Raw genomic sequence first — 575,852 nt, 5'->3', positions numbered from 1 at the left:
TGTAGGTGCTTGTGGTTCAGAGTGATGGAAAAGAACCACTTGCTCTCAAGGCTTAGATTCTGTTATATTGATTGTATAGAGTGATTTCATGTTAACTTTGTAGGTGTGAATTTTCTTATACCTGCAAGTGAAATTTCTGGGTCATGTCATATCTAAATGTAACCATTTCAGAAGCTACCAGACTGTTTTCCAAATTGGCTGCACCGTTTTACATCCCCATGACCCCAACAGTGTATGAGAATTTCAGTTTCTTCACAACATCACTGATACTTATTAATATCTGATTTCTTTTGACTGTAGCCATCCTAATGGTATGAAGTGGTACCTCATTATTGTTTTGATTTGCATTTTCATAATATATTTTTCATGTGTTTATTTGCCATATGTAAATATTCTTTGGAAAAAATGTCCATTCATATATTTTTCCACTTTGAAAATTAGGTTGTCTTTTACTGTTGAGTTGTAAGTCTTCTTTGTATATTCTAGATTCAAATCCCTATCAGAGTGTGATTTTTTTTTTCATTTTCTTGATTATACCCTTTAATCTAAAGGAGCTTTTAATTTTGATGAAATCCAATGTAACTATTTTTTGTTTTGTTGCTTCTACTTTTTGAGTCATGTCTGAGAATCCATTGCCAAGTCTATAGTTACACAGATATCCTCCTATGTTTCCTCCTGAGTTTTAACTCTTAGATTTATAGGTTTGGTCCATTTTGTGTTAACTTTTGTATATGGTATGAGGAAAGGTGCCAGTTTCATTCCTTACCTGTGGTATGCCTTTGTTTGTTGAGAGACATTGTCTTAAGAGTTTTCACACTGAGTTCCATGTCTACAGGTCTTGTCTCTCTGTCCTGCTACTTACTAGTGGAATTCCTGGCATAGCTTTCCCCATCTTGTTCTGATGTGTATTGTGTGTGGTTGTTAGTAATCTGTAAGTGTGGTTACTGAATACCTCATCATAAACAGCTTTTTACGTAAAAGACTTTTACTTAAAAGTCCACCCTAATGTTTACATGTACTTTTCATTCAACATTTGAGTAAATAAATACTTCCCAAAACACAAGCATCTTGCTGTTCAGTTACTTTTTCTACAAGTATATAGCCTTACCAAAAAAAAAAAAAAAAAAAGATGAATTCAATGATGTTAAAAGGGACATTCCAGTAGCTGATATTTGGACACCATGATAGACTACTTAGTACATTTTGATAGTTATTGGCTGTGAAAAGATGAGTACTTGTGTAACTGTTTGGGGCCACACTTCCTAAGGATTCTACTGCCTCCTTTAATTCCAGTTACCTGGAGGGAAAATAACAACATTATTACCTTAACTGATTTTCAAACCAGAGCTTTGATGATTAATTTCTTAGTTGTTTGACTTGAAATCCAAGAGAGAAAGAAACATTTTCTATATCTCTGGGAACTGAGATTGTGCTTGCATGGAAGACTTCACCAGAGAGCATGCCTTCCGTGAACCATGGAGCTACAGGCCTAGCCTGGGCATCTGACTTAACTCAACTGGTTCACAAATGCCGAAGTTCCTGTTCAAACTTAAAATTTTCTTTCTCTCTCTTTTTTTTTTTTAAAGAGAGAGAGAGAGAGAATTTTTTAATATTTATTTTTTAGTTTTCAGTGGACACACATCTTTGTCTGTTATGTGGTGCTGAGGATCACACCTGGGCCACAAGCATGCCAAGCGAGCGCGCTACTGCTTGAGCCACATCCCCAGCCCATCTCTTTTTTAAAAAAATTTCTGGCAGTCGATTCAGCAGAAGTCATTATTTGCTCCATTTCTCAAGAAGTAGAAAAACACAAACAGACACACACTTTGAACAGGATATCATTTCTTGATATTTGTATGCTCTCAAGAAGACACAAAAACACAAAATCTGGGCCTCTTTTTTTATTTTTTAATTTTTTTTTTTTGCCTCCTTCCTATGCCTCATTCTTTTCTTTTTTTTATTGTTTTTTTTTATTGGTTGTTCAAAACATTACAAAGCTCATGACATATTATCTTCCATACATTTGATTCAAGTGGGTTATGAACTCCCCTTTTTAACCCCAAATACAAGTTGCAGAATCACATCAGTTACACATCTACATTTTTACATAATACCATATTAATGACTGTTGTATTCTGCTACCTTTCGTATCCCCTACTATTCCCCCTCCCCTTCCCTCTCATTTTCCCTCACTATCCCATCTGCTGTTGTTGAATTCTCTCCCTTTTTTTTCCCCTTTCCCCTCACAAACTCTTATATGTAATTTTGTGTAACAATAAGGGTCTCCTTCCATTTCCATACATTTTCCCTTCTCTCTCCCTTTCTCCCACCCCACTCATCTCTGTTTAATGTTAATCTTTTCCTCATGCTCTTCTTCCCTGTTCTGATCTTACTTGCTCTCTTTATATCAAAGAAGACATTTGGCATTTGTTTTTTAAGGATTAGCTAGCTTCACTTAGCATTATCTGCTCTAATGCCATCCATTTCCCTGCAAATTCCATGGTTTTGTCATTTTTTAGTGCTGCGTAATACGCCATTATGTATAAATGCCACAGTTTTTTAATCCATTCATCTATTGAAAGGCATCTAGGTTTATTCCAAAGTCTAGCTATTGTGAATTGTGCTGCTATGATCATTGATGTGGCAGTATCCCTATAGTATGCTCTTTTAAGGTCCTCAGGGAATAGACCGAGAAGGGCGATACCTGGGTCAAATGGTGGTTCCATTCCCAGCTTTCCTAAGAATCTCCATACTGCTTTCCATATTGGCCGCACCAATTTGCAGTCCCACCAGCAATGTACAACTGTACCCTTTTCCCCACATCCTCGCCAGCACTTATTGTTGTTTGACTTCATAATGGCTGCCAATCTTACTGGAGTGAGATGGTATCTTAGGGTGGTTTTGATTTGCATTTCTCTGACTGCTAGAGATGGTGAGCATTTTTTCATATACTTATTGATTGATTGTATGTCCTCCTCTGAGAAGTGTCTGTTCAGGTCCTTGGCCCATTTGTTGATAGGGTTGTTTGTTATCTTATTGTTTAATTTTTTGAGTTCTTTGTATATTCTGGATATTAGGACTCAATCTGAAGTGTGAGGAGTAAAAATTTGTTCCCAGGATGTAGGTTCCCTGTTTACCTCTCTTATTGTTTCTCTTGCTGAGAAAAAACTTTTTAGTTTAAGTAAGTCCCATTTGTTGATTCTTGTTATTAACTCTTGGGCTATGGGTGTCCTATTAAGGAATTTGGAGCCCGACCCCACAACATGTAGATCGGAGCCAACTTTTTCTTCTATCAGGTGCAGAGTCTCTGATTTGATATCAAGCTCCTTGATCCATTTTGAGTTAACTTTTGTTCATGGCGAGAGAAAGGGATTCAGTTTCATTTTGTTGCATATGGATTTCCAGTTTTCCCAACACCATTTGTTGAAGATGCTATCCTTCCTCCATTGCATGCTTTTAGCCCCTTTATCAAATATAAGAAAGTTGTAATTTTGTGGATTGGTCTCTGTGTCCTCTATTCTATACCATTGGTCCACCCGCCTGTTTTGGTACCAGTACCATGCTGTTTTTGTCACTATTGCTCTGTAATATAGTTTGAAATCTGGTATCGCTATACCACCTGATTCAAACTTCCTGCTTAGAAATGCTTTTGCTATTCTGGGTCTTTTGTTTTTCCATATGAATTTCATGATTGGTTTATCTATTTCTACAAGAAATGCCGTTGGGATTTTGATTGGCATTGCATTAAACCTATAGAGAACTTTTGGTAATATTGCCATTTTGATGATGTTAGTTCTGCCTATCCATGAACAGGGTATATTTTTCCATCTTCTAAGATCTTCTTCTACTTCTCTCTTTAGGGTTCTGTAGTTTTCATTGTATAAATCTTTCACCTCTTTTGTTAGGTTGATTCCCAAGTATTTTATTTTTTTTGAGGATATTGTGAATGCGGTGGTTTTCCTCATTTCCGTTTCAGAAGTTTTGTCGCTGATATACAGGAATGCCTTTGATTTATGCGTGTTGATTTTATATCCTGCTACTTTGCTGAATTCATTTATTAGTTCTAGTAGTTTCTTTGTAGACCCTTTTGGGTCTTCTAGGTATAGGATCATATTGTCCGCAAATAGTGATATTTTAAGTTCTTCTTTTCCTATTTTTATGCCTTTAATTTCTTTTGTCTGTCTAATTGCTCTGGCTAGTATTTCAAGGACTAAATTAAATAGAAGTGGTGAGAGAGGGCATCCCTGTCTTGTTCCAGATTTTAGCGGGAATGCCTTCAGTTTTTCTCCATTTAGAATGATGCTAGCCTGAGGCTTAGCATATATAGCTTTTACAATGTTGAGGTAAGTTCCTGTTATCCCCAGTTTTTCTAGTGTTTTGAACATAAAAGGATGCTGTACTTTGTCGAATGCTTTTTCTGCATCTATTGAGACGATCATATGGTTCTTTAAGTCTATTGATGTGGTGAATAATATTTATTGATTTCTGTATATTGAACCAACCTTGCATCCCAGGGATGAATCCTACTTGATCATGGTGCACAATTTTTTTGATATGCTTTTGTATTCGATTCGCCAGGATTTTATTGAGGATTTTTGCATCTAGGTTCATTAGAGATATTGGTCTGTAGTTTTCTTTCTTTGAAGTGTCTTTGTCTGGTTTTGGGATCAGGGTGATGTTGGCCTCATAAAATGAATTTGGAAGAGCTCCTTCTTTTTCTATTTCTTGAAATAGCTTGAAAAGTATTGGTATTAATTCTTCTTTAAAGGTTTTGTAAAACTCTGCTGTATACCCATCTGGTCCAGGGCTTTTCTTGGTTGGTAGTCTTTTGATGGCTTCTTCTATTTCTTCCTTTGTTATTGGTCTGTTTAAATTGTGTGTGTCTTCCTGACTCAATCTGGGCAGCTCATATGACTTAAGAAATTTATCGATGTCTTCACTGTCTTCTATTTTATTAGAATATAGGGTTTCAAAATACTTTCTAATTATCTTCTGTATTTCTGTAGTGTCTGTTGTGATATTGCCTTTTTCATCCCGTATGTTAGTAATTTGAGTTTTCTCTCTTCTTCTCTTTGCATGGCTAAGGGTCTGTCAATCTTATTTATTCTTTCAAAGAACCAACTTTTAGTTTTATCAATTTTTTCAATGTTTTTTTTTGTTTTGATTTCATTGATTTCCGCTCTGATTTTAATTATTTCTTGTCTTCTGCTATATTTGCTGTTGTTTTGCTCTTCCTTCTCTAGGGCTTTGAGATGTAGTGTGAGTTCATTTATTTGTTGTTTTTTTCTTTTTTTGAGGAATGAACTCCAGGAAATGAATTTCCTTCTTAGAACTGCTTTCATTATGTCCCATAGATTCCGGTATGTTGTGTCTGAATTGTTGTTTATCTCTAAGAATTTTTTGATTTCCTCCTTTATGTTTTCTGTAACCCATTGATCATTCAGTATCATATTGTTTATTTTCCATGTGATGCTGGATTTTTCCTTCCTTCTTTTATCATTGATTTCCAGTTTCATTCCATTATGATCAGATATTGTGCATGGTATTATCTCCACACCTTTATATTTACTAAGAGTTGCCCTATGGTATAATATGTGATCTATCTTTGAATAAGATCCATGTGCTGCTGAGAAGAACGTGTATCCACTTGATGATGGTTGATATATTCTATATATGTCAGTTAAGTCTAGGTTATTGATTGTGATATTGAGTTCTATATTTTCTTTATTCAACTTTTGTTTGGAGGATCTGTCCAATGGTGAGAGAGGTGTGTTGAAGTCACCCATAATTATTGTGTTGTGGTCTATTTGATTCTTGAACTTGAGGAGAATTTGTTTTATGAATGTCGCAGCACCATTATTTGGTGCATAAATATTGATAATTGTTATGTCTTGTTGGTGAATGGTTCCTTTTAACAGTATATAATGTCCTTCTTTATCCCTTTTGATTAACTTAGTCTTGAAGTCGATTTTATTCGATATGAGGATGGCCACCCCTGTCAAGCTGTTATGATCTTGAACAATTTTACACAAAACCCGATCTGCTTGTTTTAGTACATTGCATATACTTTTCCCCTCTCAAATTTGTTTGTTTACTCTCCATTATTTGCATCATCCCACTCCAACAAACTTTTAGCAGGAAGCACATTTGTCTATCTTATTTATCTCCCCCATATTCAAATCTGAAAGCAGCAGTAATTGAGTGCCACAGTCCAGATTTCTGAAAGTATGATGAGACCAGTATCTGCAAACTCAAGGGAGGAGTTTAGTACTTTTATGTATTGAATTCAGGACGTGTTTATCCAGTGTTGTGTCTTGAAGGTGGTTTTAATAGTTTGGGTTTGTTTTCAGCAGTTTCCTGAAATTTCATTAGAATCATAAAGTTCATAGATAACTATAATCCAGTTCCTTCATTGGACACTTGAGGAAGCCAAAGACCCGGAGCTCAGTGGATAGCTGTACCTAGGATATAGGGGCTGGGAGCAGACAGGGCAGTCAGGCTCTTCTCTTGTCGTCATCCCTTTCCCTGATTCATCCTGCATTTGATGCTCATCCAGACCAGAAAATGAGTCAGACTCATTTTCTTGAACTAGACTTTATGCTAGTTATTTTAAGACATGAAGACTCGTTGGTTTAGTGGAGACATTGATAATTTATAAATTCAGTAAAATTTTCAAAGAGTTTAGAAAAGGACTAATATGGAGTTGTCCATTTTTAGTGAAGTTAAGGTCATTAAGAAACAAAAGGAAGACATACTCTTGCCTCATTATTTTATGATCCTTTCATAAGTGGGCATTTTCACATCTGAAAGGATGATGAATAGGACGTTTCCTGTTAAGCTAGAAAGGGCCATGTGACTGAACAGTGGATGGAGAACCACCGATGTATTCCACATTCGCTAACCAGTGCTGCATACGTATATGGCCAGGCACCTCCTTCTGAACCCAACAGATTCAATACCAATTATCATCTTGGCAACTCTCAGTTCTTGTCAATAGACTTATATAAACAAAGGTGTAGGAGTAGTGAGTTATTGGCCTACAGAAAGTGAAGAACCCCTTCTAGAGATGGTGCAGGGTGGGAGGGTGACTTCAGCAAGGGGAAGTATTGTGTATTCCTTGGGATTCTTAGGAAGGTAAAAGTGATTTAATACAAGAAACATAGTATACAGTTACTGGATGATGAAAATGAAAATGGGCCTCTAGGTAATCCAACCAGCTACCATGCTAGAGCTGAGAAAAGTAGAAGGTGCTGTCACAAGAGCATAGAGGGCAGAGGAAGGGTCATCACTGTAGGAGCTGGGACCACCAAAGGGTGCACTAAAGGTGATGAGCAGACCTCTGACGGGGTTCCTGGGGCTTGTTCTGGGTCTGTCATGAGGGAGTATCCAAGTTGTTCACAGTCCTGGAAGAGAAGACCCCTTCTCTCTAGCTCACTTGTGATTTCCCACCAGCAATTCCTTTTGGCAGCACCTAAGGGAAGCCAGCTGTGAAGAGAAGCTGTGAAATGGAGTTTGCAATGCCACAGAGCAGAATGTAGGATGGTTGGCTTGAGGTTGAAAGAACTTGGTAAATAACTCATGGTACCTTATTTGTCCATCGGTCACTTATACAGAAGACTTTCTGATCTGCTCTTTGTGTTTTCTTGAACAAGGAGAAATAAAAATGGAGGTATATTTCTGGACAGAGACTCACAATCTCAGCCAAGCAGCCTACATAGTATTCTGAATTAAGTGAACATTTTGGCTCAAAACCACCTGTCAATACTCTAAGAAGGTAGACTCTTGTGCAAGGGGAACCTGCCAGCAAGGGTCTTAGAGTGTACCAGTCAGGTTGAACAGGGGACATTAGTAAAGTTTATTTCTTCCTAGCATGTCCTTCTTTATCCCTTTTGATTAACTTAGGTTTGAAGTTGATTTTATTCTATATGAGTATGGCCTCTCCTGCTTGCTTCCGAGGGCCATGTGAGTGGTATGATTTTTCCCAACCTTTCACCTTCAGCCTGTGTATGTCTTTTCCTATCATATGAGTCTCCTGAAGGCAGCATATTGTTGGGTTTGTTTTTTTGATCCAGGTTACTAGCCTGTGTCTTTTGATTGGTGAGTTTAGTCCATTAACATTTAAGGTTACAATTGAAATATGATTTGTACTTCCAGTCATGTTTATTTATTTATTTATTTTAGTTTGGCTAGTTTTTACTTTTTGGTTTTTTTCCTCCCCCTTTACTGAGATACCTCCCACTGTTGGTTTTGGGCACTATTTTTCCATTCCTCTTCTTGTAGAATTTTGCCCAAAATGCTTTGCAGTGCTGGTTTTCTGGCTGCGAATTCTTTTAGCTTTTGTTTATCGTGAAAGATTTTAATTTCATTGTCAAATCTGAAGCTTAATTTTGCTGGATACAGTATTCTTGGTTGGAGACCATTATTTTTCAGCATTTGAAATACATTGTTCCAGGATCTTCTCACTTTCAAAGTCTGTGATGAAAAATCAGCCGTTAACCTAATTGGTTTACCCCGAAATGTAATCTGCCTCCTTTCCCTCGTAGCTTTTAATATTCTCTCCTTGTTCTGTATGTTGGCTATCTTCATAATTATATGTCTTGGAGTTGGTCTATTACAGTTTTGGATGTTTGGGGTCCTGTAGGCTTCCAGGATTTGGCAATCCATTCCATCTTTCATCTCTGGGAAGTTTTCTAGGATTATTTCATTTAATAGGTTGTGCATTCCTTTGGTTTGAACCTCTGTGCCTTCTTCTATCCCAATGACTCTCAAATTTGGTTTTTTGACGAGATCCCATAACTCTTGGATAGATTGCTGGTGAGATTTAAGCATCTTTTCAGTGTTGACTATACTCTTTTCAAGTTGATAAACTTTGTCTTCATTATCTGATGTTCTGACTTCTACTTGATCTAGTCTATTTGTAATATTCTCGTTAGCGTTTTTAATCTGGTTTATGGTTTCTTGCATTTCTAAAATTACTGTTTGGTTTTTTTTTAAGATCTCTGTCTCCTGGTAAAGCTCGTTCTTTGCAGTTTGAATTTGTTTGTTTAGTTCGTTTTCAAAATATACTTTCAATTCTTGGATTTGCTGTCTCATGTCTTCTCTAAAATTCCGTTCCATCTGAGTTAGGTATGCCTTGATTTCTTTCCTTGTCCATGGTTCTGATGCTTCTAGGTCCTCCTGTAGATTTATGTTGTCCTGCATTATCTGTAATCCTTTTTTTCCTTGTTTTTTCATGTTGTTCACATTACTTTCCAGCTCTGTTTGACTGCTTTGTAACTGCTTTCTCCTATACATTTGTTTTGGCTTTGTTTATCTCTGTTGTCCCTCCTTTGTGGTGGGAGATTATGCCTATAGATGTTGGGCTTTATTGTACTTTAGAGCTGATTCATTCAATTTATAAAGGGCTTCCGGATTTTGTATGCATATAGTGGTTTGTTTTTTGTTCTTAGGACTTTAGGTTAGGTGCTATGCAGGTATAAGGGTTAGTATGTCTTGGCTACTTTAGAAGATTGCTCTACTGAAGGGGGATACTAACCGTCGATTGGATCAGGGTGTTGGTAGAAGCTAGGTATTTAGGAGCACTATAGACGGCCTTGAAACATTCACCTATTTGCATTTAGACAGTTACACGAAATGGAGGACATAATGCTTGGGATGAAAGTTGGGGGGAAGGGGAAGGAAGGTTCTCTTGAAAAGAAAGAAGGAGAGGGAGATAGATAGCATAGAGGAGAATGGAAAGAACAATAAAACTTGGAAGGAGAGAGAGAGAGGGAAAAGGGAGATAAAAAAATAAAATGAAATAAGAAATAAAATTAGGTCTTAGAGATCCATTTTCTTCTCTTCCTGTAGGCAAAGCTGTGCCCTCCGGGCTGAGTTTTGCCCTCAATGTGTCAACAGCAATCCCTGTAAGGCGGCTCCTGGGAGTCTCTCAATCCTGTTAGTCCAGAGCCGTTTCACTTCTACAGCCCCTCCTCCCCTTCCTCCTGCCAGCCAGCCAGGTCCTGCTCACCAGAGGCAGTTCCCCAAGGATTTGGTTACACTTTCAGCCCCACCGAGTGCTCTATTTCCCTAACTACTGAGCACTCTCGCTGTCATTCATCTAAGCCCCAGTGCTGTGGAGCTGTGGTCTGGGAGTCAATAATTTAATTTTTCCGGACCCCTTTGGTGGGCACACCTTCAGAATCTGGCGGCTAAGACCATTGGTGTCGCCACTGGTGGTAATAGGAGTTGGGGGGTCGAGGATCCTCTCTGCTTCCCTCAGCCCCTACAATCACGACCACTCCGCTGGCGGTAGGAGGAGTTGGGAGTCTGGAGTGTCCTCTGCTTCCCTCCGCCCCTACAGTCACACCCACGTCTCTGGCAGTAGGGGGAGTTGGGGGTCGAGAATCCTTTGGCCCTTACGGTCACACCCACGGAGAGATTTTGAAGTTTCCCGGTTGTTTGTATCTGGTGTTGGTGGGAGTCACACACCTGCTAAAGCAGATTCTGCTGGGAAGGAGTCTCTTTGGCCGAACTTTGGTGACTTCCCCTCTCTGCTATGGCGGGCCCCTGGTTCCTTGCCGGAGTGTCCGAAGGGAGGGGTGGAACTGGCTTGTCTCTGGTCTGACACAATCTCTTGTTTTAGTTCCCAGTTCGCTATTTCATAAAGGCTTGGTTAGATTCCCTTCACGTCGTCTGGGGGTGGTGGGAGCCGTTTGCCGGGTGGGTGGGGCCATTAGCAGAGCAGGGAGGGCACTGGCCGTCTGCCGGACCAGGCGGGGAGACCTCTCGCTGAGGCGGGCAGCTGCGGCCGCGTGGCTAAGAGCTGGGCGGGCGGGGTGGCCATTCACAGAGTGGGCGGGGCCGCCAGAAGAGCCAGGAAGGCGGGGGCCGTCTGCCGGGTCAGGTGGGGACACTTCTCGCCGCGCCGCTCCCAGCCGCCGGCCGCTTGCAGAAGCGGCCCGTGGCCGCGGGATTGGACCTCTGCGCCCGTGTGGCCGGCCAAGATTCACTTGTCTGGGACAAACTGTCACTTCTAATAAACTTACTAATTCCCGACAGGTCTCCTTTTAAGGGAATTTTGCTAGAAGTTCCTCAGTAGGTAGAATGTAGCTGTTTTAATGGGTCTTTCTGATCTCGTTAATGTGGAAATCGCTGCTTCCTCGCCGGCCGCCATGTTGGATCTCCCCTATGCCTCATTCTAAGATTACTTCCAGGATAATTTTCTCTCTCTCTGGGTTTCAACTTATGCTGTTGAGCATCTATTTCATAATTAATTTTGTTAATTCCTTCATCTGTTCTGCTATAAATAGTTCTTTTGTAATTTTTCGAAACTCACAGTCAGATCTATGCTTTGATCAAGCCTGATTGATCGAACTTTTTTTCCCCACTGCTCATAGGCCCAGTTTCCCCATCTGTCTCTTTTGAATTTTGCTTCAAAATTCTCAATGTGATATTGATTGGATAGAGTGATTTCATGTTAACTTTGTGGGTGGTTATTGCACTTGATAAATGAACATATTAAATTACATTTAAAAAAAACGCAGTGGATCAGCTTATATAACAAAAATGAAGCAGAAATATTTGGGCACAGCTGGTCCTCCTTCTTTCTGTTTCCTATTTCTCTTGAATAGGTTGCCTCCATTTCTTCTCTTCCTTTCTTTCCATGAATCTAGATCTGTGATTCAACTGGTGTCATTTTGATCCCCAAAGGATATTTAGCAGGGGCTAGAAGTATCTTGGGTTGTCATACTAGGAGAAATAGGGTACTATTGGTATCTAGTAGATCAAAGCTAGAGGTGCTGTTAAATGTCCCATAATGCACATGGCAGCCCCTGATAATAAAGAATTATCTGACTGAAATGTTAATAATGCTAAAGATGAAAAATATTGGGTTAATGTGCACTAGTAGCTCCTGGCTCACAAGTGCCAGCTTTAAGTGAAATAAACCAGTCCCACAAAACCTAAGGCCAAATGTTCTCTCTGATATGCAGATGCTGACTCAAAATAGTGGTTGGGGGCAGTGTTCACTATATTAGACAAGGGGGGCGGGGATGAGAAAGACAGTAGAATAGTAGAATGAATCAGACATAATTTTCCTATGTTCACATATACATAAACAACCAGTGTAACTCCACATCATGTACAGTCACAAAAATTGGAAGTTATACTCATGTATATATGATATGTCAAAATACATTTTACTATCATGTATAACAAAAAAGAACAAAAATTTTAAAAGATGTTCATAAATAAAGGGGGGGGTGGTCCTTCCTTGCTACAGAAAGGGAAAGAACTTGTCTCTTTCAGATTCAATTCAGTTGAAAATCTAGGAAAAACTGGCTTTATATACAATCAAGCCCCCATTCATCATTACCCCTCATTTCTGTCCCAAGTCAATCTTTGTGGATAAGAGTTACAGTTAGTTCTTCCACAGATTATAGCAGGCCGGGAGATTATGGCCAAAGAAAGATGGCAGCCTTAAATCAGATCACCTGTTAGATATTACTGTTCAAACAGAAAGGACTGCTTTACCCGGAAGAAAGAAGAGTGTCAGGCAAGAGAAAGTAATACCTTACATGTTCACAACTATAATTTTAAATGAATATGCATTTTATCCATTGAGTATTTTATTAGCACTATACATTTATATAATTAATACTATTCTTATGCCTAAAATTCTTCAATAAGCAAGGACTAATGTAAAAATAACTCTTCAAAGAACATGTATTAGAGATTATAAGTGTAAATAATCAGTTAGTCCAGCACATATAATTGCATAGAAAGTCAATCATAATTTTGTTGGCTAAGAAATATCACAGGACTGTGAAATTAGTTGTTAGTGCACTCATCTGTATTAAAAATACCTTTAGGTTTGATTGAATATGTAGTGCAATATATGAAATGTATTCCTGTGCTGAAATACCGAATTGAGATTCCATCCAAACACACTGATACGTGTAATGCATTGAATAACAAAGATGTGATCCATTTATTTATTTATTTATTTATTCATATTTGAGAGAAAGGAAAAAGACGTTTTATTGCTTTGCTAGCAAAGGAGAAAGACAGGGGACTCCTGTCCCAAAGGCTGTGATTCTACCTATCAGCAGTGATCCTTTCTTTTACAAATATGTTCAACTACAGATTATTTTATCATAAATGAAGTAATGAGGGACTGACACACCAAATATTACTAAAGATCAAGTTCATTGCACTAATGCAGGAAGATTTGAAAGTTAAGAATAATGAAATTCATCTATTATGTGGACATTCCTTTTCTAGGTTTCTTAAGCCAGGTTAGTTCCTGAAAATGGCATTTGAATGTCTTCAATTTAAGTACTGCGCACCTACAATTGATCTTGTAATTAATCAGTCCGTTGCTGGATTCCTCTACCATCTTAGGTTTTGACCCCCTCTATCAGCACACCTCTTAATTCTGGCAATCTGGGATAGAGTTATATTATTATTGTTGTTTTATAAGCAGCTAATTTTTCATAATATCTCAGACAAAATTTTCACAAATATTAGTGTATAAAAACCTCACAGCTAAAGCAGTAACATTGTATCTATTCATTTCCTTCTGTACAGGTATTTTGCAATGGACTTAGCATTTTATTTTATTTTCTTCCATTTTTAAATAGGACTAAACATTTCTTTCTCTTCTCAAAATAAAAGGGGCATCATAGAATTCTTACAACTATAAAGACAAGGGTCACACTAGTACAACTTTCAAATTTTCTGTCCACGTTACTCTTGTTCAGCAGGTGCTTGAGGCTAAAGTTCTTGAAGATTAGCTCTGCTTTGTCATCTCACAGATATGCTTAGTGTGAACATTCTCAGATCATGGTGTTTGAGAGCCAGACCCTCATATTATTTCAGTCAACCTTTACCATATAAGAAAAGCTCACAGGAGCACAGCGGCTCACGATGGTTGCCCTTTCTGTTTCATTATTGCTTTCCCACACTCTCTCACATCACCCCAAAGCCAGGTCTGGCTCACATCTTCCCTCCTTTGCAGCAGAGGCCTCTCAGTAGATAGCTGTCATAGCAGGCTCTCTGACATCTATTTCAGTCATCTTCAAACCACAATTTTCTGACTTGTTTCATCCTCACAGAGTTTTCTTTGGTCCACAGTACAATAGAAAGTTAAGGACAATGTACTATAGTTTTCATATAGCCAAATTCAAGTTGTTTTTAAATCTATTTTAAAGTTAATATGCTTCTTTTGTGGTATAATGATACTTTCTATGTCCTTACCTGGCAAAACAAAAAGAAAACCATTTATGATGGTTAGTTTCATGGGTCGATATGATTAGGCTACAGGGTGCCCAGAAGTTGGCTGAGATATTATGGGTGTTTTCATAATGGTGTTTTGAGATGAATTTAACTTTAAATTCATTCACAGAGTAAAACAGTTAGCCTTCCCTAATTTGAGTGAGTCTTATTTATTTAGTTGAATGCTGAATAAATTCAAAAGGATAAGAGCAAATCCTGCCTTCTTGTCTCCCTCTGAGCTGGGACTTTGTCTTCTTTCCTGATTTTGAACTCAAGTCATCAGCTGTTCTTGGGTCTCAAGCCTGTTAGCCATTAGACTGGACCTAACCCCTAGGTCTTGAACTTGCTGATTGCAGATCATGGGATGTGACAGCCTCCATGATCCTGTGAACCTGTTCCCCACAATTAATCCCTTTTTCTCTCCCCCAGTCCTCTCTTTCTCTGAAGAGCACTGATCAATACATCATCATTTGTTTCCCCACATTTCTTTAGGAACTATACTTGTTGTGAAATTCCAAAGTTCAGAATCTGAACTCTTCACACCCTGCTTCATCAATCTGATTCTATTTCTCTAAGTCTATTTTTCTGCATTAAGCCCCTGAGGGCTTTAGCTTGTAAAACTCAGGGCTTTGTCTTCCTGCCTACTGTACAGTCTCCCTCATGAGGCTATCAGTGCCTCTAACCTCTGAAGGAAGGATGAGAAGAGGCTAAAGAATATAGGTAAAAGGATTATTTTGATTTGTAGTTTAAGTCTTATTACCAAAAAAGGTAATTTTAAAAGAGAGATTAGTCCTTGTCAGATATTCTAAGCTGCTCAGATGCATAAATTCACAATATTTCTAGATTGAACTTAATTTCTGCAATCAGATTTCTCAATTTTTGCAACCTTTTTATGTGCCATTCCTGCTGGTTGTGATTTTCTTGCATGTTCTCACTTCAAATTTCTAGCAATACAGAAACAGAGGCACCATTATCTCTGTCATTCCTAAGGAAACTAAAACTTAACCAAAGTTATTTTGCCTAAGCTCACCAAATTAGGAAATAATGGGTCAAGGGCAATGGAGTTCTCTTTCCAACAAGTAGTACAGTCTCTTGCCTGTACCCCAGATTCTGAGTCTTCAGCATGCACCTGTATCACATGACTGATTCAGTAGGTCTGGGTAGAGTCTGAGGTTTGCATTTCCAATAAGCTTCCAGGGAATGCTGATGCTTCCACTCCAAAGTTGACTTGTCAGTTAGCAATGTGATTCATTATTGAGATGGTAGACCCCATGAGAATGTAGTACATGACAGAGATAAATCCTCTGTTTACTTGAGTGGTAGAGTCACATTTTGGTTTGTGTTTTGGCTCTTTCACTTTAGTTCTGTGACTCTAGGAAAATCATTTAATTTTCTTTCACCAGTCCTATAAAAAAATGGCAACTAATAGCACCTAATTAATAGGATTATTGCATAAAATATGTGTGAAAATGTCTGTACATATTAACAGTACAGGCTATACATAAAAATACAGGAACATAGGAGGATCTAATTGTTCTCATAGAGACCTATCGTGTAGCATAGGATTCTTCCAGAGTGGGGAAAATAAGAAACACGCAGCTGTTAGCTACTGATAAACTCTTTTGTAGTAAACTGATCAAGAAAAATTTTTCCAAGTCCTGCCATTTGTAATCATGTGCAGAGTGACAGTTCCCTGGGCCTTGGGTAGCCTACATGCAGAGAGAGATAAAGGCTTTCTGGAAGTGGTCTCTCTGGTAAACCATTCTGGTATGTAGCCTATAAATGTAGAAATAATGTTCGTGTGTGTTTAATAATGCCCTTGGATAAACTTGGAGAGTTGATAGAGCTAGAATTAAATTCCGAACATACTGTTAAAAAGAAAAAAAAAAAACAGGCATTTTAGCATTAGAATTAAATTCTGAGCTCTTGAGTTAACTATTCTAGGCCCCAATTCCCCATCTGTGAAAAGGGGAAATTATTCTGCCAGATCTACATTATTGGGAAGTATAAGAATAAATTACACACAGCTGACTTTGACTACTTACTTTACCAAGGGGGAAAAAAAAGTTTTAAGATTTGCACCAACTTCCCTCTGTTACCTACTAAATACTTGAATCTTCCAATCCCTCCATGAGTGAATCCTGAGATAAGGCAAAATTCAGAAATGTGATACTTGTTTGTGAGATGCATAGATATATAGCACATATTGAGGTTCATATTTATTCACATGGCATAGCAGGATGTGTGCATGTGTGGTATATGTATGTATATAGTAATTTCTAGAGATACATGAGTCATAGATCCATGGAGCAGGAAGCATGCATACTCTTGCTTATCTCCCTCTACTCTTTTCAGGTACCACAATTCCCTCAGGTTTGAAAATGCATTTATGTCCATGCTCATAAGGTTATTAAGGAATGAGATCCTTTAAAACAAGGCAGCTACTTATCTGTTTGTTGACTTTCGCTTGTATAATTATTTAAGGCTATAATTAAATATGTTCAAAAGAGAAAATTTGAATTTCCACAGTTCCTGTTTATGTTTCTCTTAATGTAAATCATAGAGATTGAAGAGATTATTTGTGGTTTTTATTCTAAAATATGACAGTGAACTCTTTTGTTGAGATCAGAAGAACAATGCTTTCTCATTTTAAGGGGGATCATCCCAGAACATTGGATTTAATAACTAATCAAAGATAGTTAAATAAGGCATTTGAAAAATGTGCATCAAAAATGTTCTCCATACTTGAAATCATATTATTATTGACTTTAAAATTAAATTATTATTTATTTGAACAATCTAATATTCCAAATGTTTTGAAGCAGTTCACATTAAAATATCATCACCCATGCACCCACTCATTCAGTAATTCATTAGTTCTACAGATATTCCACTACTAATAAGTGTCAGAAAGCATCATCTGTGCTGTTGTAAACAATAATGATAAATAAAACAGACGTACCCCACCCTTATATAATCAACAGTCTAATGAGGAAACAGACATGCAATAAGTAATAATAAATCTCATTTATTAGCTCCTAAGGCTGCCTTTTAAAAGGACCAAAATCTGAGTGGCTTAAAACAACAGAAACCTACTGCCTTACAGTTTGAGGCTAGAAGCATGAAATCAAAGTGCCTGCAGGGCCGTGCCTGCCTCAGTGGCTCAAGGAGAGAACCTCTCCCTGCCTCTTCTAGCTTCTGTTGTTGGCTGACAATCCTCGGTATTCCTTGCCTTCTCTCCCTGTGTGTCTTCAAATTTTCTTCCCTCTGCAGGTGTCTCTGTGTCTAATTTCCCTTTTTAACAAGGATTCTAGTCATATTGGAGTAAGGCCCACCTTAATGACCTCATTTTAACTTGGTTATAGCTAAATGGCTAACATTGAAATAAGTTCACATCCTGAGCTTTCGTGGGTTAGGACTTTAATATGCCTATGTTCAAAGGTGACATAGTTCATAACAGTGCATAATTACAAATAATGTATGGCAAGTGCCATGACATAATCCAGAGGAAGTATCATTAGTGAGAGAATAACATGGATATCTGTATTATAATGGTGGTGATGATGATGATGATTTTGGTACTGGGGATGTAACACAGGGATGCTTTACCACTGAGCCATATCTCCATCCCTTTTTATTTTTTTATTTTGAGACAGGGTCTTGCTAAGTTGCTTGGGGTCTCACCAAGTTGCTGAGGCTGGCCTCATACTTGCCATTCTCCTGCTTCAGCCTCCCAAGTTGCTGGAATTACAGGAATGTGCCAGCACACCAGGCTGGAACAACTTTTTAAATTGAGTAGACTGGGAAGGATTACTGAAGACCTGGAAAATAATAACCAACCAAACAAGCAAAAGGGCAAAGATTAGGGCTAAGAAAAACAGCATATTCAAAAGCCCTGAGGTAAGGAAAAGTTTGATGCGTAGAAGGAAATAGAAGAAATCCAGAGTGTCTGGAGCATTGTGAAGGTGAGAGACGGGCCCCAAGATGAGTTGCTTAAACTAACTGGATGTTTTTTAAAGGAATGTTGCGAAATTACCAGAACTTGGCTGAGGATAGTATAAACTTACAAAGGACCCAAGGACTATGGTTTTATTACTTCCTTAATAATAAGTGAGAAGGGCAGAAACTTGGGAGGAAATAAGCAATCTAGGAACAGCAGAAGAGCAGGGAGAAGGCTGAAGAACGAATGAGTGCTAGCAGAACTCTTAAGCTGTCATAAAGGTTTCTACTAGTGCAGCCCTACTGTCACTAAAACATTTAAATTTCATATTAATTAAAAATAATTGAGTCTTCCAATCACCTCACTGGCCCGTCTCCTGAAACCTTTCTTAACCCTTAAGTTTCAAAATTGAGACCATCTCATGATTGTGAGCCCAGGAGACCCCTGCTTCAGCTCCTTTGCTAGCATTTATGTACATTTACCATGTACATGTGTACAACTACAAGTATGCAAATGTGTTCATCTGCATGCATTTATTTGTAATTAGCAGAATAAGTTTAAAAGTCAATTATTTTAATATTTGCCTCAGCCATAATGTCTGAAATCTTCACCATCCACTGAGAATCAAAAGCATTGGCTGATAGGGAGGTGTGGAGGCTAGAGACAGGCATGTAGCTGGGGAAGTGAACTTAAAAACAGAAAGTCCAACAATCAAGTTGGCCTTGATTCAGGCTGATGCTTGTATCCAAACTGGTCCCTTTCCACAGAAAAAGTGGCAAAAGGAGAGATCCAAGCACAGGCAATGCCTAAAGCCCAGAGAAATAACTGCATGCCTGTTCCAGTGGAGCAGCTGAGAGATGGGGGGCAGGATCCAGTCCTGTGGGGGAGAACTGGTCCCAGTTGCATGCTGGACAGGTTCCAATGTTAGCACAGGAAGGAAAAGCTAACCCTGTCAAAGTGGGATGCATTTGGAAAGGTTTAAAAATGGAGGAAATGCCTCCTCCTCATTTAATCAGGAAGTCCACAGGTAGGGTGGTTTCAAAATTAGCTTCATCTGGGTGCTCTACTTCGTGTCTCTCTGTAGTGGCTGCTGCCAGCATTTTGCTTCTTGGCTTGCTTTTCTCTGCTTTCTTTCCTGACTGTAAGGAATAAGCTCGTAGCTTTAGGTTTCATATATGTATACACATTATCAGAGAAAGCAAAAAATTGTCTCCTCCAATGATTTTCTATGCTTCAAGAATAGGTCTCTCTCCTACAAGGCCTAGCAAAATTCTCCTTGTGTGCCTTGTCTCCAAATTAAAATCTACCCACACCTTGAACCAATTCTTGTGATTCTTTGTCACACAGCAGTTGGCTCAGACTCAAGCTTCTAAGCCAGTCCCAAGCAAGCTGAATGAGATTATGCATTCCATTTAGTCTACTCCTGGAAAGCACAAAATCAGAGAAGGATTTGATGCTCTAGTATTAGTGTCTTAGATAAGGATGCACACTCCAAGACAAAATTAGAAACATCAAAGATTTGTATAGGATACCTGTGAGTAATAAAGAGGAGAGGATCTGGGGAAGGCTTCAGGCTGAAGTACAGGTGTGAAGCTAGGGGAGAGAGGCGCAAAGAGACAACACTGGGTTTGAAGGACTGTGGAAGACAGCATAGTTCTTAGAAGGTCTTGGGTCAGAAGGGAGTCCAGGATAAGCATTTTCTGTTATAAGAATCCCAGGTGGGCAAAGATGGCCCAGGTCTAGTAGCTCCACCAGCTCAGCTCTGAGGAGCTTGAGGAAATGATATCTGTAAGGACATTATGATGGGTGGGTCTGCACAGCAGGCAGCTGCAGGTGCCCACTGACCATGCTTCACAACCCATGCTTCCTCTTTGAAAGGGAGCTAAGCTGTGGGCCTAGCTGCTGCCTAGGGTATGTCAGAGTCTGTCCTCTCTTGTCAGTTTCTAGAAAGTTCAGAAACTATATTTCATCAAGACTTATTCAACCACAATTACCAATTTTTCTACTCTTTCACATAGAAGCTTAACATGTTAGAAAGATGTAGAAACATGTATGCCTTGCTAATTTTAATGAATCTTGCCATTACAACAAGTTCTGATACAGTACTTGAATCTTCGTATTTTAAATATATTTTGGTCAAAACTTTGGAGTTTTGAGAAAAATGTATTTAGAGAGCCTTCCTGTTCTTAAAAATAGAAGGAGACAGCTCATTCAATTGGTAGAAAATGTCTACCATATAACCTAATTGGCAAGACCAGTCCTTGTTGTAAATCAGACATTATTTTTAAATTTAAATAAACATGAAATCTGAGCTTTTGGAAGAGTCATCTCACCCCTGAGTTTTAAGATACGTAGTTATATGGAGAGGTAGGTGATAGATGGGAAAAGGGATGCATGTGTTGGCAAACAGATCAGGATATCTGTGAGTAATGAGGAGAGGAGCTGGGGAAGGCTTAAATTGTTTTTTTTTTTTTGTAATTCAATAACCAGAATTTACCACAACTCAATGACTGTTCATATACTACACTTATCTTCAAGGCAGACTGGAGAATTAAATATTTGTACACACAGCTTCCAACAAATAAAATCAAATCTCTTTTACTAAGGAAAAGTGAAGTCTAGGTATGAGCTAGATAACTAGCAATATCTGCAGTCTATCTATACCTGTGATAGATGGCATAAAATTCCACTTCTCACCACTGTGAGTCAGCTGCAGTGGACACCAAACCCAAGGATTAAGCCTTGTGTGACATCTTTTGTCAGGGCCCAGATTTTGAGCTTTTCCAAGGACTCCTCTTGAAGGGCTTAAAGGTTTTTTTGTTTTATTTAAATTGTCATTGCAGTCACTTAATGTTGCTTCTGTGTGTTTCTTAATATAAAATATGAATATTCCTTAGAGGAACATCACAGTAAGAAGTGTTTTCTTTCTTTCTTCCTCTTCCTCTTCCCCCTTTATTTTCTATCTTATGCTTCCTCTTAGTGTTCTATCCTCTTCTTCCCTCCTTCCCTCCCTTCCCCTCCCCACCCCTCTTTTCCTGTGTTTTCTCTTTCTAGTACTGGGGGTTGAACCCAGGGGTGCTTTATCACTGATCTACATCCCAAGCCCTTTTTTATTTTTTGAGACAAGTTCTCACTATGTCGCCAAGACTGTACTTGAACTTCAGATCCTCTTGCCTAACCCTCTAGAGCCACTGGGTTACAGCTGTGTGCCATCATGCCTTGCTAGCTTCTGTACATTTTGTCCTTTGCAATGCATTCCACCTTAGGGAATTGAGATTCTGACATGACAAGAAAGAGAGAATTGTGCTAAAAAATCAATACTTTTTTGGAGGGAATTTTGTTGTTGTTGTTTAATTATATCACCAAAGCATAAAGAACTCAAGATGGCTTGATGGCATAATTGGCATCCTTCAGAGAGCTGTAAAATGATATAATAGAAAATGCAACCAAAGAACTATAATTATTCACTTTTAAACTTTAAGACTGAAAATACGTAATAGCTGCATTTTATTATCTTTCCACAAAAAGTGTTCTGCCAATCCTTTCTCTCTTTCAGGTTTGATTAGTCAAATGTTCCTTTGAACATATATGATAGAAATCATCAAGAATCTTATTTAGGAAGTTAGTATTTTTCTCCTCTAAGGCAAGGATGTTATAAATACTGGAAGATATTTTGGTGAGTCATTTACCTTTAAGAGGAAAAAAATGATAAAATTCTGCTATAAGAAGTGAACATTATAATCTTTTTCATCTGAGAGAAAGATAAGGTATTAAAGTCATGACTCAGAGTTCAAAATTCTCTATGGAATCATGGAGATAAATTTAGCTTATAGCTGAGTCCCTTAATTTTCAAGAAATTATTTGCCAGGGTCTTTGGATAGTCTTCCCAGCATGCAAACTGTGTGGTCATATAAGACACTGCTCTTAAAAGGGCCCAATGTAGCTGAGTGTGGTGGCACATGCCTATAAGCCCATTGGCTCTGGAGGCTGAGGCAGGAGGATGGCAAGTTCAAGGCTAGCCTCAGCAAATTAGCCAGGCTGTAAGCAACTTAGTGGGACCCTGTCTCAAAATAAAAAATAAAAAGGGATGGGGATGTGGTTCAGGGGTAAGTGTCCCTGGGTTTAATTTCTAATACAAAAAAGAGGGGGATGGGGGACGTGCCTGGTTTAATGCTCTACTGTTGCCATCTTGAAAATTCTAATTATTTTCCAACAAAGGGCCTCATGTTTTCTTTTTGTAATGAGCTCCACAAATTATGCATTGGGTCCTGCTCTCAGATATTTAAAACAGAGTCTGAATTAGAGCTATTTTCCCCTGTCTTCCCCTCTTATATGCTTAGCCATCATGATTTTAAATGAATTATTCTGGTAGCTTCCTTTCTAATATACAGCATCTTGTTATCTCTAACACAGGTATTGTACCCACATCAAATGCCACTATCTTTAGTTACCTCAAGTAAGTGACTGACCCACAGTGCTTGCATGACAGTTCTTTGGTATACACAGGAGGCACCATGCATAGGCACCTTTGGCCCTTGATCCTTAGCACAAGTTCAGTGCAAAAATACTCATCCAAGTAAAACAAAATATTTAGAAGTTAAGGACAATGAGCTTGACAGTAAATATGAAGCTTGGGTTTTTTTTTAAGTGGTTAATATTTTTATAATTTTAAAAACAGTTTTGACTTATCAACTTGATCTTCATATATAAGATGAGGAGAGAGAAACAATAAAGAGTTTGAAAGTCTTCAAATATTCAAAGATATATATATATATATATATATATATATATATATATATATATATATATAAAATAGTATTTTTTTTTATTTTTTAATTGTCAAAGGATTATTTATTTATTTATTTATTTATGTGTAGTGCTGAGGATAGAACCCAGGGCCTCACATATGCCAGGAAAGCCCTTTACCATGAGCCACAACTTTAGCCTTATTTATAGTATTAATATAATATATATGTAATACTTCAGGAAAAGTATTATTATTTTTATTTTTTTTCTTATATAAATGTTCCCTCCTTTCCATTCTGCATTTATTGTGTTTTATATCTCACATTCTGAATGAAGATGCTTTTCTTCTTATTTAGCTGCTCTGTGTCCAATTCAAGTAAATTGCAGCCCCTGCAATTCCTATACTGAAGAATTTTCCAAGGATACATTTGTTGAATCTTCTGAATAGAATCCTCTTCTCAGAGGAACCAAAGTGTGAAGTTTCTGACCTAAGGTGAGAACTCTGAACCCCACTGTACTGAACTTGTTCAGCACCACTTTCAGATTCTATGCTTGCTTTTCGTTCTGGTGACCAGCAGGTGAACCTCAGTACACAGAACAGTTTGAGCTGCTATATAACTGGAAGTTCTCAGAATTTTCTCATAAAAATTTTCTCAAAGTTGATCTCATGTTTTTTTTTGTCATTTAAGAAATGATTCCTCCATATCATTCTTCCTTTTTTAAATACAGAACTAAAATTATCTCAAAGGCCTACTACCTCTAAGATGTTAATTTGTTGAACAATCTCTGAGTAGATTGATCAATAAATTTGTTATTGATTGTTTATCAAAAACTAGAGAAATACTTAGCATCTAGTTATGCAGGTAGGATAACCAGGTGCTGTGTTATGTTATGGTTCAGAATGGAGGACTCTGGAGTTAAGACCTGGATTCAAGCCAGTCATATATTATCTGTGTGAACTTGTCCAGAACTTCCATGACATGTAGGGTTTTTTGAGTCATTATTTTTTCTTTTCTATAAAAATACTGTCTTAGTTTACTATGGCTACCATAATAGAATATGACAATTCTGGGGGCTGGAAGTCCAAGATCGGGTGTCAGCAGGTTTGCATTATTCAAGGCCCCTCAGCATGGCCTCTAGGATAACTACCTTTCACTGCATTCTCACATGGTTTCCTGTTCTCTTCTAATCTCAAGCAACTGGTTTGACAGAGAGTGAAATAGAAGACTCAGCTACAGCACCATCTAAGTGGCAGTGCCTTGCAGGGCTAGGTCAAGGTTCTCCAGAAGACTATATATTCTCTGAATTAGGGTCCAGTACAAAGTGCTGTTTCTCATATCTAGGATTCATTGGCCCAGGAGTCAAGGGATAGAAATGGGAATGGCACCCCTAGTGAGAAATTGGCAGAATTTTCACTTCTATCCCTGTGATCTTATTCTCTACTGCCTAGAAGTCTTAGTTCCAGATGGGAAAATGCTTCCATGAGGACACATAACAATGGTTTCATTGAACCAGATGTTAAGACTGATACCCATCCACTTTCAGCTTCTCATGACTCTAAATCAGTAGGGAACCAAGGGTACTACCATGCTGACCAGGGCAATTGATCCTGACTACCAAGAGGAAAGGGGGCAACTGCTCCATAGGTACATAAGGAAGGGAATGTCTGGAATTTAGAAGTTCCCTTTCACTGTTATCATTGGTGTGATTAAGAGCAATGGAAAATTACAACTAATCCAAGAAGAACCACTAATGGCCTAGAAACTTCAGGAATGAAGGTTTGGGCCACCCTACCAACAACAGGACCATGACCAGCTGCCAGGCTAACTGAAGCAAAAGGAACACAGAATGGGTAGAAGAAGGTAATAATAAATATCAACTACAACCACATGGCCAGCTCACAAATTGCCATGAGTATTTCTTCATTATTTTGTTAATATGTCTGTGTGGATTTGTGTGAATACACACACACACACACACACACACACACATATGTCTATAATCAATTTTGTGTAATATATGATAAATATGATAATATATAATATTTTTCTTCCCTATAAACTTCATATCATGTATCATAAGGCAATTGGTTTTATATCATAGTATTTAAATATTATTATTTTTTGTCATAGTATTAAGTTACAGGACATCAAGGAAATGATGTTTGCAAGAATGAACATCATCCAAGACTTTGGGGTGGCTGTCTGACACGACTACCTCGTTGGTAAGATGGGTATGTGAATAGAGATCTGATAGAGTTAGGAAGAATACCTTGCAGGTACAGGGAAAGGAGCATCCCAGGAGAAGAACTGATCATTAACACAAATGCTCTGAGCCCAAACTTGCAATTGATATTTTCAAGAGTAATGAGAAAGACAATTTGTATGCAGCACCGCATAGGGGGAAGGCTGGGGACTTCAGACTGTTGGCAGGTAACACATCATCTGATGCAGCCTCTGCTTTCCTACACAAATTATGTTAAGAAGAATTATTTTTAAATTGGAGATTTAGAATAAAAAGATGCTTTGAAAGTCTCTTATCCTCAAAGTGATCATAAAAACATGCTATCACATATTTTTGACTTTGGAAAGATATATATTGAAGCAGCCTGTCACGTTGAGACTACTCCAAAAATCATGGCTATTATTTTTATTTAAGATATACATTAGTCTTCACATTTCACAGTTTCTGATTTATGTCCTATTTTATTCAATAATAGGCAAGTGTCTTTTGAGTATGTATCTGTGTCAGACATTCTCATCGATGGCAGTTAATGGTGGAAAGAGGGACATCTCTGTTCACAAGCCATCATCAGCCAACACATTTGTATGAAGCATGGAAACAGGAATGTGAGCACTAAAATAGCACTTAGAGGAAAACTTAGGTGTCAGATCATTAAAATCTGAAAAATTTAAATAAAATGGTTATATTTGCTTTTACAGTTCTGGTTTGCAAATACACTACATCCAGGAAGGGTTATTTTACAGCTTGCTTTTGGGCATGATTATATTAAATCTAGAGCAAACGTGACTATAAAGCTCCAGGAATCAAAAGTATGTTATATAACTTGGAGTGTCCTTCTTTTTGGATAATGTAAATGGTTTTGTCCTTGGTGGAGATGATTGCATAATAAAGACGATATTAACAATCAGAGAGACAGAAACTTTTTTTTTTTTACAGATTTGGCAGAGTTAATTTATTCCTTTTAGCATTCAGAAATCTTTCATAAAACTAGATAACAAAGAGTCTAATGTATAATCTTGTTGTGAGTGGGTGGTTATACATTGAGATATCTGACACCCAGTTGTTAGAAGATCAGAAAAATGCAAAGCCCAACTGAAAGGCTAATTATATTTTGTGTCACATGTAGCACAGCAGTAAAAGAGAGGCACACTGCACAGGGAGTGCTCTTTCTGAAAGCTGAGAGCCATGCATTTTGCAGCATGTCCAAACAAGTCTTACGGGGAAGAATAAATTTGTTTCCATCTTCTTCACCTTCACTCATCAATGTAATAATCCATTCACCAAAGATCTTTAAAAATAAATAAGGAAATAATTTATTTATATGCTATGCCAGCATACATTGCCTCTGGCTCTAGGTACAGAAGCAAAGAGACATTTGACATTGAACTTGATCTAGTGATTCTTAAAACTTTTCTCTCTTATCACTCCATTATCACCCATTCAACTGCTGTCCTGAGTTTTTGGGAGAAGCCGTACCACCCAGGTTCAGGTAGTTAGGGGCCATTGTCATCGTCACCACACTGGCATTAAAGCTCCACTGATACCATATTTTTCAAATCCACGATCCTTTAAGAAGCCCATAACTTGCTAACAATGTAGTCTCGATTGCAATAGGACATGTTTACAATACTTCACACTGTGTGGCAATTCTTCCATCGTTGCCTTAATAAATTTGTAAGTTATAAAAATATCATTTCCCCCACTGAGAATTTAGAGTAAAATAACAGGCTACCAAACAGCAGTTCTGGGAAAAGAAGCATAGTGGACAGGTAATCCTATTTTATTTTATAGTAACAATGATTACTATTTTTTTAATAGATACTGTCAAGCACTTACCTGTGAATAGTCTTCACTGGGTACCATGAGACAGGCACAATTGTTACATGTTCTCAGAGAAGGAAAGTAAGGTCTGGAGAAGTGAAATAGTTTGTCTGATTTCACATAAAACCAATGTGATCATACCTTAGTCTTTGTTCTTAAGCACTACCCTGAGTTACCTCCCATGACTGAAGTATGCAAGGAAATTTGGTTTGTTTATAAGAAGTGCAAGTCATTTTGCATTTCCCTGTAATATTCGAGCCATAGTGGTGGGGAGCAGTGGAACATTCCCAGCAAGTCCCTTGGAAAAGGGCAAGAGTTTCAGCCCTTCTGTGTGGAGACAGGAGGAGGCATGGCTTGCTGCCAGTGACAGCTGGTGTCTTCCACTGTTGAACCTGGAGAGCTGCAGAGAGAAGGAACTATCAGTGTCAACAGATGTGGTGAACTGTCAGGTAGGACTCTCAGAACTACTAACAGACCAGCTAGGATTGTGTTTTATTCTGACCCTCTTCCTACAGTATTTACAAAATTAGGGAATATAGCAACTGACTGTTAAAATATTTTCTAACTAAACTTACATAGGTGTATAGCTATTGCATTTGTATTTTGCACTCACCCATATGTTGTCCTGCTTTTTATACCCTGATATTTCCTTTCTAATGCTCAGTCCACCTTGCATTGTTTCTTTCTTTGCAAAAATAGTTAGGAAAGAAACTAAAATAATGAATGTGCAACTCTCAATGTTTCTTTAAATCTCATGACTTTGAGGAAATAGTTCTGTTCTTCTAAGTTAAGCTTTTTCTAGGTCTCTTGATACCCCAGAATAATATTCTAAGCAAAACCTTCCATTGTTTTAAGATTTAAGCAAGTATGTTGGTACTGCAATGTGTACTGATACATCAAAGACAACAGGAGCCAATGTATACTTTGTAAATCTGGCATGAATATACTGATCTATTTATTGAATACCAGTTGATATTTGTATTTCAGATTAGAGTGGTCACTGGATAACTATTAAATTAGATTCTTGTGTGTTTCTTATTTAGCTAATATGAATGTTTGATTCATAATGCAGAAGGGATAATTCTTTTTTTATTATTATTAGTTGTTCAAAACATTACATAGCTCTTGACTGCCGCAGTCTTGGCTGGACACAAGATCACGAGCCACTCACAGCTTTGTAGATTCAAACAGCAATTCTTTATTCCAGAACTCACACCGGCCTCTACACACGTTCTGGGGAAATCCCAGTTTTGCCGCGCAATTCACGTCCCAAAATACTTTCTCAATTCCACAAGAACTCAACAGGAACTCAGGCAGCAGGATACGCCCTATTCCCAGCAGCCATAACCTTAAACCTGGAACTTCCCTAAACCCAGATTGTCTTAAACCAGGAACGCCTTAAACCTAAATTATCCTAAACCGGGATACTTCCTAAAACCTGCAGGATACACCCTAAACCTGGATCCACCCTCATCCTTGAGCAGGGTCACCTTTCTCAAACACACATGAAATGTCACAGCGAATTTCCAAGGCAAGTCCATTTAACATGGGGTACGCTGGCAAGGAAATTTCAATGCGTCATTCCTACTTGTCAATGGCCCTCAGCACTTGACATATCATATTTCATACATTTGATTCAAGTGGGTTATGAACTCCCATTTTTTCCCGTATACAGATTGCAGAAATTCTGAAGTCTAGTTGTGATTTCCTCTCTTGTTTACCATTATGCATAGATCTGACCAATTTGCAAATGCACCTATCTTTCCTCAAACAATATAGATATCTTAAATCTAAGGAGCTTTATTGTCACTATAATTTCAAAGTACTTTGATAAAAAATGTTACAGGAAAATAAAGATTCACCAGTGTTTTCTCATTGCTCTGCAGAGCTTATAACATCCAACCTGACATTACTATTGCCAGATTTTTATTATGGCTCCATACACACCCAGCTCAACCATTTATATTGATTTAGGGAACCATTCAATAACCTGCAAGGTTAGAAATTTTAATGATCTAACTGATTTAATTGAATTTCCAGAGAGTTTGAAATCTTCAGTCCATTCAGGCCAAACAGTTCAATTTTACCTACAGGTATAGTCTTGGTGATTTATTTGAAGTTCTATAAATTGGTGTGTGTTTTATCCATATAAAAACTGTGTTTTCTTTGTTAAACTTTTCTATTATTTGATTGTGCTTTAATCTACATATTCCTTTAAAATTAATTTAAATGGGAAGAACTTGCATTTTGAACAAAGAAAGATAAAATGAGTAATTTCTGGATTTATCTTTATTAAGAAAAGCTTTAGGAAGGGAAAGAAAATAAAAACTCATATGTGGCACTTTAACAAAGACAGATACTCAAGAATAGTCTAAAAATGTTAAAAAGACCCTTTTATAAAGATAAAGTGAGAAATATGTACTCAAGGCAAATCCCTCTGAATAATAACAAAAACAATTCTGATTTATGCCATCTTTTGTTGTTGTTTTGATTTGTTTTTATATGAAGTGTTTTTACAAAGGAACATTTGAGTCTCCATGATTATATAGACATAATAGTTGCTGTGGGAATATTTTTATTCATCATTCAGAATCCTAAAGCTTTCCAGTGTCAATCAGAATGAAAATGAATACATTTAGGAATATCCACTGCCAACCAAGTCGAGTCACAAGGAACAGCATTACCACCCCAACCAGAAAAATAACCCTATGGACAAAGTATATGAAATAAGAGTTATCAAGATACTGGAATCCTACTATGTAGGACCATGGTCACTGGGTAAAAGTGATGTGAGCCCTGTGGTTTGCCCAACTCACTTCCTTGAGAGATTTTCCAGGCAACAGCATGTGGACACAGAAACCAGGCAGAGCCTGCTCAACTTTCTGAGTTGGAGTGACAGAACTGAGGGTTTGTTATACAGTGTGCTGGAGAAGAACCCAGAAAGGGAACTCCAGAGATCTGCCCCACAAGCCCCTCATGTCTTTAACAGAATGTTGTTAATAAGTGTATGTGTGTAGGAAAACTACAAAAGGTGATGAAAAGAACTACCTAAGTAGATTAAAGGTGCTGGTTCTTGACTAAACATAGCATCTTCTCACCAGCCAAACTGGGAAGCCTCATAATTCATAGAATATCTGGTAAATCACACTGAATATCTTTATCAACAATAGGAAATCATCAATTTGAATTACCTTTTCTGCCTTGCTTGAGAAATCTTGAAAGTAAGATCAAACAGGATCCAAGTAAATGAATACTGTACAGTAGTCTACCCTAATCTATGGCTTTATTTCTCTAGTTTCTGTTATCCATGGTTAATCATGATTTTAAAATATTAAATGAAAAATTCCTGAAATAAACAACTCATAATGTTAAATTGTATGCCATACTGAGCAGGGTGATGATATCATGAAGCATCTTGCTTAGTCCCACTAGGAATGTCCAACTTAATCATTTAGTAGCTGAATGGGTACCAGATTGACTGTCTACAGAATCACAGTGCTTATGTTCCTATGATCCTAAGGTAGTAGCCTAACACTGTAACCCAATGCCTGCATCATTGGCCTCACTTTATCTCTTCACATAGACACTGTGTCATTCCACATTATCACAAAAAGGGGAAGGGCAAGTAGAGCATGCTAAGCTATTTGGAGGACAGAGACATACATGCACAAAACTTTTATCAGATCATTATAATTGTTCTATTTTATTACTAATTATTGTTCTTAACTGGCTACTGTGCTTAATTTATACATTAAACTTTATCATAGTTATGGATGTACAGAAAAAAAAAAAACATTGTATTTGCAGGGTCTATAACTACATGGTTCCAGGAATTCACTGAAGCCCTTGGAGCACATTCCTCTTGGGAAAGGCAGGACTACTATACCAAGGACAAAGCTCCAGAATATGTATGAGAATCCAAAGATATTCAGAACTCTTCGCACCAAAATAAAGTTCAGAATGTCTAGACTTAGAATAAAAAGTTATCAAACAGACAAAACTTTAGAAAAAAAATGTGACTCAATTGAAAGTCAGAACTGACAGAGATGTTAGAATTAGCAAATAAAAACTTTAAATAGCTGGTCACCATGGTGCATGCCTGTAATCTCAGCAGCTGGGGAGGTTGAGGCAGAAGGAGTACAAGTTCAAAGCCAGCCTTAGCAATTTAGGCACTGAGCAGCTTAACAAGACCCTGTCTCTAAATAAAACATAAAATGTACTGGGACGTGGCTTAGTGGTTAAGAGCCCCTGAGTTCAGTCCCCAGTACCAAAAAAAATAAAAAATAAAAAATAAATAAGTAGATATATTCCTATAGAATAGTTCATAATAATATGTTCATAAATTAAGCTTAGACATGAAATACATAAAAAAGACAAATTAATTTCAGAAGCAAAAACTGAAATGTGTGAGGTGAACAATACAGTGGATGGAATTCATGAAAAATACACATCATAGCTATAAAGGTCAATCAATGTGTGAACATAGAAATAGATGATATCTAGACGAAACACAGAAATAAAGGAGGATTTACAAAAAAAATGAATGGACATTTGAGATAAGGGACAATTTCATGTGGCCTATTATACTTGTAACTTAAATGTCAAAAACAGATGGATAGACACAGGAAAAAAATAATGAAAGAAAGGCTTAAAAAATTCCATATCTGACAAAAACTGGAAATCCACAGACCCAAAAAGCTCAATGAACCCCAAGCACAAGAAACATGAAGACAACTACATGATAGTTCATCATAATCCTGTTGTTAAAACCCCTAATAAAGGGAAAAAAAATTTAAATCATTTATATTATGAAGAACTTCATCTATCATCTCTTCCCCAAAACTCAATAAAAGAAAATAATGTGTTCATTGAAAGTGAGCAAAAGATTTAAATAGACAATTTACACACAAAAAAAAAACCCAATGGAAAATAACCAAATGAAATAATAAGCACCTTCATTCAGGCATTAAGAAATGCAAATTAAGCCAGGTGTGGTAACACAGGCCTATAACTCTAGGGATTTGGGAGGCTGAGGCAGAAAGATTGCAAATTTGAGGCCTCAGGAACTTAGCAAGACTTTATTTCAAAATAAAAACCAAAATGAACTGGGGATGTAGCTCAGTGGTAATGTGCCCTGGGTTCAATCCCCAGTACCATAAATAGATAGATAGATAAATAGATAGATAGATAGATCCATCTTTAAATATGCCAAAAAAATTTAAAAAGAAATACAAATTAAAAGCACAACAGGATATTACCACCTACCCGTTTGAATGTTAAAATTTAAAAGACTGTGTATTGCAAGTGCCAGCAAGAGTGTAGAAGAACTACAGCCCTCATATATGGCTAGAAAGAATATCAAATAGTACAATCACTTTGGTTGACAGTGTCTTAAAATGTTAGTCCTACCATGTAGTCTATCTTTCCTACTCTTAGGCCATCTACTATATTATTATACTCAAGAAAAAAGAAAGCCTCTGTCTTTACAATTATTTGTACTGAATGTTATGAAAAGCTTTATTTTTTAGTAGCTAAAAATCTCTAAATAATCCAAATATCTATCAACAGGTGAATGAATAATCAAATTATTGTATATGTTTATAATGGAATATTGCTTAACAACTAAAGTGAGTATATTATCAATGTATTTTACAGCATGTATTAATCTCCCAATAATTATACTGGGTCAATGAATCAAGTAAAAATAGAGAGCAGTAAAATTGTAGAAAATGCAAACCAATCCATAGTGACAGGTTAGTCAAATATATAGTGATAAACTAATTTGTGATTAGAAAGGTAGGTGGAGTGGCAAGAGGCAAGCAGGAAGATTTATAAAATGGTACCCAAATCCTGGGGGTGATGAATATGTTCACTACCTTGGTTGTAGTATTGATTTCATAGCTATATACATATGTCATTTTAAATATGTAGCTTATTGTATGTTTATTTTATATCAGTAAGTCACTTTAGATAATAAATACACTTAGGAATGCATGGAAATTTGTATTCCTCTTCATTTCTGTTTACACCCTAACTTGGAAAGTATGCTCTTTTGGAAATGAACTGTGCAGTTTCACAGTGGCAAATTTTTAAGAAATGTGCATTTTCTTTGAATTCTATTATTATTTATCCTATGATGCAAATGACAGACCATCTCTGTACATAAACATTTTAGTAATTTTGGAAAGCTTCTTTAATGCAGTGTTTCTGTTGAGGTTGCTGTGTTACCAATAATGAGATATGTGGCTCTTTTCGGTCTCAGCTTACATAGCTCTTCGAAGAAAAACTCACTTTTATTAATGACTCCTACATAAACATTTCATTGTGGAACTCATACTTCTGAACTGGTGTCATTTAAGTCATGCTGCCCACTGAAGAAATTATTTCTAAGTTTGTTTAAATTTTAAAACTTTTGTGGAAATAATTGTTTTCTCTTAAAAAAAAGCAAATAACATTTCTTATAGAAACATTTCAAAATGCCAAAATCAATCTAACATTCACACAATTAACCCTTGACATAATTTACCTATATTTTTCTATGAATTTTGATTTGTGTTATATTATCATATAAAATTGTGTATCTTGTTTATTCACTTGATGTTAATGTATTCCCTTCCAAGGATACGTCCCTGTGACCTAAGACTTCCCACTTGGCCCCACCTATAAAAGGTTATACTACCTCCTAATAGGGCCATGAGCTGGGGATCAAGAATTTAATGCATGAATCTATGGAGAATATTCGCCCAAACCATAGCAGAGAGAAGAGGTGGAAAGAAATGTTGTATGTGTTTGCCTGTAGGCACCTTCCAGGTTCTAGCTTAATGGTTTCTGAAGAGTGATCCACATCAGTTTAACTTGTACCATATGTTCATATGCTAAATAATAACCATGTGTTGGTATGGATTGGGTAGAAATGTCCAAATGCCCACTTTGCTGATTTTAAGGGGTTTACTCAGGTGAAACCAAGTTGATAATTCAACTTCCTTACTATCAGTATACAAAGAAAATGTCCACATAGTATATTTAAAAGAAAATAAGATATCGTAAAATTAAAAAATGGCATCAATATTTTTTTATTCTTAAAGTATATAGAAAATTTTTCTTCTAAAGAACCAGATGTTATTTAAAACTATTTAATAGTAACAATGTGCTGTTGAAAATATCTTCCAAAATTGTAAAAGTAAGAATTCTGAAAAAAAAAAAATAAAAGAGGGAGCAGAAGAGTTGTCAGAGGCAAATTAAAACACATTTTTTGGTAATATTGTATTGATATCAACAAAAAAGAAAGAAAAAGTATTTGCACTGAGCCTTCTTTTTTCCACTGTTGGTTTAAAAATGCTTAAAGGATCATATACTTTTTTTTTTTTGCCTTTTTAGTATTTTATTTTATTTTATTTTTTTTTATAATATTTTATTGTTGGTTGTTCAAAACATTACATAGTTCTTAATATACCATATTTCACAGATTGATTCAAGTGGGTTATGAACTCCCATTTTTACCCCGTATACAGATTGCTGTGTCACATCAGTTACATTTCTATTGATTTACAAATTGCCTTTCTAGTGACTGATGTATTCTGCTGTCTATCCCATTCTCCACTATCCCCCCTCCCCTCCCCTCCCCTCCCCTCCCCTTCTCTCTCTCCACCCCCTCTACTAAAAATCGTTTCTTCCACTTATATAATTTTTATCCTACTCCTCCTTTCCTCTTATATGTAATTGTGTATAACCCTGAGGCTCACCTTCCAATTCCATGCAATTTCCCTTAACTCTCCCTTTCCCTCCCACCTATCATCCCTGTTTAATGTTAATCTTCTTCTCCAGCTCTTCCTCTCTACCCTGTCCTTGGTTACTCCCCTTATATCAAAGAAGACATTCCTCAATAGGACACCCATAGCGCAAGAGTTAACAACCAGAATCAACAAATGGGACTTACTCAAACTAAAAAGTTTTTTCTCAACAAAAGAAACAATAAGAGAGATAAACAGGGAGCCTACATCCTGGGAACAAATCTTTACCCCACACACTTCAGATAGAGCCCTAATATCCAGAGTATACAAAGAACTCAAAAAATTAGATAATAAGATAACAAATAACCCAATCAACAAATGGGCCAAGGACCTGAACAGACACTTCTCAGAGGAGGACATACAATCAATCAACAAGTACATGAAAAAATGCTCACCATCGCTAGCAGTCAGAGAAATGCAAATCAAAACCACCCTAAGATACCATCTCACTCCAATAAGATTGGCAGCCATTAAGAAGTCCAACAACAACAAGTGCTGGCGAGGATGCGGGGAAATGGGTACACTTGTTCATTGTTGGTGGGACTGCAAAATGGTGCAGCCAATTTGGAAAGCAGTGTGGAGATTTCTTGGAAAGCTGGGAATGGAACCACCATTTGACCCAGCTATTCCCCTTCTCGGTCTATTCCCTAAAGACCTAACAAGAGCATGCTACAGGGATACTGCTACATCGATGTTCATAGCAGCACAATTCACGATAGCAAGATTGTGGAACCAACCTAGAAGCCCTTCAATAGATGAATGGATTAAAAAAATGTGGCATCTATACACAATGGAGTATTACTCTGCATTAAGAAATGACAAAATCATAGAATTTGGAGGGAAATGGATGGCATTAGAGCAGATTATGCTAAGTGAAGGATCATATACTTTTAAAAACTCATAGAATTAGGGTACCCCTATGGACCTAATGAAATAATATATGATTATATTTAGACAAGGGCATGATGCAATTGGGAAATTCTGGAACTTATGCTGCTGAACAGGACTAAATGCTTATCTAGATGGAGAGACATAAGAATGCTTAATGATTCAGTATTCAGAATGTAGCATGAAAGCACTACAAGGATATTAATGTCATTAGTCTTTTTTTTGTGGGGGTGGGGACACCAGGAATTGAACTTAGGTGCACTCAACCACTGAGCCGCATCCCTAGCCCAATTTTGTATTTTTATTAGAGACAGGGTCTCACTGTATTGCTTAGTACCTCGCTTTTGCTGAAGCTGGCTTTGAACTCATGATTTTCCTGCTTTAGCTTCTTGAGCCTCTGGGATTCCAGGCATGCACAACTGCACCCCAGGATCATTAGTCTTTTAAAAGGAGCTGTGAATTAGATTAGGAAAGGTCAGAAAATAGAAGACACTCATGCGGCCACTTCCTTTCCTTTTTGCCATGACAAACATTGTCAAGCAATTGTGGTACTCTTTCCTATTAGGTCTTAACATGAGCTTGGAATTCTTTTTAATACTGTGTGTCCAAAACCAACAGATGGACTTCAAAGCTCAAACACATAATAGCCAAATGTGAGATATACTGATGCTTCAGCTTTCTTATCTTTAATTTTCTCATAGAACTGTTGTAAAGGTACATAAAATGGTTTGTGTTTAAGTGAATTTTCAGTACAATGCTAAGCATTATTACATGGGAAGATGATTCATTTATCTATGGTTATAAAAATGTCACAAAGAAATAATAGGTTAAAGTCCCTTGTATATCACCTAGAAGTTCTTACTGGATACAGAATTTTCTGTTTGAGTGGTAGTCTTTATAGTGTTTTGTTCAGAATGCCAGCCAGTTCTAGAATTTTTTTCTTGCTCAGATATACTTTGTTAAATTTAACTTGCTTTTGGTCTACCAACAGCAATAACCCTCGCCTTATCCTGGCAGCCAATCACCAATGATCAGTGTAGTTAGTAGGATCTGAAGGAGAATTTACAGCAACCCCAAGACAAGTAAGTGATCATGAAGATATCTACTAAGGTACCTTGAGCCTAGCAATCCCTTACAGTAGTTAGGATCACTAGGCTCAAGGTACCTTGAGTTTGTGCTCCACTTGCTTTGTGTTTTAAGCTTTCTGAGTTTATTTAAACAACTATTATTTTCCTTATTTTCTTTTTTTTTCATAGTTTACTACATTGGAGTCAGTTAAGAGTTTTAGGTATCTAATTGGGTTAGACAGAATCTGAACTAGATTCAGAATCAAATTAAATTTGACAGTTCATTGTATTGAATACTGTTAAGGACCTTGGGTAGATATTTTTGATTTTCAGTTATTTTTTTGTATTTTTTTGTTTTTATTTTTGTTTTGTGGTGCTGGTAGTCAAACCCAGGGCCTCTTGCAGGCTGAGCAAACACTCAACCACTAAGCTACATTGACAGGCCCCTTTTAAATCTCTTTTTCTTCCATATTTTTATTGGTGCATTGTAATTACATATAATAGTGGGATTCATTATCACATATTTGTAGTTGCAAAGGATATAACAACATAGTTTGGTCAACATCTCACTGTTTTAAATTCTTGATAAAGTAGTTATCACAATCCAAGGAGTCTAGAACTCCACCTGAGACACCAGTTAGGGTCAATGCCATCAAAATTTTGAGCTCAGAACATGCACATTTTTGGGAAAATGGGTCAACCCAATGAGAAACAGCTGAAAAACCAATGACCACAATGGAGAAGTTTTAATTTGGAAATTACTATTTATTTATGATGCATATTAGAAATACATGGATCAAAACCCCTGCAAAAACAGTGGCATGTGTTTTTTAAATATATGTGGAAGTATCTAAAAGATGAAATGAATCAAAAATTGTCACCTTAGGGCTGGAGATGTGGCTTAGTGGTATAGCGCTTTCCTAGACTGCATCAGGTCATGGGTTTGATCTTCAGCACCTCAAAACATAATCTCTTTAAAAGCCAAAACAAAGCTTAAGCAACAAACTAAGAGCATGATGAAAGAGCACTGTATTTTGAACTAACCCCAACTGTTTCTTCTCTCTATCCATCTTGAACTAAATACTCTAAGACCACTTACCTTTTGTTCAATTGCATATTTACTTGACAATAATGAAAAAGAGGAATTTCGATGCTTCATAAAGTAAGATCTGACCGTCCAACCTCGTTTGCCATATCCATTTTTACTTAGTCTAAGACAGAGCTTAGAAACATCATAAAAGAATTTCCAAATCCAAACAAAAATCCTCAAAATCTCACTGAGTAACTTAGAATTTTCATAGGATCTGGATTTCCCTGATCTCTACCTATTGATGCCCATGATATTGGAACTCAGTGAAGCTTAAAAATGGGTGGCAGAAATGGATGGCATTAGAGCAGATTATGCTTAGTGAAGCTAGCCAAACCCTAAAAAACAGATACCAAATGTCTTCTTTGATATAATGAGAGCAAGTATGAACAGAGCAGGGAGGAAGAGTAGGAAGAAAAGAGTAACATTAAACAGAGACTTGAGATGGGAGGGAAAGGGAGAGAAAAGGGAAATTGCATGGAAATGAAGGGAGACACTCATTGCTAAACAAAATTACATATAAGAGGTTGTGAGGGGAATGGGAAAATAAACAAAGAGAGAAATGAATTACAGTAGATGGGGTAGAGAGAGAAGATGGGAGGGGAGGGGAGGGGGGATAGTAGGGGATAGGAAAGGTAGCAGAATACAACAATTACTATTAGTGCATTATGTAAAATTGTGGATGTGTAACTGACGTGATTCTGCAATCTGCATTTGGGGTAAAATTGGGAGTTCATAACCCATGTCAATCTAATGTATGAAATATAATATGTCAAGAGCTTTGTAATGTTGTGAACAACCAATAAAAAAAATGTAAAAAAAAAATGGGTGGCAGAAGCAGAATGGTAGGAACCTAAGGAGGATATTAAAAACTTTTTCCAAAGTTTATTTAAGGGAGGGATTGAGGGGAGATAGGAAAATTGCTGAAAGCCTTTTAAATTCAATCCCTAAGGTTCTCCACAGAAGATTGATAGGTCTATTATTCAGTCTTGCAGGCAGAAGAAGAATGAACCAGTTTCAGATTACAGAACTCACTTACACTGTGAAGCATTTGGGGCCTGAAATACATCAAGAGATATTTCCTGTGGGGACTGAAATGACATTAACTGCTTTATTTGTAAATGGATTTTGTCCTGAACTTAGCAGTCTAATTAAAAAGCATAAACTGGTATGGCAGATTACAGAAATGGTTGAATTGGTGGCTTTCACTGAGTATCTTGAGAGGACTCCAAAATGCGATGGAGGGGACGCCCCAAAGGCTAACATGCTTACGTTTCTCTAACTACAACAATCACAGGGACTCAGAAGACCAAAAGAACTTTCCTGTTCTTATTTTAATCCACAAATGAAAGGAACAAGAGAAGAAATTCTATACCTCCAGTTGCCTGCCTTTATTGCGAACAATTAGGACACTGGAGGAGAAACTGTCTGCTTTTATGACTGTCTGCAAATAAATGTTTTTCTTTGGGCCTAGACTTTTCTCACTAGAGGGAGCCCACAAGAATATAATTACCATTGATGGGACTTTGAGGGAGTTTTCAGTAAAATGTTCCCCATAATACCCTTGAATAAAAAGGGGACAAGAGAAGTTAGAATAAGTGGGGAATCCTGCACTATCCTGGTAGATACTATAGCCACCCTATCTATCATAAACCCCATTTTTATAAATCAGCAAACTCCTTGGAGTAAAACATCATGTCTGTGGTGGGAATTCTGAATCCCATATCTGAACATGTCCAGTTTACATCAGGGCCATTTTCAAAATAGCATGCATTTTTAAAGTGTGATATTATACCAATGAGTCTGCTAGAATGAGATTTTTCAAACTAAAGGGACATATAAAGTTGTCTTCAGAGGAAGAAATGACTTTAGAGTTTTCTCAATCCCCTGGACCAGAACTATTGTGTTCCCTGTAAGCAGAAATTGATATGGTTAATGCTCAGACCTGTGATATCATTGATCTTTTCAATATACCCTAATGTTTGTGGGCTGCTGCTTCTACTGACATAGAAAAAATTAAAATTGTGGAGCCCATAAAATTTCAAATAAGATCTTTCTAAATTTTTACCTAAATTACCAATATCCATTGAAATCTTAAGCAATTCAAGGATCCCCACTGGTTATAGAAATCTTACTTAAACAATGACTGACAATTCCATACACCAGACTGTGTAACACTTCAATATCACCAGTTAAGAAGTCAAAAATATGAGGGCTACTGCCTTTATTTATTAATGATTTATAATCAATAAAATTGTGATAATGAGGTTTCCTCTGGCTCTAAATCCAAATACTTTATTGTGCAATGCACCCACTGATTCAAAATAGCCTTTTTTAGTATTCCACTTGAGAAGTGATACCAGTATTTGTATGCCTTTCCTGAAAATATCAACAGTACACGTGGACAGTAATGTTGCAAGAATCTACTGAAAACCCTTATTAATATCTCCTGGGTATTGCTTCAGAAGTAGCAACCATAGTCCCCTAAGAATCCTACCTGTATTCAGCATGTAGATGATCTGTTCTATGCTCTCCCACTAAATAGTGCTCTGAAACTGGCTCAATTTATGTTTGCCTCTTAATACCAACTTGCACAGTAAGGTCACAAGGTTTCAATGGAAGAGCATTAGTTTTCAAGGAAAGAAGTCCACTATTTAGGACATGATCTATTGAAGGAATTTCTCTTTTATTTGAGAGAATAAAATAAAAGCTATTTGAAATCTTCCCCGTCCTGCAATTGTCAGTTGAGAGACTTTCTTGTGGTCCACCATCATGTGAGTTCATGAAGAATGCTGTGCCAGTGCCTTTTCCTTGGGAAGGCTATATATGTATATATTCTGTATATATGTATATATATATATATATATATATATACATACACACACACACACACACACACAGAATGCATTACAATTCATATTACAGATGAATTTCATGATTGCTTCTTCTATTTCTATGAAGAATGCCATTGGGATTTTGATCATAATTGCATTAAATCTGTATAGTGCTATTGGTAATATGGTCATTTTGATAATATTAGTTCTACCTATCCAAGAGCAAGGTAGATCTTTCCATCTTCTAAGGTCTTCTTTAATTTCTTTTTTTAAGGTTCTGTAATTTTCATTGTATAGATCTTTCACCTCTTTTGTTGATTCCCAGGTATCTTTTTTTTTGTGATTATTGTAAATGGGATAGTTTTCCTCATTTCCTTCTCAGAGGATTTGTCACTGATATACAGAAATGCCTTTGATTTATTGGTATTGATTTTATATCTTGCTACTTTGCTGAATTCATTTACTAATTCTAGAAGGTTTCTGGTGGAGCTTTTTGAGTCTTCTAGGTATAGAATCATATTGTCAGCAGCCAATATGGAAAGTAGTATGGGGATTCCTTGGAAATCTGGGAATGAAACCACCACTTGACCTGGCTATCCCTCTTCTTGGTCTATACCCAAAAGACTTAAAAATAGCATACTACAGAGACACAGCCACATCAGTGTTTATGGCAGCATAATTCACAATAATTAAACTGTGGAACCAACCTAGATGGCCTTCGGTGGATGAATGGATAAAAAAAATGTGGCATATATACACAATTCAATTTTATTCAGCAATAAAAGAGAATAAAATCATGGCATTTGCAGGTAAATGGATGGCACTGGAGAAAATACTGCTAAGTGAAGTTAGCCAATACCCCAAAACCAAATGCCAAATGTTTTCTCTGTATAAGGAGGCTGACTCAGTGGGGTAGGGAGGGGGAGCATGGGAAGAATAGATGAATTCTAGATAGGGCAGAGGGGTGGGAGGGAAAGGGAGGGGCAGGAGATTAGCAAGGATGGTGGAATGTATGAAGACATGAATTGGTGTCAACATATTTTATATACAAAAATAGATATAAAAATTGTGCTGTATACGTGTAATAAGAATTGTAATGCATTCTGCTGTCATTTATTTTAAAAAATAAATTTAAAAACAATTCATATTACACATATAGAGCACAATTTTTCATATCTCTTGTTGTATACAAAGTATATTAACACCAATTTGTGTCTTCATATATGTACTTTGGATAATGTTGTCCATCACATTCCACCATCATTTCTAATCCCATTCCCCCTCCCTTCCTCTCCCACCCCTTTGCCCTATCTAGAGTTTGTCTGTTCCTCCCATGCTCCCCCTCCCTACCCCACTATGAATAAGCCTCCTTATATCAGAGAAAACATTCAGCATTTGGTTTTTTGGAATTGGCTAACTTCACTTAGTAGTATCTTCTCCAGCTCCATTCATTTATCTGCAAATGCCATGATTTTATTCTCTTTTATTGCTGAGTAAAATTCCATTGTGTATATATGCTACATTTTTTATTCATTCATCTACTGAAGGGCATCTAGGTTGGTTCCATAGTTTAGCTATTGTGAATTGTGCTGCTATAAACATTGATGTGACTATGTCCCTGTAGTATGCTGTTTTTAAGTCCTTTGGGTATAGACCACAGAGAGGGATAGCTGGGTCAAATGATGGTTCCATTGGAGAGGCAGTCTTAGCCTTTATCTGGATGAAGTCTCTTGTTCTAGGACTTCTAAATTATACTATTCACTATATTTATGTATAAGTATAAAAATCAGGCACTAGGAGTTCTTATCCAAGAACCCGAGGGAGAACATAGGCCCAATGCATATTAAGGCGTGCAGTTAGATTCAGTAACAAAGTTATATCCTAACTGTTTAAAGGCAGTACTAGGAGCAGCCAGATTAAGAAATCTCATCTGAATTAGGGTTAGGGAAAATTTCTTGCAAATTCCACATATAAAAAGTCTGTTAAAGTTCAGCCAAACTCAGCATCTTTCAAGAAGTAAAATACTGGGCTGGGGATGTGGCTCAGCGGTAGCGCGCTCGCCTGGCATGCGTGCGGCCCGGGTTCGATCCTCAGCACCACATACCAACAAAGATGTTGTGTCCGCCGAGAACTAAAAATAAATAAGTAAATAAATATTAAAAAAATAAATAAATAAATAAAAAGAAGTAAAATACTATCTTATGAAATTCTAGTTTTTTTTTCCGATCTTTATCTAAAATACAACTTAACCCTGCTACTTTACTATTTTTACTGGATGATAGTGAAGACCACAATTATGCAAGGATTGTACATCAGATTTAGTGACCTTTCATATTGATTATTGGGATACTGCATTGGATAATTCTGAATCAATAGTTTTTGTGATTGATCTTATGCCCCATAACTCATCAGAAGAATTTCAAGCAGGGTATGCTGTTACAACCCAAATTGAGTTAATAGAAAAAGAAACTCTTCCTGAATTTAAGTCAGCTCAACCTGTAGAACTTTTTGCTCTCACCTGAGATTGTCATATAGCTAAAGGACAATCAGTAAATATTTACACAGATAGCAGATACACTTTTGGAGATATTCATTATTTTTGCATGTTGAAGAAGACAGGGTTTCTCACATCTAGTAAAATTTCTATTAAAAATAAACATCAAAGAGATTAGCTCCTTTCTGCTATCCTGTTCCCATTAGACATTGCCTTTATTGAATCCATGCTGGTAAAACTGAACCTGAATATCAAGGGGGATGCACTGGCAAACTTCTATGCCAAGTCAGCCTGTGCTGAAATAGTAAGAACATGCATTTTGAATGGATTCCACAGATGGGGCCAAGCCAACTTCCTGTGAGGATCTATTTAATAGTCGGTGAAATGTACCACCTAATTCAAAAAAGCAAAATTGGTATCAGAAGGGATGTAAATTCTATAGTAAGCAAAGACTCACAGAAGGCTTGAAAAGCCATCTGGTTTTCCCCAACTCTTGAAAGCTTCCATTGTTATATGTCTTACATTTCACATTCATTATAGAACAAGTAATAAATTCAAATTATTAGAAAATATTGGTAGAGTGACTGTTCTAAAATTATATAAAAAAACAACAACGTTGATTTATAATCAATGTTTGATCTATTCAAGTCACAGTCCTGGGAAGACAATGACAATTTCAGATGGTGTATGTCTACTATCTGATGGACCACTTGCATGTTTACAGGTGGATGTCATTCAATTTCTACATTCAATGGAGGATCAGTATGTTCTTATATTAGTATGTATGTTTTGTGTTTAGACAGAACTTTTCCTATAGAAAAGCTGATACTATGTGACAGTACCTGGGAAGTTACTAGAAAATATTTTCTCTTTATGAGAATACCCAGAGAAATTTCTAGTGATGGAGGAATCCGTTTTACTGGGAAAATATAAGACTTTAATGCATTATGACAGAAGGATTTACAGCAGGTAAATGAAGCTCTTCTTAAATCACTAACTGATGGCAAACAGACCTCTCATATCTAGAACCTGGAGTCTGGATCTTTTTGGAAATAATATTAGAGAAAGATGGTCCTTGAATTGCACTGAAAATTATTCTACCAAATTCTTCTCACCACCCATACAGCAGCATAGCTTCAGGATCTTGAACCTTTGGTCCACACCTCACAACTTAAGAGGGCCCCTTTGAATACTGAAACTATGCCTGTTGGAAAATTTCAGTTAAAGCTAATAAGGGAAATTCTTCCTCAGAAGTAGGTGGCATTGTAAGATGTGGACAGCTTTCTCAACATCTTGGATCAACGACTCTCCATTGTCCTAAAGGATGTATCTTTTCTCTTTTTTCTTCCATTTCCTGCCATACTAATCCTTTCCCTTTCTACACAGAAGAATCCATGGAACCATAATTGGTAGATGACTTTAGTAAAAGCTTATGTTGATACTCTAGTAAGAAGCCATAATAATAATTGGGTCTATGGGATGATACCCCAAATATCAGGAACCTATTCTCCCAAAACCCAAAGTAGAAATTTATCATTGATGTGTTAAACATCATCACGATTTTCTTGCCCATACTCACTAGAAGTGATATTTGCCCTTCCCCCACACCCCCATATTTTTATTGGTGCATTATAGTTGCTCGTGATGATGGGATTGGTTTTTACATATTCATACATGTCACTGTATAACATAATTTGTCAACATCACTACCAACACTTCTCTCTCCCTCGCCTCCTTCCACTCTGTGGTTCATTTCCTCTACTGATTTCCCTTTGATTTTCATGAGATCATACCTACCACCTTTCTTTTCTTTTTCCTCACTAGCTTTCACATATGAGAAAAAATTTACTACTCTCGACATTCTGAGTGTGACTTATTTTTCCTAAAATAATCTCTCAATTTCCATCACTTTTCCTTCAAATGTTATAATTTCAGTTTCCTTTTATGACTAAATAAAACTACATTTTGTATATATACTGCAATTTTTTAATACATTCATCTCCTGATGGACACTTGGGCTGGTTCTGTAGTTTGGCTATTGTGAATTGTGCTGCTATAAACGTGGGTATGCTTGTATTAGTATACTATAATGACTTTAATTCTTTTGGATAAATAACAAAGAGTGCATCATATGGTGGTTCTGTTCCTAGTCTTTTGAGGAACTTCTATACTGATTTCCATAATGTTTGCACTCATTTATAATCCCACCAACAGTGTGAAAGTATTTCTTTTTCTCTACATCCTCTCCAGCATTTATTATTTCTATTCTTGATGTCTGCCAGTCTGACTGAAGTGAGATGACATCTCCATGTAGTTTTGATTTGCTGTTCCCTAAAGGTAAATGATGCTAAAGTTTTTCACATGCTTTTTAGTCATTTGTATTTCTTCTTTTAAGGAGTGTCTGTTTCGGTTTTTTGTCCATTTATTAATTGGGTCAGGTTTTTATTAGTGTTTTTTTTGTTCTTTATATATACTGGATAGTAATCCTTTGTCAAAAGAGTGGCTATTAAAGATTTTCTTCCATTCTGTGGGTTCTTAATTGTTTCCTCCGCTGTACAGAAACTTTTAACATTTTATGCCATCCACTTATTAACTCTTGTCATTATTTCCTGAGCTTTAGAGGTCTGATTGAGAAAGTCATTGCCTGTGCCTTTATGTTAGAGTGTTGGTCCTAAGTTTTCAACTAGGAGATACATAATTTCTGGTCTAATTCCTATGATTTTCCATTTTGAGTTGATTTTTGTGCAGTTTTAAACTTGAGAATCTAGTCTCATTCTTCGACATATAGATAATCAGTTTCCCAGCACCATTTATTTAAAAGGTTGTCATTTATCCAATATATGTTCTTTACCTTTGTCAAATAGCTTGACCTTTTAATTGGTAACCTAATTGCTACTAGGAATAGAAAATCTGTCAGGAGGATACTGCATAAGATACATGGTGCTTCTAGGTAACTCATATTCATATCATACCCATATTGTCTATGCAAGTTTGAATGACTGCTTATATAAAGTCACTGGATTAAATCCAGTAGGGTTCCTTGCCATAATGTAGCCTTATAACATCAATAAAGGGACCATAACCAGCTAAGAGGAAATTTCCCAATGGATTTTGTTCAGTAGTTGTGATGATTTATGGGCAAATAGGTGTAACTGACCCTTGCTCAAACCTTGCTAGATGATCTTTCCATCCCCTGGAAACATTTATTAGGTTCATGAAGGATTTACTTATTCTGTTCTGTATCTTTGATGGTTTATGTCTTATCATTTGGCTTTGCTCATTTGTACCTTTCAAGGTACTTTCACTGACCAGATGGCAAAATAATCAATAATCAAATTTAGTATTGATCTTCAAATAGATGAGGACAAATTGAATTCCACTGAAGAAGAATACCAGTGGGTTTCAGGGTGATCACCCTTGGCAATGGAGTGCCAGATGTATAAAATATAAAGTCAATAAATTGGAAAACTTTTTGCATTCAGGACTAAAGATGGGTAGAGCCCACTCTCCACAAGTAGATAGAAGCATTCATGTCCAACAAAAACACTTAATGGAGATTCATGGAGGTCTGATCTCTTAGTCCAAGAAGAAGCTCTGTGTCAGTTGCTGAATATGATTGAATCCTGCACTTATCTTTCCCCTGATTATCATACTACAGAGAGTTTAATTTAAAATTGGCTAACACTACTCTTTCTCTAGACACTGCCACCAAGCATATTAAAGAAACTTGGGAAAGGAACACCTGATGTGATCAGGGAACACCCCTTAGCTGGTTTGTAGACATCCTGAATGTTGGAGGGCAAGCCTGGCTGTTCCAAGCATTTCTAACATTTATATATCTTTCAGTGTAATTTGTCTTAACTCTCTAACTCACCATGACTCATGTCACCACACTAATTGTGAAACGGAATTCCTCTCTATGTCAGACCATTTTGCAGCGCTTTCAGGGTCCCTGATTATCATCACACTCCAAAAGAAGTCTTTGGTGTTCAGATACAATTGAACTGCCTCTACTGCCTAAGCATTGAGTTGTTTAATTTTGATTCATTTGCCCTTGGAGTCTTCTGTTTAAAAAATGTATTTCTATCTTTTTCTTCTCTTGACAAGGTAGTGTGTTGTACTCAAAGTTTATGCAACCTGTATATAGCCACCTTTATACATTAAACAGTCTTGTGAAGGTTGGAACAAAAGCATAAAAATTAACAGTCATCTAACAAGTGTGACATTGTGGAATTGTAAATTTACTGGAGTCAAGCTGATTTATTGCTATGGTAACAGAAGGCAGAATCACTACCCATACTTTTGCTGGATCTCAAGAATTGAGAAGATGACCCAAAGCGGGGGGGATTGTAAACTAAAACAAATCTACCTTAAAGTGGACTTTGTAGTTGAGTGATGAAATTTGTCTCAAAGAGGCCGCCATAAATAGTGAACTATGACCTAGTTTGATAGCCACCCCATGACCTTAAGTGTATATCGTGGCAACCAAGCAATTGAACCTCAGAGAGTTAGAGCAGCTGAGCCCTCAGCCCATCCCACTATGAAGATTGCTAATTTATGCCCAAATAAAGCAAATCCAACTGCACCAATCAGATAATATACATACATCCTTTCCTGTTTGTCTTCTTCTTTTTCTTTTTTTTTCTGGTTATAAATACAATTCACAGCTCCTAGGGGCATATAGAACCATCTTCAGCTTAGAATGCTAATTGCAAAAACTTTTTTATTCAAATTCAATTAAATTTTACTAGTCTCAGGATTTTGTTTTTGTACTTTCAAAACTAATTTCTAAGATCTCATATCAGATATTTCCTCCCTTCCTTTTGCTCTTTCTTGGTAGTGGCAAAACCTAAAAATATTCGTCTGTCATGACAAATGATGCTTTGAGTAACTGCACGTTCACATCTCCCCTTTAGACTGGTCTCCTCGGGGGCAGGGTGTGCATTTTTCATTTTTATATTTCAGGCACTAAGTGAAATATCAGGGATATGGATTGTACCCAATACTATTGAACTGAAATTAAAATAAAAAAATTGATACTATTTTTAAACTCATACTTCACATTTATCACAAGTCTCAGGTGAGGTCAGTGGTTCAGAATTTTGCTGTCCATCGACATTAGGCATTTTTAAGTCACTGTGAGTTTGACTTTTATACAGTATAGTCTGAAGGAAATTCATTAGTGCTGTTTATAAATAAACACAAATGTTATTCTTCTAAGTTATGTAATAATATTTTTGCATTTTACCAGAGATGGCTCCCCAATGGAAACTATTAATCCAACAACAAATATGTTTTCCTTTTGAAATGCAGTAACATAAAATAATAATAGACTTTGATTTTAACTCTTGTGTTTGGTATTGCTACCATCTGCCAAATGGTTTTGAGATTCCAAAGGGAAGTCTTCTCTCTTGTGCCTTCTGAGCATCATACACTTTATTTTCTGAAATTTTGCTATCCCACTTGCTCTGCTCTTGGGGTGGGGTGTTTCAGTTTATAGAAATGTTGAGACAGCAATGCATCAGCAAATTTGTATTTGAAGGAGAGATGAATATTTCACGCTCATATTTATGTTGTCTTGGGAGGAATTTTTAATCTGGATCCTACAGCTGTTACTAAAGTGAACCAGTGGGGTCGTTTTCCTCTGGCTAAACCAGTAGGGGGTTCCCAAAGCCTGTCTACTGCAAGATGTTCTCTGCATTTTTATTACTTTCTGTAACCTTAACAACTGTGTTTGCAAAAGCATGATTTTTTTTAAAATCCCCTTATAAATTATGTATGTCTTTATTGACTTGTAATCAGCTCATTCACAGGTTCAGTGTTTGGGAGAAAACAACAAGCATTTAGATGGTGGAGCTAGAGTCTTCAAACAATTTTCAAAAGAGGAAGCTAGAAAAAAAAGAAAAAAATTCCTGAATATTCTGAGTGGGAGGTTTCTCAGGTGATCTCATGAAAGCTGGGGTGTTTGTGCATGCACAACATGCTCTTGAGTATTAGTACAGGTTGGTCTCTTTTATCTGCCTCTTCTTGGTCACATGGTCCTGCTTCAACAATTGATTCTAAATCTCGACGCCTGTGGGCCCTGTGATTTTTGTGAGGCTGTCAGCTAAAGGAAGGCAAAAGTACTGAATTTTAAAGGAGTGAATTTCCTGAAAGTAGACAGTAAGGGGCAGGCACTTGGGGCCAGATCTTCTATATCACTATGCATGTCTTCACAAAACAGTACTTAACAAAACAGTAGTTAGCATGGTAGGTTCTCTGCAAATATTTGTCAGTCTGATATTATATTACTTGGTTTTTGAGGAATGCTTTAGGTCTGTTTAATTATTTTAATTTTGAAGGAAAAAAACCACACATAAAGGTACATTAGCAAGATATGGTTACATAGTAGAAAAGTATCAGTCTATGGAAACACTTGCTGATTTTGCTTTCATAAAACATGGATTAGGAAGGAGGTAAAAATGAAGTTTTGCTCCTGATAGAAATGTTCTCATTTTTAGAATTACTTACTTTAATCAGACAACAGGCATTGAATCTTTCAGGCTACACTGTTCTCATCCTTGACCCACTTGATCCTTCACATTGATTTCTTGTTTTTTTTCAACATTATATCATCCATCCTGGCAAATAAAGGCACAAGAAGGAGCCATACTTAAAATTTTCTTGTGATTTGGAAGGGTTGGTTTCTATAGATTTTAAGTGAACCATGCAGAACTACTGTACATAATTAATTTTGTTTTCATTCAACAGCAATATGCTTCTTTTGCTAAGCTTTGAATGAATCTCATGAAGAGGATTTTCAAAGTGGAGCTGAGAGACAGCAAGGCAATCATTACAGACTTTACAAACACTACTTTTGTATACATATTGCCATATCATCTACATTTCTGGTGTTTTAATTCCTCACTAAATATCTCTGGTAATGTTAACCAACAAGTCAGTTGCAATTTCAGTGGCACATAGTCTAGTGTCTCATCGAGGGGATCTCAACTGTTCTATACCAGGAAGTCAGGAGCAGGACTGTAATGCATCCTAAATTACAGGGCAGATGGCCCAGATACAAATGGATGTTCTGCTGCTGGATGTTCCGTTCCAGAGAGGATGCAATCAGTTCAAGTTGTTTGTGACTGATGTTTCAGATTGTGGTCTTAGAAACAGACCTGAAAATAGCTATTTAAAAAAAAAAAAAAAGACTGTAAATTTCTGTAATTAAGGTATGCCTGAAAAATTAACCCTAAAAAGTATAAGAGTTGGGAGATGAGATAGCTTTTTTGTGTTGAATTACTAGCTGCATAGCTGTAGCACTCTGTTCTTAAAAGAGGAGGAAGCAGGTCATTAGAGGGGATGTATCTAAATGCTGTGTGTCAGAAATGAAAGGAAAATGGAGTGTCCTTTGTGCTGGAGAACTATGTAATTAGCTGGGACAACAAGCATTGGTATTTATTGTAGAGGAATGTGAGGAAGAAAATGAAAAACAAAACTCCTGGTGTCTCTGTTCCACATCTGCCAAACTAATTTGGGGGTAATTTTATCATTTTAATCTGCACGAAGCTCTTCCCCAGTTGCTAAAGTACCCTGGTGTATACCAGATGTCAGACATTTAATGAGGCCTCCGAGGCGCAGGACAGGCTCGATTGCAGGTGTTTAAAGCCTGCCAGGCCTTTGGACAAACCACAAGCTGATGTTTTCTGGTTTGCAATAATTCCTAGCATTCAAAAATCTCCAGTAAATGTTAAAGGCAACTCTAGCCACTAGGAGGAGCCGGAGGCTACTCCATCCTCTGTTCAACTTCCCCCAAGACTGGTCCAGAAGTAAGAGCACAAGATTTTAAGCACTAGGGCACTAAGGAGTTAATATCATGAAAGATGGAATTAAAGCTTTTAGCCTGTATAGATATGACTGCACATAGAGTGCACTGGTTAAGAATGTATGATTCCCAGAGTCTAATTGCTACTGACAAAATACTGAATTTCTTGGTCCCTTGCATCAGCTTTGAAATAAGGGTAATATTAGTACTTGTCCCTTAGATTTGTTGTGAATAAGAAAAAGAAAATAATCTGGGTAATCTAAGTAAAGAAGTTAGCTTAATGTTTGGTACAACATTAACATTAATTATTTTATGTATTATATACATATTTACATACATACAAACATATATACACATATACTTATGGTAGTAACAGTGGCAGCAGTAGCAGAAGTAGCTGATTCTTGGGTGCTCGGTTTGTGTCTGGAATCATCTTTTTTAAGTGTGGCTCCCAGCTGAGTTACATAATGACTTAGATCTCTCATGTGTTGGTCCTTGGTTCCCCTTCTAGAAGTACTTTAGCCCAGTTGTTAGAAGCACATAGTCTAGCATCATTTGGTCCTGGGTTAGTGTTCTGGTTCTGACACTTAGAAACTCTGTGACCTTGGGAAGTTTATTTAACCTTATTATATCAAGTTTTATGATCTTTCAGTGGGTAAAACAATAATACCTTTATCACGTAGCTGTTGCTAAGATTGTAAATTAGTGATCACTCATATCAGTGTTTCAAATAGTATATGGTACACAGTGGCACTCAATAAATGCTTGGTTGCCTTGCTATTAATTAGTGTCATGCTTTATCTAGTTTAAAAATCTGTGCTTTCAATTATGTTTTATTTTCAAAATTTCAGAAACCACTGATTATAGGAGTTTTTTTTTTTTTTTTTTTTTTTTTGTCATAGTACAATTGCGTCGTCTTCCCATTTCCATTGAAACTCACACTCTGCCTACAGGCAACCTTGATTCTGATAAGTCTACCTCAGTCACTTTAAGATTATAGACTATTGGTTCAGAATATACAATCTCCATTCTCTTGTTTCCAAAAGCTTATGTTTTTAGCAAAAAAAAAAAAACCCCTGAATTTGAAGACCAACTATATGTTATATCTTGGGAAGATCTTTCAGCATTAGTTTTCTTATTCTTGTAATGGTGATTAAAAATATCTAATTTATGATGTATTTTAAAATAAACTTATTCAAATAAAGCAGAGTTAATAGTATAAGGTGGCCCTCGGTAATAAACCTGGCTGCTGGAGGAAGCAGGGTGCGGGGACAGAGGGATTCATAAGTCAAATTGTCACTTCACTCCAGGACTTAGAATCGCTCTCATCAGAGAGGAGCCTGCAATTTCACCTAGATTGACTTTTTCTCTTTCCTCTCTGGTTAGACTCTATATCCTTTGCTCATTCTTATTTCCCCTCCCATGAGATTGCACCTCCAAACCTAGCAGCAACTAAGTATGGGGATGTCAATTAATACCCCTTGTACTCATCACTGATGTTTTGATATTTTCACTATGGATAGAAAACAACCAATAACAGATAAAGGCATTAATTAGATTCTGAAGAAGTCAAGCACGAGGGCACTGTCTGACAGGCTAAGAAGGAAATGTATGGTCCATTGTGGATGGAAAAGAGCAAGGACAGATGTTCCAGGGACAAGCAGGAAGAAGCCTGGGCCATTTGTGTAAAGGGAGCTCTCAACCAACTACTGTACATTGAAGGTTCACTGCCATTCAATTCTGGCTTCTACATACAATTCCTTTTGTAGTTGGCTTCTCTCATAGCTTGACTTCTGACAAACTGAAGTGAAATTTGAAGTAAAAATTAAAACAAAACATTCCTTGCCACCTTTGAAAGATCTCTGCTGAGGATTTTTCCAGCAGGTGACAACCAGTTGGAGCACAGCCAGTTGACAGCTGCCTGAAATCAGCAGTTAAGAGTTTGAAATTGAAAAATACATGTGATAGTGTTGCTTCATGAATCCAGGACATTCCCTCACGAAACTTTAAACCCCTTAGGATACCTGCCAAAGTGTTTTCTGATTTCAAAAAATTGCAAAGAAAACCAAAAAGTACTAAACAAAACAAAAACTACTAAGAAGGTGTTAATGTTTTTCTGAGATAAAGGGAAGGGTAAAAAAGAGTTTTCAATGATACTTGGTACAGGACAATGTAACATAACCTTTAAGTTACTTTTATATTTGTTCATGTAAACTACAAGTAAGGAAAAGAAAGGAAGATTCCAAAATTAAGGCAATATTTTATTATATCAATACAGGTGGCTAAGTAGCTTAGTTTTCTTAAATACAATGAAAGAGGTATTAGAAAGCAATTTTTAAAAAATGAATGATTGTTGGACTGATATTTTTGAAATAGTCATTTAAGTGTTCATGCAATTATTGTCTAGTTCATCTTACCCGTACGTCTTGGTGACTCCCTGGCAGGGGATTCAAGGTATTCTCTTGTGAAGTTAGATAAGCTGCCTTTGTAATTTTTCTTAAACTGTTTAAGAAACAGACTACTTAAGATATCAAGTAACACAGGTTTTGACAGTTAATCCTGGATAGCAAACAAAGAAAAAATTAAGTAGAAATGTTAGCAACAGTATATTCCACAAGGTTTATTGTTTTTATAAATGTTAATTCATCATCTTTAGCATGTTTTTAAAATTTGGCAAAAAAAATCTTTTCTTCTGTTTTCGAGGGATCTGATCAGACAAAAATTTTATTTATTCAGTATAATTAATTAAACAAATGTGATATGAATGCTTACATTGTGGGCTGCTATGGACTCATGGATGGACACATGAAGAACTAAATTCAAACAGGTGATGAACAATTGCCTCTCTAAGGGGCAACATTTGAGCTAGGATAAGGTGAATCACAGAGGAAGATATAGAGCAAAGGAAAGGACTGGTTCCCAGATCTGAAAACAGGAGTGAACTTGGTATCTGGGTGCATCAGGAAAGAGGTAGAAAAAAAAATTCCCTTGAAAATTCTTAACACAACCTGGATTCAGAGTCTGGGTTCCTTTTTAACCCCCGTACACTAATGCAAAGAATGACTCCAAGTCTGGTTGGTATGCCCCAGACACCTTGCAGAGGTAGACATAATTTTTTTTCTGTGGAGGAAAGCCTCAAAGTATTGTCACAGCAAAGCTTTCCTAAACACAAGGAAACAAACCACCATAACTCAGATGTAGCAGAAGTTTTAGCCCAGAAAACTGGTCCAAGACTGAAATGACAGAGGGATCAGAATCTGAAGTTTTAATGTCATGTTTAGCATGTTTAGGGAAGTAGAAAAGAGTATTTAAGTCTCTCTTACTAACACACATGTACTGGACACATTTGATGCACTAGAAAGTGTCCTGAGTCTCTCTTACTAACACAAATGTACTGGACACATTTGATGCACTAGAAAGCGTCCTGAGTGCTGACCTTAAACATCCTAACATCTAGGATCTGCATTCAAGTTCAAGATTGTCCAGTGTTTAGCAGTAACTCTGAAGCATCGTATGCTTCTGCCCCTACAGTATTCTTTTAAGTCCCAGTCAGGATCTGTTTACCTTATTTTTGGAATGTATGTGCTCTACCTTTTGGGCTCATGATGTAGAGTGTGTTGCAGGTGACCTTCAAAGAGCACACTTGTTTTCCACTCTCTGCCTGTGACCTACAATGAAAGAATTCTCTGGCTTTGAGCCTAATGTAAGCTGACAGATTTGTCAACTAGTAATTGAATCAATGGTCTGATTCATAAAAAATGAACCAGAATTGGTGAATGAGACTTATAAAAGGATTGAATTATTTGAAGAGGTGGAATGAAGGGTTAAGGTTTCTGGGTTGGCTGGTAGGGAGAGAAAGAAGATAAGAACATGATGTGCAATTCTACATTAACATGTGGATTTTAACTTTCATGGTCACTATAATTAATTAAACTCAGCTTATCCTTCAAATGACTGAAAATTCATCCATGATCCACATGTCTATATTATAATAAAATTGTTTTAAATATGAATGAGAAATGTTGATTAGACTAAAAAAACTATATATTTATTAAAAACTACAACTAATTTATTTATTTATTTATTTTGGTACAAGGGATTGAATCCAGGGGCTTTCAACAACTGAGCCACATCCATAGGTGCATGTGTGTGTAAATGTGTGTGTGTATGTTTGTGTGTAAATATATATGTGTGTGTGCATATATACATATATATATATACACATATATAACATATACATATAAAATTTAAAGACAGGTTTTGTTAGAGCTTCTTAGGGCCTTGCCAAGTTGCTGAGGCTAGCTTTGATCTAGCAATCTTCCTGCCTCAGCCTCCTGAGCCACAGCCAATTAATTATTCATTTTTCTTTTGTTTTTTCCTTGTGTGAGGGGGATACCGGGTATTGAACTCAGGGGCACTCAACCACAGAGTCACATCCTCAGTCCTATTTTGTATTTTATTTAGAGACAGGGTCTCACTGAATTGCTTAGCACCTCGCTTTTTGATGAAGGCTTTGAACTCACAATCCTCCTGCATCAGCCTCTCCAGTCGCTGGAATTTCAGGCGTGCACCACCATACCTTGCCCAGCCAATGGATATTTGACAAAAGTTCTGAGATGCATGTTGAGGAGCCAGGCTCAGTGGGGCATACCTCTAATCCCAGCTACTCAGGAGACTGAGGCAGGGGGAATTGCAAGTTCAAGGCCAGCCTCATCGTCTCAAAATAAAAAATATAAAAAGTGCTGGGGATATAGCTCAGAGGTAGAGCATTTGCATGTTCTAGGCCCTAGGTTCAGTTCTCAGTTTCCATTAGACAAACAAGCAAAAAAACAACCCAGAACACATGTCAAGGAAAAGACAGGCAATTCAATAAATGGTATCTGCAAAACTGGATAGATCACTATCCCTCACTGCTAAAAGCCACAGCCAAGTAATATGATGCATGGCACTTTTGGTTGTAAGGTGATGCCAGCTAGCCATTGAGATGATATGATTATGTTAAGATTTGCATTCATATGGATATTGGACTCCTGCTGTTCACCTCTGCCTGCTATGGGACTCCTGGAGAGTTCCCATTGGTTGGGGAAGTACAGTAGGAGGGAATTCCGGGGCAGGAAGTTGTTCTGAGGTTCCGGTAGAACACCACCGCGTGGGTGGACTGGCTTCCCCCCACTGGTGCATAGGCCTATCCACAAATATGGCTATATACTGGACCGGTAGTCAGTGATGGGTATGATTCAATTGCAGTGGTATCAACCTAAGACAGGAGGCTGACGCCTAGAGGTCAGTTTTCCGATGACAGGTAAGAACCATATGTTGAATTGGACATACCTAACAGGCACGGTCCCTAGCCACATTGCCTATTGCTTAATTACACAGAAGGGGGCAGATGCTAAGAGCCACAGCCATGTAATATGATGCATGGCACTTTTGGTTGTAAGGTGATGCCAGCTAGCCATTGAGATGATATGATTATGTTAAGATTTGCATTCATATGGATATTGGATTCCTGCTGTTCACCTCTGCCTGCTATGGGACTCCTGGAGAGTTCCCATTGGTTGGGGAAGTACAGTAGGAGGGAATTCTGGGGCAGGAAGTTGTTCTGGGGTTCCGGTAGAACACCACCGCATGGGTGGACCGGCTTCTTCCCGGACGTATACGGGGTATTGGTGGCATTTTCAAAAATAAAGTTTTGTTCCTGCTTGAGTGGCTCATGATTCTGTGCCCAGCCAGACTGCGACACCTCACCATATAAAAGCAACCAATGCAAAATGGACAAAAGCCCTACTTGTAATACTAGAGACTATGATTCTATGGGCAGAAAACAGAGGTGAAGGCAAGAGGTTTTTTTTTTTTTTTTAATAATATCACAACAGCACAGGCAATAAAAGAATAAATAGACAAACATGATTATACCAAACTAAAGAACTTCTGCACAACAAAGGAAACAGTCTACAAAGTGAAGAGAAGCCCTGCAAAATGGGGAAAAAGAATGTTTCTCAACTATGTATCTGACAAGGGTTTAATAGCTAGGGTATGTGCCTAAAACCCAAAGGCTCAAACAAAATCTGTTTGAATAAATGGACAAATGATTTGATTAGACATTTTTTAAAAGAATGAAGACAAATGGCCAACAGGTACATAAAAATGCTCAACATCACCGATCATCAAGACATGCAAATCTAAACCACTTTGAGATACATCACCTGACCTGAGTTAGAATGACCACTACAAAAAGGACAAAACATGGCAAAGGCTGGGGAAGATGTAGAGAAAGGGAGACCTTATATACTGTAGGTATTAGAAATGTAAATTAGTACAGCCATTATGGAAAACAGCATAGAGGTTCCTAAAAAATTAAAAATAGAACTATCATGATCCAACAATCCCACAAGTGGGTATATGCAAAGAAAGTAAAATCAATATGCTGAAGAAACATGTGCACTCTTGTGTTCATCATAGTCCTGTTCATAATAGAATAGACAAGAAATGGAATCAACTTAGAGTGCACCAATGGAGGAATAGATTTTTTAAATTTAGTATATACAATGGAATAGTATTTAGCCCTAAAATGAAATTGACATTTGCAACAGCATGGATAAAGATAGGGAATGTTTAATTAAATAAAATAAATGAAAGAAAAAATGACATATACTTCACAGCCTCACTTATACATGGAATCTAAAGGAACAATTTCCTTAGAAGTAGAATTTAGTGGTTATTGGAGGCTGGGAAGGATAGTAGGGATAAAGCATGAGAGGAGGGTGGTCAATGGATACAAAATTACAATAAGGTATAAGGAATAAGTTTTGATGGTTATTGTACAGCAGGGTGACGAAAGTTATCAACAATGTGTTCTGTATTTCAAAATAGAAGAAAGGATTTTGAATGGTCTCATCACAAAGAAATGATAAATGTTTGACATGATGGATATGCTAATTACCCTGATTTGATCATTACAACATATATATATATATATATATATATATATAAACATCACACTATGCCAATAAATGTGTACAATTATGGTCTATTTTAAAAATAAGTAAAAGAAATTTAAAAAGAAATGATAGCCTCATCTTCTCTGGATACCCACTAAAATTTTTATGAAATTCTATTCTTTTAACAGAAAATTTTTCTTTGCTGGCTAAGTGAAGTTCTGCTTAACAAAAGAGAGAGCCATGAGTAACTTTTTAAGTATTTCAGTATGAATAATTTTTTTTTATATTGTCATACTCAAGAGTCCCTTACATGGGCACTCTGGCCGTGATCTAAAGTAGAAGAAAGTGTGTGTTTATATGTAATGTGTTTGTATTCTTATTTATATATTCACATACTTATTCTTAAAGAAAGCATGGTTATTTAAACCATCCCTTTCCTGAAGGACGTGCCTTTCTTGATAGGTAGTACCAATAAATAATTAAAATAGACAAAAAGGCAATAGAATTCTACCACTTCAGTTTTAAAGATGAGCTAACAGAAGGAAAATAAAACCATATTATGATAATATTAAGAAGGAAAATAGTTAATAAAATTTCAATAGTTCTTTATTTCTTATGAGTCTCAGAACTGTGTGTTTAACACATATATTTATTTTATCCTGCCCTTATCAGAGACCATTTGGTTGTAAGAGACCTGATATGCCTAAGCGACATTAAGTAAAAGGAGACGTACCACAAGAAAAAAGGAGTTTTCCACAAAGCAGACAGGCAAAAGGTGTGGCGAGAGCTCACAAAATATTGAAATGAAATAGGAAAGGCCAGGGACCCCAGCATTTCTGCACTGCTCTGCTTTCTGTACCCAGAGTTTCCCTTTCCCATCTCTGCATGGCTTTTCCCACCACCTCCCCAACCCCCAACTTCCTTACTCCCTTTCTTTTCTTGGAGAAAAATTATCATGGCTGTTCCCCATCTTCCCTGTGGGCTCCAGATTACATGTGTTCTCTGCTTCTATCATTTACAAATATTACTAGAACTTCTATACTCCAATTTAAGATTACCAGGGCAGGTTGAGATAGAGTGGGGAGCAGAGAAACTGAAATTCCCTACATGGATCAGATGAAAGGATGATTGGGGCCCCGAGTTCCTTTTTAAGGGCAGCTCATGATAAAGGAGGAAAGGGGTTGAGAAGATGAAGTAGGCTGGGCGGGAACCCCAAATGTGTCTATAAAGACACTCCTTATAAACAAAGGAAGGAGATTGTTTTCTTTGCTGCTTAAGATCTGAGACTGAGTTCTGAAGGAAGGCTCTTAGAGTAGTAAGTCAAAGTGTGGAGTACTACAGGTTGAAAATGAACTAACTCACAGTTAGTAATCAACAGTAATCATTAAAATACCCATGGCAAGGACAAGGAGTGTGGCTCAGTGGTAAATTTCTTGCCTGGCTTGTGTGAATCCATGGGTTCAATCCCCAGTGCCACACTCACACAAATACACATGGAAGACTACCATAATACTCTTTGAAATATCAGATTTTTACAATGATATCTTAATCTTTTTTTTTTTTTAGTTTGTTTCTGTGTTCCTTAAGGATACTAAATAGGATATTGCCAGTCCTTCACCATTCAGAAGAAAATTCGCTGCCACACTGAAGTGGAAAATGGAGGCACTGACCTGTAAGTACTTGGTAGTTTCCTGAGTACAGACTTGGTTTCACAGACTTTTGTGAATTAGGGAACATTCTTTTCTAGTAGTGTATCATAATCTGGGGCTTTTTGCTTATATATAATGCTCACAAACCATATTTGATGAGAAAACATGATTTGTAATACATTGTAAGGCTTTCAAAAAGATTTGTGTTTTATATTATTTGAAAGCTGAAGAGTAATTTTTATCACTTCAAAGATAGTAAACAGTTTTTTTTTCAAATAAACTGAAATTTCAACACCTTAGATTATAAATACATAAGTCTTACTCTTGTCTGACTATTCCAAACTTCTTACACAGGTGACCCATCTTGCTACTTGTGCCAGTTCTCTACAGAGGAGTTATTGGAGCTAAGCGGACAGGGGGCATGAGATACTTGTTCTTTCCTTACTTTTTCAATGTGCTCACTAAGCAACGATTATTTTTGCACTCGAGAATATGAGAAGACAGGGATTCATTTGCTGTGTTCTATATCAACTTCTATATCCTGTCGCGTCTACCCGCCAGCAGGAATGACGACAACAACAGGATTCTTCTTTAACACGCTTTATTGGGAGCATCCATTAGGTATAGATGAGAGGAAAGACCCCGAGCCCGAGAAAACCACCCCTTATATACTTCAACTGCAGCCCTGCTCGTACACCATTGGACAAAGAGCGCATAGCAACACAGCAGCAGCCAATAGAATGATAGACCCAGCACTTGCACACAAGGCAAGAGACACCCAGTTCCAGCTTGTGCAAAACAAGGAGCACTTCTTGAAGACAGTTTGTTCCAGGAGCTGGACAATTGATACATTCCATTCTAGGGAGTGGCTGAAAACAAAGAACTGGGTCTCAGCCCAAGAATTAGGCTCACGCCCACACAAGGCAGCACAGCAAAATAGCTCACTACAGTTCCCCCTTTTCAATTTTGTTCGAGCCATTTGAAATTCTCCCGATCCAGGAAGTGTCCTCATGATGACCCCTCCGATCAAGGGTGGCATTCAAAGGCCAAACAAGGAAGTCACCTTTCTGAGTGCAATGGGCAACATTTACCCTTCAGAGTGCAAAGGCTGTCTTCCTAAGACATGGAAGCCTTCCAAGGTGCAATGACAACAAGGTCACTTGGTGTGCAAAGGCCATCCACATCAAAACAGGGGTTTTAGGATTTTGCCAAGCTGGCTAGCCAAATTTGTGGGGAGGCCCCAGGTTCCAGTGCAGCAAGCGCCTGAACTACCTTGACTCTATCACTCTGCTGCGTGCGTCACATACGACAAATCATCCAAAGGCATAAGACAAGGCCACAAAGAAGCATAGCACTAAATAACCCAACCCCTACCCACTCTTTAAAGTAGGAAAATATAGAAGAAGCCCAGGAGGCGAAGTCTGCAACAGAAAGAGGTTCCACGCGTATTCCATTTAAGTTGGCAATCTGAGACAGCAGTTCTTGAGTGAGTCGCTCTCCTTCCTGGGTCCAGTTTCCCTGTAAAAATCTAGACAATCTATTACTCTGTTCCATGGAAGCAGTCATATTGTAATATAAAGGAGTAACACACACATACTTATAATGAGATACACATCCTAACTGAGTAATTTTATAAACTTCCTCTACTTGTTCTTGTATTATATCTACTCTTTGATTAAGCAAGTAGATACCAGCAGTAAGATGTCTATTGATTTCTTCCACCGTAGTTAAGGCTTTAGATGTTTGATCTACTACACTATTAATGACTTGAGCTGTTTGTACCTGAGAGGCCATAGCTATGGCTGCAGTGGTAGCTGCTGCGGCAGACGCCACAATAGCTGTAACCACAGCAGCTGTAATGCCGAAATCTCTCCTTTCCCTGACCAACTGTACCAGGGGAAAAGAACTAGGATCGGCCTCAACTGGCATGGGCACAAAGGTCGGAACCTTTACCACCAAAGCCAATGACAAGGAAGTATTCCAACACTGGGTTAAATAACACTCTTTTACAGTACAATTAACTATAGTAGAATTGTCAGTATGATTAACAAGTAAGAACATGAATGGCGGCTGAACGCATATTTCAGCAGCAGGAAAAGAAATATTATAGAATTCTTCATTGATAGTGATATTTGATAAGTATTTTTTGATCCCAAATTGACATGCATTTCCAGAAACATTTTTAATCCAATGAACTCCCTCGTTTAAATAGGCTATAGCGGAGAAGTCTGTTCCCGCTCCCACCTCATTATATAATACCCAAGAGTACCAAGGCCATCCTGCCAGATTTGTCCTAGTAGAATTTCCACTAATATTAAAAGAAAACCCCCTGAGGGGAGGGGACAATTGGAACCCCGGGGCAACTTGTTTTTCTGGAACCAGAGGACTCTGACAAGGAGTAAACTCTGGCGGAAAGGAATAATCGAGTGAACATCGTGGCCCAGGTCTCATTTTGATAGCATTTGGTGTCCCCAAAAATTTTTGAAGCTGCTTGAAGCATTCGGGCGACAAAATCTGAAAATGGCTCAGCTGGGCCCTGTATGACTTTTGTAAGATTCCCTGTTGTTTCACCTCTATTGGGGAGAGCCTTCCAGGCACGTAAGGCCAAAATATTAATTTGTTGATATACTACTAATGGATAAACATTTTGATTTTGGGCCCACTGACCTGTCCCGGTCAGCATCTCCACATCCCAGGCTTGTTGACCATCAGCCGCATTCGCATGAGCCTGTTGTATAGCGGCATCCAAGTATAATGATTTAAAATCAAGATATTGTCCCATGGAGAGACAAGCCTTTGCTAAATGATACCAATCCATTGGTGCCATAGCATTAAGATATAAGCGTTCAATCAATGCAATTGTAAAAGATGCTGTGACACCATTAGTCCTGACAGATTCAGCTATGTCTTTAACTAATTTATAAGGAATGGGCTCAAAATATCTCTGTCCCTGTGCATCCTCAAAGACAGGATATGCACCAACAGGATATGCCCCCTCCTCCTCCAGCTTCCTCCAAGTACTGCGTTTTATAAAGCCACAAGCTCCGCCTGGAGCAGTGGGTGGAGACCCTTTACGTGGCAACAGTTGTTTAGCTACAGAATACGCCGGAGGCTTTGGAGGAAGAGGGGCGGCGGCCATTGCCGCGTCATAGCAGCCATGCTCATATTCAGCCACCATTTTCTCTAAGCTTTGTTCTTCTTCTGGGGTAAAGCCTTCTGACTCACCTTCCGACTCAGACTCATCTGAATCAACTATCTTTAATTTACGGAAGGCAGATAAATCTGGATAGAGTTTCGGGCGTGCTCCTAATGCTGGAGTCACGTCCTTTTGTTCCTTGAGTGCACTTTCACTTAACTTTGCATTAGATCCCCTTTTTTGTTTTGTTTCATGTCTTTCTTGCTTAGATTCCTCTGACTCTGACCCAGTATCCTGATGCTCCACCAAAATCTCCTGTCCCCTTTTAGTGGTTTCAGGAAAACAGACTGATATTGATCCATGATAGAGCACTATACTAAGCCAGAGCCACCAGATCAGGGGATTACTTACCGGCGCCACCGCTCCGCGTGTAAAGTTCTGAATCCTCCCGCAAAATATCGGGGGTCCCCTCGTAGCCGACAGATGACAATTCCCGGGATTTCGGCACCACTTGTCGCGTCTACCCGCCAGCAGGAATGACGACAACAACAGGATTCTTCTTTAACACGCTTTATTGGGAGCATCCATTAGGTATAGATGAGAGGAAAGACCCCGAGCCCGAGAAAACCACCCCTTATATACTTCAACTGCAGCCCTGCTCGTACACCATTGGACAAAGAGCGCATAGCAACACAGCAGCAGCCAATAGAATGATAGACCCAGCACTTGCACACAAGGCAAGAGACACCCAGTTCCAGCTTGTGCAAAACAAGGAGCACTTCTTGAAGACAGTTTGTTCCAGGAGCTGGACAATTGATACATTCCATTCTAGGGAGTGGCTGAAAACAAAGAACTGGGTCTCAGCCCAAGAATTAGGCTCACGCCCACACAAGGCAGCACAGCAAAATAGCTCACCACAATATCCGTGTTCTATATGAATTATAGTGTCTCATACACATAGATGCTCAATTATCATTTACTAAATGAGTGAATTTTTTACCATATGACTTTACCTGAAATCAGACACCCATTGAAAATTTCCATTTTGGAAGGTGTAGAGTACTAGAGGTTGAAAATGAACTAACTCGGAGTAAACATAATTCTGACTGACCCTGGAAATCATGTAGTATTCATGATGGCTATTTTTATAGAGTATTATTAGTCTTTTGTATTCACTCAAGGCTAATGCAATTCTAGGTCAACTCTGCTTCTATGTAGTCAGAATACAGGATATAGGGTACAGAATAAAGGAATTACTTTTCTACTCTCTATGTTCTTGTTCTTAGTCCTTTCAATTTTCATTTCTCTATAAAATATTAATGATGTTAACTATGTTGCAGGCCATTGAAACACGGGACAATGAGACATGGCCTATACCTTCAAGGACTTTTCAAGCTGCAAAATATCACCGGGAATTAATAAACAGTAATGAAATATTATGAGTAATCTGATAATAGATTTTATAGTGGGCACTATGACTATATATAAAAGGAATTATTTTTATCTTCCAACATACAGAGTGGTATTATGACTTCCTCATAGACTTTGGAGCACTTTAAAAGAGTTTAAAAATATAATCAGTAATTCTTTAAATATTAACACTTACGTTGTTTCACCTTGGAAGATAAGGAAAAAAAACAGGTATTAACCTTGTACATGAGTGCTTCCCACAAAATATGTTTAAGGTTATCTCCTTTTAGAAGGATTGTAATGTCACACTAAGCTGCAGAAGTTTATCAGGCAGATTGTGAAGCACAAGGGTATTCCCATGCTCCTTGTAAGAAAGGAGATCTCTTGGTGAATGCATGTTAGGCACTGGGAAGCACAAGTTGGGACAGAGGCAATGTTGAGATGTACCCCTCATTTCTCAATGGAGCAAACTCATGGTTTTCTTCTCTCAAATGTCCTTCTCCTTTTTGTAAGTCCATCCTGGATCTCCGTGCTCCAAGAAGATTCTGCTGTGTCCCCATTGTACTCTGGCACTTTCCCTCAAACACTCCTGTGTAAGTCATAGCCCTTATTTTTTCATGTTTTGAACCTGTTTTTGTGGAGGGAATCATGTCAGGCCCCTCTAGTCCTCCATCTTTCTCTCTGAAGATATGTTATTGCTACTTGCTAATGTTTGGCTTTGCCAATGTCTAAGAGGATAGATAAAGCAAAGAGGAGAGAGTAGGTTCACAAAAAAATAAAAGAAAAATTACAGGGATATATTCATTTGATCTGAGTGCTGTTCTCTAAATCTTAAAATTTCTCATGGGGTTTTAGACCATATGGGTCTCATTTTTTTTTTTTCATAGCAGATGTTCAAAGGCAACTTTCACTTGCCAAAGGCTGTGGGAAATGTCCAACCAAAAGGACACTGGAATGATAAATTTGTGACAGGTTTTTTGGTGATGAATGTATTCAGACCAAAAAAATATATTTTATACACTTAAGTGATTGTTTTTATTGAACAGGCCTTTGGAGAAAATATTTGAGGCATTATTTAAGACTCTAATATCATAGTTGCCTTTTAATTGGCTAGTATCAACCCCTGCCAGTCATCGTAACTCAGGCTGTTCTGTAAATATTATAAACCAGGACATGGAGTATATAGATAGTAAATGGTGCTCAGATGAGAAAATGAAAAGGAAATCAGAAAGCCTCAATTCGGCTTCCCAATTTTATTTCTCATTGAAGTGTCTTTCTCACCTTTGAAGGTTAAGTAATATAATGACACAAGTATAATTCATAGGTCCAAAAGACTAAAGCATATTAACTAAGTTTTAGTACCCCAATTGCTATTTCACTAAATAACACAGGGATTTGCATTTCTAGTCATTCAGGTATCTTTTCACCAAAATGAATTCAATGACAGGGGAGATTATTGAGTTGGCAGTTAGGATGTTCCTTCATGGACACAGCAGCAAAGAAAGAGAAATAAAAAGCTTTGAGGAATGGTTTTTCTGATTCCTAGTGAATCCCTGTGAACCTTTCCTGCTCCACAAATGGCTCCACTTCTCCAATGAGTAAGTCATGTGTTTGTTGGATTTCATGTCTGTTTTCTTTAGCAAGTTTGGAGAACTACTGCCAGACGCATTCTCTGCTTTCCATTTCTCTATGACTCATGAAGATATTTCCACTTTTCTTCACACATTCTTTCTTTATGAAGATTTTTGTCATCCAGAATTGGAAGTCACATAGTGTCACTTCCACAGTACTCGGTGTATGGCGGAGGTTCCAAAGCCCAGCCTGTGTTCACAAGGAGGGGTAGACACTGCCGCTCATTGACAGGAGTGAAGATCACCTTGTAAGACCTTAGGGCAAGAGATATAGATGATGCCATCTTTACAAATACCATCTGCCCTAGTCCACCCTCTGGTAATGTTGCTTCCAATTGCAAAATACATCCAACCCTGCCCCAAGACTTCCAATGTCTCAATCATTGGACATCATCAGCTCCAAGTCCAAGATTTCATCATTTAGATCAGGCTCAGGCTTCTCATGTGCAGTTCCTCAGTACTGCTCTTCCAGTACAGCTCCTCCCAGTCTAAGGACATGAACAAAAAGAAACAAATCTGTCCTCCAGCTCCTCTCCAACAACATGTAATTCTTGAACAGGAAGCAGACATGTTCATAAAAATAAGGTATGTGTTAGATGCATGAGATTCACTGCTTCTATGCAGTTCTGAAATCCAGTGGAACACACTTTGTCCTTCTTTAATTAGGGATGGTCCTACTATCTGGGAGTTTCCCTCAGTATCTTGGGGTTCTATCCATGGAGTTCTTCATTTTTTATAAGAACAGGTTTGTGGTTTCAGTTGACAAAACTTGACAGCCTGTTTCCCACTTGTAAAAGTTTGGAGAACTCACTTTTCTCTCATTTTGTGCCATCTGAGACCCTTTCAATCTATGATGGCAATACTTGCACAAAAACAGATTTCTTAAAAGTTTTGTGAGTTTCTATGAATATTATTGATATTCACTTCAACAGACAAAGCCATCTGCACTAGTCTCCTGAAAACTTGCCCTTTTCTCTCTCATGCTCCCTGAAAGGCAATTAAATGACCAAACAGTGACCATTTTCACAAGCTCTGTACTTTGTTGGGAAGAATCTTTGAGATACTCTCAAAGATTTTTAAAATTACTTTCTTTGAAATTTTTAATAAGCAAAATATTAGAAATTTCCAATGTTTTAACAAAGGAGGGTATACTCCTTGCTAGGTTTTGATCTTAGGCATGATATTATCTTAATATGAAAATCATTCATCATCTGGAGAGAATGAGAAATAGTTTTATCTCCAGCTTAATTATGTCTTGATGCCTTGATATTAAAGAAGCCAGGTGGCAATTTTAACATTATCCTGAAAATGCCCTTAGCTATATATCATTATGTCATGAGGCCCATTTCCTATTTTTCACATTATAGAGGCATTACTACTGCCAACATTTCTGTCCCCACACCACAAGGAATACATTCCAATGAGGTATGTAATAGATGCATGAGATTCACTGTTTCTATGCAGTTCAGAAATCCAGTGGAACACACTTTGCCCTTCTTTAATTAAAGATAGGTACAAACTTTTCCCTGTAGCCCCAATGGTATTTTCTTGAACCCCTTACTACTTACATCCTGTAGGTTTTGAGACTCATCTGCTAACACCATCTTAAAGTCTGTTTCACAGTCTTAAACACCTTCTACTTAAATTCACTTCTGCATCCTCAAACCAATACCATACACTTGAGGTTTTCATTTTGACAGCAATCACGATGCTCCTTGTTACACAACAAATCACTACAAATCATAACTTAAAAACAATCATTGTTCATAATTCTGAAATTTGGACAAAGATAGCTTATTTTTGTTCCTAAATCATGTTAAATGGAATGGCTATTCTCATGATGGTGTGCTCACCAGAGGCTGTTGTTTGGAGGTTCAACAACCAGGGTTGCAGGCCAGGAGCCTTGGTTTCTCTTGACATGGGTCTCTCATTGTATTGCTTGGACTTCCTTACAGCATGGAAGCTGGGTTCCAAGACTGAGAATTCCTAAAAAGCACAGTAGAAATATGTGATATTTTGTAATCTAGGCTCAGAAGTCACATAGCATCATTTTAGCTGAAATCTATTGACTGAGGAATATCAGAATCATATTATTTGAAAAGAATATGGAATTAGAGATATTGTTACAACTATACTTGGAAAACAACAGCCTGCTGCAACTAATATGATTGGAAAAGGTTTCCTGTTTATGGTCCAGTCATGAATTATCTATTCATACCCATTGCCCATTTTCTAAATCTTCATTGTTGACTTTTTATTAATATTTATATGTACATGTATATTGAGAATATCAATTTGTTGTCTGTCATATTTGTTAACATGGTTTCCCACCCCCTAGAGAATTCCTTTTTATGTGGATTCCAATGACCATTTAAATAAACTGTGCTGTGATAGGTATGCCCAGAATACATCCAGGAAGTGAGTGATGACTGAAGTTTATAGGGATATTCAAAAGTTTTGTCTGTCATTTATTATATATATGAAAAGAAGTAATTTGAAAATTTAAGTAAGAACTTTATATTTGTCCTACAGTATAGGGAACAGTATTATCTAGAGAGAAGTTTTAAAAGAAGAATTTCCAAGATTAAATAATTAAATGTATCTTTCCTTTATTAAAAAATTAGGTAGTTCCTGGAACTTAGTAAGTGCTTATTTAATGGCTATTTTCCTTTCAAGTTCTCTTTCACCAATGATGGCCTTAGTTTGAGTTCTTCTAAAATTATTCTCTTTAAGAAGGGTGTGGGTATACGTAATTTATTTGGGAAAGTTCTCCAGCCAGCAGATTAAGATACTGGGAAAGAAAATCAGAGAACAGATGCTGGTGTTACATTGGATTGCAGTGTGGACAAGTGGGACTCAATCCATTTGGGCTCTTTCAAATGCTATGAAAAACATACCTAAGAATAATCCCATCAACAGAAGGGAAAGGTGGGGTCTTAAGCCATCAATTCTACCCCTGTAGGGTTAAGTATTACTCCTGGGAGCATGGATCAGCTGGCATTTCCAGCCCTCCCTAAACACAGCTGCTTGAGGTGGGAAGCCCTGTCATGTACAGGAATGGCTAACCTAGCTACAGCGACCTCTGTGCTGGTCACAGGTGTGTGGGCAGGACTCCAGCAACATCTACCACTGTGATGTATTCGATAATGGGAAAAAGAAAAGAAAAACTCTAAAGATTGTACAACAGAAATGAGCCAAGCAAACAGGAAATCCATTTATGGAGGAAATTTAATTTTCTTAAAACTTCTAAAAGTTGTGTAAAAATCAATTACTTTTACTGTGACTTTGGGAATCAATATAATTGAGAAGCTAAAAAGTTCAATATTTAATCATCTGAGATGATCATTTGAATAGGTAGATTTCCTAGTCAAGAGTAATAGACTGAGTCATATGCTGAAAAGCTCCCTTTTGGAATAAGATAGAAAAGGTGTTGGAAAGGAGAGATTACTGGTTTACTACAGGGAAATGTTAGAGTTCTAACAAAATAAAAGGGAAAATGGAACAGAAATTCTTCTCCTCTCCCTTCCCCTCCCCTCTCCTTCCTTCTTGCCCTCTCCTCAGTCTCTCTCCCTTTCTTTCTCTCTTCCTCCCTTCCTTTGTTAAGACACAACACAAGAGAACCTTGTTAAAAAATAAAATGTAGGGGCTGGGGATGTGGCTCAAGCGGTAACGCGCTCACCTGGCATGCGCGGGGCGCTGGGTTCGATCCTCAGCACCACATAAAAATAAAATAAAGATGTTGTGTCCACCAAAAACTGAAAAATAAATATTAAAAAATTCTCTCTCTCTAAAAAAATAAAAATAAAAAAATAAGATGTATGACCAAATATAGATTTAGCCTTCCACAACTTTGTCTTTAGCTCTTATGTCACCCTGGGATCTCCTAGGATAATGACATTTTGTGATTAATTGATGCCTATCGTTCAGTGTCTGTTTGATCCTAACAAGATATACACTTTTAGATTAGCTGCAAGCTGCTGCGAGTGGATCACCATTCAGTACCGATCTCCCTGTGAATGATAATAGAATTAACAAACATTCAGAGTAAAACGAAATGTCAGCTTTTATTACATACTTTTCTTCCATCTGCCAGAGTGGTTTAAATGCCAGCTTTAGAGAGTAAAGTGGCAACCAGCCGGCCTTTCTGTGAGGCTGCCTATGGCGCATAGTGTTGGGGATCTGATATTGGCTCAGGGCACTGCTGAGCCCTGGCCTGGTGGTGGCCTTGGGCTGTAATCCCCTGTCCATCTGTGCCTCTTCCCTGCCTGGGTTAAGCTGTTATGGTTGAACAGCTCTGTTTTGTCCATCTTTTCCTGAAGGTTTCTTGAATCCCGAATCTTGGCTCTTGCATTGGCAGATCTTCCTCTTTCCTCCTTCAGAAGAATACTGCCTCTTCTCCTTTCCTGCCTGCTGCATTTGTTAATCCTGAGCCAGCAATCTGCGTCGCTATGACTTGGGGGTTGGTGGCAATTGTTTCCCAAGTATGAAAGCTTTCGAAGTACAGGGTGGAAGGGTATCAAGAATTTAATTTTTACATTTCCCTGGATAAATAAGGAGCCTAACCTGGGATATTATAACCCATTGCTCACAAAATAAGTACTTCAGACTACTTGATCATGGTACGCATCTATACAGGACTCAACAATTGCTTAGTATGTTTTCTCCACATATTTATCTCCATGATTCCATTAGAATGTAAGTTCTAGGAGTGCAGGGACTTTGTATTTCTTCTGTGCAGTTACCTTCCAGCAAACCTGAGCATAGCATAGCAGTCATTAATATATATCTTGAATAATAATAATATATATTATTATATATAATATATATATTATTATATAATATAATATATATATATTAATATATATCTTGAATAATCGAATGAATGTTATCTTGCTAATTATTTGATCCCATCCACTTTAAAATGCATTTTGTTAAGAATCCATAAAACGAGAAAGAGCTATGCCCTACCTTCCAAAGAAGATGACAGTTGGAAGGGTCATCTACCTCAGTGCAGTTCTCCCTTCAACTCTGTAGCCCACAGGGAGTTTAAACAGTGAGCAAATCTGAAGTACCAAGCTTATTCATCTCCTGCCAAAAGATAAGTGTTCTTCTTCTTTTTCTTTTAAAGAGAGAGAGAGAATTTTTAATATTTATTTTTCAGTTTTTGGTGGATACAACATCTTTATTTTATTTTTAAGTGGTGCTGAGGATCAAACCCAGCGCCCTGCGCATGCCAGGTGAGCACGTTACCGCTTGAGCCACATCCCCAGCCCAAGATAAGTGTTCTTCTAGCAGGTAGAACCCATGTTAACCCAAACCATAAGCTTGGAGATAAAAGGTCACATGGCTGAAAGCCTGAGGTTCATAAATGGGAAATCCAAAGTCATGATAAAGGAGGCCAGAAGAGAGTGATGCAGGTATAAAGTCAGAAATGTTGAGAGGGAAAAGATGCTGACCAGAAAAGCCAGGGTTAGGAACTGCAAGCACTGGGGAAGGGAGACTAGGAAGGAGACTGGGAACTGGGAAAGATTGCCAGGTGCCACAGCTGGTGCAGTAAGTGCAGAACTACTTGATAGCAACTGAGACCAATATGCATATTCTGCTAATAAATACACTCTGCTACCACTAAAAGCCATGACACAGGGCTGTCCAGGCAGACTTGATAAGGATCCATCTTAAAACCCCTTTCTCCAGAGCAAGGTGGCTCTATTGGAGTTCTGGTCCCATCATCTGTGAAACACTGCAGTGCCTTTCACAATCTTCTCCCAGTGTCCAACCACCAGAAGGGATCATTTGTTGAGAGCCAAATTCATTGTATACTTCTGATTGTTAAAATATTTCAACATGTAAGTATTTCTGTGTGTTTTCTCCTTTGATCTTAATTCTATTACTTAGGACTGATAGCTCAAATCCTGTTCCTCTTATACATGACTGGATTCTCAAAATATTAGAAGACAGTCATTGTGCTCTGTGCTAATAAGGGTGATTAAATCCAGTCACAACATCCAAGAAATGCTGAAACCTCAGATGGCCAAGAATAAAGGCTTATTTTATTTCTTGTGGATCAGGGTGCTTTTCTGAATCTTATAGCTAGCTAGGTTTTCTGGAATATAGAACTTCAAGATCACTTTGCCAGGAGAAAAGAGAGCTGAAAACAACAAAGTAATCATTAATTGTAGTGTCCATAAAGTGACTCATTCCTCAAGCCACTGAGGCCAATTTCCAGAGATTCTGGAAAATTTAGGACAGTCGAATATTTGGTCAACTTTAAATGTGCTGTGTGCTATATGATATTCTCATGGTTAGTTTGTATTTTTTTTATTTTTTTAATTTTTTGGCCCTGGGGATTGAACCCAGAGGTGCTTAATCACTGAGCCATATATCTCCAGTCATTTTTTATTTTTTATTTTGGGATAGGGCCTAGCTAAGTTGCTTAAGACCTTGCTAAGTTGCTGAGGCCGACTTTGAACTTGTGATCCTCCTGCCTCAACCTCCTGAACCACTTCCCCCCCCCCCTTAATATTTTTTCAACTGGCTAGATTTCTCAAGAGCATTTTTTTTCTTTTCAATTACTTCTTTTTTTAAATTGGTTGTTCACAACATTACAAAGCTCTTGACATATCATATTTAATACATTAGATTGAAGTGGGTTATGAACCCCCAATTTTACCCCAAATGCAAATTGCAGAATCACATCGGTTACACATCCACAATTTTACATAATGCCCTATTAGTGACTGTTGTATTCTGCTACCTTTCCTATCCCCTACTATCCCCCCTCCCCTCCCCTCCCATCTTCTCTCTCTACCCCATCTACTGTAATTCATTTCTCTCCTTGTTTATTTTCCCATTCCCCTCACAACCTCTTATATGTAATTTTGTATAGCAATGAGGGTCTCCCTTCATTTCCATGCAATTTCCCTTTTCTCTCCCTTTCCCTCCCATCTCATGTCTCTGTTTAATGTTAATCTTTTCTTCCTGCTCTTCCTCCCTGCTCTGTTCATAGTTGCTCTCATTATATCAAAGAAGACATTTGGTATTTATTTTTTAGGGATTGGCTAGCTTCACTAAGCATAATCTGCTCTAGTGCCATCCATTTCCCTGCAAATTCTATGATTTTGTCATTTTTTACTGCTGCATAGTACTCCATTGTGTATAGATGCCACATTTTTTTTATCCATTCATCTATTGAAGGGCATCTGGGTTGGTTCCACAGTCTAGCTATTGTGAATTGTGCTGCTGTGAACATCGATGTGGCAGTATCCCTGTAGCATGCTCTTTCAAGGTCTTCAGGGAATAGTCCAAGAAGGGCAATAGCAGGGTCAAATGGTGGTTCCATTCCCAGCTTTCCCAGGAATCTCCAAACTGCTTTCCAAATTGGCCGCACCAATTTGCAGTCCCACCAGCAATGTACAAGTGTACCCTTTTCTCCACATCCTTGCCAGCACTTGTTGTTGTTTGACTTCATAGTGGCTGCCAATCTTACTGGAGTGAGATGGTATCTTAGGGTGGTTTTGATTTGCATTTCTCTGATTGCTAGAGTTGCTGAGCATTTTTTCATGTACTTGTTGATTGATTGTATATCCTCCTCTGAGAAGTGTCTGTTCAGGTCCTTGGCCCATTTGTTGATTGGGTTATTTGTTATCTTATTGTCTAATTTTTTGAGTTCTTTGTATACTCTGGATATTAGGGCTCTGCCTGAAGTGTGAGAAGTAAAAATTTGTTCCCAGGATGTAGGCTCCCTATTTACCTCTCTTATTGTTTCTCTTTCTGAGAAAAAACTTTTTAGTTTAAGTAAGTCCCATTTGTTGATTCTTGTTATTAACTCTTGTGCTATGGGTGTCCTATTAAGGAATTTGGAGCCCGACCCCACAATATGTAGATCGGAGCCAACTTTTTCTTCTATCAGATGCAGAGTCTCTGGTTTGATATCAAGCTCCTTGATCCATTTTGTGTTAACTTTTGTGCATGGCAAGAGAAAGGGATTCGGTTTCATTTTGTTGCATATGGATTTCCAGTTTTCCCAACACCATTTGTTGAAGATGCTATCCTTCCTCCATTGCATGCTTTTAGCCCCTTTATCAAATATAAGATAGTTGTAACTTTGTGGATTAGTCTCTGTGTCCTCTATTCTATACCATTGGTCCACCCGCCTGTTTTGGTACCAGTACCATGCTGTTTTTGTCACTATTGCTCTGTAATATAGTTTGAAATCTGGTATCGCTATACCGCCTGATTCACACTTCCTGCTTAGAATTGCTTTTGCTATTCTGGGTCTTTTATTTTTCCATATGAATTTCATGATTGCTTTATCTATTTCTACAAGAAATGCCATTGAGATTTTGATTGGCATTGCATTAAACCTATAGAGAACTTTTGGTAATATCGCCATTTTGATGATGTTAGTTCTGCCTATCCATGAACAGGGTATATTTTTCCATCTTCTAAGACCTTCTTCTACTTCTCTCTTTAGGGTTCTGTAGTTTTCATTGTATAAATCTTTCACCTCTTTTGTTAGGTTGATTCCCAAGTATTTTATTTTTTGGAGGATATTGTGAATTGAGTGTTTTTCCTCATTTCCGTTTCAGAAGTTTTGTTGCTGATATACAGATGCCTTTGATTTATGCGTGTTGATTTTATATCCTGCCACTTTGCTGAATTCATTTATTAGTTCTAGTAGTTTCTTTGTAGACCCTTTTGGGTCTTCTAGGTATAGAATCATGTCATTTGCAAATAGTGATAATTTAAGTTCTTCTTTTCCTATTTTTATGCCTTTAATTTCTTTCGTCTGTCTAATTGCTCTGGCCAGTGTTTCGAGAACTATATTGAATAGAAGTGGTGAGAGAGGGCATCCCTGTCTTGTTCCAGATTTTAGAGGGAATGCCTTTAACTTTTGTCCATTCAGAATGATGCTAGCCTGAGGCTTAGCATAGATTGCTTTTACAATGTTGAGGTATGTTCCTGTTATCCCTAGTTTTTCTAATATTTTGAACATAAAGGGATGCTGTACTTTGTCGAATGCTTTCTCTGCGTCTATCGAGATGATCATATGGTTCTTATCTTTAAGTCTATTGATGTGGTGAATAACATTTATTGATTTCCGTATATTGAACCATCCTTGCATCCCAGGGATGAATCCTACTTGATCATGGTGCGCAATTTCTTTGATGTGTTTTTGTATTCGATTTGCCAGAATTTTATTGAGGATTTTTGTATCTAGGTTCATTAGAGATATTGGTCTGTAGTTTTCTTTCTTTGAGGTGTCTTTGTCTGGTTTCGGAATCAGGGTGATGTTGGCCTCGTAGAATGAATTTGCAAGAGCTCCCTCTTTTTCTATTTCCTGAAATAACTTGAAAAGTATTGGTATTAATTCTTCTTTAAAGGTTTTGTAAAACTCCGCTGTATACCCATCCGGTCCTGGGCTTTTCTTGGTTGGTAGTCTTTTGATGGCTTCTTCAATTTCATCCATTGATATTGGTCTGTTCAAATTGTGTGTATCCTCCTGACTCAGTCTGGGCAAATCATATGACTTAAGAAATTTATCGATGTCTTCACTATCTTCTATTTTATTGGAGTATAAGGATTCAAAATAATTTCTGATTATCTTCTGTATTTCTGAAGTGTCTGTTGTGATATTGCCTTTTTCATCCTGTATGCTAGTAATTTGAGTTCTATCTCTTCTTCTCTTCGTTAGCATGGCTAAAGGTCTGTCAATCTTATTTATTTTTTCGAAGAACCAACTTTTAGTTTTGTTAATTTTTTCAATAGTTTCTTTTGTTTCAATTTCATTGATTTCCGCTCTGATATTAATTATTTCTTGTCTTCTGCTACATTTGCTGTTGTTTTGTTCTTCCTTTTCTAGGGCTTTGAGATGAAGTGTGAGCTCATTTATTTGTTGGTTTTTTCTTTTTTTGAGGAATGACCACCAGGCGATGAATTTCCCTCTTAAAACTGCTTTCATTGTGTCCCATAGATTCCGAAATGTTGTGTCTGTATTTTCATTTATCTCTAAGAATTTTTTGATTTCCTCCTCTATGTCTTCTGTAACCCATTGATCATTCAGTAACATATTGTTCATTTTCCATGTGATGTAGGATTTTTCCTTCCTTCTTTTATCATTGATTTCCAGTTTCATTCCATTATGATCAGATAAAATGCATGGTATTATCTCCACCCCTTTATATTTACTGAGGGTTGCCCTATGGCATAATATATGGTCTATTTTTGAGAAGGATCCATGTGCTGCTGAGAAAAAAGTATATCCATTTGATGATGGTTGATATATTCTATATATGTCAGTTAAGTCTAGGTTATTGATTGTGATATTGAGTTCTATAGTTTCTTTATTCAACTTTTGTTTGCAGGATCTGTCCAATGGTGAGAGAGGTGTGTTGAAGTCACCCATAATTATTGTGTTGTGGTCTATTTGATTCTTGAACTTGAGGAGAATTTGTTTTATGAATGTCGCAGCACCATTATTTGGTGCATAAATATTGATAATTGTTATGTCTTGTTGGTGAATGGTTCCTTTTACCAGTATATAATGTCCTTCCTTATCCCTTTTGATTAACTTGGAAGCAGGCGAACGGGAGCTTGAATTCAGCCGATCCAGGCTCAGTGTGTGTTCTGAGAGGCCCAGACTGTTCGCCCCAGATCCACGTCAGCTCAGCATTGCCTAGTGATCCTGAGCAAACAGATTTAGGTTGTTTACGACTCCCTATGCCTGCACAGCTGAGGAGGTCAGGGACTTGATCTCTCTGCGCCCGCCGCCATGTTGGAATCTCCTCAGTTACTCCTTAGAGGGAAGAATCCCGAGACCTCTCATGTCTGCCACAAGAATCATAAACTGCACTTTGGTTTAGTATTCCCTCCCACTATTGAATCTAAGCATCTTCCTTTACAAAGCTTACAGATTAGTGGTACAGGTACATAAGGAATTACAGTGGAATGTAAAAATTGAACTCATGATTGCAGTGCAGAATATACTATAACCACACATTAGGAATACCTGGCTTCAAGCCTTCCTGAATGAAGAGATTTCTAATGTGAAATCTAAGGCACTTAGTGGAGTCAGCAAGGTGGGAAGGGAGCCAAGGATAGAAAAATCAGGGCAGAGGGAAGGGTGTGTGATGGCAGAGGCCCAGGTGCAACAGAGAGCAAGGTGCCTTCAAGGAATAAGCAGAACTTCAGTCTTGCTGGGGGATGTGATGGGAAGGGGGACTAGGCACAGAAGAGCTGGAATACTAGTGACCTGATAATTCAGAAGCCTGTAAAATATACACATGGTTTTGACATTATTGTAAGTACAATAGAATTTATTGATTTTTTTAAAAAAATAAAGCAAAGAGGTAAAAGGGTCAGGCATATTTTAGAAAGACTATTTTGGCTTCATTGTGGAGACCATCAGTTTTTTACTAGAATGTGATGGATTTAAAAGCAGGTGACCATCACAATAATCCTGATTATAATATGCAGTGTTATGTAAGAGGGGGGAAAGAAAGATCCTGGAGATCTTAGATAACAGGTTTTTATGAAATTTAATCTGCTTCATCCAGAACTCATCTTCAATGGGGTTTCTGACTCAGAGGAAGCAAATCTAACTCGGTGTTTCTAACCCACCAAAGTTGTAAAAAGTCGAACTTCCAGATTGATTTAAATAGGACACCTGGATTGTCGTGTATATATACATATATTTTTCTCTCAGCTAAAATTTAGGCTTCTTTGGGGACTACATTTTAGGCTTTATATTTTATATCTTATTTCTATTTGCAGTTTAGGTAGAAAATATAATTTATGCTAATGTAAAACACAAATGCAGCATAGCATACAAAATATAAAAAATTTTGGAATCATTATCATAAGCACGTCTTCTGTCTCTCACATTGTTCCCAGGAATTCTATGATTTTACAACATGACTCTAGAATATACTTACAGCTGAATGTCTTTACTTACCACTAGAAAGAAAAGAAACCAAAATATGTATTAAGTGTATAAAGAAGCCCCCAAGAGTGATTTTATTTGGAGGAAGATTTGCATGTGATTATCTCTTTAAGCTACTAATCTGGCAAGAAGAAACATTAAAAATAATGAATTGGGTTCATCTTTGAAGATGGATGAAAAGTACACATCTCTGAGAGTAAATGAAGCACATTTGTCATAGGAATCACTGCACATAGTACAGTATCTTTTTAAAAATACAGTTTATTTTTATGGACATATAGTAATTCTATGTATTTATGGAACATAGTGTGACAATTTAAAAAAATGTGCATGATAAGGATCATTCCTATCACCTCAGACATTTGTCATTTCTTTGTGTTCGGAACATTTAAAATCCTGGCTAAGTATAGTCTTTTTGATGTGAATATGGGGAAAGTATGAACAGTTATTCTGATTTCCCAGACCTCAAGGCATAAACACTAACATCTAAACAGAAGATATTGTTAACCCCACCTTAACGACAAAGGTAAGGCTTTTTTGTTCATTGCCGAAGCATTGAGTTGCTACATATGCAAGAGGACATTTGTTAAAATTGCAACATGTATATGTGGCACATATGTGGCAGCATCTTCCCACACACGTCTGCACAGGAGTTACATTCACCATTTGCCTAACAAGGAGCCCTGTTATGCTCACACAGTTAAAGCTGATCACTCTGTTTTGGCAAAGAAATGAAAAACTCAGTGGGATATGTGCACTGCCACAGAGTTGAGATTCTCGTTAAATTAAGATTATCCAACCCCACTGAGGAGGAAAATCCATTTACATATTTACACCCCAAGATCTTAATTTTCCATACAGGACCTAATAAGAGGGACTATGTTTTATACCAGACAATAAATATTTGTTGGAACTATTTATTACATTCCTTTCTTCTTTTGTTCCCCACGTAAACAATAAGAGAATGCTGTGGCCATTAATATTCCTAAAAGGCTCAATTTCCAAAGTGTTTCTCTTTGAAAATACTTAAGCTTCATGAAGAATAAGATCTAGATAGTATTGGTCATTGCTCTCTACATATCACTACATACAGGAAAATTTTTCAGTAAATGTGCTTACGGTGAATATATAAACAAGTAGTTTACATTGATCCATTTTATGTTTTGCCTACTAGACAGCTCTGACATGAAATAGTTCATTTTTGATGCTTTTTTATTATTAGAGCTAAGAACAAGTTTTAAAAGCCAACACTATGCTTTATTATAAATAACATACAGGAAAATGTTTAATTTTGAAATGTTAATAAAGTCAATTATAAAAACAGATATTTTGCATAGATAAACACTTAATAATGCTAAATGCCTCTTCACTTGATATTAGAAGGAAATTTGTTCAGGAATATGTTACTCTCTTGTTACTGAATTGTATTTTAGCTGTTGACAATCTAATAATCCTTATCATCATTATCATAATTAAAAATGTATGCTTACATATTTCCAAGGTTATAAATATTATAAAGAGATTATATGTCATAGATTCTCCTTTGATCTTCATAGGCTTTCAGATTGCATGATCATATTTACTTGTAGGGACCTGGAAGGACAAGAATGTGACATTCTTAATTTCAGGTCCTGTTTGAAGATCATCACTGCCTACTGAGCATTTAAAATTTAATCTGCCTGAAACATCATCATGCCATCAGTCTGCATTGCTGATTTAGTAGCTAATTGGCATTAACTTTGTACTTTCAGTACAAGAAAAGGAAACCCAAATCTGTAAGCTATCAAAATAAACCAGTTTCTATTGAAAGTTATACTTACCAAGACATGATAATTGTGGAGAAGATTCAAAATCATGAGGAAGTGTATAGAATATAAATGTTAAGTGGAAAGTATTTTACATAAAAATACAAATGCAAATAAATAAAGTTTAGAAACTAACATGTAAAAATCAGATATTTAATTAGTAGTTAGAGTTATGAGTTAATATTTTTCCATTTATGAATTTATATTTAAAACTCCTGCATCTTTATCTTTTTCTTTTTGAAATGTGTACTGCTTATCTTTTATAGTACACAAAGTTTACATACAGCCAGGGATTTCTTCACAAATGGATACAGTGTCTCTGGCTCTTCAGTACTCTGTGTTTCTAATACAGGTTTTGAGTTCAGACCACCTTCACTCACCTGCTAAAAAATAAATGTTCTTCACTTATGTTATGAGTAAGCCATTAAGTTCAGGTCAGTCTAGTTTTTACACTGCTAAATAAAAATAATCTATAGATAACAAGCATTCAAAGACAGTATGAGAGTAGAAAAAACTTAAATGGGAATAATTACTAATGAAAAGGACAAAAAAATTCATATTTATATCTATTATGCAAATAAACACCAAATGAGGTTTTAAGATAATTTTTAAAGTTCCTCCCTAACCCACAGTTTTATTTTAAAATGTTGCATTTGAAAATGTTATCATTCATGGTAGGTATATATATATATATATATATGTGTGTGTGTGTGTGTGTGTGTGTGTGTGTGTGTGTGTGTGTGTTTGTGCCACCAATAAGACCATAATGTTTTGTGACATTAAACCTTGAACTCATGTCTCCGTGCTGTTCAATGCATACTTAGTTGCTAATGTGCAACAGAGAAAAAAGGATAATAATTGACATACGTTTGATTACGTGAGTGGAGTAAAATTTTCCTTTCTTAAAATTTTAATTTTCCAAAACAACAAGAAACAGCTACTAATGGGAAGCAAATGCAAGCTTTATATGTTAAAAAAAATCACCTCATCATGTTTTCTGCTTTCTTGTACCAATGCAGATCTTTAATTTTAAGCAGCATTATACTTCTCTCATCAACTAGAACATCAGCTTGACCCGAGCTTTCATGCTCAGGAACTTTGCAAATTATCTTTCCACCCAAAATGAGAAATTGTTGTCTCTATCCTACAACAACAAATAACATCATGCATTAAAATTTCTGTCAGTGTTCAAGTAAGGGATAGTCTAAGTAGTTACACAAAGAACATAGAAAAAGGACAACTGAATTTGATGTACAACCACTTAATCTACAGAAACAAGGTCCTACCAAGAAGAGCTCTTTTGTGAAAAACATACACGTCCTCCACCGCCAGTTAGAAGGAAATGTTGTTATTATTAAATGCACAAACATGCCAAATCTGCTCATGTAATACTAAGTATCAGCATAACATTCAGTGCATAAAAGATTTAGAAATAAAGAGAATCATAGGTCTAGAATGAGCAGTCAATAATATGACAACTGTAAAAGGCCTATTTGGAATTCAGAGATCAAAAAGGAGCTATAGTCTCTGCAGCTCCATTAGGAATTAGGCCCAAACCACTTCCCTTTTTTATGACAGTATTCAACTGTGCACTTTAGATCTTCCCAACAGAAAGCCTAATGAGCCCTGTGGAGGCCACACTACCTGCCAAGAAAATAATCCATCCTCCATAAGCTCCAGTGACAATATTCCTTCATGCTTAGAAAAAGTGTTGAAATGTTGTCATTCAAAAGACTTTCTGCAATCCTCCCTAGCAATCCTGTAGAATCTAATGAGTAAAAAGTAGAAGAACACAAAAGAATCAGCATCTCCAAATTTAGAAGGAAAAAAAAGTACTAGAAGTCAGCAAATTAACTACTGTCAAGAATGACCTTCGTGAAGCGTGGAACAATTCCTGTCGTGGCTTCTCAAATAAGCCCAGCAGGAATGCCCTACAACCGAGAGGAGGACACTGCTTTGATTTACTGCCTTACTAATGTGCAACCTGTTCCTAAAATCCTTATTGTCATTTTATTTTAGAGATGCATGCGAAGACTAAATCATTCCTCTGCCAAGGATTGAATCAATCCAGTAATAAGACTAATACAAAGGAGAGATCGGTGTGTTTTCAATCTATTTTTTTTCTTTACACTTTCACTGATTATTTTTTAAATTTTTTCATCAAACATCGATACTGTTTTTTATCTTTACATAAAACAAGACAGACTGCCCTCTAGGGTGTTTAGAAATCAACATTTCTGAGTCTGATGAGGCTGCTCCCAGTAGATTGCTAGAAAAAGTTGAACATGCCATCATGAGTAAAGCACCATAACTGCCCTAAAAGAACTCAAAATAATCACACAGACCCGAGTGCTGCAATCAAGCAGCAAAAGAGATATGAATGGTACCTTGAGTGTCCACCCAGTTTAGTCTTGAGGATGTTGCAAATCTTTTGGAAGAAAATGTTGATTAAACTGACCCTTGAAACAGAAATAACAGTTGCCCTCTGAAGGCCTCGCCCTTTGATTATACAATAAAAAACTTCAAGGCTCAAGTTGTGACCTCAACTAGCAAGGTACTTTATTTATGTTTCTTGCTTCTCTTTTCTGAAACAAATTTCGCCAACCTTCCAGGAGTATTGTGAGGATGAGGATGGATGACTGAGACATACAAATTAAAGATTGGTGCTGCCATTGTTTGACTGTATCCCCTAAATTTCATGTTGGAAATTTAATCTCTGATGCAACCATGTTGAGAGATTAGCATTTTGAGAGATTTTATGGTCATAAAATCTCCACCCATATGAGTGGATTCATGCTGCTATAAAAAAGGGCTTGTGAAAGTAGGCTTTCTCTCCCTCCTCCTCATTGGCCTCCCCTCCAGAGGATACAAATTCAAGGTGCCATCTTGGAAGCAGAGAGCCCAGACGTGTGGACTTTCCCACCTTCAGAATTATGAGAGTATAAATTTCTGTTCTTTGTAAATTACTAAGTCTTAGATATTATAGCAGCACAAAACACTAAAGACAACTTCTCAATCAGAATGTTACTGTATGTCTTATTGGTTACAAAAGCTTATATGGTGTTGTTTGTAACTGTCAAGGTAGCCATTAAAGGTGCCTACCTCATGTATTCACTCTCTGGGATGAATGGTCTTCTTCCATCTAAATATGGCCTGGACTTACTGACTTAGCTGTAACTACAGAATATGACAGCAGCAACAAGATGTCATTATGCCATTTCCAAAATCAAATGATAAAAACACTGTGACTTCTTATTGCAGATTTCTCTTTCACGCTCCTGTCTCTTTCTGACTGTCATGTCTATCCAGCTGCTATGTGATGAGGCAGGTCTACACAGAGGCCCAGGCATCAAGTGTCCAAAGTCTGACAATAACTATGGAGATGAGTTTGGCAATGCATTATACTTATCTATCCCTGCACCTACCCATTTAAAGCTTCAGATGAGACCACAGCCCTGGCTACAGCACCTCAGCTGAGACCTGGAGCCAGATATGAGCTGCTGAGCTGAACCTGCCTTCTGACAAGCTGTTAAACACCTTGAGATTTCCACTGAAATTCCAGAAGGGCCATGGATTAGAAGAAAATAATGTCATTGGAATTAAAGGATTTGTCATAAGATTAAGACCAAAACCAAAAATAGTTTCTAACAAAGTATAAAGTGAACATCCTCCACACTATAGGTAAACTAGCAATAATGTAGCCACATGCTCAGATAAATCTCAATACTACTCAAAATATATAATAGAGTGCATATTCTGCCCAAGCATCATCTACAGTCTTCAGTTAGAATTTTAGAAAATTACATACATGAAAAAAATCATAAAAATATAACAAAATCTTAAGGAAAATTCAGTCAGGAGAAATATATCCATAGGTGTTGAAATTAATAAAGTTTCTAATAATATCATGTTAAATGTCTTAAAGCTTCTAAAGGGAAAAATAGCACAAAGAAATTGAAGAAATGGAAACTATCAGGAGAGATACAGAGTTCTACAAAGAAAACAAATGAAAATCTTCTGACTGAAAAATACAGTAAGTGAAATAAAAAATTTATTGGAAGAAATTTACACTTGACACATTACACACAGAATAAAAATAATATATTTTTTTTGCTGAATTTTCATCAGAAATGAGGACAGAAGACAATAGAACAACACTATTAAAAAGACACCCAAAATAAACAACAACAACAAATCCTCTCAACTTAGAACTGTATATAGTGAAAACATATTTCAAAAACAAAAGCAAAATTGCAAAGCTGTAAGAATTTGCCATCAGCAGAAATACAACACAACAAATGTGGAAGGAAATTGTTGGACTGAAACAAGTGACTCTGGATGGGAATCCAAATTCATGGAAATGGGTGAAGAGTTCCAGAAATGCCAAATATCAAAGACGGATTGCATTTCATTTTTGTATATTTTTAAAATTTACTTTTGTCCTTACATTATTTAAGCGTTGTTTTTTAATATTGTTTTTCTTATATTAAAAGTGAATTAATTATTTACAAAACAATAAATCTAGCAAGGTCAAAGAACATAAGGTTAGTATAAATTCAATTACTTCTTATATTTAGTATATGTGGAATGGGAAATAGAATGGAAAATATCATTTTCAATCCTATCTTAAACTATCAAGTTTACTATCAAAAACTCTAAACTGGGGGTGTAGCTCATTGTTAAAATGTGCACTTGGCAGACAGAAGACCCTAGATTCAGTCACAGCGCCAAAACAAAACAAAACAAAAATACAAACAAGAGTATAAGGTATCAGGAATAAATTTAATAAAATGTCTTCCAGATCTTTGCAATGAAACAACAAAACATTACTGAGAATTAAGGAACACAAATAAACAGTATGCATATATGTGTATATATATATATATATATATATATATATATCATATTTGTGAATTAGAAGACAATATTATCAGTTATCCTCATATAGATCTAGAGATTCTGTACCAATCAAAATATCCAGCAATATTATTTTAGAATAAATAGACTGATTACAAATCTGTATGAAAATAGAAAAAAATCTAAACCAACTAAAACAATTTTAGAAAGAATGGAACTGGAGAACTTATGAAATATCTTATTTCAAGACTTTCCAGAGTTCATATGCATATATTCTGATATTAACTTAAGGATAAAAAAGGAAACAAATAGGTAAATAAATATGTAACTAAATAAATAGATAGATTAGAGATTCAAGAAGTAGACCCATACATAAAAGATCAATTAATAAAGTACTAAAGTAATTCAATTGAGGAAAGATAGTCACTTCTACAAATGCTGATAGAACAATTCAATATAAATAAGAAAACATTAACTTTGAACCATACCTCATGCGTACACAAAAATCAATTCAGAATGTATCATAGACCCAAACATAAAAAAAAAATCTATACCACTTCAAGAAGATTAAATAGAAGAATCTCTTTATAATGTTGAGGTGAATGTTCACTATGCCACAAAAATGATAATTTGACTTTATCAAAATTAAAATGTTTCCTCTATAAAGTCATCATTCATACAATAAAAAAACAAGCTGCAGCTGAACATGGTGGCACACGCCTGTAATCTCAACAGTTTGGGAGGCTAAGGCAGGAGGATCACAAGTTCAAAGCCAGTCTCAGCAAAAGTGAGGTGCTAAGCAACTCAGTGAGATCCTGTCTCTAAATAAAGTACAAATAAGGCTGAGGGTGGTGCTCAGTGGTTGAGTGCCCCTGAGTTCAATCTCCTGTACCCCCCCCCAAAAAAAGAAGAAACAAGCTGTAGACTTGAGGAAGTATGAGCAATACATCCATCTGATATAGAGTTAATATCCAGAATATGTAAAGAACCCTTCCAATTCAATTATACAATTCAATTATACCAAAACCTTGAGCACAGCTTGCACAAAAAGAAGTTATCTTAATGATCATAAGAAGTTATCTTATGACCTCATAGGTCATAAGGGGAAAGTATAAGTTATAATCATAATGATACACCACTTCACATGCATAAGAAAGTCTAAATTTAAAAACTTGGTAATACCATTTGTTGGGAAGTATGTAGAACAACTGAAACATTCATATATTTCTGGGAGTAGATGACACAACCACTTGAGAAACAAGTCTAGTTATCTCTTATAAAACTAAACATACACCTACCTATGGTCTGGAGATTTTCCATTTGTATATATTTTTTCAAGAGAAATCAAAATATATGTCCATAAAAAGATAGGTATACCGATATTCATAGCCGTGCTATTAATAATATTAAAAAACTAGACACAGTCCAAATATCAATATAAAGAAAAATGGAGGAACAAATTGTAGCATTATCATAATGTATAATACAATACAGCATTAAAAAATGAATCAATTACTGATACTCTCCATAATTTGAGTGAATCTCAATACATTGTGTTGATTAAAATACATCAGACAAAAAGGATTCTGTAAATGTTTTAAATGAGGTTTTAACCCAACTGAGGCAACTTAGAATACAATGCTAAAATATTCAACTGGTGTATTAGGGAATCATACTTTCCAAACTGGAGAGAATTTATTCATCAAGTTCAATCTTTTTCTCCCCTCCAGTTCCTTACTCTCCTCTTCCTAATTTTTGTTCTTAATTTTCTTTCTTCTTTCTGGTGAATAAACAAAGACTCAAGAGAAGTGAATTATTTGATCAATCATCTAGCCCGTACAAAAATAATGAAATAATTTGTACACATACAGAATGATCTGTAAGACAATTTTCTATGATGGCTGAAGCTAAGCTACAATGACAGATATTAGAGAGGTGGTTACCTTGGTGGATGGGAGTAGATATATTGAGAGGGGGATTGTCGCGACCCCCTTGCCCGCAAGGAAGACGCAACAACAGGAATCTTCTTTCAGCCGTTTATTCAGGTCCTTGATATTTCTTCTTCTTCCTCTCGGATGCCTCTCCCAGCCTTAATAAAGCATCTCAAGCCCCAATGCGAAGCTGCCACGTGGAGCTTTCTCATAGGGTGTTAAAAAACCATGCGCCAACTCTCCCAAATAAGGAGTTGTTTGTTACAGACCACAGCGGAGCCAGCGCCATCTTGTAATGGCGACCACAGTCCGCAGAAACGGCTCACCACAGTTCCCCCTTTTGTTTTCCAAAAACAATACAGGCGAGAGTAGAGGTCCTATCCCACTGTGCAGAAGTGGCTGCATAGTATGGCTCAGCCCCAAGGAGGGCCCTTCCCCAGATCTGAGGCCATATCAGCCGACGCCTTTTTTCGTGGGACGGGGCGTGGACGCGTCTAACCCGCATGCAATAGGACATGCTCTCCTTGAGGTCCACTTCAAGGATCACTCAAGTGCAGTGCCTTGCCTCGCATCCTGTATCGTGATGATGGTGGACGAAGGGGGATGGCTGAGGCTGAACTGTGGCTGTATAGAAATACGACGACAAACAAGTTGGCAACACCCTAAAAGAAAGGCACGGGTCTTAAGGCGATAGAAAAGCACTAGTGTGGAAACCCATCTGCGTGCAATGGCAGTAAAGCCGGCAGAGTGCAAGGGCTTTCCAACACTAAGAGAATAACAAAGAAAGACATGTCGATCCCAGTGCAATGTTCATAAAACTTGGGGTGCAACGACCATGTCAAAGATTTACTGTTTAATCTGCGCAAGCCAGACTTGAGATGAGATGCCATTTTCTAAAGCTGCAAGAGCTTGTATGATCATAGCTTTATCTGGACCAATTTCCGGCCAAATATTCGCCAATGATACGGGAGGCATTCCTGGAATCATTAAATCATGAACCGGCATCGGCATTGGCCAAGCCCGTGCCGCTGCCCACCACTGCATTGGTGTCGTCCATGTCATCGGCACCAGCACCAGAGCCAGAGCACTCAGCAGAATGAAGATCCTCATCACGGGGTTGCTGTGGTATTTCTTGTTGCTGGGTAGCTGGCGTCAAGACTCTTCTTGTCAGGCGTTCAGGGACCCACAATGGTTCCGTGCGATCCTGGGAAAAAACACATACAGATCCTCGTGCCCATGTCAGCACGGGGTCGGGGCCGTTCCATTGGCCCGTAAGAACATCTTTCCACTTAACATAGCCAATCACAGAGGGCTGAGGGGACACATGTCTATCGGCCGCAGAGCGACCGTGAATATCCAAATTCAAAAAATTAATGGTAAAGAGAGCTAAGGACAGGCGTTCTTTAGGAGTATGTTCAGCTCCTATTCCCCCCTTTTGTTTTTGTAAAGTTTCCTTTAAGGTGCGATGAGCACGCTCAACAGTAGGCTGCCGCATAGTGGCAAGCACACATAATTGGAAAGGTTTATCACTAGTGATTATGCAAACTAGGCAAAATTAGTAATTGAGCAATCCGATCTCCTGGGGAGATGGACACAATGCCCCCTGGAGCTTCCACCATAACCTTTACTATCCCTACAGTATCAGGACTTATGACTCCGGGGAAAACACGAAGACCTTGTAAAATAGAGGATGCACGTCCAATTAGCAAACCTACAGTGCCAGGTGGTAAAGGCCCTTTGAACTCAGTTTCCACCAATTGGACTCCCATCTCAGGTGTTAATACGAGTCTGGAGGTGGAACAGAGGTCCAATCCCGCGGCACCTGTAGTGGCTCTCCGCGTTTCATGGGATGGCGTAGAGATGGCCATGTCTCGGGTTCGGGTGCAACATTCTCCACTGCCCCATATATTTGTGGGCCCTGGGGTCGAGGGCCCCGTCGGCCGTTTTTTGGCCCAGCTGAAATAGGTTGTCCATGAATGTCCCTCACTGATCTACACTCTTTTGCCCAATGCTTCCCCTTTTTGCATCTTGGACACAACCCCGGTAGACGAAAGCCATTGGAAGGGCCACCGTGAGGAGGTCCAGTAAAATTGTCTTTTTTGGGACATTCACGTCTGACATGACCGGGTTGACCACAATGGAAGCACGTTCCGGCGGCAGGACCGCCCCCTTTTGCAATCCGAAGGACAGCAGCTGCAAGACCTGCATTAGTTAAAGGTCCTCCAATCTCTCTACACACCTTCATCCATGCTTCTATGCCTTTGTTCTTATAAGGAGCGATTGCTGCTTTACATTCCTTGGTGCATTGCTCAAAGACCAATTGCTTAACAAGGGGCATGGCTCTATCAGGATCCCCAAAAATCTTTCCAGCGGCATCCACCATCCTTGCTACAAAGTCTGAAAAGGGTTCTGTAGGGCCTTGTATAATCTTGGTCAAATTACCAGATACCTCTCCTCTGTTTGGAAGTGACTTCCATGCCCGAATGCAAATGTTATTAATTTGATCATATACCTCAAGAGGGAATCCTGTCTGTTGATTAGCAAATCTACCTTGCCCCAAAAGCATGTCCTTATCCCAATGAGGATGTCCCGCCGCATGGTTTTGGGCGGCCTGTTCTATTGCGCCCTCTAACACAAATGTTCTCCAGTCCAAATATTTACCTGGGGAAACACAAGCCCGAACAAGGCTAGCCCAATCAGAGGGAGTCATACAGTATCTAGACAGACTCTCCACCTGAGTTAGTGTGAAGGCGGCATCCACCCCATAAGTGCGCACAGACTCCGCCAGGGTCTTCACAATTTTAAAATCTAAAGGCTCATGGAATCTTCCCCTATTATCGTCCTGAAAAACTGGATAAGCAAGACCCATCTCAGCGTGAACAGCCTTCCATGTTTGAGCATGGAAAGCTCTCCCCGAAACACCCCCACCATACGGCGGTGGATCCGGAGGATCACATTTCTTGAGCCCCTGCTTATCTTTGCTCCCTTCTCCTACAACTAAACTCCCTAGCTGGCGAGACAGCCTCCCAAGCTCCTCCTCCTCATTCTCCTCTTCCTCTGACCCACTTTCACATGGAGGTGTGCGCAGCGCACTGAGATCTGGATACAATCGCCTCTTCCCCTGTTTCACGCTCCGCACACTTCCATCCTCCCGAGATACCTCACTTCCTGCCGTCTCTGATTTCTCCTCATGTAATTGTTCTAGAACTTCCTGTCCTTTAGTAAGTGCGTCATGACATCTGTCCTCTGTGAGGCAACTACGGACTATTCTCCAAAGGGGTATCACCCCGCCCTCTAATATGCCCTGCTCAGAAGCAAAGTCAAGATCTTTGCCTAATTTATCCCAACTAGGTATGGTAAGGCTGCCCGAAAATGCAAACCACGGTGCAGCAATATCTATCTTCTGTAAAAATCTCTGTAAAGTACGATGCTTCACTTCCAGGCCCTTGGAACGTAACAGGCCATCTAGGGCCAGGAGAAGCGGACTTGAAGATGCGGCACCCATGACACAACAACAAAAGAAACACAGAAAACAAAAGACACAGACGACAAAAGAAACACAGAAAACAAAAGTGAAAGTACACATTGCATCTGCAATAAAATATGAGGCTCTCTCTTTCTTTGTAGAGGAGCTGACCCCGCTTTGGTCGCGGATCCCACTTACTGGGACTATCCCCGCTTTGGTCGCGGGTCCCACTTACCTGGGACTATCCGGTGCACCACCCCTGACGTCTGAAAGTTCTGGTTCCCGGGTTTCGGCACCACTTGTCGCGACCCCCTTGCCCGCAAGGAAGACGCAACAACAGGAATCTTCTTTCAGCCGTTTATTCAGGTCCTTGATATTTCTTCTTCTTCCTTCTCGGATGCCTCTCCCAGCCTTAATAAAGCATCTCAAGCCCCAATGCGAAGCTGCCACGTGGAGCTTTCTCATAGGGTGTTTAAAAACCATGCGCCAACTCTCCCAAATGAGGAGTTGTTTGTTACAGACCACAGCGGAGCCAGCGCCATCTTGTAATGGCGACCACAGTCCGCAGAAACGGCTCACCACAGGGGATGAAGGTATTTTCTGTGGGGATGAAATATTCTACATCTTGATTGCAGTAGTGGTTATATGTGTGTATCAATCTAACAAAGATTTCACCCTTCAGGAAAAATGTGTAAATACTTTATTAAAAATAAAGCAGAAATCAAAAGTACATATGCTAAAAATATTTTTTTAAATAAAAGACTTGAAATTTGCAATGTCATTTTGTGTCAATCACTTTGGGATTGCTTTATGTTATTTATTTACATTTTTCTATACATCTGTGCTCTCAAATTAAAATTTATTTTTATTAGCTCTAACTTCATTAAATATTGAAAAATATCAGAAATAGAGATTATTAAAATTGTTTCTCCTGCGCAAAAGTTTGAATGGAACATCATAAAAGTAATGCTTCTGAGCATTACAGATTAAAATTAGAGAAGAAAGAAACAGGATTTAAAAAGTGTATATTAACATGTTTAGAAAGTGCACATATGATCAGTTGGAATTTTGAGTTCGGTAAGGAAGACACTAAAATCCTTTTGTATGTAAAACTATGATTAAAGTATACTCCAAAATAAAATGAGAGAATGAAAGAGATTGTGGGTTGCACAGTAAAAATCCAGATAAAAATGCAAAATTAATTTAACTGAGAATCATAAAGCATGATGGTTCATGAAAGGATAATGGGTCCTAATCCTGGGTGAGAAGCCTATTAGTTGTGGCTTTATCTGGCACATTTTCACAGAGAATGAGGTCACAATGAGGGAAATATTCTATCTACAACCACCAGTACCCAAAATGTTGACTTTTACTAATGGAAATTGAATTCCCCATAAGATTTGCAGACCTGGAAATTAATGAGAAAAAAATGTTACTTAGTTTCAAATTGGACTGCCTTCTTCATGCTGAGTATAAAGGAATGTGAACTGGCAAAATAAATATTTGGTGTCATTTATACACAAGAATATTATGACTTTAGGAGAGGAGCAGAGCATTGCAACATTATGCTGAAAAGTTTCTAAGCACTCCTGATGGGTACATAATATTTGAATAATACTAACCTGCAGGTTTGTGACTGAGGATTTTCTTCTTCCCTTTAACTGTGTTATTTTTCCCTGTGGTTTTTTTTCCCCAGTGTGATATGCTCATAAGGAGAGTGGAAGGACAAACTTGTTACTGAACTTGTTATGGAAGTAATGTGGGTGTGACTTTATCAGAAAACAACCAACTAGTTCTTGCTAGTATTTAAAAATAAAATATATGAAGATTATTTGTGGGAAAAGATGACTACAGTGTCTTGTTTCTCCCTGAGTTCTCCTTGTTCAGGCTCTGGGCAGGCAGGAACCAACAGTTGCCGGTCAAAAAGTTCTAAGTGAAGTCTTATCCACCAAAGTATGGGAAGTAAGAATCCAATACTGAAACATTCAACTGTTATATTATAGAGCATTGAGTGGAATTGATTTTATAGATCTTTTTAGGTCTATAGATATTATAGATCTTCAACTCTAATCTAGTTGCTTTTTTTCTAATGAAAAAAATACAGATCTTGAGGAGTTAATGGTTTGGCCACGGTCATCCAGCCCTTCAAATGAGAGAACCACAAATCAAGTTTTGGTTTTGACACATAGCTCATTCACTTAAAAAATAATAGCAGCCTATTAAATAACATACCTTTTTGAGTTGCTTACAGGTCAAAAAGCCTTTTATAATTTTTCTTATGTAAACTTTGGAGGTAGGACAGAATTATTGTTTTTATTTTACAGAAAAACTGAGGCTTAGATTCTTTTTAAACAACCTTACTGGGAAAGTTAGTGCACAAACTCAGTTCACTATTTAATTCATTTACTGAATAGCTAAGAAGAGTAAGGCATTGTGTTAGGTTGATAGTTTCAGTCCTAATACATATCAGAATCACCTGGGAAGATTTTAGAGTTTACCCATAGCTTGGCCATAATAATATTTCTTTAAAAGGACAGTGGATTCCATGTAGGTCCAGGACAGAAGACCACTGCACTGTAAAACAAAAGTGTTCATTCAGTGAATATTTACTTATTCATTGAATGCTTATGTGTTCTAGTTGCTAAACATCAAATAGCAAACACCACAAAATCTCTACTCATTATACTGACCATTCTGGTGGGAAAGACAAATAATAAACTAATAAATATGCAACACAGATACTATTCCAGATGATAATAAATGAGATGGGAAGAAAAAATAAACAAGATAGGAGAAGAGAAGAGAGTTATTGTACTTTTAAATAAGTGACATTTGAACAAAGTTCAGAAAGAATGAGAGAGCCATTCTGGTATTTTTAAATAGAGCTTCTTGGTCAGAAAGAAAACTAAATACAAAACTTGAGGCAGGAGAGTACCTGGTGTACCCTAGGCAGGTACAGCTCTTGTAGGGCTTTGTGGTCATTGTAAAAAAATTGGATTTTACATTATAAAGATGGAAGACCACTGGACTATTTCAAACAGTAGAATAGCATGATCTGATTTATTGTAGAGAAAATAGACAGTAAGCTGGACAGAACAGAAATCAAAGGCCCAATAGGAGGTTCTGCAGAGATCCAAGTGAGAGATATTGGTAATTTAGGATACAGTGGTAACCGTGAAGATGGTAAAAAAAATAATTGGATATACTTTGAAATTAGAGCAAATAGAATCAACAGTATGGATGTGTGAAATGAGATAAAGGTATTAGCTCAGGATGACTCCAAATTTTTAGTCTGTAGGACTGGAATTTAAGAGACTCTAATAGCTGAGATTCAAAATATATACCACAAAAGCTTATGAAAATGAAAGAAGAAATAGACAAATCCACACTATAGATGGAAACTTCACACTCTTCTAACAATAACTGATAGAATAAGTAGACTGAAAGTTCAGTATTAGTACAAAAGCCCTGTGCAAAACTATAAACCAACTTGGATCAATTAATACTTATAGAACATTATAGCAAACAAGTGCAGAATGCCAACTCTTTCCCGGTGCACATGGAATGTTCACCAGGATAGATCATTTGGTGGGCCATAAAACAAGTCCAATTAAATTTTGAATGATTTAATATTGCAAGATGAGTTTACTGACTTTAGGAGAAAAATTAAAATCAACAATAGAAAGATATCTAGAAAAGCCATCAGGTTATTTGGCAATCAAAGAACTGATTTCAAAACAATTTGAGTTAAAAGAGAAACCACTATTTTAATATTCTCCATAGGAATAAACATAAAACTTAAAAGAAATATTTTAGAAAATTCAACTTAGCAATGTTTATAAATGCAATGCAAGATGAAAAAAGTGAGATTTGTTTCAGGAATGTAAGACTAAATCACATTCAAATGTTGATCAATGTAATTCACCATGTTAACAGTAAAAATTTTTAAAAAGTCATTTTAATACATATAGAAAAAAATTTGGAAAAATTCAATAAATAGTCATGATTTTTAAAATTTTCAGCAAGCTGGAATAGAAGAGAATTTCATTAATTTGAAAAGAACATCTGCATGAATTCTACAGCTAATATTATTTTGAATGGAGAACTATAAAAAGAATTTTCCTAATATCAGGAAAAAATATATTTCTATTCAACATTTTACTGGGGATGGGATGTTAGCCAATTCGATAAGGCAAAAAAAGGAAATACAACTGTAAAGCTTGAAAAGGAATTAGTAATGCTAATTTTATTTATAGAGAATATGATTAATTATACAAACTGTATTTATTTAGACAATCAATATCTAAAACTACTTTCCACACACAAGCTCAAAGACTAAAACCAATAAGTGAAGTCAATTTACAATTCCTCTACAGTAGCAAGCAATACAAAAATAAAACAAAATCAATCTTTCATAAAAATGAAACCTAAAAACACCATTTATAATAGTTAAAATACATAGGAATATTTTTAATACAAATGCAAATCTTATATATTAAATACTTATAAAGCCTCTGTGGTAGAAATGAAGGAAAACTTAGATGGACAAATAATGTGTTCATGGAATAGAAAATAGTATTGTTCAATTTTACAGAACACAAATTCATTTTAATCCCAAAGAAAATCTCAAAATTATTTTTCACAAAATTTGAGATGTTCTGAATTTTGTATGAAAATAAATAGAACTTGAATCAACCAAATTTTTTTAAAAGAGCAAATTTAGAAGATTCACACTGTGTGACATCAAAGATTAATATAATGAGCTTATGTCAACATTTCTTTCATTATTGCATGCCCATGAAAATAAATAGATTTAAATTATCCCCAGTTAGAGAAATTAAACTTTAAGTTAATAAAATTTTGTCAGGTATGGTTGAGATTTGGAGGGTCACACACTTCAAATCCTGTAACATCCAAGAAATTTCTTATTCCTAAGCAATAATCCATTTTCATTCCCATTGGAGAAATATCACCTCTATTGAGAACACATACTGTAAAATATGTAGTAATAAGGATGGTGTGATTCCTTGTATAGAAATTATAGAATAGACAAAATTATTGTATGTAATAGTAGAAATTAAAATAATGGTCCCCTATGATAAGTTGAGGCACAGGAAGATCATAGTTTCTCTTAAGAGAATATCTTTGCTTTTGTCATTTCAATAAAATATACAAACAAATTAGGAAATAAGCACATTTTGTTAAGCTGTTCAAGATCTCTTTTATGCTAATCAGTGGCAAATAAAATTCTTTCATTTTAATTTATAAAGTTATATGAAGATTAAACCCAGGATGAAAAGATAGAATGATAAAAACTGATTTTTAGGGCTGGGGTTGTGGCTCAGTGGTAGTGTGCTTGCCTCACATGTGTGAGTCACTGGGTTCAATTCTCAGCACCACATATAAATAAATGAATAAAATAAAGGTCCATAATGCTAAAAATATTTTTTTAAAACTGATTTTTAACATATGCCACCCTATTGTCTTTATACTTTTGTAAATTGCTTTCAATTTTTTAAAATAATAGGATGATGTCTATGTATAGATGTTATCTAAACACTTACCCCAAAACCTAGTGGATTGAAACAATCGTTTCTTTATGCTGATGATATTTTGGATCAGGAATTTTGGAGTGGCTTACCTGGGCAATTTTTGCTACAGGTGAGGTGTTGCTGCAGGCATCTGAGGGATTGACTGATGCCCATATGGCTCATTCATGTTAATGTGAGTTCTTGCTGAGTATACCTGAGTTTTCACTGGTTTGTGGGATGAAGTGTCTACACATGTCCTGTCTAGCACAGAAGATCATAGTACAGAAGTAATTCCACTTCCAAACATGTGTGTATGAGCGAACTCCATTATTTTTTTTTATGAGTGTGTCTTTGATGTCATTCAGAGTCATTTCTGCATCTTAATAGTTACAAGTTTGTCCAGATTCAAGAAGGAACACAGAACACACTCATCCACGGAAGCTGTGTCAAAGAATACCCATTTCTTAAAAATGCCACAGATGGATGAAAAAATAAATGAATTAAAATAGATTATTTTGTTTTGATTGAGAGTTGAGATGCGTCCAACCCAACACATTCTATCCTGACTGAAAACTATTTTTGAGATATTTATATTTTATCCAGAAGCTGAGATCAATGTTATTATATTTCTAGAATCTCTCAATCATTCCACCTAATAAGTATCTTTTTCGATTGAGTAACTGGCATGGGATACTCAGGATTTAAGAAAAATTAATTGGAAATATGTCTATTTTGGTTCAGCATTTTCTCAGGAATAGAGCTCTGAATTACATGTTAGTTCATTTACATAGAAGGAGGATTAAGTAAAAACATAGAATTATTTAGATTTCTTAAGTTTAGATAACTTAAGGAATTTGGTTTTTATTGTATCTTATATACATTCTAAATGAACCCATTAATTTATAAGTCAGTTTTTATTCCCTACTCTGGAGAGCAAGAGGAAGTTGTCTAATCTGGAATAGCCAGATTCTAGTTTTTTAATTTCAGTTGAAATCCAGGCCCTTCTATAGGGAAAAGACTAGCTTTGAAGCTCTGAGAGCTGACTGGTTACTACAAAGGATGCTTGTGAACGCACAAAGGACCCAATGATTTAGTGCTGACCTGTCATGCCCAAGAGGAAAATGCTGAGCTCTCTGACACTTTTGCATTTTTCTTTTTCCTTTGCAAAATCTCTTTCCTCTCAGAAGAGGACATGGGTTGAAGGCCAGCCGAGGTAATGCGTGTTACAGATATGTAGTTTTTAGTTTTAATTCAGTCAATTTGCTTCAGCCTCTTGAAATATGTTGATTGGCAACAGGCAAGTGGAGCAGGAATCTGTAAGTGTAGCCTCTATGGTGAACTTTGCTATTGATTTTGGAATGAGATCTAAAAAAAAATTCTTTATGACCACCTGGATTCTTCATTCAGGATGAAGTGTTTTTTTTTTTTTTTTTTTTTTTTTTTAGTGAGATAACAATTCATTTCTTTGATTTTCTTGGCTCTAGCATGATAATGCATTTGGTAAATATGAAGCCACACTGCTTTAATATGAAAGAGAAAATTGAAATAACTTCAAATAGTTCTTCCCAGACTTATTTTTCAAACAAGTCTCTTGGTTTGGTTGGAAACTAATGACTTACACACTGGCAATGTTTGGGGAAACAGTTATTTTATGATTGGGTACAAAAGTAAATGAAATGTCACGTGAGCCAATCAGTCAGCTCTGTAGTGCAGTGTCTGTTCTCAGTAATAAATGGTGTCAATATTTTGTTAATTCTTCATGATGTGATCTTAAAGAGTGTTCCTTAAATTTAAACCACAAAATGATATATGGGGCTAGCAGACACTTACTCTTCTGACTGCTTTTGAAATGGATTTTGGAGTACCAGAGGTTCTTAAAAGGGCCAATGATCATATTGTCTCCCCACTCCCCACAAACACACATACACCTGCCCCCTAATGAGGTTTCCGCTCTCATTTCTGGACCATAACTGCAGGGTCTCTGGGGGAGACTTAGATCACTAGTTCAACTGTGGCTTGAAGGAAATTCCACTTATCTGTTCATGTCATTGAACCAGAAGATAGCACTAGAATAATGAACTGAGAGGCACTGATATGCTTCAGCAAAGAGAGATTAGCATCACCTTCCCCAGCCCTTAATTTTTACCTTAGGTGATGGAGGCCCACCGTGTGTAAAGGGTTATACATTGTACATCTCTAGGCTCAGCAAACAATCCTTTTTTTAATCAAACCTTTCACTTTCTTACAAAAATTAAAAAGCAACTTGAAAATTCAGCAATAGAATGTGTGATGATCATGAAACTGTTGTCTACACCCCTCTATCACTGTTAGTTCCTGACTCATAGTTCCATGTTCTGAATATGGGGAGCTCTTCAGATAAATTCAGATAAATTATTGACAAAGCTTTCCTGAGTATAATAACAATTTTGTTTTGTTTCTCTTCTTACTACTGAACAGAGTACTTAGTTTTTACCTCCTGGACCTTACATTTTATTCCTTGTAATTTATGATCAATCATGCAGGTTTTTGCTAATTGTAAAAGGTTTTTTGTTTTTCCTGCCTTGGAAATGTTTATTTTTCACTAAATGCTTGGGCTCAGTTAGGAAGCCTCCTGCTATTTCATGAACATGTATTCTTCTAAGTACCTAAGTCTTCATTTGTTTAAGACAGTATTAAATAAATTAAACTCATCATCTCATTTGACCTAGCAAATAGAAGAGCTAGACATTTTATGCAAATTCAGAAACATTATTTCCACCAAGTAATTGTCTCACACTGTAATTATTTTTGATATGCCAATTCTTATGTTTTAGTAGGCGTCTTTTGGTGCTAAATTATAGTGTTAGTATTTTTCTTTGAAGAACTTTAATGAAATATTTAAATAGTTTTGGAACTTAAATCAATGCCACATACTTTCCAGTGGCTCTACCATTAAATAAATAAAAGAAGAACATAGAAATTTCATGGTTTTTGTTGGAGAAATATTTGCCCCTCAGCCTTGATAGTATTTTCTGATAAAATTATTGATGTCTTATTTTTTAAAATCATTGCACACCAAGAGTCATATTTTAAGAGACACAAGTGAGGAAGCTCTTTAGTCATAGCAAATGTATTCCACACAGGGATTTCATTACTTCTTACTGTAGATACTTTAAAATAAACAACTCTACCTTGTAAAGTTGTATAAATAAAAAGCCTACCTATGAACCAAGAGTAAGCTGTCCTGTTATGAGAATGTAGCTTTTAATATGAAATTAATAGGAGTTATTTTCAAAATTGAATCCAAGTCTATCCAAGTCCTTCAGCAAAGCATTTCCTATTGATTCCCTTAAATACAGAACAGTTGGCTCATATATAAATTAATGCTGGCTGGCACATATTTCCCTTTGGATAGCCTCCCCCATCTTCCCCATTATCCCCGCCTCCCTGGAGCCTAGGATCAGCCACAGGCCATTTGGTTGAGTTTATTAGTTGTTAGAAAATGTTTTCACAACCTGGCAGATTTCTTACAAATCTGCACACCATGCATTGCATCTCAATGAATGGCATTTTCAGTACTTGAATTTTGAGTTCCTTATTGTGCAATAGAAAATTGTACAGTAGTGCTGCTGACCTAGCTAATTTGGGGAAAAGGTCTTCCAAAGCCAAGTGCTGTTACTGAATGTTAACTTTGTTTTACCAATCTTCTTTCAAGCACATAAGAAAAATCATAAAACTTAATCAAATTTCATAAGGTCAGACCAATTACATATAGGGGTCCATGTATATTATTGAAGACTGGCAATTATATTCAATATGATTTATAGTCTCAAAGCATCAGAAATGGATGGAAGTAGAACTTGTCAAAACTCTTTTCCCATAAGCTTAAGTTCTTTCTTTGGAATACCACTCTGGAGACCTACACTAATAACAATGTTCCTAAAATGTTCCTCTTTATTTCTCTCCCTTAAATATGATTTTACATTAATAATTATGTAACAGTGAGTTTTTATGTGGTCCACAACTCCAGAGTTCCAATATGGAGCTTTGTGAATATCTGGTTTTATACCTAGAATATGCTCTGTACATCTTCTCCATTCTGGGTTCACTCCATTCTGTCACTCTGTGGGATTTGCTCTGTGATAGATGGGGCCAAGTTATATTTTCTCCTTTCCTAGTGCAAGGTTGGTTGTTGCTTGGAGTCTTACTGAGACAGGGACTCCTCTTCCAGGCCCTTTGACATCCTAGTTATACGGTTCCCATCAGTGGAACATGAAACAATATGGAGTTATCTTTGGACTTAGATCTTCAAATATAGTTATGCCCTCTCCAGTGTCTCACACACACTCTCTCTTTTTTATTCTAGCTGAAGACAGAAAACTCAGAGCTCTGGAGGGAACCCAGTGTCAGAAGACAGAAAGAGCGTGGTTCCCTGAATCACTGTGTGAAGGAAAGCCATACCTGCCCAGAAGGAGCAGTCACCTTGGACATCTAGTAGAAGTTTATTTCTAGTAGAAATAAACTTCTACTAGATGTGTCCATGGAAATTTGATATTTTATTTGTTATGTCAATTAGCTTTTCCTAACTAACATAGTTACATAAGCTTTTATGTGCTTTCCAGAAAGTAAAGCTGACTTGTTCATTTTTGAAATTCCTTACATTCCCAGTCTCCCCTATGGTATTTAGTATAGTATTTTTATTCTCAACAGATAACAATAAAACTCTCTTACTGAACAGTTACTATATGGTAATCATTATGTCAAGAGATTTTCTGATATCACACAATCAGTTTTATAACATATCACAAAAGTGTTACTAGGAAACAGAGAGAAATATCAATTTTCCATGAATATTCAGAGATCATGTGACTTGCTCAAGGTCAAATTCGAAGAGTTTAAACCCATAACATTTAATTTTAAAAGGTATTTCTCATGCTAAACTAAATCATTTCCTTGATAATTTCACTTATTAACAGCTTTTTCTGGGTCAATTTTGCATTGTGCACATCATCTCATTTAATCCTCCAAAAAGTATATGTGGAAGGTGCTCAATCACAGAAGATACAAGACTGTTTTATAATTTGTGTGTATTTAAACATCTTTGAGCACTGGCACTGTGCACAGAATTATAATATATGAAATCCAAAGAAAATAGATTTGTTTACTGTTTTACTAAGTGGATAGGTAGCTAAACCCTGATATAAATCTAACTGAAGGGCTTAAGTAAATCATACTAGAACATTAAAATCAAGAGAGCATGAAACTTGCATCAGCAAGACTTAGCTAGAAAGATATTGTATTAGTCTGCTATGGCTTGCATAACAAAGTACCATAAATTGGGTGGCTTAAACAACTGAAATTTATTATCTCATAGTTCTGGAGGCTACAAATCTGAGATCAAAATGTTGGCAGATGGTTTCCTTCTGAGAGCTGCAAAGAATATATTCTGTGTTTCTTACTCAATTGCTGGTGGTTTGCTGACAATCTTTGGAATCCTTGATTTGTAGAAGCATCACCCCAATCTAAGCTTCATCTTCACACAGAAGCCCACCATTGTTTTGGGTGCTGGGGGACTCGCTGATGAACAAAGCAGATAAAATCTCTGCCCTAATCCTAATGTACCTGCCCTGACTACAGTGCTATCCATTTCACCCCTCTGGACTCCTAATGAATTTCCTTGATGTGCTATTTTGACAATTAAATCTAATAATTCTAACAACCAGAAGTGAAAACACACCTGTTCTTTTTTGAAACCTCTACAACAAATAATTCAGCCATATTTAATAGATGAATTCATTCCATTTAGAGGCAAAGTTTGCAGGTAGGAAATCTATTGATTTTTCTTAGTCTCCCAGCATGACCCTCAGTGAATTAATTTTGGCTAGTAGTCAAGTGACATAGTATACCAGGTAAGCAAATTAATAGTTATTTAACATAACATTGGATTTTATTAATTTTGAGTTTCTGAACTACTAAAATGGCTTATACAGTCTAGAACTGTGCATTTGTCAGCTTTTCATTGCTGTAACCGAAATAGCTACCAAGAAAAACTTAGAAGAGGAAAAGTTTATTTTGGGCTCATGGTTTCAGAGGTTCAGTTCATGGCCAGCTGGCTCCATTGCTCTGGACTGAAGGCAAGGTAGAACATAGTTGTGGAAATGTACAATAGAGGAAAGCTGCTCAGCTCATGGGAGCCCAGAAGCAGAGACAGTACCTAGAACTAAGGACAAAGTGTAATCCCCAAGGACATACCTCCCAGTGACCTACTTCCTCCAACCATGTCCCACCTGCTTACAGTTACCACACGATAATCCATTCAAATTATTAGTCCGTCTAATGGATTTATTCACCCTGATGAAGTTACTGCTCTAATAATCTAATCATTTAACCTCTTAATATGGGCACATTGGACATCATGTTTCTAACATATGAGCTTTTCAGGAGGCACATCATAGGTAAACCAGCTTGATACTTCCAAAGTGAAACAATTTGCAAAATGATATATAGTGACCTTTTAAATGTTCCCACCGTATCTTCTCTTTGCCTAGATGTATGAGCCTAGTGCCTAGAAAATAATATTAAGTTCTAGGTGAATATGAGCTTTAAAAAAATAAAAGAGGCCTGTGGGAAAATTCATACTGGAAGAGTTTAGAGGAAGGAGATTATCCTGGACAAGAGCTAACAGAAATTTATGAACAGTATAAAAAGATCAACATATTTTAGGGGTTTCCTGGAAGGGATCCAGAAATAGATATTTGAGGTAGAAAGTAAACAAATTAATACTTTTGATGCCATACATGTCTACAAATTTCTTGAGGAAAAAAAATAATTTAAAAAACTCCTCAGGTATCTTCCTGGACAAGTAAGACTCAGCACTGCATCAGGGCAGTGTCTACGGAATATGTGACAATGCAAGGGTAGGGGATATTCCAACTGTCTTGAAGCATTCATAGAAGCCTATTCCCAGCCCCTTTTGTTCCTTTTTCTGAACACCTTGCCCTATGCCCATCATCTATTTGCTTTGCTAACTTTCTCATCTCAGTTGACAAATTTGAGTTGCCACCTTTAAGAAATCCTCTTGATGTTCCCAATTCTAGTGTCCCCTGCCCTCTGATCCTCTGACACAGTACTCACTATTACCACAGCCTTCACCATCAAGTTTAGTCAGGTTTTTCACCTCTATGACCAAAAGCTTTCACTGCTGTGACCAAAAGACTTGAGAAGAACAATTTTAGTAGAGGAAAAGTTCATTTGGAGGCTCACAATTTCAAAGGTCTCAGGGTATAGGCAGTCAAACAGATTCTGTTCTGAACAAATGCTTTCCAAAGGCTTCAATCTGAAAAGTTAAGATATTCAAATTACTTTCATCATTTAATTAAATTCATTTGATAATGCTGAGCCTCCTGCACTTTCACCCAAAGCCCAAATGTTTTTAAGGCAAGGAAATAAATTCTCTTTCCAGCAATGAACTGCATAAATACTGTTGATGATAATGTAGAGCTAAATTTACCAAATGCATTTTTAACAATAAAATAAATAAGGGATCTTTGGGATCTTACCCTTTTCTTTTTTTAAAAAAAAAATTATATATGGCAGCAGAATGCATTACAATTCTTATTACACATATGGAGCACATTTTTCATATCTCTGCTTGTATACATAGCATATTCACACCAATTCATGTCTTCATACCTGTACTTTGTATAATAATGATCACCACATTCCACCATCATTAATTACCCCATGACCCCTCCCTTCCCCTCCAACCCCTCTTCCCTATCTAGAGTTCCTGCTATTCCTCCATGTTCCCACTCCCTATCCCACTATGAATCAGCCTCCTTATATCAATGAGCTTATCCATTTTTTTAGTGGATTGATGTGATCCAACTTACAGCACTGAATTTTTTTTCTTTTAGTGTTAATAATAGACCTAAGGCCTGCATAGCTTCTCCCATAAGCTTTTCACAAAATGCTTCACATATTTCTCAGGGGATCCTCACAGCACCCCTGTGAGGTGGAAAAGACTGTAATTATTTTTAAAAATGTGTTCTTGAAAAGTCCAAGTTTCAGTAAGGTTGATTTCTGAAGTGTCATCCAACTATGAATGACAGAGCAGTGACAGAAAATCCCTTATTCATTTAGTTATCAACACTTCACTTTCTGCCATGCTTTTCTAGTATAAGCTAACAATTTATTATTAGAAAAATAACTAGATAAAATTTTAGCATTCTAAATTTTCTCTCTCTCTCTCTCCCCCCCCCCCCCGTGTGTGTGTGTGTGTGTGTGTGTGTGTGTGTGTGTGTGTCTGTGCGCATGTATGTGTCTAGTACTGAGTTTGAACCCAGAGGTGTTCTAACACTGAGCTATATTCCCAGGGGATTAGTTATATTTTATTTTTTTAATTTTTTAATTTTTATTCAGGGTCTCAGTAAGTTGCTTAGGGCTCACTAAGTCTCTAAGGCTGGCCTTGAACTTTTTGATCCTCCTGCCACAGCCTCCTATGTTGCTGGAATTTCAGATGTGAACTACCATGCTAGCTAAATTTTATTAAATTTTTTACTAAATTTTATTTTATTTGTTTTGAGTCCCACAATTTTGGAGAAGTTTGTTTTACAGCAATTTAAGCTACTTAATGCAACATAATGACAATAATAAAACAATGGATCATTTATAATCCCACATAGTAGTGAATTATATTGAGCACTTTACACTGAATGTAAAATAGCAAAAAGGATGGTGCATTTTGTAGCTTTAAAAAGTTTGCTCTGTAGTAGAGCTGAAGAATGAGTGAGTTGCCACTTGCCCTGAAGGATGGTGTTATGGTTTAGACCTGAGGTGTCCACCAAAATCTCATGTGTGAGAGAATGCAAGAAGGTTTAAAGATGAAACGATTGGGTTGTGAGAGCCCTAACCCCATCAGTGAACTAATCCCCTGACAGGGATTAATTGGGATTAATTGAGTGGTAACTGTAAACAGATAGGTTTGGCTAGAGGAGATAGGTCTGGCTGGAGGAGGTAGGTCTGGCTGGAGGAGGTAGGTTATTGAGGGTTTGCCTAATTCTCAAAAACCTGAATTGAGCACAGTTTAAAAGGTCCTACGGAAAATAAACACTTGTTCCTCAAAGAAGTAGTAAGAGTTAGTGGTTAATCACATAACAGGAAATTATTTGGTGCATTAAAATTCATAGTTTATGAGTACTTCAAAGGTTTTAAAGTGCTCTCATGCATATTGGACTTCTATGGGTCTATGAGATTGCAGACTAGATTTGAACCAACTAAAGCACAAGGCGTTTATCATTTGCCCAAATTAGGCAGGCAGGCACTGAGTATTTACTGGGCACTTTGTTTTTTTTTTTTTTTTTATTGGTTGTTCACAACATTACAAAGCTCTTGACATATCATATTGCATACATTAGATTGAAGTGGGTTATGAACCCCCAATTTTACCCCAAATGCAGATTGCAGAAGTGCATATTTCCTTTATCAGAGTTGATGATATGAGTTCCATAGAACTTTTTGTCCTGTGGGACAAACATATATTAAATAAATATGCACAAACCATAAGCTTGAAAGGACCCCAAAAAGAGTTTCAGATTGCAATAGGAAACAATAACAGGAATAATATGTACACTTGGGGAAAGAAGAGTTATTTGAGAAAGAGATGTTAAAGCTGAGACAGGAAGCAATAGTAAGGAGTTGGTCACTTAGCAGACACTGTGTTTGAGCTTTGATATACTGACTTGAAATTCAGTGGTCTTATCACTAATGCATATCATATTATGAAAGAAAACTTACTGAATGGCCCAATGCAAGTTGTTTCACTTTATTTTATAAGATAAATGTCTCAAATTCATTCCTGCCTGTAGTTTAATAACTAGTAAATGAATCCCTAAGAATAGTTTCCTTCTGCTGAGGAACCAACTTAGAAGAAGTGTTTTGCAGGGTCATGGGGAGGCTGGGCATCTGTCCACTGATAGTTTTTCTTCCTTTATAGAGGCTTTTGACATTATTCCAACTTGGAGGGCTTGCTTTTCAGATCCTTTCTGGTTGCTTTCAGGATTTATCACATCTCACTTAGTGTTTTCGAGATTATCAACCAGTTGCATGCTTCAGTTTTATATTTAGTAAGTTTGGGTCCTATAGTTTTTAAAATTTTCTTCTTCTAACAGAAGCCAAGTATTTTGAACTATCCCATCATTTTTTTTCACTTATCCTCCTCTCCAGAAAACCAGAAGGAGAAATTGGGGTGATAAAGACAGGAAGGGGGAGAGAGTGAGAGTGAGAAAGAGAGAGAGAGAGAGAGGGATTCTGTCTCATCACATGGAAACTAATTTTGTTATCAACAGGTGTGAAATCGTCAAAGCTGTCAGTGGCGTGGAGTTGGTGGAGACTGCCAGAGAGGCAGCAGTGACACTTTCCTACAGCACCATCGGAAGTGTCAAGACAGAGCAGACGCTCCAGCAGCCAGAAAGCAGATTTTTCGACAGCTATTCTTTCCTGGGCTATTTATAGAGAGCAGGATTGTTCTGTCATCAAGAACAAGTTTGAAATCAGACTCTCTTGGGAGGGCTACCCCTCTCTTGACTGTGTTGGGAAGGCTCTTTGTCCTTCTGCACTTGTACATCAGGTCCTAGGGGTGAGGTAGGAATCATCCTTGATTCGGTGGTCCCTTCTGGACCCTTCTCTCTTTTGTAAGTCCCACTCCTGATGTGTTAATCTCAAGTCAACAGATTACACCCAGATGCAGCACCACATTTCCCAGCCCAACTCCCAACCATTGCTGCCACTGTATTCCTTGAAGATGTTAGATTCTGGCATCCTGCCATTCTCTACCACTACTCCCACCATAACAGAGGGTGATTACAATATTCACATAGGTTATTTTTCCAAATCCGTAACCTCTCAGTTTCTTTTTTTCTTATATATATTTATTTTTTAGTTCTCTGTGGACACAACATCTTTGTTTGTATGTGGTGCTGAGGATCGAACCCGGGCAGCACGCATGCCAGGTGAGTGCGCTACCGCTTAAGCCACATCCCCAGCCCTCTCAGTTTCTTTAACTGCTCCCCTCCAATGATTTTTCCTCAATAACTATCTCTGACACTCATTGCATTTATACCAGCAATACCAATGACTGAAATCCCTCCATCATCCTAAATCCATGTGGTCTAGTCTCTGAAAGCAACTCTTCCCTTTTCTGTTAATTTACACTATTGCTCTGACATACTGCTTTAACCTCCTTTTGTGAATAAAAATCCATTGATTGTACCAGGTTTTTAATTATGCTCTCCCTCCTTTCCTCACATTCTATTGTCACTCATTATAATCATTTGGTTGAACACATCCTTACATTTCTGATACTTATTTGGAAATACCCAATCCTATTAAATCTAACTTTACACCCACTTTTTATCTGTAACTTCTCAGGTGAAAGTGTCTGGATAAAACAGGCCACCATAGTGACTCACAAGTTCACAATCAACTGGGGCCTCAGGACTGCTCCACAGTGGTAATCTGTCCCTACTCCATGCATTTCCTTATTCTCCTAGATGGCTGTTTCATGCCTCCTTCTCTCTCCTGAGACTTCAAATATCCAATCTCTCTTCACCTTTTGCACCTCCTTCATTTTCAGCTGATGAAGCAATCAGAAGAGAATTTCTCAAGTTCCTATCATTCCTAAATGCTTTGTATTCTACTCTTAGAGAAGAGCCACCTTGATTGAAGGTCAACACCTTTTTTTCCTTTCATGCTAAATCCTATCACCTTTTGCCAACTTAAGGAGACTACTTCAACCAATTCTCTTCTTTTACATTGGAGTTGATAGTTATTTTCTACCAGATTTTCTTCATCCATATAGAAAAATGCTGCTGTTTCTTCCATCTTGAAAAACCACCCTTGACCCTACTTTTCACAGCTGCTACCCTATTTCTTTTCTTTTAGAACAGCTCTCCACAAAATGAGAGTCTCTACATGTTGTTTATTCTCAGTCTCTTTTCTCTTGCTTTCAGGACAATCAGGCTTACACTCCCACTATTCCACCACTAGTCTTTTTTTCTAGTCACCAATTGACATGTTCTAAGTCCAAGATCAATTATCAATTCTCATCTCACATAACCTACAAGCAGAAGTTGGCAACTTTGATTTTTCTCTCTCCTGTGAAACACTATCACTTGGCTTCTAGAACATCACACTCCCTTGTTTTTCCTACTTTCTCATTGGCCATTCCTAAGTTGCAATTCTTTCATTCTAATCTTGCTGGCCTCTTAACACTGAGACATCTCAGGGATAAGTCTCTCTTACTCAATTAGTGATCTCAGTATGTAAGAATACAATATTTAATGTAATGCAAGTATAAATCCCATATTACGTGTGTGTATGTGTGTGTATTATAAAATTTATGTGTCTTATTTTCAACCTCTCCCCTGAATAATAGGCTCATATTCAACTACCTACTGGACATCTGTTAAGGGGATAATATGCATTTTAAATTAGTAACTGTGGTCAAACTCAGCTCATGCTCTTTCCCCTTAAAACCTTTTTAACGATCATTCTTTCTAGTCAATAAACACCTCCATCTTTTGCATGTCTGGCCAAAATCTCAAATTAATCCTGGACTTCTCTCTTTCTCTCTTAAACTCATTGATAAATCTTAATGTCTATATCTTCAAACATGTTCAGAACCCAGCTAATTTTCACACTCATAACCAGTCAGCCATACCAACCTCATCTGCCATCTGCATAAATGTAATAGCCACCTAACTATTTTTCTTGTTTTATTCCTTTCTTATTCCTTCTTTTCTATTCATATAGCAATTAGAATTATAGAATAGCAATATTTAAACATTTCATTATAATTTATTCTTTGGCGAATAGGTTGCCAAGAATAGGTTGCCAATCCATTTTCATGCGTTAGGAAAATTTATATATATATATATATATATATATATATATATATATATATATATATATACATACACACACACACACACACACACATACATGAAGGGAGAGAGAGAAATAAACAAAGAAAGAAAGAGGGGAAGAGAGACAGAGAATGTACTCGATTTACCTTATCTTTCACTCAGCATAATGACTTTCCATTCTTCTGTGTTATATCAGTAAGTCTTCCCTCTTTTTTTGTGGCATTACTTCCCATTGTATAGATCTTCTACAGTTGCTTTTTTCCATTAACTGTTGATGGCATTTAGGTTACATATAATTTGGGGCTGTGACAAATAAAGATCCCATGAACATTCATATACACATCTTTGAAAAGACATTCATATACACATCTTTGAAAAGACATATGCTTTTGTTTCTCTTGGAAAAATATCTGGAAACAGAAGGGCTAAATGCATGGTGAGTGCCTGTTTAACTCTTCGTGAAACTGCCAACCTGCCTGCCAAAGTCATGGCACAATTTTATCTTCTCATCAGTGATGAAGAAGAGCTCCACTTAGCCCACTCCACAATAACATACCCAGGCTTTTAATTGCTTCTTAAATGTTAATTATTCTAATGGGCGTATATGCTTTTTCATTATGATTTTCATTTGCATTTCTGTTTCCATAAGGTCTAGAGATGTGAAAGCATTTCTTTTATACTTAGGTGCCATTGACATACATATTCTATTGTGAGTGAAGTGTATATTCAAGTCATTTGTCATTTTTAATTTTTGACTCAAAAAATCCACCTTTTCCAGTACTCTTTTCTTTCTCTTTAACATTAAATTATCCACCATAATATGTAGTCTTTATTAATGCCTTTTATAAGATGTGTGTGTGTGTTAATAGTGTCTTCTAATATATTCCCAGAATGAATTTTAAAACTAGCCCTAGCTTTAATTGTGGAATACTATTAAAGGCTTGAGTTTTAGATTTGTTTATTCTTTCAACAAATATTTCATTCCTAAAGGTAAAACAGCATAGCCTAGTCAAGGCTTTTCCTTTCTTGTAACTTCAATTCTAGTGAAGAAGACAGATCACTGATAAATACTAATCATAAACAAATGAATGATTCTTCATCTTGATAAAGCTATAAAGAATAAATGGGTTATTAGGATAGAGAATTATTAAGAAAGGGATTAGGGTAGGCCTCTCTAAAGAGTAACATTTGAACTAAATCTCAAATATAAGGAGTCATCCTGGGGTGACTGTGGAAACCGAAAATGTAAAGGCAAGAAAGATCTTGGCACATTCTGAAGGCGGAATAAAGCCAAGGAGGAGAGAGTAGCAGGTGATTATGAAAGGAGACATATTTCTTAAATCTGTAAGTTTCCTCTTAGTTTCCTTATTGCAAAAGGGTAAAAATAACAGCTCTTTTACTGAGTTATATAAGCATTAAATATTATAAAGGAATACATATTCCTCTGGCAGATTATGGAAATTCCTGGGAGAAACCTACTGTTGGGAGAAGGAATAATAAACATGAATAACTCCTTCATAGGAGAAACAGGGTCTACCTCAAAACCAGTCCCAAACCCAATTCACACCTGACCACTGTTGATACTTAAAGTCATGTTGACATTGAACCCTAGGACAGCTGAGCTGGAATTAAAAAAAACTAAAAGTGTCACAGTATTTACTTTTAGTAAAACTCTTAAGGATAGTAGAACAAAAACAAAAGTTCTTTGGAATCCAGACAATGAGATATAAATCTAGCAGGTCTAATTAGTCCATCTGTACAGTTCTGTAGAGAATTGGACAGGTTCCAGTACTTTGGTTCAAGTTGTGTTAGTTTACGTTATGAGATGTCCCCCAAAGCTCATGTGTTAGAGCAAGAAAGTTTAGAGGGAAAATGATAGGGTTAGGAGAGTCTTAACCTATTCAGTGCATTCATCCACTTGAGTGGATTAACTGGGTGGTTAACTGTAGTAGGTAGGGTGTGGCTGGAGGAGGTTGGTCACGGGGGATGTGCCTTTGGAGTATAGATTTTGTCCCCTGAGAACAGAGCTTTCTTCCACCACACATTAACCATGATGTTTTAATAGTACATCAATCCCCTGATAGAGATTAACTGGGTGGGAACTGCAGGAAGGTTGGGTGTGGGTGAAGTTGGTCACTGGTGGGGGGGTGCCTTTGGGGTTTAGATTTTTGTCTCTGGTAAGGAGCGTTTCTCTCTCTCTCTCTCTCTCTCTCTCTCTCTCTCTCTCTCTCTCTTTCCTCTCTCTCTCTCTCTCTCTCTCTTTCCTCTCTCTCTCTCTCTCTCTCTCTCTCTCTCTCTCTCTCCTTCCTGGTGCCCATGTACTGACCTGCTTTCCTCTATCATTCCTTTTATCATGATGTTCTGCCTCACCTGAGGCCCAGAGTAATGGAGCCGGCTGTCTATGAACTGAAACCTCTGAAATTGTGAGCACTAAATAAATAAACTATTCCTCTGGGCTGGGGATATAGTTCAGTTGGTAGAGTGCTTGCCTCATATGCACAAGACCCTGCATTCAACCCCCAACACTACAAAAAAAAATTGTTCTTCTCGGGTCTTTTGGTCACAGTGAAGGAAAAGTCGACTAATAGAAGTTGCAACATACCTACCATGAGAGGCCCTCCCCAGAGACAGGGTATCAAAGTGGAGTGGGTGGGATAGTTCCTGGAGGTCTTAGCAGAGGGTTCTGTGGTGTCTGGAAACTAGAGAGATTGGTGGTGCTCAGCTGAGGCTGAGGTGTCTATAGGAAGATAGAGATGCTTGATGGGTTCCAGAGCCACCTCAAAAGTACTGTAGTACCTAGAAGATGCTCTGGTATCTGGCAGCGATTTGTAGAAAAATTTAAGAATTGAAGAACAAGGAGTGGGATCCGGACATGTAGTAAAACACAGGAAAATGTGGTTTTAATGCCTTACATTGTGTGAGATATTTAGTAGAGGTCTCTGTAGGGTTGCCAGATAAAACACAAGATGCCCGATTAACTTTAAATTTCAAATAAACAATCATTTTTTTTTAGTATAAAGTATGTCCCATGCAATATTTGGGACATACCTAGATTAGAACTATTTTTTCATTATTTATCTGTAACTTAAAAGTAACTGGGCATCTGTACTTCTATTTTCTAAATCTGGCAAACTTAGGACAATTAAACTCCTTTTGATTGTAGCTTGATTAATTTCCCCTGACTACTTGGAGGTCATTTTCTGTGTAGCAGATTTTCCAGCAGACTTATTGTATTGGGGTTTAAACATTATTTACTTAAAACACAGTGCCACCTAGCTAGGCCTTTGCTATTTAGCTATTTCATACCCACTACAGGAAAGAGTCACTAAAGCAGTCACAATCCACCATGTATTGCTATGCAAAAATATTCAACATTCAGAATATTTAGTTACCTATTTCAAAGAATCCTATTCATCTAATGTGTATTTTCTCTGAACACACCCACCACAAACCCCCAGTCAGACAATCAGTGTTTCTTAAGTGCCTAAGACTGAAAGCTCACTTTCAAAGATTTGAGGTGAAAGAATTAGAAGAAAAAAAATATTTCTGTGGTGGAGAAACTCTGGCAAAGGATCCTAGGCAACTGAGATTATGGAGAAATTATGAGGTAGACCTGAGGAAGGAAACTTGAAAAATTTAGTCTCTTTGATCTTTTTGTCTAAGTACAGCCCTGTCTCTAGGCCTTTGCTACACTCTGGTTCTAAAATTAGAATTTCCCCTCTTAAAATAGACAGAATATCATTGAAGAAAATCATGATTTCTTGCAGATGCTCACCTGGTGCTGGGAAAGTTGGGTTCACCTGACTCCTAGCCTCCACTGGATTTCACTTTCCTACCCACTCCAGGGTGCTGAGTTCATTAAAGGCACAAAAATCCACAGTGAAAGCCATCTCTATTGAGCGTGATGATTTTACTATCATTAGTAAGATTCTGAGACCACTAAAGATGGCCTCAGAAGTGAGGCCAAAAATGAAGACACCTTTGGTTCTTGGTTAAGGAGTAATTTTTATATCTACACTTTCAATTTTCCCAATTTTGAGTCAGATAATATTTGCTATTAAAAGGTCTTATTCCTCCTTTCACATGATGGCATGAATTGAGGATCCCCACATCCCCCAAGAAAGTAGAGAGATTGACTAAATAATTTATGTGTGAATGTATTACATTAAAATATTTTTCAAAATTTCTGCCAGATTAATTGATTAAAAAAAAAATAGCTTCAGGGCTGAGATTGTGGCTCAGTGGTAGAGTGCTTGCCAAGCAAGTGTGAGGGCACTGGGTTCAATTCCCAGCACCATATAAACAAACTAACTAACTAACTAAAAAGATAAAGGTATTGTGTCCATCTACAACTAAAAAAAATATTTTAAAAAATTAGCTTCAGGGGGTTGGGCTGTAGCTCAGTGGTAGAGTGCTTGTCTTGTACGTGTGAGGTACTGGATTCAATCCTCAGCACCACATAAAAATAAACAAATAAAATAAAGGCATGCTTTCCATCTACAACTACAAAAAATAAAAATAAAAAAAATAGCTTCAGGCTGTTGTATATATTTGACTTACATCAAAGGATTTACTTAGCATTCTCTGCCTTTCACAATCATCAGCAAGTTTTTAAAGCACACATTGATTTACATGATTAAAATGCCAAGGTCTTTTATCTTTTCCTCACTACCCTCCAACCCCTCCCTCCGATTCCTGTACATGTTTCTGATTCACTTTCACAAATGCTGACTATATTGGACTCTATGTAATGTGCTTTTTACACTTATAAATAGACCAAACTGCTAAAAAGGGCACCACATTCATCATTTCAAAAGTTGAGCTACTTTTTGATCTACGTTGTCTGCTCTTAGCCTTAGGTTCAGCATACTAAGAACAGAGACTCTGATTTGACTTTGAGTTTCAACTTTGTTTCTTATCATTGATGTCAGCTACATTATTAAATTTAAGTGTTAATTATATATAAAATGGTTGATGATAATAATACTAATTATGCAGGTTATTTGTAGGAATTATATGAACAAATGCCTGAATAATACTAGTACATAATGAGTGATCAGTAAGTGCTAGCCCTTTTGTGGTTCCTGCCATTTGTTTCAATCTCCTCCTCAATGACAGTTCAACCTTCTTATGTACTACCTAGGTTCTCTGCTTTATGCTGTCCCTGGGACCATCTTGATTTTAACTGCCAGTCCTCTTTTTTTTCTCCTCTTTCCTGTCCCCTTCCCTTTCCATTCCCTTCTCTCTTTTTTCTTTTTCTTCCTTCCAGAATGACACTTATTAAGGGCTTTCTATGAGCCAGTACTATCTTGGGCATTGAGGATAAAATGATGATGAAAAGTGATGGCCCCTCAGGAGAATCCAATGAACTCTGAATCACTTTAGAGCAGCCTGACATAGAAGGGCTCCATTAAGTGTTCATTAAATAAATTAAAAGCAAACCTGAATTGTTGCTTTGTTTCTGATGCCTGAACACAATCTTATGTTCCATTAAGTGATCAGGCCCTGGCCAGTTGTGATAACAAGTTTGTTAAGTACTCTGGTCATTTCAGTATTGAGGGCCAAATACTTTTGCCATCTCATTTTCATTTGAGGCAAGGTGGGGAGACGAGCGCCAAGAACATCCCACTGCAGGCAATGGTTTCTGAAGTGCCACCCCCTGCTGGTAAGTTCCTTCATCGCCAATTGCTCATTTGGATCACTTTCATTGCTCTCTGTTGTTCTGGTCTGTGTTGTGCCTCTTAAAAATCCATGCTGCTCCATATCAGACCCTTCTGAGAAAAATGAACATGCTGGATTATCTCAGATTTTCCATTTCCTAGCTGTGGGAGTACTGAATTTTCACCTACTAGCTTTGCTTTCCATGCTGGACAAGCAGTGGACCCCATGCCTGCCCCCCACCTCATATCTCAGTTAGATCTACTCTGTGGACAACCCACCCACCCAGCTGTCATCATTTAAAAAGGAATAAGGTTTATTTCTTTTCAGTGTTCTTCTTTCTCATCAGAATACCTCAGAATGTCTACTTCTTAATGAATGTGTACATGAATATTCATAGAGTCTGTCAAGTAGATGTTAAGACATTTTTATGAATAATTCACAACAGACAATAGGTAAAATCAATCTCTGGGGAGTAAATGATGTGAACTTTAAGTTTTCCTTCTGCCTGTGACATCAGAACAGTAAAGAAGAAGATGCCCTAACTAACCTCTAGGAACAGTTTTATAATTTTTAATATTATAAACACTTCCTTTAAGTAAACCTAAACCTTAATTTGGAATAGGTTTGAATTTGCAAAAATATTGTCAATATGATACGAGAGAATTCTTTTACATCTCAGACTCAATTTACCTATTATGATCATTTTACATTAATTAGCAAGGCACATTTTCCACAGCTAATAAAGAGATTTATTACAATTAACTGAAGTCCATTTTTTATTCTGTTCCCTTAGTTTTTACCTAATATCCTTGTTGTGTTCCAAGATCCTATACAGGATTCCATATTTCATTTACTTGTGTCTCTTTACACTCTTCTTGGCCATAACCATTTCCCAGGCTTCTTGTTTGTGATAATCTTGAAAGTTTTGAGGAGTACTAGTCAGGTATTTCGCAGAATGTCTCTCAATGGATATATATATATATATATATAAAAAATTAATGATTACAATGGGTCTTTGGTTTTGGGAAGACCTCAGTGGTAAAGTGCCCTTCTCATCCCATCATATCAATGGTATATACTATGCATGATTTATGACTCAATATCACTTTGATTACCTGGCTGAGGTATCATTTGTCAGGTTTCTCCACCACAGAATACTTTTCTGCACACCATACTCTCTGCATGGAAGACACTACATGCAGACCACACATTAGGAACCGAAAGTTTACAGCCTCCCTGAGGTTGGTTCATTTTACCTAAATTATTCACAATTGCTCTGCATAATTTGTCTATTCTTCCCCCTATTAACTTATTTATTCAATCATTTATTTCCATCAGCATGGGATCTTTAGCGTTTATTTTAAACTTTGGGTTATAATAATGATAGTACATTATTTATATTCTTGCTCAAATGCTTCTATCTTTAATCATTGGGAGCTCTTTTAGTTGGGCCCTATGTCCCTTGGACACTCTGTCATCATGTGTTAAGGTGTTCAGGATACAGTGCCCCAGAATAGGACTTAGGCACTTGAGAAAACAGCAGAAGCAGAAAGTGCAGCCTTACCCTCCTCTTATTCTTTTCCCCTGAAGCATCTCATAAAAGCTTCATTCAGAGGCACTCTTCATAAACTCAGAGGAAAACATGGAGATCCCTTGAATAATGTAAGCAAACAGAACCAGCTGAGCTCTCCTCAGTTCATTATCCCTTGATCACCCACCCTTTGTCCAATCGAATTTCTCCAGAACTGTCCACACTTCATCAAGTCTAGATAGATCTCCCTCTTTCCTAAAGCTCTCAGGTTATGTAAAACTTAAATTAACTTGTATGTTTTTCTCTTGTTAATTGATCTTTTATTATAGGAGCCCCAGGCAAAAAACATTTCAATGAGTGAAGAAAATGTGACAATTTTTTTTCCAGTTTCTGTTTATTGCTTCTTTATGTCTGTGTTTCCTGCTCCCTTCCTAGAAACCAGCCATTTCTCCAAGGATCTCTATCAAAAAGGCAGATGCTTTTTATTGGAGAATGGTATTAAAATCAAGATACAGGCTCTGGTTGTGCTTATTGTAGCAAGGAACATCCTCTTCTATGCTATTTCCTTTAGTCACTAACAAGACATGAGGGAGCTAGCCATGAGGGTCATTCTCAGCAGGTGAGGTGCAGAAATGGATGGATTATAAGACACTTGGCACTAGAGAGAAGAGAGGTAATGTTAATGAGTAAACAATTGAAGATGGCACCTAGATGGTCAGCAAAGTATTCTGTCTGTAGTTAGAGTGAAGGATTCAGACAATGGAGAAATTTAAGACAGGGTCAAACAACTAACCCAGGAAGCTAGATCATTTTATAATGGAAAATATCAGCAAAGAGCCATTATTTTGTTATAGTTTTCATTACTAATAAAAAATGACAAAATACAGATAAGTTATTTGATAATTGTCTTAGACTTTACTTTTTTCATAAACAACTCTAAGAGATTTTTCAACTATCTGTGGTGATAATATTTATATGGTACATTTTAGCTTCTTCAGAACTACCACACTATGTTTCCCATTTTATTCTCAACCATCTGTGTGGTGAGATAAGTAGTATTTACCTCCCTTTTACAAATGAGAAAATTGTGGGACAGGATTTAAGTAGCTAGCTTGAGGCCATCTTTTTTAGCAGTGGAAATAAAACTAAAAGTTTACTGTCGATCTCATGTTCTTCCCAGGGCCTAATCCAAGTTTTCTCAAGCTGGGTACAATGGCAATTTGGGACCTGATGCAGGGGCCACTGAGCAGCTGTCCTTTACACTGTCAGGCATTTATTAACACAGGGCATTTACCTGCAGGAGGCCAGGGATACACTTCCCAAGTTGTGACAACAAAAATATTTCTAGACATGCCCAGTTGTCCCTTGGGAGACAAAATTGCCCTCATTAGAGTACCATTAGCCATAGTTCATAATCTACTTTTAAGCAATAAAGACGCAGATACCTCACCCCCAAAATTCAGCAGTGTAGATATGAAATATCTGAAGATGTAACGTCTATATTTTAATATAATGTATGAGCTGTGTGTCATAGCTGATTATTTCATTCACTAAATTTCAAGAGGTGCTTTTTAAGATACAAGGCCTCATTTACAACAGTAATTTAGTATAGCTATTATAAAGGTGCTGAGTTTAGGATTGTAGATTAAAATAGGATGAGGTTCAGTCATATTATAACATATGATATTAGGATTTCAGTCAAGGTCAATCCATCGGGTGGAAAGGCATTGTTCTCCACAGGGCGATTTAAACTATAATTTGACTTCATTATGTAAATAATACCGTAGATGTACTTGTTAAACATGTGATAGATGTAAAGGAATGACTGAAATATAAATTTTAATTACCACAAATTTGCACATTCTAGATTTCAGTTTCCCACATTCTCTTTTAATCTCACATTTACATATATGATTTTTTTACATAATAGTAATCATAGGGTATAATTTGAATCTTTTTTTAACTTCAAATTATATCATAAACATTTTTTCTCATTGCTCCATAATGTGCATAATTATAATTTAATGACTACATAGTATTCTGTCTAATTGGTAAGTCATAATCCATTTAACCATTCCCCTATTGCTGTATATTCAGGTTGTTTTTTTGCTATCATAAATAACTCTGCAACAATCATCTTTGTGATTATTAAATTATATTACTTTTGGAGACAGATTCACAGGAATGAAATTATTGAGTCAAGGTTATGAGCATTTTAGTGGTTCATGAAATGCAATGCCAAATGGCTTTCTAGCAGGATTTGCATTGCCAGCAGAAATATAGGTTTGCATTAGTTATATTACATTCTTTTCAGAATTAGGCATTTTAATCTTTTTTCCTTCCTGTGTTCTGTAATTTAATCATTGTGAAATTTACTTTGAATCTTCTTTTGTCGGGGCTAATAATCTAGGGTATAGGGGAAAAGAAAAGAAAAAATTGATTGGATGCTCACTCTGGCCATTACTGCATCAGGACACTTGCATTAATTGCCAAGAACATCTACCCTACCTCTACCTCCCCAGGCCAGTGTCTCTCAATGCCCTTATCTTGCTTTACATTTCTTCATAACATTCAAAAGTAATCCAAAATTACATTGTCCATTTATATTACTCTGTATTTTACTGATTCTTACAGTAAAATTAAAACTTAGTAGAGACAGGAGAATCTTTCTTTTTCTTTTTCTTTCTTTTTTTTTTTTTTCATAGCTAACTGATTTCTGGGACAGTACCTGACTCATAGTAGGGACTGGGTGAACATTGTTGAATGACTGTATGAAGAATTTAATTAATTTTGATTTATGACCATATCAATTCTGACAGATGGTCATTGGGGCTATTTTTCAAATGTCTCTCCCTTTCCTTCTCCACTCGATTGCATTCAAGCAGGCTCATGCAATTTTATTTGGTAAATGAAACGTGAGCAGAAGGGATATGTGTCTTTTGTGGGGTGTACTATTTAGGAGCCAAGCATATCTCCACACAGGTCTTTCTGTCCCTGCCACAATTAGTATGTAAGTTCCAAACAGTTGCTTCTCTGCCAGTCTGGATCTCAATTTAGAATAGATATTAAAGAGATCAATACTTTTGAATGACACTGGAGACATATGCAGTATGAACCCCAAATACACACTAATTCCTTGGGGCTGAGATTTTGGAGTTGTCTGTTACTATAACATAATTTAGTATAACCTCACTGCTATACATTAGTAGGTTTAAAGAATGTGGTCTAAAATCACAGAGCTGGCCATGGAGAAGCTAAGATTCAGACAGGACTCTGTGTCTTCTCTATTATTCCTGAATACTTTCAGGTTAAATAGGTGCATTAGTTTTCCAGGGCTGAGTACCACAAATTAGGTGGCATAGATAACAGAAATTTATTATCTCACCGTTTTAGTCAGCTTTCTTCACAGCTATGACAAAAAGGCCAGACCAAACAACTGTAGAGGAGGAAACGTTTATTTGGAATCTTAAGGTTTCACAGATCTCAATCCATAGACAGCAGGCTCCATTCCTCAAGAAGAATGTGTCAGGGGGAAATAGCTCACATGGTGATTAGGAAGCCTAGAGAGAGGGACTCCACTTGCCAGATACAAATGTATATCCCCAAGCCACACCCCAATTCCCACCTCCTCCAGCCACACCCTACTTCAGTAGTAACTTCAGTTACTACTCAGTTAATCCCTATCAGGAGATTAATTCACTAATTGGGTTAAGACTCTTACAACCCAATCATTTCTCCCCTGAACCTTCTTGCATTGTCTCACACATAAGCTGTTGGAGGACACTTCATATCCAAACCATAACACTTACTATTCTGGAGGATAGAAGTTCAAAATGAAGGTGTCAGCAGGATCGGTTCCTCCTCAGGGCTGTGTCTCATCCTGTCATCCAGCTTCTGAGAGTTTATTGATCTCAATCTTTGGCATTCTTTGAATGTGAAAGATGTCACAGAAGTTTCTGATGTCAATTTTTAGACTTCATCTTTACTTGGCTTTCTGGATGTGTCCAAACTTCTACTTTATATGAGAATGCCAATCATAACAGTTTGGAGCCCACCCTATTACAGTGTGACCGCATCTTAAATAATTGTATCTACAGCTACTCCATTTCCAAATCAAGTCACATTCTAAGGTACTGAGGATTAGGACTTCAACATATGAACTTAGAGTGGAAAACTGCAACATATGAAATAGGAATAAAGGTGCTTATTCTATAACTCAGCATGAAATCGTCTATATACACATACATATGCATATATATATATATATATATATATATATATATATGAACGTAAACAAGGTACCATGAGTTTATGTAGGATATAAACAGTCTATAACATTTATGTGACAACATTTATAAGATAATTTAGCTTACTATTGCTTCTGATATCCTTACAGTGTTCCTGGAAATTTGTGGAATTAGAAACAGTAAGTGATAATGCAAAAAATGGGAGTGAAAATAGCAATGTTATTTTTGAATATATATATTGTTAAAATGAACAGTGTTGGAGTTTCAATTGATGATGACAGCTGTTGTGTACATATGTCTTCAGTATTTCATGATTAGCACTGAGTATTCGGAATAAATATAAAGGCATTTGAAATGGTATGGCTACGATCCCAGATACTATCACCATATGTCTTATGAATTTCCCATTTAAAACTACCAGGTTTATATCATTTGACTTATTGATCTAATATACAAGTTGCTGGCCTATAACACAAAGCACTGAACTTCAAATAAAGGAAGCTAGCCAAAAGAGCTTGAAATTCTCATTGCATTGAACTTGCACAGTCATTGCAATTTAGGATCCCCAAAGTTTAGGTTTACAATAAAACCGTTTTAAAATTCACCCATATGTTAATATCATTCTGCAAGAGAGCAAATGTAATTATTTGGGCTCTTTCTATAGGGGTTCTTGCAGATTTTACTCCAACAAGGCATTTGCAAATCTAATGTTTCATGTTTTTACTTGTAGTAGTGAGGGAAAAAGTACTCAACTTCAAAATATACTTACCCAGCAGTTACATAGTCATGGTCCCATGTTGGGGACTGTCTGGAATCAGAAGTATTACATACAAATCTACAGTAACAGCAGCAAAAGCATTTATCACAAAGACCAAACATTTAATTTCATGAGAGAAGTGTGCACTTTACCCTAAGTGACTTAAGTTGGCATTCTTATCTGTGATCTGTTGGCATCTTTTAGTTCTTTCATGGGACATGAACATAGGAGATGAAATTTCAAGACAGGGTATTTATGGAATGAATTTGGCCTCTTCTGCTCACCTAAATATATGCATTCAAAGCCAAAACATCCAGTGTGACTGTGATGGGAGGTAGATCTTTTAGGGAGCAATTAGATTTCAATGAAGTCATACAAGTGGGGCCTTAATCCCATAAAATTGGGGTGTTTATAAAAAGAGGAAGAGACACCAGAGATTTTCTCTCTTCGTTTGCACACAGAGAAGTCAGTTGTGTGCAACCCAAGCAGGGAGTGTTGAACAAAACTGCGACTGCTCATACTTTGAAATTGGTCTACCAGTTCCAGAACTGTGAAAAAATAAATATCTATTGGGTAAGTCCAGCAGTGTGTTTTATTCTGTTGTGACACCCAAGCTGACTAATGCAATAGCAGACTGGAGGCAGGTGAGGAAATTTCTAGGACAGACAGTTTTCAAAACAAAAAATAATGGGAATAAACAGCAGAGGGTAGAGAATATCAGTAGAAGGTGAATACTGAAAAAAAAATCAAATAAACACATCTTCTGAGATTTATTTATTTATTTATTTTTAAGTCATGGGAATAAACTCCTCCATAGAGCTCTTTATAACTCCAAAGAGCTTTAGTTTATTAGAGTACCAAAAGAAATGATTCATATTTGAAAGGCTGGGCTGGCTGGATTCCACATGTGTACGTGCTAGAACAGAATGTGAGCAATATCATTTTAAAAGGTTGTTAAATATTAACTTATCTGGGAAAAAATATTTCTCCTAATTACCATTCCTCTCTTTCCAATGAATTATCTGAATAAATGAGATGACACTTGAATACAAATATTTCTAAACTATTGATAAGACCATTATTTCTTGATTGGGCAATAAAAAATAAGTAATCAAATAAAGAAGAATTAAATTATAGCATTTGCAGATAAATGAACGGAACTAGAGAATACTATTCTAAGCAAAATAAGCCAATCCCAAAGAACCAAAGGCCAAATATTTTTTCAGATATGCGTATCCTAATTCACAATAGGGGTGGAGAGTGGGGAGAATAGAGCTACTTTGGACTACAGAGAGGAAACTGAAGGGAGAAGAGGTGGCAGGTGGTAGGAATTAATATATAGTAGAATGAACCGGACATTATTACCATTTGTATATATAGGATTACATGACCTGTGTAACTCCACATCATGTACAGCCAGATGAACAAGAAGTTATACTCCATTGATGCATGATGTGTCAAAATGCATTCTACTGTCATGTATAACTAATTAGAACATATAAAAAATATATTTTAAAAAATTTAAAACATTGACAGGAGATGTGAAGTTCTAATTGTTCTGTATTACTATAAAATATAGATAACATTTCTTTTAAAAATAAATTTTATGTATATATGAGGTTTTGTACACACACAGGGTTCTGTGAATGTTTTTTGTGTGTGTATATAAACATCCCTATATATACATATAGATTATTCCTCACTTCATACAGTAGTATGGGACCATAAAGATGACTACACAAGCTGAAATAATGCAAAGTGATCCTAATAAGCAATGGAAATACATTTAATCTACTACCTTTAAAATTTTTGTTCAAAACTTGAAAAACTATCTTATTGACAGTTTTAAATTTGGAAAATGAAAAAAAATGCTATTATTTATTCATTACACTTCAACTTAAAAAAAGAATTAAACATTTCTTTTCTTTCCCCCCAAAAATATTAATTAGTTCTGTTACGGATTTGATGTTTGTGCCCTTCCCTCCAACTCATGTTGAAGCCCCAGTCCCTAGTGTGATGGTGTTTAGAAGTGGATCCTTGGGAGGGAATTAGGCTTAGGAGAGTTCATGAGAGTTCATGACAGTGGGTCTCTCAGAATGGAGTTAATGCCTTTCTAGGAAGGGAAAGAGACCAAAGCTTAAGTGCTCTGTCTCTCTCCCTTTCTGTCTCCTCCCTTTCTCTCCACCATTTGAATATATAACCAAATGACCATCACCTGAGTTCAGTTATGCTGTCTGGCACCCCGATTTTGAACTTCTGGCCTCCATAACTGTGAGAAATAAATGTCTGTTATTTAAACCACATCTATGGCATTTTGTTTTAGCATCCCAAGCTGATGCAGGTTGGAACAATATTTGCTGCCTTCCTATCATAAAACTTACAATATGGAGCAAGTGTCTTTTTTATGTCTTGGCTAATTGTCACATTCCTCTGTGAATTCAGATCAGCTACCAATGTTTCATTCCTTTTACTTTGAGTGTTGTGAAGTATCTCCAAGAGTTTCATCAATGGAAGTTTCCTTCAGACTCACTTCCTGCAGGACATCATCTTCTTGTTCACCATGGCCCTTTCCTCACTCACTTCATTAGCTTTCATATCTCACTGGCTATACTTCAAGTTTTTCAGATAGTGATGATGGTGCAGACATTCCCACGGTTAGCTGTGTCTTCTAGAAGTCTATGTTCTATTTCAGTTTCATTTTTAGCTTTATCACTTTTTCCTTTGCCGATGTTCTACCTTTGTTGATCAAATCCTCTTTAAATTATGAACTTTGTAAAATGTCATGTGGATTTCACACTTCTACGAGACAAGGAGTCAACAAAACCACATTCTTGGCTGTGTGTGTGCACAGAATGATAAGTGTTCAGTGATCAATCTGAATGAAGTCACATGATTGGTCCCTGAACATATTTGCATATATTATTTACCTAGTGATTGGTAGACTGAAGAGTTGGTAGCAGAGTTTTGCCTTATGCAATTAACCATAGTTACTATATCATAATTATTATTTGAATCCTATTGTTGGGGAAGTGATATTTTAAGTTAGACTCTGTTAACTGAAAGCTCTAAAAATCAGAGTTGCTTAAATCAAATGTGCATACACATATACCCACACTCACACACATAACAGCATATGTATTATCAATATATCACAGCCTTATATTTTATTTTCCTATTCTTTTGGCCTAGATGTTTCTTCTTCTTCTTTATTTTATTTTTGCATATAAAATTATGTATCTTCCCCTTATTACATATAGGAGAAGACTTAGCAAGTTTATCTCTAAATAAAAGTCTCAGCATGTTCCCTAAAACTCTTAGTTAAATACAGAATAGATAGTTCTCTAGCCAGTCTATCACAAGGGCATTGTGGGGCTCTAGCTGGTGACTGGTGGGGTGGTCATCATTGCTCACATGTAATAAGCTTGATTTCTGTCATCATTTGTGGATTTCTTATGTTTGCCAGAATCCATTAATACTCAAAAAGTTGAGGAACTCAAGTTGGGGACAGCACTTGAACATTTAGCAGCAGTAAAATTTGTGATAAATTTGACATAAAAATATTCCTGTTGTCCTCTACCTGTTTCTCGATCCACCCTGTGTAATAAGATCATAGTTCCTCCCTCAGTCCTTGAATCTTAGCCTTGGGACTTGCCTTGGCCAACTGATGAGGTGGCCAAGGAGTGGTGTGCCAGGACCTTGTACATTTCTGCTCTCTCACTCTGCCCAGAAGCTGAGCTAATCTGATGAGATTTTAGGGATTACATAAAGAAGAACTCAATTGTTCCTGGCAAAGCTATCCCAGACCAATAGACAGCCAAGTGAACACTACATATGTGACAGAGTCCAGTCAAGATCAGCACAGTCACCAACCCAACTGTGGATGCCTGAATGAGCATCAAAATGGGTTGGCTGAAGCATATCGTGTGAAGAATCATAAGTGCTTATTATATATAGCATTTTAGGGCTTTAAAATGCAGCAATCATTGAAAAATACAATGTTGTTTATGGAGCCAGTGATTCTTTTTTTTTAATATTAGCCATTGCTGTAATCTATAAAAATGTCCTTTGCTCAGCCCCAGAGTAAAGATCAGATTAGCTCCTAGACCACTCTCTCACTTTAACTTTAAATAAACCTTTTAGAGCTCCATCATTGTAACTTCTGAACCATACAATTAAGAAAGGCGGGGTCATGCCTATCTTTCCAATTACTGATGAGTCAGCACATTACAAATTATCTAGTATACAGAATCACTCGATAATTATGCTAAATGAACGAAAGCTAATAGTTCTTATGGATAAGGAGCAATGCCTCTAAGGAAACCTGATTGATATTGAAAGTGTCTCACTATTTTGGAAAGTTCTCCTTTTTAATAAAAAGGACCTGAACAGACACTTCTCAGAAGAGGATATACAATCGATCAACATATATACGAAAAAATGCTCACCATCTCTAGCAATCAGATAAATGCAAATTAAAACTACTCTAAGATCCCATCTCACTTTAGTCAGAATGACAGCCATGATGAAGACAAACAACAACAAGTGCTGGCGAGGATGTGGGGGGAAAGGTACACTCATACACTGCTGGTGGGACTACAAATTGGTGCAGCCAATTTGGAAAGCAGTATGGAGATTCCTTGGAAAGCAGGGAATGTAACCACCATTTGATCCAGCTATTCCTCTTCTCAGACTATACCCAAAGGACATAAAAACAGCATACTACAGGGACACAGCCACATCAATGTTTATAGCAGCACAATTCACAATAGCTAGACTGTGGAGCCAACCTAGATGCCCTTCAGTGAATGAATGGATAAAAAAAAAGTGGCATATATAAACAATGGAATATTACTCAGTACTAAAAAATAATAAGATCATGGCATTTGCAAGGAAATGAATGGCATTGGAGCAGATTATGCTGAGTGAAGTTACCCAATCCCCAAAAAACAAATGCCGAATGTCTTCTCTGATATGAGGGGAGGGGTGACTCAAAATGGGGTAGGGAGGAAGAGCATGGTGCTAAGAGCCACAGCCAAGTAATATGATGCATGGCACTTTTGGTTATAAGGTGATGCCAGCTAGCCATTGAGATGATATGATTATGTTAAGATTTGCATTCATATGGATATTGGACTCCTGCTGTTCACCTCTGCCTGCTATGGGACTCCTGGAGAGTTCCCATTGGTTGGGGAAGTACAGTAGGAGGGAATTCTGGGGCAGGAAGTTGTTCTGGGGTTCCGGTAGAACACCACCGCGTGGGTGGACCGCGTGGGTTGACCGCGTGGGTGGACCGGCTTCTTCCCTCGTGTATGGGGTATTGGCGGCATTTTCAAAAATAAAGTTTTGTTCCTGCTTGAGTGGCTCGTGATTCTGTGCCCAGCCAGACTGCGGCAGCATGGGAAGAAGATTACCTCTAGATAGGGAAGCGAGGTGGGAGGGAAAAGGAGGAAGAAGGGAAATTGCATGAATGGTGGAAGGAGACCCTCATTGTTATACAAAATACATGTATGAAAAAAAAAAGAATAGCATTACCTTAGATTAAGAAAAGAGAAGTGATGGGAGGGGAGGGGAGGAAATGGGGGGATAGGAAGGATAGTAGAATAAAACACACATTATTATTACTGTGTGTATATATGTGACTGCATGACCAATATGATTCTGAAACCTGTAAACTCAGAAAAATGAGAAATTATATCCCTTCTGATTCAAATGTATGATATGTCAAGGTCATTATACTGTCATTTGTAACTAATTAAAACAAATTTTAAAAGAATTCAATTAAAATGCTTTTTATTTTTCCTCTTGAGGAGAAAAATAACTCCTCCTTTTCTACAAGTTATGGTGTTTCAGTAAAAAAAAGGAAAACAGAAATACATTTATAAATGCAATAATATGAAGGAATGGCATCTGGCAGCATCATTCTTTTCTTAAGAATGACATCTTTAGAATGATGTCATGAACTCGGGAGTTTTCATTGAATGCTAGGTGTGATTATATGTCCAGTCATCTATATTTTCTTGTTTGTAGCTCTTTATGACCAAGGGAACAGATTTGAAAGATGACAATCTGAGCTTAGAATTTAGACCCTATAATGCATTCTGGACTCACAAGAATTGGGATTGGAGGAGCAGACATGTTTTACATAAATGCAGCTATGTCCCTACTGTACTAAGAACTGCCTAGAATCTTAACTGAAAGGGGCAGAAGGGAATAATCTGAATATCTTATTTTTCTTCTTCAAAAAGATTCACTCACATGTAATCTGTAACTGATATTTTCAAAGAATTTTAATTCATAAGATATCAGAAAGGTAATTCCAAGCAAATTGTAAGGTCAATTTTTACAAGGTATAAATAGAACCATTTGGTATAAGTCCAGAGCAACTTTCTAGAACATAAAATCAAATTTTAATAAATGGTGCCCTATAGGCAGGTGGAGATATTTTACATTCTTTCTGTAGTGCTTTGCCATGCAATGGAGGATGATTATAGAGTGGATTATATGCCTGCCCAGTGACTCAGAGTTTCCTGGGGTTGGTGGTTTGTAAATGAGGAATTGGTAAGATGCCAGGATGGCCCTAGGGATCAGAGGGCCATTTATTGCCCAAAGAACTGGTTTAACCTGACCCTTTGTGAGCCATTTCCCATTTCTGCCCAGTTAATCTGAGGAGTCTGACTTCCATGCACATTAGCCAGCATTCTTCCGTCTTCCACCCCCAGTGAGGACCAACACACAAGGAAAAAAACTCATTTTCAAAATTCAATTTTTAAAATTTTATTTGAAAAATACAATACACAGCAGAGAATTATTTTCTCCCCTACTGCTCTTTTCACAAAAGAAACTATATGGTAGATGTAACTGAGATATTTGGCTAGGATAGATCCTGAGAAAAGAGAGGCCCAGCTAGAAGTGGAATAGACAAAGTCTGTCAAAGAAGGTTCACCTCTCTTTTAACATAAAAGAGCCTTTTAAGTTATCTTAGGAATCAGATAAAACATGTGCAGAATTTCTGCCATGCAAACAGAGACTACTGAAATTTTCAGGTTAACCAATTTATACTGACCTGGGCCCCAAGTGAGTAGAATAAAAAGGAAATGTCTTTATCTGAAAGATATGTGTTTATCTGCTTTTGCTAGACTATGTATGTACATATTTACATATTAATACTTTCGTAAAGGTATTTTTCATTATTCTAAGTAATAGCATCAGGTTAAAGTCTCTTTTCTGGCCTTTGCCCTATTTGCATGTACCTTTTTTGTTCTTTTTTTTTTTTTTTGATCATTCATCACACAATCATGGGCCTATGATGTATAAATATTAGAAATGACCTTACTCTGATTCTGGGTTATATCTGAGTTTTGAGAATTTATAACTCCTGCATTCAGACAGGTTTAGCAAGGTGCAAATATGCAATACTGACATACTCATATAGCCAAGGCTTCCACCAGAAAAACATGCCTGCTTGGATCCTTGGGAAGCTAACGAGGAACCAAAGGAAATAACCAAACTCTGGAGGCCTTGCTGGTAACCCTGCTTCTAAAAAATTAGGACCATCCCCCTTACTGCCATTCCCAGTAAGTAAATCCCACTGCTGCCATTGCCTAAGTCTTTGAAGACAGTCAGGCATTTAAAGCTGTTCATGCTCTAAATTTCCAGCAGAAATGAATCACTACAGAGATCTAAACTGGTAAAAATAGAGATTTTTCTTTATTTGGCCCTAATAGAAGGGTTTTAACTCCTACAACGTTGGAAATGGGCAAGTGACATCCATTTGGGGAACAATGAACAAGTATTTGATTATCCTTATTTGCAGATTTCTGTCGAATTATGGAGTCAATTAAAACTCACTTTCTTTCAAGATTTGCTTCAGCCAATTCAACACCTGCTCAGGGGAGCCAAAATAACTCAGGTTAGCTTTAAAGATTGTGAAGTCACCACCAAGAAGCACCTCTTCCTTAGATTATAGTGATGTTCACCCTGAATTCCACATGCTCGGTGTCAAAGATGTCCTGCCCACCCCGGGGGCCTGTGGGAGAGGGCGCAGGAGACACATTTGATTCAGGCTTCACATTCAAGGAGAATCTGATATTTGTTTTAAAATAGGCTACTGTAGAGTTGCTTTTGAAAAGTGTTCATTCTTAAAAAAGTAAACATTTAAAATACGGCAGAGCTTTTGTGACCCTCTTTTGGCATATCTGTATTTTTAAAACAGAGGTTGTTGCAAAGAACTCTACTGACCTCTGAATGGATTCAGCATTCAAAATGGCATGGCCATGATGGCATATTTGAAAGAAATATAAATCTGGGGTCCAAAGATCTGAATTGAAGTTTTAACTCTGCCTCTTTCTAGTTGCCTGGGATTGGACATGTTGTTTACCCTGTCTTGGCTTTATCTTTCTCATCTATAAAACAAAGCCATACTTTTAACATGTACATGGGGATATTATGAAATTGGATGAGACAATTACTGTTAATGTATTTTTGCATTTTAAAGCACTACACAAATGCAAATTAAAATACGTTAATCATATTTCTAGAATTTATATCATTAAAATTGTGTGTCAGTATGTGGTTCTTTCCTATTTAAATTATGTGGAATCTTGGCCAGTAAAAAGTAATCTAAGGAGGGAGCTTATAATCACTTGAGGACATTGTTACCAATGTAAAACTATTCTGTAAGAAGTTATCAGTGCTGGATTTACTCATGTAGTTTATCCTAATTGCTACCTGCCATCAAAAACTATTAGTCAACAATTAAACCACAGCTGTCAGGAGAAAAAGTCCAAATAAATAATTTTTAATTATGATACATTACTTATTACAGTAAAAATTGGCATTTTCCCCTTCAAAAGCAGAAGCACCAGTCTTAGAATGTATGCATGAATGGTATTTTAAGTGAAATATAGTATAATATAATGTGCAAACATTATTTTAGTATAAGACATACTTTCTAAAAGTAATTTCACACACTGAATTCTGTTAGAATGGAAAGAATGTCATGCTGAATAATAAAATAAAACCCCCCATGACTTTCAAAGTCCACTTCAAATTAAATATGGTATACTGCTGAAGAGATATATAAAAAATTAAAAAGCTTAACTAGCCAAAAATCAAATTAAATATGGTATACTGCTGAATAGATATATGAAAATTAAAAAGCTTAACAAGCTCAAAATAGAGGGTTTTCTTATACAAATATGACTCATGTAGAAGTTTCTTTTTCACATAGTTGCAGAGATTCTTTGAGAAACTAAAGTGAATATTTTATTTAAGAATTAATTTTTCATCTGATCATTTCATTTTTATTGAGCACCTAATCTGTGCTGCTAGGCTTTGTTGCAGATGTTGGAGATACAGAAAAGAAAGACACAGTCCTGCCCTCGAGGAGCTCACAGTCTAGTGGGGGAAACAGATAGGTTGACATTGATTTTAAAATTATAAAAATTATTAGACAACTTTATAAACTTCTATTGTAATCAAACAAACTTTGGGTGTTACGAATGGATGGTAAAAAGGGATGATGTCCAATGCAGGGAAAAACCATCTGCTTCAATATCATGTGACTTCCGCGAAGGCGGTGATGTGGTTCTGCAAAAAGAAGCAATTACGAAGTCAGTCTTGGGAAAACTGGTTCTGTAAAATATTTAGAGCTTTTACTTATCATCATTAGCCTAATACAAAACTTCAGCTCGAGGATGTTTAGCTTGCCAAAACGTACAGTGTTATTCAACTAAAATCTATGTATTATTACGTAATTTAGCTGCTAATTATATTTTATTCAATATTCTTAATTAACTGAATAGATTAAAATGTTATATCTGCTTTATTCAAAATTAACACCAAAATTTGGAGAGATAAAAATGGCAATGCCAGACACGTTAATATTCTGTTCAGTGTTAATGGAATTTTAATGCTGCCTGTTGGAGTTTCAGATTAATTGCTCCCTGTGAGACAGATGGCGTAGAATGAGGTGGTGAAATGCTCAGACTGAAGTGGCATTTGTTAGTTGACAAAAATCTACTTAAATATCTTATTTTTGATGCTTGAATTTAGATTCCAGACTGCAATATCTGTTTTTTACTTCATCCATAAAATTCTTGATAGAACTTGGGTTTTTTTAAAAGCAATAAATTATATATGGAGAAAACCTGAGGAATGACTAATATTTAAATAGCATCAGGCATGCAATAGGCCAGGTCATGGCTGCTGGAATATTGCAGTGAAAATTGATATTACATAATTAATCATGCCACGTTTGGGATTATGTCAAGATCTAACACGAATGACAACTTTTACAGAAAACAGCAACATGACAAAAGGGCTCCACCATCACAGTACCCATTTGGAATGCTTTTAATAGTAGTTGTCACATTGGCTCTTTATAATATAATGGTATCATAAACAGAATTTCATATAATGAATGCATGCCATGAAATGTCTTCAGCATAAATTTAGTTCATTTCCAGTTAAAGTGTTTTAACCAGTTAAAACACACTTAAAATGTATGTGAAGATGAAAATGTATTTTCATTGAATTTAGGCATATTAAACAGCAAGAATGTGACTGACTATAATTTAAGGCATTGTTTTCTAGACTTGACCCATTTAATGCTAGAGAAAAACAATATTAGCAGAAGTCAGAAGTAAGCAGAGCACGCTGGCTGCTTCATGGAGTCCTGATAACATTTTAGAAATTTTAATTTTCCATTTAGATAATGCATGATAAAAAGGTTGGGAAATTCAGGAATTTATTGCCACGTTTTCCTTCCAAAAGTGCAGGCATGACATTGGGACGAGAAACAGTTTTCAGAGTTATATAATCCACTATGATTGAATAAAAACCATACGAATTGTGGAAAGAATACATCTTCGCTTTATTTCCAGTGTCCCTGTGGGAACTTGAAATCAGTGAACTGAGAAAATACAATCTGATATAGAGTGTTTCAGTACAAAACTGACATTAGTGTTACACCTCTGGACAGGACCTAGAATTAAATAATTGCTAGAAAGTTAAGATAAAAATTGAAGATTAATCAATCAGTGGCAAATGATGGGTGGGGAAGGAGTAAAGAAGAGACACTAAGAGAGAGGAAAAGACATAAAAATGAACAGAAAATAGTGTTCTGAGGCCACTGGTATAGGCTCTTAGTGTTCCAGCTGTTGACCCAGATAAAGAGGGGACCACAGGCTCATTAAAATTGCTGAAGATAATTCTAAGTGAAGGTGACAACCAACACTCTAGTGGGTAGAATTAGATGTCTGGTGATCTTAATAAGGCACAGAAATCACTAGAAACAAGCTATGGATGAGCAATGCAAAGCTTGACAGAAGCAGAGAAAAGTCAAGTTCACAAGTGTCAGCTGGAGAAAGTACTTGAAGGGTGTGGTCACTGTAGGGGGCCACATAAATGTAGGTTATCATTTAACCTGGATGTGATGAAAGGTAAAAGGGGGCTGAACATAATCAGTAAGAGCAGACCTAAATTGGGACCATCTCAAAAAAAGTAATGTAAAATCACAATATGCTATGATTTGAATGTATCACCCAAAAAATAGGAGTTGGAGATTTATCCTCAATACAACAGCACTGGGAGGTGGAGCCTAATGAGGTAATTAGGTCACAAGGGTGGGGCCTTCATGCACGATTAAGGCGATTATTGTGGCAGTGAGCTGGTTATAAAAGGGCAAGTTCAGATCCCTTCTCTCTTCCTTCTCTTTCTCTTTGCTTCCGACATAGGATGATGCCACTTGAAGGCACTTTCCAGATGCTGGCCTCTTGATCCTGGATTTCCCAGCTTCCAGGACTGTAAGCCAACAGATTTTTGTTTATTATAAACTAACTGGTCTTTAGAATTCTTGTATACATGCCTTAGTAATGAGGTATTAAACATACAACTCTAAGTGTGCTATTGAGATCCAGAAAATGTTGGGATTCAAGGTTGTGATTTAAAATCACATGCTTTAGTGGCTATTCCAAACCAAGGAATATTACCCTTTCCTCCATGCCAAGTCATTATTAATTTAAACTACAAGGGAAACAGTTTATTTCCAGACTAACTACATTTTTAGATCCCAGGGTTCTTTCCTCTTAATTAACACTCTTTCCATTTCATATCACATATAAGTTTTAACATCTGAGATGATTTTCCTATTTGACAGGAATTAGAAGGATCCCACTTGGGGCTCATCATTTAAGTTGGCTGTGGTTAGCAGAGAGCTATAAACATATGAAAATAAAATATTGAAGTGTGCATAGGGAAGAAAGGGAAATTTAATATGATCTCAGTACATAAAAAAATTGCACAGAGAGGACAGGGGTCTCTTTATCAACTTCATTGTTTAAGAGCAAATGAATCTATACTCTAAAATGAAGGAGATGGATTATCTTCTTGTTTATTGCAGGCTTTTAAAAATAAGATTATTTTTCTTCTAGCACAAGGGTGATTTCCCCTGTAGGAATCTAGAGAAGGGACCAGATTATTATATAACAAGAAAATTATGTTACCATCTGAAATTTTATATTACACAATATTCATCAATAAGGTATGTAAATACACACTTTGAAATATACAGATGTAATAATTCACATGAAAGAAATTATGATATTGCTCACCCCCCCCACTGATGTTTTTCTCAGTAATACAAAAAAACAAAAAACAAAAAACAACTGCATTTACTATTTCCACATCATGTAAGTTGATGAGCATTGGGCTCATCAAGCCAGATGACAACGGATTTTTCCTTTTGTGTGAATTGTTCTTTTGTTGTTGTTACCGGGATTGAACCCAGGGGCACTTAACCACTGAGCCACATCCCAAGCCCTTTTAATATTTTATTTAGAGATAGGGTCTCACTGAATCTGCCCTTGAACTCAGGATCCTCCTGCTTCAGCTTCCAATGCTGCTGGGATTAGAGGTGTGTGCCACTGTACCCAGGTAAATTTGTGTGAAATCTTAGTTATGCAATACTAAATCTTATTTCTGGAAGACAGTACAAACAAGCAGTAGGCAAACCAAAATCTCATGCATAGAAGTAAGTGGTCATATAATTTATCCGTACAATTTCTGGTGCTGTTCACAATTACACATACCAAAGGCTTAAAGTGAAGATGATAGAACTGCAACCCAAGTAGGTAAAGTTTGGAATATAATACATGAACTATCCATTAGAAAGTGTTCACTCAGATCAACAGAAAGCATGGAGCAAAATACTGAGTCCAGTCCTTGAGTGCAGGGGTCCCATGGAAAAGCAGGTACTTCATTTCTAAGACATCTTTTGGATTCATAAATTTGGAAAATTCTAAAACCTATAGCATGTCCATTTTTAATGCTCTAAATTCTACATGAAAATCTATTTTACTATTTATTTTTCCCCTCCCCATTTACAGAAATTATGCTCTGCAATGAATTTAAAATGCTATTTAAACCAGATTATCATTTATTTATGGCATAAACAATTGGTGATGACTTGCCACCTGAGATTTGCCACTCACCACTTCCTTTTAAAAAAATAGGGGAAATGAGGAGAGAAAAAATAAAAACATTACTCTAGAAAAGTATGCCGAATTAAAGCTATATGAAAACAAAATGTGAAAAGCCATTATTAAGGGACTATTTACTTAAGGAATTTTAAATTCTCTTTAATAAGTGAAAAATAAAAATATTTGAAAAATTAACAATAATTACAAGCAATCTATAGTGTCTAGGCCTCTTTTGGTTGTAATGGAATTCTGCACAGAAGGACACATTTTTCCGTATTTGCTTTTGCTTTGCAACCCAATTCAAATTCCAGTGCGCTCTAGCGCACATACGTTTATTGCCTTAAGTGAAGGTGTTCACAGTGGCTTACTCCTATTATCCAGCTGAACAGCCTGGCCAGACAGTCTTTAAAGGACCTTTCCTGTGAACTTTCTTCTTGGCCATTCTCAGAAGGTTGGTTTTCAGACACCTACAAAATGTGTTTTACATATTATTTAAATATTTACTTCTTTGTGTAGAAAAGGAACAGTTTAAGTACTAGGTTGCTAAAGCTGCTAGATCAAAAGCTGAGATTAAATATTTCCCAGTTCCTTCTTTGAAAATGCTTCATTACTAAAAGATTGGACTTTGTGTTTTAGTAAGAGATTGTCATCAATCAGGTTAGGTTTTTAACCTGAACATAGAATAGGATCCATGCATATAATGCCTTTAATTCAATGATCTGTAGCTTTGACTCCATTGGTTGGGGAGATGTGTCATTGGGCATTCTGCAGCCAGGTAGTTTGAATGTCCAGTGTTTGGATGTGGCCTCCAACACTGGGAAGTTTTCACAAATAATTTAACCTGACAAACCAGCTTTCTCCTATGTTAAATAACAGATAATCCTATTGGAATGCACTTTATCCTATTTGTATAAATTATATTTTAGACATAATGATCCTTATCCCTACTCAAATATATCCACCATTCATTTAAATTTATAAAAATCATAGAAACAAGCTAAAAAAAGGTAAAAAGACAAAATAAGAAGGATGGGAAAAAAGAGGAGGGACTAGGAGAAGAAGGAAAATAAAAAAAATAATGAAAGAAATCAAGAATTTTAAAAAAATGGCTAGAATTTTAGAAATAAAATCGCCATTTGTTCATTTGACCTTATAGTCTATAATTCTACAAGTCTACATTTCTAATATCCAAGCAAAATTTAAAAGTCAAATGTTCCTTACAAGACTTGGTGCAAACTTAATGGTAGCAAAAACACAACTGATACAAAGCAATTTGTGCTATTTTGCTGCATAAATTGCCATATTTGATTACAAAGTGATCCTCTAAACCCTGTTTCTGCAACAGAATCCACAAATATTTGAAATATATTTTGCATCCTGAAAAACTCCTGAGGATTTAAGATAAAGAATCACTGTCCTATGATGAAACCAATCAATGATTCTGATGTTATACATATGTAGCTCACATTTTATCAGGAAAGATAGATGGCTAACTTAATCCCAAGTATTGTTGCTCTTTATTTTGCTATTTGTTTCCTTACTTTATTCATTGTATGGGTGAAGAGAGAACACAAAAAGCACTTTTACCACGTAGATTACATAGAGTACATAGTACTCTACAACCTGACTTTGTTAGGTTAGATTTTCCTCCTGGTACATTGTGAAATTGGTGAGAGTATTTCAGTAAACAGAAATAAAGACAGGTCCATGTAATAAGAAACTATTAGTAAAATTCAGACTTAAAGCTGTGAAATTGGTTATAAAATTCATGTTATGTAATTTATTTTCATTTTAAGAATTTGGGGTATGGAAACAAGCACAAAAACTAAAATGTGACAGAACAAGAGTTTCCTTGGAAAAGAAAAGTCTTGGGAACCATTTCTCTCCATCCAGTGGTTCTGTTTCAGTGCAGGATTTTGTATTAGTTCAGAGTTTTATTTCCATTCAGGAATTTCCTTTTGTACTCTTGAGAGAAGAGGGGCTAAAAGCTATTTTCTGAGAGAATTGTTTCTCCCCAAAGAAGGAAGAACTCTCTAGGCGGCTTTTTCTGATAAGCTAATTAAGCCAAAGGCAAGCCCAGTTTTTACTGGAGCATTAGCTACAGATCTTATAAAGTATTTTCAAGTCCTGAGAAGCCAAAGAAGCAGACAGCTTTCCACACCGAATCTTTAGGGACACTGGTTCTCATTCATGGTTTCATGTTAGGAGCTTTAAGAAAATACTGATGCAACTCCTAAGACCTGGATTTAATTGGTCTGAGGCATGGCATGATAGCTGGAAATTTTAAAGGCTCTCTGGATGATTCGAATGTGCAGCCAGCATTGAGAACCACTACATTAGAGGCTCTGCTGGCCCAGCTAGATCCAGGCCATGTCTTGCCCCACGTTCAACTCACCTGAGTTGCCTGATACATTTCAGATCCCCAGACCCAAATAAGGGCACACTGGAACAGATTCCTTGGGCTTGCATCCTCAAAGTTTGCCATATTTGCAAGTGCTTATAAGCAATAGAATCCCCTTCTTTTACATGGCTCTGAGTACCACTGCCTGAAGGTGTAGTACAGTGATTGGTTAGTGAAGTAGGCACTGCCAGGCATATGAAATTAGTTCTTTTTAAAAATGTAATCACTGTAAAAGAGTACTGCCTTTAAAAAAAAACAGCAATAGTGAATGATTATAAAAAGAAGTCCCTCATGTTCAAAATATTGCAGATCAGCTGCACATCAGATGCCTTGCCCAGAGCCTCACAACACCTCTAGGTTGTGAAGGGCTGCTTTATTTCAACTCCACGTTTTACAAATGCACTGACAAGACATTTCATGGAAGTCCATTAATACTCATGTGTTTATGGTACCTGATGGATGTGGGAATCCATGTACTCTGCATTCTGAATTTCTTATCTAAGTATCTTAGGTCCCATGGCCCCTTTTTATCCAATAGTCCTAGCTATATTCTCAATAATCAAGCATGTTAGGAGTAAAAAATTCCAATTTATCTCCTGTCTGGTCTTCCTCACACTACGAAGTTTCCTGAGCCATGTGGATACTTCCTGACTGCTAATTTATCCATCTGCCTAAGTCTCTCTTGCTCCCATGAATTCCATTTCTTTCTCATTTATTCTGGACCCTCTGCTTGATCATCTGAAAACTCATCCATATCCTGCCAAACACAACCTTTGCATGAGTTGGTTTGTCTATCTGGAACATTCTTCTTTCCCCTCCTCTTTTGCATAATGATCCTTGAGGTCTCCCTTTAGTTAATGTTGCAAGCATTCTAAATTTAGTTAAGTCCCCTGTAGTAGCTTCTTTAGCATATCCATCATCACAGTCTTCTGTATGTGCCTACAAAATGGTCTTTCTCCCTTCTACACTGTAAGCTGATGGGTTCTGGAAAATATATCTCAGTGTTTCTTATTTGATGTTTGTTTCATTAATTACAAAACTGACTACATATAAAAGTTTGCTGTATGTAACAAATGATAATAAGGTAATTCATTCATAAATAGCCCATAGGCCTTCTTTTACACTAGTATTTTAAATAACTGGATTCTTATTTATTTTATTTCATTTTGACTTTTGGAGATAGTTTAGATTTGTTAAATAAGCAGGCCAATGTTATATGACAGAGAAGAATTGGAGAATTGGCTAATGACAAACTGCATAATGAATTCTTGCATGATCAGGACCTGATTAAAATTCCTCATTTAAAAGTTTGCCTATTTTCACGAAGAAACACCAGTTGTAAAAAATTAGACAAGCCAAATCAAGATACATTTCAGAACCATTCCAAACCACAAGGGCTCTGAACCAAGACAATCTATAAAATCTTTTTTAAAGGTAAATATATATTTACCATACAAACCATATAATCTACCAGTGCCATATACCATCTATTCTTAGGTATATATCCAAAAGAAAAAAAAATACAGATTCATACAAAAACCTGTACATGTGTGCTTATCAGCATTCTTCATTATTGCCCCAAATGTCCTTCAATTGGTTAATTGGTAAACCAGCTGTGGTACCTTCACATGACAGAATCCTATTCAACAATAGGAAGGAAGGTGGGGGAGGCCTGTTGATGCATGCAGGACAAGTCAGACTCAAAAGGCCACATGCTGTATCAGTCCATGTATATGACAACCTGGGACAGGCAAAGCTGTAAGAACTGAAAATACATCACAGGTTGCCAGGGAGTGGAGGTTGAAGGAGGTGGCTGGTGGCAAAAGGGGAAGAAACATTTTGGGGTGACAGAAATGTTCTATAACTTGGTAATGGTGATGATGACATGATGGTATGTGTCTATCAGAACTCATTGAGTGTACAGTTTTAAAAGGAAACTTAGGGCATAAATTGTGCTTCAATGTGCCCGAACTTTAAAACATTAGGATGGCCAGTCATAAACTAAGCGTAAAGGCCCAGTAGTGTCCATAATTTAGTGTGTCAGTTATTGAATTGTTGTTTCAACATCAGATTGTTCAAAAAATTTTAAAATAAATTTATTGGAAAATATTCAAACAACATTGATCAAAATGAGATACCTCACTTATTTTTGATCTCTAACACAGGTGAAGATTATGAACAATAGTCTCAATATTGTTGGAGAGGACATTTGCATTCAAGTCTGAATAGTATTAATTCTCTTCCTTTTAGAATTTCCTCTTATAAATTTATCTTAAGTTATTAATTGATTTACAAATACAAATGTATTAGGGCTGTTTACCTTAGTATTTGTATATGATTGTGGAAAATTGGAAGAAGAAGCAATCTCTTAGGCCTATTAAAAGTAATGGATATATAATTTGATATGGTTTATAATCTTTTTCAACATATTATTGTGTGGCATAGTGATTATGAGTTTGGTATCCAAAATGACAAAGATGCAACATATTTCCATGAAAAGAAAAATACAGATTTGTATTCTTGATTTAAAACACAGGCCAGGCCAGCTGTGTGACCTTGGGCATGTTACTTACCCCTTTTTAGTCACTTTCTTTGTAATGTGGAAGAAAGAAGCACTCATATGATATCTATAAAAACTCAAAATATTTTATGTGTGAGGTTCGCTGTAATTTGAGACTCAACATTAAGCTCTAATTGAAGATTAGCTTTTACTGTTATGCTTGATATCCGATTATTGTATTTACTGATCTATACTATGGTGTATTTTTAAGTGAGTAAAAGCAGGCTATGAAAGGAATCATACACGGAATCGCTGGTTGTGCACAACCTCCTCCGTTCTTGAAAGCTACATTACGAAAATGTTTCCAGTAATTACTCTGGTGAGATACAGGTACTTCCCGTTAATTTTTTGTTTTGTTTATTGAATTTTATATTTTATTTTATTTTTTGTGGTGCTGGGGATTGAACCAAGGGTTGGAGCATGCTGAGCAAGCACTGTACTACTGAACTATACACCCAACCCTGAATATTCAAATTTTAAACATTGACCTGAATTGTTTACTCTTTGATTCCTTCTTTAACAACCACACAAAAAACAAATGGCTGGTTCTTTCATAAGATGTGTCATTGTTTAGTTTATTTTCCTAGTTTTTGTTAACATTTTACAGTTTCACTGCAGAAAGTTTTCATGGTATCATGGTGCCTCTGATTGATTCCAAGGACTCTTAGTACTTCTAGGATAGTGGATCCCGAGGAAGCAGATTTGAGGGAAGAGGGGATGAGCAGCTGGGAGCAGTTTCCTGTGCACATCTAATTATGTAGGCATCAAGAATGATTTTTTAATCCATCATTGTTTATTCTCTCCTTAACTAATGGCTGAATCATGTCACTTTAAGATGCAGACATCAACTCTATTTATTCACACAAATGAGATGAGAATGCTTGTTGTCTACATTCCAAAGTAAATGGCTGAAATATGCATTTATAAAAGGACTGTTGGATAAGTGGAAAAAAAATCTGGCTTTTATTCTTTGTGTAATACATTTTGATTCATAAATAGTGTGAAAAACTAAATACTAAATATATGGATGCACAAACTGGAAAAATGACATATGGCAAAGGAGTAACTAAATGTGCTACTCTTTTTAACCTAAAAAATGTTAAATGCTTGTTGAAATCTTTAAGCCTCCATTTTCAATGCACTGTTTTAAAGCAAAATTAAATTTGACAAGTGAGAACAGAGTATGGCACATAAATATTGATTTACTTCAAATATTTGGCATAAATGCTCAGAGCTTAGATTAAGGGAAAATGCCTAAAATATGACTATGTTTAGTTCCACTAAATATTCCAATAACTAATTACTAATAAAGTTGTTTTGACATGGTCCTGTATAAAATTTATATTACAGTCCAGCAGCCCTGTAAAGCAAAGATTTGTATCATAGGAAAGCAACTGAATCTTAAATAGATTGCCAGAGTTATTCATGCAGAGCATTCTGAAGCCTCAAAGAAATTTATCACAGGGTACATGGAAACGTACAGTCATATTTGTCTTGACAAGAAATCACAATATTGTTTTGCTGTTGCTAGGGCCCTAATGTATGCAGTATTTAATACCGTAATATTTTTGGCCACATGTGCTCATGCATGAAGTAGACATTGCATAAACTTTTAAATCTATGAAATACGTTCATAGAGGTATCCTTGTCTGAAGTAAAAGAGAATTCGTAATTTTTGCACGAAGGAAGGTGTCTAACTCCACCTACTTATTACATAGAAGAACTGGGTTTCAAACCAAGGATTTCCAGCTGCTAAAACCTAGCTCTCCTTCTACCTCCTTCCCTGACTAAATTTCAACTCTTGCTTCCCTTGGATTCCTGAAATCCAATAATCTGCAAAGGAGAACATGTAAAGCTCAATGCATATGGTTGCCTGGCTCATTGTGAGTTATCTTAGAATTTTGCTATCCGTATAATTTGACTTTGCCGTTGCCATGGGAATTAAAAATGGTAATTTCCATCTGTAATAGTACATACTCATTATGACATTTCTAGATTTTTGGAATTGTCATTACTGCCTATCACTTTCACTTAGTTAATGCTTCAGTTAAGCAGGGTATGCTTTCACATCATGAGCTTCATTGGCTAGTGAAAAGCCCCTTACCTAGGTATATGCAAACTCTTCTATTGTAAACTATTTCTGACATTACCTTCTGTTTCTTGTTGGCAAGAGGAAATCCTCTTTGATTCAACTGATTAATATCACATCAATCAAAGAGAACACAATGCTTGGGTTTAGATGAAAAATATATTTTCCTAAAAAGCACTTTTTATCCTTGAGTCTATTCACTTTACCTTTCAAAATTATTCCATATCAGCCATGTGTGCCTATAGTGGCCTGTGATAACTGCCTTAATAAAATAATGTGGATATTAATTTCTCTTAGTTCTATTGGAAATATTCCATTTTCTTTCAAATCTTATCTATTAAATTTTAAATACTTCTCTTCCCTTGTCAGATAAAATGCCTCTTTCCTTTTATTTTCCATGGGGAATCAGTTAAGATCCATCATGCATACATAATTTTCCATGTGTTTACCTGTGCCAACCTAAGCATCAGCATCAGGCTTCAGAATGACAGCAAGTAGGGGCAAGAGAGTGGTAAAGTTTCAATGGTTGACAACAAAGAGCTCACTGCTTTGCCAATGGAATGAATGCAGTGTGACCCAAGAGGCTCACTGAGAAGGAATACCAATGTACACCTTACCCATTAGAGTTGTGAAGAAGAGAAATCTCTGAAGAGAGAACAGAAAAATACCACAGAGGAGAAATAAGCAAGCTTTTTCAGGTGGGGAAGGTTCTTAGTGATGCCCTGGCTCACAGTCCTTTTCTACTGTAAGCTATTAAGACAATTAGAAAACTCCTCTGATCAGAATCAGCACCTGACTTAAAATGGACTCTGCCAAATGATACCTGGACAGTCAAAATGACACGGCATGGCTTCATTGAGATCTAGTCCACATTGTCCGTAGCATTGAACTGGACTTTCACAATATCCTTTGTTTTTTTATTTTTATTCACTGTTACTCTTCTTCAGTTTACTGTCCTTCAGTTTATTCTCCATTCTGAACATGTTTACTTCCTCCAGCTCCTTAATGAATCTCCATTGTTCATTAAGGCACAATGGAGATTCATTAAGACCCGACTGTTTGAAGTCACACAAGAAACCCTTCACGAATTTTCATCCACAATGACAGAATGCTTTTCCATGTATTTGACCCCCAATGATCTGCCTATTCATGAACTTGACCCATTTTTTCAAGTAGCATATTTTATATACTAAAGACATCGAACTTTTGATCTACACATTATTTATATTTTATACTTTTTCATCAGGCTTTTAAAAATTGTTTTTAAACTACTCTTGGTAACTTCTGTTTTTCAAAACACTTGAACTTTTTTTCTGGTTAGAAAAGCCAAGAATGAAGCACTAAAGAATAGTCCCTCCTTATAAAACCTGGAAATGCTCAGATTTTATACTTTTATGGTACTATCTAGGGTTTCTGTTTCATTTTTCATTATTTATTTTGCTATAAATCTTGTCTTTAAATAAATTTTATGATTTTGCAACATTTCTATTTCTATGTTTTGCCATAGTTAGTTCCATTTAATTCTCCATGTAAATAGCTTTCACTCTTTCTCCCAACCCATTCTTCTAATGACTTCCCTAAATTAAAAGCTCTGGATAGTGCTATATTACTCAGTTGGCAAACATTTTCTGGTACCTTTTTATGAGAAGCATGATTTGCAAATTCTGATAAAGCTGATATTTTATGGTTATGTTAACACTTACATGACCTTTTGAGTGGGAAAAGAACTCTTATATCACAAACTTACTCCTTGAAAACCTTTAAGATATTACTCCATTGATTATAGGACTAATGTGGAGGGAGAAGTCTGACGCCGCCTGCTCTTATTCTTGGGAAGTAACTAACTTTCTCTAATTTAGTGTTTTCATATTTCACTAAGTATACATTATGACAACTTCAAAAACTCAGAAACTCCCAACAAATATTTATTTCTGGTACCACAGTTTGGCAGCCAGGTTCTATTATTTGTTGAGGTTGCAGGTTAGATGCTGGTCGGCTTCTGCTATCTTCCCATTCTAGGGTTGAGGCTGAGGGAGCAGTCCTGATCTAGAAAGGAGCTTCTCCTGGAGGAAGGCACGGGATCAATGCCTCTGACGACCCTCTGAGTCTCTGGCTGATAAGCGTCCTATAAGTTCTATGCACATGTCATTGGTCCAAAGTAACCAGAGAAGGAAGGATGTTCTCCCAAAGAAGGAAGTACTTAATAATTGAGAACAATGCTATCCCTCAGTATTTAGAGGATTCTTCAGTTTTGGTAGCTAAGAACTTCAGTGAGAAATATCTAATTTCTGATATGTATTTCAACTTTACCTTGTATCTGAATACTGTTGCTACTCCATTTATTCTCTTCTTTAAGACATACAATGACCCGTTATTTTTCTGTGGTATGTTCTATATCTACTATCTTTTCTGAATCTATTATCTTTTCTGAGATCACTTTTATTCTCCTGTTCTTCTATTGAAAAACTTGTTCTTAATGTACATGCTTTGAGTTTCTCCAGTGTGGATTTTCTTTCTCAAGGTTTCTAGTATTGGTTTAAATCCTTTCAGGGCATTATTTTTTTTCTTACATTAATTTCTACTTGTACAGTTATCTTTTCCCTCTCATTTCATGTTTTCTTTAATTTCCTTGGCTGGAAAGAAGATGCTATCTACAATAAATGTAATTAAGTTTCATATCATTAAACATTTTTTTAAAAGATGTGTTTTATCTTTCTTCTGTGTCACAAAAACATTTTAAGGGATTTAAGTTCTTGTCTTGATTATTTATGTTTGAAGCAGGATAGATTTAGCTCAGTTTATTTTCCTAAAACAAGGGAGAAAGGACTCATTGATCTTTTAGGCAATCCTCCACAAAGGTTCTGAGTAGAGGAGCTGGACAAAGTAGTTTTATATCATCATTTTGATGATATATTCTTAGTACATCCCTAGCACCTCAACACATGTGTTCCAGATGCTGTTCTAAGTATTTTACTATAATGACCAATCTATGAAAGAGAAAACTGAGTCCCTGGGTATTTAAGAGATTTGCCTGAGTTCAAAATTGCCCCAAATCCCAAGCAGTCTACCTCCAGGATTTATAAGCAGAAGTACCATACTATAACATACTGGATCCCATTGTGGGAATGTGGCACCATTGATTTAACAATTCACTGCTGATGTACAATTAGACTTCTCATGATCTGATATGAGTAAGATCTGTAATGAGTTATTGGTAACTTGAATATTTAGTGGACATTGGAATATGATGGGCCAGTTTCCACAGATGACTAATTCTTTTCATAAAACCAGATGTAATGAATGTTCAGATTTACTTAGTATTCAGAAAAATCATGAGTTTTTCTCATAAGCTATGGTAATTAACCATATGACAAACTCCCTATAATTAAGGGATAAATTGCTGGCATAAAAATAAAGCACGCTTGCATGCTATAATTACTCTGTAGTTATAGTTTATCAAACATGCACTCTGAACATAAGAGGTTATATAAGTACATAACTTCTGGAAGAAACCCTGTGCTTTTTCCACATGAAAGTGACAACAAGAAAATGACAGTTTGGTGTAATAATGCTAAGCCTACTGGACATGTCTGCAGGCCAAACTTTAACACAGGGTCCCTAACTCCTCAGAGGGCCAGCTTTTAGAAACTAATATATACACTACACAAATATCAATTATTTGTATATTTGTATAGTAACAAATGAACAAATGATATTTATATAGTGATATTTCTCACTATATAAATATCAATTATTAAAATCAATTACTGGAAGAATTTTGCATGTTTTTTGCCAATGTGAACAAAAGTAAAAAGCAATATGTTTCCTTCATTTATTCCTCATCACAAAAAGAAAGGGCAGCCACAGTGATGGTCTTGCTTTCATTCTGGCTGATAAGCATAAATGCACGTCCTTTTAACAGTTTCAAAGGAGAGTCTAAGATATATTCCTAGAACATCTCATCTTCCTCTGTTTACATGTCTATGTAGTAAAAGAACAAACCAGGCCCTATGCAGGAAGTATTTTGCCTGTGAACAGAAAAAAAAAAAAAAAGAGGGAGAGAGAGCAGAGCCAGCATCATGTACAGACACTCCAGTGAGTGAGGGGAGAACTGAATCAGCTTCAAACCATCTTTATTCCCCAACCACAAACTAAAGAAAAGTACACGGATTTGATATGGACAACAAACAAATATAGTAATGAAAGAAAGAAGTTAATAAACATTCTCTCTGGTAATTCACAGAGTCTAATATAATATTTCTGCTTTTATCATTTTATATTTTTAAAGGCACTGTAAATAACAATGAATCAACATAAAATCAACAATAGAAATTTTCAATCCTTTAATATAGAGAATGACATAGTAGTATATAAGAATATTTGCAATGCTAGGGAACTACTAAAGAACTCTCATGCAAACAAATATGTTCAATAGCAGAAGTCTGTGATGATTACCTATGGTGATTTTGGAGATATACAAAGTGAAAAGACTCTAATTGCTACCCTGACCATTTTCTTTAAAATATGTTTAAGATCTTTTTCTCAATTCCATTGTTTCCTATGCTTATTTATTAAGTTAAACAAAATCTAATTTTGTAGATATAATTCAGTTTTTAAAATGTGTACTTATTTATATAAGTATGTATCTCAAAACATTATACTGTATAATGTTTCTCTGTGGCTTATCAATGATGTGTACTTTTGTGGATAAATATGGGGAAATTTATTATAATAAAACATCAGTTAAACCCCTAGAGAACAGAAATTAAAACAATCCAATGACTCAGAGAGGAAGCTGTTCATTTCCTTTATAGAACCATCTAGAGTGAAATGGTTATGTGGGCTCTGCTCCAGGAGGTCATCCAGGGACACAGACTGGCAAGGTTGATCAGTCATTTTACAAACCTGCTTCCAAGATTGCTCCAATCTATATTTTCCATTTGATTATAAGGGGTAGAGAATGCCCAGAGCAAGAGTCTTTGAAGAGATATGCTAGAGGTTGCGCTTATTCCTCTACTCATATTTCATTGCTCTAAACTTGGTCACATTCAACTAACTGCAAGAGAAGCTGAAAAGTACAGACTAAGACTGGGCAGCCATGGATATAGCAAAAATTTGAAGGAAGATGGGGAGAATGAATATCAGTAGACTCCTGACAGTCTCTGCCACTATAAAAAGACCCAGTTTAAAAATTGTTGTGGGGACTAAATATAGTTGTAAAGCACAGAATTGTTTTATAGAATTTATAAAAACCATTAGTACAAAACTTGATGCATACTAAGGATTATTAAATGGTAGCTGATATCAATATTATTATTTAGAATCTCTAACATCTAAATACTTAATTCCCTCCAAAGTATTATAGGTAAGTGATTATTTAGCTATTCTGGAATCCTTATAGTAAAAAGAAATAACCTCTCCTAATGCAGTCATTCCATTTTCAGAAAGGATTTCCTCTCTCTGGTCATCGTTTATTTTCCTACCCCCATTCCTTTTGTTCACCTTACTTGTGATCTCTGAGGTCCTACAGAACCAATCTCATACATCTACCATTTATTAGACACTCGTGGGAAATTATTGCTTCTTCCATGAGTTTTCTTTGTCTCTGATCATCTTTGCTCCAATAATCTCTCATTGTCCATGACTTTTGAGTCCACTCAGCATCCTGGACATATTCACTAACTCATTTAATGTTTATTTTTGGAATACTGAATATTCTATTTTGTTGGTCTCCACCATTGAACTGTGTTGCCACGAGCATTGCACGATATTCCATGTTATCCTGACCAGGATGAGCACAGCAAATCACCAGTCTGCTCCGTCAGGGTTGCATTTTCCTTAAGTGAGACTTAAAGATCCTATGAATTATTTTGACAGGGGTATTATGCTGTTGGCACATGCCAACTTGTGGTCCCTCTGACTTTTTTCATTTGTGCACTTAACCTAAATGCTCCCTACCCTACACAATTTTCAAATTCAAATACAAAACATTTTATTTCTACCTAGTTTATTGTCTCTTCTTACAGTTTCTTAAGACATTTTATTCTTTCACCCAATTATCACTCACAGATTCTCTCCACCTCCACTCCTGATTAGCACGTGAGTAAATTTTTCTGAGATACTGACCAAAATGTGAAAGTGGATCAGGCTGATTGAGAAGACACTAGTAACTCTCCGAGCAATCAACTAGTTACAAATGCACACAATTGCATCAACATTTAGGAAATATCACCCTATCTGGTTCACAAGAATCTCAAGAGCAGCTTGTCTTAAGAACTTGATTTCTGTGCTTGCTGCCAGGCCTGCTGAGGTCTTGATCTGCTATTCAATGTTCTTCGTAGTCTGGTTGTATTCAGCCCAGCCTGCCTTCACTGCCTCCTTTCAGGAAAGCACAACTAGTGTTTTCCTGCTGCCAGAATTTTGAGAATGAGATTCAACACATATTTATTAAGACCTGATTATATGCCAGGAATTGAACACAGCACTTTCTCATGGACACGGAATATGAAAGAAATGGAATCTATTTGATGAAAAATGCATATATTCCCAAGTAAAAGCATCTTACTACTTTGTCTATGTGTGAGACCAGTGCACAGCATTCCTTATATAGAAACTGTAGCAGAATACTTAACAGATTCCATCTATAGGTACTCAGCTTTTAGCATGAGGGATACAGAGACACTTTAAATACAATATGCATTTTTTAAGATGATCTTTTCAATGGCTAAATTCTTGCTAAACCATTAGACTTTGAGGTTAAGTAAATTAATAATAACTGTGCAGGCACTCTCCAGATACATACACAGGAATAATTATTAATTTGCTGTAGATAACAATTACATTTTAGAATTTAAATTGTGAATTACCTGTACAGATGGTACCTTTTCCAAAGGACTTTCTACTCGAGGAATGCTGATCATTGGCATCTGGGCCAGATTATCCATGTGTATATGCTCATTTTCTGGTTGTCTTCCTTTGAAATTGTTTACCACACACACGACCTAAAATTTCAAACAGTTATAGTTACTATAGATAGTGAAACTATATATCATACGACTGTTGCCCTTTTGAACAGTTTAATAGATCCAAATATAGTAATAAAGAATTAAAATAACTTAAATATTACATGCATAAAACTTTACACCCATATTTATCTCATATATATTTTAACAACTACTTTGATCCAGATATGTTCGAGAAATTCACCATTTAATATGTAGCTCAATTAATAATGAAAATTTATTATTCCAAATTTTTCATTAAAGTATACTTAATTCTCAAATCAATCCAAAAATAACACCATAACCTTATAAAAATTCATAGCAAGCTAACCTTTTCCTAATGTGGCTAACCTACAACTTAATTTAAATGCTAATTATTTTCCATTGCTTCAAGATTATTGCATTCATAATAAACCTTCTACAATTGGCACTATCTAATTTAGTAAGATCCTTTTAATTAACCCCATTTATTGTCTATTATTTTTGTTGCATATGTACTTGGTATTTCAACAATAGAATACCGGGGCTACTACTGAAATAGAAGACCCTTTACATAAAGGAAATTGACCTTGGTTTCAATTGATTAGATCCCAGAGATAAAAGAATTTGAACTAAACCAAAGGTTCTCATATTTTTGTATGCCTAAAAATAAAGTTCTGGCACTGTTAAAAATGCACATTCCTAAGCCTGCCCCTAAAATTTCTGAAGTAAAATATAGGTGAAGAATGAGGCCTACGAGTTGGCATTTTTTAACATGTTCCAGGATTTCTGGATGGAAGTGGATCATACTTAAGAAGTAGTAAATTAAACAACATAGTAAAATTATTTGCTATTGTTCATTTATAATAACTAGTGAGTAATGTACTGGACTTTGTTTTTCTGGATTTATGGAACTCTATAAATCAAAATGCAGGTCTTATAGGTATAAGCCAATATTCATTTTTTAGTAATACTTTATAATAATACATTAACATTGCATATTTTCACAAATGCTCCATCACAATGTCTTTTCTTTAGTAGAATTTATTATTGAATTTTTTCAAAGACAAACTACAACTTGTTACTCTCAATTTTTGAATACAAATTACAAATCTTTAAAAATCACAACATACTGTGAGATTTTCCTTCAGAAAAAATAAGTTTCCTTGAAAACTCGTAAGAGTTATTTGTGTTCATTTTTATCTCTTATCCTTCCATTTCCTAGAAAAATTACAGATTAAAAACCTGATAATTTGATATCTAATATCAAATTCTGATAATTTGATACCTCAGCTTTACCAATGCCACCAAGATCTTTAAAGTAATGGATGGTAAAGGCTTGAAGATGGGTACTTCATAAATCTACTGTCAAATGATGTTTCCAGCTTCATAACCCCACAAAAGACTCATAGATACTGACTGCCCAGGAGACAGAGTTAGCAAATTTTATCTGGAGAGGGAAAGTGATAAAAATCATTGATTATGTGAGATAAAGATTCTGTGGGAACTACTAAAACTCTGCCACTCTGATGCAAAAGTAGTCACTGATAGTTCATAAATGGCTTATTAGTGTTCCAAAAAACTTTCTTTTAAAAAAAATAGGCAGCAGGTCAAATTTGGTCTATCGGCTGTAATTTGCTGATCACTGCTCTGGAATATAAAGGATATAATCAAGAATTTTAGCTAACAATCACAACAAAACAAATTAGCAATTTCATATCTATCTCATGATACATATGATACATACATACAGGGACAGACATTCTTCCCATTCTAATAGTATTATAAATTATTGGAAAACAGGGCAGATGGAAAAAAACTGCAGATGAATCTTCTAAATAAAAATTTGGTGAAATTAAATAATTATGTACAAAGCCATAAGGAACTCATGAGATGAAATTCACCTAGAGTTAATTTGGGCTTCTGAAATTAGTATAATTGTTTTTGATATTATTTAGGTTTGGAAAACTTAGTGAAAAGATTTACTGTTTATACCTGCTTTTATTAAATGACAGGTTAATACCACTGAAGCAGCTGAAAATTCATATATGAAATTCATAAGCACATAACACGTATTAGACACTTATTAAATGTTATCTATTAGCATAATAATTATTCTTCTTTACTCTTGTTATTTAAATTTTAAGAAAGAAAATTACCAAATCTTCTTTACAGTCATATTGAAATATTTAATAAGTCTTATCTGCTAACATTCACAAGTCTTGATTTACTGTTCATAAAAATAATAAGAAAAAGAAAAAATAAACAACAAGAGATCTGGCTGATCCCGAGTTCAATACTGAAAACTGACATTCTTCATTCTTTGGGTCCATTTTCTCAATTAAAAAGTGATCACCAAAGTAACTCCAATTCTTTTTTTTTTTGGCAAAGGTGTGACAAATTCAACAAATATTCAAGACTAAGTTCAAACTTCACCCATCTTCTGACCTACCCCTAGACTCTCTCAGGAAAGGCAACATCCCCACACATATCTTCTCCCAGCCCAGTGCAGCTATAGGAGGCTTAAAATTTAAATTTATCTTTTACACTTCCTATACTCAACCACTTATTGAATATGCTCAATTTTACTTTCTAAACATGTTGATTATTTCTATCTGTTTGAGTCTATGTCTATCACCAACAACTCCAAAGACTAAGCAACCATCACCTCTTCCAGATTCCTGCATAGTTTTCTAAATTATCCCCCTAAATCCAGTCTTGGTCATCTTCTATTTTGTATAATGATGTGAAAATGATGATTCCAAATGCAAATTGAATTATATCATCCCGTTAGAACAATCTTTTGGCTTAGCTTTCCATTTATCCTAAAATGTAAATGCTAATCACTTTGCAACCTTCCTTCTCTCGGTTTTCCAAACACCTTTGCTCCTTTTCACTTCCTTCTATTTGAAATACTCCTCAGCTCCACGTTCTTTGAATTCCATTTTTAACTCAGTCATGGTCTATCCCTTCAGCATCTCTAACTCACAGAAGTCTTTCCTGAATCTCTGACTAGAACAACTTATTTTGGTTTTGTGTTTGTTGTTTTGCTTTGTGCTCATGTGAAACCATGCTTCTTTTTTTTAATCAGAGCACCTACATCATAAGAAATTATATATTAGTTAGACTAATACTTTGATTGATATATGCCTGTTCCAAGACTATATATGTTCCACAAATCAGAGATACTGGCTTTCATCTCCTGCTGTATTTCCACTGCTACAGTAAATGAAAAGATTAATGCATGAGCCACATTCAGGCCAAATATTCTCAAATTTTCCAATGTGTGTATATAATTTAATTTCCTTTGAAAGATTCAACTTTTGTATTTGTGACTTCCATATGTATAAGTCTACCTTTTCCTATAAAGAATATATGTGTGTGTGTGTGTGTGTGTGTGTGTGTGTGTGTATATATACACACACACACATATATTTGCTTTCTTCATCCAGTAGTGATAATAAATTGATATGATTTATTTGTGTTCATTTTTTCCCTTCCCATAGCAACAAAACATCATTATTGCTTGAGATGAAGTTCCTGGGCTTTGGGGTCAAATAGTCTTCAATCTTAATTCTGGACACTTTCATATTCTAACTTTTAAAACATGTACAGGATATTTAATATAACTAAGGCTTGTTTTTTTAATCTGCATAATGAGGACAATAGCCACATCTCAATAAGTTATTGTGAGGTATAATGAAACTAATGTAGCAAAGATCACAAACATAACTATTATTTTTATTATTATGTAAGATAATATGACATACTATTGTTGTGCTCAATAAATCTGAACTACTCTTACTAACACTGAAACATATAATTTTCATAAGTGTTTTGAATCATGCATTTGTATAAAATAATATTAATCAATCAACAACTATTATTCAACTAACAATTTCTTTGCATGTTGCTAAACATGGGATTCTACTCATTACTCTTAAGCAAAATGCACATAAGATGGGAACAAATTTAGATTGCAACATAATTGCAAAAATCAAGAAAAAAAATGGGAAAATCAAGTAATCAGGAATATTGCCTAGAGAAATTGGGACTTGCCTAAGCCAAATCTCAGGCATGTAAAAGACTTGAATATAGCTGTCCAGGATGAGGACCATGACACTCAGCACTTGGTCTGTTAACAGGCACTGGGCTGCACCTGCAACATGTAGGATTTCACTTGACCTTTAAAAGAGCCCTGAGAAGCAAATAAAACACTTTCTCATTTATCCATCTATCACCTGTTTCCTGAGCAACTCCTCGGTACCCAATCCTGTTCTAACCATGGAGGATAGGCAATGAACAAAGCAAACAGACTTCTCCCTGGGGAGCTTACATTCTCCAGTGACTGATAGCAAAACAAAAACAAAACAAAACAAAACAAAAATTAGATGTGACATAAGAATTGGAGTGCTGTAGGAAAAAACAACATTTTTTTCAAGGGTAATGAGTAGAATCCCTATGTCTAGCAACATACAAAAAAAAATGCTAGTTGAAAAAGAATTGTCAATTGATTAATACTATTTTATCAAAAATAAGGGAGGATTCATGTTTTAAACATGGTTCAGAGAAGACCTTGCTGTTTTAGGGGTCACCAGGGGCTCAACGACTTGCACAAGGTCATACAACAAGTGGCAAAGGCTGGACTCAGATGTAGGATTTTCTGACTTACAACTCCTTGCTTTGCTCACAAAGGCATATATGTAGGATGGTCAAAGCTTGCTTCTGAGAAGGCAGGAAGCTGATTGGATTCAAGGTGTAGGCTTTCTGTACTCAGTAAATAGAGGATAATAAATTTCTCTAGGAAGAGAGCAGGTGATAGAAGTGTGGATTTGATGCTGCAGGAAAGAGATTTTGTTTTTGTCTTGTTATTGGCAGTGAGTTGTTATAAGTGTACAGAAGTAGAATGGGGGTGGTACTGGCAGAAAGCCTGAAGGCGGGAGGCAGCTAGGAACCTACTGATAAAACCGAGGTGAGAAGCAATAATCTCTAGATTGAGAGGTTCTGATTAAAAGGGCAAAAATATAAGATATGGAAGAAATACTGTTTGTAGTGGAAAGGAACTTGAACTAGATGAATCATTGGTTGTGGGAGAAGAACCAGGAGAATGAGTCAAAGGCAAATGCTAGACAAAGAGTCTGGGTGATTGGTGGGGACGGGGGCTCTTTTAACCAAGAGTCAGAGGCTTGGAGCGGGTTAATGTTAATTTTGTTTTGGAATCATTTTATAATCCTGCACACACTGCAAGATAACTGGAAGCTCCCCAGGATATTACAAACCAGAGCTGGAGTCATTGCTCAAAATAAATGTTCTACTGAGTTGCCTGAATGAGAAACTCAGGAATTATCACAGATTGCTCCCTGTGCCTTGGCCATATCAACTCCAGTGTTCCCTCAGGCTCCAAAACATCCCACCTCCCCAATCCCTCCTGGAGATGCTCTCCTCTCTCTGTGCCATTGAGGTCTGACTTTTGCTATGTTATTTTCCTGGGTCTGCATAAACTTTCTTCTCTATCCTCACCTGGAGTTTTCTTTTTCAGTAAATATATTTTCAAAGCACAAATTTTATCACAAGGTGAAAGGGAATGTGAGAAGACAAACTATCATGTATGGAACTTATGTCATTCATTCACATAGCCATTCACTGAACATATTCTAACTCATTTAATCTTTGTAAATCTAAAGACTGATCTTTAGGGAGGCTCAAATTCACCTCATTTAAAGGAGACACTAAGGCTCAGAAATAATAAAATTACTGAAGGATACAAATTGAACTGATGAAGAAACTGGGCTTCAATAATGCTGTGTTTTTGTTTTAACTCAGTTAAAGTCTGACAATAGATCACTCACATTTTTAAGCAAAAGCCCAGATTATTCTTGTAACATACAAGGCCATTCAGGATACACTGTCTGTGTCCTGTTCCACCCCACCTCTTATTACATGTGCTGGAGGACCAGTACCATTTTAGGAGGTCATGCTCTTTCATGAACAAGCTGCACCCTGTGTCTAGGGCACAGTTGGGCTCCATGCAGCCAATGTTTTGAAGCATTTCATGTTGCCTTTGTGCACTGTGCTCTTTCACCCTCATTCCAAAACTTTTCAAGTTGAAATACCACCTTCCCTTTTGGATTTATGTTTCATCCCAAACTTTACCTCCTGAGTACTGGTACTTGTATCATTACCTTTGACCCTCTGCAAAACTCTTTGCCTGTTTTTCTCTTTTTAACTTGTTATCTATGTAAGTACATGGATGATTTCTTTTTTTTTGGATATTTGTTTCCTGCACCAAGAACAATGCCTGGATTAGAACAGTGACTCAGTAAATGTTTATTTTATGATGGAAGAAAGGGAGAAGATGTTTAAGGGAATAATAGAACTGTTATTGTCTTTCTCCTAAACCAGACTGTAACTCCCACTGGAGACAGGCCATGTTTATTTGAACTTCCTTGTATCTCCAGTTCTTGGCACAGTGGTTGTTACCTGTAGGCACTCACACTCACAAACTACTGTGAATAAACACATAAATGCATGTGTAGTTATTATATGGTGAAAGCATTGATTTTGCATGACTTTTTCATGAAGTCCTTTTCCTGGGCATGGGGGAATGTTCCGTGAGCCATCTTGGAATGTTCTAAGTCTGTACAACGCAAAGGTCTTGAACACAAGGAGGATCCACTATAGAGCTCAACCCTCACCACAGGGTTCTCCACCTGGTAGGTAGCTAGGAAGGTGCTAGGGTTATAGTTTTGACTTTGCAAGGTGTTAGGAAGTTTTATAGAGACTAGAGGGAGGGAAGATGGCAGCAGCCACAGTAAGGTCAATAGGAAGGCTGATGAGATGCTGGAGAAGATGTTCTGGCCTGGGAAGCTGAAGCACAGCAGTCACATCTGGTACCTGTGCTCTGAAATTTTGACTGTTGGTGTGTTCTTTGCCTTGCCTGGGAATACTTTAAGATTTGCTTAAGGTGGTTTTGTTTGGTTTGTTTCTTCAAAACGTTAGCCAGTTTAAAAATGCGGAGAATAAAAGCTAGGAAAAGGTTTTGGCTCAAGTGTGGGCTCTTTTTCAGGAGGCCACAGGATGTCTCTAAGAGCAAGTGAAAGGTGTTAAATTGATAAGTTCAGCTTAAGGCTATTTCTGTACTCGGATAAAATTTGACCCAAAGTGGCTTCTGGATATAGTGAACTGTAACCTAGCTTGATATATAAACAAATTGCAATATAATCTATAGGACTGTACCAAGGAATGGAATCTAGCCATTCACAGCAGCTGAACCTTCAGCCAATCAGAGGCTGAACACTGCCAAAACATGACCAAGGCACTGTTCACTTCCTGTTCCCTGGGTATAAATATAACCTGTACCCATGGTACGTTGGGGCATTCTGAACCAACTTTGGTCTGGGATGGTATCCAGTTTTAGAACTTTTTTTTTTCTCAAATAAGTTTGGTTAATTTTAACACAGAATTTTTTTTTTCTTAACAGAGGGTGGTCCTAAGACTCCCAGACCTTGAGATTCAGAGTGAGTGATATCACCAAAAAATAGAAAAACAAAACAACAACAACAACAAAAAAAAACTCCACATAGGCACAGGATGTAGAATAGAGGATGAGGTCATGGTTACTATTTTACCACAAGAGATTCCAGAAGAAATAACCTACTAAATATGCAGGTGCATAAGTTGTGCTTAAGCGTTTGCTCACTAGAAAGATTCAAATACATTTTTTGGTTACTTACTGGTTATTGAATAGTGGAAGGAGATTGAGGAAGGACAGGTTAGAGTGAGAAGCAATTCAAATGCAATCGAAATGGAAATAAAGTATTTCTTATAAATTATAATGTGTCCATGAAAAAAAATATGCTTTGATTTATAGTCTCTACAATTTGTCATCCAGGTGAAAGTTATATACCTACAATTATAATGGATTGATACACTCTAATATTGAACTCAAATACATTTTTTCAACCACCAGAACTTATAGAAATATTCCAAGGTTACTTTAAAATAGGAATATGGATGGCAGGCTCACTTCGTTAGAATTCTCTGCCCTATATGGTGAAATATGACCTGAGGTGGCATTTCCTTGGAAGCTCTCCATGAATTTTTAGTTATCGAAATGAAATGACCCTTCTCACAAGCGGGCACTGTCAGAGCACCTGTGACTTGCTGGTTCCTGGAGAGCATGGGGCAAGGCACCAGACTATTCTGGCACTGTACAGATATAAATATTATATACTCCAGACATAAACTGCCCCAAGGAAATTGTTTAAATATCCATACGGTCCAGTTTTATATCTATCCAGGGAGGACTGGTTTTAGCCCTGATCCATTTTATCTGAAAATATTTTATTCATCTTTAAGTGTAGAATTATTTTTTTTCATCCCCCAACCTGACATTAAACAGAACATATGTAAGAGGTGAAAGAAATGAATGACTTAAAATATTAAGTATGATCATGTGATATGCCACATTTAGACAAACTCAGTAATTCCCTCTTATATTTTCTTATAGGCAACTTTTCATGTTAATTAAAAATCCAATAGTATCTACATAAATTTGACTTACCAGAAATACTGCTATAGATATTCCAACCAGAAAGCCTGCTATCACATCTGACCAATGATTTCGATATTCTGCTACTCTGTTGAGTCCAGTAAGAAAAGCCAAACACATTAATCCCAAGCATAGAACTGGCTTGGCAAGTCTGGTTCCTTTGGCTTTGATTGTGTTGGTAATGTACATCTGAAAGAATAAAAAAACATGACCTTCCTTGATGGTATTTTCTTTTTTTATATGCATAGCATATTATATGTAGGTACACATAAATATTACAGACATATATACAACTATATGGCTCAATTAATGTAGTTTAAGAATTTTTTGACTGAAGTTTCATTAAAGCACAATTTAAGATTAGATATTATTTAATTTTACTTACTTGCCAGGACCATTTCTTACTATTGGCCAATTATTATTACCTAGGAACTTTGAGCACAGATATTCTAGGTAGCCTTTTTGAAAAGAAAAAAAAATGTTAACATACCTTTTCCTGTATTATCTGAATTTACATTTTAGCATGATCTTAACATTTTTAGAAGGGGAAAACTGATAATGTCTATAATGTTTTCACTGTTATATGTCATAATGAAAGGACGCATGCTGGATAAAATCAGAACTGTGAATATTGCTTAAAAAATAAAATGGAGCAATTTCCAACAAACAGATGTTACTTTGAAGAAGGAATTTAAGAGTCAATAAAGTGCCAAGGTCTATTTTTATGTTTTTATCTGAAATGGTGAGATTACTTTCTGTAAATTTATCAGCCAAAAATTAGGACGACAATAACAAAAAATATGATGGAAATGTATCAGCTAATAAATAGATACTTACATATTTGGCATGTTCACACACATTAATGAAGAATATGTAGTGTTACTCGATTTTACTGAATGAAAAATTGTGTGCCACTATACTCAAGAATCATTTGTTCCTATTCCTAATCTGACTTGCTCTATAGTTCACCTGCTCATATTTAAATCAGGTATTACTTCATAAGCAAATGTGACAACTAAAGGTGTCAATTATTATTATAGTCAATAGGAAAGTAATTACAAAAGAGATGGCTTTACCAGCACAATCAAATTTTATGGTTTTAATGTCAGTAAGTATGTAGTAATGATAACATGCCAAGAAAGATACCTAGAAATGTATATAATCACCTAACTATTGCCATGAGTTGAATAAAAAATGCATTTGCCTAGGGGAGTAAACCAAATGTTTAAGTTTTTAGTTCACAGCAACCATTTTAGAACACTATGAACTTTTGTAATTATCTTTTTTGTGTGTTTTTCCCCTCTCTAGGCAAAGTGTGCAGCCCTGCTAGCTGCCAGAAGAGGCAGTATGAATATTTAAAGAGTACAAATGATACAATTTTTGTCTCTAGCCAAGTCTTAACCCTTTGCAATCTATCCTGGTTCCCAATATTTTAAAGGGGGAAAAAAAAACCCAAAAACTAAATAGTCCCCATGTTGGCCTGTGACCTTCAAAATTAGTTCTGTATATTCAAAGCCAGTGCTCAGTAGAGCTTAATAATTTCAGTTACAAGGATCAGTACATAGGACAGGGAAATAGGAAGAGATGAGAAAGAGAAAAAGATGGTTTTGTCATTCTAAATGTATTCAAGAGCTCTCCTACGTGCCACATCAAGTTTCCAGTGATGAAGCTAATGCAGTTATTCCTTGGATGTCTCCTCTGTATGAAGAGAGAGTGGAATTTGGACTGCTTGTAAGATTTCCTTTAATACAGTTAGAGGACTGATTGATAGTTCCTTACCTTAGCCTTTATTCACATCTGTCAGAACTTTAAAGATAGCCTATCCTTACTAAGACAAAACAAATATGGTACTGTGGAATAATATTAATACCACTAATATTAGTTATAGTCATCATTTAATGAGTGATCACTATTCAGGGAAAAAATTCTAAACATATTACATTATCTTATTAAATTCTTTTTAAAAAAATCCCTGTAATTTAGTTACCATTGTTACCTTCTTCATCTTAAAAATGGGAAAACAGAACCAAGGTAAAGCTTGTTATGAAGAGTATACAGCTTGATTATTGGGATGGCACTACTGAGAAAGAAGAGATATAAATGGAAATTAAGGGGAAGATATTTAGGTACTTAAGCACCTAAGTATTTCTTACTTTTCCTTTCTTCTTGATTTATTGTTGAGAGCAATGGTTGATGGACAAAAGCTGAATATCAGTAAATGTAAAAGAGTTGGAATTAGAGACAGGAGAAACAAAGCCACGATAATATCACAGGAGTGAGGTTACATTTATACTCCACCCTTAGCAAGAAATGGGAAAGTAGGGTAAGTGTGGTTCATGTCCAAAACCTCCTACAGAATCTATATGACTTTGGTAAAGGCTTGCTTTGCCTTATCCCCAAAGGCCATCTCAGATACAGCTCAGCCTTTACCTGTTCAAATTGTGGAGACTCATAGTAACCTGTGAGCTTGTACTATAATGTGCTGAAGTTTCTCCTAAACTGCCTTAATGATTTAAACAAGGCTTATATGGGACCCAAAGACACCATATGGCCACTTTCAAAACGAATGAAAAATATTTTATATCAGAAAAAGCCTGGAATTTGATGTTTTTTTTTTTCTCTATCAGATCTCACTTCATGTCCAGATGCAAAGGGAAGACGAGAAGGTGACTTAATTTCCAGGGTTATGAGAATTTCAAGTTACAGATTTTTTTTATTAGTGCATTTCAATTATACAGAGTAATGGGTTTCATTGTGCATATAAATTATGAAATCAGCATAGATGCCTGTCAACAGAAGAATGTATAAAGAAAGATTTAACTTGAAGGCAGATCATAGCAGTTATTTATAATGCACAGATTTTTCTGGAGCATAATCAGCTAGCATGGATATAACAAAAGAAATATTAGAGTTTTCACTTGTACTTGGCAACTCTGTAGTACTTTATGAATCCAAGTGCATTTTAACCAGGCTAATTGTGTTATCTTTACAGAAAGTCTATTATTCCTAATTTGCAGAAGAGGAAATTATGGCATAATAATCTATTAAGTGAGCTGGATACAGGACAGGAATTTATTATTTATGCTTTCTTGGTTTTTAATTCACTTATGAAACCATCTTGATTAAGCAGATGTCAAAATGTAGCTTAAATAAACACAAACAGAAAGATGATATGATTTGAGCAGGACAGTATTTACTCAGTCCTCAAGGGTCAGTGGAAGCTCACTGCCTTACAGGCCAACTCATTTAGCCATATTAGTAGTTCTCAGGCACCTATTCCATAAATAACTATTAGCACTAAGGTGCAGAAGGATAAAGTTGATCATTTGCTGCTTGTTAATAACCTGGTATATATTCTTGCACATTTTTCTCTTTGTTTATACAATTATACAATAATTAACATACATACCAAGGGGCTTTGCATATTTTTTTACTTTGACTAAAATATAATCATTATGCCCAAATTATATCTGTCATGTGAGTTAACTCACTTGTTATAATAAAGATCTACATTTTGAATAAATTGAGAATCTATTATACTATTTATCAAACAAGACTATTATTAAAATAAAATTTTTAAAAGCCCAAATGTTTGTTAAGCATCTCCTGTGCATCAGTGTTGAGTTTCTTCAAGAAGGCAGCTAAGGCTTGATTTTGAAGAATAAATACTACAGCTCCAGGTTAGGGGAAAGAGGGCCAGGGGAGCTGTCCTAGACACAGGACAACATACGTAATCCTGTAATGTGCTCTCAAAGAACCCTGTCTTCTATCAGAGTGCTTCCCACCATCTGTGGTTATTATTAATTTTAGTTGTTTTCTTCATTAGAGTGAGGATATAGAAACCAAGTCTGGGTTCTTCAGTGTATGCCTTGTGTTTTGCACTGTGCCTGACCCATAGTAAACACTAAATAAACACTAGATTTATTAAACAAAAACATGAATTAAGGGAAATGCAGATATTCAAAGGAAAGAGCATAGAATACTTTCTTTGTATCATTTTTTACTACCTGAATCATGTTTTCCATTTGCATGTACCTATGTTTAATCATTCTCTTCACTAGAATAGCCAATTAGCACAGAACTTCTATCCATTCACTAATCTCCCTGATATCCATAGAGGATCTTCTACACAGTAGCCACTCAAAAATTATTAAATGAATGAAGCAGGAATGGCATGGTTGGGTGACAATAAATTTTGAACTCTGAAAGTACTTATCACTCTTGAAAGTACTTATTGTCTGAAAGTACTTATCACTGTTATTATCTTGCATACATATTTTTTTTTACTTGCTGTTATGATTTGGATATGAGGTGTCATCCAAAAGTTCGTGTGTTAATGCAGGAATATTCAGACATGAAATGATTGGATTATGAGAGCAGTAATCCATCAGTCCATCTTAGTTCAAGGGACTGACTGGGTAGTAACTTGTAGGGAAATGGGGCATGGCTGAAGGTAAAGGAGGTGGGTCACTGGGGGGTGTATCCTGGAAAGGTTCATCTTCCCTATGGTCCCTTCCACCTTCTCTCTCTGCTTCCTGGTCACCATAACTGGAGCAGCTTTCCTCTGCCAGGCCCTTCCACCATGATGTTCTGGCTCACTTTGGGCCTAGAGCAATGGAGCTGGTCCCCATTGGACTAAACCTCTAAAACTGCAAGCCAAGATAAGTTTTTTCCTCCTCTAAGATTTTATTGGCAGGTTTTTTGCTCACAACAACAAAAAGCTGACTAACACAGTAGCTTGTCTTTGTCCTCTTTGTCAGGAGCAATGCTTGGTACAGAGTAGGCACTGGTGCTAGGAAGAATGTCAGCCCCCTAAAGATGTCCATGCACTCATCCTAGGAACCTATTTGGGGTTCCATACTATTTCCTTTGAATGTGTTCTCTAATCAAACAAGTCCTTCAAAGTACAGAATCTTCCCTGGCTGTAGTCAGAAAGAGATATGGATATGCAATCGTACTGCCTGTGAAGATGAAGAGAGGAATGCAGAGATAGCTCTAGAGCTGGAAAAGGTGACCAGTGAATTCTTCCTCAGAACACCCTGAGTTTTGCAGCTGGATGACAACTTGACTTTAGTCCAGGGAGACCCATGTTGGACTCTGAGATACAGAACTCTTATAAATCTTTGATGTTTCAAATCACTACATTTGTGGTAATTTGTCATTATGTCAATAGAAAACTATTACACTCAATATCTATTTAATGTGTAACTGAATTAATATTTATAAAAATGTTCCATAGGAAGAGATAACCATGGCATAGTGATTAGGAAATCTGCTTTGGAACCAGAAGGATTTGGGTTTGAATCCCAGCACTGCCCCTGTGTGAAGTGTTCAACTCATGTAAGGTTATCTAGGTATCAAATGCAAGTGATCATTATAATACTGCCACATGGTGTTGGAAGGATTAAATTCTAGGGCAAAGGTAGAGTACTGAGTGCAGTAAGATCTACAGTGAGTTCTCAGGAACTGTAGGGGTTAAGTCAGAGCCAGAACATGAAAACATAACAGGCCCAGAATCTTCATACTGGGGGCAGAACCTGGTGAATGAAGATTGGTAGGTTTAAGATGGTCCTGTAGCTGAGCATTTGGAGGACTTTATTCCTTCTCTTGTTTTCATGCTTCTTCATTTTTCACTATGTTATTTTGACATTTTTCTCCTTTTTTAAATACTGCAGCTGAAATTATCCATAATTGTTTATTTGCTGGTGATTATTATGTACACTTTTGTCATTTACCTCCTTCTTCCTACAGATTCACAAGTTAGATTTCATCTATTGATGTGAGAATAATGCAGAGGCCAGATTCTTCTGCAAAATAGACATTTTAACATATGTTCATCCTTCTCCAAAAATTCAGAGCCCCAAATTAAGCTCTGCAGAATACAGATCCTCTGCCCCACCCAGAGTCAGGTGGACTGTTCCGTATTGCACTCTGTACTTTACTCAATATCTTAGCCAGGTTAGGACTGGATTATCTTTAAACTGATCTCTTAAATTGATAACTTTGATTAATACAATCTAATAAAGCACATAACTTATTTTTTTAAATAACCTCATAACATGGTCACATTTTATTTATATATATGGTGGTATAAGAAACTAAGTCTTCCATGACTTCTTTTTTTTTTTTTTTGAGAGAGAGAGAGAGAGAGAGAGAATGTTTAATATTTATTTTTTAGTTCTTGGTGGACACAACATCTTTTTTGGTATGTGGTGCTGAGGATCGAACCCGGGCCGCACGCATGCCAGGCGAGCGCGCTACCGCTTGAGCCACATCCCCAGCCCTCCATGACTTCTTTACATGGATCAATGCCTACCTATTTTCCCTTATCCTGGACTTCTGAGACTCTTCAAAAAATGAAATTTCTTATTGCATTCAAAACAACATCCCACCCTGTCAAGATCACTTTCAATTTTTACATTGATATCTGTCATATTAGTTTTCTGGTTTATAGACAGATTTCCCCCAAATAAGACAACTTCAAGGATGTGATCCTCTGGCACTCCAGTAGAGATCTGTTTGCAACTTGGTAAAGTAACAGTAAAAAAAATATGAGGGGTTTATTTACCAAGCCAATGTGCAGTGTTCTGGACGCCTTATCATTGCATTCATACCTGATATTCTTATCCACATTCCTAGGTTTTCCAGACTGCTATGCAAAGGTATCTGATGGTGCATGTAATAACAGTTATGATGGAAGGCACTGCAATAGTGGAAAGACCAAGGATTTTAGAAAACAGATTTGTATTCACATAATTCAGACCTCTCAGGGGAGGTGGTGATGGTAGTATAATAAATGATAGTATATTGAAGTGTTGGGGCTCAGAAAATTATACACCAAAGCATAGCATTTTGGCATTCTGAATACTTTGAACTAAAGGAAATTAGAAAATTACAAGGTTTCAGAAGCATGATTTCTCTCTAACCTTTTCCTGCCCTCCCATCTCCCCTCTGCTTCCCCCTACCCCTGAAACAATGCATAGAAATCAGAATTTTTCTTCCCCAAGGTGGGTCATAAAACCTAGAAAAGTCATTATCCCCCTTATACCGTGAAGACCCTCCTTACAAAGGGGTCCTGGCCCATACCATAAAGAAAGGAATACTGCTCAGAGACCAAGAAGAATCTAAACAGAGTCTGTTACATTAGATCATACCCCTCTATGCAATCACATCTACATGGTTGTTTATTCTGCACTGAGTCTCAGCATAAAAATAGACTGTTTTCCCTGAATCACTGGGTCCTCAGTTCTGAAGTCTCCCATGTAACTTAAAACTTTGATTCAGTACAATTTTTATGCTTTTCTTTTTGTGAGCCTCTCATTTGTTATAGGAGCACTGTCATGGGCCTTACGATAGATGAAGAAAAGTATCACATCTTTTTGCCCCCTCAGAAGTCATGAATTTAACTTACTATTCTTCTGGATTATATAAAGCCTGAAGCTCCTCTATTTTCCATAGTGGATCTAAACTTCCTTGTGAGCACCTGCCTTTCAGAGTAGGAACAGCATGGGAAAGGAAGAATCCCGAACACATTCTCAGTTTTCCTCTTTTTCTCACTGTTCCTTTTCTGGCAGAACAACACAGGGGTCTAGATGGAGGCCTGCGAGATCTCATGGCTGAGGTGGGGAGGCAACATCAGAGTAGTGAACTGAGGACTCTGACAAAGTGCTCTCTCTGACTTTGTTGGCCTCTGTTGCTTGTGTGTGTCCCTGTGTCACTGATACCCTACTGACAACCACTACTCCTGTGTTTGTGGTCCCAGGCTGACTTGATCCTTCTAAACTCACAGATGAATTCAGACCCTTTAATCTCCAGCACTCCTTCTTTCTAGTCCCAGGTGGGCTCTGCCCTTTCAGCTCTGCTGAGTCATGGCAGTTGTCCTTTCTGCTTTCTGACCTACCTGCCACGGAGGCATATTGAGAGGGGAAGTTCTCCCAGTTTCAAACTAGAAGTGAGCTACAAGCTCCTCGACATTCTGTTAGATTCAATGACCAACTTCCTTCTAAAGTGTTCACAGCTGCCATTTTGCCCTCCTCCCCCTTTTCCTCTCCTCCAGTCTCCTCCCCTCCTCTAGGCTGGGGTGTCATCCTGTACCTCATATTAGGTCCAGTGTTTTTTCTATTATGGGCACAGAGATGAAGGTTCCCAGTGAGTTTGAAATATCAAGCACAAACATCCATTTTCCTATTATTGAAAATACTTAGATCTTCACATTTTGCTTTTGATATGTAGAAGTAGCTTTGGAATTTAGAAGTCCTTGTTCTTTCTTGACAAGGCTAGTCTCATTTAACACTGACGTAAATGCCAGCTTCTTTTTCTGATTGTTATTGTCTCTTGTCGTCTTCAGACCTGCCCTTCTCCGAGGCACTGAATCCAATATGATAGCCACAAGCTATTGTAGATACTAAACAATTGAAATGTGGCTACTGCCACTGTGGTACTAAATTTCCTATTCTGACTGTTTTCAATTAAGCTTAAGTCTCAAAACTAGTACTTATTACAAAACTTTTAAGTATTTGAAACTAATTATGTGTGTGTGTGTGTGTATATATACACACACATATACATATATATTCACACTGTGAATTTTATGAAATCCAAATGCAGATCAAGATCAAGTATTTCAGATAAAAATTTAATACTTAATTAAGATGTCAAATATATACTGGATTTAGAAAACTGAAAAAAGGAATAAAATATAATTAACTTTAAATTGATACCTGTTGAAATGATAATAGTTTGGATATACTGGGGAAACAAAATGTATTTTTAAAATTAATGTTATTTCTTCTACCTTTTAAAATTGTGACTATTAGAAAAGTAGTTCACTTCATATTTCTATGGGACATGCTGACCTAGTTGAGTGCATCAAAACTTAAGAGAAATGAAAAATAATCAGGGGCTGGGGATGTGGCTCAAGTGGTAGCGCGCTCGCCTGGCATGCGTGCGGCCCGGGTTCGATCCTCAGCACCACATACAAACAAAGATGTTGTGTCCGCCGAGAACTAAAAAATAAATATTAAAAAAAAAATTCTCTCTCTCTCTCCTCTCTCTACTCTATCTTTAAAAAAAAAAAAGAAAAAGAAAAATAATCAGTAAATATTCCCCAAATATTTCATCACTTAATGGTACTTTATATTATTTGTCACATTGTTTGGAGTTAGTAACTGAATCTAAACAATATTTTAGGATATCTGTGCTTTGTCAGACATTTAGCTGTATCTTTTTTATCTTATCTAACTATCAATTTATTACCCTTTCCAATAGCATATTCTGTAATAAAATATCATTATGAAGCTATTTTGAATCTTCTGACTTAAACTATCACAGTCTATATTTTTTCAGATTCTAATTATCATAATAGTTACTTTTAAAAAATTTTACCTTCATTAAAATTAACCAACTATTTTGTATTTTATGAGTTTAACAATCTGGGTTAGAAGGTCACTCTATCCCCATGACCTTAATCAAATTACTAAACTTCTGAGAATCTTAGATATATCATTGGTAAAATGAAAATTATCATAATATTCATTTTGTGGGATTTAGCATAGAAATCACATAAGGAGTGTCCACTTTATTACTGTCACAGGGTATGTGAAGACTTTTGTTTGCTCTGTGACTAGAATAAACATAAAGAATTGAAATGATTTATTTGTATTAAAACTAGGTATTTGCTGAGAGAAATAATAAATTCAATTGCATAACATGGGCATGGAGATAATGGTGCTTATTGTATTTGAAAAATGAAGCACAAACATCCATTTTCTTTACAATATCCTTGATGGGTACCTAACAAAAGATTACATCAACAGGAACACAGAATTTATCCTGTAGTTGACGTCCTTGAATGGGTAACATTAGGGAGTCACAAATGTGATGTAAGTAACAACAGCCTCAGTGTTCGGGACCAGCTGGTACATGCAGTTAAGATCAGAATACGCTCAGTAACTCAGCTGCCCTCAGCACAATGGCCAATTGATGGTTTGGCTGTGAATAACAGCTCCTTCATCACTGCCTCATTTACCTTATCCTTGAAGTGCAGCCCCAGCTGATTTCACATGGAGACCGTTTCTCTCCAGCATGACCCCCTGATAAGTATATTGCACACCTAATAAGTATACTTCATTCATCAGGAAGAAGAGCAAAAACTCTTTCACTGGACATTGTCATCTATGAAATCAAGAACAACACTTACTTACCACTTAACATTCGTTTTCCATACACCAGATAAAAAGTAAGCTGATATTTACATAAAAATAGGCTGCTGTCTTATTTCTTCTTCTGATACAATAAAAAGCAAGCTCTGTGACATGTGAGGAGTTACGTGCAAGCAAAATATATTTGATTGCTATGATATCAAGACTGTCGCCTCTGAGATTTTAAATACCCTGACTAGCAAGTAAGGAACTAAAATTAACACGCAAAAAACCAATCTGTAAATCTGTAAATACTATAAAAATATGCGCTAGACAATTGGATGAATTGAGGGATTAGTTTTGGCTTACTATAAAGGCAAATGAAATAAGTAGAACCTGAAAAACTATTAAAATATGTAAGCCAAAAATTTCATTTGAATGTTGGGGACAAGAAACTAGTGGTGAACCAGGGAAAATATATTTCAAGTACTTCTAATTCTCAAAATTGTTTGAATTTGCAGGTAAATCTTTAGGACTCAAAATATTTCTCAGATGTTTGTTTTAAGAAAAAAAACTATAGTTAATTATGTTGTGATTACCTTTATACATGATCTTTGAATGAAATATACTATATAATATATAATACATATCCATATGTCACCTAGAATCAGAGAAACTAGATTTTAGATTCTGAATACTGTCTTAAATTATAAAATAATGAGAAAAAATCAAATCTTGAGATGATAAATATACTATTGCAACAGGGAAGAGAAGTGTGTGCTACAAGGCTTTGAGTCTCATGGTCACTGTGGAGTACATCTGAATAGTGCCAAATGCAGGTTTGAAATCAGCAAGAAGTACTTCATCGATCCTATAATCATTACTATAAGTATCATACATATTTATGGTGTGACAGTTCATAGGAAGTCCTCAGATTTGAGAGTCTGCTTATAGATATTTCTGACCTTATTCCTAATCCTAACTGGGTAATAAGTAAAGATTAGATGGTTTCTGGAGGGACTCTACTTCCCCTCTAAGGGTTTAAGATTTCCTTCTTCTATTTCCCAATTTTCATTCAGCTGAAAGTTGCATAGATCCACCTATGAGCCTTTACCTAGTTTCCTACTCCTCTCAAGAATGAGAATGTGGGAGAGGATGAACTCCAATAACCTCTTCTTCTACACCCACCACCTTCTACATCTCACACCAAAAAGCTATGGGTTCAGAGGACCCAGGCTGTCAAGAAGTCAAAAGATACCTCTGCTTTCCTGCCTCTCAAATTGTATAATCAGCCTCAGGCCAGCTGTTGGGGCAGAGGGATGAGATCCTTCTCATTTTGCTACCCAGTATTTTGTTCCTATCATGAAAAGAGTTGTCATTTTTATATTTTAATAATATATCTCCTTCTCCTTTGCTAGCTTATAAGGGATAGAAACGTCCTTTGCACTTTGTTTATGTGCCTAGCATAGTATTGGTTCACTCACAATAGCTAGTTAATCCTTAAAAATATTAATATTTCTGAATGCTGTGTAAGAGTCCAGGGATAGACTAAGTGCTTTATATGTACTCAATTGAGTCATGCAAATAATGTCATGATGTTGGTACTTACAACTGGTCACAGGAAGATTAAGTAACTCATCTATGAACTTAAGGCTAACAGGTGGTGAACCAGGGATTCAAACTCAAGCAGTTTGGCTACAAAGCCCATGCTCTGTCAGAATGCTACACACAGTACAGAAGTCAGAGAAGCCACTTCTGCTTCAGTCTTAAGGCAGGTGGGGCATGAGGACTCTTTGAGTAGAGGTAAGAGCATGCTCTAAGGAGGAACTGGGGGACCCGAAAATAATTGAGTGTGTCAGACTGAAGGCTGTGTGGGTTGGGGCTGTGGGTGATACAGAGAAAAGAGTGGCAGGAAATCAGTCCAGAAAGGTTGATGGGGCCGGGTTTCAAAAGATTTTGTGTGTTGAGTGAAGGAGTTTGGATTTTCATTAAAAGGAAAGTGGGACGACATTAAAGGGTTATGAGAAAATGACATTGGGGATTTTCTAAAAACCACTCTAATTAATTAACAAATAATAATCATATATATTTGTGGAGTAGAGAGCGATATTTTGATTTATGTATACATTACATAAAAATTCAGTCAAGTCAATTGACCTGTCCATTACTCACCAATTTATCATTTTTTGGTGTGTATGATAAGAACACTTGAATTTTAAAATAATAATTTGGCTGAAGTGGCTCCAAGTGTTGGGTTGTCACATCCTGAACTAGAGTAATGGCTGCAGTTAAGAGCAGATTGAAATATTAAAGAAATTGAATCGCCAGGATTTGTCTTATAATTGGATATATGCTTGCATGTGTCCATGAGTGTGAAATGAGTGGACACCATTGGTGGAAGAAGAAAGTACATGCTGAGGGAGGAGTAAAGCATGACTAGTCCTAGTTCTATTCATAACTAGTAAAAGCAGCTTCTGGTCAGAGCATTTCTATTCTCATCCAAATGGACAACTATGTTCAGACATATACTAAGAACTGACCTGCCTTCTCACTGAAATAGTACACCCATGGTAGAACCATGGCACTGTTAATAATACATTTTAAATGCATAATGGGTTAAATAGACTTTTGAAACCTGAGCCAGGTGCCAAATCTTCATGTCTGATGTGTTACCAGTTTCCAATAACTGAGTAAAACAACTAGAGTGGACTTCCATAAGGCAGGGTGATAACTATCTTGTCCCCTACTCTATGTTTAGTCCCTAGCACATTTAAGGAATACAAAAAGCACTCATTGAATGAAAGAATGGAAGCACTGCTTTGGAAAACTCAACTCGTATCTGTGTTAGAGGGGTAATATCTAAGTAGAACAGAAATATATATGAAATTTATAACAAATTCCACAATATATATAATTTCATGGCTTTTGGGCCTTAAGTACTATGTAAGTTATTTTACATGTGTGTATATCACTCTAAAAAATTTCATATTTTCCAGGAATCTATTTCTCTTTGAAAAATTAATGAATTTAATGGCTTGGGGTAAGAGAATCCACTTCTTCATCTCTCTCTACCCTGCAGGAAGTGTCCGCATTAAGTGCCTGTTGGGAGTGGATCATGCCCCAGGTAGAATCAGAGAATCTAAGTCTCAGTCCTAATCTGGGTTCATCAGGGTTACTCTGTAAGCTGAGTGGTTTATGTTCACTGAGCCCTAGTTTCCCCATTGGTCAATGTGGAAACCAGCAATGTTTGTTCTGCTACAGCTCTATAACCCTGAACCCTGGAACTGGGAAGCATTCCAGAATTCAGAACATACAGATCTTAGGAGGTAATATGATGCACACTGTTTTAGTCAGCTTTTTCTCTGCTGTGACTAAAGGATCTGACCAGAACAATTATAGAGCAGGAAAAGTTTATTTGAGGGCTCACGGTTTCAGAGGTCTTAGTCCATAGAAGGCTGGCTCCATTCCTCGGGATTCAAGATGAGGCTGAACATCATGACAGAGTGTGTGGCAGAGGGAAGCAGCTCACATCAAGATTATCAAGAAGCAGAGAGAGAGAGACTCTACTCTCCAGATACAAATATGTACACCAAAGCCATGCCCTAATTCCCACCTTCTCCAGCCATACTCTACTGCCACAGTCTGGCTGGACTAAATAACCGAGGTGTGACAAGCAACTTGAAGGTTGAAGCGGGAACTACTTTATTGCAAGTGAACTCAGCAGGAACTGAGCTAGAACTCAAAATAGTGGGCACCCGAGGTAGCAAGAGCCGCTTCTCTGCAGGACAGCAGAGGTACATATACCCAACTAATTACACACAGCTTAACTCAATTAACATCATCTAGATACAGCAGTCAGTCATTAAGGAATCCTCATCATCTTAATGACTCTCTGGCGTTACTTCACAAACCACTCCTCCTGACAAAGTGCCAGGTGCCATCTTGACTTGATTTGCATCCCCAACACTCTACCACTTCAATTACCACTCATTTAATCCTCATCAGGGGATTAAATCACTGATTGGGTTAAGACTTTCACAACCCAACCATTTTTTCTCTGAACCATCTTGCATTATCTCACACATGAGCTTTTGGGGGACGTCTCACCTCCAAATCATAACCCACAAACTGCTCATTCTTTCAATGACACCTTCAGGGCATTGCATGCTATGCCCCATGATAAACACGCTCATATCTCTACATCAAAACAGCAAAGAACGGATAAATAGCCTTGCATGAATGTACCAAATAAATCAGGTCAGATTAGGCTTTTCTGTCTACAAATAAACAAACAAAAAGTGAATAACCTTACTTTGAAAGGGTAATTTTTTGTTTCATCATGCTTTGTTCACTTTGAGATTTCAGAATTGAGAGAAAAGAATTGCAAAACAGCTGTTTTGAGGACCAGATGAGATAATGACACTCAAGAAGCAAGTACGGAAAATGAGGAGCTGAGTGAGTCCTGAAGCTATATCACTCAATTCAGAAATGTTTTGGTTGAATTGGGAAAGCCTTTCCTTGTGAAGAGGTGACCAGGACTGGGGTTGCTTTCAATGCATGTAGTGAAGACATGCAAGGGCATCGAGGTTTATGGGCTAATGTGTATTCTGGGAAGTGTGAATAGACCCATCTGATGAAGCTGGAGAATCCTGGTTTGTTAAATAAGTAATCAATCCTGAAATTATTCTGAAAGAGAAGGACAGTGTCTTACTTGCTTGAAATGCCAGAGGAAAACTTGTTGGGCGAATGGAACTGCACGGGCTCAGGGAGGAAGACAGAATGCAGATATCCTCGGCTCTCACCAGGTCGGCAGAACCCCGAGACAGGGGAGTTAGAAACAGAGACATGGATGTTTGGCCACAAATAAGGGATAAACTTCCAATGAGAATAAGAGAGATAGGAGAAATTATTTCGCAGGCCTGTTCTCCTAAATCTTTTGTTTTCTTGTGAACTGTCACTTGGTTGGCAGGGACACAGTTGAGGCAGAAGAGGAAGGAGTGTGTTTGCAACTAGGAGCCAGTGGTGGCCAGCTTCTCATGCTCCAGGGCAAAATACCCAAAGGAAGAAGAAATGCAGACCATGTGTTTCTTGGCAGACAAGAAAAGGTTTCCTAGAATACCACTAAATATATAGTGTGTGCCTGGAAAAGGTTTTAATTAAAAGCTTAAAAATAGACTGAGGCTTCATGAGAAGTAAAGAGCAATAGATAGACTTTGTCCATCCATTTCCTCATTCCTTCATTCATTTTCATTGAACTTTTATTGTTTCTTTACTGTGTCCTGGACATTGTGCTTGGGCTAGGGGTATGAGTTAGGGAAGTCTGTCCTTGATGACCTGAAGGAGTCCTTAGTCTAAGAGAAAAGTGAAATGTAAAATGAGGTGCACATTCAGGAGCACAAATCATAGGAAGAATTTTCAGAAAATAGAAGTCAGATTGATCAATGTTTTTTCTTTTTCTCTAGGCCTCAAATATACAAAGACCTTCTCCTTGCCTTAAACAAAAGAAAAAAAAAAAAAAACCTGAAGCAAAAGCCAATCCAAACATGGGGAGGGGTGGGCAAAGCTTCTCTTGGGGGCTCTTTCCATGAAAAGCTGAAAGATGAGGGGGCAGGAGAAGAGGAACAGGAAGGAGATTTTAGGCAGAGGGGAAAGAGAAAATACCTTTATAGAACCTTAAAGAGAGAGATGTAAATTCACTTACTTTAAGGACAAATAAAGTAATACAAATGAACCAAGTAGTCTAAGTAGAGAAAGCCAACAGCAAAAGCATGGTGACGTGTAACTGGCCCCTCGTCCTCATGAATGAGGACGAGGCCAGCAGGAGGGAACAACTGCTTTTGAGAGGGGACAGCAGTCCTCAGCCCCCACCGTTGTGGCCATTAGTGAACATACACCCAGTGCCGCCATAGTACTCACATCTCAAGAATAAGCACACACAAAATTCTAATGTAAAATTCACCAAATTTAAAAGCTGGCTAACTAATTAAAATTTCAAATTTGTTAAGACAAATACCACCAGGTTTGCTTAGTGGATTGGGCATGCATCACCAGTTTGCCTCCCTATGGGGTGAGCAAGAGTGTGGAAAGCTCTCAAGAAGGCCAATGTTAAGTCCCTACTACATTCAGGAAAAGGGTCCAGCTTCTAAGCATGATAGAAAACACCCTCCTGATGTGGCCTTTCACATTTCTCCATTCTCAATCTACCACTCTATCCCCAGAATCGATGCTCTGTTCACGCTGACTGCTTACAATTTACTTCAAGAGACCCATATTCTGTCACTTCATCTTTCTGATTCCTTGCAGTGAGTTGAGTAGTGCCCCTTCAAAGGATATGTCCAAGTTTTAGTCCCTGGAACAAATAAATATTCCTTTTTTTGGAAAAAGGGTCACTGTGATTGTAGTTAAGACTCTCAAAATGAGATCATCTTGGATTTGGAGTGGGCCCTAAATCCCAATAGAAAGTATCTTTGAAGAAAGAGAAGAGAAAAGGAAGGGGAAATACACAGGGAATGCTGCAAATGTGGCCTTGTGGAGACAGAGCTTGGAGTTCTGATGCCACAGGCCAAGAAATGTCTAGAGTCATCAGAAGCTCAAGGTTGCAGAGAAGGATTCTCACCTCGAATCTTCAGAGGGAGGTTGGCCCTCAGGAAGTCTTGCTGGCTTCTGGCCCCCATAACTATAAGAAGTGATTTTGGGCCACCACATTTGTAGTAATTGTATGGCCACCCTAGGAAATCAATGAACTCCTTAACCATTGGCCATCCTTGCCTGGCTTCCTCTCCCAAAGTTCCACATCTGTCTCCTGGAAACCTACTGGCGGCCCCATCACCCTGCTCCTGTCTGTGAAAGCACTTACTAAACATGTTATTGGGTGGTTTTCGGCCCCTCACACAAAGCAGCACCTGAGTGTTAAACACCCTCACAGCAAAGACAAAGCAACTTTGTCTCAGATCCTCAGAACCCCTATGTGCCCCACATGCTCAGGAGTTGTTTGTGAAGTTGTCTGAATCGATTGTTATTTTCAATGTTTGAAAGTTCACCTAGTCATAGTTACTTTTATGACCTACATTTCTTCTCTAGCACATGGTCTAAGAGCTGTAAATTAATATAGAAATATAGTGAAATAAAAATTTATATTTTTTAGATTTTAGAAATGTTACTGGACACTAAAATAAGTAATGACCATGAAAATGACTAAAAACTCCAATCTAGATTTGTGCCTTTAAAGAGGAAGATTATGGTCACTGCTGAAGAAAAATGCAGGGATTTGTGTGTAACCATCAGGTCAATAAAAGTCAATAAAAGTCAATAGTGTGATGTGCTTGATAAAACAAACCACCAAACAAAGGATCAATGAAGAAGCAAACACACAGGAAGTAATGTCATGCATGGTTCATCATCTCTGGATTAAAGCTGAGGTGCTTTTCTCTCTTTGATATACTTTAATAACTCTATTAAGAAAGCACTTCATGGTTCATACAATTACAGAATTTTAAAAGTTGAAGAAATCTTACAGAAATCCCAGCTGCTTCCAGACTATATTCCATGAATTCTTAGGAAATTGCAGAGAACCTTCTAGTGCCTTTATGGGAGGAATGTGTGGAGGCAGCAGTGCATTATTTGATTGTATGTTATACGGCTGGTTACTTAATTTAGAGCCTAGTGCAAAATGAATGCATGGAGCTCCATGTTAAGATTCATTAAGATTTAAGAGGCCATGACAGCAGTAAAAAACCCAATCTGGGGCCCTGTGTGATTACAAGGTGCACATGCATGAAGCTGGCCCTTCATGGTAGGATCTCCATTTTAGAAAGTTACTTGGGCAATGACATAAAGAATGAATGGATCACAACTGGCTAGAGTAGAGGTTATTAAGAATTTTTTTTTTATTAGTAATGCAGTCTAGTAACCATAGGGGCCTGCACTAAGTTCTTGTAAATGGGAGTAAAGTTTTATCACCCTTAAGTAACACTTCATATGATCATTCAATTTTACTGTTTAATCTTCTCTATTTTAATTGTATTTGTAAGAATCTTAAAGTTTTATTTGAAACACCATAAGGCTTCATGAAATAAAAGAGACCCAATAAGAAAACTTTGTAGGGTAAGGAAAACAAATTATAAGAATAAGTTAAAGTGCTTGCAATTCTGTTAAAAAATAGCCCAACTGAATTAGTGGGTGCCACGAAGTTAAACCTAATAGCAACAAATATAAGAATACAGAGACCATTAGGAATCCTTAAATATAAGAAATATGCCTGATTTTTGTGTGGTGGCTTCCTTTAGTGCTTGTTGTCTAATGGGTGCACTATGACCTCCTTTTCCTTCTTAAAAAGCCATTAGTACTTGAATTATGCCATGGCCACTTGAATGGCAAAGGACCATGCTGAAAATCAACATTACACTTCTGGGAAACTAAAGAGATCTCAAATACCCCAAACAAAGGGCCTAGGTTACGGGACCTGAAATTCTGCATTGTCAGGCAGTCCAGGCATGCTCTTTAATTTGCTGGCTGCACTGGGGGGCTGGTGGGGTGGGCAGTGAGGCAGAGAAGGCCAGAGAGTACACCTGAGGAGCATCTCTGGCTCCAGTATACCAGTTGTGTGACTCTGGCCAAGTTATTACACTTCTCTGAGCTTCCATTTTCTCATCTTTTATTTAGGGAATTATAATAGTATCCATGACATACAACTATGAACTCTGAAGATTAAATGTAATCTATGTTCTCAGTCCTGGCACATATAGTAGAAGAAAATCAATTAATATTCAACTGTTCACACAAATAAAGTGTACTCTTTTAATGAAAAATAACAATAGTCTTGAGTTTATGGGTTTTAAAAAGTATGTAAGGATTGTACTGAAGTTGGCTGCTTGGGATTCTACAGCTGTGCTGTACAGAATACTGAGAACATGAGAAGCCACAGACTCAGCTAGGGACAAGAATCTACCAGACAACACCTATGAATCCAGCTCAGTTGCCTCCATGTCCACATGCATGACAGGGATGTGGGCTTGTTCATGGTGTGCAGCATGACTTCCTAATCTTTCAGGATGTGTGTGGATCCCCTTCAGGCAGCATCTCCAACCATAAGAGTAAAAATTTTCTCAAGTTAATATTAGAGTGATGAAAGGGCTCAGAAGGAGGTCAGTTGGCTTCTAGCTAAATGTCAAAGTGTATCCCATTATTTCTCTTAGTTCTATTAGAATGATCGGAAACAGTACAAATGCTTGATTTATTTAACAAACTAGAGCTTTTTATTCAGAACCATCAGTCAGTGCTTAATCTTGAGTATTTCTTTTTATGAATAGGTGTACTTTGAGACTATAGATCTATTAAAGGACAAGAACAAGGCATTTATTTAAAACTCTTAGCTTTAAATAATAAGCATTTAATATATAGCTGTAGTCATTTCAACCAATAAATACAGTTTCTTGACTCCTATTATGTTCATGCTTTATAGCAATGAGGTAGCTAAAATTTATATGTGATAAGATTTATAATGGAGGTGAGCTAAGGATGCACAAATAACAATAAAATCAGGCTCATTTTTAACCTTTTAAAGTAGTACATTACCCAGGCCTTTGGGGATCAGAATAAGGTAGTGGCACATTAAAGGTGGGTTCCTTTCTAGGTGTGGGCACTAAAGGGACATAGTAGTAAAAACTACTAAATGTATATCTGCTCTCCATTGTTACCACAGTTGGCAATTCTAAACACCATTCATGATAACACTTTCCTGCCCTCCTTTTCATTGATTTTGGCAGAACACATTCTTTGAGGAGAGATGCTACAGTCCCCACTCCTACCCCTTATCACTCCTCCAGGGAGAGGTTGAGTTAAACCCCTTCCTTTAAAACTGTGCAGTCTTATGAGCTCTTTGTAACCAACAAAATGCAGTAAATGTAATACTATGAGCTCACAGCAAATGAATTTCTGCTAGGTCACTGGAACACTTGTGCTTGGAGTCTTGCAGGAAGTCAGACTCCCTAGGGCTGCCATTCTGTAAGAAAGCCATGAAAATGTTATGTGTAGGCAGTCTCAGTTTTCACCTCCTCCCAGTCCAGATGTAGAAGGAAGGGTGAATGACCAATCTTTGGATGCCCAGCCCTAGCTTTTTAGTTTGTTTTGAATCAGCTTTTGACTTTTCCCAATTGAGACTAGAAACATCATAGAGCAGAGATGAGATGCAGCCACACTGTGCCTTTTCCAATTATTTGATCTAAGGAGTCTGTGAGTATAATAAAATGGTGTTTCAAGACAACTTTGGGGTGGTTTGTTATGGAGTAATAGTAAATGGAACATTACTTTAAGTTGAAATAATTATTGCAATTACTGAGTGTTACAAGATTCAGATTAGTATATTTTTATATATAATCTTCATAAATATTACATGGAAGTCAATCCAAAGAGCTCCCAGCCGTACATTTGTCCTTGGCACATGGACTTAGCTATGCTTATCTGTCTTAAGAACAGGTTTATGGAGAGATTGGAAACCACTGGAGTAGTTTTTGGCTAAAGTTAATGTCTCCAAACCCTGTGGAGCTGCATTTAAACAGTAGGTTTGAGGGGAAATACACAAATAGGATAGAATAATGATTGTAAAGATAAAGAACGAAAACTCAAAATTATTTCAATTCTTCCAACCTATGTGACTACTAAAGAATTTTTATTTATGTCTAAAACTTAAATAAATGAAATTATGTGAATGCACAGTATTTTTGTTGAGTCAGTGCAAGTTTTAGTTCATACATGAAATTCTGTACTGAAAATTTATATCTTTTACATTACAATATATTATAATGTCATATAAATATAAAAACTATTATTTGAAACATTTTAAAATCACATATTCTGAAACTATATTAAGACTGAAAAGAAGAAATAAAGTAATGATTATTATCGCATAACTTACTGAAAAAAATTTTCATCTAAGAATAGGGGTACTAAAAACGATTTTCTCTGGTGTCAAATATGCTAGATTGTATCATTGGGCATGGAAATATTAATTTCAATTAAATTAAAAAGATGAGACAAAACTTCAAATAGAAGATCAGTCTTACTCTCTTCAAAAAATAACATTCTTTTTTCTTTTCTTTTTTAATAGCAGAGCATCTGAAATCCCTGCAATTAGCAAAATTCCTACACACAAGCCTCCTACATAGGAAACATATATTGTACCACCAAAGTAAAAAAAAAAAAAAATCTGGACATGGCCTTCTCCAAAGTGCTGGCAGGCAGGCTGCTGGCATGTGATCCACACTATCAAGCATGCTCCTGCAGTTGACACAAAGCTGATAAAAGTGAAGCATCCATTCCCCTCAGCAGGGTGGTAGCAGTGCAGATGCAGATGCAGGCAGGGAGAGAAGAGGTACCAGGGCCCTGTAGTCACAGCAGGGTATCCTCGCCATACCTTTCCTGTGGTCTGCTTCTGGCTGATTCTCTCTGCCTAGGTTCTGCTGGTTTCTGCTCATTCACAGAGCCTCATTTTTCAGCTTCTCCTCTTATCTAATTTTGTCTAAATCACCTTGATTCACTTTCAATTATTTATAGTAGAGACCTTTAAACTAATATGCAAAAAGTGAAGAGAATCTTGACAAGGTAAATATAGAAGTTGGAGACAAGAGAAATATTATAGGCTGAGAGACAGCAAAACTATAGAAATCTAAAAAATATATTGTGTTTAGGAACTAGTAGAGGTTTAGTAAACTGAGTTCACATGAAATAAGAACTGAGTTCCTGAAAAGGGTATTCTGAAATAAAGGAGGTGTCCCAGTCAGTTCTGGTTGCCAGAAAAAAATGCCATATGATGGCTGGCTTTGACAACAGAAATTTATTTTCCCATAGTTTGGGAGACTGGAAGTTCAAAATCAGAGTGTCAACAAGGTCAGGTTCTGGTGAAGCCTTCCATCTTGGCTTGCAGATGGCCACTTTATTGCTATGTCCCTTCAAGGTAAAGAGAGATAGGAGACAAGCTCTCTGGTTTCTCTTTTATAAGGGCACTAATCCCATAAAAAGGGTCCCACCCTCATTACCTCATCAAATCCTAATTACCTCACAAAGTCCCAACTGAAAAAGTACTATCACACATATGAATTATGGGAACATAATTCAGTCCCAAACAAGAGCAAAATGAGATTTCATCCAGGGCCAGGCCTGCTTTATAGGCTACATGTCAGAGTGTGAAAGACTGGCAAGGAAAGGCTATGGGAAATTTTCATGCAAGGTGTCATGTGATTAAAACTTATTCTTCCAAAGTATTATTCCTGCTAGAGGGTGCAGGCTGGACAGGGTGAGGAAAGAACTACATCAGGAAGTTTATTTGAGAGACTCTGTAGTAGCCAAGGCCAATAATGTAAAAGAGCTGGGTTCAAGCAGGAGAAGCACATAGGGGAGATAGTAGAATCTGTGTGTGAGAGATTTCAAATGTGGAACCAACAGAATTAGTCAGACATCTGGATGTGGGGGTGTGCAAAAGGGAGGAGTTGAGAATGACTCAGAGATCTCAGGGTTGGGTAACTGGGAGGGGAGGAATGCCAATCAGAGGATACACAAGCAAGGCTAGCATGGAGTAATGGCAAAATCATAATTTTGGTTTTTGAATTCTGGGTTTAAAGAGCTGATGGAAAACCAAATAGATATGTCAAATTAGGTATAAAGCCTGGAGCTCAGGAAAGAGACTAAGGCCAGTGAAGGACTTTCAGGGTTCATTTGAAAAGACATGAAAGTGGGATGGATGAGATTGTCCTCAGGCAAGAAAAGATGGTCAAGAATAGAAATTCCATACACTGGTAGATGGTTTTCTTTCTGACATGGCAACAAAGCATTTAAATGAGAGAGGAAGCAAATTCTTTTAGTATAAAATGTTTTCAAAATCTTAAAAAGAGAAAAGCAGAGATAGTAGATGAATGGCCCAGATTATTCATACCATTGAGATGGCCCTCAAAACAAGAATCTGAAAAGGCCCTTGATAAAATCACTGGTAGATTAAATTTGAGGATTGGTTTCAGCAGAGTGTGAGTGTGTGTTTTGGGAGGAGGAATAAACCTGTGCTGTAGTTGACTCATAAAGTGAGGAAGTATAAATTAGTCTTTCTAGAAGTTTTCTTTGAGGATGAGATAGTAGCTTGAACTAACAGAAAAATTTTGCATGATTGTTTTGGTGTTTGACAGTGGAAATTTTAAGGAGAACATATTTCTTTATAGCATCCACTAATATTACAAGCCCCACAAAGAGAAAGAAAGCAAGCAGTTAAAAATATTATCTGTAAAGTGCTCAGCACAAAGTGCTAAATAATGATTATTATTTTATATACTAAATTACTGTATTATTATAGACGAATTTTAACTTGTTATTTGAAGCTCTCCATTCCCCTTCCAAGATTTTCCTTAAATGGAATAAACAAATAAATAGCTCAAAGGAGACTGTTCATGCAAAGGTAACCATTATAGTAATATAATAGAAGAGGTGCCAAGAAAGCTCCTGGATTTCAACTACATCCTCAACCAAGAAGGAGTTTGATAACTGAAGTTACAATGCTATAATTTGTTTCCTACATATTGAAGGTACTAAAAAATGCAAATATATGTGACATGGGGAGGTTCGCAGAAAATAATACATCATTCTATTAATCTCTTGCTGTGCATTAACTTATTAGCTCCTCTCTAGTTACAATTAGATGAAAATGGTGTGGCAGCCACAGAAGTAATTTGCTCTGATCTCCTTCTTAGAAATATAGTGTCAAAAAAAAAAAAAAAAAAGAGGAAGGAAAGAAGGAGAGAAGGAAAGAAGGGAAATGGTGTTCTTCTGCCATAAGCTGAGCTTTCACCTATAGTTAGCTCTCTTGGTTGGTAAAAGCTCCCTGCTGGCCTGGTTCCTAGAAGCCTGGGGAAAGAGGGGGTTTTATCTGAATGAAGTAGAAATGCCTTGGCAGATGGTGGAGGAAGGAATTAAAGGGCTCAGAGAAGTGTGCATTGCTGAATGTATATATCACATGAATTTTGAAGACCCACCAGAGGATGATGTGTCACGGGAATACCTAGTAGACACACTGCTTACTGAGGCCACAGGAATATAATGGTGAGAGGGACACCAGCATCACTCAGAAGTCCACAGGGGGCTTTTCTCTGCAGGTCAGAGCTGATGGTAGGAGAGGCTATTACAGAGCTGAGCTTCTTGAAACTAATGGGGTCTACAGAGCCTCTGAAGAAATGAAAGCCAGGTGTCAGTGCTTAACCACCAGAAGCCAAAAACTAGGGTCATCAATCATCATAAGAAAGAGCAAGGCCAGAGTGACAGCCAAAGGAGTTAACCACAGAAAGTTCTAGAGATGGTTTGTAGAATATTATAATTTCCTAATATATAGGGAGTCAACAAGACTACGGAATATATATCATCATAAGAAAATAAGAATTTATGAGTTGAGGGTACATGCCTCAAGAAAATGTTTCAGGCCTTTGCACAGTTGCCAAACCCAAATGACTTCATCAGCCAAAGAGGCAATATGTCCCCAGAGGTACACACTGCAATGATTTCCCCAGTTCTTCCCCCAAATTACCTATGACCATTTAATCAGTCATTTATATATAGGGGAAAAGAGAATACCTATATATTTTGAGAACTACTGGACACAAGGAGTAAGTGGATATTGATACCTGGATACCTAAATCAGTGTCATCATAATCCCCTATTAGAGTAGCAATATACGTGGATTAGGTGATAAATGAGTCCAGGCCAGCATGTGACTCACAGTGGGCCTACTGAATTTGTTAACACATCTGTTAATACATCTATAATAGTAAATGGAATAACCTCTTATTGGGGAAATTCAACTGGAAGCCCCTGAATCTGCACCCTCCCATTCCCTGCAAGAGCGTAAATCAAAGACAATGTTGTGTTAGTGGAGGGAAGACAGTGACTATTAAATGCCACTGTTTAAAGTCTCAAGAATGTAGCAATGGTGGTTCCTATCTCATTTCCATTCACCACATGAGACAGGTCCTGGAGAACAAGTGTAGCCTGTCAAATCTTGAGCCAGGTAATAGTGGCCTCATTTGTCTTCTGTATCCCACTCAAGAAAGAAAGCAGATGGGATAAAGCTCAGATGCACCAGAAAGAGGAAGCTCCTATGCCAAAGTTTATACCATATTAACTCCTCCACTCTCTGCCATAACATATCTGTACAGACATGAAAGTTTGCATGTCTCAAAGAGTGTCTTGGCCATTTAATATTGAAGACAGCATGCTGAGGAGGCAAGATATAAGGCCTTGATAATTCACATGCACATCAGGTTTGGGGAGATAAACCCTTCAGTATTCAGGGCCCTAGGACTTCAGCAAAATTTTTAAGGATCCAGTTGTCAGAAGCATGCTAGACATTTCCTCCAAAGTAAAAGACGATGACTGCATCTTCTATCCCAACCACAAAGAAGAAAGTGCAGCATACGGTAAGGGCCTTTGAGTTCTTGGGGAAACAGCCTGTGCCATGAATGCTACTCTGGCCAATATACTGGGTGCTCTGGTCTGAATATTTGTGCTCCCCAACTCATACCGAAACCTAACCCCCAAAATGATGGTGTTAGCAGGTAGGTCTTTGATGAGGTCATGAAGGCTCTGATTATAATGAGGCCCCAGAGAATCAGCTTATTCCTTCCGCCATGTGAGGACACAGCAAGAAGGTGACAGCCATGAACCAGGAAGCAGCCCTCAACAGACACTGCCTGACAGAGATGATCTTGGAAATCCCAGCCTTCAGAACTATAAGAAATAAGTTTCCATTGTTGTTAAGGTACCTGTGTGGTATTTTGTTAGGGCAATACAAATGGGCTAAGATATGTGGTGACATGAAGAGCTGTGCTACATGGAGGAGGGTAGGGCTTTGCAGAAGGCACAGGCTGTGAGGCATGCAGCCCTGCTGCAGGCAGTATGACCCAGCAGACACTGTAATAATTGAGGTTTCAGTGGTGGGAAAACACTGCCTGTAGTTCATGGTACAGGAGCAACTTACAATGCAGGCCCCAGGAATGCAGGAGCAAGGTCATGCCACCTGCAGCAGAGAATTACATGGTTTTTGAAAAGCAGGCTTAAGCATGGTACTGGGTCTATCTGACCTGGGCTGTTTGGTCCAAGATAATCAATGATCATGAATTCAGAGCTGTCCCATTATAAAATGGGTTCTGCTGGACTCTTTTAAAGTGGTAGTACCTACCATAAAGCTCTAATTAACTATAAGCACTGTGAATGCTTGTTATAATGAAATTATGCTGTCAATTATTGTACATTGCAAAGAAATTAAAGATATCTTAGTTGTCATCTTAAAAAGCAATTAAACTTCTTTAACTCCTTAAATAATGGGCAGAACATTAAAAATTAAGGATCATAAAAATAAAATATGCATTCACTTAAGATCAAAGTACAATTAAAATCCAATAATCCAAATCATTTATATTACTTTTAGTGCTTGAGCTACTTGGTTACCTGGAAAGTGGGACATGAGACAGGAATTTTTGAAGTGCATACATTTTTATAACTATCTTCCTCATTTATATTATGTAACATCCAATTAAAATCAACTAAGAGATTTTCTTTACCTACTGTGTGAGACACTACCCCCTGAGGATCACTCAAAATATGGCTGCCTTTTCTTTCCTGGGGGCATATCCCAGGAGGTAGTGTGATGTAAGAGACCAAATGTTGACTTTGGAGTCACACTGATCTGGGTTGCCCTCCTGGGTCTAAAGCATAGTACCTGAACAACTTTGAACAAGTTAATTAGCCTCTAATATCTTCAATTTTGTTACCTGTACAATAAAGACAGCCATGCTTTTATTTTGGCCACCCTGAAGATATACATATATAAAGGACCTAAGACAATGTTAGGCAATCAGTTGATTTTCAATAGATGGGGCTGTGGGACAGAGGTTTGAAACAGAGCCGCAGAACTGAATATGATGATGAGGCCTATGTACTTGGCTACATGTAGCCACATTGTCTGGGTCACCTGGTGATGATACTCAGACCTTGAAGTGCACATGGGAACACAGGTTCCAGTTGTCAGCCTGACTTTCTTATTTCTGTGGTTTAAAAGAGATTGTCTAGAGATTTGTGCACAGCTCCAACTTTTAACCATCCTGGTATGGCTCAGCAGTTCATAGATTCCCAGCTCTTTGCCTACCTAGAAACTATAAATTTAATCTGACCCTGGTCTCATGGGCTCCTAGTTATAAGAAACTGGTTAAATCCAAATCTTTATCAAATTTGAGATTCTGTGACAATCTCCTTAAAGATTCCCTTCAGCTTTAGTTTCTCCGTCATTTTAATTCCCTCTTTAATCCCTAGCAGATGATTTTTAAACTTTAGGAGTTTATGTCAGGACATAGAGGCCTGATGCATTATAAGCATTCAGTTTCTCCACAGAATTGAATTAAATGCCAGCATTCTGAAGCACAGCTTTTGTCACATCATTTTTAAGCTCCACATTGCTTATTATCTCAAGTCATGGATCCTCAGGGTGGTTTACAAGGCCTTCCTCATTTACCTACTCTTGCTCATGCATAAATCCCACAACTCCCCACATACGTTTCCATTGTAAAGGTCCCCCCAGTTGTGTATTCCTGATTGACTCCATGTTTCTTGCTCTCTTCCTTTGCTTCTGTGGCCTACCTCACCTACAATGTACCCATCCAAGTCATATCTACCTTCCAGAACCATTCCAAGTGCCACTTATTCCCTTAGCCCTCACCCCTGCTGCCTGTCTATAGTGGACAATGCGTGGCTCTCACTGTCATCACTAGATTAGCCAATGGTATAGTTTGGCTGTGAGTGTCCCCCAAAAGCTCCTGTTAATGCAGGAATATTCAGAGATGAAATGATCCGATCATGAGAGTTTTAACAGAATCAGTCCATCCAACTTTGAATGGACTAAGGTATGGTAACTGTGGGCAGGTGGGGCATGACTGGAGAAAGACTCATCTCATGCTCTAGAAGGGCTCATCTTCCCTTTGCCAACCCTTCCCCTTTCTTTCTTTCCACTTCCTGGCTGCCATGAACCGGGCAGTGTTCCTCCACCATGTTCCTCCTGCCATTCTGTTCTGTCTCACCTTGCACCCAGAATGAAGGAACCTACCAACCATGGACTAGACCTCCCAAACTGTGAGCCAAAATAAAACTTTTCTTCCTCTAAGTTGTTCTTGCCATGTATTTAGATCACAGCAACAAAAAGCTAACACTACTAGCAATCACATTTGATCTAGCATTCATTATGTATCATAATCAGGATAGACTTACCCAGTGGGTATGGTAGGGACAGTATCTAGGATCTTTGAAAATGTCTTCAATTCTTTTAAAATCAGAAAGAAAATGTGAACTTTTTAGGCTGAAGAAAGTATCTATTATATAATATTTCAATTTTGCTTTTATAGCATGGCTATTGTAAAACATAATTTTAAATTTCTTTTTTAAGAGGGAAGGGTGCATAAAGGAATAGTATACCTAGGGTCTACAAAAGTTATAATGAACACCCCCTGGCTCTCTTATATTGCCCTATAATAGTATGTCTTCTTTTTCTATTAGAAAAAGAATGTGTGCCCTATCTAGAATTTGTCTATTCATAACTAGAGATATGAAAAATTGTGTTGTATATGTGTAATAAGAATTGAATGCATTCCACTGTCATTTATTTTTAAAAAATCAATTAAAGAAAATTAAAAAAAAAAAAGAATGTGTGAGCTGTTGCCAGTAGTCCTCATGGTGGAGTTTGCTAACACCTAAGAAAATACAGACATATTAATGGAATTCTGTGACATATTTTTCAATTCTTCAAAGATCCTAATAGAATAGTATATTTATCCATCACAGGCCCGCATATACTAACTAAAATGTCAATGCTCTTTGCTTTTAGCTAGAACTATTAAAACAGTTGACAACGCTGGTTATCTCAGGTTGTTCAGTGGTTCTGATACATTATCTAAAGAGCTAAAATTTCTGTGATGTAGCTAGAAAACCTGATATCATTATAAAATCACATGTCCATCACAGAATTGCCAAATATAAGTGTCATTTATGGAAGTCTGGTAAAATTAGAGATGCAGAGTATCCATAAGTCTTTAATTATAAACTTAACTGTCAATTACTATCTCTACAATTTTAATAATTCTATGTGCACTATTTCAAAACAGCCTTATTATATTTTTATTATTATGGGTCACTGTGTAATATCTAGGCCTAAGTTGGTGTAGGAATCTAATGTATTTGATAGAGGATTTTAAAACATAAGAGTTCATGGAAGAATGTGAGGCAAGGGAGGGTGAATAATAAAAGGGGTACATGATAGTGAATATATTTGGAACCAGTGGGTACTTCATAGATGTCTTTTTTTTACTTCCAACAATAACACTAAGCTAAAGATTGACATGAGAGATGTTCATTGACTAATAATAGTGGTATCAGCACCAGTAGTTCCATTAATAGTACAGTAGTCACATTGTGAGTAAACCTGCAATAAATATTTTTGATAGATCACCTACTAGACACTTAATCAAATTTTCTCATTTGAAGTACACTTTAGTATTGAATTGCTCCTAAGTGGGAAAACCTTAGAGTTTGGCTCTGTGATAACCGCTGGGTCTCACTAGCCATGGAAGACAAACACATAAAGGTAGCCCAGAGTGTATCTTTTTACCAACCCATCCTTCTCCTCCAAACACAATCCCCAACCAGTCTCATGAAATGAATTGCTACAAGAAAACTGGCATGCATTCCCCAAATTCCTATGCCCCAGAATCTGTGCCATTCATGCTCCTATACAAAATTAAGTGGAAAAATCACTAACAGGAAAGGGTAAGCTGACTCCAGGCTGGTTGTACTGATTTACCACTTGACTCAGCAGCCTGTAAGCAGTGGTTGTTGCACAGGGGACCCTGAGAGCTTATTGTACAAGATGACCAGGTGGGAAGTAAAGGTAAGGTGATGCTAATGAGTAGTTACCAGTGACTAGGAGGACAGAGAGAAATGATGTTTTAGCTCCCCACTGATATTCTAGAAAACACTGAAATAAATTGTTTAATGTCTATAAACTCTTCCCCTTTCAGCATAATCATCTCTTTACAATCAGTCATGGCTGGAGGTGGATTCTCTGTCTGTACCCAAAACAGTTTGGGTAGTCTTGAGATTGGTTTGGACAGACAGAATAGAGTAGTGGTGCTGTTCAGGAAGTTTAGGAGCCTAACTCTCAAGACATCTTACATCTTGGGCCTTTGCCCTGTTCGAAGGAAGCTCTGAGAGGCCATCAGGGAAAACAACCTGCAAGAAAGACCTCCCAGGAATGGAGAAACTCAGCTGTTCCAGCTGCCCCGCCTGAACCCAGACTCCAGCCAAATGACCAAGGAGAGAAACCAAGATAGACCACCAGGAAAACTGCAATAGCACCATTACTGTATTCTGTCTGTCCAAAAAATCCTGAGGAAAGGAGACCATTTTTTGAGATTTAGGACAATTGGTAATGAAGTGACATAGAATGGAAAGAGGCCAGCAAATGTATCTGACTCTCTTTCTTTTCTTTTAATATTAAAAAAAAAATCTAATGCCAGAGTTGGAAGTGACCCAAGAGATGGTTTTATGTCTTTCCATCTTAGTGATTCAGGGGGTCAACTGGAAAACCACCAAACAGGGTTATTTTGTTCTCAATTTTGAAATTCATTTGCTCTTAATTAGAAAACACATTACTCATTTCATATGAAAAGAAATATCATAAAGCTAATTTTAAATATTCTAATGTAATTTAACATTGAATTATAAATTTGATAGTTGAAGGTTAAATAATTTTCAGGTTTTTTCCCCCTGGGAAAACAAGAGTATTTGCAAAAATAGGAATAGGGATTTATTTTCCTGCAAGTTCTCAGGAAAGCAAAAGAAAGCTCTGCAATCAAATTATCCTCAAAGCCTTAATTAAAGTCAGATGCTAAGGGAGAGTTCAAATTCCTTTATTTTATTTAGTAATCCATATACAGAAGCACTAGACAATATTCTTCAATTCTTATTCAAATGCCTCTTCATAGGTTTCATTTACTTTTATTTATGTTTATATATGCTTTTCATCAGCACTTAATATATATCAAATACAGTCATAAGACCATCTCCACAAAGAATACTGACCACATGGCTATTTTCTCCTATTGACTTGCCCATCGAAATTCTAGCAAATTTTATTTCATGAAACTACATTAGTTTGAAGCACCCAACATTTCTATTATGAAGTTTTCCCAACGTATTTCTACTGAATCTTGGAAGAAATACATTTGTGTATAAGTTCAAATATAATGGCAAAACCTGACTACAAAACCTACATTTGCAGCAGGAGTTACAATCAGAGTTGCCATAGCAGCCAGCCACCTACCCACTCCCTCCCTCCCTCTCTCTCTCTCTCTCTCTCTCTCTCTCTCTCTCTCACACACACACACACACACACACACACACACACACACACACACGGTAGGGAAGAGATAAAAACAGAAGAGAACAGAATCTATTGTTCAAGACAGAGGAACCCATGAATGTAATGACAGGCAGGGATCCTAACTTTCAATCTGAACCACACTTAAAGACAGAAGGTTTCCGAGTGCTGGAGTGTTTATTCAATGATTATTCTTTAAACTCATCTGATTTGCACCTTCATCTTTAAACTTTGCTGATGCTGGGATTGTACAGGAGGAGGAGGGAACTTAGTTGATCATGCACACATTAGGACTAGCTTGATTTAATGTTTCCTATCTGGAGCATTCAGAATCATTGTCACAAGAAAATTTGTGGTATATATTAATCTATAAAATAGGTGTAATAAAAGCACATGTTTCAAGAAAGTTTTATGTGGATTCAATAAGTTAGCATAAATAATTATTAAGTAACAGTGACAAATAATAAAATTTAAAATTTAATAATATGTAAGAATTAGTAAAGTATGAAAGTAATAGTGAAGCAATTAATGCTGGACACATAGTAAATGCTCAATAAATGTCTGCTATAATAATTATAGTTAACCATTACAATGAATACCTCCAAGTCTTTCTTACAGACTTTCTTACAGACTAGAACAGTATGTTTTATAATGCATAAGTTGCTAAAACAAATGCTTGCAGGTGGGAAGTAGACATGAGCAAGATAAAATATTAAGATTCTTCCAGTACATAGGAGGATAATGTCTTCTCCCACAATCACATATTTTAAATACTATTTTGATGAACTAAAAAGACCAAGCATTTTGTTCTTGTTACATTTTAACCACCAATGGTGAATGCTGGTTTACACAGTAACATCTAATTTCTACTAATGCTGAAATATTCATGCAACAATAATTGGAGTCAAAGAGCATTCTGGAATTTGTCTTCCATTATTGGCTTGATCACATATTTATAAGCAGAGATATATTTGCAATTCATGCACAAACACAAATATAAACATGGGTTTTAGATGTGATGGCAATGAGGGAAAAGCATTTTGTGACTTCTGATTTGCTTCTTTTTAAACCTTCATTTTAAGGCAGGATGTTTTATATTCTAGCAGGGGTAGAACATGAAGTTAAGTAACTTTGTGAACAGTAAAGAATGTACATGGGTTAGCATATTTCACATTGAACCAGAGTCACCTTATACCATGAGAAGAAAGCTGAGCTTAGAGGTGAGAGAAATCAAGAGCAATAACAGCAATTAGACCCAGAGAGTGAAGTGAGAAGGCAAAAGAAGAATTGTGAGAGACAAACTTTACAAGTTAGTAGGCACTAGAAGAAGAAGTGTATCTCCACAACTGTATCCCCCCCCCCTTCTCTAAAAATCCAGGAAGGGAAGGATAAAATTAACTTGGCTTAAAAACCTTAAAATGTTAAAATGCATCCTTTATGGCCTCTAACATTATCTTGCCATTGTAAATGTTATGTTCCATGATTTATTCCCCCCTTTAAAAGGCATTTCTGCTTTGCAACATTTGTTTATTTGTTTCCATCTCTACAAGAAATGTTACAGGCACTGCTAGAGATTCTCTGTTTTAGTGGTAGCGTACTTGATTGCATTAGAAACATCTCCATCATCAAACAGCTCTTGGAGGTTAAAAATAATCCTAAATTTTTCCAAATCATTAGAAATAATCAAATTTGGTTTCAAATTGGGCCTGAGTCTTAACAAACCTCTTGTTAATAAGCTGAAAGCAGAAGGAAGTAGATAATGGCACCATTGGGAAGAACACCAGAAGGCACTTAAATTCTCTTCACTTCTTTTTGGAGTTCATGGAAAATCCTCTGGAGAACTCCTTGGTGTCCAACAGCAAGATGCATAGAACATCCTGCTGCTAGAGGCACAGGCAGATGACAAGAATATTGGGGGTCATGATGCTCCTGCTTCCTTATCTTGCCTATCAATAACACACTCAGCTGTGAACACTTATTTTTGCTTCAAGTTCCTAAGATGGCTGCACTTGGGCTTGGCTCTTACCACAAAAATGATGCAAATGCTCAAAAATAAAGGAGAAACATAATTTATAAAAATATTTTTGTTAGTGCTATGAGGAAATACTGAAACACAGATTGTGATACTATGATGAAATAATTACCAACAACAAAAGAGCTTTCTAAAAAAAAGAGCATCCCTTCTTCACCTAACCAAGGAATTTGAGAGCTTGAGTAGGCAGTGAAGAGCCTAGATAGTTCTCTTAATTGCACTGTTACAAGTTCATGGGAAGTGCTACAGAGCAAATTTGTTTCCATTAAGTCCTATTGAACACAAAGACAAATATATGCACAAATAGAAATGCTACTGGCTATATTTTTTAATACAACCAACTATCCACACACAGCCTCATGAGAGTCAACCAACTTTTAATTTTATCCACCATGTAAACAGCAATTATTAGAAATGAATTGAATGGCCAATAGAAAACTATTAATGTCTTTAAATGACTTTTGTTATGGCAAGGAAAAGAATTTGTGCATTGGAAGGATGAACAGAAACACACACTAAAACAGGTTTTTAATCCTTACTTACTGTCAGATACATGGCTGCATAGACACTGAGAGCTGCTTCTTTGGATGGGAATGTTTTCCTTGCTCTCATGATGAGATCCGGGTTGCCAGTGCAAGCTTCTTCCCCACTGATGAACTGTGTGTACTGCTGACATCCAAGTGCTGTGTAGTTGGGCTTACACAGGGCAAGAAAATGTGGAGCCAGATTTCCTGTAACAACTTGTCCAGCATTTACAAAGATATCTGTAGCAAATAATCCAAAGGTATAAATTCCTGAGGAAGAAAACAAACAATTTTAGCTCTTTTTTTTTTTTTGCTGTTGTTATTGTACCTCAATTTACATTAAACCAAGATGAAATATCTTAGGAACAGTAAAATTCTCCATATATACATACACCGGGTTCTATTTATTTCACTCCTCCCTAGTTTCTTCCTTGGCTTTCTAGACTAGTGGGAAGTATTAAATTATTTAACATATTGAGCTGTCTACCACTGGCTACATTTTGATGCCTCACAGGTTTATAAGATACAAAAGAAGAAAATATATTCTAAGACTGTTTGAGTAATGCTAGTTTTAAATGGAGCCACATATATCTTGAGAGGGTATAGTCTATCATGTTTTACTAATGTTACCAATCTTTATATTTTCCCTGCTTTTGAAAACATTTTTTTATCTTACTAACATAAAGCAAAGCAGTTGTCTTCCTTGATTATGTCTCTTCAGCCCATTCAGACTGATATTAACTCTGCTGGAGGTGCCAATTAGCAGTAAAATCCAAAGCCATCAGTTTTCATTTAAATATCATGGAAAATCTTAAATAAAGCAGAATGCTTTCAGATGAAGCTTTGCATTGCCTTCAGAAACACTTTAAAAGGTACAGAACAGCTTATCTTCTATGGATTGGCTTTCTACTTATCAAATGTGGGGCAATTTAGTAAATAATAAAAAAATCAATATAATGATTTGTCAATTATCTTTACAGTATTAAAATTTATTTACTCTGGTCACCTGGAGGTATAAAATTAAGTACATAGATTTTTTTCCCCTCCTGTTATAAGAACTTGCCAATTTACTTGAATACCAAAAACATTTTATAAATTCAATGTCATTTGTCATTATTGTCAAAACTTATTTTTCTACTTAGGAAAGATAAATTCTTTGCCAATGATTTCAATTAAACTTAGATGCATCTTTCAAGGTGTGATGCTGATGTAATTAATTCTTTCATAATTTTGGAAATAAAATCCATGAGAACCTCTTAAAACTTGACAAAATTCTTCCTAAAACAGTTGGCTCATTAAGAAGTCATCTGATTTCATTATAAAATTTAGATGCTTTTCTTTTTAGTCACATATTTCTGGATTGTTTATTTCCAAAACCTTTTAATCATTACTGTCATGTGGGAAATCATGAAAGTTGTGCAGGATCAAATAATTTTCCAGTATTAGGTACATGGCTGGGTCCTTTTAATTTTTACATTATGTAAGATTTATGCATAAAAATTTATGCACAAAAATCTGCACATAGCAAATCTCGTATGTGTATCCAAATGTCAATGACACAAAGACATTAGTTTTCCTTTTATCCTGAACTTCTGAAAGGAAACAATAAGAATACCTTTCTTTATATTTCATCAGCATTCCATGAATCTCAAAAAGGAAAGGCTATGAAAAGCAGAATTTTGAGAGGCAAAGAAGTAAGAGAACTGAGCTCCATAAGATACTAATGTACACAATCTCTCCTTCCAAAACCTCAGGGCCAAGCACAGGAGTCTAAATTACAAGCTCTCTTCATCAGTACTCCTTTGAAATCTAGGCTAAGGTGTACTCATTTTATTTGACTAAATCATTCTTTTTATCTAGTGTAATAGGTCTTCCTGTTTAAAATAGAAATATTTGATAAGCATATGGAAAAGTCTCTTGATACCTGTGAAGTTTCCAAATGTCCTTCAGAAATATCAGTGTATCACGCCCAAGGCCAATGTTGTAGTTGACTACACAGATAATTATTAAAGTGGAATCCCATGAGAGATTTGACCTCAAGGATAAAGTCACTACACAAACTGAGGTCCTTTTATGCAGTGATGCTTGGTTACAAACTTTCATTTCATTAAAATAAACCGGAAACACAGGTATCATGATAAGGGAACAAGAAACAAATGAAGCTCTCCTATGTTTTACAGAGACTCTAAAGCATACTTTGTGCCACAAATTCTTGAGAAACATGTATTTAAATGCACAAATGTGATTTGGTTAAGTAGGCACATTATAATTTTCTTAACAGTATTTAGGAAAGCATCAATTTCATCAAATACTTTCATTTTTCATATATTATTGCTTATTTATTTTATTATTAAGTGTTTCTTGTACGAAGAGACATGAGTTAAGAACACAGTATTAATGCATGTGAAAATACCTTTTTAGTTTTCATAAAAAAGTTATTCTTCACCAAGATAAATGAGGACTGTAGAGATACATAGTATGATGGTTATTAAAAGAACAGCTTTGGATATGAAGACCTTTTGTCTTCAGAGAGATCTATTGCCATGATGGCATTTGGTTCATCTCTAATGAGCTTATATATAGATTAGGTCATCTAATCTTAGGTCTCCAAAGTTTTCATCTCAATCCCCTCCGCGAAAGATTAATAAATACTTAAGTGTTATACTATCCTCAGCGTATCTCTTAATACTGTTCAGAATTTATCGTAAAATATATAGCATATCTATATATTCTCAATTTTATATGATTAATCCACAAAATAATAATTTATATTAAATTTTATGGTGTCAGTTAAAGAATTGATCTTGGCCAAGTTTTTATTGAATTGAAATAATGTTCAGTAATTCGTCAGTGAACGTTCATATTTATTAGAGCTAGCATTTGAGACGGAAAGTTAAACATCAATGAGTATTGTCCTCTAATAAGATCACCAATATAAAATATAATATAGTTATATATATATATATATATATATATATATATATATATATATATATAGTTCAGAATTTGAGCCTGAAATACTTCTTATGAAATGCAGTATTTCTTGAAATTGCCAGGTTGCCAGTCTTTACCTTTATGATGTTGAACAATCTACCTCCATATCATTTCTCCACAGTCACTTTCTGATATTTTATAAACACTATAAATCATTTAAGTATATAACTGTTAGTTTCTTTAAAAATATCCAGTATCCAAGTGTTGTTCTTTTCTTCCTTCATGTGCAAATGATACCCAGAAGTGGGGTCTTGGAACATTAGAGAGAACATAGAATGTGATGTTCATTTATAAAACCAAATTGAAATATTTCACAAGAAAGAAAACCTAATATTTTTATACAGTTAAGACATGGGTCTTTTTTAAAATTAGCTTATACATCAACAATGTTTTGGCAAGAATAAAAACAATGCAGTGAACACATACCAAGAAATCGGACAGTTCGGCGCACCAGTGGGTTTATGTAGCAACAGTCTCCAGTTAAAATTGTTTTCTCCTGGTTTTCAAAATCCCTTGTGGCTAGTTGTAGGCAAAACACAGCAGTTTCTCCAACTATTATCTTGCAAAGAAATAAAAGATTAAAGGATATTAGAATGAACCCAGTATAAGTGTTTTTTTTTTAAATACAAAAAGCCACTCACTCCTTTTGTAACAATCTTGATGTAAAACTGAGACACATTTGTGTTTATATCTTTCATTATAACTTTGTCACTATATATAAAAATCATATTTCTCTCAATTCAAGGGAGTATTAAAATGATAAATTATGAATAAAAATAGACTATAACGATTTTGTTTTCTAAAAGCCTTCATTAAAAATGAAATATAGAAAGGATCTTTAAAGTACTCAGTTATTTTTGGTGTGTGACTGAGTTTTATGATTTATAAGTGACTGTGTCTTGTTTAAATATAAGTCTTCTGTAGAATTCAAATAGATTCTTTTTGCAAAAACTTAAAAATCCGGTATAAACATACTAATTAGAAATCACAGTAATACTTTTATAATAAAAAAATCAATTCACATGTTTTGCCTTAAGATTGTTCTCATCTGATACATTATTAAGAATTGTAATGATTAATATATTCTTTTTCATTAGTACATTATATCTATATATACTAGTAGGGTTCATTTAGATATAATCATATAAGCACAAAATATAATTTATTCTAACTTGGTACCTAGTAATTCCTTTTTCCCCTCTTCATTTCCTCCCCCTATTCCCTTTATTCTACTGGTTATCCTTCTACCTATTTATAGTTTTTTTTTAATTAGGGAATTATGAATATACATAAAGATGAAATTCACTGTGGTAGATTCATGTATGTACATAGGATAGTTTGGTCAATTTAATTCCATCATTCCTCCATTTTCCTAGTCTTTCTTCCTACTTCTTAATCCCCTTCCTCTATTTTATTGATATCTCTTCTATTTTCATAGGAACCTACCACTTTTTTCCCTCTCATTTTTCTCTAGCTTCTGCATCTGAAAGAAAATATATGACCCTTGACTTTCTGAATCTGGCTTATTTCACTTAGCATGTTGTTCTCCAGTTCTATCCATTTACCAGTAAATGCCATTATTTTTTTATTCTTCTTTATGACTGAGTAAAACTCCATTGTGTATATATATCACATTTTCTTTATTAATTCATCTGCCGACAAGCACCGTAACTTGGCTATTGTGAATTGTGTTACTATAAACATTGATATGGCTGTATTGCTATATTATGATGATTTTAGTTCTTCTGGATAAATATTGAGGAGTAACATTTATATTTTAGTATAAATGTTTTATTTTAATCTTCATAAAAACCAGATGAGACAGGGAATAATATAACAAGTGAAGAAATCAAGACTTAGAACTCAAGTGAAATGCTCAAGAGCCAATAAGGAGAGCTGACTGGGTTCTGGTATAGGTTCTCTGCTCTATTTTCTGACTTAAAGGACCGGCTATCTTCCACTTTGTTCTGTACCATTTGCAGTGGTTTTTGTACATGGCTTTTAAAATCACCAGTAAGATAATTAGAATATGTGTTATCATCTCATTTTACAGATGAGGATGTAGAAATTTAAAGGAGATAAAAATACTTATTTCCCTTTAGGCCAGTCAATCCAGGAGAAATCTCTCACTCATCCTCACAACTATTACTTTATATTTAATACCATGAACAACAGCATAAGAAATAAGATTAAGAGAAAAGGAAAGTGAAGTCAATAATATGCCCGCAATTTTGTCATTGTTAAGTTTGTTTTTGGTAAGTTTTGTTAAGATTAATTAACATGCTGTATAGGGAGTCCTTGACGCTCCCCAGGTGCTATGGTTCCATGAGTTCCCCAGAATTCATGCAGAAATTTAATTCCCAAAGTCAGGTTTGTTAGAGGTATTTGGAAGTGGGCCCTTTTGGAGATAACTAGGATTTAATAAGATCATGAACTTGAGGACCCTGTGATTGCAGCTTTATATGAAGGGGAAGAGAGATCCAAGCTACACTTGCTCTGTCTTGTTATGCAATGCTCTCCACCATGTTAGGATGCAGCATGAAGATCCTCACCAAATGCTGAGCAAATGTTAGCACCATGCTCTTGGACTTCTCAGCCTCTGAAACTATGAGCTAAATAAACTTCCATTTATGTTACCCATTCTCAGGTATTTTGCTATAGCAGTAGAAAACAGACTAAGACATCAGGGAAAAGTTTTTGGAGTCTACATAAAAAAAGTAATATCTTTGATTATAAGATATTCAAAATAGTAAGTGACAATGGGGGGGGGGGGCATAGAGATTAGGTGTTCAACCTACTTTTACCCCAATGTGAACAAAAAATTATGTGGCACTTACCAATTTTCATTTTTATTTCTATCTCCTTTTCCTCTTTTCTTATACTTTTATTAATATACCTTTTTTCTTACTATACTTTTCTTACATATACTATATATGCATTTTTCTCTTTCTTAATTTTTAACCCTTTTTATTGGCATATTATACACATTAGTGGAATTCATTGATACATATTCATACTTGCACACAATATGATGATATAGTTTGGTCAGATTTGTTCCCCAGTACCCATATCTCATCTTCCAAGAAGGCCAGAGTTCAAGGTTAAACCAGAAGAGATTGAGCTGAACTATATTTTAAAAGTCTGTTGTTGCCTTTCTGGTGAGACTGAATTGAAATAGGAAAGATTCAAACTTCCAAATTCCTACTGACTTTTTTTTTAGTACCAGGGATTGAACTCAGGGGCACTCAGCCACTGAGCCACATCCTCAGCCTTATTTTGTATTTTATTTAGAGACAGGGTCTCACTGAAATGCTTAGTGTTTTGCTTTTGCTGAGGCTGACTTTAAACTGGAGATCCTCATGCCTCAATCTCCCAAACAGCTGGGATTACAGGCATGCATCACGGTGCCTGGTTCCTCCTAACTTTAAATTTTGACTTTGGTGAAGCAAATCAGCTGTGTGATGAAATGATCTGGTCAAAAGAGGCAGGTGTACTATTTTTCATGGGTACATCAGCTGTCACAAGGGCCTTAGGAAAAAACTAACAAATAGACAAGCTACATATTTGACACCTTCTTATTTCCCTTTCTGAATAAGTCATTCATGTCCTATCTCCTCTCTTTTGCCCCTCAAAATAAATAACCACCATGATCCTTTCTGGGTTTTCAATTTCCGCTCCTTCCTGATCTGTTTTGCCATAGAATGTTCCAAATTCTAACAATATACTATGAATTCCACTTCATGACTTACCATTCCCTAACCAACTGCAGCCCTCCTTCTCTTCTCCACAGCAGCTGTCATGGGTGTCCACTCCAGGCTGGCCTCACCTCATAGCACCCTGAACACCAACTCAAACTGATAATACAGTGTGTGTATGTGTGTGTGTGTGTGTGTGTGTGTATTCATAAATATATATGAATAATATCTAAAATTCTTATTGAATGCTTAAATAAATCCAATCATCAATAGATCTCATGTTCAATAGATCACAATGACCTTGTGCCTGACTTCTAATAACCAACTTCTTCCTTGTTCCTGTGACAAAGGCTTTACCTCATCCTTAGTTCCCATAACCAGATCTTGTTATGTGTAGTCTCTAACTTGATAACTTTTTTCATTATAAGATTGCTTTCATATTGGGAACTTCCTTGTGTGGGCAACTCTTTCCAAAACAACTATTCCCAGTGAGTCAGTCAGGGATTCTCATAAAGAGCAGCACCCCTTAAGATTTAGAGAATAACAACTGTCAGGCAGAAATGAGACACCTGTCATCCCCAGGAAAGGGCAAATGCATTGCTGGGCTCCTTATCCGTTAAAGCATGGTATGTGCTTTTCTGTGGGTCCCACCTTGCTAGCTATTGAGAGGATTATGTGCCTTTCCCTACCCCCTTGCTCACTAACTCTCCAACAATCTCTGGACTTCAGAAGCCAGGCATAGCATGAAAACCAGGATACCCTGCCAGGACTCTCCAAAGACAAATAAAGGAAAAAAACTATTGAGGAGTCACTCAAATAGCAAATTCCCAAGGTCCTTAGCTTGTTACTCACATATGTGTTTCCTTCCACCCCCTACCGATGTGTTCTCTAAACAGCTACAGCAACTCATCCTTATCACAGGGCAAAGATGTTTATATAGCATGCAAATCCATATGAAATGCAAGAGATATAACATTTGACCAGGATGAAGGATGACAGGCTAACTACCCCTCCCAAGAGGTTGAAGTGAAATGTACCTAAAGCCAACAAAGGTTCCTACATTCTAGGCCTCCCCTACCACCCATTAACATGAATAAAACTAGTTCTCTCCTTTGTCTTGGAGCCAGCGTGATGACTTTTCTCCCTTCTGCTCTGGTGAGAAGTTCCAATAGTCTTGCTTCCCTCATAATTGTACTATTTTTTTTTTCATCTGATCTTCTGATGGAGGTACAGGAGCACATTGTGACTATAACACCAGTATCTTTCCTAATGCTGATCTTTTGCTTGGTGCATCTCAGCACATTTTGTGTTTTTGAACTTTTTGTTTGTGTACTGAGCATGTTTGCCACATCAGTACCTTAGTCAATGGTATTTGGCTGCAACTATAAGATACCCACTCAAAAATAAATAAATTAATTAATTAAAAGATATTCATATTAGATTAAGAAAAATAGAGAATTGAATTCTAGCCTTGGGTTATCTCAGAACCCAAGGGAAGGGGTTTGGAGATTAGCTCCACCAACGGAAAGTCCTCTGCTGTTAGAGTGTGTAAACAAGTCAGGATAGCGCCTGGCATTTTGCCAGAGGGAGTGGTTTGTGAAGTAACGGCCAGTGAGCCATTAAGTGTGGAGATTCCTTATTGGTTGATTGCTGTATATATTTTATGTTAATTTAGATAAGCTGTGTGGAATGTATATATACCACTCCTGTCCTACAATAAACGGCTCCCACTCCTGCTGTATCAATCTACACAAGTTCCTGGTCAACCCCCCCCCCACGGTTATTTTGCTGCAGCCGGACTGCGGCACTCTGCAGTCCAGGCAATGGCTCTCTCTCAGTCTCAGTCTCACTGTTGCCCTGGAGTCACATTGTCTCACATATCAGCTCCTAGAGGGCCTGACTTATTCTTATCTCTCTGCAAGCCAGTTCTCCTGATTCCTAACCTATGCAATGGCTCTAACAGCCTTGAGTCTTATATTGAACATTTCAGCTTAGTTTAAGGAAATGGTTCAACTGACTTCTCTATTCAACCCCAATACCAAATTCACAAGAGGCTCAGCTTCAGGTAGAGCTCTTTCCTGGTTCAATGACCCAAGATAAAGAAAGGATGTCATGGTTTATACAATCTAGCTTCCTGGAGAGAGAGGCTAGTTCTCAGAAAGAAAAAATTCACTGTGACCTAATGGCTTTCATATCCATTGTATCTCTCTGGACATCCCTATGCCAATTCTTGGCCTGCATCAGCCCTTTCCATTATGTTCTCTGGAGACTGTGATCTGTCCGTCTACTTGGACTTCATCTCAGCAAACATACATGTTTGGATCCTGGTGTCTTCTTGGACCCAGTGGGCCTGTCTAATTCAAATGCTCTAGATCTTATTTCCTTTAGAACTTATTGAGACATCTATGGAACTCCTCATCAAAATAAAACTCTCTCTTACATCATCCCCCACCCATCTTCCTGAATGAAAACTTCCATTGTTAATATTTCTTAGATGAATTTAAGTGTTGAAAATCAAATAATTATTATGATGAATGCATTTAAGTAAAGGCCTTCTGAGTTAGGACACAGTGCGAGGTAATGATATTCAAGGAAGACATAAACAAAATACTTAAATAGGGTACAGGGATGCATGTGCTGACTGGTTTGGGTGATATTTGCCAGTAGAACACTTAGGAAGAATTGTCATGAGTGACTGAGGGCATCTGTGGTGGCTTGTGACTCTAGAAATACTACTATATCTCTGCTGAGGACACTCTTCCTAAAGACTAGTCCTAACCAATGACAGCATAATGGAGCACTCAGGCATGCCTATTTCTCTGTGACATGGGATACCTCTACCAGGTAATTTTGGTTGTTAGATTCCCCATGAGTTTGGACAAATCTTTCCTGGAACTGTGCCTCACAATCTGGGGTACCTTCCACATAATTCTCCTTCCCTCCCATTCTCTAATCTAGGTGAGACCTCCATCATCATCTGGGTTAGAGACTTTCTCTGTTTTCTCTAGATTACCCTCCAAACTTTGTCTTTTACAGTTGCTTTTCTAATAGATCTTTTGCATACTTGATCTTATTTTTTACCTCCTTCTAAGAAAACATAAATTAAGACAACATTTAAGAAAGACATTGTGTGATCCTGGCTACACTTAAAGGAAGAGTGGTGGTTAGATAAGTGAGCCAAGGATTTGGAAACAAACCCCACCAGAAGAGCATCAGGAAGTCCCCAGAGGTTGCCTTTTCCTGGTAGCTCTCTGTTCGAGCCCCTAGAAGCTCAAATACATTATCTTGGCCTTGGAGGTATTTAGATAGCACTTGGTAAAAGTTAACCATGATCATAATCAATGTTATTGGTAACAAGAATACTATTAGCAACAATGAGTGCTATTAACACCAATAGCATTAGTACTCAGTCTGACATATATACATAATAATTTGTAATTAATGATATCACTATTAATAATAATTGATGTTTTTGTCTACTTTTTCTTCCTAACCTCTTAGCACAGCAGTAGGAGGCACAGGGGACTCTTTGGTGTTTATTTTTCTCCTATTTCTGTCCTTCCTTGTGATTGATATAAAAATCAAGTCACATTGAATCTAATGCATACACTTCTCTCTCCTGAATTTGAATTAGAGGCTCTGGTCAGTGAATTACAAACCTAAATTCTATGTTCCCCAGTATTTTGTATTGTGATTCTCCTTCCAGAATCATTGCCTGGTAGACTTCATTCCTCTGAAGGCTTTCCCACCCTTGCTATTCTTGGGAATTCTTAATATTCACCTCTCCTCTAAACTCCAGATACAGGAATTCATGAACCAACTAAATGGCAATATCTCAACAAATTCAAATCTACCTATTAAAAATCCTCATAGTCCTCACACCCAAACAAATCTATGAGTCCCACCCCAAACCTCCTGTTCTTTCATGTCACCTCCTCAATGGGTCTACTCATCCTCCACTTGGATACTCAAGCACCTCTCTCATAAACTTATCTGTCATTATATATCCTGATGACCCTTCTTCCCTCATTGGCCTCTACCAATCACTGTTACTTTAATTACATTTAACTGACAAAAATGTATATTTTCAAGTGGCTTCTGGAGGCTGAGGCAAGAGGTTTGCAAGTTCAAAGCCAGTCTCAGTAATTTAGTGAGGTCCTAAGCAACTTATGGAGACCCTGTTTCAAAATAAAATATAAAAAGGGATGGGTATGTGTCTCAGTGGTTAACTGCTCCTGAGTTTAATCCCGAGTACCAAAAAAAAAAATGTATATTTTATAGTGTGCAATGTGCAATATGATTTTTAAAATATGTATACATTGTGGAATGACTAAATCAAGCTAATTAACATGGGTATTGCCTCACATATTTATTCTATTTTATTTTTTGTGGCAAGAACACTTGAAATTACTTTCTTAGCAATTTTTAAGTAAACAGTACATTGTTATTAACTATAGTCACCTCATTGTGCAAGAGATCTTTCAAAGTTATTCCTCTGGTCCAACTGAATTTCAATTAATTCTTAAATTATGATGAATTTATTCCTTAATTCTATTTCATGTTTGTTCATTTCCACCTCTATCACTATTTTTGTTTTAAAACCTAGTGCCTCATTACTTTTATCCTGCATTGCAGTATCCTTGGAATTCACCTCTCTTGTTCAGCCTGTCTACTGACAGATTGATTTATTCAAAATAAAATTTGTGCAATCCAAATGTCCTATGTATAATTTCAAGTCCTTATAGCCTATGGATTAGCAGGACTTGTCCTAACAGATCATTTACAGCTGAGCTTAGACCCTGCTTTTCAGCTCTTGCTTTCTTACACAGCCCACAGACATGCTCAGCATTTACATACACCCAGGCTTTTATACTTGGCCCATGGCTCAATATAGCTTGGTAAGCAGAACATTGCTGAGTGTGCAAGACGTGATTTAAATATTGCCTGCTCTATTGCAAGCTTACGTCTATCTCTGGTGCAATTCATCTGTCCCTTCTCCGTGTACCAACAGCACATAGTACATTTATTATGGTGATTTCCATATGGTTTTATAAGTATCAGTAACATCTGTCTCCTCCATTCAGCTGGAAGTTTCTCTGAGGCAGGGACGGTATAATGTTTATACTTGGAATTTTAAAGCTCAGTGATTGACAATAAATGTGAATGTTATTATCAATGAGTGAAATCCAGTTTAATCTACTCATTTTAGATATAAGAAAACCTATTCAAAGGTAAATAGGGAAGTTATATATGCCTGAGTCACACAGTGCATAGTCAGAATCCAAATCCAAGTTCAGAGCTATTTTGAACACAACCTCAACCTAGGAACTTGCAAACTTTTCCTCCAGCTTTTCCAGGTCAAGAGAGGTCAACTCCCTGGCTCCCCACACCTTGAAGTTCCACCATAATCCTACCAGTTTTACAGTTTTAAAGGGAAGGTTTTGGGTACACAACATCTTATAAGCACCTTTAAAATTCTTTAGATGTCCAGGTATAAGACAACTGAGTACAGAAAGATGACTTTCCTGATCATGTTACACATGCCAATCTTCTTACAAAGGCCAAAAGAGCATCACATCACCCATCCCAACTCCACTGTTATTTCTTGAGGTCTTCTCTATCTTCTCTGCAGACCCTGGCCTTCTATGTGGAACTGAGGACCTGGTTTTGAGTCATTTTCTATCTTATAAAGAAGGGGTTCTTAATTCTGGAGTCACTGGCTGCCATTCTGATTATGTTCCCAAAGCAGCCCTTGGGTACAGAATGCCATAGTTTTGTTCTCTCTGTAAGTGAAAAAGTCAGAAACACAACAGTCCAAGGGCACGGAAATCATCAATGAAAATGCTAACAGCATTGTCAGCTTTCTTTGATAAAATTTCCTTTCTTCCACGAACTAGCAAATAAAAGCTATTTCCAGAGAGAGTTCAAGTGATGAACCATGTTGGCTGAGATGAACTCAGGGCCATGGCCCTTCACCTGCTGCCACAAGCACCAGCTGCCTTCAAGAGTGAGAAAGGAGCAGAACCTCAGGAGGGACATGTGTGGCCTTTGTGGGGAGTATCAACCAGTCTCCCAAGGGTCAGCCTTTTGTGGGGGCAGTCCTCCCTCACCTCAATGAGAATTCTTCATGCACTGGAATATGAAAGAAAAGGGAGGAAGAAATTTCTACCGGTAGACAGAGCATGGGCTAGCACACTCTGTACATAGCTGTCAAGTCCCCACTTCATTCACCTTGCATCTGCCTTCCAGCCATGCTCCCATCTGGGCTGTAGCCTCAACTATGCTCCCTCTTCCTTTGCAAGAGAGGCAAAATCCCTCCCTGTTCCAAGCTCTGCATGAAACTCTGGAATAATTCTGTAGAAGGTTAGTGACTGCTCATGTTCCTTGATTACCTGATGCAGAATGTGGAGAAATGCCCACTAACAGCTCAGGAGCTAATAATGCAGGACCAGCACTGACTTACCCATCCAGCCAGGACTGGGTCTGAGCAAAGGTATTGATTCTTGAGTCAGAATCTTCTCCTTGGGGATGAGGTGACTCTATGTCCTTGGAGGTAAGACTTCTGCTCCTGAACCCAGGCTAGAAGCAGATGTTATTCTCCACATTCACAGAGCTCTGCAAACTTGAGCATCTTGCTCCCTGTTAAACCCCACCCCCTTGCTGGGTCACTATATTAGATTTTATATAACTCAGTGTTGAACACTATGGAGCCCTTCTAACCCTGCCTTGCCAATTACCTTGGACCTACTGCCCCTCTAATGACCTGTCTACAATTCTGTCCTGTCTTTGAGGACAATTTTTCCATTCAGCCTTGTTTCTTATCCATGATCTCATTTGGCAGTGAGTAAAAAGCCGAAACATACTAATGAATAGTAACCCACAAAACTGCAGGTATGAATTATAAATCCCCAGATATAAGTGTATAAGTGTCACCAATATGAGCACAAAATGTTGCTCTCATACCTCAAACCTGGACATTCAACCTTTGCTATCTATACTGCTTAATGACAAAATACCAAAGCAAGATGTTTTAAAAACACGGAATATTTATAGATCTTTTCAAATGCTAAATACCAAAAGTCTTTAAGATTTCATTAGTAAGACCCCAATTATAAATTCCTCTCTGAGGGTGACTCTAACATATCCAAGCATTATTGGTTTGAAATTAGTACAAGAAAGTAATTTCACATGTAATGAATCAGTAGAACTCATGCCATCAGTGTATTTGGCATTGTATTTCATCACAGATTTCAGGTGTGAGTGAAACAATATCTGAGAAACAATGATAATATGTAAAAATATAGTTGTGGATGATAACTTAGAATTCTAAATGTTTATATTTAGGTTCCTATCCAACATATTTTGTATTCTTGACAACTTGGCAAAGGCATATGTAAAGAACTCATTTCCCATTATCAAGTTCAAGTTAGCCAAGGAAAGTTCTAAGCTATACTGAGGTAAAAAGTTGCACTGGGTATTATCTCATTAACTTTGTGTCCTGATGCAGAAAAGCCAAAGCTTCTTACATTTCATCATTATAGCTGAGTGCTAATTTCTCTGAGCATGGTTTCTGAGTGGAATTGAGGTTAGGATAGATGAGAAGTAATTGAACTGAAGAAGTGACACAGTTGGTTATACAATAGTTGTACAGTCTTTTCCAGCAGTTAAATATCTGTGGTTGTATCTTCCTATAACTACCTGCATTTCATAACTGGACCACCAAAAACATATTCTTTCTTTGTTTTTAATTAATTCATTCAAATTTAGTTGACCAAAAGTATGTATTCATTATATACTACACGTTCAGAAAAGTGTATACATCATAGAATGACTAAATTGAGCTAACTAACATGTTTAGTCTCTCATACTTTTTTGAAAGATACTTGATTTCAAACTAAAGTCTTCATGGGAAGTGGCTTCTTCGTCTCAACAACATTCCTTGAACATTTGAATCTAGATGAATTTGCCCCAAATGATAAATGATATGTGTCAATTCCAGATCAAAAAGTTAAAAAAAAAACTGGGAGTGTTTTCTCCATTTTCTCTTCCCCAGATGCTGGCCAGAAGCAGAGATCTCTAGGCTCCAGCAATTGTTGCTGCCACAAGTTGGAAACAGCTGAGGTCCCTCAGTCATAAGACCTGCACTGGACTCCTAGATAAGTAAAAGATAACTCTTATTATGATGTCAGTGAAATGTGAAGTGTTTGTTACAGCAGCTAGAACTTGCTAATTTTCCTACTTTTTGTTTTAAGATGGAGTAAGTCTCAGTTTTATAGTTTTTAGCAGAAAAAAATAACTGGCTAGAGTTGAAAAATACTGGCTTTTATTATATTTATTCTAGACTCCCTACTGCTTATCAAGTGGTATTGGTTTTTAATTAGTCATAATTATATGAAAGGTCTTTTTCATTAAAATTTGCCAGAAAAGGGGATAAAGAAAAGTAAATTAGATCTGAGTATATGTGTCCATGATAGAAATCCTGAAGGAGATACTCTAAGGGCGGGGGCAGGGGGGAATTTGGGAAACATACAACATACAATAAAAATAAAATTACTGGAATTTGCTAGGTTTTATGCAATATTCTAGCTGCTTTTCAAGTATTTACCTACTTAATCTTCAAACTTATGAGGTAAACAGTGTCATTAAAATTCAAATACATAAGAAGAAAATAAAGCACAATCAATACGTTACTAGCTGTTGTCCTGCGGAGAGGACAGTTTAAGTGGAGTTGTGAATCAAAAAGCCAGTTTAGATAGAACAAGATGAGGTCAAGAATTGGATTTATTCCTTTTGAGTTAGGTTGGCAATCTTAAAGATCAACATCCCTAAAATGGAGCTACTAGGGGATAAGAAATATATGAAACTGTCATTCCATCCACTGGATCGGATAAGCCTATTAACTCTTTTCTTAACTGGGAAACCAATGGAACAATATTTGTCTATTTCCAGAGCTCCACAGGCAGTGGTTCTCAAATGTGGTCTCTGAACCAGCAGCAGCAGCAGTTTCTGGGACTTGTGTCTCTTAGGACCCACCTCAGTCCTACTGACTCAGCAACTCTGGGGGTGGGGTCTAGCCATTTGGGTTCTCAGAGCAGCAGGATATTTCAAAGAGTCTACAACTCTTGATTACACACATTTTTAATTTGTCAGGGAGATATTCAAAGGAATTTTAGATATTTATTTGAACAAATAAGTATTATGTACTTGTGCTAGCTATGCTACAAAGACAGGTTAAATGGATTCTAAAGTATAAAGAAATTGAATACTCAATTTCCATATATTTTAAGTGAGACTTAAAGAGAAGAAGATTCCTAACCAGAAAGACTCAGTCAATGCTCAGCACCAGACCAGTTCACTCATGTCCCTGGCCTCAGAGTTTACTGCATAGTTCATTTTGTCTAAAATGGAGAAGGCACAAAGAAACAACTTATTTGCCAGTGTAGACAAATGTGCAGATAATGCTGGAAAATAAATAAAGGATGACATCAGGGGTAAGTGATGTCTGAGAACTGGGTATGTAAGGGACCAATCCTGCACGAAATGGAACTTAATGTTCCTTTCCGTAACATTTCTTGCAGAAATGCATCCAGTATTCTTCAACCCCATGTAAGTAGAGTTGTCAGCAGTAACCCTCCAGAGCCTGAGGACATGAGCACAGAATACTGGCTTCCTAGAATGTTTGCCCACACTGGAAAGGCTTACTTTCTCCCATGTAGTACTGTTAAGAACTTGAGAAGCAGCATGCCTGAGGACTGGCCTTATCTCACTAGAGGAAGGACCAAGGGTAAGTCATAAAATCTCTCTTCACCTCACTGTTTACACCTGTAAGATGGAGAAACGATGCCATCATGGGGCTGCTGTGGGGATTACATAAGTTAATTGTCAAAATTATTAGACCAAGAGATGGCACAGAGCAAGCAAGCCCCATGTAAATTTTGGCCATCATTAGATGATGACCTTGAAGATTCACTCCAACTTGTATCTGCAATGAGATACAAGTTTTATCAGTATGCTAACTCTAGTAATGAAGTCAGGGCACCTGGGATACCAGGAATAGGTAATCTTAGAGCACTTTGATACTTTTGGATATTGTTAAAGTTCAGACACTAATATTTTGGTGCATGTGTGGGTGAAGTGGCAGTAAGAGGATACAGAAAAAAAGAGGTGTGTTCTGTTAACAAAAAGGCATACATTTACACACAATGCACAATCCTTTCTTAAAATGACAATAACTTATGTAAAGCATTAAAAATACTTTCCTAGCTAAAATAAATGTTGCTGATTAAACTTCACATGATTTTTATGCTTTGCTCAACAATTCTTACACGTGTAGTGAGCACAAGCAATAAGAAAAATGAATTATGAGAACACTGTGATACAAACTCATTTTGTATGCTTATAGTGTTATGATTATTATTTTAATATATGAGGTTGACTTCTCCATGTTCACAAATCTGCTGGAGGCCAACACTGTTATCATGTACCCATTAGTCCTCAAAAAAGTTCCCTCATAATTAAGCAAAATTCATAGATAAGCTATTAACAATCTTTTCTAAAATACACTTTAGAATTCATTTCCTTTCTTCTTTATCAAAATAAAAGAGCGACATTATAAAATGTAAATATTCTTTGGGACTTTGGGATGATGGAGAGTTTTAGAAATGTCTGAATCATAGGGAAAAATTAAATATCCTTAGTTAGTGCTCTTCAAACTATACTTAGCAGGATGTTAAATGACATTTTGAAGGGGAAAAATTATTGGTCAAGAAAAAGCAGCAAAAATCATCTATAACCTCCTGAAAGTTCAAATGCATATTAGCACATCAAGAGTTATAATTTCCAAAAGCTCCATAATGGCACTATTTTATCATATTCATCTTATAGATAAGAACACAAAGCTTAGAGATACTGACTGCCTTATTGTATTAGTCTATTTTCTATTGCTATACCAAAATACCTAAGGCTGGATAACTTAAAAAAAAAAGGAAAGATTTTTTTAGCTCACAGTTTTAGAAGCTAAAGGTACAAAAACCACTGAGCATTTTGGCTTCAGTGTCACATCATGGTAGATGGAACCATAGGGCAAGTCCAGAAAGAAGGAGAGATCACATACTCAAACAGGCAAGAAGGGAAGCCAAAGCTGCTGGGGAGTGGCTAAGCTTTTGCTTTCATGAGAACCCTCTCAGAAAAATTAACTCAGGGGTCTCTCTTAATCCCTTCCAAGAGCAATGCTTTTAGCAAAGACCCCCTCCCACTAGGCCCCACCTCTTAAAGGTCCCAACACCTATTAACATTGGCACACTGAGGACCAAGCTTCCAACTCAGGAACCCTTGAGGGACATACTCAAACCACTCCAGAACCGTGGCATGTATCTAAGGTTATTCAGCTAGTGAGACATAAAGCCAGGACTCAATTTCATGCAATTGAGTTCTGGAGTTCTACTTGACCCTGTGGTATTTTATTATTGTACTTTAGTTGGGAAGAAAACTCTAGCAAGTTAAAGTTTTCTTGTCTGACCTTCTGGGTTTATGAGTATAATTTCCTACTAATTAACTTTTCTGCATGAACCAAAAGATTGACAATCTGCTAAAGAAAACTGTCAATGTTGCTGTTCATTGTTTTCCATATTTATTTCGTCTTGGAAATCTATATTCTAGGGACCATCCTTCTTAAAGCATCTAGTAGAGCTTGTATCTCAAAAACTCTAGTGAGAAAAGGTAAGAGCAAAAGTCATCTTCTTTCTTGGGGGAGAGAAATTTGAATTGAAGAAGGGTGATTAGCTAGTGTAGCTATTATGACAAGTGGAGAAAGAGAATCAGAGCTTTTGAGAAAGAAAAAGTAAAGCTGAAAAAGTGGAGTGGCAATGGTATTAGGAAGAGGAGAGAGGAAAGTTTAATACAAAAGAGAACAAGTATTAACTCACACAATGGGAAGGAAAAATATTACTCTAAAGGTGACACCGGTGGGAAATAAAAAGGCATTTGAGTAGTGTTTTGAGATTGATGTGCTGTGGGAAGTGGCCAGGGGAACACACTGGGATTTACCTTACTTTTCAGATTCATGGTTTACAAAGAGCAACGTTATTTTCTTACAGCACAGAGAGCTATACTTTTCCCCAATTGACTTCCTGGAATGTCTGCTGACAACTGTATCTGGGGAGAATTATCAGGGATGGGAGTCAGTGTGCTGGCTCTTTATTACAGCCTGGTAGCAGACCATAATTCTACTTTAACTGTATTTCTGTTGTTCTCTTTACTGGTTCAGTTTATGTTGCTGTGCGGTTGAGATTTCTTTTGTACCAAAATACAGGTATCTGTTGTATAAGGGGACCGAATTATTAGGGGTCACCTTCAAGTGCCCTACCGCGGCATCGGCATCACGGCAATATGTATTCAATAGACTAATCCATGATCCCCCAAATAACACTCTCCTTTTCATGGAAATAGGCTTATGAGGTGACAGCTCTGCCTGGGAAAGCAGAGACATTGTTCCTTGTGATTTCAAATTCATCATACAGATCGTTCCCTGGAGGCCATCTTCTTCCGGTTTTCTTGGCTTTCATCTCTCCTGCCTTTAAACAGACTGCCAGAACAAATGTCTTTTAAGGCCATTCAATTTTACTGAAAAAAGGACCAGACATTTGAAGGACTTTATTTTTAAAATGCTTTCACGAGAACAGTAAATGATGATTACATAGGAAATCCTTATACTTACCAAGTCATTAAAAATGTTTGATGAGAATGTACAAAGAAGAGCATGATTGAAACCCAAAAATAAATGAATGAGATGAATCTTGGAACATCAACTCATTTTGCCGTCTGGGCTCATTTGTATTTGGTGTAAGTGCAACATTCCAGATTACTGCTCACAGTGTATTAGGAAAAGATATAATTATAATTTAAATGCGAAACCCTGCCAGCTCTGAATCAGTTGAATTTATTAAGCAAGCCATTTAAGTCTTTCCAATAGATAATGGGAAATGTATTTTTAAAAGATGATTATTTATTATCCAAAATACTTTGAATACCAGCTTGTGCTATATACTCATTTATTATATAAATTCATAAATATATTCCCTTTGTCATTTAAAAAAGTGGCATTAAACACTTGCCATGGATCAAAAAAAAAGAGCTACTGTTTTAACATCTTATGTGTATCAATTTGATTTGGTCCCCACAACTACCCTATGAGGTAAGTATTACTACCTCATTCACAGATAAGAAAACTGACACACAAAGAGGAATTTTCCTGAATTATCATAACTAGTAGTAAATGGCAGACTTGAGATTCAAACCCAGGTAGTAGGACCCCAATGTGAATGTTATATTCATCATAAAGGACTTTTGTAATAATGGAGTCAAAGAACTTTATAAGATACAAATTAACCTACTTTATTACTAAATGCCAAACTTGACTTCTAATATTTTATTATTTTGCTTTCTTTTAGGAAGACGTGGGAAAAAAATTTTTTCTCACCCTTTGCACTTATTATTTCCCCCAATTACCTATCTTGTAATTGGGATAAATTACAAACATAAGCAAAGAAATATGTTCTCTAAATTGCTAAATAAATCTGACAAGAGGCTCTAACAAAAAGTTGCATTTCATCAAACAAAGAGTAGGACAGAATCTGTATTGGTGGGCAGAGTATAATGGGGCTCAGAATACTGATTTTTGCAATGTGTCCCCAGACTACTGCATCTTAATTTTGAGAATCAGCCTATTCTTCTGAAATGCCTTTTAAAATGTTGGTGATGGGGCAGTTTGGTAGAAGGTAAAGAAATTAACATGATTTCAGATTACGTTAACAGAAAATTCATTTAAGGAAAAGAAAAATTTGAAGAAAAGTTATAAATTAATACTATTTCCCCAAATAATATTTTTTACAGATGTTGACTATCATAGCAGAAGACTACAGAAGGGATGTAGAAGACTTAATTCTAATTTTTAAGGGGAAAAAGATATCTTTGAAGCCCATTATCTCTTTCACATATTACTTAGTTTCCATGCTATTTTCCCCACAACTCTTGCCGACAAGATTCTGATTAGCATTTCCATTTGAACACGCATGTAAAAATTACCCTCAGCTAAGATTCTATGACTTTTATACTTGGAAGGAAAGCAATCTTATGCAGCTCCTTCGAACCTTCAGAATATCCCTCCAAATATCCCAATCATACATAATCTTAGTGTCTGCTTGCCTATTGAGTTATATTATGGGTTGTCAAAATATTTAGAGTCATCATAGCTCAGCAGTTAGCAAGTGTGTGCTGAGAACATAAAGTACCAACCCCAAGCCCTCTGACACCAGATTCATAATTTTGTACAGCAATACCGAATGAAGGTTTTAGATGTGATTTTCCTCTGTCTGTTCTTTCTATATCATTCAGGGAAAAAAATTCAAATACCTTATCCCTTCATTATTTGTATTAGAGCTTCATAGTTATACATAGTCGTTGGATTCATCCTGACAAACTTATACATACATGGAGCTTATGATCCCCCCTTTTCCCTTTCCCTTTATCCTCCGTCCTACCTTCCCTCTTCCATTTCCTTCCTCTAGTCTACTAGACTTTCTTTTGCTCATCTATTAATTTATATTTGATTGTGTTTTTGTTATCCTACCCTTCCTTCCCCCTTTCCTGTACTTTACTCTGGTTTCTGCATATGACCTTTGAGTTTCTGAGTTTGGCTAATTTCACTTAGCATGATATTCTTCATTTTCATCCATTTGCCAGCAAATGCCATGACTCTTTTAGTAGCTGAGTAGAACTTCATTGTGTGTGTGTGTGTGTGTGTGTGTGTGTACACACACCACAGCTTCTTAATGCATTCATCTGTTGATGAGTATTTGGGGTTGATTCCATAATTTAGCTATTGAGAATTGTGCTGCTATAAAAATTGATGTGGCTGGGTCACTGTAGTAAGCAGATTTTAGATCTTTTAGGAAAATACCAAGGAGTGGGATAGCTGGTTCATATGGTGGTTCCATTCCTAGGTTTTTTTGAGAAATCTCCATACTGCCTTCCAGAGTGATTGTACTAGTCTGCAATTCCATCAATAGTGTACAAGTGTACCTTTTCCCCTACAACTTCACCACCATTTATTCTTATTCATATTCTTGATCACTGTCATTCTAACTGGAATGAGAGAAAATCTTAGTGTTGTTTTAATTTGCATTTCCCTGATTGCTAGAATTGTTCAACTTTTTTTTTTATACATTTGTTGGCCATTTGTGTTTCTTCCTTTGATAAGTAAGTAAGAAAAGTGAAACAGGAGGCATCACAATCCCTGATCTGAAATTATACTACAGAACTGTAGTAACAAAAGCAGCATGATATTGGTATCAAAATCGACACGAAGACCAACAGAACTGAATAGAAGACACAGAGACAAACCCCAAAATACAGCCTTAAAAAACAAATGGTGCTGGGAAAACTGAATAGCTATATGGAGAAAAATGAAACTAGAACCCTACTTCTCACTCCACACAAAACTCAAATTGAAATCCATTAAAGGCTTAGAAATTAGACCAGAAACTTTAAAACTACTAGAACAAGATATAGGGTCAATACTCCATCATATAGATTCTGGCACCAACTTCCTTAACAAGACTCCCAAAAGAACAAGAAATAAAACCAAGAATCAATAAGTTGGATGCCATGAAACTAAAAAGTTTCTACATAGCATGAAGAAAACAATTAAGAGCATGAAGAGAGCCTACAGAATGGACAAAAATCTTGGTGATCTACTGTTCTGATAAGGGATTAAAATCCAGAATATGCAGAGAACTCAAAACACACAATACACATGTGTGAGCACACACGTAACCCAATGAGGACATGGGCAAAAGAACTAAATAGAAACTTCTCTTATGCTCTTATTTTCACCTTCATAGCATTGGGTTCTTCTCATGCCTGCCCAGAGGGTGCTGAGCCCCTATGGTCTCCCCACTAGGACGTCTGTGTGGATGCCTGGTGGTGACAATTCAGAAGGTTGAGCAGGTCCCCATCTGTACTATATAGTAGCAAATGCTTTACAAGAAATGCGGGAAGACTACAAATTCTCTGGCTCCACCTCTGACTTAACTGTGGAGGATCTTGAGTGATGTGGGGCCCGAACTGACACTGGATGGGAAGAGAAAGAGTCCCTAAAGGGGCATGACAGACTACATTCTCATTTAGCAACCTTGCCCTACAAGCTCCCCCGAGTGCAACAGTACATTTCAAAATCATGATTTTTTGACCTATGGTTTGTCATATTTCACAGTCGGCAGACATTTTGAGGATTCTGCAATTCACTACCAAAAGGTAAATTTATAACAGATATTTGAAATCCTATGAACATTTAAGTCCTAGAGGACTCAAATACTGGGGATAAACATTCCCTCAAAAAGAAACAGGAAACAATTTACCTTAATGAGCAATTCTGAGCATAGTTTGCTGGCCAGCAGTTTTAGATGGCCATTAAAATCTCAATCAAGTTTTCTTTCAAAATTGTAATTATCATCTCTCCATATAAACTTAAGCAAAATGGTATTAAAATGAACCTAGTATATGCATATTGAAAAAATTTTAAGTAGATTTAACATCAGCTTTTATAACTCAGGGTACCACTAAAAAACTGACATAAATTAAAATTCTTAATATCCTGACTTAAAATTCCACTTAATAATTATTGATTTACCCAAAACTTATATTAGTAGACATGTGTTTTTCTAAACAATGCTCTCTCTCCCTCTTCCTAAAAGAGCTTTAGTTTTGTTCAGTTGTCAACCTTTTCATAAAAGCATGATTGTCAAGGGATTCAGGGCCATTCTCAGGCTCAAAGGATGAATTATTTGTCAAGTCCTAATGGCCCTGTCCACCAGACCTGTGGCTATTTTAGTCCTGAATATGTGAAGAAGCTTTGTCCAATGAAGCATGGGACTTTTGCTAGAGATGGGTACTTCTGAAATAGGGGCTCTTGCTTTTTTTTTTTTTTTAAAAAAGGATGCATATGAGAAATGTTATTTTTCTGCTAGTCATCATCACATTTGGGTAAGATTTCTAGAGTAAGGGTGGCATTGTTCAATGGGTGGGGGGCACCAAGAGTAGAGGAGACATGTATTACAGAAGAGGAGACAGAAGAGACACCTGGATCATCGATCTGATGCTCAGATATTTTATATTTGAGCAACCCTAATTTGCCAATTCTTGTTACATGAAGTAATGAATTTTTCTTATTGTTTAAATGTTTAAGTCAGAGTTTTCCGTCCTTTGCAGATGAAAGAGGTTTTCATTGATAAAAAGAGTAAGACCCTGAATTTGGGAAGTACCATGAAAATAAATTTAAAAGACACGAATAACTGTAAGTGAGTACAAATTACTGCAATACCATGCTGGTAAATGTAAGACTGAAAGTAGGAAGAGAACATATTCAATTGGTGATAGTTGGGGGAGGGAGTAAGCATCATGAAAGTTCATGGATTTTATATGGCATATGATTTGTAAAGAGGGCTAAGCTTACAAGCAAATTAAACAGACTGGAGACTGAGGAATAAGACTGAGAAAAGGATCAGGAGAGACAGCTTTGTAGACAGGATGACCATATAATTGATCATGCAACCTACTATACTAGAGTGTAAAATGGCAAGCTTAGTGTTACTGATATAAGACAACAGGATCAAGCAGGGACTGCCCCAGGTAAACCAGGACACAGGGTTACCACAATTATAGCACAGAAGAGAAATAGTCCCTGAGGAGGTGAGGTATAAGTTGCCCCTGAGAAACAGGGAGTGGCTGGATTGGGCTGCCATGCAGCCCGATGTGGGGACTAGACGGGAGATTACCATGGGACTATGATGAAAATGCTTTAGGATCCAGGTGAGAATCTAGTATTTAATTCTATTCACAGTGGAAGGCCATGAAATTTCCTTGCAAGGAAGGAGGCAGCTCAAAACTACACTTTAGAAAAATCAAAGTGGAAGGAAGCAGGGGAGACAAGAGGAGGGAAACCCAGAAAGTAGCAACTGCAGTAATATTTTCCAGGTGATGAACCAGGGATGCAGCAATAGGAAAGCAAAGGAATATATGCAGATACTGAGGAGGGGAGGGCAGAGGGAGAGGCTCAAGGGCAAATTCAGAGATCACCCACATTTGGGGAGTGGGAAATAAAATATAAGCCAACAGAAGACACTAAGCAGTGAGATGGAAGGAAATTATTGTGCCATGGACACCAGGAGGAGACAGAAGTCAAGAGGAGGGACCATGACCAGCCACCTTCAGTGCAGCAAAGGAGAAGAAGCAAATGGAAGCAGGGAGGTTGTTTTTGGTGAACTCCAGGAAGCAGCTTGACATGACAGAGACAGAAAACCTCTTTTCACACTGCATTTGCCTTCCAGAAAACCGGGATCATTGACTCAACAGAATAACTCCCCCCCACACACAAACAATCTGACCTTAAAAGACCTTAAAAGGTTTGACTAAATGATTAAATCCGTTAGGTGAGGAGTAGAGGAGGGGAAAGCTCTGAAGCGGACTGTAAGAGTTTCCTTTTCACCTCTGTACCACCCTCTTCACAAAGTTAGGGCACTTGAAGGGATTCCTTTCCCAGTTCTCCCCAAACTATAAGCTCAGCCTTCCCTAATCACTGAAAACCCTGATACTGGGAAAGACAGAGGTATGTCACTATCACCCCAGCTCTGTGCTTGGGAATCAAGTCTCCTTTTCTGCTAATTCAGGTTGAACATTCTGACCTATATTTGATAACAAGATTTATGCATCGTTCCTGAAATGCAGTTTCTATTTTGCATCTGATTTCTGCTAATATGTTCCTGTTCCTGAGTTTCTCCTTTGACCACTCTAGTTCCTCTAAGGTTGAAACTGTGTGTTTATGTTTTCCAAGCTCCAGGATTTTGCTGCTGAGCTGTATGGTGACTTAGACACTATTTTCTTGCTTTGTGATGGATGTTCTCAACAGTGCACCCCTACTCCTGGATTCTTGGGAGCTATGTTTTGACCACCTCTCAGATATACAATTACTGCTCATGAAGACCCTGATCCCCACCCATGCAGGCTATTTTCTGGAATACCTGTCTTCTGCAACTGTGCCTTCCAGAACCCATGTTTTGTTGCAGGACTAGAGCCCCTGAGCACCTCCAAAGGAGTCTACTTTCCATTCCTTTACTGTGTCCATCCCTCAGATATGTCCTGTACCAACTCCTTCTAAATTAATTCACTCCACCAAGTTACAAAGTGGGTCTCTGCCTCACCCTGTTCTGATGTAGAATAGTTTTTCTTCTTCTTTTTTTTAATCTAATTGCCATATTTCCCAAAAAAGCATCCAGGCAAGAAGAGCACTTGCAAATTGGAAGCACAAGAAAACAGATTTTGCATTGTCCCTTCATTGACAAAAAAAAAAAAAAATCACAGCATGTGATTCATATACTTGGAAATCTATAGAAAGCAGTGAGAGGCACTAATCCATGCATACAGATGAACTGAAGTCTTTTAAGGTCGCAGTACCATCTTTGTTGCCAGTACTTGCACTGTGAATAAAGCTGTCAGCAATTTCTGACAATTTCTGTGATAATATTTAAATAATATGAATATACCCCACATATGTGTTTAGACATAATAAAGTAGTGACTTCTAATATCTATCCCACCTGACCTGATGCCTCTGATAATTAAGTACACAGAAATAAACTTCTGATATGGGTATTTGCTTTGAAAATGGGGAGGCTGGAACTCCTAAACATTAACATAAGTGGGACTTTGAATAAAAGTGAGGAAGCAAGGAACAGTTCCTATTTCCAGCATATCAGGACATCTGGACCCATGCTCTACCACACTAACAAAGAATAAATGATATGTCTTGCTGAGGGTAGTGCCGCACAATAGAGGTCAATGTTTGTGATATTCTTAAACACTATTCTCCCATTATGGTGTGAGATCCTTGAGGATTTTTTTCATTGTTTAATCCTATGCCTTACAAACTTCCTGACATATTAGAATTGTATGAATTAATTCTTACATTAAATGGACTGTGCCCAGAGTCTCAGCTGTGGATCCAGAAAATATACAGGTTCTACAATCTTCAGGCCACTTGCTGCCATGATGTGTACTGAAAGCAAGATAATCTCCTTTAAAGAGAGAGAGAGAGAGCAAGAATGCCTAAATGATGCCATGATTAGCCTTTCTTCATAACTTCTTTAACACATAAAAAGGATATGCTCTGATCCAAGTACAAACTACAAAAATATTCAAGTATTTTCTCATACTTCTCTATTTCTTCTGCTTGACAAAAAAGGGGTATTTTATTTTTAAAAACATGATTTAAAAATCATACTTGAAATAGTAAACCAAAAGTCTGTTAATTTGATGAAACTGTAAAAATCTATTCAGGCATCTTCAGCGATACATATCCAAAAGGTGCATATCAATGAAATGATATTTGCTAAACTCTTAAAAAATATAGCCACAAAACCACTGTTTCTTTAAAACAGAGGGGGAAAAAAATTCCAGATCTGCCCTACCCAGTGTAATTGGCACTAGCCTTGAGCACTTGCCTATTAAGCACTCAGAAGACAGCTGGTCCAAATTGAAAAGTTCAGTAAAAATATAAAAGTGGATTTAGAAGACTTAGTACAAACAAGAATGGAAAATAACTTATATTAAATTTACCTGTTTCTCTTTTTATTTTTCAATGTGGCTCCCATAAAATTTAAAATGCTTTGCATCATATTTCTATTGTGTCTCATGAGTCTTGATTCTATTGTTATGGCCCCTAGTACACCCAAAGCTGCAGGTAACTGGTCAGCAATCACAGTTATTTAATGGATTCTGTGTTTTGAAAGGAATCAGAACTAAGGAGAGAGAGTTCATGGGTATCATGGACATAGATTTTTGAGGCTATATTTAATGTGCATATCTGATTGATTTTCAAAGGTATAAATCTAAAATTAAATATGAGAAGAGCTTTGGAAGACTATCCATCCATCATGTTTCTTTATTATAATGTCTTGGTCTTTGAAAGATAAAAGGCCATGTTGACTCCACTAAGCAACTGGGCATACATTTGTGGATATCTTAAAAAAGATATGTCCAACCCTAGAATCTCAGACAGGTATTTTAATCAACTTTCCTGACATCTGTCTTGATTCTGAATTAGATCCAGTTCTGCCATATCAATCACATATAAGGTCTAACGTACAACAATCAATATGCCATTCATTATTCTTTTATGTTCCAACTAAAACAAATAGATCACTGTGGAATGAACTCACAGAATTCGTACTCTGATTTTTTTCTACTGTCTGAAAAAAGGTTGTCACTCTTTCTATGGTAAATGCTAATGTATACAGAATTTCTAACCTGGTTTTTCTTGATGCTGATTTTTTTTTTTTTTTTTTGCTTATAACCTAGGATTCTTAAGTGATCTTTTGAGAAACACAAGTTATATGAATGCAGCAAGTTCAATAAATTCACTATGAACCGTCTAGTTTCTCATGCTGACATCATTTGAGTGTACCTTCTAGGCATGCTTTTAATCAGGTTAGTTTTTCCCTACAAGGTGTGATGAGTTACTGGTGTTTTTATTTATCACTAGAACTTTGCACAAATTCTGGCATGGAGAAGGCAATTAACAAATAATTGCTTAAGAAAGATAAGACAGGAAGGAAGGAAGGAGGAAGGGAAGGGAAGGGAAGAGAAGGGAAGGGAAGGGAAGGGAAGGGAAAGGAAAGGAAGGGAAGGGAGAAGGGAGGAAGGAAGGAAGGAAGAGAAGGAAGGCCGGCCAATATAAGAAAAAGGAAAAGCATCTTAGTTGTATTGATCCTCAAACTAAATGCCTGCCACCTGAATGAATGGTGTTAGCTATGGTACATTCAGGATCCACTTGGATCCACTTGGATACCTGACACTATAGCCATGCAATACTTAGCACAAAACACCAGTGACAGTATTTCATCATCCTTCCACATCCAGACAATCTGTGGCTCATATTTTTAATAATACATGAATATACTTAAAGAAACTGTATTCATTCCATCTTCCCCATCACAGTACGGTCTCCTTTTTTATAGTATTATTAGAATCCACAAATCCTCATATGTTTATCTTCTGTACTTATCTGGGATCCTACACCAACTGAGAGTAACTTGGAAAAAGCAGGCTTCACAAAGGACATATGAAGAGATATTTAAATACAAACATCCTGGACAATGCTCTGTGAAGGAACTAACAACCACTATTTCTGTCACCTCCATCCTACTTAATGTTAGTAAGTTAAGCTATTTTCTTCTAGTTTAAAATAGTCACAGAACATAAATACTCTGGCTGTTTATTTCAACTCACTCTCATTTCAGACCATGAGTCGAATATGTTTATATCGATAGACCTATCACATTACTTTATAAGAGCTGCATTTTCCAAATGGCATCAGTCACTTGATTTTAATATAGATTTTTTTTATCCCATCCTCTAATCTTCTTCTCTATTAGTGATGATCTGATGTTGCTTTGGGACTTGTTTCAATTACACATAAATTATTGCTTCCTTGACTTGGTCAAAATTCTCTCCTTCTATAAACTTCCAGTGTGGTACAATCAAAGGCACTAAGTGGAGCAAGAATACTTCTTTTCCCAGAAATCCTCCTGGACCCCAGGAACTCATCCCTTGCTGTCACTGAAGAGTATGGAAAAATAATGGATTTTGGAGCCTAGCAGACCTATTGGTTTCAAATTACTTAACGTTATGCAAATTACTTAATGTTATTTGAACTGCAGTTTCTTCTTCAAAAGAGTAATAAAAATACAAAATGATAGAACTGTTATGAAAATTAAATTACCCCCTAAAATTAACATGTTCAAAAGAAATAGCTTTTGATACAATGAACGCCAGTTTTCTCTATGAGGAAACTGAAAATCAATGAGGAATGAATGAGGACAATTTCCATACCACGTTGATTAGTGGCAGAGGCAAGATCCAAACCCGTCTATATCTGATTCTAAATTTGCCTCAGTAAATATTAATTCTTATATCCTCCAAACCAAATCCAGATTCACCTGACATGGCCAAAATGCCATCTTCCTAGAGATACCTTCTCCATGCCTGAGTTCACTAGGATCTAAGAGCATGGCACATGGAATTCATTCATACATTAACCAGCGGATGGCTACCTTCCAGGTCCTGGGTACTCTCCAGGTTCTGGAATAAGTTTTTGAAACTTTAGCTTCTGAAGGTTTTCTGTATACATCTGGATCCTTATAGGACTCTGACTTCCTAAGGTTAGAACAGTCATTTGTCTTGACCCCAGCTACCCTTTTCTGTACTCACTGCAAAGTACCTAGCAAAGGTTTAAAAAGCCAGAAAAAAGCCAGGCATGGTGGCACACACCTATAAGCTCAGCGGCTCAGAAGGCTGAGGTAGGAGGATCACGAGTTCAAAGCCAGCCTCAGCAAAATCGAGTCACTTAGCAACTGGGTGAGACCCTGTCTTTAAATACAATACAAAATAGGGCTGGGACGTGGCTCAGTAGTTGAGTGCCCCTGAGTTCAAACCTTGGTACCAAAAAAAAAAAAGCCAAAAAAATTATAATCTAAGCTCTTCCAATATTTTAACTGCATGACACTGAGCAATCCTAATTTCTCTGAGCCTCAGTTTATCATCTTTAAATGATTATAGTACCCATGTCATGTGATTATTGGGAATCATTCTCTGAGTGATTTAGGACTACATAAATGTAAGAAGCCATGTTATTGTACTGTCAATATCAATCATTACATACTACATGGATGTCAGAATGAATGTTCATTCTACAGATAGCTTCTGCACTAGCAACTGTGAGATCAGAACTGTGGATCCATACAAAGCTTCCGTAGTTTCATTACCTCTCATTTGTTGTTTCCACTTGCCCAAATTCAAGTTCTGACCACCTGGATTGTTGATTTCTGCCTCCTGGGATGGTTTCTGATCCCTGGTTGCTGGCGCTAATGTGGGCTCCCAAGCCTTGCACCCCAGACTGTGTGCCTGGGACCTCATCTCATTGCCTGTTGTATCCTTTGCATCCTCTTAATTCTTTTTTGTTGTTTCTTTGTTTTTATTAGTGAATTATAATTATACGTTGTAATTCTGGCTCAGCACTGGTGTCTGTTGTCCATTAAACCCTTTTTTTTAGAACTGCTTGCCTGAAGCCTGCCTGTCCACCATCCAAGCAGCCATCCTTCTCTTGGTCTTTCTGGTTCTAAATATATCATGGTTCCCCCCAGTCTCTGTAATCAAACCCATCTGAGGTATCAGGGCTGCCCTAGTCCCATTTTCTGTTGAAAGAAACATCAAAATCTTGTGGTCTAATTCTCACCTCTCTCTTCTCCCATGCCCAGTCTTCCTGGCTTTACCTGCCTGCAGATTGTTAAAGCTTCTATAACTTTAGCTTCTTTTGGTTTGTTCTTGCCATGTCATTAACCTGACTGCTTTTACATACTTCCTTTGCAAACTTTAATGTGTTTCCTCTTTCGAATTCCTTGAAGTTCTCCCTTCTAAGTGAAAGAAGCCAAGATGCAAACACATTCACATCATAAAATTTATGCAAATCCAATTAATCCAATCAAAGCTTGTTTGTGAAAAGCCTGTCTTATGTGTTCTTTGAAGTCATTTCCCATGAATGGAAATCTTAATGAGATGACTAAATTTAGGAGTATAGTGCTTCTTGCAAGAAAACCAAGCACATTTAATCCTTGGTACTACAAACTGAAAAATATGAGTTTCACCTTCCAAGAATAGTACTTTTCAATTTCACATTAATTTCAATCAGTTTTTTTTTCAGAAAGAACTGCAATATCTTCAATTTCTAGAGCAACAAATGCATGTATACATTTCCATTCAATTTCCAATTTATAATGAGAAGACTAAAAACATATATTATACAGGTGAGCATACCTGTTACACAATATAGAAAATGCAAGGCAAGATGACTCAATTATAGCAGCAAAACAGCAAAAGTAATAAAAATAACCTTTCCAACTTGAATTTTAGTTATGCATGTCCCACGTAAACTTTCAACATAAATTGTTGTACAAATATTGGTCTCTTCGCATTGTCCAGGATACCTGAAATGACTTCAAGTCATGTAGCATGTGCATCACAGAAGTTAACTTATTAATAACCAACTAATTCACAGTGGTGAAATAAATTGAATAAAATAATCTGAGTACAAGATCATTCTACTTTAATTTGAAAGTGAGAAAAACTTTAAGAATTCTGAAACAAACAGCCAAACTGTGTGCTAAATTGCCCTACACTGCTTAAAACTCTGAAATAATATTTTTTAATTTTTCTCTAGTTTGCTAAATTGAAATCAATGAAGAAATAAAATTACTTGAGTGAGAAAGGCAGATTTAAAAGGCAGAAAAAGTGAAGCTGAAAGGTTAGAATGTGAATCATAGCTTGACCTCTGCAAGAGGGTAAGAAATCAGGACTTCAGTCGGAGTATCAACAGAGTGTAAGTTCCTCCGTGCTCTAATTCTGTGCTCTGCAACTTCCCATTCCAGACAGTCTTGTAGTTCCTTCAACTTAACAAGGTTTCTCCAGCCTAAAAGAGTTTGCATGCTATTTGACTGGAACACCTTTCCTTTCCTCCCTGACTTGCTGACACCCCTCCTTTAGGAACATATTTTCGTGATTCACTCCTCCACCCCACCCCCACTTCTTATCATGATTCACTTTGGAATATCTAGAACCCATCACACACACTGGTTTTTCTAGGAAGGTCTCAGCAAATGTTCCCTAATAAACATATGAAGGGATGAATTCCTGAATACAAGATCATCCTACTTTAATTTGATCTTCAGTGGGCTGTTTCTTTTGCACCCATTTGATAAGGTGAAGAGCTAATTTGCACTTGTTTGATATGTCACTCTAATTGGGAAATCTTGAATTTCATTGAAAAGTATCCATAAACAATATAATCCTAATTTCATTTCCCTGTTCTGCCTGAAGTTAATTGAACTTGTGATTTGCTTGCCCAAGCAGCCCTGAATCTTTCCTCTATTCATTAATGTCATTCTCTAAACTACACCTAATTTTTATCACTCTCAGTGGGAAGAAACTCTTCTCAAGAATATTTCCATGTATTGAGTCAAGCTTTTCAACTCTTAATCCATGATTACTAATGAAAGTGTACAGAGAATGATTCAGAGATCCTGAGTGACAATAAAATCATGACTCATCTCATTTAGAAACTGCCAACTCTCTGAATGCAACATCAGAACAACATAAAAAAAAGTCTTCTAATTTTACCATACACATTTCATATGTAAAATGCACTGATGGTTTAATTTACAAAGCTGAAAGAAAAATGATTTGCTCTTAAGTCACCTGATTTATTTTTGGGGAAAAAAATCTAAGTATATTGAAATACATAAAATGTCACATTTGTTGAAGAAAGAACACATACTACACAAATGCTTAAGTAGTGATGTTAGAAAATTATAAAATGATATGCTGTGTACAGATAAAGACACAGAAAAATGAAAAAATAATTACAGACTACGAATATAATGATGTTAAAGATTTTTTACACAAAACTTCAGATGTTTGAAAGAGTGTCCCTTTGAAATCAATGAGTGTTATTTTGCACTACATTCTGTATAACTCTGACTAATGAAAAATTAAGTGAATATACTTGAAAAAACACTTGAAATGATTGATGACTAGAAGATAAAGTAGAATATTAAGTACCCAGGTTTGGGAAAAAATAACTTAAACTCTATAACTTAAGTATCTATGAATGGAAAGTGACATAAATATATTTTTTCATAAAAAATAGAGTGCCTAGGAAATTCATAACAGTCTTAAATAAGTAAAAGTACCTAAAATTATTTTAATTTCTATTAATTCTTTTAAGATACACAAATTATTATTTATATCTACCATATGAAAGGCATTACATTTGGGAGTATATGCTGAGAAAGAGGCAAAGATACACAAGATATATTTGCTAGGCTACATAAATTTTTAATCCTTTGATAGGCAAATTATTTGTACATAATTAACGATAGTGCATAACAATGCAGAAATATGCTGCATGTATATGCTACATATGACTAAAAGTGTTTAATAATTATCAGACTCCAAGATGACAAATCCAATTAGAAGAAGTTGCCTGGAGTTAGGTCTTTAGGATTAAGAAGCCAAGACAAGACCAGTTTCAAACAGAGGGAAAATTCTTTTTTTTTTTTTATTTTTTTATTGGTTGTTCAAAACATTACATAGTTCTTGATATATCATATTTCACACTTTGATTCAAGTGGGTTATGAACTCCCATTTTTACCCCGTATACAGATTGCAGAGTCACATCAGTTACACTTCCACTGATTTACATATTGACATACTCATGTCTGTTGTGTTTTGCTGCCTTTCCTATCCTCTACTATCCCCCCTCCCCTCCCCTCCCCTCCCCTCTTCTCTCTCTACCCTCTCTACTGTAATTCATTTCTCCCCCTTGTATTATTTTTCCCTTTCCCCTCACTTCCTCTTGTATGTAATTTTGTATAACCCTAAGGGTCTCCTTCCATTTCCAAGCAATTTCCCTTCTCTCTCCCTGTCCCTCCCACCTCTCATCCCTGTTTAATGTTAGTCATCTTCTCATGCTCTTCTTCCCTACTCTGTTCTTAGTTACTCTCCTTATATCAAAGAAGACATTTGGCATTTGTTTTTTAGGGATTGGCTAGCTTCACTCAGCATAATCTGCTCTAATGCCATCCATTTCCCTCCAAATTCTATGATCTTGTCATTTTTTTAATGCAGAGTAATACTCCATTGTGTATAAATGCCACATTTTTTTTATCCATTCGTCTATTGAAGGGCATCTAGGTTGCTTCCACAGTCTTGCTATTGTGAATTGTACTGCTATGAACATCGATGTAGCAGTGTCCCTGTAGCATGCTCTTTTTAGGTCTTTAGGGAATAGACCCAGAAGGGGAATAGCTGGATCAAATGGTGGTTCCATTCCCAGCTTTCCAAGAAATCTCCATACTGCTTTCCAAATTGGTTGCACCAATTTGCAGTCCCACCAACAATGTACAAGTGTACCCTTTTCCCCACATCCTCGCCAGCACTTGTTGTTGTTTGACTTCATAATGGCTGCCAATCTTACTGGAGTGAGATGATATCTTAGGGTGGTTTTGATTTGCATTTCTCTGACTGCTAGCGATGGTGAGCATTTTTTCATGTACTTGTTGATTGATTGTATGTCCTCCTCTGAGAAGTGTCTGTTTACGTCCTTGGCCCATTTGTTGATTGGGTTATTTGTTATCTTATTGTCTAATTTTTTGAGTTCTTTATATACTCTGGATATTAGGGCTCAAGGAACTTGATATCAAACCAGAGGGAAAATTCTGTGATCTCTTAGCAGTGTCTGTTGTGGTCAAGGGAGGAGCCAGTGAGCATCATCTTGCTGTGGGAAGATGTATCTGTGTGGGAAGAGGTGGAAAATATTTCCTTTATAGATGAGATAACTGACCACAAGGTCGTTTAATACCCACTGAGACTAATGCTTCAATGAAAAAAATAGTGTGCAAACTAGGGAAAATGCCTGATCTAACTTGCCAAAGTTGAAAGTACACCTGAGATATAGTCTTCAGTGCTGAGTATTAAATATAAAAATGTAAGATATTTCAAATTCAGTCAGACATGGGCAGCCAAAATGGTAGAACAAATTCAAGTCCATGCCAAGTGAAGATCTGTGCGGTTTCTCACTAGTTGCATGGCCTCAGACAAGTCATTTAACTCACAGGGCACAGATTTAAAGATAAACCTATATGAACGTTTGGTCCTCTTTCATTATTAAAAAGTTTAAGCTATGAAGAAGCATGTTCTCTTTCATAATGAATTTACAAATCATTTCCAAAAATGGAGTGGCAGAGAGAGGCTGATAGCATGGCTTGAATAAAGTGTCTACTGGAATCCCATATCTGTATTCTAGACTTTGCCCCAAAAAATAAATGAATGAAAAGGGGACCCCAAGTAATCATGTGGTGAGGAGTCAGAGAAGAGGAAACAAAGGTCTCTTTGTGAAAGACCAACAGGGTTGAAGCTTTGATTAAGTCTCTTCATTCATTTTAGAAACTGAGTACACCCAACACTGCCCAGGCACATGCAAAGGAAGAGGTCATTATCACCAACCCAAGGATACTGTTTTCTTTTAGTTTTTACATCAATTGGAAATGTCAGGAGTTCATTTTAAATTATAAGATGAATCCCCAGGTGCACTATCTCTATCCAAGGCTGCTCAATTTGGGTGTCTGTGAGAACATGGCATTCTGCTTTGATGAGGTCTCTGGAAATACAAGATGTTTCTCAGTGTGAAAAGTGCTTCTATGCACCCCAGTGTGAGAAAAAACTAAATCTGAAATGGAGATTTAAAAAAAGTACAGTTTTTTCTGTTACTATTGAAAGCACCCTTTTAAAAAATGGGATCCTTGCATAGGAAACACATAGAGGTTCTGGTTATACTAATAAATTTCAAATTTCTTTAGAGAGGAAATAGCACACGATATTTTGATAATATGCAGATGTGTTAGTAGTACATTTATGCTTAGCTGCCCTATAATTTTACATCCTTTTATTTCCCAACATTGCTTTGAAATGTGGGGGAAGGGCTTTAATCCTGGTTTTGAGATTTGGAGCATGTCAGTTAACCTCTTTAAATCTTAATTTCAAGGTATACTGCACAAGGAATGTGCTCACCAAATATTTGTTGAGAAAAAAAAAAGTATGAGAGGAGGAAGGCAGAGAAGGAGGGATGGAGGAAGGGAAGGAGTACAGAAGAGAATAGAGGGAATTTTTAAACATTCATTCTTTCTATACTGTTCCAGTTCCAAGTGTTTTGAATATTTTCATACCACACCAAACACAAAGTATACCCTTAATAAAAAAATTCAATAGACTAGCAAAACATGAATCTGACAATAGGGCAAAAAAAATTTTAGGTCATCAATTTAGTTAACATATTTTGGGTGTATAGTCTCAAAGTAATGAGGATATAGAAGACCCAGTTCCTAAATTAAGAAGTCTACAATTTTCTTTAAACTATTTCAATGTAATCTGTGTGATATATATGTACCACTTTGTTTATGCTCCAATTCTAGGAATAATCTGCTTAAATGATACTAAAATGCAAAGTCTTAGGCCGTCATTAACATTTTATCAAAAAGATCCCATTCCAAACAGGCTGCCAAAAGTCTTTTTGCTATGCCCATGTTAATTAACAACTGACTTAATTAGCATTGTGAATATAAAAAGAGGATTTTTTTTACTGATATAAGTAGTGGCTTTTAATTAGCATGATAAATGCTAAAAATGGACTCCTATTGGAGAAAGGAAAAATTTTTCCAGTTACATGGATTAACTAAGAGAGTTCTGAGACACTTCCCATGTCTGAATGAACAAGGTACAAGACTCTGGCAAGGACAGTAGCCTACACTCAATGGCTTGTTCTTGACGGATCCAGATTCCAGCCATTGTTGGATTGGGAGAATTTTAGCTTCAAGCATGTCAACCTGAGATCACAGAATATCCCTTCAGGAAGAATGTCATAAACCTAAAATGCTATAAAAACCAGAATGTTCAAAGTTATTAAACTTACAGCACAGGACTACTCTACTTGTTTCATTGAAAGGTTATTAAATAATGGTGGGCTCAACGAAATTTTGTCTGACACTTGAATTCAAATTCACCTTACCTTCATCAACAAAAACTTCAGTGGGTGCCTGGATAGCAGTCTATCAAAAATAATCTAGGGCTGGGGTTATGGCTCAGTGGTAGAGCACTTGCCTAGCATGTGTGAGGCAGTTGGATTTGATTCTCACCACTGCATGTAAATAAATGAATAAAATAAAGGTTCATAAGCAACTAAAAAATAATAATCTAAAAGTCAAGTCAGTTTACAATGCCCTAACACTGAGATGTTCAAGTCTAGTGATTGAAACATAAATAAAAATGCAATCTAAGAAACCTATAAAGTTATTTAAATGCTGAAATTTGTATATGAGGCAAAAGTGTCATAGAGAACAATGTAGCTATTTCAACTGGGAAAATCTAAGAGGTGTGTTTAGCAAAGTTTGTGCTAGGTCTAGAAGGATATGTCAGAATATTCCAGAAAGCTGTGAATTTGGGGGGAAGGGAAGGGGAGGAATTTATAGAGGTTAGAATCCAGAAAGATAAAAATGGATTTATACAAGAAATCACAAATGTAGTAATGCTTACAGATGTGTGTGCATGTATACACTAAACACACACACACACACACACACACACACACACATACACATACACACTTTCACTCACACATGTTCTCTCATTTGAGAAATGTCTACCAAAAAAAACTGTCATTAGAGTTTTAATGTACCTGGGTTGGGAAAACAATCTCTGGAGTTGTGTTTTTACCCCCTACCCCATATGGTAATTTTACTGACAGTGATTCTCAAGTTACATCTGTCATAATAGGACTAAAAATGTAACTAGCCTGCTGAGTGGAAACTGGCATTCTCAGAAATAGTTTAAATAGCACTGAATATAGAACTCCATTTCACATATTCGAAAATATCTTCCATCAAAATAATAGTCCTTATGGTTTTCCAAAGTCCATTAACAAGTCCTCCTAACCACAGGTTAAGTTCATAATTCTGAAATCAGAATTTGCCCTCTCAACTTGCATGGATAAGAATATCAACTTCCGTTGACTATTCCACCTGTGTTAGGAATCAGTGAAGTTTTATGTTTGCACAAAGATCTTAAAATTCCTTTTTTCATGTTCTTTTATAACTAAGCCTAAAGACTAAGAAGCATATGGACACTACAAATAGCATACTGATATATAATCAATAAGCTTTAGCTCTCCCCTGCCTACTAGGAATGCCATCATTTATGCTGTGAAGCAAATTAGTGAACAACTGCATGTAGCCAACAGACCATTGGACTTGAAGTAATAAGTTCACATTCTCAATGTGTCATTTACCAACTGGAGCAAATTGCAAGAGCTCTCTAGATTTGTTATTGCATACGCTATCTGAAAGAATTAATGTGAACAGTAAATGGCTTACCTCATTCATTCAACAAAATGATTAAGTACACATGATGTCATTTGACTCTGCACTATCAATAAAAAATATTAGCTTTTATGTTAAAAGAACAGCTATCACTTATTGAACACCGAGTGCAGACATGTATTTAATTGTTGTAAGATGTCATGTTAACTACTATTATCTCAGTCTTACAAAGATAAGATCTGAGGTTTGGAGATATAATTTTATGCATATTATCTGAACTGTTGAAGCTTCTGGAATATCATTTTAGAAGCCCATGCAATGGCAGTGCTACCTAGTACATAGTTGATGCAATACTATCATTCAAAACTTCAACAAATAATGTATTTTTAGCACAGTGAAAATTAAAAAATCAACATGATACAATACATACTTAACATATGGCATCAGCAGAGCTCCCTGGAAATATGATTTACTTCAAATTATGGAAAGGAATGAAATGATTCTTTATAATAATCTTTACAATACTCAGAGCTTGCTGAAATATTTTTGAAAAATAGAATTGAATATTAGAGTAATGGTCTGTAATAATCAGGAGGCCATTTTACACTGTTGGCTTTCTATTTTTGCTACTCTTTCTATAGGAAAATCAGAAAAGAACTTAAAAAATCATATTTATTTTTCCACACCACAGAGTAAATATATAAGGCTGGCAAAGTACTGCTGCCAGTAGTGTTAACCATCTCTGATGACGGTGGCTGCACAATCCACGTAACTGCTCATATTATGTTTCCCTTACAGGTATGAAGTGATTTACTGTCTCCAAAGTGCTTTCTCATCTATTTGATTCTCACAACATCTCTTCAAAGTGGGAAGGAGGAAGCCAAAATTAATTGGAAAAAGTAACTCTCTCAGAGAAGCTACATGGATATGAGTGATGAAGGGTGGAGGGAGAGAGTAAAAAGGGAAAGAAGAGAGGGTAGTGGAGGAGAAGAGGGGGGAGGAAAAGCTAGTTAGTGTTCTGATTCCTGGGTCTTTCGTTTCCCCTCAGCATCACCATCTCCTTATCAGAATACAAAGAAGAAGGACAAATGGAAAAACAGCGACAATGAATGTTAAACGGAGGAAGAGAAGACAAGGGGAAAAGTGACAATGTGAACAAATGAATAAGAATAAGAACATCAAGTAAAACAAGGTCCCAAGAGACACCAGGAGAGGTTAAAACAGTCCCAAAGAGTAGCTTTTTAGAGGATCTGGACATCTTTGACAGTATGATTAAACCATGGAGGCATACTAAAAAAAAATGGCACATGTACACACATAATATTTTATGCACAATTTCCATTCATTCACTGCACTTCAAAAACTAGTGCTAAGTTCAAGTTTAAGAAACATGCCTTAAAAGCAGAGGTAGCTTCACCTCTCTGAGTACTGTGGTTTGCACATCCAGAACCAGAGGGTGGTTCTACAGAAATGTGGATGCCTGCAGCACCATGACTGTGTGTGCTGCGGAGACAAGAGACATGCCTTCATATTAGAACAGAACTCTCAATCCCTTCTGCTGCCACCCACCTCTCCACAACATTTCCAAGTTTAACAGGAAACAAAACAATATCCTACACCACACATTGAGACCATTATCTTCAGTGGAACACAAAGTTTCCCATCAAACCAAGAAAACTGAAATCAAGGACACAGGGTTTGAGAAAATTTTGACTTTCCTGGTATTGAATTACTATTACTAAAAATCTTTAAAGACCAATTAACATGTTAGGATTCAGATATTTGATAAAATATTTAAATGCACAGGCTTTGACAACTGGCACTGTAATTGTGGGACGTTGAACTGGTCATCTGACCTCTCTACATCCAAGTATCTTCCATAAATTTATCATAGAAATTAATAATATTAATGAATTTAAATAACTTAAGTCTGACATAATAATCTTACTGAACTTATTACATTTCGTTAATGAAATAGATTTAATGAGGGTATATTACAGAAAAGTGCTATCTTTGTGGGCATTAAATGAAGCAGTGCATAAAATATATCTAACATAGGATCTGGTGCATAGGAAATGAATAATAAATATTAGTGTTAGTGTACTTTAAGAAATTGAAGTGTCATCAAAGGTAGGAATCATTAACTTGGTTTTAAGAATGGAATTCTGATTGCTGCACTTTTCTTACTATTCAGACTCCTTAATTTATGAAGGTTGGAGTGAACTCAGTGGCTTCTGCCTCTTTCAAATAGGTTTTCAGCTTTGGAATCCACTAACAAAAAGGTATTTTGCTAAGTGCTTTATAGAGGTTAGCTTGATTAATCATCCCAACCTCAAAAGGAGTAATGATAGCTGTCACATACATAGCTAGGCACTACTCTGATACTTACATGTGTTGACTCATTTCATACTCACAGTGTATCCTTACTATCTCCATTTAATAGTCAAAGACATAGAAAAATAGAGAGATAAATGGGTTCAAGTTTCACAGGTGAAAAAACTGGCAGATATGGGATTCAACCCAGGCAGTCAGATTCCAAGACTTGTGATCTTTACCCCTACAACCACTGACTCTCCAAGAGCCAGGTGTTTTTATCTCCAGTTTTTGAAAAAAGATTTTGGCAAAAGCATATGGCTAGTGAGGAGGAGAACAGGATAAGAATCCAGACATGTCTGACACCCATATCTGTGCTTCATCTCCTATTCCAGCCCCAGTAGTGGGTTCCAGGAATGAGGATGGGAGGGAATACCCAAGGCAAGGTTAGGAGGAGAAGAGGTCTATGGGAAAGCATTGGGTACAAGATGCCTTCCTGTCACCATCTACCTTCACTCCATTCAGTGATGCCAGCAGCCATGGGATGGCAGCTGTGGCTACATTCCTCAACTCTGGATCTCAAGGACCAGAGAGCATCCTGAGGATGCAAACATAAAGAATCTGAGATGTGCATAAATTTCAAACCCTCCCCATGTAGTGTCAGTAGCTACCTTGGTTGGTGCTGATTTTCTTTATCTTGATTCTGGCTCTATGAAGATGGATGGACTAGTTTACACTCCTTTGAATCATCTGGACTGCTCAGAGATCTAAAGGACAATAGGTCTTATGACTAATGAATCCAAATTTGGGGAGCAGAAGCTATTGTCATCACCAGTTCTTTTAATCAATGAAACTCAAAGGTCACTAATTAAATTTCTATCTGTGTATGCTTTATGTGACACTTTGATAAATGCCATATAGATCAAACTGAACACTACCTATTTTCAAAGGGTTTATAAATCATGTCATCCATGTAAAAATGAAAACACAATTAAAATAATTATTATAAAATATTGGGGACAGACTTTAAATTGATCTTATGTAGATATTTTGATAACAGAAGATCCCTCTACACTCCAAGCAAATAAATATATGAATAAATATGTCTTTAGACACTACCTCTCAGACCAAGTCCTGCTCAGTTCTTAGAAAACTAAGTTAAACTCTCAGTCTGGCCTTCCAAGCCTTATTCATGCAATCCCAGCCTTTGTCTTTAGCTATGAACCCTCATTTCCCCAAACATGACTCTCTGAAATGAAAAAAAAAAAAAAAAAAACAATAGTTGTTTGAGGAAAGCATTCAGCATTTTCTGCCCTCATGGGTTGGTAAAGGAAGCTGCTGCTGTGATGTCTTAACTCAACTGCCAATTGGACTCACCTTTCAAACAAATCTCAAATGCTACCATCTCGTCTAGGAATCCTCTCCCCATCCTACCAAACAAAAGTGATCTTATCCTTTTCTGAATCACCAGAGTCTCTGTGGTACCTACAAGTATATATATGCAGAAATATATATATATATATATATATATATATATATATATATATATATATAAAACTTTTACCATTATTATTTGAATTATGATCTTCAATGTGTTTACCTAATTTCCCAAATTAGGCTGCAAATTTCTTAGGATTGGTGACCAGGGTTTATTTCTCCAGTTGCCTCAATTACCTCTCTTTTGCCAGGAAACCATTTGCACTACAAGGATTCAATAAACACTTAATGAACTGCTATTTTATTAATGATAATGATGGATGGAGGGTGTGGTTTTGTAGTCGAACACTTGCCTAGCATGCACAAGTTTCTGGGTTCAATCAAACATTGCAAAAAATTAAATAATGCTAGTGATATAGAACCTCTTATGGAGCATCAACCATGCCAAAAGTGACATTAACGTAACTAATTTAAAATTCAAAATCCTGTGACCAAGGGAATTAAGGCTTACATTAATTGTTCAAGTTTACATAACATGTGGAGTTCCCAACTCAACATCTCAAATATACCTTCAATCAAAAATCCTATTTGTTAAGATTCTCAATCTGAGCCCAAGGGAACTCTATATGAAAGTGATACAATGCATAAGATATATGGTTTTTAAGTTTTGGATAAATTAATTTAATGAGTATGAAACAAATCTGCACCTCTCCAGAGTAATGAGTTTAAAAACTTAAAAATATATTTGTTAAGAAGAACCTTTATCACCACAGTATAAGAACTATAAGAGATGAGGGAATATATTCTTGTGTGAGGTATTCGTTCAGAATAATGATTATGAATAAATTGAATTTGCATAAAGAATAAAGTATAGGCTTAGAAGATTGATGGACTAGAGTTAAAATTCTGAGTGTAACATTGTAGCTCTTGTCTTTGGGCACATGACTTAAACTTCCTATTTTAATAGGGAACAGATTATTTTTGAAAGAACACATACATGAAGCTGGATTGGGACTTCTGATGTATTTTAGCAAATTATAGAGTCAAAGACAAAGCAAAACATTTTCCTGGGTAAAGTATAAAAAAAAAAACTTTCCAGTTTTCTTGAGAAGATGCAGAGGTACAGCTGCCACTCCTATTTCAATTCCTCATGTAAGGACAGAATACTCTATTATTCCTACCAGCATAAGAGAAACAAAGGCCAGCATCACAGCTTTCCTCCAAAATCCAGTACTTCTCTTTAAACCAGCAAACAAACCCATTCTCTTAAACCTAAAGAACTAAAGGTCAAAACCTGAAACCCAAGTTGGATCATCCCTTTAAAGTCTGACTACTTATATCCCCAATGCCTGCTCCATCAGTCAATCCCCAACATTCAGAGAACGTGTTCTTTGGAAGCAATAGGCATCAGTCTAAAGCATTTGGCATCAGTCCTATGAACATATAAACATCATAGTCAGTTTTTAAATTTTTTTTCAGATGTTCCCAACTTACTATCTGAATCTCAAGTTTCCTCAAATGTTAATTGGATCCCCTAGAAGGGCTGCTGTACAAAATATATGTGACTACAACTATTCAGTACCCAACACAGTGGGCACTCAGTAGAGACTAATTAATTCCCTTTCTCCTTCCTAGGTTCTGCCTAAGTGGAGAATTATCAAAATCTTTGGACCAATGTGTTTTTTTCTCTCACTGCCACCTGCCACCATGGATGGTTGGTTCAGATAAAAAGTGCTACTTCATTTCAGTAAGACACAGAATGTCATTTACCACAAGACAAGTTACAGACAGTCTTTATTGTATTTATTATGGTTGCAACCAAATAAATGACATGAAGGTAACTGTGTTTTTTGTTTGTTTGTTTGTTTTTTGTTTTGTTTTGTTTTGTTTTGTTTTTTTGATCCTTAGAAAATCCCTGAGCTAGTTCCCTGGAAAACAGGTGGCTGGAAACCCAGACTCCACCCAAAGTCAAAAGACCCCAAGAAACAGACCATTGCTTCCTCTGCCAATTTTTGAAATGGAGGAGAAAGATCACAAACATGAAGTTGTATTGGGACTTCTGATATATTAGCAAATTATAATGCCAAAACACAAGGCAAAGCATTTTTCTGGGGCAAGGTATATCCCATTTCAAACCACTATGCTAGAGCTGAATTTGAAGCCAACTATCACAGTATATGACAAAGTTACTTTGAAGTTATCAGAAGTTGCTTGGTTTGTTCACAAAATTCCATTTTGTGTGTCAGGAACATTTCATTATTTTGTAAATCACAAAATCATGTTCTTTAAAATCCAAGATGAATATCAAAGCCAAATGGATACAGCAGATGTTCTTAACACTCATAATTGCAATTTATACATTCAGCTATTGAAAATAAAACTTCACTTTCCCTGTCCTCTTGATTTTCCAATTTCCTCTTCATTCTTTATCTGAAAAGGGGGGATGGGAGGGGGAGGGAGAGGGAGACTGCATCATAGGAAGGGAATCTCTACTACTTTGTCAGTCTAAAGAAACCATAATGTGTCAGGTTTTCTAAAGAAATCCCATCTATTCTCATACAAAAAAAAAAACACGTCTGCATTGTATTCACATATGTAAACTGTGATGTAATTATTATTCCAATAATTATATATAAGGGTATATATACACTTGTGAGTGTATCTTTATAGTCCCTATCCTTATCTATCTCCCTCTCTCTCTCTCTCTCTCTCTTTCCCACTCTCAGACACACACACACACCCAGTCTATAAATCCAGAAGGCATTCTCAGCCAGATTTAAAGAGACAAGGATTTGAGCCGCCCAGGGAAGGAGCAGCCTTAAATAAATCTGAAGTGCTCTTGTGATTTAGGCACAGCTCCTTCTCAGCAAAGCCCTGTTGCCCAATCCTCTTCATTGACAAATTCCCAATTTCTTTTTTAGATATTTGGTCTCTGGTCAGCTTAGTCCATTTGGCTTTTTCATCTGAAAGGGAAGGAGGTAGTAAAAATATCGGTGTGCCCCGACTCGGGAAGCAGGGGTACCTTCCACACCCCAGCAATTGACCCCCTCTGTCCTCACTAGCTTGGCTGCTGCTCATCTTCCAGGAGCACAGGGGAGATCAGTGAAGCAAGGCCACAGAATCCATCAAGTCCAGATTCACCCAAAAAAGCAAACCCCTTCCCCATCCCCGACACTCACCCATTACCTCCTACAGCCCCCTTCCCTTCGGTTGCCTCCGCGTCACCCAACACTGCAGCCACCGCAGGGGGTGCGGGGGTGGCGTGTGGGGAGAGAGGGGGCTTCCTTCGCACCCACCCCTCACGCACCCAGAGAAGAATGTCCTCTGGGGAAGGGGATGCCAACAACTTGGAGGAACTTAGAAAGCAAAAGCTGCCGCGCCCCGACCCTTGGTGGGGCCGCAACCCCGAAGGCGAGGGCTAAAGAAGGGAGTCCGCGGCGAGGGCGAGCACCCCCGAGCTTACCACGAGCACGGGGACCCCGGCGGCCAGAGAGTAGAGGAGCACGGGGGGCACGGCGCTGCTATCCTCCGGGCCCGGGTAGGGCTTGCGGTAGGCACTGTCGTGGCAGAAGAAGCCCTGCACGTTCACGGTGAACGTGTCGGTGTATTCGAAGTAGTATGCCAGCATCACCGTCCCTGCCATGATCACCATCTGGAAATAGAGCATGCTGCTGGTGAGCGCCGCGGACAGCAGGGGCATGCACGCCTCCGGACCGAGCCAAGCCGAGCGGGCGGCCGACGCGGCAAGGCCCCCTCCCGGGTCCGCCGAGTCAGCCACCGGGGGCGCGGCGGCGGGGGAGGCTGGAGGACGCGGAGCGGGAGGAGGGATGGAGCCGCTGGAGGAAGAGGCGGAGGCACTCAGGGTTTTGAGGCGCGGGCAGGCTGCAGAGGAGGCGGCTACCCCCGGACTAGTCCCTGCTCCCCTGCCCGCCCCCTGCCCGCTGCAAGCGCCGCCCGCCCCGGCACGGGGTCGCGCGGAAGGGCGGGGAGTCCCCGGCGACTGGCTGCGGCCGCTGCACCCTGGCAGGAGACCATTCGCGAGACCGCTGTTCTGGGTCAAGCCCTCAGGCCAGCAGGCAGAAAGCCGCGTCGGCGGACCGGGCGGCAGCAAGCGGGACAGCGGCACCTGTACCCCCTTCTGAGGGCGGACGCTGTGGAGCTGGAGAGCTCCTGGCGGGGGAAAACCAAAATAAAAAGGGGAGGAGAGGCAATAGAGATGGAGCTTCTAGAAACTCCCTTTCTAGGCACCAGCTGGGCTGTTTAAGAAACCCGCACAATGCCTGGGAAAATAGTGCGTGGACACGTCTTCAGAGCGCAAATCCCACCAAAGCGCAAAGTGTCCGATGCTGCGCCTCTGAGTTTCAGCGTGTGCCTTTAGCCGCGCTCCCTTGGATTCCTTAACCCTGCACAGGACCCCAGCAGAGCAGTGGTTTCTAGGTTCGATTAGAAAAATGATCTCAGAGGATTTTAGCTTTGGGGTTTCTTTGCCTCCCCTGCAGCTTCCTAGGGCTTTGTGTGTAAAAAATACAGAAATCATTGCTCGAAGCTCCAGAAGCATCATCTCTTGTACACCGGTTCCTTCCTTCTTCATGTATTCTTTTGCTCATCTTCTCAGTCTCCTTTTATTAGCTGCTTGTGAGAAGGGGCTTTACAGATTCTTGGGAGTCAGCGGTACCAGCCATCAGGAAAAGAAAAAAGGCTATTTGATTCATCTCTGTATTCCCCTAGTTTAGGAATCTGCAGGAATTCCTGTAGGCTCAGGTGAAAGGAGAGGCAGACCAGTGCAGGCTCACAGTACATGCAAAGTACACCCATACGTGGGTATCCACGCGTGTGCGTGGAGGTAGGGTGCTATGGAATTCGTTTATGCAAGGAATGGATTCTGTGATGCCATGCAGGTCCCTCTGTGCAAGCTTAGGTGGTGGATTCCCAAAGGGCCCTTTGGAAACCTGACACTGCAGGTAAGAAAGCATTTATACAAAGCAAGATAGGAGAATATTCTTAGAGCTCTGCCCTTCTCATTAAAATGTAGAATTACCTTAGCAATTTTCTAACTTAATTCATTTTAATGGGTGTAAATGATTTTTTAAAGGTGGGCCTTTATCATCAAGAAAATTCAACATTGTTAGGCTAAAAAAACAAGCAGTTCAAATGATTGGTAGTTTGGGAATGGGATAGTAAAGACAGTGTGGGTTTCTTTAATGTTGAATGGGTATCGCATATACCTCCACATTATACAAAAACCATTCAGAAACTTATTTCTAAGAGATGTGTATAACAAGCAATTTGGGGCTGTGGGAGTAAATAGTTCCTAGGTGGACAAAAGTGATTTTCCATATTATAAAAATGTAACTATTATAACAATGCATAGGTTAAGGTTTCATTCAGAAAAATCATTATACTGCAATCACTGTAGTGTAAGGGAATTTAAACCACTTCTTTGGTTCTAAAGGGTATCGTGCAAAATTTCCCACTTAATATAATTTTTAGAAGAATGATGTTAATCACTAAGGTCAACTTATTTGTTCCACCTAATAAAAACAAGCATTATTTTCAAAATTGAAATATATTATAATTCACTGTTAATGTGTATTGAGTGCTTCATACTGTACATGTAATGCAGTGGAGTCCTTATTTTCTTCATTGCTCTATTTCCTGAATGAGCAGGGTATGACACATGGTAGATATTTAATTAATATTTGTCGAATAAATTAATGAGGTTACTACCGTAACAACAACAGGAAAGTGTTTTCATTTATAAAATTTGTCAAGATTTAGGAAATCACAGTCTTTATGTCCCTAGATAAATACAACCCATCTACTGGCATGGTCACACTGACATAGAAGTTCAGTAGAAGAGCATCACTCTGATACTGCAATAGTTCATTTGCCAGCTCTGCCACTTAACAACTGTGAACCTAAGCAAGATGCATGACTGTTTTCTGCTTTAGTTTCATCACTAGCAAAATTGAGATGATATGAGTAACCACTGTACATAGTTGATATAAGTATTACATGATGCTTCACTATATATGGCACATAATGGATATATAAATAGTGTTTACATTCTACAAAAATCAACTATCTAGCCTACCTTAAGTAACTTGGGAAATCCCAACACCTATCTCTAGTCACTTTCTTCTCATATTATTGCTTACAGAGTGACTCTGGGTGTGCTTATATTTTTGTAGTTGTGCATGTTTTTTTCCTATAGAATTGTATTCATTCTATCTTTTTCTTTAAATGCAGTCAATCTCAGGAACAAGATATGTATGAGCTTTTTATCACTGTAAGTAAATACCTGAGGAAATTAACTTAGAGGAGGAAAGATTTATTCTGGCTCATAGTTTCAGAAGTTTCAGTACATTGTCAGCTGGCTCCATTGCTGTAGGCCTATGATGAGGCAAAACACCATGGTGGAACACCATGGAGGAGCAGAGACATGCTCACTTCATGCTGGTGGTGAACCAAGGAGAGAGGGGGGGAGAATGAATAAAAAAGAGGAAATGCAGAAGGGACACCAAGGGCAAGAAATACCCTTCTGGGACACACCCTTAGTGACCTACTTCCTCCAGCTAGGTCCACCTCCTACAGTTTCCACCACCTTTCAATAATGCCATAAAATTATGGATCCCTCAGTGGATTAATCCACTGATGAGATTTGAGTCCATGATCCAGTCATCTTCCCAAAAGCTCCACTTCAGAACACTGCTGTACTTGGGACCAAGTCTCCAAAACCATGAACCTTTGGAAATATTCCAGATCCAAACCATTAAAGGTTTTTTTTTTTTTTCAGAATCTAATATCACCATTATTTTGTCATTTTAAATGGTCAAAGGGCATTGTTGACTGATTTGTGGTTGATTGAACATCCAGTGCTGAAATTCAAAGTTAATATTGAATCTTAACATGCATTATAAGGAAATCAACATTAAATTTACCTTCCATGAATATTTGAGCAGACTGGATATTCATAGAAAATGGTTCGAGGTGGATGAGAGAGAATGAGTTATATGCCCCTGGGCTACGTCTTCCTAAGCTTGAGCTTCTTCTAAGCTAAAATGAACTCAGTTTTCTTACCTCTGGGCTGACTTTGGCAATTAAATAAGAATATATAAATTATCTGATCAAAAGAAGGAAATTAGTGTATTTCTTAATTTTCTTTTAAATCATTTAAGCTAATTCTTTCCCAGAATACATCTTTTCATCTGCAAAGAATCCTTTGAAATCCTTCCTCAATTTTTATTTAAGTTTCTGGCTTTTTCTAGATTAAAAACATCCTGTTGCTATTTAATCTTGTGGAACAAAGACTTAATTCTTAATTTAATTTGAATCTTAAGGATATCATTGTGTTTTCAAATAAACTCAGGGACACTCAACCACTGAGCCACATCCCAGCCCTATTTTGTATTTTATTTAGAGACAGGGTCTTACTGAGTTGCTTAGTGCCTTACTTTTGCTGAGGCTTGCTTTGAACTCACGATCCTCCTGTCTCAGCCTCCAGAGGCGCTGAGATTACAGGCGGGCACCACTGCACCCAGTGAGCAATCAGTCCTTCTTAACAAAACATTGTACTGTTGGAACTCTCCCCATCTCAGCTCCTTCCAACTTCCAGTATTCATATTATATTTAGATGCATATGACTTAACAACCATTCATACCTCTACTGTGTTTCTCTATGACAAAAATACTGAAACAAATCTTGGGGGAATCATTTATCAAGACCAGTACCTGCCTTCTTTCCACCTCAATACCATATGCTCTAGTAAGAATGAGTAAGGTTCTATACCAGCATACAGATATAGTCCTTGGGGCTGGGGATATAGCTCAATTGGTAGACTGCTTGCTTAGCATGCACAAGGCCCTGGGTTCAATCCCCAGCACCACAAAAAAAAAAAAAAAAAAAAAAGATACAGTCCTTGTCCTTGTGGTTTATAACTATTCTTCTACAGACAGAAGACAAGTGTACAAAATGTCAAGTTGGGGGGACACTTATGTTGATAAAAAACAAAAAAGGTGCAAGGATAAATTGCCTAGTCCTTGGGTAGACAAGCACTGAATGCCTGTGGAAGACTAGATATGTGAGTGTGTTCTCCTCATTCACTAATACAAGTACAGGAGACTATTCCTGACTCCTCAAAATTTTGACCCATTGAATTCAATACAACAAATATTTTATTACTGAAAGGGTCAGATTGATATTTTCTGCCAAAGGCTAAGAATTTGATCCTAATGGCTTGTGGACCAAATGTTTTTGTCAAAGAGATAGCATTTGCAAACAAAATACAGAATGTTAAATGTTCATTTCCACCCATTTGATGCAAATAATGTGTAAATCCAGTCATTTTCCTTACACTTTTACATTTAATGTGAAAGAGAGAGAGAGGAAGAAACAACATGACCCTCAATACATATTCTGTCCTTTGTGGTAGAATATGAAGGCCTCAGAAGACTTTACATAAGACAAATTAGAGATGTTTCTCCAAAAGAAAAATGGATTTCTTCTTTAAACAACAAGGCTTATGTTCATAATGCTAAAGTTGAATTAAAAAATTTTAAAGAGAGAGTGTGAAAAGTTTTGCACTTTGCACTAAAGAGGAAGCTTAAATATGAGCACATAAATTGGCACAAGATCTCATGAGAATAGACTTGGAAAGATTTTTTTTTAAAAGAATAGATTATGTAACTGCTTTCAAAATAAATAAGGGCATCTGGTAATTCATTAAAAAGTTTTGAATGTATACTACAAAAGGTAGTATCCAGCAGCTCATTGTTACCTGGATCTAGAGAATTAATAAATACATGAATATACTAACTCATCTACTACTTGGTACAGGGAACACCTTGAAGTTTCAATGAGAAAAAAAGGCATAGAGCTGTTTAAAACTATTAATATAATTCAGAGATGTGACATCCAAAAAGAAAGAGTTCAGAACATTTGATTCTTACTGTTGATGTTATAGAATTCTGCATCCCCACAAAATGCTACTTTCCAGTGTTTGATTTAGGAGATAGCTGCTTTCTCAAGAAAACAGAAAGAAAAGCAGCTATAATGGTAATTTAAGTGTCCATCTCCGACATTCCAGCTATAATGGGAGGTTTATCTCAAAGGCCAGATGCTTCTGACTGGACAAGCAATACTTTTCTTCAGCTCGGACCACTGAGATGTCTTTAAACTGCCTCATTCCATGACTATATTATAGCTTGTTCTATTCTTCTACATTTCCAAAATTGCCAATTTTCACTTTCTACAGTTATCACAATGAAGCCACATATTAGTGAAATTAGTTATTTCTAACTAAAAGTACATATGTGAAATTTATGGACTGAGTGTAAAAATCCAAAATAGTTTTAAAATATCAAGGCCAGGAAAGAATAGAAATATTTAACCAATATCATTACCTGAACACTCCCAGATTAAAGTAAAAAATTTCAATTTAATAATATGCTATTCATATTCAATGTGTAGCCCCAGCAATTAGAAAGCTTTTCTGAGTCTCAGTTTCCTCATCTATCATCTAGGTTAATGAGTCTTAACTTTAAGAATATGTTAGAAGGCTTATATTTGTAAAATTATTTATAAATATTAAGGAACTGGGTAAATCTACATTGGAAAACAAATGATCAGTTATAGAAAACACCTCATCCAAATGGGTCCAGGGTCTCCTCCCCATCACTGAGTTCCAACTCAAAAAAAAAAAAACTCAGATTAATCGATGCCTGCCTGTTTCCATGCCATGGCTATGGGTATTGTATTGTTTATCATATGTTTTACTCATAAAAAACACACTGTTTTGTTAAATATCAACTCACAGATTCATAATGCTAAGTGAAATTTCTAAGTGTGCATGTTCCCTAAGAATAATTTCATGCAATATTAAGGAAATGGACATAGGATTAATGTAAGGGTAAAATTTCTAAGCTGATTCTAAGCCGCAAAGCCTGAGTTAAAGTGTAAAAGACTGACCGGACATTGTAACGTTTCTAAACTGCAAGGCCTGGGTTAAAAAGTAAAAGACCAGGTATTGTTAAAATTCCTCTGCTACCCCCAGAACCTGTAATCCCTGTAACTGTTAGGACAATACCCGAACTGCCCAGTAAATATTCCCACTGACTCCCTGGTTGTCTAATAACCTGGGACTCTGTGTAGTTTGTCACATAGTTATTTACGCCCTAAAACCAATCAGTTTGAATGTGTACCCCGCTTAGGAGTGACCAATCACCCCCGTCCAATCTGTTCCCGCCAAGGAATGTACTAATCATGTCTCAGAGTTGTTGTTCAATTTTCCTGCGCCTCATGATAATTTGTTCTGATGTATGCAAAGCCCCCCGCCCTCCCCCAAAAAAGTGTACTTAAGCTCTGCTTGACCTCTGCTCTGGGCTCTGGGCTGCTCTCGCTTTTTGAGCGAGCCTGCCTGGGGTCTCAGCGCGCTGAATTGGATCCTCAATAAACTCCCTCCTGCTTATTGCATGAAGCCAGTCTCTTGTGGTCTCTTCCTCCGACGCTTTGCCGGACCCTTACAGAGTAAGACAGGGAAGAGTGGTGTTTTAACCCAAGGACTGGGAACTCCACAGACCTGTCTTTTTGTTTCTGCAGGATCATGATTACTTGGCCTTGGCCAAGTCATTTTAATTTATCAGTTTCTATAGTATCCTAAACCTTGGATAATATTGCCCCTTAACCAAGAAACAGGTCCCTAGCCATCTACAACAATCCATCATCATTCCTGCTATTATAATTCTTCACTACAGCAGTATAATTCTTCCACTGCTAGATCAGCAAAACATTCATTGATCCATTTGGACATGTGCCTGCATAAAATCTTGCTGAATTGTCTTTGTAACTTCATGTCCCTTGAAGATACCTGAAAGTCATTATTTGTGCTGTGCTAAATGAGGACCACCCTAAACTAAACGGCAAATCCTAATACTTTGAGAAACAAAGGGTCTTTAGCAATGATGTGGAACATGTGTGACAAATTAAGCTGATGACAGCTGCGACTCCATTGTCAAAGACAAAGACTGTGAATGCTAATCAGTTTCGTTTGCTTGCCTTTCCCTGTACTAGATAAATGATTGAAATGAAAGCATGGCAGAAACTAGACACTCAAAATGATTCCTTATGTTCATAGCCAGACTACAATCAACTATTAATTTAGCATCTTTTAAAAACTGGGATCAAGAGCAAAGGAAGAAGTCAAAGTTCATAACCTTGATTAGTAAAAGCCTGACTTATTCATAACCATACTCCACTCACACCGAAGACCTCAGTTAGGTAGAATCATTTCAGACATAGGATTTTGCACATCATTTTGTGAAAGAGAAGCAAAGACTGATGCTGACGTGTTTCTTCAGTAAACTAGAGGTAGTAGTGAGGATCATAAATGTGAGTAAAACACTTCCCTCTGTTTCTGGCCTATAGTAGTCAATTTAAAAAATAGTGTTGTTGCAAAATCTACTTCAGGCATTTTTTCCCCCACAAAATGTCAAGTGTTTATCCTACCATCAACACTTAGAAAAATCAGTCTACTATACCGTGTATCCCTATAGTAATGAACTATAAGAGCTGAGCTTCAAAATAATGACCCTATGTCAGATCAAAGAAAAATACTGTATATTCAGCACTCTTTGGTTATTAATTTAAAAGTTCTGATGAGAAAGTGAAAGATTTCTATTAATAAAAGCCATAATTCCCCAGGATACCCTATTTTAGAAAGTTAATTAAGATTTTACTATTCATGTACTTCTATTTTTATTGTACATGTATATGAACCAAAAGAAGTATTAAAGCAAAATATGTGAGTAAAAAACAAACTAAAATATTTTATTCTCATCCATTGCATTTGATTGAAAATATCATTCCACATTGAAGCATTGATTATAACAATGGCACAGATAGTAATCAAATATGATCAATAATACTGACTTAATAATAAAATGATCCTCAGTAAAGCAACAAAACAATATGCACATTTCAAAATATTTTCCCTTTCTTTCAAAAATATTATTTACAGAGTATAAATATGCATATTTTTAAGGTTATACGTTTTTTACCACTTAGTATCTTTCAATTCAGCAATGAAGGTATTTTCTTTTTCATTGACACAGAACTATTTTTCTTATAATTGTAACTTAGTGGTGGATGTCGGGAGAAGCTCAGGAAATTTAATAATCCATCCAAGTCCAGTGAAATACAGGCCAGGAAAATAGAGCCATATCTTTTGCACCTTCACTAAAATCATGTTCTGATAAATCACCCGAAATGTTCATGGAAACACACACCTGAAACAATTGTGATTTGCCCATCCTTACACACCTCATGGCATGGTGTCTTGTTGGAAACTGAGGGTGAACACAGTAGAAAATTCATGAATGGAGCCTGTTTCTCCTGAATCCTTTCTCATTCTCAAGAAGAGCCAGAAGTGATCTGCTCTTTAAATCTCATCTCTTGAGATTATTCTACAATTTGAATTCCATTCATATTAAACCAAACCCCCAAATTATGAAATCTCTGAGGTCACATAGCTTCAGAGCAAGGAAGAAAACCTCAGTTTTCTGATTCCCAATACATTTTGGTCCTGTTATTTTTTTCACACTGAGACAAAGTCATGGTTTCATCATAATCAACTGGCTTATTTTTTTGACTGAGAGTATCTAGATCTTTTATCATTCATACCTCTTATTTTTAACTCTGAATGACATCCTGTTAAAAAGGACTTAGCCATGTCCTTAATCCAGGTTTTCTGAATCTCAGGCTGAATATTTTCTAGTATAAAACATGCTTCTTTACATGTTTATCTGATTAATATAAAGACAAATGTTACAGAATAAGAATTTATGTGGGGAAGTTCAGTTTGCCTAATGGGCCTAATAATCATGTGGTTGGGTTGAGAGTAATATATAAGTGAAGCTATACAAATATACACTATAACTTATGTCACAAAGGGATCTACCAAAGGCACATTTGAAGTTTCACATTCAAGACTTGCTAACCTCCAAACACCAAATCACTAATGAAGGCATTTCAGGCAGTGACAGAATGAATTTTGGGGAAAAAGGGCAAAATTCAGGATAGGCATAGGACTTTTAAGTGTTGTTACATCATACAGTCCAGAGGTCTCAGTTAATTTGAAGCTTGATTCTGTAGACTTTTTATGGTAAAAATCTGTTTGTCTTTGCTGACAGAGTTCTCACTTTGGTTTTTAGTGGATTTAGAGATGAGGCCATAGACTTGAAGGATAGTTTCCCTATATTCCTTCAACTTTGGATAATCAGCCTTGGTTTCTGAACCAGGAAATTAGGAAAGGACTGGGAATATAGACCCATATTGTTCCACTTGGGCTGCCCTAACCAAATACTGCAAACTGAGTGAATTAAACAGCAGAAATTTATTTTCTCACAGCACTGAAGCCTAGAAGCCCAGATCAAGGGCCACTCCAGCTGGTTCCTGTTAAGGCCTTTCTTCCTGGCTTATAGATGCCTGCCTTCTTGCTGTGTTGTCACATAGACTCTCTTCTGCACATGTACAGAGAAAATGAACTCGAGTGTCTCTCCTTCTTCTTATCCTACCTCATCAAGGGCCATGTTCTTATTACCTAATTTAAACTTAATTACCTCTCTAAAGGCCCTATCTTCAAATAGAATCAAATGAGGCATTAGGGCTTTGACATGTGGATTTGGGGTACGATTCAATCCACAACAACACCAAGTGCTCTCCCAAGTCAATATATGAATGTTTTTATTATGTTGAACCATAGGAAATTGCCATTTCTGAAGGAGAAAAACATTTTTTTATCTCCATCAGCTGGCAATTTCAAGTGGATCAACCCACACAAGGTCACTGATGGTTTCTTTATTGCTGGAATATCCAGCTGATGATCTCATAAATTATAACATTGGGGAACATTTGACTGTTTACTCCTTTTTATTAGTGTCTATACCTCCCAATCTGAAAGATTTCCAGTAGAACTATTTAAAGTTTCAAATGAAGTTCATTTTATTACCTCATTGTAAGAGTCAGAAAGCACGAGTTAAAACTGAATCAATGGCACATAACCTTAACAATTTACTTGGCAGTGCAACTGCACTAAAGCCCTCCTCAACAACATGATTTTGATCCTATAAATGCTGGTGACTGAAAGGCCATCTTACTCATGTAGCCAGAAGTATAGAATGAATGAATATTTGGAATTTTGGATAAGCACACACATATTTTTTTAATCTTTGGATCAGAAATTTAGTTGCTCTGTCTAGCTCATCAGGATAAGAGACTATGTGCTGTGCTCCAGGAATCACAACAAATCAATCACTGACAAGTAATAGAGACCAGTATCAAGTGAGATAAAGATGCTCAAAAATCAGCTCCATCTGAGAGCTTTGGCAAATCTGTGCAAACTACTCACACCTCTTCTAGGTTTAAGTTTTGCCTTCTTCCCTCCAGCTGGACTGAATGATGCACAATAGGTAAAATATACATGCATTTCTTTAATCCTAAGGAATATAAGAAGTATTGTGGATATCTCAGAAAATGAAACAATGCACAAACAGAAAATTTCATCCAACATTTGGAGAGAATGTAGAGAAGGCCCTTCCTTCTCCTAACTTTCCCTCCTCCTGACAGCAGGAATAAGACCAGAGAATAGGAAGAAGTATACTAATTCCTGTGGAGAACTAGAGGATTGGGAATAATCATTGAGACATTGAGGAAAACAAACAAACAGATTTGTGCCACTTGAGCCTAGAAAAATGGAATATGGGAGGGGGCTGGGGCAGCAGGAAGGAGGGAGTGCCAGAATTCTATCTGGTAGTATCAAAAAGTGGTTACCATCAGACTACACCATTGAGCATGTCCACTTGTCAAACCTAAATCTGATAGGTTAGTGAGGATTGACTTAGGAATTTGTATGATTAAAGGTTAGTGACACAGTCTGGGGAGGAAGGAACTGTCTCTTTAAGTGGTTTTCTAGCTTCAAATGGCTCAAATGGAGCTTTTCCAAGAGCTCAGCATGTTTTTAATATATGTGAAAAGAGTCCTATGAGTGGTAAGGTAACATAGAGGTATTACTTATTATTAACCTTGAAACTGAGAGCCTAACTCAATGGAATATATTAAACTAGAAGATTAACATCTGTAAGGTAACCAAAATACCAAATGCTCAGCTTTCAAATGTTTAAACATGCATTTCAGGTAAACATAATCCATGTGTCTGCACATTGTGTAAATATTCATGCTGCACATTAATAAAGATATAAATGAGCTTAAAATTGTGAATTACTCAGTAAAACCATAGCATCCCATCTTGATGAGATTACCCTTTCAGAAAAATCCATTAAAATGCAAATATGTTAAATAAATCAAATTTGGGGGTCAAATTTTCTGGGGAAGTACAATCTGCTAGCAATACTGCATCCCTACAGAATTTCCATCTGAATTGTACTAATGATGCTCATACTGAGAATGCAATGAAAGAAAAATTCCTAAGACTATGGGCTTCATCTTTAGCAGATGTTTTATGTTCTGATAACTAAATCAAAATGAGATGGATAAAATTCTTTGCACATACTTTATATATATTTGAGACATACTTTATAATAAGCAATTCACAGGGGAAATAAGGAAGCATAGACTATTTTGAAATAACATAATTCACATATATCAAAATATTAAGTACATCAACAACATTACATGAATAGAATATCTTTTTCCCAGGCATGCTGGTAGAGGTCTGAATTCTGTTTTAGCAATGACTTTCTCAGGCATATGTTCCCCTCCTCCCAGCTGATTAACAAATGACACAAAGGATGTCATGTTTGAGCATCTGTGGCCATCAGGCTTCTCAAATAAAAACTAAGATTCAGATAGTAAATAGCTCTTTGATGTATCATCAGTGTCTCATTCTGCGAAATCTTAGTCTTATCCTTTTGAAGTCATCCCAGAAGACCTGTCCAAAGGTACTGTCAGAATAACCCTGTGGAGAGGAAGTCTACCACACTCTTAAAATGCCCCACAAAGGACCTGCATCCCTGACAATTCTGAGACACTGTCTGTCCTTTCTTACTCTGACAGGGTTTCTAAACTTTGATGCACATTGGAATCACCTGGGGAGGTTTAAACCTCTTGCTGACCAGGTCACACCCAATACCAATTAAATCAGAATTTCTAGAGTGGAGAATAAGAGAGTCATAATTTTTTTAAAAATTTCCATGCAATTCAAACATGCATCAAAATTTCAGAAGCACTGCTTTATTGTCCGTCTGATACTGAGCATAGTGACTGGGATGCAATTCACATCACATGTATTTGTAGCATACATGAAAGAATCCAGTCTCAGACCCAGAACTCTTCTTGCTACTGGGGTTCACTGAACCCTTTGTGATAACAATTTTCCCAACACTCACTCAGATAATGTAAAGACAAAGGTTAAACTACATTAATTATACACATTCAAATCAAAATAATACCATGTTGTTTCTTTAAATATTAAATTACAAAAATTATATGCAATGATAAGAACATATGCTACTGAGAATGTTATGAAATAAACATTTTACTACACTCTTTGTAGGAAGACTTTGTTGGAAAGTTATTAGGTGATAAGTAACAATAATCGGCCACTATCCTATGAAAATAATTGAGCCTATCCTATGAAAATAATTGACACTTGAAGAGAAATGATGGGTTAATCACATTATCTATGCCACAAAAAAATGAAAAATTTTATATGTCCAGTAACAAGATGTGGTTGAATAAATTACAGAAGAGCAACTCAATAATATCTCATGTAGCAAAAAAAAAAAAGCATTTTGAAAGAATTTTTAAGAACATTGAAAATTTTCTATTATGTTGGACTATAATTCTTTCATTCTACCTGTCCTTTTCCCTATTTTCCAAAATTTTCTTTAGAAAAAAAATATGGCATTTAGAAAAGGTAAACAAAACAAAACAAAAAAGAAAATTGCTCTAAAGGTCCATACTCTATGTCTAAATTGACATATGAAGCCAAGTTTGGTGCCTAAATTGTATCCCACCTTCTTTCCTCCCACTGCCTCATGCTCCCCTCTCTCAGAGTTTAATACAAGTGAGCTCATACAGGGGTCTAGAGTGGTTAGGGAACATTTCACAGAGGAGGTAGCATCTGAGTGGAACCTCAAATATTTCTAAATTCTAATAAAAGGAAAGATCTTGGTGAGAGTTTCAAAAACTTAGAGTTTCAAACAATAAAGTGAAGGACAGAAATGAGACAGATGTTTGGGCGAGGGGGTTAGTAGAAGATCAGCTTAGCCAAAGAAGAGAGTTGATGATGGGGAAAAATGGCAAATTATTTAAGACAGGCAGATGGATCCATTTGGTAGTAACCCTTAGCAAAACAGATGCAATAGTTTAAGCCTTATCCTAGAAACAGTAAGAAGTCATCTATTTGATCAGAAAAGAAATAATGTTCAAACAATATGTCATAAGGCTGACTTGACATTGCTTTATGTAATAACTCACAAGGGAGGGACAGGAGACATATACAATCAATTGGGAAACAAAGAAAGTGGTCCAAAAATGCAAGATTATCTTCAAAATTTAATCAAATCATGTTATCCCATTGTTTAAACATTGCAATGGCTTTGTTTGAACACAAAGATGACATTCCTTAACATGAGATTCAAGGCTCTAAATGGCCCCTACCTACCTCTGTAGTGCCTTGACTTTACCATATCTCCCCAACTCTGCACTTAGCTTCTTGCAGCCTCGGTTCACCATGCTCCCTCTGATCATAAGGCATTTGCATATGTGGTGGACTACGTGGAGTGCTCCTCCTGGCCCTCATTGTCTGATACTCACACTTCACATTTGAACTTTAGTGTCACTGCCCTCAGAAGTTGTCTCCCATGTCCCTGTTCCTCTTATCAGTACATATGGCACCAAAGTGCCTTTGAGGCTTTGCAGTCATCTCTATTGGGATGATATCAATGTTTGGGTTACTATTTGATATCTCTTTAGTCATTCTTCTAAGCCCTGTGAGGAATGAAGGGATGCTTTACTTTTATATTTCCACTCCCTAAATAGTTTCCCAGCAACTGGTCTACACTGCATTCATAGCTTTTAAATAAATGCATAATAAATAAAGTATGGAATAAGGTGGTAGAGGTACAAATCAGAAAGGATGAACATGAAAGACATTTTAAGAACCAGTAGGAAAAAAGAAGAGTGACGAATAAAAGATGATGTCAAAGATGATTACCAGAGAGTAGTGGTATCATTGACCATAACAGAGGACACTGTAGGGCTGAGGGAGGAGGAAATGGATAATTTTAACATTGTAGAGTTTAGACATGCAAATAATTTGGACATGCAGACTTTGGAATTATCTACAAAAATGATGACAATTGAAACAATAAAGAGGAAAATTACCCTATATTGTGTGTATATATAGCTTCAGAGTTCCTTGCAGAGGAACTTCCACCAAAGGAATACTCACCATGCATATTACTCATTTCTGCTCAAGTGAAAGCAGTGATTTACCTGAGTGGTAATGACACCTTTCTCCACTGGGAAGATGTTATCTACTTAAATACTGAAAAAGTCTGCAGATTCAGCTCTCTTTTTGGTAATGGAGGCAGCTATTCTGGATAAAAATATTTTTCCTTGAATAGGTCTTTTCAACCTGAAATTCCGGGATTGAGTGGAAAGGCAAAGAATATTGGCATCCCTTTCTGGTCATGGATTAATAGAAACAGTGACTATCCATCTTCTAATCTCCTATATCTGATTGTCTTCGATTAGTTCAAAAAGATGCAAAGGAATTAAGACATATCATGCTTTATTCCACTAGAGCCCAAGATTATAGAAAGTTTTACAATTAAAGTATAAGATAGGGGCTCAGTGGTAGAGCTCTTGCCTTGCAAGTGCTGGGTTCAATCCTCAACACCACACAAAAATAAATAAAATAAAATAAAAATATTGTGTCCATGAGAGAAAAGTTTAATCCTAAACTCACAATGCAGACTTCAAGATCCTGTCTCTAGGAAACACGTCCGTCCTCTGCTCTCTTGACACACTCTAGCCCCCATACCACCCTTTCTTCCCTTCAATTTGGGAAAAATAGCAAGGATACAAACACTTCTATTTTTCTCTTTTAGTAGTTAAACTATTTTATGAATATGGCTCCTGTATAAAGAATCCTATATCAGAGCAACTCAAGTTGTGCCAAATCCACTGATTGATCCAGTGCCACTTTCTGGGGCTGAACTGAGTCACGGGATACATCAAATCAGAAAGGCATGGGAAAGGAGAAGAGAAAATCTCATGGGTTTTTCAAGTGAAAAGCTAGAACTAGTATTCATCAATGAAAATCAGTACTCTGTTATGCTTCCTGCCCCTATTTCAATGAGAAAGGTGAAAACATTTCAAATATAGAGTAAAAAAGTTTTGGTTTTACAAACAAAAGGCAAAAGCAACCACTGGCAAAATTGGCTATGTTTAAAATGATATATGTATATATAACATATATATGTATGTATAACATATATAATTTTTGTTTCAAAATCATTATATTTTAATAATTATTTTTTACAGGGAACTTGAAGAACAGAAAAATAAACTATATTAATTTTCAATTTCCATTTTTCCCATAAAAATGGAGGTTCAAAAGGAGTAAGAGAATTCAACAATTTTCCCTGAATCAACAAATTAATATCAACTTAAAATGAACTTTTTAACATAAAAGCATGAATAAATTGAGTTATAAAGAGATGCTAGTTACTTTCAGTGTGTGCTAAAAAAGAATAGCACTAGAATTGTAGATCTCTTATGTGGTAGGTATTGTCCTAATCATCCAACTTTTTTGCATTATTATTTAACATTTTAGACATTCAGAAAAGTGCAGAAATGATATTTTTGAACATGTCTGAACCTACCAGAGTTTTTTTAAATTATAGTTTCAAAAACATACCTAAAAAGGATAAGTAAACCCTTCTGTCCATATTATTCACCTTTGGTTATTATCTCTTTACCATCAGTCTTATTTTCTTTTTCTTATTTTCTTTTTCTTTTTCTTCTTCCCTTTCATTCCTCCCAGATTTATTGAAAGCAAACATTCAATAAATTGGTCGCTTCCTTACCATATGTCTCTAAACAGGTGTTTTTTAAAGATAAACAACACAATAATTATACTTAATAATTGATATTAAATATTTAATATCATCTAATATTAATATTGCTCAATATTCAAATTTTCCCATTGTCTTTTTTAACAGCTTGTTCAAATGAGTATTCAAAAAGATGCAAATTTTATTATATTTCATTTCTACATTAATTTATAGGTTCCCTTCTATAAGTTTATTCCCTTGAATTATTATTTAACATTTAACATTTCAAACATTCAAGTTTTAAAACATTATATAGTTCAAATGACTCATTTATTGAAGGAATGAATCATTTGAAGTATGGAGTTCCCATAATCTAGACTTTGGTAATTGCAACCCTATACAGACAACTAACATATTCCCCATCTCCTATATTTCTGTGCATCAAAAGATCAAGTCTAGATTTGTTTTTTTTCCTGACAATAATACTTCACAGGCATCATATTTACTTCCATTAGGACATATATAACAACTGGCATATATTCTGTTAACAGCATTTAAAAAGATTTTGACTTGCTTTTCTCTATTAGTAATATTATTAACCCTTGGTGATTATTGCCTAGATTTGTTAGGCAATAAATCTCCAACAATAAGATTTTAATATTACAATATTAATTGTTAAATGTTCAATATTAATATATGAATTAAGTCACTAATATAACAATAGTATATTTAAATATATTATGATTTTATTATAATTATTAACAATATAATAACTATTATTAATTATAATATATATAATTACAAGTTTAAAATTTAAAGGTATTTGAAGTGTTTTTCTTATTGATACCCCAATCATCCTGCTTTTAGCTAGTCAGAGCCTCTTCACATTGGTTCCTGGATCATTTTTTACATCTCTCTATCACAGCTAGCTTCCTTACTTCCAGTATAAGATGTCCCACAATCATCTTTTTCATGCTTTTCCCATAGAGCCCACTAACTTTCCAAGGTGCTTTGGTTCCTTTTAGGAGGAAATGGTATCTAGAGACCAAATCTGGCCAATAAAGGTTGCCAGATGCTACCAGTTGGTTATCATTTGTAGGCCTTTTTAGTGGTAAGAACTAGATTTTTTTTTCTTTTAGAGAAAACAAGCCATGAGTTTACAATGGCATTCTAAATCAAAGTCAGGAATACTGGATTTCTTTGGTCTTATATCTATACTTTCTTAGTTGCTGAGAATTATGCTATACAAGAACACCAACATAATTACACATCTGTTTTTATTATGCATTGCACAACAGCAGCAAACAACATCAATACTAACAAAAATAACAGAATCACTGAAGAGTCAGGTTTTTAAGTATTTGTGTGTGTGTGTGTGTGTGTGTGTGTGTGTGTGTTACTGGCATGGAACCCAGAGAGCCTCTGTCATGCATGTAAATATTCTACCACTAAACTATATCATCAGCCCACTACTGAAAAGAGCTAAACATTTTTATTGTTGGTTTTTTCCCAAGGTTGATGCATTTTTGTTTGTTTGAAATTCTTTAAATTTAAAAAAAAAATTAGTTGTTGATGGACCTTTATTTTATTTATTTATATGTGGGTGCTGAGAATCAAACCCAGTGCCTCACCCATGGTATTCAAGTGCTCTACCACTTAGCTGATCAGAATTTTCCATTCATTCGTTAAATCATAAGCAGTCATAGTCTGCCTACCATGTACCTGTATCTAGACACTCAGGATAGAGCAATGAGTAAAGTAGACAAAATGTCAGCCCCAATGGAGTTTGAATTTCAGCAGTAAAACAATATTTGTAAGTAAAATTTAGCATAGGTTACATAGAGATAAACACAAAGAAGCAAAAATAAGGCTGAGAAGGAAGATTTGAAATCCAAGTGAGGATTGAAGTTTTAGATTTGAAATTTTAGATACAACAGTCAAGGAAGGCCCCACCGAGAAAGATGACATTTGAGTAAATATCTAGAGGAAATGAAAAAACTCACCGTAGTTATATCTGGGGAAAAGGAATGTTCCAGGCAGAAGAACCAGCAAGTGAAACCCTGAAGGAAGAACTCCTCTAACTTGACAAAGAATGGAGAGGCTGGTGTGGCTAGGGTGGAGAGGGAGAGCAGAAGGAGTTGAGGTTGGACAGGGACTCAGGTCAAATTATTTCTGGCCTGGTAGATCATGGTCAAGACTTGGATTTTTACTTGAGATGGAAAGCCCCTGTTAGGAAGCAGGGCAGTAGCATGGAGTTACTGTGTAAAGAATAGACTGCAGGGGCCTGGAGAGGAGAGGCAGAAGCAAGGTGATCAGTTCCAAGGTGACTACCACAATCCCCTGACCTATAGGGCTGCTTCCAACTGCTGGATGGATGCCACCACTTGACCTGACCTGCAGCACCTCAACCTCAACACATTCAAAATGGAAGCCATGTTTTCTTCTGCCTTCCCCATGATTGGTTTTCCATCTTGTCCCCAAATTGTGTGAAAATCATCACTCCATGAAGTGCTTTACTGGAAGCCTGGGATCATTTTCTTGTTTCCTCCTTTTCATGCTCATTCGGTGAGTCCCTAGTGCAATGATTGTATCTGTTCCCTGAATCTTCTCCCTCCTCTCTGTTCCCTCTGCCACCATCTCCAGTCAAGTCTCATTCCTTCTACTTCAGGCAATAGACTCTGATACATCCCTTTCTCTTGATGTATATTTCTCTAATCTATCCATGTTGCTTTCGGAGTGAATTTCATAATGAGAACAGATTGGGTCCTTTCCCTGGTTGATGAGAATAGTCTCTTGGTCTAATTTCCACAACCTATCACCTTTAACATTTTAAACTCCTGTACGCTATACAAACCCATCTGGATTCCTCCTTTTGCTTCAAAAATAAAATACATAAGATTTGTTAAGAGACCAGCCTCACGTGAGATAAGGCTCTGCCTTTCACCTTAGTATACATTAAAATGGCTCCAAAATAGGCTAAGATCAAGCTTATTTAAAGTTATGTTCAAAAGATAGATTTTTGTTGTAAATATTACTGTAACATTTCTTGGTTCAAAGCTATTATACAAACTAAATCCTCATATAACTTTATAACAATTGCTTGTTAGTATTTTGAAAAACTACTACTTCTAACACAATAACCTGAGTTAATTTAAGAAAATAAATCATCAATTATAGGACAGATAGGATATAATGCTTTCAGTACTAATACTGACATCAATTAAATAAAAAAGGTAACTATAAAATTATAGACATTAAAGTTAAAACCCAGTACTCCTACTTCAAGACCAGTGAAACTGGCCTACAGAATGTTTAAAACCAAATCTTTAAGACAAAAACCAAGGAAATAAAAGGGCCCAGGGGAAAGCAGTCAATATTTTGGCACTTACCATGTAAGGTCAGCCAGAATCTAAGGAATGACTAAACCCTTCTAAGGGCCCTTCAACTCTTATAAGTCACCTGACCTCATGATCAGGGGGATCCTGAGGACCCTAGAGAACAGGAAGCCAACCAGTGCATAGTCTGCAAAAAGGAGGGTCATTAGAAAGGGAAAAGTCCTTGATGCTCTTGAGGAAAGCCATGTGTGGTCAGAAAGACCCTGCTATATCTTCCCAGTTGTGCTCTGTGGGAAAACTTAACCTCTCTGAACCTATTCTGCAAAATTGCCATAAAGGAACATAGTGAGGATTAAACAAGGCAATGCGTATGGTATATATGACATAACTCTAAAGAGCTTTCAATAAATATGAGCTATTACTACTATTATTTATGTCAATAGAGGATTAATGTAGGTAAAATGAGGACAAGGTCAGTCTCCAGGGGAAGCTGTCATATCACCCGAGGCAGAAATTGATGCAAGAAAAGCAGAACTTGGAGCCTACTGGGGACAGAAGCTGCAGGTCACCATGTGGGTCCCCTAATTAGACCAGGAAAAACAACTAAACCAGTCCCAAGAGGCAACTCAATTGAGGCTGCCAGTAGCTTGATGAGAAGTTAGGTAAAGAAAAGTAGGACGTACAAGGGACGGTTCTCAGAAATGAGCTTTTTACACAACTCTTCTGGATTGGTGGATTTGAAGTTACTTGACTCAAAGCTTTAAGAGGTAGTATCAAAAGAAGCTAAATGTTATCGAGTGGATTGTATTCCCCCAAAGGAGCATCAAAGTCCTAACCCCTAGTACCTCAGAATGTGATGTTATCTGTAAACAGGGTTTGAAAAGAGGTAATCAATGTAGGATGAGAACATCACAGTGGGCTCTAATCCAGTAGAAGTGGTATCATGAGAAAAGGGGAACTTTGGACACAGAAATGGACAAGTACAGAAGGAAGATGATGTGAAGATGAGCAGGGAGGGGACAGCCACGTGTCGAGAGGGATCTATCTACAAACTCAGGAAGGCCAAATATTGCTCCTGCCAGAAGTTCCAAGTGTCTGAGAGGGATTCTCCCCTCTAGAAGTAGCAGAGAAAGCATGACTCTCCCCTCTCCCTCCCAACCCTTTGTTTTCAGACTTTTATGTTTCAGAACTGTGAGACAGTATATTTCTGGGGTTTTTTTTTTTTTGCTTGTTTGTTTGCTTGTTTACTTTTGAATTTTTAACTTTTGGTACTGGGGATTGAACCCAAGGGCGCTTCGCTTAAACACTGAACCATATTTCCAGCCATTTTTTTTAAATTTTATATTTTGAGACAGGGTCTCACTAAGTTGTTTAGGGCCTTACTAAGGTGCTGAGGCTGGCTTTGAACTTGAGATCTTACATTTATGTTGTTTTAAGTCACTTCAGGTACTTTTTCTGGAAGTCCTGAGAAACTAATATACCTGGTAATATAAAATACCAGCCAATTCTTTGGGGTTATGTAATATGCACTGGGAATTGTCTTTTTTCTTAAATTTAATTTCAATATTTCTTTCAGAAATAAAAATTTATACATTTATAGTGTACAACATGACATTTTGATACATGCATATATTTGGTATGATTAAATCAAGCTAATTAACATATCCATTACCTCACATGTTTATCACTTTCTTTTGTGGTAAGAAAATTTAAAATTTACTCTCTTAGCAATTTTAGTATGTAGCACATTATTAACTAAAATCACCGTGTTTACAAATAGTACTTCTGAACTCATTCCTCCTAACCAACTGACATGTCATATTCTTTGGTCAACATTTCCTTATCCCTGCCCCTTGCCCCAGCCCACAGTAACCATCATCCTACTCCCTGGCTAAGTACCTTTTATGCATTTCCATATTTAATCCTTAAGGTTCTATGAGTACTATGTACTAACACGGAGGGTAATGAGGTTATGGCTCTTTGCCTTGGATCACACAGCTAGTAAGGGGAAGAGTGATACTCAAGTCCACTCTGCCTGACTGGGAGCTGGTGCTCCAGTTACTACATTCTGCTTCCCTGGGGTACATGCTGGCACCCTGGACTTTAGAATGAATGTGGAACAAAACCAGGGTTCCAGATACTGTCATCTTGAGGGTGATACTAGCTAGATGGTACAATAAGAGGTTCCAGCTTTTGTCCTCCCCCTATAGAAAAAAATAATTGGTTAGCCACCCAGAGACAAAGTGCTTTTGTGGGAGTTTTTGGATGTGGGTAGTAGGTGGAAAAAATTCAGTGAAGTGCAAAGCTACTCTGTGCCATGGGTCACTTTGAGAAGGACATCACAAACTCCAGTGGCAGGCTCGATGACATGGTCCCAGGTATAAACCAGAATCTGCTCTGTCTCCCTTTGTACTCAGCTCCAGTTCGGGTTGGCTATTATATTACCACCAGCCTCACCTACCAAGGGACCTAGAAAGAACCATGTCCATCAGTGTTTCCAGTGGCTGGTCTTGGTCCTGGCTGTGAATTTGGAACAGCCCTGAGGTCTAGCTTCAACCCCACTCTAACACAGGGTCCTGCCTATCCAGGACCTGAGAGGACACATGTCTGTCTGCCTTCTTGTAACATGTTCACCAACCTCAGACCCAACTGTGGACCCTGAAACATGCACATGCACACATGCATACATAAACACACGCACACACAAAGGACACACACACAAATGGTAGCTATTGTGGTGATCAAATCACAATACACACAACTATCAGCACATTAAGTTGTACACCGTAAACTATATAGCTTCTATCTACCAATCATATATCAATAAAGTTGATAAATTTAAAAAAAAATTAAAAGGAATACTGTCATCTTAATAAATGACAGGGGCCATCTCTGTTTATGTGCCTTTCCTGTGGGGGGACGACGGGGGAGCTGAAGGCAGTCTGCTGAAATAACTCTGGAGAAGAATAAATATAGAATTAGATTGTATGCCTTCAGATCCAGATATTTTGATTAGATAAATGTTTGGTTTCCGGGAAGAAATTTAACTTTTCAATTTCTCATGCAAAAATGACTCTGGATGCTACAGTCTCTCTTGTATCACTTTGTGTTCATTCAACCAACAAATGAAACCGAAGCTATCACTACATTCTACAGAACAAAGCCAGACATTAGAATTTCAAAAGGGAAAAGAGATTCTCTGCCTCTCAGAACTCCCAGTCTGCATTTCTGCATTTCACTTGTATCTCACTTCTGTTTTTCCATATAAACTGGTTATCATGGGTAAACATTACAGATGAATCTGATTTTCACTGTTTCCTCATTAGTATGTATAGAAATTAATTAAGAGCACTAATTTAAGAAAAAGACTCATCTGGGTTGAATCTTGGGCACATATATTATTTACGTGATATTAGGCAGTTATCTAGACTCTCTACATTTAAGTTTTTTCATTTGTGAAATAGAAATAATAATATTTATCACATATTTTATAAGATACTCATTAATTTGATAATTAAATGAAATAAGGTACGCCAAGCAAACATTTTGGCTCCTGTCAAATGGAAAATTTTATTGAAGCTCATATTATTATTACTCATTTATTCTCTGCAGCATAGTAAATATCAAAATGGTTGATAAATTAGTGAAATAAGATAATATAAATGAAGGCATTTTGTCAGATATTTCTGCCAAATATGTGTATGCTTTAATCATTCTGTTATCACTTCTTAAGAATAAAATTTAAGGGCTAGGGTTATGGCTCAGCAGTAGCTCACTTGCCTGGCATGCGTGAAACACTGGGTTCAAGTCTCAGCACCACATATAAATAAATAAATAGAGGTCAATTAACAAATATTTTTTTAAAAAAAGAATAAAATTTAATAGCGGGGCTGGGGATGTGGCTCAAGCGGTAGCGCGCTCGCCTGGCATGCGTGCGGCCCGGGTTCGATCCTCAGCACCACATACCAACAAAGATGTTGTGTCCGCCGAGAACTAAAAAATAAATATTAAAAATTCTCTCTCTCTTTCTTTCCTCTCTCACTCTCTCTTTAAAAAAAAATTAATAGCAGTTTGGAACACTATTAAGTTTTAATATTTTGAAAATATTAATTATAAAAAGAGACTGTCAATACTTGTCAAAAAAGTAATACCCCAGTGATACAAATGTATGAATTGCCAAGATCATTGTAATGTCATGTGTAAAATTTTTAAAAAAGTAAGTATTGTGAAAAATTTTTCAGATTCAAAATGGTGGCACTTGTGTCAAACTCTAACAAAAGAATAAATAAAGACGGGAGATTCAAAGGAGGGCTCACATGTTCACAAGCTAATGTAAGATTATTACAATAAGTTTCTAAGGTTACATACCTATACCTGTAATGAGCTTTCCAAACTGCAGCATGAGTCTCATGGACCAGCAGCTGAATACACAAGAACTCTTGCCTGACATGCAGTATCCACTAATGAACCGATAGTCAACTCTTATAATCAGCCCCTGTAGCCAATGTTGTCTTTGTTTCAAAACAAGCTATATTTAATTTTTCTCTTGTGTCCTTAAGTTTCCCCCTTGCCTCAACTTCCCCAGATTTGCCCTCTATCCTCCATGGCACCTCTGTCTTCCTACATTGAAATGCTTCAGCTTATTTCCAGATGAACTATTTATGAAGAATAGCTCTCTGTTACTTCCACTGCCAATAGTTAGTGCAGTGAGAGCTCATTTATATGCAAAATAAACCCAGGGTTATTGGATGGATCCTTTTGGCTTTAATCAGCTGCTTAGTTAAAAAATAATTTGACTCATAATTTTGACAGATTAAACAATAACCACAAAAAAAAAAAACACCTAAATTAAGCAGATTTTTGAAATAGGAATTGCCACCCACCTTATTTACTTTAACCTTGAAGTATCTCTGAAAGTCTAAAATAAACCCACATATGGAAAGGCCAGGTCAAAGAATACCTGTTCCAGAAATTATTTATAACTTCTAGCCAAGAGTAACTCCAGTGTAAGTTTCTCTTATTCCTGTCAGCATTGACCATCATGTTACATTGTTGATTTGAATATTGGTCTTATTTCTTCTGTTGGAATCCAGAGTTCTTGCAGGGGGAAAAGAAAATATATGTATCTTTGTCTCTCATGAAACTTACTGTAGTATTTTGCATAGAAGAAATATCCAACATATGGATGAATAAAGAAAAAAAATACTAAATGAATAAATAAGTAAATGTTTATATTTATGAATCTACCTTTTTTTAGAAATCCCAGACTTCCACTTCTGGAAAATCTGAATTCAGAGATCTTAATTCTTACATTGGTTAAAGTTACTATGTGCCTTTGTTTTATATACTTGAATGAATTAATATGTTTTAACATTTGTTGTATTTGAAATCATTGTAAACACATATTCTATACTTTATTTATAATTTGACGTTGCTAAAATTCTTTTGAAATTTAATGATGCATGATCCTTGCTCTTTAGAAAACTCAATATATCCAAATACAATTTTCTCATATGACCGAAACATTTATTATAGACATCTTTTAAATAGTAATCTCCTGATGAATTTAAATGCTGACAGTTCATCAACTAATTGGCAGAGAATCTTGAAGAACAGAGAAATGGTGAAGGTGTTGTGAAGGACAGCCAATTGCAAATCAATCAGAAATGCAGATAAAAGAACTCATTTAATATAAGTCAATGTAATTAGATTTGCCCTTATTTGATTTGCACATAACTTTTTAAAAGTTTACCTAATGAATAAAAGACACATATGCATAAAATTAATTTAAAGTTTTAGCACTTGTTTGTTTTGCCTCCTGGTTATAAATATCTCAAATTAATTTCTAATTTTGCTAAAACATGTTTTTCACCAAATGGTAGAGTCTTTTCTTACATGAACTTAGTTGCATGAACACTGTAGGTTATAAATATCTCAAATTAATTTCTAATTTTGCTAAAACATGTTTTTCACCAAATGGTAGTGTCTTTTCTTACATGAACTTAGTTGCATGAACACTGTAGACCCTTTACATTTCCAGTATCTGAAAGCTGTCCTGATATATCAGATCATCCACCTTTCCTGGAAAGCTTGTCAAACTTACTTTTCCTATCAGATCATCTCCTGCCTGGCACTTCTACCTTTCCAATTCCAAACAGAAGAGTTGGGGATGTGATTCAGAGGTAGAGTATTTGCCTAGTCAGCACTAAGTCCTGGGTGTAATACCCAGTACTGGAGGGGGAGGTGGGAACTCCAAATAAAACATGTTTACTAACCCTTAAACCCAACAGAGCATGTATTCTTACCAACCCATGTGAACTACCATGCTAAGTGCTGAAAATGTAGTGTTAATCAAATAATACATTCACAACATGATTTAGGATCCAATCTTTATTTCCAGTGGTTATTTGTTTATATTTTTATTAACATGTATGTAATTACACATATCAGTGTGTTGTGTGCTATTCTACAAATGCAAGTAAGGTACACTGATCAAATCCAATCTTTCTTTATCCCCCCTTCTTCCTGCTTCTCAATCTCTAGTAATTATTGTTCTATGTTCAGAGCAACTTTGTTAGCTCCTGTGTGAGAGAAATCACGTAGCACTTGTCTTTCTGTGTTTCAGTTAACATAATGTCCTCCAGTTCTATCTATTTAGCTGCAAATCAGAAGATTTCATTCTTCTTTATGGTTAGATAATATTCCACTGTGTATATACCATATTGGTATATACTTTCATCCATCGATGGAGACTCACATTGTTCCACACCTTATCTATTGCAAAGAGTACCACAATAAATGTGGGATTGCAGGAATCCATCTCTTGGGTATGTTGATTAAGGTCTCAATATTAAACAAACTCCAAACTCCTCCATTAGATAAAAATCTTTCATTTTTTCTCCCCATTTAAATACTGTAGGTTATATTTCCATGAATCATTATTTTAAGTTATTTTCCTCTCATTCTTTATAATTAAGTCTTCTTTATAATTCTTTTTTACAATTATAAATAAGTCTAGTACTAATTATTACTTCTTTCAAAATTCCCGTGATATTTATTCATTATTTTATCAAAAATTTTATCGACTGCCTATCATGTGTCTATCAGTATTCTGCACCATGGAAATAGAACAATGAAAAGCAAACAGACCAAAAAATTTAACATATCAAAGGGGAGATACAAACTGAAAAAATATGGTAAGGAAAGTGCAGAAAGATCAAGAAGCATAATTGTGGGAGGTTAGTTGACTGTGACTAAAGGTTATAGAGTTTCCTGGGTGAGGAGAAGGTTCTAAAATTGATAATGATGATGGTAAATTCAGTGAACATACAGAAAACCAATGGATTGTACCCTGTGAATGAGTGATTTATATGACATGTGACTTATATCTCAATGAAGCTGTTTAAAAATATAGGAAAAACTAATTAAGCCATGAAAGAATAAGTTGTTTTAATGTTCACATCAATTCAGCATTAGATTTTTCAGATCAAATTAAAGTACATCTTTTTATTTAGGTAGGATAATGTTATCCCTAGTAAGATAAATTCCCTGACTAGGGCAGACTGCAGTACTTCCTATTTCCTGTACACACTCTGGTTTACTCTGTTTGTGTCCAGGAATCTGTGTCTTCATCTCTCCAGACTAAGTCCCATCTATTCTTCAGTAAAAATTTAATTGGCACTTCCCCCACAAGGACTTAACACAAGTCTCCAAATAAAAATATTTTCTTCCTAAAAGTTTAGCTATTTGGTTATGGTACTTACCATAATGACCACCATTTTCAAATACGGGAGACCTGTTTAAAGTTCCAGTTGTGCAATTACTAACTGAATGGTGGGAACAGTCCTCTGTGTCTTTACATACCTCTTCGTGGATCTGACAAGGATGGATACTAGTACTTACACAGCCAGTGCTTTTTATGTATTACACTACTTCATGTTTCTTCAACATCTACCCACATAGTTGCTTTTGAGTGAGGCAAAGATGAAGGACATCAGAAGTGGGCAGCATGTGTTCTTTTCCTGCAACAGTACTGTGACATAAATAAATCTTAGCCCTGTACAGAAAGGGACAAGGGTCCTAAAGGAGAGGCTTTTGTGCAGATGAGTATATGCAGTACTGAGTCAGTCATGCCATCCCTTATAATTAAAAAGGTTCAACATTTAAGCCTATGAATTAATGCTTCATTGATAAAATGGATGTTTCCCCAAAGAAAAACTTCATCGTGCAATGCAGGAAATGTAAAACCTTACCATAAAAATATAGTTGTATGTAGTTTAATTTTATCTCTAATTAAGTTCATTTGGCTCAAACATCTGAAAAATATTTAAAATAATTTTCAAAATGGAAGTACCGTATTTCAATCAAATTAAATACTCAACCTTCACCAAGTTTATCAAGAAATTTATTCTGTTGTTCATTCATTCATTTGTTTATCAATTGTTTGTTTGATTTTTGATTTTTTGTTTGTTTTTGCGGTGCTGGGGATGGAATCGAAGGGCCCACATGTGCAAGGCAAACACTCCATGTCTCTGTCACACCCTAGCCCATCAATTACTTTTTGAGAAACTACCACATATGGGCACTGTGCCAGTACTTTCATGTGTCCACTGGAGAGCAACATAGACATTGTCAATATAGACATTGTTTCTGTCCCTATGAAGCGTAGAGTCTAGTGGGAGACACGTAAAACAAGTAAATATGTAACTGAATGCAAAATGTACTATGAATAAAATCAATGAAACTGTTTGAAAGAGAACACAAAGAAATAATTTGGGTATTCAGAGAAGGCCTCTCTGAAGGAATCATTTTAATGGAGACTTGAGATTGGAAAGAAGCCAGCCCTGTAGAGTCAGGAAAAGAGCATTTCAGTCATAGGGAAGGTCATCTGCAAGTTTCCAGTCAAGTTCCATGAATAGGTCAGTAGGTAGTGAATTAGTGGTATTACTGGGCTAACTCAGAGTCTTGCAGCTTATAGCAAGAAACTAAATTACTTTCAAAAAGCAATGAGAAGACATTGAAAGGTTTTACATAGATCTGAATTGATTTGTGTTTAAAATAAATCACTCTGGCTATTAATCTAGAAGTTTGGAATCTGGAAAATTGAAAGATATTGCTGTGTGTAGAAATTTGGATCTAGATTGTGGGAACTGGCAGAGAAATTCATAGATTAAATTATTATTTAGAAGGTAAATAATGGGATTTGGTGATGGGTTTGCTTCAGGGTACATGAAGAAGAGTGAGGAAAAACAGATGCCCAGGGTGATTTCCTGCAAGGTAGAAATAGATATAGTGCCCCCGAGGTATATGGTGTAGCCCCAAACCATGACCAACAGGACAGAAACATGGGCAACAGTGAGAAAAAGACACTGGAAAACCCAGCTTCATTCAGGTGTCCAGATCTTCATGTTTACCCTGCAATTTTAGCTTCAGCACTTCCTGAGTCATGGCTCAGCTGGGAATGAGAGAGGCACATGTAGACATCACAGAGAGGACCTGCAAGGCAAATGCCACATTCTTTTCACCAGTGTGTTCTAGCCAATGCTGTCTGTAACTACTGGAAATATAAAGGCCTGCAGGAAGGTTGCAGATGTGTGATACAGAAATAAATAAAAAAATCAGTGAGGTAAAAATAATTAAATCTGAAAAAATGTTAAAACGATATTGAAAAATTTTGATTGATGAATATACTATTTAAGTTCAAGTTTTGTATACTTCATTGAGTCATACTTTTTGCCCAAAATAACTTCTAAAAGTAGAAATTTCAATGTCTCACTGAGCTAAAGTAGTGTGGTTTTCCATTCTCTCATGCTCAATAGTTTAGGAAACTCCATTATCTCATGGAACTTTAAGTGTGTTTTCATTAGCAAATGTGTGTTTTCATTAATGAATGGAGAAGAAAATAAAGGCAAATGAGAAGATAGTTCTGGTCAAGTAGTTATTTCAGCACAATTTCTCTAGAACCAAGTTTCAAAGGTATATATGTGATACTTACATTTAATTAACCTGATACTTAATTTGATGAAATTTTAAACAAATAGAATAGGTTGGATGGATTAAATGTTTAAAAAAATCTAATTCAATGTAAAGTAATAGGAAAAGTCTTCAATTTGGGGGTCAGGAATGAGCATGGTGAATGTAGCCAGGGTCAACAGGTTTAATCTCTCTGGAGTTATTTCTGCATCAATAAAATAGCCTTCATCTCAGAGTTGTTGAGTGCAAACAGATAATACATGCAGGTGTAGTATTAGGCATCAGTGGTTACTGTGAAGAAAACACATTATATTATATGAAAACAGAATAAAAGCACACATATGTACTGCATACCTAGTGCAAATGAGTTATTATAAATTATATAATGGGATGTCAAACATGTGATATTATTATTTAACCAATAAATGCTTATTGAGAGCAGTTACATGAAAGATAATATAAAAATGAATAAAAAACATTTCCTTTTTTATTGTAACATATCCTAGCTGGGGAAGATGAGTAACACATATAACTATGTAGTATTTAGGTATGGATAAATGCCATACAGATAAATAGTGCAGATTATAAAAATAGAGTCATGGGGTGATTAATAAGGCCTCTGGTCTGAAAGTGATATTGGAGTAGAGACTAGAAGTGAGAGAGCAAACATGTAGGTAAACAGGGAAACCTTCTCTGGCAAGTGTCAGTTTTGAGGTAGGTTAAGTGTGGATCTTTAATAGGGCAATGTGTGTGGAGCAGGAGGGTGGTAGTGAGATGAGAATTAGATGAGAACTGAATATATGACGTCACAGAGATAGTGCAGAGCCAGATCTTGAGAAGATTGGCAGACCACGTTGCACATTTGGACTTTATTTAACTCAGAATGGAATCTGATGGGCTTTGGGCAGGAGCACAGCCATGTACTGACTCATATTTTTAAAGTATCATTTGGATTGATGGGTAGGGACCATGGAGGAACCAGGAAAGCCAATTGGGATGTTGAGACACTAATTCAAAGACATGATGGTTTTTAGAATCAAATGAAGGTAGAGAAGTGATGTGAACATGTCAAAATTTGCATATCATCTGAAGCTAGAGTCAAGCAATTTTCTAATGACTGTATTGGATTCAAGAGAATGAAAGGACAGGTGGAGAGCAGAAGTATGAGCAACTCATTTGAGGATTCTTCTGTAAAGATGAGCAGAAAAATTGAGTCATGGTTGAAAAGGGGTCAGGAGGAGCTTTTACTTAAAATGGAAAATCTTGTAGTATCTTTTCAGGCTGATAACATTATCCAGTAAATACTGGATAAATTACACAGTAACATGATGATGCAAGAAAGACTAATTGCAAGAGTACCCTGGAGTGAGATGAAGAGAACCTTATGCACAGAGGTTTGACGGATTCTTAGGTATGGGCCACAAATCTGCCATTCTCAGAGGAAAAGAAGGCCCATTACGTGATTGACTAAGTAGTAAGGACATGAGAAATTTATTCTTGTTGCCCAACTTTTCTCAGTGACAGAATGAAGGACAGAGATATTAGAGCTTTGTGAGGAAAGAAAATATGAAACCTTCACCTAGGAAAGCAAGAAAGTGAATTAACTGAGGAAATGTAGTAGGATCACTTGTAACTTCAGATCTGCATCAATGAATACAAAATTCCTGTGGTTAGCATGACTGTTTTCCTATAGCCCCATGTTCAGACACTTGGGACAGAAGAAGAGAGGACAAAAACCTAAATTTAACCGGGGCTGGTGTTTTGATAAGTGATCGTAATGTAAAGATAGCTAATTCCCAGTGCAGCAGCCATTCTAGATTTCTTGGCAGAAGATGATTTTGAGATGGACCCTGGTTTGTGTAGACTTTGAATGGTCAAAATGTTTGGATTGTGTCTCCAAACAGAAGGATAATTTTGGGAAAATAAATGTTTAAAAGGGGAAAGAAATCAGTGATTTTCAAATATGTGGGCCCATTAACCTACACAATACATGGGGGCTATTTTAATGACGAATTTAGAAGTGGGTGGTGATGAAAAGGAACAAAGAGGGAGAAAGCTCTTCCTAATTTTGGTAGCTTTTGACTGCTGCCTTATGTAACAACAGAAAAATATTATGAACTTTTGATTTGACAAAATACCCTTTTGGTTGCATGCCTTATAAACATTCAACTCAAAATTTTCTAGGTTTGAAAACCTGCACAGAATTTAAGACCTAAACTAAAATTGAAAAGAGCAAAAGACAACAAAACAAAACTAAGAATACACAAAGCCTTTACACATTTGGGCAAGACTTCAACTTTTCGTTGTTTTCTGAAGGTAACAATATGAATTGGTAGGAAACGAGATTGATTAGACAATAGAGCAATAAAAAGTACACTCTAGTAGGTTCATTTTTCTCTTTTTTGAAAATAAATGCTTTTATTCACTTTCACTTTCTGATACTCTTGAGGACATAAGTAATAGTAGGTTATACCTTCTAAGGAACCAAATATTATATCTTTATTCAGCTCTTTTGCCCCACCCAACACCCTCAGCCCATTCTATTAATGAAAATAAAAGAATATAGAAGGGAAAATATTTTTTTTAATGTTCAAAACATCTGTAAAATATTATTGCCATTTATCTGGCTGGTGACCTAATGCTGGGTTCACAAAATTTGACTATTCCAATAACTTAAGAAAATGAAGAAAGCACGCAAACACACAGAAGTGCCTTTTCAAAATCTGGGGATGGCTCTGTGATTTTAGGGGTCCATGGAAAGACATAGACAGCCACTGGAATTCTTTATTCTTATATAGGGGACACACAAGGGGAGGTTCTATGGAATATTCTATCTCAAAAAGGGCAAAGGGGTAGGATTATAAAGGAACAGATGGGTGTAATTCAACCCCATGGGTGACACCCCCTCCTGGAACCACACCTTCCCTATCTGAGTGGAGGTAAAGTCCAATGTATTATGGGGTGCAGTAACTGTTCATCACCCCTTTACTCAGGACTTAAAGCTTAAAGCACTCATAGCTTCTGTCCAGAGTGGCTCTCGACAAAATATATATTCCCTAAATGATTCAACAGAAGAACATATTTATTTTTGTATTTTTGATTTATTGGGATTTATACTCTTCAAAAGTTGAACAACCCTCCAAGCACAGAAGATGAGATGATCAGTATTGCACTAGATTCCCACTAGTGCTTTTACAGTTTTCTGAAATCTTAGAGCAAATACATAATTAAATCAGGATAGTTAATAATCCATGAATATACAAACTGTTAATAACTTCATCTTCATTTTCTTTTCATGACAGTATTTTCTGTGAAATGCATAATGCATGATTTCTTTGTCATTGAGAAAAATATTATATTTTTCTATATTTTCTCTTAATTTTTTTAAATGATGAGTGGAAATAATGTCATGACTCAATCACAGAATAATTTTTGCTCAAAATATATCAATATCACCACCATAACAGTGTAGCAATGTACAATTCATAAGAACTTTATATTTGGTGTTTAAATGTTATCCTTTCTTATTTGTTAAGAGAATTCTTAAACATACCAAGAATACATCATGAGTCTGGAATACATGCTGAAAATTTACATTGCTATCTTACTTAATCCATATGTAAGTATGAGATTTTACTATCTCAACTTTATAAAGTAATTCAACTTCACTGATATTTCAGTGATAAAGTATTTTTTAATATTGCATAGAAATAGAACTTTGAACAAATAATTAAAATAAATAATACATTCACACATAAAATGATGAGTACACGAATTATTGCCAATTCAGATTTTAGGGAAAATATTTTAAAGAAAAATAAATAATTCTAATTGAAAATGTGTGGCTGATATTTATTATCTATTTATATACTATAAAGTAACTTTCAGTGTAAGAGACTTAATTAGCTAAATGACAGTATTCCTTATAAATGCAAGAGTCTACACTCTCTATTGTCCCTATAATAATTTTTTTCTTTAATTTTTATTGTTGGTTGTTCAAAACATTACACAGTTCTTGACATATCATATTTCACACTTTGATTCAAGTGGGTTATGAACTCCCATTTTTACCCCGTACCTATAATAATTTTTATCTGAGAATGTTATTTGGATTGAAAAAAATTGTCACATAAAATCTTGCCTTCCAGATTTTTATATTTTGCATGGAAGTGGTAAAGAGAACACTGGAGAAAGAGGCTGGAGCCAGGTGAGAATCAGGGTGGACAGCAATCTGTACCAGAGGGAGCCCAGAAGTCCACTACATATGGGATTAGTGAAAAAAAGGCATCTTGAAGAAGTTGACATGTTGATAGTGATTTGGTGCTGTGGGGGACTATCACTTGGCTCACAAGTGAGAGTTCAAGTCAGAGGAGCATTAACAGTCCAAGGATAATAGCTATAAGGTCTCAGAACAGGTTAAGACTCTGAATTGACTTGAAAGAAGTCATCCCCATCAATCATCTCCATTGACTTTGTGACTCCAGAACCCATAAGGAGTTCCAGATTGTTAGGAACAAAAAGAGAAATTCCAGGACTTTTGCTATGATGCTAGATTTCAAAACTGCTTGATTGAGTTTTCTTCACTCAGGTTAGAGAGAAAATTGGATATCAATTACTGTACTGTATTTGACATGAGTCATTATACTTTGTGAATTCTTAATATCTGCTTTAATTTATTTTATGTTCCTTGAATTTATTATTCATTGTTTTAAAGTTTTTGAGATGAAAGATTTATGTCTTGTTTAATAATAACGATACCCATGACCAAAATGTTTTCTTTGAGAAATATTTTGTTCCTAGTTCATATTTTTTAGCTTTTTAATTTTAGAAAGTTTAAAACATATTTAAAATTAAAATATTATAGTGAACTCACCTATATATCTATTCCCCAGCTCTACCTGTATCAATTGGTAGTTGATATCCTTTCTGTTATAGCTCTCCAGTTACATTTACCACCCTTGGACTTTGTTGTTGTTTTTGTTTGTTTGTTGCTGGAGATCAAACCAAAGGTCTTACACATAACAGGCAAGCACTCCACCACTCTACTGGAGGATTTTCAATTCCACCTTAGACACTGTATCTTCCCTCAATTTAGAGCCTACATCTTGTGAGCAAATTTTTGCCCCTCACACATTAGACACAGCACTGATCTCACTAATCTCTAAGGTATATAAAGAACTCAAAAAGCTAAACACCAAAAAAAAAATTCAATCAATAAAATGGGGCCAAGGACCTGAACAGACATTTCTCAGAAGATGATATACAATCAATAAACAATAGATGAAAAAAATGTTCATCATCTCTAGCAATTAGAGAAATGCAAATCAAAACTACTCTAATATATCATATCACCCCACTCAGAATGGCAGCTATTATGAAGACAAACAACAATAAGTGTTGGCAAGGATGTGGGGAAAAAGGTACATTCATACATTGCTGGTGGGACTGCAAATTGGTGCAGCCAATATGAAAAGCAGTATGGAGATTCCTTGGAAAACTGGGAATGGAACCACCATTTGACCCAGCTATCCCACTCCTTGGTCTATACCCAAAGGACTTAAAAACAGCATACTACAGGGACACAGTCACATCAGTATTTATAGCAGCACAATTCACAATAGCTAAACTGTGGAACCAACCTAGATGCCCTTCAGTAGATGAATGGATAAAAAATGTGACATATATACACAATGGAATATTACTCAGCAATAAAAGAGAATAAAATCATGGCATTTGCAGATAAATGGATAGCGCTGGAAAAGACAATGCTAAGTGAATTTAGTCAATCTCAAAAAAACAAATGCTGAATGTTTTCTCTGATATAAGGTGACTGACTCATAGTGGGGTAGGGAGGGGAGCATGGGAGGAATAGATGAATTCTAGTTAGGGCAGAGGGGTGAGAGGGGAAGGGAGGGGGTAAGGGGTTACCAATGATGGTGGAATGTGATGGACATTATTATCCAAAGTACATGTATGAAGACATGAATTTCTGTGAACATACTTTATATACAACCAGAGATATAAAAAATTGTGGCCTATACGAATAATAAGAGCTGTAATGCATTCTGCTGTCATTTATTTAAAAATTAAATAATAAATAAATAAATGATAAACATTCTTACATAACTTTGTTATGTCTTTTAAGCACTTGTTCTCTCCCTCTCCTTATTCCTTCCCCTCTCCTCCTCCTTCCATCGCTCTTTGCATTTAAGAAATCTTTTTTTGTATTAGGTAAAGTTTGCCTTAGTCTGGATTTTGATGATGATTTTTCTTTGGCATCATTTCTCATATTTCTCTTTCCCTTATATCCCTATAAAGTAGTCCTTATATGGAGAAAGGTAATCAGATCTAATTTCAATGTGATGGTATGTACTTCCATCACAATACACAATGTTGATTATCTTTTTTGTTATTAGCAGCCGTTGATGATCCTTGTCTAGATTATTCACATTAGATTTGCAGTTGCAGAATTGTGATTTGCACTTTTACCTTTCCTCTTTCACTTATTAGCTCCAAAATTTCCTCAGAAAAACTTTCACTTGCCAGTTATTTGGTTATTCTGAGGTTGGTGCCTATGGGAAGGGTAGAGCGAATGATTCATTTCTTTATACTTTTCAAAATCCAGTTTCCTAAGGATTTTTTTGGGGGTGGGGAGTGTTTAGGAAGGGTAGGGGAGATACTTATTCTTATGAACTTATGAATTTAAATGTATTTGGTGTGTTTCTATCTAGAACAGATATTATTCTTATGGTCAGTCAAAATGCCCATTCTTGTCCATTGGAAACCTCTTTATGTTTACTCTGGACTTATTTTGATATGAAACCTGTAAACTTTTAGAGCTTCATTACTTTCTGTATGACCAATGTTCCCAATTCATATTTACATTTCCTAATCCAAACCTGAAGTCAGCTTTCTTCAGTGAGTCTTCATTCTAAAAGTAGAAAATGACATTGAGAGAACAGGATCACAATGCTGGGGGCATATCTCAGATGTTTTAACAGCAACTTCTTGTAATTGTTTTCTAAATACTCTGTAATTATAACTTTAATCTATTTGACTCCAGAGATATATCATAAATATTACTAACTAGTCAAATGTGTCGCTTAACATTATCTTTTTCCTTTTAGTTGTTGTTTTCGTGAGCAAAGAAAATCATCCCTACAAATTTTTGCTTTTGCTGTTGAAGCAGTCCAAGGTTCTATCAACTCTAGGCTTCTCTGATACTATAAAATATATATAGCAACTTTATATATATATAAAATGTTGAGCTTATTTTCTCTTTTTCATGCTTCATAAGAATCTTATGGACCCTGGGGAACCAATTAGGTATTCTCAAAGGAATTAAAGTTGCAATCACCAAACCAAGATAGAGTTGTATTATTTGTAGGGAAATACTTGCCTACATGAATCTGTTTCCATCTTGAATGGGTTTTCTCTTGAAGACCTTGTAAGTTCTCTGAAGCACCCTACATTATTCTGTCTTTCTGTCCTTTTTCTTTCCCAGGTTGCTGCCTCATGTACACATAATAATGTTCTTTATTGCTAGGAGATGTTATGCACATCCATATTCATTCACATTTTGAAGATTCCTTAAGATATGCCAGACCTGGAATACCCCCATGAATCTTATAGTTGAGATAGCATAATATGCACATGTGGTTAGAAAATTTCTCTTGATAACTGTTTTAACTCTGAAGCCACATATACTATAAATAGCCAGGGACAATAGAAAGAAAGTTAATTCTGATAAAGTTTTAAAAGTTAGCTATCAATGAAGCACAAATCTGATGCTTGCATAGATTAGTGTTAATAGCAGTTCAGTCTCTTGAAGAAGTGCAGTCTTCTCAGGCTGTCTTGGGTTATTGTTAAAGAAAATGAACAGCTAATAAACTGGATAACACAATTTGAAGAAGGAATAATATAATGTAATTTTAAACTCTTTATATAAACATGGCATTATAAAATCCTACGGGAACCCTATATTCTCATATCTATCTAATGTATATACATGTCAAAAGACTTTTCCCTTCAGTGATTGGATAAAGAAATGTAACAGTTCCAAAACCTCCTCCATAAAATTAGCTGGTAGTTTTCAAGTTGAGTGAAACTATTAGTTCCATAAATCATGTGATTTTAGTTTTACAATATTTAAGTGGTGATTTGAGTACTGCTTTGTGAGATTTAGTGCTAAAGACATTTATTGAGACACAAAATACACTGAGTCTTACAGAAAAACTTAGTAAAGCACTCACAGTCCGTGCCCAGTGGGCATACAACCTAATTAGATTGATAGACCTAATGCGGTGCTAGGAGCTCACACTACATTAACAAGTCAGTTAACCACTTTTAAAACTGGGCCAGCAATGCTAAACTCTCATGGGGTTCATTATGCCTTAGTGCAAACTGGGCATCTCTAAAATTGCAAATGACTTGATAAAATAAAGAGCACTGGCAACAACTCTTACACTATAATGCTGATCCACACACCTTTTCACCTGCCAGAGGATATATCTCTATTATGCTCATTCTCATCAACCTCAGTCAGCCTTAATCAAATGCTTTTGTAGTCACTTGGTGGTAGTAGTAATGTTTTATGGGCTGTGACTTAGACCATTCTGATGCTATGTACCTAACTAAGGTAGGTCAATTCTATTTTTTTTTTTTTTTTGTACCGGAGATTGAGCCCAGGGTTGTTTAATCACTGAGCTACATCCTCAGCCATTTTAAAAAATATTTTTCTTAGAGACAGGGTCCCACTGAGTTTCTTAGGGCCTTGCTAAGTTGCTGAGGCTGGCTTTAAACTCAAGATCCTCCTGCCTCAGCTTCCCAACCAGCTAAGATTATAGGTGTACATCATTGTGCCCAGTAGTAGGTCAATTCTTAAATGGAAAAATCCCAAGAAAAATCAGACATTTTCTATCATCAGCTAGAATATAGTGTTTGTGTCAGAACTGACACACATATGTGCATGTCTACTGTAACAAACTTAACAGAGAGGTCTATCGGTTGTATTGAAGCCTAGTCAAGAACTATTTAAACAATTCTACCTTGAAGAGGACACAGCTGCACAGACTGTCTCTCCTGCTCTCTTCTTAGAGTCTCTGGGCAGAATGAGATCCTTGATAAAATTCTTCCCACGTCCCTGTTAATGCCTGAGGGGCTACAGAAATGTCTTATCAGATATCACATACCTTCAGAGTGGGGTGGATGTGGAAATGTAGGGGTGTAAAGAGTCCAGCTATAGTAATAACCAGAATTTAGGCAAGGATGGAGTACCCCTATAGTCAAGTGCAGCCACCTACAGTACCCTGCAGACAGTCCCAGGACTTCTTAGTGCTATTAAATATAGGTAAGGTTGAGTCAGAAGGGGAGGATCTCTGACCAGACCAAAGAGGTTACAGAGATTCTTACCACACAGTGTAGCATAGTCTGCCAGCTGACTCAAGGACCTGTGTATAAAGTTTTCCCTTTCCCCTTCCTCTCAGCCTCTGAGGATTAAGTGACCCTCCACATCTTGCATCTTGAAGCTATTTTGTGTGTATCAGGAAGAAGGACAGAAAACCCTAAAGATGGAAAATTCATCTAAATAAGATAAGGTGTAAACCATCTAAAGAATCATCTAAAGAAAAAACTTAAATTATTGAATCTATACAAGTTACTGTATTAAACCAAGTTATATTACTCTTCCTATGCCCTAGAATCATTGATGAGGGTGTCAGGGTTGTGATCTAAAGAAAGATCACATCTGTTATTGTCAATATACTGAATTTTCTGTCTATGTGAATTTAGAAACCGTTTATAAACATAAACATTGACTTAGTGCATAAATCACCAGTCTTGTCTGTGTTACCAATTGCCATGGTAATTATTAATGTTAGAATGGTCAGGAATCTGCCAGAAAAATCAAATTATCAAGTCTGAGAAGATGTCAGGAAATGCTAGTATGTTAGAAATTTCAAAAGATCTGAAGCTTATATTATGTACACAGAGATTTCTGAGGCAGGTTATTGAATCACAAAATATTCATCCATTACTCATAAGGGCAACAATTTCTTTCTGTTTTTTTTTAAGTAATGTATCTCCAGATCTTATGATTTAGCCTAGAATATAATAAATACTCAGTAAATAGTTATTGAGTGAATGAACAAATGAATGAAAAGTGAAATATGGATACTGAAGTTCGAAACAGGGATTGAAATCAAGAACTGTAGGTAAATGGCTGTAGTTCAGTTTCAAAGGCTGGCCATGGTATGTATTACTGGGCCAATTATCTGCTTGAAGTAAAGTTATGAAAGACTAAATATCTTGCTGTTCATAGCTGATTTTCTTCCACTTATTTACTGCCAAGTCACTCCCTGACTTTGCCTTACTGACTTTTGCTGGTACTAATGGGTGGCTTGAAAAGTTTCCACAGCAAATCATTGACAAAACCAAAGTAAAGAGTCGGAACTCCCAGGATCAACCTCCATTGTCTCACAGTATGGACCACTTCTGCATGCCTGGGCTTTTCTACTCTAGAAAAATACAGATGTTCTCCATTATGACATTACACAGAAGAGAATTTTCTGCTTTTAGCACATTGTTTTAATTAACAGTTGAATAATCTAGAAATAATGTTTTAAATAAAACAGAAAAACATAGAAAATGACAGACTGTTCTTGTAAAATTAAAAACAGTGTTTCAAAAATTGTTATTTTTACATGTTATTTGTAATTTCTCTATACTTAAAAACTCATACTTTTCTGAAAAATATAAATATTTATGAAAGCACAGAAAAATAAAAGTTTGTAATGACTCTGGGAAACTAAAAATATAGTCAAAGTTACAAGAATTTCTACTAATTACAAGGTCCTTGAAACCAAAATGAGAAGCAGTTTATAACCTAGACCTGATTTTTCTTCCAAACAAAATAGGTTTCCAGTATGTGCCCCCTGGATACATTGTGGTTTGTATATGCCAGAAAGTGTTCCAGATATTTTAATATATCTTCTGCAAAAGTCTACAAAAATAATATTTTGGATTATTATACATTTTGGATTATAATGGGACAAATGCACAAATGTAAGTGCTCAAGGTATTTATCAGCACAAATTTTGAAACAATAAAACTAAGTGAAATTCCTCTTTATTATAAATGAAGATATAAAATATAGGGAATACTTCAAAGCATTAGAAATGTGGATGTGTATATGTAATGACAAGGATTGTCACCATTGGTATATTTTTTGAGGGAAAAAAATTGTATTTTATGAATGAGTAAGCACTTGTAGAATTTTAAGAAATGGATGGATGGATGCCTCCCTTTACCTTTTCTATGGTACATGTGTTTATATGAACAGAAAAGAGGCTACCACCATAATACTAACAGCATTTATTTATTCTTATTAGCATATATTAATTGTATGCATTGATGAGATTCATTTTGTATTTCTATATATGCCTACATCATGCATTTATCATGTGTTTGCCTCCTTCTTCTACTTTAACTCCCTTCCCCACTACCCCTCAGCAGCCTTCTCAGTCCCTGGTAATCCCTCTTCTACTTCCAGGTCATCTTCTATTTTAAGTTTCACATATGAGAGAGTATTTATGATTATTTTATTTCTGTGTCTGACTTACTTTGTTTAACATGTTGTCTGTCCTCCAATTCCACTCATTTCTCCACAAATTACAGGATTTTATTTTTCTTTATGGCTGAATAATATACTCCATTGTGTATATGCACCATATTTTCTGTATTAATCTGTTGATAGCACCTAGGCTGATTCCATATCTTGGCTATTATAAAAATGCTGCAATAAACATGTGAATACAGGTATGACTTTTGTATACTGACTTAACTTTCTTTGAATAAATACCCAGGAGTAGGATGGCTGGATCATATGATGCTTTATTTTCAGTGGTTTTTTTTTTTGTGTGTGTGTGTGTGTGTATGTGTAAACTCCATACTGTTTTGTATATTAGCTATACTAAATTACATTCCCAACTACAGTGTTTAAAGCTTTCCTATTCTCCATATAATCACCAGCATTTCAAGTTATTATCTTGGAAGTAAAATCACCAGAGATTTTCATTTTCTTTTACTTGCTTAAGTATTATAAAATCTTTTGCAGTGATTTACTTTCTAATAAAAATCAAGCCATTTTTAGACAATAAAATCCTTGATATTTGTATATAGCACGGTTAATAAATGATCAAGTACCAGTATCAGAAAACATAAAAGGGAAATAACCACAAGTTGAATAGTAATCAGTACACAGAGCTCTTCCTCCGTGCTGTAGGATAGAAATATAAGATGTGAATTAATCAACAGTTTCTTTTTCCAACATAATTCTAAGTATTCATATCCTTGGCTGAGAGTTTTGAGTTTGGCTATTATTAGAAAACCCAATTTTTCCCCTTTCCTCACATCTGTAGAGGTGAAGAGAGTTTTGCAATATTTTTGAGGCAGCAATTTTTGATTGTACTAAAAAGAGCTAACATATTAAACCATTTAGTATCAAGGAAAACTCAGGGAGTTTGGGCTCTTGACCATGAGGAAACATTGCCTTTCTCCAGTGGACTATGCATTTCCTGAAATCATCTCTAACTTCTCACTTATTTTTCTTCTGAAGAAGGAATGATTTCACTGACAGGTGAGAGGAGATATTTTCCTGTTTTTATTAGAAATAGAGATGTCCTATTGATGTGTGGACAATAGGTAATTAACCTCCCCCTCCTTTCCCTCATACAAATTTTGTATTCAGGGAATAGCCTAACCTCATTAATATTCAATATCCTCACATATAACTAGGAAATACACTTGCTTACCTTTAAATCTTGACATAGGACCTGGCACTTCATAAGTTCTCAATAGACGTTAATTATTATAATTACTATTGATGTTATTGCTTTGGAGAAGGAGAAAGAACAATTTAAGAAATTAGAAAATTTAAAAATCTCATCTGGGATCTGACTGACAGGAATAGAGGAGTGACAGAAAGAAATGGAACATGAGATAAATGGAGAAATGCAAGAAAAGAGGAAACAGGAAGCAGATTTTAGGATGTTATGGAATGAATGTAGAGATTAAAGTTCTACAAACTTCAAAATCCTGAGAAGGTAGCATTGGACAAAGTACAATGAAAATAGTTATCCTCTTTTAATCCACTGAGGGCACAAACTTGGGGACAAAAACCAGAAGCAGTAATTTGGTTTAGTGGGGAAAATTTCCAGCTGAGGCAAATATGAAAATCCCTGAGACATAAGATTCATAGACCTAAGGAATTTTGAAAGAGGAGGTAGGAGTAACGCTTTGAACTATTTTTGGCTTTAGACATTTTTGAACTTGAGGAAATGCAGCAAAAGGGCAGAAGATTGACATTGTGGAGAATATAGTGCGATAAACTCTGGAGCATGGGCTCTTTGTAAATGTAGGACACCCAGCTTTCAAAGGGAAGCAGAGGGTGTATCCCTAGGCAGCATACTCACTCCTTCCCATTCATATGCCAGAATCATAAGACTCAAAGGAGATGTGGAAATGAAATGATGTGAAATGAACAAAATGAGAGGAGAGTCAAATAAGGCCTCCAGGCTGGTGAGGCCATCATAGCAAATTTATAATTTGCAAAATGTATATATTAAATGTGGAATCAATATCACAATTAACCTGTTAAAAGAAACAGTCTCAAAATTTAAGTTTATATGTTAAAGACTCAAAATAAACTGGCCCGGATTATTGAGCAACACTGAAATCAAACCTACTTTATTTACTTGTTTATTTTTTTGCTGATTCCATTCTGGCAATTTCAATGTGAAATTATATTATGAACAGGGATAACTGCTATGGGAAAATTGAAATAATTTTATGTTTTCTAAATTGAATGGGGGAGGACTGTAGCTGATATCATCTCATGTATCCTTTTGATTCCTTGATGACATTTCACAGATGATGTGCCTCAAAATTTTTAAATTTTAATTTCTTTACATTTTAATGACTTTGTGTGTGTGTGTGTGTGTGTGTGTGTGTGTGTGTGTGGTGCTGGGGATTGAACCCAGGGCCTTGTGCATGCAAGGCAAGCCCTCTACCAACTGAGTTATATCCCCATCCCTTTAATGACCTTAAATCAGGTTTTGCTTTTGGTCTTTAATTTCTCTTTTAGAATATTATAATAGGGGTAATTCCGTAAGGTTCAAGTTTGGAACATATTAGGACATTGCACTGTCTTATTGGAGGTCTTACTGTCTTATTGCAACATCTTATTTATTTAGTTTTGGATTTTTGTGTACTCTGTAATAAGAAATATTTGAAAATATGTCTGGGCATAATTTGAAGTTGGACATTAAATGGGGAATCAATTTTTGGCTAGCATTGCATTGTGCCCTGTGAATTATATCATTTGATGGTACTCATATCAAGACATATATGGGTGCAACAATTACATATTCATTATTGTCTCAGAAAGAGACCCACAGGGGCAGTGGTAGGAACTGAAAAGAGGTCTTCTGAATAAGGAGTGAGATACCTCTGATGCTCTATAAGTTCTTCCACTTAAGAGGTATAGCCATCACCTGGGTTGACCATAGGCTATGTTATTAAACATAAAAATATTAAATAATACAGCATTAGGGAAGAAAGCTCATTCTAGATTTTCTTTTTTCCTTATTCCTTAAGGAAAAAGGAATTTGAACTCACTCACATAGAAGCAGGGGAAACTATTGGATTGGTGAGCTTGTGGAGATCTTAGTGTCTGTGGACCACATTTATGGGAAGGCAGGATCAGGATGTTGAAATACTATAGTGAAAATGGTTCTCCTTTCCTTCCCCTATGCCAAGAATCCACTTACCTTCAGGTACTGGAGAGTCATCTTGTGGGCCTACCATCCGTGTGGCAACCAAACCAAAAAAAAAGAACCCTAGTAAGCCCAGTTTGTCTTCTCCTTCTGACTCAAATGTCTGTCTATGAATGACTCAATTCTTCCCTGGAAGCCAGGTAGCCTTTCATGAGGGGACATAGTAAGGATCAATCTGGCCTCAGGGTTTTCTAGGCAGGGTTCTCTAACTACCTTTAACAGTAATAAATTCAATGCTGAAATTTTTTCTTTATTTATTCCCTTGATCCTTTCTCTTAAATTAGAACCAGGAGGAGAGGTTAGTGAATAATTAGTATCCAACAATTTATGCAATATCTATTCCCATTTTCATTGATACTACTCTATTTCAAGGCTCAAAGATCAATTCTTCAAATTAAATCAAAGTGAGATAGGGGATTAAGAAAGAAAACATAAAGATTATTTAAACAAAGCAAAGAATGAAAAAATGGTATAAGTAGTACAACAAACCCAACCACATGGGCAATTAATTCTTTCTGTTTTCAGAAGGAACAGTTAAAGTTGGTAGAAAATGTTTAAATTCGTGTTTATATTGCCTGATGGTTGGGCATATCCATAGAAAAATCTCAATTTTATGGAAAAATTAAAATTTTTATTCTACCATAACTCAAATTACCCTTACTCTAGCACTGTTCTGCTCAACATAGGGAAATCCAATTTTCAAAAATGCCCTTCTTCTATCCTTGTACATCCACCACCCCTACCTTAGTTACACACACCTGACACAAATGATTCTGAGTTTCCCCAGGAAATATCTCACGGTGTGTCAGTAATGGCCTAACTCAGCATCAACCATGCTCCATTGGTCCCATATGCTCTATATCATGCTCCATGAAGATAACAGCTTCCCTACTACTGACCTCTGCTCCCAGGGGGAGTTGGAGGCTGCTGATGGCCATGAGGCTGTATTGGTTTTAAATGTCTCTCTTGCTGCTTACCCTAGCACTCTAGGTGTCTGAATGCCACAATAAGCCCTCATTTTCAACAAAGCTGGCATGTGATCTACGGAAAGGGTTGAGAGCAGCCCTGTTTTCTTTGTACAATTTTTTTTTAAAATAGATTCTTGTGACAGTGGTGAAAATTACAGTTGCCTATGGCACAAAGAGTTACAATGTTCAGTAGAAGAATTCTTGTGCTTTTGCTTTTAGATCCATGAAGCTGAGGCCTAGAATAAAATTGTTTCAACCAAGACCTGTTACTGAGAGTTCAAGTATTCACATGGTTTCTTCCTCCTTTGGAATGAGTTATTTCTCTAGAGTTCTTAATTTCCTCTTCCACCCTATATATTTTTGTGGATTATCTTCCCCTTTGGACCAGACTTCATTTTTTCTGCATCAAGAGTGTTCCTTGTTATGTCTCCCATTTTAACACATCTAGAATATCAAAGCAACTCTTAGGTAAACATTCCACTTTGGTAAGAAATTACAGCTTATACTTGAACTTAATCTTCTAGAAAGTTATTGTACCTATAGACAAAGTTCATGGAAAAAATCTTTTTTTTAATCGGTTCATCTGTTTTTTAAAATATTCTTATTAGTGCATTATAATTATACAAGATAGTAGGGTTCATTATGACATTCATATATATATATACATAATATGATTCACTCCTATTAATTTCCCAGTATTTCCCTTGTCCTTCCCCATTTCCCTCCCTTGGTTCCTCTTCCCCTTGGTTACTCTTATGGTCTTCCCTTCATTTATTTATGTGCATTTTTCCCCACATGTGCATTGTATAAGAGGTCTTCAAAAATCAAAGGAATCCAAGACTATCTTCACATATATAAAAGAATTATTGTCAACCTGTTCTTAAATTAAGAGCTGACAGTTCCTTTTACACTTTATACAATCAAAGTGATTAATATTTCTGGAACATCACTAATAATGGCACCATGTCAAAAGACCAATTAATTCAATGGAAAGTTATAGTCACAGTAGTTTAGGTTTGGACTTTCAACTGTGCTTGTGGGAATGCTTGACTCAGAAAATAAAGAGCAGTAAAAGGCTATTAATAGGCCTATTAAATTCCTTGTACATGTGTGTGTCAGTCTGCTTGTGTTGCTAAGCGGAATACCACTACTGATACAGATATAAGTAGAATCTGGTCCAAAGAGGAAAGAAGAATCCAAAAAGAATAGAAGATATAAATGATTCAATTAAAAAAATTAAAAGGTTAAGGGACTTGGAAACTGTCTACTGAGAAACTTCCATAAATCCACATAATAATGATTAGAGCTTATTATCCACATAAGAACATGTGAGAAAGTTTAATGTTAAATACTTTTGTATTGCAACAAGAAATTATTTAAAGACAATAGCCATGAAAGCTAGTGTTCCCTTCTAGTTGGCAGTGTCAACTCACAGGATAGTTAGAATGTTGATGAAAGGTAAAGGATTTTTGAATTTTGGAAGTGATATATAACTATAAAGGAAAAAAAGGAGTACAGATCAAAGATCTAAACAATGATTTAGAAAATTAGTATGCAATTGTCTCAAAGAAAGTGAAAATTGATATCTCTTATACCCACTAAGTTGGCTACAATGAAAATACCAAAACTTTCAAGTAACTAGAATTGCCATTAATTGCTGGTAGGAGTGAAAATCTGGGCAATTGTTTTGAAAAGTGATTTGACACTAACTTCTAAAGTTGAACATATACATAACTTATGACCTAGCAATTCCACTTCATGTCACTAAATATAATCACTAGAATTTTCATAAAAACATTATTAGCAATGATATCAAACTAAATATTACCCATATAACCATCAGCAGGAAAATGTGTACAAGAGTAGGAACAATTTCCTTTTGTCTTACTGAGTTCTTAGTCGAGATCCTCACAACAGAGACTTACAAGGAGAAAGCAAGCAGAAGTTTGTTAATATGTATATTTCATATACACATGGGAGATGCAGAGGAAATAAGTAATTCTCAGAAGATGGCTTAGGATTCCAGCTTATACAGCATCTTCAACAAAAGCAGACAAAGAAGGAAGCATGTTAGGGGAAATTAATAGTACATAAAAGCCAGGAGGTTCAGTTTGTTAGGTAGATCTCCCTGGTGCTGAAACAGTTCTAAAATCATGTCTGGTGATCAATCTCTGTCCTTCAAGGTAGCAAGGGAAGGAGAAATACAGTTTAAGATTTATGTCTTGTTTTGTAGCAAATGGGGGGGGGCAGTGAATTATCTTTACATCTACTTTTCAATTGCCTTCAATTCGATCTGTCTGCCGAAGTGGAATGTTTGGGGGGAACATATTTTGCTACCTTTCAAATGAATAAATTAATATGATAGAATTGTGTAATAGAATAGGTTAGAGCAATAAAAAAGAAATTATAACTGCATGAAACAATATGGAAACTTTTCACAATATGGGAAGTTGTGAGTAGAAGATGCAGAAAAAGTACATATTATATGATTTTAATTAGATACACTTAGCCCTCCATACCTTTGGGTTTCACCTGTTGGTTCAACCAACTATTGATCAAAAATGACCAGAAAAAGTTGTGTCCATACCATACATGTACAGTTCTTTTTTTCTTATTATTATTCCATAAGAAATGTAGTATAGTAACTATTTACATATCATTTACATTATATTGGGTGTTATAAGTAATCTAGAGATGATTTTAAGTATATGGAAGGATGCATATAGGTTATATGTAACTTCTATGCCATTTTATATAAAAGACTTGAGCTTCTGCATATTTTGGTATTCTCAGGGGGTCCTGCAATCATTCCCCTATAGATAATAAGGAAAAATATAAACTATAAGATAATGCAAATAAAAACTTTATTTATTTACCCATGCTGTGCTAAAAGTAAGCATAGTGGTTGCTCTTACAGGGACACAGGGTAGTAATAAATGCAGCAGGAATGAGGGTTGTTAAGTATGTTGAACCTCTTCTTCTCACTCCTCCCTTCAACTGGTATTACTATTCCTTGACTCTGAAGACTGCATCTTAACCAGTTTCCTTCTGTTCTTATCTGCCCACAAACCATTCTACATTTCAAAACCAGCATGGCCTTTTAAAGTATAAATACAATTGTGTCTTTTCTTATTTAAATCCCTCTGTGGCTTCCTTTTATACTCTGAATAAATTCCCAATGATCACCATAGACTGAATGGTCCTACAAGCTCTGTCTACCACTTCAACTTCATTGTTACCATCAAAGTCCACCATACTGATCTTTTATCTACTCCCCCAAATCTTCTCCTTTCTTTTCACTATTTTCTCTACTTAGAATGATTTTCTTCCTGCATCTTCATTTGGTTAATTCCTTTACAATACTCATATCTCAAATCAAATTTTACCCTTTGGGAAGGACGTCTCTAATCTATTATTCAAAATTAGCATCACCCTAGATCATACAACCAGTGTATTCCTACCACATCAAAATTGTAACAACTTTTTCATAGCCCTTATCACTATCTGAAACTTTGTTATTTCTGTTTTCATATCCATTTTCTGTCTTCATTCACAGAATATGAAATTCGTACAAGTTAAAGTCTTAACTTTGGTCATGTCTACTACTTTATCTCCAGAGCAAGTTACATGCCTGACACAGATAAAGTGTTCATTCAATATTTGTTGATTTATTTGAAAACTGAAATGGCATGGAAGAGGTGGAATTATCACAAGGCATAGTGGCAGTTAGGACAGAAGAACCCAGAAGAGACATTGGGCAACTGGGCTTCCCAAACACAGGGAACTGTGGAACTGAATAACTTGATTGCTACCTTCACACCCTCAATATATTTGCCAGAAATAAACTTATTTGTCAGGAATAGCGGACCCTACATTCTCAGATGATGTAGATATTTTTTATATCTCTCTCCTCAGTTGGATCTTAAACTGAAGACAAGATTCTTCTTTCCATATATTAAAAATATGAATCACATACTAATTATGTTCCAAGTATTATGATACCTTTAAGGGAATAGATAAAAATAATGCAGTAATAACCCTTGTCCTCATGGTCCTTATCTTCTGGGTGAAGAAACAGATATTAACAAATAAACATAAAACAAATATATGATTTCCAATAGAAGTAAGATCTCTGAGGGGAAAAAAGTGAAACAAAAGAGAATAACTGGAAGGAAGCCAGACATTTGGATTAGGGGTCAAAGGCCCTATGAAGAAAACAAATAGTATTCAATATTCTGGGTTCAAGAAGAGCTAAAAATCTGAACAGGAATTTACTGGGAGAAAAGTTATGAAATGAATGCTTAGTCTGAGAAAACTGCCTTGGCAATGGGATCAGGATAAAAAGGAGGCTGAGTGTGAGCAACTGGGGGAAGAGTAAAGCTTAGAGAATTACAGTGGAGTAAAGCATGGTGGTTGGAAACACAGGCAAACTGGAGATTCATGATGAAGAATCTGAATTTTCTTCTGTCTTAAGAAAGGCTGCCAGGTGATTTTAGAGGAGGAAACTGACATGTTCTTATTCACACTTTTAAAAGTCACTTGGCAACCAATTGAGAGAGGAAGCTGGAGGGTCAGCTTGAAAAGTGGGCTTTGGTGAAAGATGGTGGCAACTTGGATTACATGATGGCAATAAATATGAAGAGAACTGGATGGATTCTAGAACTATTTTGGTGGAAAAATGCTTAACTTTCTTGATGAATTGGATATGGGGAACAGAGTTAATGGAGAGGGAGGTATCACGTTTGATTTCCACAGTCTTCAACTAGGATATTGAGTAAAAGCAGGCACCATCTCCTAAACAGTGGGAGAGAACTGAAGTAAAAACATCTTAGTCTTTGTATCCCTAGAGCTTTGGGTTTATGTTGGGAAGTCAACAAAAACAGATCAATTGAGTGAGTGAATGGGTAAATGGATAAATGGATGAATGAACATGTAATGTATGTAGAAGAGAAAATAAGGAAATAAAATTTGACCTGTCTTACACTATTTAAGGATAAGAGATCACCACAGCAGGCAGAGAAATCTCTGACCATACAAATATGCACATGATACTGAAGCAGAAACATTTATCTTGTTTCATCATGGATATAAATAACCTCCTTAACACGGGGTTGGGGGTACTCAACTACTTAATGGTGAGACTTCCTGCTTAGGGACTAGGGAAGAAAAGAGTTACTTTAGGTAGAGGGGAGTGAAGGGAAGGGAGGGGGTATGAGGGTAGGAAGATAGTAGAATAAATCAGACTTTATTACCCTATGTACATATGTAATTATATGACCTGAATGAGCACATCATGTACAACCAGAAGAATGAGAAATTATATATATGTGATGTATCAAAGTGCATTCTACTGTCATGTATAACTAACTAAAACAAATAAAAATTTGAAAATTAACCAGGACATATAGTATCTAACATGTCCAAGATGTAACTAAAAGCATTTCCATTTATCATATCAAGAACCAGAGAAGTCACAACATGAATGAGAAAAGATAATCAACAGAACGCTACTAACAACAAGAAAAAAATATTGGAAATATTTGACAATACTTTTACAGCAGTTATAAAAATTCTTCAATGGCAATTCTGAATTCTCTTGAACAAATGAACAAACAGAAAATTTCAGCAGAGAAATAGAGTGGTTAATAAATACCCAGATGGAAACATAGGAATAAGAAGTGCAAATCCTATTTTTTTAATTAAATAAATAATGGAGATAACAGGATAAAATGAGTGAACCTGATGTGAAATCAATAGAACCTGCACACTCTGAACAACAAAGAGAAAATAAACTGGAAAAAAAAATGAATAGAATAAAGGCCTGTGGGACAATAGCAAAACAACAAATACTCATACCCTCAGAATTCTGGAAGATTATAGAAAGTGAGTCTAAAAATGTATTCAAAGAAATAATAGATTAAAACTTCCAAAATTTGACAAAAGAAAAAAAGATATGCATTCAAGAAGCTAAGTTGAATAGGATGAAATCTATGCTGTTTTAAAAGTGAGTTTTATAATATGTGAATTCAATAATCTCAGTAAAAAACAAGCCAATTGCCTTTTAATCATTACCATCATTTTATTTTATTGTTTTTAAAAAATAAAATGTATTGTATATATTAAATACATACCACATGTTAACTCTCATAATTACCAGTTTTGGTTTGCTTGTTTTTGTGGCCAGAGCAGCTAAAATCTGTTCACTTAGCATGAGTTCCACATGCAGTACAATTTTATTACCCATAGTCCTCATATTGCACATTCAGTCTGTAGACTTGTTCATCTATACATGAGGTATTCCATGTTCTCTGACCTTTGTATCATTTCTACCATTGGTAACCATTCTCTCGTTTACTTTCTCTGATTTTTGTCATTTTTTTTTAAGATTTCACACTTAACTGAGATTATGCAATCTTTTAATTTCTACCTTATTTTACTTAGCATAGTGTCATCCAGGCTCACCCATGTTGTGGCAAATGTCAAGGTCTGGTTCTTTTTGGAGATCAGCAGTCTTCTGTTGTATACATACACACAGACTCTTTAGGCACACATCTGTCCAGGAACACTTAAGTTGTTTCCATACCTTGGCTATTATGATAATACTATAGTGAACACAGGTCTCCGGACACCTTTATAAGGTGGTGACTTCATTTCCTTTGTGTATTTGCCCAGAAAAGAGATTATTGAATCATACGGTAGATTCATTTTTAATGTCCTTAGAAATCTCCATACTGCTTTCAAAAATGACTGTACAAATCTACATTCTTACCAATACTGTACAAGTCCCCTTTATATACTTTCTAACATTTGTTATCTTTTGACTTTTTGATAATACTAATTCTAATAAGCAGGAGGTAGTATCTTATAGTGGTTCTGATTTGAAATCTCCTGATACTTACTGATGTTGAACACCTATTCATATACATGTTGGCCTTTTTTATGTCTTCTTTGGAGAAAAATCTTCGCCCATTTTTAAATTGGGTTATTTGTTTTTTAATTGTTGAATTACATGAGGTCTTTATAAATTCTAGATATTAACCCTTATCAGATTTGGGAAATTTGCCCCCAAATTTTGGTAATACCAACATTTTTAACAATATTAAGTTCTATGAGCATGGAATATCTTCCCATTATTTTGTCTTCAACTGATTTCATCAATGTTTTATAGTTTTCAGTGTATGCATCTTTTACTTCTTTGGTCAAATTTATTCCCACTCATTTTGTTTTTAATTTTTAGTGCATCACAAATGATATTTTTGAAATTTCTTTTCCATTTAGATTGCTATCTGTACATAAAATGCTACTGACTTTTGTATATTGATTTTTAATTCTGTGACTTTACTGAATTAATTTATTAGTTCTAGCAGTTTTTATAATAGACACTATGGATTTTTTAACATATGGGGTTATGTCTTCTGAAAATAAAAATAGTTTTATTTCTTTCTTTCCAATTTGGACAATTGCTTTTTCATATACTATTAGTGAATATGTGGAAACAGAAATTAAAAGCCCACATAACTTAAAATTTTTCCAAAGAAATTGAACAAACCATGTGCAAGAATGCTGAAAAAAAATGCTAAGATGCTGATGAAAATTTATTAAAAGTCTTAAAGAAATAAAGAGACATATTGTGTTCACAAATTAGGAGATTTAACATAGTAAAAATGTCAATTATTTCTAAACAGATTTATAGCATAATTGCCATTACTATCAAAATCCTAGCAAGATTCTTTGCAGACACAACAAACATATTCTAAAATATGTACAGGAAAACATTGACCCAAGAGTAGCTAAAACAATCTTGAAGAAAAAAGTTGCAATGGAAATAATCATTCTTTCTGATATTAAGTTCTACTATGCAGCTATGGCAATCAAAATAATGTCTAGTATTAAGGGAGGGACAAACACAGACATATATAGAACTTAATAGAGAACCCAGGATTAGATTCACAGAATTATGCCCAAAAAGATACAAAAATAATTCACCAAAAGAAAAATAGCCTTTTCAACAAATGATGCTTTGATCAATGGACATTCATAGGTTAAAAAGAAAAAAAAAATGAACCTCAGCTTAAACTTCACCACCCTTTGCAAGAATTAATTTAGAAAGGATTATGAACTATAAACATATTTGAAAAAAGCACAGAAGAAAATATTTGGATCTAAAACTAGACAGAAAATTACTAAACTTTACACAAAAAGCATGACCTAAGAGAGAAAGAATTGATAGGTTGAACCTCATCCAAATTAAAAACGTACACTCTGCAGAAGACACTATTGAAAGGATGAAAATATTACTACAGACTGAAAAAAAACTTTTCCAACCACATAACCAACAAAGACAATTATCCATTACAAATTTATCATCATGAATATGGATATATTAATATATTAATGAACATAAATATTTTAATGAATATATTGTCATTATAATTTTAAATGAAGACTTCTCAATTCCCAAGAATAAATCCAATTAGAAAATGGGCAAAAGTTTTAAAGAGATATTTCATTGAAAAGATACACAGGTGGAATCTAAGCAGATGACAAGATGTCTGACATACAACCATAGAGAAATGTAAGTTAAAAACCACAAGGAGATAGAACTACAAACCTATTAAAATGGCTAAAATAAGTAGTGACATTACCAATCATTGGTGAGGTATATAGAAACTGGATTTCTCATGCTTTACTGGAGGGAATGTAAATGTTAAGGCCATTACAAAAACTGATTATTTCATCTAAAACCAAAAAATGCAACAGCCATTGTATCCTTGAGTATTTATTTATTCCAGAAAAAAATGAACATTTACATGAAGCCTGTACACAGGTATTCACAGTAGCTCTATTTGTAATAGACAAGGACTGGAAATGATCCACACATCCTTCAATGGGTGAATAGTTAAATAAATTGTGGAATGTCCATTGTCCATACTGTGGAATACTATTCAGCAATATAAAGAAATGAACTATCAACACATGCAACATCTTGGATGAATCTGCAAGAAATTGTGCTGAGTGAAGAAAACTGATCTCAGTTGGTCACATATTGTATGGTCCCATCTCTATGTCAGAAATGGAGAATAAATTAGTAGTGCTCACTTGTTAGGAGGAGGGTTGGGAGATGGAAGTGGTTGTGATACCAAAGACAATCCAGGGAATCCTTGGGATGATGGTCTTGTTTTGTATCTTGACCACATCAATATCAAAATCCTGGTTGCAGTATTGTACTAGAGTTTTAAAAGATGTTGGGGAAAACTGAGTAAAGGGTATCAGGCATCTCTGAACTATTTCTTATAACTCAATATAAACCTATCATTATGAAAAATGAAATATTAAATTAAAATGTAGCATTGGAGTAAAAAAATAAAATATTCTCTTTGATGAATATTCAGAGTTCCAGAGCTAAGAAAGGTTTCTAGTTAAGGGAGGAGGGTGTAAAACTGGTCTCTGAGTGCACACCTGGGAAAACTAGGTAAGAATCAGCAATGTTTCAGGAAGGAAGATTCTGTGTATTATAGTTTTAAATTTTTATATGTAGATTTAATATAAATGAAATGAGGATTATGGGAAACAAAAATATTTGGGTTACATTCTGAGAAAGCAAGTATGCTATTATGAATAAACACATAAAAGGAAAAACTGGCAAAACATTATTTACAAAAGAGAAGATAGAAGAAGAAGGAATTTAAAAATCTTTCCTATAACTTTGTGAAATGCATTAGCTGAGGCTTAAAAGATGAGACTTTAGCTAGACTGATAAAGGAACAGGAATGAAGAGGCAACATGCTCTAGTTAGAGATATAAATATCTGCAAAAGCTCGGGGCTGTGAATATAGAGTGCATGTGAGGAAATGCTCATAGCTGGCTATGACTGAAGCTGAACTTGAGGTGTATTTATGGAGTTACAGAAGTTGTCAGGGAAAGTGGAAACTCTCATAAGCCAGGCTGAGGACTTGGACATCCATCTACCCTGAAAGTGGCAGGGAATTATTGGAGAAATATAAGCCTCTGGCTGCTTGATATTCCTAAGCATGATAATTTCTTCCCTTCTTTCCTTCCTCCTTCCCTCCCTCCTTCCTTCCTTTTCCTTCCTTCCTTCTTTCCTTCCTCCCACCCCTCTTTCCTCCCTTTCTCTTTCTTCCTTCCCTCCCTTCTCTCTCCCTCATTTTTTCTCCATTCATCTCATATTCTTTCCTCCTATTCAGCAATACACTGAAATAGGCACCAAGAGTGCAAATAGATACAAGATCATTTCTGTTCCTAGTAGCAAAAAATGTACATGTAATTAACTTACTGTTTTTAGAATTTCTTTTTTTTTGTTGACAGAAATGGAAGTGGAAATAAAAATATTTTAAGCCATCTAATGTTCCAGACTCTGTGCAACATTATGCATGTGTTATCTCAATTTATCCTCGCTACTACCATATGAAGTAGGAAAACCATGGACAAGCATATTGACATATTATGTAAGTTCTTTTCATCATTAAAACTCTATGGAATATTGTCCCTGAGGTGTTCAAAAGCAGTCTAGACATCCATCTGTTATGAGTACTGGAGTGGAACCCTAGGGAATGCTGTAGCCTTTGGCTTGATGAAGTTATCAGTTTCTATTTTGAAAATCCTGAAATTCTATGATTAGATGGAAGTAGTGATGAACTCTTGCACTAATCTCAAAAGATTTAAATGTGATAAATTCTTAGAGGAAGAAACTGATGTTTTACTATATCTTCTTACTAAAAATGCCCCGACATTCTCCCCGGGGTGATGGTGGCTATGCTCAGGCCAGGGCCAACTTCCAACAGAATAATTTTGGATAGCTTCCTCTAGTACCCTGGATATTTCAGAGACTTGAAATAGTCTTTAATTCGAATTTTAGTAATTGCATAGTTGTATTGGTCATAATCAAACTTAAGTTTGAATGGTAGGTTAAATGTCCATATGTACATAGATTTACATATATATGTGTGTGTGTGTGTGTGTGTGTGTGTGTGTGAAATTGAATCATCTTTCTCATGCTTACACCACTGGCATCAAATAAAATGATAGAATTTAAAGAAACTCACCAAGACTGAACCCTAATATAAGCTTTAGTAATTATATGTCAAGATAGAATCATTGATTTCAACATGTTCCACTGTGACATGGGATGTAGATAGTGTAGAAGATGTGCATCTGTGGGGTCAGGAAGTAAAATGGGAACTCTCTGTACCTTCTGTTAAATTTTGCTGTAAACCCAAACCTGCTCTATAAATTAAAGTTTATTTTAGTTTTTTTAAAAATCAGAGTAACTATATGTGTAGGACTGTAAGCTCTATGAAAGCAGAAACCAATTCCTCTAATGTTTTGATCCTGTTGTAGATACAAAGAATGAATGCACATACTTTACTGAATTGTGAGTAAATAAATGCACGAATGCAAGTATGACAACAGAGCAGTGTGATAGGTGCTTGTGATTCGGTAGTGAACAAGATCTAAAGGTCTCTATGCACATGGGTTTGGTGATATAGACATGGGCAAGCCCACTGTTAGTTGTGACCAATAAGTTAAATGGAATCAGTGTGTGTGTGTGTGTGTGTGTGTGTGTGTGTGTGCACATGTGCGTGCACACAAAAATGGGCTCCTGAGTTTTTCAGGAAACATCATAAAGACAGGAATGGAAAGCTATGAATTAAAGAAGGTTAGCTTTATAGTTTTAATAGTAGGTGTCCCCAAAAGCTCATGTAGGAGACAATGAAAGAAAGTTTAGAGGTGAAATGATTTGTTTGTGAGATTTTTTGACACAAGCAGTGAATTAATCCCCTGGTAGGGATTAAGTGGGTGATAACTGCACAGCAAGGTGGGCTAGAGGACGTAGGTCATTGGGGCCATGCATTTGGGGTATGTATTTGGTGACCTGAGTCTAGCCTCTCTTTGCTTCCTGATCATCATGCCCTGAGCCTCTTTTCTCCATCATACTCTTCCACCATGATGTCCTGTTTCACCTTGAGCCCTCCCTTGAAAATGGAGCCGGCTGGCTATGAACTGAGACTTCGGAAATGATGAACCCCCACCCAAATAAACTTTTTCTCACCTGAAATTGTTCTTGTCAGGTATTTTATTCACAGCAGCAAAAAAGCTGACTAAAATACTAGCTATATTTTAAAAATATCTAAAGGGGATTACTGAGATGAAGAAAAGAATTTTTTATATTTAATACACCTAAATGTCTTCCTCTTAACTCTGTGTTGGGACAACTTATATAGCTGCCCTGGAATTGAGTAATCTCTATCTAATGCTTCCAAAGGGAAATTAATATCCAAATTAGTATAGACTCTGTCAGACTCTGCTTGAAAAGTATTTTTATCTGTAGGACAAATTCCTGGAAGATGAGTCTCAGCAATGTCAAAATTCACTTAAGCATTAAACAACTCTTTTTAAAAAAAAATTTATTTTTAGTTGTAGATGGACACAATACTTTTATTTTGTTTATTTATTTTTTAATGTAATACTGAGGATCCAACCCAGTGCCTCACACATGCCAAATGAGTTTTTTACCACTTAGCGACAACCCCAGCCCCAATAAACAAGTTTTAAGAAGTTTATTTGCTGATGCTATAACTTCATATTTCATTTAACATGCTTACAGATTTTAAAAGTTTGAAAAACACTAGGCTATAATTGATTCAGCTTGATAGAATTTTCTTTCTGAAAAATTACAATAGTGTCTAATTTCATTGTTTATTGTTCACACAAACAAAACATTCTAGAATGTATGGACTTAACATGTACCTCACTAATTAATACTAATTAATACCAATATTAATATTTAGAGTTTCAACTCTAAATATTACTACATGATTCTCTATTTTTTCCCCTGATAGTGATATTATTAGCTTTATATTTCAGCTGGGGAAACTAAAGTGAAGATTGACTCAGTGGGAAACAAACCAAGTGTCACATCCAGAAAGAGACCCAGTTTGTACTAATGTTAGAACTGATGGGCATTTGACTGCAGGAAATATGTCATTTTCTTTTGAGACTCTCCACATTTCCTAGCACTCTGCTCTGAATTTAATTGACTCAAACCAAGCACCAGATAATACCGTATTCTCGGAAGGGAGTAAATAGCATTGACCTGGACATTCATGATAAATGATGATAAATGCATTGCTTAGCTGGGTCTCTAAAAGCCATAAATACCAACCAAACAATAAAAATGACTTAAAAAATAGTTTAAACTGCTCATACTGAGTACCTAGGGCCTTCTCCTCAAGCCAGGCCCCGCTCACCTGTGAAGCTCGCCACAATACTGGCTACACGCCGGGTCTGCTGCTCCTGTGAGCCCTGTTTCCATGGATGCCTGGGCACACCCTTTCTGTTTGCCTCCCTCAGACCCTAAGTTTGTAGGGCTTGGGGCTGAGGACCCCCAGCGAATTTGTTTGCCCTCAGGTAGCAACTCCCCTGGTAGCTGGTGCAAGGGACCTCTGTTGTCAGCAGAGGGATACCCTGGGTCTGACTATTGTGCTCAGTTGGCTTTTACCTCTGTGAGTTCAGGTGGGCCGACTAGTTATTTCAGCGGGATCATTAGTGCTGAGTCACGAGAAGCAGGCAAACCAGAACTAGAATGCAGCCCAATCCGGGCTTGGTGTGTTCTGAGAGGGGCAGACTGTTCGCCCGGGATCCCCTTCAGCTCAACAGTGCCTAGTGGTCCTGAGCAAACAGTATTTTGACAGTTTACTTCTCCCTTTGCTCGCGCAGCTGAAGGGGTTAGAGACTTGATCTCTCCGCGTCCGCCGCCATGTTGGATCACTTAGATTTTAAATTGTCACTCATCTTATCAGCTGTTCCATTTAACTCGGCAGCTCACTCGCGCGGTGAAGAGTCTGCTCTATGGTGCTCCGCGGGAAGCGGCGGCGGTGGCAGCGGCGGCGGCGGCGGCGTGGTGGCGGCCCAGCTGTGGCCTTCGGGACCCCCGGGGAGGGGTTGCGGGCTGGGGGAGGGGAGGCAGCGCCTTGGGGCCGCGCGGGCCAGGTACCGGACACGCAGGAGAGCGGGCGGGGTGGGGGAAAGAAATTGAGATCTAGATTTAGGGACTGAGCATGGGAGGAGAGATATGGGATAACATAAAAAAAAACAAACTTACGAGTCATCGGGATAGAGGAAGGTACAGAGATTCAAACCAAGGGAATGAGTAACCTGCTGAATGAAATAATTACAGAAAACTTTCCAGAAATAAAAAAGGAAACGTATATACAAATTGTAGATGCATACAGGACACAGAGCACACAAAATCACAGTAGACCAACGCCAAGACACATTGTTATGAAGATATCCAATATACAGAACAAAGAGAAAATATTAAAAGCTACAAGAGAAAAGAGGCAGATTACATTTAGGGGTAAACCAATAAGGTTAACAACGGATTTTTCATCACAGACGCTGAAAGCGAGAAGATCCTGGAACAACGTATTTCAAACACTGAAAGACAATGGATGCCAACCAAGAATTCTGTATCCAGCAAAATTAAGCTTCAGATACGACAACGAAATAAAAATCTTTCATGATAAACAAAAGCTAAAAGAATTTGTAGCCAGAAAACCAGCACTGCAAAGCGTCTTGAGCAAAACTCTACACGAGGAAGAAATGAAAAACAATAACCAAAACCATCAGCGGGAAGTGCCTCGGGAAAGACAGAGGACGGGGGGAAAGCTAATCATGGAGAAACAAACTAAATTAGAAAAAAAAAGAGATAAATAATCAAACATGGCAGGAAGTACAAACCATATATCAATAGTAACTCTAAACGTTAATGGCTTAAACTCTCCAATAAAGCGACATAGGCTGGTAACATGGATTAAAAAAACAAATCCAACAATATGCTGCCTCCAGGAGACACATCTGATTGGAAAAGACATACACAGGCTCAAGGTAAAAGGTTGGGAAAAAATATACCACGCACACGGTCCTCGTAAGCAAGCAGGGATGGCCATTCTCATATCGAATAAAATCGACTTCAAGACTAAGTTAATCAAAAGGGATAAGGAAGGACATTATATACTGTTAAAAGGAACCATTCACCAACAAGACATAACAATTATCAATATTTATGCACCAAATAATGGCGCTGCGACGTTCATAAAACAAACTCTCCTCAAGTTCAAGAATCAAATAGACCACAACACAACAATCATGGGTGACTTCAACACACCTCTCTCACCATTGGACAGATCCTCCAAACAAAAGTTGAATAAACTGCTCATACTGTTCCTGATTCAATGTAAAATTCCAAAAACTGTATCAAACCAGTTGTACAATACAATGTATGAAAGTCTGGAAAAAAAATTATACTTAGGAATAAGGACTTCAAAGACTTTCCTATGCTTGTGAGGGTCCCAAGTTCATGTCCAATTATTATTTTATCTCTTACTTATTTTATCATTTCATCATTCTCCAATAAATTATATTTACTGAGTGTTGTAGTTACTGATTCATCGAATGTAGTCACTCATGGAACAGACATTTTAGAGTTTGTTAGGTGTGGGCTTGAACCAGATGCTTCTGTTAAAGGTTATTTTTGAGTTCACCTCTAATAAAAGAACTCAGACAGTAGCAGGACAGAACCTGAGATTCTACACAACACTTTTCTTCACTCACCCAACACCCAACTCTGAACCTTCTGGGTACTTTCCTGAGAGTAGGAATATAAGTATGAAAGAAAGAAAAAACAGAGTTTCTACTGTACATGAGGCTCACATTCTCATGGAGGTGGGGAGACAGATGGAAGGCAGGCAGGCAAGGGAGGGAAGATGGGAAAGAGAAGGAAAAGAACAGAAAGAACAGAAGGACGGAAGAAAAAAAAGGAAATTATAGAATGTCAGGTGGTAATAAGGATTACAAGAAAAAATATGATAGGAATCAGAAGTTGACATGGAGTAGTTTAGAAATAATGGTGAAAAAAATCTTTGTGGAGATGGTGTTGGAACAAACATCCAAACTAAGTGCATGTTATATAAATGTCTAGTGAAGAACTCCTAAAATCAAAGGGAGACGCAAGTGCAAAGGTTCTCAGATAGGAACTTTCTTGACAAGGTGAAGGAAAGGCACAAAGGCTACTGGAACAAGATGAGACATAAAGTCAGAGATGGCCAGGGGCAAAATAATACTGGGTGTTTTCCTGAGTTACAATGAAATGTCATTAGTTTTATTTGGAAGATAATCTATATATGTGGGATGGGGAGGGGGGAAGCCAAGGACCAGTTATTTGGCAATAAGTTAAGGCAATAAAATTGGATCAAAGATGAGAAATGATGGTGATGATGTTGGAGTGCAGATGTGAGAAGTGGTTGGACTTGGAATATATTTTTATCATCATTAAAAAATGGTGACAATATGGTTCAAGATACCTATGTTTCTGAAGATGAATTTTCTACTTTTATCTCAGACTTTTATAGTCACCTCTCTTGTCAAAAGGCATAACATTGATTGACTCTATTGCTTCAGTATAGCAGAAAAACCACAGAAAATAATACATGAAGAATTTATATAAATGGACAAATTTCAACAGGGAGAAAGAAAAACCTTTCTGACACTAATTAAATAACAAAGCCAGATGTCATCTACAGAGTGAAGTGGAGGAAAACAAAACTAGTCTCTCTCTCTTTTTTTCAATAATGAAAGCTCTTCTTAAGTTTTTAATCAATTACCTTGGTTGCAAATAATAAAAACTGATACTGTGTCATCAAGCAGGAAAAAAGTACTTCTCAAAAGTATATTGGATTTTCCCAAGGATTGCTGGTAAGTTTGGGAAAAAAGGCTTGGAAAATGTGTACAAGCAAAGGAAGCAACAGAGCAACAAGAAGCCCGTCTGGAACCACAGAACAGATGGGTTTGGTAGAGACACTGATGCTGCTGCAGCTGCTTTTGGTCTCTGGGCACCATGGCAGGCATGACAGCTGCCACAAAGTCCAGAGCTAGACATTGCTTGTTGCCTCTAGAACCACTGTCATAACTGCTCTTCAGAATGTAATGCCACTTTTACTGCTGCCACCCTTGCAAGCTCTGTTTCTGTCTCCAGCTCCTGTCTAAAGGCCTGGGGCATTTGATGGGTGTAGCCTCAGTCAATTACCTGTACCATTCCAATAAGAGAGTATGAGATGAGCATCTAGCTATTAAGGTTTCTAAAGGTAAAAGCAGGCCTCATCTCCCACCAAGACCAAGACTCATACATGGGGAATCCAAAAATATAGGACCACAAAAATATATCACAAATATCTACTATAAAAAATGGCAAATACATAAGCTAAGAACAAAAAAATTCTACAAGAACTAGTAGAGTTTATTATGAAAGGCTATTTTATTCTGATATAAATCCACATATAAAAATGGTGACAGGGACTACACAAAAAAAGGATGAAAGCAAACTGGATTATTTCATCCCTTAATTTGAGGATTTTCATCAATTCTTTGGGAAGGAATAAAAATGTTATATAAGAATCCCTTTTATAGATGGAATTTTGTTCCCCACCCCAAATTCATATGTTGAAGTCCAAACATAAAAGCTCAGAAAGTGACTATTTGGAGACAAAGCCTTTAAAGTCATAATTAAGATAAAATGGGATCACAGAAGTAGTCCTTAATTCAGTTGGCTGGTGTCCTTATTAAAAAGATTCAGATGCAGACAACAGACACACGAAGACAACCATCTGCAAGCCAAGGAAAGAGTCCTCAGCAGAAATCAAATCAGTTACCCCTTGATCTTGAGCTTCTACCCTCTGGGACTATGAGAAAATAAATTTCTGTTGTTTAAGCCACCCAAACTGTGGTACTTTGTTATGGTAGCCCTAGCAAACTAATAATTTTTTTTTTTTTTAGAGAGAGTGAAAGAGAGAGAGAGAGAGAGAGAGAATTTTTTTAATATTTATTTTTTAGTTCTCGGCGGACACAACATCTTTGTTGGTATGTGGTGCTGAGGATCGAACCCGGGCCGCACGCATGCCAGGCGAGCGCGCTACCGCTTGAGCCACATCCCCAGCCCCAAACTAATAAAATTGAGGGATCAAAAATTTGTATCTGAATCTCTTCATCTTTTGAAATTTGGTTCTAGAATGGCAAAGGTACAGTATATAAAACTTCACTCCATCTGCTGAGCCAATGAAGACAAAAATGATCAAGAATACCAAATCCAATCTTGGCTTTATGTTGAATCCAATCTTGACCACAGATTTCTTGTCAGCATAATGTTCCAGTCACCACTAATGGAGTGTGGTGAGTAGGTTAAAAATCCAGTGTCATTTCTATGCTAGAGTAACTATTTATTCAAACATTTATATTGTTCGCAAAAAATATGTTCAGTAATTTTCAAAGTAATCTCTGTTGGATTCACGAAATCGTGGTTGAAATAACTTTTTGATATTATTGGCCTATACTCACCCCAGATGATTACAACACAGAAGAATCTGACAACTTCCAGAATGCTAAGTAGCGCTTTTCAATTTTACTGAACAAAGTTTCTCTCTTTGTCAAACAGATTGCATTTAGCAAATGCTTCATTGCCATGCCATTAATTATTTAAAATCACAGTATTTTCTCAATTATAAGATTGGAAAGTCTGGGTTGGGTTGTATCTCTATGACAAAATAACTAGTTAACATTCACAAGGCTCTGGGTTTGATTCCCAGAACTACAAGAAAAAAAAAATAAAAGTCTTAAATGTCTCAATATCTGTAAGAAATTACCTAGTACTTTAAATAGCGTCCTTGACTTATCAGTCTCTATCTAGATAAACATACATATACATTAAACATATTTATATATATTATATGCATGTGTATATTCTGAAAAACTCCATATTTCACATATTTAATTTGATCAATTATTCACTTTTCTTTTGCTTCATTCTTTTGATAGATGCTGTACTAAAAGAGAGGTGCTAGGATTTTCAGGAGAAAAATTTTGCTTCATAATTTTATAAGCTATTATCACCTCATGATAACAAGGAATGACTCTTTGATCCAAGCACATTTACAGACTGATCAAATTCATCATTAGTGAAAGAGAGGGTCTGAACATGTTGGTAAAATGTCACTGTAGATTTAATGATCACTATGAAAAGTTGCAGAAGGATTCAAAGGGAAACTTTCCCATGATAAATTACTAAAATCTTCATGTCACAATATGAAGGCAAGGTTCTTTGTAGACTAGGTACTGCTTTCTGAGACCGCTTATTAACTTGAAAAACAGTTCTTTAAATCATAAGTTGAATAATAAAAATAACAATTTTAAAAACTCATTGGTTTAGAATACAAGAACTTTAAAAGAAAGACTTATGCCATTGAATATGCAGTACAGAACAATTTCAATGGATCAAAGATTTCCCTCCTGTCAACTGTTGGTAGTCAGACAATGTCCCTGCCACTAAATTCTAGTGGCCTTTGATATTTTTTCTGGCCCAATAATTTTGCATTGTTTAGAATACCATATGAATGGAATCATGGTACACTTAAACATGGTATTGAGACTGGCTTACCCACTCAGCATAATGTCTTTGAGACTTATCTATGTTTTTGTATGTACCAATAGTTTTATTGCTGGGCAATATTTTATTATATGGTCTGTTTTAGCTTTTTCATTGCTGTGACTAAAAGACCTGACAAGAACAATTTTAGAGGGAAAAAAAGATTATTTGGCACTTACAGTTTCAGAGGTCTCAGCCCACAGATGGCAGACTCCATTGCTCTGGGTCCAAGGTGAGGCAGAATATCATGGCAGAAGAGTATGGCATAGGAAGGCAGCTCAGGAAAGAGCAATCAGGAAGCAGAGAGAGTTCTGCTTACCAGAGACAAAATATATACCCCAAAGATATACCCCTAATGACCTACCTTCTGCAGTCACACCCCAATTGCCTACAGTTAATGACCATTAATCCATAACAGATTAATCCACTGGTTAGATTAAGGATCTCATGACCCAATCATTTTCCCTCTGCAAATTCTTGCATCATTTAAAACATGAGCTTTAGAGGGTCATCTCATATCTAAACCATAACATGGACAAACAATAGTTTATCAATCAAGGATCTGAAGCAAAACAGTCCTCAATGATGGGGGTCCTGTTCACTATATCAATCTGAGTGTGATGTTCCTACAAAAGTTTCTTAATGGGAAACAATAAGGATATGGACTGTTCTTGTATCTTCATTCATAATACGCAGAAAAATAAATAAATTACTTGAAAGCATCTGACTTTAAAAAAGACTAAGAAAGGGGCTGGGGATGTGGCTCGAGCGGTAGCATGCTCGCCTGGCATGTGTGAGGCCCGGGTTCAAACCTCAGCACCACATACAAACAAAGATGTTGTGTCCGCCGAAAACTAAAAAATAAATATTAAAAAATTATCTTTCTCTCTCTTAAAAAAAAGACTAAGAAAGATTTTACATATAGTAGACAATACATAATAATCTTATAAATGGAATCAATGCAGATGATCCCATCAATAAATGGAATCTTAAGAAAACATATTTAAATTAGCTATTTGAATCAGTTTTTAATTAAAAGTAAACATGTTCTATAGATAAATAAAGAACAGATTAAAGTAATAAAAAGTATAAGTAATTTAGGCCTGCAGATACATACTACCCCTGAATGTATACTGATATTTAATAGCACAACTTCATTCCACGTAGTACATATAAAATTATTCAAAAGTATTTTTGTTGGGGTTACCAGGGATTGAACTTGGGGGCACTAGCCCACTAAGCCACATTCCCAGTCCTATTCTGTATTTTATTTAGAGACAGAGTATCACTGAGTTGCATAGCGCCTCACTTTTGCTGAGGCTGGCTTCGAACACTTGATCTTCCTGTCTTAGCTTCCCAAGCTGCTGGGATTACAGACGTGCATCACCGTGCCCTGCTGCTCAAAAGTATTTTACTATAAATTGGCATATATTGGTCTCCTTGAAAATTTAAAGATGCTCAAATAATTTAAATTGAAAAGAATCAACAGGGCTATTTTCTCTTATAAAACATTGTTTAGCTTTATTGGATAAAATTGGCATAGAATATACTGTATATATTGAAAATGTACAATTTGAAAGGCTCAAAAATATATATACACATATGGAACTATCTCTGCAATCAGGAGAAAGAACAAATCCATCAATCCAAACTTTCTGCAAACATTTTTTTAAAACTGGGTATTAAATCCAGGGGTGCTTTACTACTGAGCTACTTACCCAGCCCTTTAAGTTTTGTTTTGTGGCAGGGCTTTCCAAATTGCTAAGGGTCTCCTAAATTCTTAAAGCTGGCCTCAAACCTACAATCTTCCCTCAGTCTCCTGAGTTTCTGGGATTACAGGTGTGCTCCACTATGCCTGGCTCCCCATAGCTTTTATATACCACTTCTTTGCCACCTCAGTCTTTATCACATTTGAAGACTGATCTCTTTGTCTCACTATATAATACTTTTAATATTATAATATATATATATAAAATGATATAAGGTCTAGGCTTTTTTGTGTGGTTTCCTGCACGCATCATACTTATTTTAAAATAAGTATTGTTTCCTTTGCAGATTTTTTCCTTTTTGAATATTTATTTTTTAGTTGTAGGTGAACACAATACCTTTATTTTATTTATATGTGGTGCTGAGGATCAAGCCCAGTGCCTCACGCATACTACGCAAGCATTCTTCCTCTGAGCTACAATCCCAGCCCCAGATTTTTTTCCTTTTATTGCTGAAGAACATTACATGGATATATAACAATTTGTTTATCACTCACCTGTTGATGGATGTTTGACTTGTTTTTCCAAGTGATTATGTCAGTTGCTTCATTTCTCTGTCAATGCTTTTTTTTCTACACACACACACACACACACACACACACACACACACACAATGCTTACAATGCTTTATCTAAGTGTACCAATAATATTTTCTTTTTTTGTTGAATTGCTTTTGGGGGGAAATCATTTGACTATATTTACCATATATATAGCTGTTAGTTTTTCCAGTGCTCTTCACTTTTTGTGTCAATCAAGAGCAATCAAGATTTCTCTGCAGCATCATTTTTTCCACTTCCCAAAGCTCTCCCTTATGCACTGGCTGTAGTGAGAGAGGACATGCTGGTGATGACTACCTCCTTCTACTGTGTGTGTAAACAGGTCTGGATTTTCCCTCTTAAAAGACACTTTTGGGTATGGAATTTCAGGTTGATCACTTCCACTTAGATGTTACCCATGGTCTTTGGGCTTGCATTGGTTTCCATCAGAAGTATGTTTCCTTCTTATCTTTCTTAATTCATAGGTGACATTTGTCCTTTATCACTACTTCTCAGAAATTTGATTATGATTTATTTTGGTGAATTTTTCTTAATTTTTTCCCTTGAGCTTCATTAAGCTTCTTAAATTTGCAGGCTTTGAGCTTACTTGAAAATTGAGAATTTTTTTTAAAGAGAAAGAGAGAGAGGGGGAGAGAGAGAGAGAGAGAATTTTTTAATGTTTATTTTTTAGTTTTCGGCGGACACAACATCTTTGTTTGTATATGGTGCTGAGGTTTGAACCCGGGTCTCATGCATGCCAGGCGAGTGCACTACCACTTGAGCCACATCCCCAGCCCAAGAGAAAAATTTTATTCATGTTTTTCTTCACATTTTCCCCCTAGGCCCTTTATTATGCTTTCAGGGATTCTATTTATCTGTGCTGTGTTGCTTGAAATTGTCCCACTTCTCACCTATGCTCTCTTCATTATTATAAATTATTCTTTCACATGCTCCATGTAGGGTAGAAAATTTTATTGCTATATCTTCATAATTAGCTAGTGTTTTTATTCATAGTTTCTATTGCTTTGTTCAAATTTGCTATTCTTTTTTTCTGCTGAGTATTAATGTAATATTAATCCCATTGACTGTATGTGTGTGTGTGTGTGTGTGTGTGTGTGTGTATCTTAGGCATTATAGTTTTTCCTCTTTTTAATTAAATATTTTTGCATATCTTCCAATCTCTACTGAACATGTTTTTCAACATGTTCTATCTTTTTAAATGCATGAAACATAGTTAAATAATTGTTTTATTGGTTCTTCTACTAATTATATCATCTTCGTAATTTCTGTGTTAGCTTTGATTGCTTAATTTTTATTTTTATTATATTGGACCTTGTGAATTTTTCATTTTCATCCACTGCTGAATGTTTCATATTTTTATAAATATTCTTTATCTTTGTTCTGTGATGATGTTATATTACTGGGAAAAGTCTGATATTTTCAAGGCTTGCTTTAAGCTTGTTAGGACTGAAGCAGCATTAAGTGTTAGGACTAATTTTTCTAACTATTAAGGCATATGCTTGTGAGCACACTGTATAATATCCTTTGAATTGTGAGTTATTGTTTTTAAAATTCTGACTGATGAACACAAATTATACTTGGCTCTATATAATCTCTAGGAATTGTTTCCCCTGCTCTTTCCAAATAATTCTTTCTCCAACTTTGAGTGGTTTCCTCAACTTCATGTGCTGATCAGTACTAAGCTGAGTACTCAGGAGCACCCTGTGCAGATGTCTGGATCTCCAACTCCATTTCTTCTCTTCAGGGAGAGCATATCATAGGGCTCTGCTTAAGTTCCCACTTCATGTTTGTGGCATCTCTAGGCCTGCTGGGACAATCGTCGGATTTAACTTATTATCACTCCTGGCTCAAGAGTCATTTTACTACCTGATGCTAAGTATCTGAAAATTGTGATATATCATGTCTTCTTTCTAAGTTGATTCAGGTGGAGTGTAAACACAGTGCTTGTGCCTCTATGCTGATCTCATTCAAAATTCCATACAAGCATTTGATATATGATATAGTATTTTTTTCTTAGTGAGTAAATATATTACCAAATATTTCTAAAAGGAGAAAAACTTTTCCTGGGAAAGAATTTGTTAGGTGGTACAGCACTTGAGGTCTACTCCAAATATTTAAGATTTTAGGTAGAAATTTTTGTGATCTAATTCAATTTATACCCAGAGGACTAAAATTAGGTCATTTATTTTTCCCTTTGGAGTCAGTGCTTAAATCTTCAGAAGTTAAATTTCAGTATGAGAATATTTCTGACATTCAACAATACACAAGAATCAGAATAAAGGGTATATTTAATAAAATTGGTTTAATTACTTAGGAAAGCTCCTCCCTGATACTTAAAATAATTTATATATTATTTAAAGTAATAATTTTTTAATTAACTGAAATTAGCATGCCAAACCACTGACATTAACTAATAACTGCTAAATAACTAGAAGATAATTTACATATTTTATTTTAGTTAATTAGTGTATATCATTAGTGTAAAGTATTGCCTCAAACATTTCCCAGAAACCTAGTATGTGTTAATTATGTAAAGCATAGATTTTAAGTAATTAATATGTATCCATTACTGTATCACATGCAAAGAATGCATTAGAACACTAGTCAGGCATTGCTGGGGCACAGAACATTGAGTCAGAGGCTTCTATTCATTTACTTTTAGATAATATTTACAAATTACAGTTATCAATGACTTTTGGCAATTATTATCATTGTTATAAGAAGCTTCTTTCTTAAATGCCTTTCTTCAAACCATCTCAAATTCTGATTTCCAGAAGGGAGTGGGTGAAAATATAATTCTGCTGAGGAGGCAAAAACACATTCAACACAATTTTGTTTGGGCCTGGGGCATGTACTGCCTTTGCTCAAGTTTGATGCAACTTTCAGACTTCTCTTTCTAGAGTTTCTCTTATCTCTTTGACTAATAACAAATTCTTCATCAGATCTGCTGTGTTGTTTTTTTTTTTTTTTTTTTGTCTAAACCTTAATTCATTCCCTCACTTCAGTCAGGTGTCTTAGTTAACGTGATTTGGTGTTTGAATGAAAGAAATTAAACAATGTTAACAGAAAGGGAAAATTTTGTTAAAAGAGTTGTTTTATTTTCTTTTTTTATTATCTACACATGACAGTACAATGATCTTGACAATTCATACATTTGAATCAAATGGGGTATAATTTCTAATTTTTCCGATTGTACAGGTTGCAGAATCACATTGGTCATACAGTTACCTATATACGTACAGCAATAATAATGTCTATTTTATTCTGCTGAGTTGTTTTTTTTTTAAATGTGACCCACAGGAAGAAAATGCAGTTTCTTTAGCAAACAAATAATATCAGAAATTAGAAAACTTCCAGAAAGCAAGGCAGCTGCTGTGGTTTCAGTGTCCTCTAAAGGATCATGTGTTCAGATTGGTTCCCAGTCTGTGGTGTTATTGGGAGGTGGTGTAACTTCTAAAGGAAGAGGCTAGTGTGAGGTCTTCTGTTCACTGTGGGCATGCCCAAGAAGGGGATATGGAGACCCAAGCTCCTTCTTTTTCTGCTTTGTTCTTCATGTCCTGCTGTTAAGTGGCAGGTAGACATGAGCAGTAGGGACATGGCATTAAATGGTCAATTCTATAGACTGACTATTTGCTAACTCTCTGCATGACTCTTTGAAGCACACAAGGCCATTCTGACCCAGCTGTGGTTTAAAAAGAGAACAGTAGATTCCAATCCTTGACTAACAGGTTTGCTATTTTCAGGATTGTTCTTCCTTCTTAGGGTTGAACAATGTAGGTCCAAAAACAACTCCATTGATTGAAAAAACTCAAGTCACCCTGCTTCAGCCTGGACCATATGAAAGAGGATCTTTGTGACAATTACATAAAACAAAATGACCAAGAGTTGCTTTTAGGTAGAAACATGTGTAATAGGGACTTAAAAATCTGATGATATAGTTCTCCCATCCGTCAAAAATTAAGAGGTAGCAGGATTCTCCAGAAATCTTTCCTCCCACCTCAATTAAACTGAACTCACAAAGAAGTCAGTTCTCAATTTTCTCTCTGAGAGAACCCATTCTCTCTCTTGTGGTTATCCCCCCAACTTTCTCCTCCCCTTTCTATTAAACGTCATTATACTTACTACTAAGTCTTGCAAAATTCTCTCATGTAAAGACACAAGAGATGAGAGTGCACAGTATATCCAGTTAAATCTTATGTCAGATATCATCTTATTTCCATTATCATTGCTGTGAGGTGAGCAGTTGGTTCCACCATGAGCTTACCACAAGGCTGCTCTACCTTGCCACAGGCCCCAAATCAACAGGGTCAATCAGTCATAGACTTAAATGTTCAAAACTGTGAGACAAAATCAATCTCTTCTCTTTATATGTTGATGTGTTTCAGGTATTTGCTACAGTAACAGAACAGTAACTAACATGAAAGTTTTACTCTCAGTCTTTTCTTCTCCTAGCACATCAAATTTTTATAATTCACTTTGGAAATAGTTGACCATGATTCTTATAATTCCTGAATTTGCTTGTCCTAGATTTAGGCAATTTTCAGAGGCTAATTTGCATTTCTGAATATCAGTACCAAATTCTCCCAAATCATATACTGACTGGTCCACTTTGATATCAGATATCAACATCTGGTACAGGTACCTCATCAGAAGAGCAAGATCACAGAGAGTAAATTTGGCTTCCAGGGCTTGCAACTCATAGGTAGCAGAAACATATAAGTGATGGAAACATGAGGTTAAGGTATAATTCTATAGACTGGGCCTATGGTGCTGCTCCCCACAGGCTTTCTTTTAAAAAGCAAATTACCTGAGACCACTCTGGCTATGCCTGACTTAAGTCAAAATAATATGCTGTATTCCTCAGCAAGCAACCTGTTATCTGCAGCAGAAATGCATACCTGAAATGCCAATAAAATGAACACAGGTTACCCCAAAGCAAGGGGGTTTTGTAACCTTCACACAGACCAGATCCCAGAACTCAAGGAGATAAGAATAATTACTGCTAACCATAAAATATGTATGAACAGGATCTAATTAAAACAGGTCAGCATGGGCCAAAGTGACCTAGAGTTGTTATGCACAGCAGGGGAGTTGAAAGTCTGATATCATCCAGCTGTCAGACAAAAATCAAGAAGTGGAACTGAATGGGATTCTCTAGAAACTTCCATGGGTCCCCAGTAAAACAGGTCAGGAGGGTTGCACCATCCTTCTTCCTGAGAGGGCCCCTCCCTCCCCTAAGAATGACCCCTTTTGCTCTTTTCCTATCCCTTCTAATAAACTCATCCTGTGACTCTGCAACATGCCTGAAATTTTTCTGATGTGATTTCAAAAATTAGGGTGAAGAAGGGGCCTCTGCAACTGCCTTAGCTTCACAAAAGCCTTGTCCATATAACAATTACAATACTAAAATCTCCCCTCCATGGAGTAAGACCACATGAAAACTTGAAAGTCTGATGCAATTCCTACTGTCAGTCAAAAAGTTGAAAGGTGGACCTGGTGGCCCAGTCACTCCCTTTAGAGTGTCCAGTTTTCCCTTTTCCTTTCCCTTCTAATAAACTCTTGCCTGCAACAATGGACAACTTGCTTGAAATTCTTCAGGCAAAAATGCAAAAATGGGTAGATCTTACTCTGTAACATTACTATAGATCCTGCCAATTTAAATTATTTGACCATGGTGATCAAGAAAATCATAAATATGATTAAAATAAAAGTTAAAATGCTTTTTGAGAGGAAAAAACAGATTGGAATATCAGAAAACACAGATTCCACTTGAGAGTAAAAGAGTGCTTAACTGAAGAAATGTAGATCTGGGCTTTCATGAGACAGAAGTGTGTCCATGCAGCTTAGAGCATTGGTTGGAGAAGATAAGAGAACTAAGGCAAGTCTGGCTTTGGAAACTGATGTAAATCAGAATGGCCATGAATTTGATAAATTCATTGGAATTTCCAGGTCAGGAGGCAAGCTGATCATTATTTTTTTCCCCAAACTTGCAAGTTGTTTGATTCCAGAAAACTGTTCCCTCTGATGGAATCACTTCCCAGAATGATGTCCATGTGGCAATCTACCCCATCAGAAGGCTCAGGAAAGAATTTTTGCTTTTTCGACCACTCTGTAGCCATTTTGACATTCATTTCATCATTATGATGTCATTTCATCTACATAATTGCATTGTCTTGGAGTGCCAGAATAGTTCAGCTTGAATACCCAAGAAGGGCCAGAACATGGCAGCATCACAACAGATATTTGTTGAATGATTGAAAATCCTTAACGATTAACATTAAAGGGAACCAACTATGTACCAGTCCCAATGCTAAATACATTACATAAAATAAATTATTCAACCTTCTAACAATACTGTAAGGTAGACATAAAATTATTTCCATTTTATAGATGTGAAAACTGAGTCTCAGAGAAGGTTAAAGTAGCTTACAAAGCTTTTGCTTCCATTAAGAGGGATTTGAACCAATAGATCTCGCACCAGAAGCCAAATTGACATATAAAAAAGGACAGAATCTGTACCACATGACACCAGGCTTCCTGGGCATCCCAAGCATCTGTCTGAGTCCACTGGCTTTCCTCTCACTATATGCCTGTTCATCATTTTCTTCAGCATTTGGAAGCCTTGGTTCAAGTTACTACTGTGCATCTTCTTAAAAATGAGCCAAGTCAGAGAAAGTAAGCACTCATCAGAAAAAAACTGCAACTTTAACAGAACTTGACAGATTGGCATTCTTTGGTGAAACAGATTTGAGAAGGTGGACCATTGTACCTTTCATCAGTGTGAAGGAAAGCTTTGGTTTGGAAGTTGTTTTTTAAGAATTGTTTTTAATTGGCCAATACTTGTAGAGACTTATAGGCCAAGTCCTCTAAACATTTCTGCTCTTTATTACCATGGAAATTTAGCAAAGCCAATCATCAAGTCCTTTTATAATGAATAAAAGAAGGACATAAAAATCACAGCAGGGTGTTACAGGGTCCTGGAGTTGTGATTGGATGGAAGCCTTGTTGTCTGAAGTTGTCTCAGCACAAGCCTCAGAAGAATGAATAAGCTGTAAGCCTGCTGTGGGAGATGTCTTTGTAGAGTCTGAATGCTACCTGGAGGGAGTGAATGTAAATTGCCAGGTTACCAAAGCAATCAAAATTGTCTGATGGAAAGAGCACACTATATATGGCAATAACAGTGCTCTTTGTTCCTTTAGAAGTAAATTATGAAAATTGTACTTCTCAAAAGATAAAAAGAAGCATGAGAGGGAGCAGTGAAGAATCAGCAGGGATCACAAATAGTTTTCCAGAGCCAACTGAGTTTAGAGTGTGTCAGGTAGAATATGAATTAGATAAATATCCTATTGTCCTTGAGTAAATTAGAATAGAAAATGCTATCTCCTTTTCAGGGTGAATTTTTGAGACAATGAGCATTTCTTGTTACCTGGTCAGTTGAGTAAACACAAGACAAATCCAAATACATCAAAGTGGTCTATGGCAAATGTTACTCCATTTCCTTATTCAATTTCTTTCCTTCCACAATCTTATTCTGATATTTTTGATGAATTAAGATATGGTAGATTTACGGAAACAATTTTTGTTAAAACTTATGTGTTTACGTGTGAGTGCATAGCTTTTGTTTTGTTTTCTTTTGATACGAGGAATTAAATCAAGGACCTGGCACATGCTAGACAAGTGCTATACCAGTGGGCTACACCCCAGTCCTAAATCTTGGTTTTAAAGAGAAATCTGAGATTTAATATAGGCAATGAAGTGAAATACTGACCTCAGGCAGCTGCCAATAGTTATTTTTCATCTTGAGCATGTATTTTTCCTTCCTATCAGTTATAACATTTGAGTTGCCACAGAAAAGCCTTTCATCTGCTTGTGTCCTTGAGCCCAGTGAATTAGGAGGTATCTGGCAATGTTCATCCTTGCTGTGAATGATTGTGGAGGTGATGATCATCACTGATCTGTAATCCTCACAACATGTAGTTCCTTTATTAGATCATTTCATACATATTTATGGTATAATGGAATTGGGGCCTAATGCTCAAAAATTAATATTATCTAGCAATTTAACCTGTTATGTATTAGTTAGTAATGAGCTATGGAATGAAAATAATAATATGAGTTCATGGGGTTTCTTTAATTGCCTTTAAGACTAATGAATAAACAAGTAATTTGTAGAAAAACAATAAGCAGAATAATCCAGAGGATAAACATGTGGAAACAAAGGGAGCCAATTAAGAAATGTGAAAAGCCCTATATGGTGGCAAATACCTATAATCTCAGAGACTCTGGAGGCTGAGGTAGGGGGATCAGAAATTCCAGGATAGCCTAAGCAACTTAAAGAGACCCTAATTAACTTAGCAAGGTCCTGTTTTAAAATTTTTTTAAAAGTAATAAAAAGGGATTGTGATATAGCACATGGTAAAACATCCCTGGGTTCATTCCTTAGAAGAAGAAGAAAGAAGAAAGAAGAAAGAAGAAAGAAGGAAGAAGAAGAAGAAGAAGAAGAAGAAGAAGAAGAAGAAGAAGAAGAAGAAGAAGAAGAAGAAGAAAAGGAATATGTCAAAAAGAAAAGACCAATAGGGCTAACTCCTAATGGGGTTAACTGGGATCATTGTAAAGTTAAAATTTATGGCCATAGTGTAACAGTGGTTCACTTCATGTTTTAAATATAACCCTCACTGCTCTAAAACAGACATGCTTTTTCTCTCCTTCCTAGTCTTTTCATCCCTATTCTCGCTTCCCTAACCTCTCCTCCCAAATCTCAGGAAACAGAATTCTTCCTGAATCACCTCTTTAAAAACCCTCTGCTCCCCCTTGTGGACAGAATCACAGCCTCTGGGACAGGATAACCTGTGTTTCTCTTTGCTAGCAAAGAAATAAATCTTCTGTTTCTTTTTTCTCAAAATCGTGTCCTCATTGTTGGATTGGCATCAGGGACAATGACTGAGTTAGCATTCAGTAACAAACTGGCAACCCAGATAGGACCTCAGAGCAGTCCCACTCCATCCTTCTTGGAAAGGCCTAGCCCTTCAAGAAATCCCATTTCCATGCTGAGGCTTCAAGGTGGCTGGTGAGCCTGTTGAGTAAGAGCCAACTGCTGGGGAGTTAGGAGACAGGTAGACAGGTGAGTCTGCTTAGGGTCAAACCAAAGGAGCTATTCCTAAGAGTAAAGAGAAGAACTGAGGGACTGTCCCAGTAACCGCTCAAACTCCTTTTACTTTAGTAACTCTGTTTCTTTCACTGAATGGTACAGGTTGCTCCTTCTTCATCCACTTAGGGAAGGAAGGGAGGAAGGAAAGAAGGAAAGAAAGAAGGAAGGAAGGAAGGAAGGAAGGAAGGAAGGAAGGAAGGAAGGAAGGAAGGAAGGAAGGAAGGAAAGAAGGAAGGAAGAAACTGAAGACAGTAAATCACAACAACCTTGGCCATCTGGCAAGTCCCCCAGTGTGCATGCTAAGACACTTGATTCCATACATCTAGTTTATCTTCATGGGAATATCTGGTCTCTCTTTGCAGGATTTAAAGGATTTAAATTCCTTCAACCTAGTGCTGGCAGTCCCAGCACTGTTTCTCTGTCAGGCAGCTGCTGATTGTTTTGCTATGGGCTAGGGGGAAAAAAAGAAAAAAAAATCACAGGAAAGCTTCCTAGGCTGTAGAAAAATGAGCAAAGTGGATCTGGCCTCTGCTCTATCGTCTACATTCTTTTGCTCATGGTAGGTGGAGGCTGATGGTCACAAAGGATGTGGGTTTCAGCACTGTTAGTTTTTGACCTAGGACAGGAGTGGTTTCCCATTTGATCAGGAGATATCCATCACTGGGACATAGCAATTCTTGCTATGAAAGGATTCCATCAAACTAAATTCATGGAGAGAGTGGCAGGATACACAACTGCATCCAGAAAAAACAAACAAACAAATAGAAACTAAAGCCAACCTGTGTTTTGTTGGCAGCCTCTGCAAAAGGATCTTCAAGGAAGCCTAAAGAAAAGGATGGAAAGTTCTGCCTTCATTGTATATCAATATGCCTAGTGTAAGAAAAATGCTCAAAAGGAATCTCGGGGTGTAATTGACAACAGGGAACTCACTTAATGTTGATGGCATTGTGATAATGATAAGGGAGATGGGTCAGGCTAAAATATATCCTGTGCTTCAATCCCTTGAGTGTAACCTGAGAGGAATAAAAAGATTAAGGCACATTTTTTTTATGTATGCCAGATTGTCTGATCCCCTAAGTAAGATGAAATTTTGTGTAAATTAAATGCACATATAACATTCATAAGGATTGTTTCAGAACATGAATTTAAGAAAGGGTCTGAAACTAGAAAAGATATATAAGAAAGTTATAGGCATGGAAAAGTATTTTAGTATGGAAAATTGGAAGGTAAAAGAAATGTTTCTGGATAAAAAAAGTATTTTGTATGGTAAAGAAATATTCTTGTGCAAAAGAGAGAACAAAAATAAGAATGTAAACAAGTTGTAGAACATCTAAGTAAGTTGCAGAAGGTCTATGAAAGATAAATCCTAAAAACATTGTGTATGCTATTAAATTGGCTATATTTAGCATATAGTTATTCAGATTGTAATGTACTAATATGAAGCAAAGTCTGAAACATTGATCTGTTCTTCTCTATCAAGGTAATTTTCTTATATCTGTTAGGTTTTATCACTTAGGGAAACTAAGTTAGGGTTTGTATCAGTTTTAAAGTCATCTAAATGATTACATCATAACTGGTTAAATAAACAAGTTATTTTAGGTTATAACAATATAGTTGATACCCAAAATATATGTGACATCCAAAATAAATACTCATTGTTTTGAGAACAATGTTTATCTTAGCCTTCTCTACATTTTATATAAAAGTTTGTAAATGAAAGCTTATGTGGTTTGACAAGCAAGGCAACTAATAAGTTTTCTGTGTTATATATTGTATTTGACATAGAAGGCTATACTTTCATTTTAATACCTGCCTTATATTTGTTTGCTTTGAATAAGTCTATTTCTGGGCTGGGGATGTGGCTGAAGCGGTAGCTGCGATTGCCTGGCATGCGTGCGGCCCGGGTTCAGTCCTCAGCACCACATACACACGAAGATGTTGTGTCCGCCGAAAACTAAAAAATAAATATTAAAAATTCTCTCTCTCTCTCTCTCTCTCTTTCTCTCTCTCCCTCTCTTTAAAAAAAATGAATAAGTCTATTTCTGATCATTAACACCGTTTCCTTAATGTATAAGACATATAAAACTGGGCTGGGGATGTGGCTCAAGCGGTAGCACTCGCCTGGCATGCCTGCAGCCCGGGTTGGATCCTCAGCACCACTGTTGTGTCCACTGAAAACTAAAAAATAAGTATTAAAAAAAATTCTCTCTCTCTCTCTTTCACACTCTCTCTTTTTAAAAAAAGACATATAAAACTATTCTTTGATATTTGCTAGTATTTATAACCCACACAGACCTGTGATTATTGTTATGGTACACTATGGATTTTGAATATTACTTTAAAAATTAAATTTAGCCCGTTTAAGGACATCTATATAATGATGACACTAATGATTACTGGTTTCTTTCTATATTAGATGTATTCATGATTTCAAGTATACAATCCTTTTAAAATGTAAAACTTGAGGAGAGCATTTCACTAAGTTGTTATTCTCCAAAGTAAAATTATCTGTAGCAATAGTCTCTTTCAGATTTTTATAGAAATAAAAAAAAAAATTGGTTGGTATTTATTTATGTCATTTCATTTTTTGTAACCAGATAAAGGTAACCTATTGTCAATAAGTTATATATACAATTTGTGTTCCTGTTTACACTCAATGGGAATTTAAATGTTTTTTGGAAGTCAATAAGGAGAGCCTGATTGTTCAAAGTTGACAATGTGGAATATAAAAATATTTTGCCGCTTTCCACAAAAGGCAAGAGCTATCTTAGCCTGTTTCATTATGTTTCAAATGTAATGTTATTTTGTGTTAACTGATATTCAGACTCAGGAAATAATACATGAAAACTCTGTAGAATACTTCTGAAAAATTGCAAAGATAAGCTTCAGAAATAAAACATTTTAAGTTTTGTCAAGACACCAGCCTCACTTGGATGATGGTTCAGCCTCTCTTCCTTTTCCATGCTAGGGTGGCTCCAAAGTAGGCTAGAATTAAAGTTGTGTTCAAAAGATAATTTGTTTAGTCAGCTTTTTTGCTGCTATGACTAAAGGATCTGATGATAACAACTATAGAGGAGGAAAGGTCTATTTGAGGGCTCACAGTTTCAGAGCTCCTAGTCCATAGAAGGCTGGTTCCATTTCCAGGGACTCAAGGTGAGTCTTAACATCATGGCAGAATGTGGGTGACAGAGGAATACAGCTCACATCACAGTGATCAGGAAGCAAAGAGAGAAAGACTTTGCTCTCCAGATGCAAATATATACTCCACAGTCATGCCCCCAATTAACCATTTCCTCCAGCCTCACCCCACCTGCCTTCAGTTCTCACTCAGTTAATCCGGTCAGGGATTGAGTCACTGATTAGGTTAAGACTCTCACAACCTGATCATTTCTCCTCTGAATCTTCTTGCATTGTCTCACACATGAGCTTCTGCGGGACACTTTATATCCAAACATAATTATAATTTTTGTTGTTATAAAGATTACTATGATCTCAAAAAAAAAAAGCAGGAGACATAATACAAAACTTAGGTAAAGATTTAGGCAAATTGTAAAAAAAAAAAAAAAAAAAAAAAAAATAGGCCTGTAAAAGAGTTTTAAAAGAAAGTAAAACTTGTATGTACTTGAGTTGATAAATATACAGGTCTTTGTAGAGGTCAAATAGATAGCAAAAATATGTTAGCATTAATTTTGTGTTTTCCTTGTAAAACTTTATAACTGTTGCCTGTTAGTTTTTTGCAGAAGTTCTACTTCTAATGGAATGACCTGAGTTAATTTAATTCCTTACCTACAGGACAGATAGGATATAATGTTGACATCTAGTACCAAATCCCAATTAAATGAAAGGGGTAGCTAGAAAATTATTAAAGTTATAACCTGTCACTCCCACTTTAAAGCTGGTGAAACTGGCCTCTTGGATATTTAAAACCAAAAAAAAAAAAACAAAAAACAAAAAACAATGGTTTTAAAGTCAAGAAAGTAAAAGTGTCAAGAAAAAAAAGCAGTCAATATTTCAACCCTTGTCCTCCAAGGTTAGTCAGGACCCTTCTGTGGTGAGTCACCTGACCTCCCAATCAGGGGGATCAAGAGGACCTTTGCACAGAAAGCCAATCAATGCACATTATGCAAAGAGGAGGGTCATTGGAGAGGGAACTGTACCTGATGCTTCCAAAGGAAGCCACATATGGTCAGCTATACCTGACCCATCCTGGCAAATGTTACAATTTTTAGAGGAAGGCTAGAAGAACTAAGAGCCTTTTCACCTGTTCCCAAGAGTGATCCCTGAGGAATCTCAGCTGACTCTAAGCATTGATAAGAACAAGATTAATTTGACCAACTTGGTCTTAAACACCTGGCAGGAGAATAGAGCCAAAGCAATCATACATGGACATTTTAAAGGAAAGACACTGGTTCTTTAAAGTATATATACTTGTATCAGTACTACCAAAAGTAAGTAAAGATAAAGGCTATAAAGGAAGGGTTCCTGTAGTGGAAGTGCCTAATAATAACTATCATAAAGAATTCTAGAGTCACAAGCTTGCCCTGAGTCAATTTGAGACTGATTTTATAGGTGTACAAATCTTCATTATCTGTTACATAGATAAACTAGATCTGTTTTTCACTGATATGACTATCTAGCCCCAATATTTATCCCTTAGATTGATCTAAAAGAAGCAATGTGGCACAGAAAAATCAGGTGACATAAGTGCCATTAATAAAAATTAAATGTTTTGTATGTTTCTAAGAACTCTGCTTTATTTCTAAAGCCTTAAATAGCTTCCACCCACAAATCAATGATATGTTGGGTCCACCCTGAGTTTTAAGGAGTTAACTGTCTTCATGGTTTTCAAAGACTGGCAAAAATACAGATTGCTTTTGTGCTAATTGTTTACAAAAAAGTAATGTTTTATTGTCTTATTTATTGTTGTCCTAGCATAATCCTCTATATTCCTTGTTTAGTCAACTGCCAACTGCCACCAGGGACCTCTGAACTGCCTTGATGCCGAACACCTTAACTGTCCATGCCCCATCTGTTAAGAGAACAAGGACTTTGAGATGGGTCACTTCACCCTATTTGCCCTCTTTTGGCACAAAGCAGCTTGACAATGCCATTTGAAAGAATTCCCCACGCAAAGACACTTCGCCGGGAGAATTCCAATTTTATTGCAAAAAGCTGTGTGCTTATATAGAACTAAAGGGGAGATGGTAGGGCTTAGATAAATGGCAGGCCACCTGTTTATTGGAAAGTTCTTCCAGATATCAGCTCCCGCGCCCAGGAATTAGTTATCATTGGGGCTAAGGTTCCCCGCCAGCGAGATTTGAAATTGGCGCTGGCAGGAGAGTTCACAAGGGTGGGAACTTTTTGCGCCACTGCAGAGAAGAAGAAGGTAGGAAGAAGAAGTCCTTAGGTGCCATGTTGGGGTTTTTTCTCTGGGGCACGGCTGCCGTTTATACTTTTCCCAACACCATTACCTATTTTTACATAGGAATGAAATGTAGAAATTGACAATGGGGATGTGTAATAGTGGTCCAATTCATGTTTTAACCATAGCCATCGCTGCTCTAAAATGCACATGCTCTTTCTCTTTTCCCTAATCCTTCCATCTCTGATCTTGCCTCCCTAATCTCTCCTTCTTAATCTCAAGAAACAGGATTCCTTTTGGATCACCTGTTTTAAAAACCTTCTGTTCCTCCTCAGGGTCAGAATCACAGCCTCTGAGACAGGAGATCTGTGTTTCTTCTTTGCTAGCAAAACAATAACACTTCGGTTTCCTTCTTCTCAAAACAGTGTCCTTGCTATTAGATTGTCATCACAGATAAGGATCAAGCTTTCAGTAAGTTTCTCAATGTTATTAGAAAGGAAATTTCTTTAGTAGTGCAGGTACACTAAGATGAATTTGCCTTGTCACTGACTTCAGCACCTCCTTAACACGGACTTGACCCAATGAACCCCCTCTGAATAGGAGGAATACCATGACAGTTCAGAAAAGACCAACTAGGGTCAAAAAACTCCCTCCTCAAGTTAAATGAGAAGTGAACCATCTGATTGGTAAAGACTGAAAAAGGTGGACTCCAGTTCTCCTGGGAAACATCATACAGCAATAAATTTTGATATAGCATTACTTTTCCATTGTCATTTTCTGTTTATAGATAAACCACTCTCCTTCTCATTTGACAGTGCTCCTTGCTTCTGCCTTACTTTCACTTGTAATGAAATTCTCTTGCGTGACTTTTCATGTCTGACTAAATGTTCTTTCATTGGGATATAGGAACTAAGGTGTGGGGCTTAAGTTCTCCATTTGTCTGTAAGGAACCCATATTGAAAATAATATAAAAGATGAGTTTTTAATTATTAATTTTAAAACACATATGTAATTAGGTATACATTTCTTGATTTGAGGATATCTCACATGAGAGTATGCTATATTATTAACATCACAGCAACATGATAAAATTTAAACGCCCATAACAGAACAAAAATTATGTAGGCATTGTATTCAGAAGCACAAGAAATGGAGCAAAAGGACAGTCAGTGTATATAAGTGATCAGGAAGATGGTGCTGATTCAAAAGGAAATAAAATGCTAATACCTCCTGAGCACTTCCCTTTCCTCTGACTATTGTCAAGATCACCTGACTCCAGGAAATTGTTTCTCCCAACAAGGAATTGTTAAAGAGTAAACCCTGGGTGGCTCCCTTCCTGTCTTCCTGGGCAGATTTGGAAAATAGTGAGAGGCACCCCCTGGATGGCTCTCTTCCTGCCTTTTTGGTTAAGTAGGCAGAATTGGAGGAGGGGACAAGAGAAGAAAGAAAACCTAAAATTTATAAAAGGGGTAAAAACACCCCCACTCCCTGGGACACCAGCTCTGGACTCCCTCCTCTCTAGAGAAGTCTCTTTCTTTCTCTCTCTCTGTTCTATTCATTAAATAAAACATTTTGCTCTTGTTTTGGCATTTCTTGGGTGTTCAGTCTTCAACGACAGGTGAACAGGACCCAATCCTGATTTTCAAATCTGGTTACACATATAAAGCATTAAGTAGTTAAAGAGTTGTTAACACAAAATATGATGCTTTTCTGAGATGAACCAGAAGCTTCATAAAAATGAAGAAAATAGAGTGGTAACATTCTAAATTGAAAATAAAATTTTTAAAAATGTAAGCAAGAAATATTCAGTGACTGTACTAAAAATATTTTCAATATTAGCTAAAATACTATCTAACATTTTCGATATTGGAATACTATCAAATACTGAAAATATTCCTTACCATTATTTAAAGTTAATTCTGTAGGCTTGAAATTTTTATCTTAAATTCTCTATCCTTTTTTTTCCTATTTATTAACTGATTGAGTATTGATATTTCCTTGGAAACAACACCTTGATACATTATGTTCTCTTTACATACCATATCACTTGATAGTCAGAATTTTATGAATATGAAACTTCTTTAATAATTTATCTTTCTATGTGGTTTCCCTATCTCCAGCCTTCTCTCTCTCTCTCTCTCTCTCTCTCTCTCTCTCTCTCTCTCTCTCTGTAATTTTTTTCTGGAATACTAATCACCAGTTTAACTTTTAAAAAATACCTTGCCCATAAAGTTATTTTCATTAAAAAGACTATACCTAATGGTTTCTATTGCTGTTCAGAGAGGAAATGATGATTCATTCACACTGAAGTTGCATAACCTATGAAACTTTAAGATCCACTTCTCCCAACAGAAACATTTAATAAACTACCTGATTATTCTCTTTCCTGTTTTATTTCCACACTAGATAAACATTCTTTCCTTTGTTCTCTTTTTCTGATGGTAAAACAAACTAGAATGATCTTTCTTCCCTCTCTCCAAAATACATTCTTTGTAGCCTTTAAAGAAAACCTTCTTAATAAAACCTACATAGTCTACTTTCATACAGTAAGCTTTCTTCCAATTTCCATGTTTATGTAAGCTTCATAAAATATTGTAAAAGAGTTATAATAACCTGCTTATGAGACAATCTCAATGTAAGAAGGATAGGACTTCTATTTGTTTTGAGGTTCTCAAAATTTATCATTGTTTTAGGTTTGAATAGGGTTTCAGTAATAGTTACAAATGGACCAAGAGAAATCAGAGGAGTTGTCTCTTTTTCTGTCTTGTTTAATAGAATATATAGTTAAGTATGACTATTTTTACAATCTTAACTATAATTACTTGCTAATGACCACAATGAATACCTGAGTGTGACTACTAAAATAAGGCAATCAAATATGAAACAAAATTTATAAAAAGAAAAATTTCATAAGCTTTGAGATATTAATATTTTTTTCTGTTTAATTAGAGAAATAAAAAGTAGAATACTTTGGTTGCAAATGTCAAAACAGAGAAGGTAAAAGACATATTGTGCTTATTAATTTCTTTATTCTTTAGGCAATTTCTCCTTCAAAATGTCTAAAAGCAGATGTTGGCTAAGTCATGAAGTAGAATAAAAGTGATATCAAAATAGAATACAAGAAATCCATTTAACGGAATAAAAGTGATATCAAAATAGAGTACAAGAGAATCCATAAAATTAGTAGCTCTTGAACTGTTCTTTCATATTTTTTTTGTCTCAAAGGTACAGAAATTATTTTCTAAAATGTTTGTGATAGGTACTTCGAATAATGTAATGTCAAGAAAGTCTACAATATAGTGATGAAATGGAGTAAGAGACAAGAGATAAGAGAAAAGCGACTTCTGGTGGTTGTAAATCCTGTGCTCCAAAGAGTATTAGTGAGTATGAATTTATCAGTCATAAAGCTATTTATAATCAAATATCACCAAATGTTATTTTCCAACTTGTGGTCTAACACAATTGTCAACAGATCATAAACTTGTACCCAAATTTTCACTTTTTGTGTCTTATTCTTAACAGGATGGTGTTTTAATCAGTTTTTCATCATTGGGAACAAAAGACCTGACAAGAACATATTGGAGAGAAAGTTTATTTAGGGCTCACAGTTTCAGAGGTTTCAGTCCATAGACAGCCATCTCCACTGCTCTCAGTTCAAAGGGAGGCAGAACATCATGGTGACGGGGCATGGTGGAGATAAGCAGCTCCGGGCATGTCATCCAGAAAGCAGAGAGAGCTCTTCTCTCAAGGGACAAAATATAAACCTAAAGGAACCCCACTCCCTGCAAGTGACCTAGTTTTTCCAGCCACACCCTACATTCATACAGTTAAAGCTCTTATTACCTAATTATTTCACCTCTGAAAATTTTAACATTGTTTCACACATGAGTTTTCAGGGTACACATCATATCTAAACTATAACAAATGAATATTTGAATATTAATAAATAATAAAAAAGACAATAACAATAAGAAATAAATTGGTAAAAGGGGAGACAATAAAGGAAGCAGAAGAAAATTTCAAATAAAACCTTCTTTTAAAAATATTATATCCATTAATCAAGGGGAAAAGCAGGATGATCAGGGATTGAGACAGAACTCACTTCTTAGATATTAAAATTTCATAGCTGATTTATTTTTTAAAATTCAGTGAGAATGTTGAAGGATAAATTCAGAAAATCTTCCAGTAAATAAGAGTGAACAAAAAACAACAAATAATATTGAACATGTTTATGTGTGTTTGTTGTTTGTGTGTGGCATTTGGTCCTGTACACACACATTTATATATATATAATTTCTCCCCGTGTGTGTGTGTGTGTGTGTGTGTGTGTGTGTGTGTATGAGAGAGAAAGAGAGGCAGAGACAGAGACAGAGACAGAGAGAGACAGAAAGAAAGAGAGCGAGCTATGTCTATCTCTAATATGTGTGATATTCAAGGAGTCCAACATCTAAACCCTAAGAGTTCCAGACAGAGAAAAGAGAAAGATGAGGAAGCGATCAATAATTGTGAAAAATTGGAGAATAAAACACTCAGTACTGAAATAGATGGTCTCCATTGTAGAAAGATCTTGCCCAAGCGCCCCCAAATTTAGAGAAAATATTCAAACAAGGTACGTGATTGTGATTGTCAAATTTGCAATATCAGTGGTAAAGAGTTTCTTAAAACTTCTTGAGATTCAGAAGCGCATCTGAGTTGAAGAGCAGTTGCTGGCTACAAGAAAACGAAATTATACTTTGTGAATGGAATTATTTTTAACACAGAATTCCATATCCAGCCAATCTATTAATTCAATGTTTACAGAATAGGAAAACTTTTAGATTTTCCAAGTGTCCCATAGTTTGAAGAATAATATGCCTCCCACAGATTATCCATGTCGTAATCCCTTGAATTTGTGAATGTATTAGTATAAATGACAAAGGGAAACTAAGGTTGCAGATGGAGTGAAGTCTACTATCAAACTGAACTTTCAATAGGGAGATTGTCCTTGGTTATTCAGGTGGGACCGATGTAGTAACAAGGGTCCTTAAAAGTGGAAGTGGGAGTCTGAAGAGGAGATCAGAGTGATGATACTGGGTGAGAGCTGCACCCATCACTGAGGGCTTTGCAGAGGGAGGAGGAGGTACCTGGCAAACAATGAGCAGTCCCTAGAAACTGGAACAGACAGGAAAGGTATTCTCCCCTGGAGAAAGAAAGGCAACCTTGATTTTAGCCTGATGTGATCTGAGTCAGACTGCATATCTATAGAACTGCCAGATGATAAGGTTGTGTTGTTTTAAGCAACAGAAACTGAATAATTTATAACAGAAACAATAGAAAATGAATCCATATATATTTCACAATCTACTGGAAGATTTTCTCTTTGAATGTGGGAGAATGAACCAAGAACAGGACACCTGAGATCAAGGGAACAAGTAATAACAACACAGGACAAAGTCCCTAGACCCATGCCGTAGACCAGACTTACAGAGTGAAGAGAACATTGTGTAACAAGAGAGTAAATACACCTGGGGAGGTTTCAGCAGGAAAAGAAACACACACACACACACATACACACACACACACATACACACACACACACACCAAAAAAAATAGATGTTTTATACATTTGATCACATAGAAAAATGTAGTGAATTTTTTTTTCTTTTTTGGTAGCAGGGATTGAACCCAGGGGTGCATAACCAGGAGCCACATCCCCAGCCATTTCATTTTTTATTTTGAGACAGGGTCTCCCTAAATTGCTGAGGCTGGCTTTGAACTCATGATCCTCCTTCCTCAGGCTCCCTAGCCACTGGAATTACAGACATACATCACCATGCCTGGTTTATAGTAAGATATTTTTAACAGAACTACAGAGTTATGTGTCCAGTTAGTCAAATATATTTTACAACTAAGCAAATAAGATAATGAAGCCACCTTTAACTCCAAGAAAACCAAACAGTTGTAAAAGAAAGGAAATGCACCCTTAGAATACCATATCTGAATAGAAGTTACATGGTCATAATAACAACAAAAACATTGTGTATAGATTTTGTCAAAAGTCATGATACATCCATTGTCAGAGAAGGACTAGGAGGGAAAAGGAGTAGGGATTATAAAAGCTAAAGTCTTCATTCTCTTACAAAGGGGTCCATAGATGGTATCTAAAATGTATACATCACAGCACAGCATTATATACATGTTATGTGATGAAAGAGGTTAAAAAGTTACTTGGTAGGAGGAAAACACACAATTAGTAGACTGCAAGTATTTGTGAATTTCTAAAACTTTTTGACCTTTCAAACTATGTCAATGTATTGATTAACAACAAAAAATGAATTTAAAAAAGAACAATTATGGTGATTTGTATGCCACAGTATTAATGGACACTACCTATGAGTGGCAACATTATAAAGAAAATTATTCTACTTGCTACTAACAGACACTGTCTTCATTCTCTGCTTTCTTTTTCTCCATAACACCAATCACAATTGATGCCCTAAATAGTTGACTCAATTATTTGTTCACTGCTTTCTATATTTGCTGGAATATAACATCAATGAGTAAAAGAGTGATTATCTATTTTCATCATCACTGCCTTTCCAGTGCCAAAACAATCCCTGCTACACAGAAATCATTCAATAAATAGAAACAAATCGATGAAAATTTAAAAACATTATGATGATATCTATTTTTAAGCTTTAAAATATTTCCTATTTTAAAATCGGGGCGGGGGAATACATTGAAAGTCATTTTCTTTTTCTGTTTTAAATTTATTTTGCAGTACTGAGGATTGAGCCCAGGGCCTTGTGCATGCTAGGCAACTGCTCTACCACTGAGCTACACCCCAGTCCTATTTTGTTTTTAAAGAAAAAGAAATAGTACTAAGAATAGAGGGGTGATGCTGAGGCTGAATCCGGTTGCTGGTTTTATCTTGTTGTTTTGAGAGAGGGAAGCTGCAGCAAAGGGCAGCAAGCAGGCAAAACTGCATGGGACTGTTGAAACCCTGGAGCTATATAAACATAAAGGTGCAGGACACCAGGTCAGTGTCATCTTACAGTCTTAGTTATCTTATCAAGTAAAATCAGTTAAGGTCTCCACACATCTAGACACAATTCCTTAAAAACAAAGTGCCTACGGTTTTTATTTTTTTTTAATTTTTTTTTTTTTATTTTTAGGAAGATCCTTCAGAATCTACTCAAGGAAGATTTGAAGCCAGCTTCTCAAGAATGGGCACTTGCAGAAGCCAGCTTCTCCAGTCAGTTACTTTTGTGGCTGTCACAAGCTCAAAATCTCCAGTGTGGAACATGATAACACCCCCCCAAAAAAGTGAACTTGTAATCCAAGATGACAATCTGTGCCAAAGAACCCTAAAATTATGATTGATACCACTTCTGACCATCCAAGCAACAAGCAGCTTCTCCTCTCTCCCTTCCTGGCCTCCTTGACACTTGGCCTCAAAAATAAAGCTTTCTCTTTTGTAAAACCCTGGTGCCTCACTATTGGCTTCTATGTTCATTGGGCAGGGAGCCCATGCTGGGTATGAATTGGATGGGGTGGGTTGTGAAGGGCTGTGACAGTGACTGGGAGACCAGTGTCTGAGACTGGGATCCCTGATGACTTCGTGGCTGTGGCATACTTGGTGACTGGGAAAGTTTCTGTGCAAAGGCATAGGATGCCTGGTTGCTATGGAGATGTACTCCATCCTAGAGTCTTATCAGCCTCTACCTTATAACAGCAGCTCCTGGGAATGAAGGAACTTCCTTGCTAAGATAACCACAATGTTTCACCTGTTCTGCTGCTCCTGAATCTGCTCGAAAATTAGTAATTTTAAACAATGGACTTTCTTGAGAGCTGCACAATTCTCCTAACATTGGACATTGCAACTGTAGAATGTAACTGAGAAAATAGTTGCATACTGTTGCTAACTCTGTAACTTTCATGAATACAAAGAATATGAATACAAAGAATAATGCTTGCATAGTCTTTAATCTGGTTTAGAGACATATATAATAAAGATTGCTGGTATAATTCTTTAGACCTGCTTCTCCATCAGAGAGCAGTGCTCCATCCCACCCCAGCTTTATCTTTAAGATTGGGGTAAAAATGGGAGTTCATAACCCACTTGAATCATAATGTGAAATATGATATGTCAAGGACTATGTAATGTTTTGAACAACCAACAATAAAAAAAAAAAAAGATCTGTGTGTATTGACACTTTCTTTCTTCCAATCTCCCATCACCCCTCAGGGGAACCTGCTAGTTTGGCCGCACTTCTGACCATCCAAGGTAGTAGAATGAAACAGACATTATTACTTTATGTATATAGGCGACTGTATAACCAATATGATTCTACAATATGTATACTCAGAAAAATGAGAAATTATATCCCATCTATGTATATCAAAGTAAATAAGTGCATTCTACTGTTATGTATAACTAATTAAATAAAAATTTATTTGTGGTGAAACAGGAGAGAACAGACATGCTGTTTATTTATTTATTTTCTCCCTTAGCTAGGCAAAGTTAAATACATAGGTGAAGGCTAATGCAAAAGTTTATAATCTGCTTCCTAGTTTATTGGGTTCAGGCACAAGTTAATATCACCTAAAATAAATTGATAGACAATAATCTCAGTTCATACATTAACACCAGTTAAAATAGCACCTAATAGTTAACAAACTTAGTCATCATTCATCCTTCCCCATTTCTGTCCCAGCTATTTTTCTCTCTCTGTCTAGATTCCTGGATTCACTCCACAAATAATTTAGCAAATGTCCCCAATTCACCCTAAAGCATTTTTCCAATTGTTATAATCCTTCTAAAAACATCCACCGGCTCCCCAAATACCAGAATTGTTTCAGTTTAAAGAACAATGGGATTTGGCATTACAGGTTGTAATTTATCCCGCTGTGCTCCAGTTCTCCTGCTCTATCTAATCTTGAGAACTTTAAATAGCACAAATCTCTCATAGCTATTCTCCCTATGGCCAGCTCTATTCAGCTACCTAGTAGCTTCTACCTATTTTGCTTGTATACAGATTGACTTTCCAAATTCCTTCCACTGTTATGACCTTTGTTTTCCACTGCATGAAAGAAAAATTGGTAGAAACAGCAATGATAGTTATCTTATAACTCAATTGTAAAGAAAGTGTTTCCTATAGTATGTTTGTCAGTTTATTTACTTTTAGATGAAAGTTGCTCATACTTAGGCTAAAGACCTTTATTACAAATACTAAAAATAGTTCATTCAATCTAACTTGTAGATTTTTACTGCACTTAAAAAATCTAATAAAAGGGTTTTACCTCTTATAGTCTTAAAGCATTTAAACACATTTTAAATAATGTCAAAGTTTGATTCGTATCACTCTCCCTTCCCTCCTGTCCTGAAAAGCTTGCCTATCAGTTCATAAGATTGCCTTGGATCATTTTATAGAACAATACTAGAAAGCTATTGCAGCAATCAAACAAGAAGAAAACTCTGTTATGGTTTGAATCTGAGTTGTTCCCTGACAGCACATGTGTTGGCTTGGTTCCCAAGGCAACAGTATTCAGAGGTGGGGCCTTTGGAAGGTGGTTGGCTCATGAGGGCTCTGACCTCATCAATGGATTTTTTTCCCTTAATGATTTCACAGCACAGTGGGTTTGGGGTTAGGGGTTTTGTTATAAAAACGAGTTCTCTCACTTTGTTTTGTAGTCATAATGAAGTAATTAGCTTTGCTCCACCATGTCCTCATGCCATGATATTCTGCCTCTCCATATTCCCTGTTGGGTGCAGAGCAGGCTGAACTGTGTTGTCTGCAGGGCAGGCTGAACAGATGTTGGCTGCAAGATAGCCCACACACTCAAAGCCCCTCTATCTGGTCCTTTATCACCTGTTTGTGTCAAGTCCCGCTCAAGGCTGAGCACTCAACCCCACTGGGGCCAACAAGGCAGCTTGCAGACCCAGAGGCCCCATTAGATTTGGGCTATAAAAACTCCCTCCTGCCAGGCCCCTCTCTTTCTTGCTCTCTCTCTCTTGCTCTCTCTCTCTTGCTCTTTATCTTTCTTGCGCGCGCTCTCCATCTCTCTCTTGCTCTTGCTCTCTCCCTGTTCATCTCTTCTCTTCTTTCTTTCTCTCTCTTTCCTTCCTTCTTTTCTCTTTGTTGCACTGCTGCAATAAAGATCTTTTGGTTGCTCCGAGTGTTGTGGTCACTTTCCTTTCATTCCCAGAAACAATAAAGCCTGTTTATCATAGACCGAAGTCCCTGTAACCATGAGCCAAAAGTTAATCACTCCTCCTTAAATTGATTTTCTCAGGCATTTTGTCACAGCTTCAGGGCTTGCTGGTTAATTTAGGGTCAGTTACATGAACCAATAAAATCAAGTCAACACTACTAAGTTCTAGAATAGTTCTAGAATAGGCTAAGAAATACTGGAATATGGAAGAGCTTGTAGAAAGAGTGGTAGGTATTAAAAAATGGAGGTATATACAAAGAGATGCATCCAGGAGGCAATAAAAATACAACTTTAGATCTAAAAAGACCTTTCTGCATGATGCAAATATACTATCTGTGTTCATAATCACTGTGACCAAGAAACAATTCAGATTAAAATAAGCCCATGATACTATAGGTTTCTTTTTTTTTTATTGGTTGTTCACAACATTACAAAGCTCTTGACATATCATATTTCATACATTAGATTGAAGTGGGTTATGAACCCCCAATTTTACCCCAAATGCAGATTGCAAAATCACGTCGGTTACACATCCAAAATTTTACATAATGCCCTATTAGTAGGTTTCTATAGATTTAATGTGTAGAGGGGAATAGTTGGAGTAGATATTGAAGGTACGCTATTCTATTATTCTAATACTACTTTTTCTATTGAATAATACATATTGGAATGGTGAAATTCCAGAGTTTTCTTACCTCTACAAAGATGAAGCAGGGGAAAATGGTGTTGCTCCTACACTCTTGGCTCTGGGGATTTGGAAGCATGTTTTCCTGTTGGCATAGGAAAAAAAGAATACAATGATTGTGAAATCCAGCTTGTATGTAGCCACATGCTCCATGGAGGCTCAATACATTCTCATTACAAATCTAACCTTGTCTTTACCAGGAACTAACATTCCTACATTCTGAGTTACCCTTTGGAATGTCAGAATATCTGTATCTTCCACTTGTATTGCATCTAGCATCCACAGAGATGCTTCCTCTTTAAATGCTGCCTCTGACTTGAGAAATTATCAAACGTTTCCACTTCATCCTAGTGCAGGCACGAATACCTAATATTTGACTGAACCTGTTGGAGAGACAGGAATTATGATTGGGAAGGTTGTGTTAGATTTCCCTGGGCACCATGGCTACACCATCGCCTGCAGCTCCGTGCCTGCTTTTTCTACAATACTTCCACAATATTAAACATTTCCTTAGATGGCCTCTTATCAGTAAACTTGTCAATAATCCCTCCAAATGTACTCCTCTCCCTAAGAATATGTTGGAGAAGGAAGATTCTTTTTTAATTCCGAGTTCTGCAGAAGCTTAAATTCCAAAGAGGTTGAAAATTATTGTTACTATACTATTTGGAAATTTTAGAGTGAAATTTTCTTAATAAGAAAACCACTTTATTAGATAGATATACATGCATGGGTTAAGACAGTGAAATAATCTCATCAAAATTATCAATTAACATTTTGAGATTGATCCTCATTAAAGAAAAAAAAAACATAATACTTAAATCTATTTCAGATAGCCAAGTAGGCAAAAAAACAGAAGAACTTCGTCTAAATCAGATGTTATACTGAATTACCAGCAGAGAATGGTGTTTAAAAATAAATTTGTACCTACCACTCATTAAAGCAGAAAAAAATATGAAACGTCAAAATGGAAAAACAATTTAAATTCCTTCATAGATGAAAGTGAAGTGATGAAAAGTATAATTTTTTCCCTATAATGCTGTATCATGACCAGGCCCCAAAGTTGTGTTGTATATTCTAAGTTCAATTACTGTAAGCATTTGAGATCAGCCTGCCTACTGAGAGGAGCAAACCACAGCTCTGCCCCCATAGTTCAGTAACTTTCAGTAGAATGTTTCACTTGAGAGGAAATCTGAAATTGTTCATGAAAATTGTGTTGCTATCATGGGTTAGATCTTTATTGCTCTTTAGGGACGGTATATGTTCTGCAATGAACAGGACAGCTCTACACACTGAAGAATTGTTCTTGCTTCCTGTTCCATTTTCTAATGTCCCACTGGCTTATACTCACCTTAAACATATGAATAATAGTTCACTTATGATAAAAAGGAAAGATAATAAGGAAAGAATAATAATTCAGTTATGATAATAAGGAAAGAACCCCAGTAATTTAAGAGAAGGTTTTTGTGGTCATGAAACTTAAATGGAATAAAGACAATGTTTCACAATTATAAACATTGTGTTTACATGGAACATTATGTTCCCCGAATATAATATGCCCACCCACACTTAGTTAAAAAGGTTTTCATTGCATATGCAGCAACTGCAGTTACTGCAAAAGCAAATTGGTAAGATTAAGGAACACCTTAAATCTTTATTTTAAATCTTTATTTTTAGCACTTAGCATTGTGCTAAATATAAATATTTAAATCTTTCAAATGATTTAGAACCAAATAAAACGTTGTTATTGCAGACTCATGGCATGCCTGAGCTTTTGAATTTCATGAATGACATTCATTGTAAAACATTTAATATTTCTACACACACACACACACACAAACACACAAACACACACAGACATATTCTTCAATTTTAGCATAATGGTTAAAAAATCTATGTAATGAAATTATATGTTCAAATTGTTTATTTGTTTTGGGGGTATACATAGTTTTAATTTTCCTCCTTCATCAGAGTCTTGGAAAGAAATGGTAATGCTGAAGGGATGGGGTAATGGAAAGCAGAGTGCAGTCTCATTGTTTGAAAGAGGGTGGACAGAGCTGACCCAAGAGAATATCTGGTCTTTGAGATTTTGTGCAGGGGAGATGTGAAAGAGGTAGAGGGTTTTCTAAACTTCTTTGTGAAGAACTTTCATATAAGTCCTGGGAGAAAACCAGACTTGACTGTGAATTAGTTCTGCCATAAAAAAATTACTTCTAATTGATGGTGATGAAAAACAAATGAAATGAGATCTCCCAAAATGTAAGGTAAGCATATGGGGAGAGAACCTGATAACCAGAACTCCTTGCTTCAGCTGTGCAGGATGTGACCCTTAGCACCTGCTACACTGCAGTAGGATCAACCAGTGTTCCCCGGGGCAGTCCCTGCCACACTAGCCTCCCTCCTTTCTAAATATAAAATATATGAGATTTAAAAATGTATAATGAGAGAGTGGGAAAAATAAAATGTAATCTGTACTAAACTGGAGGGACACTAATGAGTAATATGATGATAGTATATTGCAAACATCATTTCAAATAGTTTTAGGTTTTGGTAGAGAGGAACATAGTTCTCCTTTTGAAATGAAGACATTACTTTTACTGCTTTTGGTTCTCTCCCTGGGAGAGCTAACGCAATGGTAGTAAAGAGTTTTAGATGAGTTTTGTATACTAATTTGTCATACTGCTTATAGAACTAGTGGATTTGGCTTTTGTAAATAATTCTGTACAGGTTACAACTTGAGACTAACAATTGAAAACTAAATGGAATGGTAGCATAGTAGCAGTGAATGAGTTAACTATAAATGAAAGGTCTGTATACAATGATTTAGAATCAAAAAATATGTTTGCTCTTTTACATAGGCAAAGATAAATCCTCAGCTATATCTGGTTTTCTTGAAGAACTTTTGAGAAATGTCTTCTGCCTATATATTTAATGTATTCTATCATATGTACCTATGGCTAAAGTCTAAATGACCTTGTCCTTGAATTTCAATTGCTATTGAATCTGAGTGTTTTTTTTTTATTTATTTAAAATTTTTTATTTGTTCTTTTTAGTGAGAGTAGAATGTATTTGACATCTAAAATATATATGAAGTATAACTTCCCATTTTTCATAGTTATACATGATGCAGAGTTATAGTGGTCAGGTATGCATATATGAACATAGGAAAGTTATGGCCAATTCATTCTACAGTCTTTCCTATTCCAATTCCCCCTCCTTTCTCTTCATGCCCTTTTGTCTAATGCAATGAACTCCTATTCTTCCATGCCCTCCCACCTTATTGTGTGTTAGCATCCACATATCAGAGAGAACATTCAGCCTTCATTCTTTTGAATTGGCTTATTTCACTTCATTTTCATACATTTATTGACAAATGCTATAATTTCATTCTTATTTATGGCTGAGTAATATTATATTGTGTATATTTTCTTTAACAATTAATCTGTTGAAGGGCACCTAGTTTGGTTCCATAGCTTAGCTATGTGAATTGAGTGGCTATAAACATTGATGTGGCCACATCACTATAGTATGCTGATGTTACATCTTTTGGGTATATGCCAAGGAGTGGGATAAATGGGTCAAATGGTGGTTCCATTTCAAATTTTCTGAGGAATCTCCAAACTCTTCCCACAGTGGTTGCACCAATTTGCAGTTCCACCAGTGTACCTTTTTTCTCACATCCTCACCAACATTTATTGTTATTTGCATTCTTGATAATTGCCATTCTGACTGAAGTGAGATGAAATCTCAGTGTAGTTTTTTAATTTGCATTTCTCTAATTGCTAGAGATGCTAAACATTTTTTGATATATTTGTTGAATATTCATATTTCTTCTTCTTCTTGAAGTATCTGCTCAGTTCCTTTGCCCATTTATTAATTGGGTTATTTGGGTTTTGGGGGTGTTAAGTTTTTTGAGTTCTTTATATATCTTGAAGATTAGTGTTCTATCTGTGGTTCAGGGAGCAAAGATTTTCTCCCATTCTGTAGGTTCAGTAGTGTATTAATTAGTCTCCATGTATTACAGTAGCTTCTATTTTTTATCTTATTTTATTTTAATTCATTTCTAATTTAATTCCATTAGGATCTGATAGAATGCAAGGTAATATCTCCATTTTTTGTGATTGCTAATAGTAGATTTGTGGCCTGAGTTATGGTCTATTTTAGAAACAGATCCATGTGCTATTGAGAAGAGAGTCTATTCAGTCATTGATGGATAAAATATTCTGTATATATCTATTAAGCCTAAATTATTAATTGCATTTTTTAGTTCTATAGCTTCTTTATTTAGTTTTGTTTTTCATTTTTTTTTTTTTTGAGGATGTCTCCAATGGTGAGAGAGGTGTGTTAAAGTCATCCATTATTATTGTGTTTTGGTCTATTTGATTCTTGAAATTGAGAAGTTTTTTTTTTTAAATGTACATAGATGCTCCATTGTTTAGGGCATAAATATTTATGATTGTTATGTCTTGTTGATATATGATTCCTTTAAGCAGTATAAAATGTCCTTCTCTCTCCATTCTGATTAACTTTGGCTTGATGTCTACTTTATCTGCTATGAGGATAGAAAACCCTGCTTGTTTACAAGACCCGTGTGAATGATGTTTTTTCCCATCCTTTTACTTTCAGTTTGTGAATGTCTTGGTCTATGAGGTGAGTCTCTTGGAGACACCATATTTAGTTGGATCTCATGTTTTAATCCAATCTGCCAGTCTTTTGGTTGATGAGATTAGGACATTTATATTCAATATTATTATTGAGATATGATTTTATTCCCTGTCATTATTATTTCTTTTGGGTTTTTAATTTGAATTAGTTTCTCCTTTCATTGAATATTTATCTAGGTTAGTTCCACCCTTTGCTGGTTTCCACTTATGTCTTTAATTTCCTCTTCATGGAATATTTTGTTGACTGTGTATTGCAATTCAGGCTTTCTAGTTGTGAATTCTTTTACCTTTTATTTATCAAGGAAGATTTTTATTTCATCATCAAATCTGAAGCTTAGTTTTGCTGGGTACAATATTCTTGGATTGCATCTATTTTCTTTCAGAGCTTGGTATATTTTATTCCAAGATGAGAAATCAATGAATATTTTCTACAAATCTAATTTATCACTGAGAAATAAAATATAGAAAGAACCTTTTAAAATTAAAAGTAATAGGGCTGGGGTGGTGGCTCAGTGGCAGAGTGCTTGCCTTGCACATGTGAGGCGCTGGGTTTGATCCTCAGCACCACATAAAAATAAATAGATAAAGTAAAGATATTGTGTCATTATATAAATAAAATTTTTTTAAAGAATTAAAAGTAACATTAAAAATCATTTGCTATCAGCATCAATAAGACTATTAATGTTCTATTTTCATAAACTCTAGAAGTTTGCAAAAAGGTTTACAATTTCAATGGTGAATAGGGACAGAAAAGAGTGATGGAGAATGTGATGATTATAAGGGAGGAGGAGAAAAGAAATAAATAAAAACTTAAAGGAAGAGTGAAAAAGATAAGAGAGATTGGCTGTCCATAGAAGAAAAGAGAGAAAGAGAATCAAGGGAAACAAATAAGTGAGGAAAAAAATTTATATATATATATAATAAAAAATTTTAAAATAATAAATAAAAATAATAAAATACAAAATATACTAATTAAGTACCCTAATCCTCAAAAATCTGATCCATGAAAAATAACTGGTTTTAAAAATAATAGAAATGAGGAAAAAAGATGAATATGTATAAATGTCCATGAACAATTAATTCACGATTAAACAGAAAAATATAAGATCTTGATGAAAAGTAAAATAATAGTTTCCACAGGAGTTCAAAATATTCTCAGCTTCCCTTTTCAGCAGTGTCGGTTGAAGTATGATGCTTGCTTCACCCTCAGGGTGGAGTTACTGAAGTGAGATATTTAATCCCATAGACAGAACTCCTGGAGGTGGGGTTTAGGCTCAGGTAGACTCCAGGCTCTTTGCTGAATGCCAATTGGTCTGGAGATTTTAAATCAAACACTTCAGGGCCCAGCAATTTCTGGTCCATGCTAGAAGACTGTACCCAAGGGATCTCTGGTGTTTCCCTGGTGTGATGGAGGAGCCAAATTTTTAGTCCACTATGTCACCTATGGACTGCATGTTTTCTGGTCATTGGGTTCAGTCTCCAAACTCAATCTCTCCTGACCCACCCTTTTGAATTCCTGATCAGGCTCATCTCTCCCTACCAGTCCTGCATGCAGCTGGATTGGAGCAGGAGGTCGAAAGCTGGGTAGGTTTCCACCACCAGTTGTCCCCTGTGTAAATTTTTCTCTACATTTGATTTTCTCCTAGGTCACTTAGGCACCTTCTATGTCATGCAGTGTAGGCTTGCCAGACCTATATTTCAGGCCAGACTTGGGTTTGCCAGGAATTATTTCCCTCAACTGCCAGCCCTGTGCCATGGCTGCAACTGTCCTCCACAAGCAACTGGAGAGACGGGGCTTCTTTCCTGCACACGGATATTGTGCAGTGTGCCTTTCAGTTTAGTTGGGCAGTGTCTTTGATCTCTAGACTCTCCATAGCCATACATGCTTCAGGCCTCCTACAGATGCAGGTTCCTAAAATTCCCTTATTGCTCCATCATGCTTGTGGAGACTGCTCTGACTAGTGTCTCTGGCTGTAGCAGTGGCTATAGCACTGGGATTTCTTACTTATTTAATTATGTCCCACCTCTTAACTCCCTGATCTGTTTGAATGTCCAGTATTAAATTCCAGTAAAGTCCTCCCTACCTTTTTTTTCACCCACCTTGCTGAGAAGCTGCCTACCTGCTTTCTTGGTTTCATGCCATGGAGCCTCCAGGAAAGCAACCTTCTTTATTCTGCTTTCTTGAAAAAACCTTGAGTGTTTCTTAACAGTACATATGTTTGTCAATTTTAGACATGTTCACAAATTCTTTGAGGCTCCTCCTTTCAATAAGGGAAGGTTGCTTCCCCTTGTCTTAAGCATATGGTGGTCTTGATGACTCACTTCTGATGACAGGAAAATAGAAGAAGAGATGGTGACCTTGGAAGCTAGGTCATAAAAAGTGCTGTGGCTCCACTTGTTCCTGGGTTGCTGGATCTGGAATAAGTTGTCTCCCACACTGTGAGGAGAGACTCTTGTGGCCAGGACGTTTGGCATCCTGCCAAAAGCCAGTGAGGAACCTAGGCCTCCTGCATATAGTCATTTGATTAAAGAGTCTTGGAAACAAATCCTTCATCCACAGCCAAACCTTCAGATAACTGCAGTTCCTGCCAATTCCTGATAGCAACAACAAGACAGATTTTGAGCCAGAACCTCCCAACTAAATCATTCCCATATTCCTAGTCCACAAAATTTTAAGACTGTATTGTTTTAAGCCATCAAATTTGGGGGTAATTTTTTTTTTGTACTGAATATTGAATCCAGAGGGACTTTACCACTGAGCTACATCTCCAGGCCTTTTCAATTTTTATCTTAAAATAGAGTCTCACTAAGATGCCTAGGGCCTGGCTAAGTTTCTGAGGCTGGTGTCCAACTTTAAATCCTCCTGTCTCAGCCACCCAAGTCATTGGGATTACAGGAGTGCACCACTGCCCCCAGCTCAAAGTAATTTTTTTACACAGAAACATACTACAATAATTATCAACTGTGATTCATTGGCATATTAGATAATGAAAGTAGTGATGAATATTTTTTTGTGAAGAAATAAATATCCACCCCAGTAAGAATATATAACAGTAAAATTTAATGGAATAAAATCATAGAGAAGACAATTTTAGAAGTGGTTATTCAGTTTTATTTATTTATTTTTCTCATAATCCACTCTAGAGTTCACCCATCGGTGTAGACATTGTCATGTCTCTTCTGACCCTTCTAGTATGGTTTCAGATTTGTGCCATGAATGCCAAACTGGTCCACAAAAATCAACTTAGGTGTTAGTATCTCAGATACATTTCAGATTCAATCATTATATAATTATGCAGATTTGGGGGCTAACTGAAATCTGGTAAAAAGGTTTTTTATGAGAAAATGTTATTAGATGGGGTGGTTTTAAGAACTGTAATTAGCCGTATAATTTTGAAAAAATTTCTATATGCTATAAAATAGATTGAAAAGACGAACAAATTACTCAAACTATTCAAATACAAAGTATTTTGGAAGTGTCCCCTCACCTCTCAGGGGAAATTAATTTTTTTTCACATGTAAACTAATACCCAGAAAAATATACTTAATTCGCCTATGGCATAACTGTGACAAATTCAAATTCTAGAGTCATTTTCCCTTATAAGTACAAATGGAATGCTAATTAATGTTACTATTAGTCTCAGAAAAACACAATTAGGAAGGTAAATCTGCTGCTTTTTTAATCCTTCAAATCAAATAATGCATCCCATTAGAAATGACTCAGGGAAGATTAGAGATTTGGCTTAATTTCACTACAGCAATTCATCATTAATGCAAAATAATTGAGAAGAGACTGGACATTATTACAATTTTGTAATATTATTGTGTTCTAAAAGTATACATAGAAAAAAGTCACATAATATTTTCAAGAAAAAGTTAATATAATTGTGTGCACCAAAGCTATTCTCTAATTGCCAAAGACCCCTATCATATTCTACATTTTATTAGCAATTATGTATTGTTTTAATACCCTATTCTGTATTAATTGATTTTCATTAAGTTTTCCTTTGTGCCTCAAGTACTGCATAAATATGAAGAAACCTTCTTCAAGAAAATAACTGCATTGACTATTGATTGCAGCTTCTGTTGAAGAATCTCACAAAAAGATGAAAATCTTCAATAACTCCAATAACCTTGTGTGCTCTAGGGTACTGCCTAATGGGTTATGTCTAATTTCAGAGAATATTTGGCTACATAATCCTTTTACCAGCTTCCAACAATTTAGGCATTTATGGGCAGGATAGTGTACTCACCAAATTTATATGTTGAGGCTCTAAACTCCACTCTCTCAATTTGGGACTGTATTTGGAAACAATGTCTTGTATATGCTGCATTGGTTTTCTTAAAGAGAGAGGAGTTACATATATAAAATGGTTTATTTTCATCAAGCTCTTCATCTTGATTTTTAAATCACAAGGTTTCTAAAGTTTTTAAATATGAGTGTCAGCTTTCTAGAAGGTGAGAGAGTAACATAAAATGCTACTGGTTTCATGGTGAGTTCTAAAATATGCCAAAGTGTTTAAACTTGACCATCTCAAGAAATGACAATTCTGTTGCTAATGCATCAATTTAAAGCTCTTGTATTAGATTATTGAAATCATAGCAGCTTAAACAACAACAACAAAAAGAATTATATTTTTTCTTTAAGTAATAGTCTGGAGCTGATAAGGCAGCAACTCTGGGCTGAAGATCAGCCTCCTCTGTCATGTTACTCTTCCATCCCAGGCCAGTAGGTTTATTTTTTATCATGTCTGCATTTGGGGGACAGGAAGAAAGATAGGGTTGGACAGGGTTAGACATAGTTTTTAAGAAAATGTGCACATCACCTCCAGATGGCCAGGATATAATCAGAAGTCCAGAACTGGTAACATGGAAGGTTGAGAAATTTGCCTCTCTAAAACTTCTGTTTAGAGATGGAAGAAGCTGGGAATGAATGCTATCTGCCACCTAACAGAATACGTGAATTTTTTTTTTCTTTCACAAATCTTAATTTCAGACCTGGGAATTCAACAAACACCATTTTGAAAACTCAAACCATGTCTTTAGGCTTTGTGTGAAACTGAATAGCCTACTCTGAAAAGTGGAACAGTGTGGCTGATACCAGCAGGGTACAGACATTGGGTGCTTTCCAGTGAATCAGAAAGTCTTGCTGCAATTTTAGAGCTGTGGTCACAAAAGTGCTGCTGTAGCATTTTTTTTTTCCTCAATAGAAGAGAAATTGTGAGGTATACTTAGACTACATCACTTTGTAGAGGGGAATAAAAAGGCACCGAAAGGCTGTTCCTTGTCCTTTGAACTTTGTTCTGGTGTAAATTAGACTCGTCCTATACCCTCTGTCAGTTTGTTCATATGGCAGTCTAAATATACAATTATGAAAATAGTCCTAATTTCTATTTTATCAGTTGAAAGAACATTTTTTTCTGAATGTAAAAGCATGTATTATTTTTTATAAATGCACATAAAGAAGAAAATAAAAATACTGCATAGCTTTATCATCCAAAGGTAAATCCTGTTATTATTTTAGTATATATTGTTCCAGGCTTCATCAAAGCCTATAGATTATAAATTAGTAAATTATTTGTAGAATCTCTTAAGTATATGTCATTTGGCAACTACGACATTATTTAGGGTTCTAAGGGAAACTCTATGCATGGCCTTCTTAGTCTTCTTTTAGTGTTCTGTCACAATTTTATCTTAATTATTACATGATTATATACCACCTGAGTTTGAGGATGCTTAAGACTTTGATGACTTTGCTTATGTATTTGTGGTGAGTTCAATACATAAATTAGAATCTGTGTAAAGATTTGCTTTCCCCAAAGGTTCTAATTTACAGTAGCTAAGAAAGGGTCTTTTGGTACAGCAACTCTGAGTCTTACTCTGTTGGGTTTGAGTGCCAGGCTGTTCACCTGCTGGCTCACACACAATCCTTTTATTATCTGTATAGCAATAGTTCCCCTGGCTTACTCAACAGTCCCTCAATAATCCCTCTGGCAAGGAATTTTGTTCTATGCTTTTTGGCAGGAAAGGCAGATCTTTATTAGCAACTTCATTGAAAAAATCTCCATGCAGTTGGAAACTTAGTGAAGATGTTACTGAGAAATTTTATGCACATTCTTGTGTAAGTATCATTTTGCTAATATTGTAAAACTTCTTCAGTGAGGCCTGTCTCATTTTCTTTTTTCATTCAGTGTTGCCGTTGAAAACACATTGTCATTGTATTTCTCAGTTCTCTGTAGATAGTCAACTTTATTCTAAAATGCTTCCATAACTTTTGGGATATTCTCTTTATTCCTGTTTTTTTTTTTTAAAAAAAACCACTTAGGATTATGTACCTAAGTGTGGGCCTTTTAAAAATATATTTCTTGTTACTTTTATTCTTGAGACTTGTGTTTTTCCTTATCTTTTGTAAATTCTTGCATTATTTCTTGGACGAATGTCTATCCTATATTATTGCTGTTTTTTTTTTCCTGAAAAATTTTTTTTAATGTGAGTTTGGGTCAGAATTTTTATCTTGTAGAAACATTTTGTATTGTAAGTTTCTTAAGCAACATTAATTGTCATCACCAAATATAAAGTAATTGTTTGCTACAACTATATGATCTTATGGCTAAAATTGGCTAAGAGTCAATCTTCAGTACATTAAAATAAGTCAGGATTTCATAAATTATTGCTTAAGTAAATATAAGTAGGCCTAAATAACTTTTAAAAGGCCAGAAAACTTGAAATATGAACAATTAAAAATCACAGTTGAGGTCATAAGCAGCAGAATTGAAGCTATAGAAAGCCAACTCAATGACTGAGGAAAAAAACTTGACATGCTTTCTTAGAACAGAAAAGTAAAAAAAAATCAGAGATAAAATATATACATAGAGCACTACAATATTTATTGAAAGTTTTTTTCAAGGAAGAAATGAATTAAAGTTCAGGACACAAATCTCTCTTTTTAGATGAAATTTTCCCTACAAGTTGGTATAAAATACAGCCAACTCTGCTACTTCTTGAATGAAAACACAGTCATTACTCTGTCTTTTTGGCTTTCCTCTAGTGCCTAGCTACAGAGTAGACTCCAAGCATGAGATTGAGGTGAGAGAGCCCATGGGGCATTGCTTGGCATAGGAAGACCTGAAAGGGGAAAGCTAGAACAGCTCACCAGAGAGAGGAGACCAGCACTGCTTTCTTTTCTCATTGGCATGTGTATTCTAGACTCCTTCTTCTTTGCTATTGAAGAGGTAAGATGCAAGACCAGGGGAGAGGAAACCAGATCATTGGCTTATCAGAGGTCTACACTACACTAGGCAAAAGATTTCTTCATGTGATGGTTAGTAACTCCTCAGAGAACTAGAATGACATAGGAGTAAGAGACTAAATTTAAGTAGTAGTAGAGAAATTTAAGTGTTTCTTTGCCAATAGTGTTCCCTATGGATGGCCCACCTCTTCGTGAAACTTGTAAGAGTGTAGGTGGGGGCTGAAGCCTATGTGTGCTTGTTCAGGATCTTGGGCTCCTTTGAGGACTCTTTTCTCATGCATTATCTATTGCTTCCTTTTTAAGTGCTAGTTAAATAGTGAGTGAATAGAGAAGACCACCTTGGGTTGACATTTAATTGGTAAATTTTCACTAGAGAGGCTGAGACTTCTTCCTGTCTATTCTCTGGAAATATGGAAATCTTTTCAGAAATTGCTCACCAGGATGAGCACAAGGAGTTTGGCACTTTTACATTTGTGAATATTTCACATTTCTTCTGTAGTGATTCTTTTTTATTCATTGGGAAGTCAATTCCACCATCTCCTCCCTCCGGATCTCTAACACCACAGTCACCATCAAGAATCCACCAAAGGCCTTAAACAGGGACATAAAACAGAGGGTGTCTCAGATATCACTCACAAATTACAAGATTGGTTCTTCTGCCTGACTAAATTCCGGAGACCGGGGTTTCTCAAATGTTCAAACCAGAACAAATTGGAGAACACAATAAAGATGTGTATAAGAGAGACAAGAGAAAAGCCACATGGATCCTGAGAGATCAATGCAACTATGATGCTCTATTTGGCCCCAAATGGAGTCTTAAAAGGGTATTGAATAAGAAAAAGAATCTGAATTGAGTGGAAGAAGAAAAAATTCTAAGGTTAGCTTCTGCTTCGGCTTGGTACTTTATTCCTCAAAAGGCTAGTAGGTAGAACACAAATCTTGTTATTATACTATTTTACAGGTGAAAGAAGTGAGTCTTAGGGTTACTTGCCCAACGTCAAACAGCTGGATATTGATCTGGTATTATAAATACCTAAGTCCATGTACTTGCTACTGTGCCATCAGTTCTCACAACTAAAATACAGTGTGGTAAGTGCGAGGATATAGGTAAGCCCAAGGATCTATGATTTCAAACAGACGATCAAGGGTAGGTCTTGAAATAGCTAACCAAGTCAGTGACATAAACTGAACACTCAGACTCTATTTGTGTTTCCTAGAGTAGTGACTGACACAAATAGAAGAGCATGAAATAAGTACAATTTAAAATAAAAAAAATATATGGAGCTGTATTCAGTAAAGCAAGCCATACAATCAAGAGACTCCTGTTTTTGGAGCGCTACCTAGATATAGACTGCTGATGGCATCTTTCTTTCCACAGAGTACAGGAAGAGAGGAAGGAGAGAAGGGCTGAGATGGCTGCGGCACAGGATGACACAGCACAACTGTCATTCATGAAATCAGGACAAGAGCACGACTGCCTGTAGGAAGCGTGAAGTATTGGTCCCGAACACACACTTCATGGTTTGTTTGAGTCTTTTTTTTTTTTTTAATTAAATGTTCCCAGATTGAGCAGGAAGTATTAGAGGATCCCGACAGGAGCCCAGCTGCTGCCTCCAGGGAGAGATGAAAAAGTGTTGTCAGCTGCTGGGAAACCTCATGCACTAGCTGATAGGTCAAGATCACAAGTGAACAAGTCCACCTCTGCCCCCACTCCCACCGGATGTCGTTTCATTGAGGTCTTAGCTTGTTACTGACCCAAATAAATGTACAAGAGACTCTTTTCTTCCTTTTCGCCTTTGTGTTTTATTCCCTGTCTTGCTTTAGTGTCTTATTAATCAGGTTTTCACAATGAAAGTGGATGATATGAAAATTCGACATACCCCAACATGTAATTATTCCATTTAACAATTCTCTTTATATATAAAGGCTTGTTTCATCTTCCTATTGGGGTCACCCATCTGGTTTCCCTGGTGAGAGTGAAACAGTTTTAACAAGTAGATTCCTTTTGGTCTAAGTAGATGCAAACCATGAAGAGAAAGCTCCTGCAGGGTTTCGTGCCCGCAGGAGCACTGAATGAATCCCAACCCTGACCCATAGTTCTCTAATAGATAGCAAAGTGTTCATAAATTCACTCCTCCCTTGAAGTACCTACACTGCAATCATTGTCCTCTATCCTTGATTACAGAAGGCCTTCTTCCTGTTTTAATTTGTTAACCATTGTGCTCATTTGGTCCCTAGGTTTTTCTTTTGTCAGATTTGGTGCTGTTTCCACAATTTCCATGTCATCTCTTATGCTTCTTGTTTAAAATAAACATGTTCGCTTCTATAGAATATACTAGTTGCACTGATATGGTTTTAAAAAACACACTTATAGGTAATTAAAAGATTTCTGATTTAGAAATCTCTTTTAAGAACCATAACTATCATAAGCACAAGTCCTAAGAAAGCATTCTATAAACATGGGTTGAAAGAAAGAAATGAAGCAGAAAAAAAATCCATTTTTCTTTATATTTTTTTTGTTAATCTATGATCTGTGTTTTCAAAACTTAACCCCTTGCAAATTCTATTCAAACAAAACCCACACAGCTGTTTATTTCTCTACATGACATCCCACCCTATCCAACTTAATGGAGAAAGGACATTAATATTTATCAGGCACCTACCAATGTCAGGCACCAAGCCAAGTAATTTTCACATGCTATATTTAAATCCACATAAAATTTCTTCTTTTAGAGATGACAAAATAGTGACTCAGAACGGTTAAAGTAAGATTTCCTTCTTCAGTTTTGTAGAAAATCACAAGACAGTATTGCTTCCAACTAAAAAGATGGATGGAATACAAAAATTATAGTTTTTTACATTCATCAGAGAGGTGAAGTGTACAAAAATATTAAAGGAACTAAATTTCAGAGCTCTCTCGCTAGGAGAGAAAGCGTCTTCTGCTACATCCCTAGAAAGTGGGAGAAGACACACAAGTGTCACACCGATGGTGAGATTTCTAGGGTCAGGGGAAACCACCAAACTTTTAAGGGTCACAGGGGCTGGCATGACAGATTACAGCCTCGAGGAGCTCCAGAAGCGGAGTGCATGTCCACCTGCCAAGTTTTTCCTAGATTAAAAGAAAAAAGAGAGAGATTTATGGAATGATAAAAGCCAGGAGTAACACTAGAATGCAGAGGAAGCCGTCTGGTGATGTGAATCATGGCACTATAAGCACTGAGACGTTAAGATTTTTTATTGGTACTTAAATCAACCAAGTACTGCTTGAAGAAAAGTCTTAATCAGGTCCTCAAATTATTTGAAATCATTGGTGCCCTGAAATCTACCCAAACGGTAACCCTCCCCAAATCAGGTTTAAGTACAGATTTTAGGAAAGATGCCCTTAATGGAGGTAAATATCATTTACTTCCGTCTGTGCTATTCTTTGATACCAATATCTAGAATATAGAAATATAAGACAAGCAAAAGAGGCATAAAAATGTGACCCATGGTCAAAAGAAAGAATGATCAATAGAAGCAGATTCAAAGATATCCCAGAGGTTAATTAACAGACAAAAATATTCAAAATAAGGTGCCAGGGTTACTCTAGCACTGAGCTATACCCCAAGATATAGCTAACTTGCTGATGCTGGCCTCAAACATGTGATCCTCCTGCCTCAGTATTCCTAGTCACTAGGATTATAGTTGTGTATTACTGTACCTGGTGCTTAAAATAAATATTGTAAATCTGTTAAAGTTTTTAGTGGAAAAGCTAGACAATAAGCATCAATAGATAGAAACTGTTGTCTAAAAATAACAATATGACAGGATGTGGTTATTGACCACTGTTAAGTTTTAGATCAAAGGGTAATAAGAATAGTGCCTATTTCATACATTGTAGTACAGATCAAATAATGAGATAGTGTGTATAAATTGCTTTGAGCAGTGCTTGATACACAATGAATTCAAAATAAATATTAGCTAGTATTGGTACTAAGAAATCCTAACCATATTTTCCAAAGAGGTTTTACAATGCAATTTTCAAATTAATTTTTAGTAAATATACAACGATTTATTTTATATTAAGTATTACTGGCAAGATCTGTCTGCAACTTTTCTTACAAATGGAATATATGTCATCACATAGAGAATGCCAGAACATGTTACCCCCAAGTATCTTTTTTTTTTTTTTTGCCTAAAGATTATTTTGAAGCCTCTAAAATAGAGAAATTGTCCTTTGGTAGGAGAAATTCCTAGCTATAAAGGAAATCTCTATTTGTAAGGGTGTCTCTCTCTCTCTCTCTCTCTCTCTCTCTCTCTCTCTCTCTCTCTATCTATCTACCAGGAAGAAAAGTATAACTAAGTTACAGGAAACTTATGAATGGAAATGGCTGCAACTTTAATCTGTATAACAATCCTTGGTCTTGTTTTACAGTGTCTTTCTTGGCTACCTCCCTATAACTTGCCTTCTGGTAGATACCATCTACCTAAACAAAAGTGTATTTAAACCTGAATTCTAGCCTTTCCTTTGAGATTTACTCATTTTCCTTAATATCTCCCAGGATATAAAAATTACACATGCTAATAAATTTCTGTTTGTTTTCTTCTTGTTAATTTTATAGATATAGATATATCTACACACACACTAACTTACTGCTGAATCATGGCCACTCCACTATTTAGTAATGATATCTAGGTCTTTCCTATCCTATTCATGGAAAGCTGGGGATTTCTATGTTGTCAGAATAATTTTTCCTTCAAACTTATGTGTGGAGAGCAGGCAGTGCCCTGCTCAGAGTTATTCATGATGTATAGAACAGTAGTTTTTAGACTGTATCTAAATCTGTGTTCTCAATTTTAGAAAGTCATAGTTTGCCATGAGCTATTGTCTATCATGAGCTTCAGTGCTGAGGTAGAATGACTTTATACCTCTTTTGTACAAGTGAACAGTCGTCTTCTGCCTGCCATAACCATAAGACACAAAGAGATAAATTAATTGTGCCAATAAAAATGACCACCTATGAACTTATCAAATTAATCAGAAACACACTGATGCATGAACATATCAAACTCATATGAGAAAAACCAGTGTGACTTTATTGAATACACCATATCACCAAATGAAGCAACCCTCCTACTGGAGGCCTACAAAAGGAAGAGTACCCCGAGACTGGACACCGCAGCTCCGTGACCCCTTCACTTGGGCACTGCTCATGAGCCTTGCACAGGAATATCACCTCAGGGACAAACGTCCACATCTCTGTCCCGGGATCATGGTTTCTCCAGTCCCTGATAGTCACACAAGGCCCACTCCAAGCCAATACTCTTAAACTGCCATCCATGCAGAACTTGGCCTAGAATGGATTTCTGTTTGCTGAGAGCTCTGTGCCTGGAATTCTTAGGCTAATTGGTAACATTTGACCACCTACAGTGATCCTATGCATTCCTATTTGCTTTCTGTCTTTGTTCTCAGTTCCGCCTCCTGAACCCCTGTGGCTCCTTAACACTTTCTTAGCCTTTTTGAAACACAACACACACACACACACACACACACACACACACATTTGTGCAAAGTACGATGAGTGACTTGAGTGTTACAGATATTAGAAATTAAGATTGGAATAAAAGAACCTGTATTTGCCCAGCTTATGACTGTCAGGAGGCCATAAGTATTCAGTGTACTTCCACTGATGAAAGTGGTGTAGCTTGTGAATTTATCATTATTCAATAATTTTTGACTTTGTGGAAAGACACAAGTTTGTTTGGACTACGTTAATGACAGTATGCTTGCAAAAATGTGCTTTTCCAGATCATTTCCCTGCAATGTCATTCCCAAAATTCTTGACCAGTTTTCTGGGTCCTTCTTTATTAAAACAACTATAAGTATTCAATAAGGAAACATTTAAATGCAACAATGACATGATTTCTTTTGAAGTGACCATTGAGATGAAAATGAAACAGGATTATGGCTCATTTTACATGTTATTTTGTCTATTTGTCATGTTAATAAATTGCTGTTGACAGGATGAACCTGTTGGCTGCTGTTTCTGTTTCTAAAAGCCTATTTATATGCACTATATAAATGTTTTATGGGTAGATTTCCCATCATATTTTGACTTAGAGCAAAATAAAAATATTACTTTGCTGAAGGACATCTCCTGTGATCATAGTCTTTTGATGACTTTTAAAATGAGGAATTTAAATCTTCACATATCATCAAACAATATTATTTCTTTTCCAGAAATGTCTATTGATTTTTAATATAACACTTTTCCATGCAATCTTTTAATGTGAACATTTGCTAAGGTGTCACAATATCATTAAGAAATAATAATTTACTCAAAGAAAATTTATTGGCCAACTGCTACATGCCAAATCCTGGAAATTCAATAGTGAACAGGCCCGGCATGAGCCCTGACCTCATGAAGTTTGCTCACAAGCTAATGAGGAAAACACTCTTAAAAGATGAAGTTAAGCACATTATATTTTAATTTTCTTTTAGCACTGGGATTGACTAAACAATGCTAAGCACATAATCTAACACTATACCCCCAGGTAGGCACATTAAATTTTTAAAAGTTTAATTTGAGTTTTTAGTAATTCATGAGTTAGTCAACAGAAGATTACAAGCAGTTTTGCACTCCCCTGGGAGGGCAAAAGAAGAAACTTTTATGAAGTGTTTGCAAAATTAAGGGAAAACATATTTGCCTATTGGTCAAAGTGATAAGTCTCTAGTTAAAGGTTAGTTGGTGGTATCTGATTGGTATACTTGCTATTTTCTTTTTGTTTAACTTGAGCTTCAGATTATTTACATAGAAACTTGAAGTACTAGAACTTTCACAGTGTAAAGGCCTCCAATTAAAATATTTTAAAACAACATTATGTAATTAAGTATTTACAAAGAAACTGTGTTAAAATATTATGGCAAAATTGTAATAAATGAGTTGACCTTAAAGCAAGAGACAGAATTTTTTTTTACCAGCTGGTGGTCTGGATTTACTAGCTTGTGGGTCAAGGGGCAGGCTGCAAGTTTACACCCTTCCACTCCTTCCAAGGGTATGAGTACACCTTTTATACCATGAGTAAAGCATGTCAGTACATTAATTTAAGTAGCTGTTGCTATGATTCAAGACCACAAACAAACACCATGAAATCTAAAATCATAAGCAGAAGGGGAAGTGGGTCAAAACCATCCTCGTTGAGTCCAAGTTAAAGAATGGTTATTAATGTCTAGACAATTATTTTCTGACAAGGTACATTGTCCATGAAAAAATGGGAACCCAAAAGAGAACAATTTTACATTGTCTAAGCATTTCCATTTCGTGTTGCCAAACATGCTATGCTAAGTAACTGCTGATGGGCACAGAGATGGGTTGTTCCCATAGGAGAAGCATTTCTTACATGACATGGAGTCTCAGGGTAAAATGATGACGTTAAGCACATTATATTATCTATAGGCTGGCCCCTAACATTATAGAACTTCTTAAGCAAATACTACATGAGAAGACTAGGAGTCTTATGAGGACAGGACAACTTCCAATTATTGATCTTAGCTTTTTGTATCTTATTTCACATTCTCAACACTAGTAGGGATGTAAGTTTGACGTCATTGGTTAGCCATAGCTTGACAAAAACAGTCTCTGGATTTGACCAGTCTTCTAAGAATATAGCAAGATGCCATCTCGGTTTAATAGTCAGATTTTCCCTGCTTCATTTTAATCTGTCACTGTAGTTCCCCCCATCAATGTATTCACTAGCTGTATTGGTATAAGATTACCTTTGCTCTCTACTAGCATTGCTACAACTTCTTTTTCTTCAGAACATTCTTTCAGGGTAAGTTGAATCTGCGCTCCCAGGTCTACATCATGGACATTTGATTCAAGATAAACTACTTTCTTATTTTCCTTAAAAGCAGAGTTATTATTTTGCTTCAACAATTTATTTTTAAGGAGTAATTACACATAAAAGATATACTTCCAATTTTGATAAACATTGCAAAGCAAAAACAATTTACACTTACTGCCTTCATTCATTTATTAAACACATATTGCAAATCATGTTATGTCAGGAAATACACAAGGAAGTATGAATATCACAGTTCATCTATCATGAAGTTTAATTTTAAATGACTAGGAAGAGAGATGAATGCATTCACAAAAACAGTAGGGAACATGATAGAGACCTTTAGAGAGTAACATAGTATCACAGAGGAGAGACTTAAGGTTCTACCCGGCAGATAGTGATTAGGACACATCAGAGGAGTTGACATTCCATGGAGGTTCAGCAGAATAAGCAGAATATGGTAGATGGAGAAGGTAGGGGATGGGAGTCTAAGTAGAAGACACATTTTTAAAAACAAACTCATTGTATTGATGGAAGAACTATTATAATAAAATGCAGAGATGAAAAATAAATACTTCTTCCCCTTGGAAGTTCAAAGCATAGAAGTTTAAGAAAAGAGAACCAATAAGTAAGTGCCATAAATATTTAATTATTGTATTAGAACTCTATGCCAAATCCACAGTGTGATTTCAAAATTCCAGAAAATGAATATTTTTAATCTGAGAAAATTAACCTATTAATATTAATCAAATAAAAATGGGGGAAAGAGAAAAAAGGAAAGAATGAACTAGTTAGATATTTGAAATATAATTGTTAACACTTTTGCAATTTGAACAGTTTGGAATTGGTGCACGAATGGAAAACTAATAAAAGTAAATGCAGTAATTGAAGAAGTGGCACTTCAAATTAGTGAAAGGTTTTTTTTTTTTTTTTTTTGCTTGTTTGTTTTATGTTTTTAACAAAAGATGTTTAGAAAAAAAAGTAAATAAATTTGGAAGGTAATTTTGAGGGGTCAATAAGTCTTCTTCCCCCCATCCTTCTGCATTTTCCGGGCACTTCTATTCTCCCTTAATCTCCTTACAGTCATTAGTGGGTTTGATAGGAAGAAGAGGACTTATATCCACAAATTACTCTCTCCTTTCTCCTGCAGGTTGGCTAGTCTGTGGAGAGCATGTCTCTGGCAATGCATGCTGAGTGTCTCCAGCAGGTATCCATTGTCTGGTGTTCCCTGAGCCTAAAGGATAAGGCTTTCAGTAGTAGAAAACTTGTTTTAATCTGAAAGATAATTAGTCTTCTGATGCATGGACCAAAATCTTTGAAAGAACTACAGCCCTAGCTTTAAAGTGTCTTCAAATTTTGCTAATGCTTAACTAAGTGCAAATTCTGTGGGTGTTTTACTGTAGTAGGAGGCTCTGGTATATATCATGCCATATTTTACAGGTCTATCTGTGGCTATTAATGACAACAGCTTTTACCAACAGCTTTAAACCTTCAGGCAAGCAAACTAGGCAGAATTCTAATTTTGGAGTAGAATACAATGTTTGCCCACATGTGGATGGCTGCTTTTATATAGGAATGATTGCAGGAATATACCTTTAAACAGGTAGCAGGTAAGGCTCAAGACTTTGGCCGCTTGTCCCCAAGAACAAGCTAGCCTGGCCTAGCATTGCAGAAGATATTGACATGGTATTCAATTTCTTTTCAGACATCGGTAGGCAACAAAATATTTGCCACTTTTCATTGCAAGGCAGCTTGAGTCCCTGTGAACTAGTGAACTTCTGGTTTTAAATAGTCCTTGGTAGGCCTAGGGAGGAGTGTTAAAAAAATTGCTCCTAACCTCATTCTGCATTCATGGCCCGGTAGAAGAACCCATCTTGGATTAATGTGGCTGGTCCAGAGCCCCCTGAGGGCTGTCTTAGCACGTGGTCTCCATTGATCTGGCTTAGCTAATTATACAAGCTTTGACCTTGAATTTAGATTTCTTGAGTTCAATGTGTTTAGAGTCTAGCAGGCACATGGCAGAGTTGTTAGTCCTCCTCAGGACTTTGGGGACACAGCTTCAGAAGCATCCACAGCAGCTACAATTTAAGAATCTGATTAAGCTACATCTTAAGAATCAAATTGCCACTTGAATAGATGCAAGGATAAAGCACAGACCTCCACAGGAGACAGGGTTCATAGGTCTGTCTAAACAAGTTTGTGCATCCACAGTGGCAATAGTCATGATGGCAAAAAAGTATTGCCCCAGCCTGCTTAGAAGAGTGTGTACACACTGAGCCCACACTCAATCCAACTTGCAGGCACCAGAAACCGAACTCAAAGTCAAAATGGAAATTAAGGAACTTTAAATAGAGGAAGAGTTTTCATTTCCCCAGATATCAAAATTTTATAGTGCCAAAATTAATGTCTTTCAGGGAGATTTCTCCCAAGAGAGTTTTAGTTCACTGGCCATTGATTCTTGCAAAGTGGTATAGGATAATGCTGTCACAACCTGTCTTTATCTGTCTCCTTTACTCTTGCCACTGAGCTTCTGCTACTGTTGTGGGCAGCAATAGGTTAAAGCAGGGGTCCAGGATTGTGATGCCAACAGGGGTGACTCCTTCAAGGGGCTGTGATTCATTTTAAATCTTGAGAATGTGGGAGCATAGCTACTTAGGTGCTCCTTCAAATCCTTGGGCTTCCTTAGCATAATGTCAGTGACGAAACAGCTACTTCCGAGTTCCTGAAATAATCACCTATTCCATTAAGAGTCTGGGGCACGGCTGCTGGAGGAGCCACAATTCCACTCAACATACAGAAGCTTTCCAGCTCACATTGAGCAGAATGAAACACATTAGAGGATAGAAGTGAGACATGCTCCTTTGAACATTTTATTCATAAACACAGGAATTTGATATCAGATTTGAATTCATTTTAGATTATAACTTTGGGTTTATGAAGAAACTTAATCATTAGATGTAATTTCTCCCTAGGAATTAGGTTATATGTTATGGTTTGGATCTAAAAATGTACCCCAAAGAGCTCTGGTGTTAAGCAATGTAGTAACATTGAGAGGTGAAATGATTGGAGTGTGAAAACTATAACTTCATCAGTGAAGGTTAGAGGAAGTATATCACCGGGGGAGTGCCCTTGGGGATTCCATCTTGTCCTGATCCTCACTTTCTCTTTGTTCCCAGATTGCTGTGAGCTGAGCAGCTTTCCTCTACCATACCCTTCACTCATGATGTTCTGCCTTGTCCTGGGCCCTGAGCAATGAATTCACCAACCATGGACTGAAACTCTGAAACCATGAGCCAGCATACATTTTTTCTCATCAGAGTTATTATTGTCAGTTATTTGAGCCACACTGACAAAAAGCTGATCCAAAACATAATGCAATGAAGTATATGCTAGAAATTTTGCATTACCACTAGGATGGTTTCTTTTATTGTTAGAATATCTTAATTTCATTCCTATAGTGGCCCACATGGATTTTCTTCATTTGAAATAAGACATGAATAAAGGTTGAATATTTGTTTTGGGTCACAGCATGGCCTTGGATTCTGTTGAACTAATGTATGGTGCTGATTGGTAACCCAGTTTAGAGACTTCCTGGGAAATATCTCTATTGTCCACCAGAAGTAGCCAGGGGAGGAAGTGAGTGAATTGAGGGAGCGGTGTTTTGTAGGTGGAAGCAGAGCTTCCCAGAAAGCTTCCCACTGGGGGAGTGCCCTTGGGGATTACATCTTGTCCTGATCCTCATTTTCTCTCTGTTGCCAGGTTGTCTTTGACCTCTAAGGAACATAATAACATCCCTGCTCAACCACATGTTTAAAAGTCAAGTCCTATATACTAAGAACACTCGGGGTGTGTGTGTGTGTGTGTGTGTGTGTGTGTGTGTGTGTATAGAGTGTATGCTTCATCTCTAATCTTCTGGTTTCCAGGAAGAAAGGTTGTCCCTTAACTCCAATACCCTTGTAATTTACCCCCTTGATTTCTCCTCAGAGGAGTAGACTGAATTATCTAGTGTATTTTTCTCAATTGGATTAGAGCTTCAACTATCCCCAGCCTCAAACCAAAAGCATTTGTGTCTTTTCCCTCCACTTCTTTCCCCCACCAGGACAAGTGATCTAGGTACTTGTATCTATTCTGGAGACTCAAAATTTCCCTTCAGAATACTCTATAGACTAGAAAGGAGAAGATAGGAGGATCACTTGCATGACAGTTGTAACTGGCTATAACAATTTTTGTTGCCATGTTAATGCAGACTAGCAAGCACCCTCAAAATGCATAGTCAATCATTTGCTCACAGTTCTATATATAGGCGAAGAAAGATGCTTTACAATGCATCTGATTCCATGGCCCGGAAGGAAAGTACAGCAAATAGCCAGGGTGTATCCTTCTCACACTAGAGATCAGAAGCTCCCAGAAAGATCAGTGGAAAGATTTGCTGTCTAGGTTTGGAGCTGGTACATGTTGTCCTTCACCAACAAGTCCCATGGCCAGGGCAAAATTTTGGGGTTAAAGAAGTGCCCACTTCTGTAGAGGTTGTGGGTATGGGAAAGGAATGAATTTTTGCCAAAAAGTGATACCTATGTCACCAGGAATCATTATGATATATGTTGATGCTTTTAATACAGTTAATATAAAAGAGAAACATTTATCAACAAGGTTCCCTTCTTTTATCTTTTACTATGATGTCCACGATAGAAAGATAGATTTCTGTTCTTTTTTAAGTGTCTTAGTTTAAGAAAACTCAATTTAATAGAAATATATTAGAAAGAACTAAAATAGTACACAGATCACACAATCAAATCTGAGTCACTGGAGAACAATTTTATCCTCTTAAATTCTGTTAATGCTGCCCTTTCTTTCTTGAGTTCATTTAATTATAAAAAGAGAAAGTACTAATAAGATAAAAAAGCAAGGATTTATATTAAATATTTTTTCTGGCTTCAAAAGGCTTTTATAATTGTAATACATCTGATTCTTACATAAATGCTATGATAGATAGATTATTGATAGATAGAATATAAGTTTATATATGTTTAAAAATCAAGGAAAACCAAGGAACTCTGAAAGATTTCCAACAACTAGGATTAAATTCATAACTTCTATCAAAAATTCTATATTTTTTTCTAATAAAAAATCATTAAGTAAACAGATGCAATAAAAGATGCAGATGGTATACACATGAAAATTATTTACTGTAATATTAACCTTTGTAATTCATACAACCTTTCAAAAACTGAAATTATATTCTGAATTTCTATTTTTTTCATTGTATTTTGTAGGTTTTGCATAGTAGAAAGTGGATTAATTTATGGTATCTTTTCTAGGAGAAATATAGAAATAGAAATTTGCATGCCTATATTGATTCCTTTACTGATTTGTATCTTTATCTTAATTCTTATTTCTATGCCTCTACTCCTCCCCATAATTATATCTGTATAACCTATGATTTTATTTACTTAATAGTTTGTGGAGTGCCTAGAGTAAAACTGGGACTAAGGAAGTTGTAGGTGTTAGAGACATTACTGCCATGAAGAAATGTTAAAGATTTTGCTCAGAGACTCTAAGAAAGATGGCTTGAGGACATCTCAGAAATTGGTACTAGGAGTGAGGTAGTTGTTGTAACTAACTTGACCATGTGGTTCAGAAGCTTTTGGAGCTTTTTGAAATTGGTGGAAATAATTTTGAGATGCTTAGCAATGCAACTGGAAATGCTTTAGATTGTTTTAAGCAGAGTTTAATAAGTGATTCTAGTGGGAGCTTGGAAGACCAGAATGCCAATAGGACTGTGGACCGGAAGACATGGCTCAAGGGGGTTTAGAGAAAAATGTGGAGACTATTGGTAATTGAACTAGAGACAATTTGTATTATGTTCTGGCTGAGAAGTTGTCTGTAATTTTCCTATGTCCTCAGACTTTCTGTGAGACTAATTTAAAAATAAATAAATAGAATACCAGTAGAGAGAGGAGGAGAACAAGGGGACAGATGAAGGATGGAAAAGAGGAGGCATAGGGAATTGAAATGGAGCATATTACATTCCATGCACATATTGTTTCAAAATGAGCCCAAGTATTATGTACAATTGTAATGTATTAAGCATTAAAAAAAAGAAAAAAAAATTGGTTGCTGATGGAAAATAAAGAACTTAAAAGTAAAACTTTCACATAGCTAATGCTGCAAAATTAATAATAGCAATTTTTAAATCTGATTTAAAAATTTGTTGACCCCAAACTCAGTAGATATACATTTAAGATAATTATAATGGAGAAAAAGTATGGTTTTACTGATTGAACTCTTGGAGTTAGATAAAATATTTTAATTTTAGCAAAGCAATATTGCACATAGTAAATCACCCAACATTATGGAATGGCTTACAGTACATCAAGAAATTGTTCCACTCTCTTCTTTAGCAATGGTCTCACTCCATGGAGGTATTCAAAAGAATTTTCTATGACCAATTTTGTTTACACTAACCTTCAACATAATAAAACTAATGTTAACATAAAGAAAAATAAAAAATAAAAAGCGATAGACCTACAGTGATATAATTCTATTTAAAATATTATTGGGCTTGAAGTGGAAATATTGTAGTTCTGAATGTCCTCTTACAGGAGATTATAGAGAAATAAAAACAATTTGGCAACAAGTTAAAAAAAAACAGGTGGCAAGTGAGTCATTTTAGTGAAATTCAATGATTTTCCTGTAACATAAAAGACTTGGTGGCAAATATTGTAAGACATGGTGGTGGGATGAACCCAGATGAGTGGTGAGTGACTATGGAAAATAACACTGCTGAAATCATCACCAGCTCCTGCTAACATAAAGGTGACTCTGCTCTGAAAAACAGAATTACATGCAGTTTAAAAATTGTGCCCCAAATAATATTTCCCAGTGTGGTTTCCTCTAAATATGTGGCATTTAAGTCATTACTGGATCAAAGCTTTTGTACTAAATCAGATCTATGTTGAGAACAGCAAAACCAAAGAAACATAACTAGAAAATTTTTTCATTGTTCACCTTCACAAAATACCAAAATCCTGTGTAGTAAAATAAATGTTTAGATAACAAAATAAAGGAGCAAAATTTTATAAAGTTTGTCATCTTTTAAAATTTGAGTAACTACAATAATCAGCCTCAGCACATTTGCTTATGGCTACCACCACAACAGCCCATTAAAGCCAAGCAGTGCAAGTACTAATATACTACTTTTTAAATCATGGTGTTACACTATATTTTTCTTAAGCTGATAATGTTTTCATAAAGTTAACAATAAAATTTTCTTTAATCCAGCTTTAATTCTGTTTTCTAAATAACAGCCCTCCCTAAACAAAGTACTTTTCATTACAAATGCATTTCTAAAAAGAGTCCCATCCAAGAGAAATTATGTCTCTTAATTGTCTCTATCCAATAAAGCCAGATCTGCACTTTTGAAGTAAATAGGTGGATTTCAAAGTAGTTCCATGTGATTTTTGACATCTCAGGCTTTTCCATAAACAATGATGCTTCATTTTTAACACAGAGCCTGAACAGTAAGAGGAACTTACTAAGTTTTAATGAGAATTGCACTCTGTGATCTAATTCTCTCTTCCTAGATCTAGCAAAAAATAGGGGGGGGGGTATTCAGCATTAAATTGGGGCTCTTGGAATGGAATGGAGGAAATAGGAAGTATAGTAAATATTTATATTATTGCTTGCAAAAAAATGTGTACAGCAGCACCTGGACTTTGGCAGTACCTTTCACCTAGTCCCTCTCTGCTCATGAATATGGTATCTATGTTCCATCAGCCCAGTGCTAGTCATTTTTAAATACATGTCATCTCATATCCTGTCTCTGTCATAACTCATCAATGGTTTGCATACCTTCCACAGCTAGATCCTGAGTCTTCCCTACAATCTATACACTACTACATCCATCACCCACAGCTCAACTTCCTCTCTTATACTATTTTCAAACTCTGGGCTTTCTGTTTCAGCCACTCTGGCTTCCTTATGTTCTTGCCCTAGAAAACTGCACTGGTCGGTCGGTGCATCATTTCATTCAAATCTCTGTTCAAATGCTATCCTGTTAGGAGCTTTCTCTGACCACCAATTGTTAAAGAATACCACACTCCTACACTGCCCTGCCCAACAAAACCAGCTTTCCTCTCCTTTGTTTTCCTTTACCACCAATTAGCATGGTTTCATTGATTTGCTTATCTTTTATTATCCCTGTTCTATCACTAGACATAAGTTTTACCATGGCAGCCTGGTTAATAAATCCCGGAGTTATCATAGGATCTCTTTCACAAATAAGAAAAGTGAAGCAGATAGAGGTAAATAACTTGTCAAATACCACAACCATGCCACAGGTGCATCACCATACATAAGCCCTGGTTGTCTCACTTCAGGCTCTATTAACTTTTTTTTTTTTTTCATTTAACCTAAGATATTTTTCTAGGGAAAAAAAGCATTAATAAAATGCTGAGACAGAATGTGACTGAAGAAGTCCCTAGGAAAGGTTTTCGCCTGTCTATATTACCTATGGGATTTATTCTCCTTCATACTCCTCTTTTGGTCTTTTAAAATTTTTTTGCCGTTTTTAAAAATTGTTTTTTACCTGTAGTTGGACAAAATATCTTTATTTATTTTTATCTGGTGCTGAGGATTGAACCCAGTGCCTCATGAATGTGAGGCAGGCACTCTACCACTGAGCCACAGCCCTAGCCCCTTCTTGCCATCTTTTTAAATCCTTTGTAGTTTCCAGCTCATCTCAATTTCTTCGTGAAAACATCCATAACCTTCCTATTTCCTATGATCTATTGACTATTAATTTTAGCAGCAGAGTCCTGTCTTCAAGCTGAATCTGGAGCAGAAAATCAGAAGCAAAACAAACAAAAATGGAATGAGCAGCTCTGTTGAATCCAAACGACAGGATGGGTTAGAACATCAGCTCATGTAGATTAACAGTTCTCAGAAGACATCAAAGAGATATGAAAAGGAACAGTATTTCTTTTAGAAATCATTTTCATTAATACACAAGTGCAATATATGCAACTTTTTAGTAGTATTGTTTTATCACTTTCCAATGTCTAAAATGTACAACACAATTATAGAAACTACCTAGCTAAGATGCATTGATGAATTTCATTGCAGTTCTGTAATTTTATTGTAATTCTGATCGAGACAAGTCTTATATAAGGTAGCTTTGAGTTTATTTTATTTTGCTTTTCCTTATCTGACATTGAAGCTACTTAATGTGAAATGAGGTTTGTCTGACCATTCTAAGATGACATCATTTAAGGCAATATGTTTTCCAATTGCACATGAAGCAAACTCTAATATCTTTATAATAGGTAACATTTTGAGCTATTTATTCTACTAATAGTATTTCCTTTTTACTGGAAAGGACTCCTGTGCTGAATGAAATATCCCCAGAAGCCATGTCTTTTTTCTTTGTCTAACTCTTACCATAAATGATCAATCCTTTGACTTACCATATATGATCAGTCCTTTGGCAGATACTGTACATAAGCCAGGCAAATTAAATTCTCCTCAGGAATTTGAAATTTGGAAAGGAAAAACACAGCCTAAAAGTCTTTGTATTTAAATGATATATTATTTATTTTTTTCTAAATTACTGAAAAATCCTAAGTATTTGGCCAATAAATTATTTATTCCACCCTACCCTTTCCTTGTTTTTTTTTTTCCCAAAAGTGGCAGAATATTTGTTTGTAAATAAAAGAAAATTCTTTATCTACCTTCCACCATCAGAATATGAAAAGAGGTACAATTTTTTTTTCCAATGGCAGCATTTAAGTTTTATTTAGAATATATATTATGCTACTCAAACTCTAGCTTCCCCTTGACAATCAGGTTCTTTTTTATCCCTATATACTAGACAAAACAAATCCTGTTCATAATAGCCTGCCAGCCACACTCAATCCATTGGACCTCTTCCATTGCACAGATTCAAGGCAATAAAACACCAATACCTCTAGTTAGCTGAGAGCTTCTTTTAGGGATAAAGCACAGCTTGGGAACATTTTCTAGCATATGGGCCTCAGTTTCTCCACCAGTGAAATGAGATGGATTCTGAATTTTAAATTACCAGCGACTGAATTTAAACTTACTACTCAAAATAAATTTATTGAAATTTATTCCTTGAATATAAGGAATATATAGTATACTTCTATTTTATCCTTATAATCCCTACCATTTAGAAGATATTTAGTTAATATTTATTGAATTATTAAATATTTAAAACAATTTAGAGATTTAAATTTGTGTATTTGAGCTTGTAGGTTAGATCTGAAAATTAATTTTGTGCTGTGAGATTTTCAAATTCTATATAATAAAATTATTTGTGTTCACGTTATTCAGTGTTAAGCATATTTTGAATAAATACAATATTTTTATATTTAAAAATAAGCATTAAATTTAAAAGGAAAACAAATATGTTATTAACAGAAAGTAGAACAGAGAATTCCAGGGGTAAGGGGAAGCAAGGATGAAGTACTCGTGTAATAGGTGCAGCGTTCTCTTTTCAGGTGATGAAAATGTCTGGTATTTATAGAGATAGAAGTTACACAAAACTGTGTATATATTAAACATGTTTATTTCTGCCCTTTCAAGTGGTTAATTTTGCTTAAAATACATGCTATCAAGAAATGCTATAAGAAAGGTACTATAAGAGGAAGGAATTTCAGCTTTCCTAAATTTTCATTTTCATTGTCTAGAGATTAACAGAAGGAAACTGCAATGTGCCACTCATTGAAGAAAGTTTTCCCTTTGCACTCCAAAAGATGTCTTACAAAGACAGAAAACAGCAAAGGAGATCAAGGGCAAACAAAATTAGTCTCTTTCAATCATAACTATTAACTCAAAAGCTTTTCATGGTCAAAATGTGTTAATAAATATGCTTTTGTGAGGAAAATTAACAGGATTAACTTGCTAACCGTGTATAAAATAAATATGTAAAATCAACTAAATGCGTTAAAAAGTTTCTTTTTATAGAGGATCTAACAAGTTTAAACAAAAATACTGCATTGATAAAGTTGACAAAAATAAAGTATACCTGCTATGATCTTTAAACCTTCATTTGACTTTACAAGGTCACATTTTAGTGACCAGGACAACCCATCATTTTAGAAAGTAATGTGACATTACTAAATGTCCTGCCTTAGTGAAGGGTACCACCATCCTCTGATTATACAAATCAGAAAACTGTCAATCATCTTTGACACCACCATTTCCCTCAAGCTTTCATATAACCCTACATCAAGCCTGGTTGACTTTATTTACCCTCTCTCTACACCCTTTTATGTCATCTCAAATGTCGACTTCTCAAGAACTGGCCCTCCGTTCCAGTCTACCATAGATTCTCACAGTGTAAGTGACTCTTACACCTGTTGGACCTGCTCTACTCTCTCCCAAACCTATTGTATAGGTGCCAGAAGATCTTTAAGACATGAGGATCTGATCATGGCATTCCTGCATAGAATCCTCTGATGGCTTTCCATTTCTCTTAATATGGTTATCAGGACCTAGTTATTAAGCTGCTTCCTCCAGTCAGGCACCTGGGCCTCCAGTCAGAATGGCTTTCTCTGGATTCCTCAAGTGCATTGTGCTTCACCAGCTCAGGGACTTCACACATGTTTTCTGTATCTACTGTCTTTCTTCCAACCCCCTACATTCCTTTTTCTTTCTCCTCTTTATTCAGATTTAACTCAAATGATATTTGAACACAGAAACTTTCCATGATAACAATTAGATTAGGCCCTTAAAATGTTTTCCTAGTGCACAAGAGGATTTATTTTTTAATGATCGTCACAGATATTGTGTGAATGTTTCAATGTAAGCTTTAACTAGATTGTGAGAATTATAAGAAATAGGGCCATGTCTATGTTGCTGAACATTATGTTCCAATTACAAAGAGTGAATGAATTTATAGTTGACAGTAACTGAAGTAGGAACAATAACATCAAAAAACTCTAGCAAAGGATCATAAGTTATTATTTGAGAAGTAACTAACACTGAGCATCCTCTTCTCCCAATTCTTACAGGTTAGGTCATTGAGTTAGCACTTAAATGCTCTACAATTAATTTATGACTTTAATAATACTCCTAGTTAATGTGGAAGCTCTTAGAGAAAGAAATATGTCTAATATATCTTCTGTATTCCTTTGATACCTTACAGAATGAAGAACACAGAAGCTACTTAAAAATGTTTCTTGCTTAATTGATGTCTTTCTAGTCATATTAAAAGACATCTAGTTAAGACACTTAGGCAACACTGTAGCCATACTATGTCCCTGGAACTCCAGTCTGTTTAATATCTGTGGACATTTTATATGCCCATCAAACTAAATGGGGTCAAAGCTAATTTTGGTTTCTCTTCCTACATAATTCTCTCCTCTAGTCCTCTGCTATGTTTTAGATAGGAGGAATACTCCAAAGGCTCATGTGTTTAAAAAAATGCAAGAAAATTTAAAGGTGAAATGATTGCGTTATGAGAGCCTTAGCCTAACCAATGCATCAATTGACTTGAAAGGATTAAGGGGTGCTAACTGTAGGCAGGTAGGGTGTGGCTGGACAGGGCATGTCACTGGAGACATGCCTTGGGGATATATATTTCATCCCTGGTGGATAGAGAATTCTCCCTCCCCCTTTTCTCCCCCTCCCTCCTTTCTGGTGCCATGTCTTGAGCTGGTCTCCTCCTCCATGCTCTTCTGCCATGATATTCTGTCCTTTATGGACTGAAACTATGAGCACTAAATAAACTTTTCCTTCTTTGTTGTTCTCATTGGGTCTTTTGTTCACAGCACCAAAATGCTGATCTTCTTCCTCCCTGTAAATGGTACTGCAGAGTGACTACAGTGACCCTTTCAACAGAGTACCTGTTTAGATACTACCCTGCTTAAAATTCTATGATAACTTCCCATCAAATGTAGAATAACCTCTAACTTCTTTATTGTAAAACACAAAATTCTTATAGGATCTGACCCTTCCTCACCATTTTAACCTCATCTAAAAATCTTGCTTATCCTGTTCTCCTTGCTCCAGCCACATGTATAAGGAGTCTAGCTCACTTCCCACTTAAGGCCTTTTGTATCAATTTCCACTTGCTTAGAGAGCATTCCTTCTGATTTTGACAAGACTGAATCTATCCTGGTCATCTGGATCTCAGCCTGAGTGCCACCTACAGGGAGACCTCATTCAATTTAAGAATGCAAAGTGCATACCCAGTCTTTATTTATTAATAAAATTGAGATCCAATCTAAGGTCAGATTGCTGGGGTGTGAATAGGGATGGGATTGTTTTAGGAGGTTTGAGGAAGACTTCTCTGAAGATGGTACAAAGGAAAGACCAAAGAGCAAGCCACTCAGCAATCTTGAGAATGGATCTTGGAGGTCAAGGGAGTGGCTCTGTAAAGGCTCTGAGGCAGGAGTTGGTATAGCTGAGGATACAAGGGGCCCATGCTGGCTGGAGCTGAGTGAGCAAGAAGACTCATAGGGCTTGAAATCAGAGTCAGTAGCAGACTAGGTCACACAGGGGTCTCATAGGCCATGGTAAGGATTTTGGATTTCGTATAGATAGTAAGCCCTTTGAACACTGAAAAGAGAGGCATTATATATATTAAGTGTGTGTGTGTGTGTGTGTGTGTGCGTGTGTGTGTGTATTTAAAGCTGAATAAATATATAAATAAACAATGAAAAATGAAAAGGAAATTATTTCTGATACATGGACATCTAATGATGTCTCCCACAGATGTGGAGAGGGAGGATCACTTGCCCAGCATCCCTCACATACCCAGAAATCTGAGACTTACATCAGACCAAATTAAATCTCAAAGTGTGACTGACTACCACTTTGAAGGAGGCCCCCTCCTGAGGACCCTTTCCTGCTGTTCTTTTTCCAAAACACTTACTACCTATTCTGCTTTTTTTTTTTTTTGGATCCATTTGGTTTTGTCTTCTTCCACTAAAACACTAGCTTCTTGAAGGAAGTCAATTCTGTCATGTTCTGTGCTATGTCTAGAACAGTGCTTTGAACAGTGTGTCCAATAGTTACTGAAAGAGCAGATGAATCAATGCAGGCAGTAACCGAAGGTGTCCCAAGTACACATGACCCCAGAAAGAGAGGATGACTGCCTTGCATGTGACACCCTCTCCTCCCCTAGATGTACCCAGCACTACCACACTGGCTCAGGGACCAGTCATACCAGCATTTTTCCTCCCTCCATAAAGTTTCTGTGTGTCCTAGACAAGGATTGCTCAATCTGAAATCTCCCTGAGGAACAAAGAGATGTTCTTCCCTCTTTTGGAGTACAAGAAAAGGCACTGAGAAAATTCTCCACTGCTTGAAAGAGAGACCTGTGTTGTTGTAAGAAATAAAAATCACCATGTACTTTGAGATTTAGGACTTTAGCATCTATACACCTTATGTTAACCATTATTTCTAAAACAATGACACCTTGGAGGAATATAATGTGGATTTTATAAGTACCCTATTTTCTCAACATGCTTTCTGCTTATAACATTTTTTTTTTCTTTTTTGGCTGCCGACATATGGCCAAGATTTGTCTTATTGAGCAGATCTTATGCTTTTGAATAAAATACATGATACCAATAAGCAATTTCCTGATGGAACAGAAAGAGAAAGATTAGAAAATGCTTATCCCTCAAAAGCATACCCATAATTATATTAAAATTTCCTTTGACTGAAGGAAAAACATGTAAGGGAAAAAAATCTTATCTTTCCCGGGTAGGGAAATTTCATAAACAGATGAGTTCAGAGGCATGGCCTCAGAATAGGAGATGCATAATTCAAATTTGCATCATTCATCCTTTCAAGGTCGTTCATGAGCTATGAAACCATAGTTGCCAACAGAGATTATAGATGCCATAGGAAGTAACATATTCACATGACGATTGAAACTAATTGTTCTGATGCTTTCATCTTTATCCAATGCTTCAAACTGTAAATTGTTTAAAAAATCTTTATTGGCAATAGAAAATAGAGTTAACAGTAAAATATAACTTAGAATAATTAAAAGCAAAATAATTAAAAGCCAGGACCTGGCTTCTCCTATAACCTGGCAGTGAAGAGGAAGAAGTAGAAGTAGAAGGAACCTCTGAATCAAGATCAGTAGGCTTTGTGTATATGCTATTGCACACTATTGAACTCCCTAATAGGGGAGCTAGTTATTGTGATGCTATTTATTGAATAATCTACCTGTCTACCACTAATTTGAAATGCTGCTACTTCTTATGATATTGACGTTTATATTCTGAGTGATTATAGCTGATGCTTAATAAAGCTTTCGATTCTGGAAAAAACAGGACAAAATTTCCCTGTCAATTCTTATTTCCCATGATATATATTAATGTTTACATTCAGTGAAAGAGTAGAGAGGGAACAATATAGACACACATAAAGATTAAATTGATTATCTCCTGTGATTTTATGTGTTATGGGAAAAATATCAAATCTCAGAGTGAGCTGGAATTATTCCACAAGACACTATAGTTTACTGCTTCTTAAATATTAATGTTCTTAAGAATCACATTTCTCAAACCAAGACAACCGTTTTGTATCATCTACTGCAGTATATTATTCACATCAAAGTTTATTTTTATTGTGCAATCAAAGAATAAGCAAGGGGTGATTGTAATTAGACATAAGAACTTTACTCTATTAGATTCCAAAGTTTCATTCCAGGTTTGAACACATGTTGTTGATGAGATATTGTGTATTTGTAATATATCCAGGAGCAAAATTATGGAATATGACTCAAACAATATTTCCAAAAATTTCTACCAATATAAATTTCTTGCCCTGATATGTTTCTCTATTTCAGTCAAATTACATCATTTGTATTTTATACATATTACTATTTCATCCTGGATTTTGGACATTATTTATCCCTTGAAAGAAGTATGTGTTCCTTGTTCCTTTTAACTCCACCTGTATTTTTGTAGATTAATTTTTCTTGCTGTTAACCTGAAAGGTTGGTTTTGTTTTCTCCTATTTGAGATTTTCAGATTCATCTTTGCTTTGCTGTTGCTGTGGCAGCGACTGCTGCTTCTGTTTTCCAAGAATCACACCTGGGGAATTTGTGATTAATTCTACTCCTCACCCTCTTGTTCTAAAATACACTAATATCTTTATTGAATCATTCCTATTGCTCTCCTCACGTATCATTTGTGATCTTTCCTAGTTCCTTGGCTTGCATGTTAATTAACAGATTTATTTCTTTTGTATTTCCCAGTGAAGACAGTTAGGACAATACATGTTACTCTTGCACATCTCTGGTTTCCTCTTCCACCATCTTTCTTGACTGTGTTTGCCTCACACAGAATTACTCATGCTTTTAACTAGATTTAAGTGTGACTCCCCACACAGCAGGCATTGCATTTGGACTGTGTTTCCTTAGTGAGCTAGCACCATACTTTTTATATTTAATTCTGGCTGTGAGTTATCTTCTTATCAATAGTTTTACAATTATATTTTATCTTATTCCCCTCATCTATTCAATTATTATTGCTTGTTTGCTGTTTGGTTTTGTATTTTTCTTTTATAATCTATCATTTTTATATGTTCTTTGTGATTTTTCCTTATATAATTTGGAGGGACTACAGTCATTTTTAAAATCATATCAATAAATATTTAGAGGATTTATTACAGATAATTAGAATTAGCATATAGATATGAGGGCTATGGTAGATATCGCTAGTATTTACCAATAAATCGTTCTCCTGTCTTCCCTGAATCAGAAAAGTTGTATTTCCCTAAGACTTCTTTTATGGAGCCCTAGAACTAGTCCTGGCTAATGAATTGTGAGTAGAGATGACAGTGTCAATGGAGGATAAGTCCTGAAAAAGCTCTGTGCTATGTCCCCCTCTGCACTGGCCCTGATGATGCAGCTGTGAGGTTCCTTCCAGAAGGCAAAGCCCCAGTGCCCTGGTATATTCAGTACCTGTGCAAGTGAGCTCCTGCCACCAACTCCACAGTTCAAGTGAACAGTAAGAAATAAATCATGGTTATGTTATACTACAGTCATTTTATTAAATTGTTAACACAGCAAATCCTGGTCTATTTTGTCTGATCCAAGGACAGAAGAGACAAAAAGCACAGGCAAGGCAACCTAAAATTCAGACTAAAGTAGTTGGCACTGGCTGGAAATAACAGTTTGCTTACAAAGAAAGAATGTAGGGGCCAAAGCACAAGCTTGGAAATCAATCTTGTATGACTCTCATTGGTAAACGAAGTCCATGACTACCTTAGGTGACAAAAATAATATTTGTTAAATTCCTAGGGTCCAGCTGATATCATTGAAAGTAGCTATAATAATTATTTTGACTTTTATTGTTTATTTATTGTATATTACAAAGCATTAAATTGTCTGCTGAGTAAAAATCTTATTAGAATTAATAAACTTTATCAAATAAAGTCATTAAAAGTACTGGCACAGAGTTAAGGATATAGCTCAGCAGCAGTAAAATTGCCTATTATGAATGAGGCTCTGGGTTCAAACCCCATCACAACACACTCACACAAATGTACTGGTCCAACTCTTATTATTTCATGATTTATTTGATGTACCTCCGAATCCTTGAGATTCTTCAAAGAGACAATATTCACCTATGCAATGTATTAAATTCTTTTTCTGGTTATAATCAGAATTTGATGTTCCTTCTATTACAAAGTTTATGCTAAATTATTTACTTGCCAAATAAGTACACATATGAGAAATGTAAAACAAGGATTATTTTAAATTTTATAACCAGAAACTTTTATTCTCTCCACAATGTCAAATAAAGATATTAAAGGATTAAAAAATACTTTGGTATTTTCTAACTTAGAAGGTTAAATATCTTTATTGTTTACTTTCTTATTATTCTTAATTACTGAGAATTTTTCTTTTGTCCACATTTCAGAGGCAACTGAGTTGATTTCCAATTGCTTAGAAATTAAGAATATGCATGTGGGGCTGGGATGTGGCTCAAGCGGTAGCGCGCTTGCCTGGCATGCGCGTGCGGCCCGGGTTCGATCCTCAGCACCACGTACAAAGATGTTGTGTACACCGATAACTAAAAAATAAATATTAAAATTCTTTCTCTCTATCTCTCTCTCACTCTCTCTTTAAAAAAAAGAAAAGAATATGCATGTGTATTTGTGTGTGTGTGTATGTTCACCAGGATCCTTTTTTCTTACATCATCTGCAGGAAACTCTAAAATATGATTATGCACAGCTGTGTTTTATTTCTTCTTTCAAACAAGGCCTTTTCCCTCTTAATAAATAACAAGACTTAAGCAAATTCTGAGGGATACATCTCTACACATATTCACCCACAGTAGCATTTGGTAAATTTAAATGTTGCCTGTCATATTTATAGTTTATTACAGAAAATATAGTATATTAAGAAAATTAACTCAACGCTTTAGATGTTTCTTGAAACTCTAAACCCACTAAACCCAAATCACTAAAGCTTCACAAAAGCTGGTTTATTTTCACAGAAAATATTTGACTATAGCTGGAGTGTAGCTCAGCAGCAGAGTGCTTGCCTAACATACACAAGGCCTTGGATTCAATCCCTAGCATTGCAAAAGAAAAAGAAAAATATTTGACTAAAATATTTAAATATCATTTTCTTTCTTTTTTTTTTTACTTTGAATATCAGAAACAGAAACATCCTTAGCAACTCCAATGGATAACTTGATCTATAGATAACAATTAAATTTTTTTTGTTAATTTGTTTTTACAAATATGATAAAAATATATTAACCTGATTTTTAAAGTCCAAATACATACTAAAGGGTCACTATTGGTAATAATTAAAGGAAAAAGAAAAGGAAGTATAAAGGTAATAGATAACCAATTTATCCTAGAAAATCAGATGTTATTATCACCTCAACTTGAATTTTCTTTCCATTTCTAAAATACATAGCAGAATTAGGTAAAGGGAAACAAAAAAGCACACACATGATTAAAAGAGGGAAATGCAATTATGACTATGGCAACAAGACCGAAATATTTTGCCAAGAAAGTTTTCTTTTACTCAGATGTACACGTTTCAGAGAATGCACTCCAGATGGCAAATTCATGGTTTATGTGGGTGATTTTATCTTTACTACCCAAAAGAGTTTTGCAGGTTGCAGTTCTGAAACTGACATCTGCTGTGAATGAAAGTGATTAGGAGTTGAGGTTATAGAGCCGGTTAACACTTCCTACCTAGCGGCTTGACTTGGGAAACAGGGGAGTCGGTAACATTTCCTGGTATAATGACTGATTAACAAACATGTTTCTTACCCATGAGAAGGTAATTCCCTGTCAAGGAATTGAAAGTAATGGTTGATTTGAGCTTCCATGGTATATTTCCTAACCTAGGCAATAATGATGAATGTTCATAAGGCCTAAAGGCAGAGAATACATAAAAACAACCTGAAAAGAAACATCTGTAAACAGAGTATGGACGTTTGTTTGTTTTAATGTTGTACACAAAAACAAAATCCATTGGCTGATTTTAGCAGCTGTAGTCACAGCAGAGCAGTTTTCAGAGGCTGTACAGCATCATGAATAAACATAGTAGGCTCCCATAGAACAAGACAAATAAGAAGATTGGCTCTCATCTCCAACCCTTGTTAGCTCTGTGGCTATGGGGAAGCTGGTTGACCTGTTCAAGGTTCAATATTCTTATCTAGAATGAGAATCTATTTTTAAAAACTTATTTATTTTAATTAGGTATATATGCTAGCAGAATGCATTTTGATTCATCGTACATAATTGCAGCAAACTTTACATTTCTATGGTTGTACACGATGTAGCATCACACTGTATGTGCAGTCATACATATAACTAGGGTAATGATATGCATCTCATTCCATCATCTTTCCTGCCCCCATGAACCCTCCCTACTCTCCCTTCCCTTTGCCCAAGCAAAGTTCCTCCATTTTTCCAAACCTCCCCCGTCCCTGTTATGGATCAGTATCCACTTATCAGAGGGAACATTCAGCCTTTGGTTTTTTGGGATTGGCTTACTTTGCTTAACATGATATTCTCCAACTCCATCCATTTACCTGAAAATTTCATAATTTTATTTTCTTTTATTGCTAAGTAATATTCCATTGTGTATATATACCACAGTTTCCTTATCCATTCATCTATTGAAGGGCATCTAGGTTGCTTCCACAGTTTTGCTATGGTGAATTGAGCTGCTATGAACATTTATGTGGCTACATTACTATAGTATGCTGATTTTAAATGAAGGCAAAAATAACTGACTCAAAAGGTTGTTGTAAAGACCAAAGTTTTAATGTACTTATATCTTAGCACCTAATAAAATACTCAATAGTGAGAGCTATGTTAAAATCAATTTTATGGTATCAAAGCTTCCCATATACTATACTACTCTTGGGCAAGGTGCTTAACTTTTTGATTGTAAATATTTAAGACTAAATTTTTCATTCCTTCTCTTTTCCTTCTTTTTTTACCCTTTCTTCCAATTCAATTAGACCTCGTAGCATAATTTTGGAGCATGATTTTAGTTCTCTCATTAGAAGACAGTGACATTAAACATTGAGATTTTCAAGCTACATTAACCAAGTCCACTTTCTACTTATTTCTCTAGTTTCATTACTTTTGACAGAAACAAGAAGAAAAACTATAACCACAAGGTTTTTCAGAAAACATGTAAACATTTGTTTTATACAAGGATTTATCCCTGGCACAAATTGAACTTCCAAGCAATAAAACTGCCAAGTGCAAGTTCTCTTTAAAGGAAATCCTATTCGAAGATGTATTGGGAACTAGAATGATAGAAGAGAGTGACAGGCATCTTATCACAAAAGTAGCTATTTCATTCAATATGGATAAATAAAATATATCCCAAAGCAAATTGCATTAAGAGCAATATTGTGCTGTGTCTCTGTGGTGTTTCTCCATGAGCATAATCGGCCACTTAGCCACAGGGTCATATTTTGTAAACTATAGCATTGGAGAAGAAATCAGTGGGCTGATGAGATTTTCTCGGCAAGAGAGAGAAATGGGCTCATCGGCATCTCCTTGATTTCTGTGTTCTTATGATTGAATAGTTGATTTTAGGGTTTTCTTTCTTCTTGGAGCAGAAGATTTTTATATTCCATGAGAACTAAATCAAGAAGTGAAGCAACACGAGAGTACCATGCTTGAGAGATCTTAGGATAAGATCCAGATCCTTCAACATGGTCACCTGCCTCCCTGCCAGTTTAATTTCCAGTTTTTCCCAACCCTTGCCTCTGTCTCAGCCTCAAGATTTTCCCACTAGTACTTCTATCACAAACTTTACTCTCTGTTTGAAGCACTGTCTCCAACAAGTACTGCAACTACTCATTTATTCATTACATGATAAGGATTTATGTTCTTGGTATGGTGTTCTGCCTTCATATATTTTATATTCTAATAGGAAGAGTTACGTAAAAACCAAGCCAAACCAGGAGCAGTGGCACACACCTGTAATCGCTGCAGCTCAAGAAGCTGAAGCAGGGGGATCCAAAGTACAAAGTCATCCTAGCATCTTTGCAAGGTCCTAAGCAACTTATTGATATCCTATCTCAGAATAAAATATAAAAAGGGCTGGGGATGGTTCAGCAGTGCTTAAGCATTGATGGGTTCAGTCTCTGGTACCAAAAAAAAAAAAAAAAATCAAACAAAAACTCAACAACTAGAAAAGTACAGATGTAGTAAGTTAGTAATTACAAATTCTCCAGGTCTTCACTACTTCCCTACTTATGATATAGACCAGAGCAACCTCTTACCATCCTTGATCACCTTTTTGTTGTTGTTTTTGTTATTGTTATTTCTACTCTTTTTCTCACTTTTGCATCCCTTGTCTCTGTCACAGTACTTGGTAGATACTAGACATCCAGTGATATATTTGCTTAATATATTGATAAATTAGCGTTTGAGAATCATGGTGCAAAATTAAAATTGTCAGGTAGTTGTTGCTTGATTTTTATAGGAGATAAGAAACATATTTTTAAATAGTGGGTGCCTAATGTCTTCATTCTTTTAATATTATTCTAATAAAATACTTAACATATAAGTGGTCTTGAAAAATGAAGGGCAGTTCAAAGCTGAACAAGGGGCGTTGGAGGGGAAAACTCAGATAGAGAAAGACACATGTTCAAAGACACATGCAGAGAAAAGATTGAGGAACTATAATTAACCTGGAAATGTTAGGGAATTAAATGTAAGAGTATTGTTTTAAAGTAAACTATTCAAATGCTGAGTAAACTACTCAAGTTTATTATTGGCCCCAATTTAGTGAAGAACATTAATAATTTAATCTTCTTTAAATACTCATTATGTGTATTTCACAAGAAAATCCATTTATTCCACAAATTAACCTTACTGTCATTATTTCCACTTTATAGATGAAGTAACTGGTCTCTGAGGGATAACTCACCCAAGATCAACAGCAGCTAATATTTTAGCTTGTTTGGGAACCTAGTGTGTTTTACAAAACCAATACACTGTGACTACACAAAACTTTCAGCCAGTTGGGTTTTTATATTTTTCTTGGAAGTTCCCAAATCATAATATGGATCCTAGTTAAGCAGATCTGCTTACCCAAGTCTCTTTCCAGTCCAAAATACAGTATGTTTACCCCTAACTGAGTGAGGTCTGAGGTCTGTGCCTAGGGGAAACCACTCTGTCTTGAAGATATTCATTCTTTCTCTAGGACAGCTCTTATCCATCACTGAATTCAGCTTCAGGTTTTACTGGGTAATTCTTACAAAGGAATGAGGTTGAGGCTTGAAGGCATGACTGACGCAAAAGTGCTAGACTGAGTGAGAATGGAGGTGTAGCGTGACCACAGTAGCAGCAATGCTAATTTGCTTAATTCTTGCTCTTCACTTGGGCTACCTTTTCTCTTAGGCCCTACTCTTCATTCTCTCTGGCTTGCATCTCAGATGTAGCTGGAATAGAAACATGGGTACAGCAAAAGAGTTACATTTACTGAAACAAACTAGATCAGCCCTCAGAATGACCTCTAGGGAGATAAGGAAGATGATAAACAGGAGGTACTGGTAATAGTAATCAAAGTCACTGAAGGGAACTTCTATCCTTCTCTATTCAGAGAGGTGGAAATTAGGAGGCAGGATGTGTAGTTAGATTGAAATTCAACTAATTTTTAATTGCAGATGTCCTATGTCAAATAAGACACTCCAGAAAACTCCAAACGAAGAAACCACCAATGAAGTCAGAAGATGGGGATCCAGTCCCTGCTCTGAGTTTACTGCTCTAGGACCTGAAGTCACTTAATTACCCTGTTTGATAACAGTTGTTACAGTGAAGATTATTAGAGGAAATGGCCATAAACATTACCCATGTAATGGTAGAGATACTCAATAAACATCTTTATGGGAAGTAAATCCAATTAGAAGTTAACATTGAACTCTTCTTAATAAGTTAAATTAATGATATTTGGTAATTACTTAAATAATATGCTCATAATTAAAAAGGTATTTTGACCATGTGCATTTTCATTTAGAAAGGATTGTAAATTTTTCATATCATCTCTATTTTTGGAGTGAAGATGGGGAAAAAATAAACAAGAAAAAACCATAAGACTAAGGACCACTCATGATTCAGAACATGCAGCTGTCTCCCTGCTTTTAGAGCAGATATTAGTATCAATTTTACAAATGAAAATGGAGATTAAGTCACTGTAATACACATTTCTACACGCCAAGCCAGAGAACATTAGAGACAAATAAATAAATACTTGATGCCAGAGGAATATTTTTCTCTAGTAAAAGACATGCATTAACTCTCACAATAGAATGAACTAATAAATGATTCATCCAGTCACTAATATTTAATCAGTTTCTACCTGTAATTGCTCCAAGAACCTTTTAAATACTATAGTATATTTAAACATATTCAGGGTTATTCTTTGTTCAAGGTTAATTTCTTAGTCAAGCTTGTTTTAAAATGAATAAATGATGCAAAGGGAAAGCATATTATCACTCACATTAAAATCTAATGTTGTAATTATTTTATTTAGATAAGTAGATTTTTATCTGCAATGTTCTATCTTATCTAATAATTTAAATTCTTGGCAAAAACTGTTTGTGTTGCCATGAAAATTTTCTTTACTCTAACTTACTGGGTAGATTTCTATTTTCTTGAGAAATTGCTTTTTAATATTTTTACAACACTGCCATAGTTTACCTACTTAATTTCATATTGTGAGCCATCAATACTATATTTGGTTCAGCCAATGAAATTAAAAGCAATGCCAGATCAAGAAATATTAGTGAATTTCCTTTACATTTAGTTTTTCTTCCTATGCCTATTATAATTCTTAGAGGAACACAAACACTACCCTGGATTATTATGCTTTTCCACAAGAGGGCTCTTGAAAGGCAAAAATACTGGCCTTGTTTAGTGATTTGCCTACATCTATTGGCAAAGAGTAGAGAAACAAGATGTTGCAATATTTCCCTGAGAATTAATTAAATTAGAAAAATACTTTAAATATTTATCTCCACTAAGTAGACTTAACTAATAAAATATAAAATGTATTGAATGCTTCTCTTGTATGAGGCAAGGTGTTAAGTGATGGACATGTAGCTATTACTATTATTCATTGCACTTTACAGAGTTAACTGTAATTGTGCCAGAACTCTGGAGCTAGGTTGTCTGGGTTTGACTTCCATCTCTGCCAGGCTTATTATTTCTGTGGCTTTGATAAAGATATTTGTTACTTAACTATCAGTCCTTGGTTCCTCTTCTGTAAGATTGTTGTTAAGATTAAGGAAATTAACAATTGTCGCCATGAAATTTTACTACCAGAGATATGTTGTATAGCTATTTATGTATTGTATGTGTATGTGTGTTTTATATGTAACAAAGTATTGAGGTTTTGTTATTCTATTAATAACATGTAAGATTAAGAATGACTCACATTTTAAGTTAAAATAAATATAAAAATTAAAAAAACTAAGGTAATTAAGATACACAGAGCATTTAGGAAAATCTCTGGGATATATTAAGTGTTTTTGTGAGTTTTAACTTCTATTACTATTACAGAGGACAACACTGAGGCACAGAGAAATTAAAAGAGGTGACCCAAATCACATACCTACCATCCAGGAAGGGACAGAATTTGGTCCAACGAGTGTGCTAGAGCACGTAATAACAAAATGCCTCTAATATAAGTTTGGCAACACCATCTCCTCATTCTGCCTTCCACTGCCAGCAGCAGGGGCCCACCCCACGTTCATCCTCACTGCCTGTCCTGTCTACACTTATCACTGTCACTACAGGTACTAATTTATAGCACCGTTACCTCTTGCTGTAATAATCACTGAATTATGTGTTGCTATCTATCTCAAGTCTACTTGAGTTCCAGGGCAGTATCTTTTTTATGCTTACATTTTCACCACATAGTAAATGTTTACCTTGGCTAACAAGGATTAACAAGGATGACTAAAACTAAGAGTATGCTAATCTTTAAAAATGTCCTATAAAACGGTTTTTGCTAATCTCATTTTACAAATTCAGAAATTGAAATTCCAAAAGCCTATTCCATCAAGATCTCATAGCTTGGAAATGGCCAAGGTATTTGAAAACAGTCTTGACTCCTAAGCCTGTGTTTTTTCAGTCTAACATCCCACGCTCTTCTCATGGTTCTCATTTTCTGGCTGAAAGGAGACTAAAAATCCCTCCAGGAAACATAATTGAGTGAATTGAAGAAAGTTCAGAAATATAAAAGGATAGGTAAATAGGTAGGTAGATTGGTAGGTATATACAGAGACTGATATATAGATTATGAGAGGGTTTTCTTTTACAATCTTTTTTTGTTGCTATTGTTTTAACAATTTGTGTATTTAAATGAGGATTGTTCCCTTCAGTAGATTGGTCAAATGGTGTATTTTTTTTCAATATGATTAGAAGTTCTCCAGCTGATTTTATAACTCCTCTTTTAGAATTATTTTGGTGAAAACTTAAAACAGGCAAACATGAACTAATATTTAATCCAACTATAATAAGTTGAACTATAAAACTATAATAAATAAGACAGATACTGCTTTTTGGGACTGGAGATTTCATCATGAACAAAAGCAGGTGTAGTTACAGTGACCAGAGGCCTTCCATACTATAGATTGAGGCAGATATGAATTAACTAATTGCCAGATAACATAAAATCAAAATGTGAAACACACAAAGAATAAGAATATTGTGCAAAGAGAATGTATCTCCATGTTGAGAACTTCAAGAGGAGATACCTTCAAGAGGAGATACCTGAATTGAGAGCCAAATGCTGAGCAGGTGCTAACAAGGTGAAGGGGAGAGAAGACTGTTATGCCATGCAGAGGAAACACATGTGTACAGGCTCAGAAGCAGAAAATGTCATTCTGCTGAGGAGGGACTAAAAGAAGATTGGTGGGAAAAGACAATAAGGATAAAGGGAAGGATGGTTCTAGAGAAGGCTAGAAAGTAGAAGGCAGATGATTTATTACCTTGGGGAACATTTACTAGGGCTTTCTACATTCCCACTAATACCTAAGAACAGAGGAAGAACAAAGTAAAAAAGCACTCTCATCTCAAAGAACTGCTTACCCTAGAAAAAGATGGGCACACAGGTGTACACACAAATCACACATCAGTATCGAATAGCACTAAGATCAAGATGCCAGGGGAGCACAATTGGAGGAGTAATTGTTTCTGATTAAGGAGGCTTAGGAAGGAAGGAATTGGAAAAGATTTTATTGAGTAATTGACATTTGAACTGAGTCTTAAAGGCATTTTAGGTCATAGTATGAAGAGAGGCACACAGTATGAATAGATGCTATAAGTCTATTAAATAATAATTCCTTTGGAGCTGAGGGTCCAGCTCAGTGGGAGAGCACTTGCCTAGCATGCATGGGGACCCAGGTTTGATTCTCATCACTCTAAATCATCACCATCATCATTATCATTATCCTTGAAGAAACCATTTATCTAAAATTTTAAAGGAAATTATATTCTTTTCAGAAATAAATAAAATAGAAATAATATAGTAACAAAAAATGGAAAACCCTTGGTATTTTCTATAAATGAATGTATTTATAAATAATGCCTTGATAAAAAAGTATCTACAGTAAAAATTAAGAAATATTTGAAAATAAGTGATAACATAATTGGCACATCAAAAATATAGAGAGGGGCTGGGGATGTGGCTCAAGTGGTAGTGTGCTCGCCTGGCATGCATGTGGCCCGGGTTCAATCCTCAGCACCACATACAAAGAAAGATGTTGTGTCCACCAAAAACTAAAAAATAAATATTAAAATTCTCTCTCTCTTTAAAAAAAATAGAGAGAGAATGTAACTAAAACCATATATAGATAAAACTTACAGATAGAAAGTTACAGATTTCTATGCACATACTAGATAAGATGAATATCTAGTCTTTATCTCAAGAAGCTATATGATCATCAAGTCAAATCTAAAACAAGTGGAAGGAAAAATATGGAACATGCAGAAGTCCAGTAAGTAGCAAAAAATACACAATAAACCAACGAGACCAAAGTGCTCTTCAAATCAATGTATGTAGCCATAGATTAAGGAAAAGGAAAATAGGCAAAAATAATATCATAAATAAAAAATGGAACATTACCACATACTGGAGATTTTATAATGTCATCAGATAACAGATTGTAAGCAGATTTCAAAATATAAGTGAAATAAACACATTGAAAAGATGATTTAATAAAACTAAATTATGAATAATTGGGAAATTATAAATTTTAAATAACTAATTAGAAAATGACGAATCTAGAAGTACTTATTCTCTTCTCTGATTCCTAATATCTAAAAGATGAGACTGTTTAGCACCGTCATTCAGCATGTCCCAAATGTTACCACTAGGTGGCAAACGTTTACAAACTATGGCAGGAGCCTGGTGTGACTGTGAGAGCCTGCTGGACACCATTTTTGTGTTCTACAGCAATCACAAACAGAATGTTCTAAAGCGTTCTCATTATTGTCATTTTGAGCACCTGCGTTGCTTTCAAGAAACAAGTCAGTAGCAGGAACAAAAACGCATTAAAACATTGTGCACAGGGTTTATTAGCAGAAGTTGAAATCCCACTCTAACAATAGAACCTTCCACTGGAGGCTCAGAACAAGGCCAGAGAAGTGGAGCAGCCCTATCACAGATTCTCATCTCCATGACAACCTTTTCAGGTCCATGCACAATTAAAGCTACAGTATCATTTTTTTTTCCCAAGGGGGGAAAAAATCTAAGTCCTGGCTGGTATTCATATTTTTTAGAAGAAATTAAATGGATTCTAACTAATGGGCTGAATTACTCCACGAGGATAGGACATAGATTTGAAAATGCTTTACATAGGAACCCTCGCTCTCATCAATTAGTAAATGAAAATTTGTAGTTTTTGTGGTTTGATATACTGAAATTATCAATATAGTCTTTAGCTTTCTTTGACAACAGCTCTTTTGTGCCAGGTGTTCTCAAAAAATCCTGGCTTAATTCCCCTTAAGGCTACATTTGTGGATGCAAAAAAAAAAAAAAAAAAAAAAAAGTTTATCCATTAGCAATTGGATTTTGACCAGATGGTCTGTGTTGGGACTTCCCCAGAATCCTGGAATAACCTTATCTATAGACCCTCTGCTCCTTTTTCTATTTTGAAAATATCACTGGGTTTTTCAGTTGAAGGTCTGTAAAGTTCAGATTCCCTTTTCCCTGAAGGAGATTATTCAGAATTTTCAAGGGATTCAAGAAGCAATTCAAAAGGTTAAAAATGAAGCTAATAAAGAAAATTTAACAGAACAAGAATTTGGCACTTAAGCAACAAATGATTGATGGAAGATTTTGTGATTTAATGACAAATTCAAGTTTATATGGAAGTATTGGAAAGTATTGGAAATAATGAAGGTAATTTCTTTGTTTCTTTGAAAATGTATTACTAAAGACGAAACTATGAGGGCTGAATTTTCATGTGACCCCATGAAAGCAATACATGAAATGCTTAGTTGGCTTTAACACATTCCCAAGGTTCCTGAGGATGTAATAAAGGTGGTCAAGCATTACCAAGGGTTTTAATAGAATATTATTCCATGAAAATCATAAGCATGTGCTTTTCTTGTTACCTGTGGAAATGTACAAGCAAGACCTTTCCTGAAATTGGAGAGATGGTGCAGGTGACTGGCTCTTCAGGGACCCTTGCAGTTCTAGCATTCTATGTTTTCCTGGGTTTAGAATGCAGGCACTGGAGCACTGTTGCCTGATTCATTTGAATCACTTTAGCATCTAGTTCAGGTTAGGAGGAATGGAGGAAAAGCCCAGTCTATTATCCAGACTGCCTAGGTGCTCTCATTGCTTGAAAATGAGTGCATGATGTTTTGAAATATATACACGGAAAAATGGCTAAATTGAGATAATTAATATATTCATTACCTCACATATTTAGCTTTTTTTGTGATAAAACACTTAAATATATTATCTTAGCAATTTTCAATAATACATTACTATTCACTATATTGGCTGTGTCGTACAATATATCTTTTGAACTTATTGCTTCTATATAACCAAAGTTTTGTATCATTGGACCAAGCTCTCCAAACCCTCACCACACTCAGCCCCTGATAACCACCATTCTGATCTCTGCTTCTGTGAATTTGGTGTTTTATATTCCACAGACAAATATTTATTGTCTTTTCAGCCTGCCTTTGGTTATCCACTGCATTCTTAGATCTAAGAGTGAATGGGGCTGGCCCAGCAGCAGAAATGGAACTGAGTAAGACCTGTACAAAGATGGGTCCAAAGCATTCAGAGACTGAAGACATCACTGGGTGGTAGAGCTCCTCAATGGTAGGCCTAGCATGTGTGAAGACCTGGGCTTGATCTCCGGCAACACACACACACACACACACACACACACACACACACACGTAAAAGTGCGTTCTGAAATGGACACTGGACAAAAAAAAAATTATCAATAGAAGTTGTTTTCTCCCAGGGAACTTAGAAGTTACCATATTGGGAAAGAGGCAATTTCTTCTTGCTCATAGGGCAAAGGTAAACCTGGAATTACCGATGGCCATTTTTGCCACCTTCTAGGGAGATCTTTTCTGAAAATAAAGATAACTTAACAAAATATATGCATTCACACAGAAATGCTGTTTAACATATGGATTTAATATGTGGAGACAAGTCCTGGTTAAATTTTAACTATGAGTGAAGAGGTGAGGAAAAGGAGAAAACATCACTAGTGATACTGTATGAGATCCTTATAAATTTGTCTATGTCCTTGTAAGTTATAAGCATGAAAGATTTTTAAAATTATTAATTTTATTTTAAAAAATTATCATCAAATTTACATTTTTATCAACAGGTGTATGACTTTTAGCATTTGCATAGATTCCAATCATTGCCACCATTACTATGATATGGAAAGGGTTCCTTCTGTTATCTCAATGATTCCCACATGTCCTCCCTTTCCAATCAGATCCCACTCTCCTATCCCTTGACAACCATTGATATTTTGTCCACCTCTATATTTTATCTTTCTGAGAATGTCATATAAGTGCAATAATATGATATCCATCCTTAATTTTTGATACTGGGTATTGAACCCAGGGGTGTTTTACCACTGAGCCCCAGCCCCTTTTAAGTTTGAAACAGGATCTCACTAAGTTGCTAGGGTCTCATTAAGTTGTTGGGGCTGAACTTGAACTTGGGATACTCCTGTTTCAGCTTCTCAAGTCACTGGGATTACTGGCATGCACATTTTGAAACAGGCTTCTTTTCCTCAGCATACTTAAAAGAGATGACATGTGGCACATATCATTAGTTTGTGATGAATACTAGCCCATTAGCCCATTGTATGATATAGCACTGTTTCTTCTAAATAAATATTTGTGTACAAGTTTTATGTGAGCATAAGTTTTTATTTCTCTAGGAAATATGAGTTGCTAAGTTATATGATAAGTATATGTTTAATGTTATGAGAAATTGCCAAACTCTTGTCACAATGACCATGCAGTTTTGTAACACCACCAGCACTCTCTAAGAGTTCTAGTTGCTCCACATGCTTGTCACTTGATATTGACAATAATTTTTTAGACATTTCATCTTTCTGATAAGTATATAGTAGTATTTCATTATTATTTAAATTTGTATTTCACTTAAGGCTAATGATATTGATTTTTTTTCTAAAGCTGATTTGCTATTCTTCAACCTTCTTTGGTGAGTGTCCTAATATTTGTCTATTCTTAAAACTAATTTCTTACTTTTGATTTTTCAGATATTCTGTATATGTGATTTACAAATATTTTCTCTCAGTATGGAGTAAAAGCTTTGAATTTTGTTGAAGTTTCAATTTTTTTTTTTCTTATATAGATTGTACTTTGGTGTCATGTCTAAAAAACTTTTTGCTTAATTTCAGGTCACAAAAATTTTTCCTTATGTTTTCTTCTAATTCTTCTAGGTGATAATAACACAAAAATTAAGTTTGAGAAGCACTACCATGCTTATCCAGGAAGCAAATATTCTGTAGACATAGTTCTGTCTTACAGACTATCCTACATCCATTGCTGGGTTTAGGCATAAACAAGTATATGTGGTCACTTTGGTATAAAGACCTTTGAAGATTAAGGTATTTAAATAACCAAGGGACTTCTCAGAGGAGCCCATTGTATGATATAGCACTGATACTAAGGGACAAGAAAGTCAGTGAACACATCCAATAGCACAGCTTTACCTTAGGGTCAGGGAGAGTTTCTTAGGATAACCTAGTGTAGCCAAGAATTATCTCTGATCAAATCCCTCTTTAAATCTAGCAGAAGGCAGAAACTCAAAAGTTAAAGATGTTTTGCTAAGGGCTGGAGATGTGGCTCAAGCGGTAGCGTGCTCACCTGGCATGTGGGCGGCCTGGGTTCGATCCTCAGCACCACATACAAATAAAGATGTTGTGTCTGCTAAAAAATAAATAATAAAATTCTCTCTGTCTCTTTCTCTCTCTCGCTAAAATTTGACTTATGATCTAATGAGGTTGTGGAGGGGTCATTCTTCCCCAATTTATTGCAGAATGAAAAGATCCATTTGCTTCCCGTGATTGTCCCATGAATCCCCATGGTATTAGTGGAATTAGCAATGGTGCTTAGCTGATGTGGCTCTCAGGACACACTGTTTGCAGGAGTACCTGAAGTGTGGTGTTCCATTGCATCAGAAGAGACTGGAGAAGTCAGTAATTTCACTAGAGGATATGGTACTGTTGTCTGTTTGGAATAGTGACATCTAATGGAAGCGAACAGTGGAAAATGTCCAACAAAAGCAACTGGCCAAAGGATGGACCAAGAAACAGAAGTCAGGAATGGAGAAGCATGGCCCAAAGCCACAATTCTAACTAAGATTTTCCTGTGAGTTTGAGAGACATAGGGTCCTCCATTATCAAGTTGGTTTAGAGCCAGTGAATCATGGGTTACCCATTGACCTTTGGTGTCTCTTCTAGCCACTAACTACATTTTTATAACTGTGCATTTGAAAATCTTATTTCTTTTTATGTGGCTTAAAAGATAATAAACCAATGGAAACTGGCACTTACAACTAATATCTAGGAGTTGATCCTGCATTTCAAAAGGACTGAACCATTTATATGCTTTTAAAAAAAATCACTTCCCAGGCTCTACTCAAAAATTCCTCCTTCAGTCCCTCTGAAGTATAGCCCATATGTTTGTATTTTTAACAAGCTTCACAGAGTATTCTGATCCAGAAAAAGACCTGAAAAATGTCTGCTCTGAAATTCAAAAGAGAAAATTAAACAGCTTATAGGATATTGGGGTAACATGAAATACAAGATGCATGCAGATACAGTTATAAGTCCTGCAGGTATACCTATGTTTTTTTTCTGTGAACTGAAATCCATAAAAATGAAAGGGACACACATTGGACTATGAGGATGCTACAATTGACCACCTGCACCCCCACTTCAGGAAGAAAGGATTTACTTTCCCTGAGGCTAAATGTATTGCCCTCAATTATCAACCTACCTCAGTTGCCTTTATTGCAGAAAATCACCTTGTCATAGATTACACACCCTTTTCAACATCACTTGAATCCAATAACTGATGAATGTGGAGGAGAATGTCCCCTGTCCCACATTAGAATAGCTCTGAAGAATCATTCCAGCTCCCAGAATCATTTTAATAAATAACTGAGGTCTTCTCTGAGACTGCACTAACCTTCATTGTCTCTCTGTTATCATATCCTGCCCTCCCCACCCTGCCCCTTCCACACTGCTAGATCTCAAAAGTACACCTTAGCACATTTCTTACAACCTCATCCCCATCTCAGAATGAACTCCTGCTGGTCACAAATGGTCAAATCCAAAGAAATTTACCATATGGACTGTGGGCTTTCTCAAGTTGAATCACACACAGTGAGATGAGAAGAGATGCATCCCAGTTAAAAATCTAAAAATAACAGAGCAAAGGCCGCCAAATCAGTCTTTCGTATTTTCCTGCTTTCTTAAGTTCTTCTTTCCTCTCTTCCATGTTCCATCTATGATATTTGCTTTAGGTTTATTCTCTCACTGTTGACTGGCTACTACTTCTGGAAGAAAATGTGGTTGATATGTTTTGTATTTTTACCACCAAAGAGGAAGAGCTAACTTTTTTTCCCCTTAATCCAGTTGGTTAACTCTTAGGGAAAATTCTGTTTTTCCAGGCTTTGGTCAGTTTCCAAAAACTGAACCTATCACTTATGTTTAGGAGCCAGGGGCAGGAACATACCAATTCTCCTTGATGTCACATAGGACAGGAAGATGAGAATTTCCTAAAGAAGATGGCGCGTCATTGCCAAAGAGTCTGGTGACATGGGTGTATAAGAGTGAGCATATAAAACATGTATGGTATTTCCTCTGAATAGAAGTCTTCAACATCTCATCATAATATATATATAGGTCATCCCAATTGGAGTAGGGGCAGAGCAGAGCCACGGCCCGCGCCCGGAACAAGCCCAGCGACCCGCTGGAGTGGTAGTCACGTCACCCCAATTGGAGTAGGGGCAGAGCAGAGCCACTGCCCGCGCCTGGGAAAGGCCCAGCGACCCCCCGGCATGGTAGTCACGTCACCCGAATTGGAGTAGGGGCAGAGCAGAGCCGCCGCCCGCGCCCCCAAGGTAGGCGACCTGCGACTGACCAGCGGAACAGGGCCAGTGGCCTGCCGGCATGGTAGACACGTCACCCCAATTGGAGTAGGCGCAGAGCAGAGCCACCTCCCATGCCCGGAACAGGCCCAGAGGCCCGCCAGCGTGGTAGTCACATCACCCCAATTGGAGTAGGGGCAGAGCAGAGCCGCTGCCCGCGCCTGCAAGGTAGGCAGACCTGCAACCAACCGGCGGAACAGGCCCAGAGACCCGTCAGCATGGTAGACAGATCAACCCAATTGGAGGAGGAGCACAGCCGCCGCCCGCCCCTGCAAGGGAGACTTTTCAACTATACAAGAGCAATATAAATATATAGGGGGAAAATTCAATAACACAACAGTTTCACCAAGCAGAAAGAAATGCGAGCAGTATAAAAAGACAAGGAAAGAAAGGACCACAAGCAATGCAGGTCAACTCAACTTTAGAAGAGGTAATAGCTGCAGCAGATGGAATGTCAGATAAAGAATTCAGGATATACATGCTTCAGATGATCTAGAGTCTCAAGGAAGACATTAGACAGCAAAATCAGACAATGAAAGATCACTTTGACAATGAATTACATAAACAAATCCAAGAAGCAAAAGATCAACTATACAGGGAGAGAGAGGTTATAAAAAACAAACAGAAATCCTAGAAATGCAGGAAGCAATAAACCAACTTAAAAACTCAATTGAGAATACTACCAGCAGAGTAGATCACTTAGAAGATAGAACGTCAGACAATGAAGACAAAGTATTTCAACTTGAAAAGAACATAGACAGCTCAACAAGACTGTTAAGAAACCATGAGCAGAACATCCAAGAAATATGGGATAACATAAAGAGACCAAACTTAAGAGTCATTGGGATACAGGAAGGTATAGAGGTCCAAACCAAAGGAATGAGCAATCTATTCAATGAAATAATAGGAGAAAACTTCCCAGACTTGAAGAGTGAGACAGAATCCCAAATCCTAGAAGCCTACAGGATGCCGAATGTGCAAAATCATAAGATATCCACACCTAGACACATTATAATGAAGATGCCCAATATACAGAATAAGAAGAGAATTTTAAAAGCTACAAGAGAAAGGAAGCAGATTACATTTAGGGGTAAACCAATCAGGATAACAGCTGATCTTTCAACACAGACTCTGAAAGCTAGAAGATCCTGGAATAACATATTTCAAACACTGAAAGAAAATGGGTTCCAACCAAGATTTGTATATCCAGCGAAATTAAGCTTCAGGATGGAAGATGAAATTAAAACCTTCCATCATAAACAAAAGTTAAAAGAATTTGCAGCTAGAAAACCATCTCTCCAAAAAATCCTCAGCAAAACATTACAGGAAGAGGAAATGGAAAATATCAATGAAAACCAACAGCAGGAGGTAGTACAGTAAAGGGGGGAAAATAATCAAAGAGGAAAACAAACCATGTTTAGTAACATAAATAAACAAATATAGCTGGAAGAACAACCCATATCTCAATAATAACCCTAAATGTTAATGGCTTAAACTCACCAATTAAGAGACACAGGCTAGTAGAATGGATCACAAAACAAGACCCAACAATATGCTGCCTTCAGGAGACGCATTTGATAGGAAAAGACATACATAGACTGGGTAAGGAGGATATAGACAACCTAAACAGACCAATATCAATTGAGGAAATAGAAGAAACCATCAAAAGACTACCAACTAAGAAAAGCCCAGGACTGGATGGGTATACAGCAGAGTTTTACAAAACCTTTAAAGAGGAACTAATATCAATACTTTTCAAGCTATTTCAGGAAATAGAAAAAAAGGGAGAACTTCCAAATTCATTCTATGAGGCCAACATCACCCTGATTCCTAAACCAGACAAAGACACTTCAAAGAAAGAAAACTACAGACCAATATCTCTAATGAACCTAGATGAAAAAATCCTCAATAAAATTCTGGCTAATCGGATACAAAAACATATAAAAAAAATTTTGTACCATGATCAAGTAGGACTCATCCCTGGGATGCAAGGATGGTTCAATATACGGAAATCAATAAATGTTATTCACCACATCAATAGACTTAAAAATAAGAACCATATGATCATCTCCATAGATGCAGAACAAGCATTCGACAAAGTACAGCATCCCTTTATGTTCAAAACTCTAGAAAAACTAGGGATAACAGGAACATACCTCAATATTGTAAAAGCAATCTATGCTAAGCCTCAGGCTAGCATCATTCTGAATGGAGAAAAATTGAAGGCATTCCCTCTAAAATCTGGAACAAGACAGGGATGCCCTCTCTCACCACTTCTATTCAATATAGTTCTCGAAACACTGGCCAGAGCAATTAGACAGATGAAAGAAATTAAAGGCATAAAAATAGGAAAAGAAGAACTTAAATTATCACTATTTGCGGATGACATGATTCTATACCTAGAAGACCCAAAAGGGTCTACAAAGAAACCACTAGAACTAACAAATGAATTCATCAAAGTGGCAGGATATAAAATCAACACCCATAAATCAAAGGCATTTCTGTATATCAGCGACAAAACTTCTGAAACGGAAATGAGGAAAAACACTCCATTCACAATATCTTAAAAAAAATTAAAATACTTGGGAATCAACCTAACAAAAGAGGTGAAAGATTTATACAATGAAAACTACAGAACCCTAAAAAGAGAAGTAGAAGAAGATCTTAGAAGATGGAAAAATATACCCTGTTCATGGATAGGCAGAACTAAGATCATCAAAATTGCGATATTACCAAAAGCTCTCTATAGGTTTAATGCAATGCCAATCAAAATCCCAACAGCATTTCTTGTAGAAATAGAGAAAGCAATCATGAAATTCATATGGAAAAATAAAAGACCCAGAATAGCAAAAGCAATTCTAAGCAGGAAGTGTGAATCAGGAGGTATAGCGATACCAGATTTCAAACTATATTACAGAGCAATAGTAACAAAAACAGCATGGTACTGGTACCAAAACAGGTGGGTGGACCAATGGTACAGAATAGAGGACACAGAGACTAATCCACAAAGCTACAACTATCTTATATTTGATAAAGGTGCTAAAAGCATGCAATGGAGGAAGGATAGCATCTTCAACAAATGGTGTTGGGAAAACTGGAAATCCATATGCAACAAAATGAAACTGAATCCCTTTCTCTCGCCATGTACAAAAGTTAACTCAAAGTGGATCAAGGAGCTAGATATCAAATCAGAGACTCTGCGTCTGATAGAAGAAAAAGTTGGCTCCGATCTACATATTGTGGGGTCGGGCTCCAAATTCCTCAATAGGACACCCATAGCACAAGAGTTAATAACAAGAATCAACAAATGAGACTTACTTAAACTGAAAAGTTTTTTCTCAGCAAGAGAAACAATAAGAGAGGTAAATAGGGAGCCTATATCATGGGAACAAATTTTTACTCCTCACACTTCAGATAGAGCCCTAATATCCAGAGTATACAAACAACTCAAAAAATTAGTCAATAAGACAATAAATAACCCAATCAACAAATGGGCCAAGGACCTGAACAGACACTTCTCAGAGGAGGACATACAATCAATCAACAAGTACATGAAAAAATGCTCAGCATCTCTAGCAGTCAGAGAAATGCAAATCAAAACCACCCTAAGATACCATCTCACTCCAGTAAGATTGGCAACCACTATGAAGTCAAACAACAACAAGTGCTGGCAAGGATGTGGGGAAAAGGGTACAGTTGTACATTGTTGGTGCGACTGAAAATTGTTGCGGCCAATTTGGAAAGCAGTATGGAGATTTCTTGGAAAGCTGCGAATGGAACCACCATTTGACCCAGCTATTGCCCTTCTCGGACTATTCCCTGAAGACCTTAAAAGAGCGTGCTACAGGGATACTGCCACATCGATGTTCATAGCAGCACAATTCACAATTGCTAGACTGTGGAACCAACCCAGATGCCCTTCAACAGATGAATGGATAAAAAAATGTGGCATTTATACACCATGGAGTATTACACAGCACTAAAAAATGACAAAATCATGGAATTTGCAGGGAAATAGATGGCACCAGAGCAGATTATGCTTAGTGAAGCTAGCCAATCCCTAAAAAACAAATACCAAATGTCTTCTTTGATAGAATGCGAGCAACTAAGAACAGAGCATGGAGGAAGAGCAGGAAGAAAAGATTAACATTAAACAGAGACATGAGGTGGGAGGGAAAGGGAGAGAAAAGGGAAATTGCCCGGAAATGGAGGGAGACCCTCCTTGTTATACAAAATTACATATAAGAGGTTGTGAGGGGAATTGGAAAATAAACAAGGAGAGAAATGAATTACAATAGATGGGGTAGAGAGAGAAGATGGGAGGGGAGGGGAGGGAGGATGGTAGAGGATAGGAAAGGTAGCAGAATACAACAGTTACTAATAGGGCGTCATGTAAAATGTGGATATGTAACCGATGTGATTCTGCAATCTGTATTTGGGGTAAAAATGGGAGTTCATAACCCACTTGAATCTAATGTATGAAATATGATATGTCAAGAGCTTTGTAATGTTTTGAACAACCAATAAAAAAAGAAAAAAAAAGAGTGTGGAGGAGAGAACACTTGCTTGTTGTGGGTGGAAATGTAGATTAGTCCAGTCATTATGGAAAACGATATGGAGGTTTCTCAAAAATGTAAAAAATAAAACTGTCCTATGATAGCGTAATCCCACTACTAGGTTTATATCTAAAGAAAACGAAATCTGTCTGTTGAATAGGCATCTGCCTTCCCATTTCATTGCAGCACTCTTCATAACAGACAGCAATGGAATCAAACTGAGTGTCCATCAATGGCGAATGGATTTTTAAAATGTAACACATACATAATGAAATACTATTCATTCATTAGAAAGAATAAAATCCTGTCACTTTTAAGGACATGAATGAAACTGGAGATCACTGTGGTCAGTGAAATAAGCCAGACACAGAAAGATAAGGACCACACATGATCTCACTTGTATGTGGAACCTAACAAAAATGATTTCTTAGAAGTTGAGAGTAGAATGGTCATCACTAGAGTTGTAAAGAGCAATGGGGAGGGAGGGATGGGAGAAACCTGATCAGCGGGTCCCAGATTTTAGTTAGCTAGAAGTAAGAAGCTCTGAGGTGCTATTGCACCATAGGGTGACTGTAGGCCACAATAAAGTAAGGTGGTGTAATTTCAAAAAGGCTAAAAGAGGATTTGAATGTTTTCACCATAAAGAAATAAAAAACATTTGAGGAAATAGATACATTTACCCTGATTCAAACATCACCGAGTTTATTACCTGTACTGAAATGTCACATGATACCCCAGTAATATGTGTAATTTTTATGTTTTTATGTGTCAATTAAAAGCTATTTTTTTTCAAAATGTGGTTTTCCATGAAGGCTGTTCTGGGGATAGTTCTAAAGACTTGAAGGAAATTAAAAATTTCCTTCAACAACATGGGGAAGCGAGTGTTCCCTGCAACAGATAGTCTGTGTTTTCCTTCTAAAATCACCAAATACAACATATGAGGCCCAGTTCAATTTGAATTTCAGATAAACAAGAATAAGTTTTTTTTTCCTGTAAGTAGTTCTAAATATTGCATGGAATACTGTGTTATATTTAAGAAATACTCATTATGTATCTGAAACTCAAATTGTACTGGCTATGTTTTAGTTTTATTTGTGGACTCTAGAAACCCTGTCACTGGCACAGTGGTCAGTTTCAACTAGGAGCAGCATTGCAGTAGCAACATAAACCCTGATAGAAGTGAAAGTGCAGGTTTTTTAAATGAGTGTATTTAAAATGTTTGCCCTACACAATTTCTTGAAGAACGATTTAAATAAGATTTGGGTAAGAAGGTGTGTATGTGTGTATGTGTGTGTGTGTGTGTGTGTGTGTGTGTGTGTGTGTCTTATTTTCTTTCTGAAAGGCTTCATCTCATGTTTGATAGTATATCCCAGAAATAAATTTTATACTTATTAAGGTACATACAACTGGATTGAACCTATGTTCATATTAAGACGGTTCCTTCTCACTCTAGAGGTATCTAAATGAAATCTGTCCACGTCTAAGTAACAAATGAATGGATATCGAGCAGACTTCCCAAAACCCCATCAAGACCCCACACACATACAAAAAAAAAATTCAACATATGGAATGAAAGAAAAAGAGAATAAAGTCTATTGAGGTCTTTTAAATTGACACTGGGAATAACATAATAGCAATACCATTAGGGTAAGTGCTTCATGTCAGATATTGTCCTAAGCATGTCACCTACACTGATTCTCACCATAATCTGTGGATGAGATGTTTTTAATCTCCACATTTTTCAAATAATAAAATTGAGATACAAGATCACTCAATTTAAAAAGAATAGAGCAAGGACTATTGGGGCAAAACTATAGGGTTTTTTCTTACTGAAAATTGTATATGAAACCTTCAATTAAGTTTCTAGTATTTCTTCCACAAGTACTGATATAGAAAATTTTTCCAAGGATACTGAACTTTAAAAATGGAAATGTAAAAATATACACCTTGAAGAATACAGTGTCTATTAATGGAAACCTAAAATACAGAAGGATACTCATCACATGGATAGCCATCATTACCTCTAAGAAAGAGATTGAAATTGGAGGTGGTGAGCAAGTGTTCTAGCTATCACAGGCTTTTATTTATTTTTAACAAAAATATACGTAGTTCTTATTTGTATAATTTAAAAATAATTTTAAAAGTTTAATTATACTGTGTTATCAATAAAATAAGCAACATATTTAACAACATTAAATTATCGTGCAATTACAGAGAACAAATGTTTCACTCTGATAAATAAGTTAGTTCTTAAGAACAGGTTTACGTAAAACATACCTATTGGTAAAATCGCACATACCTGTTCAAAATCACAATGATATGACATATGTAAGGAAAAAAGTGAAAGTCCTCTTTAACTGGGGGAAGGAGAATGAAAAGGGGTAAAATATGAAAGGAGCATGAATCTCAGATACCTGTTGCAAGTACTGTGTGGTAATAAAATTCTTAAATTTTGATTAAACCATTGACTTAAAAACTTCAAAAGGGTCTTTTCAAAATTATCTGTGTCACTCTAAGGTGAATTAAATAACCTCTTTTTATAAAACAGACACATAAACTAAAATCTTTTGTAAACCTGATTGTCGCGACCCCTTGCCCGCAAGGAAGACGCAACAACAGGAATCTTCTTTCAGCCGTTTATTCAGGCCCCTGATGTTTCTTCTTCTCTCTCCCGGATGCCCCTCCCAGCCTTAATAAAGCATCCCAAGCCCCAATGCGAAGCTGCTACGTGGAGCTTTCTCATAGGGTGTTAAAAAATCACGTGCCAACTCTCCCAAATAAGGAGTTGTTTGTCACAGACCACAGCGGAGCCAGCGCCATCTTGTAATGGTGACCACAGTCCGCAGAAACGGCTCACCACAGTTCCCCCTTTTGTTTTCTAAGAACAACACAGGAGAGAGTAGAGGTCCTATCCCACTGTGCAGAAGTGGCTGCATAGTATGGCTCAGCCCCAAGGAGGCGCCTTCCCCAGATCTGAGGCCATATCAGCCGACGCTTTTCTCCGTGGGACGGGGCGTGGACGCGTCTAACCCGCATACAATAGGACATGCTCTCCTTGAGGTCCACTTCAAGGATCACTCAAGTGCAGTGCCTTGCCTCGCATCCTGTATCGTGACGATGGTGGACGAAGGGGGATAGCTAAGGCTGAACTGTGGCTGTATAGAAATACAACGATAAACAAGTTGGTAACACCCTAAAAGAAAGGCACGGGTCTTAAGGCGATAGAAAAGCACTAGTGTGGAAACCCATCTGCGTGCAATGGTAGGAAAGCCGGCAGAGTGCAAGGGCTTTCCAACACTAAGAGAATAACAAGGAAAGACATGTCGATCCCAGTGCAATGTCCGTAAGACTTGGGGTGCGACGACCATGTCAAAGATTTACTGTTTAATTTGCGCAAGCCAAACTTGAGGTGAGTTGCCATTTTCTAAAGCTGCAAGAGCTTGTATGATCATAGCTTTATCGTGAGCATTGCGGGCCTTGAGGCGACAGAGAAACCACAAGCAGAGAACCATACCGAAGCAACACATTGCACCAAAAATGCCTACCCCCACCCACTCTTTAAAAAGGGAAAAGGCAGAGGATATCCAATCGGTGAATTGACCCAAAGTTACGGGATCGACATGGGTACTGTTCAAGACAGCTATCTGGGTTAGTTGAGACTGGATCATGTCTTCCGCTGCCATGGACCAATTTCCGGCCAAGTATTCGCCAATGATACGGGAGGCATTCCTGGAATCATTAAATCTGACAGAGGTTATACATAAATGTGCACGTTGGTCAACACAGCCCAAAAGCACCAAATCAGCCAATTCTTCTACCTGAGCTTGGAGTAAATCTATTCTTTGGTTGGCAGCTAAAATCCCTGACAAAATATGTTGATTAATTGTATTCTGGGATTCAAGTATGGTGGAAGTTTGTTGAACAACTTGATTAATGGTGGCAGCAGTCTGCACTTGACTGGCCATGGCCACTCCGGCCGTGACCGCTGCAGCAGCAGATACCGCCACGGCTGTCACTATAGCAGCTGTGATTCCAAAATCCCTGCGGACTCTAAGTAGCTCAACAATGGGGAATTCGTCAGGGTCCGCAGTGACTGGGATTGGGACAAAAGTTGGAATTTTCATAACCACCGCTACAGTCCAAGAACCATCCCAACACTCAGATAAGAGACAGGTAACATTAGAACAATCCAGCACCCCTGACGAGGTGTCATTAGCCAAAAGGAGTAAGAACGGGGATTGGACACAGACCATTGCAGGGGGCAATGCGGCATTATATAACAGAGAGTTGAACGAAACAGATGTGAGTCTTTTACCTCGTTCACTCTCCCTAACAGTGCCAGAAACATTAGCCAGCCAACTTTTGGCTCCCAGCAATTGAGCCAGTGCAGAAATATCAGCTGAAGCCCCCTTTTCATTGGAGATCAACCATTGAAACCAGGACCAACCCACTCCTGTAGAGGAGTTGACACTGTTGTTAAAGTTATAAACATACCTCTTAAGAGAGGGGGAAAGGGAGAAACCTTTAGCAACTTGACGTTGCTCCCAAGAATGATCCTGACAAGGCGTAAATGTTGGGGGGAAACCAAGATTAGGGGTACAGTAAGGAGAGGCCTTAAAATGGGTGGCATTATAAAGACTATTAGAAGAAGGAGGCACTGGGATTAGTACCTCGGAGATAATAGCCAAGGTAGTTGTGTTTAAAGCAGAGCTATTTGCGGGGGTTCCTGAGCCTGATTGTTCCCTTGAGACTACTTGGCTCAACACAGCACTGAGAATGCTCCCTGAAACCTGACTGGACCGCAATGGGTCCTCCCAGTTAGTCAAATTCTTGGTCTTAAGACTAATACAATGAGTGTTCCCAAGGCTGAAACAAAAAACTCCTGTGAGATTAACTTGAGATTGATTAAAAATGCTATCCACGTCCCCTCTAGGAGAGGCACAGGGAGCAGACATCTCACATGAGGTAGAGAAAAGAGTGGGGAGGACACTAGAATTACCATGAACCGGCATTGGCATTGGCCAAGCCCGTGCCACTGCCCACCACTGCATTGGTGTCATCTGTGTCATCGGCATCAGCACCAGAGCCAGAGCACTTAGCAGAATGAAGATCCTCATCACGGGATTGCTGTGGTATTTCCTGTTGCTGGTTAGCCGACGTCAAGACTCTTCTTGTCAGGCGTTCAGGGACCCACAACGGTTCCGTGCGATCCTGGGGAAAAACACATACAGATCCTCGTGCCCATGTCAGCACGGGGTCGGGGCCGTTCCATTGGCCCGTAAGAACATCTTTCCACTTAACATAGCCAATCACAGAGGGCTGAGGGGACACATGTCTATCGGCCGCAGAGCGATCATGAATATCCAAATTCAAAAAATTAATGGTAAAGAGAGCTAAGGACAGGCGTTCTTTAGGAGTATGTTCAGCACCTATTCCCCCCTTTTGTTTTTGTAAAGTTTCCTTTAAGGTGCGATGAGCACGCTCAACAATGCCTTGCCCTTGAGGATTGTAAGGCAAACCATGAGTAAGTTGCACTCCCATAGTAGAACAAAAAGATGTAAATTGTCTTCCAGTATAAGCAGGTCCATTATCAGTCTTAAGGGACGTAGGTGCACCCCACGCCGCCCAGGCCTCCAGGCAATGAGTAATGACATTACGTGCCTTTTCTCCCGATAAAGCAGAAGCATGAATAATTCCAGAGTACGTATCAACAGAAACATGGACATACTTGAGGTTACCAAAGTCAGGTATGTGTGTCACATCCATTTGCCAGACAACCAATGGCTTCAATCCCCGTGGGTTCACTCCATAAGTAGGGGGATGAAGAAATGTGACACAATGGGGACAGTGTAATACTATCTGCCGAGCATCTGCTCTTGAAATAGAAAAACGCCTGCGCAGTGTTAAAGCATTAACATGAAAATTTTGGTGAAACAATTTAGCCTCCTCTAAGGAGGAAGCCAAACAGATCAACTGACCTCTAGTGGCTGAGTCCGCACAGGCATTACCCTGCGATAACGGACCAGGAAGAGAGGTGTGAGCCCGGATGTGCACTGGATAAAAAGGAGCAGTGCGGCCACGGATAAGCTGTTGAAGCTGATTAAAGTAAGCAGATACATTACGGGCATCACTAATAGCTCCCACAGCCTCCAGGATTTGTAGTGCTTGCACCACATAGATGGAGTCCGAAATGAGATTAAAAGGAAAAGAACACTGTTTAAAAACCTCAATAACAATTTGTAGTTCTACCCATTGTGGATTTCCAGGAGCAAATTGATGCTGGACAGGGGGAGAATCATTAATTACATAAGCTCCCATTCCAGACTTGGAACCATCAGTAAAAATGTTAACAGCCCCCGGAATGGGACTGGATGAAGTTACTTTAGGGAAAATGATAGGATGTTCTTTAACAAAATGGAGTAACGGATGAGAAGGGTAATGATTATCAATATCCCCTTGAAACGAGCAACATAGAATAGCCCAGTTATCTAGAGTAGCACACAAGACACTAAGTTGAGCTTTAGTGTAGGGTATAATAAGAGAAGAAGGTGATTGTCCGAAAAATTGAATGCTTTGTTGAATCCCTTTAAGTGCTAATGCTGCAACAGCATCAGGATAATATTCTAAGGATTTTCCTGGGGATACATGTGGGTGAATCCATAGCAAAGGTCCATCTTGCCACAGTACTCCAGTAGGCTGCCGCATAGTGGCAAGCACACATAACTGGAAAGGTTTATCACTCTGGAGCCTGCATAAAGTAGCATGTTGTATAGCTTCTTCTACTGTCATAAGGGCCGCTCTAGCCTCTTTGGTGAGGCTACGAGGGGAAGTAAGATCTGGATCACCCCTAAGAGTAGCATACAAAGGCTGTAGCATAACATTAGAAATATGTAAATATCCTCGTATCCAATTAATATCTCCCAGCAGTTTTTGAAAATCATTTAGAGTTTGGAGATCCTGAGCTCGTATGGTGATTTTCTGTGGTCGTAATTTGTCACACCCAATTGTTGCTCCCAAATACTTAATAGAATCCCCTGTTTGAATCTTTTCAGGTGTGATATGCAGTCCATATTGAGCTAACAACTTCACTAGGTCTTTATAGGCCTCATGAACTGTCTGCTCTGATTTAGCAGCCAATAATACATCATCCATATAATGAATGATCTTGATGGAGGAATACTTTTGTCTGAGAGGTGCGAGTGTCTTCCCCACATACATCTGACACATCGTGGGACTATTAGCCATTCCCTGCGGCAACACTACCCACTCAAACCTTTGATCTGGTTCCTCGTGGTTACACGAGGGAAGGGTGAAGGCAAAACGCTGCGAGTCTTTAGGATGCAAAGGAATAGAAAAGAAACAGTCTTTAATGTCAATAACAATAATGTGCCAACCCTGAGGAACTGAGGAGAGCAGAGGCAGCCCTCTTTGAATGGGCCCCATAAGTTGCATTTGAGCATTAACTGCTCGTAGATCATGCAGTAGGCGCCACTTCCCTGATTTTTTCTTAATGACAAATATGGGAGTATTCCATGGAGAAGTAGAAGGCTGGATGTGACCCAAGTCAAGTTGTTCTTTAACTAGAGCATGAGCTGCTGCCAATTTAACCGAGGGAAGAGGCCACTGAGGCACCCAAACAGGCTCCTCGGTGAGCCATGTTATGGGTATTTGAGCCCCAGCGGCCCCTAGGAAAAACCCAGACCAAATCTGTCAAGCTTTTGATGACCTTGTACAGGATGCTTACGTCCCTGTAAATGTTTTCCTAGTCCTAGACCTGGCCTATACCCCATATTTTGCATAATCTGTTGAGACACTGGGGAATAGTCATTACTAAGAGTGAACCCCATGTCTTTCATCAGATCACGGCCCCATAGAGAGATAGGTAAATCAAGTACATAAGGCTGAAAGGTACCATTATGTCCTTCTGGATCCTTCCAGACTAGATGTCTACAGCTGATCTGAGGGGCCTGGGCATATCCAAGTCCTCTCAAGGATTGATCAGAAGTCTGCACTGGCCATCCCTTAGACCAGTCCCTAAGTGCTATAATACTACGGTCTGCTCCGGTATCCAGTAATCCCACAATAGATTTACCTTCTATGCTTAATTCCAAAGTGGGGCGATTGCTCATATCTAGTGACAAATAGGCACAATTCCCTCCGGTGGTACCAATCTCATTCCCTGTCCGTGACCTTGAATCAGCAGGGAAGTGATTATGTAAGCTAGGCAAAATTAGCAATTGAGCAATCCGATCCCCTGGGGAGATGGACACAATGCCCCTTGGAGCTTCCACCATAACCTTTATTATCCCTACAGTATCAGGACTTATGACTCCGGGGAAAACATGAAGACCTTGTAAAATAGAGGATGCACGTCCAATTAGCAAACCTACAGTGCCAGGTGGTAGAGGCCCTGTAAACTCAGTTTCCACCAATTGGACTCCCATCTTAGGTGTTAATACGAGTCTGGAGGTGGAACAGAGGTCCAATCCCGCGGCACCTGTAGTGGCTCTCCGCGTTTCATGGGATGGCGTAGAGATGGCCATGTCTCGGGTTCGGGTGTGACATTCTCCACTGCCCCATATATTTGTGGGCCCTGGGGTCGAGGGCCCCGTCGGCCGTTTTTTGGCCCAGCTGAAATAGGCTGTCCATGGATGTCCCTCGCTGATCTACACTCTCTTGCCCAATGCTTCCCCTTTTTGCATCTTGGACACAACCCCGGTAGACGAAGGCCATTGGAAAGGCCACCGTGAGAAGGTCCAGTAAAATTGTCTTTTTTGGAATTGTCTTTTTTGGGACATTCACGTCTGACATGACCGGGTTGACCACAATGGAAGCATGTTCCGGCGGCAGGACCGCCCCCTTTTGCAATCCGAAGGACAGCAGCTGCAAGACCTGCATTAGTTAAAGGTCCTCCAATCTCTCTACACACCTTCATCCATGCTTCTATGCCTTTGTTCTTATAAGGAGCGATTGCTGCTTTACATTCCTTGGTGCATTGCTCAAAGACCAATTGCTTGACAAGGGGCATGGCTCTATCAGGATCCCCAAAAATCTTTCCAGCGGCATCCACCATCCTTGCTACAAAGTCTGAAAAGGGTTCTGTAGGGCCTTGTATAATCTTAGTCAAATTACCAGATACCTCTCCTCTATTTGGAAGTGACTTCCATGCCCGAATGCAAATGTTATTAATTTGATCATATACCTCAAGAGGGAATCCCGTCTGTTGATTAGCAAATCTACCTTGCCCCAAAAGCATGTCCTTATCCCAATGAGGGTGTCCCGCCGCATGGTTTTGGGCGGCCTGCTCTATTGCGCCCTCTAGCACAAATGCTCTCCAGTCCAAATATTTGCCTGGGGAAACACAAGCCCGAACAAGGCTAGCCCAATCAGAGGGAGTCATACAGTATCTAGACAGACTCTCCACCTGAGTTAGTGTGAAGGCGGCATCCACCCCATAAGTGCGCACAGACTCCGCCAGAGTCTTCACAATTTTGAAATCTAAAGGCTCATGGAATCTTCCCCTATTATCATCCTGAAAAACTGGATAAGCAAGACCCATCTCAGCGTTAACAGCCCTCCATGTTTGAGCATGGAAAGCTCTCCCCGAAACACCCCCGCCATACGGCGGTGGATCCGGAGGATCACATTTCTTGAGCTCCTGTTTATTTTTGTTCCCTTCTCCTATAGCTAAACTTCCTAGCTGGCGAGACAGCCTCCCAAGCTCCTCCTCCTCATCCTCCTCTTCCTCTGACCCACTTTCACATGGGGGTGTGCGCAGCGCACTGAGATCTGGATACAATCGTCTCTTCCCCTGTTTCACGCTCCGCACACTTCCATCCTCCCGAGATACCTCACTTCCTGCCGTCTCCGATTTCTCCTCATGTAATTGTTCTAGAACTTCCTGTCCTTTAGTAAGTGCTTCCTGACATCTGCCATCTGTGAGGCAACTACGGACCATTTTCCAAAGGGGTATCACCCCGCCCTCTAATATGCCCTGCTCAGAAGCAAAGTCAAGATCTTTGCCTAATTTATCCCAACTAGGTATAGTAAGACTGCCCGAAAATGCAAACCACGGTGCAGCAATATCTATCTTCTGTAAAAATCTTTGTAAAGTACTATGTTTCACTTTCAGGCCCTTGGAACGTAACAGGCCGTCTAGGGCCAGAAGAAGCGGACTTGAAGATGCGGCACCCATGACACAGCAACAAAAGAAACACAGAAAACAAAAGTGAAAGTACACAGTGCAGCTGCAATAAAATATAAAGCTCTCTCTTTCTTTGTAGAGGAGCTGACCCCGCTTTGGTCGCGGATCCCACTTACTGGGACTATCCCCGCTTTGGTCGCGGATCCCACTTACCTGGGACTAACCGGTGCACCACCCCTGACGGCTGAAAGTTCTGGTTCCCGGGTTTCGGCACCACTTGTCGCGACCCCTTGCCCGCAAGGAAGACGCAACAACAGGAATCTTCTTTCAGCCGTTTATTCAGGCCCCTGATGTTTCTTCTTCTCTCTCCCGGATGCCCCTCCCAGCCTTAATAAAGCATCCCAAGCCCCAATGCGAAGCTGCTACGTGGAGCTTTCTCATAGGGTGTTAAAAAATCACGTGCCAACTCTCCCAAATAAGGAGTTGTTTGTCACAGACCACAGCGGAGCCAGCGCCATCTTGTAATGGTGACCACAGTCCGCAGAAACGGCTCACCACACCTGATGTCATCCTTTAAGTTTTTCTTTATGGTCAATGAATATTCTCTTCAGTTTCTCTCTCTGTTAGCAGTTAATATCCATCTTAATAAAGAAATGTCACTCTTGCTTCTCAAATGGTTAACTGGAAGTTATTATTATATAAAACTTTTCCTTAAATGCCTGTAAAACCAGTCAGTTGTTCTAAGCTTAATTTATATTCTCTAAGATTATTTATTGAAGTCTATCGTTGTTCAATCCTGAGATCACCTTGATGCTATCAAGGCCACCATCAAAATTACATAATAAATTAATACAGCAACAGAAGAACCTATTAATTTGCTTTGGTCTAGCAAATATCTACACTGACTGGTCAGTGTGTCCAACAGTTGTTTTCTTGTAAATTTTGATTTTCTTGTAAATTTTATGCAGATTATTATCAATTATTATAGACAAGATTATTAGCAAGTGTCTTCTATATACTTGGCACTGTTGTATGTCATGGGGATCCAGCAGCAAATCAAACAATATCTTCATGTAGGTACCAAGAGATCTATAGCAACTGGCATCATTCTGAATGTCAGACCAAGTCTGATATTCTTAATGATTTCCCTGTTAAGGTATATACCCTCAAGATGAAAGCTGTCAATTTTAGGATCAATATATAATCTCCTCAGTTACTTGAAATATATAGAGAATCATGATTCTATATATACAGATGCATATATAATTTTATCTATATACATATATTTTTATATAGTTATCAGAGCCCATAGTAAGGAAATGTTTAAAAATATTCAAAACCAATATTCTAAATATATTCCAAAGTAAAGCAATATAAACTAGCCCATGAACTCTAACATTCAAAAAGAATGAGCATTGTGCTAAAGGCTGAGCATAGCCTAAAAGAGCAATCCCTATCCCTCTCAAGTTCAGAGCTTAGTAAAAAATACCAGTCTTGAAAGTTTATAACTCCAATAATAAATCCTGATTCTGAGCTCTGCCATTTGCTATGAAGATAAACAAATTACAATTGACAGAGAATGACAGTGAGGAGCTGTTCAAACCGAGGAGATTGGTCATGGAGACATGACTTTGACCTGTTCCTTAGAGAAGGGGATCACTGAATATCTCTGAGTGGAACTCATCAGGAACAGTGTTACCTGGTTATGGTTTTTAAAGCATATCTTAAATGACATATTCTGATTGTATTCTTTACTCTCAAAGTAGATGAGGTAGAGAGAGAAGATGGGAGGGGAGGGGAGGGGGGGTAGTAGAGGATAGGGAAGGTAGCAGAATACAACAGTTACTAATATGGCATTATGTAAAAATGTGGATGTGTAACCGATGTGATTCTGCAATCTTTGTAATGTTTTGAACAACCAATAAAATAAAATAAAAAAAATTACTTTAACCACTTATGTGTGTCATAATCACATCAAATATGATTTAACTTTTGAAAGAGGTAGAACTCTCTTTTACATTAGTAGATGAGTGTGACCATAATGCTTACTAGTTAATTAGTGATATTAGGTGAGATACAAATGATCACCCTTCTATACATATCTGAAGATGTCTCATATATTAAAATGGTACACAAATCTTACTCTGCACTGTGTAGGATTATCTTATTAAATATATGTCTCCTCTGTTTTCTGATAGCTATTTTCAGGAAAGGGTGGACAAATATGTGTGTTTTAGGTCTGGGAAGATGTTTATATTCCTTTCATTTTGTGTTTGACAAGCAGTAGAATACAAAAAACAAGAGTTAAGATGGCAGACAAAGTGGGTCAAAAGGTACATAAAAGTTAATTTGGGGGTGATTATTTGATCTTATTTGGTTAATTATGTTTGAAAAATGTTTTAAAGTTTTTATCTTGATAAAGAAGTTTTGGACAGTAGTAACAACAACAACAACAACAATAACTTCCATTTCTTTCATACTTGCAATGTGTCTAGTCCAGTGTTTAACAAAGAATTATCTCATTTGATTTTCTTGTAAATTTCATGCAGATTATTATCAATTATTATAGACAAGAAAACAAGCTCATAAAGGGGAAGTGACTTGCCACACAACTCATCAAATGGAATAACTAGAATTCAATTCTATGTCTGTATAACCCCAGGGGTCTTTTAGTTATATTGCAGCCATTCTTTAATTGAAGAAAAACTGTTAATAATTATACTAGTATTTTACAGCAATGTGGAAACTATTTTGCTGTTCTTAGAAGATGTGGAGCAGATCATAAAATATGCAAATTGATTTATGCTCAAATCAATGAATTTTGAGTGAATGTTCCTCTGGTAGCTTTTTACAAGGTACTATCATGCTTTGTATTCGCATTGCATTATGCCATACCATGTTCTGGGATAGAACAAATGTATTCCTATGAAATGTATTTATTAAACCCATCAGAGACAATTAAACCTCCAAACAATTTTTATGCTTTCACTGGTAATTCTAAAGTAGAGGTTTATACTTCCCTTTTCTGATGTGCATAGAAACATAAATAAATTACAAATTTTTACATTTTCAGTTTATTATGTCAAAAGCTGTAGATATTACCTAACAATGGTAATTGTTGAATATAAAATGATCAGAGAATCTCTAATGAATTTTAAAAATTTTTACAGAAAAATACCTGTTCCCAGTAAGCTATTGCAAATCTTTTGGAGGTACTGAAGAAGAAAAATAGCATTGAAATTTTTTCCTGAGTACTTTGTGAATCTGCAGCAATTCTTTGCATCACAAATATTTTTTTCTTATTTCCTAAATATATTAGTTTTATATTACTGCATTATGACATAGTTTCTATGAAGAAGGAAGCTGGGCTTGGCTAAAGAAATTCTCCCGTTCAGAGAGTCTCACAATGTGGCAATCAAAGTGTCAATGCAGTCATTCCAATATAAGACCTTGGAGAGATCTCCTACCTAGTTCAACTGTGGGGCTGTGAGCATCCTCATGTCCTTACCAGCTGCTGTATGGGGACACTGTTGTCTTTTCTTATGGGCTTCTTTTTTTTTTTTTTTTATTAGTTGCTCAAGACAATACGATGATCTTGACATATCATACATTTGATTCAAATGGGGGATAAATTCTCATTTTTCCATGTGTACAGATAACCAATGTGATCCTGCAATCTTATGGGCTTCTTCACCTTAGTTCTCAAGTGATCTGTCTTAGCAAGAAAGCATAAGGGATGGCAAGCAAGAAGGAGTTGCAGTCTTTTATAACCGAATGTTTGAAGTGACATCCCAACGCGTTCTCCCTTTTCTTGATCTTTTAAGTTGAGTCACTAAGTTCAGCCCATATTTGAGGAGAGACAATTATACAAGAGTTTGAATACCAGGAGGCAGAAATCATTGTGCATTCCTTTACAGGCTGCCTAAAACACACTAGATCATAAGACAAATGTTAATATAATCATCAGCATTATGATCATAAAATAATGCTAATAACATTTTATAGTGACTTACATTTTTCAAAGTAATGTAGACAAAGCCTACTGTGCCAAGGCTGATGATGTAGACACGGTGAAAATGGCCAGGTGTGAAATTTCTCCACAGGACAGATGTGAATGTGACAAATATTTATGTCCTATACATAAGATTGGGCGGGAAAAGTAATAGTGACCCCATCTTTACATGATGCTAACAAGTGCTAGTATTCTTCTACATAACTTTGCAACTGGGCTGATAACTGAAAAGTTGCCTGTGACCTTAGGGCTGGATAAAGCTAACTTAACCCCTGAAGATGGTTAAATCAATGACCTGAGCCTCATTAGCCCCCACCAGCTGGGTGCTTAATAAGTCAGTGGCCACTGAAATCAAAGAATAAAAGAATATGGAAATAATATAGAACATCGTTTACAGTTACTTTTCCTTTAGCAAATATTCATCTGGTCTCTGTTGAACAGCTAAATTCTAAATGTCTGATAAATGAAATTCACCAAATTTATGTTAATCATTAGATTCTCCATGAAATCACCTATTTCCAGCTGATAATATAAGGATTACTCACACTGATACTGCCTGATAACTGAGGAGCTTGTTTGTTCCTAGGGTGATGTGAGTCAGGGGAGTTGGAGCAAGGGCTTTGGATGCTGAATTCTATCTGTTCCATTGATTAGCATTGTAGCTCATGTTTCCTAAACTTTCTGAAATTCAGTTTCCTTACCTCTAACATGAGGGTGAACTCAGTGGTGGCCATAAAATATATCTTCCATACTCCTTGCTACAGAAACAACACTGGACTAAAGGTTTGTGCTGCTGTTCTCTGAAACTCACAGTTGTGTTTGCATTGAGTCTGCACACCCACCTGCCCCAACACCTTAATTGTTCACTAATGCAGTAAGTAATGTCTTTCTACTATGTTGTCAGCATGCTTATTAATGATAGGGCTTGTTAGACAGTTGTAATGTCACAAAACCACTCAGGCATTTTATGAAGAACAGCATTATTATTCAAGTTATAATAATTTCAAATAAAGTTAACACATTCATTAAATGATTTAATGATGCTCAAGGAATGTAATCCTAACTTTTATTTGAAATAATCCCAAAGATTTAATAAGCATTTGTAATGCTATACCTTAAAAATGAACTAAAGGTTCTTATTTATATATTTGGTACACTTTGGTGCCTTTTACCAGAATGAATGAATGCAAAAACTTGTCCCCAATCTTTGTTGATTAATTATAACCTGCACTGAAACTATAACAATAAACCAGACGCTATCCTTGTTCTCTAATTTCTTGTAATTGCTAGAAAGACAACAAGAAAAGGTAATTTAATATTCAGCAATAATTGCTGTTCCACAGGTAAGCAAGGCTACTGTGGCAGACTAGAGGAAGAACATCTAACGTACTCAAGGGAGTCAGAAAGTTCTAAACCTGTTTAGAAGCAAGAAAGTGGGGATAGGAAACTTGGAGTCCAAAACAGTGGGGAGCAGGGCAAGAATGTGGAATTATATGCAGAAGAAAAAGCCTAGACAAGGCTGAAAGTGAAATTGGTCATTATTCTTCCAAGAGATGTCCTGGAGATAGGCATTGTTGGTGAAACATGGAGAGAAACAGCAGAGGAGGTGCAGAGGTCCCAGGTAAAGAGAATTCTTGTCAACCATTTATGAAGTGCTGGCTTTAACCTTTTAAGGGATGTAAGCAGTGGAGATATATACATGGACTTGACCCTTCAGAAAGAGCTTTCAGGTTGCCAGGTGGAAATGAGTTTGAGATTGTCATTAATACTACGTCTAAGAACATTGTTCCTTCTTTTCAGACATATGATTTTTTGTGACAATATAATAATAAAATGTTTCACCAATTTCTAATCCCATCTCACTCCTCCAAAGTTAGTCCTCCTCCCAGTATAGCAATTAACTGGTAAATACTCTGAGAATAGTGAAGACACCCACCACAGGAAAGGAAACATGCATGTATGTGCAGGCACATACATGCACGTACACAAGTATGCACACACACACACACACACACACAGCTCCATTTTAGTAATTAATTGCTGTAAAATCGCTCTAAGTTTAGCAGTTAAAATACCAACAAATATTTATGCTGTCACAGTTTCTGTGAGTCAATAATTCAGAGGCAACCAGGTTGAGCGGTTTTGGCTCAGTGATCTCTTAAAAGGTTGCAGTAGTGACACTGGGTAAGGATGAGATCATTGGGAATCTCCACTGAGACAAGAGGATTATCCTCACAGATGGCTCACTCATATGCTATTAGCCAAAGGCCTCAATTTCTTGCCAAGTGGACCTCTTTATAGGGCTGCTTGTATAGCCTTATGACGTGATGGTTGAAACCAAATATCACTTCAACCTCAAGATGTCTGGCTACTGTTGTTGAAATCACCTTGGCTTTAAAGCATATTCAGAAAAGGGAAATACAAACTCAAAAATGCATCTAGAATGGATTAAAGCTGACCAAATTTGAGCAATAAATTCATTGTGTAACCTTACATGGTTACACATGTAAAGCTGAATAGAGTTTTCTATTAGAAAGCAGTCTAGGAGCTCAGACCCTGAAATCAATTCCAGTCTTAGAAAAAGACTTCTATTCTACAGAAGTAAGTTTTGTTACAGTTACAAATAGGGAAACAGAATACATGGAACTAGAAAAATGTGGGATAGCTAAAAAATAATACTTGGTCTCAAAGTTTCATTAAGACTCAGTTTTGGCCAAAAGGGTTACCTCCCAAGAGCAACTTACTTCTAGATCTACTATAATGGAATTCAATACTAATTATGCCAAAGTGATGTCTATCTGTGAATCCTGGGGTGTTGTGATTATTATAGTAATGCCTACGCATGGATTCCTAGAGACTCAAATGTAAAGAACTCAAGAAAAATCTAATAACAACCTATGTCATTTAACTTGAGACATTCAGCTAAATAATTCTATACTAATGTGTTTATATCTATAAAATAATTCTTAAGTGTATTATGGTTACTTGTCTAAAGATAGGAAAACTGACAGATGATAGAAATCATGTAAAACAGTAAAATTCATGAGACTCTCACTAAGTTGAAAAAAAGTACTACATCTACATGGACAAATTGTATGTAATATTTATGATCAATTAATAAATTTATTTGAAAAATGAGCTTAACTACCAGAATGATTTTTCTCTCCCCAAATAGAAACCCAACTTTAAAAAAATCTAAAAATAAGCAAATTATCATTTCTCAAAAAGAAAAAAAAAACTTCTCTTTAAGCATAATGGGATGGTATATCTTATCACCATGAAAACAGGATGATACGTTAACACTTGTGAGATACACATCAACTTAATCAAAATCTAATTGAAGGAAAAAATACACCTAATGAAGGATACTATTTCTCAATGAAAACTCTACAAGAAATCATATGAGTATTTTTAGTTACTATTTCCGCACAAGTTGCGAAAATCACTGAATTTTGTCTTAAATTGTTACTTTTCTCCATTTTTTAAAAATTCTTTTTGTGCAACTGAGAATATGTTTATAATACTTGTCAAAGCAAAACTTCTGCCAAAGTTAAACAGGCAGGAACAATTTTATTCAAGGATATTACAATAGTGGAGAGAGGCTAGGGCTCAGTCTTGCACAACTTCTATGAAACTAAAGTCAGGAGAGGGAGTCAACAGCTGGAGTGAAAAGATCTTAGGTCATCTGCATTTGTTAATAAGTTTTCCTGAAGGAAAAGTAAACTATTTGGCTTTCTGATAGGCAGTAGTTTTACAACTTGGAGCATGGCTACTCACCTAGGTTAGGCTCTTACCCTCTTACAGAAACAACAAAGTGAAGGTGCTGTCTTCCCTAATGGTTAAATGTTTTGAACAACTAATAATAAAAAAAAAAAAAAATTAAAAAAAAAAGAAAGGATGTTAAACTGGTGAAAAAACTTAAAAAAATACACTCTTAAAGGGACATAAATAGAATTTATAATTACAAGTTTTCTAAAGTTAATGCCCTACGAGAGGGAAGGCTAGGGCACTTAGGTTTAGGCAGACGCCTGCTTAAAGTTTATTACGGCTGTGGGGAATATGGATGTCTGAGCTAATCTGTTAACCTTGTCCCAATGATAGGCTCTACTTTTTCCCCAGATTTCAGGTCTGTTTTCTTTATTTCAACTGAGGCAGTTGTAGGAATGAGAATTAGATACCACAGGCTGGAAGCAGGGAGGGTGTACACCTTGGCAATCACTAGTGTCCTCTGGCTCAGTCCCTCACCCTGTATGCACAAATAGGTCAGCATCTCTTTTGTTCTACAAGCTTTCAACATGGAAGCCCTCCCCTTGATAATCTCCCAAAGCATTTTGTACCTCTCACCTTCTCACAGGCAAGAATTTTTCTACAAAGCTAACTAAATTTCCAGTGCTCCATTTTCATATTCTCCTTCCTTTCCTTACAGATCTGGTTCCTCACCCTCTGTGCAACTACTCTTTGCATCATTAAGACATGGGTTTTTCTGCATTGCATTCAGTTTTTCAGCCTACATTATTTCAGTCCTGCCCTATGCTTTATTTTCCATAGTCAAAACATTGTGCTATCATAGTTTAGTAGATAATGTTAGTTTAGTGGCTTAGTATTTGAGAGCCAGAGAAATCTAGGTTCTAATTCTGAATCCCTCACCTTTTTTTTAAGCTATAGACCCTTAGACACCATTTCAGAGGCCCAGTCTCCTCACTGTAAATTATCAATAAAATTTATTTTGAAAGAAGATTGAATAAGACAATGGGTTGAGTGTGCCTCATTTGATGGTAATATGTAATAACACTCTGCATCTTCCTCCTTTTCTGAACTGCCTACTTGGTATTTTTCATGAAAGACACCAGTTTCTGTTTCTTCCAATGCTGAAGAGAGAGAAAAAAAATAGTTTTATATAATGCATGTAGGTTTGCATTTACCATTATCACTGATGGTGATGAACTACACTTTGAAGTCATATAACATATTGTAAAGCATTGTAAATATTAGTCAAGCCTTTTATTTATTAGAGTAATGGGTTAAAAATGTCAGACACCAAATTTTGATTTTATATTATTGATGTTACATGGGCAATAGAGAAAATGATTTTTCATTTAATATCTCTTAAACCAGCTAAACCAATTTTTGTAAGTTCACAAAAGCCAAAAGGACTCTCAGATTTATTTCCATTTTCTGATTTAGAAAAATGTCATGAATAAATAGTGAGGATGATTCCTTTAGCCTAAGGATGTGGAGTAAGAAACTAGTTTCATCTGTTATGCTAATAATACAAATAAATCAATTAATAAAGATGTCAATTTTTAAGTCCTAAGTGATCATTCAACTCTTCCTTAAACTAAAACTAAACAAAAATTTTCAAAAAATACAAAATCAAATTCTCATCTAAAAACTGAATAGATTCTGTACTCAAAGGAAATATGAGACTATTTCAGTCAACTATTTAGTACTGTCAGCATTAGAGTCAAAAAACCAGATGGTCAGCTGTGTATAATTCTAACAATCCAGGATAATCAAAAGCTATTCTTTTCCTTTCTCTGCCCTTCCCAGAAAGCTGAACAAGAGATAAGTTTAATAATGCATTATGTCCATAATAGAATGCATGGACAAGTGCTTTAATAAGCTTATCAAATTCATGTTAATGAATTAGTTATCTCCAAAATTGCCATTACAACTTAATATTCAGAGTCACTTAAAATGAAGGGTTTGGCTGGGGATCTTTTTCTTGTGCATTTCTTCATCTAGTCAATACAGCATTTATTTAGCATCTACCCAGAGAGAGTAGCTTTTTAGACACTATGGAAGTTATTGTGAAAGAGAAAGATGTGAAAAACATGGATTCTTTCTTAAGAAATAAAGAAGTCTCTCTGGAGATACAAAATATAGAGAAAGACCTATAATATCAGGCACATTTTTTTTTAATTTGTTTCTTGCCTGAGAATTAAGACATTGTTTCATTTCTTAAAATTAATTATAATCCTTCTTAGGTTGGGCAATAAATACAGAAGACTAGGAATGTGTGGTAAGGAATTGCTAAAAAGCTTCTCTTCAATGAAAGAAGAATGAAGTAATAAGTACCTTGACTAAAGGGCACAGTTGATATTAAGGGAAAATTGGCATTTGAAAGGGGAACAAAGGCAAATAAATTTTTGGTATACAAATGAATTAAAATGAAAGGGACTCACATTTTCTGATGCCCAATCTAAACCAATTTAGAAGAGTAATACTGTCTTTAAGATGTTGGTAACAAAATACCTGCTCATCATTTGATTCTTTTGCTAAATAAAACTTGATTCAGGAGAGCTCAAAGAAGAGAAGGCCATTTTTATGCTTTCATGTATTTATTTTCATATTAAGAAAGTCCAATCAATTTTCAGAGTAGCTTTATGATGGCTGTTTCCTTGCCAGCAGCTTTTCTGTTCAGCTGGAGCTTTGCACATTGCAACTTACACTCTAATTCTGACACAGCTGTCATTCACCTTCCCTTGATCCTTGGAAAATCAAGAACCCATATTGGCGATAGCCAAAGTAAAGCAGAGTTTATAGATAGAAGTGATGTAACTTGAGCTTTTCTTATGATACACACACCTGCTATTATCACTTGGTCTGGGTTAAACACTGTAACTGAGCAACTGATCTGGTGGTGTAGTATTGGGTATCAGAAACTTAGGTCTGGGGCAAGTTGTTATATGCTCTCATTTCAAATGATCGCTAGGTTTAGTCTCACAAACTGACTGAACAAAACAAGAGAATCTGGTCTAACTACCGGTAATTTTAAAAGAAATTGGCTAGGACTCAGTTGCTTCATTAAATTGAACTTGGAAAGAACCAGTTTGTAAAATAAATTTAACTTTTGAAACAAAAACTGCTTATAAATACAGCTTCAGATAGGATTTACTTCTGGAATTCTAGTCATTTTGAAATAAAAGTCCTGTTGCCTCAAAACCCATGCAAGAAAAGCAAAGTTGACAGGAAAGACTTAGGGATCTCTCTCTCTCTCTCTCTCTCTCTCTCTCTCTCTCTCTCACACACACACACACACACACACACATTATTTAACTAAAAATTGAGTGCATCTGATAGGCCTTGGCACCTGACATGAGGTGGGGGCTGTTGAGGTGAGGAAGCTGTCTGAGCCCCAAAGCCAAGGCCCAGCTTGACTTCCCTGTGGCTGGAGCACTCCACGTCAGCTGTCCCTATGCCTTCACTGCCAGGCTCATCAGGGGGTATCCCTCAATACACATCCTCACACATTAATGCTGCTTTGGGAGTGCCAAGATGTCAGCTAGACTAAAGGGCAAACATACATTAACAATAAAAAGATTATTTCTAGGAAGCTCAAAACTGAGGAAGAAATTTCCCTACCCTCTTTTTCTTAGAAGATTTACTTTAGAAAATTAGTCAATGCAAGTATTTTCTATTCTCTTTGAGATTTATATAAATTATTTTGAGAACAGGTAGGACTTTTGTGAACTTTGTGATCCAAGGATGTCTTTCTCAAGGACTTGGGGCCCATTTTATAAAGTAAACATAGAGGAGATTTCTGTGGTGAGTAGGAGCTCCACTAGGGCGGGTACCTTACACCAGGCGTGAGAGTTGTTTTTCCTCTGGGTAAAGTCAACCAGCTAACACAGATGCCGCCATAATTACCAGGTAAATTTAGGATGGCATATGTGTGACAAATGATCATGTCAAGTCTTATATGAGGATTACTTATTGTTTTTCCCGAAACCATGTGTGCAACAGGTTGTATGTGCTTAGCTGTATAAAAGGATGAAATTTCTTTCTGGCTTTGCAATCTTAAACAGATTGCCTATGATGAGCATCACTTTCTGTTTTAGTACTTATGGAATAATAAATCTTTCTCTACTACCTTTCTGAAGAAGATTTCAGGGGAAGATTTTGTTTTGTATTATTTCCCAGCATGGGCAGTTCCTACTGTTTGCCTAGGGCGCCCTTAGCTTCTGTCCAGGAGCCATCAACCCTGACAGAGTTGGATATTCATTTATTCTGTCCCAAATCCACAGCATGGGGGAGGCTCTGAGCAGTCCTTCTTGTCCTGGCATACTACAAATATTCAGTGCCCTCCAAGCTGCCTTTAGACAATAGCTATTTTAGCTTCTGGCATGTCAACTTTTTCAGGTACTTATGAAAAGAAAAACGGTAAAGTAAAACTTTGTTAATGTTGAACCTTTTTTATAATTGCTTATTTCTAAAAAAAAATATTAAAGGCATTAAATATTTCTGGCTCTTGATTTTCCACAGATCAAGTGAAGGTGAAAACCATCTTGTCAGAATTACACTGTAAGTTGCAATGAACAAAAGCTCCAGGTGAACAGGAGAAGCTGCTGGTGAGGGAATAGCCATCGTGAAGCTCAAGTCTTTGCATGGGCTTCAGTTTCTTAATATGAAATAAATATCTGCAAGCGTAAAGATGACCTTTACTATTTAATGCTATCCTGTATCATTTTACTTAGAAAAACTTCAAGAAGTGAGCATGTATTTAGTTACCAATAATCTTAAAGATGATATAAAAGACCTTTTTTGGTAAACACACACACACATAATATGAGATCTACTATCTGAGGAGATTTTTAAGTATAATTGTGCAGTACTGTCAACTCTATACATATTGCTATGCAAGCAGAACCTTATCAGCCTGCATGACTGAAACTCTGTAACCACTGAACAGCAACTCCTACTTCTAGTGACCACCACTCAACTCTGTTTCTGTGAGCATGACTACTTTGGCTACCTTATATAATTGGATATATAAGTGTTTGTCCTGGCTTATTTCACTTAGTATGATATCTTCAAGGTTCATCCTTGTAACATGTTATAGTATTTCCTTCTTTAAGACTTCATAATCTGAATCTTAATATGATTTTATATATATATAAAATCATAATATGATTATATATATACACCATGTTTTCTTTTTCATTTTTTTTGTCAATGGATAAATGCACATCTAAGTTGTTTCTACCTCTTGAGAATAAAGCTTTTGTGCATAATTTTGCAATGAACTTGGGAGTGTGAATATTTCTTAGAGATCTTGTCCTCAATCCTTTTGGATAAAGATTCAGAAATAGGATTTCTGTATCATATGGCAGTTCTATTTTTAAGTTTTTGAGGAACTTTCATACTGTTGTTTCTAACAGCTGCACCATTTTACATTCCCATTTACAATAATCCCATCTACAGTGAAATCAAAAGAAGAAAATACTTAGGAATTAGCTTCACCAAGGAAGTAGATGGCTTGTACACTGAAAACTATCTTACATTGCTAACAGAAATTAAAGATGACACTAATAGTGGAAAGATATTTTCTGCCTTCTAGGGGGTACACTCATACCCCTTACATTGATAAACCCACATCTTCAAATTTAACTTGGACCAGAGTCATGTACATGTTAATGCAGTAACTTTATAATTATAAAGGGATATAAAAAATCAACCTCCAGATGAGTTAAAGCAGGTTAGGTGAGTAGGCTTGATGAGGAATAGAGAACATAAAGAGGCACAGTGATTTGATTGGTAATCACAAAACTGAGTGTATCCAAAGAAATAATGAAAGTCAACCTCTTGCTGACCCCTAAATCAGTCAAACAGAACCATTCTAATTCTTTAATTACTCCTTCTAAAAATCTCAGAGTGCTCAGAACTAGGGAGGATGATGAGGCATTACTCACAAAAATAGTGTCAATTATCTGCTTCCCAAGCTTGGAGGGTATCATACTTGGGAAGTTACAAAGTAAATACAATATAATCAAACCAATATTTGTGCTTTGTACTGTGAGGCACATTGAAATCTATTCATGAAAGGAGTTTTTAGCTGCTAAAAAAATCACTGATATTCAATTGGTTCTCATATGACATGTGATTGTTATAGATATTGTCTTACTTCCTACATTTCTTATAAGAAAGGCTTAGAAAAAGCACAATTGCTATAGTTGAAACTCTCTGGTTATACTTTATTCCTCATTCAAGTCACTTGGCTATTTCCAAAGTTGCAATTACAATAATTTATGTTCTAAGGAACAGCTTTTGCAGTTAGCAACTCTATAAAAAAAAAAAACAAAACTTAAGTGATACTAAGGAAACAGGTAACTTATTTGCCATATGGGTTTTATAACTCTGATGGCATGTTCACAGAGAGTTGATATTGAAAAGGGAGCTTCTAACACTCTATCAATGAGCATGTAATGGCAATAATTATGCCATTTGTGCCAGTGCCATGGAACTCTATAAAAGAACTGCCCTCATGTTTAGTCATAAGAAATTGATACTGATGTCCTTTAAAAGAACATTTTAATAAGAGGTTCATTAGAGAATAGAAACACATCTGTCTTCCTCAAAACATTTTTTCCCAATTATCTCATTAGATTTCAAACTAATTTTCAGATAGATCTATTGTGGTCTCTATTTTATAGATAATAATAATAACAGCTAGCATTGTATGTAGTACTTATACTTGATAAATAACATTCAATATCTTCTTCATGATTACAGCTAAAATAGGTGATAAGGCCAGGTGCGGTGGCACACGCCTATAATCCAAGCAGCTTGGGTGGCTGAGACAGGAGAATCACAAGTTTAAAACCATCCTCAGCAACAGCAAGGCACTAAACAACTCAGTGAGACCCTGTCTCTAAATAAAATACAAAATAGGGTTGGGGATGTGGCTCAGTGGTGAGTACCCCTGAGTTCATTCCCCAGTACCAGAAAAAAAAATAGGTGATAAGTTGTTATTTTTCTCAGATTTGCTGATAAAGGCACTAGGGCTCAAGGAGACTGCTCACACACAAGCCTCAGATGTTGCTCCTACTACAACACCTGCTTAGCATGTGTGCGGTCCCCAGGTTCAATCTCCAGCTCCAAAAACCAAAATAAAACATAGTTTAGATAGCTTTAAACCTATTTGGAACACTTCATTTGAGTAAACATCATCAAAAATCACAAGCAGCATCCCAGCAACCACTGGCAAGATTAAATAACCATTCCAAATGTGAATGCCAGATTTTTCAAATTATCAATCTTTAGACAGAATTCCCCTTGGTATCAAACTACTGCTGCTTTGATCTCCTTCCTTCATAAATATGTCAATAGTACAGGAAAACTCTAACTTCCCAGCAGTTTCCAGGAAAAAACATGGCAATGGTAAAGTCCAAAACTTTGTCCTGGGATCAGAGTTACAGATATTTAATGCAAAATATTTATCATCTTACCTGTTCTAGTGCAGATGATGTGTGCCCTTGTAGAAGGATGTGGTGAATCAGATGATGGTCAGGCCGTAGATGTATGATTTGAATTCACAAACAGATATTCATCCTGCCCCTGCTAATCACTTAGCCAACATATATTTGCTGTTACTTGTATGCCAGTTGAAGTACTGGCATATGAAATGTTTAGACACTAATGAGATAGTGAGACAGGATTCTTAAATAGATCATAGTGAATCCCACCTTTATATACATCTGTAAGAATGGGGTACTAATTAGAATGAGATATATTTCATGCTTGTATAATTACATTAAAATGAATTCTACTTTAATGTATAACTAAAAAGAACTAACAAAATAAAAAAAAGAGACCAAGAGAGCTTACATGTGTAAACATGTAGCATTCTATAAATGCTTAGCAAGCACCTACAAAACACATTCCCAGCCCTTACAGAATTTATAATCCTTAAACAAATAAAAGGTTACAGTATTACTAGTAATTCTTATTATTACATCATTATTTATTGCTAATAGGGATAATGATAATAATTTATAAACTAACATTCAGACTAATATGCTTTTCTGTCAGTACTAATATTTAAATAATAGGTAACTAATTAAAAACCACCCATAACATATAATTTAATTTTTTTGGGGGGGAACTACTAATCTAGGTCTTGAAATCATATGTTACTCTGGACCCTTGGATTAAATTCAGTTTTTTCATTGCTATTTTCAAAAAGTATGTGTACTATAGCTTGAAAATATATCTAATTTCCTAACTATTGTTTAGCTGCAAATCTTTTTCATCTGCCATGGACTATATGCTTGAGCAAATGTGAGTGCATGGGTCCTGAGTGAATATTAATGGCAAAAGCAGCAAGAATGGGAATGTGTGAGGGAGGTCAGAGCTGCCCTTGAATTTCAGTTAGACAATGTGAAAGTAAATGTGAAGATTAAAGCTGGAAGTAGCTGCACAGATGAGTAAAAAGTAAACATAAGAGGGAACAGCTTAGAAACGGTGAGAAATATCGCTGCCATTTCTTTTCCACGCAACAATCATGCCCAGCAAATAGAAATATTCCAGCACACTATTATCACTCTGCTGGGAAAGAGTTCAGGACGAACCCTGACCACGTTTTTCCCACAGACTCGGTCTTGGAGTTCAGCACTTGAGTGAGTATTGTGTCAAGTCTAAAACTACACACAATCTCTGTATCTCTTGCTGAATTGTCACAGGGACTGCCATCAGTCTCTATGGGCAGAATATGGGCTGGGTGGATCAGGGAAGAGGAAAAGTTGAACATTTACATGTCCCTGGGTGACAAGTACTACCATCACTTTTAGAACAGAATGGTGTATTTGGGGGTATACCTCTAGGTGTCCCAAAATTATTTACAGGCTTTAATCACTCCTTTAATCACTTAATAAAACAAAATAATAAATCTCTTTTTTCATTCATATATAACCAAAGCTGGAAGTCTAGGAATCACTCTGTCTACAAGAGACTGAGGACCTCCAATAAGCTATCGTCTCCTTTCCACCAACACACTTGCATGCGCACAAACACATAAACCTACTCAGACACTTTGGCTTAGTGGAGGCTCAGGTTCAGGCTCTCCCCTCTCCTCTGGCTGCTGCCTTGTGATTGACAATCCAGACAAGCCCCCTCCTTTCCTCCAGCTCTCTGAGCTTTGTTTCTCCTGCCCACTCTCACATATTTACATTTCATTATTGTCTCTCCCACTTGGAATTCATCCTGAATATTCATCTGACTCAATCTCACCTTGTTGGATATTTGTATAAAGTCTGAGTGTCTATTAGATGTCCTACATTTCTTTTGACCTCTTGTCTATCTTTACCATTTCTCTGCAAAACAGACAGGCACACCCACACACCTATGAGCACCATGATATGCATACGGATTACACACACACATAAAAAGCATAACACCAAGAGAAATCTCGAATATTCCAGCTCCGCCTTGTTTTTATACCATTAATGTACTCTTTGCCATCTTGATCTAAATGTGACCCATTTGAAGTGCTGGCCAATTTTACAGCTCCGTTGAGTAGCATTTTAAGGCTCATTACAAGGACTAAAGTGATTTGCATTGCCTCCCACTCTGAAATATAAGCTTTTTAAAAATAAAGTCCTGCTATAAATAGAACTGCTCTGAAATTACATGTGGCACATAATTAAGTGGTGCACATTGAAGCACTCAGCTGTTTCATAATTCTCCAGGAGCTCATGCTTCTGCACTAGAATTCGGAAACCACACTGCCCTTATTCTGGGCACCATCAAAACAGTGAGCAAGGTGGCACAGATAGAGTCCATCAGAATGTGATATGAATAAGTGACAAAGGGCCCCACACTAAATAGGTTTTCTCTCTTTAATCCAGAGGCATTGAGATATCAGTGCCTGGAGACTTGACTGCATAGTTGCCCTCCAGATGAGCAGGAGCTAACCCTTCCTCCTGCAGTCAGAGTAGCCTTTGCTTTTCTGATAAACATCAGAAAATTTACAGCTCAAGGGAAGTGGAGCATGTCCCTGAGCGGTAACTATTGAAATGCACCTGGTTTATTTCTGTCTTTGGCAAGCTTGAGGTCCAGGGACTACAGAAGAGCTAGTAACAGATAGAAGGGAAAGATGTCTAAAGTCTCTTACCTGCTACAGAACCTGCAGCTCCTCTTGCCTCTGCAGAGTGCCAGCCACAGTTACATTAGGAGGTTGCCAGTGTGATACCATCAATATTTAAAGGGGAAAAGGACATGGTAGGAGGGGGTTATGAGAGTGGGAGGCTTGAGAGGTAATCTCTTCCAAAAGAGGCCAGAGAGTATCTCCTTTCCTTCTCTAATGACTAATTGCTGCTGAGCTCTGGGACTGAATGGCAAGGCCTCAAACAAGCCTTCTCTGAGCAAGAAGAGGGATGCAAAAGATAGGGGAAAGAATAGGAAGAAGTGAAGAAAGATGGAAAAGGGAAGGGGTGAGAAGAGGAAAAAGTGAGGCAGAGAAGATGGGCATATGGGGAGAAAAAATAAAAGCAATAAAAGAAGAAAGAAATTGATAATAAAATATAAATAGAGAAGCAGAATAGAAAAAAATTGCACTGAGCTGAGCATATCAAGTGGTTTTCCAGGAGTCTTGAAAAAAGATTTTTCCATTTTCCTAAACAGAGGCAAGAAAAATAAATGATCGCTTACTCTGTAAGCAGTGCAGAGTTGTCTGAATTATGGGAAGATCTGAATCTACTATGGGCAAGAAACAGAATTATGAAGTGTATCATTTTAGTGCTGAATTATAATGTAGAGATTACTTACCACAGACTCTTACTTAATGCCAGAATTCTCTGCAACTTTCCAGATAAATTGCTTTCTTTTTGTTTCTCTCTTAAAGCAAGGGGTCACTACCAGGAAAGTTGATTGTGTCTATTTTAGATAATGCTAAGATTTAGGAAGTGCTTCCTTCTTTAGAGCTGGAAACTTTCCTGAGAATTTCATTGTACTAGTCCTACTTCCTTAGAGACAAAGAGGAAAAAAACAGAAAAGAGTGAACAGAAAGAAAGGGAATGTAGGAAGAAGATAACATAACTAGAAAGAACGTATAAATATTTCAAAGATATATTTTAAAGAAATGGAAATACTATGATTCTGAAAAAAAGAAAAGAAAAATAGAAATGCAAGGTTAATAGAGGAAAATATCAACCATAGAAGGGAAAGAAAGAGAAGTAGGGAAGAATGTTTTGTCATTTAATGATAGTTATCTAATTAATTTTGTTTAATATTTCTCTGATGACTTTTTTTATGTCTTCTCCGATGGAACTTTATTATTCTGGGGAATAATAGTAGCCGCTTAATTGCATTTTTTTGTGTTGTAATTTTGAAAGTGTTATTTTTCTCAAATTTTCCAAATGTAGTCATAATCTCCACAGTCCAGCTTTTGATTTAAGAATGATGAAGTTAAATATGTGATTCTTCTATCTTACATGGTCATTACACGGTTGGAGATACAGTAATTGCTTTTTTGTTTTTCAAGTGTTAGTGATTTCTGTGTTATAAATAAACTGGATGTTCCCTAGTTGTTCATAAACAACTTCCATCTGGGGTCCAAAATTATAATAGTTTTGGCTTGATACATATTTATGGATTGCCAGCATCTGAAATCTATTAAAAAGAGAAATTTTTATCTACCATCAATTTGATCCTAGCTATAAGTTCCTGAATTTCCAAATGCCTTGTTAATTTCTATTTCCTTAAATATTCATAAAGTAATTTAAGTTTAATTTATTCCCTAGACAGAAAAAAGGGGAGACTGAACTACAAATTGTAACTATAGAGAAAATCTCTTCACATATAACAATTATATGTGAAGACAATAGATATTCAAGAATATTTTTCACCTATAGAGATTTTAAAACTTCAGTATTTCTATCTACTTATCAGAAATATTTGATCTAAAGAAATGTTTGAAACTATTATGTATAATTATAAAAGGGGGAAAGTCTTGTCAACAGACCAACCTTACAAAAAAGTCTGATCTCTCAGTACTGTCAATTAAAAAGTATGTTTTCAAAATTATGTTATGCAAAATAAATATTTTGTTATGAAAACCCTCCAAATTTTATATAAAATCCTCTCTAATCACTTGCAATGAAGTATTCAATGTAACAATTACACAGACTGTTCCATGTGATTGTATCATTTGGATGTTGCCTTAAGAAATGTTTCCTATAATATTTTATGCTTAAAATTTTTCATCATGAATTTTAAAATTCATCCTGTAAAATAGCAGCATATTGGGAAATATATACATATATATGTGTGTGTGTGTGTGTGTATGTGTGTGTGGTCTTCCCTAATGTTAGAAGGATAGATTTGAAATATAGGAGGGCAAAAATGTTTTCCTCATCAAATCAAAATGCAATGCAATGATATTTTCTTGTTTCAAAGGTTACAAATAGCACACATGAATGCTAATGATAAATGAGTATCCATCTCAGATACAGAGCGGCCCTTATGACCTGGTCATTTTTTAAACAGTTCCTGAGACCTTAGCCATGTTATCTGCTGAAAACTCACAGACTAGAGAACATCCACACTCCTATAGTTTTCACTAACAAGAACTGACAACAAGAAAATGTCATTTTCTCTCACCCAGAGATTCAATCTGTTTCACCTGTTTGTATATTTTTATTGCTGATACCCCCAAATTGGAGACACTATTTAAGAAATGTGTTATGCTTATTCAAGAATTAAATTAACCCATACTAACATGGATAACCTGATGACTGTTTCTTCTCATCCATTCTGTTCTGAAAGCAAAGTTGAGCTGAAGACCTCTCTTCCAATTTTCTACCTCCAATGATCTCTTCATATTTTACAAAATACCTCCCACTGCCTTAGTTTTTTTCCCCCTTGTTATTGTTTTTGTTTTGTTTCATTTTGTTATTTTGGTACTGGGCATTGAACTCAGGGGCACTCAACCACTGAGTCACATCCCCAACCCTTTTTGTATTTTATTTAGAGACAGATTCTTACTGAGTTGCTTAACACCTTGCTTTTGCTGAGGCTGGCTTTGAACAAGTGATCTTCTTGCCTCAGCTTCCCAAGCCACTGGGATTACAGGCATGCACCACAGAGTGGCTCTGCTGACTTAGTTTTATAGCCTTTATCAACTTGACCTGTGGTCTTGACTTGTGAACTTGACTGGTGATCTTGCCCAGCCCTTTAGACTTTCTGGTTTCTTTTGTCTTCCAGTGAAAACTTCTAGGATTACACGTTATGCTGGTCTATTAGACAGTTTTTTTGTTATGACAATGAAATATGGAGGAAGCTAACTGTATTTTAAAAATCTGGTTAGCTCACCATTTGGGGGGTTCATAGTTCAAGATTGGAGTATTTCTTTGCTTCCAGTGAAAGTGACAGATGGTGGAACATCATGGTGGGAGTATGTACAGGAGCAAGGAGTCATACAGTTCATAGAGAAGCAGAGAAAAAGAGGATGGGAAGGGCCACGTTTTCGCCTTTTATAATAGCCTTCTTGCAAGAATTAGCAAAGAGTTGCAGAAAACATACCTCATCTTCCAGAATTACCTAAGGACTTCCCACCAGACCTCACCTCCAAAATTTCCCCAACCTCCCATCCCTGGGGATCAAGTCTTTACTCACAGTGAGTCCTTGGGGGACACTCAAACCACACCCCAAGCATAGTAGCTAGGACCCTCAAGGTCCCCTCTAGACATCTTGTCATGTTGTATCTTAAAGTAGCTTGTATTCTACATTTATAATTACTAATCCATTCTTTTTTCTTTTTCTTTTTTAGTTGTAGATGGACACAATGTTTTATTGATTTATTTTTATTTGGTGCTGAGGATCGAACGCAGTGCTTTACACATGCGAGGCAATCTCTCCTACGCTGAACTACAACCTCAGCCCCTAACCATTCTTTAAAGCACTAAAATTATAATTTACAAAGCTGTAATAATTTTCAGATTGGATGGATGAATTGGGAAAGAAGAGGAAGAGATAAAGGATGACCAAATATTCCTTGTAAAGAGAGTAAGTTAATCTATACTTACAGTGATGTCAGTTTTATAAAGACTATAGGATGATTTTAAAGCAACTCATATGTTTATTTTCTTTACTGACCATTAATAAATGGAAAGCAATTATTATAATTATCAGGAATAATTTTTTAGCAAGAAATAATCTAGTAAAGCAAAAGCAATCATCTTCTTTTAAAAAATACCCTAGAAATGACTTTTTTATGTAATAAGTAACAGGCTGCCCAGAATTTAGGGTTTTTTTAAAATTTTTTTTCTAATTTGTTATATATGACAGCAGAATGTATTACAATTCATATTACACATATAGAGCATTTTTTCACATTTTTTCAATTTTTCGTATCTCTGGTTGTATACAAAGTATATTCACTTGCACCATGGAGTATTACACAGCACTAAAAAATGACAAAATCACGGAATTTGCAGGGAAATGGATGGCACTAGAGCAGATTATGCTTAGTGAAGCTAGCCAATCCCTAAAAAACAAATACCAAATGTCTTCTTTGATATAATGAGAGCAACTAAGAACAGAACAGGGAGGAAGAGCAGGAAGAAAAGATTAACATTAAACAGAGACATGAGGTGGGAGGGAAAGGGAGAAAAAACGGGAAATCACATGGAAATGGAGGGAGACCCTCATTGTTATACAAAATTACATATAAGAGGTTATGAGGGGAATGGGATAACAAACATGGAGGGAAATGAATTACAGTAGATGGGGTAGAGAGAGAAGATGGGAGGGGAGGGGAGGGGGAATAGCAGAGGATAGGAAAGGTAGCAGAATACAACAGTCACTAATATGGCAGTATGTAAAAATGTGATGTGTAACCGATGTGATTCTGCAATCTGTATTTGGGGTAAAAATGGGAGTTCATAACCCACTTGATTCTAATGTATGAAATATGATATGTCAAGAGCTTTGTAATGTTGTGAACAACCACTTAAAAAAAAAGAAGAATGGGAACACAGCTGGTTATCAGTTGTTCTGGAAAGCTGTTTTGGATAAAATATAGCTGGTTAAAATATAGCTTAAAAAAAAGTATATTCACATCATTTGTGTCTTCATACATGTACTTAGGGTAATGATGTCCATCTCATTCCACCGTCTTTTTTACCTCCATGCCCTTTCCCTTCTCCTCCCACACCTTTGTCCTATGTACAGTTTGTCTAATCCTCCCATGTTCCCTCTAAACCTCACTATGAATCACAGGCTGCCCAGCATTTAGAAAAGGAAATTATTTAATTCATCTTATATGCTAGGTACAATTATAAGAGTAGGTGAAACAATACTGAATAAGACATAATCCTGGTCACTTAAATTGGTATCAGTAAAAAGGATTAGATTCTGTCCAAATGTTAAGTGCCAGACATAATACATCAATGGGTGGAAATGAAAGAGGGTATGGACTAATTTGGGTAGCTCCATGCCCATCTAAAAAACTGTATAACTCTAAAACTATTGCAACCAGAATTTGGAGAAAGGATTAATCAGTGAAGGTGGTATGTAATATTATTGTCGAATACTGCTTTGTCCAAGTTGCAGACCTGGATCTCTTTCTATTTTCTTAAGCCTTGACAGGCCTTGTCTGGTAGATAAAAACACACTTAATAATTTCATCTTGCCTAGGTAAACCTGAGCCACACAGTGGCAGTAAAATGGCCTTAGAATTTATTTATCTCCTACATTTAAAAAATATCAGAATAAAGTTGATTTCCTAAGCCTTCAGCAGCAATACAGCACCTTGGACTATAAACTTGAATTAGTTTACCAATCTTGTGACATTGCAAACCTCTATGCTGCCTACTCAAGTCTAATCTTTCAAAGATGAGTGAAATGTCACATGGGATTTGAGAGATTTCAGGAACAAAACCTTGAACCAGAAAAGTCTGCCACTGCAGCACTAGAAATTCATGATTTAAAAAAAAAAAAATATTCCTTTTTCATTCATTTAGTCATTAGTTCCAACAAACATTTCTCAATGTGCTACTGTGAGTCAGGCACTGTGCCTGAGGCTAGCAATAAAAAAATCTCAGGAGACTGAGGAGTAAAATGGAGAACTGGAATGATTCAACAGTATGATGATTAAGCACAGGTTTAAAATGTACTTGGGAAAGCCCACATGTATTTCAGTAATGTTTTGTAGGAATGAATGGACAAAATGGCTTATGCCTCATTTGTGTCTGCACATTCTGGGGCAGCCTGACCACATTTGGAATTTGGGCAGGGGTAAGGGAGGGAACAGACACCAAAAAGAGTCCAGAGCTCTGAAGCATAATTTGCATGTGCTGCTAGCATAATTCACAGCAGTGTAGCCATTTCTAGCAGTGAGATTGTTTCAGTTCATTTGGGCTGCTACAACAAAGTACCATCACTGGGTACAAACTCAGTTTTCACAATCTGGGAAGTCCAAGGTGAAGGTGCCTGCAGATTCCTTGTCTGGTGAGGATCAGCTTCCTCCATTTCCCCTTCACTGAGTGTGTCTTCTTGCTGGTCCTCACATGGTGGAAGGATAAGGGTCTCTTATGAGATCACTGCTCTGATTCATGAGGGTTCCATCTTCATAATCCAATCACCTTGCAACACCCATTTTTTCTAATACCATCTCCTTGGACATTGAGATTTCAACATATAATCTGGGGGATGGGGACACAAACATTCAGATGATAGTAGTCTTCAAGAAATTAAAGCATCAGATTTTTTAAAGCAAACTCTGGCTCAATCAGAATGGCTTATCTTTTGCTATCTACTCCTGGCTATTGCTGCTGGATCTCAGCCCCAACAAGAACAGAGCCCTAACACTCTAACTTGTTTGAAACCTGAAATATCTTTCTCTGATTCTGGGCACAGTCCAACCATTCTGGATCCTGTCCCAGGAAATAGAACCTGATGAGGGCTTTGCTTACATAGTGCCTGTCATTTAGGCAGTGGGTGCACAATGAGAAAGCCTTGTGGGTGCATCAGGTACCATGTGTAAGATGTCCTTGAAGGACATATTGTGAAGTTATGTCTCTTTATTCCAGTTCCAAAGAAGAAACAGTAGGTGTGCATTCAACAAAGAAATAGATTATCTTTCAAAAACAACTGAATGAACATCAGGTTAGAATCTGGTTATAAAGCTAATTTCTAAACCTAATTGATAAAGAAGCCATAACTAAATATGTATAGTTATGCAGAAATGTCCATGTTATTTTACTAAATAAATAGAGCAGACTAAAAAGTAATATGCAAAAATATTTTTGGAAAGTATATATAATTTGATGTATAAATACATATGATATTGGGAGTACTATTATTAAAATAGCGATAATCTTTTGTCAATAGGAGTAAAAGTATTTTTCCTTTATGATTTTCTGTCTTAAGGTTTGTTATTGCATTAAGGCATTTATATCAAAATTTTGCATACATAAGTAATTTGATAGAATTAACAATGCAAGATGAATCATAGACTAAAATAGCAAATACCTTCATTTTGGTTCCTAAAAGGTGGTCATCTGATGACTTTTGAGTTATAATTTCATTAGGATTGTTATTAAAAAATAAAAATGTATGTGGAAATGACATGCTTACCTTCAGCAGGTGAGAAGTAAAATGTTTCTTAAATTCACTTTAGGCAAAATTAAGTTATAGCTCGATGAGTCCAGTGCCCTTTGCTAATAGGAATAGTAATAAAATGAAGGTATGAATATGCATTATCTTCTGCATTTCTCTTTCTCAAATGTACCATCAAGAACATTTTGCAGACCTCCTGGATTTTCTTATTTCAGAACACCAGATGGACATGGAAGCACACAGTGTGCTAGAAACATTACTCCTCCTACTCAAGATTTGTACTGACAGATTCTACTCCATAATTCCCCTTAAACTGTATCATAGCCAATGCCATTATGGAATTAGCTCAATGCCAGCAAATGTAATGGTTGGTAGGGTTTATTCCAATAAAAGCTAAGCTTCTGATACTTAATTGGGATTGTCAAGATGCTAGTTTTGGTCAGTTTGTAACTTTCTTGTATTTTCTGCTATTACGATCCAAATCGTATTGTCATTACTTTGCAAAATTTTATTTTGGCATGGAAACAGGGTCAGATAAATGGAATTCTTGCTGCAGGTTGATATGTGCCATTGATAGAAGTTTATACACCACACCATGAATTTCATCCAAAGTTAGGTTTTCCAGAAATTCCCTTGTTAAAAGGAATTTAACAAGGTAATATTTTGCACATCTGGAATTGTAATCATCACATTTTCACTCATTTTGTAATCGATGGAGCTTTTATGTGCAGTGTAACATATCTGCTAGCCAATCTCTGCAAAGCCATTATTGACTCAATCCTTTGAATACCCCTTGAAGAAGAAGGCCTTTTAGCAGCTTCTGGTTGGTGCAATCTTAGAGCCTTACATGATATCTTCTTTGACATTTTTAACACAAAATCATAAGTGAGTTAGTAATAAATTACCTTTTATTAAGTCATTTGCAAAAGACCTTATTCTTTGAAAATAGGTTTGAAAAAAATCCAATATTTATCTTCTTTCCCCATGGAATTGTATAATGTTAATCCCAATGCTAAATTCCTAACTTGGTTGATACAAATACTTTTGGCATTTTACCCTCTGTATTAAAAATCATAACAACACAAGTGATGGCAGTAATCTGTAAATGCACATAGTAATTTAAAGAGCAGAGCTATCTTTATGTTTCTCCTATAAATCCTGCTTGAGTTGTTGCTGATGCTTTTTAAGCAGCATACTGTAGATACTTTTGCACATCTGGAATTGTAATTATCACATTTTCATTCATTTTTGTAATCCATGGAGCTTTTATATGCAGTATGACATATCTGCTAGCCAATCTATACAAAGCATTATTGACTCAACCCTTTGAATACCCCTTGAGGAAGAAGGTTTTTTAGCAACTTCTGGTTGGTGCAATCTTAGAGCCTTAGTCCAGTGAGGGAAATGATAGAGAAATCAGGTCTAGTTTTTCTACACAATACCTCTGGCAACCTGTAGAACACACTGTGTAGTACCATTAGTGCTTCCAGAGTGTTTGCAGGCAGGGCTGATATTGCCAGGCCACCATCCAAGGAAAGGTAGTTATATTATAGCAGCTCTATAAACCAATGCTTGCACATGTTGGCATGAAAGGCTGATAAGGAGCGTTCTGAGTATAGATAGTGGAATAATTTAAGCCCTGCCACAAGCAACTTCCTGGATAGAGTCTCAAGAAAAACTGTGATATCAGTGTAATCTAGTGGGGACAATCTTTTCAGAACTTCAACTTGACATTTTTGGAACCCAGGAAGCTCATGTTACTTTAACTATCATTGATTAACTGTGTGAGACTTTTACATAGTTATACCCAACCTATGGGTTTTTGATCTCTCCTGACTTTGCCATTCCCAAATTTTTTTATTAGTGATAGCTAATATAATAAACTGATCTGTGATGAAAAAGGCAGCTTTTCTTCTTTAGAGATTCTAAAGTCTTTCTGGGGGCAGATGCTTCACCATTACAATCAAAAAGTAAGATTATATAAAAAACTGTAGGAAAGCATGATACAAATTCATACTTACATTGTGATAGATATTGTGAAAGAGAAGCACCTTTCAAGGGTTCTATCTCAAATAATAAACTTAAGGCTATTATACCATAAATTATGTCACTTTTGTGTTACACACACACACACACACACACACACACATTCACATGCCTACAGCATTGTCAGGTAATCTTTCAATTTTGCTGCCTATTGAGATTGAGTCTCTTGTTTGAATCATGACTTTTTAGAGCAGGAAGGGACTTTGGGGGATAATGTGATCTAATCATCCTATTTTTCAGATGTAGAACCTGAGAACTAGGAAAATTAATGATGTGCCCAGAGTCACACAGCCATTTAATGACAGTCTGTTCTAGAAATCCTGATGCTTGATTCTTAGACAGTGAGGTCTGCCCTGTCTGCAAGTCAAACACCCAGGGATCACTTAGGTACCATTCTTAAGTCATTAAGGTTCTTTATTCCTGAACATCTTAGAAGCAATTTCAAGAGTAGTGCTCCAACAGACCTTGAGAATTAGTAAGGCTTCCTATAGGGCTCCTTTTAGTCCCCAAAGGAAATTCACTAGCAAGGATATCTAGTTCATTATGCTCAAAGAGCTCAAAATATCATATATTTTGAAATTATGAATATCATCCTACAAATGAATGCTTCTGGAAAAAAAAAAACCTAAGATACAAACAGATGGTTTGCATATCTTAGAAACACAAAGATTTACATTTTGCTTTCTTTGTGGAATTATTAAAAAGCAATCTCACTCCTATTCTTTCTTTTCTTCTCTAAAAGAGTATTTAAACTGTTGTTGATGGGAGTGCTGCAGAAATTTAAATATTTCTAGATTTCTTTAAAGTATCAGATGTTCTTTTGTGATATGATGGAGGAGAATAAGCTCAAATAATAGTATAATAGTCCACACTTATCCATGGATGATATATTCTAAAACCTGCAATGGATGCCTGGAAACACAAAAAGTACCAAATCCTTTTCATACTGAATTTTTCAAACATAATACATGTATACCTATGATAAATTTTAATTTATAAATTTGGCACAGTAAGGATTAATAAGAATAACTAATAATAAAATAGGAAAATTAAAACAATATACTGTAATCAAAGTTATGTGACTAGAGTCTCTTTGTATCTCTTCCTCTCTCTCTCTCTCAAAATATATTGTTGTTCTATACTCACCCTTCTTGTGATGATATGAGTTGATACTATGCATATATGATGATATAAAGCAAGGGGAATGACATAGGCACTGTGATTTAGCTTTAGGCTATTATGTAAGGATCACTAGAACATAAGCACTGTGGTACGTGGACATTTGACCTGATAACCAAGAAGGCTACTGAGTGACGAAAAGGTGAGTAGTGTATACAGAGTGGATACACTGGACAAAGGAATGATTCATGTTCCAAAAAGGAAAATGCTGGCCAGTGTGAAATTTCATTATGTTACTGAGAACAGCATTCAACTTAAAACTCATAAGTTGTTTACTTCTGTAATTTTCCAAGTAATATTTTTGGGCCATGGTTGATTTCAGGTAACTGAAACTGCAGAAAGAAAAATGGCTGATAAGGAGGACAATTTCAGAGTTATAATATGGCTAAATTGTTGCTTGAATAATGATACTCAAGGAAATGGATGTATAACAGCTAAGAAAGACAATTATGTCCAGCATCATGCTCTTCTTGGCCTTGGCCTGAAAATAAAGATGATTATTATCAGACACCATAATTATTTGTTTTTGCTCTTGTCTCAAAAGCAACGTAGTTTGCAATTATATCTGTAGTATCACAGGAAAGTATTATTTAAAATAAGAAAACAAAATTGAAACAAACTGAGACAAGTTTAAACCAGGTATGAGGTTGTTACTCCATATACATTCCATAAATACCATTCATCTTCCACAGAGTAGTGGAAATTTAACCTCTTCTCTTAAGATTTTTATTCAAAAAGAAAGGTTAGGGTCAAGCATGTAGGCTCAGTTTTTCATCTTTGAAGTGAGTATAGTAATAGTTTTTACCTAAAAAGATGACAATTAAATGAGATAATGTTGTAGAGATTTTAACACAGTTCTAGGTACAAAGAGCTAGATTAGTATTTGTTAAATCAACAGTACATCAATACTACTTATCAAATAATATTCTTTTAATTATGTTTTTCTAGATCATGAGTCTCTGATGCCCATTTTATTACTTGATACATAGAAGGTACTCCATAAAAATTCATTGACAGCAAAATATTTGAAGATTTCATAATGGTTTTAGGGATAAACAATTTAGAAAACGATAGATCAATCTCCACACAATTTTAGATATACTGCAAATAAGAACTTAACAGCCAAAGCCCAAATATAATTGGGAAACATGTAAATTCCTGTTTTTAGAAATGAAAAAAAATCAGTTACAAAAGTGAAAGGTGTAAGAAATCCAGGCCAAGAGCAATTCACATGAAAACTTCAGGAGTTCAAATGGACATAAAGCCAATGTCAACTAAAAATGTTAAAGTGCTAAAAGTGCGCTGGATGATTATTAATAATGAGAGCGCTTATTGAAATAGATAATTCAGGTTTTATTCTACACAGAGATACTAATAGTTTGCAGATTTGAAAAAAGTGAATTAGAAAGAGTCAATTGCCTTTGTAAGGACACATAGCAAGTATGTGTGTCCTTAAACTACTTTTCAGATTCTGAATCCAACAATCCCTGGCTTACAATATTGATCTTCTGGGTGTGGTGTGGTATGCGCATCAAGGTGGGAAAGGGTTAATGCGCTACAGTGGAAAGGGTGCATTTAAATATATTGATATTCTGAAGAATTTCAGGGAAAGGGTTGATATCGTTTGAGAAACACTTGATGGAACAAAGAAATTGAATATTTACAAGACAAAATTTGAAATTGAACAACTCTAGCTGCCACCAAACATTAAAGGTCTATAATTTTGGTAATGCTTTCAGATACCTTGTTCATTTAGCAATGGGGAGAAATTCAAGTACAATCCAAGGGACATTGTTTTAAATATTAGACACATCTAATAATTGATGTTTCCTTCAAAAAGTAACACATTTCTTATTATTAGAGGGGTGTCTTCCATAAGGACCTTAAACTTTACCTTGCTACATAAAAATCTTGCTTTTTAAACATAATATTCAAATTCTTTTTTCTACTATCAGCCTCCCCATAAGTTGTCCCTTCCATTGTACTTTATGAAAAATATAAAAGCCAAACCTGGACAAGACTGCTTAACCTTTATAATTGCTTTAGGCAAAACTTCAGGGTTCTTAGTTATTCATAGCTTCCTAGTCTTCTGATTTCCTGCTTCTGATTTGACTTTTGATGAACATTCAGACTTCCTTCCCTAATTCATATTTTCAGATTTCTAGTCAATTTTTACCCTACCTCAATATATTTACTGGACTAGAGGTAAAAGACAACAACTTTAGGTGGAAACTTGTTTTCCTTCCCTCTGCCCACCAGATTCCCGGGAGTTAGCTAGAAACCCATTATCTTATTTTCTAGGTCCCACTAGAAATTCTCGGATGTCAATGACACCACACCTGTCCTTGAAATTGAAGGCCCAACAACTGTCAACTCATAAAAGTATGGGATAGAAAAATCTTTCTGGTAGCAGGTTAAGTCAAGAGAATTTTTTTAAAAAAAAACACTGAAATTCACGTAGCAAGTAAGCCCACTGATATATATCATACAAAAAAAAAAAATGATCTTTACTGTTTAAGAGTCACGATCTTGTGCCTGCTTCTGCTTAGACAGATAGTGAAACAAATAGTCTACTCTAATTGCAGATAGTTACTCCATTAATCAAGGGGCTCTTATTCCAGCCAGACAATATAGCTATAAGCACCTAAGTGAATAGTAACAGCTGATCTAGTTTCATGGCATCTATTTACAGTACATGCCTCTCTGGACCTGATCTCTTGTTCAATTTTAGATTATGTTCACATTCCAGAGATAACCAAGTGACCCTGTATTGATAGATCCAGTGAATCTATTCAATGGATCTTCAGGTACTATTTCATGAGGCCAGATATTTACTAAACACCTATCTTAGGAAAATATTTAATTCTGGCCAAACATGTCCTTCTAGCCTTCACAAATCAATTCATGTTCTGTCCTCATCCTTTGCTTCTCAGGTGTTGCCTTTCCAGAATAAATCTCTCTGCCAATCCATTCTCTCCTGATTAATATTAAGTGGAACTAGATTCCTTTTTCCTTCATTAAGACTCAACAGGACTTTAGCATCAAAAGGCTTTTCTTTATTTAAATTCCTGTAAAACACATATTTATTTTGTCAACCAGTCTATCTTACATTTGCTTGCAATCTTTTTTTTTTAATTGACCTTCTCTAAGTTGAAAGAAGGTCATAGACTCAACTCACTAAATCTTGTTGGCATCCCTAGCTTTAATTTGCTGTGGAGCCAGCCATGGGCAAATTATTCAACTTCTCTGAGTTTCATTTTCTTTTTTAATAGATTTTATTTTTTTAAATACATGACAGTGGAATGCATTGCAATTCTTTTTACACATATTGAGCATGATTTTTCATATCTTTGTATATAAAGTATGTTCATGCCAATTCATGTCATTATACATGTACCTTGTTTTTTTGCATTACAATTCTTATTACACATATATACCACAATTTTTCATATCTCTGGTTGTATAAAAAGTAAGCTGACACCCAATTCGTGTCTTCATACATGTACTTTGGATAATGATGTCCATCACATTCCACCATCCTTGCTAATCCCCTGCCCCTCCTTTTTCCTCCCACCCCTCTTCCCTATCTAGAATTCATCTATTCCTCCCTTGCTCCCCCTCCCTACCCCACTATGAGTCAGCCTCCTAATATCAGAGAAAACATTCGGCATTTGTTTTGGGGGATTGGCTAACTTCACTTAACATTATCTTCTCCACTGTCATCCATTTACCTGAAAATGCCATGATTTTATTCTCTTTTATTGTTGAATAAAATTTTGTTGTGAATATATGCCACATTTTTTTATCCCTTCACACACTGAAGGGCATCTAGGTTGGCTCTACAGTTTAGCTATTGTGAATTGTGCTGTTATAAACATTGATGTGGCTGTGTTCCTGTAGTATGCTGTTTTTAAGTCCTTTGGGTATAGACCAAGGAGAGGGACAGCTGGGTCAAATGGTAGTTCAATTCCCAGAATTCCAAGGAATCTCCATACTGCTTTCCATATTGCCTGAATCAATTTGCAGTCCCACCAGCAATGTATGAGTGTACCTCTTCCCCACAACCTTGCCAACACTTATTGTTGTTTGTCTTCATCTTATATATTACACAAAGATGGCAAAAACATGCACTGGAGACAAGAGAGCATCTTCAACAAATGGTGCTAAGAAAACTGGAAATTCATATGCAAAAAAATGAAATTAAACCCCTATCTCTCACCATGCACAAAACTTAAAAATGGATCAAGGACCTAGGAATTAAACCAGAGATTCTGCATCTAATAGAAGAAAAAGTAGGCCTAATCTTCATCATGTGGGATTAGGCCTCAACTTCCTTAGTAAGACTCCTATAGAGCAAGAATTAAAACCAAGATTCAATAAATGGGATGGAATCAAACTAAAAAGTTTCTTCTCAGCAAAGAACATTCTGTGAGGTAAACAGAGAGCCTATATCCTGGGAGCAAATTTTTACCCCTCACATATTAGATAGAGCACTAATCTCTAGGGTATATAAAGAACTCAAAAAGCTAAGCACAAATAAACAAATAACCCAATCAATAAATGGGCCAAGGACCTGAACAGACACTTCTCAGAAGAGGATATACAATGAATCAACAAATATACGAAAAAATGCTCATCATCTCTAGCAATTAGAGAAATGCAAATCAAAACTACTCTAAGATATCATCTCATTTTCTTTAAAAATAAATGAGAACTTATTCTTGCCTTGTTTCTTTTGAGAAAATATCTCTTCACCTATAGAATGTATTTGATAAATAATAATTTTGCCCCTCCGTCCGACATTTCATAAACACCTTTTGTGTTCCCAACTGAATTCTTAAATACACATGTGTACAATCAGTGTCTTCTACTATATCCATAGATCTTTGCTGTGCTGAGTACCTATTGAGAGCACAATAGATATGGTTAATGAAATAAATGATAATAGTAGTAATAATCATGATGATAATAATAATAATAATAGCTGTCTTAGAGACACTTTGTTGCATAAGAACCACCTAAAAGCTTACAGATTTTTAAAAAATAGGGAACCATTTACAGAATGGCAATATGAAAAGAGCAGCAAACTCTTCTGCCCAGTGAAACAGTCATAGCTGGGTAAAATCATTGAAAAATCTCTAGACATTGTCCTTAGGATGTACAGAAGACAGAGAAATATACAATCAAGAAAATCTACTGAATCTGTAAAGAACAGCATGAGTTGGTGGCATTTGAGTCACAACAGGCACCCTCATTTTTCCTTCTAATCATACTATGATGGACACTCCATTCAAGGTGGGTGAGATCAAACACCTAAGGCTCTCCCTACACCTTCTAGTCAAAGACTAGTATTTAACTTGGAGGAGCAGGTCAATAACACTTTTCATCACCAATATCCTTGTTCTGTGTTGCAGAATCAGCATGGTGAGCCGACAGGCATTTGACTCTTCTTGTTGACAAGATTCCATTGAGATTATCTAATTCAATTTTTCTTAAAAAAATAGTCTATAACAGTGTTAATAAGAAAGAATTTTAAGGGCTGGGGTTGTGGCTCAGTGGGAGAGCACTTGCCTCACATATGTGAGGCACTGGGTTTGATTCCCCAGCACCACATAAAAATAAACAAATAAAATAAAAGTATTGTGTCAATCTACAACTAAGAAAATCTTTTTTTTAAAAAAGAAAGAAGTTTAAGAACCATTAATTTTTCTAATGTCTAGAAATAAAGCATATGTGATTATATTGAAAGAGAAATAGAAGGGAGGAAATTGAAATCACAACTATGCCCAGGAGAAAGATGAAACATGAGTAAGTATTTTTTCCATCAGAATCCTCGTCACAAATATAGGGCAACTGATACAGAGAAGGAATGGGATGATACAGGTATTACTTCCATCAAAGTAATCATGAAAGACTGACACAAATTGGCTAGGACAATCAAACCCTCCAGTACCATGATATTAGCTTTTTAATGTACTAATTAAGCAAAACTCTTTCCACTAGAAATTAATCCTAAAACAACAACAACAACAAAAATAGATTTTTTTTCAGTACTGAGGATTAAACCCAGGGGTGCTTTACCACTGAGCTACATCCCCAGTTCTTTTTATTTTTTATTTTGAGACAGGGTCTTGCTAAATTGCAGAGTCTGGCCTTGAATTTATAATCATCTGCCTCAGTCTCCCAAGTTTCTAGGATTATAGGCAGGTACCCAGCAATTATAGATTTTGTATGATAATAACATTTAGTAATGTCTTAAATGTTCAATAAAATTTAAAGACTATGTGTACCATACATTAATATTTTAATGATGGCCACCATATAGTGGATTATTTTGTGTATTTTCCTGTATTTGCCAGATTTTATGCATTGGCAATTATAAAATTAACATGTGTCTTAAAAATAAAAAAGATAATATTCCTACAGAATCATCACAAATTTTAGTACAGTTTCTTCATGGCATAACCCCTCTTGATGAAGTTAAGTTCAAACACTCTGCCTTCAATGGGTCTGAAAAACAGTTTGAAAAGCTCTTTGCTTGGCTTCAGGGAAACAATGGACTATTTGTGTCTGGCCAGATGTATGGTTATGATTACAATGTCATCTTCTCTTAGAAGAATGGCCACTTAAGCCAGATGAAAGGCCATTCACAAGTATGCCCTAAATAAGTGGATAAAACTGTTTTGAAGCTGTTTTGGCAATTGATGCTAAATGATATTCAGTCACATGTTTTAGACAGACTCAGAAATATGTGAGAAAAAGAATACAGAGATTCACCAAAAAAAAAAAATGGAAATCTAACAAAATTTGTACTTTCTAAAAATCTATTAATTCACTTATCAAACAATATTTATATAAGACTGAGGAAGCAAATATGATTAATATTCTATGTGTGTCCTTAAGTAGCACAGTGAGGGGTTTCAACATGTATACAAGTTATTGCATGGCAATTGTATATGTGTCAGTGTAGACCATGAAAAGAGATGCAAGGTGTCATGGGGAAAGTAATGAGAGTGACAAACTGCAAATGTGGAATGCCTTGTATATATGGATAATCATGCCAGGATATAGGACACACAGTGAATAGTCTCACTTTCAGATATGCAGAATGGCAGCCCCAGGAAAGGAAAACATCATGGTTTTAAAATTTCACAAATATCGCCAAGTGGTGGTTTTGAATCTACCACTTCCTAGACTTATCAGTTAGTAATACTTTGGGTTTCCCAAAGGCTTAAGTTTATGTTTTATGAAATAAAAGTATCATTATCTCAAATTATAACACTTGAAAGATAGTTTATAAGTCTATTTGGCTGCTATTAAAAAATTTTGTAAAGTGAAGGACTTGTAAACAACATTTATTTCTCATGGTTCTGGAGACCAGGAAGTTCAAATCAAAGCACTGGTAAATTCGGTGTTGGGTTAAGGACCTATTTCCTGATCATGGCTGAAACCTTCTTGTTATATTCTCACATGAAGGAAGAAACAAATGAGTTTTCTTAGTCTCTTTTATTAAGGGTGCTAATCCTATGTATGAGGGCTCTACCTCATGACATTATCACCTTCCAAAGGTGACATCCTCTTAATTCCATCACATGGGGGTTAGGTTTAAACATATTTATCAAGGATGGGAACTAGGAACAAAAACATTTATTCCATAGTAATAGGCATTTTATATTTCTCTTGAAAAGTCTACCAACAGCACTGATTCTTTTGTGTGTCTAAGAATGGTCTGATTTTTCTTCCTGAAAATGCAAGATGGTAAAGGAGATACTATGTTGGTGGTTTAAGGAACTGTGTGCCAGGTGGAGAACTGGCAAGTGCCAAGCACTTGATCTTCCTGTCAGGATAAAAACTAGCATGGAATGCTAGATTCCTTCCTGTATGCCATTTTCTAAAATGTAGTTCATCAAGTAGCCTATCCCTGCCCACTTCAAATGTGAAATAACAACCACTTCTTCCCTACCCATGCTCATCTCTCTTGTCTTTTTTTGTTACCCCATCACCTTCAAAGTTGACATATCTTTATTTTTATATTCATTTGTCTCTCTGTTAATTGTAAATTCCATGAAGGGAAGAAATTTAGTTTTTTTTCCTTGTTTGTTTATTGCCATATGTTCCACACTAAGTCTACCCTCACATGCTTAGACATTCAGTAAATGTTTACTGAATGAATGGATGAGTGGAGTGCTAGTATATTACATTTCTGTCTCATCATTTTCACTGTGTAAAAAGCAAGCATTTGTGAAGTTCTGCTGTTCTGAAGTACATTCTTTTCAACTCCTGCTGTTCAGTTCTCTCCCAAAGCAACCTAATGGAATCCAGGAAAACTGCAATACTTAGCATGTGCTCTGATATATCTTTCAGATTTCCTTCGCTTTTGCTCACTATATTTTACTTTGTGGAATTAATTTTTCAGAATTTATGTTGAGTTGGGTAGCACACACCTGTAATCCCAGCAACTCAGGAGTCTAAGGCAGGAGGGTTGCAAGTTTGAGAACAACCTCAGCAACTTAATAACTTAGTGAGACCTTGTCTCAATATAAGACATACAAAAGGGCAAGGGATGTGGTTCAGTGGTAAAGCACTCCTGGGTTCAATCCCTGGAAGAAAGAAAGAAAGAAAGGAAGGAAGGAAGGAAGGAAGGAAGGAAGGAAGGAAGGAAGGAAGGAAGGAAGGAAGGAAGGAAATGCTATATTGCAAAATCTCATGCTGTTGCTCTATGGGAATTGTAGTCTGAATTGTAGGAACATTCAGACAGTCCCACAATAAACAGCAATTCCAAAGGAAAAAAAAGTCTCACATTTTCCTGTTTATAAAAAGCTGTTGCTTCAACCAGAAACTATGCAACTGAAGAGGAATTTAGAATTTTTTTCCACCTTTTTTCAGATGGGAAGGGTCACTTGATTTCCTGAGAGAAAGCATGAGTGAGGTATTGAAAACATTTCTCAATTAATGGAAATTTCATCCTAATTCTAACCAAAGATCAACACTTATAATTTTCAGCTTTTATATTTTCATTATTTTATTACTTATTTTTGTGTTCTCACAGGTATGTTTTCTGGAAAATATGCTAGGTAGTGTTACAATCCACCAGATGATTTTTTTTAACCTCAAAGCAATAATTGGCATTTATAGGTTATCAAACATCTGTTAGTGATGTTAAAGAAAAAGAAAATAAATTGCTTCTAATTCCTATATGGGATTAGGTAGAATTTAAATTTTCTCCCAACTGTTATATGTATTCCAGTAAATATGCCTAAACTTGATTCAAGATAACATATTTTAGAAATATAAAAATATTACCTTACATCTATCTCATTTATCTGTTGCTTTAGAATTCACAAATTATCTGCACAAACTCTTGGCAGAGGGGCTAGGGTTATGGCTCAGTGGTAGGGCGCTCTCCTCGAATGTGCAAGGCCCTTGGTTCGATCCTCAGCACTACATACAAAAAAAAATAATAATAATAACTAAGTAAAATAAAGGTATTGTGTCCAAGTACAACTACAAAAAAATATATTTAAAAAAATTGGGCTGGGGCTGGGGCTGGGGCTCAGCGGTAGCGCACTTGCCTGGTATGTGTGAAGCACTGGGTTCGATCCTCAGCACCACATATAAATAAATCAAGGTCTATAAACAACTAAAAAAAAAATAAAAAATAAAAAAAATTCTTGGCAGAAACTGCCAATTGCTTACCTGGATATTAAAATTGTTATTTTTGTTGGGCCAGACAATATGCCCAGCTTGAAAACATCATCCTCCCTTGATGCAGTTAGGCATTTGCCCTATTTTTAAATGAGGAACAAACTTGTGACTGAATAAGAGCAAAGCAAAAATGCAAGAGTAAAAATAAAAGAAAACTAAGCTCATGATGGATTAATGAAATTTCTATTCCAAACTTGAAACCCCAACTTCTGGTATTAAGTCACTTTTGTATATGTGCGTTCATTTCATATATACATAAAGCTAATAATAGAGTATCAGGATTAATTACTAGGTCAAGATTACAAAGGAATCAAGGACCACCTGAGCACAGAAGCTACCTCAGGTTGTAGGGCGCTTGTTGATACTTATTGGAAAGTCAGAGCTCACATGTTGAGAGTTTGTGGAATAGCAGAGACAGACTCAAAGCTCAGAAGAGGCATCAAGTGGGTATTGTCTTCAACTCCCCCAAATTTGAAATTACAGGAGGCTACCTCCTCAGGGTAAAGGTCAATCAGAAATAGAACTGCCCTTCCATGGATTGCAGCCCTATTTCAAATACCAGATGAGGAAATCTCAACTTTACTTTAGGTGAAAATGTTTTAAGGCTAATGATGCCATCCAACCAAAGCCTCTGCAAAAACTGTGGCAGAATTTACATTGTATATAAATGTTTAAGGATACTGAACAACAACTTTTCAATTATGGTGACCAACCCACTGAAAAACAATGAGGCCTGCAAAAATTGGAGGTGAGAACCAGAAAAACAAAGACAATAGAAAAGATCAATAGGATTTCAAATAATGGAGCCATCAGAGGTGAAATAGAAAATGTACATTTCAATGTTTAAAGAAATAAAAACATCAGGAAAAGATTAGAATTTAGGAAAACCTCATTAGTCTTTAATATGAAGCAAGCTATAGGTACATTATGAGATTTAACATTGCTGGACACAAAAATCAATAAATAACTATCACATGTATTTTCATATAGTAATAACAAATTAAACATGCCATGTACACCAACAGTGCCAAATACCTCAAATAATTTTTTAAAAGAGATGTAAAAAAAACAACCTCTACAAAAAAAACTTACAAAATCACCATTGAAAAATATTAAAAAGGACATAATTATTTTGAAAGATGCACTATGTCCCTGGATTGGAAGATTCAATATAAGAGAGGTGAAGTTTCCCCAAATTCATCTATAAATTCAATGCTGTTTCAAGAAAAAAGTCTTGCCATATTTTTGATTTTTCATTTATTTTTCTCTGTGGAACTTGACAAGCTTTTTCTAAGATTTGCAAGGGAAAATAGTGTGGCATAAGAACCAGGTGGAAGGGAATTTCTCTACTTTAAATCATGATTTACTATAATGTGATAATGATAAAATTCAGGTCATTAGTGCTTGGATAGACTAATAAATGGAATAAAATAGAATTCTCGGGAAATAAAAACATGTAGACATCAATATTTGATTTTTGTAAAAGAAACTACAGTTAGGCAAAAAATAAAACTTTATTTTTCAATACACGATCATATGACATTTGAGTACCTTTTGAGAAAATGAATATTATATCTCATTGCATAAAAAACTAACCCCAAGAGTTAAAGGCCTATATATTAGAGATTTTAATAAATCATTAATGAACAGTTTTTATAATTCAGAACATAAAATACTTGCTTAAACAGGACACAAATAGCCATAATGTTAAAGGAGAAAATTCATCACGTGGACTTCATTCAGATTTAGAACTTCACAGTGTCATTTAGAGATACTTTCATTAAAAATTTTAAGTGACTATATTTTCAAGATAAAAGTGGCAAAAAAAAAAAAAAACAGAAAATACATCTTAAAACACCTAAAAACCTGAGATTACAGGTGGAGCACACCTGTAATCCCAGCAGCTTCGGAGGCCGAGGCAGGAGGATCCTAAATTCAACAGCCTCATTAACTTAAAGAGGCCCTAAGCAACTTAGTGAGACCATGTCTTAATAAATAAATAAACATAAAAAGAGTTGGGGATTTGACTCAGTGGGTAAGCACCCCTGGGTTCAATACCTGGTACAAAAACAAACAAACAAACAAATAAACAAAAACCCACCTACAAACGAAAAGAGAAAGACGAAAAATCCTTTATAGGAAAATGGGTAAAAGACTTGAGCAGGCAGAAAAGACAGGCTATGCAAAACCAAAATGAGAAACCACAATTTGTCGGCTGTATTTGTTAGAGTTGAATAGAATCATAATATCTATCCTGTGAAATAATAAGAATTCTCACACATTGCTGGTACTACAACTTTAGAAAACAGTTTGAAATTATGTAGTAAAGTCGAAATATTCATTCTCTAAGACTAGCATCTTTGTTGTTACATACACACCTTAAAGAAAGTAGTGCACATTCACCTAAGGAGACATGTACGGACTATTCTTAGCATCAATTATAATCATCAGAAACAGGAACTTATCTAAAAGTCTATAATCTCTGGAATGCATAAATCATTGTGGAATACTCACACAAAAAAATCAACAGAAAAAAAGGGACTATATTTACATATTATACAGAGATTAATTTTAAACCATCATGTTGAGTACAAGAATAAAGACCCCCCCAAAACAGACACACAGAAAGTTTTTAGTGTGCTGGAAAATTTCTATTTCTTGGCCTGACAGTCAATCAGGAGTTAATATAATTGTAACTCATATCCATTTATATATTTTCTCACTGGGTGCTTATATTTCACAGTTTTAAAAGTAGAATAAAAGTATAAGTTAAAGCTTGAATTTATCTTTGTGTACTCATTATTCTTAAATATGTGGGGACCAGAGGTGACAATTGTATCAATGTGTATAAGATATCTAATAAGCCAGGGTACGAAGGTAGTTTTGGACAATTTCCTAGAATTTCTATGTATATGGAAGAGAGGGGAGGAAAGAAGTCATTGGAAGTACTGAGGGCTAACCAGAAGGTGAACAGGTTTAAATGGCAAGTAGTTACTATATCATAGAGTGACATCTTAATTCACATGAATTTAAAAATTAAAATGGTAGTTTTCAAATGTATTTCTTTAGTTATATATAAATTTATTATTTTATAGAGAAGGAAAAAGTTTGAAAATCACTGCTTTATACAATTAAACATTATCACATTAAAATGTGATCATCTGGTTGTGACATGCTTAAGTTTGGATTTTATGGGTAATCACTCTGGCAATAGAATAAGGTGATTATTCAGAAGTAAAACTGGAAACTGGGTTAACAGAAGAATCTTACAATATTCTCAGTAAGAAGAGTTTAGGGTATTAGTAATTGTGATATAAATGAGAAAATACCTCAAGAAATTAGCAGGACTCAGATAAGAGAGGTAAATGAGAAAGTGTCTCAGAGGGCTAGATAAAATTAACAAAGTACAGGAGAAAGAATATGCTATAAGGAAAGATGAGTCATGTATGGAGATTTGGGGGACTTTGAAATGGTATTTCTACCAGTAACTATATGTCAATTTAAAGAGAAAGAATTGAGTATCATGAGATTATTCAAAATGTAAAGTCTTGGTAACAATGAGAGGAGACCAAATAAGGGCAAGAATTTGGCATTTCCCTTTTTCTTTGCAGACCACATTATGTGCTCCCTTCTATCATATTATTTATATTTGAGGTCTTCAAAAATGAGGACTGGATATCATGGTGGATACATGAAGACTTCACTATTGCATAGTTGTAAAGAAATCACTTTCAAATCCTCAAGCCTTTCAAACTCCTTCCTCTATCTGAGGAAGCACTGTTACAGACACCACCTGTTCTCCTTCTCAGCTTCTCATAAACAACCAGCTTTCTATAACCTCACAAAAGACTTGTAAATTTCAGTTGCTTTGACTCTTGTGGTATATCAGATCCCAAAATGCAATCTAGAATTTTATGTTTAATTTTGAACAACTGGCTTCAATTATTAGGTCCAATTTAACCTCCCAGGTGAAGATATTTTTTATCAAATTGATATTTGTGAACATAATAACTTACCACAAAACATTACAACAAATTTATGTGTAATAATTCACAAGTGTCCATTTCTGTTTATGTCACTTATTTTAAAGTACTTTGGCATTTGAAACAGATTTGGCATAAATGTGTATGTTTTTATTTGTAGTTAATGGAAACTTCAAATATAAATAACTTACAATTTTATAGTTACTTTTACACTTACAGCATATAAATTTTGCTTGGTGTACAAAGTACATCTAAATGGGTAAATAAGACCCAGTCTAAAGTCATTTGTTATATCTTCACAATGTCTTTTTGGCATCCATCTCAGAGATTGAGGAAACAAATGACTATAATGTCTAATAAACAAATTGTTTTTTAACAAAGGCTAATTCTTGGCCTTTGTAAAGTTTTCATACAAATTTTAGAAAACATTGTCAAGTTTTTCCAAGAAACATTTTGGGATTTCTTTTGAGAATACTTTGAATTTATACGTGAGTCCAGAAGGATTAATCATTTTGTGTTTTTTGATTGTTCTAATTGATAAACATGGTATTATTCTCCTAATAGTAAAGCCTTAATTTTACCTCATTAAAATGTTTTAGCTTTTACTGTATTAGTCTTACAAAACTTTAGGTTAATTGCAAGGATCTGTACATTTTTTATAGCATTGTAATTAATATATCCACATCAATTTCTTTTGGCTAAGTTTTTGTATGGTTACTCTCGCCTTTCTTTACATTTTTGCATTTTCAAGATCTTCTCTAAATAGAAAATAATTAATTTATAAAACTTATATTTTAGTCTTCATATTTTAATTAAATAACAGTAAATTTAAAGTCTTATAATTATATATACATACAATTACATATTGTATTCAGTGTGCATATCATATATTACATATGTTTACATTTTCCATTTTCTTCTCTTTCTTGCCCTTCATTTTTTCTACCTGCTAATTTTTTTCCTCTTTATGACCCCCTCATAAAATACAGAGAACTTAAAATACTCTAGATCTATTTAACCTCTTTTTGACTAATATATTACTTTTTATCATGTTTCTGTTTCCATCTCTTTATTTTCATCAGTTTAATCTGCTACTAAATCTATTCATGTAGATTTTTAATTATACACTAGTTTCTCTTAAAATCTGCAAGCATAACTCCCTCACAAGATATAAAATAACAAACAACAATAAAACCTAAAGTTTAACTTTTCTCCATGAATACAATGTTTTGTCGCAGTTTCAAATATCTGGAATTCTTTTGGATCTGTTACTCTTTATTATTTCTGCTAATTCTGGATCATTTATACTTAACTCAATATACACCTTGCAATTTTAAATTATTTGTGGGCCAATTTTATTTGAAAATGTCCTTAGGGAATTTTTTGGCTTAGTGTGCTATTATCTTCCTCAGGAAGGAGTTCATTTTCTGCTTCCAGTTACCTTTGGGCATTTGTAGCACAGGATGAAGGTTTGGAGATTCTCTGAGCTACCTACAATGGTTCTCAAAGTAATATTAATATCATCTTCCAAAATCAGCTTCTGAGATGTTTGTTCCAAACAAGGGCACTTGTACTAGGTTCCTACTTTTGTCAGTTACTGAGCTCAAGCTCAATATCCCCACTTCCAAATATCAACCCCAAAGCTCATCTACCTTTCAGTGAGTGCTCCCCCACCTGCAGATATGATAGTCCCATTCAGGTGAGTCCCTTCTTCTCTGTGGGTTTATGTCTCTGATGTCTATTTCCAGTTCACACCTTTGTGGTGCTGTGCTCTCACTAATCTAAGTTTCATAATTCCTCACTAACTTGGTGGATATTCCATGCTATTTAGAGGACATTTTCTGCAGCATTTCTAATATTTTTGCTGTTCTTATCAAGCATGTTATTGTGTATCACCTAAATTGCCATTATGGGAAGTCTCTGTTTTTCATGTACATTATCAGTAGATCAAGGTAAGTATAAAATAATGGTATTTTGATGTATTGAATATATTTCTAAAAGTGACCACAGGGAGAGAGATGGGGAGCATTTTTGTGTGGCTATCTTACCTCTCTACCTTTTTTTATAAAGCCACCAGAACTTATTTGAACTTCACCCAGTAGCCTTATCTAATTCTTATCACTTCCTAAAGATCCCAACTTTAAACACCATAGTTGGATTCATTTTCTACTCTCAATGGGTATTATAATTCTGAGTAGCTCATAATGGGGATTAAATTTTAACACGTGAAGCACTGGGAGACAATCAGACTATATTCAAACTATAGTATCTCTCAATAAAAATATTTGTTGAATTATTAAATTTTTATTTTTTCCCACATTTAATTTAGTATAGATAGACATACAGAATGTAACTACCTCTCAATGTACAAACATAGGTTTATGTGTCAATATTCTTGTATGTGTGAGTGTATATATTCAGAATATATACTTTTTAAAATTATGTCATGCTATGATGGCAATGAATAACTGGTCAGTGGTAGAAAGCAACATTATTTCCATTAAATCTATTCATATTTCTTTCAGCAGGTGGTTTCAGTGTTTAAATGACATTAAGACCAAGGGGCCATCTGCTTTCCCTGAAATATTGGTTAATTTACTCTGATTAGCATGCCATTTTAAACAACTCTCAAAGAACTCAGCACAGATTGAACAAGTTGGAGATATTTGTATAATGTGGCTTTTGCCATTTTATGACATTTAGAAATTTAAGATTTTCTTTAAATGATATTTTCAAAGGCAAATGAATGCCTGAAATTTAAATGTCATATTAAAATATTACTCTATTCTCTATTATGGCATATTAGAGGATATTTTTAATTTCTGTCAGTTTTTTATAAAAATAAACTTTTGGTTTTATTTTGCATTCATGTTAGTCATGTGTGTCTGTAATGATGTCAAAAATTCATTTTGTTAAATGTTCATATTCATAGACTGTTACAGTAAAGAGCCACTCCCTAGGTATTGTGGTAGGGTAGAATTTTGTTCAAGAGCTCAGTCAGGAGAGCTTAGTGAGAAATGAAATTTGAGGGGAAAGATGATTCATTTGGGGGCCAGTAAGAACAACTACTTAGGCTCAGATTAAACTTAAGGACTAAAATTCAGTCTCACTAGAAAGAAATGGTGGAAGCTATTAAACATCAGAAATCAGCAAATGTTTTGTAGAGGACCCGAGAGTAAAAGTTTGGGGTTTTGTGAACCACATGATCTCTGTCATAGTTACTCAACTCTGCCACTGCTAATGCAACCTTAATCCATGCAAAAAAGAATGGGTGCATTTGTGTTTCCAAAATGCAAATAGCATAAATAATACCCGTAAGCTGATTTTGGTCTGTGAGCGGTCATATGGTAACCCCTGCTCTTCAAGGATCCAGGATCTCTAAAGACTTACTTGTTGTTCAAAGGGTTCAGGTCCACTTCCAATGCCAGAAGGAAGAGAATGTAAAAGCATTTTTCCTGTGGAATTTTTGCTCCATTGATGCCTCACCCTAGTCTTCCACAGTCCAGTGCAACTTAGCCCAAATTGCTGGGATTCTCTCTAATGGTGTGAGGGCTGCTGCAGCACCTCTTCTAATACCATCGGCTTAGAGGTCTCTCATGTCATGTTCTAAAGCTCATTATTGTTCCTCAAAACATACCATGCTAGGGGAGCCAATCCAGTGAGGCTTCAATCATTGTTATAAATTTCCCCAGAACCAGCCCTTCCTAAACAACTCCCAGTCTCTTTGGTTTTGGACTGAGATCAACAAATTCAGCAAACTTCTGATAAGTCCTTCTGGTGAGTCTTTTGTCTACTGTCAAAAACTTCTTGTTTAGGGCCATCCTGTGTCCCCTAAAACACCTTTAACTTTTAACCAGTAAAATAAAAATGTGAGACTGTCTTTCTTACATAACAATTTTAACTTTATATAAAACAGATTTATCTCTTAGCATATAAAGGAAACAGAAAAGCATTTTCCTGGGACAGAAAGTTGCCTGACACCTAAGGATGATGGGTCCTATTTAACTTAGTTTCACCTATGACAATTCTTTCCCAAGCAAAGATCTGCTTCAAGATGGCTGCTCTTTTGGCCTGTGGAATGACACTGCAGTTTTTCTTCATAAAATTAAAATGTAGACTTATAAAGGAAACTCTCACCCAGAAATGTGAGATCATTTTCTTGGGAAGCAAGAGCCCTTTCTGAAAGGGCTAGACATTCTAAGTTAAAGAGAAACTCGATTTTTCAAAATGCAAAGTATGCCAACACTTCACATTTTGACTCCTTTAAGCTGCTTATGTTCTTCTTACCTTTCCTCTGGCATCCCCTTGTAAGTGCAGGCCCACCACAGAACTTGCCAATTCACCATTCAGTGAGTTGTGCACGTGGACAAGTTGTGCATGCCTACAATTAGTGAAGCTCCACATCACTATTTAAGAGGGGTTGATGCACATCCTTGTTATTACCTGCCTGAAAGCTGTGGGTGGCACCAAATGATGCACTGATGCATAATTTGCCTTAAGGTGTGATTTGTAGTCTATTATGACACATTTCAGGATTGAGTGTAGCTTGAAATCAATTAGACACTGATTGCTAACACCTCATACCTTAAAATACTCATACAAAATCATTTGTACAACTATATACACTCAGTGAACTTTATAGAATGTATATTACAAAGAAATTTTTGACTAAAAGTAATAGGAACTTAAAGAAAAATAATTGAGGTAAATATTGTTAGGGAAAGAGATGGCTACTGACTTACATGGCTGAACCACAGAGGGGTGACATTGGAGCTCTCCTGGGTGGCTGACTCAGGGACTAAAAACCCTGAGGTATCTCTTCTTCTCTATTAATGCCCCTTCCATGCTTATCTACTACTTGAGACTTTCTTCATGTGACTGAGGAAACATGACCTTAGAGAAGGGCACTCTTCCCTGTACCACTGACTGTAGTTATGAAACTCCTGGGAGGGTACTCTGCTAGGCTCCTGTTGTTTTTATGACCATCTCTGAATAGATCTCCAAGGCCAGAAGATATAGGGAACTATATGTTGACCTCACTTCAGTTCTGTGCTCACCCATGATTAGCATTGTGAAATATGACAATGTCCCCATGTCCCAGAATCACATATTACCTTGTATTTGGAGAAGAAGTCCTCTCTCAATTCATAAAAAATTGGTAAGAGTATATCTCATTGAATTATATATTAATAGCACACAATTCTACATAGCAGATGAGTCAATGAATCTGAGAGTTTATATGAGCACCATCTCAACATTTGCAAAGAGAAGGCCAGAGCTCCTCTGCCATTTGTGACTCCACACCTGTACAAAATCATATTTACATAAGTTTTGTCAATCAAATCAACTCTGGCATGAAAATAGCTATTTTTCAAATATTAATGTGTGTGTGTGTGTGTGTGTATCAGACACAAGAAATTTTAGGTGTATAATTTCATGTTTTCTATATATTTTTGTGAAATTGAAATAAACCTTAACAATAGTTCCATACTAGGAGCAATCTTGCTTCAGCTCTTTCCATAAGGCCTTACAAGATATACTGCATGAACAGAAGTGGTACGAATGTCAGCAAAGGTTAGGAACACCTGATTTTCATCATCATATGTTGCTTTGCAATCCATGATGATGCTTCCTTGTATTAATTCCTTCTAAAATCAGCTGGCCTTGATTTTTCTTAGAACTGGTTGTGAAGCATAATGATTCTCATCATGGCAGTTAAGTTAAGGAAGCATATAGGGAAATTGTAGTTTACTCTGACAAATAAATTATAAGTCCCTGTCTACAGAGAAGGACAACCACTAAGGGATACAGGACAGCTGGGAAGATGTATTCAAGACACACATATGAGGGCATGTACACACAAAAAAAGCAGACAACTAACATATGTGTTATAGAAAACATTTGGAGCTTTCATAGCATGAAGACAACCCTGGAAAGTGCAGAGGGAAAGGGAACCTTCTGTAGAATTTGAGAGAATTTGGGTAAAAATATTTAAGAGAGGATATGGGTGGCTAGGTTCTGAGAAAAGAAAAAAGGGAGGAATAACATGTATTTTCTTGAAAGCACTTTTCTCAGTAGCTTCAGAGAGATGTTGAAAGTTCTCATGTAGGACTCTTTCTAATACAACCTCTAGCTATGCAACCAAGGGATAATTACTGAAGCTTTGAGAGAGCAGGAGGCACTCTGAGCTAATTAATATAGGTTCTCATTTGTACATGTCAAACTCCTTTCACACTTCTTTCGAGACTTGACAGTCTTCTCAAATTGTTGTGGGAGAAAATGGGAGAGAGAAAGAGCATGCTCATCCCAACAGAATCACAAATTATAAAATGCTACATTAATTGACAATGATTCATTCAGAATCTTTACATTGTTCTGGTGCTCTGCTGACCACTATAGAAGGAAGAGTAGAAATTATGAAATTTATTTACTCAAGATAGATTCAATGAAGTTTCGATATGTACAAAATACTATGCTAAGTATTAAAAAGAAAAAAATGAATTAGACATGGATCATACTTCCAAGGAGCAAAATACATTTGGGGAAAAATAAGATAATCAGGGCAGAATATAATGTGATCTACAAAAAATTTCCAAAGGAAATCCTAAAGGATCACAGAGCTGGGAAAGATCAAGGAAACTTCATAAGGGGACTGCTTCTGATTTGAAACTTGAAGAATGGAAAAATGAAGAGCACATAAAAGGCTATAATGCAGGAGAAAATGGTTTATGTAATACCATGTACCCAGTGATGTCTGTAGTTAGTGTCTTTAGAGGAAAGAATGGGAGGTGAGATGGAAAGATTGGTGGGTGTCAGACTGTGGAAGACCTTACATTATTTTAAAGTTTTTAAATATAATTTTCTAGGCAATGGAGAGCCAACCACAAGTATTTTCAAGTGAAGGAGTGGTATGATTGAAATTGTGCTTTAGGAGAATTTTCCTGGCACAAAATTATAGACTTGGTCAGAAAAAGGAATATTTGAAGTCAGGGAAATTAGCCAGGAGGCTATTATAATGTCATAGATGTAATGATGAATTAAACAAAATGGTGAAATGGAGTGGAAATGGAAAGGAGGGGATAGACAGAGGAAAGATGACTTTGTCATTTCTCCAATTCATTTCTTCAATGTGAAGGAACAATGATAGAAAATATCAAATAGAAAAAAACAGTTCATGATATATTGTGTAGTGCATAATGAAGACTACTTGTGTTCTGGGAGAGAGAAAAAAAGAGAAAGGGGAGGTCTCTGACATCTGAGTAGAAAGGATGAAATTCAGAGATGTGAGATATAACTACATTCCAGAAGAGAATGGCATGAAAGAAAGCACAGAAGCAAAATAAACTTGGCCCACATATGGCTTCAACATGCTTCTCAGAGGAGAGGACACTGTCTAGAAGGAGAAAATAAAGCTCAAAGCTGGGTAGCTGAGATAGAAGTACCTAGTGGAGCAGAGGGGTGTTGTGCAGTGAACAAGATTGGAAGCTTGGAGCTTGGACTTTTGTAGGAAACCAAGTATAAATGGATGCCCATGGAGATATGGAAGAGAAAATCATCAAAGAGAAAAATTTATTGGAAAGTTAAAAAAAAAAAAAATGGAGACCAAAAAAAGAGGGAGGCAAGGTCACAAATAAATCAAAGAAGGTAACAAGATTTTTAGACAGGTGGATGGGACCATTTTATATTTTAATGAGTCGATGCTTGTTATTTACCAGTAAGATAGTGGTAAATATAGAGAATTATTTTCATAACGTGACAATGGAGGAAAAGGAATTGCTGATTTATGTGCATGAATTTCTTAACGCTTTCATACACAAAGTAGTGTATAATATAGCACATTAGGGTAAGTTGAAAGGGAATTAGGGTCAGCTATGCAGAACTTGGTAGAAAACAGTTAAATACATTTTAATAACATGTAAGCATGAAACAAACCACGTTTTAGGGAAATATATTAAATATAATACTTTCAAATAGAATCTATTTGATTTCTAAATAAAAAACTTAATCTTAATTCCATGAATATAGTTTTGTACAGAGAATGGCTACACACATTTTCTCACAGAATTTTTCATTTTAATTTCTTTACATTCTTGGTAGTCACCATTGAAGAGAGACTGCACAAGTAGGTGATAAAATTTGACATTGTTGCTTTACAGTCATTAAAAATACAACAAGCCATGAAACTACACAGGTCTGCTTTGACAAAAGTAATATTTAAATTTCTTATGATAAACTGAATGTTTTAAAATCTAATTAAATTTCTTTCTATGAAATGTTTTAAAATAAAAATGATGCCCTTATTTGTAGAATGTGATATATTTGTAGAGCAAGTGCTATGCAGCTAGCTTAAATGTATGGAAAAAAAAAAACAAACAAACACATCAGTCACTCACCTATAGATGGTTACCAGATGTAAAAGGAGATACAGTCATTGCCCTTGCTGCATTTGTAAGGGGGCAGCTGGGTTTCTTCACTCTCTTTACACCTCACCCCCAAGTCACACCTGGAGCCCTGTTGGCAGTAACTGTGCCCTGCAACTGGCTGTACAGTCATACCTTCAGTGTGTTTCCAAATGGTGGAGCTCCTTCTTGGCTATGTTTAGTGTACTGGGGTGGAGCAGCAGGTTCAGATGCAGTTCCTGTCTCTGCTTGCAGCCCCCAGGGCATGCTGTCAGACTCTGCTGCACCTCCAACCAGGATTCTTGCAAAGAAGCAATCTGAGTTGAGGCCCTAAATACAGAGTCTTCCTAAAACTCAGACCCTTCTAATCCCCTGAGAGGTAATGTGGGATGATCCTAACCCATCCCAACATATTAGCATGCCAATGCACACCCACAGCCAAGCTCCACAATCTAAGATTTCCTTTCCTTCCCTGAGTTAACTGCTATGGAATTTCTTGGGGGGTAGCTGTGGCTGTCTCTCAGAGAAGACATGTTTTGGGAGAGGGAGCTCATGAGAATTGTGTAAAACACCTTCTACCATGTTCTATTAGGGAGTCATAAGAGACTAGGGTGGACAAAATCATTGATAGCAGAAAAATATAAAATTCTGCTTTAAAAAAAATCACCTGCCAGAATTGTTGTTAGGTAAATTTAGTGTTAAAGTAACTAGAAATAAATATTCAGTTAATCCTTTAATAAGTGACCTCTTTGTATTAGTTGGAAATTTCAGGTTGTTTACAGGCATGGAAAATGAAATCTGTCTGAATTAATAAGAAAAGGAAGACAAGAAGAAAGAGAGAGAAGGGAAGGGAAAGGAATTTATCTGGAAGGAAATGATTAAATGCAAAGAAACAATAGAAAGTAGAAAAGCCGGACTTCTGAAAAGAAAAGTGGAAAGGGTAGTTTAGAGAATTAAAGACCAGCCTTAATCACCATTCTTTTTCTTCTTGCATGAATTGACATCAAGAATTTTCTCTGTATCACTCCCTTGAAGATTCAACTTCTGGGGTAACACAGTCAAATTAGATTGGTTCACCATCCTGGCTCTTGGCCTGAGGAAGGCTGAACACCTCCCCTTACAGTCTAACTGTGACTATGAGAGTGGGAACTTACATTCTGAAAATCCAAGAAGCCATCACAAAAAGAAGAAACAATGTATCCTGAGCAGACAGCAGATGTCCACTTCACCCATCTAGCTCCTTCATTTTTTAGATGGGAAAACTGAGTTTCTGTATTAAAATATTCCTATCCACAGCCTCATAATGAGTCCAGGGTGAAGCCAGAGAGGGAACATTATCTTCACATCTCCTAATCCCTTATCACATCAGTACTTCACACATCTGCATATTCAGTTCCTCAAAGACATACTATTCTAGAAAATACAATAAAACCTTACTTTGTTGTCTCCTTAAAATGCTGAGGAGTAGGCTAATTTGGGGGAAATACATTACTAAATTAAATACACTGTTTTATGACCTTAAAGATAAACAACTTGCAAATACCCCAAGAATGAATAGTTGCCAGGAGGTTGAAAAGCAGTTTGTAGTTGGCTGTTGGCATCCAAAAGCAGTACATAGAAAAACTACTTCTTTCTTATCTAAGGACTCTGACAGTTTAACTAGTGATGTCAAGTACATTTTCAGGCATATTTTTTTGTAGGTTATTTGTGCTGTGAAGTCCTTAGTCTTGTAACATGTCAGGGTGCTACTTGTCAGTGGGTGCCATTTTCATTTGATTGTACTGGAAGGGAATTTTCATTAAAAATGTTCAAATTCTGGAAGGCATCTTAAATTGTTTTAATGCTGCTATTACTATATAAAGAGATACAATTAGTATACCTACAGCAACATCTAACATCCAAATATGCATTTACATGGGGAAGATGGGATGGAGCACAGATTTTAGTTCAGGAATGTTGTCTGGTAGCCTCAATGATATAAGTCACTTGAGTGTCAAAACAGTCAAGACCTTCCTTGGGCACCACACTTAAGAAGTTTCTCATCACAGTTACAACTGCACCATAATTGTTTCTTAAGTAATGTATGTTACAAGCTATAATTTGTTAGCAGAAGCAGTATATATAACTAACTCTTAAGATCCTAGAACTTGGAACAAACTTCTGGATTAAAAGCTCTCAGCCCTGCTGGGTGCAGTGATGCATACCTGTAATCCCAGAGGCTCCAGAGGTTGAAGCAGGAAGATCCCAAGTTCAAAGCCAGCCTCACCAACTTAGTGAGGTATTAAGTAATATAGTAAGATCTTGTCTCAAAATCAAAATAAAAAAGGGGTTGCCTAGGTATGTGGCTCAGTGGTTAAGCACAGTTGATTTCAATCCTTGGTACTAAATAAATTAATTAATTAATTTCAATCCTTGGTACTAAATAAATAAATAAATAAATTTAATTTAATTAAATCTCAGTCTCACTAATTATATTTGTTATTCTTACATATAATAACACATAACCCTTGGAGTCTCAGTTTCTTTAACTGTAACATATGATGGTAATGGTACCTACATCATAAGGATTAAAAGACTTATCAAGCACTTAAAAAAGGCACTAGTTTATAGTGAACATTATTTGTTTTACTATGACTAATTTATTGTCTTTGATCTTTCTTCACTCCACCTGCATTTGCATTATCATTTGTGAATTCTGTGAGAGAAGATACTCTATTTATTCTTCTTTACAGTTGTTACCTAAGGAGAAAAGTGACTCTCACATAGTAGAGGGTCAATAAATTTTGATAGGTTGATGGATGGATAGATGAATAGATTAACTGGTTTTTATAATTCACCATGTGCTTTCACATATATGATCACAATTGAACTACAGAGCATGGCAACAGTTATTGCCAATAACTTTTCCCATTTTATATACCAGAAAACCAAAGCTCAAAGATATTAAGTGACTTGCTATCAAGAGCAGAGTTGAAATATTTCACAGGTTTGGACCTGTGTTTGACTTTTTACTTATTTTTCCATCTGAGTTCTATCTATGACTTTTAAAAATATAAAATAGGGAAATTATTTGCCCTGTTCATATCACAGCAGTGTTTTGTGCATGAAAAAGTTGAAGTACAGTTGGGCATGGTAGAATATGCCAAAAATTCTAGCAACTAAAGAAACTGAGGCAAGAGCATCACAAGTTGAGGCCAGCTTCAGCAACTTATCAAGGCTCTGTCCCAAAATTTAAAAATAAATAAATAAATAAACAACTAAGAGGGCTGAGGATGTGGCTTTATGATAGAGTGCCCCTGGAACATACATCAAAATGTTGTCCCAATGTAAGTCATTATCATTGAGTTTAGTATCTATGGGGACCTGTAAAATAATCTGACATGAGTGTGAAATTATATAGATCAGAAATACAATATTGTTTTTATTCTCTTTTATTACTGAGTAATATTCCATTGTGTTATTATGCCACATTTTTTTACCCATTCATCTATTGAAGGGCATCTAGGTTGGTTCCACAGTTTAGCTATTTTGAATTGTGCTTCTATAAACATTGATGTGGCTGTGTCCCTGTATGCTATTTGTTTGTTTGTTTATTTACTTACTTATTTATTATTTATATATGACAGCAGAATGCATTAAAATTCTTAACATATAGAGCACAATTTTTCATATCTCTGGTTGTATACACAGTATATTCACACCAATTCATGTCTTTATACCCGTAGTTTGGATAATAATAATTATCACATTACATCATCATTAATAACCCCATGCCCCCTCCCTTCCCCTTCAACCCCTCTACCTATCTAGAGTTCCTCTATTCCTCCCATGCTCCAGGTCCCTTTCCAACTATGAATTATCCTCTATTGTGAATTGTGCTGCTATAAACATTGATGTGGCTGTGTCCCTGTAGTATGCTGTTCTTAAGTCCTTTGGGTATGGCATTTGCAGGTAAATGGATGGAGTTAGAGAAGATAATGCTAAATTAGCCAATCCCAAAAGACCAAATGTTGAATGTTTTCTCTGACATAAAGAGGTTGATTCATAATGGGATAGGGAGAGAGAGAATGAGAGGAATAGATGAACTCTAGATAGGGCAGAGTTGTTGGAGGAGTAGGGAGGGGGCATAGCGCTATAAATGATGGTGGAATGTGATGATCATTATTATCCAAAGTACAGGTATAAAGACACGAATTGGTGTGAATATACTTTGTACACAACCAGAGATATGAAAAATTATGCTCTGTGTGTAATAAGAAGTGTAATGCATTCTGCTGTCACATATAAATAAATTAAATAAAATAAAAAGAAATACAATATTGTAAAAGAAAAGAGAGAAAGAAGGAGAATCTAGGGTAGGGAAGAGTAAAGGATTTGCAATAGAATTGGCTTTGAATTCTCAAGCATTTCCTGATGCTTAACAAGGATGGAAAAATCTATCAGGGCAGACCAGGTAGGGAGGGAAGAGGAGTTCCTTTCTAATATTTCAAGAACTTCTTGAATTGTCAACATGTATTCAGCATGCATCTCTGATATTTTATTGTAGGGCTTCAGTTTGTTACTAATGAATTAGGAAGCTATAATTTTAGTCTCCTGTTTAAATCCCCTTTTGTAGAAATGCAATTTCCAGGATGATAAATTATAACAACTTAAAATTATTCTAACTTGCTTTTTATCTTAATCAAGAATTATAAATTTTATTAGTTACTAAGAAAATTTTTAAAAAAGTCTGCCCCAACACACAAAGTAACTTTGGTAGTAATGAGAAGTATAGTCAATGATGAGTTACATAATAGTTAACAAATGGAATCAACCAACAATTATTGAATACATAATATGTGCAAGGAACTTGTGCTGCATGATTTTATATACATCATTCAATTTAATTGATCAGTTCATTTCTTCACAAATGTTTACTGAACACCTTCTCTTTGCCAAGCACAGTTCCTGTTACCACATGATGAAAAGGTCCTAGATCTTATGGGGTTTACATTCTAGTGGACAAGGCAGAAAAAAAAAATTAACAAGGCAATACTTATTAAACTATTAGATAGTGATAAGTTCTATAAAGCAAAAGAAAATAATATCAAAATTAAAGAATAAAAGAAAAGTCTGGTGTTAAGAATGCTACTTCAAGAGTATGTCAAGGAAAACTTCCCTGATTGATAAGCTAAAATTTGAGCAGTGGCATGGATTAAGGGGTTAACCAAGCAATGTTTCTAGAACAGAGTTTGTGAACAAATAGTCACTATGTACAAAGACCCTGAGGCAGTACAAATCTAGACTGAGTCGCTTGCCATTGAGACATAGAGCTATGTGAACAAGATCTAAGAACCAGGCAGAGCCAGTGAGACTCATGAAAAGATGAGGAGCTTAGATTTTTCTGCTGAACACAGTGAGAAGAAGGCCTTAGGAAGTTTTGGCAGAGAAATAACACAAATGAATTTACTTTTCACTCTATGTAATGACTAGTTTATAGTTGGTAGGTGGTAAGGGAAAATGCTGGAAGGATAGTTAGGAGCCTATTAATTGTGCCAATCTAGTCAAGAGATGGCGGTAGCTGTGGTTGGGGTAGGGCTAGCAACTAGTTCTGGAAGATGGGATAGTTCTCTTGTAGGACTTATATTTTATGAAGGAAATGAGTTTGAAGCCATTAGCAGAGAATGAAGAAATTTGAGAAATGAGGAGAAGGTATGAATGGGATAGTAGTAACAAACTGAAAAAACACTAGGATTGTAGGTAGTGGACCTGCTTAAAGTTTGTTCGGAGGGACAAGATTATGCAATTTTACGTTTTTTCTCCAGCCACCTTCAGTTGTTCTGGAACAACTGAGACTTCCTTTAATCTAAGGCTGAGATTTTGCAGGTGAGTATGGTAAATTGGAAAGGGGAAATGAGTGATGACTCTGCTGGATTGAACCCCAGTGTTGGCAGAGGTATATGAGGACTTGAGGCAGTAACGACAATGAAACATTTAACTACGTTAGTGGATGGTGTGGTCTCCATATTGCCAAAGACCTATTGGAGTAGAAACTGAGAAGGCCAGCTGAAAAATGGACTAGGAATAGATTGTCACACGCCTGATAAGGAGATTTTGAAGATGTTGGAAATGGCCTAGGGTATGTGAGAATAGAAATGGGTTATCTTCATTAATGTTATGCAAAGTTTCATGCAAAGTTTCTTTCCTCTGAACCACTTTGCACTTTTGAGTTGCCAAAAGAATCACAAAGTTGAGAGCAGCCATATCCACCACCAGAAATCATCTGAAGACTTGTTGGTTTTAACACTGACATTGTACTAGGAGTAAGGTTAGAATATGTCCTGGACTTCGGGTGCAATGAGGATGTCCATTGCACCATCTGCCTCTTTTGAAGCAGGAAAACCGGGAACCATGTCCCAAAGCTGATAGTATTTAACAGTGGGTGTCAGGAATTCTCGCAGGCAGAGATCCTCAGAAGGGGCGAGCAGCCAGACTTAGTGAGTTCTTACCAGGGCCTAATTTTCAGTAAGAAGACCAAGTTTTATTTCAGGAAGGTAGAGATTGGTTTTCTTGTGGGTGGTATGCTGGGCCAGCTGCTATTCTCCAGGAGTCCTCAAGTTAGTATTTCTGGAGTGACCCAGGTGGCTTCCCAGGAGGGGACTGGGTGCCTCTGCACCTCAGCCAAGCTACTGCAGAAACACCAGGAGAGCTTCCCTCTTTTGCGATTCTTGACGTCAAGCTCCCACATCCTTGGAGCCTTGCCAAGGCGGTGGAGAGCCGAGAGAGGGTGACAGGGGAGGAGAAGCCATTGCAGCAACAGCTTGGAGGAGGGAGCTGGACGTCTCTCTCTAGAAAACCAGGAGCGGGAGCCAGAGCAAGGGAGGCAGAGGACCTGCCGGCTCGGGGTCCGCTGGGTTGCTGCAAAGAGGGGAGGGGAGAAGGCGGGGGCGCTGCATGCAGCGCGCTGGCTCCAGCGGTGCCCGCGGGGAATGTGACATCAGCCGTGCCGGGCGCTTGCGGCTGGAGGAGGCAGCTCGCCTCGGCTGCACTGTGCACACCTCGCCCGGCGGAGGACGCAGACCCGGGCAGGCGGCCGGGATGTCGGCGAAGGAGAGGCCAAAGGGCAAAGTGATCAAGGACAGCGTCACCCTCCTGCCCTGCTTTTATTTCGTGGAGGTGAGTTGGCCCACCGCCTTGGCATAATGCAGATCTTCCGGGCACCTCCGGAGTGAATTCAGGTCCTGGACAGTATAGGAGGCAAGCAGATAGTGCCAGGGTGCTTGCTGCTGTCCCCAAATGACCGACCCTTTCCCTAACCCCCTCCCAGGGTTTTCCAAAGCTCCCCTGAGTGTGCCTGTGAATACCTGCCAGCCCAGGGTGATTACCACTAGAGGTGTCGCTGCTGGGTGGCCTGCAGGGAAGAGATACCTGTGTGAGTGTGGGTCTAGTTCCCTGCCCTGTCGTGCCAGTGTGCATAATGGCCATCAGTGCCCCAGAGGGGCCATGATGCACACATTTTGGGATTTGTATCTTTAGTCTGCCGAGTATGTATCTAGAACTCTGAGAGCTTTGGGTGAGAACTCAAGTGCACACTGCCATGCCCCTGGCTATGAGGACCTGAAGTGTTTGTTTAGTATTAGGATTGTTGTTTTTTTATTAACATCCCCCAAACCTTCTCCTATTAGAGTTACTATGGTGCTTGCATCTGCTTCTACAATTGGGTCTTCATTTCCAGGCAACAATCATCAAGCTACTGACTGGTCTTTCTCCATGGTTAAAAAAAATGTATTATACGTATATATATATATATTTTAAAAAATGACATCATCTGGTTTTATATGATTTGTATCTGTGAATTTATTCTGTGTCAAGCAGATAAGCAAATAATAGGTAGATGTATTCATAATGAACCTCTAACTTACAGAATGCAGTGTTTGAGGGAGGAAAATATTATGGGAGGGTTATAAAGATTGACAGGTACAGAGACTCCATGCACTGTAATCCATTGCATTGGGAAGACATTTTTAAGCAAGGAGTTTGTTAAATTACAGGCAGAGAAAGGATGTGTTGCACAGGTTTTGCAAAATCAGAAGACCTTAACCATAAAAGTATGTTCTATGTAATTAGAGCCTTGGTTACCTAGAGAATTAAAAGACTATTGCTGAATTATAAATATCCTTCCTAGGCTGTCTTTTCAGCCAAATATGGAGGTTTAGTACTTTCAAGTACAGGTAGTATATTCTGTATTTGTTTACTGTGAGGTTTATATGGATTGAGGAAGAGTCCCTGTCTTGAAACTTGGGGGCAGGTATATTGTTAGACTGTTTTTATATCTAATAGTATATTTGGAAGTTTATTTTACATGGTATATATTTTTTAAAATTGATTTCAGTTTTAAGAAGGATGTGACTTGCATAAATCTCAGAGAAATGGTGGGTCATCCCTTCATCCATGACCTATAGGAAAGAAGAAAAAATGTTCTATTTCTTCAAAATAATTAATTGATTCATTTATTGCCCTTACTCTTTTCACAAGGGATTTTCAGGCTATGGCTTAGGTAATTATTGTTGAAAAATAATAAAGAGCTATCTCAAGAAAAATGTGGGCAGCAGAAGATTCCTGATTGAAAAGGGTAAAGAAATAGAAAGATGAGATACCTGCCTTCAAGTTCAAACTGTCAGGCCACTTGTGGCATTATTAATCCACTGTAGTTTTAAACTTAAGCACTTTCAATAACATCTGAATCTATTACATTTGTGTAAAAGAAACCAATTAATTTTTGAGTTCCATCTCTAGGAAGGTACACACCCGAGGTCAGCTAGTGACTGACCACAAACATTGCAGCTGTATGGCTTCATGAAAAACACTTCCAGACAAGAGGATGCAGACCAGAAAATAAGATTATTGCCTTAAAGAATCTGAGTGTGCACTATTGAGGTTCTCTTAACCTAGGATTTCAAAAGCGCTTCATAATGCAATTGAATTATGTCTCTAGGAACAAACATCTCACAAATGTTACATCTTTTCCATGAGTGAAAATGACCCCAATTCACTACTTCCACTTTGACCCATTCAGATATCCTCTATGAATTTCTCAGCAGGACAAGTTATAGAACAATTACTGAAGACAGTTCATGGAGTTTCAATGAATAATTATGACACTATATCTTGGGGGTAACAGACTTCAAAAGAGAAAGCTACAAAATTAGATTGCAGATTATGTTCCTGAAACTCAAATGCATGATATACCACTAAAGAGCCTCCAGAATATAGAAGGCATTAGTACATCAATTTTTTTAAGGGGTTGACAGGAAGCACTTTGAAATGACTCATTTTGACACTGGTGAGCATAAGCTTTACATCTCCTTTGGAGGATGCATAAACATAACTAGAATTAACATGCCAGTAAGATGCTCTAGAGTAATTACACTTTGCTTTGCAGCATAGTTTTCCAAGACCTTACTAATAGAGATGGAAGAGTTAAACCTGAGTAAATATCCTTCCATCACATAGAAGCCCAAAGCTTCCTCTGTTACTTTGAACCACTACTGAAGAAAAAAAAAAAAAAAAAAAAAAAAAAAAGGAGGCTAAAAACGAGTCAGATCTTGAGAAAAAAGTAAACAACAACAACAAAAAATAAATAAAAACAACCAAAAAACCAGACCAACTAGCTGGGTCTAATGCTGACAGGCACATTTTAAACTGCCTTTTTAAAAGTTATTCAGGCAGTTCTAAATTGCTATTCTTAATGGGTATGAGATACTAAGAAACTTAATTGGGACACTGAGGAGAAAGTTTCATTTGGAACAGAGGGGACTGAAATCAACTTAGCTTGAATTATGGCAGGAAAATAGCATCATGTTCTGAGTACAACTTAGGTTATACAGACAGGTGGAACTACTCACGTAACATCTATGCCACTACTGTTTGGCTAATTCTGGCCCATGTTACTTCTCATATCCTCAGTGTCTTCATATATACTAGAAATCATGTAATATAAATGTAAATACACATATGGTCATATGTAATAAAATTGTTGTTTTTCTCTTAAAATAGAGAATATATAATCAGGCTGTAGCATCATGTCTGAGGTGAAGTAGACACACAGTGTGTCGTTTCTTTTCCTGTCTTATAACTGCCCTTGACCTGATTCTTTGACTTTCAGGATTCTTTGACTTTAAGGCCAAACTTGAGAGATCAGTCCTGACATGGCCTAGCTTGGGTGTTCTCTTTATTCAGCAAAAGCCACTTTCTCTCTAGTTTTCAGAACTGGTTTGGGTACCAAGTTTTCCTGAATGGATCTGTATTAATGGACATGAATAGGGAGAGTGGAGTGCCATATTGTTTGTGCAGTAACTACGGCAATCATTTGTGAAGCACTTAGAATAAAGCTAAATTCTTTACGTGCACCATCTTGTTGAGTCTGTAAAGATTCTGTTTAAGACAGAGGTTGTTTTTATCCAGGTTTCAAAGAATAAACAGAAACTCATAAATGTTAAACAGCTTTGCCCATGTTTACAAAGCAAAGTGGAGGCAGAGCTGATGTTCTTCACAAAGAAATGTCTCTAAAGGTGGTGAAAGAATATTCACACAGGCAAAGTTACTTTCTCTTGTTTCTTCACTTAGGAAAATGGCATTCAGGAGGCTAAGGGAGGCTGAGGCAGACAGATTTCTTGAGCCCAGGAATTATTTTCCAGCCTAGGATATGTAACAAGACCCCATTTCAAAATAAAACAAACAAAGAAACAAATAACAGAAAGACATATGTAGTGGGGGAGAGCACATTGATGGAGGGTAAACAACTTCCTCTAGAAAAAGACTAGCCTCCTCAGCTCAGTTTGTGCACCACTGATAGTCTCTAAGCACAGAGAGTTGGCGTATAGCGTACACTCCCTGCTGGCTTACTAGTTAGCAGCTAGGTACCCCTCCTTAAGTGCCCATGGCTAGAGAGAAGGAGTGGGGAGGAACTCTGGGGTCCAATTGCAGTTTAAGGGTATATCTAATTATGTCCCCCTCTCTAGGTCCAAGTGTTCAGTCACTAAAATCAAGTAATCTTGTCCCAGTTCACCACCAACCTTGATGGTAAACAAAACATTAAGTTAGGGACTAGAGTTTTTCTTATTTTTGGTTTAACTACTGATTGTTTGCTGATACAGTATTTCATTGAGGACAGTCTTATTACCTGATAGTTTGAAAGATACATGATGATTTTCTGTAGAGAAGGTCATTTTAGGAACTCGTTAGATAATTCAGTTTTATACTATTCAATCTAGGAAAAAGGAAGGGAGGGTTGTAGAAGGAACTCTCAGACAAGATATCCAAATTTTTATTATTTATTAGCTTAAACAGCAAGACAGGCAAGCAGGAATGGTCCACCAAAAAAAAATATTTTCTCTTACCTTTAAAATTTCAAACCACTCTCCAAGTGTTGGCTGCATCACTTATGGTGGGAACTGTAGACAGCATACCTAGAACTAGTAAAAAGATCTTTTAAGCTTAAAAACCCAATATTATATGTGATAGGACTGAATGTCTGGGTGGCTCATGAATTTCCTCTATGCTAAGCTTTATAATGGTCCCTCTGTGCTCAGACTCACAATTTTGTTTTCATAAGTCAATCTGTTCCAAGACCAGTTAGTTCAGTACATGAAACACATAATAAATTACCTTTTAAACTAAAAAGATACAAATTCTTAATATAAACTAAATAGGAAAGATATACTTTTCATTTAAACATTATTTTATGACCTACTTTTTATTACTAATACCTATGAAAGTGTAAGAGTTATGATTGACCTATAGGAAAAGATATTTTACAGGGCTCTACAGATACAAACACTGATATCTCATGTTCATGTGCACATGCACACATGCACATAATTCTGAAAAACTGGCATATATAAACACACATGGAGTGAGAATATCATCTGTTAGCATAAAACAGTGGTATCTGAAATATTGCATATTCAGAATATTTTAATCTCAAAAAATTGAAATTATTTTCCATAGAAATATTTTTAAGAAATTTATTTTTTAATTGTAGCAGATACTTATATTCAAGATTTCTATTCTATCTTATGCTCCATGTGAAAGTTATATGACTCATTTGATATTCTTACTTTGAAACATGCATAGTTTATTTCCTTTTCCATAAACTTCAACATCACTAGGAAATACAACATCACAACATTTCTGCATTGCATGTACCAAAATAGTAGCTATAGATTTTTTCCCCTTCTCTAGATTGCAAAGTGAGATAGTCTGCTCAAAAAACACTCCAAACTCTGCCAAGTGAGATGAGCTGGCAAGTTCCTCCTCTCTTCAAGTCACACTGCACAAAGTCTGACGCAAAAGAAAAAATAAGTGAAGCTAAGTTTTTGGAGATAGAGTTAAATGAGGACATTTCTGCAGATACCAAGTATTGGACATAGAACCTACTATGAGGGAATTCTATTCTATTCTATTCTATTCTATTCTATTCTATTCCATTCTGTTCTATTCTATTCTACTTCATTCCATTTCTAGGTACCATCACTTTTTGTTGTGTCTTCAAGTGACATAAAATGTTCATTGTCCTTGTTTGTTCTAACAGTTAAATTCCAACTCATGAGAATTTATATAATAATAAAAATAATGATGATGATAAAGGACAATCAAATTTCAATTCTCCTTCATGTGACTGACCCTGTGGAAATGTCATCTTAAGTCTCGAGAACTACTAAACCAAAAAGATATTATTATCTTTATTTTTTAAGTTAGAAAATTGCAGCTCAGAGCATAAAACATCTTTAACCAGGGACACATTGCAATTCAGTGACCGAGGCAGTATTTGAATACTTGTCCATCTGGCCCTTGTACCATGAATGAACCTTGCTGAATCACAGGTGCTTCCAGTGAAAATGCTAAAATTAGTGATGAGGGGCGGAGAGACTCACCTCTGCCATGACTTGGCTAGTTTCATACTTAAAGGAATTCTGGTTGAGGGCTTAGTCAGGGTTGTGGCATGGAATTTTTCTCTACATTCAGCTACTGAATTTGGCTTTATTAGTGCTGCTTCCCAATTAATGGTAACTGATTCACTTCTAGCATAGATGTTTTGTAAGCACAATGACTATTCAATTTAAAAGAAGTTTTCTTCTGGCAAAGCCAAATGGCACCCATGAGTCTTCTCAGGAGATTAATGAAGAGCTATGGGTGAGGTGGAAGGAAAAAATTGGAACTGAAAAAAAGTTTAGGAAAGTAGACTCATATAGGTCTATGAGAATGGTAGAGCATGGAGTATGGAATCTCAAGGAGATGAGGTAGAGAGAGGCTGGCCAAGCAGGGTTAAGAGAAAAGGTATGAGAAAACCGAAAGCAGGAGTGAAAGGCACATGAGTTTATTGGAGATCCAATCTGTGAGCAAATCATGGAGACCCTTCTAGCATTCAGACTGTCTAAGCTGGATTATTACCTAAAAAGCATTTGAGGGCTATTTTTTGCTTTTTAGGCTAGGAATGTATTATAAATATTTCTCACAGAAAAGAGATTTCCTCTGGACATACATATATGTACAGCATGGGGTATTTCCCAAGCAAGCTCGCCTTAAAACAAAAATGAGGGAATGTCTTCATGTATTCTTTAAAACTAAAATTACATAATTAAGTCAAATAAAATTGTATAATACAAGAGCACCTGGTCTGACTCTTTCTTTTATCATATATAAGAAAATTGTGGCTTGAAAAGTTTAAGTTACCTAAATTATGTACTATGGAATAAAACCTGGTCTCCTGACTCCTGTTCTAGTGCTCTTTCCTAATTATTACTATTTCTAGAATTCCTCATATTAGAAAGTTTCCCTCTGGATTATAACATTTAAAATTCAGGTCATTGCACTAGCTGGTTGTGCTAACTTCTAAGCATATTTTATGACATCACATTGCACTAAACAACATGTTAAAGCAAGTATGAATGAGTCTTCTTTTTTTTCCAAAATTTTAGACTTTTTAAAAAGCATGGTTACAGCTAAAGTTAAGAACATTCAAAATTATATTTTTTCATCTCATTGCCAGAATAATTTCAGTTACTTCCTTTGATATGAGGACTCCAACAGATAGAAAAGAGGAAATTTTGGAGGAAATAAGAATAAAATTTACATCAATAGCTTTGAAGTTTCTGTTATACTTAAGTGTAATTTTTCCATATACAACATCTCATTTAATTCTTTAAACACAAATGAAGAGTTTGACTCTTCTTTTAGCAAAATTAAGTAACTGTCACTTCGGAAAGTCCAAGAATTTTCTTAAAACCCAACTGTTGCCCTTCTTCCACCTTGGTCTCAAGAAAAAAAATATTAAGTTTGTATGTGAACTGTGATATCTCTTGATTATGAGCATCATAAATATATCAGATTTATAAGGTTTCTTCTACGACAGATTAGCTGAGAAATGTACTTCCAGATAACTGAGACTAGAGTAATTTCCTAATGTTCAAGAGGATTTTGGAATGTGGATGGATGCCAAGGACAGAAGTACTAATTTTGACATAATTAATGTTGAGGTGTTTTTTCTGCTAGTAATTAAACTCTGAACCAATTGCCACATAGGTACTTTACTGTTTGGTTGTTTTTAATCAGAAAATAATGTCAATCAACATAAAGGAGTATAATTGCTTTCTTATTTGCAGTAACAAGAGGGCTTCTGTCTATGCTAAAACTAACAGATCATTAGTATTAAGCATAAGTTAGAGAGAAGGGAATAGAGGTAATTAAAACCAAGGCTATTTGTGGAAAAGATATTGTCTGGGAATGGAAACAATATAATGCTCTCACCAAAAGCCTTTGCTATGTGATTGCTTAGGAGTAAACTTACATTTCATAAAGCCACAGGCATGATTCAGAATGGTCCAAAAGAGACCAAATTAGAGTAAGTGTCCTCCAACATAAGGGGTGTTTAAATGAAATCTCAGGGAATAATCTATTTTGTACTTTCATAACAATTTATTTTTCCATTGAATAAATATTGATTGCTTATGATATGCCTTTTGGTTAAAGTAATGGAAACAATATAGAACTGCTACTGGGATGCTTCTTAGTCTGTAGTAGAATTTCAAAAAATTTTTACTAAATGTATGGAATACAATGGGACTGATAATAGAAACATAATTTTTTTTTTTCTTTCAGCTTGTGGAGATGTTTTTATTTGTAAAGTGTTGATGAGTGTCCCATCAGAGACATTGGTTGCCTCGTGGACTAATGAACAACTGAGGAGTGAATCACTGTTCATGATCTATATGAGCCCTCAGTTCTAGGTTATAATTGTGCTTATTTTTATGACATAGGATATACTTCTGGATTGTCTGAGATTTATGACCTAAAAAAAAAACATTATTTAACAAAGAATTTACAGTTTTAATTTTCATAGAAAACTATTTTAGTTACATAAGGCACATATACTAGCATTTTTTCATGCCATACACAAAAGATGTGTAGTTTACATACACATAGATTATACATATTTTATTTGGACTACTTAATAGCTTTGTGGTCTTAGGCAAGTAGCTTACTTTCTCCAAGCTTGTCTAAATATTGTCATTAAGTTAGAGTTTTTAGGACACTTTGATTATATATGAGTTATATACTATGGCTAACAATTTCTAAAGCAAAGTCAAGTAACTAGTAAATGACTTTTTTTCTTTCCCATTTACTGACATGCATCCTTCATTTTATTTGAACTTTTCCTGTGATTTCAGATATTACTCGAATCTGTGGAACAGCATTGTGTTTCCTGATTTTTCTCCCTTTTGTATCACACATTTAGATATATTTTATACAATGTGCATGTAATGATGGAGCAATTCATTATAATGTATAAATACATTAACAACAACAACTCCTTATTAGACTGCCAGTTTTTCCTTGATAAAGGTGCACATATACTCACAAAATGGAGACCACTTGCCTTAGATACTATTATTTGGCCTAGTAAATAAAGGAAAATTCACATTTACTAAGTATCCTTAGACCTACTAGTCTAAAACTCTTCTCCAAATCCTTGCTCCAAGGATTTGAATGCCAATACTACAGGTAAGACCCTGCTATTCTCACCTTTCTAGAATCCTGTGACACTGTATATAAACTTTTCAGCTACAGGATCTCTCCAGTGTCAATCACATCTTGCCACACCCCAACTTAGACATTTGTGAAATAAATAATATTATTCTTTCCAGAAAATGATGAATAAGTCAAAGGTATTTGAGTCTTTGAGAGTAAGTGACATTTTTTAGGATATTATTGTGAAACGCACTGAAATATTTTCTTTAAAGCAGCTAAACCCCAAAGAATCAGTGTGTTCTTTACCCTTTAGGTGATGATCTGGAAATTCTTGTGTTATAACAACTGATATTTGACTGTTCAAAACATAGAGTATGTTGAATTGTAAAGATTTGGGCATAAATAATAAGCCTTTTTCATAGGAAAATCTTATTAAAAGGATGGGCAGCAATCCATACTTACTATAAAGAAATGAACTTTCGAAAACTTTTCCACTCAAAGACCTCATTTAGTTTCTAGCTTCTAGTCAAATTTTACATGTATGAAGAAAAATTATTTTATGATGATAGATTATCAAATATTAGGCTAGATAGTTATTTCTTTGTTACTTCTAGGCTATGTTTTAGGCTATGTTTTAGGATTCCTCATATAATTCATTTTCAAACTCTAGCCTCTAGAGTGATACAAATAGTGAGGAGCAGATAGTGGCTTCTAAATAAAATTGTGATGTATTAATTATTGTGTTGGTCAAGAAATCTAGCAACTTAGTTAATGGAAATGTGGAAAATAGATCCTGAACTAAACTTCTGCTTCAGACTTGGCCTTGACTTAGTCTCTAGTTGACCTTGAAGGCTAGTGTTCTATTCAGTCCTAATCAGAAACAGAGGAAGAAATCTAAGACTTTAGTTCCCAGATGTTGGTTCTAACATAACCAAGAAGGGCCTGGTGAATTGCCTCCTCAAAGATGCCTATTCAATGGAGATGCAGAATACTTGAAGAATTACCCATTCTGAAGTTCTCAGTCTGATTCAATGAGGTCTGTTGTTGCTCCCCCACCACCCCTTTACTTTCCTATGATTATGGAGGTCAGTGCAGAAGAGTAGAGGTCAGGGGAGCAATAGGCATCTCATAGGAAATGACCCCAGGAAGCCAAATGAGCTGTACTTCAGTTCTACCTTCTTTTCCAACATTGTCTCTTCATTTTTCAGGCCAAGTTAAAAATCAATACTAGGATAGAAATTTCCAATCTAGGCAGAATCTGTTTAACAAGACAGAGGGTCAGAGACTGACTTTGGAAGTGAAGCTGGATTTTCCTTTCTCCAAGAGCAATATGGGACCTCTTAGTTTCACATATCAACTGGTAAAGTTGCCAAAGCTTGGCATATAAGTGGGGGCAAAATGAACCTAATGGATGGCTAACCATTGAAGAGAGTAGAAGGGTTGATTAGCAAACTTCATCATCCATAGCACTGTTTATATATCCCTCAGCTCAAAGGCCTTTCCATTCTATTAGGCCAGTCTGCTACAGATCTGTGCATGCTATGAGATGAAAATCTGTTTCCCAAAGGGTTAAAAAATGTTATGTGTGTTTACTCCTGATTCAGTGCACTTACCTTTCCAAGTGATTGTGTTAGTTAGCAATGCAACAATACTTAGATTTATTCTTTTAAGCCTTTGATAATAAAATGTTTGTCAGAGGTATTTGTATCCTATGTTACTTTATATTTGATTTGAATATATTGTTCACGTGACTTCTTGATGCATCTCATAGTGAAGCACATACTCCCAATCCTACTTAATTTAGTTAATTTAATCACAGCTTTATGGTGCTGGAAAATAAAAAAATAAAATGGAAGTTATTAATGCTCCACATTAACAGTCCACCTTTACTATCTCTTTTATGTTCACCACCCCCTTTCAAAGGCAATGTTAAAGTATATAAGGCCTTCAGTAGAATTTGAAATTTTTAATTTTGAAAGCAGGCATGTAATGCACTTAAGTATGCAGGAGACAAATCTGGAGGGATACCCATGATAATGTATTGGGTTCTCATCCCCACATTTAGATTAGAAATCTCTTCTCTGGCTGGGTGTGGTGGCACACTCCTATAATCCCAGCTCAGAAGGCTGAGACAGGAGAATCACGAGTTCAAAGGCAGCCTCAGCAAAATAAGGCACTAAGCAACTCAGTGAGATCCACTCTCTAAATAAAATACAAAATAGGGCTGGGGATGTGGCTCAGTGGTTGAGTGCCTCAGAGTTCAATCTTGGTACCCACCCCTCTCTCCAAAATAGAAATCTGTTCTCTGGATAATTAATAAGTAAAATAAGAATCTATCAGATACATAGTATATACTCAATAAACATTTGTTAAATAAAATGGTCAATTACTGCATAACAAAAAATAACTTTTATAGTGCTTAAGCAAAATGGTTTAATGATAAAATTGATCTTAATTATAGTAAGCAATATAAAAAATAATTTCAAAACACTTATAATATTTAAGTAATATGTAACTTTAAAACTCAGAATCATAAGTTTGTTTTTCTTATGTTGTATCTCAAGTACAGAATTTTTAATTGCATCCCATTTACCTGAAATTATCATATTACAATAACAATTTTTCTCTTTCAACTTCTGTTTTGTTTGATATTAAGAAATACTTAAAGGTTCCCAAAGATACTATTTGTTTCCTTTCTAAGGTTGCTTAGGTATACATCTGTATGTTTCCCCTATATGAAAAAAAATTAACCATATCTAATCCGAGAATATGAAAATCTTAATTTTTAAAGAAGATATCAAAAAATACATGCACAATATCACTCAGCAGAAATTTAGAATGGTATTCACAGTATATAGAACAAAGTGGTCTTTGTATTTATTTTTGCTATTATGTCTTATGCAAGGCATAGGTCAGTGGCAGAAGTTTCTAGGAAGAGGCAGTAGTATAGTAATCACCAGTTTGAACTCAGGAGCCAGATTCATTGAGTTTATAATCCAGCTAACAAGCTGTTTAGTCTTCCACAAGTCATGCACTTTCTCTGTGCCTTCATCTGTAAGGAAAGTGGCAATAATAATAACAGTATATTCATTAAAGAGATGTGGTAAAGAGTGTATGAATTCAGATATGTAAAGTCCTTTAAATAGTACTTGGAAAAATACATTAAATTACTACTACTACTGTATTTTTAAAAGTCAGCTATATTATAAGCAGGAAGAGAAATTACAGCTAGAAAAAAGGATTTAAAAGAAATTACTTTCGACACTTGAAATACAGGTCCCCAGCCTCAGGTCTTAATCTCTAATTTGGTTTAAAGAACAAAATGCTTTCCAACACAACGCACATACTTCAGTGTCTAATTATGTAAGAAGAACAAATCTTCAGTACCTGGGGTTCAGGCTGATGATTACAAAACCTATTACTCCAAGCCTAATGCTTGATCAATACTCAGGTAATAAAACATCCACTTATCATTATTTTAGACTTTATTGTTAAATCAGTGAGTGACTGTTGCTAATATTTTTAGAGCTGTAAAGATGTAGTTCATATTCAGATGCTAGGACATAGAAGAACTGATTTTTTCTCATTAGAGCTAGCATATATATTAGGTCTGGTTGCCATTCTCTATTAATTACTATTGCTATTTGAAAGACTTATTTTTTATTTTTTTATTTTTAATACTGTCAAAATCACTATACTTCCAGACATTCAAAGCAGAAGGGGTGTGTGTGTGTGTGTGTATGTGTGTGTGTGTGTGTGTGTGTGTGTGTGTGTGTGTGTGGTAGAATTACATAGGGCTTTTTTTTTTTTAACAAGGGGACTTTTTAAAACTATTATTACAAGAACTTCCTAAACATTTGTCATCTCTGTTCAAATTATTCACACATAAACTTATTCTACACTGAGGTCATCTAATATGTCAGGAATAAAGAGGTGAATAAGATCATTTCCCTGCTCTCAAAGACCTCATTGTTGAATAGGAAAAAGCAGTAAGTAAGCAACTGCCATTCAATATGATGATTACTCTGACCAAGACATTTTATTTGCAGGATATTTCAGTGCATCAGACAAGGTGGCCCAGAGGAAGGACTGACAGCAGGAAAACCTTAAGTGTTTTCAATCGCTGGTATTTTATATTAGAAGTAATTCCCTAGGGAAGACAAAAGTAAAGATAAAATAAGACCACATCTAAAATATCATTAAAGGCTCTTAAAATATAAGCTCCCCCAAAAATAAAAACTAAGACTGACTTTAGAGAAACTGCACAAAGAAGAACCTGCAAGACCACAGAAAACCCTATCAGTAAGATTGTGATTTGAAGGAGCCTGCACCCTTCATTTAGTGCCACTTAAACCCCTTGCACACATGGCCATCCCGTGCTGTGCTGTCTGTCCTTTAAGCTGGCATTCCCATTTAAGCCTGGGGCTATCCTTTCCTGAAAAGCAGTAGACTAGTGCCAGATGGCGACATGTGACAAAGCATCAGCAGGATGCTTCCAGGAACTTAACAGACCAGATTTCAATTACTGGCCTTGTCACTTAAGAGTGAGACGTGCTGCTGAATGCATCTTGGGCAGGGTCTTTGTCTTGTAAATTATGTTAAATTACCCAAGGAAGTTGCTCCCTATATTCTCCTTTTAGTAAATCAATGTGAAATGAGATCTAGAAAGAATAGATCTTAGATTTGAGCAGAAGAAGCGATTTTTGTTTAGTTGACAAGGAGAAAGTGAACAGCAAAAGTGTTTTTAAAAGAGTAAGAATTAAGAGCAATAGGGGGTTCTTCTTCAATCTACAGGTATCCCTGACAGGACTACCTCACCACTTGGGAATCAAAACCATTCTACCAGCAAAGGGGGGAAAGTAGGTTGAGACCCATGAGTGAAGCAGTTTGGAGCATGTTTCTTGGGCTCAGGCACCTAGCAGGAAGCTGGTGCTCTCATTTACTGTCTTTGTGAATACTGTGCATTTTATGTAATCCACCTCTGCCTCAGTTTTCTCATCTGTAAATTGGGAATTCTAATAGATACTTAGACATTATAAGGTACAAACTGAACAGCAATCTGTTTAATTCTTAACAGCAATCTGTTCAATTTAGCATATTACTTGACACCTAATTCCTTAACACAGGCTATGTATTTGTAAGTAATTATCCATGTTTTTAGATTCTTTTATAGTAACTTCTTGATTTCCTTCAATTAAGTTTGGTAAATATTTAATGGATACCTAAATCATTCAAAGATTTGTGTGAATTATTTTCAAATACCTGACCTTAGGACAGGGATGAGTCATATATAAAATAACTCAATCAAAAACAGACTAACAGTTTCTTCAATAAAGGTACATAGGAAGTACGTGAAGTAGAGTCCTCAATTCTGAATGAAGAGTAGAGATTTCAGAGAGAAAAAAAATATGAAAGTAAGAATTTTTATGAGAAAGTATGGAAAATGCCATAATTTTATTTTTCTTTATGGCTGAATAAAAACTCCATTGTATATGTATAGCACATTTTCTTGATCCATTCATCTATTGATGGATACCTAGGCAGGTTCCATAGTTTGGCAATTGTGAATTTATGCTGCTATAAACAGGAGTATGCATGTATCACTGTAGTAAGATGATTTAATTCTACAGGATAAATACCAGAAAGTGGTATAGCTGGGTCTTACTGGGGTTCCATGCCTATTCTTTTGAGGAGACTCCATAGTGACTTCCATAGTCATCATACTAATTTACAGCACCAGCAACAGTGTAAAAGTGTTCCTTTTAATGTGTATCTACATGTGTGTTTTTATGTATGAAAAATAATTTAGCTTTCTAGACCTAAATAACATCAGTATGTTTTCATAACCTGTTTTTGAGATCTGTTGTAGCTATTCTGAATGTTCTACAATCAGGTCAAATATCACTTGATAAACCATAAAGCTTTATACTATATTTTTAGTACTATTATTGCTAATATTTGAAGGAAACATTTATTTATTGGCTACAAGGCAAAAAAAAATACTACAGAATGTCACTAAAGACTGTACTGTAAGAAATGGAAAATCACCTCATTTTAGTATGTTGACCACAGACAATCTTCTTCCTGGCCATGGTCCTTAATAAAATTGCTTTGATCTGCTAATATTTCTTCCAATTTGAATTTCAATACCCTGTATTACTTTTTAATTTCTTTCATTTTTAAAAAAATTTTAAGATATTATCAAGATTGGTTCCAGGACTCTCATTTTAAATTTATTATTAATATAAAAATATTCCTTTGAACAATTTGAATAATTAAATTCTTTGACTTCTTGTGACATTATTCATGTTGAAATGAAGCTAATTTAACTTTGAAATTTCTTGGGCAAGTGTTGTTCTTCAATAGTGAGGACGCTAGTGCTTAAATTATCCTGTACCAGTGACTTGAGCTTTCTACCTCCATTTGGCTTCAAAATGGTGTTTCACTCTCTTGTTGGAAACTCTGCTTAAATAACCAAGAGATATCTCAATTGCAGTATTTCCAAAACAGAACTATAGATTCCTTCTTCCTGGCATTTTCTCAGGCTTTCCCATCCCAGGAAATGACACTGCTTGTCCAATTGCTTACATCCCAAATCCTTCAAATCAACCTTTATTGTTAACTCTTCTTCAATGATCACTTTATAAAAGTCCTTTCATTTATATGTCCAAAATTAAATCCAAGACCTGCAAATCTCCCTACAGCTCCCATTCTATAGTAAAAGCTATCTCATCTTTTGCCTGGATTTCTGGATCTGCCATGCATCCGCTGAAATGTAGCTCCAATCACCCAGGGAGTCTTCCTAGCTTGGTTTATTGCTTTAGTCCTTACACTTGGAAAAGTGCTAGCACTTACAAGGTATTCAATAAATATTTATTGAGTTTTGAAGAGCCTTCTAAATTCACTCTGCTTCTACTTTTAGACCCCAATAGTCTATGCTCAATTCAATAGTCACAGTGATCTTCGCAGAAGCGATTCAGGTCCTATGACATCTCTGCTTCAACCCTCTAAAATGTTTCCAATCTTCCTTTGAATAAAATCCTAGTCCCTACCTTGGACTTCAGTTCTCTGCAAGGGCTAGTCTCAAGTCTACCTGTCTGACTTCATCTTAGATCACTGCTTCTGTTTGATTTTGTTTTTTTTTTTTTTCTTTACCGGATTCACACATGGTTAGTTTTTTCTTGCACATTCAAGTCTTCGCTTCAATGGCAGCTACTAAGTCAGGTCTTCCTTGATCTAAAATAAGAATCCAGGCACTGAATGACCACATCCCTCTTCTTTAGAAAATGTATTTTTCCTGATGTTTTTTTTTTTTTTTTTTTTAACTGCCTTCTTCAACTAGAATGGAGATAGTCAGGAAAAAGAGAACTTTTTTTTTTTTTTATCCTGACCATATTCCCAGGCTCTAAAACATGGCATCATACCAGTAGACTCTCAACAGATGTGTGGAAAGGATAAATAAGCAAATGAGCCATCAGTGCCCTATGTTAACTGGCCCTTTGTGATTGTGAACCCATCAGCTGAAGAGGCACTTATATGACCCTGAATTCACCATGGCCATGTAAAAAGTAAAGAATGGAACTGATTTGTGTTCCTCCTGTTTGAGCACAAAAGGAACACTCCCAAATGAGAAGTAAAGCTTGCCCTGATTATCACCATGCTGAAACCAAGTAGGATGCCTGACCTAGAAAAAATGACATGGTAGATTCCATAAATATTTCACTAAAATGGATACACTTTGTAGATTTGTCTTCTAAAAATTGGCATCAGAAAAATCAAATTTATATACCAAATGTGATTTTTAAAATACCTTTCTTTTATTTGTTCTATCCTCTGAAAGTTCTACTTTCTTTTTTGAAAAATTGCTCTATTATTTTCACTCATACGTTTCTTAGCATATGATTGTTATAAGAATCAGTCTTTTCATTTTGAAAACCACTTTTCTAATCTTCAAGTATTTTCTCTATTCTGTATGGCTACAGAAAAAAAAACTTGATTCACATGTTTTTCTTCGCTACATCATGACAAAAGAATAAAATTCCTAATGCTTGTCTGTATATGCCTTTAATAATCTCTGAATCTCCTGTTCAAAATCTTATCTTAAGTGCAATCAAAATAAGTCTAGGTAATCTTATTATGTGTATGTCAATTCTGTATTTATGCCAAAATAGCACATACTGTTTGTTAAATTTCTTATACTCAAAAGAAATTTCTGTTGCAAAGAATTTCCAAAAAAATGAAATATACCTTTGAAGTAAGCATATTAGAAATACACATTCCAAAATATTCCCACAGATAAGTAGACTACTGTAAGTTACTCTATTCCAGATGTGTTGAATTTTGTTTGCAATACCTCATTTCATCTTTTCAACTGTCCTGTGGTGATGGGTACTATCAATGTTTCAATTTCATAGATGAGAAAACTGAAATGTAAGGAAAAGTTTCCAAGGTTATCCTGGTAATAAAAGGGAAAGAGCTGGTGATAGAACTTCATGCTGTGTTGAAAGTCATATGATTCCATTGGTTCTGCTACAGTTGTAAAATTCTAAGTGTTCTTTACCACTTATACACATACGTACACACAAGCACACACATGCACACATGCTCATGTATGAGCACACACACACACACACATACACACACACTAGAAAATAGCATTTTCATTCCTTGGCTATATCTTTGGCACAATTAAGCAGGTTCTAAAGTAGTTATCCATAAAGTGCAAAGGTAAATCTGTATCTACTAAGGAAAACTTATTTTCTTTTCTGATTTGTTATGTTGGTAAAATTCTGTTCCACTTTCTTCAAAAGAAATCTAATTCACTTTACTTGGGCATGTGCATTAGAAATGAAATGGTCAAATATCATTTGGGTGATCACGGAAAATCTCATATTTGATTCCCACTTGCAAAATACATGTAGAAAACCCAAGAAGGCATCCAGGGAAGAGGGAAAAAAGTGAATCATGGAATTTGGTATAAAAATGAAATATTTAACATTCAGATTAATAGAAAAAATGCTTGCTAATTTATAGAAACCATATATTTAAAATAATGCCTGTTTATAGTAAGTGATACGTATTTTTATGTAATTTTTAAAATTTATATATGACAGCAGAATGCATTGCAATTCTTATTACACATATAGAGCCAGTTTTTCATATCTCTGGTTGTATACATAGTATATTCTCACCAATTTGTGGCTTCATACCTGTCCTTTGGATAATAATGATCATCACATTTAACCATCATTAGTTACCCCATGCCCCCTCCCTTCCCCTCCCACCCCTCTGCCCTGTTGTCGATTCCTCCCATGCTCTAGCTCCCTATCCCACTATGAATCAGCCTCCTTATATCAAAGAAAACATTCAGCATTTTTTGGGGGGATTGGGTAATTTCACTTAGCATTATCTTCTCTAACTCTATCCATTTACCTGCAAATGCCATGATTTTATTCTCTTTTAATGCTGAGTAATATTACATTGTGTATATATGCCACATTTTTTTAATCCATTCATCTATTGAAGGGCATCTAGGTTGGTTCCACAGCTTAGCTATTGTGAATTGTGCTGCTATAAACATCAATGTGGCTCTGTCCCTACAGTATTCTGTTTTTAAGTCCTTTGGGTATAGACCCGAGGAGTGGGACAGCTAGGTCAAATGGTGATTCCATTCTCAATTTTCCAAGAAATCTCCATACTCTTTCCATATTGGCTGCACCAATTTGCAGTCCCACCAGCAATGTATGAGTGTACCTTTTCCCCCACATCCTCACCAACACTTATTGTTGTTTGTATGCATAATAGCTGCCATTCTGACTAAAGCGAGATGAAATCTTAGAGTGGTTTTTATTTGTATTTCTCTAATTGCTAGTAATGATGAAATTTTTTTATGTATTTGTTGACTGATTGCGCATCATCTTCTAAGAAGTGTCTGTTCACGTCCTTGGCCCATTTATTGCCTGGGTTATTTGTTTCTTTGGTGTTTAGCTTTTTGAGTTCTTTATATACCCTAATGATTAGTGCTCTATCTGATGTGAGAGGGGTAAAGATTTGCTCCCAAGATGCTATATTCACCTCACAGATTGTTTGTTTTGTGGAGAAGAAGCTTTTTAGTTTGAATCCATCCCATTTATTGATTCTTGATTTTAATTCTTGTGTTACAGGAGTCTTATTAAGGAAGTTGGGGCCTAATTCCACATGAATGAATGTATTTTTAACTAAAGTTTTCAAATAGAAAGTCTTAAACTAAACAGTACCCCCATTGTTGATGATAGTTGTGTTTTATTATCTTAACCCTCTATTCCTATTTTTGTAAAGGAGATATAGAATAGTGGCCAAGACATAAGAATTTGGAACTGGAATTCTCCTCTACCACTTACTACAGATGATTGCTAAACACCTGCAAAACGAGGAAAGCCATAGCACCTATTTCTTTCACAGTAGAAAATTTTAAATTAACTGAGCTTACTACTAATGAATCAAATTAATGCAAGTTATATCATATATAATAAGTGCCATATGAAATATTTGTTAAATTAAAACTAAAATATATTTATGGGGATTTACGTGAAAATTTCAGTCACTAGTGTGTACCATGAAGTGCTGATTTATTGGTTAATACCCAAAGCATCTATTCTTATATATTTCAGGAGAGGAGAAATGATTAGATATTTGTAGAGATCAAGTGATCATGAATAAGACAAAATAGACATGTTTTGGCATACTGTTCTCTGGAAATCACCCATTTAAAAAACAGAAAGACAATGCCAGATTAATCATCATACATTACTCATTTTTCCAACAAACCTAATGTTCGCCTCATTACTAACATTCCTCTTAGGAATAAAAGGCTTAATGCCATCTTGTTAATTTATTTTTAAAAAACTAAATGCTGAATGTTTAATCCTTTTTTTTTTATAAAACACCTTTGCTATATATATGGCTCAGTAAATATCCTCTCTTCTGCAAGTAGTAAAGCCTTAAATGAAACAATTCTTTCAATGCTATGAAAGTTTGAATTTTCAGGTTCTGAAAGGTCTGACATTAGGCAAAGCATTTACAATATTTTCTCTTTAGCTGAGAGCAGGCCTCTCACTACACTTATGCTCCTTGATGGCCAGTCCTATGTTGTGTTTATTACATTAAAGCTAGCACCTGCAGAGTGCCTGGCACACTATAGGGGTTAAAGAAATAATTTAAAAATTCTACACAAACTCTAGAAAACACATTGTGTTTAGTTGATACATAGATGAAGAGTGAATTAGGCTTTCAGTTAAACAATGGGTAATTTTTAGTGTGTTTGTCCCATGCAATAATTGAAAGATAATTTTACTAAAAATTATTCGTTGCTATCTGAAGTTTTTATTTTAGGGTGACCTGTACTATTATTTGCTAATTCTATTAAGTCTAACCTAATTATTAAAATAAATTAAGGCTTATACTTCATTCAATTAGTTGTTTATCAACAAGTATTTATTGCTTCATTAAATTATTAAATAATGTATTAAATGCCTACCATGTGCCAGGAAAAATTCTATGCACTGGGAACTTAATAACAAATAATACAGATAGATTCTTATTTTGTGTAGCACTTATTTTAACAAGATATTTGGAAATCTGGGCGGGGGGGGGGGGAGTAAGTTAAATATTAAATTAACAAGGAAGTTTCTGTAAGGATAAGTGCCAGGGGGAAAAATCAAATAAGATGATAATTGAATCAAAGACTGCTCTAGATTGAGAGGTATGACATCATTAAATGATGAAAAGAAGCCTGCTATGCAAAGTGTCAGGCAAAGAACATGAAAGAAAGCAGTAATCACAAGTGCAAAGGACCTGAGCATGAATGAATTGGACTGTCACAGGACAAAACTGAAGACTAGTTTGACCATAATGGGCAAGGAGCCGGGGAGTGATGAGATTGTAGTACAAGAAGAAAAAGCAATGGAAGTAAGGGTAAAAAAGCAGAAACTTGCATTCCCTGGTATGGCATTTGGATTTTTATCCAAGTAGAATGGGAACCATTAGAGTGCTAAAGATAGGGAGTAGTACAAGCTGACATATTTTTAGAAGAACTTTTGGAATGCTGTGTGGAAAATGAATGGGTGGGATGGGAGGCAAAGAATGGGCAAGGAACACCAATTAGAAGGTGAGAGACAAGAGGCTCATAGTAGGCTGGTGGCAAAGATGGATGAACTAGGGATACATTTTGAAAGTGGAAACTACAGAACTCATGAATCATTTAATTCTACACCAAACAGGTGTGATGAGAGAAGAGGAGAAACCCACCTCTTTCCTACCTCAAGATGTACTGATTATCTGTAAGTCTTGTATGTAAGACTAAATTGACCTTCTATGTCCTTCATTCTCAGTTGCCTATATTGGCATCCTCTGTGGTTAGCCTCTATTTCCTTGAACTCACGGATGTCTTCAAACCTGTACACTCTGGATTCAGCTGCTATGACCGGAGTCTTAGCATGCCCTATATTGAACCAACCCAGGAGGCAATTCCTTTCCTCATGTTGCTTAGCTTGGCTTTTGCTGGACCTGCAATTACGGTAAGAATCCCCCTCCCCCCACCCTCACCCTCCGCCCCAAACACACACGCAACATAATTCTTTTTATCAGCCCCAGAAAACTAAAAAGTATCACATTGTGTAATAAATGAGTTTAAAACAAATAAAAAGTAAACTCTAAATCTCAGAAGATCGTGTCTTTGACATATTTTGTCAGCATCACATTGTTAATTAATAAACTACATGTAGTAAGCATGTAGTAAACATCTAGGACATGTATTTATCTCTAATGTTTACTAGCTGTTGAAATAGATTAAGATTTACATAAATCATTATGAAAAATTTTAATTGGATAATTCTCCTTGAATGGCTATTATTAACATTTCTGAGGCACTTCTAATTAATGTGCCTTTCATGTGTTTATTTGCTATCTGAAGTCTGGAAAATTGGAAAAAATAATTAAGTAACCAACACATTTTTTTTCTCAAAAATGAATTTTTATATCATTTCCAGTTTCATTTTAACTAGATTAGACTTTTTATTGATTATGACCACTGAGGTTCAACAACTCTAACAAGGATACAACTGAGATTCCTGGAGAGCACATACATAATAAGATATTTTAGATTCAGAATAGACATTTACATTTAAAAACATGTATCTACTGGAAATGAATTAAAAACATAGTTGTTTTTATGTATTAGCACATATCACAAATAACACATTTTTTATAAATTCATTAATAAATAAAATTAGCCAAGCCTTTTCACCATTTCTTCTGTCCCTAGACTACTATCTAAAGAACCAGAAACATGTTTCAAGGATAATAATATCCATTCCTACTAGTAGAAACTCTCATTTTGCTTTGCTGATACTCGTGAATGTCAGAGAAAGTAATTATTAATTAAAAGCTGCATTTAAATAGAGTTTTCATAAGATATTTTAATAAATTGGCTTATTGGGTTTCTACATCAGCAGTTTTAGAAAACTCTGCAAAAACATTCTAAACTCCATTATTTTCATATAGCTATGAATTTATTTTTAAAATTTTTCCTACATTAAATAATCATAATGTGATATTATACTATAAACAAGTTATATAAAATATTCTCAGAAGATAAAACTGAAAATTAATTTTCCACTCAACTTTAGTATCATACTTAAAAGGACTCAAACACTTTGTAAATTAATGAGTTATTCAAACTACAGTGACTCCAGGGTGATTAGAACTATTCATGATGTCCTTGGAAGTAGCTGAGACTTTCAGAGAAACATTTTAGAGGGTGAAATGGCTCCAAATAATAGTATCTTTATGTCATTAAAACTTTATATATATATATATATATATATACATATATATATATCACTTAGTCATTTGGTCAGACAAGAAAGAATATTCTCTTTAAATCTATCACAACAAAACCCACTTCTCCTAATTGAGATATAGTGCCCAGATTTATTACTATTGATATGTTTAGAAATAAAATATATAAAATACTACACAAATATTCATGACTGTGCTAAAAAAAACACTGTGTTGATATTTAATCATTTAAATAACTTACGTTTTACATATCTGGAAGTTGTTGCTCACCAGGGTATCTCATCAAGTCACTTGGAAAGCAAATTTAATTGTGATGCTCCCTGCCAGGACCATTTATTTCAACTAGCTTCATTTCCTGACATTGTTATATGTCCTAGGGACAAGGACCTTGGCCTCATCACCATGTCCTTGCCTCTGTTAACTCCCTCACTTCCTGTAACAAAAGTCTCAATACACAGTTTAGGGATGCTCTTTATGGGAGTCGGTTCAAAGCTTACTTTCTGGAGCCCTGAGAAATGAGACATGAGTGACCCAGGAATGTCAGCACCGATTCCTTCCACAAGGCGTCTCCGTTGCACCTCTACGGGTGTTGTGTTGGGCACACCTTAGTGGGAAAGGAAGCAAACTAGGCAACTATTTGCATCTTGGGGCCCTGATTGTCCCCCATGTCACTTGAAAGCCATAAAGTAGTTTAGGATGTCAGTAATTGTTTTCTACCACACTGATTTCACAGGTTTTTAGTAAAGAACTGGGAGGTGAGACAAATTTTGATATCACTGATCTCAAACATTGTTTTTCATACCTTTCACTTCAAACATACACTACTTCTAAATTCAACTCCAATTTCATTTGCCTCTGTTTTTGAAGACATTGCACAAAACACACATTTTCTCTACATCCATGCTGTGGGGTCTGTAATCAACTTGTTCTAGGATCATAATTCTTTCTCTAGCCTTCCCACATTACTCCCCCAATTCTTTCCCGACCCTGAAAATGAAAATAACAGATTCTATTCTCTGATTGTCAAGGATGCCATTTTCTTTTCATCTTTATGACTACATCAGACTTTTCCAAAAATGCAGTTGAAGAGGAAGTTGGGAGGCAAGAGGAACCCTTCATTTGGAAATGACTTTTAAAGAAGACTGTGCAGAGAGGGGCTTTTTATGTTCATTTATTCAAACAGAAGAGAAAGCAAAACAAACACATCAGCAGTATTCTTTAAAAGGATCTTCATATGAACAGAGAAAAAGATCCACTGATTTTTGTGTAGGCAATTAAGAATAAAACTTTTAGTGTTTGCTTTTTAGATTTTTTTTACTTGTCTTTGTGATATTATACATGAAATTAAAATGCCTTGGTGTCTGTGAAATGCACATTTTTCTTTCTCCAAAATTGCCCTTAAGTTACAAAATTTTATTCTTAACATTCAAGTTCATTTACTTTAGAGTGAAAAATAAGACACTCATTTTTGTTTAGGTCCTTTAGAGATTATTTCTAAGGAAAAAAAACACCAAATGTCTGTGTTTATTGCAAATATTTATGAAATATAATTTTTATTACATATTGTTAAAGGAAACATACATCTAATTTTCTAGTCGAATTATATCATAATTTGATTATAGTTCCTAGATGCTAATTTTGGATCCAGGAGACTATACAACCAACATGTAGGGTATTAAATGTGTTGGGGCTCCTAAAAGATACTCATTGGAAATCTAAACATTAAACACACTATGACAAGCATTACAATGTATTTGTTGATTTGCTTTATTTTTCAAAAACAGAAAAAAAAAAAGACTTTTGGATTGTGAGTTTTCCCTATGGGTCTATTCTAAGGGTGGGAGTTTTATAATAATTCGCACAATGTTTCCTCTAACATTTTCTGTGGAGTAGAGTCATTACAAAACACCTTCCCAAAACCCATCCAAGATATCTCTCTCTCCCTCTCTCTCTCTCTCTCTCTCTCTCTCTCTCACACACACACACACACACACACACACACACATACACAGTTGTGTTGCTTCTTTTCAGGCTTGGGTACAGAGCAAAACAGACTATTGTGAAAAGATACTTGTCATAAACTGCTTTCTGTTTAAAACAATAATAGCAACAAATAACATTATTGTCAAACCTAAATCCTGACACCATGTCAGCATGCCAACCAAAAGGGGGAAGTAAACTGGGGCCTTTGGAAATGCACCAGGAAGCATGTCTCCTTACACTGAGAATTCTCTTTAAACCAGATTGAATCATTTTGAAAATTCATACAATGGCATATAGATTGAGGTTAAGTGAATACAAGTATGAAAAGAAAATTGATGTCTTCTTTAACGAGAGGGACAATTGAGTAACATCAAAATACTGACAGAAACCTCTCTCTGTATTTCATAATAAAGGCAAATATTGTTGACATGCCTTCTTGACATAGGAGTAAAAGCATATTAAAGCAACTAAAATAAAACTGTTGAAATCTCAAGGTCACTTGAGATAATGACTGTTGTGTTGTATAATAAGACACATTTCCCCAGTGGCACTGTACCAATAAATTCTTAGGTAATTTAGCATTCATGTGAATTATTACACATAATTGGAAAGAGAAAAGCAAAAATATTCACAGAATTGTTATTGAAGAAGTGAAGATGAAATCAATCTCTGTTAAACATACAACAATGTCTTTCAAGTGGTTAATTTTCTTCCAATGATGAGTTTGAGATGGTCATGATACCATTCCCTGTGAGCAGCGTATGATATCACATCTATCTACACAGTGTTGCACCTAGACATTTCCACGTATGACTTGAGGTGCTGCTGCTACAGGATGGTGCTTGTCAAGAAGTACAAATAGCTAACTTAATGCTTCATTATTTAAAATAAATCTCTTTTGGTTTTGTCTATACTGATTGGCCTTAAATGAGGTTTTTGTGTGATATGATTATCATATGTATGAAATTGGCAGAGTTCCTTTAAGAGAATTATTTTTTAAATTTTTATACAAATTAAATTCTTTATAATGGTACATATGGCACATTACATACAAAACTAAGTATAGCAATTTGAACATTTGAAAGAGAAGGTCAAAGGCTTATTGCCAACATAGTGCCATTTAAAAACTATGTATTATAATTTTAAATACTTCATAAAATAAATACTAAACTGGTAATGAGAACTGGGAAAGGTCCCCTGGAAAATCTAACAATAGTTCTAGCTCGGACTTTGGTTTAAATCTTTACACTGACATGATATCTTATATATGAGATATAGTTGTTATGTCATAAAACCCTACTTCCTTCAGCTTCCTATACTTATATAAATCTATCTAATTTCACAACAATTTCTTAGGCTATTTGAAATTTTTGCATAAATATAACTTATAAATTCAAATCTTATTTTTATTGTGTAGAATAAGTAACAACTCAAATGTACATGGTAGTTAGCAAAACTGAGTCTCTTGGTCAAGGTCACAAACACAAATCCTGCAGTGCCAGGCAATATATGAGGCAGTAAGGAAAAAGGTAACTAAGAAATGATTCTTCCTTATAAGTGTCCTAGCATAGTGAGAGACAATCAAATGAACAATTAAAGTGCTCTGGAATAAAGCTGTGCTAGAGAAAAGGACTAGGTGTTAATCGAGCCACACAGAAAGAGATGTAATTCAGGGTACAATAAGAGGGTTCAAGGAAAACCTCCTGAAGGAAACAATGCTTAAGTAATATTGAGTTCCTTCACAGATCTCCCATGTCCTAAAATCCTGCAGCAAAGTGCATCATTCCTTACCTTAGGACGGTCCTGATTCTGTGGTATGGTTCTCTCTCCATTTCAAACACATTGTCTAAATGTCTTCCACCTAGAAAATACTACCTGCTTAACTGGATTCTCTTATTATCTGCCTTCTCCAATAAAATAACCACTGGCCATTTGTGGCTATTTAAAGTCTAAATTAATTTAATTTTAAAAAATGTATTATAATACAAGGAAATAAAATTAAGTACTCAGCTCATTTGTAGTAACTACATTTCAAATCCTCAACAGCTACATGTGAGTAGTTGAAAAACAGAGTTTGATTCTGGCAGAAATTTTTATGGGGCAGCTGTGCTGTAGGTAGTACCTGTTCATACTCACATGTGTTTTCTATAGACTGGTCCTTCTACTAAATTCCAAGTTGGTTTGTTAACCTAATCTGCTAGGAAAAAAAATGTTTCCAGGCTGCAGTTGTGGCTCAGCAGTGGAGTATTTGCCTAGCATGTGTGAGGTGCTGGTTTCAATCCTCAGCACTACATAAAAAATAAACAAATAAATAATAAATAAAGGTGTTGTGTCCATCTACAAATATATATAAAATCTGGTTCCTAATTCTCATTTTACCTTCTCCCACTCATCTTCTTTTCACAATTTTAGGGATGAAATACCAAAGCTCTAAGAGTTAGGATAGAATCACTCATCCCGTGATTAACCTACGTATGGTTGGGAAAAGTGTTAAAGCCCAATTGCTGTAGCCACATTGAAATGCTAGGATGCTCTCACACCCTTGAGCAGTACTCAGGAGGACAGAAGATCCAGGCAAATCTCACAGTGCCCTGATTTTGTTTTCTTCTCATCACTTGTTCAGATAACCAGGAGAAATGGTTTATTTTTGCTAAACCTTTTAAGAAAAATACATCTTTGCTTTGTTGAACCGATGGTGTGTTGAGATGATATATAATTCTTTTATATTTGTTGTATAACAGGCATACCAACACTCCTTTCCTGAACGCCCTTTGTGTTTTTCAGATTATGGTAGGAGAAGGAATTCTCTACTGTTGCCTCTCCAAAAGAAGAAATGGAGTTGGACTGGAACCTAACATTAATGCCGGAGGCTGCAACTTCAACTCTTTTCTTAGAAGAGCAGTCAGATTTGTTGGTGGGTGTGAGGAGTCACAAAGAAAGGAAATGTTTTTACAAATAGAAATGTTATATTTAATTACAGATATTAAGTCTCTAAAGCTATAATTTAGATGTATAATTTAAGTACATGATGTGTTTTACATTATACAAGAAACTGTTAAAACACCAAAATTTAGGCTATCTGCAATCTATGATTTACAGTTATGGTCCTTGTTTGGAAAGCTAACTTGCCATGAATTTCAGTGTATTTTTTTCTTACTTCAAGTTGAAGCATGAATTTACTTTAAATGGTTTCACTGAATGTGTGTTCAGTTTTTTTTTTTTTAATGGAGAAAAAAACATGAGCAAGCCAGTGCAATAACTCTTTAGAAGTTACTTTAGTCACATAGGTGATTCCATTTCTTGGAGTGTGTTCATCCAGAAGTTATGTGGAAATGTCAAAATGTTACAATAGTATACTGCATCGTGACTATTTTTCGTGGGTTATAATCTCTGACTCTTCTTTTGTTTCTTCTATGAGAACTGTAAAAAATCTATAGGCCTAGTTAAGCAGCAACAGAATCAATTTCTAAGTCTTCATCTCTTCTAAATTAGCATGGGACCATATTAATATAGATTGAGTCATTGTCCTTTTTTTTAATAAGTGAGTTAAGTAACCACCCACAATATACCACACCAATCTAAATGTTTTATATTCACCCCAAGAAAGTCAGTAAAAGTTATTTTTATGTTTGACATGTCAGTTCAAAGAAGTAGGCAGCTACATTTAATATCTGGTAGATGATTAAATGCAATCTTTTCTGTTGCAAGAGGAAATATCTGATCTAAATCATTTCCTAAAGTCTGCTCCTCTAAGCATCAGATTGAAATGGTAAGAAAACAATAGGACCCTTAGCAGGATCCAAGGCAAGGAAATAAAACTCCAGGACACATAAGCTCATCTCAAAGAAAGTTTTCCTAACATAATCAAGTGTGTGGACAAAAGGGCATTTACCTTCTCTAAAATGCTGTCAACCACCTCAACATCTGTATACCTAAAGATTCTAGTTTTCCAAAAGCATAAGTACATTTCCCTTATTATTTAAACTCTTTGCAAAGTCCTTGCATACTTCTGGGAATAAGAAGGTGGAAATAAAATTTCTGTGTCATGAATCCCAGGTGTGTGGGCAGAGCAGGAATTGAAAGAGTGTTAGTTTGATGACATTAAATAGAGAAGAAAAATATAAAACAGGCTAATGTGCAAGCCAGGGCTCTTGGTCTAGAGGTGGCTAGTGAAGAATTACTGAGATGCCTTTCTTATGGATTTCTGAGTAACTCATGAATCAGAATCAGGCAATCAAGTAAGAATGAATTCAGGGAATCAAGACAATCTGTAGGGAGCCAGTCAGTTCCAGGCCATGTGTACATAGTCACAGAGCAAGACTCCTAAGGACAAGGACAAGCAAGCTACCACAAGCAGACATATTTTTTGACAAAAAAAAGATAGAATTTTGGTGGTAGATATAAAAACATCATCCCCAAATTCCAAACACTGAGGGAGGCTCCATAGCTGTGTTCCTACATTATGATTGTTGTTTCCACGACAGAACCTGCAAGCCTCTTCTCTGTTTTAATTAGCATTCTAGCATGAATGTAGGGAATGAGAATGGATTTGATAGAGTTTGGTTTAACTGTTGGCTAGAGTGATGGACCACAAGAAGAAAGTCCTGGCAGCATAAAAAAATGCCTAGCAAGTTTTAAATTATTTTTATTTTTGATTCATTCTTCTAATTTAATCCCTCTCAATTCACATATTTTGTCACCTTAAGATATGCAAGGTGTTTGACAAGTGGCATATGGTAGACAATGTTAAAGATTGGCCCTATTTAACAAAACTGACACAAATGCCTTAAATTACTACTTTGGAAATAATCATTTTGCTTTTAAGTATCTGTTAAGAAATTTAGAAATTTTCTATACCATCTTCTCAAAATTAACCTAGGGAAATTGATGATGACAAGCGATTTTGAGGTCTCCCTGTTAAGGTGCAATAAGCAGGATTGAAGCTGATACAGCATTGGCACTGGCCACCAACTTGGTAACAGCTTTTTTCATTTTGCTTGTAGGTGTTCATGTCTTTGGACTATGCTCTACAGCTCTCATTACAGATATCATACAACTGTCCACAGGATATCAGGCACCATACTTTCTGACTGTGTGCAAGCCAAACTATACCTCTCTGAATGTATCTTGCAAAGAAAATTCTTACATTGTGGAAGATATTTGCTCAGGATCTGACCTTACCGTTATCAACAGTGGCAGGTTAGAAACTGAGATCTAAGAATATTGCATGCAACGTTTTCATTATTCAGTAACTGTTTGGGGTACCACCTTAAGCATGATATATCAGTCATAACAACTTTGATTACCCCCCCCCCCCATTTAACAATTTCTTTAGTGTTTGTACAGAAATCCATTGGTGGCTCATTCCAAATCCTTCTTGTATTCTCTAGATTTTAGCATTATAGTCTCCTACTAGTCTTCATATCATAGTATTCCAGTCACACCTTATGACTGGAATGACCTAAAAGCAAACTGCTACTCATTTTAGGTTACCACAATTGGTTTACTTTAGGATATTTGGCTACTTATGGCTTATAGTCTATATATATATATATATATATATATATATATATATATATATATCTTATATTGGCTAAAGTGGAACACTAAACACCAATGTAGTAAATATCTATCTCATATCTTTTGGACAAAGAATCAAGAATTTTCACTTTGGTTGAGTTTGGAAAGAGGTAACATCTACAATGTCATTTGTTTTCTTTGATGAACACAGAAGATTGGAACAGCTTCTGGCCTTACATTTCAGAAAATAAGGAACAGGGAAAACTCAAGAACTACTAATGCATTGCTTTTTTTTTTTTCAATCAATAAAGTAAAGATAAACTTTTATGACAGGAGAAAGTACCTAAGAAATTTACAAGCAATAAATTATAAAGGAATATGGGTAAATAAATGATTATGATACATTTGAATTGGTCATTCAGTGAGTTCTCAAAAATCTATTGAAGAGGGAAAAATACTTTGATAAGTGAGCTTGAAGAATCAGAACCCAATATTTCATGATATACATTCAAGTTCTCATGACCTTTCAATAATCAAGACCTGTCATCAGTGATTCCTCAGTTCTATTACATTATTTCATCTGTGTTGATAATAAATACCAAATAATTAGGAGAGCACTAATATACATGAATTTTATTTTTCTCAATTTTTAACGCATAGCAAAAAATCTGTCTTCTTTTTGGACCATCCTTTTCAGTTGTCTCTTCCACTATTCTGTCATCCAGCACACCAACCCTGCTCCTTTAATTGCTTAACTAAATAAAAAAGCTCTGACATTCTTGAGACGATAATTATTTTAAGGTGGAATACACCAAGAAACATTAAAATTGGACTTTTCTTAGGCTTTCCAGAGTATAGAAGACCTACTGCTGTGAGAAAATACTTCTGTCTTTTTACAGTTTTTTGTAAATGAAATTGCATACTTAAAATCACAGAAAAGTTTTAAAGCTGTAAATCTTTAAGTTTTTATGAACTTTTACTTTAACATAATTCTAATACTGAAGAACAATTATCCTTTTTTCCATTCCATTTCTACTTTCCAACATCATTTCAATGGCATAATCAAGAAGTTCCTTTGTCAAGCTGGTACTTATTAATACAGGAAAGCACATTCCTAGTATTCTTTAACACTAATGGTGATTAGCAGTGGCAGGCTTTTTTTTTTTTTTTTAATTGCCAGGTTTTCCACAGAAAACTATACATAAGTTAAAGTTACCATTGTTGTCTTGTGGCCTAAGTTGACCATTTTAACCACCCAGGGTTGAGATGATTGCTAACATTGTATCTAAGCTAAAAGACATAACTGGACTGTCTTCCTTTGGCAGAAAGTCGTTCCCTTCTCAACACGCGACCCTCGCTGCCTTTGCAGCCGTGTACGTTTCGGTAAGTAATTAGTTCTTTTTCATTGAATTGTGCCCTGTAGAAAATCAGAGGGACAATCATTGTCTCCAGGTGACTGATTAGTTCATAAGCTTGAACAGTGCATCCCTTCAATGCAATGGCATCAAAAGCAGGAATCAAAAGCTACTATTAAAAATATGGTACAGTAAATTTTTTTTCTACAGTTATATTTATTTATCTTGTGTCCTCTTAATGCAATATTATACTTTGTTGGGAGGGTATTGTGAAATACACGAATATTAAAAATACAAAAAAGAATTACACACAAACACACACACAATTTTCAATATTTATATAACAATGGTGAGTTCTAGGTCAGTGTAAATTTGAAAATGTTGTGCAATGAATAGTAATTGTAGCGCATTAAGTCTTTTGTGAGGAAAATGGACTATAATTATGTGACAACTAACATGGAGATTAAATTGTGATCTAATTCTACTGTCTCATTTTTTTAGACTTCCATGTAATTAAATGAGATCTGTTATTTATTTGATGAATTTTGTCATGCATTTCCCCTCTTACCAGGTGGAGAATAGCCATAGCAGAGAGAAGAATTTTCTAATAAAATAGCTGTTCGAGCATAATTAACCCATTTCTTTCATTTTTAAGATGTACTTCAATTCCACATTAACGGATTCCTCTAAGCTCCTGAAACCCCTCTTGGTCTTCACATTTATCATCTGTGGAATCATCTGCGGGCTAACACGGATAACACAGTATAAGAATCACCCTGTTGATGTCTATTGTGGGTTTTTAATTGGAGGAGGCATTGCACTGTATTTGGTAAATAATTTATTATTATTTTTGATGAGCCATAGTTTGAAATGGAGAACTATAAATACCATATTTTGCACAATAATAATTTACTCAAAAAGTATTTTGTATTCATGAGACAAAGCTCAGGCTGTGTCTCCATTCTAAGTCGAATTACACATCCCTCTTTCAGTATAATAATTTATTGAACTCTATTCTGAGCCGAAAGTTGTGATTTAAGAATTGCTGTATTTTATCTTTACAACAATGACATATAATATTATTAATACAACTTTACAGATGAGAAAAGTGAATATTTATGAAAGGTTTGTGAAAATGAAGGTTTAATTTCCATAGTAACACAGATGTTGGCACCTAAATGTAATTTTGTTTTGTAAATTCTCTAATATTGTGTTACTTTCAAACCTGATCTTCAAGATAAATATTTGCAGCATAAGGAAACTGAGATTATCCATTTTATTTGCTCATTCATTCATTCATTCATTTTTCATATATTCAATATCCACTCTTTTCTAGCACTGTGCTGATTATTAAAACAGTGAAAAATAAGAGGTTTTCTTTAGAAATTTACTATATAAATATTACCATTAGCAATATGTTAAATGTTATAATAAGGTGTAAATGAAGTCCTTTGGGAATAGCAAACTATCTAAGGAACATGAAGAAGCCTTTACAGAAATGATGTTTTTTTGTTTGTTTTTGTTTTTTAATATTTATTTTTTAGTTATAGGTGGACACAATATCTCTATTTTATTTTTATATGGTGCTGAGGATTGAACCCAGTGCCTCATGCATGGTAGGCAAGCACTCTACCTCTGAGCCACAACCCCAGCCCTGATGTGTTTATATTATTAAAAACATTAGAGTTTCTTAAAGTAAGGAAGGAAAGAGGGCAGTCAAGGAGAATAAATTACATCTTCAAGGATATGGCCATGTGAAAGAGTGGAGGGTGAGGAAACAGGAGGAAGGGGAGATAAGGGGCAGATTTATAGCTTGGAAGAATGAACTAATGATGACTTCATGAGCAGAATGGGTAAATGATAGAGGAAACAGGTTGGTCAGGTAAAGCAGAGTTGATGAGTTCAATTTAATCAATAGGCAACTCAATAGTTGTGTCTGAGGTTCAAAATAACAATCAGTACTGAGATTTCTAAATGATGGATATTATTGGTAGAAGTATCAAAGTAGTTATTTGCAGCATATAAAATTGCCAAATCATAAGAATAAAAGGAGCCAGGGACTACCAATATGGAAGGAACATGCAGGAAAAAAAAAAAAAAAAGGTAATAATGAAGGAAACTGAGAGGACCTGACAGAGAATAAAAGTTAGTTGTCTATAGCAGGAGTTCTAAATTATGTGGTCTTGTGACACTTGAGAATAGACAAGATGATTACAAAAAAATAGTAAAAGTATTGAAGTGTGCAATGATTTACTTTCCAATGTTATAAACTAGCACAGTCAGGATTGTTACTTTACATCTCATTCTCACTCACATGTTTTCGTCAGTGGAGTAGAAAGGGATCACATTAAAATTAGTGTGCTGGAAATGGTGCATAAGCCACAGGAGTATTGACCAGCAATGCTACAGTAGGAATAAAGAGGCTGAGAACTGCCACTCTAGTTCATACATTGCCTTTGCACTGGTGTAAGTGTCCTGGAATTAGTATGGGACTTACAGATCAAAAAATTGGGGATGAATTTCAACTTTCCTGAAACTTGCCCATTTGGGAAAGTTGCATAGCTTCTTAGAAGCCTGTTTCTTCATCTATAAAATGAGGATAATAACTATTTGCCTCATAATATGAAAAGAGTTTTAAAACGAGATAAGCATCCTGGGCACTGAATATTGGACAATATCCAGAGCTTACTGTCCAGTGGAAGAGTTGTCCAAACTTACAAATTTAAATACAATCAGTAGAACATTGGGTCACTTCTTCTGGTGACTTGTAATGGTAACAGTTTAGACGAATACTATTTAAGAGGATTTTAATCAGGAATTAAAATAGCTATAGAGGCAGAAGCTTGACTTTATTCCATTCTTGTTTGTACTCCATACCCTGAGATTGGAAATTTATCAGTTCTAAGTCCATGATGCTCTTCATTGTGAAACATTCTATATAATGTTAAATCCATGAAATTCCATTGTTTAATCTTAAAAGGTTGACAGTGGTTACCTTCTGTTGAAATAAGCACCCAAGTATATATCTGCTCCATAATCTTAAAAGCTTCCCCAAAATCTTAAAACTCAGTAGAGATTCAATCTACTATATGTAAAAAAAAAAGTAATAACTTTGACTTTGAACTTTTACCTTTTCCCAAATCTAAAAAAAAAAAAAAAAATGAACAAACAAACAAAAAAGATTGAAAGACAAAATGAAGTAAAATTTGGCTCAGACTGAGTGTAGTGGCATTAACTTAATTAAGATTCCCCCACTGAAGGTCAAGGGTGAATCTGGAAGGAACATGGGTACACCAACTTTGGCAGTGGCTTCTGCCCTCTCTGCTGAGTGCACCCTGTACAAGGCTAAACAGGCAAGGCTGACCTCAATATGAGTTGTGACAATATATTCTCTGACCTCATTTCAAAACTGGAAATCACGCTTTATGAATGATCCATTGTTCTGCAACTCTTCTGCTTTTCAACATAAGGTATGATTGAAAATAGAAGGCCAAATAAATCATTTAAATTTTTTAAGGTGCCTCTCAACAGGGAAGTTCCCAAATCCAGAAAAAAAAATGAGTTGTTTTGAAAGACAGAACAAAATGTCCTTATTTCTTTCACTGTCTCCTTTTCTTCTCAGAAATACACAGGGTAAATGTCAAAAACATCCAGGAGGATGGGAAAAAGAGATGGTGTCTGTGTTTCTGTACAATTAGTTCAGTTAATTAGGACAGAGCTTACTGTTTTCCCAAATAATTGTCTTGTTTATTTGTGGTTAAAAAAAAAAAAAGCTTCCCCCTAGCACCTGACTTATTTATGCATGTCATGCACTCTGGGGGAAACAGCAGGTACGCGTCCTAGAGCATGATATTTATGGTTTTGCCTTGAACTAGGGCCTGTATGCTGTGGGGAATTTTCTGCCTAGTGAAGACAGTATGTTTCAGCACAGAGAAGCCCTCCGGTCTCTGACAGATCTCAATCAGGACCCCAGCCGGGTTCTAGCAGCTAAAAACGGCAGCAGCAGTGACGGGATTGCTCACACAGAGGGCATCCTCAACCGAAACCACCGAGACGCCAGCTCCCTAACAAACCTCAAAAGGGCAAACGCCGACGTGGAAATCATTACTCCGCGGAGCCCCATGGGGAAGGAGAACATGGTTACCTTCAGCAACACCCTGCCGAGAGCCAACACGCCCTCCGTGGAAGACCCTGTCAGAAGAAACGCGAGCATTCATGCCTCTATGGATTCCGCTCGATCCAAGCAGCTCCTCACCCAGTGGAAGAATAAGAATGAGAGTCGGAAGTTGTCTCTGCAAGTAATGGAGACTGAGCCCGGGCAGTCACCCCCCAGATCCATAGAAATGAGGTCAAGCTCAGAGCCATCCAGGGTGGGGGTGAATGGAGACCACCACGCTCCTGGCAATCAGTACCTCAAGATCCAGCCGAGCACTGTCCCCGGGTGTAACAACAGCATGCCTGGAGGCCCAAGAGTGTCCATCCAGTCCCGCCCTGGCTCCTCACAGCTGGTGCACATCCCTGAGGAGACCCAGGAAAACATAAGCACCTCCCCCAAGAGTAGCTCCGCTCGGGCCAAGTGGTTGAAGGCAGCTGAGAAGACCGTGGCCTGTAACAGAAGCAACAGTCAGCCTCGAATCATGCAAGTGATAGCCATGTCCAAGCAGCAGGGCGTCCTGCAGAGTAGCCCCAAGAACACGGAAGGCAGCACGGTCTCCTGCACCGGATCCATCCGCTACAAAACCTTGACAGACCACGAGCCCAGTGGGATCGTGAGAGTCGAGGCTCACCCGGAGAACAACAGGCCCATCATCCAGATCCCGTCCACCGAAGGCGAAGGCAGTGGCTCCTGGAAATGGAAGGCTCCTGAGAAGGGCAGCCTTCGCCAAACTTACGAGCTCAACGATCTCAACAGGGACTCAGAAAGCTGTGAGTCCCTGAAAGACAGTTTTGGTTCTGGAGATCGCAAGAGAAGCAACATTGATAACAATGAGCATCACCACCATGGGATCACCACCATCCGTGTCACCCCAGTGGAGGGCAGTGAAATTGGCTCAGAGACGCTGTCCATTTCCTCTTCCCGCGACTCCACCCTTCGGAGAAAGGGCAACATCATTTTAATCCCTGAGAGAAGCAACAGCCCAGAAAACACTAGAAATATCTTCTACAAAGGAACCTCCCCAACACGGGCTTATAAGGATTGAGTGATGACCATTCATTCAATCATTTGGGCGACTCCCAAAAGACTGAGTGTTGATTCTACCTGCTCCGGAGGATCGGAAAGCCTTCTCAACAAATTAGATAGTTCACCATCCGCACAGAACTCTCTACATCTTGAGAACTACCACACTAAACTTGTAGATTTAACATCAGGGGGAGGGAAAAGCACAATGCAAAAACCTAAACTAATGTGATAATGTGAAGAGTTTTCTTAAGACCTATCATCAGATTCAAAAGGTTTTGCAGAGGGCAGTATTAAAAGAAAGTGGTTTCCTTCTATGTATACTATTTTACTTCCTGAATGTGCCAACTTTGGGGATTTTTCTTTATAATTAGCTGTGGGAATCCAGAACACACAGGTTTTCCCAACAGCAGAGGCCATGCAGTATTATATATTCATTTTGCAGAATCCGCACCTACAGCTCAATATGGGTGGTGCTGATTATTATAGTACATGTACCATGTAAACTCTCAAACTCTATTTAGCTGTGAAATAGTGGTGTGCAATTCCTTGTCAAAGAAATGCTCCTTTATTAAGAAGATGCTGGCTACTTTGTGTTAGAATAGGATAACCGCAGCTTCCCTGTAGTGGCTCTCACAGTCAGAAAATGGAAGGTTTATGTGCGCTTCTTCGAAATTTTGCTTTCTTCAACATCAAAACTTGTGTAGGAATATTTTCAGTGAATGGGAGTAAGTAACTTGTACTTTTATGCATAGTTTTTCTGCTGCTTTTTATTTACGTACAGGTACTGCTAATGAAGAATCTGATTTTCAGTGAGTAAATCTGCATAATTTAAAAATACATATTGTTTCAGAAAATCTTTTGAAATTGTTGTGTTTATATTTTGCATTTTATGACTCTTAATTTATTAATTTTATTTGATGTTATATGATATGTTTTCCTGCTCTAAAAGTGAAAATAATTGACATTCCTTCAGCAGAGTAGACTGCTGTGAAGTTATAAACAAGAAATCTGAGCCAAAACTTGACATTGTGGGTTATCTTGCCAGAAATGTTGGTCAAATCTATCCTTATGTGTCTCCAACCAGCTGGCTTAGGTTGCCATCATAATAATCCCAAAATTTCATTTTGTCCTAGATATTAACCTTTTCCAATATCCTGATGACCAGAAATCTACAGCCAGAGTGGTTGGATTTTACCCCCTTCCCTAAAATATTTTTTTTTTTGGACACCAACAGGAAGAATCTGGAAAAAAAAGCAAATTGATAAGTGAAAGTATTTTAGTGTATAAATAAAGAGTGTATTTCTTCAAAATATCTGAAGGCACAGTTTTCGTGCTTAATATACCATCAACAAGATTTTGCTACCTATCTTGTTAAGCCTTGAGCCTAAATCAAAGGAAACCAATACTATCAGTAACAAGAAGATGAAAACAAAATATTTTGAAGTGTTTTCCAAGTTAAATATTTAAGGTATGAAGAAATATTGGTTCTTGGAATTTAGTATTAAACCTTTTTACACCATTTCTTAAGAATTCTAATGTACAATTGATGATTGCCAAGAGCATAAAAGGAAAAAAAAAAAAAACAGAGCTGGTTGATCTTAGCTCAGGTTTCAATGCGAACATGAGTTGTTCAGAGATGGATATTATCATATCATATCAGCTTCTACATGAAAAGGGCAGAGCTTTCTAGAAACACCAATCTCCTAAAGCATTAGGAATTTAGCTGAAACCAGCAGAATTGTAAACCCTGGCAATAAAATACAGACTCAACCATGTCCCTTCTGGCAATTTCCTTCTCAGAGAGAGAAGTGGGAGTAAACCGCTGCCTTCCCCACTTCTTACCATCACCACCATCATGACATTCCTTCTGGCTGGTGCCAGCGTGCAGAGGGGAAGGTGGACTGGTTTTAGTACTCTGTAGAAGAAATAAGCTGCAGAATTTCAGGTGCAGATGATATTTCCTAATCTTTCCTATTTCTTAACAAAAGATTTTAAAGTACTTCTCTAGTCATTGAATTTTTTTTCTTTACATAATATTGATATATTCTTTTTCTACTCAAAGTGCCAAAGGCTACAGTTTTTAATGACTTAACAAATTGTACCACATTGTTAAGGAAATAATAACGGTAGACACTAGAACTCAGACCTCTGCATGTATATTTGATAACACATCTTTTGTAAAAAAAAAAAGATTACAAAAAAATTTGTTTACATTCCACTGGTACCTTAATTTAAAATAAATCAGACTAACAGGTGGTATCTCTTCGTAGTGTTCTATTTATCTTATTTGCTAATGGGAGCACTTCTTCCTTTGTTAGGCTGTGCTTTATTGATAAAATCAAGTATTGAATAAAGAGAGTTAATTATCTTTTTAAAGTAAATAAAATTATGAATATATATAATATATATATAAAGTATTGTGTTTAATAAAATGTTATGCAATGTTTTCCAAACTGATAAAGTTTGTAAAGTGCTATAAATGTATTTTGTTAATTACAGATCAGAGCTATTGTGTGAGTATATTGTGCTAACATCATAGAAATAAAGATTAGATTTCTTCATCAAAATTGGAATGGTTTGGTTTTTACTTCAGACAAAGTATGAATGGATATTAAGTTAGCTGATAGGAAAACTGCTGGGGAAATAAGAATGAACCTGAATTGATTAAATTCACATTTATTTAGAAGAAAGAATTGCACTAAGAAGAGTTTGTCAAACTACAATACATTTCCTTTTCTAGAAATTTTATTTTGTACCTATCAAAGGAATTCTATTCATTTAGACATACACCTTTTCACTATCAATGCTATGATGTTATTGATCTTACCAAAAAGAAAATATGAAAGAGTCAAGGTCAAACACTCTTCATCAATTTTTGACTAAAAATAGTTGATGTGCATATTTCCCCAAACATTATTATCCATTGTGCCAGTTTTTCTTTGAAAATTGCTTCACTATTAGCTCTAGACTTTTCTTGCCACCCATTAGCATCCATTATATGAGTTTTACTACTGATAACTTCAACATCTCATTAGCAGGTATTAGCACAAGTTTCTAGATCATGACCAGGATTTATGGTTTCATCAAATTATCATTAAATGGTAGGTTGAATGCAACAGGAAGCTGCCCTTGTCCAGAAATGCCACCAAATTTGTCCAATTGTTGAATAGCAATTGCATTTATGAAGACCAAGCAATTACATCATAGTTGCTGCTTAGCCAACAGCCCTTATAAGCTGCTGTTTATTATAGGAAATGTCCTGATTTTAGAGAAGTTGTCATGTGAAAAAAAACAATATGTGTCACATAATGTTTGAAATACACTATTAAGCTTCCCTGGTTCTTAATATTTTCATCTCTAAAATAAGGACATTCATCTATATTACCCTTTCTAAAGTATATCCAAAATTCCCTTCTACATTTCTATGAATTAGTATTACATATCTTATACTGTGATCACAACTACTGATGAGAAAATAAAAATAACTTACTTGCCTAAAATGACTAAGTAGTATTCTCTTCCTTGACCACAAGTTTAATAGAAGCAAACTGATTTGGCTTGCTAAGCCTAGTCAGCCATTTTACCACATACTATATCAAAATAAGTGACTTGTAAACCCTCATCTCTCATTCTGGAACCTTCCTCATGAGGAATAAGGTAAGCATGATTCTGGGTTATGTACCTAAGAAGCCATTATTAGAGGCCATGCCATTTCTGTTTTATACAGGTTAAGTCTTTGATGTCTTTGGGTCATTTCATATTACAACTCAAAGGGAATATAGAAATTGATGCATGATTTAGAGAATAATTTAAATTAGAAAAATATTATTGAAAGAAAGCAAAAGGAACAGAGATGGTTAAATCTAGAAGGAAACCATGGCCTGCATGATGGGGAATGGCCTGCTTATGACTGAATACTTCAGTTCCTCTGTTTGTTGAATGTGTTTTCTGCTTTTATTTTGTAGAAATCTTCAAAAATTCTGTGGTGTCAAATGTCACAGTTTGAAGATAACATAGATTTCAGTAATAGCATATGGATTATGCTAGTAAGATCGAATTATAGGAAATCTTCAGTGACCATGCTACCTGGATGCAAGAAAATATCTAGATGAAGCATTTAAAATAGAAATGATTTTTATTTCATTGCTTAGACAATTATTAGAGTCCCTAGTTGTGTGTATTTGTGCACCACAGCCTATGACAGAGTGGAGAAATGAGTGAAGATTTGGTTCTGCAACCTACTCTATTTGAGAAAATTGCTGAGCATCCATTTAATTTCTTTTACACCTCCTACCTTCAGATTCCTAGTCACTATCCATATGAAAACTCACTAAAATTCTGAAGTTACCTTTTAAAAGTAACACAACTGACATTTAAGTGAATGCTTTTGAAGAACAAAATATATGAGAGTTGTATTCACACAAAATCTCTTTTTCTCTTACTTACCTCAGGATGCTTTGTAAGGCAGTACTGGATGAGATATTTTCTGTAGTTAGAAACTTTCCTCCTCCCTCCACCTACTTTGGCTTATACATTTTAGTCTATGACATCTTGAAAAGGTAGTGATCTTTAGAAAAATATAATTCACTCCACCTCCAGATCAATCTTTCCCATTCTGGAACTAGGTTAAATAATGACTATAAAGACTCACAGAAAGAGTCCTTTCAAAAATTATCTCAAAAATGAGTTAAAGGACTTATTTCCAAAGCATGAAATTATAAAACTTTAAGACAAAAGAAGGAGAAAATTCCTGGCTTATAGAACTAGTCCTTCATTGGATATTGGTTTGCAAATATTTTTTCAGAGACTGTAATTTATCATTTCATCCTCTCAACAGAGCTCAACAGAGCCCCCTCCCAGGGACATGTGATTTATTGCTTATAATTGACAACAATTTATGCATTTAAGATGTATCCTGTGATGTTTTGATAAATACATATTGTGAAATGATTACCCATTAAGCAAATTAACATATCCATCATTGTACACAGTTACCATTTGTGTGTGGTGAGAAAATTTAAGATCTATTCTTTTAGAAAATTTCAAATATACAATATAGTACTACTTATGCAATAGTACAAATTGTAGTCATAATGCTGCACAGTAAATCTCCGAAAAAATCATCATCCTGCATTACTGAATTCTTTTACCCTTTGACCATTTATCCCCATTTTCCCCAATCTCAATCAAGTCCCTAGCAACTACTATTCTATTTCCTCAAGAGGGTCATTCATTGAGCAAGTGTTCTTAATTTTGATGAGGTCCAGTTTATTTTTTTTTTCTTTATGAGCCATTCTGTTAAGGTCAAATCCAGAATATATAAAGAATTATCAAAATTCAATAGTAAAGAAAAACAATAGTACAATAAACAGAAAAAACAGTAAAATAAAAATGGATAAAAAGGTATTCACATATTTCACCACAGAGGATGCCCCGAGAGCAAAAAACCACAAGAATACATGTTCAACATCATTAGCTATTTGGGAAATGCAATTTAAAACCATTGCTACGTACCTATCAGAGATATTACTATGTATCTACATACCTGTCAAAAATAGTGACATCAAATTCTAGTATTAATGTGGTAAACCTAAATCATTCATACATTGCTGATGGGAATGTAAAAGAGTATAACCAACTCTGGAAAACTATCTGGAAATTTCTTTAAGAAACTAAACATGTACTTGCCCTACAGTTTGGGGCATTTATTCTTATGAATGAAAACTTACGTTTACATTAAAAATGGTACGTATATATTCAAAGCTTCTTTAGAAGTAACAGCCAAAGATTTGGAACAACCTAAAGGTTCTTCAATATGTAAATGGTTGAACAGACTGCTATACACTGTACCACAGAATATCAGTCAGCAATAAAAGGAATGATACACACAATAACTTGATTGAATTTCCAGGGAACTATGCTGAATGAAAAGGCCAACATAAATCTTTTACATTCTGTGTGATTCCATCTGGTGACATTAGTAGTACAGATATAAGCAGCACACACTAGGGGAGGAATTTTCATTCTTTAACATGTAGCTTTTAAGGTTGCTTTAATTATCAAGTTTCCCAGAAGGGAGGTTGGAAGCCAAGAATGAGCACCTTTGTCTTCAAGATGACATAGAAGTGGCATCCATCTTTTATAATCCACCCAACTAGCCCAAACTTTGATACAAGAGAAGGTGAGGAATGTAGTCTTTAGCTAGGAAATTCTGGGACCAGCTAAAATTTTGTGTCGTCTCTAATTAGATCAAAGAAGATAAAAATGGTTCCTGGGGGGGCTTTCTAAAATCTCCTTTGTCCTTCAAGGCTAAATTTCGATCTTCTTTTACACAAAATCGCTACTCCTTTCAAGTATAATCACTATAATTACCTATGTTTCACATATGAGAAAAGTAAAACACACAGAGAAGTGAAATACTCAGCCACACAACTTGCAGGTGTTCCCAGAGCACTGACAGCAAGGGACACTGTCTTTTGTTCACTTCTTAATCCCTCACAATTAGTATATTACTTACCTCATTTTGGATGAATGAATCTTCTGATACCAGAGACAGCACATTTCTCAAAAAGGCTAACTAATCTCTTTGAGAATATTTATAGATCTTTGTTGTGCATGTTCACTATATTCACTTAATCATATAATTTTTATTATTAATCAATTTGATTAATGAGGCATTTCATATGTAATGCTCACAAAATCGTAAGCTCTTTGTAAGTAGCTCCTACCACAACAGGTGCTCAATAAGTGTCGCGACCCCCTTGCCCGCAAGGAAGACGCAACACCGGGAATCTTCTTACAGCTGTTTATTCAAGCTCTCGAGAGTTCTTCTAATCTCCCAGAAGTCCCTCCCAGCCTTAATAAAGTATCCAAACACCCAATGCGAAGCTGCCACGTGGAGCTTTCTCGTAGGGTGTCAAAGAACCATGTGCCAACTCTCCCAAAGAAGGAGTTGTTTATCACAGACCACCACAAGGCCAGCGCCATCTTGTAATGGCGACCACAGTCCGCAGAAGCGGCTCGCCACAGTTCCCCCTTTCGTTTACTAAAAACAAAACAGGCAAGAGTAGAGGTGAATCGCCATTACTCATACGAAGCCTTCAACCAGGAACCTCATCAGACCCAAGCAGGTCAGGACGTTCCCACATGACCGTTATTGGCTGAATATGAAAACAGACACCACAAAGCTGTTAAGGCCCTGTGAGCTGGCCTCCTTGACGTGCATACAAATCAGGGCTGGATCCAAGCCCTGGGGGCCGGGGGGAATCCACTGCCAGCAGTTTTTTCCTTCTGTTTATAGCACGTCAAAGGGAATCAAGTAGCCCCTGTCTTAGGTCGTTCACTGCCCTTACATTGCTTACCCGTCTTTGGGGAGGCCCCATTCCCCTGTCTTAGGTTGCAGTGCAAGCGTGAAAGTTGCCCGTCTCTGGGTACTACAAGATCAGCTCGTTGTTGCCAAGGCGTTTAATGGTATCTACTCAGCCAGTCATGATTAGGTCTCTGAGGCTGAACTGTGGCTGTATAGAAATACAATGACAAACAAGTTGGCAACACCCTAAAAGAAAGGCACGGGTCATAGAGCGATAGAAAAGTACTAGCGTGGAAACCCATCTGTGTGCAATGGCAGTAAAGCCGGCAGAGTGCAAGGGCTTTCCAACACTAGGAGAATAACAAGGAAGGACATGTCGTTCCCAGTGCAATGTCCGTAAAACTTGGGGTGCAACGACCATGTCAAAGGTTTACTGTTTAATTTGTGCAAGCCAAACTTGAGGTGAGTTGCCAGTTTCCAAAGCTGCAAGTGCTTGTATAATCATAGCTTTATCGCGAGCATTGCGGGCCTTAAGGCGGCAGAGAAACCACAAGCAGAGAACCATACCGAAGCAACACATTGCGCCAAAAATGCCTACCCCCACCCACTCTTTAAAAAAGGAAAAGGCAGAAGATATCCAATCAGTGAATTGACCCAACGTTATGGGATCAACGTGGGTACTATTCAAGACAGCTATCTGGGTTAGTTGAGACTGGATCATGTCTTCCGCTGCCATGGACCAATTTCCGGCCAAGTATTCTCCGATGATACGGGAGGCATTCCTGGAATCATTAAATCTGACAGAGGTTATGCATAAATGTGCACGTTGATCAACACAGCCCAAAAGCACCAAATCAGCCAATTCTTCTACCTGAGCTTGGAGTAAATCTATTCTTTGGTTGGCAGCTAAGATCCCTGACAAAATATGTTGATTAATTGCATTTTGGGACTCAAGTATCATAGAAGTTTGTTGAACAACTTGATTAACGGAGGCAGCAGTCTGCACTTGATTGGCCATGGCCACTCCGGCCGCGACCGCTGCAGCAGCAGATACCGCCACGGCTGTCACTATAGCAGCTGTGATTCCAAAATCCCTGCGGACTCTAAGTAGCTCAACAATGGGGAATTTATCAGGGTCCGCAATAACTGGGATTGGAACAAAGGTTGGAATTTTCATAACCACTGCTACAGCCGAAGAACCATCCCAACATTCAGATAAGAAACAATTAACATTAAAACAATCCAGCATTTCTGACGAGGTGTCATTAGCCAAAAGGAGTAAGAACGGAGATTGAACACAAACCGCTGCAGGGGGCAATGTGGCATTATCCAACAGAGAGTTGAACGAAACAGATGTGAGTCTACTACCTCGCTCACTCTCGTAAACAGTGCCAGAAACATTAGCCAACCAACTTGTGGCTCCCAGCAATTGAGCCAGTGCAGAAATATCAGCTGAAGCCCCCTTTGTGTTGGAAATCAGCCATTGAAACCAGGACCAACCCACTCCTGTAGAGGAGTTGGCACTGTTGCTAAAGTCATAAACATACCTCTTAAGAGAGGGGGAAAGGGAGAAACCTTTAGCAACTTGACGTTTCTCCCAAGAATAATCCTGACAAGGCGTGAATGTTGGGGGGAAACCAAGATTAGGGGTACAGTAAGGAGAAGCCTTAAAATGAGTGGCATAAGGAAGTCCACTAGAATATGGGGGCATTGGAATTAGTACCTCGGAGATACTAGCCAAGGTAGTTATGGTTAAAGCAGAGCTATTTACGGAGGTTCCTGAGCCTGATTGTTCCCCTGAGACTACTTGGCCCAATACAGTACTGAGAATGCTCCCTGAGACTTGACTGGACTGCAATGGATTGTCCCAGTTAGTCAAATTCTTGGTCTTAAGACGGATACAATGAGCGTTCCCAAGGCTAAAACAAAACACTCCTGTGAGATTAACTTGAGATTGATTGTAAATGCGTTCCACGTCCCCTCTAGGAGAGGCACAGGGCGCAGACATCTCACACGAGGTAGAGAAAAGAGTGGGAAGGACACTGGAATTACCGTGAACCGGCATCGGCATTGGCCAAGCCCGTGCCACCGCCCACCATTGCATTGGTGTCGTCTGTGTCATCGGCATCAGCACCAGAGCCAGAGCACTCAGCAGAATGAAGATCCTCATCACGGGATTGCTGTGGTAATTCTTGTTGCTGAGTAGCTGGCGTCAGGACTCTTCTTGTCAGGCGTTCAGGGACCCACAATGGTTCCGTGCGATCCTGGGGAAAAACACATACGGATCCTCGTGCCCATGTCAGCACGGGGTCGGGGCCGTTCCATTGGCCTGTAAGAACATCTTTCCACTTAACATAGCCAATCACAGAGGGCTGAGGGAACACATGTCTATCGGCCGCAGAGCGACCATGAATATCCAAATTCAAAAAATTAATAGTAAAGAGAGCTAAGGACAAGCATTCTTTAGGAGTATGTCCAGCTCCTATTCCCCCTTTTTGTTTTTGTAAAGTTTCCTTTAAGGTGCGATGAGCACGCTCAACAATGCCTTGTCCTTGAGGATTGTAAGGCAGACCATGAGTAAGTTGCACTCCCATAGTAGAACAAAAGGACGTGAATTGTCTGCCAGTATAAGCAGGTCCATTGTCAGTCTTAAGGGACGTGGGCGCACCCCACGCCGCCCAGGCTTCCAGGCAATGAGTGATGACATTACGTGCCTTTTCTCCTGATAACGCAGAAGCATGAAGAACTCCAGAGTACGTATCAACAGAAACATGGACATACTTGAGGTTACCAAAGTCAGGTATATGTGTCACATCCATTTGCCAGACAACCAGTGGCTTCAACCCCCGTGGGTTCACTCCATAAGTAGGGGGATGAAGAAATGTGACACAATGGGGACAGTGCAATACTATCTGCCGAGCATCTGCTCTAGAAATGGAAAAACGCCTGCGCAGTGTTAAAGCATTAACATGGAAATTTTGGTGAAACAATTTAGCCTCCTCTAAGGAGGAAGCCAAACAGATCAACTGACCTCGAGTGGCTGAGTCCGCACAGGCATTACCCTGTGATAATGGACCAGGGAGAGAGGTGTGAGCCCGGATGTGCATTGGATAAAAGGGAGCAGTGCGGCTACAGATAAGCTGTCGAAGCTGATTAAAGTAAGCAGATACATTACGGGCATCACTAATAGCTCCCACAGCCTCTAGGATTTTTAGTGCTTGCACCACATAGATGGAGTCCGAAATGAGATTAAAAGGAAAAGAACACTGTTTAAACACCTCAATAACAATTTGCAGTTCTACCCATTGTGGATTTCCAGGAGCAAATTGATGCTGGACAGGGGGAGAATCATTAATGACATAAGCTCCCATTCCAGACTTGGAACCATCAGTAAAAATATTAACAGCCCCCGGAATTGGACTGGATGAAGTTACTTTAGGGAAAATAATAGGATGTTCCTTAACAAAATGGAGTAACGGATGAGAAGGGTAATGATTATCAATATCCCCTTGAAACGAACAACATAGAATAGCCCAGTTATCTAGAGTAGCACACAAAACATTAAGTTGAGCTTTAGTATAGGGTATAATAAGAGAAGAAGGTGATTGTCCGAAAAATTGAATGCTTTGTTGAATCCCTTTAAGTGCTAATGTTGCAACAGCATCAGGATAATATTCTAAGGATTTTCCTGGGGATACATGTGGGTGTATCCATAGCAAAGGTCCATCTTGCCATAGTACTCCAGTAGGCTGCCGCATAGTGGCAAGCACACATAATTGAAAAGGTTTATCACTCTGGAGCCTGCATAAAGTGGCATGTTGTATAGCTTCTTCTACTGTCATAAGGGCCGCTCTAGCCTCTTTGGTGAGGCTACGAGGGGAAGTAAGATCTGGATCACCTTTAAGAGTAGCATACAAAGGCTGTAGTACAACATTAGAAATATGTAAATATCCTCGTATCCAATTAATATCTCCCAGCAGTTTCTGAAAATCATTTAGAGTTTGAAGATCCTGAGTTCGTATGGTGATTTTTTGTGGTTGTAATTTGTCATACCCAATTGTTGCTCCCAAATACTTAATAGAATCTCCTGTTTGAACCTTTTCAGGTGCTATATGCAGCCCACATTGTGCTAACAACTTTACGAGGTCGTCATAGGCCTCATGAACTGTTTGTTCTGATTTAGCAGCCAATAATACATCATCCATATAATGAATGATCTTGATGGAGGAGTACTTTTGTCTGAGGGGCACAAGTGTCTTCCCTACATACATCTGACACATTGTGGGACTATTAGCCATTCCCTGCGGCAACACTATCCACTCAAACCTTTGATCTGGTTCCTCGTGGTTACACGAGGGAAGGGTAAAGGCAAAACGCTGCGAGTCTTTAGGATGTAAAGGAATAGAAAAGAAACAGTCTTTAATGTCAATAACAATAATGTGCCAGCCTTGAGGAACAGAAGAGAGCAGAGGCAGCCCTCTCTGAATGGGCCCCATAGGTTGCATTTGAGCATTAACCGCTCGTAGATCATGCAGTAGGCGCCACTTCCCTGATTTTTTCCTAATGACAAATATGGGAGTATTCCATGGAGAAGTAGAGGGTTGGATGTGACCCAAGTCAAGTTGTTCTTTAACTAGAGCATGGGCTGCTGCCAGTTTAACCGAGGGAAGAGGCCACTGAGGCACCCAAACAGGCTCCTCGGTGAGCCATGTTATGGGTATTTGAGCCTCAGCGGCCCCTAGGAAAAACCCAGACCAAATCTGTCAAGCTTTTGATGACCTTGTACAGGATGCTTACGTCCCTGTAAATGTTTTCCTAGTCCTAAACCTGGCCTATACCCCATATTGTGCATAATTTGTTGGGACACTGGGGAATAGTCATTACTAAGAGTGAACCCCATGTCTTTCATCAGGTCACGGCCCCATAAAGAGATAGGTAAATTAAGTACATAAGGCTGAAAAGTACCATGATGTCCTTCCGGGTCCTTCCAGGAAAGATGTCTACAGCTAACCTGAGGAGCCTGGGCATATCCAAGTCCTCTCAGAGATTGATCAGAAGTCTGCACTGGCCATCCCTTAGACCAGTCCTTAAGTGCAATGATGTTACGATCTGTACCTGTATCAAGTAAGCCCACAATTGATTTACCTTCTATGCTTAATTCCAAAGTAGGGCGATTACTCATATCTAGTGACAAATAAGCACAATTCCCTCCGGTGGTACCAATCTCATTCCCTGTCCGTGACTTTGAGTCTGTAGGGAAATGATCATGTAAACTAGGCAAAACCAGTAATTGAGCAATCCGATCTCCTGGGGAGATGGACACAATGCCTTTTGGAGCTTCCACCATAACCTTTACTATCCCTACAGTATCAGGACTTATGACTCCAGGGAAAACATGAAGACCTTGCAAAAGGGAAGATGCACGTCCAATTAGCAAACCTACAGTGCCAGGTGGTAGAGGCCCTTTGAACTCAGTTTCCACCAATTGGACTCCCATCTTAGGTGTTAACACGAGTCTGGAGGTGGAACAGAGGTCCAATCCCGCGGCACCTGTAGTGGCTCTCCGCGTTTCATGGGATGGCGTAGAGATGGCCATGTCTCGGGTTCGGGTGTGACATTCTCCACTGCCCCATATATTTGCGGGCCCTGGGGTCGGGGGCCCCGTCGGCCGTTTTTTGGCCCAGCTGAAATAAGCTGTCCATGGATGTCCCTCACTGATGTACACTCTTTTGCCCAATGCTTCCCCCTTTTGCACCTTGGACACAATCCCGGTGATCGAAGGCCAGTGGAAGGGCCACCGTGAGGAGGTCCAGTAAAATTGACATTTTTGGGACACTCACGTCTGATATGACCGGGTTGACCACAATGGAAGCATGTTCTGGCGGCAGGATTGCCCCCTTTTGCAATCCGAAGGACAGCAGCTGCAAGACCTGCATTAGTTAAAGGCCCTCCAATCTCTCTACACACTTTCATCCATACTTCTATGCCTTTGTTCTTATAAGGAGCGATTGCTGCTTTACATTCCTTGGTGCATTGCTCAAAGACCAATTGCTTAACAAGGGGCATGGCTCTATCAGGATCCCCAAAAATCTTTCCAGCAGCATCCACCATCCTTGCTACGAAATCTGAAAAGGGTTCTGTAGGGCCTTGTAAAATCTTGGTCAAATTACCAGACACTTCTCCTCTATTTGGAAGTGACTTCCATGCCCGAATGCAAATGTTATTAATTTGATCATATACCTCAGGAGGGAATCCTGTCTGTTGATTAGCAAATCTACCTTGCCCCAAAAGCATGTCCTTATCCCAATGAGGATGTCCTGCTGCATGGTTTTGGGCGGCCTGCTCTATTGCGCCCTCTAGCATAAATGCTCTCCAGTCCAAATACTTGCCCGGAGAAACACAAGCCCGAACAAGGCTAGCCCAATCAGAGGGAGTCATACAGAATCTAGACAGACTCTCCACCTGAGTTAATGTGAAGGCGGCATCCACCCCATAAGTGCGTACAGACTCTGCCAGGGTCTTCACAATTTTGAAATCTAAAGGCTCCGAAAATCTTCCCCTATTCTCATCCTGAAAAACTGGATAAGCAAGACCCATCTCAGCGTTAACAGCCTTCCATGTTTGAGCATGGAAAGCCCTCCCCGAAACACCCCCACCATACGGCGGTGGGTCCGGAGGATCACATTTCTTGAGCCCCGGTCTATCTTCGTTCCCTTCTCCAGCAGCTAAACTCCCTAGCTGGCGAGACAGCCTCCCAAGCTCCTCCTCCTCATCCTCCTCTTCTTCTGACCCGCTTCCACATGGGGGTGTGCGCAGCGCACTGAGATCTGGATACAAGCGTTTCCTCCCCTGCTTCTCGCTCCGCACACTCCCATCCTCCTGAGATATCTCACTGCCTGCTGTCTCCGATTTCTCCTCATGTAACTTTTCTAAAACCTCCTGTCCTTTAGCAAGTGCGTCATGACATCTGCCATCTGTGAGGCAACTACGGACTATCTTCCAAAGGGGAATCACCCCACCCTCCAATATGCCCTGCTCACAAGCAAAGTCAAGATCCTTGCCCAATTTATCCCAACAAGGCATAGTAAGGCTGCCCGAATATGCAAACCACGGTGCAGCAACATCTACTTTCTGCAAAAATCTCTGTAAGATACTATGTTTCACTTTCAGGCCTTTGGAACGTAACAGGCCGTCTAGTGCCAGAAGAAGCGGGCTTGAAGATGTGACACCCATGACACAGCAACAGAACAGATACAGAGGACAAAACGAAAGTACACAGAAACAAAAGAAAAGTACACAGTGCAGCTGCAATAAAATATGAGGCTCTCTCTGTCTTTGTAGAGGAGCTGACTCCGCTTTGATTGCGGGTCCCACTAACCGGGACTATCAGGTCCCGCCCACCGGGACTGTCGTGTCCCACCCACGGGGACTGTCGGGTCCCACCCACGGGGACTGTGGGGTCCCACTTACCGGGACTGTTCAGTGCACCACCTCTGACGACTTGCAAGTTTTGATTTTCCCGGGTCTCGGCACCACTTGTCGCGACCCCCTTGCCCGCAAGGAAGACGCAACACCGGGAATCTTCTTACAGCTGTTTATTCAAGCTCTCGAGAGTTCTTCTAATCTCCCAGAAGTCCCTCCCAGCCTTAATAAAGTATCCAAACACCCAATGCGAAGCTGCCACGTGGAGCTTTCTCGTAGGGTGTCAAAGAACCATGTGCCAACTCTCCCAAAGAAGGAGTTGTTTATCACAGACCACCACAAGGCCAGCGCCATCTTGTAATGGCGACCACAGTCCGCAGAAGCGGCTCGCCACAAATAAGTATAATAATTGAATGAATACAGGATGTCTCTTTTACTGTGAATGAAAAAAAAGTCATTAAAATAAGTATAGAATTAACACATAAAGAGAAGTATGAGAGGATTTGGAAGAAAAATAAATGGCTGTTTATTTGATTGTTCTCTGAAGTCTCACAGTTCTTGAAAATTCATTCTAAGACTTTGAAAACAAATTTATGCTATTTATGTTTTTCTCCCTTTTCTTATTTGAAGCATCTTTAAAAAGTGTTGACATAGTATAAACTAAAGTTCTTGGAACACGCTGTCTCCTTACAATATTTATGACTTAGCAACAGTTGTTTGTTCAAATGTTCTCACCCCCACCATGATTTCTGTAGTGAAGACAAGTGCAAATAAAGAGCACCTGCTTATTCTATCAGTAAAAACAACAACAACCAAATTCTAAGAAAACTCTTGATAGTCAGGCATTTGAGTCTGTTTTTTAAACTCAAAATTCTATAAGAGTCCAGGACCTATAGTGATTTCATGGTATTTGGCATAGCCACTGGCCTCTAATTCTCAATCAATCTGCTAATAGGACATAGTTTTTAGATTTTTTAGAGTATTAAAAGAGTCTTTAAGTGGACTCAGTTTTTTTATTAATAGGATTAATAATGTAGTGTAATTGTGAGAATAAAATGACTAGCTATCATTAAAACTTTAAAAAAGTGCATTGTGGCATTTTAGCATGAAGTATATAAATGTACATTCTTATATCCTTTATTTTTACTTTATTTATTGATCTCATTTATTTATTATTTTATTGTACTTCCTTATTCTTTAGCAGAACTATGTGACTGTTTTTTCAGTGTTTGGACCCTGTGGTTGTCCTTCTCTGATGTGGTCTTCTCCTTCCACTTGCTGGAATTCCACATTCTCAGAGTCTCAGTCACATTCCAGGTGAGGTAATCCTTCTATGGAATCATCTTGCTCATCTCTTTCAATAGAATCTCCATAGCTGACCCCAACAACTCACTCTCTTCTATTTGTCTACTGGACATATGCAGAAACTTCTGTTGCCACGGGGGATCCAAGATATAGTGGGCAGCTTTTATGAACCTCTTTGTTTGTATTCATCAAGCATTATATAAAATATTATGAGTATGAATCAGATGCCAATTCGCTGTATGAGGAGTTCATAGACTGGTAGGGAAGAAAAAGACAAAACAAAAGGGTCATTCAGTGTGATAGGTCTCTAGGTACAATTGGGACACAAAGAATCATTAGAATCATTTTAGTCATTAAAATTCAAAGAGAAAAGTTTTACTCTGAAATGAGAAGATTTTTTAGTAAATGCATAATCAAGGTATATCATTATAATTATTGGAACATGGTTATCTCTGCAATTCTGATAGCTTTGTCCTCAACAGACAATACATCATAATCAAATCCTGATTCCAATGACCACAATCAGCTAATCAGGGCAGAATCTCTAATGTTGTTGGATATACATAGAATTAAGGCAGGTGCTAAGAAAAAAAAACAAGAGGTTTCTAATTCTACTATTAGAAAATGTACCTGGACAGTGAAAAGCCAACTTAGTAAAATATGTCAGAATTGTCAAGGAATTAATCTTTAAAGATGAACTCTTGAATTCTATATAAATTTCATCAGGGTCCAAAGAAGTGAATTGTGAATGAACGGTGATAGCAATATCCTTAAATTCTCACCTAACCTGAAATTGAGAACAATAGACTTCAAGGGATTGGATCAAACAGAAATATCAGTCAGGATCTCAGTTGGTAATGATTGAATCCTTAAAGGGTTTAATGGAGGAAATTTGGGATAAAGGGACTATTTATTTTTTCACAGAGGTGTGAGTGAAGCAGTAAAAGACAGTAAAGCAAAAAGGAACTAACAGCAGCAAATCATGAATATCTCCAAGCATAAAGAGAAGGTGAATTTGAGTATTGCTGAATAATGGTTCTAGACTACGGGGTGGGGACAGCAATGAAGCATCTCTATAGAGCCTCATACCCTGCTAAGTTAGCATGCTTTTGTGTCCTCTGCCTGACTGCCCACAGGGTTATTCTCCCTTTCGAGAATAGCTATTATGTATTGAACTTTATGCCTCCAAAATTCAAATGTTGAAGTCCTACCTGTCTGTACTTCAGAATATGGTCATATTGGAAACAGAATTTTTATAGAGATAATAAAGTTACAGTGAGATATTTGAGTTCAAATCTAGTATAACTGAATGTCATATGCAAAGGAAAAATTCAGAAATAAAGGTTTATACAGAGGAAGACAATTTGAAAAAAAAATAGAGAAAAGATAGCCATCTACATCTACAAACCAAGGAGAGAGTTCTGAAAGAAATCCTTACCTCACAGCTCTCAGAAGGAATCAACCGTGACCACAATCTTGATTTTAAACTTAGAGACCTCAAAGCCATAATACAATTTCTATCATTCAAGTCATCAAACTTGTGGATCCCATGGCAGACCTAGAAAACAAACAGGAGAGCTAATATCTGAGCTCTCATAAAGCTCAGCACTGGATTCACTTCCTCAGAAAGAGCCCCCTCTTCAGATCCTGGGTGAAAGAGGTCAACGTGTGCAGCAGATGGCACTGCCACAAATGAGGATGGAACTCAGTTAATAAATGGAAATCACTCACCAGATCCATGACCTTGGGCAGCCCTCACCCTTCATGAGAATTCCTCATTTATAAAGAGGATAATGATGATTAATTCCAATTATCTGTTGTGAGAATTAAGTAAGATATAAATATAAGATTATAAGTTTAGACCCCACTGACATTTTTATCAGCCATTTCAAGGGTCACAGCCTTCTAATATTTTTAGGGACAAAAGGCAGTTCACTAAGTTGCTTTTCAACATGTGGTAGTGATAGGTGCTCCTGCTGTCTTCCTGCAGCCTTCCCTGCTTGTCACCATTAAGGGCTCTTGCACATGGGGGCTTAAACACAGTGCTGTTTCCTTCACTATGTTTAATGAGGTAGAAATATAGGGAAGGTAAATTCTCATTACTATTCTACCCTTTTGTTCTCCACACTACTATACATGAGTCTATCTCAATGAATCCAAATGACCAAAGGCAATTATAAACCCAGGAGGTAAAAATATTAAGACTTCACACTCAAAGTTTATTTCCTACAGTTGAAAAAGAAACCAGGAAGTTAAATTCTTCAAAAGAACCCATCATTGCTTACCTCAGTTTCTCATTTTGCTTCTGTTTCTTTAAGTCTCTTAAAAGTACTTTTTCTTCTTTTTAATTCCCTGTTGAGCAAATGCATCTCCTACCACATGAACTGGTTTCACCCTATTCTCTCTACATTTATTCAAGCTTCTAAGTGTCAAATAGCATCCTGGGAGGAGAGGGTCAGGGCAGAGTCTTTGAGGAATCTTGGCTGTCCAAGTCCACCAAGAAATAAAATTTTGATGCTTTGAGATTCATCAGAATGAGCTGAAAATAAGTCCCCCAATTCTTCCACCTGGGTAACTAAGGAATATCCACCATCCCTGTCTCTGGCTTAAATGCTTCTCTGGTTGAAATTTTACTTTGTTTTTGCTTTTTTCCTAAATACCACTATCTCAGTTATCCTTCTCGTCTCTGAGTGTTTACATTTCTTCTTCAGACTAGACTTTTATGTTTCTTAGTTTTCAAGGACAAGTGTTTATGAGCTTTCATCTTATTTAACATGATTTTCCTAGGATTAGTGTTCCTTTGTTTTACGTTTATCACTAGGTTTATCATGTTTATTTCCTCCTGTATTTTTCTCCTGCACCCCAATCCTAAGAACCCAGTTGGGTTTTCCTTGATTAAGCCTCAAGTTCAAATTTGAGCTATTGTTCAGAGACTGTGTGAAAACATCTTCACTGCCATTTTATCTTAAACAAAAATGTCTAGATTGTTGTTTAAACACATAATTTACTAGATTATATTGAGCCTGGGTCTTTCAATTTTTGCTTATCAAAATGCTGAGACCTATCACATTTTTTATTTTTCTAATTCTTCAATGTCATTTTAATTAATTCCTTAATCAAATTCTGAAATCCCAGCTAAAATTAAAATGTGTACTTAAATATGATATTACCATTATATTTAAATGGTGTAGATAGCAGTTAGAAATCCAGGAAATACACAGACAGACACACACACACACACACACACACACAATATATATATATATATATATATATATATATATATATATATATATATATATATATATATCTCCAGGTGTGATGAATCCACCTGTAATCCCAGCCACTTGGGAGGCTGAGTTAGGAAGATTGCAAGTTCTAGGCCAGCCTCGGCAACTTAGCAAGACCCTATCTCAAAATAAAAAAAAATATAAAGGGCTGATCATGTGACTCAGTGGTTAAGCTCCCCTGGGTACAATCCCTGCTACCAAAAAACAAACAAACAAAAATCCTGTATAATATAATAAAAACAAGAATTAACAGATTTTTTTGCAAGTAAACTGCAATTTTGATTAAATAAACATTAAGTATAACAATTCAAAAATTCTAAATCAATCAATAATTTTTACATAAGAGAATTCAGGATAATAAATTGAACCATGGATTCAGTGAGGTAACTTCTCCCTAATTCTGATCTCTTCAGTTAAAAAATATTTAGTTTTCTTTCTGAAAAATTTCATTGTCTGAAAACTTATTAAAAAATTGAAAAAAATAACCGTTTGATCAGAAATGATTTCTCTTAAAGCTACATTTAGCATAAATTTCATTGTAAATTTTATAACTTCTTACAGTCTGAAAGTTATCATTTTTCACCTAAGCTTATGCAATAATGTTACCTCAGCCCCTCTTCCAAATTTTCACCAAGACTATTCAATGAATTATGTTTATTTTCCCCTAAAATAACCACTTAGTAAAGGATTTTTAAAATATGTCAAGCTAGGAGAAATGAAGTTTCCTTAGGTTTCTTTGGCATTTGATCTTATCCCCTCTTCCAACTCCTCACCGCTTTATAAATTAAGACAAAGATTTCTGCATGCTCTCTTGACAAAATTTAGAACAGGAAATTTCTACAGTATTTTAGTCTAAATGACAAATCATTGGAAAAGTTATTCTCTTCTCCAAACACTCAGAACAGATCACGCATGTCTAGTGGTGGCTAGCAGCCCCTTGCCATGGAAACAGGTCTCTGACTAGTTGCACCTGTGAATCACACAGTGCATAGTGGCAGTAACAAAATCCTGATTCTGCAACACATCTTAGCCCATTAACTGTGCAGCAGGTGTTCCACACATATTGATCACTTCTTGTTTCATCTCTTTCACTTGAAATAGGAAAGGAAAATGTCTAGTTAAATACAGTCACTTGGCCATATATGTAACTTCTCTTCCTTCCCAAACTCCAGTAAAGCAAATATAGGAATGTAAAAAGATAGATTTACCCACAAGATAAGTTAATGGTATTTTAAAATTATTTTGCAAGTAAGAGAGCATATACTAGAGTGGTAACAATATTAGTGTAAAAGTAAAAGAAATAAATCTTACAACCTGCATACCCACAGAGAATAGCAATGTTACTGGTTTAATATTAAGATACAAATTGAATAATAAAGAATATTTCTCAGGAGCAAAGAACCTAAGGTTAAAAGTTGAAAAAGACCGTCAAAAGTTCAACAAATTAGTGAAAATAAAAACACACACCAAGATATTGTACTGAAATTTAAAACAATAAAAATATTTTTAATTTTTTCTAAGAGAACAAGGAAGAAAAGAAGAAGTCATCAGATGGCATCAGTTTTTATCATCAATACTAGATGTAAAAAGATAATAGAGTAAAATTCATACTTAAGAAAAAAAATATTTTGACCTAGGAAAACATACCCACCAATCATAAACTTACTAATAAAAGGAAAACATTTCTCCATTCATCTGTTGTAGGGCACCTAGATTAGTTCCATAGTTTGGCTATTGTAAATTGAGCTGCTATAAACATTGATGTGGCTGCTTCACTACAGTATGCTGATTTTAAGTTCTTTGGGTATAAACGGAAGAGTGGGATAACTGGGTCAAATGATGGTTCCATTCCAAGTTTTCTGAGGTATCTCCATATTCCTTTCCAAAGTGGTTGCACCAATTTGTAGTCCCATCAGCAATATATGAGTGTATCTTTTTCCCCACATCCTAACCAACATTTATTGTTACTTGTATTCTTGATAATTGCCATTCTGACTAGGGTGAAATATAGTTCTGATTTACATTTCTCTAATTGCTGGAGATGTTAGACATTTTTTCATACATTTTTTTGACCATTTGTATTTCTTCTACTGTGAAGTGCCTGTTCAGTTCCTTTGCTCATTTATTGATTGCGTTATTTTTTTTTTTCTTTTTGGTGTTAAGTTTTTGAGTTCTTTGTATATCCTGGAGATTAATGCTCTATCTGAGGTGCAGGTGATAAAGATTTTCTCCCATTCCATAAGTTCTCTGTTCACATTCTTGATTGTTTCCTTTGTTGTGAAGAAGTTTTTGAGTTTGATGCTATCCCAATTATTGATTGTTGATTTTACTTCTTGTGCTTTAGAAGTCTTACTGAGGAAGTCAGTTCCTAAGCCATCATGGTAGAGTTGGGCCTATTTTTTCTTCTAGTAGGTGCAGAGTCTCTAGTCTAATGCCTAGATTCTTGATCTACTTTGAGTTAATTTTTGTGCATGGTGAGAGATTGAGGTTCAATTTCAATCCATACTACATATGGATTTCCAGTTGTTGAAGAGGCTATCCTTTCTCCAATGGATGTTTATGGCACCTTTGTAACTGTATTTATGTGGGTGTGACTCTGTGTCTTCTATTTTCTCCCATTTGTCTTCATGTCTATTTTGGTGCCAATACCATTATGTTTTTGTTACTGTAGCTCTGTAGTATAATTTAAGGTCTTGTATTGTGAGGCCTTCTGCATCACTTTTCTTGCTGAAGATTTCTTTGGCCTATTTTCCAAATGAATTTCATGATATGACTGTTTTTCTATTTCTACAAAGAACATCATTGGAATTTTGATAGTAATTGCCTTAAATCTGTATGGACGTTTTGATAGTATGACTATTTTGACAATATTAATTCTACCTGTCCAAGAATATGGGAGAACTTTCCATCTTCTATGGTCTTCTTCAATTTCTTTCTTTAGGGGCTGGGTATATAGCTCAGTTGGTAGAGTGCCTGCCTCACATGCACAAGGCCCTGGGTTCAATCCTCCATTGCAAAAAAAAAAAAAAAAATCTTTCTGTAGTTTTCTATATACACAATGGAATATTAAAAACAATTATTTGCTGAGGAACCTTTATTTACGTATATGCAGTGCTAAGAATCAAACCCAGAGGCTCATACATGCTAGACAAGCATGATATCTCTGAGCTACAACCTCAGCCCCACAATGAAATATTGCTCATCCATAAAAAAGAATGAAATTACAGCATTTGCAGTAAATGGATGGAACTGGCAAAATCATGCTAAGTGAAATAAGTCAGCCCCAAAACCCATAGGCAGAATATTCTCTTATATAGTGGATGCTAACCCACAACAAGAGAGGAGAAGATTAGAAGTTCACTGGAATAGACAAAGGGAAATGAAGGGAAGAGTGGTTTTGGGAATAAAAAAGACAGTAGAATGAATTGGACATACCTATCCTATCCTTATGTATGAATACACAACCAATGTAACTCCACATCATGTACAACCACAATAATGGGATCCTAATTGGAACAAGTTACACTTATTCTGTGTATGTATAATATTTCAAAATGCATTCTACTGTCATGTATATCTAGAAAGAGCAAATAAATTTTTAAAAAGTAAAAACTTTCAAAACTGCATTATCTTTGAAAACTTATTTCTTATATACTCTTTAATGTAAACACTTATTAATTCATTCATTTAAAATATATAATTAACTCTCTATTTTTATGACCATATGCACTTTTAATTATAATAGCTTTATAACATATTTTGAAACCAAGTAATGTGATGCCTCCAGTTCAGTACTTTTTGCTCACTATTGCTTTGGCTACCAGGATCTTGAAGTATAGAAAATGCTACAGATTTTTATGTTTTCTTTTTAATTCGGCAACATTACTGTATTTTTTAAAAATCAACTCTAACATTTTCCTGATGGAATCTTCAGGATTTTTTTATGTATAGACACATTAATCAAAGGTACATGACAGAACAACCAGAAATAAATCCTCATATACAGTCAACTGATTTTTGAGGAAGTTGTCAAGAACATACATTGGGAAAGAACAATCTTTTCAACAAATAGTCCTGGAAAATGAATGTCCAAGTGCAGAAGAATGAAATCAACTCCTCATCTCTCCCCAGACATAATATCAACTCAAAATGGCTTAAATATAAAACCTGAAACTCTAAAACTACTGGAAGAAAACATAGAGGAATCTCCTTGACATTGGTTTGAGCAATTAGTTCTTGAGTATGAGCCCCAAAGCACATACAACAAAAGCAATCATAGACAAATGGGATTATATCAAATTAAACACTTCTGCATGACAAAAGAAACCGAGTACAAAGATCATTTGTAGAACAGGAGAAAATATTTGCACACTACACATTTGATAAATGACTAAACATAAAATATTCTAAAAGAAAGTGAAACAAGTTGATAGTAAGAAAAACAAACTTACTAAAAAATGAGTATAGGACTTAAATGAACATTTCCCAAAAGGAGACAGAGAAATGGTCAACAGTTATGTGAAAAAAAAATGTTCAACATCATTAATCATTAGAGAAGTGTGAGTTAAGACCACAGTGAGATATCACCTCATACCTGTTAGAATGACTACCACAAAAAAAAAATCAAAAGATAAGTGTTGGAGAGGATAGGAGAAATGGGAGCCCTTGCACACTGTTGTTGGCAATTAAGTTTGTACAGCCATTAGAGAAAATTGTTCAAAAAATGTAAAAATAGAACTACAATATGACCCAGCAATCCTAGTACTGAATATAGACCTTAAATACATGAAATATACTTGGACACATATGTCAAAGATATCTATACTTCTATATACAGTGAGGCATTATTGTCAACTATCAAGAAATCAACATAAATATGCATCTGTGGGGTGAAGAGATAAATAAAATGAAATTATATATATAGATAGATAGATGTAAATATAGATATATGTATGTGTGGATAGATAGATGAGAGATACATAGGTAGAATGAAATAATATTCAGCATTAAAAAGAAAAAACAATTCTGTATTTGGAACGATGTTAATAAACCTGGAGGGCATTTTGTGAAGTGAGACAATCCAAGCACAGAAAGATAAATTCTGCATGATCTCACTTATATGTCGACTCTTTAAATGGTAAACTCATTGAAGTATAGAATAGAATGGTGATTATCTAGGTTGGAGGGGATCTAAGCAAAGGGGAGAATAAGGTCAAGGTTACCAAATTTTACTTGAGTAATAAGTTTTAGTAACCACAGTGTGATTAACATTGTTAATAATAATGCTTTTTACATACATTATATCTCAAAGTTGATAACAGAGTAGATTTTAAATTGTCTCTCTATCAAAAAACGATAAAGAGGTAAAAGGATGGACATGCTAATTAGTTTGATTTAATCATTTTACAATGATTATATATATCAAAACATTGCATGGTATTCCATAAATATACATAATTACTGTTATATTATTGAATTATTTAGTTGGTATCTACTTAAGTACACTTCTGTGTGCTGGACATAAAGCATGGGAAAAATGTTCTTGCTTCATGATGCTTAGCTAGAGGTACTAGAGGATCTGCTTCAACAAATGAAGGAGTAAACATGAAAGGAGACACAGGATTCAAAACCACAAGTCTAACAGAAACACTGAAGAGAATCTCTGGAATTTAGCTGCAAATAGGTCCAGAAAAAAAAAAAAAAGTCCAGATTGGAGCAGGAGGCTGGAGGGCGGTGGGAAATATTTCATTAGAAACAGAGTTGAAACGAGTGCATCTGAAATGTTTGAGCATCTGGAGGAACTATTGCTAGCAATTTGACAGATCTCGAAGCATTTGGGAGGCAACTGCCAATTGGAATGTTAAAAGAAAAACTAAACAAATCAAAAAACCATCTCTTCAAACTTTTAGACAAAAAGAGAGAGATGTACATTCTTAACTGCATAGTGAATGATATTTACATAACGAGGAATAATAGGAGCACCAACAGTTGATTTAACTTAAATTTGTACAACAGGAAAGTCACCATTACCAGAGGCTTTGATAAGAGTCTTAGGGAACCAGCAGAGAAGAATCGGACTGGAGTGAACTTGTGAACCAATAGGAGAAGAATTGGAGACACAAATGCAGGTGATACTTGCTGAGAGTTTCAGCAAATTTTCAACTCACCATCACTAATGATATTTCATTTATACAATTGATGCTTCAAAAAAGCACACTTAAAATGTAAATTTATATGGAAAATATATTTATAAATATATATATATAATATATATAAGAATATATTTTATATATATATATATATATATATATATATATATATATTCTTTAAAAGTTATACTAGTTAAGAACTCTTTTACTCATACTCCTCTTCCCTGGCCAAACTTTGTATCTCAATTTTAAGGATTAAGATGAAGGGTTTATAACCACTCAGTGAAAAGAAAGATATTAATCTATGCTTACCTATTCATAGACATTATAAAATCATCTTTTCTTGTCCAGACCAAACATATTAGCCAAGTATCTCCAGTCTGCTGAGACTAATACCAAATAACATCTCTGAGAAAGAATGAGGTGCTTGACTGGTCACTTCGCTGAGATTAAACCGAATGAGGAAAGTAGAATTGTAGATGACAGGCATTCCACTTCAAATTGATGTTGAGTGCCCATAATAATACACAATCTTGGAGATTCCTTTGTTGTTCAATTAACCATTGCATCAGCATTTTTTAAATACATTTTTTTCTTTAAATAACCATGAAAGTTAGTCCTTGTTTCATGACTGCCTAGCAACCAGCAGCAATCTTGTTACTCCCTGAACTAATGAGAAAGTAACTGCACAACCTGATATGAAAAGCCTTTGTATGTGTCCATGGCAGATGGAACATCATTCTGCTGAGATAACCCAAGGGCCATTCTGAGTGTTGTTCCCACAATTCCCCATACCCTCAGGATCTCTTATTCTCCTATTTGCCTCACAAACACACCCTTATCTAAGTTCTGGACAGTCTTTTGCTCAGATAAATATTGTCCCTCTTGCTTTAAGTCACTAGAAGAATTGAAGCCATGCCCCCGAAATTCATGTAGCTGGCTAAGAGTCATATTTCCACAACCTCTATTACTTGGGGAGTTAGGTTCTGTAGGTATTGAACCCAGTTTTCTGGTCCTCACACTATATCTGCTCCATAGCTGCCTCTTCCTACATCCTGCTTACTCAATTAGTCCAAATCCTGGGTACTAGTATGTGGATTATATTTGGATGGAATCTTCAGGAACATTATGCCCTTAGTCTTGTCAATTCTATACTTCAACATTATTCTTTATGGGCCACAGACCAGTCTAGTCTCTGCCTTCCATGGTTTGCATTTCGGTTTATGTAATCCTTTCTCTCCCCTAAATCAAATCCTATATTGCATTGAGCCTACTGCACAGCTAAGGCATACATCCTAAATCTTCAAAAAGGAAATAAAGTTTTTTAAAATTAATTTTAACATATATCTGTTCGCAATCATTCTGGAGTTCAGATTTGATCATCTGTTGCAACTTTAAAAATAGACAAAATGGCATTCCAAACCAATCAGATCTGGTGATCCTATAGATTTGTTTTTTTAAATATTGGAACCAGGGAAAAATAATGTAAAAGGGAAAACCTTGAGAATGAAATTGACCCAATTATGCTATTCACATATGAATTCTATTCACATATGAATTCTATTCACAATGAATCTACCTTTATGTATATCTATAAACCATCAATTAAAAAACAATAAATAAATAGAAGGAAGACCAGTAGGGAAGAGCAAGGGGAACATGTAGAGGGAGTAGGAAGGGAAGGTAGAACTAGTTGGGACTAAAATTGATAAAATAATATTCCATGCATGTTTGAATCCCAGTATTATGTATAACTATAATGCACTAATAAAAACATTAAAGCAACAACTAAATGTTAAAATGTTTCTTTCAATATAAAAGGAATTATTTTAATATATTTTCAGTGATCAATTTTATATGTAACTGGGATATTCTCTGTGATTATCAGAGAGATAACGTTATTCAGAATACATTAAATAAAACAAAAATATAAAAGAGAAAAATAAGGTTGAGAATCAAGCTTAAGACTCACTGCTTGTTTGTTGTTGTTGTTCTTTCAAGAGTAGTGATCCACAGAGACATTCACCATGTTTGCATTTTAATTCCATCACTTTCTACTTATAAGTGAATATAACTTCATTAATATAATTTTTCATTTATTCTTAATCCTGGTCAAAAAATGTGTTTAGGGCAGTTGTTAGGAATAAATTATGTACAAGATCAGGAAATAACAGAGTTGCAAGGCTACAAAGGAAAAGACTGAGCAAACAAAATGGTTTGCCACAAATCCATTATATAGAAAACAGACAAAAATACACAGTGTGTCAGAGGACAGTATATTACAGCACAGCAGAAAAACAGAAGCATCAAATACTAGCACTGATTTCCCTGCCCCCAACTACTGAGAAGTGAAACCCTGGATTCAGTTGTGTTTAGAGGTAGGAACCCAGATCTAAGAGCTCAGCACACATTTTATCAAGTAGTAAGAAGACCATTTCCCCTCCTCCTCCACTGGGAGCAAGCAGTACCAGAGTATTTATGTTCTAGTCACACTGAACTACTTGATATCAAACAGAACTGGTTAAATAAATGGTTCTGGATCAGAGGATGCTTAGACCTTTCAATTAAGCATGTTCAATAAGGACATGCATTGATTATGGGGACCACAGCTGACTGCATCTCCCAATGATAAGCTAATAACCCTTCACTATAATTATTTTAAACATCTCCAAAGCATATTTGTGATGCTTTTTTTATATAATAAAAGAAAAGTGTGGGTTTGATCTTTCAAGAAATTAATTTTTTCTAATTGTATATTTAAGCTTAATTGAATTTGTAAAATTCATGACCTGGAATTTGTGAAAGCTGTTAAAATTATGTTTGCAGTTGTATTTTAAAATCAGTGCATAGTTCTATTTAGAAACACTCTAGTAATATGAATAAGGGCTGAGGATATAGTCAGAAGGTTTGGTTTCAAGTCCTAGATCTATCATTTACCTGTGGTGCAATCTAGGAAATTACCTCTTCAGTCTCTCTGTACTTCCATTACTACCTGCTAGTTTGGAAATTGATAGTCTTCAATGCCCACGTGTCAAAGGCTTTGTCCCCAGCCTCTGCAACTATTGGAAAGTGGCTGAAACTTAAGGAGGTGGCACCTAATGGAAGGAAGTCAGGCCATTGAGGGACTCCTCCTGATTCTCTTTTTGCTTGCCAGTCACCAAAAGATAACCTTGCCTTCTTTTCCCTGTGTTTCCACCATGTTGCACTGTGCCATCATAGGCCCAAGGCAACGGGGACAAGAGACTAGGTATTGTTCTTGCTGTTGTTAGGGCAAGGATGTGAATGGTGCTATGGTAACACAGGAACAAGACCTTACATTCTTGATCCAGTGTAGAATTCCAGTACCTACTCAATGAACATCCATTCAACTTAAAGGCACCATCCAGATTTAGAGGAGGTGAGGTAATAACAACTATAGAAGCAGAGCATATTGAGTTTTAAGCATATCATCACAAAGTGTTACCCCCACTTAATATGAGCAAAATGATGAACTGAAAGATTGAGAGCTGAGCTCAATGTCATAAATCAGGATTTAACCCTAATTTTTTTAGATTCACAGTACGTCCCTTATCTGACTGTCTGTATATAACATACCCTTACTAGTTTTATTGTTATTATTTTATTATTAATGTAAAAGTTAACTCTTTCTAAAAATAATAAAACTGATAATACTGTAATGAAAAAATTCAGCACCAAGTTCAAGTCCCAAAAGCTATACTGTAATTGGTACCCCGAAAATATTGTGACTTCAGAGTCATTCATTGGTACTTAGCCACTTCATTTCACAAATTTAAAAAAAAATCAGGTTATACACTAAACTAGGCTCTAAGAAAAAAAATATGAATAAGAAATGATAATTGCCTTCAAGGAATTTTTGTTCTTCCATCACTAATGAAAGAATCTTGTTAAATGTAAATGGCCCTTTCAGCTATCTCTAAATTATTAATTTAGTGTATTTGATAAAAAAAAGATAGACTTCTACTTTCTGATTAGATTTTCAACCTTTCCTTTTCAACTGATCTTACATCTTCCACATCAAGGCAGCAAAATATTAAGGGGAAAACAAATGCTATACATCCCTGTACTCAAAGACCATAAAGTGTGGCCATCCAACTCACTTTCCAATTCAAATCCAATCAGTAAAGTAAACATACTCTCAGAGGACACTCCATTCTCTTCTTTTTTATTTTTCTATTTTTACTTTTTGTGATGCTAGGGATTGAACCCAGGGCCTTGTGCATGCAAGGCAAGCACTCTACCAACTGAACTATATGTATCCCCAACTCCTGACTTCATTCTCTTCTACCTCTAATTAATCCTCTCTTCCACAGCAATTTCCTTTTCTGTGTTGATATTAAGTCAACTTACATTGAACAAATGTGTTGAATTTTTAGTACTAAAATTTTAGCACATGTCTAAAACATATTAAATAGATGACAAAATTTTGTTTTAAAATAGCCAAAACTTTTTCATTAATTTTTTAAAAACATGTATCTTCATGCAAGTACTATAAATAATTTCATGGAAAACAAAGATTGCTTCATAAAAAACTACACTGTGGTTTATATTTTAATAATTTTACATTAGAATTACTCAGTTCTAGGACAGGGCATATTATATATAAAAATATGACTCAGCATAATATTTTTGGTGCCCAACATCGTGTCTTGGAGTTGAAGAAACTCTAAATCATTTATATGGATTTATTAAGTCCTCCTAACAACTTAGTAATTCTTAATACTTCAATTTGAAAAATCAGAGACAAAAACCCAAAGAAGTTAAACTACTTTGTCAAGCTTGCTATTGACAGACCAGACTCCTAAATCCATGGTTTTGGGATCACAGCTATGACCATGATGGTGTTCCATAGAAATTTGGCATTTCCCCACTTCTTGATAAGTGTCAGGCTCTAAAATGCACATCCATTCAACTTAAAGGCACCATCCAGATTTGGAGAAGGTGAAGTAATAAATTAATTCACCAAAAGTATATCAAGGGAATTTCACCTGAAAAATTCCTTATCAATAGCAAAATAAAAATAAAAATCACTGATTCCTTCGATTGCACAATTTTAACAGAGAGCTTATTCCAATATAAATTCAGTTTATTTTATTTTATTTTTTATACCAGGGATTGAACCCAGTTGCTTTTTTTATATTTTATGTAGAGACAAGTTTTCACTAAGATGCTTAGGGCACTACCAAGTTGCTGAGACTGGCTTTGAACTCAAAATCAGTCATCTAATCCACTAGGATTACAGGTGAGTTTGTCGTTAAAGATAAAGGTAAATCAAGTCATTTTTGTCAATTTTTAAAAAAATTACTTCAGTTTATTTTGAGTTTTCAGATGTAGTCTTGTGGGGTGGGGGGAAGTAATGCCTCTTCCAAAATCCATGCCCAGCCTGATCAAGAACTGGCTGTTTCTAAACTTGATTTTTTAATCCATTTTTAAATTTGTTGATAGACTCCAGGAGCATGACTGAACCTTTGATGTTCTCAGTAAGTCCTCATTATCTCTTAGTTCTGCTATTACTTCCCTGGTCCATTTCCACACATGCCCTGACAGATCTCAGAGCATCATCCCTAAGCTGCTTCATTACTGCAGGAGAGACAATGTTTTCAGTGCTTGTGGCTAGGTGTTCAGAAATATAGAAATGCTTCCCATCATGTATATGCATAACCTTTAAGAGAAAATATACGTTTGTAAGTATGTGAGTTGAAGCTGCTAAGTAGTAGCTGTATGAATATTTCATGTTTCTTCCTGGCTGTTGCTTCTGTAGCCTGTTTCTAAAGTGATAGAGAAAGAGAGAGAATGCAAAAGAGGCCTGTTTCCATAGGAACAAATGTAGCAATGGAAAAAAAAAAACCTGTTAGGCTAGAGTACTGCTTCCAGGTAAGCTGAACCATCACTCCAGAATTAAGAGCAGCACATTCAGTCCCTATGTAGTACTTACAAGTTTAATTATATATAAATATGGATTAACTAACCTATAAAAATGAAAATATTTTAAATCATAAAATTAATTGTAATATTTACTTGGATTAGTACAATTTGAATTTGAGGGAAAGAAGGCTAGCTTAAAATATAAATACTCCAAGAGAAAACTAGGACAATACAGAATAGATACTTTTACTTAGTCATTAACTCTACAGTATTCCTAATTGTAAAACAGTATTCTTTAGTCTATCAACTAAATTGTTATTTAGTTGATAGACTAAAGAACCAAAAAATAGTAAGATAAAATAATGAATAACTTAAAACTTCTAAATTTAAAAGTCAAATTAGTATGAAATAATTCAATTTGTAAAAAGTTTGTAACTTAGAAATAACTTCTCATAAACAATAAAGGAAAACTAGATTAATCTGTACTATATCTTAAAAACTCAAAAAATTCATGGTAGAAAAATTAATAATTTTCACGGAAACTCAAAAACTATTACAGGATTTGAAAGGGAGTTTAAGTACTAAAATTGAATCAATAACTTTTGGAAACCTCAGAATTATCTTTGAATTCTTTCTTCTATGTCTGCATGTCCACCTCTGTGTCCACTCACTTCTCATCTCTCCCCAGGCCCTCCCTCCAGCACTCTTCTCCCCAGGGTACCTAAGTCCTCACACTGCAGGCTTACAATGCTCCAAAGTAGATTCGCTTTTTTTGTTGTTTGGTAACCAGATATAAAAACATAACAGAAAATGTACATAGTTATGGGATACCATATGATGTTTTGATATGTATATACATACGTTATAAGATTTAAATGAGGGTCAACACATCTATATCCTCAAACATTTGGCATTTCTTGGTGATAAAAACATTCAAAATCCTTTCTTCTAGCTTTTTGAAATAAGCAGTACATTATCTTGATATATAGTCACCCAGTTGCACAATAGCACACCAGAACTTCTTGCTCCTATCTAGCTGCAACTTAAAACCCATTGATCACCTTTCCTCACCTCTCCCTCCCACCTGCTCACCCAAGTCTCTGGTAAGCACTGTTACATTCTCAACTTTTTGAGAATTTTTCAAACAAGATTTCAAAAGCACAGGAAGCAAAAATAGACAAATGGGGTCTCATCAAAGTCAAAAGCTGCCCAGCTTAAAAGAAACAAACAACAGAGGGAAGAGAGCCTACAGAATGGCAGAAAGTATTTGCAAACTACACATCAAAGGGTTAATATCCAGATTATATAAGGAACTTAAAACCCAATAGCAAAACAAAAACCCTATTTTAAGAACAGCAATAGACCTAAATACACTTTTCTCTAAAGAAGACATACCAGCAAGTATATGAAAAAATACCTGCCGTTTGCACTTCCTTGCCCATATTCCCAATCCTAATGGGCAGGTTTCTCTGTTTGTTAGAAGGGTCTGATTAGTATGTAATGAAAATGATTGATAGGAAAGTCAATGTGTTATACTTCTCAGGGTAATTCACATTTAAAACAGAGATTTATGATGAAAAAAATAATTTGCTAGTTCAAATCCTTTCGAAATGGGAAAACAAGTTTTTATTAAGTAAGTAAACAAATCAATGTTCAAAAAAAGAATGAATCTATGATGTTAGAATTTTAGCAACAACACAACCCCAATAGTCTATTAATTTGCATAATTCGGGCAATTAACTCCTCCACATGCAACCATCAGTGCTGAAACCAAATGTTGGAAACAGAAACCACCTGATTTATTTTCACCAGCTCTGCCACAAGGCTGAATTTGCAGCACTCAGTACCTTTAAAACGGAGATAAACATGGGACTTAAAATAAGAAGCTGCTTAAGAATCAGCATGAACCACCAGATATCTGTTCTTATTGTCCTTTCTCAACTCTGCAGAAGACGGAAAGTTTGTCCTGAGATGGTAAGACAGTGGCTTGTTTGAAAGGATCAGAGCTTTTTCTCTGGGAATTACTCACCCTCACCACAGCTGTGGACAAGAATCCATACAAAATCTGAAAGTTAAGTGAAAGTTCATCAGACATAGAGTGCATTTTGAAAACCCAATGTCTTTCTTCATTGGGGTCCTGGAATGATGTTAAATAGGTTTAGTAATCTCAAGATCAAAAATGAAAAAAAAACTCATTTCAGGGAATTTGAGTAGCATAAGAGAAAAGATCTAAAGGCAGTGATATCAGTTCACCCAGTTTACGCAGACCAGATATCAATGCATTAAGAAGAAATCATAGCCTTAGTGCATGCACCTATTAATGGAATCTCAAAACATACAAAATAAAAATTTACAAAGCCACATTCACAGGTGGAGATTTTAACACCTTTCTCTTGGAAATATTGATAAGTAGAGAAACTGTCATTAAGAACACAAAAGTTTTAAAACACTATCACAACTTGACCTAAGTACGTTTATATATTACATGTTGAGGTCCTAGGCCCCCTCCCCATGAAAAAACACCACCGGCTTAAGATTAAGGAAGTTAAATTTAAAGGGAAAGTCAAACAGGCAAACTAGCTCTCAGTTTTATGGCGTTAACAAACATTCCAGAAAAGCAGGAATTAAACTTAGACCATTCTTCAAGGCTAAAAAATTAAGATAAAACACCAGGATATGGAAAGTTGAGATGTCATCTCAGCCTTCTGAGACTATGTAGTTAGCATAAACACCAAGAAGCCAGAACCAGACAAGATAAGTCACTAAAACTAAACCTACAGAGACAGGATAATCATCTACCATGTTCTGAAAACATTAGTCACTTTTGTAGATAATAAGGTGCAAATTCAAGTGGTAAAGATAGCCTGGTGTAATGCTTGTTGTACATTGGCATAAATAATCATCACCAGGGTATTTTTTTAAATGTCAAAATGTTAAAATGTAGACGGGATTACAGTTCTCCTTTATGAAACAATGACTATTTTTAGTATGCCCTTCACAATGAAGAGATCCATATAACTAATAAACTCATGAAGAGGTCCTCAATTTGCTTACAAATTAGGAAGTTGCTCTTTAGAAATAACCATGAGATTCCCTACCCACCTACCAGAAAATGTCAAATGTTACAAGGATATGGGACAACTAGAACTCTCAAATTGTTGGTGGGAGTTTAAGTTGATATACAACCACTTCAAAGGATTGCTTGGAGTATCTGTTAGAACTGAATGTGTGCATACCCTAGGACTCAGCAACTCAAATGCTTAGTATATTCCCAATATTTATATATAGATAAAAAAACATGTGTACAAAAACATTCAGAGCAGCATCATGTTTAAGAGCCAAAATGAAAACTACAATGTCTGCAACAGAATAGGTAAATAAGTCGTTACCTTCACAAAATTAGATATGCCAAAACTTGGACAGGTGAATAGTGACTAGAAAGGGAACCAAGGGTTAGTGTAGCTTGTAGGAGATTGACAGTATTCTACTACTTGACTGTGTGCTATTTAAAGAGAAGGAGCACTTGATGAAGATTCATTGAGCTGTACCTATAGGATTTGTCATACTTCATTTGCATGTTATTTTTCAAATAAAATTCCAAATAAAAACAGAAGAAATATTTCCTTTTATTTCTAATTTGACTCATCAAAATTACCATTAAAGTACATTTTTATCATCAGGATTTCTTATGCTTAATATTGCCCACTGCTGTTTTTTTTTTTTTTCTCATTGACTTGTTCTGTTCTCTTAGTTTTCATACTCACTGTATTTTATCAAATGAATGGGAGACCTTTGACATTCCCAAAATCAGGCAATGAGATCAATATTTGATTAAGAGAATTGTTTCCTGGTTAGTAATTTACTATGTAATCCCCCTGCAGTCAAGTTAACTCTTTTTTGAATCAGGTTCTATCATTTACAGCTCCCTGAGGGAATAGCTATTTCCTTTCAGAAATGGAATGCTTTGCTCTCTGCATCCAAACAAATCTATGTTGAGTCATAATCCTCCTATTCTATACCAATGGAGATACTTGGTATAATTTAATATATATTTCCTGCACCCTACTAATTTTTCTTTCCCTTTAGTAGACATATGGGAATGCAATCACTCACTTTTGCATGCCAATTTTTAAGAAACTTTTAATTAAACAAGAGAACATTCATAGAAATATGAAATACTTTGTGTGCCCTACTTATTTGGGAAAAAAATCCAGTTATTCGTATTGATTTATTTTATGTTAAATGACATAATGTCTTGGAATTTAGGATGAAACCAATTTATAATTCACTAAATGAAGGATCCTTACTGACATTTCTTCATATGAATCCATTTTATATTCATGGATACCCATAGGTGAGGAAAATACATTCAGGAACTCATTTATCAATAGAACATCTGCTCTCTCTCTCTCTCTCTCTCTCTCTTTCTCTCTTTCTCTCTCTCTCTCTCTCTTATAAAAATTAAAACATATTTCTAAGAGGTAAAATGAAACCCCATTCCCACCAGAATTAACTGCAATTCTTATCACAATCTTTTATTTATTTTTTTGTTTTTTCATTTATTTATATTAATTAATTAATTTATTTATTTTGATACCTAGGATTAAACTCAGAGGCCCTTAACCACTCATCCACATTCCTAGTCCTTTCTATTTTTATTTTTTTATTTTTATACAGGATCTCACTAAGTTGTTTAGGGAGACTCTGAGTTGCTAAGGCTGGCCTTGTACTTGCAGTTCTTCTGCCTCAACCTCCTGAGTACTATCTTATTAAGGAGTTACACTCAGGAGTTCAGGAATGATTGCATTATCACACCAAATATCTATGTCATTAATCATCAAGGAATTATGTGCAAAAAACTTAACACCAAAAAAACAAACAACCCAATCAATAAGTGGGCTAAGGAACTGAGCAGACACTTCTCAGAAGAAGATATACAAGTGATAACAAATACATAAAAAAAGTTCAACATCTTTAGTAATTAGAGAAATGCAAGTCCAAAAAAGTCCAATTACTAAACTAAGATTTCATCTCACTCCAGTCATAATGGTAATTATCTAGAATACAAGCAATAATAAGTGTTAGTGAGGATGTGGGGAAAAAAGGTACACTCATACATTGCTGGTGGGACTGCAAATTGGTTCAACCATTTTAGAAAGTAGTATGGAGATTCCTCAGGAAACTTGGAATGGAACCACCATTTGACTCAGCTATCCCACTCCTTGGTTGATACCCAAAGGATTTAAAATCAGCATACTGATAGTGACACAGACACATCAATGTTTATAGCAGGTCAATTCATAAGAGCTAAATTATGGAAACAACCCAGACGTTCATCAATAGATGAATGGATAAGGAAACTGTGGTCTATATATACAGTGTAATATTACTATCATGAAAAGAGAATAAAATTATGGCATTTGCAGGTATATGGATGGATTTGAAGAATATTATGCTGAGCAAAGTAAACCAATCCTAATAAACCAAAGGCTGAATCCACTAACCAGAGAAAATATTCAGCCTATGGATCCAAATTGGGGGTGAGGGACATAGGAAGAATGGAGGAATTTTAGATTGGGCAAAGGGGAAGGTGGGGAGGGGAGGAGGCATGGAACAGAAAAGATGGTCAAGTGAGATGGACGTCATGATCATAGATATATATATGATTGTACGAATGGTGCAACTCTACCTTGTGTATAACCAGAGAATTGAAATGTTGTACTCTATTTGTGTATAATGAATTGAAATGCATTCTACTGTCATGTGTAACTAAGTTAAAAAAATAAAACAAGAGGGATTATGTCACTTTGATGGTCTCCTTTTTTATTTTACACAGTAGGTTCAATGTAAGTTTGTGTAGTGGTATTAGTAGAAGGAATGAGTTTAGGTCAAGGTATCTGCCAAATCAAAATAATTTGGGCACTGCATTTGAAGTAGGTCTAAAACTGGGAAATTAGAAAGGAATAATAGTTGTTTAGATTACTACACAGGCCTCTAAAAGTATACTGAAATTTTATCTTTACCCAGTTTTTTTAAGGTGATTTCATGGCAGCATCTTGAAATGAAAACTGTCTAACTTCATTCCAGTAGCCCAGATTTACACTACTGAATAAAACACAATTGTAAACTGTTTTTTCTATTGTTCCTATAAAAAACCTATTTTGATTTTTTTTCCTAATAATTATGAGGGATTTTGTGTTTTATTGCATTCTATTTATAATACATCTTTACTTACACATCCATGTTTTCTGAATTTATTGCTGTTTTAGTTTCTATGGTAACTCTGCCAGTTGCCTACCTATAAATAGATATTTTATAATAGCAGGCTTATGAAAGTTCAATTTTTAAGCACCCTTCTGCAGTAAGGAGGAGACTTGATAGAAAAATAACATATGAATCAAGGTTTAAGGAAACAGAATCTTAACCTGTTAAGATATAAAAATAGGAGACTAAAATTGAAAATCCATGCAGGTTTTATGCTGCAAGCATGTGGTGAAAAGAAAGGAATAGTAAAGCATCTAAAAACAAAGATGCAGAGTTAATATTTATTTCAAATTTATCCCTCATTGAAGAATTCATGATATCTTATTAAATAACACTTACTAATCACATACAAACTCTACAGACTGCATTTTCTTCATTGGAAATTAGTAGGTCTCTTCAACCTGGCTTTGTAGAAACTCTTAACATATGAGTATTATTCTTGGGCTATATACAGAACATGCATTTTCTCCTAATGTGTTCTTTTAACATTTTTTTTATTGTAATTTCATTTGCTGTACAGGTATTTTAATTTAAGAACTAAAAATATATTAGTCTTTGTGGCTTCTAAGTGTGACTTATTTACTTGCTTGTTATTATAAGATTTTAAAAACATTCCCCTGTAATTCTTTATATTTTTAAGTTTTAAAAGAATATTGATTATTATCTATTTGGAATTGATTTTTGTTTTTATTGTGAGGTATTTTTTTATAGAAAATCAATAGGCTTATCAGCTTTTATCCGTTCCGCACTAATTTTAAGGAACATATTTATCATACATTAAATTTCAATTGTACATGGATTTATCTTGGACCCTTTATTATGGTCTATTTATTTATTTTTCCATTTCCATTCTGATAACAGTTAAGTAGGATGTTTTAATATGTAATAGTATATTTCAAATGTGTTAAAATTATGTTTATTTACTCTTTTATATGAAATTAGAACTAGCCAAATATTCCACACACTTCCAATTACTCTTTGCATTTATTCTATTATTTAATTCAAATTTTCTATCTATATAATTGTCTTTCCAAGGAACATGAATGTCTCTTTAGTTTTCTATTCATTAATAATGCTGTAATGTTTTATTCCTTGCTCTGAAAAGAAATCTAGAATAGTGTAGTTTTTGTGCTATTGTGCTTGGGAGATTTTAAATTATTTATTACTACTTATTATTTATTTCTATCTATCCTTGCATGTTCATTTTGCAACATGTTATATAATTACATTCTCTTGCTAGTTTCATTGTTTTTTTCAGCTTCTTTACATATTTAAAGACATGCTCAGATGTTTTCATTTGCTGTCCATATATTTAATAAACTTTCATTATCATTCAACAAGTCTCTTGCACATTTTAGAAAACAATATGTACCAAAATCTTGGAAAGAAAAATGTAACACATATACACTGTTGTATATGAGTCTGTATACTTCTCCAATTAATACATGAATAGGCAGATAGTGCTAACCATAATTCTACAGAATAAGTAACATATTATCACTTTTTAAAATCAAATGAATATCTCCATTTGTTATGCATTATAAATTCTCACATGATATAATCCCTGGTTTTTGAGTTCCTTAAAGTCCTTAAAGATAAGATGGTAAATCTTTATCCATATTTAGGTCCCTAGGCCCAGCAAGGCATTATCTCATGATTGTTGGTAAGTTGATCCACATCTTTTCTACCCTATCTTCTGTCAGCAAAGGAAGACCACAGTTTGATTGAAATTTATGAAATTTTACTCTGCTTTGAAATAATTGTATTTTTATACCACATTTGGTCTTATTAAATGTTTTTCACATGCAACTATACTTTTAATTGAATATGATTTTTTTTCATTTTAATAGAAATCAGAATTACCTGTGGGTGTCTCACAAAAGAGAACAGAAAGATCAAAAATGCCTCTGCTGAAAAAAATGTCTATTTTTCTAGGAAAAAAATATTTGAAACAAAGCACTACTGTCATCTGGTCTCTTCTTTTGGAAATTTATTAAAGCCATCATTAGTATTATAATTTTTTATACAAATTCAAGACAAAGTTAATAAAGCATATTGTTTGTGACCTGTCAGCATAAGAAATGTAAGTTATATATCCCTCATGGTATGTCAGCATAGACAAGTATGAATTATTCCTAATAGTTCATTTATATTAATCACTTTTTGAGATTTATTCTGAATAACTATGATAGCATAAAAATATGCAAGAGAGAAACTTGATTTTATTGAACTCAATGTTGAGTGGAATACAATGTTCCATCAATGGATGAATTTTTGCATATATTTCAGGGCAGATTGTGAAATGAAATGTATGTCAGACATTTAATGCCTGTTAGACATTTAAGTTGCTTTGTATTTAAAAGCATGAGTTGACCTTATCAGATGTCTAATAACTGAAGTAATTGTATCTTGTACTAATCAAAATGTCTTCCATTATAGCAAAAATGAGATTCAATTACATTACATTATGAAGCTATAATTTCTGATGTTCAGTAACTTGTGGTTAAGTACATATTTCTGTTGCTAAAGAAACTCAATCATTTCTTCCAACAGCTATTTTTTATTATGCCTTGAATAAACAATGCTTCTTAAGATACTTAATTGTTATAAGTATTAGAAAGAAAAATAATATAAAAAAATCAAATATCAACAATGTGCCCCATTTCTTGACCTATTCCAACAAGGGGTATATACCTAGAGAAGAACTTTTTCCACCTACATTTGTGTATAGGGTATTTCATTTGAATAAATTATCAGGGAAAAAATGGCATAAAGGATGAATTGTAAGACTCTGAAAAAAGAAAAACCTTAGTAAAGAAATGATCAGCTCTAGAAACCAAAAGCCATAAAATGTCACTATTGTAAATGAGATTTCCCCTGTGCCCTAGTTATGTAAATGTTATCTCTACTATCATATTTGCAACGTATAAGCTCTAGATCAAAAGTCTCCCATTTGCTTTCTCTCCAGTTCATTTCTGATGGCTGTGCTTTGTCACTGGTCTTTGCCTACAAGAATAACCTTTCTGTAAATCTAAATGGCTTGTATTTTTTTAGACCCAGCAATACTCTCCTTTGCATAAGGCCCAATCTTCTTAGTTTTAAAATATGGAAATATGAAATTCTCAATGAAAATAATAGTAATTTTTCTGAGACAAAAAATATTATAGGAACTTTCTTTAAAAATCCATGTCTGTAAGGTCTTATCTAACATTGAACTGTTTGCTTCCAGTACACTTAGAAACCTTAAAAGTATTCAACATCATTCTTAAATAGTTTGTATATGCCTTAAGCTACCTGCATCTCGTCTAAGGCAATCTTTAATTTGGAGATTTGTATTCTGTTCTAGCCTCAGTTCTCTGGATGCTGCTCTGGCACGGTGCCCATACAGGATGGTTTTTCTGGGTATTGATCATCAGAATCCATTCTCCAACACAGTAGACTCTGAGCTTTCAGATGTGCAAGTAGGAAGTACATAAGAAAGACTATGAGGCCAGCCCCTTCCCCTTGCTCTGACATATAATCTGCATTCCTGCTTCCTCCTGCTGTGCATTAGTTATTCCTACAACACTCAGACTGCCTTATTCATTCATCCTCTTTGCTGTTATGGTCCTCTGACTGCATCCTTCTCTCAAGGTTTTCCCATCCTTCTCCAGAAGTCTTCCAACTCTGCTCGATAAACTTGCATTCTGCTTTTACCAAGTGGGCTCAAACTATCTTTGTTGAGCAATCTTTCAGATTTCAATTTTCACCCAGAAATATAACATTGGTTAAGCAGACTAAATTTTTACTCATGCAAAATTCTATTTTGGACTTTTATACATGGCTTATACATCTCTAGTTTTTAAGATGTACTGTCAGACCTTTGCATTACGAATGTTTCCTATTCCCAACTACCAGACACTTTTCCTGGTCTTTCTATTCACTTAAAATTGACATGAAATTTTTGAGTGACAGCTATACACACAGAATATGTTTAATACAGAGAAATGTAAGACATGGTCCCTGCCATAGGAAGCCAGTTTTTCAAAACTCATGTTTCTTTCAGAGCATTATAATGTCCAATTTGTGTATATTTTGAAGGATCCATGTACAAAAAAGTGGATAGAGTGATGTTACCTAATCATTTCTATTAATTTTTCAAATATTGCTAGCATACTTATTATATAGTATGGAGAAAATAAATTAGAAATTGGTGAGTCATTCATATATCTAGATGAGGTTTTGGTGAATGATTTTCAGATTGTATGAAAAAAATTAAATGTGTACATTGCCTATAAACATCTAAAATTTGTCTGATTTTACTTAATTTGGAGCTACTGTTAAATCAGCATCTACATACCATCTAAGCTTCTGGGAACACTAAGATAAATTATCTATAAAAGAAAACCAGAAACTACCTGCATCAGAGAACTCTAGTAATAATAATTTGTAAATACAATAGAAGAGTTTAGACAACTTTGTACCATTTGCCTAAAAATGGAACACATTAAAATCCAAAGAAAATGTGGATCACCTGCTGAGTAAGAGGTTCACAAACAAGGGAATAAAATAAAGCCAATCAATTTCTAAATCACAACAAATAGGAGGTGTGATACAATCTCAAGCTTCTGTGCAGCTTCTGTTGAATACGGGTGCTAAAAGCACTTGAAAAAAAGAATTTGTCCTTCCATATCTGAAGCACTTTTTACTTTACATTTCTCATGACATCCTTCCAATAATCTTAAATAAGAAGTCCTGCATTTTAGTGTCCATTATATGAAGGAAACGTGAACTGGAAAATAGCTTGCGGGAGAATAGAGACAAACTTCTTTGACCTCACATTTTATCCAGAAGTTTCTTAGTCAGTAATGATATCAGGGTAGGCCTTTGGTAGGAGTCCACAAAGAAGCAAGAGATAAGCTAACGTATGTATGCACATACACGAAAACACACAAACATAAACACGCACACACAGACACACACACACACATAAACATTTATGTTGTTTACTTATGTGTGTGTGTGTGTGTGTGTGTATGCTTTGGACTAAGTGAAGTGCTATATGGACCTTTATATATAATTAATGCCTGATGTTTTCTTAACAAATTTAGTATACATTTCCTTAGTTTAAAGTATGCTTCTATGCACTGATCTATTTGTCCCTTTCTGCAGATGTTTGGAGAAAAGACACACAGGCTACTTTTTAAGGAAAACAGAAACAGAAAGACTAATCTCTTGGCCAAAGACCTTCTAGTATTAACTAGGAGATAGAATATGCAGCCAAATCCAGGAAACTGAACTTCAAAGCCACACTTTTTTCTACTTTTTCCAGAGACTGGTAGATAAACACAAAGTGTTCTTAGGTTTAAAGCCCCATGAACACAAAATTAACTGAATTGTTTCTTAAGTCAAATACTCATGAGATTAATTTTCTTAGTGTCACAATAATTTAATTCTTTGAGTGTGTATTTTGAATGCTTCCCTTCATATGGCTATATTGTTGTTTTTATTACTTAAGCAACAATTCGAATAGCAAAGCTAAAGGAGATCTTCCGAATTGACTAATAGTCACTTAACTGGTTAAAGATTGTCTTTCTTACTTTGGTTTCTCCTCATTATTTAGTGGCACATTTTCTTTCTGTGCTATAAAATATGGTCTTATACTTTTTCTTGTAGAAATTTTGGCAATTTTTTGTATCAAAAAATTGAGGCAGAGTAATGAGGGAACTAAATGAAAATGAGTCTCTGTCTGGTGTGTCATCTCTCTTAGTAGCCGCAACTACTCTAAGAGGCCCATGATCCTCTCTACCAGGACTACACAACAGTCTATGGAAATATTAGTTTGATTCTCTGACACCTTCCTCCTTTTTATGACAACGAGAAAACCTAGTTTTAAGACCTAGCATTACATCAATTAATTGTCTGGTCTTGAACAAGTGGTTTTACCTTTAAATAAGTTTTTTTTTCCCTTCCAAATATTGAAATGATAGAATATAACTAGAAAATATTCAATGACTCTTTTGTACTACTAATAAATATTATTATCTCACTAGAATATAGGGCCCATAAAAGCAAAGGCTTTGATGATTTTGTTCATTGTTGTATCCTCAATGCCTACAACAACATTTGCTGAAAGATTTTCAATAAATGAATAGCATTCAACTTCAGGTTTAAAGAAGACATACTAATACTTTAACAAGATAAAGTAGATGGATTTTTTTTAAAGAGAGAGAGAGAGAGAGAGAGAGAGAGAGAGAGAGAGAGAGAGAAGAATTTCAATATTTATTTTTCAGTTTTAAGCGGACACAACATCTTTGTTGGTATGTGGTGCTGAGGATCGAAACCCGGGCCGCACGCATGCCAGGTGAGCATGCTACCGCTTGAGCCACATCCCCTGCCCCAAGTAGATGGAATTTTTACTCAAAAGAAGTTCTTACCAAGAAGCAATGCAGTCCAAGGAAGAGTTCTCCACTCTCCAAGTTCAAAAATTTAACTTAATCAACTTATTAGAATGTGATCAGACTAGAGAAACTAACACAAAACACATTTCACAAATTCTTGATCTATAAACTAAAATTATAAAACCACAAATTCATAGTTTATAATACAGGATTTCCACTCTTGCATGGCTGGAATGAATCCTTTTAGTCTATTCAAGCTGCTCTAGCAAACTAACCCATACTGGGTGCCTTATAAAGATCAGCAATCTATTTCTCACAGTGTGGATGATGGGAAGTGGAAGATCAAGCTCTGACACATATGGTGCCTGGTAAGACCCAGTTTCATATTTCATCTATACACATCTTTTCACTGTGTCCTTCTTTAGTGGAAAAAAAATGGGCTCCCTTGAATCTCTTTTATAAGGATACTTATCCCATTCTGCTCATCATCTGCAAAAGATCCTATCTTATAGTACCATACCTTAAAGATGGGATTTCAACTATTAATTTTGGGGGAATACTTTAGACCATAGTGATGATAAATAGATTCTAGGAATGAGTCTAAATCAATCCAGATACTCGCAGGAGGCAATGCCCAACCCACATTAGGCAAATCTAAAGTTGGGAACATAAGGGTTATTTTTCAAAGTCAAGTAGTCTTTTAAAGAGCAACAGTTTGGAAGATGTTACCAAGAAGATCAAGTAGGAAATGTCAGTTTATATCCCTCCACCATAAAGGGGGAAAAAAAAAGACAGCTATTCACAAAGCAAAATATCTCTGTGATGGCTAAGGGACCCATTAAGAACTTGTAGCAACAACACAGTGGAACAAAATAAATAAACAAAAATAAACACAAAAATAAAAGAAAAAGAACATAAACAAAAAACATCACTGATGATATCAACATAACAGAGATGTCAGGGGGTGGTTGGGAATAAGAAAGGCTTAGGCTATCAGTCACACAGCAGAAATGACTGCAGTTCCTAGAATCCAGGCCCACATTGATAACCAATAGTCACAAGGCCACTCAGATAATCAATAGTCATCCGTACTAGGAAAACTAAGAGAAATAAATACTTCTGCATATGCCCACTCTCAGGAAGTACCTGCTGTTGTGTTGCTGCTGCACTACAAATGTCATGTCTCCCAACCCACGTTAAACCCTGAATTGTGGCCACTCTTAAGAGTCCAGTAATATGACCTCAGTAATATGATTGCACTGCATCTTCTCTTGCCCCAGACATTAAAGCCATCAACATAGCAACTAGTTTGCATACTAAACTCCAGAACCTATCTCTGGGTGTGTGTCTGAGTTTTAGACACAAGCTCAATCATAACTAAAGATATCCTGCACCCCAGAACCCAACTCAGATTATATACTGCATATGATCATTACTCAGATACCAGAGCCACTGACAAATCAAACTATTTCACATCTAAGACTCCAGAGTCAAGGTCTATCTGCCCATATCCATTTTTTGGGCACAAACTCAGCTACCATTGAGAGACAAAACTTGCCTCAAATCCAGAGCCATTATAGCTCTCCATATGTCCATGCTGCTGTCCCTGGATCCCTTATTGGTTTGTAATATCTGAACCTCTCAGCAGCAGAGGAAGCTTATACCCTGGATGGAGGTGCAATAATTGGAATCTAGAGCTGTCTTCTTTCCATGTGTACACATACTTGGCCTTGGCTTTTTGATAAATTCATGGACATTACTGTTATCGTTGTTTACCAGTGACGAGTCCTTGCTACCCCAATGTTGAAGTATAACACCAGAGAAGCACACCAAGGCAAGTTTAGAGTGGAAAGTAGAGGCTTTATTAAAGGACAGCAGAAAAGACTTCTCCTGGAGGAAGAAGGGGACCCAAGAGGTGGAATCCAGGAAGGGCGATGTCTTCCCCTTTTTATAGCTAAGGTCTTCATCTAGTTTTCCCCCATTCCTGTCCTTTGTTCTGTTATCTTTCAGTGATGGAATGTAGGTGGGAAGGCCCAAAGGGTGGGGCATAGGTGGGCCAAAGGAGTAATCTGGGCAGGAAGGACTTTTGGGTTAGCATCTCCAAGTTTGCTGAGAGCTGTTTCATTAACATTTCTTTGGGATGGGCTCTGGGCCTTGGGGACATTAACATTCCAATAGCTGTTCTGCTTGGACTCCATTCTGCTTTTCCGGACTCCATTCTCAACATGGCCTTCATTTTTTACTTTACTCGATATTAGACCCGATTTACCTAACTACACTAACTAATTATCTTTAAATCTGGCTTCATTACAAATCTAACACCAGTTCCATCACCACCATAAAATGGCATACAAGCCAGATCAAGTGCCAAAAATGATCCACTCAGTCACAATTTTCCCAGTTAGAGAAACAGACTTTGGGAGGAACTTAGCAGTTATCATCACCAACCACAATAGTTCTTGCCACCACTTTGAATATCCATAGAATTGTCTCCTGACAATCTATGAAATATTCATCAACACTGAACTTTGTTGACAGAGTTGCATGGAGACTAAACAGTTCAAGAATCATTATACAACCCAGAAACCTCCCTCTTACTCCCTCAAAGTGAATGTCCTTCTCCCCTGAAAGCAAAACACACTTTAGAAGAGGACCGTTCCATAAAATATGCAAACATCAACATAAGGCAAGAAGAAACATGAAAAATCAAGGATAAATATAACTATCAAAGGCTATTTCTTTAACAGATGGCAAAGTAGTGAAGATCTACAAACTGACAAAGAATTCTAAACAATTATTTTAAGGAAGTTTGGTGAACTTCAAGCAAATACAGAGACATTATTCAACAAAATAAAGAAAATAATCAATGAACAAAATGAAAAATTTAACAGAGATTTAAATAATAAAAATGAACAATACATGAAATGAAAAATGCAATAAAGAATATCAACGGACTTGAACAAGTAGAAAGAAAGAATGTGAACTGAAAGATTATTTGAAAATATGAAGTCAGAAAAGAAAAAGAATGAGAAAAAAAAGAAAGCCTAGAGCATTTGTGGAACAGCATTAAGGGAGTTATTTTTGAATTATAGGAGATCACAAGAAAAAGAGAAAGAGAAAGGGACATAAAACTTATTTAAAGAAATAGTAGCTAAAGACATTCAGAAGTTGGGAAAGATTTAAATATCAACATACAATATGGTCAAGGAACTTCAGTAAGATTCAAATCAAATAAGACTATTTTAATCAACCTTCAATAATTAAGTCTTATTTTAATTAATCAAACCATCAAAAATAAAAAATGTGGAGAATCCTCAAAGCAGCAAGAGAAAAGAAGCCAATCACATATAAAGGAACTCCAATATGATTATTAGCAGATTTCTCAGCAGAAACAATATAGGCCAAGAAAGAATGGGGTAATATTATCAAAGTGTTAAAGGAAAGAAACTTCTGACCAAGAATACATTACTTGGAAAAGTTATCTTTCAGAAATAAAGAAGAAATAAAATATTTTTCAGAAAAAGCAAAAGTGTAAGGAGTTCATCACCACTAAATTTGCTTTAAAAGAAATGTTAAAGGGAGTTCTTCAAACTGAAATAAAGGATGTTAATCAGTACCATGAAAACATATTAAAGTATAAAACTGGTGGGTAAAAGTAAATACACAGTCAAATTCAGAACACTCTAATACAAGAGTGGTTATACATAAATCACTGATAATTTTATTATGATTAACAGACAAAATTACTGAAAAATAATTATAGCCTCAATAATTTATTGAAACTGTTACACAATATAAAAAGATGTAAATGTTACATCAAAACATAAAATGGGGGTGAAGTAAAATTGCATATTTTTATACAAAGTTATCTGATTAAACTACCTTATTATAACTATGTGATGTTTTATATAAGAAACATTTGGTAAGCACAAAACAAAAATATCTACTAGAGACACAAAGACAAAAAAAACTAAAGAATCAAAGGATACCATTAGTGAAAATCACCAAATGACAGAGATAGCAAGAAAGGCAGAAAATAAAAAAGACCTACAGAACAAACAGAAAACAATTAACAAAATAGTTGTAGAAGTACTTATTTACCAGTCATTACCTCAAATGTAAATGCATTAAATTCTCCAATAAAAAGAGAGTGGCTGAATTAATTTAAAAATAAAATCTAACTATCTGTATACATACAAGAGACACCCTTCAAAAAGGACACATACAGAGTGAAAATGAAAGGATAAAAAAATCTTCCCTGCAAATGTAAACTAGAAAATATCAGAAGCAGCTATACTTCAATAAAACATACCTTAAGACCAAAACTGTACAATAATACAAAGAAGGTCATCCTATAATGATATAGTGGTCAATGCATTAGGATGATGTAACAATTGTTAAGATATATGTATCCAACATCAGAGCATCTAAATATATACAGCAAATATTAATAGATGTAAAGGAAGAAATGGACTACAATAATTACAGGAAACTTCAACTTCCCACCCTCAGCAAATGACTGAAAATCAGTAAGAAACACTGGACATAAGCTATATTTTAGGCAGACTGGATCTAACAGACATATACAGAATTTTTTATCCAATAGCAGCAGAATGCACATTTCAAATGTAGATAAAATATTCTCCAGATTAGATCATTATTAAATCATAAAACAAATTTAAAAAAATTAAGATTGAAATCATATCTCATGTTATTTCAGTTCACAATGGTATGAAACTAAAAACCAATAATAGAAGAAGTTTTGGAAAATTCAAAAATATAAGGAAATTAACCGACATGCTCCTAAACAACCAATAGGTCAAAGAAATATTGAATGTAAAATTCAAAAATATCTTCAGACAAACAAAATACACCATGCCAAAGTTTAGAGGATGCAGCAAAAGATATAATAAGACTGAAGTTTATAGTGGTATATCAAAAAAGAAGATCCCAAATGAACAATGTTACATTACCCCTCAAGGAACTAGAAAGAAAAAAAAAAAAAGAACAAATGAATCCTAATGTTAGTATCAGGAAGAATATAATAACAATCAGAGAAAACATAAGTAAAATAAAGAATAGGAAAAAATAGATAAATGAAACTAATAATTGGTTAATTAAAAAGAATCAAAATAGACAAACCTTTAACTAAACTAGGAAAAAAAGGGATAAGATTCAAACAATGTCAGAAATGGCAGAGGAGACATTATAACTGCACCAGAGAAATGCAAAGGATCAGAAGAGACTTTGACAAAAAAAAAAAAAAAAAAAAAAAAAATTACAACAACCAATTATACATCAACCAATTGTAAGAAATGCTTACATTTTAGAAATTCAACCTACTAAGACTGAATTGTGAAGAAATAGAAAATCTAAACAGACTGAAAGGAAAAATAATGGAAACAAGGAACAGACCTCAAGGGATCAGCAAGATTTCTTTATTAAGCAGCAGAATGGCATGTTTTCAGGGGAGAAAATGGCAACTGATTACAGGATGGGTGTGATTTTTATAGTGTATAAGTGAGATTTGGATCATTTACTGAGTGTATCAGTTGGGCAGTCAAAAGGAACAGTTATGCAAATTCAAAGCCTATATCAGGGAAACAGTTGCAAAATCCATTGTTGCTGGGAAAGGGTGAAAGTCCAGAGCCCAGGGTCCATTGTTTGCCTCCTCCTGCCCCTCACACTATCCTCCTCTCTCCCTGGGGGTGATTATTCCCCCTTTTCTTGGAGGTTGTTATTTTCCGTATCCTTCACAGACCAATAATGAGAAAGGAGATTTACTCAGTAAGAAAAAGTCTCCCACAGCTTAGCTTTTGTGAATTGAGTAACTTATGATTTTTGCCAGTAAATCAATGGCTCTGGAAACTATTATGCTATGTGAAATAAACCAATTTCCCTCCAAACAAAAGTCAAATGTTCTCTCTCATATGTTGATGCTAACACACAACAAGGGGTGAGAAGGGGAAGAATAGAAGTTCAGTGGATTAGACAAATGGGAATGAAGGGAAGGGCAGGGCGATAGGAATCAGAAGACAGAGGAATGAATCTGGTATAACTTTCCTGTGTGCATATATGAGTACATCATAGTGAACCTCCACATCATGCACAACCACAAGACTGGGATCCTAATTAATAAGACATACTGCATGTTTATATAAATATGTCAAAATATCTTATTCTAATTAGGATTCCAGTCTTGTGGTTGTGCCTGATATGGAGATTCACTGTGGTGTATTCACACATGCACATAGGAAAGTTTTCTTTAAAGATACAGGGCAAATTAAAAGGAAGAATATCTGTTTCCTTCAACCATAGGGATTACTGGAGGCTCCAATCCACTAATTATTTTTGTAAACACTGCTATTTATAAATGGAGGAGTCAAGTGAGCTTGATAGCTTCTCCTCTTAGGCAGGGATTAATAAAATGATTTTGCTTCAATCTCAATATTTCACAGATAGGAGTCTGGAAAAGAGGAAAAACTAAGAAAGACAATTTATCTTATCATCAAATACATTACTTTTTCAGTCTGCTGAAGGCAATTCAGAGTTTACAGAGAAAATTGAATAAATGTCAATTTAACTCCTACTCTATGCCAGGATCCTTTCTTGGAAACATGGTATTTAGTTTGCTAATATTAACACGCAGATTCACAGGCACTGTAAAGTGTCAGAAGAAAGTAGGAATTAAAACATTATGGTGCTGATGCAGGAAGAAAAAAATGGATTATTGAAACGAAATTGAGTTAAAAAATGAGACTACATATGGATAAATATGCTATAATTGATAACAGTAATAAAACAACTCAGCAAGAAGGGAATAGAATAATCATTAAATTGAGAGAGAAAAATTACATTGAATCTCTTTTTTTTCCATAGGAAAAAATAAATAAAATTTAATAAATTCCATGTGGATTAAAGAGTAACTATAAAATCAAACTACAAACACTATTTTAAAAATAAGGCAATATGCTTTTAACTTTGGGAAAGAAGAGACTTTTAAAAATACATAAAACATAGAAACTACAGAGAAAAAAATGTGTAAGTTTCTGACTGTACCAAAATTCAAAACTTTAAAAATTAGGGGAGAAGAGCTACAGATTCAGCGAATATATAGTCCAGCTATATAACAGAAAAGAGATTAATATCAGGCATAGATGAACTACAGATAGGACAAATATATTTTTGATCTTCATACTGGAGATTGTTTCTAAAAATACATACAGATCTCATTCAAATAAACTTAAATCATAGAATAGTATAAAAACACTTTAGGTTTGATGCTATGGTTTGGTGGGTGTGTGGGAAATTTGAAAATGTCATACACTACTGGCAGGAGTGACCAGTTTGGTCATGGTTCAAGGGAATGCCCCAATGGTTCATGTGTTAAAAGCCTGGTCCCCAGGGTGAACATTATTGGGAGGTAGTAGAAACTTTAAGATTGGGTCATCAGGGAAGATATCCTTGGAGAGAATTCATGGGACCTTGGCTAGTTCTCAAGAGAGGGTTGTTATAAAGCAGCAAGACTGGTACCTTTGTACTTCTGAGCTTCCTGTCTCACCATGTGATCTCTGCTTCTGACACATGCTCCTACTGTGATGCCATCTGCCATGATGTGACACAGCCAGGGAGACCAGTGCTATGCTGTTTGGACTTTCAGCTTCCAAGAAGGTGAGCTAAATAAATTTATTTTCTTAGTCATCCAGTCTCAGATTTTTACTGTAATGATAGGAAATTGAATAATACAAAGGTAAGAATTTGCCAGTACCCATAAAAGTTAAAATATGCCTACTCTATCACCTAGACTCTCCAAAAAAATCCCTAAAGAAATAACTGTGTAGAAGAAGACATATAAAACGTGCACTGTGACATCATTTTTAACACCAAAAAATTGAAAACAACCTAAATCTCAATCAAAAGAGCAGGTTTACAAAATGTCATACAATGGACTGCTACTGAAGCTCTTGAAAAGAATGAGACATATTAATATTTATACAAGTGGAAAGATCTCAAAGGTGTCCTAAAAGGTAAAAATGCAAATTCTAAAGCAATACTCACTTTATCTTCCCAATTATTTTTAAAACTCCTTATGTGAAACAAAATAATATATTCATATATATCTGTATAAATGTGTGTGAATATATATGTATATCTTATTTTTCAATCAATACAGAAAAATATAAAACTCAAAATTGTTATTTCTTAAGAAGTAGCTGGGAATAGAAATAAGACAAATGAGGGTTTTACTTTATATAAATTTTTGAATATTTATAAGTTAACATTTATTCAATATTTCCATAATAAAAATATACAATCTTAAAATGATCATAATGATTACAAGCACTAGAATTTAAAGAAGTGTATTAATAGGAAGCTGTCAGAGTGTGTAATACAGTTTAAAGGATATTTCAACAGCTGACTTCTATTATTTTCCATTTAATTTTTAGTTTAACAATATTTTTTACAATATAAACTTTTCTATAAAAGTCTATCTTAGATCACCATCTTTACCATCGACTTCAAGATATATAAGCATATTTATTACTCTTATTTTTCAAGACATTACTTATGTCTTTGTTTTGATGTCACATAAGATTTTTAGACAGTTTCCTGAAACAGTATAATAAGCACAAAGTTAAATCTCTAGAACATAATCCCAAAATATCCCTATTAGATAGACAAGGGATATTTCATCTTGGTGCTGTTATTAGAGCTATTTTTAGTGTTACCAATGTAATTAAGTGAATGCATGACCTTTTAAAAAAATTACAAGTTGAACATTTTCCTATACTATTTAAGCAATGTTATAAATATGATTTAAGTGATTGCAGATTTATAAATCATACAAATTTTATCTTAATTTAAAAACTTCCTATTGCTGAATATTAGTTTCTAATTTTGAGATAATAAAATTAACAATGAACACACTTAAATGTACATTTGTGTTCATATCTCTGATTTTGTCTAATATGTTGATCTGCATAAGTTAACTTTCTGTATTAATGGCTATGTGCATTTTTAGGGCCTTTGGAATACATTGCCAAATTACTCTCCAGAAGTGCTGTATCAATTTAGAATTTTATCACCTGCTATGGTGTGTCCAACTCAGTATTTTTTTTGAACAATTTTTAAAATTGTAAAATATCTCTTACACCAAAATTTATATGACATATATGTACATTTTTAGACATTGAACAAAAAACTAAACATGGATGTTTTTATAATATTTCTGGCACTATTCATTGTGTCTGGGACTTCGTGGTTACTCAGTAAATATTGTGTGATAGATGGATGGGTGAAGAGATTGATATTTGCAGGCTTCTTTAAATCAGTTAAGAGCTAACTATATCAAACTTTGGCTGTCCCTTCTAACTCTTTCCTTAAATCCTGCATTAGCAACATGAGGACACCTACTCCTAGTAAAATAATTTTCCCTTTTCACTAGAGGACACTGCGGACCAGGCACAGAAATGCTTGATAAGCACACGAGGCTTAAATAGGTTTCTCTGTCCCTCTGTACATTCTTTATTACAAAATTACACGTGTCCACCATGAAAAATGATGCCTGTATTTGATTTCCCTCAATCAATAAACTCAAGTAGCTTTTGTATGATGCTATTGTCATGTGCAAAGTAATCTCATATATGTTCCCTGGAAAAGCCGTATATAAAACAGCAAACCACTTCTCCACTTACTTCCTACTATAACTTGTATCTTTAATGTTCCCCAAAGGCTCACGTGTTAAAGACCTGGCTCCCAGTTAATGACAATGTTGGGAGGTGGTAGAACTTTAAGAAGGGGGAGCCTAGTGAAAGGAAGTTAGGTCACTGGGAGTATGACCTTGAAGAAGTTTGGGGGACTCTAATAGTCCCTTCCTCTCTCATTGCTGCCTATCTGCATGAGGTAAGTAACTTCCTCTGGAATATATATTTCTGCTATAGTGTTCTGCCTCATCATAGGCCCCAGAGCAATAAGCCAACTGATTGTACTGAAACTTCTGAAGCTATGAGCCAAAATAAGCCTCCTATCTCATTAAGTTTTGTTTCATATATATTTTTTATAGTAATGGCGAACTGGCTAATATACTTTCCATCTATCTCCCTTGCTTTATCTTTTCCCCATAACACAAATCATGTTCTAGCATATTATATAATTTACTTATATATTTAATTCATTATCTATCTTTTCTCTCTCTTCAACACCAATCAATCACACGCATATATTCTAAATATAAGCTCAGAGAGAGAAAGGAATTTGGTTTATTTTCTTCACAGATAAATCTCCAGTGCCTGAAACAGGCCCTGGTAAACAATAGATACTTAGTAAAATTTTGATGAATACATAAATTAATGTAGCCTTTACAAAATTTTCACATTGCTTGAGTAGGTAAAATTTGAGGAAGAGAAACTTGACTTTTTGAATATTAAGAGAAAAACTCAAATTTTCTCTTCTGTTTATGTTACTACCTTGGCAATTAAATGGGCATCAAACCCATCATTATTGGATCCAAGTCCTACATAAACACTCATTCTTTCAAATGTTCTTTTGGATTCTGTGACAGATAGATCTCATGGATCTACCTGTTTCATTTTACTTCACCTTTGTGTGCATCACTTTGGGTTCATCAGACACTGAAGTGGAGGACAGAGATGGGGAAGGACATTGTGTGCAGTTAGTAGAGCCACCCATTTTCATTAAAGGGTTTTAAAAATCATGGGATCTTTACTTGTAAAGAGAACCTACACAAAATGATGTGTTATTAATACTATTGTCAAACATTCTATTTGCTTTAGTAGCATCTCTGTATAATCAGATCTATTTATTGATATTACTCCAGGATGAAATTTGTTCACATTCTCTGAATATAGGAAGCCTTTGTCAGAGAAAAATTTGCATTTTCTCTTAGCTTAAGCAGGCTCAAAGTCAGTATGAAAGAAATGAATTGAGAAGAACACTGCTCTTTAACCTCTCCATCTTCTCTTGCCCTCAGTCTGTCCGCCCCTCCTCCCAACATAGCAGTCTCCCCTCCCTGCCTCCTCTCACACAGACATAATTTGACTTCCATTATGTTTTTTTCAGTGTTAGGAGTTGGGTGGGTTAGGAAACAGAGAAAGGAGACATTTTTTTTTTTCAAATGAAGATTTCTCCTGCCTATCATTTCTCTCTGTGTGACAGGTGTCCCACTGCTGGCCTTCCCAAGTTGCCAATGTGGCTTCTTCAGCAAAATCTGTTTCCATTATATAATTAGTTGATATGAGAGAGACTCAAAACTGCCCCAGCGCTCTCTCTCCCACCTCTTGCTTCTCAGATCCCTACCTCAGCAGAATTGCCAGATAGCTGAAGCCAGCTTCCTTGCACAGGGTCTAGCCCCATCGCCACCACCCTTGTCGCACCAATGGTCAGTCCTTCCTGTTTTACCATTTCTAAGAAAAGAGGTTGTTTTTGAATATCTCCATAGTATGCTAGAGTTGTTGTTTTTTTCTTTCAATACAGAGTCAATGCTTGCAAAAACATTAGTATGCTTCAACAAATATTTCAAGAATACTCATAGTTTGGTCAGGTTTTTTTCTACAAAGTTTGCAAACTGTAAAAAGAAGGTTTTTTTTTTTTTTTCTCCACTGCATGAAACATTAAAATCTATCAAAAGAGAATTGCATAAGAACATTGCATAAAAAATTGCATAAGAGTTTCATGCTTGGTAGCAAAATATGTAGTATTTTGCTATAATAATTATAATGAAATCACTGAAGCCAAAGAGAAAGTAGTATAATACCTGGGAGACTCTCAGTAATTTAGCAATACCATTCAGTTCAGAGTGCTATTTCACTCAAAGAGATAAGGTGTCAGAATCATTTGAATGAAGACTTCATTGCAATAATATAGCAGTACATGCATAGAATTCATAATATAAAGACATCAGAGTAGTTTAAAATGCAAAATTTGTAGCAGAGTAGTAAAGTTAGTTAGTTATGTTTTTGCTAAGTAAAAGTTATTTCAAAGTGTTACCTTAGATCCTTATTTATGAATTATAATAGGATAACAATGGAAGAATAAACCAATGATAATGACCATAAGAGATACTTATCAATGCTTATCATTATAGTCACAATGGCTTTCTATCACCTGCCTGCCAGTATTTGAAAGACAATAGATTATTTCTTTCCTACAATGGCCCAATGAAGTAAATCCTTTTCTCAGTCCCCTCCTCATAATGGAGAAAATGAAGTGAGTGAAATACCTTGCTGGAGGTTATTCAGCTAGTGAGCACTGATGCCTACAGTTGATTCTAGACTTCTGTTACCCTGTCCCCCAATATACCAATAAAACAGATACTATATTCACCAAAACAAAAACTAAAACCCCTGAGCAATAATCTTCCTTAAAACAATCATTTTTTTACTATGACATGTTAGACAATATTCATAATCATATTAATAATAACTGACACTTGGGTTGTGTTTACTGGTGTGTCTGGCACTAATCATTATTGTTGTATGTAGTTTTAATTATTTTACCCATGAGGCACTGCAACATGGGAAAGTTAAGCCATTTAAGTCATTTGCTCAAGATCAATCAGTGAATATGTATGTCACAAACCCACAATTTGAATACTTGGTTCCAAGTAATACTGGTAGAAAAATCCTTCATCTAGATTCCTGTTACAGCTAAAACTAAGTTTCCTTACACCACGTCTCTCTTTCTGACCTTTGTAAAATGTAAGTGTGATAATATAAATACCTGGATAAACCTTTCCAATGGCTGTCCACAGTTCTTCAATTAAATACATAGAAAGTCTAACACTGTCTGGATCCTGCCTAGCTTCCTGTCTTGTTTCCCTCTGAATTCCCACCTTCTACTACAGCCACATCAGCCATTTTCACATTTTTTCTTCATCAATGCTTCTTTCTCCCACAGGCCTTCAGCATGTGTTACTCTTTCAAACAGATTCCTCTCTTCACTTTCTTCACCTTCTTTCGATTCTCAGCTCTAATATCACCTTCTTGGGGGAGACCTTACCTGACTCCAATGCACATTACACATACACACATCACATCCCTGTCATTCCTTTTTATATGCAATGTAACTTCTTTCCAATCCTTGTCAGATTTTCAATTTTATAATTATCATGTAATTATTTGATTAATGTCATTGTCCTCAACCGGATTATAAATGGTAGGACATCAAAACTCTGACTTGTTCTTCTACTTGTCTTAGGTTAGATTCCTTTAGGCAAGATTCATCCACAAGTATCTTATTAGTGAAATAATTACATTGCTCACCAATAAGAGAGGAAGTAAGACAGGGAAGGGATCAAAGCCAATATAGGGTATATAGGGTATACTAATGAACAATTTGCCATTGTGGGAATTGGGATTCAATCTTTAGGAATTTCTGGGAGACCCTATAAAATACCACTCTTGTTGGCCCACAAAAGAGGAAGGAAACTGTGGTATTTCTTCACCAGCTTCCAGGCATAGTTGAGTGAGGGATGCCCTCAGAAGTGTTACCCCAGGCCATTTCCAGTCAGTCCCACACAAAGCCAAAGTACTTTGGCAGAGAGCTGCCAGTGTCTGAATAAGAAGTCATTGATGTGCATAGGTAGAGATAGAGGGAGGCAGATACAAGTGGTCACCTGACAATGTCTGCTACAGTCCATCCCTGGTAATCCAATTCATGATCCAAACTAAATTTACTCAGTCTTCACTCCTATCATAGATATTCAAAACTGGTAACCAGTCATGGTTTGGAGGAGGAGGAGAAGAAGGAGAAGGAGGAGGAGGAGAAGGAGGAGGAGGAGGAGGAGGAGGAGGAGGAGGAGGAGGAGGGGAGGAGGAGGAGGAGGAGGAGGAGGAGGAGGAGGAGGAGGAGAGGATAAGAGGAGAAAAAGGAGAATGATGATCATAGGAAGGTTAGTACTAATATTAATCATCTCTCCTTCACCAATTATTTTAGTTCTGGTACAATTCATCCAGCACTTTGGTCTATGTTGCTGATTTTATGGGGTAATGGTGTTCTGTCTCAACATTAAAATGTCTAAATCTTTAAATAAGAAGTCCTTGTCAGGGCCTTAGTTGCAGAAATAGTCCATTTACTGCTATTACTGGGCATAAAAGCATGAAGAGGCGGAGTAAGGCTTCATTATGTAGCAGCATCCTTATCTTCTTCTGACAATTTGGCTCAATTATTACTTCCAGTAGAGTACCTAATTTCCTTGCCTAATGGTTTACTGGCATGAGGAGCCCTATCCTCAGGCATAAGCTAATGCTTTGGATTGAGTGGAACCTTTACTATATGCCCATGTTTGAAGCATCACCTCTAGTCCCCTGAGAACCAGGATACCTAATCACCCAGAGCATGCAGGAGGCACAAGTTCTACAGGAAAGATGGGGAGAGGGACTACTCCTCTGTGACAGTCCTAAGGCAGCTCAGCAATGTGTTTTCACTACCAGTGGAGAAGCTGCACCAGGACAATGACTCTGGTGATCATAGTAACAGGACATCATTGGCAGTAGTAGTAGGAAAATAATAGTTATGTTCAGATGATTCTGGCAGATGCTAAGAAGAGAAAAATCCTGAAATAAATAGAGGTACTGGATGTACCCATGTTTTCATTTTTCATTAATTCTGAATTCATTTTTATATATCACTTTCTGTGTTGCATCTTTATAATTTCAGACTTCTGTAGAAGAGATCTCAGGAATGATCTGGAATGAATCTTTTAACTATTTATTTAACACATGTTAATTGAACTTCTACTGTGTTAATAGAAATGCTGGTCATTGACTGTGGCACTGAGGCAGATTAATATTATCAATAGCAGCAACAAAAATTTCTCAACAACTATTTCTTAAGTGTTTTACCATGTATCATACTCTCTGTTCTGGATTTCACATATCTAATTTATATATATTTCAGACTTCAGTGACTGGCAAATACATAGCCACATTCATGACGCTAAAACAATTCTAAACTTTTCTCAAGAGTTTCCAAATTTATCAATAGGAAATCTCAGTGGCCCTAGATAAGAGTCTAAATGTGGCACCTTATGAGATTCTGGATATAATCATTTGATACAGTTTGTCTCTGAGTTTACTTGACAAATGCCAACACTTCCAATCTCCATTTTTATGCCCCTCTTAGAGTCCCTAGGAGAGCAGATGAGCACTGCTTGTGACTCTGCATTTAACTGTCTTGTTTGACTTTGGGCATCATTGTCTGTGGCCAAACTGCTGATAGCTTCCTCTGGAAGATATAGGTTTCCCCCACACTCCCATGGTATTTGCCTACTGGTGAAGCCCATATACCTCTGAAATTGCAGACCTTATTTCTATGTCTCATAGAACCCCTCTAAGTTCACCTGCTTCTGCAGAGGTATGTTCCCTCCACACTGACATCTTTTCAAAACATCTATTGTTCATATCATTTTGTCTGCTTCTTTAAGGCTTTATCTGGAATCAAGATGAAGCTTGCTCTGTGCACATACAGGATACACAGAAAATCTGAGGATCTGACCTAAACTATCAGATTTCTTGTTCATTCATGGGGTCCTCTGCAAGGGCCCAGTTATCACTGTCTACTACCTAGACACCATACCTTCCCCAGTTGTAGCAATGGATAAGCATTAAGATTTTTGCTAGCAGTCTGAGGGGTTCTGGGTTTCTGTAGACTCTTCAAGTAGATTAACTACATAGAATTCTAGTAGATCTAAGATGAGATGATGAAGCAGTGTTACCTTAGCATGCAAAAGCCCTTGTAAGGCTCAGCATCAGTCCCTGCCACATGCACATTTTTTCATTTAATCTTCATACCAACACTATGGAATATGGGATATCAGCTTTGATATTTATCTAAAACAACACTATTAGCAATGGTAAGAAGTGGATTTGCAGTTTGGAGTAAATACCTTCTATGTGATATTGTTATTATCAAAATTACTAAGTAGCAAAGTATTAAAATCAAGAATTGACCAAGATTGAGTAAACTTGTATATGTAAACAGTATAGGCTCATATTCTTAAGCATTAACCTAATGTTCTAAAGGCAAATGTAACTTTTTAGTATGCTTTTAGGCATTCCAAGCATACACCAACATGCTCTTAAGCAAACCACCATTTATGGTAGTATCCAGAAAAGTTTTAATTTTTCCTTAGGCCAGAAGATGATTTATTCATGCTGAAGACTCTGTGTACATTTATAACATCTTTGCTAAAAGCTGCTTGGGGAAAAGCCCAGATAAAATAAATCCACATTTCCAATACTGAGATGAGTTGAAACTTTAGTCTTTTAAGAATATGTTCAACAAAAGAACTATTTCTTTCATCACTACATGTTCAAATAGTATTTTAGGTACCACATGCCTAACTAACAAGATCCCTGAGTTTAAGACTGTAATTTAAAACTTCTTATGTCAGTAAAAATCCTTGTAGTGGAATAAACACCTCTGATGTTCAGAGGCCCAATAACTCTCATGGTCAGATATTTTCCACATGAAAGGTGGAAAGTATGTGACTCCTTCAAAGATCCACATGCAAAATACAATGAAGCTGCTCTGACTTCACATAAGTAAATAAAAATAGTTCTTTCTTTTTATACTTAGACTCTTTAACACATTTTTTTGGGAAACAAACAAAAATGCTCTTTGAGAGCCAGTCTGTTTCTTCTTTACTTGAAAGAAAACTTCATGGCAGAATCAAAGTCAAATATAAATGCAACTCTCTGCATGCTTTTTAATATGAGCACTAATTTTGGGAGATCACTTTTTTTTTTTGACATGTGTAGAGTCTGAGCTCAAAGAAAAGAATCTGTGTTCACTACTTTTAATCAAATTATATAGTTCACACTCTTTTTTGAGCTCTCCTCTTAAAATCTTATGCTTGTCAAGGACAAATTCAATATTAAGTTTCTTTTTCTGTCAAAAAGTAAGTTTTGTGTCCCCATTTTCTAACACTTATATGTACTCCAATTCATTGCTCCTGCTCTGGTTCTCCTTTCCCTGTCCCTTCTCCACTGTGTACAAACAGCCTTTGGCCTTATGTTCACCCACTGATGATGAACCCTTTCTGGGCCCTGGGAGCAGTCCCTCACTTGTCATATACTTCCTACATTTTCATTTCTCTCATCATTTCTCAGCAACATGCTGCTTTCTCTTTTCAATAATTGATTGCACTCATGATTTCTACAACTGGATTAAAAATGAATCTCCTCAACCAAAGAATGTTAAATTTTGAAAGAAGTTACATTCTCTAAATAAACCTAACTTGCATGAGCTGTCATCCACCTTCCCCTGATATGCAAATGTGTCATCTTTTACTGTGAATCAAGGAAGGTGAAAGGCATTGAAACAAAGTAAGCCTTTGATATATCGCCAGATTGGTGTCAGGTTCAGAAAGTTTAGAGTTGATATCCCAAATAAAATATCCTAATGCTATTTAATGGAAGCAACTGTTGGTCCTGCAGGGAACATTGGCCTGGATTCTACTCTCTCTTCTAAACTAAATCTGGCATAGTTAACCATGGGCCTCCTGGCATTAGGTAGAGCCAAAAATAGGAAGAAGAGTTCTAAATATAGATTTTCAATTTTCTGCTCCTTTAGTGACTGAATTTCTTCAGGATGCTGACCCCAAAGCCATAAAAACCTTGACACCTATTGTTTCACAATAAAAGTGTTTTGCTGTTTCTTAAGTATTGAAGTAGTTCATGATCTTAAAATAGATTTAGAAAAAAGGCAGCAGCTTTCTATTATCTTTTCCCATTTGTTCCAACAAGGTCACAGGAACCTATGGAGAGTAACTTGTATTGGTGTTGTTACCATTTGGCTGGCCTTATGTTACATATAAAAGGTGACTATCAGATAAATAAAGTGCTTTTCCCAAATCTCTCTTTTTCATAGTAATTTTGATATTGGCAAGCATAAACACACAGTTTGATCTTGCCAAAGGGCTGGTTGGGCCAAAAGCCATTTATTCTTTTGGGGTTCCCTTATTCTTTCTAACTTCAAACAGTGTTCCAAGGATAACATGCAGCAAGATAGTGTTTTCCCCCAGAGACTTGGCATTAACTAGATTAGAATTCCAAGGCAAATTAAATGCTTCATGTCCAAGGAACTTAATCCAAATCTTGTTAATTAGCTAGTCTGTAGATTAATTATAAGAACTTTAGTGGGGATGGCATTGTGGGTCCATAAAAATAAATAAAATAAATGTATTATTTCCTTCTACAAATATGTATGCATATATATGTGTGTGTAGATATATGTATATAACTTCATTGTTATCATGATAAAGACATAACAGTCTTTTTAGTTTGACATATTTCATCATAAGTGTACTTTAGAAAAATGACAAATTACTGGACCCAACCTAAATGCTAACTGCCTAAAATATCTAAATTTCTGAATAATGAATGCTATGGTTATGAATGATGTTATGCATTGGTAGGTTACATGCATTGAATGATTTGAGAAACAACACAGGCTCTCTCTAGTACTATATGAATCCCTCTTACCTTCCCTGAACATTCCAGTTATATTTATGTTGTAACCTCCACATGTCCGACACTTGAAATCATAGTACAGATATGCTGTTTTCTGAAAAAAAAAATTGATTATCATGAAGGTTTGAGTCTCTTAAATAAATACACCATTCATTTCATGTCAGTGAGTTCCCTTATTAGACAATAGAGAACAAGATGGAGAATATCAATACCCCATCTCCACAAGTTTCCCCTCAGTACCACCTTTGAGGTTACTAAGCTATAGATCAGTAAGGAAGGATGATAGAGGATAGAGGATACATAAATTCCCTGAAACTCAGGAAGGCAGGGTGGTAATGAGACTGGGCTACATTATGGGTGATAATGAGACTGGGCTACTAAAGTTAACATATATGTATAATTAAAACTTAAATTTCTTAAAACTGGTACTGGAATTAACTACATTTCTCTAAAGAACATTCTGTTTTGTTTATGCAAAAAATACTTGTTAAGTGCTAACTACATGTCAGAAAGCACTTTAAGCACTGAAGATTCAGCAGTAACATGCAATTTACACTTATAACTATCACTCTGGCTCCTGTATGGAGAAAGACAACAGGGTGACAAAGTCCAAAGCAGAAAGATAAGATGGGAACTTATTCCAGTAGTCCAGGAGAGAAGGAATAATAACTTGAAGCATGATGGCAGTCATAGATGTGGTAAGAAGGACTAAGACTCATAGTTTAAAAGTAGCACTAATAAGACTGACTGGTAGATTGGAAGCGATGTAGAAGAAGTTTGGCAAATGCAGGAAGAGATACAACATTGTAGAGAAGGAAAGACAAAGTGGGTGTTTTGGAAATAATCAAGATTTTTATTTTTGTAGTGTTAAGTGAGCAGTGGCAATCAGTTGCATATTTAAGTCAGGAGTTAAAAGGAAAGATAGCTGGAAACATGGGAAAAGCAAACAGATGGTATTCAAACATGGGCGTCTAAATTATATCAATGAGGTTATGGATATAGAAAGAAAAAATTTCTAAATCATGGACACTCCAACACCTAGAATTCAGGAAGAAAAGGGGGCATGGAAAAGGAAAAAAAAAATCACCAAGACTGATGAGAACCAGGAGATTGAAATGTCCTGTCAGCTAAGCAAAAATAAGGTTTCAAGATGGAGGGAATGATTACCCATAGAATTCAGCAGAAAGAAGAGCAAGAAGTTAGATTCAACAGCTCATTTGGCTACACAGATTCTTCAAGGACCATGGTTTGGGTGAAGCTCTGGCTGTGAAAACCAGGGAATCCTCAGAGTGGGAGGTAAGGTAGCAGAGCAAAAAATTCAAACAAAAATTTCCAAGAGATTGTCAATCACAAAAACAGAGATGTGGGCAGAAGCAGCAGAGGGACATTTGGCTAAGAGGTCTTTGTAGCTAGTTGGTATGCACTTAAGAGGTCGGGGTTCTTCAGAGAGAGAGAACAAAACCCCTGAGAATCATGAGAAGGAATAAGAATAACTGTCCTACCTCTTCCTAGAGCCAGTTTAAAAGAAACAGGTCATCAGGTGGACTGTAAAATGTCAACTTCCACATTTTTTCTGCTCCCACAATATCCCCACAGGTGCCCCAGTGTGACAGGTGGCCCCTGACACACACTCCTTTTCTTACTCTCCCCTGACTATAACCTAGTAGCATTAAAACTCACTAGTGATATCCCCTCCTGCCTCTTGGTATGTCACCCCAGCCTAACCTGTGGGCAGTGTCCACAGGCCCTCATCTGTCCTGGCTCGCCACCTGCTGATTTGAGCCCACTCCCCTAGTGGTCCTTTCATGTGACCTCCTATCCCTGTGGGATGATCGTCTCCAGGAACTGATTAAACTGAGTTTAATGAACTTTGCTTTCTTGAGCCTCTTCTAAGCCTCTTCTTCTGGCCATACCTATCTAACCACCAACCAAAAGAACACAGAGCAACGGATGAGAAGGCTTTTTAGAGAAATAGTGTCTTCAGGGACCTGACAAGTTGTATTACAGCATGGAGTAGAAGGGAACATCTGGAGAAGAGGCAAAGGGTAATGGAGATTTTCCTATTGACAGACCATGTGTTTCAACAAGCATGTTTGCAAGGTTTTGGCGAATTAGATTTGGGAAGTGCCAGGATTTGGCGGATTACTTAGGATGAAACTGTAAGCCATGAAGTGATAAACAAAGCTTATAGCAGTAAGACTGTAAGAAGTCAGAAATGTTTCTGTTGAGTGTGGCCCACAGGAATGTAGAACATGGTGGTGTTTTTTGACACTTTGCACTTAATCACTTCCAGGTGGCCCTTTTTATTTACTGTGTTATATTCTATAGTTTAAATAAACTGGGGTGAGGACGAGGAAGAAGAAATGTGACATGTGTTGTGATGTGGCTGGGGCCCAGATGACACTGAGTATTTACAACATGCTTATTTCTAGTTCAGGAGAGGGAAAAAGTCTAAAGGGGCACCAGTTCCTCGTGAGCATGAATTTGTGGGATCCTAAGCATGAAGGATGCAGGAATTTTCTCCACCAATTGCCACAAAAGCAGAAAAGAACATCTCACTTTTTACTCTCCTTTGCACACCTTCCCTAAGAACAGGGAGGATTGGTCAGGGGAGATTAAGGAAATAGACATTAGAGAATCTACAAAAAAATCAGAACAATTAAGATACCCAAAGCCAAATTTTAGTATTTCCAATGATCTTAATGAATTTTTTTACTGAAAAGAATTATGCACTTAACTATTTCCATGTTTATTTTGTTCCTTAGAACTTTGTTTTTATAATAATATAAAAATGAAAGTGTAGTTAAACTTGAATCCTTAATGAATTTTTTATAGTTATCTGCTATTTCCTTTGCCCTTCAAGTTATCTTCTTTCTTTCTTCCATTTCTCTAGTCAAATAGAGTGAATAGAATCTTACAAAACTCCCATTACCTTTTCTTAGGAGGGCCTTCTCAAAATTTCACATATGCTCCATTTCTCTGAGTTTTATTATATATAACTTGATGAAAATTTTCTTGTCCCTGCCCGAGGTGCTTAACTCTCTCCATTGTCACACTTGCTAAACATTGCTTAGCATCCTGATTACACTTTCCTGATGTTTCGGTATAACATAATGTAGCTATTTTTTCTCCCAGTCATTCATGCTTATTGAAAAGACCCAATAAATTCATACATATTTCTCTGAAAGCAAAGGTTAAGGTTGAGTGCTAATGCATTGTCTTTTTGCTCAGCATGCCATTAGTTCCCAGTAGCATTTTAGAGTTACTGGGAAGCAGAGCCACAGATCATTCCTCCAGCTCATCTCTTGTCTTTGTTGCCAAATGGAATCGCAACCTGCATCCTTGAGATAAATGACAGTCTGTGGTTGTGCCAAATTATACTTAATATTTTTCATTGGGGTAAATATAAAAAAGCCCATGTTTTAAAAAATTATGAATATATCAGGGTAAGAAGGAAAATGAGTCTGGATGTCAGTTTCTCCATTTCACCCTTATCTTAGGGAACTGATAGCAACAAACCCTACAAAGAGGAAACTGACCTTCAGCTCCAATGGTTTAAAGAAAGGGGCTCAAAGTCAGGCCACAGTTCAACCAGAAAGATAAATGTGACTCAACAGCCTTCTCACCTTATGCACCCTCAGAGAGGAAATTATAAACAAATAAAAAAGAAAATAGAACACGTAGTACAAAACAACTATTTGAAACATACCTCCAATGAAGATTTCTCATACTTGGCAACATAAGTAAAATATTTTATTAAGTATTCACTTGATAAGGCACAAAAAAATTGATCAAATCCCAGCATATTGATTTTGATGGGAGAAGCTAAAGAGAAGAGCAATTAACAAAGAAAAAAGAAGCTTGAGAAAAATCTGAGCAGAAGTTGGGTTCTGATGGGTGAGAAGAGGATAAAGAGTGGGATGATAGCACACAAAGATCTCCCAGTAAGAAGTTTCCCCTCTCTGTCCCTGTCCCTAGGACTTATGTGTCCATGTGCAGGACATATAAGTGTTACTTTGCAATATTTTCCCTTTTCTGACTTGAAGTTGGGGGGGGGGGTGAAGCATTTTCAGAGTAGACGATGAAATGTTTGCTCTCGCCTCTCTCTGTGGAAGCTAAAGTTCAGGGCAGCATTCCACACAGGAAGCTTGAAGAAAATGGATGAAAATGGATTTGCCAGAGAAAATAAATATGAGCCCCAAATTGGTACAGACAACTGTATAACAAATATGCACTTCCTATTAGAGCTGAAGGAAACTCAAAAAAGGTTATTCATATTAAAAATGAGTAAGAGACATGAATGGTGTGACTCTACCTAGTGTACAACCAGACATAAAAAAATGTGCTCTATATGTGTATTATGAATTGAAAAGAATTCTGTCATGTATAACTAATTAGAATAAATAAATTTAAAAATTTAAAAAAACAAAGATGAGTAAGAGAAAGAAGAAATGCCAAAGCCTCAATTCCAAATGCTTCAGAACACACAAAAAGAAAAAGTGGAAATAAAGTTATTATATAGAACATGGATGTAGGGCTTCACATAAAAGCAATCATAACCAAAGAATAGGAGAACATCTCCTAAAGTGCCTGACACAATAGAGGAATATTTTTAAAACATGGATTCCATAAAAGAAGTCTTCAAAAAATGAGATGATAAACAAAAATTAGGTAAGATAATAGGACTGAGAGAACCAATTAGAGACCAAAATAATAACCTTGGAGAAATAAATGCTTTACAAATAGTAATAAACACACTAAAACAAACCTGATACTTAAGAGTGCAGGAAAAAAAATATTTTATTTTTTGGTGGTGCCCAGAATCAAACCCAAGGGCCTAGTGTACGCTAGGCAAGAACTTTACCACTGAGCTATGTTCCAGCCCTGGCAGGGTAGGGGTGGGGGTAATAAAACATGTAGAACCCAGGAAGAAATTGCAAGCCAGCCATGACAGAGCTGAGACCGAAAGAACACACTGGCTGCCCAACTGGGATTACATTGAGGGGATTGCCCACAGGAAAGAAGCATTCTGTTATCATAAGCATGCAGAAAGGACATGGGGAATGTAAAACATCAGAAAAACCACTCAGACAAAAACATAAGGATTAAAGTTTTAATTCACTAAGGGAATATTTAACAATTCAAAAGAAAGTAATTTCAAGTACATAAATCAAAAGTTGCATTATCTTTTTTTTATATGACAGAGGAATGCATTACAATTCTTATTACACATATGGAGCATAATTTTTCATATCTCTGGTTGTATACATAGTATATTCACACAAATTTGTGTCTTCATGCCTGTACTTTGGATAATAATGATTATCACATTCCACCACCATTAATAACCCCATGCCCCGCTTCCTTCCCCCCCAACCCCTTTTTCCTATATAGAGTTCGTCTATTCCTCTCATGCTCCGGCTCTGTATGCTTTCTATCCCTATCCACTATGAATCAGCCTCCTTATTTGGAGGCATTTGTTTTTTGGGGAATGGCTAACTTCACTTAGCATTGTCTTCTATAACTCCATCCATTTACTTGCAAATGCCATGATTTTATTCTCTTTTATTGCTGAGTAATATTCCATTGTATAGATACGCCACATTTTTTTTTATCCATTCATCTATTGAAGGTCATCTAGGTTGGCTCCACAGTTTAGCTATTGTGAATTGTGCTGCTATAAACATTGATGTGGCTGTGTCTTTGTAGTATGCTGTTTTTAAGTCCTTTGGATATAAACTGAGGAGAGGGATAGCTAGGTCAAAGGGTGGTCATTCCCAATTTTCCAAGGAATCTCCATACTCTTTCCATATTGGCTGCACCAATTTGCAGTCCCACCAGCAGTGTATGAGTGTACCTTTTCCCCCCACATCCTCGACAACACTTATTGTTGTTTGTATGCATAATAGCTGCCATTCTGACTGGAGTGAGATGAAATTTTAGAGTGGTTTAGATTTGCATTTCTCTAATGGCTAATGATGATGAACATTTTTTCATGTATTTGTTGATTGATTGTATATCGTCTTCTGAGAAGTATCTCTTCAGGTCCTTGGCCCATTTATTGCCTGGGTTATTTGTTTTTATTGGTGTTTAGCTTTTTGAGTTCTTTATATACCCTAGAGATTAGTGCTCTCTCTGATGTGTGAGGGGTAAAGATTTGCTCCTAAGATGTAGGCTCTCTATTCACCTCACAGATTGTTTCTTTTGCTGAGAAGAAACTTTTTAGTTTTAGTCCATCCCATTTATTGATTCTTGATTTTAATTCTTGTGCCACAGGAGTCTTATTAAGGAAGTTGGGGCCTAGTCCCACATGATGTAATTTTGTATAACAATGATTAGGGCCTACTTTTTCTTCTAATAGATGCAGGGTCTCTGGTTTTATTCCTAGGTCCTTGATCCATTTTGAATTGAGTTTTGTAAAAAAAAAATTGCATTACCTTTAAGGAAATTTGAAAAATCTGTTATTGTAATGAAAATTTCCCACATGCATCTTTCAGTTGTCAACCGGTTAAACAGATTACAAGTCAGTAAAGAATATTTCAACAGCACAAATTAACATGTGATCTAAGAAACAATACATAGAGCCCTGAAACCAAGAATTAGAAAATACACATTTTTCTCAAACACAAATGAAAATTTGCCCCAAAATATCCTAAGTCTTAGTATACTAGCAATCTTATTTCCTGACCACAGTGCAATTAACTAATTAATTTCAAAGAGGTAGATGAAAATCCCCCACAGGATTATAAATTATTTTGAAAGCCACTTTTAAATTCACTTCTAAATACCTCATGGGTCAAAGAAGAAATGTCTGTAGAGATTTAAAAATACTTTGAGATAAACAACAATCGATATGTTAGATATTCAAAATTTATGTTAAAATAAGTGTCATTAAAGAGATTTTATATTTTAAAGTGCTTATATTAGAAAATAATGAAAACAAAAATTCACAAATAGTAATCTAAGAATGAGTAGTAATGAAGGAGCTTACAAGTAATAATTATAGACTTATGACAAATAGTATCTAAAGCCACATAAAAGTTGGGTAAATTAGGCATATAGGTAGATAACCTTATTTTATTCTCAGAGACAGGTATTTCTTTGCAGGTAATGTCATAGTATATTCTATAACTTACAAAATACCAACATATGGTTTTACCACCCTAAATTTTAATCTGAGCAACAGGTACTTGAATTATATTTTGAGCAAACTGTCTCTCTTGTAGTTTGTTGTTGATGTTCTTGTTCTTGTTTCAAAGTTTAGATGTGGGGAGAGGGTTTCAATGATATTGGGTAGCCAAAGGGTGGTTGGTTGACTCATTCAATACCCATTCCAACTCACTTCTGGTTTGCCTGACTTTCTACAGACTAGTATGCTAAAGATTATATTTTTTGCATCCCCTTGCATTTTGGGTGCAAGTGTCTTATACTCTGTATCTGTTACACATTTGGCTCAGTATTAGAAGAACACAGCAACACATGGAGGAGGAAGTGGCTGGCTCTTCATTAGCAGGTGTGATGGCTACTTTAATGGGTCAACTTGGCTAGGCTATGATGCCTGGGTGTTTGGTCACATACCAGTCTAGATGGTGCTGTGAAGATATTTTTTAAATGAAACTATTATTTACAATCTGTAGACTTTGAGTAAAGCAGATGACTCTTCATAATGTGTGTGGACCTCATTCAATCAGTTGAAGGCCCTGATAGTAAAGACAGAAATTTCTTGAAGAAACTCTATATTGAGACTGTGGCATAGAGACCTACCTGCTGACCTGCCCTACAGACTTCAGACTTTTCAGCTCCCACAGTCCCACCTCTCACAAGCTGATTCCTTAAAATAAGGGCCTTGATAGATAGATGATAGATAATAGGTGACAGATAAAAGGTAGACAGACAGACAGACAAACACATAGGAAGAGAGGCTTGGAGAAATATAGAAATATACAAAGAGGAGATTTACATACACGTGCTGATTTGGTTTCTCTGGAGAACCCTAACACAGCAGATGTGACAGAGTTTTTTGTGGCCAGTGCAAAGAATCAGAGATGCCAAGCAGGTAAAGTTAAGTGTGGTGTTTCTGCTAGAACATTCCCAGGTGCTCATGAGCAGGCTTTTGTTCCTGGCTTCATAGTCCTTGGACATGTGTTCTGGAAGAGTACTATGGAAATTAAATAAGACTCACATTTGTTAATAAATCATATTTCTCATCTCCTTAAACTAGGCAGAGTGAATTATGTGGTTTATAACACTCGCCTATATGTTTCCTCTGGATAGCAACGTCTGATTCAGAGTGGTCTTTTTAAAATGTAACTCTGTTGATATCACTACTCAACTTGAAATATTTTAAGGACTTTAAGTGGGATAGAATCCCATCAAACAAAAAGGATAAAAAATAACTTTCCAAAACTTATCATACACTCCTCTCAATTTCAATTTTCTAATTTATCTCTTATTGATCTTTAGGTCTCTTCCAGTTCACCAGATGCATTTTCACATTTTTCCTCTTTCTAAAATGCACCTTGCACCTCTCCACACCTACCTATCTCATGATCATCTATAACTTGCTCTAAATTAATTCCTTGAAACTCCAATTGTTTTAAACAGCCTCTTCTATGTTCACTCCTTTTACATGTGCCCAGAGTACTATCTTCCATGTCTTTATTACTATGGAACATATCTTATTATTGCAATTACTAGTTTTTATGCTGTTATGGTTTTGATACGAGGTATCCTCAAAAAGCTCATGTGTGAGACAATGCAAGCAAGTTTAGAGGTGAAGTGGTTGGGTCATGAGACCTGCACCTAATCAGTAGTAGGGATTAACTGGGTAGTAACTGTAGGCACATAGGGTGTGGCTGGAGGAGGTGGGTCATTGTGAGTGTACCTTTGAGATATATATTTTGTCCTTGTCCAGGGGCCTCTCTCTGTGCTTTCTGGGTATCATGTTTCAGCTCCTTTCCTCTGCCAAACTCTTCCAGCATGATGTTCTGTCTTTTCTTGCACACCAAGGAATGGAGCCAGTCATCTTTGGACTGAGATCTCTGAAACCATGAGTCCTCAAATAAACTTCCCCTCCTTTAAAATTGTTCTCATCAAGTCTTTTGTTCAAAGCAGCAAAAAAGCTAACTAAAACACATACCTATCAATTCCTCTTGTTACATACATTAGAATGAGTTTGTGAAAGAGAATTTTGATGGTTCGTGTGTGTGTGTGTGTGTGTGTGTGTGTGTGTGTGTTTTAAACAAATTCTTATTTGGTGCATGATAGTTCCCTAATGCATTGTTGAATTCTGAGTGACAGACTGATTTAATTTATGCATCAGCACTCATTTCACACATCATCATTTTTCTTAGTCTGGGCAATTTTATTGTCTCCATGACAACAAAGTACTTAGTAATCACAGAGGTTACACAGGTTATTGCTCACCTCTAGCAGTACTCATTGGCAGAAAGAATTATACTTAGAAATTTCTTCAGTGAGAACACAGAGGTAAATGGCAAACTAAATCCATATTGCTTATGTCAATCAAATGCACAGAAGTATGTAAAAGAACGGTATGACCTAAAAACAATCATGCACTGGACCCCCTTGGTTTTCCTCTGTTGACTTCTGACTAATGGTCAACAATAAAGTCTTCTGAATCAAGTAAACTTGAACTCAAAATATGGCCAAAGAGATCACAGGAAAGTTACTTAACCTCTACAAAGTTCATTCTTCATGTAGAAAACATAGCTTATAAATAACAACCTCAAAAATGTTAAGAGAGAATTATGTATATAAAATAATTATCACAGTATCTGGCACCTAATAGGCCCTAAATAACTGTTGGCTACACAAGTTATTATTATTGCATCATGTTAATCAAGGAGGAATTTGTAGAGCTTAATGCTCATGAAGAGATATTTTTACAGTCCATTGAAGAATCTTTAAAGTGCATACATGTAGATATGGAAATTGCAGCCATTATTAATTATGTGTAGAAGTAAAATTATGCAATGGGTATAATTACCCTTTAATAATTATCTTTATAATTTGCTGATTTCATATTTATCATATCTCCTCAGAGGACAGAGATGCACTATTTTATTAATTATTCTTGATTGGCAGGTTAATGCTTTTATGCTCCCCCTTTACTAACATATTCATCTATAATATTTTGAAGTCATTGGCTAAAAAGTAGACATTAAGATAACAGTGGCTATCCCTAAAGGAAAATGAACACAAATAAGTCAAAGCTTACCAGGCTTTCATCAACAAAGTGGCATTGACATACAGTATTTCAGAAGCAATGAGCCAGTCAATCTTTCTGCCAAGGTGGTACAGGAAGTCACCCCTAAAGGTAAGTGTAATCAAATGAATGATAATATCTTTTACCTGCATGATTTGTTAATAAAAGTGAGGGCCTTAAGATTATCTCAGTCTCCTCACTATCTCACAGCACCCTTTTATAGTCATTAGCCGTATTTGTAATTTAAAGTATGTGATAAGTTGATTACTGTTTTTGCAGTGTCCACCTTATCTTTTCCTTTTAAACTAGGTAATGCTAAAGGAGCACACTGAAAGCACTACTTGAAACACAAATACATCCTTCTCTCAAAGAAGTAGATAAATGCAATAAAGAAGAGAGTTTTATGAATACCTTAAGCAAATTAAAAGCAATCTGAAATCAAGTGACCACTACAAGACAGACTAATTATATTAACTTTTTCCTTTCTGCCCATTTTGAAGGTATTAATCTGGTATCCCAAGGTGATTGATTGACATATTGTGTGTCTTCCTTCTATCCTTTTTATCAAGCTCCCTTTGAGATACAGTTCAACTTTAAAGTATTTTTTTTTTTCCATTTGGATGAAACACACAAAAGAGATGAGAATCTAGTTGGCATGTCTCCCTAAACATGAAGACAACCTTGGAAGAAGGTGTAGAAGGCAATAACAAAGCCCTTTCATTAAATTCATAATAAATATAAAGAATTACAATTATGTATGTTAAATTTAGTAATTCACACAATAATCCTATAAGATACATATTATAAAATCCACATTAAAGAAAATATAACTAATGCCCAGGAAAAGTGAAATTATGTATCCAAATTTTGCTTGTAATAAATAGCACATCTAGGATACAAAGCCTAATAGGGCTGATTGTAAATCTCAAGTCCTGCATGTAAAACTGGCTCCCTTTAATAAATCTATGGTGCCCAGCATTGATATTTTTGAGAAATATCTTTAGTTCTGGAAAATTAAATGTACAATAATTTGAGATAGACAAAAACATATTTCCAGATTTACCTGTCTATATCTAATCCAAATGTGTAACATCTACTCAGTTGTTTCTAAGAATGATAGTCCATTGATATTCCCATATGTGATCAATAGCAATATTTAAATTAGATAAGATTTTACACAATTATGTTAAAAACCAGTATGTCTCTTTTTAAATGTTAATCATTGCTCAATCAAAAAAATATCTCCCATGTCAATACATGCTAATATGCTCACTAACAAACCATAAAGATTGACAATAAAGTATATGCACAGTATTGTGCTAAATTCTGGAGATATACTGGTGAACAAAACAAGATATGGTCCATGCCTTTAAAGAGTTTACAGCCCAGTAAAGAAGACTGGTTACTAGTTAAATCTAAGACTGTAATTATGATTAATGCCATAAAGGAGAGTTGCATGGTGCTATGAGAGTAGGTAAGAGGTCATTATGATAGGTGACCAAGCTGAAACCTGAAGGAAGAATACTAGTTTACTGGGTGACAAGAAAGCAGAAGAGTTTTCCAGACAGAAGAACAACGGCAAAGGTCCAATCATAGGAAAGCATGATCTTGGGTAATGTGTAGAACTGAAAGGAGGAAATGATACTGAAGATATGAGAGTGGGCTCAGGAAAATTTGAAGAGGATGATGAGCCAGATCACTCAGGACCTTATAAATTTGATCATTTGTTTTCAACCTCAAAATAATTGAAAATCACTGAAGAGTTTCAAGGAGAAAGACATAATCTAGTTTGCATTTCAGAAAGACAACTCTGGCTGCTGTGTGCACTAAGAACTGGAGAGGGTCCAAAGATAAAGCAGGCAATCTTCAAGAAGCCCATTTTGGTGGTCTCCCCTAGACAAGGTCATGGAGACTAGAACTAAGGTGGTGGTGGCAATAAAGGTGGAATTTCCTTTTTATTTTCACAGTTGAAAATGTATTTGTAATTTAATGTATTCAGGAATTATTGCTCATGCAAAAGAAAAATTGTAATCAATCACAAGTGCTCCTTTGTATCCGGAGCAATATTACAGAGAAAAGAAGTATATCTGTATTCTGAGAAATTTGGTGTCAGAAAAGCTACACAGAAGTCTCTCTCTTTTTTAATTTCCTGCTATACTCTGAAAGGAGACATGAAGTAAAAGAGACGCTTTTTACCTTTGCTGTGTCCTGAGACTAGATGGTAACTGATACTAATCTGCAACAATGCTACCTGAATCAATATGTGCAAATGATATCATTCATTAGTTTTGTTCATTTTTAAACTTTATTTTTTATTAGTGCATTATAGTTTTATATAATTGCAGAGTTGATTTTGACATATTTATCAAGGTATATAACATAATTTACTCCATTTCAATCCCCAGTACTACCCTCATTCCTTCTCTCTCCTCCCTCCCCCTAATTCCCTTCCTCTACTCTATTGGTCTTTCTTCTATTCATTTATTTTTAATTGGGTCATTGCAGAATTCTTTATGATACATTCGTATATACACATAACATAATTTAGCAAATTTCATTATACAGTTCCTTCCCTTTCCCATACCTCCTCCCTCCTCCTCAACCCTCTTCTTCAGCTCCACTATTCTCCCTTCTATTTTCATGAGATCAAAGGGGCAAATTGTTAAAAGATATTCAGCAGGTCTTTTGGAGGTGCTTGATTAGATGTGATGATAAGAAAGCAAGAAGCATGTAGGTCAATGGACAAACTTCTAGCCTAAGACCTGAGTAGACAATGTTCTTGCTAAGACAGAGGAACTGCAAAAGGATTGTTTGGGGAGTAAATTATTAGTTTTATATGTTGAGGTTGATACATAAAAGAAAGGTCAATTGATCAGCTGGACTTGAGGATGTTCATCTAAGGAAAGGCATAAGCAAGCAGTGATTTCTTGAGAAAACTAAAAATAAAAGAAACTTTAAAAATCAATATTTAACATGTTTTGTGGAAACAGGGCATTCATATCAAGAAACATTCATGAATCTGATATTAATAAATTCTATTGTTTTCAGGTTGATTCAACAGATGGCCCTTTTAGGGTGGATTTTGTTCAGGAACCATGTCTCTTTTCAGTCACTTATAGAGAGATATAGATATGCAAAACCTATCATATTGTGATAAAGTAATACATTTGTTATAATTAAAGTTAACTTTTTAACATTTAGTTGGAAATTCTCTGTCTCCCACTTATATTATTGCATTTTTCGATTATCCAAGGTAATATATTCTAAGACCCCCAGTAGATGCCTGAACCCTAAATACACTATGTTTTTTCCTATATATTCATACCTATGATTAAATGTAACTTAAAAATTAAGTCCAATAAGAGATTAACTACAATAGCTAATAATAAAATAGAATAATTATAAAACTATACTATAAAAAGCTGTGCAAATGTGGTCTCAAAATGTTTTCAGTATTCTATATTGACTTGTCTTATGATGATGATGTAAGATGATGCAATGCCTATATGATGTAGACGTTGTGACATAGCTTTAGGATACTATGTAAGGGTTACTAGAACACAAGCACAAAGATGCTATGCCAGTTGATCTGATAACCAAGAGGGCTACTAAATAACTAATGGGTGAATAGCATATACAGCATGGATACAAGGGACAAAAGGATGATTCACATTCCATGAAATATGGAGCAGGATAGCACAGGATTTCACCATGTTTCTCAAAAACAGTACACAATTTAAAATTTATGAATTGTTGATGCTGGAATTTCCCATGTGATATTTTTGTACCACAATTAACCATGGGTAACTGAAACTGCAGAAAGTGAAACCACAGATAGGTGGGAGGTACTGTAAAATATTAGATTCTCCCCTGCCAATTTCTCTACTTTTGAAACAGAATGAAATTTTGGTATTTAAAATTTTTTTTTCTTTTAATTTTATTTTAGAGACTCCTCCATAGTAAAGGAAAGGAAATTCAGAGACTTCTATAAAATAACATTGAATGATTCTAATTTATCTGAGATTTTCACTATTTCCCGAGAGCCTCAGAAGAAAGGTAGTTTCTGTCATTTGGTAATCTAGAAAAAAAATAGATTTTTTGAAAAAAAAAAAATACCAAGTGTTATCCATATAATTACATGTTCTTTTTACAAAGCTCTAGGGTAAATGAGTATTTTTTATAAAAAAACCCAATACTTTCTTTTTAGTTATGCTTTTCTTACTCTTATGCTGTATTAATTTCCTTTGTTGCCATATAGCATCCTTTACTTGAAGGCCGATGTCCCCTGAGATAGTCCATGAACTGTTTACAGACAGGGAAAGGCTGTGTCAGAAACTACTATGTGTCCTTTTATTTATTTTTGGTACCAGGGATTGATCCCAAGGACACTTAACCACTGAGTCCCATTCTCAACTCTTTTTTATATTTATTTAGAGACAGGTTGCTGAGGCTGGCTTTGAACTCACAATCCTCCTGCCTCAGCCTTCCAGGCTGCTGGGATTACAGGCATGCACTACAATGTCTGGCCTATGTGTCATTTTTAAAGAACCCTCAGTCACTTTCTCTAGTCCTTATTGAATGCCATAGATGACCATTAAACATGCCCCCTGTCTGTTTCCTCCACCTTCACTTTCCACTGAGGTCTCACGATTCTCATTCAAAACTATTTGTTATTCAATACTTCATTCAATGTTTAATTAATTCACTTAATATTTTTAACTACTGTTTTCTTTGTATATGTGATGGGACAATCTTCCATGAGATTCTATACTAAAATAATGAGATATAGCCTCTAAACTGAAACAGCAACTAGCAAAAGAAACATGACAGAGCAGCAAATATCATGCACATATACTATGTGACAGATGCTTTCAAAATGTAATTGTGAGGCCATTAGGCTGAGAAAACCTATGCCTTGGGTTCCTAAAGGCAAACAGAAGCCCAACATACCTCAGGTTTAATCAATCAGAAACCACCAGCTAACCCCTTACTGAAGACTTTCCATTTTAATCAGTCAGGTACATTTTCCTTGTCTTGCTTCTGTGAGCCTATTATCAGTTTTCCCTCTTGCCCCTCTCTCAGACCCCTAGTGGGACACTTGTAATGTTGTGGTGCCCAATTCATAAGTTACTATCTGCTCAAATGAATTAATTAAAATTTTAGTGTGCCCAAGTAAACAAATTTAATCTTTGAACAAAGATATGTGCAGGGTTGTGTTAGACCAGAAAGTGTTCAACTTCACCTTGGGAGCAAAGCAAGGTCTGAGTATTAAAGAATGAGTTTTGTTTGCACAAATTTTAAGCAGGGGGATAATATAATCAGATTTGCATAAACAAAATCAGTCTGTCAGTGTGGAAGAGGACTAGAGGGAGCACCACAATGGGAAGGGAAAAAAACCTTGAAATCACAACCAGCATGATGAGAAAGGAAATAGGAATTTTAGCTGGAACCATTTTAACAGAATAGGCTGTTTAATATGTAAATCTAGTCAACTGAAGAAGCAGGATCCAGTATCTTAATGTTTTGGAAGAGACTGGTGTTCATCTCTCCATATAAAGTACTACATTTCCGGGGCTTACGGGAGGCAGCACAGAAGAAAAGGGAAAAACAGTCAAAGTCAAGTGACAATGCATTTGTACCTCATGTCTTTTCAACTGCAAGGCCATCTCCCAGATGAATGAGCTTATTTGACCTGGCAAACACTCACCCAAGCAGGCAACACAGGGAGCTTATCAGACCCACACTCAGGGGAAGCTGCCTGTACAATCTAAAACACCTGTGGAATCACAACCACAGTGAATACCAAATCAGTCCTTTGTAAAGGAGGAAGTAGTTATTTGGGGATAAATACCTTCATGTGAATTCTTATGCTGCAGAAAATGAGTTCTTTTTTTTTTTTCTTTCAACTCAAGAAACATTGCCATATCCTGACAGCTGTGGGCTACAATAGGGAAATAGCAAGGCTTTCAAAGCAGCAGATCTCTACCTTCCCATTACAGTAACAATCCCATCAGAATGCTGAATGGGGTGATTCACTCCATAGAGTTTTCATATGCATATCTCATTTCTCTGCATTTATTTCTACCTATAAATGTGCTGAACTCTGGTGGAGTTGTGATGGTGGTGGTCTGTGTATAGGATGGGGAAGGGGTGAGTATGTGTTCCATTGTCTATTGAAATACAGGAATCATGTAGGTATTTCAGAAAAGCAGTCTGATATAATGGAAAAAATACTATTTGGGGAGCTGACTGAAACTTAGTTAAATCTAGATGCTGCATTTCATCTTTCTATGAACTGGAGAAATTTCTGTAGCCTCTATGTCCTCATTTGTAAGTTGAGGAGTAGAGATTAGAGCTAACTGAAACAATAGATCTAAGGACACACATTGGGAACTTGCTATATGTTGAGTTCCTTCCTGCTAAAGATTTTAAATGATGGAAACTTCCTTTTACTTTCATGTTCATAATTTCAATTTTCAGATTTCACGATGTCTTTTTAGCTTTTTATATTTTATATTTACATAGCAAAATGTTTGAATGGACTGACATGGTAGCTACATTCACACACTCTCATATTGTACCCTTTGACACAAATCTACCCACATACCTACCCACATAAAATCATTTTTAATTTTTCCTATTAAAAAGTTCCAAGTGAATCTCCTTACATCTATGTAACAGCTTTTTTAACTATATGAGTATCTCATTTTCATTGTGATTTTCATAATGACCGCTATGGTTCAGAAGTGCCCTCTAAAGGTCCTCAAGTTAAAGGCTTGGTCACCAGTGTATAGTGCCTAGTGGGACATGGTGAAACCTTTATGTGGAGGAGCCTACTGTAAGGAAGTTAGATCATTGGAGTAGCACCTTTGAAGAGAATAGTGGGACCCAGTCACTTTCTCTCTTTGCTTCACAGCCACCATGAGGTGAATACGCCTCCTCACCTTGCACTCCCACCAAAATGTACTGTGCTGCCACAGGTCCAAAGCAATAATCCAAGTGACCATGGTTCAAAACCTCTGAGCTCATGAACCAAAATAACCTCTCTTCCTTTTAAGTTGATCTCTCAAGTATTTGAGACAATGACAGAAAGCTGACTAGCACAATGACTCTAGTTTTTAATGAACTGCTGTTAATCATAAGAACTTGGGCCCTGGAAATAGCATGAGAGGTAAGATTTTAAGAAGTGGTAAGAATGTGACTTAAAGTTCTTAACCCTTTACTTATCATTTTAAAGCACTGTTTAATAAACATTATATTATTGTGAATAATATAATTAAATTTGACTTGATGAATTGTTCAAATATCTGAATTTAACCTGCTCTTTATCATAGCAATGGGTGATAAAATTATTTGGGTTAATGATTACCCACTAGAAGTTCATTGATTTTCATCATCTAAACTGGACATGGCTTACTCAGAATTTTTAGCTAATTTTTTATTGATTAATTTTTAATTGTTATATTTTAAACATAAATTATTCATAGGTTTGAAATATCTGCATCATTGTAATTCTTACAGGAAAAAAGAACTTGTAATTATGATTCTGAAACTGTCTAGGTTCTCACCTCCTTCCATCCAATCAGTTGTTTCCACATTGTGATTATTAATAATGCAAGGTTCCTGGGAAGACAGCAATTATGTTATAACAGAACTGACTTTATTCTTAGACATGAATTTGCTGAATTGAAGCTATGCCCATTTTCACGATTTCAGTGCATAATAATGACTCTGATCTCCAATGCTATTCTTAGAACCCAGAAATACCTATTTTAGGCAACTCGGTACAATATATCATCTTAAATCAGCAAAACAAAATATGGCAGAGAAGAAGTACAAAAGTGGGAAACGAGCCACATTCAATTGTGGAAGGGGAAATATGTTCTGAGAAAAGATTAAATTGTGGGAAAATGGCAAGTCTGAATATTTTTAAAATATCAAATAACTGCTAATTGTTATTTCTGTGATAGTGTTTCGGTCAATGTTAAACTATCTCAAAATTATATTCAAAGAAATGTTCAGAGAAGTTATTTTCAAGAAAATCTGAAATATACTATAAAGAAAGGGCAAGGGCCAGTGGGGGACAGGAGGAATTTAGTCAATGACTACAAAACTGCAATTAGGAGGAATAAATTCTGGTATTCTGTCACACAGTAGGGTGAGCAGAGTTTAAACTAAAGTACTGCAATTTCAAAACAGCTAGAAGAGAGAATTTTCAATGTGTATCATCACAAAGAAATGATAAATGTTTAAAGTGATGAATATGATACTTATCTGATTTGATCATTCAACATAAATATGAACATGAATATGCACAATTTTATGTGTTAATTTTTTTCAAATTTACTATCAAAACAAATATTTTAGTCAGATTTTTCACTGCTGTGACTAAAATATCTGACCAGAACAATTTTAGTGGAGGAAAAGTTTATTTCACAGTTTCAGAGGTTTTAGTCCCTAGAAGGCTTGCTCTATTCCTCGGGGGTCAAGTTGAAGCTGAAATCATGGTGGAAGAGTGTGGCAGAGAGAAGTGACTCACGTGATGATCAGAAAGCACACACAGAGAAAGACTCCATTTGCCAGATACGAATATATATCCCAAAGCCACACTCCCAATTCCCACCTTCTCCAGCCACACCCTACCACTTCAGTTACCATTCAATTAATCCCAGTTGGTCCTAACCCAATCATTTCTCCTCTGAACCTTCTTGCATTGTCTCATACATGAGTTTTTAGGGGACATCACATCTAAACAATAACACTGCTATTTCAGATATTTGATAAAGTCCATTTTTAGTGTTATATTAATTATGTATAACTTAGGAAGTGAACACTTAATGTGCATGAAACTATTCATATGATAACATATACATTGCAAGCATTATGGTCTAGAGAAAGCAAGAAATAAAATAAGATCATTTCAGAAGTGATCTACATAAACTTCTTGAGTAGGATTTGTATAGGTAGATAGGATCTAAGGAATGGATTCCAGACAGGCAGGAGAGATGCAGCAAAGATTCTGAAATGGTGGCAATGTGTGCATAAGGGAGAGATAGGAATTTGCATTAAATAGAGCACAAGGTCCACTCCACAGCAATACAGTTGGAGAGAGAGATATGGTCCAGAATATCTGTGAGTATAGGGGTAGGAGGAACATACACCCAAAGCTAGGTGTTTCAAGATACAGGTTAGGCATTTCATTGTAATAGGAAAAATCTTAACTTTGAACTGAACATGAAATAGTTCTTGTTCTCTCAATTACATTTTCTGCTAACAAAACACAGCTTTAGGGAAGACTGCCTCTCCAAAATGCCTAATTCCACAATAAGTGCAAATTGGGTGATTATGCTTTTGTGGTGCTTTTTCCCCAATTACTACCAAACTCTTCAAAATAGGAAATAAGGCTGCAGGAAGTTATAGAAGTCACCCTGGCTCTATCTTCTCCTCTGAGAGAGATTTAAAAGGTCAGCTTCAGTCAGACTCCCTGCCAGAGCAAGCCTGGTATGAGATAACCTCTCCAAGGCAACAAAGGTTTTAAATAAGTTTTAGCCCAGTCCTTCGCTTCTGTGCACCTGAGGAACATAAATAAATAGAAATAAAATTCTTTCCACACAAAAATAGAGAGAAGGCATTGCTTAAAAAAAAAGAAGTAAAATCAAAAGCAAATTTTCAAGATAGTTGACCAAATAATTGGTGCTAATATGGGGCAAGATAATGTTCATATAAATCAACAGAATCAGAAAGAAGTATGTTTATAACATTTACAAAGCACACAAAACTAGCAAATGAGACTAATGCATTGAGTGTTAGAATGAAGCTTCAGCAAGATATTAAACTTGAACAAAGGGATATGTGTAACATTTACTTGAGATCAACATCAAGGGCCATATGCAATTTCTAAAATATTGTCTGCATAAATACCTAATATGCTTCAAAATAAAATCAAATTCTAAAAGCATTTAATTGACTGAAATTATAACCTATACTAGTAATATTTAAGATAGTGGTAGTTTCTTAATTTTTTAAATTATATACCAAGTGCTTTATTTGGTATTAGTAACAAGTCTATAAAATATGTATCCACAGCAAATATTTCTGAGCACTTAATTATGTGGCCAGGGTTATGGGTGCATGTGAGAAACATGCTCACCAGTCCAAATCCAAAAAATAGTCTAAGAGACACAAGTACACCAAAAAGCAAGGTTTTATTTAATGACTGTCTTACAGAATTAGCTGCCTCTAGGTCAGGGTCCCCAGGTATTGGGTAAAACCAGCATTTTGTGCCTAAGATCCCTTACCTAGTTCCTCACTGGCTAAGTACTATGGGGTGATCTAGCTTTTACTGTTGCCTATTGGGTTAAAGAATAACCTCCCTTGGTTCTTTTATGTGTGTGTATGATGGGGGAGGGGGCTCCCCATGGCTGTGAATTTTTACCCTCCAGTGTTAACTGTTACTTTTCCTTCTGATCTCCTCTCTAGCTGCCTTTCTTATATCCCAAGTCATTTTACATTTAAGGCTAAATACTATATTCTGAAAATGGACCATCATACTTCCTATTTCTCACA

At 36.3% G+C, this 575,852-nt stretch overlaps 3 protein-coding genes and 1 long non-coding RNA gene across 10 annotated transcripts; 1 reads left to right on the top strand and 3 right to left on the bottom strand.

The window, feature by feature from the left end:
• Window positions 1-60,602: 60,602 nt before the first annotated feature.
• On the bottom strand, window positions 60,603-63,619 carry LOC308657034. Of its 2 annotated transcripts, none has more exons than XR_014023842.1 (2): window positions 63,112-63,619; window positions 60,603-61,092 (listed from the first exon to the last, which is right to left on the bottom strand). It is a non-coding gene; the product is annotated as an uncharacterized lncRNA (long non-coding RNA). The 2 variants fall into 2 exon arrangements; XR_014023843.1 differs by having other exon boundaries at window positions 60,603-61,082.
• Window positions 63,620-127,241: 63,622 nt separating this feature from the next.
• Window positions 127,242-416,055, bottom strand: PLPPR5 (phospholipid phosphatase related 5). 5 transcript variants are annotated; one of them, XM_081308331.1, is made up of 9 exons: window positions 415,925-416,055; window positions 329,435-329,509; window positions 236,502-236,690; window positions 193,990-194,122; window positions 190,589-190,839; window positions 156,442-156,618; window positions 147,765-147,899; window positions 134,179-134,315; window positions 127,242-129,958 (listed from the first exon to the last, which is right to left on the bottom strand). In XM_081308331.1, exons 2-8 carry the CDS (start codon window positions 329,501-329,503, stop codon window positions 134,181-134,183), a joined length of 1,089 nt encoding a protein of 362 aa, XP_081164457.1. In that variant the 5' UTR covers window positions 329,504-329,509; window positions 415,925-416,055; the 3' UTR covers window positions 127,242-129,958; window positions 134,179-134,180. The 5 variants fall into 5 exon arrangements, with proteins under 5 accessions (XP_081164457.1, XP_081164459.1, XP_081164461.1 ...); XM_081308333.1 differs by lacking the exon at window positions 134,179-134,315; XM_081308335.1 differs by lacking the exon at window positions 236,502-236,690.
• LOC308655499 (uncharacterized protein) lies at window positions 391,167-510,341 on the bottom strand (the record flags this gene model as incomplete). Its single annotated transcript, XM_081305595.1, has 5 exons — window positions 391,167-391,431; window positions 500,483-500,656; window positions 501,927-502,138; window positions 510,040-510,159; window positions 510,333-510,341. The coding sequence occupies 5 exons, from the start codon at window positions 510,339-510,341 to the stop codon at window positions 391,419-391,421; spliced, it is 528 nt and encodes a 175-aa protein (XP_081161721.1). The 3' UTR covers window positions 391,167-391,418.
• PLPPR4 (phospholipid phosphatase related 4) lies at window positions 455,615-492,584 on the top strand (the record flags this gene model as incomplete). 2 transcript variants are annotated; one of them, XM_081308521.1, is made up of 7 exons in its annotated part: window positions 455,615-455,836; window positions 477,058-477,243; window positions 483,293-483,422; window positions 485,512-485,707; window positions 487,354-487,411; window positions 488,039-488,212; window positions 491,259-492,584. In XM_081308521.1, the coding sequence occupies 7 exons, from the start codon at window positions 455,615-455,617 to the stop codon at window positions 492,582-492,584; spliced, it is 2,292 nt and encodes a 763-aa protein (XP_081164647.1). The 2 variants fall into 2 exon arrangements, with proteins under 2 accessions (XP_081164647.1, XP_081164648.1); XM_081308522.1 differs by lacking the exon at window positions 488,039-488,212 and having other exon boundaries at window positions 455,655-455,836.
• Window positions 510,342-575,852: the final 65,511 nt, after the last annotated feature.

This window comes from Spermophilus citellus, assembly GCF_964194105.1.
Source record: "Spermophilus citellus genome assembly, chromosome: 9".
Taxonomy (NCBI): Eukaryota; Metazoa; Chordata; class Mammalia; order Rodentia; family Sciuridae; genus Spermophilus; species Spermophilus citellus.
Note: the sequence above shows the minus strand (reverse complement) of the source record. Positions and strands in the feature narration are given on the sequence as shown.

What these genes read in the sequence shown, in the direction of transcription:
- PLPPR5 (XM_081308331.1), bottom strand. Translation starts at nt 329,503, where the DNA reads ATGCTTCCAAATCCCCAGAGCCAAGAGTGTAGGAGCAACACCATTTTC. An exon ending in ATGCAGCCATGTATCTGACA is followed by an intron (nt 156,619 to 190,588) that starts GTAAGTAAGGAT and finishes TTATTCTTTCAG; the next exon opens with ATGTACATTACCAACACAAT. An exon ending in AAAAGGTACCATCTGTACAG is followed by an intron (nt 134,316 to 147,764) that starts GTAATTCACAAT and finishes CACATTTTGTAG; the next exon opens with GTGTCTGAAAACCAACCTTC.